Below are 576,716 nucleotides of genomic sequence, written 5' to 3' on the forward strand. Positions count from 1 at the left end.
GCCGGCTGCAGTCCTTTTTATCACTGGAGGATTGCTCTGCTGCCAGAGAGGGGAGACAACATTTTTATCATTGTTGAGATCGCTCTGCTACAGAGAGGGGAGACAGCCCAGGGTTTTCTGTGTTTTTGATGTGGACTTGGACCGTGGACTCTTTTTCAGTCTTATGTATTTTTTTGTACTCTGTGTTTTTCACCCGATCTTTCTCATTCTTTTGTGTGCAGGAGTGGGGATTTTGGGGGTTGATGTGCCTGTTCTGATTTTGTTCATCTTTTTGATTTGGGGATTGATGATCGTGCGGCCATTCCTTTCTTTCTTGGTTTTGTGGCTACTTGGAGAAGAAACATTCAGAGTTGTGTACTTTGATAGTAAGTGAACCTTTGAAGCTTTGAACATAACTTGCCAATCTCTGCACTCACCACCCCATCCAATAATCAGGCAATCAGGCTCCAATGACCAATAGTGACATCTTGCAGACAGCTCACAAAACTACCAGATACTCTTGTTCTTTTAAATATACTTTTACTTATGAGCTGTGATCAATTCCAGCCTGTAATTTCCCATTTAAGGATATATTTTTGAGTCGAATGAAGTGTCTGATGCTTTTTTAATCTCCTAGGGGATTCAGCAAGGATGAGAGGGTAGCCATCGATTCCTAATGGTGGAACACAAACCTGTATTTGGCTCCATTACTCCGTGCTGATTAAAGTGTCGGGCAAGATTAAAATCAACGAGGACGTGAGTGGTAAATGAACAGGTGTTCAGCTCCGTCAGCCTGCAATTGACCAGTCTCTATCTTGCTGCTGCCAGTGGAAGGTGCAGGAATCTTGGGTCCCATGCTGCAAGATTTGATTCCTTATCCTCAAGGATCAATTCCTTGGCAGCTTGAGGCTGTGGACTCACTTTTGGGGACTCTTCAGTTTGATGTCTAATGTTTTTTTTAAACATTTAATGCTTTTTAAAGTGTGTTATTTGCTAACTTTTTGTTGTTTCTGTGATTTGTTGTTTTTTTCACATGTTAGGTCTTTGTTGCATGTTTTTTTAATGGGTTCTTTGGTGTTTCTTTGCTTGTTGCTGCCTGCAGGAAGACAGATCTCAAGGGTTGTATACAATATACAAACTTTGATAATAAATATACTTTGAAACTTTGAAACAATCAAGGCAAGTAGGACATTTGCTTTCTTTATCACTCTACTTACTTGTGTTGCCACTTTCAAGAAGCTATGGACTTGCTCTCCAAAATCCTACTGTACATTAGTGTTGCTGAAAGTGTTGCTCCATTTCCTTCTCTCTTATATTTGGCCTCCAAAGTACAAATACCTCACACTTGCTAAACTAAATTTCACCTGTTATTTCTCTACCCATATTTCTAACTAATTTATACCTCTACATAACTCCATCACTTTAGCTAGACTGGACTGCCAACACAGATGCCTTGTGCAGGAAGGCACAGAGTCGACTGTACTTCCTAAGAAGGTTGGCGTCATTCAATGTCTGTAGTGAGATGCTGAAGATGTTCTATAGGTCAGTTGTGGAGAGCGCCCTCTTCTTTGTGGTGGCGTGTTGGGGAGGAAGCATTAAGAAGAGGGACGCCTCACGTCTTAATAAGCTGGTAAGGAAGGCGGGCTCTGTCGTGGGCAAAGTACTGGAGAGTTTAACATCGGTAGCTGAGCGAAGGGCGCTGAGTAGGCTACAGTCAATTATGGATAACTCTGAACATCCTCTACATAGCACCATCCAGAGACAGAGAAGCAGTTTCAGCGACAGGTTACTATCGATGCAATGCTCCTCAGACAGGATGAAGAGGTCAATACTCCCCAATGCCATTAGGCTTTACAATTCTACCGCCAGGACTTTTTAAAAGCTATTATTAATGCTTTTTGAGATAGTGATTTAGATGCATATCATATTTTTTACTGAGTTAAGTATTGTATGTAATTAGTTTTGCTACAACAAGTGTATGGGACATTGGAAAAAAGTTGAATTTCCCCATGGGGATGAATAAAGTATCTATCTATCTATCTATCTATCTATCTTATCAACCCAAGTAACAGATGTGCCAGCATTGATCCCTACTGAATACCAAAGATCACAGACCTCTAGTCAAAGTAATACTTTACTACTCTAAGCCTAATTGATCTCCACTGCACAAAAGCACTCTGAATATTATTGATAAGCCCACACTTTCCTAGCTATTAGTAAATCATGTCCCCAAGAATCTGCTTGAATCATTTCCTTACCACTGATTAAAAATTCACAGATCTATAACTTCTTAGTTTGTCCTTATTGCCCTTCATAAATGAAGAAAAAAAGCACTGGCTGTTTTGCACTCCTCTGGAATGTCAACTGTGTCTAAATAGCATAGAACATCTGTTAAGATTCCAGCAATTTCCTCTCTTGCCTCTCTCAATAACCTGGGAATGAACCCATCATGCCCTGGGGACTTAGCCACCTTAATGTGGCACTAGAATATGAGCATTAGTAGGGACTGTATTGACTGGCTGCATCATGGCCTGGTATGGAAATATCAATGTCTTTGAATGGAAAATTCTTCAAAAGCTATTGGATTGGCCAGTATATCATGGGTAAAGCCCTCCCACCCATTGAGCACATCTACACGAAACCCTGTTGCAGGAAAGCAGGACCCATCATCAGAGATCCCCACCACCCAGGTCATGCTGTCTTCTCACTATTGCCATCAGGTAGAAGGTACAAGAACCTCAGGACTCACACCACCAGGTTCAAGTGTAGTTACCGCCCTTCAACCTTCAGGCCCTTGAACAAAAGGAGATAACGACACTTAACTTCACTTGCCCCATCAATGAAATGTTCCTAAAAACAATTATCTCACTTTAGGGCTCTTCATCTCATTATCTCATGTTCTCGTTATTTATTGCTATTTATTTAAATTTGCATTTGTAGTATTTGTTGTCTCCTGCACTCTGATACTTCATTGATCCTGTTATAGTTAATATTCTATAGATTTGCTGAGTCTGTCCTCAAGAAAATGAATCTCAGGTTTGTATAAGGTGACATATATGTAATTTGATAACAAAAATTTACTTTCAGCTTCGAACTTTGATCTCACAATCCTCCATGTCCTTCTCTATGATTAATGTACTCATTTAATCCTTTGCCCACTTCCATTGGTTCCAGTCATAAATTTACTCCTTTGTGAAATATATACATTTGGATTCAAGCCTAATAAACCTAGTACAATGATAATAAGATCATGAATTTCTAATTCCACTAGAGTTCCTGATGTCTCTTCTGGGTAAAGGTCGAAGTTTGCTTCTCTATTAATTACTGCATTTACCTATTCATGAAGGAAAATGCATTAGAGTTTTGTTCATGAAAAGTCAGGTATTGCTAAGTATCAGAGATAGTGCTTAGGGATCTCAGATAATAACCTGGATTGGTTAATTTGCCCTTTAATGCTAGAAGATATGCAGCTACTTCCATAGTGGCTGAGGACATTTGATATAGTATTGTCCATTGATGCTCCATTGATTCAAATATTCTTATTTGAATGGGATTTGATTCTATGAGTTCAAATAACAATGATACTTCATCCCATTAGACATTGAAGTGATTTTGGATATTTATGAATTTTTGTTTGAGCCAGTTATTGGTATTACCAATCACTCACTTAGACAAAGGAAACACAATTTTTATGCTTTTCACTCAGTCTTAATCTGAACTTTCATACATACCTGGTACGAATAATGTTACACTGGACAATGAAGGTTTCTGAATACTTTTGGGTGTATCTTATGGATTTTGGGTTGCTGAGCATGAAAATCACCATTACATTTCTCTGTGATTCACCATTCTTTTGAAATTGCTGATGTTTATTATTTAAATTCATAATTTATATCAATTAAATTGTTGCCCACAATATAAACTGAGTTTTCTACCTTGTCCAGGCATGCCTGGTTACGTATAGGCTGAGTGGATGCTGCCTGGCAGGATAGGTTTCAGAAAGGCGATAAATTTCCATGAAGGATTTCAATATTTGAGGCTCTTGTTTCCCAGAATAACTGATGACAAGATTAAAGAAGGCATTTTTGTTGGTCCACTAATCAAACAGATCATCAATGACAGACAATACAAAGAACTTCTAGTGGGGCTGGAGAAAATTGTATGGAAGGCATTCAAGGATGTTTTTGAAAATTTTCTTGGCAACTACAGAGCACCAAAATATGTGCAGCTGGTTGAGAACATGCTTCAAGCACACTGTGGTGAACTACATATACCTGTCTGGACACGCCCCCTGCTGACTGCTCCTGTGGCTCCTCCCACAGACCCCTGTATAAAGGTGATTGAGGTCTGAGCCCGACCTCCTTGTCTCCAGGATGTAGTATCGTGGTCAACCACTGCTTGTTCCTTCTTCCAGTCAATAAAAGCCGATATCTCGCCTTTACGTCTCAGAGAGAGTTATTGATGGTGCATCACACACAAAACCATGTCATCAAAGGCTGATTTTCTGCATTTCCATTTAGATTTCTTCCCTGCAAATCTTTGTTCTGTCAGTGACGAGCATGGTGAAAGTTTCACCAGGACATTGTGGTCATGGAGAACCAATATCAGGGCAACTGGTTTCCATCAATGCTGGCAGATTATTTTTGAACACTTAAGCAGCAAGCTTCAGACATGGAACGCAAATGAAAATTATCAACAAAACATTTTAAGTCAGTTAAGCTATTGCAAAGAGTCAACACCATAATATAACTAAATGTATTATATTCAATAAAAGTTAATTTCTTGTTTTTCCAAATTCCTACATGGTAAAAGTAATCTGAAATTATAGTTGTGTTCAGCTTCAAGTGGTCTATCATAAACAAAAAAAATTCTGAGGGTGCAAAAATTTTGAAGAAGTTTGTTATCCAGTGTTATCAAAGTGGTACAATCACTTAGTTTATATTTTTCATATCATTCAACTCCAAAAGACCATTAATTACCAGAAAGCTTTGCAAAGCTGACACCTACAAGTCTCACAACAGAAGCAGTTGGGGGTATGAGGCCCTGGGGATAGTCAATGCCAATCTGGGACTGGGCCAAATTTGTAGTGTCTTCAATGGCATAAGATGTCACAGTTCAGCTGGGAACTGTTCTCCTGTCTGATGACTGTGCCCAGGGGCATGCTTGAATAAATAATATATGCTGATGAGTATGCGAATCACCAATCTGCTTAAACATATGTTCCTTTTGTGCAGATTTAAAACACTGGGAGGATCTCAGTTATCATTTTCAATCCGTACATCACAATGAATCTTTGTCACCAGTTCCATCTCAAACTCAAGTGATTATGCCAATCTGTCCAAATTATTCATAATCTTACTTCTCTATTAAGTCCACACAGAGCTGTCAAATCTGTACAACCTTCATGACCTCCTAATGGTACCGCTGTACTCATACCTGTCTGAAGGAATTTAATATGGAAGCATCATGGGAGTGTGAAGAGATACTAATGTAAGTATATCCATTTATAGACAAGGAAAATAAAACAATATTAAAGGTGTTGGCAAGATATTTTCAAAAGCATTTGAGAGATCTGGTTTTTTGCATAAGAATGAAGCTAGAGAAAAATACTTCTTGTTCTAAAGTGCCATTACAGGTAGATAGGGTCACAAAGGGAGCTTTTAGCGTATGGATTTTCAAAAATCAGGGCACTGAGTACAGGACTTGAAATTGTCTAAAATGTTGCTGAGGCCAGATCTGGAGTACTGTGTGCAGTTCTGGTCACCTACACACAAGAGTGATATCTATAAGACCATAAGATATAGGAGCAGAATTAGGCAATTACATCATGGCTGATCCAAATATCCTCTCAGCCCCAATCTCCTGCCTTCTCTCCATATCCCTTCTTGCCCTGACCAATCAAGAATCTATCAACCTCTGCCTTAAATATCCACAAAAGACCTGGCCTCCACAAAGAATTGTGGAGGCCAGGTCTTTGCCTGTGACAAAGAATTCCACAGGATCACTACTCCCTGGCTAAAAAAAATCCTCTTCATTTCCAACCTAAATGAATGCCCCCATATTCTGAGGCTGTGTCCTCTGGTCTTAGACTCTCCCACCTTAAGAAACATCTTCTCCATATCCACTCTATCCAGGCCTTTCACCATTCAATAGGTTTCAATGAAGTCACCCCTCATCCTTCTGAATTCCAGCAAATACAGGTCCAGAGCCATCAAATGCTCTTCATATGACAAGACATTCAACCCTGGAATCATTTTCATGAATCTCCTTTGAATGTTCACCAGTTTCAACACATTCTTTCTAAGATAAAAGGCTGGCAGCTACCCATAATACTCCAAATAGCTCTCATCAGTGCTTTATAAAGTCTCAATTTTACATTCTTACATTTATATTCCAATCCTCTTGAAATGAATTCTGTAATTGCATTTGCCTTCCTCACCACAGACTCAACCTGCAAATTAACCTTTAGGGAATCCTTTACAAAGTCTCCTAAATCCCTATTCACCTCAGTTTTTTTATATATTCTCTCTATTTAGGAAATAGTCATCGCTGTCAATTCTTCCACTAAAGTGTATGACCATACACTTCCCAACATTGTATTCCATCTGCTCTTTCTTTGCCCATTCTCCTGATCTGTCTAAGTCCTTCTTTAGCCTCTCTACTTCCTCAAAACCACCTGTTCCTCCACCTATTGTCATATCATCTGCAAACTTTACAAAAAAGGCATCAAATCTATCATCTAATCATTGCTATAAAATATAAATATGATTGGTCCCTGTGGAACACCACTAATCACTGGCAGCCAGCCAGAAAAGGCTCCCTTTATTCCCACATTTACCTCCTGCCAATAATCCACTACTTTATCCATGCTAGAATATTTCCTGCAATACAATGAGTCCATAGCCTGTTAAGCAGCACCATGTGTGGCACCTTGTCAAAAGCCTTTTGAAAATTCAAGTGGACAACATCAATTGATTCTCCTTAGTCTATCCTGCTTGTTATTTCTTCAAAGAATTCTAATAGATTAGTCAGTCAAGTTCTTTCCTTGAAGAAACCATGCTGACTATGGCCTATTTTATCCTGTGCCTTCAAATACCCTGACAACTCATGCTTAATAATTGACTCCAACATCTTCCCAACCACTGAGGTCAGACTAACTGGCCTAAAGTTTCCTTTCTTCTACCTCTCTTACTTCTTGAATAGTCTAGTGACATTTGTGATGTTTCAGTCTCCTGGAATCATTCCAGATTCTCATGATTCTTGAATGATCATTACTAATGCCTCCACAATCTATTCAGACACCTCTTTCAGAACTCTGGGTGTACACCTTCTGGTCCAGGTGTCTTATCTACCTTCAGGTCTTTCGGTCTCCCAAGAACCTTTTCTCTAGTTATGGTAACTTCACACACTTCATGACCCCTGACACATGGGACTTACACCATACTGCTAGTATCTTCCACCGTGAAGATTGAATGCAAGATACTTATTCAGATCATCTGCCATTTTGTTGTCCCCCACTACTATTTCTCCAGTATCGCTTTCCAGCAGTCTAATATCTACTCTTGCCTCTCTTTTACATTTTATGTATCTGAAGAAACATTTGCTGTCTACTATAATATTATTGGCTAGCTTACTTTCATACTCAATCGTCATCTTGTAATAACTTTTTAAGTTGTTTTCTGTTGGTTTCTAAAAATTTCCCAATCCTTTTACTTCCCACTAATTTTTGCTCTATTATATGCCCTCTCTTCAGATTTTATGTTGGCTTTGACTTCCCTTGTAAGCCACAGTTGTGTCATCTTTCCTTTAGAAAACTTCTTCCTCTTTGGGACGTACATATCCTGTGTGTTCCGAATTGCTTCCAGAAATTCAGCCATTGCTGCTCTGCCATCATCCTTGCCAGTGTTCTTTTCCAATCAATTCTGGCCAACTCACCTCTCATGCCTCTCTAATTCCCTGTACACTACTGTTATATTGATATATTTGACTTTAGCTTCTCCTTTTCAAATTTCAGGGTGAATGTGATCAAATTATGATTACTTGCCCCTAATGGTACTTATACCTTAAGGTCTCAAATCAAATCTGTTTCATTGCACAACACTCAATCCAGAATGGCTGATCATCCAGTGGGCTCAAGCATCAACTGCTCTAAAAAGCCATTACGTAGGCACTCTAGAAATTTCCCCTCCTAGAACCCAGCACCAACATAATTTCCCAATCTACCTGCATATTGAAATCCCCTATGACTATTGTAACGTTGCCATTTTGGCATGTATTTTCTCTTTTCTGTTGTAGTTTGCCAGCAACATTCTTACTACTGTTTTGAGGTCTGTATTCAACTCTCATCAGGGTCTTCTTACCCTTGCAGTTCCTTAGCTCTATCCACAATGATTCAACACCTTCTGACCCAATGTCCACTTCTGATAATTTGACTTAATTTTTTACCAACGAGCAACACCATCTCTCTGTCTTCCTGCCTCTCCTTTTGATACATTGTGTATCCTTTGACATTAAGCTCCCAGCTATAATCTTTTTTCAGCCATGATTTAGTGATGTCTACAACATCATAACTGCCTATGTGCAACTGTACTGTGAGTTCATCTACCGCATTCAGTATACTACGCATACTCAAATACAACCCTTTTTGGATTTAGTTCCTCTCTTACATTGCAAATCATCCTGTTGATTGCAATTTTGCCCTATCAGCAGCCTCTCCTCACAACACATTGCCTCTGCTCATAAACCAATTACCTCATCTTCAGTACTATTATCTGCTTTTCCAGTGATACTTACATAAGAACATAAGGAATAGGAGCAGGAAAAGGCCAACTGGCCTGTCAAGCCTGCTCCACCATTCAATAAGCTCATGGCTGATCTGGCCATGGACTCATCTCCATCTACCTGCCTTTTCCCCATAACTCTTAGTTCCCCTACTATGCAAAAATCTATCCAGCCTTGTCTTTTTTTTAAATAAAAACAGAAATTTATGAGGCATATTTCGGTACAGTTTAGCTCAGTGTTCCATTATCTGCAGTCCACCCTGATTCAAAAATGTCCCAAAAGCAGTAACAAAAAACCACGACCAGAACTAGAACATATCATAAACCTTAAGTTCAAACCTACAGTTTCTCCTGTATTGATATATTTCCTGGAGTTAGATGACCAGACCATCTTTGATCTTTATTGTTCTTTCTCCGGTGACCATATCTTCATCAGTCCAGGCTCTGAGTTCTGGATTCAAACCCAAAGTCTCTCAGTCCCTGTTGACGATGCTCATTTAATCCCAGCTCGTTGACTGAGCGTATCCAACCTTGTCTTAAATATATTTACTGAGGCAGCCTCCACTGCTCCATTGGGGAGAAAATTCCACAGATTCACCACTCTCTGGGAAAAGCAGTTCCTCATCATCTCCATCCTAAATATACTCCCCCAAATTCTGAGGCTATGTCCCCTAGTTCTAGTCTCACCTACCAATGGAAACAAATTTCCTGCCTCAATCTTACCTATCCCTTTCATTATTTTACACGTTTCTATAAGATCTCCTCTCATTCTTCTGAATTCCAGTGAGTACAGTCCCAGGTGACTCAATCTCTCCTCAGAGTCTTATCTCTGAAATCAACCTGGTGAACTTCTGCACTGCCTCCAAAGCCAGTATATCCTTCCTTTATATTCAAGGAGACCAGAACTGTACGCTGTACTCCAGGTGCGGCCTCACCAGTACCCTTGTGCAATTGCAGCATAACCTCCCTGCTCTTAAATTCAATCCCTCTAGTAATGAGGGCCAGCATTTCATTTGCCTTCTTGATAGCCTGCTGCACCTGCAAACCAACCTTTAGTGATTCATACACAAGCACTCCCAGATCCTTTTGCACAGCAGCATGCTGCAAGTTTTTCCATTTAAGAGGGGGATGTCATGTGATGACGTAGGATCGAGACGTGGAAATCCAACTCTCCCGTAAAAAACTAATAAATTAATGTTTAAGTGAAGAAAAGTTAGTAAATATTTTCTAAAAACTACATCTAAACTACTCAGGATTTTCCTTAGATATGCCTGCTAAATAGACACAGAAGAAAACTTCTACTTTGAAGACAGTACAGGCTGGGACGGCCACCATGAAGAAGTCTCGGACTCAAGTGCATCTTACCTCTGGCGATACAGAACAGGAATCGGCAGCAACATCAACAGTCTCCAAGAAGGAACAACAGGAACTGCGCGTGCGCGAAGGAAAGGGCATGCGCAAACACGAGCAACTTGAACTACAAATCCCAGCTACGATTGGAAGTGGAAGTGAAAATGAATCCGAGGTGGATTTGGATTCTTTGGAACATACGGATGAAGATGAGGAGGTCAAAGAAGAACAAGAGGAAGAGGTTGGAGGTGGAAGATATTCTGGAGACATAAGTGAAGCTTTAGCGCAAATAATGCATGAATTAAAAGAATTAAAAACATTAAAAATAATAAAAGAAGATATTAAAAATATGAAGACTGTGTTTGATAAAATGGTGAAAAAACAGGAGAAAATGGACAAGAAAGTTAAAAAGCTGGAAGAAATAACATGAGACACTATTGTTAGAGTGAATAAAATGGAAGATAATATTCTTGCCTGGACATCAGAAAGAAAACGACTGTTGGAAAAAATAGACGTGCTTGAAAATTTTAGTAGACAAAATAATATTAAAATTGTTGGTCTTAAAGAAGGGATAGAGGGAGAGGATCCAATAAAAAATTTCAAAAATGGAACCCGAAAAATTTGGAAATGGAAGAGGGAACCCAGTTGATTGAAATCAAAAGGGTCCACAGAGCCTTAAGACCAAAACCTCAACCTGATCAAAACCCACGACCAATCTTGATAAAATGCTTAAGATATCAAGATAAATAAAAGATCCTGAAGGCGGCTGCCCAATGTGCCAGAAAGAGAAATGAGCCATTGATGATAGAAGGGAAAGCAGTTCTTTTCTATCCTGATATAAGTTATGACCTTTTGAAGAGAAAGAAGGAATTTAATCCAGCGAAAAAAGTTTTATGGGAAAAGGGTTATAAATTTATATTGTGCCACCTGGCAAAACTGATAATTTTTTTGGATGACGGAAAAAGAAGATTTTTTACTGATCATCGGGATGCAGAGGAGTTTGCACAAGAACTCCCAAATATTTGTTAGACACAGTAAAGATTTAAAAGTGAAACAGATTAAAGATGAAGACGGGGACAGTGAAGTGAGTTGATGGACATTAAGGACAGAAGAATATTTAAATATACTTTTAATTATCTGATACGGGGGAGAAAGGTAAAAATTTGAGAAACATTAATCGAGAGTAGTGATATTATTTTTTCTTCTCTTATATATACTTTTTTCATGTTATGGGGGAGCTGGGGGAACTTCGGATTGATCGCTACGGGATTCACGTGTGTAATCATGGCATTTGCCATGACCCGCACAACGGAGGGGGATAATGTTGTGTTTTTTTTTCATTCACAATATTAGCGGGGGGGGGGGGTTGTTATTTTTTCTTTATAATCTATTTTTCTTTTATCTTTCTTTCTTTGCCTGGATGATTGGAGGGAAGACACATAGCAACATGGAGAATTTTAAAATAATTCCCCAAGGTACTATGAGAGTTGAAATATTATGTATTATTATAGATTGGAGTAACCCCGTTAAAAGTAATGACTAATTTACTGAATTTTTAAAGTTTTAATGTTAATGGGCTTAATGGACCAGTGAAAAGAAAAAGAATTTTAACATACATTAAGAAAATGAAAAGAGATATAGCTTTTATACAAGAAACACATTTAACAGAGATAGAACATCAGAAATTAAAGAGAGATTGGGTCGGAAATGTTATAGCAGCTTCATTTAATTCAAAAGCGAGGGGAGTTGCAACTTTGGTCAACAAAACTTTACCAATTAAAATACAAAATGTATTAATTGATTCTGCGGGAAGATATGTAATTATACATTGTCAAATTTTTTCAGAACTATGGACTCTTATGAATATTTATGCATCAAATGAAAACAATGTAAAATTTATACAAGAGGCTTTTTTGAACGTGGCTGACGCACACGATAAAATATTAATAGGTGGAGACTTTAACTTTTGTTTAGACCCAGTTTTAGATAGGTCAACAAAGGTTGTTACAAAACCAAAAGTAGCAAAATTAACTTTATCATTGATGAAAGATTTAAATTTGATTGATATATGGAGAAGAATTAACCCAAGAGAAAGAGATTATTCATTTTATTCAAATAGACATAAAACTTATTCAAGGATAGATTTTTTCCTACTATCAGCGAATATTCAAGACAGTGAAAAATATGGAATATAAAGCAAGAATATTGTCAGATCATTCCCCCTTGATAATGACAATGATAATGATGGATAAGGAGGAATTGATTTGCAGATGAAGATTTAATTCAATATTATTAAAACATCAAGATTTTTGAGATTTTATGAAAAAACAGATTCGGTTTTTTTTAGATACAAACTCACATTCAGTTGATGATAAATTTATATTATGGGAAGCGATGAAGGTATATTTGAGAGGCCAGATAATAAGTTATACTTCTAAAATTAAGAAGGAATATATGGTAGACATAGATCAATTGGAAAAAGAGATTACAAAATTAGAAAAAGAATCTCAAAGATATATGACAGAAGAAAAACAAAGACAACTTGTTAATAAGAAGCTAAAATATAATACACTTCAGACATACCGAACAGAAAAAGCAATTATGAGAACTAAACAGAGATATTATGAACTAGGTGAAAGATCACACAAGATTTTTGCTTGGCAGTTAAAAACAGACCAGGCTTCTAAAACGATAAATGCAATTAGAACGAGTGTAAATAAAATTACTTATAAACCTTTAGAAATCAATGAAACTTTTAAAAAAATTTATTCTGAACTGTATCAATCAGAATCACAAAATGATATTGTTGAGATAGAAAAGTTTTTATCACAAATAACTCTCCCAAAATTGAATTTGGAAGAACAGGAGGGATTAGATGTGCCTTTTACATTAAAAGAGGTCGAAGAAGTTCTAGGATCACTTCAGCGTAATAAATCTCCAGGAGAAGATGGTTTTCTGCCTGAATTTTACAAAAAGTTCAAAGATTTATTAATTCCTCCTTTTATGGAGCTAATACACCAAGTGGAAAGAACGCATAAACTTCCAGAATCTTTTTCGACAGCTATTTTAACAGCATTGCCAAAAAAAGACAGAGATCTTTTAAAGCCAACATCATATAGACCTATTTCTTTGTTGAACATGGACTATAAAATAATAGCAAAGATTTTATCTAATAGATTATCTAAATACTTACCAAAATTAATACACATGGACCAAACAGTATTTATGAAAAATAGACAATCGGCAGATAATGTAACTCGGTTACTTAGCATAATTCATTTGGCACAAAAGAGGGAAGAAATGAATGTGGCAGTTGCTTTGGTTTCAGAAAAAGCATTTGATAGATTGGAATGGGATTTTTTATTTAAGGTATTGGAAAAACATGGATTAGGAGTATCTTTCATAAAATCTTTTATAAAAGCTAAAGTGGTGATAAATGGCCAAATTTCAACATCATTTCAGTTAACAAGGTCAACTAGACAAGGTTGTCCATTATCACCTGCTTTATTTGTGTTAATGCTTTATTAATTGCGATAGAACCATTAGCTGAATTAATTAGAACTGACTCAGATATTATGGGTTTCAGAGTTAATCAGGAGGAATATAAGATTAACTTATTTGCTGATGATGTTCTGATTTATCTAACTAACCCATTGCATTTGTTGCGTAAATTATCTTCTAGATTGGAAGAATATGGGAAAATATCAGGGTACAAAATAAATTGGGATAAAAGTGAAATTCTACCCCTTACTAAAGGAGATTATAGTTAATGTCGATTGATAACTCAATTTAGATGGCCGATAAATGGTATAAAGTATTTAGGTATAAGAGTTGATAATGATATAAAGAATTTATATAAATTAAATTATTTGCCATTATTGAAAAGAATTCAAGAGGATCTTGATAAATGGATGATACCAATAACATTAATAGGTAGAGTCAATGCTGTAAAAATGAATATATTCCCTAGATTACAATATTTATTCCAAACACTACCAATACAATTACCGCAGAAATTTTTTCAAGAGTTAAATAAACGTGTGAGGAAATTCCTTTGGAAAGGTAAGATGTCAAGAATATTGTTGGAAAAATTGACATGAAAATTTGACCTAGGAGGGTTACAATTACCGAATTTTAAGAATTATTACAAAGCAAATCAACTTAGATTTATTGCATCTTTTTTTGATGAAGATAAACCGGCACAAATTAGAATAGAATTAGATAAAATAGGAGAAAATATACCAGAAGATTTTATATATAAATGGGAATCTAAATGGATACGGGAAAAGAAAGAATCTCCTATACTAAAACATTTGATTGATTTATGGAATAAGATAAATGTTGATGATGAGATAAAGAAATCTTTATTAGCAAAGAGACCTTTAATTCAAAATAAACTTATCCCTTTTACAATGGATAATCAACTTTTATATAACTGGTTTCACAAAGGGATTAGATATATAGGAGACTGTTTTGAAGGAGGTATATTAATGTCATTTGACCAATTAAAGAATAAATATAAAATATCAAATAACACTCTTTTCTGTTATTTCCAATTAAGGGCTTATTTAAGAGATAAACTGGGTCAAACAATGTTATTGCCGAAACCTAATGAAATAGAAACTTTAATTCATAAAGGAAAAATTAAAAAAATTATTTCTGGTATGTATAATTTGATTCAAAAACAGGCAATTAAACAAGGAATTCATAAATCAAGACAAAAATGGGAAACTGATTTGAATATTAAAATTGATGAAACAAGTTGGTCAAGATTATGTCTTGACAGTATGACAAATACAATAAATGTTCGACTAAGATTAGTACAATATAACTTTTTACATCAAATATATATTACACCACAAAAAATAAATAGATTAAACTCAAATTTATCTGATCAATGTTTTCAATGTAATCAAGAAATTGGTACTTTTTTACACTCTACTTGGTTTTGTTTTAAAATTCAATCTTTTTGGACAAATTTAAGAGTTTTACTAGAAAAAAATATTGGAATACAACTGCCACATAATCCAACATTATTTTTACTAGGCGATATTGAAGGGATAAAATCAAAATCCAAATTGAATAAATATCAGAAAGAATTCATAAAAATTGCATTGGCAGTAGCCAAAAAGGCTATTGCAGTTACTTGGAAATCAGATTCATACCTAAATATAGATTGTTGGAAGAATGAAATTTTTAGCTGCATTCCACTTAAAAAAATTACTTATAATTTAAGAGATAGATATGAAATATTTCTGAAAATTTGGCACCCTTATTTACAAAAGATAGGATTAAATATATAGGTGCTCCGAAGATAAAATTTTTGGTTATCTGGGGAAAGAAATAAATATACATATTAAAGCTATTATGAACTCCATGGAGCATGTGGGGATCTTCCGATATCCAGGCATTCTTTCTTTCTTTCTTTTTTCTTTCTTTCTTTCTTCTTCTCTTTTTTTTCTATAGGGATATGTTAGGGGGGAGGGGTTAAGGAGATGGGGGAAGGGTTGATAATTTTTTTTCTTTCTGTAATATTTGAAAATTCAATAAAAAAAAAATTAAAAAGTTTTTCCATTTAAATAATAATCTGCTTTTTCATTTTTCCTTCCAAAGTAGATGACCTCACATTTGCCAACATTGTACTCCACCTGCCAGACCCTTGCCCACTCACTTAACCTATCTGTATCTCTCTGCAGATTCTCCGTATCCTCTGCACAATTTGCTTTTTCACTCAATTTAGTATCATCAGCAAACTTAGATACACTACACATGGTCTCCTCTTCCCGATCGTTAATGTATATCGTGAACAGTTGTAGGTCCAGCACCGACCCTTGGTTTACCACTGATTGCCAACTAGAGTAACACCCATGTATCCCAACTCCCAGGTTTCTCCCTGCATCATGCTCAACATTTTGATTTCTATCTTTGTCTGAGGTCTCGCCAACATCAGCCTCCAGAAACTCTCCACTAACTATCTCACTAGGCGGATTGTCACAATCCTCTGTTTCCCTGGTGCTACATAGGCCAGGCTATCTGGGGGTCTCCTGACTCTTTTAGACTTCCTTTTCCCATCATCTATGTCTTCGGTTTCAGACGCTCCTTGGACTACTGGTTTACATGGCAAGTCCTCCCTTGGCCTATCACTCATGCCTTCCTGCAACTCCCCACGTTGTTGCAGAGTCCTGTTACTAGGTGTAGGGCCCAGGTCAGACACGCACCTCTTGTCCCAGAGTTCGAAGGTGGTTCCAATGGAGAATCTTGACAGCCCTATTCCCATCCTCTGGTTTCACCAGGAGAACTGGTACTTTTGGCATCTGACTCTCCACTACATAGGGCATAGCCAAGTCAGTCAACTTATGCTTCCCATAGAGCCCCAAATTCTCTGGGCATGTGTTTGGAGAACCTAACCTTTTGATCATACCTCCTCTTATTTCCTCAATGTGCTTGGTAGCTGAGATCTCAGCTAATTCATTAGCCTTTTTCAGCTCCTTTCTCATGTTAGACACATACTTCAGATAGGTCTTCTGTGGTAGATCTTCCTCACCAGTCCTAAAGCAGAGGTCAACAGGCAAACTCGCCTTGTACCCAAACATCAGATAATACAGTGAGTACCCGTTAACTTCATTCTGTGTACAATTGTAGCAGTGGACTAGATGTCCAATATGTTAACTCCACTTGCTCTTTTTGATGATCTCCAAGGTTCCGAGCATGTCTAACAAGGTCCGATTGAACCTTTTAGGTTGGGGATCACCCTGCGGGTGATAAAGCATAGTCCTCGACTCAAAGCATGCTCAGTAACTTATGTATGAGCCTACTCTCGAAATACCATCCCTGATCACTATATATCCACCAGGGAGGCCATGGTAAATGAAATACTTCTCCCATAACACTTTGGCCACCATCGACGCCCTCTGGTCCTTGGTAGGGAAGGATTGCGCTTATCTGGTATAGTGATCCGTAATGACGAAGACATTCGCCATGTTGCTGGCATTTGGATCTATTGACAGGAAATCCATACACACCAGGTCAAGGGGCCCTGCACTCTCCAAGTGAGACAACAGAGCGGCCCTTGTAGACAGTATTTTCCTCAGTATAGATCGAATGCATGACTTGCAATACAGTTTGATCTCTGGCTTCATTCGGGGCCAGTAGAACTAATCTCGGAACAATCCATAGGTCTTGTCAATTGCCAAATGGCCAGAATCATCGTGAAGTGACTTCAAAATAATCTTCTGATACTTTTCAGACAAAACCAGCTGGGAACACCGAGGCCAGTCCGGAGATGACGTGACCTGATATCGGATCTGGTTCCTCAACTCCAGTCTGGGCCATTCTCTCTGTAGTACAGACACCACAGAGTGTTTCATCTTGTCTGCTTGGGCCACGTCCCCTTTCACAACTGCTGACCAAACAGTTCCAATACACGGGTCATCCCGTTGAGCGGCTGCCATTTCCCCAGGGCTCAATTCTGGCAACTGCTTTGTCCTCGCAGCAGTCAGGTGGCAGTAAGCTTGTGGAGCCGCACCACCTAAAGCTCCCAAATGGCCTACCGCTCCATTCTGCACTTTCCTTTCCACTGCCTTCCCCGTGATGGAAAGCTGGCACATGGCTTTGATTCCAGGGGCAGGAACTCTCCGTCCCTGTCCATCCTTTCGTGTGCACATTGTGACAACGCATCAGCATCAATGTTCCTACTTCCCAGCCAGTACTCCAGGCTGAAATCGGAGGCAGACAATGCCGCCAACCACCGATGACCTGTGGTATCCAATTTTGCTGAGGTCAGGATATGTTAATGGTTTTTGTGCATCTTCACCTCAAATTTGACACCATATTGATCGTCATTTAGCATATCCACCACAGCCCATTGCAATGCCAGGAACTCCAATCTGTGTGTGGGGTAGATTCACTCAGAGGGTGATAGACTCTGGCTGACAAGCGCGACAGGTCTCAACCCTGTGCCCTGATTCTGATACAGAGCACCCTCCTAAGCCCTCTCTGCTGGCACCTGTATGCAGTACATACGGCAACCTGGGGTGGGGGCCTGCAAAAGCCAACACAGGCACTTTCATCAGCAACTCCTTTCCCTCGCTCCACAGAAACAAGAGCAACCTGCCTCTGTCCCCCCTCAGCTATGGAAGACTCGACTTCCGATTCTCCCCCCTCACCTACACTCTCCTCCTCCTGGAAAGTACGGTCAGCCCACGACCCCCCCCCCCCCCCCCCCAACACACACACACTCTCCTGGGCCCAAAGAGTACCAGGCAGTTCCACTGCCGTTATGTCAGCGCTAGTCTGAACTAGAACAAAGTCTTTGCCCGCCATTTTATCAAACCACCACTCAACCACTGCAGCATCTAGAACCACATATAGTAATCACTTTACCGAACAAGCTTAACACACAACCCACTGGATCAATGCTCAGGGCAATCACACAGGATCCAATGAAATCGATCCGGGACGATAGCCCCCAGAATGAAAGACCCTGGTTCCCTTGGCTGTGCAAGTCTAGGGAAGACAATCTCAAGTCCCACATTGAGATGGCTCATCCCACTCTAACCACTGGTTTGTGTGGATGCTGTTTAATTTGCTACAAGATAGTGCCTCAAAATAACAGACAATACACTGCATTGGATTAAAGTAATTATATTTATGAATCGTAGCTTAACTAAACAGTTAGTAAAGAATAACAAAAAGAAAAGGGCTAATTCTGATTAAGCAGTCAAATGTGCACAAGTTGGAGCTCATCTTGAACTTTTCTGTTACCACTCGCTGGGCCCTCGGTCTGTGTGAAAGCACACCCCACTTTCCAAACGTCGCTCACAATCCATCTCGAACAAATTGGTCTCCCACTAGATCATATGCTATGACTGGTTCACCCCAGTGTCTCCCTCTCCATATCCGCTGAACAAAAGCTCAAGACCAACCTGATTGTCCCACACCAAGAAAACCTCCCACTAATTGGATGTCACACATTCCACATCATCCCTTTTCTTCAACAATAACCCAAGCAGGCTGAAAGCAGAACAGTGGTTCTTACAGAGCTGCTAAATGAAATACCTACAGCATAACAATAAAGATGTATACCAGGGCATTACACATGAATGGAAGGGATATAGAGGGGTATAGTCCTGGTGTGGATTGACAGAACTAGGCAGAGTTAAAGTTGATATGGACTAGATGGGCCTGTTTCTGTGCTGTAGTACTCTATGACTCTAAGAGATTTATGAGGTTCAACAGAGAAAATTGTTCAAGAAGCTTGGAGGAGAAATTGAGGAGAGTGGTGAGGAGTAATGGATTGAGAACTAGTTTAATGACAGAAAGCAGAGTGCAAATACAGTACATGCATCTTTCTCAGTGTGACAGACTGTGACCATTATGCTAATTTAGAAATCGGAGCTTGAACCTCAGCTATCAACAACTTGTATGAATGATTTGCCTGAACAAACTGAATATCATGCTTCCAAGTTTGCTGATGCTAAAAACTTGAGACTTCAAGAGGACAGAAACCATATGAATTAGTAGGAAGATATGACAGATGGAATATAAAGTGCAGAGTCTGAGGTAATCCATTTTGATCCATTAAACAGAAAAGCAACACATTTTTAAAACGTTGATAGTTCAGAGGACCTGGTTATCCCTAGGTATGTAAATCACTTTGAGCTAACATATAAACATTTAGGAGTGCAAATATTTTTTTTAGTTTTCTTTTAAGGGAATTTGTTTGAAAGACTAACAATGTCTAAATGCATTTATATAGAGCTTTGGTGAGACCACACCAAGAGGATTGTGTGCTGTTTGATATCCTTACCTATAAATGGGTGCACTTGCCATAGAGCAGGGCTCCTGACCTGGGATCCATAGACTCCTTGATTAACGGAGGAGGTCACGACATTAAAAAGTTTAGGAATGCCTGCCTTCGAGGGAGTTCAGCAAAGATTCACTGGACAGTGTCCAGAGTTAATAGTTTTGTCATAAGAATAGTTTAGGAGCTTTGAGCAATGCTCAGAGAGATCAGAAGCCTGAGAAGACATAGTTCAATCAGTTTTGCCAGTTTGAGTGGAAAAGGCAACAACCTGCGGCAGTTTGGAGATTTGAGCAGCAGCCAATCAGTGTTCAGGATTGATTGGCGAGAACAAATTAAAGTATGGCAGGGCCAAGCGGAGTGGCCAGTGTCCCAGCAGCCATTGTTGGAATGGCCACCGTTGGAGTCTTTGAGGCTTTAGCTCTTCGCGGATTCAGCGAGGAGAGACTTCAGTCAGAGAAGGCAAAAAAGCTGTAGGGAGAGTTCCAGCCACCCGCCCCCCCCCCCCCCTCGCCCCTTCATGGTTTATTGTTCTTCCTTCTTTATATTTGCACAGTTAGAACAGTAGAGATGCCAGGCAGGATGGTGGAATGCTCCTTTTGTGGGATAGAACATAGAAATCTACAGCACATTACAGGCCCTTCAGCCCACAATGTTGTGCCGACCATGTAACCTACTCTAGAAACTGCCTAGAATTTCCCTACCACATAGCCCTCTACTTTGCTAAGCTCCATGAACCTAAGAGTCTCTTAAAAGACTCTATTGTATCTGTATTTACCACTGTCGCCGGTAGTGCATTCTAAGCACACACGACACTCGATGTGGAAAACATCCCCTCTACCTACTTCCAAGCATCTTAAAATTATGCCCCCTCTTGTTAGCCATTCCAGCCCTGGGAAAAGCCTCTGGCTATCCACACGATCAATGCCTCTCATCATCTTATACACCTCTATCAAGTCACCTCTCATCCTCTATCGCTCCAAGGAGAAAAGGCCAAGTTCACTCAACTTATTTTCATACGGCATGCTCTCCAATCCAGGCAACATCCTTGTAAATCTCCTCTGCACTCTCTCTATATTATCCACATCCTCCTGTAATGAAGTGACCAGAACTGAACACAGTACGCCAAGTGGAGTCTAACAATGGTCTTATATATCTGTAACGTTACCTCTCAGCTCTTGACCTCATCCCATGGTCGATGAATGCCAACAAACTATACACCTTCTTAACAACATTGTCAACCTGTGCAGCAGCTTTGGCTGTCAGATGGACACGGACTTCAAGATCTCTCTGATCCTCCACACTACTGAGTCTTACTATTAATATTATATCCTGACTTTAGATTTGACCTTCCAAAATGAACTGCTTCACACTTAACATGAGGAAATCTGCAGATGCTGGAAATTCAAACAACACACACAAAATGCTGGTGGAACACAGCAGGCCAGGCAGCATCTATAAGCATCTCCTTATAGATGCTGCCTGGCCTGCTGTGCTCCACCAGCATTTTTGTGTGTGTTGCTTCACACTTAACTGGGTTGAACTCCATCTGCCACTTCTCAGCCCAGTTCTGCATCCTGTCGATGTCCCACTGTAACTTCTGACATCCCACCAGACTATCCACAACATCCCCAACCTTCGTGTCATCAGCAAACTTACTATCTCACTCATCTCCTTCTTCATCCAGATCATTTTAAAAAATTACAATGAGGAGGGGCCCCAGAACAGACCTCTGCGGAACACCACAGGTCACCGACCTCCACGCAGAATACAAACCATCTACAATCACCCTTTGCCTTCTGTGCAGGAAGCCAATTCTGGATCCACAAAGCAAGATCTCCTTAGATCCTTGGATCCCATGCCTACTGTGTCCCTGACAACGACAACTGCAAGAAGTGCATCCAGCTGAACTTCTAACAATCCGCATTAAGGAGCTGGAACTGGAACTGGATGAATTCTGGATCATTTGAGAGGCTGAGGGGGTGATAGATAGAACAGATAGAAAGCTAGTTACACCCAAGGTGCAGAACACAGGAAACAGGGTGATAGGCAGGAAGGGAAATGGGGTGAAACAGACAGTGCCGAATACCCTTGTATTCAACAACAGATATTGCTGTGTGGAGGGGATGACCTAACAGAGGAAAGTCACAGCAGTCAGGTATCTGGCAATGAGTCTAGCTCTGCAACCCAGAAGGGAAGGGAGGAGAAGAGTTGAACTGTGGTGAGAGGGGAACAGAAAGGAGGTTCTGTAGATGAGAACAAGATTCCTGGATGCTATCACAAACATGAGAAAATCTTCAGAAGCTGAAATCCAAAGAAACATGCAAAAAATGCCGGATGAACTTATTAGGCCAGGCTGCATCTAAGGAAAAGCGTAAACATTTGATGTTTCAGGCTGAGACTCTTCATCTGGACAGGAAAGGAAAGGGGAAGATGCCAGAATACAAGGAGGAGGGAGAGGAATGAGGACAAGCCAAAAGCTAATGGGTGAAAGCCTTCCACCTCACTTTCCGCTTTCGGCAGGGATTGCTCCTGATGTGACTCCCTTGTCCCTACCCACTGAACTCACTCCTTGCAAGTGGAACAAGTGCCACATCTGCCCCTACACTTCTCTCTCGCTATCATTCAAGGCCCCAAATAGTCCTTCCATGTAGGACTGTAATAATCCTTTCATGACACTTCACCTGGAAGTCTGTCGGTGTCATCTACTGTATCCGGTGCTCTTGTTTGGCCTCCTGTGTATCAGTGACACCCGACATAGATTGTGAGACTGCTTTGCTGAGCACCTATGCCCTGTCCACCAGAAAAAGTGGGATCTCCAAGTAGCCACTCATTTCAATTTCACCTCTCGTTCCCATTCTGACGTACGGCCTCCTGTACTGCCGTGATGAGGCCACATTCAGGTTGGAGGAACAACAGCTTACATTCTGCCCAGGTAGCCTCCAGCCTGAACATTGATTCCATTAATTGATTTCTGTCCACGCCCTCCCCCTCATCATTCCCCATTCTTGTTTCCCTCCCTCTCTCACTTTATCTCCTTACCTGCCCATCACCTCCCTCTATTGCTCCTCCTCCTTCCCTTTTTTTCTATGGTCTTTTACTGTCACCCGTCAGATTTCCTCTCCTCCAGCCCTTTATCTTTTTAACCGGTCAACTTCCCAGCTCTTCACTTCACCCCTCCTCATCTCCCAGTTTCACCCATCACCTATCAACTTGTACTTCTTCCTCCCTTCTTCCCACTTTCTTTCTCTAATTTCTTATCCCGATGAAGGGCCTTGGCCCGAAACGTCAACTGTTTATTTTTCTGTCGATGCTGCCTGGCCTGCTGAGTTAGTTCCTCCAGCATTTTGTGTGTGTTAAATTGGATTAGACATTGGCTTTCTAGGAGAAGCCAGAGAGTGGTAGTAGAAGGTTACCTCTTTGACTGGAGGCCTGTGACTAGTGGTGTGCCACAGGGATCATTGCTGGGTCCATTGTCGTTTGTCATCTATATCAACAATCTGGATGATAATGTCTTTAGCTAAATCAGCAAATTTGTGGATGACACCAAGATTGGGGCTGTAGTGGACAGTGAGGAAGGCTTTATAGCTTGCAGAGGGATCTGAACCAGCTGGAAAGATGGGCAGAAAAATGGCAAACGGAATTTTACGTTGACAAGTGCAAGGTGTTGCACTTCGGTGGGACCAAACAGGGTGGCTCTTACACAGCGAATGGTAGGACACTGAGCAGTGTGGTAGAACAAAGGGATCTGAGAAGATAGGTCCATAATTCGTTGAAAGTGGTGTCACAGATAGATAGAGTCATAAGGAAAAGCTATTGGCCCATTGGCCTTCATAAATCAAAGTACTGAGTACAGGAGATGGGATGTTAATGTTGAAGTTGTATAAGATGTTGGTGAGTTCTAATTTGGAGTATTGAGTGCAGTTTTGCTCACCTACCAACAGGAAAGATGTAAATAAGGTTGAAAGAGTACAGAGAAAATTTACAAGAACGTTGCCGGGTATGGAGGACCTGAGGTCCTCTCACTCAGAGGGTTGTGAGAGTGTGGAAGGAGCTGACAGCACGGATAGTGCATGCAAGCTTGATTTCAATGCTTAAGAGAAGTTTGAATAGGTCTATGGATGGTAGGGGGTAGGCAGGCCTATGGTCCCCATATAGATTGATGAGATTAAGCAGTTTAAATTGTTCAGCATTGACTAGACTGGCCAAAAGGCTTGTTTCGGTGCTGTAATTTTCTATGACATTATGTCTCTAAAAGAGATTGAGTAGATAAGATCTGTATTCCCTCGAGGTAAAAGAATGAGAGTTAATCCCATTGATCTTCACAAAATTCTGACAGGGTGAGGACACCAGCACCAGAATCAGGTTTGGGATGAGGAGAAATTCTCTATTTAAAAAGGCTTCAAAGACTTGGTCATATAATTAATTCCAAACAGAGACTGAAAAAGTTTTGGATATTGGGGGAATCAAGGGATGTAGAGATAGTTCGAAACATGTACTGAGCCATGGTTTTACTAAATATTTGAGAAGGGCCATGGCCTACTCCTGCTCATGAACCTAATTTATGTTCTAGCAAGCCAGGTATTATTGTGTTTTCTAAGAGGCCTTATAAAACTTTATTTGGAAAATAACAGGTTAATCAAGAATAGTTGGTGTGAATTAATTAAGGGAATATTATTTCTATCTAATTTGGGAATAAAGTGTGATTAGTGTTGATAGGGAATTAGTGTGCTAATGAATTCTTAGAGGAGATAGCAAGGAGGGTTGTTGCTTAGAATGCAGACATCCTGCAGAAGTTATGAACAAGATATCAATTATCAATTGAGCAGTAAATGGGAAGTGAAATTCTATCCAGAGGGTGTTTATGTTCATAAATCCTTAAGGGAGGCAAAGCAAGTTAACATAATGGTTAAAAAAAGCATTGTGGATTTTCCTTTATTTGATGAAGATTAGAGTGGAGTTGGGAGTGTATGGCAGTGCTAGTTAGATCAAAGCTTGAGTATGGTGATTTTCTGGACTTTAAATCACAAGAAAAATATCATTACACTGGATCACATTATCTAATGGACAATTTGTTGACAACCATGTCACACCCACAATGAAATCAAAGTTCAAAGTTCAACATACATATATACGTCACCATATACAACCCTGAGAGTCATTTTCTTGCAGGCATACCAGAAACATGGTAGAATCAATGAAAGACCTCAGCCAATAGGACAGATGAATAACTAATATGCAATCATCAACTGACATGGTGCTGCTAGTGAACATTCTGTTTGTTAAAGCATGTCATTGCTATTTTAAATTTCATTATTTCAATTTCTAATTATTCATTTTCTTTGTGGCTTTAACCTGGTTATTTTAATACGTGTTTAAATTTAGGTCTTATTCACTGAAAAAGTTACCAGAAGGGTAACGTAACTGGTGGAAATGTATATAATTCACAACTACCGACATTGAGTTAGGGTTTCACTTAAGAGGCTGGTCGGACATAATGTCATATTTGTGTAAAGGGTTTTTAGCACGCTTGTGTGTTTAGGTTTAGGTCAATCAAATGTGATACAGGTTTCATTAAACATAAAACACCTCACTTTGTTTTATTTGTGAAAACCTACACTGGTGACCCTGCTCTAGGATGATTTCAGAGTTATTGAACATGTTCGCCAATGCAGGCAGTTTGAAAATACTGGAGTTTTGGGAGCAAAATGCCAAGCGGGTCATTACCCTGTTCCCCCAGTAAGTCCCCTGCAACAACATGCATGCACCATCACATGTGAGTTTACTTGACTGCTGGGTGAATTCCCACACCTCACCAAGTCCACATTCTACATGACAGTCACAAAACATAGGGGCCAGAACTATATTCCCACAACTGACCTGCCAGTCCATGCCCATGTGCCTAGACTGGACCCAGAAAAGCTGGCATGAAGGCTGAGTTTGCTAACAGGGAAGGACTTGGCATTGTACGCCCCTTGGCTTCGCCCCTTCATATGGTCCCTAAATCCGATCATGTTTGCCATCCATGTGGGGATTACTGATGCCTTAATGAGGTCACCTCCGCTGGTCCCACACGACCAAGGCTTTTCAGCACATTTAGCACTTTCTAAAGTCAATTTAGTTCGAGTGCTCAGAGGACATTCGGAAAACAGCCCATTTGGTTTCTTTGGGCTGAAAAATGCAGCATAGACTTTCCAACAGCTGATGGACTCTGTATTAAAAGACTTACATTTTCTTTTTGTTTACCTGGATGACATACTTGTCACCAGTGCATCCAAATCCGAACATGTATCCTGTCTCTGCACACTTTTCAAGCACTTAAGCCAACACAAGTTGATTATTAACCCAGCTTGGGTTGTCAACCATTGACTTCCTCGGCCATCGCATCTCCACAGAAGGTGTGAAACCCCTCCCATCAAAAGTAGCTGATACTTTGGATGGCCCACCACCCCACACTACTAAGAAACTATGGGAATTTTTAGGCATGGTGAATTTCTATCACCACTTCATTTTGCGATCTGCTGAACTTATGCTCCCCCTGCATATTGCACTTAAAAAAATACCCCTAATCAAGTGCTTGACTCTTACAGCCGGCCATTGAGGCCACATAGGGGTTGATTATGCCAGCATGGCAACTGACTAACCTACTGACCCATATGTCTAGGCTTACAGAACAGCAGTCAGGGGCCTGCGGATGGCTGACATTATGTTTCTGGAAGCTGGGGTTTCTCGCCTGTGTCATGTCTTAACTGGTTGTCCTCACCCCTTCCTGCCAGCAAACTGGAGAAGGACTGTTTTTAACTCCATACATAGCTCCTCACATTCGGGCTGGAGGGCCTCACAGAAGCTGGTTGCAGATTGGCACAGGACTTGCATGTTGGGACTGCATCGAGTGCAGAATGCCAGTGGGTAAAAATTAGCAGTCATGTTCAGGCGCCACTTGCACCATTTGAGGTCCTTGAGCAACAGTTTGATCATGTAAGTGTGGATCTTGTTGGTCCTCTTTCCACCTTCCCGGTTTCATGCTCCTCCTTACATGGGTGGAACAGAACACCAAATGGCCAGAGGTCGTTTCCCTGACATCGACAGCAGCCAGCGACGTAGCTCGGGCATTCATCGGTACTTAAGTTGCTTGATTTGGCACCCTGTCTGATATTTCTCCTGACTGTGGTTCCCAGTTCATCTCAGACCTCTGGGCTGTGATGGCCCAGAACCACGGCGTTAGGCTACATCACGCCCTGGTGTATCACCCACAATGCAATGGCCTATGCAAGCCGCTTTATTGCTCCACGAAGTCTGTTCCAAGGGCTTCACTGACTGTTGAGTGTTGGCATGATTGTCTCCCATGGCTCCTGCTAGGGCTCAGAGCAGCTCCAAAAGAGGACCTGCAGTTGACTATGGCCAAATTGGCAAATGCAGAGTAGTTCTGAATGCCAGGTGATTTCTTTCCTGATGCCACAACCCCCAGGTCATCCTCTCAACCAAGTTCTGCGCCCCTCAGTAAATTCAATTCTTTTTCACCTATTCCTACCTCCCATCACGGCGGTAGATAGAGGGGTAAACTTGAACGTATTTTAGTAGATTGTCTTAAAGTGGCCCACCAAAATTTGGAGGATTCCGTTGCTATGCCCCAGTGTTGCAACATGACCATGAGCGTATCAACGCACCTCTGGATGAGCCAGAGGCACCCGTGGTTCCTCCACCCTTGGAACATGGGATCTGAGCCAGGTGGCTCGTCCTAGCTCTAGACAGACTCACAATGCCGGTTTTAGTGAATTCTGGGAGGGCCTGTGTAGGGGGATGTAATTGGTGGAAATGTACATAACTCACAACCACCAACATAGAATTGGGTTTCATTTTAAGAGGCTAGTCTGACGTGATAACATAATTGTGTAAAAGGGTTTTTAGCGTACTTTTGTGTTTAGATTTTGGAGTCCATGTGTTATGGGTTTCATTAAACATAAAATGCCTCACTTCATTTTATTTGTGAAAACCTGCAATATCAAGTACATTGGATCAAAAGTCTTAAAACATAGGTTACATTGTTAAAAATATAATAATTTCATTGGTTTTCTCTCCTGTATTTTTGATTTACAAATGAATTCAATAATGATCTGATAAAATTCTGATGAAGGATCTCAGCCTGAAATGTTGGCACTTTATTCCACTTATAGATGATGGCTGATCTGCTGAGTTCCTCCTGCATTTTGTGTGTGTCATCCTATAATGATCCTACTCCCCCCAAAATGACCTCAGAAAAAAACCTGAAAAATGCTCGAATCATTTGATTCTGCATAAGATGCATAAAATAATCAACAGTACAGCTGCTTACTTACAGAAACATCAATTTGAATAAGTATTTATATAGAAAAAAAGACAAAAAAGTTGGTAACATATTTTGTCAGGCCATTAGCCTCTCAAAGTCCAACCCTACATTTCTTCCATGAGAGGTCGAATTGGGTAAGGCCGGCCAATAAGGTACTGTGTGGGCCATTCCCCAATACAGTGGATGCAATGGATTGCAGAAGCATTGATAAACTCCAATCATACCATTCATTTCAGAGGATAATGGAGACAGGAAGTTATGGATGGCCTATGCTCTACTTAGAAGCTAAGGGCCAAGTAAGTAAGTCAGGCCATTTCTTGATGATATTATTTAATCACAACAGCCATAACACCATCCACTCCATCCACCAAAAGTGCAACTTCCTGGTTGCCCAACATTTTATTTCCAATTCACATTCCCATTCTGACATGTCAGTCCATGGCCTCCTTTTGTGCCATGATGAGGATACCCTCAAGGTGGAGGAGCAACTCTGTTTGGGTAGCCTTGGAACAGATGGCATGAATATTAATTTCTCCTTCCTGTAAAAAAAAAGTATTGCCTCCCCCACTCTGGCCTCTTATCTCTTCTTATCTTCCTATCCCCTCACCCCGGGTCCCCTCCTCTTTCCTTTTCTCTTATGGTCTACTCTCCTCTCCTATCAGATTCCTTGTTTTCCACCCCTTTACCTTTCTCACCCACCTGCCTTCACCTTTCTCCTGGCTATCCTTCTTCCCCTCTGCACACCTTTTTTGTGTGGCATCTTCCCCTTTCCTTCCCAGTCCTGAAGAAGGGCCTCGGCCTGAAATATTGGCTCTTTGTTCATTTCCATGGATGCTGTCTGATGTGCTGAGTTCCTCCAGCATTTTGTGAATGCAGCCATAACACATTGTCTATGCGTTTAAGTTTATTACCAGTTACAAACTCCTTTTGTACAAGGTGAAACTGCATTAGAAAAGTCTTTCTTGATGTCCAAATCAAAGACTTATTGTTACAGCAGTTTGTTACAATTTTGACCTGGTCATACAAACACAGATACAAAATGTTGAATCCTGGGAGAACATAGACATTATTCTGAGTAATTGCAGTCAAAGTTATGGTGTGGCTGATCATTTATTGAGAAACAGTTATTATATTTTAAAATAAGATCTGCTGAGGAATTCAAATAATGGGTTAGTGTGCTTAATTGGATTCATATTGCTATTAGCAGTGGTTTCAACAATTCCATCTTGGTTCTATAAATGACTATGAATAAATTTGTTTGAAGTTTAACCTGTCATTAAAGTAACAGTAATCATCTCTGAAATGACAGGATGCATAGTGGGAACTCAGCCATAATAAATGGGTCTTTTGTTTGCATCCGCCAGGCTATAACTGCTTAATCTATATTCAAAGTCTCCCATTAGTTTATAATAAATGGGATTCGTCTTGGATTTTGGTCATTGCGACGAATCAATGCTAGAAGAAACTCAGATGGTCAGGCAGCATCTATGGAGAGGAATAAACAGTCGACGTTTCAGTCTGAGACCCTTCATCAAGACTGAAAAGGAAGGAGGAAGAAGCCAAAATAAGAAGGTGTGGAGAGGAGAAACAGTATAAGCTGGCAGTTGATAGATGAAACCAAGTGTATGTTACTCCAGATTTCCAGTGTATGAATCTCTTGTGTTTTATGATCAGCTATGGCTGCTTTGAATGGAGAAGCACTCTAAAAGGTCCAGATGGCCTACTCCTGATTCTATTTATGCCTCTCTCTCGATTTCAGAGAAGGCAGACTTTTATCAAACTGCAAAAAAATTTGAATTGTAATGTTGAACTGGGACTATTTATGAAAAAAAGAGTTTTTTGGCCTGTTACAAGTGAACAAAAAATGCCAGCGTATGTAATGGTATTCATATCATATGAACAACCTTTGTTTAAAGGGGTTTTTATTTTTATTTTTATTTTGTTTATTTAGAGCCAAGGCACAGAGAAAGCCCTATTTGGCCCTTCGAGCCATAGCACCTGCAACCCCCAACAACCTTGGTTTAAACCTAATCTAATCATGGAACAATTTATGGAATTATAATCATGGAATGACAAATTAACCTACCCAGTACATCCTTGGACGGTGGGAATAAACCAGAGCACCAGGGAAAACCCATGCATTCCCCAGGGAGGATGCACAGAGTCTCCTTACAGATGACACCAGAACTAAACTCTGAACTGTGATGCCCCGAGCTGTAATAATGTCACTTTAACTACTACGCTACATGGGTAGAGACAGATGACATGACTCAACTTTCATTTTGCACTTATTAATGTGTGCAATAACTACTCCACAATGGCTCCTATTATTTCACCACACATTTTCTTCATCTAATACCTTTTTTTTCTCATAAATAAACAGTTTACTTTGTAAATCTCTGAACGGTTTGACTTGACCACTTCTTGCAGTAGTGAGTTCCACTTTCTCACCACTCTTTTTAAAGGCTATTATGGTAATAATTCTGCACCACTTGCCATCGATTGCTCCCACAAGTCGAAACATTCTCTCCACAATCGCCTCTGCAGGAAGGCGATTGCAGATATCATAAATCAATCATCCCAACAGCATGGTATCACTTCAGCAGTTCCTCAGAACTGTATAAGACTCGCTCATCTTCAACTGCTTCAACTAAAGTGACCTTCACTCCATCATAAAATCAGAGCAGAGATATTTACTGATGATTGCAAATGCTGAAAGGTATTTGCAACTCCTCTGATAATGGACGTGCATGATGCAGCAAGACCTAAACAACATTCAGGCACGAACTCATATGTGGCAAAAGGCATTTTCACCATTGACTTCCCAGGAAGTGCCTTTTCATCCACCATTAACATTCAGCAACATTAACAGCAATGATATAATTTCCACAATAAGAATCTTGGGCTTGTTTTTAGCCAGAAACTTGCCTGGACAAGCCTCAAATATCCTATGCGAGACTGTCTAGCTTTCAATGATTGACTTGTCTTCCAACACCAAGAAATATTTTGACAAGGTATAAATCAGAGGTGCATGGAGGAGCACAGGTTGCCCTGCTTAACTGGTGGCCCAATTAACTGGAATCCACTGTATTACTATAAGTTACAAATAAAAAGTGCCATACCTGAGTAGCAAAAGAAGAATTTCTGGGTGCATTGACCATTCAGACATCTGTAGGCAGAAGGGAAGAAGCTGTGCCTAAAACACTCAGTTTGTGTCCTCTTCCTCTACTCCCTTACCTCCCCCCTCATGATAGTAATGAGAAGAGGTAATGTTCCAGATTGTGAGGGTCCTTAATATAGCTGCCAGCTTCTTGAGGCATCACCTTTGGAGGATGTTCTCAATGAAGGGGAGGTTTGTGTCTTTGAAGGAAATGATTGAGTCCACCACCCTCTGAAGCCTCTTATGATCCTATGCAGTAGAACCTCCATACCAGACATATTTAAAGATTGTTCAACTTTTCACTCAATGTAGTTCAGGCTGTGGAGTGACCAATAGAAACTTTTGTAATGGTTGGGAAAGAACTCTAATTTAACTAAATGCAGTTTAGCTAATTGAACCTCAACTACAGGAAAACTCTTATGAACCATGAATGAAAAATATCAATAAGAATTTGATGATGCATCAATAAATCAAATGCAGACATCAAAGGTCTCTTGCATTTGTTCAATATTATACTGTCTATGATCAGTCTGATGGATTTCCTTGACTGGGCAGATAAGGCATGTGCAGCTGATGCGGTACCTGCAGATTTTCAGATTGACAGAAAATTTTGGGCACTGCAAATAAAAACTACACAGACAAATAAAGATCAAAGTTTTTTTTGTATAAACTAGGAAGCACTGGAAATACACGGCAGTCAGGCAATGGAGAGGGAAAACTGCTTATGTTTCAGGTTAAAGATCTTCTTTCAGTATTGGAAAGAAGTTTGGGATTAAACAGGTTTTGTGAAACAGAGATGGACAAAATGGAGTGGAAGACTGGAGAGGTTTAATAGCTTAAAGAAATAAAGCTGAAAGCCAGAAAGGATGGGAATGGGGAGAATAAAGAAAGGGTTAAATGTTGGATTTACAGTATGCAAATAGATCATTCATGGTTGATATGAATGCAGTGGACTAAAAGACCTGTACTTGTTCTGCATCTCTCTATGACTTTATGAAATAAAGAATGCAGATAGAGGACATTTGCACTCAATGGCCACTTTATTAGGTACAACCTGCACAACTGCATGTTAATGCAAATATCTAATCAACCACTCATGCAGCAGCAACTCGATGCATAAAAACATGCAGACATGGTCAAGAGGTTTAGTGGTTGTTCAGACCAAACGTCAGAATGGGGAAGAAACGTGATCTAAATGACTTTAACCCTTGGAGAAATTGTTGGTTCCAGATGGGGTGGTTTGAGTAACACAGAAATTGCTCATCTCCTGGGATTTTCAAGTAGAACAGTCTTTCAAGTTTACAGAGAATAGTGTGAAAAACAAAAAAAAAAAAAAATCCCATGAGCAGCAGTTCTGTGGTGGAAGATCTCCTGTTAATGAGAGATGTCAAAAGAGAATGTCCAGACTTGTTAAAGCTGACAGGAATGCGACAGTAACTCAAATAACCAAGCAATATACCAGTGGTGTGCAGAAGAGCATCTCCAAATGCACAACATGTCAAACCTTAAAGTGGATGGGCTACAGCAGCAGAAAACCATGAGCATACATACATTCAATGACCACTTTATTAGCTACAGAAGGTAAAAGAATTAATACCTGTAATTACTTTGAACTGAATTGACTTTATTTCTTACATTCTTCACATACATGAGGAGTAAAAATCTTTACGTTACATCTCCGTCTGAATGTGCAATGTGAAATTTATAGTAGTTTGCAATGAATAGCATGTACAACAGAACAGTCAATATAGCATAGAAATACAACTACGTCAGCGTAAACTAATCAGGCTGATGGCCTGGTTGAAGAAGCTGGCCCCTGAGCCTGTTGGTCCTGGCTTTTATGCTGCAGTACCATTTCTCAGATGGAAGCAACTGGAACAGTTTGTGGTTGGGTGACTTGGGTCCCAATTGATCCTTCTGGCCCTTTTTACGCACCTGTCTCTGTGAATGCTCTGAATAGTGAGAAGTTCACATCCACTGATGCACTGGGCTGTCCGCACCACTCTCTGCTGAGTCCTGCGATTGAGGGAAGTACAGTTCTCATATCAGGCAGTGATACAGCCAGTCAGGATGCTCTGAATTGTGCCCCTGTGGAAAGTCCTTAGTATTTGGGGGACTCATACCAAACTTCTTCAGCTATCTGAGGTGAATGAGGTGCTGTTGTGCTTCTTTCATCACACAGCTGGTATGAATAGACCACATGAGGTCCTCGGTGATATGTATTCTGAGGAACCTAAAGCTGTTCACCCTCTCAACCACAGATCCCTTGATGTCAATAGGGGTGAGCCTGTCTCCGTTCATCCTGTAATTCACAACCAGCTTCTTTGTTTTTGTGAAGGAGAGGTTGTTTTCTTTACACCACTGTCTCAGGGTGATGACTTCTTCTCTGTAGGTTGCCTCATTATTATTTGAGGTAAGGCCAATCAGTGTAGTATCATCAGCAAATTTAATTAGCAGATTGGAGCTGTGGGTGGCGACACGGTCATGGGTATACAGAGAGTAAAGGAGGGGGCTTAGGACACAGCCCTGAGGGGCTCCTGTGTTGAGAGTCAGAGAGGAAGAGGTGAGGGAGCCCAGAAAGACCAGGATCCAGCTGCTGCTCCTCGTTAACCTCCTTGCATTGAAGAGGTTGTCTAATATGCCCAGTCTGAAGGAGAGCTGTAAATCTCAGAGCTTGTATTGAGTTATATTCATAGCTTGGGAACAGGCACAGAGCAGAGGAAAAAGAATGAGAATAGGATGGGGCACTAAAGAGACATTTTTTGGCAGCACGTTCTTGCTCGTAGAAGAAAGGGAGGTAATCCATCAAACAGCCAATGCAGAGTTCTTATCTGAAACATCAACAATTCTCCCCACACATGCCATTCGACTCATTTCAGTCACCTGCAGACATCTTATTCTCCTGCCGCTATTGACTTTATTTGATTTCCCCATTAGCAAGAAATAATGCTAAAGGGCGTAACTTATTCTATACTTAAAACATCAGCACTGGGTCCATTATGGTTAAAATGGTTTGGCTTTGGGCTTAATGGAGCATTAAATCTGAAAATTACGTAGATAGCTAAAACATTGCTGGTTCGTTAGTGGATTTCCAAATAACATGTGATATTTGAACAAAAGTGTATAGGTAATATAGTTTACAAGAAAAATAAATGAAAATACAAACTGCATGGAGGTGTACAGTACTGTGCAAAAGGTATATGTGTGTGTGTGTGTGTGTGTGTGTGTGTGTGTGTGTGTGTGTGTGTGTGTGTGTGTGTGTGTGTGTGTGTGTGTGTGTGTGTTTATATTTGCACTCACGGTGACACGGTGTACTGTGCAAAAATCCTAGGATCTATATTGCGTCTCAATGTCACCAAGACCAAGGAGATGGTGGTGGACTTTAGGAGATCTAGGCCTCATATGGAGCCAGTGATCATTAATGGAGAATGTGTGGAGCAGGTTAAGACCTACAAGTATCTGGGAGTACAGTTAGACGAGAAGCTAGACTGGACTGCCAACACAGATGCCTTGTGCAGGAAGGCACAGAGTCGACTGTACTTCCTTAGAAGGTTGGCGTCATTCAATGTCTGTAGTGAGATGCTGAAGATGTTCTATAGGTCAGTTGTGGAGAGCGCCCTCTTCTTTGTAGTGGCGTGTTGGGGAGGAAGCATTAAGATGAGGGACGCCTCACGTCTTAATAAGCTGGTAAGGAAGGCGGGCTCTGTCGTGGGCAAAGTACTGGAGAGTTTAACATCGGTAGCTGAGCGAAGGGCGCTGAGTAGGCTACGGTCAATTATGGAAAACTCTGAACATCCTCTACATAGCACCATCCAGAGACAGAGAAGCAGTTTCAGCGACAGGTTACTGTCGATGCAATGCTCCTCAGACAGGATGAAGAGGTCAATACTCCCCAATGCCATTAGGCTTTACAATTCAACTGCCAGGACTTAAGAACTTTTTTTAAAGCTATTATTAATGCTTTCTGAGTTAGTGATTTAGATGCATATCATATTATTACTGAGTTAAGTATTGTATGTAATGAGTTTTTGCTACAACAAGTGTATGGGACATTGGAAAAAAATGTTGAATTTCCCCATGGGGATGAATAAAGTATCTATCTATCTATCTATCTATCTATCTATATATATACATACACATGCCTAGGATTCTTGCGCAGTACACTGTGTCACCGTGTAGTGGAGAGTGAGTTTGTACATCTGGCGGCAGCAAAGGATATTGGGAATGGCGAGGGTGGAGCACCTTGCGAGGGCCTTAGGACAAGTGTACCAGTGTTGGGGTGGGTGGTGCAGGTGCAGGCACAACCAGTCCTGAGACACCAGGCAAGGGCTTTTGTTTCCCAAAAATTGTTTTAAAGTCTATCTGATGCTTCCTATTCCCTATCCTTTCCCTTCTCCTTTTCCCAGCCACAATTCCCTTCTCCCTGCCCTCATTCCAGTCTCGATCCACAGTAGAGACCCATATCAGAATCAGGTTTATCATCACTCACATATGTCATGAAATTTGTATTTTTTTGTGGCACTGGTACAGTGCAATGCATAAAATTTCTACAGTATTGCGCCAAGGTCTCTGGTACCATAGCTATATATATATATATATATATATATATAATTCCTGGGATGACCGGACTGTCTTACGCAGAAAGGTTAGAGATTCTAGGCTTGTACATGCTGGAATTAAGGAGATTGAGAGGGGATCTGATTGCAACATATAAGATTATTAAGGGATTGGACAAGATAGAGGCAGGAAATATGTTCCAGATGCTGGGAGAGTCCAGTACCAGAGGGGATGGTTTGACAATAAGGGGTAGGTCATTTAGGACAGAGTTAAGGAAAAACTTCTTCTCCCGGAGAATTGTGAGGGTCTGGAATGCACTGCCTCGGAAGGCAGTGGAGGCCAATTCTCTGGATGCTTTCAAGAAGGAGCTAGATAGGTATCTTATGGATAGGGGAATCAAGGAATATGGGGACAAGACAGGAACCGGGTATTGATAGTAGATGATCAGCCATGATCTCAGAATGGTGGTGCAGGCTCGAAGGGCCGAATGGCCTACTTCTGCACCTATTGTCTATTGTCTATATATATATGTGTGCCTAAGACTTGTGCATGGTATTGTATGATGAACAAAAAGACCTAGGGATTCAATTATGTAATCAAATGAAACTGCATAAGCTGGACTATTTCCCCTGGCTGGGAGGAGATCATCAATTTAACAAAGTCAGGAGGTGAGTGATAGGAGAAGTTTGGAGAAATATGTTTTCTCAGAGGCCTGTTGGAGCATGAAATGCTCCACTACAGGGAATGGCTGACAAAAGAACACGACTGAAACCTTGAAGGAAAAACAGGATATTTATTTATACATTCAAAGCCACGGAGGGTATAATAACAATGAGAAAGAACAGGGCAATAAAATTAGTTTAATATTCTTCTAATAAGAAAATAAAAATAACAAGTATGCTCAATGAATTATTTCAGAGCTGTAAACAGACATACTTTCTTTTGATTAATGCAATTAATTATTAAATTTAATAAATGTCTGCATGAAGGACTAAGTTAACAATTACAGTAAATTTCAAGAAATTGTGAAAAAATCATTTGCATTGAACAGTTAAGTTGGCAGGTGAATACTAACACAGATAAAAATAAAGGATAATCCTTTGTAAGGATTTGTTAAACTTTTGAAACCTTTAAAAATATAGATTGGGAACAAAGAGCAATTTTTTGGGAACAAAAAATGTAAATGACCAACAGAACTGGATTGCCAGCATCTGCAGAATCTTGTGTTTTTATAATGAGCATCAGAATTAGCAATATGTCTAAAAATAAAATAGTGAGATTCATTTCAAGGGCACGAGAACTTGAGAGCAAAGTCATACTAAACTTCTAATGGACCCTGATCACTTGAATACAGCTTTCTTATTTCCATACTACAGGAAGGGCATAAAGGACTGGAGAAACTGTTAAAAAGATTTACAAGGTTGATCTAGTAATGGGGATATATATCTATCAGGAAAGATTGAATAGATGAGGACTTACTGTTTAGAAAAAAAAGGAAGCCCTAGTGGAACCCTGACAGAGATTGTTTTATGATTGGGTGGATTTGTGCCAGCTGAAAGAATTGGAATTGCTGATGTCCAGTTAGTTGTGTGAAGTCATGATCTGATGATGTAAGTCTGGGTCTTGTTAAATGTCAACTTTGCAACACTGGATTTGAATGTATTATATATTTCCTTATGACATAGAAATGGATCATTCAGCCCATAGTTTATACTAACTCCATATTATTAATCCCCAACTCCCCAACTAATTTTTTTGTAACTTATTCTGTTCAACACGTTCACTAACATCTCTGCCTTGATTCACTTTCACCCAATCATGCAGGCAGTAATTTACAAGAGTCAATGTTTAAAGTAAATTCACTATCGAAGCACCTAGATGTCACCATATACTACCTTGAGATTTATTTTCCTGTAGACATTCGCAGCAGAACAGAGAAATACAATGGAATCAATGAAAACCACACACAAATAAAGACTGACAAACACCCAGTGTGAAAGAGAAGAGAAACTGTGCAATAAATAAATACTGAGAACATGAGTTATAAGTCCTTGAAAGTAAGTCCATAGGTTGTGGAATCCATTCAGACTTGAGGAGACTAAAGTTATTCATGATGGTTCAGTAGCTAATGATTGTAGGGTAATAACTGTTCCTGAACCTGACACCATAAGACTGAAGGCTCCAGTACCTCTTGATGGCAGCATTGAGAAGAGATGGTGGGGACCACTTGATGATGGATGTTTCATTTCTGGGGCAGTGCTCCTTGTAGATGAGCTCAGTGGTTAGGGGCTGTGCTTTGTTTGTGATGGACTGGGCTGAGTCCACTCTTTTTATAGGCTTTTTCATTCTTGGGTGTTTTGTGTTTCCATATCAAGCCGTGATGCAACCAGTCAGAATACTCTCCACTGTGTTCATCATAGAAGTTCACAAGACTTTTAGATGACATGCCAGATCTGCACAAACTTCTAAGAAAGTAGAGGTGCTGTTGTACCTTCTTTGCAATGGCACTTATGTGCTAGTCCTCTGATATGATAATGTCAAGGAATTGAAAATTACCAACCCTCTCCACCTCTGATCCCCCAATGAGGACCGGCTCATGGAGTTCTGGTTTCTTCCTCCTGTAGTCAATAATCAGCTCTTTGATTTTGCTGACATTGAGTGAGAGGCTGTTGTGCACCATTCGGCCAGATTTTCAATCTCCCTCCTATATGTTGATTTTCCACTGTTTTTAATACAGCCAACAGTGGTGTCATCAGCAAACTTAAATTTGGCATTGGAGCTGTAACTTAGCCTTACAGTCTTAAGTATAAAATGAGTTGAGCAGGGGGCTAAACTCAGCCTTGTGGTGATGGTAATTGTGGAGGAGATGCTGTTGCCTATTCGTAACTGATTGGGGCCTGCAAGTTAGAAAATCGAGCATCTAGTTACCCAAGGAGGTATCAAGGCCCATGTCTTGGAGCAAAACAACCTACCAACTAGAAAGTCTTTGGGAATGTGTTACGAACCAGAGTATTATGATGAAGCCTATGCAGTCACAGGAAGAACCTGCAAACTCCACACAGTCCGAGCTGGAGCGCAATAGCAGCAAGACTGCAAGGAGGCCAGAGCTTGCAGAATCAGCCTTGGTTAGAGAGAGTTACTGTTCAGTCATTTTTCAGGGACTTCCTGTATAATTCATTGCTTATATCTAATTGCCTTTGAGAAGGAGATGGTGAGCATCTCTGGTGATGGCATCCTTCTATGGTACTGGGTTTAGGATTTAGATCCCAACAAGTGGAAACTGTAGTGAGATATTTTCAAGTGAAGATGGTGTGAATCAGGGAGAAGTTGCTGGTTCTGATATTCCCATGCAGTGACTTGCTGCTCTTGATTTTCTTAGTGATAGAGGTTATGCATTTATGAGCTGTTGGAGAAGCCTAAACAAGTAACTACAGTGCATTACATAAATGATACACACTGCAACCAGCGTGCATTTGCTGAGGGAATGAGTGTTCAAAGTGGTGGATGGGGTGGCAATCAAATGGGTTGCTTTGCCTTGGATGGTGTCAATCTTTTCTGCACTGGTGGGGCTGCACTCATCTGGACAACAAAGGATATTCTACCAACCGTCAGTCATCTTGAAGCTACCATGGAAATGAAGATATGAAAGATGCAATTGTTGAACACATTGGATGATGGAAGTCATTAACTGCACCAGGTGTCTGAGCTGATATTGTTCATTTACAGTCAATTAAAAGGACATGGCAAAGTACACTGGATACATTCCTTGGTCAATGGCTATTAGCGTTGCAAAGAACAGGTGAAACCAAACACAGGAGACTGGCACGGAGATGAGTTAGGATGCAGAAGAGGGCATGAGCGTGGCTGGAGCTGAATGGCAAACAGGAGGTTGAATGGAAAGGCAGCAGGCAGGCAAAACTTATCTTGACACTGGGCGTTAACCATATAATAACCATATAACAATCACAACACGGAAACAGGCCATTCCGGCCCTCCTAGTCCGTGCCGAACTCTTAATCTCACCTAGTCCCACCTACCCGCACTCAGCCCATAACCCTCCACTCCTTTCCTGTCCATATACCTATCCAATTTTACCTTAAATGACACAACTGAACTGGCCTCTACTACTTCTACAGGAAGCTCATTCCACACAGCTATCACTCTCTGAGTAAAGAAATACCCCCTCGTGTTTCCCTTAAACTTTTGCCCCCTAACTCTCAAATCATGTCCTCTCGTTTGAATCTCCCCTACTCTCAATGGAAACAGCCTATTCACGTCAACTCTATCTATCCCTCTCAAAATTTTAAATACCTCGATCAAATCCCCCCTCAACCTTCTACGCTCCAATGAATAGAGACCTATTGTCCAGCGTTGCTGGAGCTGAACAGCAAACAGAAGGATGAACGGAAAGGCAGGCATCAGGCAATGCTTATCTTGACACGGAGAGACAGAGTCACACGGGCAAACCTTGGTACTGAACAAAAACTTAGAATACACAATCCTAAGTGGCCGGGAATGTGAATTACCACACTGGCTGAAACAACGATCTGGTGATGAGTGGATGCAAAGCCGCGATAGTTATCCTGCAGGTTTAGATGAGAATCAGGTGTGTTGCCATCAAGGAGGCCAGAAGGACACGGGGAAAAGGGAATTAGGAAAATATGAGGAATTAACAGTCGGGGCCGTGACAATTAGGAACTAATACACAACTTTATAGTAATATAGATGTATTGGTAGTGTTCTAATTTGTTTTGTTTTTCATTTAAATACATAAATTGTTACTCAGTTAAATGGTGGTTTGTCTCTTTTATACCTTCTTTACTATTTCCATAAAGCTTTGACTAATTGGGCCAAATGTACTGGTCCTGATGTGTCCCAATTAACTGGAGTAGACTGTACTTTGTTATGCCTGCATCATACCACTGCCACAAAACAACAAGGTCCACGGATTTGTCAGTGACAATAAGCCTGATTCTGATTCTGAATGTGGATGCCAGGGCTGCGATTCAGGGTCTGACGACCTCCATTCAGGTAGAACGTCTCACGATCAAGCCCCTGTCACTTTATTTGCCTTGGGAGATTTCAGCGATCATTTGGTAGTGATATACTTCCCACCTCAAGCCAATGTCAAATAGGCTCTAGACGAACTGAGCGATGAACTCAACATGCATGAAACAGCACATCTTTATGCATTCCCCATCATTTTATAGGCTTTTTACCAGTCCCGCTTGAGAAAGTCACTAAATAATAATTATCAACAAATCACTTGTAGTACCAGAGGAAGCAACACAATGGACCAGTTACACTAAGATCAAGAGTGCTTAGTATTCCACACCTACACCTTGGGATGTCTGATCACCTGGCTGTACTTCTACTCCCTGACTTCAGGCAGAGACTGAAGACTGCAGCACCTGAAATGAGGACCAAGAAGGTATGGACAAGGGAAGCACAGGAATGCTTACAGGACCGTTTTGAATCGGTGGACTGTCCGGTATTCGGGGATTTGCCTTCGAGTCTGGATGAGTATGCTGCAGTTGTCACAGATCGCATTAAGACATTTGTAGATAAATGTGTGCCTATAAAAACTTGCTGTATATTACCAAATCAAAAGCCATGGTCGAAGTGGAAGGTGCGTAGTGTGCTGACCGATAAATATGTGGCATTTAAGTCTGGCGAGCCAGGTCTGTACAGTAAACCAGGTATGATTTGAGGAGGGCTATTTCAAGAGTGAAGAAACAATTCTGAGTGAGGCTGGAGGTGACATTCGTGGCACATCAACTCTGGCAGGGCTTGCAGGCCATTACTTAATGACAAAATGGAACCCAACGTCATCAATATCAGTGATACCATATAGAGAGGCAATTACCCCCAAGGTGCAGAATGCAGGAAATTGGGTAGCAGTCAGAAAGGGGAAAGGGGTTAATGAATCAGTGCAGAGTACCCCTGTGGCCATCCCCCTCAACAACAGGTATACCACTTTAGATACGGTTGGGGGAGGGGATAACCTAACAGAGGAAATTCACTGAGGTCAGGTCTCTGGTACTGAGTCTGGCTCTGTGACTCAGAAGGGAAAGGGGGAGAAGAGGCTCACTGTGGTCATAGGGCGTTCATTAGTTAGGGAACAGACAGAGGGTTCTACGGGTGGGAACAAGATTCCCAGATGGTCTGTTGCCTCCCAGGTGCCAGGGTCTGTGACATCTCAGCTCGGATTCTTAAGTGTGAGGGTAAACAGCCAGAGGTCATGGTCCCCACAGTTACCGTTGACATGGGTAGGATGAGTGACGAGGTTCTGCAAAGGGATTTCAGGGAGCTGGGTGCTAAGTATCTCAGGATTGCTATCTCTACCACGTGCTAGTGAGGCCAGAACTAGGAAAGTTATATAGTTTAACACGTGGCTGAGGTGTAAGAGGGAGGGCATACAATTTTTGGTTCACTGGACTCTCTTCCAGGGAATGTGAGACCTGTACAGAAAGGACAGTTTGCACCTGGACTGGAGGGGGACTAATATCCTAGAAGGAAGGTTTATTAATGCTGCACAGTGGAGTTTATACTAGAGGTGCAGGGGTTGGGAATCAGAGCGCCAGGCAGTTAGTGGAGAGGTAGTGGAGATAGGTGTTGGTAAGACCACAGACAAATTCAGGGATCAAAAGGCTGAATGTGGCGTGACTAGTGTCCTAAGCTGTGTATATTTCAATGCAAGAAGTATCGTAGGAAAGACAGATAAGCTCAGGGCAAGGGTCAACACCTGGAATTATGATGTTTAGCTATTACTGAGACTTGGTTGCAGGAGGGGTAGGACTGTCAGCTCAATATTCCAGAGTTTTGTTGTTTTTGATGTGACAGTGTGGGAGGATTAAAGGAGAAGGGTTGGTGTTTCTAGTCAGATCTGTTTTCACTTCAACACAAAAGAGTTTCTTTCTGATGATCAGTGTCAAAAAAGGCAAATTAACTCTACCGTGATTCAATATTTTAAAACAATAAAACATGAAAACTTCCAAGGGGTGTGAATATTTTATAGGCTATGTTTATCATAAATCTGGATGATAATGTGCTTAACTGGATCAGTAAATTTGTGGATGGCACTAAAATTGGGGGTGTAGTGGACACTAAGGGAGGCTATCATAGCTTGCAGAGGGATATGCATTAGCTGGAAAAATAGGCTGAAAAATGGCGGATGGAATTTAATACAGACAAGTGCGAGGTTTTGCATTTTGGTAGGACTAACCAGAGTAGGTCTTACACAGTGAATGGTAGGGCACTGAGGAGTGTGGTAGAACAAAGGGATCAGGGAATACAGGTCCATAATTTGCTGAAAGTGGTGTCACATGTACAAACGTTTGTAGATAGGGTTGTGAAGAATGTTTTTGGAACACTGGCCTACATAAATCAATGCATTGAGTAGAGGAGATGGGATGTTATGTTGAAATTGTATAAGATGTCGGTGAGATCTAATTTAGAGTATAATGTGCAGTTTTTGGTCTCTTATCTACAGGAAAGATGTAAACAAGGTTGAAAGAGTACAGAGAAAGTTTACAAGGATGTTACCAGGTCTGGAGGACCAGATTTATAAGGAAAGATTGAATGGCTTTGGATTTTATTCAAGTCGTCAAATCGCTTTTATTGTCATTTCAACCATAGTTATGCTGGTACAGTACACAATAAAAACGAAACAATGTTCCTCCAGGACCATGGTGCTACCTGAAACAAAACAAAGCTACATTAAACTACGTGAAACAACACAAAACTACATTAGATTTCAGACCTACACAGGACTACATGAAGTGCAAAAAACAGTGCAAGACAGTACAATAATTAATAAAGAAGACACAGTAAAGGGCAAATTACAATATAATAATAAGTGATGTAAATGTAAACAATGTTTTAGCAGGAATTGAGAAAGAAATGAGCAAAAATTGCAAAGTGAGTGGAGGTGTGTGTGTGTGTGTGTGTGTGTGTGTGTGTGTGTGTGTGTGTGTGTGTGTGTGTGTGTGTGTGTGTGTGTGTGTGTGTGTGTGTGTGTGTGTGTGTGTGTGTGTGTGTGTGTGTGTGTGTGAATGTAGAATATTGAGAGGAGATTTGATAGAGGTGTACAAAATCATGAGGGGTATAGAAATGGTAAATGCAAGCAGGCTTTTTCTGCTGATGTTAAGTGAGAATACAACCAGAGGTCATGAATTAAAGGTGAAAGATGAGAAGTTTAAGGAAAATATGAGGAGTAATTTTCTCACTCAGTGGGCCATGAGAGTGTGGAATGAGCGGACAACACATGTGGTACATGCCAGCTCGATTTCAACGTTTAAGAGAAGTTTGAATAGGTACATAGATAGTAGAGGTTTAGAGGGCTTTAGTCCTTGTGTAGCTTGATGGGAATAAACAGTTTAAGTGGTTTTGGCATGGCCTGGATGGGGTGAAGGGCCTGTTTCTGTGCTGTACTTCTCCATGACTCTAGCAGATGATTTCAACATGTTTTTTGCTCGCTTTGAAAGGGAGAATAAAACTCCAGCTGTGAGGATCCCTGCAGCACCTCCTGACCCTGTGAAATCTGTCTTGGAGGCCAAAGTCAGACTATATTTCAGGTGGGTGAACCCTCACAAGGTGGCAGGACCCAATGGTGTACCAGGTACGCTATGAACACTTGTGCCAAACAACTGGCGGGGTTGTTCAAAGACATTTTCAATCTCTTATTGCATCAGTTGGAAGTTCCCACCTGTTTCAAAAGAGCAACAATTATACCAGTGCCCAAGAAGAACAGTGTGAGCTGCCTTAATGACTATCATGCAGTAGCACTCTCATCTACGGTGATGAAATGCTTTGGGAGGTTGCTCATGGTTAGAATCAACTCCTGTCTCAGTAGGGAACTGAATTCAGTACAATCTGCCTATCGCCACAATTAGTCTACAGCAGATGTGATCTCAATGACTCTCCATTCGGCCTTGGACCACATGAACAATACAAATATCTATGCCAGGATGCTGCTGATTGGCTATGGTGCCGTGTTTAACACCATCATTCCTACATTTCTGCTTGAAAAGCTACAGAACATAGTCCTCTAACTCCCTCTGCTTCTGGATCCTCGACTTCCTAATCAGTAAACCACAATCTGCGGAATAGGTAATAACATCTCCACCTCGCTGACAATCAACATTGGCACACCACAGGGATGTGTGCTTAGTCCACTGCTCTACTTTCTCTACACCCATGACTGTGTGTCTAGGCATAGCTCAAATGCCATCTATAAATTTGCTGATGATACAACCATTCTTGGCAGAATCAGAGAGTGCATACACGAGCGAGATATACCAGCTATTTGAGTGGTCTCACAGCAACAACATCACACTCAACTTCAGTAAAAACAAAGAAATGATTGTGGACTTCAGAAAGAGTAAATTGAGGGAATCCGAATCAATTCTCTTGGAAGGATCAGGAGTGGAGAGAATGAGCAATTTCAAGTACCTGTGTGTCAATATTTCTGAGGACTGAACCAGGTCCCAACATATTGTATCAATATGGCTATAAAGAAGGCAAGATGCTTTCAACATTTCATTCAGAGTTTGAGGATATTTGGTCTGTCATTCAAAACACTCAGCAACTTTTACAGATGCACCATAGAGTGCATTCAGACTGGCTGCATCATCGTCTTGTATGGGGGTGGGAGGTGGCTACTGCACAGGATCAAAGTAAGCCACAGAGAGTTATAAAATTAGTCTGCTCCATAATGGGCACTAGCTTCCACAGTATCCCGGACATCTTCCAGGAGTGGTGCCTCAGAAAGGCAGTGTCCATCATTAAGGACCACCACCACCCAGGACATGCCCTCTTCTCATTGTCACCATCAGGTAGGAGGTACAGAAGCCAGAAGACACACATTCAGCAATTCAGGAACAGCTGCTCCTCCTCTGCTATCTGATTTCTAAATGGACATTAAACCCATGAACACTATATCACTTTATTTCTTAATATATATTACTTCTGTCTTTGCACTATTTTTAATCTATTTAATATACATGTATATACTTTCTGTAATTCAGCTCTTTTCTCTATATTTTCACAACATATGCTGGTGATATTAAACCTGATTCTGATAGCATGTTATATTGTGGTGCATCTTACTGATATCCCAGATTCTTGCAAACAGCCAGTTCTACATTATTTCATTGCTGGATGCTCCTGTCAGTGTCCTGGGTGCATGCTTCATATTGTGGCTGGTTAACATTATGTATAAGATCATCTGGCACTACCTTAAATGGAAGTTGTGCTGCTACTGTAATATTTTTGGGAACTGAGTCAGTGCTGTGACATAGTAAAAAGCCTGAGAGTGGGAATACTGAGAGTGAGAATCGTTTTCTGCAAATATGGACCTTGGTGCCAGGTGTGGAAAACAAAACATCCAATGCCTGTAAAAGAGCAGGGATACTTTCAAACTTCCAGACAAGAGGAAGGCCAAGTGAAGTGGCCCTAAGTTCACTGCTGTGAGTGTTTCTTCCAGAACATGTTTGTACAGCAGGAAGAAATATAATGGTGAAATACAAGGTGTCAAGATGCATGAGTTAAAACTTCATTGTAATAGTTGCAGAGCTCCCTTTATCCACTGCTCAATTCATTACACTTTGTCATTCCCCTACCAACAGTCCTGCGGATCAGAGGCTTTACCCCATGTTCACATATGCAGAACGTTGCCTGGATTGGGGAGCATGCCTTATGAAAATAGGTTGAGTGAACTCGGCCTTTTCTCCTTGGAGCGAAGGAGGATGAGAGGTGACCTGATAGAGGTATACAAGATGATGAGAGGCTTTGATCATATGGATAGTCAGAAGCTTTTTCCCTGGGCTGAAATGGTTGCCACAAGAGGACACATGCTTAAGGTGCTGGGGAGTAGGTACAGAGGAGATGTCAAGGGTAAGTTTTTACTCAGAGTGGTGAGTGCATGGAATGGGCTGCCGGCAGTGGTGGTGGAGGCAGATATGATAGGGTCCTTTAAGAGGCTTCTGGATAGGTACATGGGGCTTAGTAAAATAGAGGGCTATAGGTAAGCCTAGTAATTTCTGAGGTAGGGACATGTCCGGCACAACTGTGTGGGCCGAAGGGCCTGTATTGTGCTGTAGGTTTTCTATGTTTCTATGTTTCTAACTGTTGTAAGCCTCACAAACACCACAGATATTCAATCACGATGGAAATATTGTCGAGGCATATTGTAGTTCTTTTGTCTTTCTTGCATTAACTTGGAAAATGCATAGAATGAATATGCAAGGAACATGTTAACTGTAAACAGGAAGGGACATCACTGTTTTCTAATGATGACACTGAGGTGATTAATGATGACAGTCTGGAATTTTTAAACTTCCTCACTTCCTCCTTCCCAAAATAGCTTCTGACGTACAATGAGTGGAATAACATAGAATAGTACAGCACAGGAACAGGCCCTTTGCCCACAGTTAATACTTATGCCTAACTAATTAAACTAGGAAATAAATACCTAAATAAGTGAATCCCTTTTGCCTACACAATGCCCATATCTTTCCAGTCTCTGCATATTCAAGTGCCTATCTATGAATGTCTTGAAAGCCTCTATTGTATTTGCTTCCACCAGTACCCGTGGAATCTCACTCCAGGCACACACCACTCTCTGTGTAAAAGACTTGCCTCACAAATCCTTTGAACTTACTCCCTTTCACTTTAAATCCATGCCCTGTGATATTGGGCATTTCAATCATGGGGAAGAGATGCCTGCTATCTACTTATGCCTCTCACATTCTTCTAAAGCTCTATCAGACCTTCCCACAGCCTCCACCACTGCAGAGAAAACAGCTAACTTTATCCAATTCTTCTTATAATAAATGCACACTAACCCAGGCAGCATCCTGGTGATCTCCTGTTCACCTTCTCCAAAGCTCCCACATCTTTCCTATAATGGGGTGACCTGAAGTGAATGCAATACTCCAGGTACAGCTTAACTAGAGCTTTATAAATCTGCAACTGAACTTCCTGACTCTTGAACTTGCTGTTTTAACTAATAAGGGCAAGCATTCCAAATGGCTTCTTTTCCACCCTATCAACCTGTGCAGCCACTTTCGGTGAGTTATAGACATGGACCCCATGATCCCTCTGTACATCAGCCCTGATAAGACTGAAAAGAAGTCTATAGTCCAAGACCATATCCAAAACGCAGAAGACCAGGGTGATATTCTTTGAGCACAGCAGCAGGAACTTTTCCTCTCCGGCAGTGAGCAATTCTCCGGCAATAAAAATGAAGGCAGTTGGCGCTCAGCTTATGCACTTGCCATGATGTTTCAATCTCCCTCATCGCTTTAATCGGTGAACAATGGAAACCTTAATCAGCAAAATGAAATCAAACATCGGCTTGCACCCTGTCCCACAGCCTTCTCACCACAGGGTTACTGCATGCTGTTCCTGCCTCCTGGAATCCTCTTGGAGACTGCAGAGCATGGAAAAGCACAAACCATCTCCAAGCTGCAAATCACTGGTTCCAACAGTTCCAACATCACATTCAAGATGAAAAACAAATATAAAAGACATAAAAGAAGTGAAATATTTAGTTTCATGGTCCATTTAGAAGATGTCGACCAAAGGAGTGCTGTACGCAGGCACCATTTTGATCAGAAGTTCTTAAAACTGTGTTAGTAAAGAAAAAGACAGTTTTAAGAATCAAGATACAACAAGCTGCTCTTCCATGTTGTCTGCAATATCCTCCACTGAAGTTCCATTGTCTTCCCTGACCCATGCACCAAACACTGGGGAAACACATTGTTAAAAACTTCAGGAAACAAAATTGTGAGTACAAGATCACTGAAGGATTGTATAAAACTGATTCAGATTCAGATTAATTTTTATTTAACATATTCCTATCACAACATACAGTGAAGTGTGTTGTTTGCATTAGTGTTATATCCAAAGTGCTGCAGGAACTCAGCAGGCCAGGTAGCATCTATGGAAAAGAGTAAACAGTCGAAGTTTCAGACCGAGACCCTTCTTCTGTCCTGATGAAGGGACTCGGCCCAAAATGTTGACTGTTTGCTCTTTTCCATAGATGCTGCCTGACCTGCTGAGTTCCTCCAGCATTTTTGCTTTGGATTTCCAGCATCTGCAGATTTTCTTGTGCTTGTGACAACTAAAGATGTGCTGGGGGGCAGCCCACAGGTATCGCTACACATTCTGGTGCCAACATAACACGTCCACTGTGCCCACACAAGCAGCAACAACAACAGCAATTTCAGTTTGTATGCATTATTGAATAAAATTAATAATAGTCTATTTGAATTTGTTGACTATTTTCATATCTTAGGCCAAAAAAGTAGCACATTAGCTGAGATTATTGTAATTGCCATGGTAATTTTAAATCGTGTAGCCTCCCTTCCTTCATCACTTTATGTTGGACCCTCTTTTCTTCTTCTTTCTGAGCTTCCTTCATGACAGATTACACCACAGGGAAGACTGTGCACCACAAAACTTTATGTTCACTACTGCTGTTTGTCTCGGGCAAAAAAGAATGAGATGAATGGATTCATTATTGCAAAATGGAGTTTCAGTGACCTACCTTAAAAACCAGTGCACTAGAGATTGTAGGACGCCTGAGCGGAGCTGGAGAAATATATAAAAATGAGACATAGTATCCTCAACTGATATTGGAATCCTGATTTGTCTTACTGTTAGACTGCAGTCATGGTTAGAGTGGCTGATGTATTTGATTCAGAAAATTCTTGGTGAATTGAAGATATGCATCGATTCTCACTGAAGTTGATGAAGGAGAATTGCTTCATGAAGAACTCTCTGTTACAGTTACAAATGTAACTGGCTGCTGAACACAGAGTCACTGGGTTTCTGATTATTAGCTCTTCTTTCTTTAGAAAATCAGATCTTTAAATTCTGGTGTGGATACAGACATGGTATCATATAATAGTAGTTTCATCATTACAAATAATTACACAGAAATATGGTGAGATCGCAGAATAGAAAACATCCCTTTAGAACAGAGTTGAGAAGGAACTTCCTTAACCAGAAGGTGGTCAGTCTGTGAAATTTACTGCCACAGATGGGTGTGGAGGCCAAGTCATTGGGTATATTTAAAGCAGAGGTTGATAGGACACCAAAGGCTACAGGGATAAAAGAGATGAATGGGATTGAGTGGACAAGTTGGTCTGCCATGATCGGATGGTGGAGTACACTCAATGGGCTGAGTAGCCTAACTCTGCTTGTATGTCTTACGGTCTTAAGCTCTCGTCAGGACCCATTTCCCAGAACTGGGAATAACTAGTGGGATGTTCCCCAAATGACCCATTAAAAATCTTCTGGTAATCAGTTATCAGGTGGATTGAATTTGTGGATGTGTTTGCACAGATGTAGCCTACCTGCTGCTAAACACTGCTTTCCTTAGCAGTGAAAATAAGGATTGCAATGGACAACTTCAACATTACAATTGCTTGTGTTACATACCCCATGGGGTCTTTGTCACTGTCACATGATCATGATGTAATTGAGGCTCTACTGGGCATGATGTAATGGTCTTGTGATGGTAGAGTGGTGTAATTTTCCCACCAGTGAGAGGTCATGTGATGTTTTTTACCAACAGGGTATAAAAGGAGAACCCCTCCCTGTGACGCAGGTCAGTTTGTGGTTTAATTTGTCAGTGACTCCGTTCTGCTGTGTATTTGATTTTATGACACAGTTTCATTTTAAAAGTGGAGTTTTAACTTTTACAGTAAGAATCATTGTACCGGCAGTTCTGAAAATCACTGCCAGTTAAAGTCCAGTCAGAGAGTAAAGAATTATCGAAGTTTGGAAAACCCGAAAGATTGGGAAAAGTTGGTGTTGTCGGCGGTAAACAAGTTTGACCTTATTTGATCCTCATTCGGAAGGGATTAGTAATCTGCACCCATGTTAGTCCCTGCTGTAAGAGCAGAAAGGACTGGGACAATGAGTTATTCACCAAGGAAAGGTCGGTGCCTTTAAGCCATTTTATTTCCTTCCTTGTAAATCCTTCGGACAGGCATACTTTGGCTAGGATCAGCAGTAACGTCATGTAAGGGAATTTATTACTTCAAGGAAAGTCTCTCCTAACTGACTGTGTAAATCATTTGGACTTTTGCATCCACTATTTTAAAGAACTGAGTTCGCATTTCTCGTTTTAAGAACTGTTCGAGCTGCCTTATGGCAGTCCACTTCCGGTTAAGTTAGTCGTTTGTTTACTTTTGGGTTTTTTTGAGCAGAGTTTAATAAATGTTTTATTTGTTATAAAAAACCTGTCTCAATTCTATATTCATTGTTGCCATATCATAACACTTGCATTACTGGCTGTGTCCTTTTCCCTTGTGTGTTCACTAGTGGGAAGGTAACTCAGTTTTACTACTCTTTCAAATATACAGTCTTTGAAAGTTACTGTGTATGTTGTATCTTGTTAACAATCTGAAAATTCTGAAATATTGTTCCACCTTTAAATGAAACTGATTATATTGCCTACTAGAAAAATTAAGCAGCTGCCATGAGGCTCATTTGTAAAGCCGTCTTTCACATTCCTCATTAAACTGTTTTTCATATTTTCTCTCTGACCTTGTGTCAAAGATATTTATCTGCTTCTCAAAGCATCAGAGTAAAGGACATGGAACCAAGGAAGATTAATAGGATTAAGGAACAGTTCAAACATGTTGATTGAAGAGTGGAACAGAGTGATGGGCTGAATGCCCTCTTTTTTACTTTTATTTTCCTTTGAAATTAATCTACAGAGTATCAAACCATTCATAACTCCTTTAAAAAAAATCAAGCAGCTAGCCGAAAGACAGTCAATATTCAAATGTATATTTATAAATATCAGATAATATTCATGCCATTGAAGTAATAAATAATGACTAATCCATAAAAATGTCTTTTATCACCTCAATTTCTTTGTCACTTTGCCTCGATGACAAGGGTATGATATTGCTAAGTGTAATTAATGACAATAACACAACAGCGGCTATTTGTACTATTAATGTGAAGATAAATATTCCAGGATGCTTCACAGCATCATAAATAGACATGTTCTCAGGACAAAACTGGCAACGTGATCAACCTTAGGTTCAATATTCACCCACTCTGTCACTAATTCATGTACAGTATCCAGTGCAGCACAGCATCAGCTTTTCTTCGATAGCATCTCCCAACTCAATGTGACTTCTATCACTAAGGACATGAGTAACAATGTTGTGGAAACATTATCAACTCCAGGTTCACCCACAAATCACACTGTCTTGAATTGGACACATGTTGTTGTTGGTTTATTGTCACTGGGTCAGGTTGCAGAGATTTGCAGATTGTTCTGTGGTGGAGTGCCATCAGGAACACTGCGACTGTTGGAGAAAGCAGGACATAGCCTTCTAATGGCAGCAGAGAAAGGCAGCAAATCTGCAGAAGAAAACGTAATATACATCCAAACGACATTGGCCCTCATTATCAAACTCAATTGTATGCTTTTGTTTGAGGTGGGATACACATGCACCTACAAAAAATGTGTGCTGATATACCGGAGAAAACCATGACAATAAAGAATATGCAGCACTTACAATTTGTTTACATTCGCATTCCATCCTCCTATCACTGCACAAGCAAATGGCTTTAAGGTTACAGCCAGCAGCAGTTTAAAGCAGAGAAAAAATTTAAAGCATTTGTGACATACGTTGGTTGACTAATTGTTATTAAAAATAGTACCAATGTGCCACTTGCTTGCAGGAAGTGTTACAGCCCCTTCAGTAATTTATTTGATATCCAGGCAATCCTGATGTAAGCTTGAAGATTAATGCTTTTATTAATTATTGCTCTCACTGTGCCACCTAATTTAGATTGTTTGTGATAATTGAACACCAGTGAGTCTCATCCAGTCCTTAGCAGCAATTTTCTTCCCGGCTTTAGGCCATTGTGGACATTATTTCATTATGCAAATCATAGTATAAATAAATTATAAATTATTTTATGATAAACTGATATAATCTCACATTTTTGAGGAATCTGGAAATTAAAAGAGTATATATATATATATATTTATATCTACATACACGCGTGCACGCGCGCGCACACACACATACACACAGAGTGATTGATAAGTTCGTGGCCTAAGGTAGAAGGAGATGAGTTATTAACTTCAAATGTTCTGCATAATCACTCAAAGAGTTGGACTGCATGGGCATGTAACGAGAGCTGTATAACTCATCTCCTTCTACCTTAGGCCACAAACTTATCAATCACCCCTCGTATATATCTCTTGTACCCTATTTGATAAACCACACAGGCTGGTCGGGAAAAACAAGAAGATGTCCTTCACCAATCAAATCTAACCAGAGGTTTCTATCATCTGCTGAAAATAGGTGCTAGAAAAATTCCCTTTGCATTCCAAAAACATTGCAGTTTACTTTCTGTAAAGTGCAAGATGAACCAAGGAACTTTTCAACTTCTGTGTGTCCATAGTTTTCAGCAATGAATTTCATGCACAGGACACGTATGTGTACTATGATTATATGCCCCAAAACAACAAATTCATAAAAGTACAAGCACAAATCCAAAATAAATTCATAATTAAAGTGCATAAATGTCACTGGAAACACTACCCTAAGGTTTATTTTCCTTCGGGAATTCAGAGTGGAACAAAGAAGTGCTATAGAATTAATGAAAAGCTACACACAGTGAATGATCAACAACCAACGTGCAAAAGAAGACAAACCGTGTAAATAAATTAATTAATAAATAACACTGAGAACACTAGTTGTAGGGCCATTGAAAGTGAGTTCATATGTTGTGGAATCATTTCGGTGTTGAGGTGAGTAAAGTTATCCACACTAGTTCAGGAGCCTGCTGGTTGAAAGGTAATAATTATTCCTGAACCTGGTGGTGTGCCTCCTCCCCAGTGGCAGCAGTGAGATGAGAGCAAGGCCTAGATGATGAGGGGAGATGGGGGGGGGGGGCTGTGGTTCTTGATGGTGAATAAAGTTAATTAGTATGCTGAAGCAACTGAGATATACAGTACAATAGACAGCTTCATACAGGTAGAATCATTATCGGTCATTTGGCAGATCACCAATATCTTTAACATCTTCATATCTTCAGCAGTCTGAGGTATCCATTTGCTTCAAGCAGCCTTCAAGTATATTGGTACCCATGAAGGAAGTGTTAACCTACTTCAATGACTATCACCCAGTTAAAGATGAAATATATCAATTCCTGCCTGTGAGATGACTTGGATCCATTCCAGTTTGTCTGCTGGCACAACAGGTCCACAGCAGATCCATTTCATTAGCTCTCACTCAATCCTGCAACATCTGGGCAGCAAGGACGCATACACAGGATGCTCTTTATCAACTACAGTTTGGCATTCAATATCATCACCCCTCAAAACTAATCCACAAGCTTCAAGACCTTGGCCTCAATTCCTCCTTGTGAAATCGGATCCCTGATTTCCTCACTTGCAGACCCCAGTCAGTTCAGATTGGTAACAACATTTCCTCTACAATCACCATCAACATGGTTGCATCACAAGGCTGTGTGCTTGGCTCTACTCAGTTTAATCTTATGACTGTGAGGCTAAGCATAGCTCCAATGCCCTATTTAAGTTTTAATGATAATACTACTGTCATGGATCAAGTCAGAGGTGGTCATGAAGGTTCAAAGGTTTATTTTATTATCAAAGCAACAACCTTGCACTCAATGTCAGTAAGACGAAACAGCTGATTGTGGACTTACGGAAGGGTAAGATGAAGGAATCCTCATCTTCATAGAGGGATCCATCTTCATAGAGAGATTAGAAATGGAGAGAGAGAGAGAGAGAGATTACTTTCATGTTCCTGGGTGTCAAGATCTCTGAGGATCTAACCTGGTCCCAATATATCGATGCAGTTATAAAGAGGGCAAGACAGCGACTGTACTTCATCAGGACTTTGAAGAGATTTGGTATGTCAACAAATACACTCAAAAATTTCTATAGATGTACCATGGAGAGCATTCTGACAGGCTGCATCACTGTCTGGCATGGGGGGACTACTGCACAGGACCGAAAGAAGCTGCAGAGGGTTGTAAATTTAGTCGCCTCCATCTTAGGTACTACCTACAAAGTACCCAGGGCATCTTCAAGGAGTGGTGTCTCAGAAAGGCAGCGTCCATTATTAAGGACCTCCAGCACCCAGGGCATGCCCTTTTCTCACTGTTACCATCGGGTAGGAGGTACAGAAGCCTGAAGACACACACTCAGTGATTCAGGAACAGCTTTTTCCCCTCTGCCATCCGATTCCTAAATGGACATTGAACTCTTGAACACTAGCTCACTTTTTAAATATATATTATTTCTGTTTTTTGCATGATTTTTAATCTATTCAGTATATGTTTACTGCAATTGATTGATATTTATTATTTTCTTCTTCTTCTGTATTATGTATTGCATTGAACTGCTGCTGTTAAGTTAACAAATTTCATGACAATGCTGTGATAATAAACCTGATTCTGATTCTGAAGTAAATATGCAAATTACAACTCTGAGATTTGTCTTCTCCACGTAACCATAAAATACAGCAAGCCATTGAGGTAGTTGAATAAAAGACATCAGTCCCCCTCTAGTTGTAATCTTTGAAAAGAAAACGAGACCAAACCTCCCGAACCCTCCCCTCGCACAAAATCTAACAGATGCCCCACATAGAGAAACAGCAACAAGACCAGCCCCAAACCCCCAGCCCGCCATTGCCAACAAGAAAGAATGGATGAGAACACAAATAAAAACATTGATCTGAACTACAGTTAGTTGGAACTACAGTCCAATCCATAAATCTCAGTATTCCAATAACATCTCCAAGAGCATTGGGACTCTGAGGGCTGTGGTTCAAACCAGTGGCCTCTCTGAGAACAGCTCGCTCTCTTCCGCATTTGCCTCAATGCTTTAATTGGTGAGAAGTGTAGTCAATCATAACCTCTTGTCTTGTCTCTGAGCTTCTCCTCATGGTAGCTTATTTCTCTCCTGGAGTTTTTTTGGGGACAGCAGTGCACTAGCTCACTTGATTAAACTACAGATTGTAAGTCACAGGGTCCAATAGTTTCAAAAACAAAATTAATATAAAAAAAATAAGTAGAAGGCATAGAAAAACTGAAGTGATTGACTATCTGGAAGATGTTGCCCGAGAAGTCTTGTTGGCAGGTGGCATCTTGACCAGTATCAGTATATAGGAGGAAGATTGAAAATCTGTCTGAGTGGTGCCACAACAAAAATTATCACTCAATGTCAGCAACAACAAGGAGATGTTTATTGACTTCAGGAAGAGGGAACCAAAGTCCCATCAGGGATTAGCAGTGGAAAGGGTCAGCAATTTTTAATTCCACAGTTTTATCCTTTCAGATGGTTTGTCCTGGGTCCAGTATGTAAATGCCATTCAGAAAATGGCAGCACCTCTACTTTCTTAAAAGTTTGTGAAGATTCAGCATGACATGTAACACTTTGACAAACTTCTATAGGTGTCTGGTGGAAAGCATATTGACTTGTTGCATCACGTCCTGGTATGGAAACACCAATGACCTTCAGCAGAGAAGCTTACAAAAGATAATGGATACGGCCCATTCCATCGTGGCTAATGTCCGCTCCACTGTTGAGCACATCTACACAGAGCACTATCACAGGAAAGCAGCATCCATCATCAAGGGTTCCCACCATCCAGACCAAGCTCTCTTCTTGCTGCTTCTCATAAGGAGGAAGGTGCAGGAGCCTCAGGGCCCACACCACCATGTTCAGGAACAGCTATTACCCTCAATCATCAGGCTTTTGAACTACAGGGGGTAACTTCACTCAACTTCACTCACCCCATCACTGAACAGTTCCCACAATCTATGGATTAATTTTCAATAACTCTTTATCTCATATTCTGACATTTATTGTTTTTTTATTTATTATTATTATATATTTTTTCTCTAATATATTTGTTCAGTTTGTTGTCCTTTGCGCATTTCTTATCTTTCCACCCTGTTGGGCACTGTCTTTCGTCGATTCTATCGTTTCTTGGATTTACTGTGTATGCCTGAAAGAAAATAAATCTCAGAGTTGTATGTGGGGAAATGTATGTACTTTAATAATACATTTACTTTGCACTTCAAATTTTAGCGTTTTTTAAAAAATAGGTTTTAATCTGTGAAGTCATTTAATGAATGATGCCGTGACTGTTTGCTTGGTTATTAATGAACGTTGTAGTGAGCTATATGTTCTGATAAAGTGTCTTCCATTGGACTTGTTCCCTATTCCAAAGATACTGCCTGACCCTGCTGAGTGTTTCCAGCAATGTCTGCTTTAATTTGTAACAAGCTAGTCTCATTAATGCTGTCAAAAGATATACATGGGCTGAATTTGAAAGAAACTAGTGTCACATGAAAAATAACATTAAATAAAGTGTATGTTTTCCTAAGTACTTGCATGTATTTTTCCTTGAATTTCACTTCAGGAATTTTAACAGGGTGGTTTTTATCATGTTTCATTCAGCCATGGGTGCCATTTCCCATTGTATTTTATGTAAATGAGATGCCATTTCAGACATATCGATTGAAACTCTTTAAGGTCACAAGTTAGGACCTTCATTTACCACTTAGCAAAACAAGGAGCAAATCATGCAGCAAGCTATGTGAGTTAAAGGGGTCCCGATGGGATCAATTTTCTCATCACCCTCAATTGATTTCCATATGCTACTCTTGCACAAATGAGAGCTTATAAAGATCACTTCAACTATTCACTGTGCGCCTCAGTGCTGAGACCTGTGGCCCTGATAATCATCGTTACATAGTCCCACCAATGATATGGGATTGATCACAGCTTGTGATGTTTTATGAGGTAGAGAATCCCATCACTGTAACTTGTTAGCCAATTGGCAGAACTGCCTCCTTCCCATTTCTGTTTTGTTTCCCACTTCTCATTGTCTCCATGTCCCCCTTTTCCCTCAGCTCTCCCCAGCCTGAACTTCTTCAGTTCTATGGCCGTCTGTAATTGATGTCTGTGGGTTGTGCATATCAAATGCCTGGCTAACCTAATCCCTTCTGCCTATGAGAGGTCCATGTCCTTCCAATTTCCACACATTCTTAGAGACTTCTTGATTGGTCCTATCATATCTGTCTCCATCACCACCGCAGACAGTACATTCCAGCCACTCACTACTCTGTTTAAAAGTTTTGTCCTGAACATCTCTTTTGAACTTAACCTCTCATCTTAAAGCATGCCATTTGCTCTTTGATACCTCAGCCCTGGGGAATAGATACTGTCTACTCTGTCTATGCCTCTCATAATCTTATAAACCTTTATCAGATTTCTCCTCAGCCTTTGCTGTTCCAGAGAAATCAACTCAAATTTGTTCAGATCTGCTTATTGCAAATGCCCTCAATTCCAGACAGCATTCTGGTAAAGTTCTTCTGCACCTTCTTCAAAGCCTGAACATATTTCCAGTAGTGGGACACCTACAACAGAAGACAATATTCCAGATGTGACCTAACTAGGGTTTTAACTAGGACATGGATGGGAAACCCGGATGGTATGTTGCCTCCCAGGTGCCGGAGTCAGGGACATCTCAGATTGTGTCCACAACATTTTGGAGAGGGAGGAAGAGCAGCCAGCTGTCTTGGCACATATTGGTAGCAATGACATAGGAAGGAAAAACAAAGAGGTCCTGATAAGAGAATTTAGAGAGCTAGGCAGAAAGCTGAGAAGCAGGACCTCCAGGGTAGTAATTTCTGGATTGCTACCTGTGACAAGTGCCAGTGAGGGTAGAAATAGAATGATTTTGCAAATTAATACATGACTGAGAAGCTAATGCAGAGGTCAGGCCTTCAGGTTCTTGGATCACTGGGCTCTCTACTTGGGGAGGTATGACCCGTTCAAAAGTCACAGGTTGCACCTGAACTTGAGAGGAACCAATATTCTCACAGGCATATTTGTTAGAGCTGTTGGGGAGGGTTTAAACTAATTTTGTAGGGGTCGGAACCTGAGTGAAGTGACTCAGGATAGGACCGATGGTAAAAAAGCAAAGATGGCTTACAGTCAGACTATCAGGAAGGGCAGGAAGATCATAGGACACTATTACGGTCAGCTGGGTGAGCTTCAATGCATTAGGGATGCAGAATCAAAAAGGGTAGCAGCTACAGTATTCAAATTGTTATATTGCAATGTACAGAGTATAAGAAATAAGATGGATGATCCTGTTGCACTATTACAGATTGTCGGGTACGATGCTGTGGCAATCTCCGAATTGTAGCTGAAGGATGGTTGCAGTTGGGAGCTAAATGTCCAAGGTTACATGTTGTATCAGAGGGATATAAAGGTAGTTAGAGGGGATGGTGTGGCTCTGCTGGTAAAGAAGGGCATCAAATCAGTAGAAAGATGTGACATAGGATCAGAAGGTGTTGAATCCTTGTGAGTTGAGTTGAGAATCCGCAAGGGTAAAAGGAACCTGATGGCAGTTTTATACAGTAGCTGGGATGTGGACCACAGATTACAACAGGAAATAGAAAAGGTGTGTCAAAAGGGCAAAGTAAGGGCAAAAGGGATAGTCATGGGAGATTTCAACATGCAGGTTGATTGGGAAAATCAGGTTAGAAATTGATCTCAAGAGAAGGAGTTTGTTGAATGCCTACGAGATGGATTTTTAGAGCACCTAGGGGATTTTTGAGCCTGCCAGGGGATTTGCTATACTGGAATCGGTGTTAAGTAATGAACCAGAGATGATTAGGAGCTTAAGGAAAAGAACCCTTAGGATTCAGTGATCACAATATGATTGTGTTCACTGGAAATTTGATAGGGAGAAAGTAAAGTTTGATGTAACAGTATTACAGTGGAGTAAAGGAAATTACAGTGATATGAGAGAGGAGTTGGTCAAAGTACGTTGGAAGGAGATGCAGGCAGGGATGACAGAAGAGCAACAATGACATAAGTTTCTGTGAAAAATGAGAAACGTGCAGGATAGGCATATTCCAAAAACAAAGAAATACTCAAATGACAAAATATTACAATTGTGGCTGACAAGGGAAGTGAAGGCTAATGTGAAAACAAAGGAGACGGTATACAACAAGGCAAAAATTAGTTGGAAGACAGAGGTTTGGGAAGCTTTTAAAACCCTACAGAGAGCAACTAAAAGAATCATTAGGAGGGAAAAATGAAATATAAAAGCAAGCAAGCAAACAATATCAAAGCAGATAGTAAATGGTTTTTCAAGTTATGTAAAAAATAAAAGATATGAGAATGGATATAGGACAGCTAGAAAATGATGCCAGAGAAATAATAACTGGGGTTAAGGGGATGGCAGATGAACTAAATGAGTATTTTGCATCAGTCTTCACTGTGGAAGAAACTATCAGCGTGCCAGATGCTGAGCGGTGTGAGGGAAGAGAAGTGAGTGCAGTTACTATTACATGGGAGAAAGTACTCAGACAGCTGAAAAATCTAAGGGTACTTATGTCACCCAGACTAGATGAACTACACTCTAGGGTCCTGAAAGAGGTAGGGGTACAGATAGTGGAGGCATTAGAAATGATCTTACAAAAATCATTGGACTCTGGCATGGTGTTAGAGGACTGGAAAATTGCAAATTTCACTCCACTCTTTAAGAAAGGAGGAAGGCATCAGAAAGGAAATTATAGACCAGTTAGCCTGACCTCAGTGTTTGGGAAGATGTTAGAGTCAATTGTTAAGGATAAGGTTATGGAGTACTTGGTGACACAGGACAAGATAGGACAAAGTCAGCATGGTTTACTTAAGGAAAAATCTTGCCTGATGAACCTGTTGGAATTCTTCAATGATATTACACATAGGATAGATAAAGGGGATGTAGTAGATATTATATATTTGGACTTTCAGAAGGTGCCACACATAAGAATGCTTACCAAGTTAAGAGCCCATGGTATTACAGGGAAATTACTGGCATGTTTAGAGCATTAGCTGATTGATAGAAGGCAGTGAATGGGAAGAAAAGAATCCTTTTCTGGTTGGCTGCCAGTGACTAGTGGTGTTCCGCAGGGGTCGGTGTTGGGACCGCTTCTTTTTATGCTGTGTATCAATGATTTAGTTGATGGAATAGATGGCCTGGTTGCCAAGTTGGCAAATTATATAAAGATTGGTAGAGGGGCAGGTAGTTTTGAGGAAACAAGTAGGCTACAGAAGGAGTTAGATGGATTAGGATAATGGGCAAGAAAGTGGCAAATGAAATGCAATGTTGGAAAATGCATGGTCATATACTTTGGTAGAAGAGGTAAATGTACAGACTATTTTCTAAATGGGGAGAAAATCCAAAAATCTGAGGTGCAAAGGGAGTTGGGAGTCCGTGTGCAGAACAATCCAAACAGTAACTTGCAGGTAGAGTCCATGGTGAGGAAGGCAAATGCAATGTTAGAATTCATTTCCAGAGTTCTAGAATACATGAGCAGTGATGTGATGCTGAAGCTTTATAAGGCAGTAGTGAGGCCTCACCAGTTGCAAAATATTTTGAGCTCCTCATCAAAGAAAAGATATGCTGGTGTTACAGACAGTTCAGAGGAGGATCACAAGGATGATTCCTGAAAAGAAAGGGGGATGTTCAATATCTCTGGATCTGTACTCGCTGGAATTTAGGATCTAATGGTCTTATAAAGCTGCAACATAATTTCCCTAGGGCAATATTTCACTGCCCATACCTATGATTTCTCTATATCCTGCTTGCTATATTTGTTTTCAGTCTTCTACACTATTCACACTATTCACAACATCACCAATCTTTGTATTGTTGCAAACTTACTAACTCCTCTCTACTTATATTCATCCAGCTCATTTATAAATATCACAAATAGCAGAGTTGCCAGTACAGCTCAGTGCAGAACACCACAAGTCATAGATCTCCAACCAGAGAAAAAGTCCCATTGATTACTAACCTCTGTCCTCTACAGGCAAGCAAATACTGAATCCAAGCAGCCAACTCACCATGCTTCTTAATCTCCTGGGTGAGACTCCCATGATGGACCTTGTGAAATGCCTTAATAAATTCTATGTTGCCTACATTCACAGTTCTACCTTCTTCTGATTCCTCCATTACCTCTTCAAAAAACTTCATCGAGCTAGTAAGGTAAGGTTTGGCCCCACACAAAGCCATGCTGACTATCTTTAATTATGTTTTCTAAATAGCCACAGGTCCTATCCCTAAGAATCCTTTTCAGTAACTTCAATAACTCCAGGATTATTCCTTTTTCCCTACTTGAATAATAGAATAACCATATTACTCGAGCGAACTCTGGGACCTCACCTGTGGTTAAAGAGGACTTAAGGCTCTTGGTCAAGGCCCCATCAATTTCATCTCTTGCCCCTCTCAATAACCCACAACCCAAAAGGGTATATTCTAAGGGAGTTATCCACTTTGCGGTTCTTTAATAGACCAAACACTACCTCCTTCTTTACTTTGAAATGCCTAAGAAAATTAGCATGCTCCACATTGATTTCTCTATCTTCCATGCCTTTCTCCTTGGTAAGTGCTGATGCAAAGTAATCAATAAGGACATCTACACCCTCTGTCTTCAAACACTAATGCCCTCCCTTATCCTTGGGTGGTCATGCCTGGTTCATCTTTACCCTTTTGCTTTAGAGTTAAGTACAAAACGCCGTTAGTCCTACTTGTCAAATACTCTACATTGCTTCTCCTGACTTCACTAATTTCCTTTTTTTTTGTTTTTTTTTCTGGTTTCTTTGTAATCCTCAAAGTCTATGAGACAGCAGTTGTGACTGCAGATGGCATTTGCCACGTGTGTATGTGCATGCTGCTCTTTGTAAAAGGGAGGAAGGCACAATAACCATTTCTGGAGCAAAAATGCACCAGCTTTACCGTTATTTAAGTATAATCTCCATTTGCAATTAGGGCAAAACACAGTATGTATTTAGCACAAATAAATTAAGAAAATCTCTGCTTTAGGTGAGAGCTCATAACCCAGAAACTGGCCATTTAGAAACTGGCCACTTGAGAAGCTCAATGCCTTCCAAGACATAGCAGCCTATCTAAAACCATAAACTCACTCCACTGCCAATGCACTGTAGCATCTTTGGACACTCTGCAGCAACGCACCAAGGTTCCTGCTACAACACCTCCCAAACCATGACCTCTATCACCCAGAACTACAAGAGCAGCAAAACCCTAAATAGACCACTGGCTGGAAGGAGCTGAAAAAGCCACACATCATCCCGAGTGGCAAATATTTTACCATTCTTTCTATGTTGCAGGATCAAAGCCCTGGCTATACCCAGGCTTCAAAGACTGCAGAGGTTAAAGAAGGTGGTTTACCAGCACTTTCTCAAGGGATTAGGGATGGGCAATTACATATTGGCTTATCCTGCAAAGCCAACATTCCTTGAATAACTTAAAAACAACCAGCCCAGTGGTTCCATGAACAAATAAAAGTGAATGTAATTGTTGGAAATGTGATCTGCAGGCTCAGTATTATAGACTGCTTCTCTTGTGGCCTGTGTAGCTTTTGCATGCAAGAATTGATTAGACTGCAGTTAATCTCATAGCCACTTTATCTAATTGTGTGATAGCATAGCTTATGGAAGTAACATTTGCATTACTTAAAACCGGGGATTAGTTGTGACTCTGTGACAGAGAGGGAGAGAGGGAGATAGTCACCAAAGGCAACTTACAAAATCAGAAGAGTGAAGTGTGCCCTGTTACGGTGATATTCTAATTTTGCTTTTGTGGAAAGAATGTCCTACATTCTAAATCTCTACAAGATCATGTTGCTGATTGATTCACTAAATTCACTGCTTCTCTCTTTATCTGAGCAGTGACTGCCCACTTATATAAGACCATAAAACACAGGAGCAGAATTAGGCCATCCGGCCCATCGAGTCTGCTCCACCTTTCAATCATGGCTGATCCTTTTTTTTCCATTTTAACCCCAGTTCCTGGCCTTCTCCCTGTAACCTTTGATGCCAAGTCCAATCGAGAACCCATCAAGCTCTGCCTTAAATACACCAAATGACCTGGCCTCCACAGCTGCATGTGGCAACAAATTCACCACCCTTTGGCTAAAGAAATTTCTCTGCATCTCTGTTTTGAAAGGGTGCCACTCTATCGAGAGGCTGTGCCCTCTTGTCTTAGACTCTCTCACCATGGGGAACACTTTTTCCACATCTACCCTGTCTAGGCCTTTCAACATTTGAAAGGTTTCAATGATACCCCCTCATCCTTCTAATTCCAGTGAGTACAGACCCAGAGCCATCAAACGTTTCTCTTATGATAACCCTTTCATTCCTGGAATCATCCTTGTGAACCTCCTCTGGACCCTCTCCAATGCCAGCACATCTTTTCTAAGATGAGGGGCACAAAACTGTTCACAATACTCAATTTGAGGCCTCACCAGTACCTTATAAAGCCTCAACATCACATGCCGTCTGGGTTGCCTCCAGCCTGATAGCACGAACATCGATTTCTCCTTTTGGTGAAAAATCTATTTTCTCTCCCCATTCTCTCCTCTTTTATTCCTCACTCTGGCCTCTTATCTCTTCTCCTCACCTGCCTATCACTCCCCCTGGTGGCCCTCCTATTTCCCTTTCTCCCAGGGTCCACTCTCCTCTCCTGTCAGATTCCTTCTTCTCCAGCCCTTTATACATATGTTGCTATGCTTCCAGAACACTTTATGAATAAAATGTCATTGATAATTAAAGAAAATTGGCAGGGAGAATAGCAATGCTAATGCTTGCTACTCTTTGACGTTATACTGTCCTAATTTCAAGGTGATCACAGTATGTGATTCTATAAGAGAAATTGCTCAACAAATGCTGTGTGAACTAACAACATCCTTTCCATCATAATCAGGTTTTGTCCTTTGAAGTTTTGCTCTAATAGGGCTATGTTCTATCACATTCAGCACAGGTGTTTATACCTAATGGATTTCTTGCACCTGTGCATCACACCTAATATCGCAATTTGTTGAAACTGCAGCTAGCAAATTTCATTTTGTGGAAAGTCATGTCACCTGTTAAGATCAAACAAGCTGGAGATGTGTTTGTTTCTCATTTCACAGTGATCAGATTTCACTGAAAAATGAATTTGTAAATTCACATGAAGAGAGTTTTTCAAAGATGGAACAATTATACACCCAAATTTTCTTCTTTTCATATAAAGTAACATCTGTATTTATACACCACAATCTCAGGATTTTACAAGTAATTAAATGATTTTCTTTGTTGTAATGTTGGAAGCATGATTTGTCCATTCACTTAACCTGTGCAAATGGGCTTAAATTTTCATTGCATTCTCCGCACTACTCAATCCCACCAGTTGCATATTGCTGGGAAATTTAGAAATGTTTCATTTGGTTCCTTCATTAACATTTATTGTGAATAGTTATTCCCAAGCATTGATCTCTCTGGGACTGCACTGGTAACCATCTGGCACTTAGATGAAGTGGCACCTAACTCTATTCTGTTTCCTGTCAAGTAATTTTCAATCCATATTACTCCCCATTCATTCAATTTCACAGGAGACTTCATTAGAAGCCTTTTGAAAATTCAAATACACCACATGCACAGATTTATCTTTATCTATTGTATCCTCAGAAAATTTCAGTGGGTTTGTCAGACATGGTTTCCTTTTGATAAATCCATATTGACTTTATCTAATCCTGTTAATGTTTTCTAAATAACCTGTTATCACATCCTTTGAAATAGACTCCTTCTTACTTCATACTCCTGTTTGGCTAACTGTTCCTTAGATTATCGGGTTCCAGAGATTTACTAGCTTCCAGTCATAATAATTTCTCTGCAATTTTTTTCAATTTCCTTTCATTCTTCCTTTTTATTAAGTGCTCAGTTTTCTAGCATTTTAAGGAAATAGTTTTTTTCCTGCTCTATGAAAACAGACCATCAAATTTGTTTAATTATTGTGCTTTTTTTTGGTGTCCTTTGTACGTTCTCCTGCTTCTGATTGTAGGGGACCTATATTTATCTTCACTGATGTTTCCCTTTACACATGGAGATATCTGTGCCTCACTTTTACATTTTTGCATGCTTTTAATTCCATGTTTACTCTCTAATCAATCTCTGGGTTCATTTTTGCTGAATTCAAAATTGCTCCCTATCCTCAGGCTTGCTATCTTTCTTTGGAATGTTTATAGACTCCTCCTTGGATGTAATATGATCCTTCTTTTGTTAACTGGTTGGATTTATTTTCTGTCATTTTTTTTATACCAGAAGGGACTGTATGACTGTTATAGGTTCTGCTTTAATTCCTGAAAGGCATCACTATCCAGTGTCATGCCTTTCAATAGAGTTAGTTCCCCAGCCTATCATAGCTAACTCATACCTCACACCTCATCGATTCCTTTGCTTAGATTTAGGACCCTCATTTCAGATTGAACTACCTCACTTTTCAACATATTGAAGTATTCTATCACGCTGTACTCAGTCTTTCTTATGGATCCTACAGAACCTGATTATTAACTACTCCTTCAAAATCCATAGCACAATGTCTGTGATTGCCTGTTCTCTAGTTGCCTTCTCAATATACTAGCCTATAAACACTTATGAATTCATCCCCCACAGCATTATTGCTTATTTCATTTGCTTAGTCTACCTGTGGTTTGAAGTTATCCCTGATTACTTGCATCTCAAATTTCCGGTCAGGACCCGTCCCCTCTATCTTCATTAGAGTTTTTGAGGCTTTTAGACAAATCCTTTTAATGTTGTCTGCTTCTTGCTGCAAAAGGCTAGATCTGCTTATGGTACCTCTCCTCCTGATCTGAACATCAAAGGGAAAAGCTGAAACTGTAAAGTGAAGGAAGACTAAAATGGTGAATCTGAAATGTATGTAAAAGAAAGAAAGATTAGCTCTATTTCCCACATGTACATCGAAAGATACCGTGAGATGTGTCACTTGCATCAAATCTAATCAGCGAGGATTGTGCTGGGCTGCACACACATGTTGGCACGATCCCAGTGCTATTGTAGCATGGCCAGAGCTCACTAACCATAACTGCTCATCTTTGGAACGTGGGAGGTTCCAGCACACCCAGAGGAAACCCACACAGTCATGGGGAGAATGTACAAGCTCCTTACAGGCTGCTCTTGGAATTGAACCCAGTTCTTACAATGGTTGCTGTAAAGTTGTGTGCTATCTATTATGTTAATGCATGTTAGATATGCCAGAAGCAAGTTTGTATACAGGGGTGAGTTTACCACTGCCACTTAGCACTTCAGCTGAGGTAACTTATCAATTTATTAGCTTTATTCAAGTATTCACATTCTGTGAATAATATGAAACTTTGAAAATTGATTCTTATATGTATTGCAGACAACAGATGCAAGAGGCACTAAAATATAATTTTATTGATGACAAAGTTAAGGTCAGTTATTTAAGTAAAAAGAGCAATAAATAAATAAAACTATGAAATAATGTCTTAAATAATTTCACAAGGTAATAAAAGCGCATTTTATTCACTTCCAAATTATGTCTTCAATTAAAGAACAAACAATTTATAATAGAACAGTTGGGCATTCCATTGAAGATATTTTCTTACACGTTTTGAGTGAAGATTATAAAATGAAAGACTACTATAAAAGTAATCTCCATCAGAAGATTACCAAATATAAATGTAATTAAATTGTGTTTTCATATAAATCAGTTATGTGGCATCAACATTTACTTGTGCTATTTATTTTCTCCGTCCCACAAGAGATGTAAAAAATATCTCTGTGTACAGAATGGAATGGAACCAAATCAAACAGGGTATAATTGTATAAATACACTGTTTAGGAGACATTCCCGATTGTATCAAATCATGTTTTAGACAGTTACTTTATCTTTCTTCGTAAGAATTTATTTCAGTAAAACTTTGAGACAAGCTATTTGCAGTTTTAGGAGCCAGAGGCCACTTAAGTTAGATACTGAGCAAAGTGGTCCTTAGTAAACAGCCATAAGTTCCCGAGACTGCACTTCAATAATACACTCGAAAGGCATTGCTACTAAAAAATTTTTCTGAAGGGATTGATGTTCTTTGAAAATGGAAGTATTGGAATGTTTTCAGAGATTTATGCTTTCAGGCTTTCTAAGAAAATTATATTTGTTACTATCAGATGGGTTATAATGAGTTCACATTATAAATGTACACTATGAATCAGGCAAATACTCTGTCATAAAGATAGTCTGATCAGCCTCAACAAGCAAGAAAATAGAATAGTACACATGGATAAAAAGGAAGGTATCTTGAGACATTTGTGTCTCCTGTATAAATGTTAAATAGAACCAATGTTGCATTTTGTTTACTTCTTTGTACCACTGAGAATCTTGTATCCAACCACTTAATTTATTTCATCCATCAAATGTTTCAAAGAAAAATAAAATATATTTCCTTTTATGTAGAAAAAGGGGACTGATTTCCCTTTTATGCAGGTTTATTCACAACTTAGCAAAATCTCTTCTATAGGCATAGGTCAGTAATTGAATCTGAAATCATCTTCTCTGTATAAACCAGTGCCTGGGGGAGAGATTGTCATTTGCAGGAGTGTATGGCAACCAAAAGGCGGGGTGGGGGGGGGGGGGGGGAAGAGAGAGAGAGAGAGAGAGAGAGAGAGCGAGAGAGAGAGAGAGTGTGTATTTCCATTCCATGCATAATGCAATCAGTTAGGATACTCTCCACTGTGCATCCATGGAAGTCTGTCAAGTTTCAGCAAGTCTGGAATAAGGAAACCCACAGCACATCAGGTGGCAGCTGCAGAGAGAGAAATGGATAAAAGCCTGAAGCATTAAGTCAGTTTCTCACTTGCTTTAAGCGATGCTTGACTTACAGAATTGAGTGCTTGCTGTGTTTTATGCTTTCATTTGGGCTTGAATAATATGAGTGAGAATAATTGTTTATCAATTATGAATCTATTATGAATGAAGTTCAGATTTCAAATAGTAAAATGTTACTTAGCATATGGTCCAGTTGTTACATTGTATATTAAAAATATTAAGTAGTGAGGGGACCTTCTATGGCATTGTTCACAATAAGCCAGGAGATGCAGCATGTTATGATTCAGGCTAGAAAAGCCCCAACAGTGTTTCTGTCATACTCATGAGAATTGAAAACAATAAAGCACATTGTCACTCCTTCATCCCCCTTTGTTTTATTTCTGTACAGAAACAGAAGCTACTTGCATCTCCTCTGAAGATCTGCACAGTATATCTTTCCTTTCCACTTCACACTAAAGGGTCCAGTTTCACTCAGTGGCCACTTTACCAGGTACAGGAGATACCAAGTAAAGACGCCGCTGTGTGTTCGTGGCTTTCTGCTGCTGTAGCCCATCCACTTCAAGATCCCATATGCTGTGCATTCAGAGATTCTCTTTTGCACACCACTGTTGTAATGAATGGCTGTTTGAGTTACTGTAACCTTCCTGTCAGCTTGAACCATTCTGGCCATTCTCCTCTAACTCCTCTCATTAACAAGGTGTTTTTGCCCACTGAGCTATTGTGCTCACTGGAAGCTTCGTTGTTTACACCATTCTCTGCAAACTCTAGAGATTATTGTGCATGAAAACTCCAGGAGATCATCAGTTTCTGAGATACTCAAACCACCCTGTCTGGCACCAACAATCATTCCACGGTCCAAGTCACTTAGATCATATTTCTTTCCCCTTCTGAGTTTTGGTCTGAACAACAGCAGAACCTCCTGACCAATGACTGCATGATTTTTATGGCATTGAGTTGCTGCTACATGATTGACTGATCAAATATTGGCATTAATGAGCAAGTGTGCTGGTGTACCTAATAAAGTGGCCAGTGAGTAGATGTCTATAGTTTATGGCTTTATTCTTTCCTATGACAATGGTATTTCATTCCCTTTCTGCCAAATCTTTCCCCCAGCTGTACCAATCCTAAAACAGAGCATGTAGAATTTCCCTTGCACTCTGCTAGAACTTGAATTCAATCAGATCCCGAAATTACTTTGTTCCACCACTCTCCAAAAAAGGAGATTCTCCATTACATACTGCCTCTAAGTAAATGGGAAATTTATCGAAATAAATTATTTTTATCTTCCAGGTACATTAGTAATTTATTCCTCCACTTCATTATCCACTAGTTATTGAGATTTTCTAACTGTGAAGGATTTTCTTTTTGCTTTCTTATTAAGGCTTTCAAATTGACTATCGATTTAATGGAGGACATTTAAATCATTTTCTATGTGTTCTTTAATGGAGAATTATTTTGGTTTCAAACATAAGTCCTCGCCTTGTCACCTTTTCGATAATAGCAAAGTATAATGAATCAGTTCATATCCTTTGGTCATCGCCCAGCAGAAGATCAGAATCGACACATACATGCCTTGCATGTGCCCTCTGATCAATCCCAGATAATGCTTGGTGAATACCTTATCTTGAATCTTTTGTCAAACCTTCATCCTGATTCTCCATCATCCAGAAGTGAGCAGCAAGCAAAGTCATTTTCAATATACAAGCATGTTCATGATTTGCTTCTAAAGCAATTCCATGGTCCTGCTTATAAACATAATCCATACTTTTTTTGCACTCGCAGAACAAAGGCCATGCCTCAAGATCCTCTAAAGATCCAAGCCAGAAGATGAAGTAGAATTAACTTCCGTAGGAACATAAACGTTAACGAGTCTCAGAATCGTATAAAATACAACCAGGCCCTTTAAGCTGATCATCAAGTGTCTTTCTACACTAATCCTTTTTTATCAGGACTTGGCCCATAACCTTCTATAACATTAACATTTTTAAATGCTAGTCCAGTTGTTTCTGAAAATTGCCACAATCACTTTTTCAGACAGTGCATTACAGATTTCGACAACCATTTGGGTGCATTCACTACCTTCTTCATCACCTTATTTATTTGTGCTGCATCTTGTTCAATAACGTCCTGTTGTTTGTTAATACTTCCTAGGGTCCTACCATGTATGGTGTATATACTACCTGTATCTGACTCCCTTCAAAATGCATCATCTTTTGCTTATCAGGATTAAATTCTATCTGCCATTGGTCTGTTCCATTTATCAACGGATCAATATCAATCTATTGCTTTCTTGCTAACACCACTACCGCCAATATTCATACTGTCAACTGTCAAAGTTCAAAGTAAATTCATTATCAAATTATCTGTGTGCTACTATTTACTACCTTGAGATTCATTTACTTGCTAGCATTTACAGGAAAAAAGAAATATAATATAATTTTTTTTTGAAAAAAGATGTACTTAAACAGAGACTGATGTGCAAAAGAAGACAAATGGTGCAAATAAAAATAAAACTGAGAACATGAGTTGGAAAGAGTCCTTGAAAGTGAATTTGTAGTTCATAGAATCATTTTTGAGCAGAGGTAAATGAAGTTCAGGAGCCTGATAGTTTAAGGATGATAACTGTCCCTGAACCTGGAGGTATGTGTCCTAAGGCTCTATATCGCTGGCCTGATGGTAGTAGCAAGAAGAGGGCATGGCCTGGATGGTAGGTGACTTTGATGATAGTCATTGCTTTCTTGTGGCAGTTCTCCATGTCAAAGGAAGACTTTGCTTGTGATGGGCTAGGCTGTATCCACCACTTTCTGCAGCCATTTCCATACCTGAGCTTGGTGTTTTCTTACAGGATATGATGCAATCAGTTAGGATGATATCCATTGTGCATCTACAGAAGTTTGTCCAAGTTTTTGGTGACATGCCAAATCTATGCAAACTTCTAGGACAGTAGAGGTGCTGTTGTGATGCTATTTGCATGCTGATCTCAAAAGATATCCTTTGATATGTCAGTGTCCACTTCTGTTCTCCTAATGAGGTTCAGTTCATGGACCTCCAGCTTCTTCATCCTACAGTCGGCAATCAACTCTTTGGTTTTGCTGATACTGAGTGAGAGATTGTTGTGGTACAACACAAATCAATTTTCAATCTCCCTCCGGTATGTCGATTCATTACCACCTTTGATTTGGCCATCAACAGTAGTTTGTCAGCAAACTTACGTCCGTCATTGGAGCTGTACCTAGCCACACAATCATAAGTATAATTTGAGCAGAGCAGGCAAATTGGTAAGTTGGTAAGAAAATAATTAAGTTGATAAAAATCAATACTGTGGGTCAAGGAGATTGAAGAGTAATTAGAAAATTTCTTGGGAAAAGTCAAGATAAGTAAAAATGTGTAAGAGAAGGTAGGTCTGGTAAAGAGCAAGAAAGAAAATAAGAACTGAAAAAATATATATATAATGAACTTTCAGAAAGAGCCACTTGTGTTGCGAGGCAAAAGATGTCTCCCTGTCTATGTGCCTGCCTCCATTAATGGGACTTTGTACAGATGTAAAGGAGTTTTGGATCATTCTGTCCACAAATATTAAAACTTGTGAGCAATTTTACAGGAGATCCATTCACCTACATATTCAGTTATTTTTTATTGTTTGTGTATTAATGGGAAATTCTTTTTTTGGATTAAGATTTGCAAAGTTTCAGTTGTCAGTTTTCTAGCACATTATTATTACAAGTATGAAATGGGACCAAAGTATCATAGCTTCAGAAAATCGCACACGCTCAAAATGTCCAGCAGATAGTTTTTCTTTTAAGCAAAATAACACATTATTTTACTCAGTAAAAAAATTGGCAATTCATTATTGCTTTAAGAAATATATCTGCTTGGGAAGAATTACTTTAGTAAAAGAAGTAACAGCTTTGCTAATGGTTAATTAACTGGAGGCAGTTATTATTGTTAAAGAATTCAATCACCCCCTTGAATGCTCTCATACCCGCTAACTAATGACTTCACATTGCAAGGTTGAATTTTGGCTCTTAATTTTTAGTTTGTTATTAACTAAAGCAATTTTCTTGTTTGTTGATTTGGTGATTGATCAGATTTTACAATTTGCCATGAACAGGAACTTGTCGAAACTATTGCAGCATCAGTATACATCACATACCATGTTTTGTCAAATCAATCAATGTTATGGGACAGTTTCAATAAGAAAAATGGATTATTGCAGCCTTCTGTTTACTATTGCCATTAATTCTAATAAAAACTGAGCTCTAATTAGCCTTCTACTTTTCTCTAATCACCTTAATTCGATTCTATTTGTCTAAAAAAGATCAGCTGGCTTGCAGTAAAAACACAACATGCTACATTATTGAATACTGGTGTGAATGAAAATGGTTGACAGAATTGGCAAATGGAGTGATTTCAAATACAAAATTTTCTACTGTGTTATATGCAGTGCTTCTGTAGCAGAGAACTTTGCATTTTCATGACCAATAACCGTCGTCTCTAAGTGAACAGATTTTGAGAACCGTTGCTCAGTCTTGTAGATTTTCATCTGAAAGACAAAGATAAAACGGAAATTAATTCTTGGTGTGTATCTTCAAGTTGTTGGAACAAACTGCTTGAACAATTTCTTGTGCTTTTCATTTTATGAGAAGTCTGCTAGCCATGCCATTATTACAAAATAAGAAGATAACATGGGGGAAATATTTGTTTCAAGTGTAATGTGGTAATGTACACTCAGTGCCCAGTTTATTAGGTACACCTGTTCGTTAATGCAAATATCTAATCAGCCAATCACAATGCAGCAACTCAATGCATAAAAGCATGCAGACATGGTCAAGAGGTTCAATTGTTCAGACCAAACATCAGAATGAGGAAGAAATGTAATCTAAGTGACTTTGACTATGGAATGATTGATGGTACCTTTATGGGGTTGTTTGAGTATCTTAGAAACTGCTGATCTCCTGGGACTTTCATGTAAAAGTTGCTTGAAACAGTTTCTAGAGTTTACAGAGAATGGTCCAAGAAACAAAAAAAAAAAATCCATCGAGCAATGATTTGAAATAGAATGGCCAAACTGGTTCAAGCTACCAGAAAGATGACAGTAACCCAAATAACCATGTGTTATGACAGTAATGTGCAGAAGAGCATCTTTGAATCTTTGAATGCACAACACGTTGAATGTTTGAAGTAGATTGGCTACATCAGCAGAAAACAATTAACATACGCTTAGTGGCCACTTTACTAACTGCAGGAGGTATCTAATAAAATGGCCGCTGATTGCACGTGCTGTGAACACCACTTGTAAGGTTTAGCCCAAATGACTGCTTTGGAAGTAAATGGGAGGAATGGAGTTTAACAGGTAACTACACCTTGTATTTACACATAATACAGTGAACAAAGTTGTAATCACCCTTCAATGGAAATGGAAAGCAACACTATGAAGAACACAAACACATGGTGATTTTGGTGGGGTCGTGAGGGGTGCGCTAATATTCTAGAATATAGTACAATAAGCAAAGCGGAGATGTTAGATGCCATGTATCGATAGATTCCAAAGAATGATACCTATCTCAGGATGCTAGGAGAAGTACGAGGGACAGTAAATGGAGCCCTGAAAGAGCTACGTACACACAAAATGCTGCAGGAACCTGGCAGTTCAGGCAGCATCCATGGAGAGAAGTGAATAGTTGAAACTGCCGGCTGAAAGCCTTCATCAGACCCAAGAAGGAAGTGAGAAAAGGCCAGAACAAGAAGGTGGGGGAGAGGAAGGAATACAGGCTGACAGGTGATAGGTGAGACCAGGAGAGAGGAATAAAGTAAGAACCTGGACAATGATGGCTGGAAAAGATAGAAACATAGAAAACCTGCAGCACAGTACTGGGCCTTCGGCCCACAAAGTTGTGCCAAACATGTCCTTACCTTAGAAACTACCTAGGGTTACCCATAGCCCTCCATTTTTCTAATCTCCGTGTACCTATCCAGGAGTCTCTTAAAAGACCCTATTGTTTCCGACTCCATCTCCAAATGTTCATAAATTCTGCCTCTCAGGATCTTCTCCATCAACTTAACAACCACTGAAGTAAGACTCACTGGTCTATAATTTCCAGGGTTATCTATACTCCCTTTCTTGAATAAGGGAACAACATCCACAACCCTCCAATCCTCCGGATTCTCTCCCGTCCTCATTGATGATGCAAAGATCAGTGCCGGAGGCTCAGCAGTCTCCTCTCTTCCTTCCCACAGTAGCCTGGGGTACATCTCATCTGGTTCTGGTGACTTCTCCAACTTGATGCTTTCCAAAAGCTCCAGCACATCCTCATTCTTAATATCTACATGCTCAAGCTTTTCAATACACTGTAAGTCATCCCTACAATTGCCAAGGTCCTTTTCCGTAGTTAATCCTGAAGCAAAGTATTCATTAAGTACCTCGGCTTTCTCCTCCGGTTCCATACACACTTTTCCACCATCACACTTGATTGGTCCTATTCTCTCATGTCTTATCCTCTTTCTCTTCACATACTTGTAGAATGCCTTGGGATTTTCCTTAATCCTGTCCACCAAGGCCATCTCTTGGCCCCTTCTGGCTCTCCCAATTTCATTCATAAGTTCCTTCCTGCTAGCCTTATAATCTTCTAGATCTCTATCATTACCTAGTTTTTTGAACCTTTCGTAAGCTTTTCTTTTCTTCTTGACTGGACTAACAACAGCCTTTGTACACCACAGTTCCTGTACCCTACCATCCTTTCCCTGTCTCATTGGAGTGTACCTATGCAGAACTCCATGCAAATATCCCTTGAATATTTGCCACAGTTCTTCTGTACGTTTCCCTGAGAACATCTGTTCTCAATTTATGCCTCCAAGTTCCTGCCTGATAGCCTCATATTTCCCCTTACTCCAATTAAATGCTTTTCTAACTTGTCTGTTCCTATCCTTCTCCAATGCTATGGTAAAGGAGATAGAATTGTGATCACTATCTCCAAAATTTTGTCCCACTGAGATATCTGACACCTGACCAGTTTCATTTCCCAATACCAGATCAAGTACAGCCTCTCCACTTGTAGGCTTATCTACACATTGTGTCAAGAAACCTTCCTGAACACACCTAACAAACTCCAGCCCATCTAAATCCCTCACTCTAGGACGATGCCAATCAAAATTTGGGAAATTAAAATCTCCCACAACAACAACCCTGTTATTATTGGTCCTTTCCTGAATCTGTCTGCCTATCTGCTCCTCGATATCCCTGTTACTATTGGGTGGTATATAAAAAACACCCAGTAGAGTTATTGACCCCTTCCTATTCCTACCTTCCACGCACAGAGACTCCATTGACAACCCTTCCATAATTTCCTCCTTTTCTGCCGCAGTGACACTATCTCTGACCAACAGTGCCACCCCCCCCACCTCTTTTGCCTTCCTCTATGTCCTTTCTGAAACATCTAAAGCCTGGCACTCGAAGTAGCCATTCCTGCCCCTGCACCATCCAAGTCTCTGTAATGGCCACAACATCATAGCTCCAAGTGCTAATACACTCTCTAAGCTCATCCGCTTTTTTTATAGTACTCCTTGCATTAAAATAGACACATCTCAAACCATTGGTCTGAGCGCATCCCTTTTTTATCATCTGCCTATCCTCCTGTCTTGCACTGTCTACAAGCTTTCTCTATTTGTGAGTCAACTGCCCTTTCCTTCGTCACTTCAGTTCGGTTCCCACCCTCCAGTAATTCTAAATTAAACCCTCCCCAATAGCCTTTGCAAACCTCCCTGCCAGGATATTGGTCCCCTTGAGATTCAAGTGCAACCTGTCCTTTTTGTACAAGTTCCACCCACCCCAGAAGAGGTCCCAATGATCCAGAAATCTGAATCGCTGCCCCCTGCTCCAATCCCTCAGCCACGCATTTATCCCCCAGCTCAATCTATTCCTATACTCACTGTCACGTGGCACAGGCAGTAATCCTGAGATTACTACCTTTGAGGTCTTGCTTCTCAACTTCCTTCCTGTAGTCTGTTTTCAGGACCTCCTCCCTTTTCCTACCTATGTCGTTGGTACCAATATATACCACGACCTCTGGCTGTTCTTGGTCCCACTTCAGGATATCGTGGACGCGATCAGAAACATCCCAGACCCTGGCAGCTGGGAGGCATGCTACCATCTGCGTTTCTTTCCTGCGTCCACAGAATCGCCTGTCTGACCCCCTAACTATAGAGTCCCCTAGCACTGCTGCCATCCTCTTCCTTTCCCAACCCTTCTGAGCCACAGGGCCAGACTCTGTGCCAGAGGCATGGCCACTGTTGCTTCCTCTAGGTAGGCCATCTTCCCCCAACAGTACTCAAACAGGAGTACTTATTGTTAAGGGGGACAGCCACTGGGGTACTCTCTAGCATCTGCCTCTTGCCCTATGGAAGAAAAGCCTTTTGCATCTTAAGTGGTGTTTCACATCACAGTCATTGACTAAACTTTACCTCTACAAAATGAAAAGAAATGTTAGGGATAACTGACCCAAAGCTTGGACAAGAAAATATGATTTTAGAATTGAGTGGAAAGAGGGAAGGAACTTGTGGGAGCAGGGGAAAGGAATGGCTCAGAGCATAAGAAAATTCACACAGCTAAAGTCACATCTGCTGATCATGAAACAATATCATCAGTGTGTGAATGTCCAAAGCAGAGATTTTAGGGATTTTTGGCACAGGAGATCAGAAGGCACGTAGTAGTGGATGGGCATTATTGGTAGGTGAGCACTGGACAGAAAATGTGAATATTAAAATGTAGATATTCCCAGATGAGGACCATGAGATCATAATACCATAAAATAATTAGACTATTTGAAACATTGTCTGATCCACTGATCCTTTTCTCAACCCCATGTTCCTACCTTCTCCTCATAAACCTCAACCCCTTCACCAAACAAGAATCTACCAATCTTTGCCATAAGTATACCAAATGACTTGGCCTCCATAGATTTAACACTCACTGGCCGAAGAAATTCCTTCTCACCTCGATTTTAAAGGGACGCCCCTTTATTCTGTGACTGCCTTCAGATTCTAGACCCTCCAGTAAATGGAGACATCCTCACTACGTCCACTCTATCTAAGCTTTTCAGTTTCAAGTAGCAAGTGGCAATGCAAGTTATTTAGTATACTAATACATTGAGACTGTCTTTCTCAGCTCTGAACACAACACACAGCAATGCCGGAGGAACTGAACAGGTCAGGCAGCATCTATGGAATGAACAGTCGATATTTTGGACTGGATAAAAATATGAGGGGAGGGGAAGAAGGATAGCTAGAAGGTGATAGGTGAAGCCAGGCGGGTGAGGAAGGTAAAGAGCTGGAGATTAAGGAGTCTGATAGGAAATAATGTGGACCGCAGGAGAAAGGGAAAGGAGGAGAGGCTCTAGGGGGAGGTGATAGGTAGGTAAGAAGAGGTAAGAGGCCACAATGGGGAACAGAAGAAAAGGGGAGGGGGAGGGATTTTTTTTAACTGGAAGGAGAAATCGATATTCATGCCATCAGTTTGGAGACTATCCTGAGAGAAAATAAGGTCTTGCTCCTCCATCCATCGTGTCACGAGAGGAGACCAAGGAACATGCATTAATGCCTCCACTGGAACCAGAAGACAAGCCAGCAGCTTTAGTGAATGGGGACATCTTTCAGAGTTGCGTTCATACAGTCATTTAAATAAATCTCTGGCTAACCAATATAAGTGGGGAAGGTCTAAGATGCTGAGTAGCAAACATTATCAGTACGACTATAACAAGATAAAATACTCCGATTCTCTTTTCTGGGGGGCAAACATTTTCCCCCATAATCTATCCACCCCAAAGTTTTTGAATTCAAAAACTGGAGCTCATAACTCTCTCCAAGCCTTAACTATTGACCCAAATGCATTAACTCTTGAGTCTTTATCATATCAGCTCCAATGCTCAAGCACTTCTCTTGTGCCAGTACTCAAGGTAATATCAGATGGAATATAAGGTGTTGCTCCTTCACACAAAGGATGGCCTCACTGGGACATAAGAGGAGGTCATGGATTGATATGTCAGAATGGGAATGGGACTCAGAATTAAAATGTTTGACCACTGGGAAGTTCTTCTTTTGGTGGATGGAGCAGAGGTGCTCGACAAAGCAGCCCCCTATTTACGACAGGTCTCATCAATGTAGAGGACGCCTCACTGGAAGCACCAGACACATTAGAGGACCCCAGCAGATTTGCAGGTGAAGTACTGCCTCATCTAGAATGACTGTTTGGGGTTGAGAATGGAGGTGAGGGAGGAGGTGAATGGACAGGTGTAGCTTGCAGGGTTAAGTGCCAGGAGGCAGATTAATGTGGGAAGCAGAAAGTGGGGACAAGGCAAAGATGTGTTTAATGGTAGGATACCTCTGGAGATGGTTGGGGTTGCAGAGATTGATGTGTTGGATGTGGAGGATCATGGGGTGGTAGGTAAGGACAAGAGGAACTCTATCACTGTTAAAGCAGTGGGAAGATGGGATGAGTGTGGATGGCCAGGAAATAGAGGAGATGTAGGTGAGGGCAGAATCACTGGTGGATGAATGGGAACTTTATGCTTTGAAAAAGGAGGACTTTTTTGATGTCCTGGAAATGAAAGCCTCATCCTGGAACTATATCGGTGGGGACGAAGGAACTGAGAAAAGGGAATTCCATTTTTTTAGGAGACAGGGTGGGAAGTGGCATGGTCAAGATAGCTATGGGAATTAGGTTTATAAAAGATGTTGGTTGACGGCTTGTCTCCAGAGATAGAGACAGAGAGATTGAGAAAGCGGAGGGAGGTGTAAAAAATTACACCTCTACATCTTACAAAATTAATTGCATTCAGTGTAAATAATTGGATGAAATTATTCCAGTTCTGAAGCTTAGTTGGCCACTTCTGATCAAGATCGATGTTTGCAAGTCTGAGATTTTCCTAGTGTCAGTCCTGCACAGATCCATCAATGGACAATGCAAATTTCAAATTCTCACCATGTAAGTGGGAGTTGCCACTGAACATCATAACAAACCAAGAGCACACGGAATTTCCTCATTTAGGCACCATTTAAATGTTCTCTCTGCTCTCAGTTGGACGTGTTGGCAAGCAGAGCCAGAGATAACCAAAGGTGGCTTGGACACTTTCTAAACGGCTTTATAGAGTGTGAAAGAGAGGGGAAATCATGTAGACATGACAGGCTCCAGATGCTGAAATCTGGAGCAACAAACAACCTGCTGGAGTAACTTTTTGGGTCCACAGCATCTGTGGGAGGAAAGGAATTGTCAATGTTTCAAAGAGTCATTGAGAATTCATGAGGGTAATTGGCCAGTAGAGAGAGGAGGTAAGGTTGTGAGTTTAAGCTGAGACAGGGTGTAAGATGACAGGCAGTCCGTGCCAGGTAGGGGAGGGGAGTTGGAAGACAGTGGCAAGAGAATAATGCATGGAGGCAGACAAAGCAAGAGGAAAATAAAATGTGAGGCAGGTGGGACAGGCGATTGAACGTTGCAGATCATCAGAAAGGAGATAAGCAGCAACAAAAAGGTCTACCAGTGTAGGAATCCGACAAATGAAGAGAAAATAATTTTGTGCATATACTCAGTGTCAATCCCATGGTTAGCACACGCATAAAGATACATGTGGCAAGTAATCCTGAAAAAATGGCTGGCTCTGAGGGAGGAGTCGAAGCCTCCTTTAAAGTTCAAATTTAAAACTTCAAAGTAAATTTATTACTTAAGTATGTATATGTCACCCTTTACTACCCTAAGATTCATCTTCTTGTAGAATTCACAGCATAACAAAGAAATACAATCACTCTCCTGCAGCCCGGTTGTCTGCCAGCCATATGTGGATTTTGCTCTTTAGGTTGACAGTCTTCTTTGAATACTGAGAGAAATGGTAGAAACTGGATTAGAATGAAGCTACTCCCTTTGAGATCTGCATTGGTTATGACTCATTGCATGTATTGAGGTGGAACTCATTGCTAACTTTCTGTCACACTGCTTTTAATGAGCGTTGTTTTATGTTGGGAGCACGTCTAATTTTTTGGAACACACAAATATCAAATGGAGTGACAGTATCGTGTAACCTATATATGGTTTCTTCTTGAAATTATAACCTACCAGTTGTCTCGCCTATTTTATTTCCTTACAACTAAAAGATATCTGTCAAAAATTGTTTTTATGAAACTTGTATCACTTTGGTCTTTGTGCTCTTTTGTTTTAAAAACTGCAAAGTTATCATAAACAAGCCATCTTTGAGTTATCTCTATAGCAAGAGGATTTTTTTTTAACTGATGTCAGTATGATGTGCCCTATTAATGTCCTTCTGATTTTATTTCCCCTCTCACTCATGAGAGGAGCTGGAGACAGCAGTAAAGGCATCATTTGTTCTCTACCATTATAATTGAAATTGAGCCCAGAGGTGAGAGCTGACAGGCTAGTTAACTCCTGATCCACATTCATTCCTAACCTTGCACATGCAGGCTCTGTTGTCAGACTCATCCCGTACTGTGACAAGTGAAATCCTGCTTTCTTTTCCCTCCTCTCTCTTCCAATACAAAGCTAACTCAGCAACATCTGAACCTAGGTTTAGCTGTGGAAGGTTTGCACAAGGATCAGCTGGGATTAATTGAAACAATAATTTAATGATGTCAAGATCCAGTTCGAAGAAATTCTTACCAATACATTTTTCTTATATACCTTTGTTTGTAGAATATGTGCATCCTCGCCAGTGCAATATCCATGAGATTCACCAGGATATGGCATAGGAGGGCATGTTCCAATTATGTGGAGTGATTGAATTGGTTCAGTTAGTTTTGCTTGAAAGCTGTGGTGTGCTAAAAGTGTAGAAAAATAGGGGGGCCAAGACATAGTGAGAAAGGTTTTTCTATGGCAGAGGACATAGGAGTAAGAGGATCTGAGGAGGAACATTGTCACCCAGAGGCTAATTGGATCCAGCATGCACTGTCCGAGGGGATGGTGAAAGCATTTATCTAGATAAATATTTGAATCAGCAAAGCACAAAAGACTATGAATCAATTGTAGGAAATGAGAATAGTGTGCATTAGGAATTTGATTGTTGGCATGAACATGTTGAGCTGAAGAACCTGTTTCTCTATAACTGCATCATTCCAGCCCTTGTACTGTGAGAACAGTTGAAAGTAAATTATGGGTCCATTGTTACCTACACATCAAACAATATGTGGAAGACATTTAGTGAAAGGAACTTTGTGAACCCAATAAGTTTATATGTGTGGTGAACTACATATACCTGTCTGGATACGCCCCTCCCCCCCCCCCCCCCCCCCCGCTGACTGCTCCTGTGGCTCCTCCCACAGACCCTGGTATAAAGGCGATTGGAGACACAGCCCCGGCCTCATTCTCCAGGATGTTGTGTGGTGGTCACTTGCTGCTTCTTCTTCCTTCCAGTCAATAAAAGCCTACTTTAACCCACGTCTCAGAGTTATTGATGGTGCATCAATTTTATTGGCTGGAAGTCTTAAAACATGGAAAGCATTTTACATCCAGAAAAATTGGACATTGATCCTCAAGGCTCAGAAGCAGCTCTTGCCTTTGAACTCTGGCTTGCATGCTTCCAATCATACTTGGAACAGATTCCCGTGACTGAGCCCGGTATTATGCACAGAATCCTCCTTTCGAGGGTCACCCCGAAAGTTTACTCCCTTATCAGGGACCTGCCGACCTACCAAGGGGCACTGGACGCCCTCAAAAGACAGTACCTGCAGCCGGTAAACACTGTCTACGCAAGACATCGCTTAGCGATGCGGCGGCAGTGGACCGGCGAGTCGAGCGCTGATTTTCTCCGAGCCCTACAGGCACTCGTGCGGGCCTGCGACTGCAAGGGACTGACGGTGGAACAACATTCGGAGCTGCTGGAAGTCTGCCACTGGGACCACCCTACCGGCTTGGCTGACATCCCCAGGGCCAGTGCTGCTCCGGAAACATGCGAGGAGCAATAAATACTCCCCGCTGGTCGAGAGGGTTCACCTACTACATGCGAACCCCCAGTATGCCTACATAGTCTTACCTGATGGGCGGGAGAACACGGTCTCCATCCGCGACCTGGCACCCACAGGAGCAGCAGACCACTACCCCGAACACTCCACGGTAATTATGAACCCTGTACCCTAGGTGACACCGCGCACACCAAGCCCTACACAGACTCCTCACGACACTCCTATACCGGGCGTCTCACACACGCATATACCAGGCGCCTCGTACATGCATGAGGGATCACTGATGCCTAGTGGGCTGACACCTCCAGTTAGGCCGGAACCAGTACAACCACCGTCTCCGGTGCAATCACCACCGGCATACCGGCATCTGTGCAATCACAGCCGGTGCTATGTAGTTCGCAGTGACAGATTCGACCACCTGATAGACTTAACCTGTAAATATACTTGTAAGAAACTTCGCCCCATGGGGATTCTCTTTTAAAACGGGGGGGGGGGGGGTGAATGTGGTGAACTACATATACCTGTCTGGACACGCCCCCCCTGCTGACTGCTCCTGTGGCTCCTCCCACAGACCCCGGTATAAAGGCGATTGGAGACACAGCCCCGGCCTCATTCTCCAGGATGTAGTGTGGTGGTCATTTGCTGCTTGTTCTTTCTTCCAGCCAATAAAAGCCTACCTTAACCCACATCTCAGAGTTATTGATGGTGCATCAATATGGCAACTTGAATTCATGACTGATACCACCTTCCAATTAAATTCCAGATTTACTTAATTGAATTTAATTGCTCCTGTTACTAAGATTTAAAAATGCCTCCATGTTAAAGATCTATACCTCTGGATATTAATATAGTAACCAAACTATGGAACTGCTGTAACTATATGCATTCCATTGTGATTTAGTAAGGTGGCTGCTATATCTAGCAGCAGAGTTCTTATTCACAAATAGATCTTGCTGGCAAAATTCAAAACCACGAACTTGCAGATACTGTAAATTTGGAAATAAAAACAGAAACTATTGGAAGTATTCAGCAGCTCAGGCAGCATCTGCAGAAGGAGACACAGTGTGAATATTTTGGGTTGATGGCCTTTCATCAGAATCTTTCATGCACTTGAAATGTTGGCTCCGTACCCCATTGACAGATGCTGACTAATCTGCTGAAAAGTTTCAGTATTTTCTGCTATTTTGCTGCCAATATCACCACTAAATGCACACTTGCCTAACTCAGACACCAAGATGGTTATGGATAAAATGTGTAAAATAGACTAACACAAATTCAGATGGAAATTCTGTATTAATAACTTGTTGCATATTTGCAACGAGATGTTCTAAAGCCTCCAATAAGTTATGTATTACTTTGTTATATTCCTCTTGTAAAATCTGAATTTATTTTTTCTTGTTCTACACAATCTGTATTTAGTCTTGGAGCATTCAGCATCAATTCAAAAAGACTGAGCTTGAAGTAATATTTACAAATGCATATTTTTATCAGTAAATCAGTGTTCCTAGGAACAAAGTAAGCTTTACTTCCTGTGGTGTCACCATTGGATCAGAACAAAGCTGCAGGATCATTTCTCAGCTACTGGGGTTATTGAATCATTCAAAACCTCAACGTCAGTCACTTTTTGATTGGTTTGCAAATTCTCTGCCCGTGGGAGACAAGGAACTCTTTGCTTTCTTCATAATTTTGATTTTAAAAGCTGGATGTAGCACAACAATCATAGCGCGAGAGTTCATTTATGTGAAAAATATAAAGTCGTTCAAACACAGAAGCTAATAAATGCAGATGAGCTTAAAGTGATCAAGGAGGGCCACTTCTTCAGATTTACCAGAGGATCCATATAATCTATAATTCTCCTACGTTCTAAAGAATGCAAGAAAAAGTAGTAGGTGTCAGCTGTGTGGCTCTTAAAAGTTTGTTCAGTACTTCATAAAACCAATGGAGATTTGAATATTAACTTTAGATCCACTTTCTTTCCTCATACTCTTAAGCCTTTATCTGCCTACAGTCTAAAAACATTGTCTGACTTGCTCTTGGATATGTATATAAAGGCTGAACATTTGTTGGTCTCTAGGATAAAGAAATAGAAAGATGCACAATTCTCTCAGGAAAGAAATGTTTACCTCATTTCTTACTTAAGTGGGCTGGATTTTTCCACCCAGTGGAACTATGCTTACAGTTTCTAATTTGTTGAGCTTTTTATGATCTTGTATGTCTTAGTGAAATTTCTTCTCATTCTTTTCGACTTCAGAAGATGTTGGCCCTGATCTCATAGCCTAGATTCATCCCTAAATCAAAGCTGCAAAAACACATGACCGGATTATCATCATATTATAGATGATGGGACCTTGTTGTCTATCTGAAAAATAATTTCTCTATGTTCCAACCTTGACTGTGTTTCAACTGTTGTTTTTTTCTGCAGAGTATTTTGGAGATCACATATTATATTCTCAGAAACCTTCTTCATTTATATTAGTAATTTACATGGTAAAGAATGTTGTCTCTAATATAATGGTGCCTCTCAATTACTATTGGAGTAAAATTGTCCCTGCAGTTTACTACATGAAGTACTTTAAACCAGGAGTCTCAGTGGTAAAAAAACAGTGCCCCATGGGTGAAAGGGAAGGAGGAGGGACGCCAGGGGGAGGATGTGGTGTAGTGAAGGGGTCAGTGAGGAGCCAGAATGTGGAATTACAAAGAAGAGAAGGGGAGCTGGGAGAAATTACTGGAGAAATCAATGTTCATGCTGTTGGGTTGGAAGCTGAACAAAGGGAATATGAGATGTTGCTCCTCCAACCTGAGAGTTTTTCTCTTGTGGCAGTAGAGGAGGACACAGACCAATGAATGTGGAGTGGAAGTAAAATGGTTGGCCACCAGGAAATCCTCCCTGTTCCGGATAGAGCGGAGTTGCTCAACAAAGCCAGATATATGTTGGGTCTCAGTGATGTGGAAGAGTTCACAGCAGGAACACCCGAAGTGAAAATATTGCCTGGAATTTAGTAGCGTTGAAGGAAAGAGGAACCTAGAAATAAATGTTCACCTGTAACATCACACATGGCTAAATGTGTTGGACAGATTTCAATTAATGGTTGTGTGTCATTGCTCCTGACCAAATTCCAATCATGACCAATGGTGATGTTCCCCGAAAGCCGAAAGAAGGGTGGTCTTTATCTCACTGTTCTAAGTACATTATGGACAATGCAAAGAAAAAATATAGAATCTGGTATCCAGGCCAGGAAGAGAGGAAAATTAAAGGTCATGTATGTTAATAGTGACAAAGTTATGTTTGCAGAGGTGGTCAAAATTAGTTGGTATGGACTGCCAAAGTGTCTCATGTGACTGTACTTTGTTCTATTGATGTTGCCTGGCCTGCTGAGTTCTTCCGGTATTTTGTGTGTGTGCTTGGTATGGGCTGACACAGTGTATTAGATAGAAAGTGGTTGATGCAATGTTTGTGGACTGACTGTACTGCTAAAGAAATTAGATTGGTGATGAGTATGATAACTATGGTGTATTGGCTTAGAAAACTTGCTGTGGTTTCAAATGAATGTTTCTATAGCATTGGCTGAAAACGATTGTTGGAGCTGTTTTCTCTCGGCATCAACAACTGCATTAAGTGATTTTGAGAAGAAAGAGTTATTTTCCAGTTTCTATTTGATTGATATGAAAATTGATATGCTCAGTTCTGGTCGCCTCACTACAGGAAGGATGTGGAAGCTGTAGAAAGGGTGCAGAGGAGATTTTTGAGGATGTTGCCTGGATTGGGGAGCATGCCTTATGAGAATAGGTTGAGTGAACTCGGCCTTTTCTCCTTGGAGTGATGGAGGATGAGAGGTGACCTGATAGAAGTGTATAAGATGATGAGAGGCATTGATTGTGTGGATAGTCAGAGGCTTTTTCCCAGGGCTGAAATGATTGCCACAAGAGGACACAGGTTTAAGGTGCTGGGGAATAGGTACAGAGGAGATGTCAAGGGTAATTTTTTACTCAGAGAGTGGTGAGTGCGTGGAATGGGCTGCCGGCAATGGTGGTGGAGGTGAATACGATAGGGTCTTTTAAGAGGCTTTTAGATAGGTACATGGAGCTTAGTAAAAATAGAGGGCTATAGGTAAGCCAGTAATTTCTAAGGTAGGGACATGTTTCGCACAACTTTGTGGGCCAAAGGGCCTGTATTGTGCTGTAGGTTTTCTGTGTTCTATGTTCTATGATTATTGACAATGTAAACAATTGAGCACTGATCAACTAAACCCCTTGGAAATCATGGAGTGGTTGTGACCCAGATTTCTGGTGCACCTACAGGCATGGTTAGGATCCAATCCAAAACATAAATTCTTTCTTTTGATTTTATCTCAATTACAGGGGGGAGGGGGAAATCATCTAGAGAGCTTGATTTATTAAATAACAGGAGAAAATCTGGCAAAGGACCATCTCTTAAAGCAGTGCAGCTCAGCAATATGAGGGATGATAAAGGAAAAAGAAACAGATTATCTTCTGTTACACAATGAAGATATATAGACAGAACAGCTCCCCTTAATTGAAAGCAAGACAATGTTGTATTGTAAGTGATACACAAAAAGAAAATGAACATATATACTGTATTGTAGTCAAAGCATTACTGCTGCAGCAAAATAGAGCTTTAGGAATGCCATAAATCACTGAATATGTTATGGGACACAGATAAACCAAAAGATAAGAGTCTATAGCTCATGACATCTGTGGAAAATGTAATTCAGTATTTAATGCCTTTGGAATTGGTAAAGGTGACCATGACTTTTAAATTCATGTAATGACCCCATAGGTAAGGAAATTTTCCAAACCATATCTAAGTGACAGACTTTTAACAACCTTCTGAAATGGATTCTTCCCCCAAACTGTCAGGCTTCTGAACACCCTCCGCTACCACCCAGTACACTTTATTTATGGTAGAGCCGGTAACATTATATTGCTGGAGATTTAACTATACGTTGCATATGCACTTTATGTCAGCTTGTACATCTACAGAATTTTTTTTATTATCCGTTAATACTGTTGTGTTAATATTATTCAATGTGCTGCATGCGATATATGTACTGTGTTTTGCTTTGTGGTCCCAGGGGAAAGTTGTTTCGTTTAGCAGTGTACATGCATACTGTTGAATGACAATACACTTGAAATCGAACTTGGACATACCAGTTAAGAGCACTACTGAACAAAGTTAAAGGGAGAGCTCTCCTGTGTCATCTGTAACCAGAGAATAAATAATATAAAATAAACCATTTCCCTGAGGAGGGTAGCTAAAAGTTTGATGCTACCACCAGGCACCTTTTCCTTTGGAAGTACAGTACTGTGCAAAAGTCTTAGGGACTTTTATATAGATAGAGTGCCTAAGACCTTTGCACAGTATTGTAGTATTTTATTTATTGCATTCTACTGCTGCTGCTGCTGCTGCAAAAAAGAAAAAAAAAAGTCAAGACATATGGGAGTGATGATAAATCTGATTCTGATACAGGTTGTTGTTGTGGACTGAGAGTAAGAATTGGACGGAGAGAGGAGATTCATGCTTGGGAAAAGGGGAAGGGAGAGGGGGGGAGGGGGGAGAGAGCGGAAGTGCCAGAGAGACATTCTGTAATGAATAATAAATGAATTGTTTTTAATCAAATGACCTGGCACCTCAGGGCTGAGCGTGTTTGCACATGTGCCACCACACCCCCTACGCCTGGCATTCCTACTCTGTCACCTGTCCCACACCCCTTTCATGGCATTCCACCTCTTGCCAGTCCCAACATCCTTCACTCCTGCTGGATTACAAACTCACTCTCAGCTGCACATTGACAAACATAGCATTGTGCAAAAGCCTTAGGCACCCTAGCTATGTATATCTGCCTAAGACTTTTGCACAGTACTCTATGTGTTAAGATTTGCTTTTATCAGCAGTGTGTCTCACTATTGCAGATGTTTCTAGTGAGACTCACTGAGTATTTAACAATGCTCGAGATTCCTACAGAATCAAAAATAATGAAGAGCAATATTGCTGGAAACTAAATTGTGCTGATTTTTAATAAATGGTTTATGAAATGTAAAACACCTCAGGTACTAGTCTATGGATTAATTGAATTTGGATGCATAAATACTATCTACTTGAATATTGCAGAGAAAAGACAATGGGAATGCAGAACAGATTATATAGTCAAGAAGAGATAAATAATCCATTTTTATCTTCTTGAGATAACACAAAAGGAGATGTTTAGAATGTTGATTCGTGGTCATTAAATATATTGGTAAGTTACAGACGGAGGTGGCTGCATGGAGTAACTCTCGGAGTGAGTTCTTATTGAAAAGTAAACTCAGTATTGCTTGCAGTTAAGTTGCCAGGTGGCTACCCATTCCAGGTTCATATTTAAGAAAAATTGGTGTAAAGGGTTTCTCATGTTACTGCGTATGTTAATCAAAATGGCTTCTTCGTTAAGTAAAAGTAGGGATGCTTCTTTGTTATGGTAACTGGAGAGAGAGTGCTTTCTCTTGCAGCTTGTTTGGGTTATGATTACTGATAATGAGAATTGTATTCATTTGTTAACCAATTGGGATAGATGTTATTCTCTCTTGTGGGTCTGTGAGCTGTGGTTTCACGGGTTTTTGGGGAGTTGGAGAGGAGATCGCGAGGAAGCTGGACAGTGCTGGAGGCGCTGCTGGTCGATCACCAAGGGTGGTCTCAGGCGCGCGGGTGGTGGAGGTTGGAGAAGATCTAATAGTGGACCGATGACTTCAATGGTTGAGCTCCAATGATTGTGCACTAATTGACTGAACCCTGATAAGTTCTGGCGCCACTTCTTCCTTTTCTTTTTTTTCATACATATTGTATCACTATTAATCACTTAGTTCTAGTAAGATATATAAAGTGTAAAAGTGTATTCTGCAAATGGTGTGAGGTTTGATATTGTGTGTGCGAGTTTATATTAGTGTACATTTCACAGCATCCATGTATACGGGAGGTGCGGTTTGGTGGGTGGATGAATTTTCCCCTAGACATACACCAGCTGATAGCGTGAGCATTACATTTGTGGGGGCTCATCCGGGATTGAATTTTCAGTAAGCTGGGTAAATCGCGCACGTTCAGTAGTGTGGAGATGGATCAAGATAAGATTGTAAATTGGAGTGAGTTAGATGATGTACCGGTGAATCATGCATGTGTGTTAAGAGGGGTGGTTTTCTGCATTTCGTAAGGTGTGTTAGTGTGGGGGTTGAGCTTGTTCAAAGGTATGGGGCAGATAGAGCGGGTGGCTAGAAGGTGCGGTAAAAAGGTGGAGGCTAGCTAGGTGTTGGTTCGTACGAGTGCTGATGCCATGACATTGGAACTGCCAGCGACAGTCAGTGTCCTGGGGAGGCGGGACCGTGGGGCCTCCACCCCCTCCCGGAGGACGAAGGTGAGGAGACACCGGAGGAGGAGCTAGATGTGACCACAGGGGAGGTGCCAGTAACCAGTAAGGGGGGGGGGGTCAGAGTGGAAAAGCTTCACCAGGCCCCGCCCCCAGCTAGAGGGAAGGCCTCCGAGCTGGCAGCCGCCCTTAACTCCCTGGTGGGAGTGGCCGAGAGGCCATGGTCAAAGATGGGGGGGTTTTCTCAGGAGCCACGCCTACTCCGGACGGGGAGGTTGGCTATGATACCTGGATTGAAAACACGTCCCTGTTGGTAGAGGCTTGGCCAGGCTCAGATGAGAAAAAGAGACAGCAATTCATGGGAAGTTTGAGGGGTGTGGTCAGAGTAGTCCAGGAGCTGCAAGTTGAACAGCCCTCAGCTTCATTGGTGGAGTATTTAGAAGCTTTGGAGGGAGCATTTCGGATGTCAGGGGATCCCTGGCTGCTTTCAGTGGAGTTTCACACATGGAGCAAGGGAGGGGGGAAAAGCTCTCAGAATACATTTTTCGGCTGGAGAGAATGCTTACTGGATTGCAACGCCGGGGGGTAGTGAAGGTGTACGAAGTAGCAAGAGTGAGGATGAAACAGATATTTAGTGGTTCCCTGGAGGAGGACAAGGTGGCGTGGAGTCTCCGGCAGTCCTATAAAAAGAGCCCCCCTCCATCATTCGGGCAGCTGATTAGAGAGGTGCAGGAGGAAGAGAGCACGTTGGGCATTTGGAGAAGTACAGTCTACTCATGGATAGTCAACATGGCTTTGTGAAGGGAAGATCATGCTTCACGAGCCTGATTGAGTTTTTTGAAGAGGTAACAAAAGAAATTGATGAGGGTAGGGCAGTGGATGTGGTCTACATGGACTTTAGCAAAGCATTTGACAAGGTCCCTCACGAGAGACTCATCCAGAAAGTCATGAGGCATGGGATAAGTGGAACCTAGGCTGTTTGAATAAAAAATTGGTTTAAAGGATGAAAGCAGAGGGCAGTTGTGGAAGGAAAGTATTCTACCTGGAGGTCAGTGACTAGTGGAGTGCTGCAGTGATGTGTCCTGGGACCCCTGCTATTTGTGATTTTTATAAATGACCTGGATGTAGAGGCAGAAGGATGGGTGAGTAAGTTTGCGAATGACACGGAGATTGGAGGAGTTGTGGATGAAGCTGGAGGTTGTTGAAGGTTACAAGAGGATATAGACAGGCTGCAGATTTGGTCAGAAAAATGGCAGATAGAGTTCAATCTGGACAAATGTGAGGTGATGCATTTTGGAAGGACAAACCAGAAGACTGAGTACAGGATTAATGGTCAGTTACTTAAGAGTGTGGATGAACAAAGGGATCTTGAGGTTCAAATCCATACATCCCTCAAGGTCGCTGCACAGGTTGATAGAGTAGTTAAGAAGGCCTGTGGGATGCTAGGCTTCATTAACGGGGGATTGAGTTCAAGAGTAGAGAGGTCATGTTGCAACTCTACAAATCTCTGGTGAGACCACACTTATTGTGTTCAATTTTGGTCACCTCATTATAGGAAGGATGTGGAAGCTATGGAGAGGGTGCAGAGGAGATTTACCAGGATGTTGCCTGGTTTGGAGAACAAGTCATATGAAGCAAGGTTAGCAGAGCTGGTACTTTTCTCTTTGGAGCGTAGAAGAATGAGAGGGGACTTGATAGAGGTCTACAAGATTATGAGAGGCATAGATAGGGTGGATAGTCAGTACCTGTTTCCCAGGGCACCAATAGCAAACACCAGAGGGCATATGTACAAAATTAAGGGAGGGAAGTTTAGGGGAGACATCGGGGTAGGTTTTTTACACAGAGGGTTGTGAGTGCCTGGAATGACTTGTCAGGGATGGTGGTGGAGGCTAAAACATTAGGGGTATTTAAGAGCCTCTTGGACAGGCGCATGGATGAAAGAAAAATGGAGGATTATGGGGTAGTGTGGGTTTAGTACTTCTTTTTAAGGATTATATGGGTCGGCACAACATGGAGGGCTGAAGGCCCTGTACTGTGCTGTGGTGTTCTATGGTTCTATGTTCTTTGGGCCGAAAAAGGAGCTCGGGCCACCGGGAGCAATCCTCAGTGGTACAGAAAGTGGTGGCCGGGTTGAGGACTGAGAAACCCAAGGGGTCCCAGGGGAGTAGGGATCCCCCACCCCATTTGAGGGGATGGACAGGGAGAGTACCCCCTTGGGAGAACGACCCGCTCAGTGGGCTGGGAGTGGTGGGCGTCTTGGGAGAGAAGGGGTAGTGGGTAGCATGTCCTAAAACTGTGGGTAAGAAGGGCATTTCCGGCGGGAATGTGAGCGGCCAAGGGTGTGCTACAGCTGTGGGGAAGAGGGACACTTTCAGTGGGATTGTGAGAGACAAGGCGTCCGGCAGAGGGCAAGCCCTCGGGTGACTAAGAAGGGAGAGGTGTCGGGAAACTTAGGAGAGACTAAGTGAGGGAACGGACTGGAGTCTCTGGAGGAACACGCTCCCAGAAATCAACCAGGGGACCACCGAAAGCCCAAGCCTTTATTCCGGCTGGGCTGTTGGGACCCCCATTCCAGTGTGTGTCTACGGATAGGGGGAGTTTATGCAAAACCATCCTCGACACAGGATCGCAGGTTACCTTATTGTACCGGTCGTCCTACAACCAATATCTAAAGCACTTGCCAGTAACCCCGTTTAATGCACTGGAGATTTGGGGTGTGAGTGAGGGGGACTACCCATATGATTGGTACCTGGCAGCAGGACTGGAATTCTTGGAGGGCGATGTGGGAGTGTCTGAAGCTATTGAGACATTGGTGTTGGTTTGGCCGGACCCGGTGGAAACAGGTGGCACTGCCCTTCTGGTGGGGTCTAACTCCCCCCTTGTGCGACGGCTCCTGGGAGCCTGTAAGGAGAAGGCGGGGGAGAACTTTCTGGAGACCCTCTTGGTACACCCAGTGTTTTGAGCAGTGTTCGAAGAAGTGGGTGACCTCCAAGGCCTGGATCCTGAGTGCAAATGAGGGACGGTGTGGTGCACGCAGGCGAGCGTAAAGTGATACGGCCACGGGAGGTGGCACTAGTGATGGGGATCCTCAGATGAGTTTGACGTGGGCTGCTCCAAGAGCACTTTCCATACCATCCGTGTGACTGAGGACACCCCGTTCAGAGAGAGGTCATGGCGATTGGCCCCTGCAGATATGGAAGGTGTGCGGCAGCACTTGTGCAAGTTGAAGGAAGCTGGAATCATCACTGAGTCCTGAAGCCCCTATGCATCCCCAATAGTAGCGACCCGGAAGAAGAACAGAAGGATACACATGTGTGTGGACTATCGGACTTTGAATCGGTGCACTGTCCTTGACCAGTATACCGTCTCAAGGGTCGAAGACACACTGGCCTGTGGCGAAGGTGTTATGGGAGAAGTACTTTGTTCATTATGGCCTACCCAGGCAGATCCATTGTGATCAGGGACAGGACTTTGAGAGCCGGCTTATTCATGAATTACTGGGTATGCCTGGGGTTGAGAAATCCAGGACCACACCTTAACACCCGCAGCGTGATCCTCAGCCCGAGAGGTTTAACCGGACACTGTTGGATATGCTCGGGACTCTGGAGATTGGTCAGAAAAGTAAGTGGAGTCAGCACATCGGGCATTTGGTTCACTGTTACAACTGTACTCGCAATGACGCTACAGGGTACTGGCTTTATTATCTGATGTTCGGGTGGGAAGCGAGATTGCCCATTGACTTGTGTTTTGGGACTGAGGCGGGTGAATTACCTTCGAAGCCATATCTGAAGTATGTGCCTGATATGAGGACAGAGTTGAAAAGGGCATACGAGTTGGCCGAGGCGGCGGCCACCAAGCAGAATCAGAGGAATGAGAGGAGATATGATCAGAAAGTGAAGTTCGCCCAACTATCGCCGGGAGACCGGGTTCTTGTACGGAATTTAGGACTACCTGGTAAGCACAAGTTGGTGGTTCACTGGGCGGCCACCCCCTATGTGGTAGAGAGCCAGATGCCGAATCTACCTGTTCACCGGGTGAGACCAGAGGATGGGAAGGGGCCTGTCAAGGTACTCCATCGGAATCACCTGTTGCCCCGAGTCAAGCAGTGCAGGTGGATCAAGAGCCCAAGTGGCAGGTTATGCCTAGTACAAGGACTCTGTGAGGGCGCGGGGCGAGTAAAGAGCCTGCTGTGGAAGAGACTGGACCGGTCCTCATCCCGGAAAGGGATACAGCTTCGGAAGATGACAATTCAGATGTGTGGCACCTGTTTCCGTTCGCTAATTCCCCAGTACCGGAAGAAAAGGCTCCTGGGCCTTCCCCCACTGAGCTAGGTGAGAGGAGGGAGGGTGTTGAGGGGCAGACTGAGATACAGCCGGCATTGGGGGGAGAGAAGGTGGAACCCAAACACAAGACAGAGGGCTCTCAGGTGAAGAGGGATCCCAGTGAGGGAGAGGGTGAAGGTCCAACAGGAAGACCTGGGGTGTTCCCTGTAGAGTCGGAGGCAGAAGGGTCGGCAGAGGAGGTACGGAGGTCTTAGAGAAGTAGGCACCACCCGGAGCGATTGACATATGCAGCGCCGGGAGAACCGAGTGTGATCTCTACCACCCTGGGAAGTTATGTCACTGCTTTCTGCACCTGGGTTGGGTTTTGTGTTTTGCAAGAAGCATTGGAGAACTCTGTTAATGTCATGAGGGCATTGCTTTTGTTGGTGGGGGGAGAATGTGAAGTTTTCTTATGTTACTGCGTATGTTAATCAAAATGGCTTCTTTGTTAAAAGTAAAAATGCTTCTTGGTTACGCTAACCGGAGAGTGAGTGCTGTCTCTCGCAGCTTGTTTGGGTTATGATAACTGATAATTGGAATTGTATTCATTTGTTAACCAATTGGGATAGATGTTATTCTTTCTTGTGGGTCTGTGAGCTGTGGTTTTACGGGTTTTTGGGGAGTTGGAGAGGAGATCACGAGGAAGCTGGACAGTGCTGGAGGCGCTGCTGGTCGATCACTGAGGGTGGTCTCAGGCGCGTGGGTCGTGGAGGTCGGAGAAGATCGAATAGTGGACCGAAGACTTCGATGGTTGAGCTCCAACGATTGTGCACTAATTGACTGAACCCTGATAAGTTCTGGCACCTTTTCTTTCCTTTCTTTTCTTTCATATATATTGTATCGCTATTAATCACTTAGTTCTAGTAAGATTTATAAAGTGTATTCTGTAAACGTACATGGTGTGCGGTTTGATATTGCGTGTGCAAGTTTGTACCAGTGTGCAGTTCACAACATACACATATACGGGAGTCGGGGTTTGGCTGGTGGACGAATTTTCCCCTAGACATACACCAGCCGATTGCGTGAGCGTTACACTGGAAATATAAATAGTATATCTAGTAATTTTCATATCGATCAAATAGAGAAAAATAATTCTTTCTTCACAAAAGCACTTAATGCAGTTGTTGATGCCGAGTAGCAGTATAAAGCACACAGTTGTTTATTGATTCCACTATGAAGTACCTGCACCTTTTCCAAAATATTGTACCTCCTCATCCTGCTGAATATCTGATTATTGGAAAATCACAATCATATATTTTGGAGAAAATTCAGGATGCACAAAATGGATTTTGCAATGTTTGCGACCTTGGGATCATTATTTAGCAGAACACAAAATATCAACCTGAAAAGGATAGTTTGTGATCTTTCATTTGCCAGCTTCAAACAGTTTAAATGTTTTGTGAAGCATATAATAATGCAATAAAATTAAAGTTCTTGGAGAATGTGAGAAAACTGAAATTAAAAATATGCTGGAAACAGCAATTCCGAGAAAGAGAAATAAAGTTAAAAATGTAGCTAAGAAAGCTTATGGAGTGTTAGCTTTCATAAGTCGAGGGATAGAGTTTAAGAGTCGCGATGTAATGATGCAGCTTTACAAAACTCTAGTTAGGCCGCACTTGGAGTACTGTGTCTAGTTCTGGTTGCCTCACTATAGGAAGGATGTGGAAGCATTGGAAAGGGTACAGAGGAGATTTACCAGGATGCTGCCTGGTTTAGAGAGTATGGATTATGATCAGAGATTAAGGGAGCTAGGGCTTTACTCTTTGGAGAGAAGGAGGGTGAGAGGAGACATGATAGAGGTGTACAAAATATTAAGAGGAATAGACAGAGTGGACAGCCAGTGCCTCTTCCCCAGGGCACCACTGCTCAGTACAAGAGGACATGGCTTTAAGGTAAGGGGAGGGAAGTTTAAGGGGGATATTAGAGGAAGGTTTTTCACTCAGAGAGTGGTTGGTGTGTGGAATGCACTGCCTGAGTCAGTGGTGGAGGCAGATACACTAGTGAAGTTTAAGAGACTACTAGACAGGTATATGGAGGAATTTAAGGTGGGGGGTTATATGGGAGGCAGGGTTTGAGGGTCGGCACAACATTGTGGGCTGAAGGGCCTGTAATGTGCTGTACTGTTCTATGTTCTAAGATTTCAGGTCACATAGCCTTATTTGTCATGGTCCCTTCTGGCACCTGGCTATCTTCCTCAGGAATTGGGCCCTAACCACCTCGTTTAGTTCCCAATCATTCCCTGGTTCCAATAAGTACAAACACCTGCATTCCATCAACCAGTGCAGTATAAGAATCCTGTGACCACAACTAGAAGGTGCCAGTTTGTTGGTCAACTCGTGTGTGAATAACCATGGAACTGATGACTATCAGTTCTAAGTCTAACCTCTTTCCTGAGTTATCTACTAGAACCAAGACTCTGGGCAAAGACTCCCTTGGAACCCTTCCCACACTCGCTACGACAGCAATGCCTCCTGACACGGCCTCTGCGCCCGTGTTCAGCACTTGGGTTCGTTCCACTGCTACGTCCGTGCAACAGAACGAACTGGCCACGATGAACCCAGCGGACATGGATCCTGTACAACAGGCCCTGGCCAGCCAGGGCTACCTATTGGGCACCCACGACCAACTACTTCAGGAGATCGCGGAAAACCTTTGGACACTAACCACGAATGTGCAGAAGGTTCAGTGGGCAAGTGGACCAGGTCTCCGCTTCTGTTTCCCCATCCCCGGCTACCCAAACCGCACTGCTCAGGATGGCTTCGCCCTCGGAACCAGCAACACCATCCCCTCACGAGCCGTATGTACTCGAGCCTGAACCCTACGCCGAGGACCTAGGTAGGTGCCGGGCCTTCCTGTTACAATTCTCCCTAGTCTTTCAGCTGCAGTCACACACCTACACTTCCGATAAATCGAAGACTGCGTACATCATGGGGCTGCTACGAGGGGATGCCTTGGCTTGGGCAACCGCGATATCGGATAACCGTCCAGAAGTTTGTTCCTTGTACCCCTCCTTTGTCACGGAAATGAGGAACGTCTTCGAACAATCCATTTGTGGTAAGGACATCGTGAAATGGCTGCTCACTCTTCGTCAGGCTTTGCGAAGTGTGGCCAGGTACTCCATTGAGTTTCGGACATTAGCCGCAGACTCCGGGTGGAATGACAAGGCCCTACGAGAGGTGTTTCGACAGGACCTCTTGGACTAGATAAAGGATGAGTTGGCCGCGAGAGATGACATGGACTGTCTGGACTCTCTGATCTCGCTAGCCATTCAATTAGATTATTGACTTCGGGAGCGTCAAAGAGAGAAAACCAGTTGCCCTGCTCCTCGAGGAAGTCCCCAGTCCACCTTACCAGCCTCAGCCAGGTCCCCTTCCCCAGCCACTCCCCGTGTGGCTCCTGCTACCACCGTCTCCACCCCCCTGGGGGAGGAACCAATGCAGCTGGGATGGAACCAGCTCTCCCCGGCCGAATGAACTCGGAGGTGGAAAGCTGGGGATTGTTAGTATTGCGGCCATCCAGGACATTTCCGGGATACCTGCCCTCAGTGGCCAAAAGGGAGGGCTCACCAGTGAGAAAGGGAGCTCTGGTGAGCCGAATGATACTCCCTTCAGCACCCCAGACTCGGATGCAGATCCCGGCAACCGTGAATTACCAACAACGGTCCCTGTCCCTATCCGCTTCAGTGGATTCCGGTGCTGAGGGCAATCTGCTGGATGAAAAGATAGTCACCCAGGCCGGAATACCTCGCGAATAGCGAACCATCCTCTGGAGGCCCAGGTCCTGGACAGAAAACTGCTGGTTCAGGTGACCCACTGTACGCCACCCCTACCTTGATCCTATCCGGCAACCATCGGGAGGAGGTATGATTCAGTCTCATTCAGTCACCTCAAGCCCCGGTAGTTCTAGGGTACCCATGGCTGACCCAACAGAATCCCCATATTGACTGGTCTACCGGGAGGATAGCCGAATGGAGCCCGTCTTGCCATACCAACTGTCTGCGGTCGGCCCTATCTCCCAGAGAAGCTACCGTGACCCCACCTGTTTTGGAACCCCTTGACTTGTCCCGCATCCCCAAAGAGTACCATGACTTGGGACAGGTGTTCAGTGAACAGCGGGCCCTTTCCCTGCCCCCGCACTGCCCATACGATTGTGCAATCGAGCTTCTCCCCGGGGCCCCGCTACCCACCAGTCGCCTTTTTAACCTATCCCGACCAGAGAGAGAAGCCATGGAAAGATACATCAGCGAGTCCATCGTGGCGGGCATGATCAGGCCTTTATCTTCCCCAGTAGGTGCCAGTTTCTTCTTTGTAGAAAAGAAGGACGGGACGCTTCGCCCTTGTATTGACTACCGAGGCCTAAATAATATAACAGTTAAGAACAAGTACCCGCTACCCCTCATTCGTTCAGCATTTGAACCACTTCATGGAGCCACCATTTTCTCAAAGCTGGACCTTTGCAATGCTTACCATTTAGTCAGGGTGAGGGAGGGGGATGAGTGGAAGACAGCCTTCAATACATCTCTGGGCCACTTTGAATATTTGGTCATGCCGTTTGGCCTCACCAATGCTCCCACCGTTTTCCAAACCCTGATCAATGACGTACTGAGGGACTTTATCAATCGAGTTGTATTTGTGTACCTTGACGATATCCTTATATTTTCTCGCAGCCCCCAAGAACATGTACACCATGTCCGTCAAGTCCTCCAGCAACTGTGGGAAAACCAGTGGAAGGTGGAAAAATGCGAGTTCCACATCTGACCGGTCAGTTTCCCAGGCGATACCATTGAAAACGGGCAGGTAAAAGCAGACTCTGAGAAGATCCGGGCAGTGGAGGAATGGTCTAGACCCACGACACGCAAAAACTTCAACGATTCCTGGGGTTTGCAAACTTCTACCGCAGATTCATCAAGGACTACAGTCGAGTGGTGGCCCCCCTTACCTGGCTTACCTCGTCTACCACCCCGTTTTGCTGGGACTCCGAAGCGGACTCAGCATTCACCGACCTGAAGAGGCATTTCACCACCGCTCCCATCCTGGTCCATCTGGACCCATCCCGTCAATTCATCATGGAGGTGGACACCTCTGACTCCGGGGTGGGAGTGGTCCTATCCCAACGGGCAAGTTGGGATGAGAAGCTTCACCCCTGCGCCTTCTACTCTCGCTGACTGTCCCCCGCCAAGCGGAATTACGATGTGGGCAATCGGGAACTACTGGCAGTCAAACTAGCATTGGAAGAATGGAGGCACTGGTTGGAGGGAGCAGAACACCCGTTTTTGGTATGGACGGATCATAAGTACCTGGGGTATATTCAGACCGTCAAATGATTGAACTCGCGCCAGGCCCGTTGGGCATCGTTTTTTAGACGGTTCCAGTTCACCCTCACGTACCAACCAGGATCCAAGAACGGGAAGCCGGAAGCGCTATCCCGCCAGCATGATTCCAAGGATGACACCTCCAGTCCCGAGATGATCCCCCCACCATCGTGCCTGGTGGCCACCCTCTCTTGGGAGATCGAGGCTAAAGTAAAGGAAGCCCAGCGGGACGACCCCGACCCTGGCAAAGGACCCGGCGATCGCCTGTACCTGCCCATCTCCGTCAGGCCTCAGGTTCCCCAATGGGGACATACATCCCGGTTCGCCTGCCACCCCGGGAGTGATCGGACCCTGGCTCTCCTGAGGAAGTACTTCTGGTGGCCGTCCATGGAGGGGAACACCCGCTCTTATGTTTCAGCTTGTTCCATCTGTGCCCGGGGAAAGGTCTCTCATCGACCACCTGCGGGTCTACTTCATCCTCGGGTCGTCCCTGGTCACACCTCACCCTAGACTTCATCACCGGTCTACCCCACTCCTGCGGAAACACCACTGTCCTCACCGTGGTAGACCGATTCTCCAAGGTGGTGCACTTTGTGGCCCTCCCTAAACTCCCCTCCTCTCAAGAAACCACAGATCTTCTCGTCTGCCACGTCTTCTGCCTCCACAGAATCCCCGTGGACATCATCTTCGATCGAGGTCCCCAGTTCATCTCGCAGGTACGGAAGGCCTTCTGTTAAGTCTTAGGTGCAGCGGTCAGCCTGTCATCCGGCTTCCACCCACAGACGAACGGGCAGACGGAACGGGTCAACCAAGACCTGGAGGCGACGTTACGCTGTGTAACGGCAAACAACCCGTCGACCTAGAGCGACCGTCTCCCGTGGGTTGAGTACACCCACAACTCCCTGGTGAGCTCTGCCATTGGGAGGTCTCCGTTCGAGTGCTCCCTTGGGTACCAACCCCTGCTGTTCCCTGCGCAGGAAGAGGAGATTGCGGTACTGTTGGTTCGGGACCATATTGATCGGTGCCATTAGGTTTGGGAGGAAACACACACGGCCCTACTCAGATCAACAAATCGGAATAAAAAGACAGCCGACTGACATTGGACTCTGGCGCTGGAGACCAACTGGGGCAGGTGGTGTGGCTTTCCTCCAGGGACATCCTGCTCAACAATGAACAGAGGAAACTCACCCCTCGTTTCCTGGGACCATTCAAGATTGAAAGGGTTATCAATCCCACAGTGGTCCGCCTAAAGCTGCCAAAGTCCATGTGCATCCACCCAACTTTTCATTTGTCTCAGTTAAAGCCAGTTTCCATCAGCTCCTTGTGCCCCCCCCAGCTGAGACTCCCCCACTTGCCCGGCTCATCGACAACCATCCGGCATACACCGTCCGACAACTACTAGATGTGCGCCGTCGGGGCAGGGGTCTCCAATACCCGGTGGATTGGGAAAGGTACCGCCCTGAAGAGCATTCCTGGATCCCTGGCTCCTTCATCCTAGACCCTTCCCTCATCCAGGACTTTCATCGGGACCACCAGGACAGGCCTGGAGGATTGCTGGAAGGCTCCCATTGGGGTGGGGTGGGGTGGGGGGGGTCTACTGTCATGGTCCCTTCTGGCACTTGGCTATCTTCCTCAGGAATTGGGCCTTAACCATCTCATTTAGTTCCCAATCATTCCCTGGTTCCAGTAACTACAAACACTTGCATTCTATCAACTAGTGCAGTATAAGAATCCCTGTAACCACAGCTAGAAGGTGCCAGTTCATTGGTCAACTCATGTACGAGTAACCATGGGACTGATGACTATCAGTTCTAAGTCTAACCTCGTTCCCGAGTTATCTACTAGAACCAAGACTCTGGGCAAAGACTCCCTTGGAACCCTTCCCACACTCACTACGACGGCAAAGCCTCCTGACTCGGCCTCCGCGCCCGTGTTCAGCACTTGGCTCGTTCCACTGCCACGTCCGTGTAACATTATTAGAATTGGAAAAGAGGACAGAGAAAGTTTAGTTAATCAAATCTGTGGGCAACCAAATGTAAACATCTGTAATGTTTACCAAAAAGCAGGTATTTTCATTCACAAAGTCATTTACCACCACATTGCCAACTCTCAACACTCAGCAGAAAGAGCAATCAATTCTTCAAAGTCATTGCTGTTTTTCTGGAGCTTTGCTTTCTGCTTGAGTTGTGACAAATTATACCTTTAGAGATGAACACATTTCAGATGTTTTCCTATTCAGTAGGAGGGTTATTGTCTTGATTTGTAGAACAATTCTTGCCAGCCTGTAGAGAGATATATGCACATAAAAGTAATGAATAACATGTCCAACAAACATATAAATAAAAATATTGTTCCCTTACAGAACACATGACACAAAAGAGAAGATGAGAAATTTACTACAATTTGCAACATATTCATCTACAGGAAATGGCCAAGTTCGCTCCACTTTTGCACAAGATTCTGACAGATCTTCCACCTCAGTTTTAGCTTGCAAATAATATTAACAGCTGTGCTCTCTATTTTAAGTGCTAGTAACTTTTTTAGCTTACCACTTCAATCCACATCATGAGACACTGCTTATTAAAATGCAACAAGGTACCTTCATTACAACATTAAAACCATATGAATGTTAGCTTGTTTCAGTTTTATTTTCTTGAGAGCAGCTTCAGATTTATATCACGTCCTCTCAACTTATGTATCCATACTCTTTCAATATAATTGCTTTACCATTTACCTGCAACAGTGAAAATGCATGTACATCCAATATCACAAAATATTTACTTACAACATGAGAGAAGTCATTTTAGCTCGAGACTAATCCAGCTCACAGACCAATCCCACTTTCCGCAGCCTTTTCCTGTAATCTACTCTCCCGACATTCACAACAACTACCCCCGATTCCACCAATATCCGTACACCAGGGAAATTTCAATGGCCAGATTGCCTATCAACCTGCACGATTTGAAATTGTTGGAGGAAAATGGTCACATTAAGAACATGCAAACTTCACACAAACAGCACTCTGGAGATGACGGAAAGCAGTGCGGGAAAACAGTCGCCAATGCATTACAGAAAGTGGTGCCCCTGCCATTGCTCAGTTCCCTATCTCCATCCCCATCTGTGCTCTATAAATCAGTTTTCACAGATCTTAGTCAAAATCTCTTCTTGACCTTCTTTGATTCCAGCAAACACGATCATATTTTCTCTCATCTAGTCAAAGAGTGAAGTAAAAAACATGGAAATCTTATGTGAAAAACAATTTGACATATACCAATGGAATCCTTATTTTCTTTTTCTGAATTGGTGAGTTAAGGTACCCTTTATACCCAAACTGATTTTCTTTAAATAGTTTTATTTGATGTGAATATTGATTGGAAGCTGGACTGATTGATGACCTAGATATATCAGAATCAGATTTATTATCAGTGACCTATTTGACATTAAGTTTGTTGTTTGGTGCAGCATTACAGTGCACAGACAAACAATTACTACAAATTATAAAAAAATAAATAGTGCAAAAAATGGAATAATGAGGTTGTGTTTCAAGGGTTCATGGATCATTCAGACATCTGATAGTGGAGTCGATGAAGCTGTTTCTGAATCACCTTCAGGTCTCTGTACCTCTCCTTGATGGTAGTAATGAGAAGAGGGCATATTCTGGATATCTAAGTCTTCTTAGTGATGAATACTGCCTACTTGAGACACTATTCCTTGAAGATGTTCTCAATAGTGGAAAGGGTTGTGTGCATGATGAAGCTGGCTGTGTCTACAACCCTTGGCAGCCTTTTACAATTCTGGACAATAGACCCTCCACACCAGGACGCGATGCGATCAGTCAGAACGTTCTCCCATCATACAGTTATAGAAATTTGTAAGAGTCTTTGGCGACATACCAGATCTCCTCTAAAGATCATACTCTAAAGAAGTGGAGCCAGTGGTATACCTTCTTCATGATTACGTCAATGTCTAATTTGATTTTTCCATATGAGGTTGTGATAAACTTCATCATCTTCTCCAAATATAATATACAAAGCTTAGTATAGAACACTGCATGAGAAAATTGCGTGCTTGGGCCCAAGTGGAAATCTACAGCTCCTATGTAAATTAAGACAGCACAATAATAGAATATTGAAGTTATTTTGCACTGTTGGCAGGTTGTATTTCAGTTTCACTGATCTGCTGAAAAACTGCTTGCCTTCTCAAATGGACGCAAAATATCCTTCAGCACTGTTTGAAATAGAGTAGTGTGGTTTCTTGATGTCCTGGACAACGTTGATTACTCAACTATCATCATTAAACAATTATTTCATCATTTATCCAAAGACTGCTTATGGGACTTTGTTATACATACAATAGATTGGACGCGACATGCCAACAATTTCTGCACCTTAAAAGTAACTCATCGGCTGTGACCTGGTTGTAACAAACTGATGATATGAAAGGTGATAAAAGTTCTTTCAGTTTATTGATGAGGTAATGTTTTATGCACATATGCTTTATAACTAGACTTTAAATATTTACAACTGATTAGCATTTTATTTCAGAAAAGATCAGAGTGGAAACATTATATCTCAGAATTTGCTGAGCAGCATCCATTTCCTGCACTGTGCTCCGGTAACTCTTTCGTTGCCCATTTTTCTCAAGTGTAAGAGAAAAAGAACCATGTGTATTGTAACGGAAATCTGAAACTGATGGGCCACCTTACAATAATTGCTGTAGATCACAGATTTCAAAATAAAGGCATGTTTTAAATAGTGTAGATATGAATCCAATGCCAGCCAGAGTGGCCAGGATTATCGTCGTTTCTCTGCATCCAGACACCCCTTCCAATGTCTTTGCTTGGGATTGTATCCCACTCCTTCCTTCCTGGTCCCATTCTTTCCAAGTCACTTCCAATCCAATGAAAGTAATTTTAATCCAAGTAATTACTGAAGATAATAGAGGGAGCCTTCAATTTCCTTGTCTGGGACTGTGTGACACCTACTGGAAAAGATTTAGAGCATTTTAAACACAAGAGATTCTGCAAAATGCTGGACATCCAGAGCAACATACCAGATTCAAGACCCAAAATTGTTTAATGCCATTTCCAGAGCACAAGTGTAAAGGAGAACAAAATAATTGTTACTCCGGATCTGACACAGTGAGACTGATGCTCCATGCACAGGGTGGGTGGGTCCTTTATGATGTTACTCGCCCTTCTCCAGCACTTTTCTGTATATGTGTTCTTGTTGGTCTATAGGCTGGTGTTGATGCATTGGACAGTACTAACTACCCATTGTAGAGCTTTCCTGTCACAATGCAGTTTTCGTACCATGCAATGATGCAGCTTGTAAAGGTGCTCTCTAATGTTCACCTGTAGAATAACGTGATCCAGTTCTCTTAATCCTCTTCAGAAAATAGAAACACTGGTGAGCCTTCCTGAATGTGCAGAATGTGTTCTGGGACCATGTGAGGTTGTGTGAGATGTGCATTCCCAGGGGTTTGAAACTGTTCATAAATTCCACCGCTGTGCCGTCGATGTAAAGAAGGGTGTGAATTCAGAATTCTCCTGAATTCTGAGGACAAGGTTCTTTGTCTGACACCAGGCCTTGAGCTCTTCCATGTGCACTCTGCAAACAGTCTCATTGTTGTTGGTGATGAACCCCACTACTGTCATGTCAGTGGCAAACCTGAAAATGTGACTACTTGCAGGTTTGGTCGTGCAGTCATGTGGGAGCAAAGTGTCCTGCGATGGGCTGCAAGAACTAAGCAGATCAAGCAGCAACTGTGGAAAGCAGTAAGCATTTGCCTTTTCAGGCCAAGGAGCTTCATCAGAACTTGAAAGGAAGGGCGAAGAAGCCAAAACAAGATGAAGAGGAGCGGGGATGGAAGGGAAAGAGTACAAGTTTGAAGATGATAGGTGAAACCAGGTGAGGGGCAAGGATAGTGGCTAGGGGAGGGGCAGGAAGTAAGAAGCTGGAAGAGGTAAAATGCTGAAGAAGAAGAAGGAAGCCTATAGAAGAGGTCAGTGGGCCATGGGAGAAAAGGAAGGAGGAGGGGGTGATAAGCAGATGATAAGAAGAGAATGGGTAAGATGGGAGACAGAATGGGTAATGAGAAAAGAGAGAAGGAAGAAGGGGTAGAGAAACTATCAGAAGTTAGAGAAATCAACTCTACCTTGAAACACATTTCCTTTCTGTTGGAAGCTACTCAGACAAAATACCAGAATCAGAATCAGATTTATTATCACCGGCATGTGTCATGAAATGTGTTAACTTATAAGGTATTGCTTCCCCAACTTTAGTGCTGCCTTATTGTGGCAGTAGAGGAGGCCATTGACTTGGAATATTTGCATTATAAGCTGAGAATTCCATTAAGCTAGCTCACATACAAGAAGCAATCTACAAAACATCTCTCTGGTTTACAGTTTTTGATTTTTACAAATTTCACCATTTACAATTATTCCTTTACATCATATGATATTTCTATTTCACATTTCTTTTCACAGCACGGTGCATTTGCATTTGCGCTGTTTCTCCCAGCTCTCAATGTGATTTCATTGCCTCGGAGCATGACTTCCCAGCATCCGTGATGATTTTCTGTCCCTACACACACACACCGATGCAGACACACTCTAAGATGAAGCAATGCTCATATTTATGAGTCAATTTCAGTGGGCTCTCTGTTGTCTTATTGCAACATCCCCATTTTATAGTTCAATTCTCATTCCTAAACCTCGAAGTGTTACTGATTTTGCATAACATCATTTTGTACTCAACCTACATTTTATCATTCCTATTTCATATGACTGTCAAGCAGAAAAACAGCCAGCCATTTTATTTTCTTGTCATTTTATGTTGACTATATACGAGGGGACATGAAAATTTTGCCTGCAAGGGAGATTTAAGTCATTGATTCTATTATTTAGGGCTACTATATTATGCTAATTGCTTTAAGGCAATAGACATGTCTCTGTGCAATATTTACAAATGTAAAGTAGTAGCATGCCGATCACATCATCAAAACCTATTGAACAGTATGTCATTTTCATGTTGCCTTAGGTAGATCCTGTAATTGAGTTAGAGTAGTCAGTCCCCAAGATTTCTACTATGCAGGCCACTTACTGTTCTTTGTCAGATGAAAGTGATTTATTAGTCTGACTGAATAGGTAGGTTGCCCTAGATTCTGTCTACTATCTAAACTCTTCACCCATGGCACCTGTCCATCTGAGCAGATCTTTTTTAGATCTATTTGATTGAAAGCTTGAGCATGTAGATACTAAGAAAGAGGATATGTTGTAGCTTTTGGAAAGCATCAAGTTGGAAAAATTGCCGGGACCGAATGAGAAGTATCCCAGGCTACTGTGGGAGGTGAGGGAGGAGATTGGTGAGCCTCTGGTGATGATCTTTGCATCATCAATGGGGACGGGAGAGGTTCCAGAGGATTGGAAGGTTACGAATGTTGTTCCTTTATTTAAGAAACGGAGTAGAGATAGCCCAGGAAATTATAGACCAGTGAGTCTAATCTCAATGGTTGGTAAGTTGATGGAAAAGATCCTGAGAGGCAGAATTTATGAACATCTGGAGATGTATAATATGATTAGGAGTAGTCAGCAGGGCTTTGTCAAGGGCAGCTCATGTCTTATGAGCCTGATTGAATTTCTAAGGATGTGACTAACACATCGATGAAGGTAGAACCATAGATGTAGTGTATATGGATCTCAGCAAGGCATTTGATAAGGTACCCTATGCAAGGCTTATTGAGAAAGTAAAGAGGCATGGAATCCAATGGGACATTGCTTTGTGGATCCAGAACTGGCTTGCACACAGAAGGCAAAGAGTGGTTGTAGATGGGTCATGTTCTGCATGGAGGTCAGTCACCAGTGGTGTGACTCAGGGACCTGTTCTGGGACCCCTACTCTTCATGATTTTTATAAATGACCTGGATGAGGAATTGGAGGGATGGGTTAGTTAGTTTCTTGATGACACAAATGTTGGGGGTGTTGTGGATAGTGAGGGGGAGGGGGGCTGTCAGAGGTTACAGCGGGACATTGATAGGATGCAAACCTGGGCTGAGAAGTGGCAGATGGAGTTCAACCCAGATAAGTGTGAAATAGTTCATTTTGATAGGTCAAATATGATGGCAGAATATAGAATTAATGGTAAGACTCTTGGCAGTGTGGAGGATCAGAAGGATCTTGGGGTCCAAGTCTATAGGACGCTCAAAGCAGCTGCGCAGGTTGACTCAGTGGTTAAGAAGGCGTACAGTGTATTGGTCTTCATCAATCGTGGAATTGAATTTAGGAGCTGAGAAGTAATGTTGCAGCTATATAGGACACTGGTCAGACCCCACTTGGAGTACTGTACTCGGTTCTGGTCACCTCACTACAGGAAGGATGTGGAAGCCATAGGAAGGGTGCAGAGGAGACCTACAAGGATGTTGCCTGGATTGGGGAGCATGTCTTATGAGAATAGGTTGAGTGAACTCGGCCTTTTCTCCTTGGAGCGACGGAGGATGAGAGGTGACCTGATAGAGGTGTATAAGATAATGAGAGGCATTGATTGTGTGAATAGTCAGAGGCTTTTTCCCAGGGCTGAAATGGCTGCCACAAGAGGACACATGTTTAAAGTGCTGGGGAGTAGGTACAGAGGAGATGTGAGGGGTAAGTTTTTTACTCAGAGTGGTGAGTGCGTGGAATGGGCTGCCGGAAATGATGGTGGAGGCAGATACAAAAGGGTCTTTTAAGAGACTTTTGGATAGGTACATGGAGCTTAGAAAAATAAAGGGCTATAAGTAAGCCTAGTAATTTCTAGGGTAGGGGCATGTTCAGCACAACTTTGTGGGCTGACCGGCCTGTATTGTGCTGTAGGTTTTCTATGTTTCTACTGTATCCCTTGAGCTGGTTCTTGGCACCTGAGAGGTTCACAGTCAGTTTCAGGCTGTGAATATCCTCATGTTGGATGCTAAGACCCTGTCCAATGGCCGTTGAGAACTCAATGCCATCAAAGACTTTTGGCACTCACCATAATGGTTCTAAGAGTCAGAAAGAAAATTAAAACTGTTCATCTCAGCGGGCCAGGCAGCATCTATGGAAACAAGTAAACAGGCAATGTTTCAGGCCAAACCTCTTGATCAGGACTGAAGCGTCAACCGTTTACTCTTTTCTATCGATATTGCCTGGCATGCTGAATTAATCCAGCATTTTGTGGTGTATTACTTTAATTTCCAGAGTCTGCAGATTTTCTCTTGTTTGTTAAAACTATTCAAGTTGACTTTAATTATATAAAAGTATGAAAATAAAAAAAACTAAAAATGCTAGAAATTCATAAAAATGAAAGAAATAAGTAAACCTTTCTTTACCTTTTTGTGGTGTCTGTGAGATTGTTATGTGAGTGAGGGCTTATGCCAGTTATTAGCTCAATGGTAAGGGCACTTATAGAGCAGGCAGTCAGTCACATCTGACCTCCAGACCTTAGATTTGACCACCTTTGTGGAGTCTGTGATGTGTTCAACAACAAATGGATGATAGTCAACAGTTCTCTCAGGAATTAAACTTAAACATCAATCAGATTTAAAATAAAACTAAACCATTCAGTAGAAACTACATAACTCAACCAACAGTAGGTTCCTTCCAAACCATTTGTGAATCCCAGAGTATGTTTAGGATAAAGTCCACAACTGTTGGTAGGTGTCCGTTTAAACTAAGTATGTAGGAGCAGGAATGTCATTTTGCAAATAAAGAGCTTTTCTGAGGGTACACCTTGAGTATTATGTGAAGTTTTGATCTCAGTATTTGAGTAAATATCTTTCTGCTCTGGAGAAGTTGCTGAGACTGATTCCTAGGCTGAAGCAGGACAAACATGAAGCAAGTTCTAGTCAAATAGACATATGCTCTCTATATTTTAGAAGATTGAGGGAATCTCACAGAAATTGAACAAAATCTCCAGAAATGGACAAAATGGCTAGAGATTAGGTGTTCTATATGGCCAGGAATCCCAGAACCAAGGACCACTGAGTACAGATAAGGGGAAAGACATTTAAGACTGCAATAAGGACGAAATTTATTCTCTGACAGTGTGTTGAGCTGATGGAATTCTTTATCAAAGAAACCAGTTGAAGTCAAGTTACAACCTACATTCCAGAAGCAGCTGATATTCTTTATTCAGGTCAGGATTAATCAGGCACATGGAGAGAAGGCTGGAGCAAGGCAGTGAATTTGACTGATTGTCTGTGATCATATTGAATGACGCAGGGTCAGAATGCTTCTATGGGATGGCCAGCTGTACATCATTCTCCAGATTTGAAAAAAAAATTAAATTGCTTGATAAGTGAATTAAAATATCTCCAAATAAAGGTGTACCAAACTACATTTTTATTCAATATAGGTGACCCCCGTACCATGGTTCCAAGTTCAAAGTTCAGAATAAATTTATTATTGAAGTACATGTATGTCACCAAAAACTACCTGATGATTCCTTTTCTTGCAGGTATTCAAGGTAGAACTATGCAATACGATAGAATCAATGAAAAGATACCATACTAACAAAGACTGACAATCAATGTGCAGAAGAAGACAAATTGTGCAAATTAAAAAGGAAGAAAGACTAATCAGTCAATAAATAAATGATACTCAGAACTTAAGTGATGGAGTCCTTGAAATTGAGATCACAGGTTGTGGAATCAGTTCAGTATTGAGGTGAGGTCATAGAGGTAATGGAACTTCACTCTTACACAAATTACTGCCCAACTTGAGATATGAAGTAAAATTTACTCTCATGAAAGTTATATAGAAACGTAGAAAAGCTACAGCACAGTACAGGCCCTTCAGCCCACAATGCTATGCTGAACATGTCACATTTGATTGGTCCTATTCTCTCACATCTTACCCTCTTGCTCCTCACATACTTGTAGAATGCCTTGGGGTTTTCTTTAATCCTGCTTGCCAAACCCTCCTCATGGCCCCTTCTGTGTCTCCTAATGTCATTCTTAAGCTCCTTCTCCCTCGCCTTATAATTTTCTAGATCATTACCTGTTTTTCTATCATTTCCTAGTTTTTTGAACCTTTTGTAAGCTCTTCTTTTCTTCTTGAGTAGATTTACAGCAGCCTTTATACAGCATGGTTCCTGTACCCTAACTCACTGGAACATACCTATGCAGAACGCCACATAAATATCCCCTGAATATTTGCCACATTTCTTCCGTACATTTCCCTGAGAACATTTGTTCCCAATTTATGCTTCCAAATTCCTGCCTGATAGCTTCATATTTCCCCTTACTCCTGTTATGAACCCCGTAACTTGGTCACTTACCAGCAAAGATAGAGAGGTCCATTGAAGTCTGATGGTACTATTTTTAACAGTATTTATTAGTAAAAATACACAAAAATAATATCAATGCAAACATACAGATAATATACGTCGTCAATACTAAATCTAAAAGCGCGGGTATAATAATAATCAATAAGAAATAAGCTCTATCGTTGTCTAGGGGATAATGTATTGTCCGATGGAAATATGGAAATATAAAAGTCACTCAGTTCATTCAGGCTGCAGCCTTTGGTTGGAGTCAAGAGAGAGATATTTTTAGAAACTTGCCAATTCCTTTTATGATTCCGATCCTTCGAGAGTTCCGTGGGTGTGGCCGGTCACTTATGGCCTCTCATTTGGCTAAAGCCGTTCTTCCGTGGTAAGGCCCCAATCCCAGGCAAAGGAAAAGGACGCACGCGAGCCCCCCTGTCTGACCACTAACTATAGTCTCCTATCACTGCTGCTATCCTCTTCCTTTCCCTACCCTTCTGAGCCACAGGGCCAGACTCTGTGCCAGAGACATGGCCACTGTTGATTGCCCCCAGGTAGGTCGACCCCCCCCCCCCCAACAGCACTCAAACAGGTATACTTATTGGTAAAGGGGCAGCCACAGGGTTACTCTCTAGTATCTGACTTTCGCTGTTACTTCTCCTGACTGTTACCCTCTTATCTGTCTCCTGAGGCCCTGGTGTGACTACTTGCCTATAGCTGTATCTCTAGAAGGTCATTGAGCTGTATCTCTAGTTCCATAACCTGGTCCCTAAAGAGCTGCAGCTCGACGCACCTGGTGCAGACAAGGCCCTCCAGGAGGCTGGGAGTCTCCCAGACATCCCACATCTGACACCCAATACAGAACACCAGCCTCGCAGACATACTTCCTAATCCTATTCTTCACAGGCAACTTACTTTGCCTCCACGTATTATTGTTGAAGCTCTGTTGATCCAAAGCCCTCCTACTCTGACTCCCTCTACTCTGTTGCCCGCTCTGTAAAGCTGTCTTCTTTTTAAATTCTTCCCGCTGTTCTAACTCGCTGGTGTCCACATGCCTGCTCAGTTCTGCCTTGATCAAACTGCTGAAGAAAATATGCTCTCCATTTAAATTCTTCCCACCAGTCTAACTCGCTGATGTCCATACGTGTGCTCAGTCATGCCTCGATCAATCCAGAGGATATGAAAAAACAGAAATAAGTATTTATCTTCAACTCACATTCCTGATGCATGTAAAAATGACATGGCTTCACGTTATGGAAAATTTCAATCTGGATCATGTGGACTATTTTCTAGCAATGGAACTCCCCCCCATAAAGCAGGAGGTACCTATGATTTTCTTCATAACTTTCATCATCTAAAAAGACACACTACTACTAAACATATCTCATCCCCCACTCTCCGGTTTGCACAGGGACCATTCCCTACATGATTTCCTTATCCACTGATCTCCATCCTGCACTTACCCCTGTAAGCAGGACAAGTGCTATATTTTCCCCTACATCTCCTCGCTCTCCAACATTCAGGTCGCCAAACAGTCCTTCCAGGTGAGGTGACACTTTACCTGCGAGTCTGTCAGGGTCATCTACTGCATTCAGTACTCTTGGTATGGCCTCCTCTACATTAATGAGACCAGACATAGATCGTGAGGACCACTTTGTCTTCCACCTTCACTCTGTCTTCCACAAAGGGCTGTATTTCCTACTGGCCACTCATTTCAATTTGACTTTCTGTTACCTTTCTGACATGTGCCCATGGTCTTCTCTACTGCCACAATGAGGCCACTCTCAAGTTGGAGGAGGAACACCTCATATTCCTTCTGGGTAGTCTCCCACTTGATGGCGTGATCATCAATTTCTCTAACTTACAGTAATTTTTTCTCCTCTCCCTTCTCTCTTTTTCCATTCTCCATTCAGGCTCCCCTCTTACCACTTTTCCTTATCTGCCCGTAACTTCCCTCTGAAGCCCCTCCTCCCTCCTTTGCTCCCATGATCCATTGTCCTCTCGTATCAGATTCCTTCTTCAGCTCTTTAGCTCTTCCACCTATTATCTTCCAGCTTCTATACTTTTCATCCCCCCTCCACCACACACTCACCTTGACCCTCACCTAGTATAATATATCACCTGCCTGCTTGTACTCCTTCTCCTCCCCCACTTTCTTATTCTGCCTTCTTCCCCTTTGTTACCAGTCCTGATGAAGCATCTCAGTCTGAAACATCAAATGTTTATTCCTCTTTATAGATGCTGCCTGATCTGCTGAGCTCCTCCGGTATTTTGTGTGTGTTGCTCAAGTTTTCCAACATCTGCAGAACTCCTGGAGTTTATGAGTTATGTGTGATTTTTCTTTTGCCTCTTGAAGTAAAACTTGATAATTGTTTTAAAATGCAAAACAAAAAGCACATGCATGTCACATCGTTGTTTCATAACATTTATCTGACATTTCTGCATCTGCTTGTCCATGATCTTACAACAGTGAAGAGAAATGTGAAAAGCAATAATCTTTTCATTATGAAATGCAAACTTTGGGGATTTCATGAGGATATTTGGTAATAACCTTTATCTCCCAGAAATTCTGAACCGATTTGCCTGGTTGTAAGAGTAATTATTCCGAATATGATAGTTTGTGATAAAGGTCAAATCTTAAAAACAGATACCATTTTGTTGCACCTGGGGTAGATATTTAAAGGTTCTGTAAAGGTCATAGATATGGTAATAGGCTGGGTATTAATTCAGAAAAATACTGGAAGCGTGTTATTCATTTTAGTTCACTATTTAAATATAGTTTGTTTATCTTGCCATAGACTAATCCCTAATCTTTAATTTTCCCATTGCATGGAGATGGGAAGAAAAAAACATCAGAAATAATCAAAACAATGGTCTCCTAGTTTTTTTTTTCTTTCTCTGGGTGAACAATTAAGAAGTTGGAATCCATTAAAATACCATATGTTAAATTACATTGGCAGGTTAACTTGATACTTAATCCAAGTTATGCTGTGCTTACCCTGTGCAAACTGCAGTCCATTAAATCTTGATCATTGCTCTTCATGGCCTCAGTGGGGACCGGCCCTTTATTTTGTAAGTTGGTATTTTCAGTCTGGGAGACATCCAGGAGCTGAAAGAAATTTATTTTTCTTTTGAGATATAGCACAGTAACAGGCCATTCCAGCTCAATGAGTCTGTGCTGCTCAATTACACATATGACCAATTTACCCACTAACCCTTGTAGTTCGCTCTTCTTGTGTGCAGTAAAAGAAACGTCTCCCATATTCTGAGATTTTTTGTGATTACTGGACTGTGATCAATATTGATGCCCTTCAGTTTTTCTTTCTTGCGATTGATTGGCGAGTAGGTGATCTGTTAATTATCTTGTGTGTTGGGGATTTGGTGCTCCTGTCACTGTTCTTTTCTGCGAATGAGGAGGTTGGGGGTTGTTATGCGTAGAAGATCGTTGATTGTTTTTGTGGCTGTTTTGTTTTGCTGCGGGTGAGACGGGGATTTTTGTGATATTTGAGCTTTGTTTCTTTTCTTTTTCATGCTGGTTGGGGGAGAGGAGTTGAGGTTTTTCCTTTCATCATCACCCATGGACTTTCTGCATTTAATGGCTACCTTGGAGTAGACAAATGTCAAAGTTGTATTACTTTGACAAGAAAATCAACCTTTGCACCTTTGAACCTTTAATCTGTACATCTTTGAAATGGGGTGGCAACCTTAGCACACAAAGGAAGGTCCTGGGGTGAATGTACAAACTCCTTATAGATAGCAGCGGAATTGAACCTGGGTCATGTGTTCTGGTGTTATACTAACCATTATGTTATTGTACTCCAAACTGGGGAAGAAGCATTCAATATTCATCAGCACATTCTAATGTGAACAGTTGTTAGGCTGGTGGTAAAGTAGAATTAAATCTACAGAGGGAAAAGCATAATTTTATTTATCCTTTAGGCATAAGAACATTTTTTCACTCTATTAACAGATATAATTAGTTGTTTGACTGCACAGACATCAGAACAAACCTTTTTCCCTTAAACCAGTGAAGAAATGATAGAGAAGAAATAGGGAACTTCAGATGGGTCACTTACTAGTTGGAAGTCACAGCTATGGAAATAGCATTTTTACGAGAGTTATGTAGGAAATCTTAACAGACCTTGTAGCTAATGCATTATAAAATATTCATTTAAGAAATCATGGCCAATGATCAAATGTTATTGTTTATGGCACAAAATACCGAAATAGAATTATTTTTATAATAAAATGCAGAGCACTGTAGAGTACAGTTTTTATATTTAGATGCTGGGATTACAACAAAAGAAATATTTCCAAGCTGACAGTCATCCTAGCAACTATCCTGAGTAATGTGGAAGAAAACTCAATCAAATATCAAGAGCACAAGATATATTCCTGTATTAAGGTGCAACATTTGTGCTTTACAAATGACTCATTCTGTCTAGCTAGAGACATCCCATGAAGCATAACAGCCCAAAGCAGACTTTCATTCTTGTACACGAACACAGACGATGGTATTCAACCAGACTAAGGCACATTAAGAATACTTATTATAATTGTTATAGTGGATGCACACATGTGCTTGTAAGTTTTCAGATATAATCAATCTTATCACTAGGTTTGCTTGGTATCTACTGTACATGAATTTCAATCCTCTGAGAATATTTTGGCAATAATTAACATTGTAGGAGGTGGACGCTTTCTTGGAGTGGAATTGGTTAAATGTTTGTCTAGATTTTAATCCCACCATCACAATCTATTTACGCCGTGACAATATGATTAATTTTATTTTTGAATCTGCAACCTCCTTATTGCTCTCCATGGACATATTGCGATGCTTTCTATGGACCCCCTCACTCCCCCACCACCCAACAAGCCAACCAAATCGCTAATGGTTACTTATCTGATCACTGGCTGAACACTAGGCCATCAGCCTACTTAATTATTCATGCAGTACTACAGTGCAACTAGTTTAATCCTGGCTCACTGTGTTTGATATATATATATATTTTCACTTTCCCTCTTTAATGGTATTGGTATCTCCTGGATGCTCCAATTTCCTCACACGTTCCAAAGGAGTAGGCTGGTAGGCTAGAACTTCATCTAATGGGTCATAGGAAATCGAGGGGTAGTCTTATAGAGACGTATAAAATTATGAGGTGCATCAATAGGGTGAATGCACACATTGTGTAGGTGAGTGGTAGATACCTGGGGGAGTGAAGTAGTAGCTATTAAAGTGGGGATTAATGTAGAATGGTTGCTTGATACTTATCACAGGTAGTGGGATGAAGGGCTCATTCTTAACAGTGTGATTTCATGATCTTAATGTTTCTAGGTTATGCTGTTCTTGGCTGAGGAAATTGAAGCTATTCAAACAAACAGATCACTGACATTCTCGAAGATACAATATACTAGAACTGAATTATATGCCTGAAGAACTCTTTTATCGCACTCATTTGAGTGCAATTTCTGTAATTTTTCATTATGACATATTCAGATACCTTCGTGGAGGAAATGATTTCATTTCTTAGATAGAGTCCTGAAGCAATTCTGTCAGCTGGGAACCATTCATTTCAAGAACAATAACAACAATACTGAAAACTTGTATTTATATTGTGCTTTCTTCAGTTTGAAATATATCAAGCAACTTTTCAGCATTTTATCCATCAAAACTTGACAGTGAGCCATATACGGCGATAGAAAGGTATGATCAAGTGCCTGGTCATAGAGACAGGTTTAAAAATAGCATATTAGGGGAAGAAAGTTTGAGAGATTGGTGAGAGTTCCAGAGCTAATCCCTCAGGCTGGTGAAGGCAATAGTAGTTGGATCACAATGCGCAGGAGATCAAAACTGGAGGAGTGCAAAGATTTCAGAGTAATGTAGGGTCAGAGGAGGTTACAGAGAAAATTAATAATTTAAAAGTAAGAGTAAGAATTTTAAGTCTAGGATATTGCTGGATTAAAATTTTGTTGTAGATCAGTGAGTACCAATGAGATGGTGCACATTAGGTTAAGTTTTGATAGGTTCAAGGTTATGAATGGATTCAGCTCTGGGAGGATTTGCTACTGGATGGAGTCAGATGGGTTCTTCATAGTCTTTCTCAGTCACCTAAGGCCTGAGCCCCAAACACCAAGGTAAGCTCTGAATCTGTCCTTATGACCATATAACCATATAACAATTACAGCACGGAAACAGGCCATCTCGGCCCTTCTAGTCCATGTCAAACGCTTACTCTCACCTAGTCCCACCTACCTGCACTCAGTCCATAACCCTCCATTCCTTTCCTGTCCATATACCTATCCAATTTTTTTTTAATGACAAAATCGAACCTGCCTCTACCACTTCTACTGGAAACTTGTTCCACACAGCTACCACTCTCTGAGTAAAGGAGTTCCCCCCTATGTTACCTCTAAACTTTTGCCCCCGAACTCTCAACTCATGTCCTCTTGTTTGAATCTCCCCTACTCTCAATGGAAAAAGCCCATCCATGTCAACTCTATCTATTCCCCTCATAATTTCAAATACCTCTATCAAGACCCCCTCAACCTTCTACACTCCAAAGAATAAAGACCTAACTTGTTCAACCTTTCTCTGTAATTTAGGTGCTGAAACCCAGGTAACATTCTAGTAAATCTCCTCTGTACTCTCCCTATTTTGTTGACACCTTTCCTATAATTTGGTGACCAGAACTGTACACAATACTACAAATTTGGCCTCACCAATGCCTTGTACAATTTTAACATTACATCCCAACACCTATACACAATGCTCTGATTTATAAAGGCCAGCATACCAAAAGTTTTCTTCACAACCCTATCCACATGAGATTCCACCTTCAGGGAACTATGCACTATTATTCCAAATCACTCTGTTCTACTGCATTCCTCATTGCCCTACCATTTACCATGTATGTCCTATTTTGAATATTCCTACCAAAATGTAGCACCTCACACTTATCAGCATTAAACTCCATCTGCCATCTTTCAGCCCATTCTTCTAACTGGCCTAAATCTCACTGCAAGCTTTGAAAACGTACTTCATTATCCACAATGCCACCTGTCTTAGTATCATCTGCATACTTACTAATCCAATTTACAACCCCATCATCCAGATCATTAATGTATATGACAAGCAACATTGGACCCAGCACAGATCCCTGAGCCTATGAGGCTTTGGACTCATCAATCTAATAACCAGTAGGACCTAGTTGTGGATATCAGTGGATAAGTCAGAATAGAAACAGAGATGAGTAAAATTACAGATCAGTTTTGGTCATTTCCATTTTGTTGGCCATATAGGGTCATACGTTTAGTCCCAGGTCAGATAGGATGTGTTAGTCTTTGAGAATAGGGGAAGGAAAGACATCAGTGATAAGGGAATGTAATTTATGCCAAAGACAGAAGCTATCAGTTCAGAATTTGCAACGATGTCAATGGTGAAGCTACTGGAGTTCAGTGTTGAAATGAAGAGTATCTGATAACAGTATCTGGAGTTAGATGCTGGTCTAGATGTTACTCCCATTGATTTCCTGATCAGGTATCCTCCTGTATAATCAACTGAGTCATTGAATTAGTCAGATCCCCGACTACATACAGATTGTTCTTCTAATAAAACTAAAGCTCCTTTTCAACTTTGAGCAATTATGGGCCAAAGATTCCCAAGAGCTAGTGGGGGTGTTGCATTTTTTCCCAAGACACTAAGCTCATCCTTCCATCTTTTCCTCGTTCCACCTGAGAGTCACTTCCCATGACAGATGAGTTTTGAGACTATTCATTGGGATCATGCAAAATTCATGTGTTGCTGATAGAGTGAGTGTGCAGCCTCTAAAACCAATCACCAACGCAATCTTTCAGTGGAAGAATCTTCAGACTTACAGTGGCCACATTCCAGAAAACTCAAAACTAACCTGAAAGCAAGTCAGTCTCAATCCTGAATAAGAACTAGTTATACCCTCCACTTACTCTCGGCAATTTCTCACTATGCATTCTCCTTTATCTCTCTAAATCTTCTTTAGTTACAATGACTATTCCCAGCTCTTTGTAGATCTGCGCTCATACTGTCCCCTCATTTTATTCCGCATGGTGGGAATTACAGGCCTGCATCTTCAGGCCTCCTTGATCATTTAATTGTCAAAAAATATTGTTGAGCATGGGTATAATCTTTGCAGGCTATAACAATTTAACACCCAGCTCTGGTACTTATTAACAAGCATTAACAGAAACACTTGTAAATATACTGGTGTTAATCTTTTGTAAGGTTCATTCAGAATATTAATTACTGTGATTAAAATACTTCCCATTTGCTTCACATCCAAAGAAGTCCAGTTAGAGTTGAAATGTTGGATTTGAATGGCTTCAAGCTCTATGCCTGTGATCATTAATAGTGCTGGGTTAACTAAAATGAATGTAATTTGTTTCAATGGTAGCATGGTTGTAATAGAAAGGTGTTTCAACCAATTAAATAGAAGTTCTGTATCAACAATGTTTAGGCAACATAATTATGTGTGATTGCACAATTTTTAAAATTTACTATCTGGAAAACCAACTATAAAGAAGGTAAGCCAGCAGCTATATTTCATTTGGAATTTAAGGAGATATGGTTTGTCACCAAAAACACTAGAATAATTCCACATTTATACCGTCGAGAGCATTCTGATTGGCTGCATCACCAACTGGTATGGGGGTAGCTATTGCATAGAATCTAAGTAAGTTTCAGAGAGTAGTAAAATGAGTCAGCTCCATCATATGTACTAACCTCTGTAGTATCCAAGACATCTTCAAGGAGCAGTACCTTAGCAAGGTAGCATCCATCATTAAGGACTCCCACCACCCAGGACATGCCCTCATTTCATTGTTACCACCAGGAAGGAGGAACAGGAGCCTAAAGGCACACACTCAGCAATTCTAAAACAACTTCTTCCCCTCTGCCATCTGATTTCTAAATGGACATTAAACCCTTGAATACTACCTCAATACTTTTATTTATTTGTTTATTTATTATTATTATTATTATTAGTTTTATTTACTATTATTATTCTTTTTTCCTCTCTGTAAGATTATGAATTGCATTGAACTGCATTGAAGTTAACAAATTTCACGTCACATGCCAGTGATAATAAACCTGATTCTGATTCTGATTTTGCACTACATATTTTAACTTAACTACATAATATATAGTTGCTGTAATTCAGTTTTTTTCTACATTTATCATGTATTCCATTGTACTGCTGCTGCAAAGTTAACAAATTTCACGACATACGCTATTGATATTAAGCCTGATTCTGATTCTGAAACACAACTCATATTTTCGTAAGAAATAGTTTGCCCTCAACTCAGTAGAATTTATCACATCCTTTCACATCTAAACATCTCAACTAAATTTGGTAAGGACTTACTATCAAAGTTATAAACTGCCTTCATTGTTTATTCATATCTGTAATCTTTAATAAACAAATAAACATTAACCATCTATTAGGATCAGTCTGCTGAAATTCTTGCTTAAATGAATGATATTCTGGCCTTGAATGTAAACAGTATACAAAAGAGTGCTGGATGTGAGCTGTTTGTTAAATTGATTAAAATTCTTACACAGATTCTGTGTGCCCATATCTGAACTGTACAATATGCAGAAAGCTCGTTTCAGGCCTACCATTATAAACATTTGTCAGCAGTTGACAGCAACATACAAATGATAGCTTGCCATATCAATTAAGCTAAAATACCACTCTAGTGTAAATCATTAAATACTCCACTTTAGATATGCAAATGTGATGTCAATAAGGCCCAAAAGCTATTCACAATAGCTTCCTGAAGCCGTCATGGCTTTTATGCCTAACTGAAACATCTATATCACAAAGGACAGGCTTATTGCGAAGTTTATATTGAGACAACCTCTGTTTAAACACCATTTTTGGAGTTGCTTAAATGCCAGGGCAGCTTATGTCATGAAGCATTATCATTCCAGGAGGCTTTGTGATTGGTTAATGAGAAACGCAGGATAAATTTTCAAGGAGAAATATCATTTTTGATGTTTTGGGGGATTCCAGTTATATTAGGATTACTACATTGGGATTCCAGGTAGTGAGTCACTCGTTACACGATACCTAGCGTCTGACCTTCTCATGTAGCCACAGCATCTGCAGAATGTGGCAGGTTCATTTGAGTTCCTGATCAACAGTAAGCACTTCAATGTTCAGGATGGGAATGCGAATGTCTGAATAAGTGTTTGGAATTCTTTGTAAAAGAACTGGTGAAAGTTTGTGTGTGTTAAGTTTAAATAAAGACGAACTATCAAAAGAGCAATGAGCCAAAGTTAAATTGAATGTGCCTTTTAGATTTTGCTCTGGGCAAATGCCAGAAACACGATAAAACAAATGATAAATGGAATCTTGAACTATTTAAGTCTCTGACTGCCAAGAAGGTATTTTACATGTTCTATGGAACTGATGCATACAATGATATAAATTGTTAAAAGAATTTAAAGGGGTACAATATAAATTCAATTTATAAGTCATAAGGAAAGACTGAATAGGAAAGAAAGAAGGCAAGACAGCAGCTATACTGTATTAGGAGTTTGAAGAGATTTGGCATGTCAACAAATACACTCAAGAACCTCTATAGTTGGACAATGGAGAGCATTCTGGCAGGCTGCATCACTGTCTGGTATGGAGGGGCTACTGCACAGGACCGAAAAAAGCTACAGGAGGTTGTAAATCTAGTCAGCTCCATCTTGGGCACTAGCCTACAAAATACCCAGGACATCTTTAAGGGCCAGTGTCTCAGAAAGGCAGTGTCCATTATTAAGGACTTCCAGCTCCCAGGGTATGCACTTTTCTCCTGTTACCATCAGGTAGGAGATACAGAAGCCTGAAGGCACACACTCAGTGATCCAGGGACAGCTTCTTCCCCTCTGTCATCCGATTCCTAAATGGACATTGAAGCTTTGGATACTACCAGACTTTATTAATATACAGTATTTCAGTTTTTGCACATTTTTTAAATCTATTCAATATACATAATTGATTTACTTGTTTATTTATTATTATGTTTTATTTTATTTATCATTATTATTTCTTTTTTCTTCTCTCTCTTCTAGAGAATACATTCTCTTCAATGTATTGCATTGAACTGCAGCTGCTAAATTAACAAATTTCATGTCACATGCCGGTGATAATAAACCTGATTCTGAATAGGTTAGGACTTTATTCCTTGGAACATAGAAAATTGAGAGGAGATTTGATAGAGGTGTACAAAATTATGAGGGGTAAAGGCAAGCAGGCTTTTTCCACTGAGGTTAGGTGAGATTTCAACCAGAGATCACGTGTTAAGAGTGTTATGACCTCAGCCCCCTCCTTTGTGAGAATCGCAAGAGCCCTAGTCAAGGGGGGGTCAACTGACCCAACAGGGGGAGAGACGTGCTGAATAGACACAGGAAATGGGAGAGAGAGAGGGAGACGTGCGGAAGACCACGTTCTCCCGAGAAGCAAAATAAAGTGACTCTGACTATTGTCTCATGAAGACCACGTGTAAAGCCCTAGGGCAACGTGGGCTGGGTGATGGGGGAAAGATTGCCTCACCCCCCACCCTGATTGACATCTACAACCCTGCCAGTCCAGATAAAAGGTGGGCTGCTGAGGCGGGGCCTGAGACGCACCAGAAGACACGCTAGAAATCCTGTGACAGCGTTTTGATAGCGACAGCCGGTGGTGGGATTCGTGTGCGTCTTTTCCTTGCCTGGGATTGGCGACCCCACAACGGAAGAACGGCTTAGCTACAGGGGAGGCCACAGATGAGCGTTCATTCCCCCAACGAGGCTCTGACAAACCAAACTCCTCCAGGTTGGAAAACCGGTCGGGTAACTGTTTCATCTCATCTCTCTCTCTCTTTCTAACAAAAGTGCACCAACGCGACACCACAACAACGGCAGCTGGTGGAACTGCAGTGACCGCAAAAGACTTTTAGATATCCAGCAAACAATATATATCTACATTACCCCTAGACAACGATAGAGCTTATTTCTGATTGATTATTACTATACTTGTGCTTTAGATTGAGTTGTGACGACGTATATGATCTGAATGTTTTGTATTAACCATACGTTTGTGCCCCTTTATAAATAAAAACGTTTGAAAATAGTAGCACCAGGCTTCAGTGGACCTATCTATCTTTGCTGGTAAGTCACCCGGTTACTGGGGAACGTAACAAGAGTAAAAGTGAAAAGTTTAAGGGGAACATGAGGGTTGAGAGCATGAAACAAGTTGCCAGCACAAGTGGTGTATGCAAATTAAATTCCAACATTTAAGCCAAGTTTGGATAGGTACATGAATGGTAGGGTATGGCAGGCAATGGTCAGGAGCAGGTCGATGAGAGTAGGCAGTTTAAATGATTTTAGCATGGACTAGTTGGGCCAAGGGACCTATTTTTGTGATATACTTTACTATGACAATGACTCTCACAATGATCTCAATTGTGTGGCAGGTCAGTGGTGAAGGAGCCAGGACTGAAGTTCTAAGACCAAAAGAGAGTGAAACGCTGTTGGATACATTTTCAAGATTCACCATTTAAACTAAATTAAAAGATGCCTATATACAAGGCAGTTAATAACTGAAGATAAAGAACTTAACTCAAGTTCTCAGCTACCTACTTATTTTTTCTCACCTTTTCTCTCTGACAGAGAAGGCAGCCATTTGGCTCATCAATTCAATGCTGGATTGCTGAGCAATTCTATCAATTATATTTGCTCATTTATACCCCTGCAAGTTGTGTCTCCCTTGAACCCATTCTCTCAGTCTGATTCTCCTACCATTCACTCACTACTACTGTGAGTGATTTGTAGTGGCCATATGACCTACCAAGCAGCTCATTTATGCTGTGTAGGTGGAAAACAAGGCACCTAAGAGGAACTCATGCAGTCACAGGAAAAACGTGCAAGCACCACTTGGATAAAACGGTCTTTTTAAATGAAAATCTTGAAGAAGGTATATTCCAAAGGTGATTCAAATTCATTTACCTGAAGCCTATTTCCATTATGTATAGATCTGGCATTTTTTCCACAATATTTCATTTAAGCTTAATAGAGAATTAAGCTAGTATTTGATCTTCATATAAGTTTATGACAACATGCCCATTGCAATGTGGATAGACGTAGAACATAGAACATAGAATAGTACAGCACAGTATAGGTCCTTCGGCCCACAATGTTGTGCCGACCCTTAAACCCTGCCTCCCATATAACCACCCACCTTAAATTCCTCCATATACCTGTCTAGTAGTCCCTTAAATTTCACTAGTGTATCTGCCTCCACCACTGACTCAGGCAGTGCATTCCATGCACCAACCACTCTCTGAGTGAAAAGCCTTCCTCTAATATCCTCCTTGAACTTCCCACCCCTTACCTTAAAGCCATGACCTCTTGTACTGAGCAGTGGTGCCCTGGGGAAGAGGCACTGGCTGTCCACTCTGTCTATTCCTCTTAATATCTTGTACACCTCTATCATGTCTCCTCTCATCCTCCTCTCCAAAGAGTAAAGCTCTAGCTCCCTTAATCTCTGATCATAATGCATATTCTCTAAACCAGGCAGCATCCTGGTAAATCTCCTCTGTACCCTTTGCAATGCTTCCACGTCCTTCCTATAGTGAGGCAACCAGAACTGGACACAGTACTCCAAGTGTGGCCTAACCAGAGTTTTATAGGTCAGCATCATTACCTTGCAACTCTTAAACTCTATCCCTCGACTGGCAGATAGAAAACAGAGAGGAAAAATAATAAAGGGTAAATTCCAAATGTTAATATAAGAAATATGAACTTGAAATTTATTGTGTGATACTGTTCCCAGGACTTGCTATTAAATTTCTACCCTTGTCAAGGTCAGATTTATAATAATGTGAACCAAAAGAGTTCTCTAGAAATTAGATAGGAATACTAAATTTAATCTGAATGATTGACTCATACGTATTCACACATGTTTATTCATTCTGTTGAGAATAAATATGCTTTAAGTTGTGTTTAAACTCCAAACACAGACTTTGCAATCATTAGTGTCACAATGCTGTGTACCAGCTAGTCGATGCCAGGTACAAGGTAAACCACCAGGCTCTAGCCCTAAAGCACATTCTCCATTAGTGGCTTACCACACTACTGTCTTCAGGAAAGGGAATGTGTCCCCTGCTTTTCTGATTTTGATCACAGTAATTAGGACTGCATGTGTCCTTTGTTTCACAGAATCTTGGTTAACCCTTTCCATGCCCGACAATGATTCAAATAGACTGTTTCACTATACACCTCCAAGATAGGTCTGTTGAGTCTCTCAAAAGCAGAGGTGGAGGTGTATGCTTCATGATCAATTCCTCATGGTGTAATAATGTGGCAGTGCTGTCTCAATCTTGTTATCCAGATTCAGAATACCTTGTGATTATGTGTCACACTTTATCTGCCATGGGAGATTTTAGTGATTATTTTGGTAACAGTTTGCATTCTACATAAGGTTAATGTCATTCAGGCTCCAGACAAATTGAGCGATGCAATCAACAGACATGAAATATCATATCCTAATGCCTTCCCCATCATCGTGGGGGATTTAAACCAGACTAGCTTGAAAACGTTACTAAATAATTATTGTCAACAAATCACTTGTAGTACCAGAGGAAGCAATACACTGGACCACTGTTACACTAAAATCACCAATGCCTACCATGCAATTCCATGCCCACACTTCAGAAAGTCTGATCATCTGCCTGTACTTCTACTCCCTGATTATAGGCAGAGACTGAAGACTGCAGCACCAGTAGTGAGGACCAAGAATGTATGGACAAAGAAAGCACAGAAGCACCTACAGAACAGCTTTGAATCTGTCGACTGGACTGTATTCATCTTTGAGTGTGGATGAGTATGCTGCATTTGTCACCAAATTCATTAAAACCTGTGTGGATGAGTGGGTGGCTACGAAAACTTGCTATACCTTCCCAAACTAAAAACCATGGATGAACCAGGAAGTTCATAGTCTGTGGAGGGCTAGATCTCAGTCATTTAAGTCTGGAGACCGAGGTCTGTACAAGGAAACCAGGTATAACTTGCAGAGGGCTATTTCAAGAGGTAAGAAACAATTCCAAGAGAGGTTAGAGGTGATATTGTAATCACATCAACTCCTGCAGGGTTTGCAGGATGTTACTTCCTATTAAGCAAAACCCAACATTATGAATGGCAGTGATGCTTCACTAATGGATGAGATCTAGGCCTTTGATGCTTGTTTTGAAAGAGAGATTAACGCTACAGTTATAGGAGTCCATCCACCAACCAGTGGCCTTCTGATCTCTGTCTTGGAGATCAATGTCAGGCTGTCTTTCAGGAGGCTGAACTCTTGCAAGGTGGCAGACCCTGATGGAGTACCTGGAAAGGTTCTGAAAACTCATTCTAACCATCTAGCAGAGTCATTCAAAGACATTTTCAATCTCTCATTGCTAAGGTTGGAGATCCCACCTGCTTCACAGGGACAACAATTATACCAGTTCATAAGAAGAGCTGAGTGAACTGCCTTAATGACTGTCATCCAGTAGCACTCACATCTACAGTGATGAAGTGCTTTGAGAGGTTGGTTATGGCTAGAATCAACTCCTGTCTCAGCAAGGACCTGGACCCACTGCAATTTGCCTATCCCCACAATAGGTCTACGGTAGACATGATCTCAATGGCTTTCCACCGGTTCTTGGATCACCTGGGCAATACAAATACCTATGTCATGATGCTGTTTCTTGACTACAGCTCAGTGTTTTACACCATCATTCCTACAGTCCTGGTTGGAAAGCTACAGAACCTGGACTTCTGCACCTCCCTCGACAATTGGATCCTTGACTTCCTGTCAAGACCACAACCTGTGCAGATTGCTAACAATCAACACTGGCCTACCACAGTGTGTTTAGCCCTCTGCTCTCCTCTCCCTACACCCATGACTGTGTGGCTAGGCATAGCTCAAATGTCATCAACATTGCAAATTTGCTAATGATACGACCATTGTTGGCAAAATCTCAGATGGTGGTGAGAAAGTGTACAGGAGTAAGATATACCAGTTAGCTGAATGGTGTCATAGCAACAACCTTGCACTCAACTTTAGTAAGAGCAAGGAGCTGATTGTGGACTTCTGAAAGAAGAGTAGGAAGGGGCACAAACCAATCTTCATAGAGGGATCGGAAATGGAGAGAGTGAGCAATTTCTTGGGTGAACTTAAGGAGATTTTGTTTGTTGCCTAAAACTCTTGAGACTTCTGCAGATGTACCACATCTGGTATTGGGGGGGGGGGGGGGTGGGTTACTGCACAGGATCAAAGAAAGTTGCAGAAAGATATAAAATTAGTCGGCTCTATCATGGGTAGTAGCCTCCATAGTATCCAAGACACCATCAAGGAGCAGTGCGTTGGGATGGCAGTGTCCATCTTTAAGGGCTCCGACCACCCAGGACATGCCCTCTTCTCAATGTTATCATCAGGAAGGAGGTATAGGAGCCTGAAGGCACAGACTCAGCGACTTAGAATTTCTAAATGGACATTAAACCCATGAACACTATCTCACTACTTTTTTTTTACTTATTTCTGTTTTTGCACTATTTATTTTAACATAACTATTTAATATGCATATATCGAATTTCTGTGATTCAGTATTTTTGTATATTTATCATGTATTGTATCGTACCGCTGTTGCAAAGTTAACAAAATTCACGACATATGCCAGTGATATTAAATCTGATTCTGATTCTGAATCTGATAACTTGATAGATGATGAGAAATGTAGGGGCAGGGGGTCCAACAAACCCCTTGAACAGTTAGGAAAGACAAGTGATAGGCAAAACAAATGCTAATCAGAAATCACTTCCCTGGCAACAGGGAAAACATTTTATGACCCTTAAGGTTATGCTGTCAAGTTGAATTTACTGTCATATTCCTACATGAGAATGAGAAAGCACATGTGTAATGAGAAACTTGCAACAGCATGATAGAGACATATCATTAGAGGCACATTCACACAGGAGAAAAAAAAGGATTAGCTAAACCTAAATTGTACAAAATTATCCAAAAGTGGTGCAAGGAAAGACAAAACTAAAGCCAAAAATAAAATTCATTGTCGTCCAGTGTAAGTACTCAGACATATATGGTAAATGTTCTGCACCGGTTTAGCATTCCTCATTGTAGCATTCACACTCCTCAAACTTCAATGCTCGCATACAAACTTTCATCTTTCTATAGCCATTAGTACTCTAGGTGCCTTTTGTCACTCTTTATTGTCATTGGCAACTCAACATAGACTCCAATCACAACTATTTTACAACACAAATTTATTTCTCCCCCTCTCTTAAACACACATTCACTCTCATCTCCTCACTTTCACCTATTCCCTTATTTATTCTACTACAAAACCTCTTTCTGGAAGAGAAATTATGGGTAAGATGGGTGAGCAGAAAAACTAGCAAAGGATATAATAGGTTATTTAAGGGAAAATTACAAACACCTCTTTAAATGTCTCAGGCTCATGCACTTCCCTGTAGATTTCAGGAGTGTCATAAGCAGCAGCACACACTTGAGTCTTCGGAGCTAAATCTGCCACTTCCCTCGTGGTGAAGAAAAAATAGTTTATGTGCAAGTCTTCAACAATCAATCATACAAGGGCTGAAAGTCCAAGGTAAGTCCAAGGCTGTTAATTATTTATTCAGGAAATATATCACCATTTGACACGCTATCTCTATGTTTCAGAAGTGTTCCTATTTAGCTGAGAGTTTTTAAAAGGTAGTTTTCTTTCAGAACCAGGTAATCTGTTCTACCCCCCATTTTTGACAATCCATTCAGGATGATTCCATTAATGTCGAATATTCAATTGACCTCCTCCCACTTTGATGGAAGTGAATACTTGGAATGCACTACCCCCTGCATTTATATAGCTGAGTTGTCCCTGCTACCCCTTAATCATCATCTCCCTCATCCCCAACTCAAAGCTGTATGTTTCTACATCTCTAGGTAACAATTTTTCGTTAATTTCTTGAATCTTGAATTGATGAATAATAAGTCCTGATCATCTACAAGGGACAGGCATGTGGACTTCTACAGATAACAAAAAATATCATGCCACATTGAAATGGTTGAATACCTACAAGGAAATGATATGAGCTAACAAGCTACTGTTACGTACCCCGTAACTGGGTGTCTAACCAGCAGAGAAAGAAGTATCCGTTGGAGTCTGGTGGTACTATACTAAAGGTGTTTATTAATAAAAATAAGCAAAACCATATCAATAATGCAAATATACATATAAAACCAATTAGCAGTAATAAACCTAAAAGTGTAGGAATAATAATAATCAATAATAAACAAGCTCTATCGATGTCTAGGGGTAAATAAATTGTCATAGAAATGTATAAAGTTCAGTTCAGTTCATGAGTGCTGATGTAGTTATAGTTGTTGTATTGTAATCGTTGGAGAGAGAGAGAACAAGTGAGCGAGATGTAACAGCTACAGTCAGGCAAACCTTCCTTTGCTTTCTTAATCCGTCGTATCGGTGTGGTCATTCAGTTATGACCTCTCCGTCCTTCTGCTAGACCGTTCTTCTGTGGTGGACTCGTCACTCTGGCATGAGTGGACACACACACAAGCCCCCACCCCCCCTGCATTAACACTGATTGCCTTAACGACCGACCTCCTGGTTCGGTCTTCAAAGCCCCCACCTTTCTTGTGGGTTCCAACACTCAGTCAGTGTCCACTGGCATGTCTGGAGGGTGTCTCTCCAGACCTGTCTTTTATCCCTACTCACGGGGACTCAGCTATCCATCACTCCTGAATGACTGTGTCCATCAAATAAGGCCATTCCTTCAGTCCACTGAGGAATGCTTATGAGCAAACTATTGTCCTTGCAGCGAAACAGTAAATAATTCAAAAAGGAGTCACAATATGGTTAATCAGCAATTTCCCCCTCTCTCTTATCTGTCGCCGATGTTCTTGCTTGTTTTTCCATCTCTCTTTCTCATGGTCAGCATAGCAACAGTAATAGTTCGTGTTTCTCAGGAGGGGAGTGGTTAACTCTGTACCCCATTGTCCATCAGGTCTGTTCATCACTCATAACACTACTTCCACTTAAGTCAACAAGTTGTGGTGCATTTAGAAATCACTGTGTAGTGTGTGTAAACAAAGACTTCTCTTTTAGAACAGTGCACAGACGGGAGCCACTTGACACAAGTGTTCTAGAAACTGATCACTGTATGTATACCCAAAATGATTCAGTGCATATATGTACATAGATATACATGGATAAGTCTGTTAGAATAAATTTGGTATGGGGCCTGGGGCTGACCTTGTGAGTACCTGGAAACAAATCAACTGATAATGAAGACTAATTGTATATAAAAGACAGAGGACTTGTCCATTTTTGTTCATTTTGATGAAAATTTATATCCTGAAAAATTAACCTTTATCTTTTCCTCACAAATTGCCCTGTACTATATTCAAGATATATTAGAGAATTTTGTATAACACTGTTCATTTTCTCTTTCACTAACTTGCGCTCTTGCTCACTAGAAATGATAGAGGGCATGGTAGCTTAGTGGTTAGCACAACGCTTTACAGTACAGGCAACCTAGGTTCAATTGCCTGTAAGGAGTTGGTACGTTCTCCCCATGACTGTTTGTGTTTCCTCTGAGTGTTCTGGTTTCCTCCCACAGTCTAAAGACCTAGCAGTTAGTAAGTTAATTGATCATTGTAAGTTGTCCTGTGATTAGGCTAGCATTAAATTGAAGGAGTGCTGGGAGGACCTACTCTGCATTGTATATAAATAAATAAATATTATTTTTGTTTTGTGAACGTTCGTTCATTAACTAAAAAAAACATAGGTATTAAAACCAGCCAGAAATTTTGGACCCTTCAGATGGCACCATTTCCCCCAGGCTACAGTTCATTTGAACAGCATGGCATGTATTCATTGAGACTTGGACTTTTGCAAAGGAGTTTGTTAATATAAAGGCTGATCATCCATCGGCAAAAGAGTCTCAAAGGGACACAGTATAGCTGAGACTAAGATCTTACGTGTCAGTTCTGGGCTTGACTTGAAGAGACATAAGATTCCATCAAAACTCACAGCCATCAATGTGATCTTTTGGCTTCTATGGAATTAGAATCATTCCCCTTCTGATAAGGAAGAAGATTTGTTACAAAGGCTGGTCTTAATCTGGCTCTGCTGCTTTATATATCTGTTAGCCAGAGGAGTAGCACTCACTGCGAGATTGTGTAATATTAGGACATCCTCACTAGGGATGGACGCATCCAGCCTCCTTTCTAAATTGTCCATAGTTGTCATTGATTTCAGGAATGTTCATTGATGATACACTTATACTGATTTAATTTAACTTCTCTCATGTCTAAAAGTTCAATGGCGTTTTTAGCAAGGCATCAGTGGATGAGTATAACAAGCTAATCATTTGTGTTTGCTTCTGCCTTTGACTAAAATTCACATCAGCCAAATAACTGTTGACAAATATTTTAAATTCATCAATAAAAACATGTACCATAGAGACCATGAAAATATTATTTTAATAGGGCTTGCTTTGAGATGTGAAACTTGCACAAAATGAGGTGCCAATTACAACAGCAAAATGGGCTCCACAACACCATGTAATCTCAAAGTGGATTCTACTTACTCTGAATTTGAACAGATTTACTGCATAATGACCACAGAGATGCACAGATATGTAAATTGACATTTTGTAACTTGAGCCAAAATTGAAGTAATGATTTTCATTATTTTTAGATGTCACGTTATTAGCAAAGTAATTTGAGCAGGAAACAAGAAGCCATAATGAAGTATGACGTGAGAAAAAGCTATGGTCCCTGGCGAAACATATACAATTTACTCTAAAATGTAATCTGTTTAAGTAATAACAACAGATGAATCTTCCACAGAGCTGCAGCCATTTAAAAATTTTCTCTGCGATACCTGAAGTTAATCAAACTCTTTATGATGCCAATATTGCATCGTAATTCACAGAATTCAAAGTGACAAAGATGATGGGGATGAGTTTCCTTTGGGATGCTCCTGGTTTTCTGCTGTAGTTTAGTGAAACTTTAAGATGAAACCTAAAACTGTAGACTGATGTTTCTGTGATCAGTGTGGGACCACAATCATTGTATTATGAACATGTGTTTATAATATTAATTTATCCCACAGACTAATTTTCAGCCAATTATTTACTCATATATTTTTAAATTATTGAACTAGAGCTGTTCCTGGGATATAAGTAGAGTACTAAAATCTTGGGGACTGAATTTCTCTGATTGGTATGGTTTGGAAAATTGTTAGAAACATAACATAGAAATATAGAAAACCTACAGCACTATACAGGCCCTTCAGCCCACAAAGTTGTGCCGAACATGTCCAAACCTTAGAAATTACTAGGCTGACCCATAGCCGCCTGTTTTTCTAAGCTCCATGTACCGATCCAAAAGTCTCTTAAAAGACCCTATCGTATCCGCCTCCACCGCCGTTGCCGGCAGCCCATCCCACACACTCACCACTCTCTGCATAAAAAACTTACCCCTGACATCTCCTCTGTACCTACTCCCCAGCATCTTAACCTGTGTCCTCTTGTGGCAACAATTTCAACCTTGGGAAAAAGACTCTGACTATCCACACGATCAATGCCTCTCATCATCTTATACACCTCTGTCAGGTCACCCCTCATCTTCTGTTGCTTCAAGGAGAGAAGGCCGAGTTCACTCAACCTATTCCCATAAGGCATGCTCCCCAATCCAGGCACCATCCTTGTAAATCTCCTCTGTACCCTTTCTATGGTTTCCACATCCATCTTGTAGTGAGGCGACCAGAACTGAGCACAGTACTCCAAGTGGGGTCTGACCCAGGTGCTATAAAGCTGCAACATTACCCCTCGGCTCCTAAATTCAATTCCATGATTGATGAAGGCCAATATGCCATATGCCTTCTTAACCACAAGATCAACTTGCGCAGCAGCTTTGAGTGTCCTTTGGACTTGGACCTCAAGATTCCTCTGATCCTCCACACTGCCAAGAGTCTTACCATTAATACTATATTCTGCCATCATATTTGACCTACCAAAATGAACTATTTCACACTTATCTGGGTTGAACTCCACCTGCCACTTCTTAGCTCAATTTTGCATCCTATCAATGCCCCAGTGTAACCTCTGACAGCCCTCCACACTATCCACTACACCTCCAACCTTTGTGTCATCAGTAAACTTGCAAACCCATCCCTCCACTTCCTCATCCAGGTCATTTATAAAAATCACAAAGCGGAGGGGTCCCAGAACAGATCCCTGAGGCTCACCACTGGTGACTGACCTCCATGCAGAACATGACCCATCTACAACCACTCTTTGCCTTCTGTGTGCAAGCCAGTTCTGGATCCACAAAGCAATGTCCCGTTGGATTCCATGCCTCCTTACTTTCTCAATAAGCCTTGCATGGGGTACCTTATCAAATGCCTTGCTGAAATCCATATACACTACATCTCCTGCTCTTCTTTCATCAATGTGTTGCAAGACCAGGGGAAACTTCTAGACCATTAAAAACATTTGCACTGTTCCTCCAGGGTTTCATGAATCTTTCACCAGTGTTACTCTGGATTATGTCCCGGAGTTGATAAATTACTTATTTTTCTTTCCACAGATGTTGCCTGAATTGCTGAGCCCTTTAAGCATTTTCTATTTATTTTTCAGATTTTCAGCATTCATTAACTCTGGACAGTCAAAGGAGTGCCCTTAAAAATGTATTGGATGTATTCTTTGAGCATCTAGTTTACATTTTGCAGTCTGAGAAAGAAAAACATCGATCTGACTTCTCCAAGAACAATGCTTGTTTGTTTCTGAGAAAAAAAATGCAATGCCTGAAATGCTAAGCAGGATATTCAGCCTGAATTCTGTTTCACTGTTTCAAGTGCTCTATGAGGTGTTGAGTATTTCCATATCTTCTGTTTTTATTTCAGATCTACAACATCAGTAATTTTAAAATTTCCTGCATGTCATAATCATTAACCTTTATTTTTGTTACATTTTTCCTTTCTCTTTCTTCTGTTTTGGAGGGCTTCACATTGTTTGGAACTCATCCGACCAATTGCTCTTCATTTATATGTGTGATAGTGAAAGTCATTAACACACATGAGATGTGTCTAATGGGAGATAGTCTTTGGATATGGATTAAAAATTGGCTGAGGGGGTTCACGTCTAAGGGAACAAACACAGACTGTTGGGATATATCAGGGCCTTCACAGTTCTAATGATTTATGCTGTGCATAGCAAATTGTGCAGAGTGAAACACGAGGAACAACACAATTTTTATGGATAGGAAAGCTGTGAAAAGAAGAACATAATAGATAAATGTGTGAAGTTATCCTGCTCAAATCCAAAAAAAACAATCTGAATATTTCCTTTAAATTCAAGGTCTAGTCACTGGGGAGGATCAATGTGATGTTCGAACTTTAAAGTTCAAAGTACATTTATTATCAAGGTGTGTATACATCACACAACTTGAGAATTGCTTCCTTACAGGTAATCACAAAATTTAAAAAAAACCCAAACAACCCATTAAATTGTCGAACACCCAATGTGCAGAGAGCAAAAAAAAAATTGTACAAGCCATGAAAATGAGCAAATAGGATTTAGCATGGAAGTGAATCCTCAGATATGAAGCCTGGAGCAGCCAGACTAGGCCATAGCCTCTGCCTCAGCTCTTCAGTTCAATGCAGAGCAGAATACACATCACGGACCCTGCAGGCATGGAGCCCAGAGCAGTGAAAGCAGGTGACGTATCACAGCTAAGTATGCAAATCATAAAATGCTGGTGGATAGGTCGAAATTGTTCTAGCAGCATTTGCCTCAAGGGATTTGTTAGAAAAGAACTTAAAACAGAAAATAATGGGGATACTCGGCTCGGGCAGCACCAATGGAAAGACAAATAGAGTTAGTATTCTGACTGACCTGAACCTCTCCGCAGTGATACTGGCTGTGTCTTGTTGAGTATTGCCAGTACTTTTGAGTTTCTATTTCAGATTTCCACTCTTCAGTCTCTTAATACACCTTTCCAATATGGTGAATTTATAACTGTGCTCCAGCCTTTTAATGGCCTTTTATCAAAAGTCTCCTGGAATCTATCTACAGGTCCCTCTTTGTCAACTTTGCTTACTATATCCTGGAAGACCTTGAACATACCTATGAAGGATACTTTTTTCATAAAACAACGTTGACATGATTTGATTGTCTTGATCTCTCACTTGTTGTTCCCTGATAACAGCAAGTGTAACCCGCCAATAGTATAGAGACTAAAACTATATATGAAATGTAAAGTTTAGAAGTGTAGTAGATATACTAGCAATCCAGAGTACAGAGACATGAGTTTGAATCTCACATGGAAATGGTGGAGATTTTCACAAAGTTATTAGAATAAATCTGGAATAAAATTGTAGTGTCAGAAATGCGAAAGGAATTCCTTCCTCTTATCTGCTTGAATCGCATGCCAATACACATTGGTAATAAGACTGACTCTTAACTGCTCTGTGAAATAGTGCAATATATTTAGTTAAAAGGCAATTAGAAGTGGCCAAACAAACTCTATCCCAAATTTAAAAGAAGAAAACAATAACCCTGGCATCTGCTCAGTGGCAATGTAACCCACTGAGTGCAGGAAACTACCTGTTCTGCAATTAGTCATTTTTCAGTAAATCAAGTTTGAGAATATGTCAGGCCATCTGTTTGAATTCAGGAATAACTGCCAAATTCCTGAATTTAATAAGGAGCCCATTCCATGCTTTTCAACAGACTGGTTAAATATTGCTTATGGTAGAAATGAATTAAAATCCAAAAATCAAAATGAAGAGATCTGTTCACTTACATCTTCAAAGGTAATTGTATTTTAAGCCATCTGATTTACTCAGCAACATATTGGATATCCCTAACAAGAATAGACTCAAATTGATGTTGTTAGTTCACTCCCAGCAGTAATATCCTTTTAAACAAGGTTATGTGAACAAACAAGGGACATACACGTTTTGAAGTTAACTGCGGGGATTTTAATCATCTTCCTCTATTTGATGCCCACCACTGAGTTCATGCTGCAACAAAAACAGATCATTGCAAGATTTCTATTAGAAACCCAGCAATCTTTACCAGGCAGTATACTCATCACAAATCTTTCAACAGTCTGCTGCATTTCACATCTTATCAAGGATCGAGAAAAAAATGCAACAGCTTCTGCTCCCTTCCTTTCCAGTCCTAATGAGGGGTTTTGGTACAAAACATCAACTGTTTATTCCTCTCTATAGATGTTGTCTGACTTGCTGAGTTCCTCCGCATTTTGTGTGCGTTGCTCGAAATTTCCAGCATCTACAGAATCTCTTGTGTTTACGATGGGGCAACTATAACTGGCTTCAAAAGTCAATATCAACCACAATGATGGTTAAACGGCCAACCAATTCCATATGTTATTGAAGTCACTGGAGAGCAAAACAAAATGGATAGAAAGCCAACACTATGCCCAGTCTAATGACCCAACCATGAAGTTAGGTTGCCTGGACTGACAGATAAGGACATAGCAACATCACGTATGAATCTACAATGTTCTGATGCAAATATTTTGTTTTTGAAAATATAAGGAAGATATTAACAATTAAATTCACTGAAATAATATTCTGCAGAGAAAAAGTAATAAACTTGAGTACAGAACATGCAAGGAAGACAATAAGAATAATGCATAGTGAAAATTAGACCAGATTCCTGTTCAGGAAATTGTAGCAGAAGTAATATTTATTCTGTGTGAGTTGGAATAAAATTAATGCAATAGCTTTCAAAGGCTGATTCAGTGCTTTATATCTGATTTTTGTTCAGAGGGACAGGAAGGCTGCTTTTATCCTGTGGCATACAGATCTAAATCCTTGGATGCTTTAGCTGAGAGCTCTAAGGCACCAATGATTTTCCACTGTATGCTTTACTCTGGGTTCAGAGGCTGCATGTCTAATCTGGTGATCAGATTCCTGGAAATGAAGGGAGTGAGAGGCTTTACATGAATTTGCTGCACCATTTCAGCCAGTCTCCTCCTACACAAGAAAATGATAGAAAGAAATTATAAAATGTTACTCTTCTATCTGAGCTTGTGAACTGCTGAATTTTAAATGTTATAAATAATCAGCTCCATTATATCCAGTGTTTGGAGGAAAGTTGGATGTTGAATTGACTATATTAAGGTAAATAATGTTGACATACATTTATGGGTTTCTTATGTCCATTGGACTGTTGGTGAACTGTTTAACACATTCTCCCATATCACCCCCTTCAAAGTATTGGCCAATTGTACAAGTTCATAAGATATAGGAGCAGAAGTAGGCCATTTGGCCCATCGACTCTGCTCCACCATTCATCATGGGCTTCCTGTCATCCCACTCCCCTGCCTTTTTCCTATACCCTTTGATGCCCTGGGTAATCAAGAACTTATCTATCTCTGCCTTAAATGTACCCAATGACTTAGGCTCCACAGCTGCTCGTGGCAACAAATTCCACAGATGTACAACCATCTGATTGAAGTAACTTCTTTGCATCTCTGTTCTAAATAGACGTCCTTCAATCCTGAAGTTGTGCCCTCTTGTCCTAGACTCCCCTACCATGGGAAATAAATTTTGCCATATCTAATCTGTTCAGGCCTTTTAACATTCAGAACATTCCTATGAGATCCCCCCTCATTCTCCTGACTCCAGGGTATACAGCCCAAGAGCTGCCAAACATTCCTCATACAGTAACCTTTCCATTCCTGGAATCATTCTCATGAATTTTCTCTGAACCCTCTCCAATGTCAGTACATCCTTTCTAAGCTGCACACCATACTCAAAGTATGGTCTCATGAGTGCCTTATACACTCATATAAGGCACTTATACGAGTGCCTCAACATCCCTGCTCTTATATCCTATACCTCTAGAAATGAATGCCAGCATTGCATTTGCCATCTTTATCACTGACGCATCCTGTAGGTTAACCTTTAGGGTATCTTGCACAAGGACTCCCAAGTCTCTTTGCATCTCAGCATTTTGAATTCTCTCCCCATCTATATAATAGTCTGCCCGTTTATTTCTTCCACCAAAGTGCATGACCATACACTCTCCAGCATTGTACTTCATTTGCCACTCCTTTGCCCATTCCGCTAAACTATTAAGTCTCTCTGCAGGCTCTCTATTTCTGCAACACTACCCGCTCCTCCACCTATCTTTGTATCATTGGCAAACTGAGTCACAAATCCATTAATCCCATAGTCCAAAGCATTGATATACATTGTAAAAAGCAGCAGTCCTAACACCGACCCCTATGGAACTCCACAGGTAACCAGCAGCCCGCCAGAATAGGATCCCTTTATTCCCACACTGTTTTCTGCTAATCAGCCATTGCTCTATCCACGCCAGTAACTTCCCTGTAATTCCATGGGCTCTTATCTTGATAAGCAGCCTCATGCGCTACACCTTGCAAAGGCCTTCTGAAAATCCAAGTACCCCACTTAGTACTTTATCTACCTTGCTTGTATTTCCTCAAGAAATGTTATAGGAATAGATAGGGTAGAGATCTAACAACTTTTTCCCAGGGTAACAATTGCTTATACGAGAGGGTATAATTTTAACATGATTAGAGGATAGTATAGAGGATGTCAGAGGTAAGAATTCCACCCCTCTTCCCCTCCCTCCCCACCAAGTGGTAGTGCTGGGAGTAAAGGGGTCAATGCAGATATATAAGACACACTTAAGAGACATGGATGAAGGAAAATCAGGGGGCTACGTGAGAGGTAATGTTTAGATTGATCTTGGAGTAGTTTACAAAGTTAGCACAACATCATGGGCTGAAGGGCCTGTATTATCACTATAAAGCATTGTTTAAAGCAACACACACACACACACACACACACACACACACACACACACACACATATGGCTGAAGGAAATCAGCAACTCAGTTAGTATTTATAGAGAGGTATAAACAGCAGTATAAGAGAGGTATAAAACAGTATAAACAGTCAATATTTTGGGCCAAGACCTTTCATCAGGACTAGAAAGGAAGGCAGAAGAAGCCAGACTGATTCTTCCATCTTCTTTCCCCTTTCTTACCGGTCCTGATGGAGGGTCTCAGACTGAAACATCAGCTGTTTATTCCTCTCCATAATGCTGCCTGACTTGCTGAGTTTCTCTAGCCTTTTGTGTGTGTTGCTCTCGATTTCCAGCATTTATAAAATCTTTTGTGTTTAACATTGTTTTAAAGTTAGATTTACAAATACCTCTTCAACTACCTCTTCTCTTAATGTCATAGCATTGACATCAACAGGAACCTTTCAAACCATGCTATCAACCACCCATAGTCTATTTGCAACTTGATTATTACTGCTGGTTCAATAACTTAACATGGCCCTGATGTTTCTTCAAAATCACCAGGATTGCTGCGGCTGGTGCAAATAGCTTTTGCACAAGCCACTGCTTATTGACATGGCTACATGAGCTGGATCCTCTCAGTGAAACGTGACTGGGAGAAGGAGCAGAGGGCAGGCAGAGCAGACAAGTTGATAAGCTTTTAGCAGGATGCTGCATCTGCCTTGGGTGTTCAGTGAACGATTCTTCCAACTGAACCTCAGTGAGAAACATGTTATTGTTGAAAACAAAAGCATCCTCAGTGACGCATGTTGCCTGATCCAACAACAACCACAATCCTGAGGCAGGGAAAGGACTCCATTGTTAATGTCTGTCCAAGTCACTGGAACTTGGACAGATATCAATAATGGAGGCATGATTCTACCAGCCGAAAGCTGGAGACATTTGCAAAACCTCCCATTGCAAAACAAGATCTCCATTACACTTGATTCAACAAAAACTGATTACACTTCATACCTTCTTGCCAGAGAGCACAGATGGGGTGGTCATGTTGTTTCCCAAGGATTATAAAAGGGGTCTTTTGCTGCATCGATTCCCAACCACATGTCGTTCTAACACCACAATGCCCATCTGAAATGTTTCATGAGCTCCCTTGGTCGCATCCAGATCAGGCTTCTGCATTGGAATGTTTCAATCTTGAGTTTTAGGGACCTAATGTTCTGATACTGTATCTGACTCCAAGAAAGCTGTGCCCAGTGATTGACCAGCTTCTGAGCTGGTGGCCAAAGTGGGGAAGCATATGCTGATTGAATGGTTAGTGCTGGATTTATGCAGCCATCAGGTACTTCTGCCCAGATGTGAACAACTGGTATGGGTTAATTGTACATTAACATTCTGCAAACTCTATTTCATGGACTATGCAGTTTAGCTCCCATCGAATGGCAATACAAGCTAGTCAGCAAAATTTAAATGACAACATGCCGGTGCTACAGGCAAGCATAATGTAAGGTCACTTTCAGAATCTACTTTCCCTATAGGTTCTCCCTCGACTGACCTTTTGATTAATTAACTCCCCCTCATATTTAATCATTAGCCTGGAATTTGCCTGACAGGAGCAAATGCCAGGTTGGTTCATGGTGTAGAACAAGGTGACCCTCATAAGCTTTGAAACTTAATTTATGAAATGACTCATTTCCTAAGTTGTTGTCATTCAGAAGTTTTGTGTGAGGAGATGCATAGTATTGTTCACAAAGTCAATTAAATATTGGTTAATCTGTCACTTAGTCCTATGTCAGGCCTTTCCCCATATAATTAATAACTTTAAATAAAAGGGCTAATGAACACAGATTTAAAATTGACAATTGATGTATAATGAATTGTCCTTTGCAGAGGAGAATTTCACAGCCTTCTGGCACACTCTTAATGTATTTCCTGACCAATCCTGGATGAACAGCTCTGCACTCAGCAGTCACTTTATTAGTTACATGTGTACATCAGCATGTTAATGCAATGATCAAATCAGCCAATTATATAGTAGCAAATCAATGCATAAAAGCATGCAGACATGGTCAAGAGGTTCAGTTGTTGTTTAGATCAAACATCAGAATGGAGAAGAAATGTGACCTAAGTGACTTTGATTGCGGAATGATGGTTGGTTCCAGATGGGGTGGTTTGAGTACCTCAGAAACTGCTGATATCTTGAGATTTTCACATACTACACAGTCTCTAATGTTTACAGAGATTGGTGCAAAAAATAAAAGATATCCAGTGAGCAGCAGGTCTATGGGCAAAAATGCCTCAGCAATGAGAGAGATCTGATAGGAAAGCCACACTGATTCAAATATCCACACATTCCAATAGTGATGTGCAGATGAGCTTCTCTGAATGTACTGCACGTTGAATCTTGACGTGGATGGGCTACAGCAGCCGAAGACCATGAACATATATTCACTAGCCACTTTAACAGGTCTAGGAGGTACCTGATAAATTGGCCACTGAGTGTACTTCCATTTCTTAGACACCTCAACAAAGAAGGATTATTTTTGGGAAAGAGGACACACAATTTATTATGCAGAGTATTGATATTAATTGACTATTTTGACAATATTTTGCAAGTAGAATATTTAAAAATCCATTGCATTTTCTTGATGAACAGTTTTTAGGTTTAATTTGAAAGTCTGATCCCCAGTAAATGATTCTAATGAGTAAATCATTGAACCTTGCTTAAGCAGTTTCATGGAATAATGGTTTTGCTTCCCTCAAATTTGCATAACTATATCCACAGTTCTGATAAAGGGTCTTCCTCCTGAAACATTAACTCTTTCTCTTTCCACAGATGTTGTCTGACCTGCTGAGTGTTTCCAGCATTTTATGTTCTTTTTCTGTTTTTATTCAGACTCCCAGCACCCACACTTTTATTTTAAATTCAGTAGTTGCCTAGTTTACATGCATATGTCACTTACCTTTCTGGAGGGCTGGTAGGAAGGAAATCGGGAACTGTTTTTGGTTAATAAGATCCCGCTCTCTGTGGTCCTGGGAGGGACGATACTCATAAAGGGAGGCTGGTTCTTTAGGACTCCTGACACACAGAGACGTGCCACCTCCTTCAAAGCCTTCAGCTGGGATCCCTGAAACAGTGAAGATCACACACTGATTTAGATCCCATCAAGCCATTCAATAAGAATCTTTTGAACGTATCACAAATCAAGGCAGAGAAGGGGAATCTGCAAATGGAAAAGACAGTTCAATCTTAAATCTGTTCAATAATTTGTTAATATGGTTAATTTTATATACAATAATGTGTTACGAATGAGGAGCAACTCTGATGGGCAGAAGGGTGCAAAGTCACCCGCCCCCCTTTTGAGAATCACAAAATCGCTACTATTTCGGGTCTGATCCCAAGGAAATGAGAGAGAGAGACAACGCAGAGATACACATAAGTGGAATGTCTCCTCCTAACAAAAGCGGAACGGAACCACTGATTACTGCTATTGCCTCTTGGAGAAGGATTGTGTATTGAGTACGGTTCTATTCATTGAAACCCCTCGGGGGCAACCAGAGTGGTCCGGTTGATGGGTTGCATCATCCCAACCTGATTGACACCTGAGACCCCGTGAGTGGGGATAAAAGTAAGGTCTGGGGAACACCCCTCAGACATGCCAGGAGAGACGCTACGAGACTGGTGGGGGCATATGTGTGTGTCCACCCTTGCCTGGGTGATGAGTCCGCCTCGGAAGAACGGTCTAGCTAAAGGACGGAGGGGTCATACGTGAATGGCCACAACAACAATGCATCGACAGATCAAGATCGTAAAAGGGAAGTTGGCAAGTCAATAGCTGTTACTGCTTTCTCTCTCTCTCTCTCTCTCCAACAATTGCAACACCGCGACCAACAACTACTGCAGCCTGCATGAACTGAACTGAACTTCATATTTCCATCGGACAATTCACTATCCCCTAGACAACGATAGAGCTTATTTCTTATTGATTATTATTATACCCGCACTTTTAGGTTTAGTATTGATGACGTATATTATCCGTATATTTGCATTGATATTATTTTTGTGTATTTTTACTAATAAATACTGTTAAAAATAGTATCATCAGACTCCAACGGATACTCCTGTCTTTGCTGGTAAGACACCCAGTTATGGGGTTCGTAACAACTGGGGGCCTCGTCTCGAGATTTGATACCAAATTGGAGGGCCAGTGAATCGGGCTTTTAAGTCCAGACTTGGATCTGGTTGCGTGGGTAACCAGACGGGAAACCAGCAAAGATGGACGTAGACAAATTTACACAAAACCCGACTTTGAAGGCGCTAGAGGAGGCCACAAAGACGGACTTGGTAAATATTGCGAAAGGACTAAATTTCGCAGAGGTGAGGTCGTCAATGAAAAAGTGGGAGATGCGGAGGGCCATAACTCAGTATTATATTGAGAGGAATGTGTTTTCGGCTGAGGTATTGGACAATATCCCTGAAAAGGTACCAGCTATTGGGACGGCTCAGTTAGAGTTGGAAAAATTGAGGACTGGACGTGGAACAGAAGAAGAGGGAGCATGAAATTAGGTTAAAACAGCTGGAAGCAGCTGAAAAGGAGAAGGAAAGAGCTGAAAAATAGAGGGAGTAAGAGGAGAAGGAGAAACAGAGGTAGCATGAGCTGGACATGGAGAAGTTAAAGCACGAGAGAAGGGTCCAAGGGGCAGACCGAGAGGAGAGGTTTAATGTTAGTAGGGAGTTTAGGTTAGTACCTCCGTTCAAGGAGACGGCTGTTGATAGTTATTTCTTGCATTTTGAAAAGGTGGCAGTGAATCAGAAGTGGCCCAGAGATCAGTGGGTGGCATTGTTACAAAGTGTGTTAAAAGGGAAGGCACAACGGGCATATGCGGCATTGCCTGTGGAGGAGTATGAGAATTACAAGGAAGTAAAACAGGCTATTCTTCGGGCCTACGAATTGGTACCTGAGGCATATAGACAAAAGTTCAGAGATTTAAAGAAAGTGTGGAATCAGACGTATGCAGAGTTTGCCTATGAGAAGGGTGTGCTCTTGGATCGTTGGTGTGCGGCAGAAAGGGTGGAAGAGGATTTTTGGCATTTCAGAGAGTTAATTCTGATTGAAGAATTTAAAGGTTGTGTTTCGGATGATATCCGGATGTACTTGAACGAGAGGCCGAATAAGTCTATATCAGAATTTGTCAGGTTCGCAGATGAATATGCCCTAACCCACAAGACAACGTTTTCCTCGAATAAGAGTTACCAGAAAGACCGTGGGAACGGTAGAGAAAGCCCGCCGGCTGAGGCAGAAATTCAGCCAGGAGCTAGTGGTAAAAGTAAGGAGGAAGAAAGGCAAGACGGCAGGAGGGGTCCTGGCTTGACCTGTTTTAATTGTGGAAAGGTTGGTCATATTGCATCTAAGTGCTTTGCTCCGAGGAAGGAGACAGGAAAAGGGAACGCAGCAGTCCTTACAGGGTGTATTGTGTCGATCAGCAAATCGACGAGAAAGCCCCAGGTAGATAAAATACGAGAGGGGCCTGAGAAATTTATTTCAGAAGGGACCGTGTCTGTGAAAGAGGGAGGAACACCAGTTCCAGTGCGGATCTGGAAAGACAATGGAGCTGAGCAGTCATTGATTCTTGGTAAGGTACTAGATTTTGGTCCTTAGACTGGAGAGGTAGTTTTGAGAGGCATAGGAAAAGGGACAGAAGCTGTGCCTTTGCATAGGATCATTATAAATTGTGATCTGGTATCTGGACCAGTTGAAATAGGGATTGCGATCAGAATTCCCGAGAGCTGGCATGGACGTCCTTGGTAATGATTTAGCAGGTGGTGAGGTGTGGTCAGCAATGAAGCTGATGAGCCAGCCTGTAAGTGTTGAGGACCCGCCCCTAGATTCCAAGATCTATCCCGCATGCGCGATCACTCGCAGCATGTCGAGAAAGGCAGCTGAGAAAGAGACCAGTTTAAATCAGTCCAGTATCGATTTGGCTGAGACGTTTTTACCGACCCTGTACCAAGAGGGGTTAGGGGATGGAAAAAACGTAGAATAGGGAGGTGAAAGAGAGTAAAGGAGAGGAGGTAGACCTACCCTTAGCCAGGAGGGAATGTATAGAGGCACAGAGTAAAGATGAGAAACAGATAAGGCTGTTAGAAGGTCCAGGGTTGGACATGGATGATCTGTCTGGCTTGACAGAACTGTTTGAAGAAGTTGAAAATTTTAAATGTGTTCCCGATAATGAAATAAGGGCAGTCCTAGATGAAAAGGATGCCATTACCTTGAAGGAGTCTGCTGGGTTAGCAGATGAGGTTGTTTTAACCCGCAGGGTTGAGTTTACTCCGGAAGGGAGTTGCCCAGAGAGTAACTGGGAGGATCAGGGGAACTTAGAATTTGAAAAAGGGATGGGTATTGGAAGCCTGGAAGAGGCAGATGTCCCGTTTGAGTGAGTTCAAGATGTGGATGCACATGGTACTGAAGCTAGTAATGAAACTCAGGAAAAGTCTGAGGTATCTGATTTAGTTGAAAAGGAATGCAGTCCTTTTGGGTCAGATGGGCTTGGTTCAGTGAAGAAAGGGTTAACCTTGGTCCTAGTGGGAAGTGAAAATTCCCAGTTGTTTGTGTTCAAAGGTGTGTTAAAAGATAGTGAAGAGATGGAAGCTGGTCATGTGAATATTATTATTGAAGGAGAAGGGAAAAGTGTAGCTCATAAATTGAATGAAGAAAGTTTAAAGTCTGGATTGGTGTCAGAAGCAGTAACCAGGCTGAAGGGACAATGGCTTGTTAACAAGGTGCCTGTGAATCAATTACAGTTTGATTTGGAATGTAAAGGTACCCCACTCGCTAATGTTATTCAAGGGTGTGCTGTGAAGAGGCAGAATTTGAAATGTTGTTTGGACAAAGAGGGATCAATTGCAGATGTTAAACTAAAAATTAATAGAATGAAGGGTCCTGAAGATAAAATTAATGACTTGCTTAAACATAAAGAATTGTGAGGAAGTTCGGAAGATGGGCTAAGTATGGAAAACATTGTTGATAAAATAACTCCTATGAAAGGAGTATGCGAAAGCCTATTCCACACTGGTGAGCAAGCTAACCACGTGAGAGTTAAATGGAAAAGAGGCGAAGGTTGACAAAATGCCACTTTAAATAACAGGATCTGGTATTGAGGGATTTCGACAAAGCATGCAAATAATAAAGACAACACCATGAAAGATTGACTGTTAAGTTTAAAAGTAAGATAAAAATTAGTATTTGCATAAACTTTTGTAATGTACTACAGAATAATCACACATATATTGGCTCACAGTTTGTATTATATACTTAAGATCTCAACCCTTTAGTTTTGTTTTTGCTGAAGAAAAGGAATAAAAAAATAAGTGGTTATTAAATTCAAGTCTGATGCTACAGGAATTTATTAAGGTACAAGATATTAAGATATTAAAGGAAGTGACAATGTAATCGCTAACTGTTTAGATGCTAAATTGAATGTATAACTGTATTGCTCTGTAGTTGAAAACTCTTTTGTATTGTGTTAGATTCTGAAATTCTGTAAGACTCTGTATTAGTTAATTTTCCCCTTTTGGGTGAAAATTCTTAGAAGGATGGGGGTGTTACGAATGAGGAGCAACTCTGATGGGCAGAAAGGTGCAAAGTCGCCCCCCCCCCTTTTTGAGAATCGCAAAATCGCTACTATTTCGGGTCTGATACCAAGGAAATGAGAGAGAGACAATGCAGAGATACACAAAAGTGGAATGCCTCTCCTAACAAAAGCAGAACGGAACCATTGATTACTGCTATTGTCTCTTGGAGAAGGATTGTGTATTGGGTACGGTTCTATTCATTGAAACCCCTCAGGAGGCAACCAGAGTTGTCTGGTTGATGGGTTGCATCATCCCAACCTGATTGACACCTGAGACCCCGTGAGTGGGGATAAAAGTAGGGTCTGGGGAACACCCCTCAGATGCACCAGGAGAGACGCTAAGAGACCGGTGGGGGCTTGTGTCTGTGTCCACCCTTGCTTGGGTGATGAGTCCGCCATGGAATAACGGTCTAGCTAAAGGACGGAGGGGTCATACGTGAATGGCCACAACAACAACGCATCGACGGATCAAGATCGTAAAAGGAAAGTTGGCAAGTCAATAGCTGTTACTGCTTCTCTCTCTCTCTCTCTCTCTCTCTCTCTCTCTCTCTCTCTCTCTCTCTCTCTCTCTCTCCAACAATTGCAACACCGCGACCAACAACTACTGCAGCCTGCATGAACTGAACTGAACTTCATATTTCCATCGGACAATTCATTATCCCTTAGACAACGATAGAGCTTATTTCTTATTGATTATTATTATACCTGCACTTTTAGGTTTAGTATTGATGACGTATATTATCTGTATATTTGCATTGATATTATTTTTGTGTATTTTTACTAATAAATACTGTTAAAAATAGTATCATCAGACTCCAACGGATACTTCTATCTTTGCTGGTAAGACACCCAGTTACAGGGTTCGTAACAAATGAATGTCCTCTTTTACCTTGTTTCCGTAAACTGTAAGATAAAGAAAATAAAGTAATCAAAGAAGATAATGTTGAATTAAGATGTTATAGCCCGCAACTGCTAATATTGTGGCAGATAACTTCAGCATTGCAGGTGCAAAATGTAAAAAAATCTGATGCAGAATCATTTCTATTTGGATATCATCTTTTACCGGCATCAATAAAGTAGTTCTCACAAAGAATTTGCACAATTAACTGACAACTGCTTCATTTTGATATCCTTTTGGAAATTTGTCTTCTTCAGGTAAGGTCAGATGTAGTCAAATTCACCTTTGGTCACCTCTGTGGGATGTGCAATACAAAAGCAGTGGTAAGTGACACTCCACCAAGGCAGAGTTCCCTTCACATCAAGGCATCTGAATTTCAGAAGAGGGAAGCAACTGAGGATCAGTTTCTGCTCCACGTGCTGTATTTGGAAATCCGGAAGAGTTCAACAAAGTATTGTGAACTTTAATGAAGCTGTTGGATTAGATGAACTGTAAATAAAAATCACATATGGTTGGATTGTGCTGGATTCAGCCTTCTGCATAAATTCACCTTCCTCTCAGACTTTTATTCAGAGACTGAAGGCCAAAAGGTGTGATCCAGAGTGGCATTGCATGAGACAGAATGGGCTCCAATCATTGAGCAGGCCTAAATTCCAGCCCGATAATCTTTGTTGATAATTCTGATAATCAGAGATATGCAAGGACTATTCAAATAGATACAAAACTTAATTTAAATATGGTGAAATATTAAAAAGTAGAACCAGCAAAATTAATTAAAGTAAGCGAAGCATTTATCATTTTCTACAGGAAAATAATGGGGTCACCATTCCCATGGCAACCCTTCCCAGAACAAGCTGACGACCTGTCTCTTCAATTAAACAGTGTCATGACTCTGGACTCAGTGGCAAGTCCAACAAGAATGCAGATGCTTGGTTGGTCTGGCAATAACCTTCAGGATGTTTCAGTCTTCCTCATCAGGCTTTGGAATAATTGATTATCAGTCAGTATGAATCAACTCTTGCATCAAGCAACATAATAATTGAGAAAATTGAATGCAATTTTGGCAACAGGAAATATAATTATCTTTTACAGCTATGAAAAGAAAGTAGGTGGTGAATAAAGTATCTGTTCCATGCCCAATTAAATCTTTCTCCCATGGTTTTCTTTCTTTGGGATGAATACATCCTTCCATAGACTGTCTTCCGCTGCCTCACTTGAGTCAGAAAAACAATCAGGTGCACAGTCTTTCAAATTCACACTGGTAATTGATCCAGCACAGTAGATAGTCACATGTAAGTGATGGAACAATGGAGTGATATATAGAAAATACTGGAAAAACTCTGCAGATCCAGCAGCATCAGTGGGAAGGGAGGCGAAGCTTTATGTCTATGACCTAAAAGGTTAACACTATTTCTCTTTCCGCAGATGCTGAGTGTTTCCAATATTTTCTGTTTTTATTTCAGATTTCCAACATCTGCATTGTCAATGATTTCCATGACCTATGATTGGAAGAATATATGCTTCAGTCAGACTTCCTATTCCCATATTCACTGTCTGCCCATGACTTCCAGTGCCACGACGAGGCCAAATGAAGGCTGGAGGAGTAACAACTCATATTCTGGCTGGATTGTCTCCAATCTGATGATACCAATATAGATTTATCGAACCTTTGGTAACCACTCATCTCTGTTTAGCCCCCCTCCTTTCTTTTCCCCTATTCTCATGGCCCTCTCACCACTTCTCTTCTCCTTCCCCACCTTCATTACCTGCTAATCACCATCCTCTTGTTCCCCATTTCCTTTCTATTATTCTATGTTGCAGTGTCCTCTCCTATCAGATTTCTTCTTCTTCAGCCCTTTATCTCTTCAACCTGTCACTGCCGAGCTTCTTACATCATTTCCCCCTCACCTGGTCTCACCTATCACCTGACAGCTTGTATTCCTTCCTCTCCCCTCACATTCTTATTCTGGCTTGTTCCCTCTTCCTTCCAGTCCTGTTGAAGGGTCTCAGCCCAAAATATTCACTGTATATTTCCTCCCATAAATGCTGCCTGACCTTTAGGGTCCGCCAGGATTTTAGGTGTATTGCTCAAGATTTCCAGCATCTGCAGACTCTCTTTGATCCATAAACTTGCTTGCATATCTCAATTATTTATCACCTCCTGTACTCACTCACCTAAAGTTGCTCCTACTTAAACACTGACTCACTGCTGTTTAATTTTAATATCTCAACTACCTTATTTCTATAATATTGAGCAGCCAATCTGAGATATCCAATTTTTGATTCAGATACCTTCAATTTCTTGATTTATTTGCTTACAATGGCCATGAACTCTGGTGTTCCATCCTTAAGCACCTCTGCATCTCCTTTTCTATTATTGCTTGTAAGGCTTTTATTTAGAGTCTACCATCTTTACCAGGCCTTAATATCTCACATGGCTTAGTGTCAAACTCTATTTCAGAACATTTCTAAGCAGTGCCTTGAGCTGCGTACCAGTATTAAATAAGCAACAGAAACAGCAGATGACAATTCCATCCTAAGCAATGTTATTTCTCGCTTTTATGTTTCTTTATTTTGTTTCACAGCTGGTGGCAAGAGTCTCTAACCATATTATTACAAGGGTGATACATTGGTCATTAGATTATCCAAAAGATATGACCTGATTATCTGCCAAAACATTGACCAGGTAGAAGCAAAAGGTTGCTAGTTTTCATGTCAGGATTGGCTTATATATATATATTTTATGTAGTTTTAATCAATCAATATTGTTTTTCCTGTGTTTTTAATAAATGTAAATGTGATCACTTCTGCCGTGTGCTCAGAATCAGGGACACAACAAAAATATTCTCCTTACGTGGGAACCCTGTATGAGATTACTGCAAGGTAGTTAAATAAGTGCTTGCTTACTCAATGACAACACTATTTATTGAATCATTATGTGCTTTTGGTGAAAAACGAATAAATAGTGTCATTGTAATTAACGTTCCCTGTCTCTGCAAATCAATATTTATCACTTCCAGTGCCTCGGGTCACTAAGTACGTAGATGCTGTTTATTTTTATATATTGTAGAGCGCAGGTAAATCTAAAGCAGTCATAAGTTCAGAAAGCTCCTTTTGTAGATGTGGTTTTATTTAGAACACTATACCTCAACATTTAGAAAATGGTTTCCAGGTTTGTACTTGGCGAGAAAAGGCTGCCACCTACTTCTCTTAGAAAAACAGACTAGCATTCTGAGTATTTCCAGTCCAATGTGTAGATGGTTCTGGGGAAGTTCAAACGCTGAAGCACTGTCCCCTCAACAATATTAGCACCATTGCAGCATTGAAGAAAATCACTCGTTCTATAAACAGACGAAAGCAGACTTAAAATTAGTAACTGAAATCACAAACAAGAGAAAGTCTGCAGATGCTGGAAATCCAAGCAACACACTCAGAATTGCTGGAGGAACTCAGCAGACCAGGCAGCATCTATAGAAAAGAGTGCAGCTGACGCTTCGAGTTCCTCCGGAATTTTGTGTATGTTGATTAGTAACTGAACACAAGCTTCTTTGCTTTCAAAATGTTTCTTAACCTCACTCTTGCTAAAGCCTGCTTGGTACTTTCAATGTATGTATTCTATTTCCTAGATTCCTTAGCCGGCAGAAATAATGTCTCTCTATCTGATCTACTGGTTCTTCTGAACATCACAATGAATTTCCTCTCAATTTTCTAAATATTATTTAATACTTATGTTGGCCTTAGATGAACAGTAGGTAAATATCCGAGTGAATGATTGTGATTTACTCATTTTTGGCTACCTCTAATATGGCACTTAATAAGTTGTGGCTGATTAATGGCTTTAAAGTTCACAATATTTGCAGTCATGCCAAGCACACAGTCAGCATGTTGTAGAAGCACTGGGGCCCGCTCAGTACATCATGTACTTCTGAATATAAGTTACAATCAAACTTCTGAGACTGACATCTCTTTTAAATTGATTTATTAAAGAAAGAAATGATGATGTGTTCTAACAATGCAATTCCTGTATGAATGTCACTGGAGACTGAAATCCTTTCGTAGGATTTCAGTAGATCATAATTTTATAAGCTTTAAAGAATTTCTCTCTCCATTGCCTCTTTTCTGTATATCCTTCTCCTTATGGTACCTCCGGTACCTAATAAGGAGGACACTGAGTGTATGTTCATGGTTTTCTGCTGCTGTAGCCCACACATTTGAAGGCTCTATGTGTTCTACATTCAGAGATGCTCTTCTGCAGAAAACTGCTGTAACATACACGAGGAAATCTGCAGATGCTGGAAATTCAAACAACAACACACACAAAATGCTGGTGGAACATATATTTGTTTGATATTCTGTCACTTCCCTGTCCGTTTGAACCAATCTGGCCATTCTCTTCTGACATCTCTCATTAACAAGGTGTTTCACCCATAGAATTGCCGATCACTGGATGTCTTTTATTTTTTGCTCCATCTTTTTGTCAACTCTAAATTCTGTTGTGCTTGAAAATTCCAGGAGATGGGAGATTTTCTGAGATACACCAACTATCCTGCCTGGCACCAACAATCATTTTGTGTCCAAAGTCACTTATATCACATTTCTTCCACCATTCTGAGGTTTGGTCTGAACAATAACTGAACCTCTTGCCCATGTCTTACATGCTTTTGTGCATTGAGTTACTTCCGCATGGTTGGCCGATTAGATATTTGCATTAATAAGCAGATCTACAGGTGTATCTAATAAAGTGCCAACGAGTTTAACTTCAAAGTGCTGGAACAGGTAATTCTATGGATCACCAATACATGGTAGATACAAGGCCAAAAGGCAGATCAATTAGGAAATATGATCTAATTATCTTCTTCTCCTTTTCAACACTATTGATGTTAGAAACAGAATTATCTTTTACTGAATATATAATAGTTGGGGATAAAAAGCAGCTTGGAAATAAAATCAATATGGAATTTCTAACTCATTACTGTAGCATGGTCAGTTGAACCTGTTGTAGTTGTACCAAGAAGACTCTTCTCCTGTGAAAGCTAATGGAAGGTTAGAAATGGGGAATGTGATATTGAAGAAAAAATTTGAGCATTCATTTCATGATGCATGGGTACGTAAAAATACAGCCAATCTTTTTATTATATGTAACCTTGGCTGTAATAAAGAAAATATGACTGATAATTAGCATGCTGAATGTTCCAACAACAACATGGTAAAAATCAGATTACCATTTTTACTGGTATTGTTTGTCATTGAATATCAGCCTTGACTTTCTGGATTGGTGCCAAGAGAGATTTCACATTCAAAAGCTAGACAGATTCTCAGTTCAAAGGATGGAGCCTCTGACGGTGTGATTTTCTCTGTTCTACCAGAGGAGAGTTGATGTATGTACTTTGCTTTGTAGCTAGGCAAGAATGCTATCACTAAACTGAAGTAGGAACCTGACAGCACAGACTCAAGTCATTTATTTCTGTGCTGTTTTGAAATTTCAATAGAGTTCTTATTAGTTGTGAATTCCTGGGCATTAATGTATTGGACCACCTGTCATGGGCCCAGCACACAGATGCAATCATAAGGAAAATGAGCTAATGTTTTTACTTTCTTAGGAGGTTAAGAAGGTTCAGTTTATCATTGAACAGTCCTACAAACATCTCCAGGTGCCTGACTGGTTGAATCATGGTCTGGTATTGGAATTTGAATGCGCAGAAATGTAAGAAGCTGCAGAGAGTTGGGAACTCTGTCGAGTACATCAGGGCACATCCTTCCCCAACATTGATAGCATCTACAGGAGGCACTGCCTCAAGAAGGCAACACCTATCATCGAAGATTGTCACCATGCAGGCCTTACCTTTTTTTGACACCTACCATTAGAAAGGAGGTACAGAAGCTTGAAGTCCCACATCAATTCAAGATCTGCTAATTCCCTTCAACTATTCAGTTCTTGAGCCAACCAGCAAACCCTTAATCACTACGGTTTAGCAATACTGTTATCACTTTGTGCATGTTGTACTAAAATAGAGGGTTTTTTTTGTTCTTATTGTGTTATCTTGTGTAAAAGTTGTGTAGAATTTATGTTTCTCTTGTGAATGATTTTGATATAATGCTATGTGACTTGTTGCTACAGCAAATAAGTTTCTCATTGCACTTGGGCATACATGTAATAAAGCAGGTAACTGTCAGGCCTGCATAGTCAGGCATCTCCAAGTCTCCACTCAGGTAACAGGAGTCACCTGCCACTCATGGCCAACTCGTCACCTGTAACCTATTTAAACACAGCTCTCAGCCACAGTGCCTGTTCACTCACACAAACCATCCAGCTTTAACCAGTTGTTCCTGGCCTTCAAGTACCTCATCATGTTAAGAGTTAAGTGTTCTCTCTTGTGTTGTGGTTCCTTGTGGCATGCTTTTTTGTAGTCTATTAGTTCAATATCATTCACAGCTGCATCATCTCTGCCGCTCTGCTTTTGGGCCAAGCCTCCTACATTTCCTGACAGCATGAGTGAACCAACAATTGACCCAGCAGAGTATGGTCGCCTATCAGAAGTCATCTGTCAAGAGGAGCACACGATCCTGAAACAGTAGAAAACCATTGACTGCTTGCCACCTTCAACCAGCTCTTCTTCTCATTACAGCAAGCTTGCCCAGTCAAACTCCTCCCTAAGTCTCAGATTCTGGTAACACATACAAAAAGCTGGTGCAATGCAACAGGCCAGGTAGCATCTATGGGAAGAAGTACAGTCGACATTTTGGGCTGAGACCCTTCTTCAGGACTAACTGAAAGAAAAGATAGTAAGAGATTTGAGAGGGGGAGGGGAAGGGGAGGGGGAAATCTGAAATGATAGGAGAAGACAGAAGGGGAGGGGTGAAGCTAAAAGCTGGAAAGTTGATTGGCAAAAGGGATACAGAGCTGGAGAAGGAAGAGGATCATGGTACCAGAGGCCTAGGGAGAAAGAAAGGGGGAGGGGGAGAGCACCAGAGGGGGATGGAGAACAGGCAAAGAGTGATTGTGAGAGGGGCAGAGACAGAAAAAAAAGGAGAGAAAAAAAGGGTGGGGTGGGAATAATTAATAAATAAATAAATAAATCAGGGATGGGGTAAGAAGGGGAGGAGGGTCATTAATGGAAGTTAGAGAAATCAATGCTCATGCTATCAGGTTGGAGGCTACCCATGTGGAATATAAGGTGTTGTTCCTCCACCCTGAGTGTGGCTTCATCTCGACAGTAGAGGACGCCATGGATAGACATATCAGAATGGGAATGGGAGGTGGAATTAAAATGTGTGGCCACTGGGAGATCCTGGTTTCTGTGGTGGACAGAGGTGGGCAGATGCTGGTGCCTGATTGCTTCTATGGATCCCCAACTGAATGCCGCAACTTCCTGTCTCAGTGTATCTTGCAGCCATCCCTGTTTCTTACAGACCGAGCCAAAATTGCCTTCATCATCCCTCTCTTGACTAGTTGAGCTCTGTCATTGGCCACTGCTAAATGGGACACTTATACTGCCATCAACATTAAATATGAGGAATTCACCACTGGCAGGTGCTGGGTTTTTGACCATCCAGGAAGTGAAAGGGAGGCAGAGGGTCGAATAATCTGTCTGCATCAATGCTCACACTCAGTGCTGCATTACACCTTGGATTTCAAGATGCTTGCGGCGGCGTGTGGCAGAAATGCCGCTTGCTCTTTACTATCTTGGAGCACTTGAAAGGTGAGCTGTGATAGTAATGAGCCGGCAGTGCTTCTGCATTCCCATCACACTCTGCTGGGACATGCCCACCAACCTCAAAAGCCACATCACTCTAGCCCTCCGTATTATCAGGCGTCTTATAGAAGAACTTTCCAGATCACCAGCCAGAACCCCAGTTCTGTTCCCAGAACATTTCAGGCTGCAGGACCCTCATTAGCCACATCTCCAGAACTCATACAGTTAGGGAGAATTCCTTTAACACCCAGCACCCCCAGCCACCAGGAGCACGAGCATCAGTGGAGAAATAACTTGTGTGCCTACTGTGGAGCAGCCGATCACACATGCATGCATTAAATGCCCAGTGCATCTGCGAAAACAGTACCACCAAGCAGAGACAAGGGGCCTTTTGTCTAGTAATCTCCCTTGGCCCCTCATTCTAGCACTGTAGCACAACTCACCCTCTCTGTCCTCTTCCACAACCGGATGGCTCTGGTGATTTCCAGTGCAGTAGGAAATTTAGTGGCTCAAAGTTCAAAGTAAAAATTATTATCAGACTACATATATGTTACCACGTAAACTCTAAGATCCTTTTGCTTGCCGCCATACTCAGCAAATCTATAGAACAGCTATGGTTAAATAGGATCAATGAACAACAAACTGTGTAAGTGCAAATATAAATAATAATAATAATAATAATAATAATAATAATAATAATAATAAATAATGAGTATGACATAACGAGAAAAAGAGCCCTTAAAGTGAAACCATTGGTTGAGGGAACATCAGAAATGGAATGAGTGTAATTACCCCTTTTGTTCAAGAGCCTGATGGTAGAGGGGTAGAAACTGTTCTTGAACTTGGTGGTGCGAGTCCTGAGGCTCCTGTACCTTCTAGATGATGGCAGCAGCAAAGAAAGAACACGGCCTGGGTGGTGAGGATCTTTGATGATGGAATCTGCTTTTCTATGGTAATGTTTCACGTAGATGTGCTCAATGGTTAGAAGTGTTTTACCCATGATCTACTGAGCTGAAACCACTACATTTTGAGGGATTTTCCTAGTATTCCTATAATGCAGCCAGTCAGCACACTTTCCACCACACATCTATAGAAGTTTGCCAAGGTTTTTGATGACATGCCGAATCCCCACAGACTGGGGAAGTAGAGTTGCTGTTCTTTGCAATTATATTTGTACGATGGGTCCAGAACTGGTCCTCTGAGATAGTGACACCCGGGAATTTAAAGTTACTGACCATTTCTATCTCTGATCCCCCAATGATTACTGGCTCATGGACCTCAGGTTTCCCTCTCCTGAAGTTGACAATCAGTTCATTGGTCTTATTGACATTGAGTGAGATGTTGTTATTATTACATCACTCGGTCAAATTTTCAATCTCCCTCCTGTATTCTGTCTCAATATTACCTTTCATACGGCCCACAACAGTGGTGTCATCAGCACACTTGTATATATTGTGTGCAGACTCTGTGTGTGCAGCTTGAGCTCCCTACTGAACCCACCTCTCACCCCTTCTGCATCATGGCCATTGATGGACATTCCTTGTGGTCCGGGATCCTAAGACTGCACACTTGAGCCATGAACATGATTATCGGAGAGCACCTTGAGTCCACCCAATTCCTCCTTATTGACTCACCCAAGACTCCACTAATATTGAATTATTATTAAAGTTACTGCTCAACATTAAATTATCTCCACTGTTCTGTGTTTGGGTCAAGCCTCCTCTACATCTCCTGACAGTAACAATACACTCAACTCCAGAATATAACTTTCCACTTTTCCTTGTGCAGTTTCTGCTAAGTATTAAAATCATAAAAAATGCTGTAGTAAAATCAAGCACCTTCACATCATAGTTAACAGCAATGGTCTGTTTGGGGTCTTTAACAGTCGAAGACTTCAAGGTGCTTCATGATTACGAAAATAAAATTTGACATTGAGCCACATAAAGAGACATTAAAGTTGTTGATCAGGAACTTGGTTAAAGTGCTAGGCTTTAAAGAGAGGTTTAAAACAGGAAAAGGTCACAGAGTTAGTAATGCCCAGGAACATCAGTAGTAATTCTCAAACCCACAATATCCACAAGCTAGAAAGGGAAACAGCAAATGCACTAGACCATTTGCACCATTACCTACAAGTTCCCCTCAAACTACACGCTTTCCTGACTTTGAAATCTATTATTACTGTGGAACCCCTTTCCGAATAAGAATGTGGATTGTAATTTTTTTGCAGTGCTTGAAGGAGAAGCTTTTATGAAGGGAATTAGGAATGGCCAGTAAATATCTTGCAGGAATTCCCAATTACAGTAAATGGATTATAAAAAGGGAAGGAATTCCCAACTTAGAATCTCCATTGTAGGAAAAACAGAAATGCTGTAGAACGATTTCAGAGAAATAGTGTTTCACAGAGGGTAGATATTGTAAATGAAAATCAAGCACATTCATGAAATTCTGGTCACCTTATCACCTTCCGTCTTTTCCAATTCCTGTTTAGCTGCCAGCAGTTTGCGTTCAAGATCAGTCAGCTGCTGTGCCTGAATAGAAAAAAAAGATATAAGTTCCAGTGGACAATCACAAGAAAATATGAGTGCATATTCAAAATCTATCCAATGTGTAATAGAGTTACTGCACTAGAGATGGAAAGGTCTTTGATATATTATTAAACCTTTTAGATAGCAGGAGATTGAATTTAATGTCACTCTATGTAAGGTGCTGCATATAAGGTTATAATACATTTGTCTATTATATGATTTGTACAAAAGATGGCACATTAAACTCAGGGGCAGCTCAATTTTGTTCACCCATCTAGTCAGTCGTTCCGAACCTATTTTATGTTCCTACCATTAACCGAGGTGTCCATGAACCCCAGGTTAGGAACTCCTGATCTGTTGAAATCTTAAAAGCCCCTCTGTGAAGCATAAAACAAAGCTGTGCTAATAACTTCCCAAACCCTATCATGCCAAATAAAATATTATCTTCCTGATGCACAACATCTAGAGCTACATGGGCTTGGCCTTTTCCAGTGGTGACAAGCAAAGAATATTATAAACACAAGAAACATACACAGAACGCGAGATGAACTCAGCAGGTCAGACAGCATCCATGGAAATGAACAAACAGGCCAAGGCCCTTCTTCAGGATGGAAGGGAATGCGGAAAATGCCAGAATAAAAAGGTTGGGGGAGAGAAAGGAGGACTAGCTAGAAGGTGATAGGTAAGGCCAGGTGGGTGGGAAAGGTAATGAGCTAGAGATGAAGGAATCTAATACAAGAGGAGAGGGGACCATAGGAGAAAGGGATGGAGGAGAGGCATGGGGGGCGGGGGGGGGGGGGGTGACCAGCAGGTGAGAAGAGATAAGAGGCCACAGTGAGGAACAGAAGAAAAGGGGAGGGGGGAGGGATTTTCTTCACTGGAAGAAGAAAACAATATTCATGCCATCAGGTTGGAGACTATCCTAAGAGAAAATAAGGTGTTGCTCCTCCACCCTGAGGATGGCCTCATCATGTCATGAGAGGAGACCAAGGAACATGCATCAATGCCTCCACCGGAACCGGCAGACAAGCCAGCAGCTTTAGTGAACAGCAAGGTCCTTTAGAGTTGCATTCATACAGTAATATAAATAAATCTCTGGTCAACCTTTCAAAAGTTATAATATGTAAGTGGGGAACTTCTAAGATGTTCAATGGCAAACATTATCAGCAGATAAAATACTCTGATTCCCTTTTCTGGGGGAGCAAACATTTTCCTCACAATCCATCCACCTAAAGTTTTTGAATTTAAAAACTGGAGCTCATAAATTTCTCCATGTCTTAACTATTGACCCAAATGCATTAACATCTTCAGCCTTCATCATACCAGTTCCAATGCTCAAGCACTTCTCTTGTGTCAGTACTCAAGGTGGCATCAGAAAGATAAACAGTTTATTTGCTTTGCTCTATGCTACAACAGATTATCCTGAAATTAAGACTCTGGAGTCTTTTCAAAATAAATAAATAACTGTAACATAATTTTCTGCTCTTTAAAATCTGTCAACCAATTAAATGCCATAAAGGGAAATTAAAGTAGATTACTTCCATTTTGTAAATAAGCTTTTATGTTGATAGATAAATTCAGAAAAAAAGATCAAACATCAGAAAATCTGCAGATGTCGAAACTCCTATCAACACAAAGAAAATACTGGAAGAACTCAACAGGACAGGCAGCATCTATAGAAAAGGGTGAACAGTCGATGCATTGGGCCGAAACCCTTCATCAGGACTGGAAAAGAATGAGAAGTCAGTGTAAGAAGGTTGGAGCAGAGTACAAGGTAATAGGTGATAGGTGAAACCCTTATCTGTGTGTCAGAAATAAATACGTTTGTATATTTAGATTGGATTTATTATTAAAATATTAAAACACCTTTGTTTAAAAGGCTGCACATTTTTCTATGGATATTCATGCAATTTTCATATGTAAAACAAGATTTTAAAGAAAATATTTGAATGTGTAGTTAATAAACAATGTAAAATAGGACAGTTGGACATAATGATGATAGAAAATAGTTATATTCCCATTATCTTGGCCTGAGTTCATCTGAAACAGATGAGAAATAAACACAGGCTGTTGGAGATTTAAAAGTGCAGCATGAAAGAAATTTTAGCAGTCTTCAAATCACTTAGAGGACCATAATTTAAGAAGCCAAATTGTACTTAATGTGGTTCTCATAGAATGCAAATTAGCAATAATCAGAGACCAGAACCAACATCCTTAACATCAGAGTTGAAGGAGATCTACAATACATCAAAAACATTCTATACTGTCATTATCCCTTTTATAGAATGCAATTGCAGTTACATTGTGGGGCTGTTACCAATCTTTTCTGAAGTGCACACATTTGACATTTATGTATTTCATTTTAATGTACTTGTAAAAGTAACACTGGTTGAATCTTTTCCCGTACAATTCCATTCCCTAGAACTACAGTATGTGACATGTACACAACTGGTGACTGATGTCGAATGCCAGGCGTTACATTCCTCCAACACTGACATTCTTCAACTTCAGTAGGGTAAAAGTCTATTCAAATATACTTTTCATGCTGTCATGATGAGCAATCTCCATGTTATGGAGAACAAAAGCTCTTCGTCAATATTTCAAAATTAAGTTTCCTATGGAAACCTTAAAAATCACTTTTAGTGGTTCTTTTACTAATGAAAAGTTATTTAACAACATAGACCAGAAGGGAAAAGACTGATTCCGAGATTATCTTGAATAGTGTAATAATGTTAGTGGGCATGATTTTCAGCACTGACACTCAGGTAGAGAGGGCATTACGTGATCGTCAGCTCGCCCCAGAATTCCTGGTGGCCAGTGCTATTTATTGTTCTTGCTTTAAAATGCATTTGTGGGATTATGGTGAGATGTTGAAGTCCATTTATTGTTACATTTTTGCTTGGGTTATACAGTTGTTCACTTGACTGTTTGTGGGTCACTCTGACTGTAACCATGTAATAATCACCTCAACCATCTGTATGTGACTGAGTGGCTTCTCACAAGCAATGGCAGCCTGTCCATTATTGTGATTGTCGCAATAAAGTTCGCTGTTGAGATAAAGGAGCTCTTTACATCTGTCATCGTGGACATGGACCGAATGCTTGCCACAATATTACAGAGAGGAAAAAATAAATATGAATCCAAACAACTTTCCTGGATTATACGTTGTCTAAAGTGGAAGAAAATACAGAAAATCAGGATTTACTAATGGTTAACTTGCAGGTTGAGTAGTGGTAAGTGTTATATTTTCTAACTCCAGAAACTAATTGTAAGAAAAAACATGGGAACCCGGGAAAGTGTATGTACTTAGTTTTAGTCTTTAGTGAAGTGTATACATATGATGTGGTGGTGTAATGACATATTCCATTCACGTACTTCTACATTTAACCCGTCATGATTTATATAAACAAACGATGTTTAATAAAACAATATAATTACAGTATTATTCAAACGTTATTGAAATATTAAATACACCAGACGCCTACCTGCAGAGTTATAAACTTTAACTCAATATTATTAGAATGCATCTCAACTTAGATATATAATGCATTGCACTCTCTCTATACATACATAACATACTATATAATGCAACTATAAATGTATCCACAGCATAGTAAATTTTAAATTGTCCCATTCAAGCCTAAAGATTTCATCACTGCGGAGGATTGTTACTCTTGTGGAATAACGTCTTTCCTGACAAGGGGCTCACTTTGCTTGGCAGGTGAGAATTGTGGCTGTGAAATAATTTCAGGTTCTGCAGCCTCCTTTGTGGTGGTCATAAGAGTTTACTCTGGGACTGCAGGGAGTGGTTCTGACAGCTCTGACACCTTTCTTCTGGGCTTGCTGGCATCCCGAACTGCGCATGGTAAACTGCTCGATAGGCTGATCTATCTCAGGCCACCCAGGCAAAGCTTTGAATCAATGCCATCATTTTGAAAACACCTATATGATCAGCATATTGCTCCTCCAACTCTTTAGCTCTCAGCTTGAATGATACAACAACTTTCAATCCCACATAAGATAACCCCCATCAATGGCAAGTTCATTTCACTGCTGGTAAGAATTGGGGAACTGCACATTCCAGTCATTTTGGGTGGGCATCTAGACCTGAGAGAGTGTGAGGTCTTCTTCTGGGTTCCTGTAATAGGGACACTTTCAATCTGCATTAAGGAGATAATGTCAAGGGGCATGTCCTCTTTTGTATATTTTTCTGATTTTTCCTTTACCAAGGTTAAATGGGAAAATCCATCAACACTTCTATGATTAGTTGTCCTCTTGAATTCAATTTTGCACTGTGTCCCCCAAGAAACAGAGCCCATCTCTGAACTCATGCTGCTGCTCTTAGTGGATTGAAAATGGACATAAGTGGCTGACGATCAGTAATGAGGGTAAACTCTCTCCCACAAGTACTTGTTGAAACAATTTAAACCCCAAGCCTCAAGGCCTCTCTGTCAATCTGTAAGTATTTTTTTCTCTGTAGCGGTAAGGGAACATGATGCAAATGGTGTTCACTTCAATCACTCATCACATGTGACATGACCGCACCTATACCATAAGGTGAGACATCGCCGGCAAGCTTCATTGGACTGTGTGGATCATAAAGTGTCAGTACAGTGTCTGACATCACCATTTCCTTTACCTTTTGACAGCCATCTCACACTACTTTGTCCATTGCCATTTCTTCCCAATCTGTAATAATGAGTTCAAGGGGTGGAGCACAATAGCCAGATTTGGCAGGAACCTATTATAGTAGTTGACAAATCCTAAAAATGACCATAACTCTGACATGCCCTTTGGCCTTGGGGCATCCACCACAGCTTGAATTTTCTCAGCACACCTATGAAATCCTTATCCGTCAGTCATATGACCACAGTAAGTGATGCTTGGTTTAAAGAATTTACACTTGTTGCATCGTCCGCTGAACTCATAATCTCCTAATCTTTTTAATACTGTCTTGAGGTTCTGGCGATGTCCCTTGTCATCTCACCATATACAATGATGTCATCCAGGTAACACTGAGTGTCTTGCAGACCTGGTCCATAGCTTTCTGCCAGAGTGCAGGTGCAACTCCGGAAGTAAGTGTATTATAGTGATAAAGCCCTTTGTGAGTGTTTACAGTGAGAGGCCCACTTTGAACTTTTCTTCCATCTCTGTCTGTGGATAGGCCTCATTTAAGTCCATGTTCCTTAAGAGTTTCTCTCCGGAAAGGTTTGTAAAGATATCCTCTAACCTGGACAGAGGGTATTGATCTACTTTCAGTACTGGGTTCATCATGACCATAAAATCACCACAGATCCTGAAGACCCATTCTTCTTGGCTACAGACCACTGGTGTTGCCTATGGGCTCTGCTCAGCCATGGAAAAAATACTTCAGTCTCCATGTGGTCTAGTTCACTGGTTATTTTATCACAGATGGCATAAAGAACTGGACAGGCTTTGTCAAACTTGGCTGTGACATTTTTATGTAACACTGTTTTTCCCTTGATATGTTTGAATTTTCCAATGCCATCCTTGAACACTGCTGTGGCATCATCCAGTACCTTTCTTAATTCACTTTCAGTTGATCTGTTGCAGGAGATGTGGCATGCAAATGGTGGATGAATCCCCAATCAAGTTGTAGTTGTCTCAGCCAAATACAGCCCCACAATACTGGCCTCTTGTTTTTACAATATACACATCCAATGTGGTTTGTTGAGTGTTGTGTTTCACTGTTACCAATGTCATTTGTACAGGAGATAACTTTTCTGTGGAATAAATTCTTAGTTGGATATCTGAAGGCTTTAGTTCAGTATCTTTGAAGTGCTAATCAAACTCATTTTATGTAATAACTAAAGCAGCTGAGCCAGTGTTCAATTCCATTTTAATTAATTTGCCATCCACTTCTGGTGTCATCAATATTGCTTATCTCTTGTTAGTTTTCACATTGTAAACCTAAAGGCTATCCAGTCCTTCATTGCTTTCATCGTGATCAGATTTTGCTTCAGCAGCATGTAGATAAGTGCTCTTATTGAAACTGCAACTTGACCTTTTATCCTTTTCACTTGTCTGTGTAGCCCATTTATTGGTCTGCTCAACATCTGTTTTGAATGTGTCTACTTTGTGGCATTCTCTGTAATTTACGCCTTGTATTGGTCTGGGGTATGTAAGCTCTTGCCACAATGAAAACACATTTTGTCCAGCCAGGCAAATTTCCATTAAGATGGTGCAATTTTGTTCACACTCACCTTCATTGCTGACTGCAACTCACTTGCGTCTCTGTCTGTTGTTTCCATTGATACCGCAATTTCAACTGCTCTTTTAAATGTGGGTTGTGTTTCAGCTAGGATCCATTTTTGAATGTTTTCTTGTAGGATTCCACAAACTAAACAATCTCTCTGTGCATCAATAAGTCCATCACTGAACAGACAATGCTTGGACAATCTCTTCAATTCAGCCATGTATGCGCTTCCTTTTGATTCTGTTTATGAAACCTAAATTGTACTACATTCAACAGTGGTTTTGGTTCTGAATATACATGTTATACTTTCATGATATCAGCAAAGCTCATTCCAGCTGGTTTGGTTGTAGTAGTTAAACTTCTAAGTAAACTGCCTGCTTTTCCACCTATTGCATTCAACTAAACTGACACTCACTTTTCATAGGTTATTTAATTTGCTTCACAATACTGCTCAAGTTGTTCAGTACACATCACCCAGTTATTTGCTGTGCAATCGAATGCGTCCATCTTTCCAATATAGCCAGGCATTTCTGCTTTTATTATTTTTGATTATCACCAAACAGATCTCACTATTTATGAACCTGTGATTTTTCCCTTTTCTGCCTTTTTTAACTCAAACCATCTTTCTCCTCTTGTGAAGAAATACATTGCTACGCTGTTTTTTTAACGCAAACATCTCTCCTTTTTCCCTTCCACAAGAAAAACAGTGCTGTGCTTCAACATGTATGTAGTCTTTTTGAGTTTATTTAAAACTTACTCTTCGCCACTGTTATGTTTTAGCTCCAGAACTTAATCTTAAGAAAAACACAGGAGCTGGCAAAAGCATGCGTACTTTGTTTAATTCTTTACTAAAGCATACACATATGACATTCACATACTTTTACATCTAACCCTTAATGAATTGTGAATATAAACCAACAAAGCCTAATCAAGCGATATACTTACAATATTACTCAAATATGACTGAAATATTAAATACACTACAGCAAGGAAGGCAAATGAAATATTGGCATTCATTTTGAGAGGGCTGGAATATAAGAACAAGGATGTGATGCTGAGGATTCATAAGGCAATGGTCAGGCTGCACTTGAAGTATTGTGAGCAGTTTTGAGCACTTTATCTCAGAAAAAATGCTGTGCTAAGGATCCAGCTGTGGAAAGGGTCCAGAAGTGGTTCATGAGAATATTTCCAGGAATGAAAGGGTTAACATGACGTCCTTTGGATGGGTCTGGGCCTGTACTCACTGGAGTTTAAAAGAATGAGGGTGGGAATCTCGTAGCCACCCACTGAATATCGAAAGGCCTAGATAGAGTGGACGTGGAGAGAATGTTTCCTATAGTGGGTGAGTCTAGGGCCAGAGGGCACAGCCTCAGAGTAGAAGGACGTCCCTTTTAAACAGAGATGGGAGGAATTTCTTTTGCTCAGAGGGTAATGAATCTGTGGAATTCATTGCCACAGATGAACGTGGAGGCCAAATCTTTGGGTATATTTAAAGTTGAGGCTGATACATTCTTGATTGTCAGGGAGAAGGCAGAAGAATGAGATTGAGAGGGAAAATAATTCAGTCATGATGGCACGGTGGAGCAGCGTCGATAATTTTTAAATAGCCCATTTTGAAAAAAAATCAGAATAAAATTAACTTGCAGCAGTCAGTGATGCCTGATGGTGATTTCTAAGTGGACCTCATTCTGTGCTGAGTAAATATACACAGCGTTGTTTTCCCAGTAGACCATTTTTGGTTGAATTACTCAGAGTAATTTAGAAGATATGCTGCTTTCAGAAAAATATATTATAATGAGAATAATTTATTTTATTTAAAATCTGTGGATTTAAAGATTGTCCTGGCCTAAAAACAGTGTAAAACTAAAATTATTAGCAGGATTAGTGTAGTTTAAAGGGGTGGGTCACCATCATCTTATCAAGAGCAATCAGGAATGGAGAAATGAGAGATGGAAGAGAAAAATCATAAAGCAAAAAATAAACGCTGCAAATGCCGGGAATTGGAATGATAAATAGAAATGCTAACCTGTGGGAGAGAAAGAGAGTATTTGGGTTAATGACCGCCTTCTGTTTTTTTTTGTGTATAAGCACATCCTAATCTGCTGAGTAGTTCTTGAGTAGTTTCTGTTTTTTAGTTTTAAAATGTTGCATATTTGCTGGCCAGAGACATTCAAAATCTGTGAATAATTAAAAAATAAATTGTTTAGACTTTAATTTAACATGCAATAAGTGATGCTCATTAATATGCTATTTTAAATTGTCAAATGGAAAAGTCATGTTTTCCAGCTGACTAGTGGGTTAGAAGAGAGTGTACATGTATGTGGAGATGGAGGAGAAAGGAGGGGAGAGGAGATGGAGGAGCAGAGGGGAGTAGGGAGGGGGAGAGGGAAGGGGAGAGGGGAGAAAGGATTGAGAAAAGAGGAGAAATGGAGGAGAGAGGGGAGGGGAGAGAGGAAGGGAGCAGGGAAGGAGGAGAGGAGGGAGGAGGTGAGCAAGGAGGGAGGAAGGAGAGAACAAAGAGAGGTGAGAGTAGACAGAGGAGAATAGAGGAGGAGAGAGAAGAGAGGCGAGAGGAAAGAGGAGGGGAGTGGGAAAGGAGAAGAGGAGAGTGTAGAGAAGAAGAAGAGGAAGGCTTTTTCCATTGAGAGTAGGGGAGATTCAAACTAGAGGGCATGAGTTGAGAGTTAGTGGGCAAAAGTTTAAGGGTAACATGAGGGGGAATTTCTTTACTCAGAGAGTGGTAGCTGTGTGGAACGAGTTTCCAGTAGAAGTGGTAGAGGCAGGTTCGGTATTGTCATTTAAAGCAAAATTGGATAGGTATATGGACAGGAAAGGAATGGAGGGTTATGGGCTGAGTGCGGGTCATGGGATTAGGTGAGAGTAAGCATTCAGCATGGACCAGAAGGGCTGAGATGGCCTGTTTCCGTGCTGTAATTGTTATATGGTTATAAGAAGAAAAGAGGAGAAAGGGTGGAGGGGAAAGCAGTGGTATATATTCCTTGATATATATATATCAAGGAAGGGAGGGAGGTAGGAGAAAGATCAGAGTTTGTATTATTTAAATACTGTATAGTCATTTATACACATTACTTAAAGGATTGTGAAAAAAGCCAGATCCAGTTAAATGTTCTTACCTATGCCTAAGCATGATGTTAATTTGAAGGACATTAAAGTGAGTCAACAGCTTAACTTAAAATTAAGCTTGAAGATAATTTGTAGTGTTTATAAAGCTCTGAAGCATGCCAACACACCTAAATACTGACATGGCTGTGAAGAGTAGCAATTCTGAAACAAAATATGTATATTTATAAAGCTCTCTTTATTAATTCTGATCTTCTTTGTGTAACAGATCACACTAATAGAAATAATCATTAATTATTTACAGGCTAAGTATTCAAATAATGCATTAATTATTTGATAATTATTATTTAATAAGCTGTGGATTAGAAACCCATTCAATATTTACAGTTACTTTAATGGAGTGATAGGGACATCATTAAAAAGACTTTTATAAGACTGTAAGAAATGTAAGTGAGGGTTGGCTACTCAGCCCTATACAATAGGTTTTTGTTGGAGTGAACAACTTGGCTGGCTGGATTAGGGATGCTGGCAAGCCTGACTGATGAGGGACTTAAAGACTCCAGTCAGGAAAAAAGGAAGTATATTTCAGGTATAGGCAGCTGGGAATAAGTAAGTTCCTTGAGGGGCAAGAGGGGTGAGGAGCACATGTAAGAAGGAAATTCTGAGGGCAAAATGCAGACATTAAGCAACACCTGTAGACAAGGTAAAGGTGAATTCTATAATAGTCCATAACAATATTAAGAGTAAAAGAGTTTGGCAATCTGGAGCTAGGCAATATCTGAAACGAGTGCTTCTCATCTGTATTTAACATGACGGACATGGAAGCTGGTGAGCTCAAAGAAGAGAATCAGAGTCAAGTTTAACATCACTGGCATATATCATGATATTTGTGGCAGCAGTGCAATGCAATACATAATAATAGAGAGAAAAAACCCTCATGTTTCCCTTACATTTCTCAACTTTCACCTTTAACCTATGACCTCTGGATGAAGCCCCACCCAATTTCAATGGAAAAAGTCTGCTGGCATTTACCCTATCCGTACCCCTAATAATATGCACACCTCTATTAAATCTCCTCTTAATCTTTGACATTCTAAACAATACAGTTCTAACCTGTTCAATCTTTCCTTATAACTCAGGTCCTCCAGACCTGTCAACATCCTTGTAAATTTTCAGTGCATTCTTTCAAATTTGTTTACATCTTTCCTGTAGGTAGGTGACCAACACTGCACACAGTACTCCAAATTAGGCCTCACCAATGTCTTATACAACTTCAACATAACATCCCATCTTATGTACTCAATACATTAATTTTTGTGCCAAAAGTTTTCTTTACGACCCCATCTGCCTGTGATGCCACTTTCATCCAATTATTTACCTGTATTCCAAGATCCCTTTGTTCTTCCACTCTCCTCAGTTCCCTACTGTTCAGTGGGTAAGGCTTACCTTGATTGGTCCTACCAAAGTGTAAAACTTTGCATTTGTCTGAGTTAAACTTTATCTGCCATTTTTTAGCCCATTTTTCCAGCTGATGCAGATGCTTCTGCAAGCCATGACAGGCCTTCCTCACTGTCCACTAGACCTTTAATTTTGATGTAATTTGCAAATTCAGTTGTTTTAATGTGACAGAGTGGGGGGGGGGGGGATTAAAGGAGGAGGGGTGGCATTATCAATCAGGGAAAATGTCACAGCAGTGCTCTGTCAGGACAGACTGAAGAACTCGACTAGTAAGTCGTTATGGGTGGAACTGAGAAATAAGAAAGTTATGACCATGTTAATGGGGCTATATTACAGACCATCAACAATCCTAGGGATTTAGAGGAACAAATTTGTTAACAGATTGCAGACTGTCGCAAGAAAAAGAAAGTTGTTACAATAGGTGATTTTAACTTTTCACATATTGATTGGGAATCCCATACTGTAAAAGGACTAGATTAGATCAGATGACCACAATGCCATTAGTTTCAAAGCTGTCAGATCCTGCTCCTCCTGCAACCAAGTCTCTGTAATGGATATAACATCATAATTCCAGGTGTTGATCCATGCGTTGAGCTCATCTGCCTTTCCTATGATATTTCTTGCATTGAAATATATGTCTCTCAAGACACTAGTCACACCATGCTCAACCCTTTGATTCCTGAATTTGTCTGAGGTCTTACCAACATCTGCCTCAACAACCTCTCCACTAACTGTTCTGGCACTCTGGATCACATTCCCCTGCAATTCTAGTTTAACTATATATATAATGGTTAAATTAAATAAGTAGTGCAAAATAAAACAAAAAATAAAAGGAGTGAGGTAATGTTCATGGATTCAGTGTCCATTTAGAAATCAGATAGCTGAGGGGAAGAAGCTGTTCCTGAACCCTTGAGTGATTGAGTGTGTGCCTTTAGGCTTCTGTACCTCCTTCCTGGTGGTAGCAATGAGCAGAGGGCATGGCCTGTGTGATGGGGGGTCCTTAATGATGGATGCCGCCTTTTTGAGGAATCGCTCCTTGAAGGTGTTCTGAATACTATGGAGCCTGGTACCCATGATGGATCTGACTAAGTTTACAACTCTCTACTGCTTAGTTTGATGCTGTGCAGTAGCAGCCCCTATCCCTCACCCCCACCATATTAGATGACGATGCAGCCAGTTAGAATGCTCTCCATAGTACATCTGTAGAAATTTGTGAGTACCTTTGGTGACATATCAAATTTCCTCAAACTCCTAATGAAATATAGCCACTGTCATGCTTTCTTTGTGGCTGCATCGATATATTGGACCCAGGATAGATCTTCACGGATGGTGAATTCCAGAAACTTGAAATTGCTCACTCTTTCCACTTCTGGTCACTCTATGAGACTGGTGTGTGTTCCCTCGTCTTAAACTTTCTGAAGTCTACAATCAGTTCTTTGGTCTTACTGACAACAAGTGCAAGGTTGTTGCTGTGAGACCACTCAACAGGCTAATATATATCATTCCTGTATGCCCTCTCATCACCATCTGAAATTCTGCCAGCAATAGTTGTGTATATCAACATTAACAAGGAGTTGTTCATGGTCTTGAAGCACACAAGGGTGAATAGATCCCTTAGAGCTGGCCAGATGTATCCAAGAAGTGGGAAGTAATAAAGGATACTACTGTGGTGTCAGGAAAACTGAAAGAAGGCTAATGTTATGCTTTATCTAAGAAGGGCTGCAAGGATAAGCCAGGTATCTACAGGCCAGTGAACCTTAATCAGTGACAGGAAAGCTACTGGAAGTGATTCTAAAGAAAAGATTTTATTTACATTTGGAAAGGCAAGGACTGATCTGTGACAATCAACATGATCTGTGACAATGGTTTAGTTTGTGGGAGATCATGTCTCACAAATTTGGTTGAGTTTTTTTTGGAATTAACCAAAATGTGGGTAGGACAGTGAAATCTGTCCAAATGAAGTTTAGCAAGGCCTTTGACAAGTTGCGGGAGGTAGCAAACTAGATAGAGATTTGATTTGTGACGTATAATACAAACAGGATTAGAGTGAGGTTACATGTCAAATTAGAGACATGTAATCAGTGGCTATGTGACAGGGATCAGAAGTGTGTTCTTTATTGTTTATCATATATATTAACAACTTGGAAGAGAATTCAGGTGGCATGATTTAGAGGTACATAAATAACATCAAATTTGGTGAAGAAGGCTATCTAAAATTACAACAGGATCTAAACCAAGTGAATGGCTGATGAAATTTAACTTGGACAATGTGACGTGGTGTATTATGTGAAGTTATAGCAGGCCAGAAATTACAGTATATAGTGAATAGTAGGGCTTTGGGTAGTGCTATTGAACAAACAATGCTAATTGGAAATAATGTGCTGAGATAGAACGACGTCTAAAGCTTGCAGGTTGTAAAATTCAGGGCAAAAGTGAGACCATAGTGTTTTGCTTGTAGTAGGAAGATAGCCTGGAACAGAACAAGTACATTCAGTCTGTCCAGAACATGCTAAGCAAGTACAATATGACACCTGAAATATGAGGAGTAGAGTACTGATTAAGAGATCGAAAGTGAGGGAGAAGTTGAGTCTTCTAGAAGATCACTTTGATCAAATCAGAGTGTTTGTGACAGATTTCTAGAAAATTAATCAGTTATGGAGTAGCTCCATTTGTGAAAAAGTAAACAGGGACAATAAGTAATGGTTTAAACTGTAAAGAAGAGATGGCAGTAGTAATAAATGAAACAAAATGTATTTTGGAAGGAACAGAAGTAAAGTAGCTTTCAAAATTGGTGGCTGAAGAAAACTGGAGAAATTTAGTGTACAAAAAGTGGGGTTAGAGAAAGAAAGGCACCAAGCAAAGCCAGAAGGAAAGGACTTGTGGTTAAGAGGAATCAACAAGACAAGACCAATCATCCATTCATTCAGGGGTGAAGTTGTAAATTTCAAGGGAGATAATGTGAATATTTTCCTTGTTAAATATCACGTATCTGCTCTGGATGCTTAATTAATAAATCTGTTGTGTTTATAACATGATATACACAGATTAATTTGTTGTAGTTTTGAACAAATCTGTTGATCTGGATTAAGAATGATTTAGTAAAGCCCACAGTGGTGACTTAGATGAGACTTGACTAGCAAATGAAGGCAGGTAGCTTGAGTAGAATAAAACAAGAGCCAGCACTTGACAAGAGGTCAATCCTTGTAGATTGTTAGTTATGCTGAATGTTAGTGTCTCTTTAACATACACCAGGATGTTGACTGAGGACCTTTAGAAAGACTTTAAAGCTAAGGTGAGGAAGAAGAGCAATGATGTGCGTGTACAGACGTTGTTAGAGGAGTGCCAAGATGATTCAGTGGTTTTCATTGGGGGAAAAAGTCAATGATAACAGTCCAAAGGTGTACTGGATAGTAGGTTAATTGGACATTGTAAATTGTCCGATGATTACATTGGGGTTAATCGGGGGTTGTCACGGGTTGCTGGGCAGCGTGGCTTGAAGGGCCAGAAGGGCCTATTCTGTGCTTATCTCTAAAATAAATGAAATAAAACAAAATAACCAGACAGGGAATGATGTTGAAGATGTGCTCCATACATATTGTGCTGAGAGATATTATGACAATTACACTCGTTTTTGATTTTGGACAGGATAAAAGGATATCGGAGTTATCAGATATCAGATTGGGCCTCTGTAGTGTCAAATCACCCAGGCTGCTGACGTTATGCAGCAACAATGTGTGCTTATTTTATTTTATCAACACACACAAAATGCTGGTGGAACACAGCAGGCCAGGCAGCATCTATAGGGAGAAGCACAGGCGACATTTCGGGCTGAGACTTCGTCCTGACGAAGGGTCTCGGCTCGAAATGTCGACAGTGCTTCTCCTTATAGATGCTGCCTGGCCTGCTGTGTTCCACCAGCATTTTGCGTGTGTTGTTTGAATTTCCAGCATCTGCAGATTTCCTCGTGTTTATTTTATTTTATGTTCATTTTTATTGATAGACAGAGCACGGAACAGGCCCTTCTGTCCCAATAAGCTGCACCACCCAGCAATCCACCTATTCAACCGCAGCCTAAAAACAGGACAATTTACAATGACCAGTTAACCTACTAATCAGTATGTCTTTGGAATGTGGAAGGAAGCTGGAACACCCAGAGGAAACAAACACAGTTCTCAAAAGAACGTACAAACTCCTTACAGAGAGCGGTGTAATTGAACTCCAAAGTCCGAAACGCCACAAGCTATAACAGCGCCACGCTAACCACTTCGTTACCGTGACTTAGCCTAGCTCAGCATAGCAGAATCTTGAGAAAGCCAAGCTTCGAATCAATATGGTGCCTAAAAATAATAACGACCTCAACAGTTAGAGCACTCACAGGGAATGTTAAGAGAAGCTCTCCTACACGTTCAAAGAGAGACAGATCATGCTCTTAATCAGAAGTCCGTAAGCAGATGGGTAAACCAGGTACACTTGTAGAACTCTAAAGTTGATCGTAGCTAGAACTGGATAAACCTTATAGAAATATATATGTCTTTCTCTGCGTTAACTCTTCCAACTTAAGCTTAAATGTAGTGAGAGGAAATCACATATATGGAGAAAACTTCTTACATTGAGAGTGTTCTGATCAATCACCAATTGCAGGAAATCCAGTGATCATGCTGAATAGGACTCAACTCTTTCTACCATCTGTTGGAATAGGAGGTTGTCGAGTAAATGCAGCAGCAGATGCAGCTTTCTCATGAGACCTATCGGCAGGTGCATACATGCAGTTCTAATTATGAGGATAGTCTGAGTTACAGGCCGGTGTCCAACAGTTAAGACCACTAACCTCAGAAGTCTACATTTGATATAGAAACTGCTTTGGAATAGAGAATGAAGAACTGGCTGAAAATGTGCATCAACCAAAACAAGACCCCTCATTAGGCCCATACTTTTGAGGGAACCACTTACATTTAATTTATTGGATGATACAAGGATATTCCAATGAGGAAAAAAAATAAGTTGTTCTTTAAGAATATACAATGTTGAAGTCTGCTGTAAGTCAGCATATAACGGTAGCACCAGAGGTCCCAACATACTAGACCTCTGTTATCCCAAAATAAGGATGCCTACCATTCCACGCCCCATCTGTCTTTTTGGAAATCTGATCTCTTGGCTGTCCTTCTCCCATCTGCGTACAGTCAGCGTCTAAAGAGCACAGCTCCAGAGATATTGACAACAACAAGGTGGTCACAGGAGGCAGAGGAACAGCGATTGGATTGCTTTGAGTCAGTAGACAGGGCTGAGTTCAATGACTCATCTAACAATATGAATGAATACACCTAGATGTAACTGACTTTATTAAAACAGCCGTAGATAAGCATGTCTCCACAAAATAATTCTGTCTTGCCCAATCGGAAGTCCTGGATGAACCATGAGAACTGAAATCTGCTGAGAACCAGATCAGAGGCATTTAAGTCTGGTGACTAAGAAAGTTACAGGATGTCCAGGTACGATCGCAGAAAAGCCATATCACGCATCAACTGGCAATGCCGGACCAAACTTGAATCATTGAAGGATGCTGGACAATTGTGGCAGGGCTTGATACTAACACTCTTATAAAGCTAAATCAGGCAACGTTAGCAACTACAGGGTTTTGCTTACAGATGATCAAAACAGATAGGAACCATCACGAACTCCCACAGTCTGTACTGACTGGCTGTATCACAACCATTGAGCACATCTACATGAAATGGTGTCGCAGGAAAGCAGCATCCATCATCAGAGACCCCACCACCCAGGACATGCTCTCTTCTCACTGCTGCCATCATGAAGAAGGTTTAAGATCTTCAGGTCTCACTCCACCAGGTTCAGGAACAGGTACTGCCCCTTAACCATTAGGTTCTTGAACCAAAGGAGATAACTTCACTCAGCTTTATTTGCCCCATCATTGACATATTCCCACAACTAATGGTCTCACTTTTAAGGACCTCTTATCTCATGGTCTCGGTATGTATTGTTTATGTATTTATTATTATTGCTTTTTATGTTTGCATTTGTACAGTTTATTATCTTCTACACCAGTAGTCCCCAACCACTTAGCAAAGCACGTGCTACCAGGCTGCAAAGAAATGATATGATTTGGCGATATGAAACGATATGAGTCAGCTGCACCTTTCCTCATTCCCTGTCACACCCACTGTTGAACTTGAACGCACGTGAGGTCATTATCCACGCAAGGTCATTAGTCGCCTAAACACAGTGGTACCCTAGCACCAGGGATCACTGGTTGGCCTCGGGTAACCAGCCAATTTTTAAGTGACTTACAGTTGACTTATCACCTGTATTCCGGTCTTGATTAACACCCCCCACCCCACCGTTGGCTGGTCCGCAAGAATATTGTCAATATTAAACTGGTCCGCTGTGCAAAAAAGGTTGGTGACCTCTGTTCTACACTCTGATTGAACGGCCTATTTGGGTGGTCTTTCATTGATTCTGTTATGGTTATTATTCTAAAGATTTATTGAATATGCACACACAAAAATGAATCTCAGGGTTGTAATAAATGCACTTTGATGTTAAAATTTACTTTAATTTTGAAGTCTTAGCTCTTGTTCAGATTTCCTCCTGGAAAACTCCTATGAGATTCAAACAGTGCACTTGCTAAAAGTCAATGTTAGCAACTGCAGAAAGAAGAAAACATGTTAATTTAGCAGATGGCCCTTCCACTTTTTTTATCTGTGACAAGCCTGAAGAGATTAGAAGTGTTTTAATTGTGATACAGTTTGACATATTGTCCAGGAATGTAAGTACAGTCGGCCCTCCTTATCCGCGAGTTCCGCATGCACGAATTCAACCAACCGCGAATCGCGAAAACCCGGAAGTGCTCTTCCAGCATTTGTTGCTCGAGCATGTACAGATTTTTTTCTTGTCATTATTCCCTAAACAATGTAGTATAACAACTATTTTACATAGCATTTACATTGTATTAGGTATTATAAGTAATCTAGAGATGATTTAAAGTATATGGGAGGATGTGCGTAGGTTACCGTGGATTGAGATCGAAAAAAATTGTAAGTTCTCTTACTAAGTAAGTCAGAACAGATACATCCGGTATTATTTAGCGTCAGTTAGTCAAACGTTTGTCTTAGTATATAGTATATATTTTACCTTTCTGTGTATCTAAAGCACTTAGGAACATAGTTTCAGCGCTGGGCTCGGGAACAGAAGTTCTTGAGTTCGATCCAGTGACTGACTGCTCCTGAGCATGCTCTCCATCTGTGCCTGGTTGACGTGCAGGACCAAAAACCCAAAACCCCAAAGCCCAATAATTAAACCACCGTGTTGCTTAGTAATAAATGTAGCTTTCATCAATGTAGCTTAGTAATAAATGTCGCCTTTCTCACTTCATCCTTTAAAACTGTTCCAATCGTTGACTGACTGTAACCTAACGCTTTTCCAATTTCCGATGGCATTTCACCTCTTTCCGATTGCTTTATTATTTCCACTTTATTTTCAATCGTGATCGTGATTATTTTCATTAACAGAAACACTGCGGATTCAGAGCTCCGCCGCCGGGTACTAATCTCCACCGCACTGAGCCAGGTTAAATAAGGTCTGGGGTTCCGCTGGGTCCTAAGTTCCACCGCATTGAGACAGGATGAATAAGGGACTTGAGCATCCGCATTTTTGGTATCCATGAGGGATCCCGGAACCAATCCCTCGCAGATAAGGAGGGCCGACTGTATGATCTGAATTCCATCATAAATCACAGTTAAAAGGTGAGTAAACTGAAAAGCTGTTGGAGTTTTAATTGATCAGTGAATGTTTAAGGTTGCTCATTCATTTTTATTATTTAAATCTAAAAACATTATTATTATTATTAATATTATTGTATTTTTATTTTTCCTCAGCTCAAGCTGATAAAACCTGAGGTATGGGCATAACCAAGCAAACTCATTTTTCATTTGCTAAGAACTTTTGGACTATTCAAGCGGTGTTTAGTATCGTGGCTTTCTGGAGATTTACATAGATATTGCTGCGCAGGCCTAATTGTTTAATGCGATTGTGTAGTGACTTTGAGATGATATGTGTTGTCGATATTACCATTCGGTCAACATAGAGCATGTTCATGTTCCATAATCTTCAATTTCCTCTTTTAATTCAGCATATTTCTTGTGTTTTCTACTCATATGTTATGTGTGTGTGGAATGGCTATATCTATTAGATAAGTTCTTGCTCGTTTATCCTATAGTAGTATATCCAAAATGTTATTATGGATTTTTCTATCATAATAATGGATCAGTCAAATGACTTTGGTGAATGATGTTTGCCACTTGGTTATGCCTGTGTAAGTGATGAGATTGAGTTAAACAGCTGTAGGATCCTGTAACATGTTGGATTGTTTCTGGTTTTCCTTGGCACTTTCTGCATTTATTGTCTTGAATTTGTTGGTTTTTTATTATGCATTTTTGATTATTTGTTGTGTTACTTACCTGGTCCCATACTGCCACAAGGAACCCTTCTGACTCTGGGAAGTGGTATCCAACTCTGAGCCAGGTGTTCAATGCTTCCTTGTCGACATCTAGTCTGCTCAGATTGTGGGGTGTCTTCCATGGAGGGTCATGCTTTTCCACTGGTTAAATTTTTCTTCTGTTATTCCTCAGTGATAATTTCCTCAGTTTTCTGGATTGTGCTTTCATTTAAATTTATTAGTGTGTATCTCTTGTTCGAATTACATATGCTCACTTGGACTACTGAATCCAGCTTTCATTGATGAAAGTATATCCTTAGAAGTTTTATCTGCCTGTTGTGTCAATTTTTTATGTCTGTTATTCCTTTTCATAGGTAGCATTCATCTAAATGTGTTTGGGTGTACATAGTGTTTTTCTAAAATTTGTCATTTCAATTCTTATTCTTCTTTATAAATTTTCCAGATTAGTTTCAGACCAAGATGGTGGCGGTATCTGTTAGACCATGGATCTGTACCTGGAAAGTCTGCTGGAGTATCCTCTCCATGGCACAGGCCTGGGCAGGGTTGTATGGAAAACCGGCAGTTGCCCATGCTGCAAATCTCCCCTCTCCACACCACCAACGTTGTCCATGGGAAGGGCAAGGGCCGATACAGCTTGGCACCAGTGTTGTCACAGGAGTTGCCAGAATGAGGTTGAAGGCAACGTCGGACTGCCTTAGGGACTCCAGCTCCGGATTTGTCCTCAGGGTTTACTCCCAAAGCCTTTCCCATGAGTGGGTATGGCCGCAAGGCAGCAGAGGTTTGAAATCAGAGTATTCCCTCTCTTAGATGGACTGCCTTCCCAAGCTGATGAGCTCCATCTACCCGAAGCACTGGTTTTAAGGCGCCAGGACCCACCTTCGTCCCTTCTCCTGTTAGTAGAAACAGTTCCGCCCAGCTTAGAGGCCAAGCCACACGAGAAGGCCAGGAGTCGGACTTGGATGTCAGAGGCTATTTGAAGCACATGCCGTGAGGAGCATTTTTAGGTAGTGGGAGCTTGTCCCCACTACCACCCCTCGGCTTGACAATATCAGACCAAGATACTATGCCAAAATAATATGTTAATACGGATATAGTGAAAGTGTTTATTGCCTTTGTTATATTTTTACTGTTGTGCTTTGTTTGTCAGATTTCCTTAAGCCTTGAAGTAAATTCTGTTGGAAGTTTTCCTTTTATCGCACTATGACCTACTTTCTTTGCTTGTTGATTTTGCAGATGCTTACAGTATATGTTTCATGTTCATCCATCAGTTGTATAGTATTCTACTGCTCTGTTATATATTCTGTTCCATTGCACCTTCCTTTATGTTTAAAGTTCTGCACTTATCTAGTCCAAAGTTCATGTTTACATCTTTTGAAAACAGTTCTACTATTTCAATTAATTGCTTTAGTTTTACTGATGAAAAGCGTCTATAATTTCAAGTCATCCACGTGTAGAAGATGTGTCAAGGTATAATTCATTTCATTGTTTTCTGATTTGATACCCAACTTCCACTGGATTCAGTAAGTTAGAGAGTGTGTTTAAAGCTACTCAAAACCACAGAGGTCTTAGAGAGTTATCTGGAAAATGCCTTCATTTATATTGATAATGGTGATCGTTCTTTTTTGGTAGATAGGGTGATTATAGTACGTCAGTAGTTCATCAGATGTTGAAGGAATTTCACAAGTATTCGGCATAATTTATATACGTTAAGAACTTCTATGGACTATGAGTGAGGGACTCAATCCAATGCTTTTTGGTAGTCAATATAACACCATGAAAGATAAGTGCTTAATTAAGAATTACAGAATCTATTAACAATTGTTCTTTACATCCTTTCATACCCTTATGGTATTTGTTATTTATTTATTATTATCTAAAATTGTTTTCCTATGTAGGATTAATTAAATAAAGGAATACTTTTTTAGTCTGTGTGGTGGAAAAATTTTGCAGAATATAATTTTCAAGCATTTAAATTTCTGAACATATTTGTTTTCTGTTTTTAGTTCCCTTGAGATGTTCCAAGCAGTATTTCTAAAACAGTCTGCTTGTTCATTAACTTATTGCTGTTTGAGGGATCTTTCTTTGAAAGTATTGTTCACAATATTTTCTAATTTAAAACGTACTTCAGAAAGACCTTTTAGGCTGTAAAGTAGTTCATGAGCTTCTGAAATGAAAAAGATACACTATAAATGTAAACCTATCTTTTTCTTACTCCTTTGAATAATTAGTAGAGATAGCGAATGAAGCACTCCAGTAGTTTGATGTTGATGCTCATGGTAGTCATTTCTACATCAGTTCTAATGCAGGCAAGAATTGAGCCAAGTTTACTATATCCTGGGCAATGAATATTATTCAAAGAACCAAAGTCTCATCCTGCAGAATTTTCTGTTGAGCTCAACTGCTTTCTTTTGTATCTTCCCTGAACTGCTGCAGCTACTTTATGCCAGATTATACACAGTCATCCACTGTGATGTATGTTAGCTGTGATCTAGTGAAACAGTCAGAGACTTTTCATGTCAGATCCCATCAATTATTCTGTCAGCCTGCATTGAACTCAAGACCAAACTACCAAGAAGAAAAGAAGCTCTAAGAACAGTGAGGAAGCTCTACATGATCCAGGACAAAATACTCCACTTGATCTGTGCTTCATTCACCATCTACAAAGTTCCCTGCACTAAATCATGTAGTTTACTCCACCAATGTCTCCTAACCGCTATCACTAAAGCTCCAAGTTCGGAGTAAATTTATTATCAAGGTACCTATATGTCACCATATACAACCCTGAGATCCTCTTTTTGTGGGTATACTCAATAAATCTAATAACCATAATAGAATCAAAGAAAGACCACACCAACAGGGTGGACAACCAATGCACAAAAGAGAAAAAAACTGTGCAAATACAAAAAGAGAAAAGAAATAATTAATAGATAATCCATATATATCATGAACTTGAGATGAAGTGTATTTGAAAGTGAGTCCATAGATTGTGGGAACGGTTCAGTGATGGTCAAGTGAATTTGACAGAAGTTATCCCCTTTGCTTCAAGAGCCTGATGAATGAGGGATCACCAAGAAGAACAAGGGCAGCAGGTGTATGGAAACACCACTACCTCTTCCGAGTCTTACACTATGTCTGCGTCAAAATATACTGTATTAATGTTCCTTTATTAGTTCAAGCTTATTGTCATTCAACCATACACACGTATACAGCTAAATAAAATATAATTCCTCTGGGTCAAGGTGCAATACACAATTATAGTTATAGTCCTAAAGAAGGGTCTCAGCCTGAAACGTTGGCTGTTTACTCTTTTCCATAGATGCTGCCTGTCTGCTGAATTCCTCCAGCATTTTATGTGTGTTGCTTTGGATCTCCAGCATCTGCGGATTTTCTCACGCTTGTGACATATCGTTATCCAACACATACAGTCACAAAATAATATTAGCACAAGTTCCTGAGTGGCATGGCCTGAAGACTGGCAGGCTGACCTAAAGAGCAGGGTGCATACTTATGTTACTGGCATTAATATAATAAAATACGCAGTGGTATAAATATGTGAAACTGCAGCAATAAAAGATGAAAAGTGCAGGATGAAAATATGTCTGTGAGTGAGGGAGTTGGGTGAGGGGGTAAGTGGCAGGGCATTCAGACAGGCTGTACATGAGTGCTGGGTGGATGCAGGGCGCTAAGAAGTCAAATAGCCTGGGGGAAGAAGGCTGATGGTTCTGGTTCTTATGCTGCAGTATCTCTAGATCTAAATCCCAAACCTCCCTACCAAACTATACTGTGGATGAATGTTGACTAGAAAGACTGCAACTGTTAAAGAAGTCAGTTCAACAATATTGTTCTGTGCAGAAGTCTATATGTGTGTGCCAAAGACTTTTGCAAAGCACTGTACCATCTCAAGGGCAATTAGTAACAGGCAGTAAATACTCATATTGAGCAACATCCTTGTTCTTATTAAAGCAGGTACCTACCGAGGTAAAAGCTCAGCCGAGTCTCAATCTATGGTGAACCAGGCACAAGGAACCAACTCTTCTACTCTCAGTTATATTCTTGTTAAATTAATTTTGAATAAATCCCAAAGGTTACAAATTATAAATAGAAGGGAAAGTAGTTTGTAGGCAGGACTAATTGCCTGTGAAGTGAGCACCAACCAGTAAAAGATTGAGTGCAAGGAGGGGATACTGGTCAAGCTGGCATCAACAACTCCAATGGTCTTTATACATTTCACGGCTATCTAGAGAAGACAAGTATCAGAGTTGTATTGTACATGCATACTTTGACAGTAAAATAAACCTTTGAACCTTTGGAATTCTGAGGTCTTCAGTATTGTAGATAGAACAGGTAACTTGTGAAAATATAATATTCAAAAGTATACTGGAGTTTTTGTACAAGAAACTGTAAAAAATATCAATTCAGTGCAGCAAGTAACTAAAAAAAAAAACACAAATGGAATATTGACCATAATTACAAGAGGGCAGGAGAGCCTTTCACAGAACTGTGAGTTTCATTAATGAGATCTCACCTAGAGCACTGACTGCAGATTTGATCGCCTTATTTAAGGAAAGGTGTACATGCCTTGAAGTGCAGCAAATGTTCACTGCAACAAGAGAATATTCTGAGGAAAGACTGAAGAGAAAGGGATGTGATTCCTTTGAACTTACCTACCACTGATAAGATTCTGGATCTGAATCAGACCCAGAACCAGAATTAGGTTTAATATCATTGGCATATGTCATGAAATTTGTTGTTGTTCCTTTACAATGCAGTACATTGCATTACATAATAAATAACAATAAGAAATATATATTAAAAATAAATTAAGTGATGCAGAAAGATATGAAAAATTACCATGGTATGTACATGAGTTCATTTTCCGTTCAGAAATCTAATGGTGGAGGGGAAGAAACTGTTCCTGAAGCATTGAGTGTGTGTCCTCAGCTTCTACCTCCTACTTGATGGCAGTGTTAAGAAGAGGCATGTAGAGGGTGATGAGGATACCTAATGATGGATGTTGCCTTCCTGTGGCATCGCCTTTTGGAAGTGTCCTGGTGCTGGGGATGCAAGTATTGATGGTGGAGCTGCTTGAATTTACAGCTTTCTGCAGCTTTTTCCAATCCTGTGCAGTCCCCCCTCAACATCTATACTTCATTTGGAGTTTGAAGATATTTTTTATGTAAATAAATACAGTCAAAAACTTCTACAGATGTACCACGGAGAGCATTCTTACAGGCTGCATCACTGTCTGATGTGGGGGGGGGGGTGCTTCTGCACAGGACCAAAAGAGGCTGCAGAGAGTTATAAATTTAGTCGGCTCCACCTTGGGTACTAGCCTACAAGCTACCCAAGATGTCTTTAAGGACCGTGTCTCAGAAGGGCAGCGTCCACTATTAAGGACCTCCAGCACCCAGGGCATGCCCTTTTCTCATTGTTACGAACAGGTAGGAGGTACAGAATCCTGAAGGCACACACTCAGCGATAGAGGAACAGCTTCTTCCCCTCTGCCATCCGATTCCTGAATGGACATTGAACCCATGAATGCTACCACAACTTTTAAATATATATCATTTCTGTTTTTGCACTATTTTTAATCTATTCAATATACGTATACTGTAATTGATTAACTGATTGATTTATTTATTATTATTATTTTTTTCTTCTTCTTCTATATTATGCATTGCATTGAACTGCTGCTGCTAATTTAACAAATTTCACAACACATGCCGGTGATAATAAACCTGATTCTGATTCTGGTTCTGGCTACGACCAACCTTTCAAAGCATTTAATCACAGCGTATGTGAATGCTACTGGGCGATAGCCATTAAAGCAGCTCACCCTGCTCTTCTTGACCAGTCAGAAGCTATGAAGGTTTTTTTTTTCCTGATACAGCTGTCAGGAAATAAGGAATTTACCATAGTCTCAGAATAAGGAACCAGCCACTGAAGCTGAAGATGAGAGGGGATTACCCCTCCCCGACAGTTCTTTACCCCAGATATGAACTTTGGATACTGAGTTGTTAGCTGATTTTAAATGTGATATGGATACCAATTTGATTGGACTTCTGGGCAGAAAGTAGGATAATGTAGATGAGCCTTTTGCTTTACTGAATGGTGGATCTGCTTTGAGTGACCAGGCGACGTATTCTTCCTATTTTGTATGTCCATTCTTGTGTAGAAAAATAGTGTAAAATTGCATACATCACATCAAACTTTCCACTTGCAGCATTGTCACCCCCTCACCTCACCCAGTCGATAACACTATTCATAATCTCATGAAACTTTTGTCTGAAGAGCTTTTTAGTAAAATCTTTAATTCATAGCTTTTTTGTTACAGACATTTTATGAGTTGCTGCCTTGCCAACAGACCAAAGGCGAAAGGCAATTAATTGAATTTTTAAGGCATGATTGAAAATGTTGAAGTTGTTTCTATTTTAAACTGAAGTTATGACATATCTGTTGGATTCTTTGCTGCTGCCCACTCATGTATGAATCCATGTATTGAATGGAATGTCTTGGCTTGTCCACACTGCACCAACTGCCGCCACTGGGCTATAAACGTGCAGGAGCAGTGTGTGGTTAAGTGCCTTGCTCAAGGACACACACGCTGTCTCAGCTGAGGCTTGAACTGATTACCTTCAGATCGCCAGCCCAAAGCCTTAACCACTTGGCCATGCGCAATGTGCTCATTTTCCATGAAGGTTGCTCCCTTTCAAAAAAAAAGTATATGATGGCACTGACTGGGAGTGATTGGACTGAGCAGTACTTCGTTAAAGAATTGTAAGCTTACTAGAACAGATTTTAAGATTTCAAGTTAATGGAGACTTCCGGTAAGATGGCAATAGTTTATTCGCGTAACACTACCGCTCCATTTCATTTCTTACCTCCGCACTCTTTATCTCCATTTTTTTACTCCAGACTGTTAAATTTTTTGCTCTCATATCTGCCTGTGAATACGTCTGTCCTACAATAGCCACAAAGTTCCCTAATCTTGGAAAAAAGAAGTCTATGACTGTGACTGTCTCTGGTTCCTCTGCCAAGATTATCTCCATTTTGGAACAACAGATTTTAATAAAAAGCTCTTCAGACAAAAGTTTCATGAGATTATGAATAGTGTTATCGGCTTGGTGAGGTGAGGGGATGAGATTATATTTGAACTTAAGTCTGAATATAAGTCTTCTTTCAGTTTGTTGGAGTCAAAATTGGATCAAATTAATGCCAAAGTGGAGGATCATGCCGAGGGTCCCTCTCATCTCGAGTCAGCTACCGAAGAATTAAAATGTTGTGTTCAGCAGCTGGAAGCCAACTGTTGACAATTTGAGTGAGATAGCATCCAAAATAACTGATCTTGAAGGTTGGAGCAGAGGTCATAATCTACAAATCCTCGATCTGCCAGAGGCTATCGAAAGTGGATCTCCTGTTGAATTATCTTCTTCTTTACTCTGTGAGATTTTTGGGAAGGATATTCTTCGAATCCCACCCGAGTTAGACAGAGCTCAGCATACATTTCTGGCCAAGCCCAAGTTGGGCTCTAGGCCACACCCAGTAATTCTGTATTTTCATCGATATGAGGTTGATTATGGAAGCGCGTCAGAGAGGAAAGTTGGATTTCAAGGGTCATTTTATCAGTATTGTTGAGGATTAGGTTCTGAAGCTGCGCTCCGAGTATAAAGAAGTTACAAAAGAGTTTTACAATCAGACCCTTTCTGCGTTATCCAGCCCATCTCTGAATAACTCTTAGTACAGGACAAAAAAAATGGTTTAACTCAGTTACAGGAGCTCAGAAATTTATTGAAAGTCTCCCATCAGACTCAGTCTGATTATTTAAAATGGACGATAAATACTTTGATTTTTTTTCTTTCTTTTTTTTCTGTTTTCTTTTTAAATTACTGTATTTTTTTCATAGTTTCTTGTGGGTAGGCTACTCTGGATTATTATTTTGAGTTAAGTTTAATACTTTTTGATGGAACTGTTTCTCTTTTCTTTATGTATAACTTTAATTTGTAGTGCATAAGTTCTCTAGTTTTTGAATTGTTTGTTAAATGGAGGTTACAAAATGTTAAGAAACTGGAAGTTGGTTTTTGGGGTGTTTTTTTTTCTCTGAAGAGCTTGCTGCTGTTTTTTGGTAGCTTTCTTGTTCTGGGATTTGGGGTGGGGGTGTGAGGGTTCTCTAGTGCCAATACCATACATAGAACCTTTAGTTATTCTTTGTTACACAGGACATTTTTTTGTCCTGATTCCCTTGTCTTATATTTTTTCCCCAGAGCTGTTATTTGAATGCTTGATCTTGTTTATGCCTACTACCCTTTATGTTTTTTTTTAAAATGACAATGTTTAGCCCGTTGAATCTTATAAGCTGGAATGTTAAGGGATTGAACCATCCTGTTAAAAGAAGGAAGGTGCTTTCACATCTTAAGCAGCTCAAAGCTGACATTGCTTTTTTGCAAGAAACACATATTAGTAGTTTTGATAATTCTCGTCTTATGTCAAGGTGGGTGGGACAGCACTTCCATTCTACCTTCCCAGCTAAAGCCGGGGGGGGGGGAGGTCTCAATCCTTATTAATCAAAATGTTCCCTTTGAGCTTCACAACAAAGTATCTGATACAAATGGTCATTTTAGTACTGTCTCTGGGAAATTGTACAATACTAGGGTATTGTATTCTCCCAATTCGGATGATGTGAACTTTTTTGATCGTTTTTTCTCTTTATTGCCTAACTTGTGTTTATATTCTGTTATATGGGGTGGTGATTTTAATTGTTGATTAGATCCAGTTTTGGATCGATCGTCCTCTGTTCCTAGACAACCTACTATTTCTACTTTATCTATTCACTCTTTCCTTTCTAATTTTAGTGTTACCGATGTGTGGCATTTTTCCATCCTACTGAGAGAGATTATTCCTTTTTATCACATGTCCATCATACTTCTACTATAATTGATTATTTTTTAATGGATAACCAGCTGATTCCATCCATTCACTCTTGTGATTAGTATACTGATTTTTGATCATGCCCCAGTTACCCTGTCTATAAGTTTTCCTGGTCTCCCTCAAATGAATAAACGTTGGTGTTTTAATCCGACCTTGTTGTCGGATAATGATTATGTAAAACTTATGAAGGACCAGATAACTTTTTTTTAAAAATACTAACACGTTATCTGAAATCTCACCCCAGGTTGTCTGGGATGGCATGAAAGCATATTTGAGGGGTCAAATAATTTTATATACTGTGAAGCTGAAAAGGAAGACCTATTTAGCCGATTAGGTTTGATCAGTCAGATCAAAGCAACAGACCAACTATATGTCCAGACCAAAAATCCCAAACTGTCCAAAAAGCAAGTAGAACTTCAAACTAAGTTTGACATAATTTCCACTCAACCAGTTGAACGTCAACTTTTTGAAAGCAAGAGCCGACTTTACATTCATGGTGATAAATCTGGCAAGTTTTTAGTCAACCAACGAAGATGCTCTAAAGCTAAACAACAAATTACAAAAATTTGAATGGGAAATGGGAACATTACTTCGAATCATTCTGAAATTAATGACACATTTAAGAATTATTATTCTCGACTTTATACCTCTGAATCTTTAAATGATAGTATCACTGTTGAGCATTTTTTAAACAGTTCAAATATTCCTTCGCTTTCTTCTGATCTTAAAGAAAAACTCAATGAGCCATTATCACTAGAAGAAATATCCTCTGCCATTTCTGTACTGCAGTCGGGTAAATCTCCTGGACCTGATGGGTTTTATGCAAAATTTTATAAATCATTTTCCTCACTGCTTTTGTCTCAATTATTCTTAGTTCTGTCTGACTCATCAGTTAATAACACATCAGGGGTGATTGATAAGTTTGTGGCCTAAGGTAGAAGAGATGAGTTATTAACTTGAAACTTTCTGCATAATCACTCAAAGAGTTGACCTGCATGTGCATGTAACGAGAGCTGTATAACTCATCTCCTTCTACCTTAGGCCACAAACTTATCAATCACCCATGCTGTGGACACTTTCTGGAGGTCCAAGATCTGTATGCTCCACGACCGCAGGACTAAGTGTGTAAATGTAGGAGGGGACTATGTTGAAAATAAATGTGCTAGTTTTTCTAAAATTGACTCCTTCTACCTTAGGCCACGAACCTATCAATCACCCCTCATAGATATTCCAGAATATATGGACGAGGAAACAGGAAAAGTTAGATAGATAGATAGATAGATAGATAGATACTTTATTCATCCCCATGGGGAAATTCAACTTTTTTTCCAATGTCCCATACACTTGTTGTAGCAAAACTAATTACATACAATACTTAACTCAATAAAAAAATATGCTATGCATCTAAATCACCATCTCAAAAAGCATTAATAATAGCTTTTAAAAAGTTCTTAAGTCCTGGCGGTAGAATTGTAAAGCCTAATGGCATTGGGGAGTATTGACCTCTTCATCCTGTCTGAGGAGCATTGCATCGATAGTAACCTGTCACTGAAACTGCTTCTCTGTCTCTGGATGGTGCTATGTAGAGGATGTTCAGAGTTATCCATAATTGACCGTAGCCTACTCAGCGCCCTTCGCTCAGCTACCGATGTTAAACTCTCCAGTACTTTGCCCACGACAGAGCCCGCCTTCCTTACCAGCTTATTAAGACGTGAGGCGTCCCTCTTCTTAATGCTTCCTCCCCAACACGCCACCACAAAGAAGAGGGCGCTCTCCACAACTGACCTATAGAACATCTTCAGCATCTCACTACAGACATTGAATGACGCCAACCTTCTTAGGAAGTACATTCGACTCTGTGCCTTCCTGCACAAGGCAACTGTGTTGGCAGTCCAGTCAAGCTTCTCGTCTAACTGTACTCCCAGATACTTGTAGGTCTTAACCTGCTCCACACATTCTCCATTAATGATCACTGGCTCCATATGAGGCCTAGATCTCCTAAAGTCCACCACCATCTCCTTGGTCTTGGTGATATTGAGACGCAGGTAGTTTGAGTTGCACCATATCACAAAGTCCTGTATCAGTTTCCTATACTCCTCCTCCTGTCCATTCCTGACACACCCCACTATGGCCGTGTCATCAGCGAACTTCTGCACATGGCAGGACTCTGAGTTATATTGGAAGTCTGATGTGTACAGGGTGAACAGGACCGGAGAGAGTACGGTTCCCTGCGGCGCCCCTGTGCTGCTGACCACCGTGTCAGACCTACAGTCTCCCAACCGCACATACTGAGGTCTATCTGTCAAGTAGTCCACTATCCAATCCACCATGTGAGAGTCTACTCCCATCTCCGTTAGTTTGTGCCTTAAGATCTTGGGCTGGATGGTGTTAAAGGCACTAGAGAAGTCAAGGAATGTAATCCTCACAGCACAACTGACCCCCTCTAGGTGAGAGAGTGATTTGTGCAGCAAATACGTGATAGCATCCTCCACTCCCACCTTCTCCTTATATGCAAACTGAAGAGGATCCTGGGCGTGCCTGGTTTGTGGCCTCAGATTCTGTATTATCAGCCGCTCCATGGTCTTCATCACATGCGACGTCAAGGCAACAGGTCTGAAGTCATTCAACTCCTTTGGTTGTGGTTTCTTCGGTACCGGGACAATACAGGATGTCTTCCACTGTCTGGGTACTCTTCTCTGCTCCAGGCTCATGTTGAAGATGCGCTGTAGTGGTTCTCCCAGCTCAGTAGCACAGGATCCCTTATCTTGATTTGGGAATTAACTGGGATATATCTCCCTATCACTGTCATGATTGTTCTAGAGTCTAAAAGGTCTGTGACATTTTAGGACATGTGACAAAGTGATGAATGTTAAAATATTTAGTGAATTAATATTATCTATGCAAATTAATTGGTAAAAAACTGAAAATTTAGCCTGAAGCCATCTGGTATCTAAAGATACCTTGTAGAGAAAGTGTGAAAAGAAGAGAACTGTATCATCTTGTAAGCATATTTTTACATTTTTGAATCGTGATGCATGTGACATTGTATTACAAGCAAAATAACAGACTAGACTTCCAACAGTCCAACTGAAGCTGCTTTGATTATTGTTGCCATGGATACACATGAATGGAATCTATTTGGGCTCATGCCAATACCTTAGGCACCAGCACTCTGAGTAAACTGAGCTGAAGTTGTTGAACATTATATATCCTTTTATCTTTGGGATTAAACATCGCCATTTATACGTTAAAATCAGTTCCCTTTCTGTGCAAGTGCCTAAACATATGACCATCCATGTGTACTAATATCTGAACAACTATCTGTAGGGATTATTTCCATACTTACTGCTAAGTATTGTTCACGAGTTCATATAGCACCACGGAACTGCATGAAAAATAATTAATTGATGGGAGTAATTTGGACTATAAGAACTGTATTTACCTTTGATAATATTGAATTCTTCACTTTCCATTTATGTCTATTTGCACTTGATAGGTAATTAAAATTTTACAGTCTTTGTTGCACTTTCTTTTCCTGATTAGTAAAATCTGTCAGTACATTGCTTAGACAAACATGTATTCATTGGCAGTACTAGAAGGGCAAGCATGTAATGAGGATGCAAATACTTGGAGCAGAAATGAAAAGATTTGTTGTTACCAACACTCCGACACTAGGTAAGTTTACTTTTAATGATTATGAAAGCCCTCATTATTGCTTCTGCTCTATTGCCATAGCATCTTGGGAAGTGCGCCTGAACCTTTGTCTATGGATCTAAAAGATCTACTGGTATTTCTTTTAAATGATATTTGATATTAGGAGGAACAATCATGGATATCTAACAATCCACATTGTTTCCTTGGCCCTTCTCTTCCATGTCTTATGACAAAAGAAATCACTGCATGCATCTTTATGTGAACTAAACATCAGCGATTGTCACACTGAGGCCTCATAAATGTGGACTACCTACAACAAGCTTCAACAAATGAACTGCCGAGGTTGTGCTCAAAATCCTTCAAATCCACTAGTAACATAAATGAATCAACATCCCCAACACCAAGGGCTCAATAAATTTTAGTCAGGTATACTAAGCATTCGATTTTATATGCATGTCCCACACCAGGCTTTCAAAATTAGCATGATACTTTGAATTATGTTACAGTAAATGATGTTCCAGAAGGTTGAGAGGAGACTTGATGGATGTTCTCAAAACATTCTTAACAATTGTAACATGCTTATAAACTCATATAAGCACTTGGTTGTGACCCACTTATGATGGATGTTCCATCATTTAGATGTTTCAAAAGGAGCAGAAAGGGAGGTAGCAGAGGTGGGGGAGTGGCTTTGGTAATCAGGGATAGTATCACAACTGCAGAAAGGGAGGATGCAGATTGTCCACTGAGTCAGTATGGGTGCAATCACTCTAAAAGCATGTCCTATGTGGAAAGAGTGAGAAACTAGGGCTTTTCTCATTGAAGCGACGGAAGACGAAGTGACATGATAGAGATGTACAGTATAAGATGATAAGAGGACAGATTATAGGATAAGATTATAGTGGACAGCAGTGCCTTTATCCCTGGGCAGAAATGGTGTGTGTGTGTGTGTGTGTGTGTGTGTGTGTGTGTGTGTGTGTGTGTGTGTGTGTGTGTGTGTGTGTGTGTGTGTGTGTGTGTGTGTGTGTGTGTGTGTGTGTGTGTGTGTGTGTGTGTGTGTGTGTGTGTGTGTGTATGAGTGAGCGAGAGAGAGAGTGTGTGTGTGAGTGAGTGAGTGAGTGAGCGAGCGTGTGTGTGTGTGTGTGAGTGACTGTGTGAGTGAGCGAGTGAGCGAGAGAGAGAGAGTGTGTGTGTGTGAGTGAGCGAGAGAGAGAGAGAGAGAGAGAGAGTGTGTGTGTGTGTGAGTGACTGTGTGAGTGAGTGAGAGAGAGAGAGTGTGTGTGAGTGAGTGAGAGAGAGAGTGTGTGTGTGTGAGTGAGCGAGAGAGTGTGTGTGTGTGAGTGAGCGAGAGAGTGTGTGTGAGAGAGAGAGAGAGAGAGAGAGAGAGAGAGAGAGAGAGAGAGAGAGAGAGTGTGTGTGTGTGTGTGTGTGTGTGTGTGTGTGTGTGTGTGTGTGTGTGTGTGTATGCACGCCCTTAACTCCTGGTGGAGTCATCGGGGCACTGTCATGACAAGCTTTGCACCAATCTTTTTGGTGATTGCTCATCGTACAATGTGTCTTGGGCATTTGAAACCTGACGGAGCCCATCCCTCTCCAGGTTTTCAGAGCCGGCTGGATTTGAACTCGGGGTCTTCACTCTGAAGTCCGGCACTGATGCCACTATGCCACCAGCCATATGAGTGTGTATAATTTTTAGGTGATTCGAGGAAAGAATAGGTAGAAAATCAGATGTAGGTTTTTTTTTTACACAGAGTGGTGGATGTGCGGAACACAGGTGACGATAGAGGCAGATATATTAGGAATATTTAAGAGAGTCTTTGATAGGCACATGGTTGAAAGAAAAAATGAAGGACTACAGTATGTGGGAGGGAAAGGTTAGATTGATCTTGGAGAAGGTTAAAAGGTCAGCACGACATTGTTCTACACTGTTTCATGTTCCATGCACCAAGAGCATGAGAATGCTCAGAAAAATGTACAAGAAGTGTGCTATCCCCCGAAACCTCACTCTTTCATCTCATCAATCACATCCATCTCACCTATCGCAGAGTCACATACAGGACTTTCAATCACCTGTACAGCTGAAATGAAAGCAAGTCAGCCATCTCTGTGGAATTGTTCTTTGAAAGAGTGATCCAATTAGTCTCACTACTCTTTTCATTCCCTTTCATTCTGATTCCCTGTTAAAAAAAAATGATTTAATTCCCTTTTCAAAATTTCTGCTTGAATTCAGTCCCATCATCAAATTCCACCACTGACATTATTCCATGGTTTTACAATGTTTTATTTCCTAGAAGGTGTTATAATTTTCCTATTGTGGCTGTATTTTATTTTCCTTTCTGTTCTCCAGACATCTTTTTTTTAGATCACTGTGACCAATTCATATTTGCTGAAAAAAATCAAAACAAATTTTGGAAAATTTCTGCAAATTGGGCAACACCTGTGGGAGGTTATAGAGTTAATCTTTCAAATCGAGCCAGTTCTGATATTTTACATTAATTCTATGTCTTTGGTAGAGCCATACAAGTAATTACACACATTCATCCCTTCTCCATAAAGCTGCTTATCTTTCCTCATCAGACTTTATCCAAATTTCTCTTAAATTTATCAGTAGCTTTTCCTTGAACACCATTTCATCCTGTGGATTTCAATCTATCTTGATTAAAAATGATCCTCATGCAGTGAGGAACTTTGATGTCTTTTTGAAGGGTCTGTGAGGCCTCTGTTGGTCAGAGTTGACCAAGGATATTGCGTCCTAGCTGTCTAGGTAAACAACCCAGGGCAGTATGATATAGAGTGCAATCTGTTGCCCACATAGCAAGCTCTCCCTCTCCATGTATCTCTAAGGCTCTCTAAGCCTTCCCCATGTGGGGTATAGCTGCAAGGCCACGGAGGTTTGAGATCAGTTTTCCTTCTCCTTGTTGAGCTGCCAACCGAGGCTGACAAGCCCCATCTTCCTGAAGCAACCGGTTTGAAGTTGCCGGTAGACTGACTTTGCCCCTTCTCCCATCAGTAGAAATGGTTCTGCCGGGCTTAGTAGCTAAGCCACACGTGAAGGCCAGGAGCTGGACTTGGTTGTCAGAGGCTATTTGAGGCACACTTGAAGGATCTGTTATCCTTGTTTCTCTTTCTGCAGATGCTGCCTGACCTGCTGAGTGCTTCCAACATTTTCTGTTTTTTGTCTCTCATGTTATCCGTCTTTTTTAATAATAGTGTGTGTGTGTGTGTGTGTGTGTGTGTGTGTGTGTGTGTGTGTGTGTGTGTCTGTGTCTGTGTCTGTGTCTGTGTCTGTGTCTGTGTCCGTGTACGCGCGCAATGCTGATCCTGTATCCCACTCAACCTCATACACCTGCCTTTTTGCCATATCCTTTGATGCCTTGACTGATCAGGAAACGATCAACTTCTGCCTTAAATATACGCATGGATTTGGCCTCCACTGAAGTATGTGGCAGAGCATTCCACAGATCTACTACTCTCTGGCTAAAAAAATTTCTCCTTACCTCTGTTCTAAAGGGTCAGCCCTCAATTTTGAGACTATGTCTTCTAGTTCTGGATACCCCAACCACTGGAAGTATACTCTCCACATCCACCCTATCTAGTCCTTCCAATATTGGGTAGGTTTCAATGGGATTCCAGTGAGTACAGGCCCAAAGCTGCCAAACTCTCCTCAAATGTTAATCCCTTCATTCCCCGGATCATCCTCGTCAACCTCCTCTAGGCTCTCTCCAACTGTATCACATCCTTTCTGAGATACGGGGCTCAAAACTGTTGACAATACACTGTGTAGCCTGACTAGTGTCTTATAAAGGCTCAGCATTATCTCCTTGCTTTTATATTCTATTCCTATTAAAATAAGTGGCAACATTTCATTTGTCTTCTTTACTATAGAATCTGTGAGATTCCTATTCAGATTAATTTATTAATCATATGTATATTGAAACATACGGGTGGTGGGGTGAAGATATGTCTCTAACTAAGGAGGTGAAAGGTGCTCCTTCCCTCCACTAGCCTGCAGGTCACCTTTGGGTAAGGTGTAGCATCTGTTTAGCCCCCGATCAGGGTCATGTGAAGCCACGGGAGCAGGCGGTGGATGGTCGTATGAGCAGCTGGTGCACATCACAAATCCTGGTTTTGCGACCACAGTGCCAGACAGACAATCTCTGAAGAGTATTGATAATGGCTGGGGTCACCTGCCTTGTAAACACACGGCCTAGAAGAAGACAATGGCAAACCACTTCGGTAGAAAAATCTGTGAGGATGATCATGGTCATGGAAAGACCATGATCACCCATATCATAAAACATGGCTCAAAACAAATTAATGATATTGAAACATACAGTGAAATGTGTTGTTTGCATTAACAATAATACAACCTAAGGAGGCGCCCGCGGTAGCCTGCAAGTGAAGCCACACATTCCCATGCTAACATAGCGTGCCCACAATACTCAGCAAAACAACATCATGACAGGGATGTGTGGTCATGGTGAGCTTTCTGTGCAATCTCTCACAAAAGAATTTAGTTAGCTCTTTATAATAATAAAACATTACAGTAAACACAGTAACAAAAGCAACCAAGCTGCTGGGAGACTACAGAAAACACTTGAAAGTCATTTTTCTGCCCTGACAATATTACTAAAGAGTGACTCATCTTTTACAAAACTATCAAGTGTTAAATCCTCTCATGTCTTCTGAAAATCAAGTTAAATCATAATAAATACCCATAACGAAGGTCAATAGCCCATTCTATCTTTTTTTCCACATATGCGTGAGCCTTTCCTATAATTGTTTTCCATTCCAAGGCAAATCACAGCTTATGTGTTTTTAACTGGAGTTCCAAGTTTGCTTTTCTTTGATAGCTTTAACCTTTGTTCTATTGTCCTGTATTCATAGCTGGTTTTGAAATAGTAATCTCTTTTTTTATTATTTTTTATGAGTTTTTACAATGCAACAAAACAAAAACAAACATATCAAAAGTACAGTTCATAACAATTAAGAAAAGCACCCTTAGTAAAATGGTATAAAGTTAGTTACCACCCCACCCTCCCACTACCCATCTCCAAGCCAACCTTAGGATATATGAGAAAGTTATTCAGAACTAAATCACCAGAGCTGTATTTATAAAAAGGTGTATTGCCTACTACTTAACCTATAATACGTTTACACATCAAAAAACATAAATCTTAACCATAAGAAGTTGGAAGTAAGGGATTTAAATGCAAAGGAAAAAAAAGGAGAGATGTATCCTTAATCTAAATGGGAATTATGAAAATATTCAAGAAAAGGTCCCCGCACCTTTATAAATAGAAATAGTAATCTGTGTTCCTATTGCTGTAAAATACATTAAACACATTAACAAATGTTATCTATCTGTCGCTGAATTTTAAGGCTAAGCGTTCACCAGCTTTTCCTCATAAGCATTTATCTGACTTCACAGATCAATCTCCTGGATCACTCCTATTATTCAAATGTTTTGCTTCTGTCTGACTGATACTGAACAAGGTACTTCACTATTCATGCTGAAATGCGACTAAAGGACTGTTCAGATCCACAATGAATCAGTACTTCACTGATTTAGAAATAATGAATAACAGCCATCCTTTGATTCAATTTATCCCTCAATGAACATGAGTTGATTTGTTTAACATGGTAGAAACAGTGCTTCTGCAGAGAATTTATATTTCGAGATATTATTCGGCGATTTGTCGACACCACAATGCCATTGTCTTATCTCTGCCTTACACTCTTTCCAGATCAACTCCCTAATTGGAAAAGTAAAATTTATTTGCTGATCACTATATTGCTTGATAATCTTCTATCAGGATGTTTGTGGTGGAGAGGCTTATGCGTTTATAGGATCCCAAGAGTAATACCCTCTGGAGTTTACCCATTTGACACTTAGCTCCTGTTAGGGTCACCTTTGGTGGTCAGGTCAAGGAGGAGGTTCTAAACTAAGATTGATCTCACCAAGACCTCAGTGGTGGAGCCAGCGGAAGTTAATGGTAGTGAAGACAGACGAAGGGAAGGGTCCACAGATGTCTTGCAGTCTAGAACATCCCTGACATCAATCTGTCCAAGACTGTGTGGTGGCTGCCCATGCATCAACCTTCCTACAGTAGACAAAGCCACACACAGGCATTCTCAATTAGGGAATCCACCCTTAAATCCTGGTTATGTCTATCCCCAATCGGCCTCTACAGCCACCTGAAGACCCATTAAAAAAAAATGTTTTAGGAGAAAATCATAGTGGACTGAGTGATCATACTACTAGTACTAGTAGTAAAAATAATAACATTGTGTGAGTTTTCCAAGTTCTCATTAAGCCGGTGGATGCTAGAGTCAAAAATCCGAGCTGCCTTTTATGTCTCATTTCAAATAACTCGTATTGGCATTAAGCATCCTTGAGTCAAGTAGATACTTTACATTGAGAACGGAGACAGAAGACAATGTAGATGGAGCAAGAAAAACAATCCACTGGTGGAAGTCAACAAGTCAATCAGCCTCTACATATGGAAAAGGATGTTTAATGTTTTCCCTAGAGTTCTTACATCAGGCCGCTGGCTCTCAAACAAAATAGTTTACCATCCCTTTTCCTTCATGTGTTATGGGCACATTGACTTCCACCAACAGTTCATTTGTTATTTCAAGTAAAATTTAAGTTTACTGTCATTCAATCTTGCGTGTGTATATATTGCACCAATTGAAACTATATTTCTCCAGACTAAGGTGCACAACTTAGTACATACAACTCTCTCACACACACACACAGCACATAAAGTATAATTACCACAAACAAATTAAGAAATAATAAGGTGCATTTCTGACACCTCCTGCCTGATGATAGGGGTCAACGAGATTGTGGGACAGATGGGAGGGATCATCAACAATGCTAAGGACCCTGCTTAGGCAGCACTCCTGGGTGGGTGGAAGAGTGTCGCCGAAGATTCTCTCAGCCGTCCTTACAATCCTTTGTAGGGTTCTGTGGTCACATGCCTTGCAATTCCCGTACCAGATGGTGATGAAGCTAGTCTGGACACTCTCAATGGTGCTCCCATAATAATTGGTTAGAATGGTGGTGCGAAAAGGAACCCTGCTTTTCTCAATTTCCTCAAAGTAAGTAACTTATAAATTTATTATCAAAGTGATTTACTCTAGTTCAGCAGCATGCTGGTTGAGGGGTAATAATTGTCCCTGAACCTGATGCTGTGGGATCTTTACCCATGATATAAGAGAATTTGTCATTGCAACAGTTTAGCAGTTTCTTCGTCTGCCATTTCAACTCAGGACTTGCACCACCAAATTCAAGAACAGTTACTACACCTCAACCATCAAAGGGAATAAATTAAGGACTCTTTTATCTAGTTATATTATGCTCGTTACTTATTACTATTTAGTTTTGTCTGCATTTGCAAAGTTTGTTGTCCATTGATCCTGTTTACAGTTACTGTTCTATAGATTTGCTAAGTATATCTGCAGAGAAAAGAATCTCAGGATTGTACATGGTGACATGTATGTACTCTGATAATAAATTTTACTTTGAACTCACAAATGCCTACCTCGTTCAACTCTAAACTTATGGCAATTCTGTGCACATCTACTAAAAACTGGATTATAATAACTTACATTTTTCTTAAGTTGGAAAAAAATACCCCCTTTGGCTTCGTTGGATATTTAGATTCATGCTGAATTATAAATCACTCTGTTCTCATTTCACCTAAAATTTATGATACCTTTTAAAATATTCTTCCTTTAGGAATGGGACAATTGATGTGATTTATTTTCTTCCAACCATGGGATAAAATTTACCACGTGACCAACCCAGAGTATAGCACATTTGAACGTAGACTTCGCAAACAGAAACATAGCATTTATTTTCTACATCTTTCAATGATTCTAATGTGTATCTAAGTAAATACACGTGCTGTGTTAACATACAGTTTCTTCATTATACCTGCCTTACTCCCATTCATATACCTTATGGCACCTTGCTCAGAACTTCTCCAGTCTTCATTGTGAAACCAAGGTCAAAATATAATTCACAAAATTTTACTTTCTTAATTCTCCATTTAATTATCTATTTTGCCATTCTTGCATGGATTAGCTAAATGAAAAAACAAACCTTGAGACGTGATGGTTTTATTTTGTAATTGCCAGCATTTTGTGGTGGTAATGGCAGCAAAACTCTTAATCATTTGCTCTGTGAAACTAACAACAGGTTTCGGATTTGCAAACACTTATGCGGTTTAATTACAGCAAATTCAGCTCCCCTGCATGGACTGCACCAATTACAACCCTCTCCCCTGCAAGCAAGAAAATCCATTTGAACTGAAGTGAATCTAAGCACTGCCAAGAACCACTGAAGTAAAAACCCAGATATTCTCATACTTTGTTTTATTGTCTGTGAATTTTAAGATGGTGACAGTGACTGATAAACAACGTGCCTAGCTCCAAATTGCAGTCACGTATGTGCATTGCAATTTCCACACATAAAAATGGCAAAACATGATGGATTTTGAAACAAATGCATTTTTACGTTTTAAGTGCTCATTTATGATATTCCTACTTTTAGTTTATATCCCAGTCTTTATTTATACCTCTGTAATAGATTTTAAAAGCAAGTTGGAAATTGTGTTTTCTGCAATTTTATTTGCTGCTAAGAGTACTCAGCTGTTCTAATGTTATCACACTTGATGTTTCCTAGGGGATCATTTGAACTGATCCCTGGCAGCAATACACTTTGGAAAATCGGGAAGTCTCTTTGGATCTTTGTAGGCAGAAATGCTCAGAGCCATTGACAAATAATAGCCACACAAGTTGGGTCAATACCTAAAATTATTCTACTGATTACAAAAAAATAAACCAACTACTTCATAAAAATACAAGTGAATTTCTGGAAATCAGAAACTAAAATAGAAAGTGACCATTAGAATTTTGCTAATAGTACAGTTAACCTGTGAATATTTTTATAAAATCTCTAGAGGTGATTCTGGAAAGTGGATTGTTTCCATTGGAAAATCAAACTCCATTGTTTCTAGTTGGTCTATTAAGAGAAAAAAAACTACTTTATTTGCTATAATTCTCAACATTAAAACTAATTTTATTCAGCTACATTCCCCATAATTAGTTCATTTTACTTCAAAGCTATATAGAGATGGGATTGCAAATCCTTTAAAAGGAATAAAAGCCTTAATGATATAATATACTATAAAGTATGGGTGATGAGATAGACAATACATCTCTACCAAAGAAGATGTAAGGCACTCCTTCCCTCCACAAGCCTGCAGCTCATCCTTGGACAAGGTGTAACACCTGCTTAGCTCCCCTGATCAGGATCACGTGAAGCCACGGAAGCAGGGAGTGGATGGTCGAAAGAGAAGCTGGTGCATATCGCAAGTTCTGGGAATACAGCAACTGACGCCCTGTCTCTGAAGAGTATTGATTAATGGTTGGAACAGCCCATCCTGTGAATGCACTGCCCAGGAAAGACAATGGCAGACCACTTCTGCAGAAAAATTTGCCAAGAGCTATCATGAAGACCATGATTGCCCATGTCATATGACACAGCATATAAAAATGATGACTAGGAAAAGAAGCAGTAACAAAATAATGGAAATACTCATTACAGCACTCAGGAGCAAGACTTAAGCTAACTGAAAATTCATTCAATATTACATCTGAGTTGAGATGAAACATCAGCTCAACCGCATTTGTCACAACTGTTGCCTGATTTGTAGAGACTTCCAAAATCTCTAGTATTTGCCTTGATGGGAATAAAGTTGAAAATGTCAAATAATAGAGCAATAGCTTTAAGGTAAAGGGGGACAGTTGGCAAGTTTTTTTTAAACACTGAATTGTCCCAACAAAGCGGTAAAAACAGATACAAGCAACGTTTAAAAGGCATTTAGATAATCACATGAACAGGCGTGGAATGGAAGGATATAGATCACGCACCATTAAGGGGGATTACTGTAAATTAACTTTATGGTCAGCATTGATATCACGGGCTGAATATCCTTAACCTGTGCTGAACTGTTTTATGTGATATTCTCTAAAAAATAATCAGCAGTTTTGAGTGCTGATGGTGAAAAAAAATTTCTTCAGAAATAATGTCTGTAGTTCTTCCTGATCAGCTGTACCCTCACTGGCCACTTTACTAGTAACCTCCTGTACTTAATAAGGTAGCCACTGAGTGTATGTTTCTGGTCTTCTGCTGCTGTGGTCCATTCATTTCAAGGTTGGACATGTTGCGCATTCACAGATGCTCTTTTACACACCACTGTTATGACATGTGGTTATTAGAGTGTCTGTCACTTTCCTGTTAGCTTGAACCAGTCTAGTCATTCTCCGCTGTCCTCCCTCGTTAACAAGGTATCTTTGCGCACAGAAATGCCACTCAGTGGATTTTTTTTTTGTTTCTCACAGTTCTCTGTGCATGAAAATCCCAAGAGATCAGCAGTTTCTGAGATACTCAAATCACCCTGTCTGGCACCAACAATCATTCCACAGTCAAAGTCACTCATATCATATTTCTTCCTTGTTCTGATGTTTACTCTGAACAACTGAACCTCTTCACTATGTCTGCATGTTTTTATGCATCGAGTTGCTGGCACATGATTGGTTGATTAAATATTTGCATTACCGAGAACGTGTATAGCTGTACCTAATACAATGACCACTGAGTGTAGATTTATGACTTAGAAGTTTTCATCCTCTATATATTTGGAAATGATATTTAATCTGTACTTGTTCAGAAGTGGAAATATTAATAGTCTTATCATAGTGTTACACCTTACCTATGTAAATCATGCTGACTCATGCAATTGTGGTCTCACCTTAAAAATCAAATCCTTCTTCCCATAACGTAGCTCCTTAAGCTGTGACTGGATCCGTTTGGACTGCAGAAGCAAGATAAGAAGGGATGAAAAATATCAGCATTAATTTAAATGCCTAAAGATACTTCTAGCTTATTCAAGTGTGTCTATCAAATCATGACAAAACAAACCTACCTCTTCTGCGTGAATGCCACACTGCTTGTTCCCAGACAGAAGTTTGTTTTTCAGACTTTTATTCTGTGCAAGAGAATTACTTCATTATTTCAAATACCTTAAATTATTAAAACCTGCAAGTAGACTAAATATTTTATGATCACTTTGCAAAGGTGAAGTTATCATTCCCATGTTTTACAAATGAGGCAGGAACTTCATGGTAATTTTTTGAAGTTTCTTTTTAGATTCAAATTGTGCATCTACCTCTTTCTGATTTCTGCTTGGTAGAATTAGATTGTGTTAATCAGATTAATTACCGTGGAGGTGTTTTTGCAGTCTGATTATAGTGAATGCAAGCCACTTTCCTGCAAGTCCTTATCCACCTTGTCCTCTTTTTACTATATACCCAACAATTCTGAATCGTTCATCTTCAGATGAATTTTAGATAGGGTAGGCATTAATAAAAAGGCTTTGGTTCTCAATTACCATTTCTTTTGTGATGGACATTGATTGCTGCAGCCTGCTTCCCTTGTTAGGTGGTAAGACAGGCGGCAAGGCAGCAGTGTCACATTGGTTGTAGCTAGGACTAGTCCTCAGGCTTGTGTTGTAGCATGCCATCCGAGCTCGGCTGGTGTTGGCTGCTCCTGTTGGTGTTGCCCTCCAATCTTAGATCAGTGGAATTACAGTGGACTGCCAGGAATCATCAATTTGCAGGACTTGTCTCTCAGGGACTTGGACTAAAAATTTGTTTTCTTACATGATAATGTTCTTTTCTTTCTCCCCCCTTTCTTGGAATGCGCTTGTAAGTTTTTCCTCCTTGGCTGCAGAGAAACGCTGTCTCATTCAGCCGTATCCACGCGTGGTTTGAATAGCAATTAAACTTGATTTGATTTGAATTGATTTGAAATAGTTTATTTATTTACTTATTGAGATAGAATACAGAATAAGCTCTTCTAGCTATTTGAACTGTGCCGCCCAACGATCCCTGAATTAGTTGTTCAGTCATTGTCAAGTCCGACTCTTTGTGACTTCATGGACTCCTGCACACCGAGCCTTCTGTTGGAAACTGCCTCTCTAAGATCCCCCAAGGTCATACGCATTTCCGTGATTTAACCCTAACCTAATTACTGGACAATTTACAATGAACATTTAACCTACCAACCAGTACAACTTTGGACTGAGAGAGGAAACCAGGGCACCTGGAGGAAATACATGCAGTCATGGGGGAGAATGTACAGACTTCTTACAGGCAGCAGTGGGAATTTAACCCAAGTTGTAACACCCCTGCAAATTTATTTAACTAGGGGAAACAAAATCAACATTTTGATTTACTTTAAGTGGTGAAAAAGGATCATTGGCGAGTTTCTATACATAAAGTATTGGCCTTTTTGAATGATTAGCAAATTTACGTTCCTCACACAATGCAGTAATAATTATCATTACATGTATAACAACATTATAATTTCTGATCCAACCTTTCCCTTCTTTCTGAGGTGCAGGATTTTGACCTGAATTGAACAAAAGTGGAAATAGCACCTCATCTGCTATTCTGTATGCTTTTATTTAAAACACATTAGCAGTTTCTATTTTGCCTGTGTGGTCATGATGATATCGCTATGGTAACAAAACGTATAATTCCGGAAGAAATATCTAGCTGGTTCATACTTCAGTGTCTCATAATTTGTTCCAGCAGTAAATCTGCCCTTGAGATGATACTCCGTCATGACAAAATGACTTTGAAGAGCAAGCTGCATGTAATTTAAATGAGGCAAAACTTTATTTCCATTTGTTTGTTTGTTTAGTTCTTCCATCAACATCTCTGTGAGTGAAGAAGCAACACAACTGGACCAGGCAAACCAATATGTAGGTTTTGAATATCATTAAATTCTCAGGTCTACTAACCAGCTTGCTGATCAAACTTCAAAAAGTCAGTAGTGATTTTTTGCATTATGTTAATTAACCAAATCATTTGTGGAATCCTGTATTTGTAACTGAACTGTTATAGAAGAAATATTACTGTAGGAAAAAAATTCAGTTTTCATTGTGGAAATTATATTGTGAAACCATTGTAAACCTTTCCACAATGTAACCAAATGCCACATTTGGAGAACAACTAAAGGACATTTAAGAACACTACAGCACAGAAACAGGCCCTTTAGCTAATCCAGTCTGTGCTGAACTATTAATCTGCCTACTCCCTTCGACCTGTACCCAGACAATTGCCCTCCATATCCCTCCCATCCATGAACCTATCCAAATTTCTCTTAAATGGTGAAATTGAACCCGCATCCACCACTTGTGCTGGCAGCTGGTTCCGTGCTTTCACCCCTGTGAGTGAAGAAGTTCTTCCTCATGTTCCCCTTAAACATTTCACCTTTCACTCTTAGCCCAAGTACTCTATTTACAGTCTCACCTAACCTCATTGCAACTGATGCACCATCAATAACTCTCGGAGACATGAGGTGAGATATAGGCTTTTATTGGCTGGAAGAAAGAACAAGCAGCAATTGTCCACCACACTGCATCCTGGAGACTGAGGCCAGGGCTCAGGCTCCAATCACCTTTATACCGGGGTCCGTGGGAGGAGCCACAGGAGCAGTCAGCGGGGGGGGGCGTGTCCAGACAGGTATATGTAGTTCACCACAGCAACATCCTTGTAAATTTTCTTTGCACTCTTTCAATCTTATTTACTTCTTTCCTGTAGATAGGTGACCAAAACTGCACACAATACTCCAAATTAGGCCTCACCAATGTCTTATACAACTTTAACATAACATCCCAACTCCTGTACTCAATACTTTGACCTATCAAGGCCAAAGTGCCTTAAGCTTTCTTTACCACTCTAGCTACCTGTGATACCACTTTATTCCCAAATCCCTGTATTCCACCACTTTCTTCAGTGCCTTTCTGTTCACCATGTAACACCTACCCTGGTTGGTCATACCAGAATGCAAATCCTTACACTTTTCTGCACTTAATTCCACCTGCCATTTTTCAGCCAATTTTTTCCAGCTGATCCAGATACCGCTGTAAGCATTGATCATCTTCTTCACTGTCCTCTATACTCCCAATCTTGGTGTCACCCGCAAATTTACTGATTCAATTAACCATGTTATCATCCAGATGCCAAGCAACAGCAGACCCAGCACCAAACCCCATGGCACTCCACCAGTCACAGGCCTCCAGTCGATAAGATTGATTAGACATAGCCTACCACACATGAACTCGTGCTGACTATCTGTAATCAGTTCCTTTCTATCCAAATGCTTACATATCCAGTCCTTTAGAATACCTTCCAATAACTTGCCCACTACTGATGTCAGAGTCACTGGCTTTTAATTCCTGGCTTATACTTAGAACCTTTCTTAAACAAAAGAACAACATTAGCTATCCTCCAATCCTCTGGCACCTCACCCATTCCTGAGGATGTTTTAAATATCTCTGTTGGACACCCTAAACTTTCTGCACCAGCCTCCTACAGGATCAAGGGAATACCTTGCAAGTCCCTGGGGATTTATCCACCCTAACTGGCCTCAAGACAGCAAGCACCTCCTTCTCTGTAATCTGTACAGGGTCCATAATCTCGCTGCTGCATTTCCTCACATCTATAGACTCTGTGTTCATTTCATGAGTAAATATCAATGAAAAAAAAAATCCATTTAAGATGTCCCCATCTCGTTCAGCTCCAAGCATAGATTACCACTCTGATCTTCCAGAGGAACAGTTTTGTCCTTGCTATCCTTTTGCTTTTAGTATATCTGTAGAAGCCATTGGGATTCTCCTTCAACCTCATGTCTTCTGTTTAGCCCTCCAGATTTCCTTCAGTGTTCTCCTGCATTTATTTCACTCCTCCAGTATCTTATTTGTTTCTACCTGCCTATACCTGCTATGCACCTCCTTTTTTTTTACCCAGGGCCTCAATATCTCTCAAAAACCAACATTCCATAAATCCGTTTTCTTTGCCTTTTATTCTGACGGGAACATACAAGCTCTGTACTCACAAAATTTCACTTCAACTTACCAGGTACACCTTTGCCAGAAAACAACCGGTCCCCATCCACACTTACCAGATCCTTGCTGATGCCATCAAAAATGGCCTTTCGTCAATTTAGGACCTCAACCTGAGGGCCAGACCTTTCCTTCCCCATAATTACCTTGAAGCTAATGGCATTATGATCACTAGATGCAAAATGTTTCCATACGCAAATTTCTATCACCTGACCTGTCTCATTCCCTAATAGGAGATATAGTGTTGTACTCTCTCTAGTTGGGACTTCCATGGACTGATGAAGGTAATTTTTCTGAACACTTGACAAACTCTATCACATCTCAGTTTCAGTCAATATGTGAAATTTAGTCACCTGCTGTCAGAACCTTATATTCTTGCAACAGTCTGTGATCTCTCTACAGATCTGCTGCTCTAAATCCCACAGACTGTTGGGTAGTCTATAATTATCTCAATAATGCGGTCATATATTTCCTATTCATCAGTTCCACCCATAAACTGTCACCAGATGAACTCTCCAGTCCGTCCTCACTGAGCACTTCAGTGACATTTTCCCCGACTAGTAATGCCTCCCCTTTCCCTTAATCTGTCCTGCTCTATCACATGCAGAACTAACAATCCTTTCCACTAGGACATTAGTCCCCCACCATTTCAGCTGAAAACCATCCCTCTGTACAAGTCTCTCCTTCCCTGGAAGAGAGTTCAATGATCCGAAAATCTGAAGCCCTCCTTCCTGCACCCACTCCTAAGCTGTATGATTTTCCTATTTCTGGCCTTACTAGCTCATGGAATGGGTAACAATCCTGGAGATCCTCTCCTTTAACTTGGCACCTCACCCCCTGAATACACCTTGCAGGACTTTGTCATCCGTCCTACCCATGCCATTGGTACCGACATAGACCATGACCTCTGGCTGCTCACCTGTCCAAATTTGAATGCTGTGGATTCAATCTGAGATGTCCCTGACCCTGCACCCAGAAGGCAACAAATCATCCAGGAATGTCTTTCTCATCTACAAAACCTCTTCTCTGTATCATCAGCCAACACATTCCCTATCACTACAGATCGCTTCTTCTCCTCCCCTACACTTCTGAGCCACAACGCCAGACTCAGTGCCAAAGACTGGATCAGCTCTCCCTGGTGGATTGTTTCCCCATCCCCATGGCCCCAGGGGAGCCCTGCTCTGGCTGCCTATTCCCTTTTTCTCTCCTGATAACCACCCAAGTACCTGCCATTTCAACCTAAGGGTGACTCTCTTCCTGTACCTCCTACCTATTACTTCCTCATTCTCCCTTATGGGCCAAAGGTCATTAAGCTGTGGTGACAGTTCCTTAACATGATCTCTAAGGAGTTGCAGCTTGGTGAACTTTGTGCGAATGTAGTTATCAGGGAGACTGGAGGTCTCACACATCTCACACAAGAAACATCCAACTATCTCCGGACCCATTCTTAGCGCACTATCTATTACTAAAAACTTACTGGAAGCTTACTTAGAGCCTACATCTCTGTTTACTCTAGTCTGTTATCGACCTGGTCTATTGAGCCATAGCCGGGCCACTCTAACACCGCGCCACTCCAACAATGCTTATATCTCCTTTCTTTTTATTGGCTCAAGCGATGACTCACTCGTAATGACACATGCAGTTTCAACAGTCTCCCACCCTGCAAGATGTCATTCTCTCACTATTTCAAACAGTGATACACTCCCAACAAGACTTGCAGTTTCAAATCCCCCCCCCCCCCCCCACCACCCTGTAAAATGCCACTCTCTCATTCCCTACTTCAAACTTCGGTTTGATATCTTATTTCATTCAGAGGTAACTGGGGAGAAGATACCTTTGCATTTGGAAGAACAGTGGCTCACTTTCACACACTCAACACGTGAGTGCGAATGGAGTCCTTATGATTTGCAACTGTTTGCAAAGATACTGGTGCCATCCCTACTTTGAAACTGAATCATATCAAAATAGAGCTATGGGTTAAGAAAATTCATTGTAGGTGGAATTGGTCAATGGAGGACAAAACTGCACCAGCATAATGGGAGATCTGAACTGGATGCTGCCTGCGGCTCACAGCCCCTGCCTACTCGGACTTGCCTGTATCAGATACAGAAGGACAATTCACTGACTGGACGTACCAGGGAGGCATCTATCGAGGCAGAGATTGGAAAGGTGAATTCCCCATGTGGAGTTCAGTGATGAAGTGAAGTGACAGATGCTGTCACCCAATATTACTTTGTACTACTGCTGATCCACATCACTTCATGATATCTTTCTTTGGAAGAGATTAATGCAGTTGGTTGCCTTTACAGCAGCTGCCACAAACCAGCCAAATCAAAATATACAGCAGGGGAATTCAGAATAAAAATAGTAGGTAAAATTCATTTGGCAAATTTTGATAAACCATTACATCAGTAAAATAAACATGAGAAAGTCTGGAGAAGTTGGAAATCCAAAGCAACACACAAAACGGTGCTGGAGGACTTCAGCAGGTTGGGCAGCATCGATGGAAAAGAGTACGTTTTGGGCTGAGGACCCTTCATCAGGATTGAAACGGAAGAGGAGAAGATTCCAGAAAAGGAGGTGGGGGAGGGTAAGGAGGCCAGCTGGAAATGTGATAGGTGAAGCCATGTGGGTAGGGAAAGTCAAGGGCTGGATAAGAGGGAATCTGAGAGGAGAGCAGAGTGTACAATAGAAGAAAATTAGAGAGCAGAGGACCCAGGGGAAGTAATAGGTAGGTGAGAAGAAGTGAATGGTCAGAGTGGGGAATAGAAGTAGGTGCGAGGGGAATTTGTTCACCAGAAGGTGAAATATAAGGCTAAATTTTTTGAGTTTCCAGTCAGGAATATGCAACTCTATCTAGCACTGAGTACTGTTGCTTTAATAATTGTTAAACAGTAAAATAAATAAAATAATAAAGGAACCTGTCTGATACTTGGACATTGAGGTGAATTATTAGCTTTGTTTCTCTCCCCACAGGAACTTTCATATTGACAGCTCCAGCATTTTTGTTTTTTTTTAATTTCAGATTTTGTGTATCTACCATATGTAGCTTCTGGGCAGTTAAACAGAAGTTTACTGTACTGAATTTTAAAAGGAAAGTGGGAATAGATCACCCACAGGACGATGAGGTAAATTTTGTTATGATATGCTTCCCACGTGCAGTTTTGCTAACTGCAAATTCTTACTCAGTCCCTAATGAATTGGAAAAAGCAATGATTTTTAATTGCAAGTATGACATCCTTGTTCCGCTTTCTGGGTTGCACCTCCACTTAATGTTTAGTCATGCTATTCTACATCAGTGATGTCATTTTCAATCAAGCAGAGATTTATCAGAATTGCACTGGACAGTCCGTTTGGATTATTCAGCAATTTCACATGTCGTGAAATGGGATCCTTTTTAAAAGGAGTGATCAGACTGCTGTGCATTTGCCCTTCAATATCTTTCTTTATTGTTGGCTAATACTGCTATAACAGCAAGTGTGTTGACGGGACTTGTCAAATTAGATCTGATAGACAGGCATTCTGCACACATTTCTTGACTCTTCTATAATGAACATGATATTTAGAGCTAGTTTGTTCTTAACAATTTCTGTATTAAATTGAGGAATAATAGTTCAAGTATATTTGATTTGTCACTCATCTGAATCTGATCATTTATGTAAAGCATCAATAAAGTATGATACAGAATGCGGCAATGAAACGTCTTTTCAAAAAAATAACCTGCAGATCAATAAATGTATTGACATTTTCATGAAAGTAAGTATTAATCAACGTTTATAATAAGAAGAATTTTATTACAGACTTTTGTGGCTTTTCAGAAAATGATTTCATTTTTAATTTGAAATGCTAAGTAGAAAGACCAAATAAGACATAAATATGGAATACCAATAGAAATTTCAGTTTGTTTACCTAATGTGTTCACAATGATAAAAGACAAGGACAACAGAAAAATGAATGGCCCGCATTAAAGAGAATCATGTCAAATTAATAATGAGCTGTAAGTATATTGGAGGCAAAATAAGAGGAGAATGATGTTTTGAAGTTGTTTGATAAGAGATTGATGCATCAAAAGATACAGTTGAAATAGATCACTCCAGTGGAATAATTCTGCAAGCAATTATCACAATGATAACATATAAATGCCAATGTGTTTTCTGTTTCTGCGCATTTCAAAGGACTTGATATTGTCGATCAAGTGGGCCAGATTGAAAATCAAACCCAGCAAGTCACAAAGCATCTCCATAGTCAAGGGAGTGCTGAAAGACGAAGTTCTTCATTGGTGATGACCCATTTTCAAATAGTGTCTGAACAGCATGTCAAAAGCCTGGGATGGTGCAACACGAGCCTCACAGACAAAAAGTAGATACAGCAACTAAACCAACACATTGCCAACGGCCTGGATAACACTGACAAGACCACACTGCCTGGAAAACTGAAGTTCTGGTGCATACTGTTTGGACTCCTACTCCGGGTAATGAGGCCAGTCACTCTCTATGTGGTCCCACTAACAATCATGAAGAAGCTCGAGCCAACCATCACATCATTTGTACAGAAGTGGCTCAGTGCCCCAAGGTGTGTCAGTAACAACAGTCTCTATAGTAAAGGAGTCCTTGAACTATGTTTCACTGGCCTTACAGAGGAATTAAAGTGGTTTAAGGTACATCTACAGATGACGCTCCAAGACTCTTATGACAAGACCATCAGTAACGCTGCACGGATCTTATCAACTGGGCGGAAATGGACTCCAGCTGATGTGGTGCAGGATGCAACAGCAGCCCTTAGATACAGAGACATTGTGGGGCAGGTCCCACAGAGCAGGAGTGGATTGGTCTGGCAGCAAGAGGATCTATCTAGCGCAAGGCCACAATTCTGGAGTGAAGGAAGATGGTTGTCGAGGACATGTGGTGACAAGAAGAGTTGGACAGACGTGCAAAGGTTATCTCCTTGGCTAAATGGGGGGCAATGGATGGAGTGAGAATGCACTGAGAGGAGGAAAATCAGCTGGAAGGACATATGGGAGATGGAAGCAAACAGACTTAGCTTTCTCTTCAGAGCTACATATGTTGTGTTTCCCTCACAAAAAAAAACTCCACCAGCAGCTCGGTGAGGGCCCAACTTGTGCCCTGTGCCCAATTCCGGCAACCCTCAAGCATATCCTGGCAAGCTGCAAAACCAGCCTCACACAAAGCAGATCCATGTTGCATCATAACCAGGTCTTGAACAGTCTGGTAATAGCAATCAAGACGAAGGGGATAGCAAACAACTCCTTGCCTTCTAGAATGACTAATGCTCTGACACCAGCAGCATTCGTCTGGGAGGGAGGAAAAAGACCAACTAATCTCCCTCCTAAGCCAAAAATAGGACAGATGAACGTGGTCTGTGACTTGAAAATGCTGGTGAATATCAATAAACCACTCACCTTTCCACCAGCCTTAGGCCAGATTTGGTCTCTGGTCCAATTCATTACAGATCGTCTACATCGTGGAACTCACAGTCCCGTGGGAGCATTCAGTGGCTGAAGCATATGAGTGCAAGAGGCTTTGCTCTGCAGATCCAGCAGCTGAAGCTCAGCGATGGGGCTGGAAAGCCACAGTTTTTCCGATGGACATAGCTGTAGGGATTTATGGCCACATACACCATTAAATTACTGAAGGAGCTGGGGGTCCATGGTCAGACTCTACAGCAAACCATCAGAGCCACTTCAGAGGTGGCAGAAAGAAGCAATCACTAGCTTTGGATCAAGCATAAAGACTTCTCCTGGATAGCATCAAGAGAGTGGGAAGACACAATGGGGGGGGGGGGGGGGTGGGTGGAATCACTCTGGGACACCAGAAGTCATCGTCAAGCCCTCCGGAGGTGTAGCGGGCTAATTCGATGAAAAATGGAGGAAAGATGGTGCCCACTTGAAAACACTCGCATGTCAACCCTGTGTTGTTCTCAGGATCAAGGCAGTCTTGAGAAAGTGCTCATGATCAGTTAGAACGAGGGATATTGAATTGAATTGACTTGATTTCTTACATCCTACACATACGTGAGGAGCAAAAATCTTTACGTTACATCTCCATCCGAATGTACAATGTGCAAATTATAGTACAAACGTTTGTAATTTGTGATAAATAGTATGTACAGTAAGATATACAACAAAACAGTCAATATAGCTTAGAAATACAATTGTGTCAGCATGAATTAGTCAGACTAAATACCTGGTGGAAGAAGTTGTCCCGGAGCTTGTTGGTCCTGACTTTAATGCTGTGATACTGTTTCCCAGATGGGAGCATCTGGAACAGTGTGTGGTTGGGGTGACTCAGGTCCCCAGTGATCCTTCGGGCCCTTTTTACGTACCTGTCACTGTAAATGTCCTGAATAGTGGGAAGTTCACATCCACAGATGTGCTGGGCTGTCCGCACCACTCTCGGTAAGTTCCCGCGAATGAGTGAAGGACAGTTCCCATACTAGGCAGTGATGCAGCCAGTCAGGATGCTCTCAATTGTGCCCCAGTAGAAAGTCCTTATGATTTGGGGATTCATACCAAACATCTTCAACTGGATTAACAGCTTATCCTGCGCTTTTTGATTTTGACATGGGTCTGAGTGTGGGCTTGTCAGAGCTCCAGCTCATTTTTCCACAGGAAGTGTGAGAAATCATATTTACTGATTTATTAATATACACTGCGGAATAGGCCCTTCAGGCTCTTGAAGCCACGCAGCCCAGGATCAGAATCAGGTTGAATATCACCATCGTATGTTGTGAAATTTGTTGTTTTGCCGCAGCAGTACATTGCAATACAATATGATAAAAACTATGAATCACAGAAAGAAATATATATATATATATACTTCTTACTGTAATTCATAGTTTTTATTATTTAACTATATATAAGTTAAATTAACTTTGTGGCAGCAGTACAATGCAATACATGATAATACAGGAAAAATTTAAATTGTGAATTATATTAGGTTTATATATGTATATCAAATAGTTAAATTAATTAAGTAGTGCCAAAACAGAAATAAAAGAAGTTGTGAGGTTGTGTTCATGGGTTCAGTGTCAATACAGAAATCTGATGGCAGAGGGGAAGAAGCTGTTCCTGAATCATTAAGTGTGTGCCTTCAGGCTCCTGTACCTCCTTGCTTGTGGTAGCAATAACAAGAAGGCATGTCCTGGGTGATGGAGGTCCTTAATGATGGGTGCTGCCATTTTGAGGCATTACTCCTTGAAGATGTCCAGGATACTGAGGAAGCTTGTGCCCATGATAGAGCTGACTGAGGGGAAAATAAACTAAACTCTGCATTTTCTGAACATCTGAATCAAAAGGAGAAAATGATAAAAAATGTAACTTCAGCTGCTCAGTTCCTTTAACAGAAGTCTAAATCTATACCAAAGTAGCTCTGGGAAAACTGCAGCTCTGAAAGCCCATTACCATTTCTATATTTGTGTTTAGACAGATTCTAGTAGATTAGGTCAATGGCTTAAACAATTGGAACTGCTTGGCTTTGAAAGGAGAAGGATGATTGGGATCTTATAGAGACATATAAAATACTCAGTGAAATAACAGAAAGCTCACCCAAAGCAGTATTTCAGGACAAATTGTGACTGCAGGCAACTGGTAAGAGTTCACAAGCGAAAAGTTCAGAAAAGCTGACAAGTACCTCTCTTTCACACAATGTGCAATTAATTGCTGTGACATAAACACAAGAGATTCTGCATGTGCTGGAAATCTTGAGCAATGCACACAATATACAGAAAGAACTCAGCAAGCCAGACAGGATCTTTGGAAATAAACAGTCAGATATTTTGGGCCGAGACCCTTCATCAAGATTGGAAAAGAAGGGGACAGAAGGCAAAATAAGAAGGTGGGGAAGTGGAAGGAGTAGGGAGAGAGGTGATTTTATAGTATTTGCTGTGACATATTTACTACAAAGGTAGCGGAGATAGAAGACCTTGAAGGCAATATAAATACAAATAGTTGTAATATGAAAATATAGATCTCAATGAAAGATTCTCAAAATCTGCAATTGAGATGATAGCCATTGTGATTATATCCAGATTAGTTCTGTATCCAGGCTACAATACAGAAGTACTATATCAAAGGCATCAGTATGAAATGTGGCTTCCCTCTCCATAGACGCCAGCTGACTTCTTGGATATTTCCAACATTATCTGTTTTTACTTCAGGTTTCCAACATCTGCAGTATTTTATTTAAAAATAGAAGTGATAGCATGTGGTATCAGGTCGCAGTATTGCTGCTCTTTCACAGAATAACACAAGAAGAAATGTCACTATTTTGTCTTTGGTAAAGCTATCTAATTATCTCCACGTCAATGCTCTATCTCTTGTTAAGCCACTTCACTACAAATATGTATTTAATTCTCTTTTAAAAAACTTTGCTGATGAATTTGTTTCCACCAACTTTTAACACAGTTGTTAAATATAAAGATTCACAATGTAGCCTCAGGTTCTTTTGTCAGTCATTTCAAATATGTGTTCCCTTTGTCACAGAAAACACTCATCATTTACTCTATCAAAACAATTTTTGTTGTTAAATACCTCTATCAAATCTCATTTACTTCTACTGTTCTCTTCATGTCTGTTGGAGTTCTAATCACTTCATACCATAAGACCATAAAACCATAAGACATAGGAGCAGAGTTAGTCCATTCACCCATCAAGTCTGCTCTGCCATTCCATTATGGCTGATCCTGAATCCCACTCAACCCCATACACCTGCCTTCTCGCCATATCCTTTGATGCCCTGACCGATCAGGGAACTATCGGCTTTCACCTTAACTTGGACTTGGACTCCACTCCAATCCTTGCAGTTAGGGTCATCTCTCAGTCCCCATGTGACTATTCCAGTCAATCATCTTGATATCCTAAGGCTTTTGGTGTTCTTCTTAAAATGCATTGTCCAACATTGAATGTAATTTACCAGATGAAGCTTTCTAATATTTTAGAAAGGTCCAACACAAATTGCTTTTCTATTCAGTACCTTTATTAATAAAGACTCTTGTGTATTCTTCAACACTGTTGTTCTGCTGTCTCTGAAGTTTTTTTTATAGTTCCTCCCCATTAAAAGTGTCAACTGTTTATTTCCCTCCATAGCTGCTGTCTGACCTGTTGATTGCCTCCAGCATTTGTGTGTGTTATTGTGGGACCATTTAATTTATTGTCTTCATTATTCATTCTACTAAATTGAATTGCTTCAAAAGTTATTCCCTTAATATAGGCCAGTGCTCAGATTGTGTGCCAGACATTCATTTACATCGCCCTATTAAAAGCTCAGAGCATGCATGAAACAAGATAGCAGTAATCTTGTACAATACTCTAGTAAATAGCACATATTTTACAACTCTTCCTAAAGCATTGTGTACGCTTCAGAATAAATAACTCACAATGGAAGAACAGCGGCAATGAAGGAATGATAGAATCATTCCTGCACAGAAGGAGGTAACTCTGAACTTGCACTCCATTCCATTTCTTAGCAGATCCTTCTCCACAGACCCATTTTTCCATTCTCTCTCCATATCCGTGTGATAAAGTGGCATCAGTGACCACTCAATGGCAACATCCAGCTAACAGTTCATGAAATTACTTCTTCACTATCTTCTTTTAAATCTGCTACTAATGTGTGTGTGATTGGAGCCAGTCGTTTATGTTTTGATCAGTTTTTTTTCGGGCATACTGAGCAAACTGGTGCTTCCGCTGTCTCCAAGGGAATTTGGTGTGGCTGAGAGCAAAGTTGGGAACCGAAGGTACCGAATGGCAGAGCGCACACCCATGATCGGTTCCAATTCTCGACCAACTTGCCGACTGAAGCATAGAGCAAGTGTGAAATCAACAAAGATGAGAGCGGACGGTGAGAAGGTGCTCAGCGTGGTCTGCTTCCATTTGAGGGTCTCCCTCTCCTTCTCCTTCGCTGCTGTCAGAGGACGGGGTAGTAGTCTTGGGTCTTGGACAAGGTTTGATTGACATGGTCTGTGGACTGGACTCGTTTTTAGAGAACTCTACAGTTCATGTTATGTGTGTTTTTGGTTTCTAGTTACTCCATTTTTATCACTAATTTGCATAATTTTCTTTGTGGCAGACTGGCTCCGCTACCTACAGTGAATGAGCGACACAGCACTAAATTGAACCAAACAGAACTAAACTGAACATTCCAAGGATTCTACAATTTGATGTTTAATATTCTGTGTGCTATTCATTCTTTTTTTTTGCCATTTGCACGATTTGTTGTTTGTTTTGCGTGTTGGATGTTTGATGTTTCTTTGAATGGTTTCCAAGGTGTTTGTTTCATAACTGTCTGCGGGAAGACAAATCTCAGGGTTGCATATTGCATATATACTTTGATAACAAATATACTTTGATCTTTGAATCTTTCGAATATCTCTTCAAGTATTTCCCTCTAGTATGCCCTTTCCAACTCTGTTTTAAAGACATGGATTGATTTTGTTTCCACCACTCTTGTAGAAGCAACTTCCAGATCATAAATACTCCCCATTTTTAACTATGCATTAAATTTTGAGACTGTAATCCCCTGTTCCCTGAACCATCCAATAATATGAACAGATTCTCCAATTTCTACATTGACTGAAATAGTCATGATCTTTTATTCATTTATTCATCTGTTAATATTTTATCACAATAATGGTGGTCAAAGTCAAAGTAAATTTATTATCAAAGTACTTATATTACCATATGCTACCCTGAGATTCATTTTCTTGCAGGCATTAACAGGAAAATAAAGAAATACAATGGAATTTATGAAACACTATATATAAACAAAGACTAACAAACAACCACTGTGCAAAAGAGGACAACTGGGAAAATAAAGAAAAAGAATAATACTGAGAACGGCAGCTGTAGATTCCTTGAAATGAGTATGTGGTTTGTAGAATCAGTTCAGGGTTTGGTGGGTGAAGTTATCCACACCAGTTCAGGATCCTGATGGTTGTAGGGTAATGCCTATTCCTGAACCTGGTGGGATAGGACCTAAGGTTCCTGTACCACCTGCCTGTTGGTAGTAGCAAGAAGAGAGCATAGCTTGGATGGTGAGGGTCCTTGATGATAGACACCTTATTCTTGTGGCAGCGCTCCATGTAAATGTGTTCAGCGGTGTTTGGAATGATGTAGATCAATTAAGTCAATGGCTTGAAAAAAAAAGAACTTCCTAGCATTAAAAAGAAAATGATCATGGAACTTCTTTGGGTAAAAAAGTTTAAGTGAAGCAGCAAGACATTAAACTGAATGACTACTTAGTGTTAAATTGTGATGGTAAGGCAAGAAAACAGCAAAATTGATAGAAGAGATAAATTCACAAGTATTGAGAGGAAGCAATTCTTTAGAAAAAATAATAATCAATATCTGGATCAGGTTAACAGTTGGGAATGCAGACAAATGGTCATTTAGCTGAACATTTGCAATTTAGATCCATTGGTTTCCATAGAAGATTGGATTTAATAACCCTTGATCACAGCAGGGAAATCACAATGAGTCATTGTGATCTCCAAATAACTTCAGTAAAGACTGACCTTTCAAACTCAGGTATGGATACTGTAGTATCAAGTTTCCACACTGACATCCTTTAAGGAGTCAGAATGATAAGGCACAGAAAAAAAAGCAATTTGACCCAAAGTGTGATGTCATCTTTTGGTGGGGAGCCATTGCATTTTTTCTATTGTTTGTTATGAAGCTGTGGAAAGATTACATGTGAGTGTGTGGAGGGCCAGATGGTGGGATGAGCAGGGAGTGGAAAAGAAGGTTGAATCTTTTCAAAAGTGATAAGAATAGAAATTGCACCCCAAATTGTAGTAAATTTGAGATTGGACTTCTGAGACTGTACTCAAAACTTTGTGAATCATTAAGTGCAAAATCAGCCTTGAACAAGTGAACCTGGTCCATGATATAAAACACAACGCTTGAATAAAATAGAACTCTAAAAATACTTCTGTGTCACAGGTAACTTGGTTTAGTTTAATCAATGTAATGGAAAACTACTTTCATAATCGTTCACAAACCATCACGTGTAAATTGACTTTATGTAACTGAATGTGCTTGTTAGAAAGATATAGAAAATAATTTGTCATTTATTCTAGGGTTCCATAATTTCCGTAGACCATATGCCCAAAAGACATAGGAGCAGAATTAGGCCAAGACTGCTCCGTTGTTCCAGCATGGCTGATTTATTACCTTTCTCAACCTATTTCTACTGCCTTCCACCAAAAAACAGAGCTCGTCTGGGATTTGAACCCGGGACCTCTTACACATCAGACCAACATATCCCGAAGCAAGAATCAAACCCCTAGACCGAGTAAAGTAAAAAGTAATGCCATTAAAAAATCTTTAAATTATGCTTTTGGCACAGGTATGCCAAAGGAAAAATAAAGTTTAGTCTTGAGATTGATTTGAACCTGCAAAGTCATGTTTATTCATTTGTGAAGGCAACAATCAACACAACTCTACAAAATTCAGTAGCTGCAATCAAGAGTGGGTGGCATTGAAGTACAGCAGATGGTGCTGATGCCTTGTACCTCTAGTAACCATGCTATTCCATATTCTACCTCTGACTGCGTGGTCCAGTTTCCTCTCACATCCCAGAGACGTGAATGGAGGTTTGTAGCAGGAGAATCATGGCCATTTGAATGAGAGTGGATTACAAGGGGAATGAGTAAAAAAGAATAGGATTTCTTTGAGCTGGAATGGTCTTGATGACCAAAGTGGCTTCCTTCCATTTCATGAGAAATATAAGAATGTAAGAACACATATCCAAATTCAATTAATCTGGGTCCTGTCATCGAGTAATACACACATACACACACAAAATGCTGGAGGAACTCAGATGGTCAGGCAGTTTCTATAAAGAGTTAACATTTTGGACTGAGATCCTTGGATGAAAGGCTTAGCTGATGGGAGGAATAATTTGGGATCAGTCCATCACTGGTGAATCCCTTTGCTATTTGGGCACATCTACAAGGAGAGCGTCACAGGAAAGCAACGACCCTCATCATCCATGCTATGCTCTCTCCTCGCTGCTGCTATCAGGAAGGAAAAACATGAGCCTTAGGTCCCACACTACCAATTTAGGAACAGTTATTACCCCTCAAGATTCAAAATTCAAGACTCAAATACACTTATTATCAAAGAATATATAACTTATGCAACCTTGACAAGCTTGCTCATGGGTACTCACAAAGCAAGAAACCTGAAAAAAAAACCAATTAAAGAAAAAAATAAAAATAAAAATAAAAGAACAACACCCAACATGCAAGATAAAAAAAACACAAATCATGTAAACAATTTTGGTTTGGTATCTTGTGTTTGCTTCAATTGTTTCCAAACCCCGGAGCAGCCTGGAGCAGGCCCAAAGCCTCACTTATCAGTTCATCATATTATTAGGCATGAAGCACAGCAGCCGGGTCAGTCTTCATAGCCTCAGTGCTATGGAGAGAAGATGGACCATCGTGGAGAACAAGCAAAATCAGCTCTTGCCTTGGATCCTGACAACCGGTCTTTTCAGTCTATCTGGGCTGGCGGTTAAATTAACCAAACAGCAGTACAGTGCTCAGGCACCTTGGAAAGAGGAGTGAACATCATGGAGAGCAAGCAAACTTCGCTCTTGCCTCTGATCTGGGCTGACATTTAAATTGCCTCAACTATCAGGTTCCTGAACCAGAGTGAATAACACTGAACTGTTTCCACAAACTATGGATTTGTACTTTTGAGAACTCTACAACTCATGTTCTCAATATTATTTATTTATTATTTTTAAAATTAATTTTGTATTTGAGCCATGTGTTGTTTTTTGTGCGTTGGTTGTTTGTCCATCTTTATTGTGTGCAATATTTTATTGATTCTATTGTCTTTCTTTGTAATTAATGTGAATGCCTGCAAGAAAATAAATCTCAGCATAGTATATGGTGATATATATGTACTTTGAGAATAAATTTATTTTGAACTTTGAATTTCAAGAATGAATGAGAAAAGTGTCTACTGGCAGATGGAGGAGTCATGATAGTGGTAGTGGACTGGAGGATATCAAACTAGAGTTCAACTGCCAGTAATCAGCAGGGGTGGGGAAAGCGATAGATCATCACAGTATGTAATCAATGATATCGGATAATGATGAAGAAGAGGTCTGTTGTCAAGAGGGTGAAAGTTAATGATTAGGGTTTTGAGATGACAGGAAGGGAGAACAGGTAAGTGGGGTGCAGAGTGTAGCAAGGAGATAGATTACTAAAAGGGAGCTCGAAAAGGCCTATATTTCACTGCCAGATAAGAACCCCTTCAAGAATCATTAAAAATATGTTGCATGGGTATCCACAGATGACACGGGCACATCAAGGACTCAGGAGGAATATTATGAACAATGGAGCAAGCTTTCAATTTTCAACTATGTTTATTATACTGAAATACATAGCCCTATGACAGGAGTTCCCAACCTTTTTATGCCTTGGGCTTCTACCATTAACCAAGGGGCCCATGGACCCCATGTTGGGAATGCTTGCCCTATGAGATCCTAGTTTGAGATTATTCATTTATAGATCAGCCCCAAGGTCCCTCAATTGAGTGGAGCAGCGGAATTCTCTAACAGCGATCAATGCATTGTTGGTGATTGGTTCTCTAAATGGGTTGGCTTCTAGACTATTATTTTTTTTAATAGACTGTTACAAAGATCACACAAACTCATTACATGCTGTGATAATTTGAGGCTGAGATTCCACAATAATTTGCCAGGGTTACACTGACACAGGGCAAATTTCTCCAAAACATCCAGCCCTCCATGTTTAAAATTCCTGCTCTTGGAAATGATCTTAACTCAACCAGGCTACAACAGTTGAGGTCATGCAATGATTTGGTTGAAAGTTATTTTGTGGGCAATATCACTTGCATGCGATGAAACATAAATAGTGCTCTCTGAGCCAACCCTCATTCAGCCTTCTGCAGTTCAATACGAGTTTGGCTTCTGCCAACATTGCTTCCAGTGAACTGGAGATATGAGCTAACTAATTAATACAGATTCTCCTCTCAAGCAGACATTTTCCTTTGCTCTTTTATAAAGCCATCTCATCACCAAATGTTTACCCAGCAGTACTACATCAATTTTAAATTTATTCATATTTTCCTTTGCAGTGCACATTATTTCTATTTGTTTAAACTCATGGTGTAAACAGAATGCTGTTGATGGCAGTAAGCTGGGGAGTGTAAGCAGATGCAGACGCAGTGCCAGAAATGAATCAGGCTTCCCCTGCAGATTAAAGCTACCTCAGAGCGTCATTGAGACTTTGCTATACAGCACGGAAACAGGACCTTTGGCCCAGCCTGTCCATGCTGATCAAAGTACCTTTCTCAACTTCTGACCACTCTCTTGATCCTACCACCTTCCACAAGCACAAGAGTCTTTAAAATTATTGAGTCAGTTTTTGATGGGTTCTTTATAATATTTGAGAGAGCCCACGCCCACGGTGGAGTAACATAGAATATAGAACAGCACAGGAACAGGTCCTTCAGCTCATGTTGCCTGTGCTGAGCAGGATACCTAATCAAATTTATTCCTTCTGCCTGAACATGGTCCATTTCCCTCCATTCCCTGCATATTCGCGTGTCTATTGAGAAAACTATCAAATGCCACTATCATATCTGCTTCCACCTCTATCCCTGTCAGCCTATTTCAGTACTCCCAGTATGAATACTTGCCTGCAAATTTCCATTAAACTTCTCCCCCCTCACCTTAAATGCATGTCCTCTAGTATTTGAACAATGGGATACTTACAGTACTTCATTGGGAAGGAGGTGCAGGAGTCTTAGGTTCCTCACCACCAAGTTCAGGAACTGTTATTACCCTTCAACCATCAGGCTCCTGAATCAGCATGGATAACTTCACTCACCTCAACTCTGAACTGATTCCACAACCTGTGGAATCTCTTCACTATCTTTCTACTCATATTCAAGGACTCTACAACTCGTGTTCTCAGTATTATATATGTGCACAGTTTGTTTGCTTTTTGAATATCAGTTATTTGTCAGACCTTCAGTAGCTTTTTCTCATCGACGCTATTGTATTACTTTGTTCTACTGTGAATGCCTGCAAGAAAATTAATCTCAGGGTTGTACATGGGGACGTACTGTATATGCACTTAGATAATTTTTTTAACTCTGAACTTTGAACTGTACAGTACTTGGAAACTCAACTGTGGGAAGGAAATTACCCTGAAAATTGACTCTGAAGCTTAATTAATCCCTTTATCTGATCCAACAGCCAATTAAAGCTATCAAAGGTAAGCAATTACCAAATTCTTTCTCTCCATAATGGACTTTCCTGTGAATGCTGATAAACCATCATTGCTCTTTCAGCAACTATGGAGTAACTGATGTAGAAGGTAGGAAAAATGTTCTGCCTACTCAGTATTGTTCCTATTATAACAAAAATGTAAAAACATTATCAAAGTTTCTGTTCTGTAGTGCTCTGGCAGTTACTTCCTATTTCTAACCTCTGACACCTGTCCTCACATTTCTCCTTTCTTCATCTTGAAATGTGAGTCAAAAGCCATTACCAGATGTGGAAAGTTATGAAATATGCAGCTGCAGTATAATTGAAGTCTCCTAATTTTTGCTCAGACCATGCACTCCCTAATCTGCATTTTTATTGAGTGTTAATACAATATACAAGGGTTTAATTGGTGGATAATGTGTGCAAATAAGATAATTACTGTCCAGGTCTGAAACTTGGACACGAGTACCATGCAGCGTCAAGCTGGCCTGTCAGAATCTGTGCTTTCCCATTGCCACAGACCTGTCCAATGGACCTAGTTCATAACTTGATTCACCTGCAAGTATTTTCACTGAGGTGACTGTAATTCTTAGCTATGCAAAATTAATAGACATTACATTATTAATTACATTTACTGAGACTTTTTACTTTTTGGCCATCATAGATCATCTGGTTCAATGGTGCCATGGAGGTGGGAAGGAGGATATGGGAAAATTGGAGGAATGCTGAGTTTCTGGTAAGAACTTCTAGGGTGATTAGCTGGAAAAGCCAGAAGTAAGAGTAAAAGAGAAAAAGTTCAATGTGGAAGAACAGCTTCTATCTACTGTTGCAGCTTCTTTCCCACTGTTATAAGACAATTGAACAGACAAATTGTGCATTAAGATGAATTCTGACTTTACAATCGACCTCATCATGACACTTGCACCTTATTATCTCCATGCCCTGCATGTTCTCTGTAACTGCAGCTCTATATTCTGTATTATGTTACAACACACACAAAATGCTGGTAGAACACAGCAGGCTAGGCAGCATCCTGCTGTGTTCTACCAGCATTTTGTGTGTGTTGTTGTTTGAATTTCCAGCATCTGCAGATTTCCTCGTGTTTGTTCTGTATTATGTTGTTGATTTCCCTGTGTGTGCTGATGTTTTGAAGTGGATGGCCTGCAGAACTAACTTTTTCACTGCACCTTGGTCGTCATCATCATTATGAGCCGTGTTGTGATGTAGGCACTCATGGTCTATCCATGACCATGATTATTCTTGGCAAATTTTTCAGCAGAATTAGTTTGCCATTGCCTTCTTCTGGGCAGCGTCTTTACAAGATGGGTGACACCAACCATTATGAATACATTTCAGTGATGTCTACCTGGCATTAGTGGTTGCAAAACCAGGACTTGTGATATGCACCAGCTGCTCATACGACCCTCCACCACTTGCCCCCGTGACTTCACATCACCCTGATCCGGGGGCTAAGTAGGTGCTACTACATGCCCAAGCTAGCGGCGGGAAGGAGTGCCTTACACCTCCTTAGAGAGAAAAATAGTGGGAAGTCAGAGGATTGGGAATATTTTAAAATCCAACAGAAGGCAACTAAAAAGTCATTAAGAAGCTAAAGATGGAATACGAAAGTAAGCTAGCCAATAATATTAAAGAGGATACCAAAAGTTTCTTTAGAAACATAAAGTGTAAAAGGGAGGCAAGGGTAGATACCAGACCACTAGAAAATGTGCTGGAGTGGTAGTAATGGGGAACAATGAAATAGTGGGTGAACTGACTAAGTATTTTGCATCAGTCTTCACTGTGGCAGATACTAGCAGCGCATGATTTGGGTGATGGGACTCCTTAATAACAGGTGTCACCTTCCTGAGCCACTGCTCCTTGAAGATGTCTTGAGTACTATGGAGGCTAGTACCCAAGATGGAACTGACTAATTTTGCAACTTCTGTAGCTCCTTTGATCCTGTGCAGTAGCACCCATGTACCAGACAGCGATGCAGCCTGTCAGAATACTCTGCACAATACATCTATAGAAGTTTGAGTGTTTTAAGTGACTGACAAACCAAATCTTTTCAAACTCGTAATGAAATATGGACGTACTCTTGCCTTCTTTATAGCTGCATCAGTATGTTGGTACCAGGTTAGATCCTCCGAGATCTTGACATCCAGGAACTTGAAATTGCTCACTCTCTCCACTTTTGACCCTTCTATGAGAATTAGTTTGTGTTCCCTCATCTTCCTGATGTCCACAATCAGCTCTTTCATCTTATTGATATTGAGTTCAAGGTTGTTGCTGTGACACCACTCAACTAGCTGGTATATCTTGCTCCTGTACGCCCTCTCATCTCCATCTGAGATTCTGCCTACAATGGTTGTATCATCAGCAAATTTATAATTGGCATTTGATCTACACCTAGCCACACGGACATGGGTATAGAGAGAGTCGAGCAGTGGACTAAGCACAGACCCCTGTGGTGTGCCAATGTTGGTCATTAGTGAAGAGGAGATATTATCACCAATCCGCACAGATTGTGGTCTTCCTGTTAGGAAGTTGAGGAGCTAATTGCAGAGGGAGGTACAAAGGCCCCAGTTCTGTAAGTTATCAATCAGGAGGTGGCTGAAGATATTGTGGAAGCATTAGTAATGATCTTTCAAGAATTATTAGATTCTGGAATGGTTCTGGAAGACTGGAAACTTGCAAATGTCACCTCGCTCTTCAAGAACAAGGAGACGCCAGAAGAACGGAAACAATAAGCCAGTTTGTCTGACCTCAGTGGTTGGAAAGATGCTGGAGATGATCATTAAGGAAGAGTCCTCAAGGGTACTTGGAGACACATGATAAACAGGCCATAGTCAGCATGGTTTTCTCAAGGGAAAATCTTGCCTGACAAGTTTGTTGGAATACTTGGAAGAAATAACAAGGCAGATAGACAAAGGAGAATCAGTTGACGATGTGTACTTGGATTTTCAGAAGCCCTTTGACAAGGTACCACACATGAAACTGCTTAACAAGTTACTAGCCCATGGTATTACAGGAAAGATTCGAGCATGGATAAAGTAGTAGCTGATTGGGAGGAGGCAAAGAGTGGGAATAAAGGGAAACTTTTCAGGCTGGCTGCTGGTGACTAGTGGTGGTCCTCAGCAGTTTGTGTTGGGACTGATTCTCTTTATGTTATACATCAGTAATTTGGATGATGGAATTGATGGCTTTGTTACAAAGTTTACAGTCGATATGAAGATAGGTGGAGGGGCATGTAGTTGTGAGGAAGTAGAGAGGCTACTGAAGGACTTAGACAGATTAGGAGAATGGGCAAAGAAATAACAGATGGAATACAGTGTTGGGAGCTGTATGGTCATGCACTTTGTAGAAGAAATGAAAAAGCTGACTATTTTCTAAATGGAGAGAAAATACAAAAAACTGTGGTGCAAAGGGACTTGGGAGTCCTTGTGCAGGATTCCCTAAAGGTTAATTTGCAAGTTGAGTCTGTGGTGAGGAAGGCAAATGCAATTCATTTGAAGAGAACTAGAATATAAAAGCAAGGATGTAATGCTGAGGCTTTATAAAGCACTGATGAGGCCTCACTTGGAGTATTGTGAGCAGCTTTAGGCCCCTTGTCTTAGAAAAGATGTGCTGAAACAGGAGAGGGTTCAAAGGAGGTTCGCAAAAATGATTCCAAGATTGAATGAATGGCTTGTCATATGAAGTGTGTTTGATGGCTCTAGGCCTGCGTTCAGTAGGATTCAGAAGAGTGAAGGGTGACTCCATTTATCTTTTGCATAGCAGGAGAGTTAATGGCTATGGGGAAAGGGCAGGTAGGTGAAGATGAGTCCATGTCCAGATCAGCCATGATCTTATTGAATGGTGGAGCAGGCTTGACAGCCAAATGGCCTACTGCTGCTCCTTTTTCTTAAGTTCTTACATTCTTAATCCTATCAAATGATAAAAGGACTTGATAGAGTGGATGTGGAGAGGATGTTTCCTATGTTGGGAGAGTCTAAGACCAGAGGACACAGCCTCAGAATAGAGGGGAGTCCTTTTAGAATGGAGATGAGGAGGAACTTCTTTAGCCAGAGAGTGATGAATCTGTGGAGTTCTTTGCTACAGGCAGCTGTGGAGGCCATGTCTTCATGTATATTTAAGGTAGAGATCGATAGATTCTTGGCTGGTCAGGGCCTGAAGGGATATAGGGAGAGGGCAGGAGATTGGGGCTGAGGGGAAAATTGGATCAGCCGTGATGAAATGGCAGAGCAGACTCAATGGGTCAAATGGCCTGATTCTATTCCTATATCTTACAGTCTTATGGTCTTTGATAGAAATGTATATCCACCCTGCCCACCCAGTACCTTAGTATATGTGATAATAATAAATAAATAGCATGTTTTACTAATTACTAAATAAACTAAAGGCCATTGTGAGTTATGGGTTGGGAATATCAGCTGTTTACTGGACAGGCAAATCAACAACAGCTCTTTATCAAAGTAAGGGTGGTAATGTGTAATTAGAAAGGGTATCAACACTAGCCAAATATTCCTCTCCCCACTCCTTTCTATTTTCCCTCAGGACTCCTCGCTTCGTAACTCCCTGGTTCACTCAACTGTAGGAGATGTAACACTAGTTCCTACATCTCCTTCCTCACCATCATCCTGGTTCCGAGACAGTCCTTCCAAGTGAGGCAAAGGTTCACCAGCACCTGCTCCAACCATTTCTGTGACACTCGGCCTCCCGACTCCACCACCCACCCACTACCTGCACCTGGTTCCTCTGCCCATCATTTCTCATTTCACTGAATCTGCGTCAGAGTCAAGTTGGTTATCAGTGACATATGTCATGGAATGTGATGTTTTGTGGGAGTAGTGGGATATAAAACTAACTATGATACATTAAAGACAAATAAAATAGTGTAAAAGAGGAATAATGAGGTGGTGTTCATGGGTTTATGGACCATTCAGAAGGGAAGAAAATGTTGAGTGTGGGTCTTCGGGCTCTTGTACCTCCTCCTTGATGATATTAATGATGGTGACCCTCCTTAATGATGAGTGCCACCTCCTTGAGGCACTGCCTTTTGAAAATATCCTTGATAGTGAGAAAGCTTGTGCCTGTAATGGAGCTGGCTGAGTCCATAATCCTCCGCAGCCTCTTACGATCTTGCGCATTGTGCATCTTGCACAGATGATTTTTTACTGGTGGGGAGTGGGGAGGTAATTGCTTTGCTGATGCTTGAGGGTGGGAGGGAGAAGCTTTGGGGTTCTAACGTTTAACTGTCATTCATTCTTTGGCTCGCCCCTCTGTTTTCGTGGATGTTTGCGAAGAAAAAGAATTTCAGGATGTATATTGTATACATTTCTTTGACATTAAAGGTACCTATTGAAACTTATTGAACCATACCAAGTGGTGATTCAGCCAACCAGAATGGTCCCCATGTCTGTAGAAACGTTTTAGTCTTTGGTGACTGTCTCGCTCTTCCCCCTCTGATCTTTATGCCAGCCATCTTCCCTTTTCACTCACATTCCTGAGGCAATGTCTTGAGCAGAAGCATCTCTTCACAGATGCTGCTCAACCCACTGAGTTCCTCCAGCAGTTGATTTTACAGCCCGTTAACAGACTGGATGCTGAAGTCAGAGTGTTGAAGGACATCGAATGGATTTATTAACTGGGGGAATGAGTTAAAGGTGGGACTTGCTGGTGCATCGTTGTCAACTGAACAATGGATGGAACGTTTAAGAACAAGTCTAAGTGAAAGAAGAAGCCAAGCAGTTGGACAACAGATATTTTAATCACTACCTGGTAGAGGGAAGAAAAAAATCAGTGGACATGTTGTGTGAGGAAGTTGATGGGAGAAGAGAATGGCTGATTGCATCTAAAAGATCAGCAAGAAAGGAATCTGGACTGTTCAAAGCTTAGGATTCTACCGACCTGCAGGTAGTGCCAAAGAAAGTACTGACATGCTGCAGCTATTTACTCATGTCTCCAGTTAACTGTTAGATTTTCTGAACCCTGAGAACTTACGCCAGTGACTGTTAACTTGAAACAGGCTTCCAATTAGCAATGACCCGATTAAAATGTCGTACTAAATCATCCCACATTTCCGAGACAGAAACCTTGTACCACAGGTACACAAGCTGCCTTTCCCAGTTTTTAATTTTTAAACTCCCCCACTTTTTAAACTGCCCTTGCTTGAACAGCCAAACCCAATAGTTCTTATTCCCATCGAGACACACATTTCTTTGTCTCCCGCCGCTACTTGCCTCTTTCAAGCATCACCCTAACCGCTGGAAATCTGTCTTCTTTTGTTTGTGCCACCAGTGCCAATCTGCTGCCTTGTCAAGAGCTTGCAGCAATGTTGTTGACAGGCAAAACTGACACTCAGACAGGAATGGCTGTGCAAATATGTCAGGTGAACGCTTCCCACTGCACATCACTCCAGCCCCCTAGAGCACTCCTAAAATAAACTTCTACTGATATTAAACCCCGGTAAGTAATTAGCAATGGCACTAATTTCCCCTGTGGATACAATTAAAAACACTGTCCAAAATCTGGAGAGGATGAACCACAGTTGGATTAGAGGTAGAAATTCATTTTTGGTCACTGACCATAAAGCTATTTGCAAATGTCAGCTGCTAGTTGCACACATCTCAAAATATCTATCTTTGCTCACTCGCAAGAAACCAGAGGACTGGTTTCCTCTGTACAACTAGAGGACAATACTCCCTCTGAAGATCAAATAAATATTTTTTAAATAACAAGGTAAGAGCATTGTTGGGGGTGGGATGTGGTGACAAGCAAGTTTATGAACCCCAGTTTCCAACAATTATTTGACACTCTAAGGATTCTTGTGAACATGGATACAATGTGTATTTAACATGCTGCACCAAAAGCTGGTATATTTAAATTCCTCTGCGTGCCTCTGATTATTGAATTATATAGGTCTCCAAATATGATCTAAATGTAACAGATTTAAATATATTAAATGTTGTTACAGTAGCTTGACTCTGACTCTCTCATCCTCATTCAAGTACAAAATTACACTTGAACAGCCATTACATCCATGCTTATAATCCTTGATGAAATCGTAGAATTACCACTCTGACTTTTGCTGTTAATCTAAAAGTGCTTTTCATTTGGTCTTCATACACTCAGTGACCCCTTTATTGGCTTCCTCCTGTACCTAATAAAGTGGCTACTGAGTGTTTGATTTTGGCCCTCTGCTGATGTAGCCCATCCCCATCCACTTCAAGGTTCGACGAGTTGTGCATTCAGGGATGATCTTCTACTCACCACATGGTTGTCTGAGTTACTGTCACCTTCCTGTTAGCTTAAACCAGTCTGGCCATTCTCTTCTGACCTCTCACATTAACAAATCACATTTGCCCACAAAACCGCCACTCACTGGATTTTTTTTGTTTATTGCACCGGTCTCTGTAAACTCTAGAGCAGGTGTTCCCAACCTGGGGTCCACAGACCCCTTGGTAAATGGAAGGGGACCGTGGCATAAAAAAGGTTGTGAACCCCTTCTGTAGGGACTGGTGTTTGTGAAAGCTTAGTAAATCAGCAGTTTCTGAGATACGTAAACCACCCTGTCTAACACCATGGTCGAATTTCCTCCCCATTCTGATACTTGGTCTGAGCAACAACTGAACATCTTGATCATAAGACAAAGGAGCAGAAGTCGGCCATTCGGCCCATCGAGTCTGCTCCGCCATTCCATCATGAGCTGATCCATTCTCCCATTTAGTCCCACTCCCCCGCCTTCTCACCATAACCTTTGATGCCCTGACTACTCAGATACCTATCAATCTCTGCCTTAAATACACCCAATGACTTGGCCTCTACTGCCGCCCGTGGCAACAGATTCCACAGATTCACCACCCCCGGATAAAAAAATCATGTCTTCATGCTTTTATGCCTTGAGTTGCTGTCCCATAATTGTCTGATTATATATTTGAATTAATGAGCAGGTGTACAAACATATCTACTAAAGTGGCCATTGGGTGTAGATGGTACAATATTTGGTATATTAATTAGAAAAGCAACTATACCATCTATTAGACATCTATATAGATAGCCCAATCTATGAAACACGATGCTTAACATAATCGCAGAAGTAGTAAAAACTGAGCATGTCTTTTGCATATTAACTTAGTATCCCTTGATATCTTTAATAACTAAAATCTAGCAATGCTATCTTAAATGTACTTAGTGATAGAGTCTCCACACAAATTCCATTAGGTGATGAATTCAAAGAGTCACTTCTGAAAACTCCACTCCATCTTCAGTGAAGATATTTCTTCTCATTATTCAATTTCTAGAGGATTCCTCTGTAGGCAAGTTAAACGCTTGTATCCTCGGGAAATTTGCGATCAACTACGGTAATTTCTGTCTTCCGATCATCTTTACAAGATCTTGGCTAAAACTAATTTGGGAGATTTCAGGCGAGTTCCCAATTGATACAATGCAGTGCCAGATAGTCTGCAACCTGACACTAATTGAACAGTCACATTTAGAAGTGCCTCGAGGGCGGTTTGCATGGAAAATAGAAATATGACAGGAAGATATTGATGCCTGGATTCCCCATTTGTTCATGAAATAAAATTCCTGACATTACAATATTTTTTCTTGAACTTACATATTCATCTGGGTGGGTTAAGAGACCAGAACACTGCTCCTCACTGTCTGTCAAGGATGAATCTTTAGTTATGGTCTAACACTTACACCTCATTATCTACCTGCATTGCACTCTCTGTGAAACTGTAACACTATATTCTGCATTTTGTTATTAATTTTCCCTTTGTACTACCTTAATGTGCTTATATATTCTGAAATGATCTGTGTAGGTGGCAAGAAAAAACAAGTTTTACACTGTATCTTGCTACATGTGGCAATAATAAATCAATTACCCATTGCCATGTATTGTCAATAAATTGCCTTGACGTGATAGCAGTAACAAGGACACTTGTACATAAAATGGGTGCAGTGTTAGTGTGACACTGTTATAGCCCTAGGTGTCTGAGTTCAATTCTGGTGTGTTCTGTAACAAGTCACTGTACGTCTGCCCTATGGAATGTGTGTTTTTTCCCTTGGGTACTCTGCTTTCCTCCCTCAATCCAAAGATGTACTGGGTAAGTTAATTGGTCCTATGATTAGGTTAGGCTTAAGTCAGAGTTGCTGGGAATTGCTGGTGTGGCAAGGCTTGAAGGGCTGGAAGGGCCATTCTCTGCTGTATCTCTAAATAAAAATTGAGAGAGGTATATGTCAGGTCTCAGAATATTTCCTGTAACCTATTCGCTCTTGCATTCTCTTCAACTCCCTTTTAATCCTCCTCCCACACTAGAAGTAATGAACCTACCAACATGTTCATCCTTGGGAAAAATCTGGAGTACCCAAGGCAAAACATACAAACTCCATACAAACAGCAATGGAGGTCCGGATCAAACCTGGTTCACTGGAGTTGTGAAGCAACACTAGAAGCAATTTACAGTGGACAATGAACCTATCATCCTGTCCATCTTTGGGATGTGGGAAGAATCTGGAGCACCCAGATTTGTGAAGGGCTATTTCAAGGGTGAAGAGTCAATTTTGAATGAGGTTGGAGGCAACATCAAATGTACAGCAACTCTGGCAGGGCTTTCAAGACATTACTTCCTACGAAGCGAAACCCAACAGCATGAATGGCAGTGATGCTTCACTACCGGATGAACTCAATGCCTTCTATGCTCACTTTGAAAGGGAAAATACAACTACAGCTGTGAAGATCCTTGCTGCACCTTATGACCTTGTGATCAATGTCTCAGAGGCCAATGTTAGGCTGTCTTTAAAGAGAGTGAACCCTTTGCAAAGCGGAAAGGCCCATTGGAGTACCCGTTCAAGCTCTGAAAACCTGTGCCAACCAACCGGCAAGAGTATTCAAAGACATTTTCAATCTCTCACTGCTACAGATGGAAGTTCACACTTGCTTCAAAAGGGCAACAATTATAACAGTGCCTAAGAAAAATAATGAGTGCTGCAGCACTCACATTGACGGTGATGAAATGCTTTGAGAGGTTGGTCATGACTAGACTGAACTCCTGCCTCAACAAGGACCTGGACCCATTGCAATTTGCCTATCACCACAATAGGTCAATGGCAGATGCAATCTCAATAGCTCTTCACATGGCTTTGGACCACCTGGATAACACAAACACCTATGTCATGATGCTGTTCATCAAAGCTCAGCGTTTAATACCATAATTCCCACAATCCTGATTGAGAAGTTGCAGAACCTGGGCTTCTGTACCTCCCTCTGCAATTGGATCCTTGACTTCCTAATCGGAAGACCACAATCTGTGCGGATTGGTGATAACATATTCTCCTTGTTGATGATCAACCTCAGGCGTGTGTGCTTAGCCCACTGCTCTACTCTCTATATGCACATGACTGTGTGGCTAGGCATAGCTCAAATACCAGCTATAAATTTGCTGACAATACAACCATTGTTGTTAGGATCTCAGGTGGTGTTGAGAGGACATACAGGAGTGAGATATGTCAACCAGTGGAATGGTGCTGCAGCAATAACCTGGTGCTCAACATCAGCAAGACAAAAGAGCTGATTGTGGACTTCAGGAAGGGTAAGATGAAGGAACTCTTTCCAATCCTCATAGAGGAATCAGAAGCAGAGAGAGTGAGCAGTTTCAAGTTCCTGGGTGTCTTACCTGGCCCCAACATATCAACGTAGTTATAAAGAAGGCAAGACAGCGGCTATACTTCATTAGGAGTTTGAAGAGATTTGGCATGTCAACAAATACACTCAAAAACTTCTATAGTTGCACCGTGGAGAGCATTCTGACAGGCTGCATCACTGTCTGGTATGGAGAGGCTACTGCAGAGGACCAAAAGAAGCTGCAGAAGCTGTAAATCTAGTCAGCTCCATCTTGGATACTATCCTACAAAGTACCCAGGACATCTTCAGGGAGCAGAGTCTCAGAAAGACCGCATCTATTATTAAGGACCCCCAGTACCCAGGGAATGCCCTTTTCTCACTGTTGCCATCAGGTAGGAGGTACAGAAGCCTGAAGGCACACACTCAGTGATTCAGGAACAGCTTCTTCCACTCTGCCATCCGATTCTTAAATGGACATTGAACCCTTGGACACTACCTCAATTTTTTAATATACAGTATTTCTGTTGTTTGCATGTTTGATTTACTTGTTTATTTATTATTATTTTTATTTTATTTTTTTCTCTCTGCTAGATTATGTATTGCATTGAACTGCTGCTGCTAAGTTAATAAATTTCACGTCGCATGCCAGTGATAATAACCCTGATTCTGATTGGCTTTACTTCTAGCAGTGATGAGACAGCCTACAGAGGAGAGGTTAACACCCTGCCACAGTAGTGTCAAGATAACAACCTCTCCCTCAATGTCCAAAAAAACAAAAGAGCTGATTATGGATTACAGGACGAACAGAGACCGGCTCACACCGGTCAACATCAATAGGACTTCAGCTGAGAAGGTGAGTAGTTTCAAGTGCCTCGGTATACACATCACTGAAGATCTCTCCTGGACTGTAAACACCGGCTGTGTGACAAAATAGCATAAGACTGTCTGTTCCAACTCAGGTGACTGAAGAATTTCGGCATGAGCCCCACAGATGAGGATCTACAGGGGCACCATTGAGAGTATATTGACCGACTGTATCACCACCTGGTATGGGAACTGCACAAACCTTAATGACTGGGCACTGCAGAGAGTGCTACAGACAGCCCAGTGCATCTGCGGATGTGAACTTCCCTCCACTGAGGACATTTACAGCAGCAGTTGCATAAAGGCGGCCTGGAAGATCATTGGGAATATCAGTCACCCCAACCATAAACTGTTTTAGATGCTTCCATCTGACAAATGGTAACACTGCATTAAAGCCAGTAACAGACGGCTACGGGACAGCTTCTTTCTATAAGCCATTAGACTTTAAAATTCACATGTCTGTACATTGCGACAGAGTCATAATGCAAAGATCTTTACTCCCTCACGTTGTGGGATGGATGTAAAATTTAAATAAGTTCAAATTCAGATTCAGATGTCAATGTATAAGTAGATTTATTATCGCACTGCACGCATATCACCATGATGCCTTGTGATTCCTTTTATTTGCAGGTAATCACAGGAAAATAATGATATGGAACAGAATTTCCAGTATGAAAAATGGTGTATAAATAAAGACTGACAAATAACTAATATGCAAATGAAGACAAATTGTACAAATAAAAAAAGTAAATTATGCTGAGAATATGAATTGTAGAGTCCTTGAAGTTTGTAGATTGTGAAATTAGAGTAGTTATCCATGCTGGTTCAGGGACCTAATGGTTGTAGGGTAATAATTGTTTCTGAATCTGCTGGCCTGGGACCAAAGGTTCCTATACTTCCTTCCCGATGGTAGTAGGGTAGTAATGAGAAGACAGCATAATCTAGATGGCGAGGGTCCTTTGATATGGTTGTCTTGTGGCACTGTCCCTTGTAAATATGCTGAATGATGGGAAAACTTTGCCTGTGATAGATCAGGTTGCATTCCCACCTTTCACTAGATTTTTCTGTTCATGGGGCATTGGTATTTCCAGACCAGACCATATATGGCTCCCACTTAACCTTAAATCGACAAGGTGGCACCTCTTACAGCTCAGCATTCCCTCAACATTAGCCTCAATCAAGATTAATTTGTACCTTGATTTTTGGTGCTGGTCTTCAACCCTCAAACAATAACTCAACTGACACATAGCTGACACTATAATGAGGTCCCCAGCACTCCAAAAGAGGTACAAGTTATTCTCTCCATTTAAGCTGAGATGATTTCGACTTTATCTCTCACCAACATCTCCCCTCACCAAAGTGAGTAAGCTTTGTTGTCTCAATCTTATTGCCTAGAAATAGACACCAAGCATTTTAAAAAGAGTTAATCAGGTAAGAACAAAGGTCTTGTTTTCTCTTTGTAAGTATGTTGCAAATCACTCTGCAGTTAGTGAAATGACTTTTGAAGTCACTCTGCTACTATGGCGAAGAGTTGAGATTTTGAGATTCATATGTACTAATCCACAAAGGTGAAGGATGTGTTGATAAAACTATAAAAGAAGGCAGGTTTTATAAATGTGGGGATTTAGATGCACCATTAATGTATTTAGCAGCTGTTCTATCATGTTATTACTTCTCGTGCTTCACTGGTTAGCCCACCTTGGGAATTATAATGTGTGAGTTGCATCTGATACAGAAACTAGCAAAGGTTACTGAACAGATGTTAATTCTTTGAGAAACCACGGCAAATTAATGAAAAGCCGAGGTAGCTCCTTTAAGTTTGCTTCCTGGGGGGCATTAATGTAAAACACACAAGTTCGGAAAAGTTTTGTTTTCGTGCCCCTCAGTCCACAGATTCCTTATCTCAAGGGTATATCTTCAATGAACGAACTTTTCTCTTCTTCATTTGTGGATTCCCTGGGAGACATCTTCAGTACTAATAATTTGTAACCTTACCAAGTTGGATTTCAAGCATACAAACTCACACACTGGCCGTATGAAATGGGGATTTGGATGAATAGACTCTATGGTCTTCCATTCATTCTTTTTAATAGAAAGTCTTCATACCCCAATTCCGTAATATACAGTCTCAACAAGTGGACTCCATAATAGAAGCACACTTTATGAAATTTACCCTTACATCCTTATGAAATTAATAGTGTTTTCAAAAAATAGTTATTCACGTGTCATCATTAACACAGAAAAGGAAAAGGAATAAAATATCAGAAAACATGCATTGAAATTTGCTGAAGCAACACACTTCTGGAGGTATTTTATGGAGTTTTTGTTTGCAGAGATGCAGGAGGCTTCCTTGAAGAGGAAGGTCAATGACTCAGCTAAATATGTATTTTATGGGAACATTGGCAATCCATCTTTCCAGCCATTTATGAATCTTCCACCAGTCTTCTTCTGGCATTGTTCCCTGATGAATGGCCTCACCAGGATCTAATTTTACATTTAAGAATGTAATAAAATCTGTGAGAGGCCAATGATCTTGAAGATCATATGTGAGTTGTACTATGAGGCAACATTAATTGGCAGAAGTTATCGGCAGTAACCGAATGAGGATCTTTGGCCCAATATGTTGACCATTTATTCCTCTCTGTAGATGCTGCCTGATCTGTTGAGTTCCTCCAGTATTTTGTGTGTGTTGCTCTTGAAACAACTCAGTGTCATTTGGTTTTCCATTGCAATAGGACAAAGGTTCCCAACCTGGGGTCCATGGACCCCTTGCTTAATTGCATTGGTCAATGGCATAAAAAAGGTTGGGAACCCCTGTGTTAGAAGGATACTTGTTTTGGAGTCAGTGCAGGGTAGACTCACTTGAATGACTCCTGGAACAAAAGCATACCCTCTGAGTAGAGGTTGAATATGACTGGCCTATGTGAAGCATGTGTTAATAGTAGCATTGTGGTGATGAGAAGGGAGATCAACTATAACATATTGGGTGGCAGAGGAGCATTAGGAGACAAATAGCTTATTCCTGCTTCTGTTTCTTACATAGAAACATAGAAATCTACAGTACATTACAGGCACTTTGGGCCACAATGTTGTGCCAACCATGTAACCTACTCTAGAAACTGCCTAGAATTTCCCTACTGCATAGGCCTTTTTTTTTATTATTGTTATAAAAGTTCCATGTACCTTGTTTCCTCTGTGATGTATAGAAGAACACCAAAAGATGTCATTCGCATTAGTTTAGTAAGTACTAGTATGCAATAGAAAATTAGAGTGGGATTTATTGTGTATGGTTTTAGTTTTACATATGAAGGTAGATTAACAGTCTTTGAATCACCCTGCATTAGTGTGCAGTGACTAGTACCATAACAAGGTTCTCAATCAGTAAACTGATAATGAGTGCAATCTAAATTATCATAAACATGATTTAGATTTCATCACAACGTGTCAACATTAGCTAGGCTTTGATTTATTAGTATGCAATAAACTAACATTAGAGATTCAAGGTTACCAAGCTTCAAAATTCCATTGAGTGCTAGGTGGAAATATAATGCATTTATGATGTGCACAGAGAAATTCAACTATTTGAGATTTCTGTTCACCACCCTTGAAGAGAAAGTGACCTGAGGCTCTTGGCTTTTCCAGAAAATTCCAAGAATATGTATTAAATGCTTTAGCATAACAGATGAAATATGATATTAATCCCATTTTGAACCCAGAAAAGTAGAGTGTTTTTATCACAATGAATGTCAAGTTCCTGAGGAGAGCTGTAAAACAGAGTGACTGAGGGGTAGTAGTATATGGTTTTCTGAAAGAGGCAAGGGAAATTTATTCAGTTCAAAGGAAATTTATTATCAAGGTTCAGTTATATCAACTGAGATTTATTGTCTTACGGGCATTCACAGTAAAACAAAAAAAAGGAAACAAAAAACAAGCAAAAGAATATTAATAATTAAATAAACATTAAATATCAAGAATATGAGATGAAGTGTCCTTGAAATTGAGTCCATAGGCTGTGAGAACAGTTCAGTTTTGGGATGAGTGAAGTTATCCCTTCTGGTTCAAGAGCATGATCAGAGTCAGAATCAGGTTTAATATCACTGGCATATGTCATGATGCTTGTAGGGTAAAAGCTGTTCCTAAATCTGGTGGTGTGGGACCTGAAGCTCCTGTACCTTCTTCCTGATGGCAGCAGGGAGAAGAGAGCATGGACTGAATGGTGGATCTGTGATGATCTGCGACAGAATTCCAAGTAGATGTGCTCAACAGTGAGGAGGGCTTTACCCTTAATGGACTGGGCTGTATCTACTACTTATTTTAGGCTTTTCCATTCAAGTGCTTTGGTGGCTTCCATACCAGCCTATGATGCAAATAGTCAATATACTCTCCACCGCACATCTACAGAATTTTGTCAAAGTTTTGTGGGTAGCTTACAGTGAGGAAGGTATATGCATACTTGCTTTCATCAGAGAAGGCACTGAGTAATGGGCCATTTCATACAGCTGTACTGTGCTAGGAACATTGTGCGCCGTTCTAATTACCATACTATAGGAAGAATGTGATTAAGCTGGAGATGGTGCAGTAAATATTCACAATGAGGATACAAGGACTGAATAGTTTGAGTTATCAGGAGAGATCGGCTAAGCTGGCACTGTTGCTCCTGGAGTGAAGGAGGCTGAAAGGGGCCACATGGAAAATTATAAAATCACGACAGGGCTTAAATAAAATGGATGGTCACAGTGTATTTCTTACCAGGGTAGGGGATTCTAAAATTGGATGCACTGATTCCTGGTGAGAGGGGAAGTTTTAAAGGGAACCTGAAAGAAAATGTGTCTACACAAAAGATTGTAGGCATATGGATTGAGCTGCCAGAAGAAGTGGTGCAAGGAGATATAATTGCAACATTTGGAATATTTGGGCAGATTTACTGATAGGAAAAATCTAGAGTGTTGTCGGCCAACCACAGGCAAATTAAACTTGCCTCAGTGGACACGTCAGTTGACATGGATGAAGGCACCTGTTCCATTCTGTACAAGTCTACGAGTCTATCAGAGGTAAATTGTTCCAGGATGGATATCTGCACCTTGGCGGAGTTGAAATCTACTCGAATGCATTTCCGTGCCCCAAAAATAACTATACTTTGAGCCCAGTTCCACAGACCACTGGGAAATTTCCTCAGATATTAGAAAAGTGTCTTGTGAACGTAAAGTTTTATAATTTCCCACCATGGGTTGTGGACTGGCTATATCACTGGAATATTCTGCCTTGTCTACTTTTGTCTCTGGAGTCCATCTCTGACAAATCACTGCCCATTTCTTATTTCCCTTTAGCGATATATTAAGTGATGGTGTGTGGAGTTGTAGTTTATTTTCCTTGCTGTTTGTTATACTAAGCAGACATTCTATGATTCAAAATATAAAAGATTTAATTCCTTATCAGAGTACATTTTGCATTCAATATTTCTAAAGGTTTAGAAGCAACCAATTAAGCCTTCTGGATTTGCATCTTTAAATTGTCTTTCAAATCTCAAGATCCTTCCTGATCAATTGAGTTGACTTTGTAAACCATCAGATTCAGCCACATAATATCTTACCTTAAACTTCGTGCATACACACAAAATCTGAACTCCAAATAATGTGACCAATTACAGCTAGTAACTTATCTGCGTGGATTAGTTTCAAAAACATTGCATAGCGAAGCCATCATCTACACTCATATTCGGTCAGTTTTCAATTAGATTTTAGAAACACCACCTCCATTTCTTTGAATCCCTTCTCTTAGTGTGTTAATGGAATAATGAAACTCTAGAAGTATTTCCTCCAATACAGAAGAGCAATGCAAGTACGTCCTCCCTTATTTTCCTTTCATCCAACTCTATCTTAACACATTCTATTAGAGATTAGTATGAACAGTATTGTAAAATATTTATCTGAACTTTGGAACATTTTTAGAATATTATGTACTTGCCTGGAATGCAGTAAAGGATACCCGTGATCAATCCTTGAAAATTGTAATGCTATTTTTATATGTGAAGGTATCTCAGATTCCCCTGATTCAGGTCTGATTCATGGTCGAAGTGCGCTAATTTTCACATTCTGTGGGGCCAGTAAACTGGGAGGAGCAGATAAATGCTCTTTTCAATTCTTATCTAACGGGGGGGGGGGGTAGAGGGGGTGAAAACTAAGCAGCCAATCCGCACCCACAACTGCAAACATAAAGTTATAATAATCTTTTTCCTTAAGCCCCATCAATGTTCTTCAATCATCAATGTGAACATCACCATCAAAACCGCCCGAGTCCAAACTCTAAGCCAGTGGTTCACCAGGACAAGCAGAATGGGCTGAGTGGACTCTTTCAGTGCTATAAAAATTCTATGATTCAGACCAAATGTGACATCAAAACACCTGAGCAAAATGTGACTCATTCAGATCTCTGCAGTGACATTTTACTTCTGTGACAATATTCCCCCCCCAATAAATAATTAAATTCAACATTTTACCAAAAGTTAAACCACAAGGTTTTTTAAAAAAAAGAAATACACTTATTCAGCTTAAAATTTCATACAAAACTGGAAATAGTTAACCTTGTAATGCCATATTAAGAGGAATGAATGTTGAATCAATCATGGTCAACCACCTATGTAAGACTCAGCATTTAGACTCAGGCTCTTCGGCCAAATTATTTTCCTTCTCCTCCGGCTTTTGCTCATACCCCTAGGAAGTCACGCACAGCTATACAAGTTCTTACCTCTTGCTGTAAATCTTTTATCAGCTTGCTCTTCCTTTCCACCTCAGCCTTTAAGAAGTTGATCTGTAACAGCAGCAGACCTGCAATATTAAATTACAGAGCTCCAACTACTACAGCAGAGCGCAAAATAAACACACTTGCTTTATTACTGTGAAGAGCACTATTTCTTACATTTTTTTCGAGCCATATTCAGAAAATAAACAGCCGCATTTTGCTTGTGACAGCTTACCCCAGCCTGCTGTTTCTCTGCTTTCAATGCAGCTTCATTGATCTGTTTCTGGAGGGCTTCCTGCAGAGATTTCATTTCGTCTCTGATTGAAAAGAAAGAATTGATGCCTGAAAATACTGACTGGATTCTGAAAAGTCTTGGAGATACAATTGCTTTCTGCGTATTGAAACACCACACTTTTCTGCTTTAATGACTTAAAGCTACAGTTTGAAAGAAGTTGTTAAAAGTTTGACTATCCTATAAACCCTACCTCACACACTATTGGACTTTAGATGGCAGTTTTTGCAGTTTGAACTGTTTTATAAACTGGCAGTGCAAGGATATCATCATCATCATGCTTAATTTCTAAGGTGAGGACATGTTCGGCAAAGCTTTGTGGGCCAAAGGGCCTGTATTGCACTGTAGGTTTTTTACGTTTCTATATTTCATGTTGTATGACATGGTCTTCCATCTGTTTTTAATTACTTATTCTTTTCTCTAGCTGTGACCATTATTGTTCTCGGCAATGTTTTCTACAGAAATGGTTTACCATTGCCTTCTTCTGGGCAGTGTCTTTACAAGATGGGCGACACCAGCCATTATCAATATTCTTCAGAGATTGCTTGCCTGATGTCAGTGGTCACATAACTAGGACTTGTGATATGCATCAGCTGCCCATATGACCATCCATCGCCTGCTCCTATTGTGACAGGGACGTGGCAGGAAAACAAACCCAAGTGCAGGACTCCGACGCGGAGGCAGAATCTCCTTAACGAGTGTAGAATCAGGACCAGACTGAGTCAGGACCTGGGAGACTTGGTTTACAAAGAGATACAGGGTTGAAGTCTTGGAGCAAGGTTCCCCTCTCTCTCTGAGAGTTGACCAACAATCTGGCAAGGGCTGACCGGAGCTGTCTGAGTCTTATCCTCTGGTGGCTAATGGAAACCAGGTGCTGGTGATTGAGAGGAATTGGGAAAGATTGGGAATCAAGTGTGGGAATTAAGGACCAGTTAGGGAGGACAGGGAAAAGGTGGTGAATGCCAGCCAGGACTATGACACCTATGACCTCATGTGGGGAGGCTAAGCAAGTGCTACACCTTTCCCAAGGCTAGCAGAGGGAAGGAGGAACTTCTACCTTCTTTGGTGGAGATATACCTCCACCCTGCTGCCCTGCAAGGATATAGAGACAAAGAAAACATCAGGTTGATGTAGATATTCTCCTACTTAAGTTGTGATATAACTGATAAAAGATCAAGGAGGTTTTTAAAGCTGAGATAATGAATGCACTTAAGACATAGGGATGAATACACTTAAGAAGATTAAACACATAGGTAGAGAGAGCCAAGAGAGACACTTATAAACAAGGCTAATGGACGCTGTGGAAAACAAATAGATCTAAAGATGCTTGAATTTGAAGTACAAACAGAAATGCTGGAATAATTCAGCATTTTGGATTACTGGGAAGAGTCACTGGCAAGAATTGGGGTGGCACAGTACTGTAGAGGTTAGCATAACACTATAACAGCGCCATCACCCCAGGTTCAATTCCCGCCACTGCCTGTGTGCGTTTCCTCTGAGTGCTCTGGTTTCTTCCCACAGTCCAAAAACGTACAGGTTAGTAGGTTAATTGATTACATGGATATAATTGGGCAGCACTAACTTGATGGACCTGATAGACCTGTTACTGTGCTGTATTTCTAAAAAAAAAATGGTGCATTAGATATTGCTTGGCTGGCTGAGTTCTTCCAGCATTTCAGCTTTGGGTTTTCTTCAAAGGATGGTCAATTTAGTTACAATCAAAATGAAGACAGTTCACAAAAGTTCTCAAACTACACAGAAAGTAGCATGATGATGTGTGAATAGCTACACCCGAGACAATTGAGAAAATTGATTAATTTTGCATTGCTTGATGAAAGAGTTGGCCTGAAAGCATTGATTTGTGCTATAAACCTCTATAATCCTGAGAAGAAAGCAGAAAGTGCATAAGAAATGAATGTAGTGTGTTTGATATAAGAACTATTAAGGGAGTTCTTTCTGGCTTCCCACCCAGGGACAGGGAACTATCAAGATTTCTGAATTTTGGATAATTGGGCATATTTCTTTACAGATACGCACTTTGATCTCTGATTCTTCCAGTTGTTTATATTGGCCAGCAAGTGTACTTGAACATAAATTTGGGTAAATGTTCCTACCATTCTTCCTTAGTTATTGAATGATCTCTCATGTGCTTAGTGAAGATCCTTAATGTCTACTTAAGTCATTTCCATATTTACATACATCAGACTTGAGTCATACAAAATCTATCCTTTTTTATTCAAGGACATTTGAAAATTTGCAAAACTTTTTTTCTAACTTTAGAACAATTAGCCACATAGTACTATCCTTAAAGGGGTAACAAACCCAATCTAACAATCATTGTCCAGAAGAAATATTAAAAATTCTGCATGTTGGATCATTTTATCTTAGTTTTTAGATCCACAAAACTAGAGTGCAAATTATAAGCAGCATACACACAACAAATCTTGAGAACACACACAGAATACTAGAGGAACTTAGCAGGTCAGACAGCATCTATGGAGGGAAATAAAAAGTCAAAATTTTGGCTGAGACACTTTATTGGAATTCATAAGTCCTGATGAAGTACCTCAACCCAAAGCGTCAACTGTTTATTTCCTTCTGTTGATGCTGCCTGACCCACTGAGTTCCTCTAGTATTCTGAGTGTGTTCTCAAGATTTCCAACATCTGTAGAATCGCTTATGACAAGTTATGGCCTCTCTACAGGCTTGGCATCAAAAGTCAGGGATTTGTTTTATTGCAAATGCCAATCAAAGTGAGTGTAAATACTCCAAGGAGTCCAGCCAATGTTCTGTGAAATCTTTTCTGAAATAAACATACGGTTCAAAGTCATTTCTAAGTACACTGACATCAATTAGTAATCTATATTGTATCATTGTCATGAGATGCCCTCAGTCTGTGAACATATGCAGGAATGTGTTGAATTTGTATAAGACAAGCATTTTATCCTACACACAGGGTCTGAACCTACCATTGAGTTCTTATGGAACAAGTTTCTTTTTGTTACTGAAGGTGACTTAATGGAAATGTTAGTTGTTCTGCAAACACAGAAGGCTTGCTGAGTCATTTCTGCTTCCCTGCATCCTATTTGGAATTCAGCCATCCTTCGGATAATCTAACGTTATTTTGCCTTAGAGAAAATGAAGAAGGATGAATCGACAGATACCAACACAGTTCAATATACTGTATCAGAAGAGGACTTTTAAGCCTTTACTCCTGAATATTCAGGGAAAACAAATGTCCTTAGAACTGTCAGAAAAACTGTAATTCTGGAAAGCTTACTTCACAAGGGTCTGTCAACAGACCTATCAAGCTGAAGTTCAAGTTCATTGTCATCTGACCGTACATATACTATATATAACTAAATGAGACAACATTCCTCTGGACCATGGTGCCCCCACAAAACATCTATAACATACAGCACACAAAACAAAATATTACCACAAACAAGTTAATAAATTATAATTCAAAATGCATGTAATACACAGCGCAGGTAAACAATAAACAGTTTGCTGTCCTAGTGACAGGACCTTGGTGGTGGCAGGGTATTCATTAATCTTATAGCCTAAGGGCAGAATCTGCTACCAAGTCTGACATTCTTAGTCCTGACACTCCTGTACCTCCTTCCTGTCAGTAGTGGGTGAAAGAGGTTACAGGATGGGGGGTGGGGAGTGGTTACGGGATGGGGGGGGGGGGGTGGTACGGATCCTCAGCAATGCTTTGAGCTCTTTGTGGACAACACTTCCAGCAAGTTACACAAAAAGTGGGAGGGAGACTTCAGTATCCTTGGCTCTTTTTTCTATGCTGCCTGCAGTTAATTATCTTCCTGAAAGAAATAAGGACAAAATGCTGAAGTAAAGGGCAATTCAAGTCTGAACATGCCTATTCCAGGTAACTTCTAGGCTGCCACATTGGAAATCAGTAACATCTCCTAAACTGCACAGCACACAAATATAAAACTGATGACTAACTTGCTTGTCTGAGCAGTTTTACCACTTGCTGTACATACTAGGCCAATGAGAAAAGTTTAATTGGCATGTTAGTAATTAAGAGACCTTTAGGGAAGAGTGGTCATAATATTACAGAAATGTTATGTCAAGATTGACAGTTTTTAAGTTCAACCAGAAATAATAGCATTAAATCTAAATGATGCAAATATAAATGCGTGGGACATATCCCCACTTCAGTAAATTTGGAAACTACAGAACAATGCAAAAGTCTTGGAGATATATACTGAGTAAGGTGCCTAAAGCTTTTGCACAGTACTGTATTTGTCAATGTGAAGTGGTGAGCAAGTTTGTAAATCAGGTGGGATCAAAGGATGGTGGAAATGGTGAGAGTGGAGTGCCTCAGGGTGGGTGTGGGACAGGTGGCAGAGAAGGGGTGCTAGGGACAGACTCACCCTGCCCTGAGACACCAGGCAAGGTCACTTGATCTCAAATAACTAGTTGATTGATCATTACAAAATGTTTCTCTGGTGCTTCCCACTCCCTCCCCTCTCCCTTCCCCTTTTGCCAACCACAATTCCCCACTTACTGCCTCCTCCTCACTCTCAATCCACATTAGAGTCCCATATCAGGATCAGTTTTATCATCACTCACTTATGTCATGAAATTTGCTTTCTTTTTTGTGGCAGCAGTACAGTGGAATACATTAAAATTTCTACTGTGCTGTGCAAACATTTTAGGCACCCTAGCTATATATAAGTGCCTAAGACATTTGCACAATACTGCACATTGAAAAGTATAATATTAAATAGATAACAGCTTACATTTGAAAATACTTAGTTTAGATGAACTATATATATGTATTATCTGTTTAACTTGCGTCTTTTGTGAATCTGCTTATATGATACTATGTGCTTGTGATGCCGCTACAAATAAGATTTTCATTGCACCTGTTCCTACATGTACTTGTACAATGACAATAAACTCAACTTTGACTTTACAAAACAAATAACACAAAAAACAGGAAAGTTTGTGGACAAGGTAAGTTTAAGATAATATTATATCAAAGGATAAAGCTTATACACTTCCATAAAAGACACTAATGATTGGGACAACGTAAGAGACCTTCAGGGAAGAGTGATCATAATATGTTAAAATTTTATGTCAACATTGGCGGTGCTTAAATTCAACATGAAACAATAGAATTAAATCTAAACAAAGCAAGTAGGAAGAATTCAACAAAGAGCGGCATTAAAAATGATAGAAAAGGGAAATATACAACAAGAGGAACCTGGAAATGAAACACAAGAACAGATTGCAAAAACGTGAATAAATATGTACAGAAGAATCTATTAGCAGAAGTTAATGGGGATCTGCTACAAACTGAGATAGAGGATGAAATCATATTAGGAACTAAGCAAATGCAGAGAATTAAATAAATATATTTTGTCTGCATTTTTGGAAGTAAAACCCATTGGAAATAGTGGAGTTCATCTCTGAAACTGTGAGTAAAATAAATTAACTTCAGTTTATAAATAAAGATATTGGGGAGAAAAGCTGCATCTCAAGATTTTAAAAGAAATGATAATAGACAAAGCGAATACATTAGTTCTTATCTTCTAAACTTCCAGGAGTACTAGAAATATCTCCAAAGACTGAATGCAGCTTCAGAAAAAAACAGCTTTAAATGTGGGGGAAATGCTGGTATCTATTTGAAGGGTCTAGTAACAAGTTCCTTGGAATATAACAATAGCCCTGAGCTGACAGGCATATATGAAAGAGCCAGCATATTTGACAAACCAATTAGAATGTTTTGAGTTTGTAGCCAGTCCCACTGACAAGGCCAAAGTAATTAATGTGGTGTATTTGCACTTTCAGAAGGCTTTTAACAGGGTGCTACACTTGAGGTTCAAAAAGAGAATTAAAAAACCTTGGGATTGGGGTGAAATATGGATTTGGAATAGCAACCCAAGGAAGAAATGTGCAATTTTCTGGTTTGGAGGTTGTAACTCATGGGTACTACAGAAGCTGCCACTTGGACCTCAGCTTATCACTATCTACAGTGCCTATAAAAAGTATTCCCTACCCCCATTGGAAGTTTTCATGTTTTTTTTCATGTTTCACGGAATCACAGTGGATTTAATTCGGCTCTTTTGACACTGATCAACAAAAAAAGACTTTCGTGTCAAAGTGAAGAGATCGCTACAAAGTGATCTAAGTTAAATACAAACATAAAACACAAAATAATTAATTGCATAATTACTCACTGCCGTCAAGTCAGTACATAGTAAATGCACCATTACCAGGAGTTACGGCCTTGAGTCTTTGTGGATAGGCCTCTATCAGCTTTGCACATCTGGACACTGCAATTTTTCCCCACCTCTTCTTTACAAAACTGCTCAAGCTCTGTCAGATTGCATGGGGATCATGAGTGAACAGCCCTTTTCAAGTCCAGCCTCAAATTCTCAATTGGATTGAGCTCTGGATTCTGACTTGGCCACCCCAGGACATTAACTTTGTTGTTTTTAAGACATTCCTGTGTAGCTTTGGCTTTATGCTTGGGGTCATTGTCTTATTGGAAAACAAATCTTCTCCCAAGTTGCAGTTCTCTTGCAGACTACATCAGGTTTTCCTCCAGGATTTCCCTGTATTTTGCTGCATGTACTTTACCCTCTATCTTCACAAGTATTCTAAGGCCTGCTGCAGTGAAGCATCCCCACAGCATGATGCAGCCACCACCATGCTTCACGGAAAGGGTGGTGTGTTTTTAATGATGTGCAATGTTTGCCTTACACCAAACATAGCATTTAGTCTGATGGCCAAAAAGCTCAATGTTGTATGTGCAGTCTCTCCCATCTTGGCCACTAAAGCTTGTAACTCCTCTAGAGTTGTTTTAGGTCCCTCACTACTCCCCTTTTTGCATAGTCCCTCAGTTTTTGAAGATAGCCTGATCTAGGCAGATTTACAGCAGAGCCATATTCTTTCCATTTCTTGATGACTGACTTAACTGTACTGCAAGATATATTCAGTGACTTGGAAATTTTTGTGTATCCATCTCCTGACTTGTGCTTTTCAATAATCTTCTTACAGAGTTGCTTGGAGTGTTCTTTTGTCTTTGTGGTGTAGTTTTTCCCAGGATACTGAACCACCAGCAGTTGGATCTTCCAGACACAGGTGTATTTTCTCTACAATCGAAACACCTTGACCACACACAGGTCTCCAAAAACAGATCTCCATTTAACTAATTATATGACTTCTAAAACCAATTGGCTGCACCAGTGCTAATTTAGTGTGTCATACTAGAGGGGGTGAATATTTATGCAATCAATTATTTTGTGTTTTACATTTGTAATTAATTTAGACCACTTTGTAGAGATCGATTTTCACTTTGACATGAAAGTCTTTTTCTGGTGATCAGTGTCAGGAAAGCCAAATTAAATCCACTGTGATTCAATGTTGTAAAACAATAAAACATGAAAACTTGCAAGAGGGCTAAATACTTTTTATAGGCACAGTACATCAATGATTTGGTCGAGAGGACCAACTATAATGTTTTGATGATTTTTGAAAATACAACACTAAGTGCTCAGATGGGAATTGAGAAGTATTCAAAGAGGGTACAGAGGGATAAAGATAGGCTCTGTGAATCAAAATCAGGTTTACTATAATGGCATATATCGTGAAATGTACTTAACTGTGCAGCAGCATTTTACAAATCATAATAATAATAAACTATAAATTGCATAAATAAATATATATGTATATGTGTGTGTGTCTGTAAATACTGTAAACAGTGAACCAATAAAATGTGATGGTGGAAGGGAAGTAACTCTTTTTGAAACATTCAGTGTGTGTCTTCATGCTCCTGTATTTCCTTCTTGATGGTAGCAATGAGAAGAGGGCATTTCCTGAGTGTTGGGGGTCCTTATTAATGGATCCCGTCTTTTTGAGGCATTGGCCTTTGAAAGTGTCTTCAGTGCTGGGGAGGCACGTGTCTCTGATGGAACTGGCTGAGTTTACGACTTTCTGTAGCATTTTCCAATTCTGTGCAGTGGCCCCTCCAAAGCACACTGTAATGCAATCGGTTAGAATACTCTCCACAGTACATCTGTAGAAATTTGTGAGTGTTATTAGTGTCATAACAAGTTTCCTCAGATTCCTAGTGAAGTATAGCTGCTGTTATGCCTTCATTGTAGTTGCATCAATATGGTGGACCCAAATCCCTCAACGAGGCCTAGTGTGTGTACTCTCAACTTCCTTTCCCTGAAGTCCACTGATTTGAGTGCAAGGTTGTTGTTTTGTCACCAGCTGATCTATCTCACTCCTGTACACCTCCTCGACACCATCTGAAATTCTGATGACCATAATTGGGTCATTGGCAAATTTATAGATGGTGTTTGAGCTGTGCCTAGCCACACAGTCATGTGTGTGTGTAGAGAGAGAGAGTAGATCTGTGGGCTAAGCACACATCCTAGAAGTGCATTAGTGTTGATGTTAGCGAAGAGGAGATGGTATTTCCAGTCTGTACAGACTGTGGTCTCTTGATGAAGAAGTTAAGGATCCAATTACAGAGGAATGTACAGAGGCCCTGACATCGCAGCCTGACACAGGTATTGCTATTGTCCAGGTGATCCAAAGCCGAGTGGCAAACCAGTGAGATTACATCAGCAGTAGACCTATTGTTGTGATAGGCAGATTGCAGTGGGTCCAGGTCTTTGCTTATGCAGGAGGTGATCCTAGCCTTGACCAACCTTTCAAAACACTACATCACAGCTGATGTGAGTGCAACTGGGCAATAGTTGTTGAGGCAGCTCGCCTGCTTTTCCTGGGCACTGGTATGATTGTCACTCTTTTGAAGCAGGTGACAACCTGCTGCAGCAGTGAGAGATTGAAGATGTCCTTGAACACCCCGCCAGGTTGGTTGACACGGGTTTTCAATGCTCTACCAACTAGACCATCGGGGCCTGATGCTTGCGAGGGTTTACCCTCTTGGAAGGTGGTCTGACAGAGATCACAGGATCAGAAGATGCTGCGGGCATTTGCAAACTGTAGTCTTATTTTCCCTTTCAAAACATGCATAAAGGCATTGAGCTCATCTGGGAGAGAAACAACTCTGCCATTCATGATGTTAAGTTTTGCCTTGTTGGAAGTAATGACTTGCAAACCCTGACAGAGCATCCAATTCTGTCTCTATCTTCAATCAGAATCATTTTCTCCCTTTTAAAATAACATTCTGTATGTTGTACCTGGACTTCCTCTAAAGTTCTGGATCAGCAATTTTGAAAACCACAGATCTAGCCCACAGCAGACTACGAATCTCCTAGTTCATCCATGGCTTTTGGTTTGGGTATGACAGGTAAGTTCTCAAAGGTACACATTGATCTACTCAGGTCGATGACAACTGTGGCATATTCATTCAAATTCAAAGATGAATCCCTGAATATTGTCCAGTCCACTGACTCAAAGCAGTCCTGAAAGTGCTCCTCCACCTCCCTTGACCATATCTTCTTGGTGCTCACCACTGGTGCTGTGCTATTTAGTCTCTATCTATACACCATATTTGTAAGTACAGCCAGTTGATTCGACTTTCCAAACTGTGGGTGTGGGATGGCACGATAAGCGTCCTTGATGGTGGTGTAACAGTAGTTAAGTGAATTGGCTCCTCTGGTTCCACAGGTGATATGTTCCTGGTAGTTTTTCAGAGAATTCTACAAGTTAGCCTGGTTGAAATACCCCGCAATGATAAGGAAGGCAACTGGGTGTATTCTGTTGTGACTGCTGATCACCGTGCTCAGCTCTTGCAGTGTCTGCCTGACATTGTCCTGAGGTGGAATCTACCGGGATGATGGCAGAACACTCCCTCAGAGGGACGACACTTGACGGCTGGATGTTCCAGGTCAGGTGAGTTGGACTAAGACAGAATGCTACGTCTGTGCACCATGATAAGTTAATCATAAAGCATACTCCACCTCCTCTATCTTTAAAATAGTAAGACTTTGTGGTGAATGGTGCAGCTGTAGCACTGCATCCAAAATAGCAGAGGATAGCCATGCTTCTGTGAAGCAAAGTTCACAGCGGGAATGCATTGTGGAAAAATATACCGTCATTCTCATTGGTAGATAAAGTAGAAAAAACAGTGTATTTTTTAAATGGTGTTAGATTGAAAAATGGGATCTGGATATTCTTGGACATGAATAATGATTAGCCAAAGTGCAATTAGCAAGACAAATGGTATGTTGACCATTATTTAAAGTACATTGATTTCAGGATTAAATATGCCTTTTGCTATTATATACAGTAAATTGTGCATCTAGAATTTTGTATACTAATGTTAGCTCCCTTGATGGAAGAATACATTTGTAATTAAGGGAATCTAGAGAAGTTTCTATTTGTTTCCTGAGATCATATTTCTGTGCTGCGAGGAGAAATCAAGCAGTTTGGGGATATACTCTCAGGGTTAGAAGAGTGAGTGATTTCTTAGAAGTATATATTTTAAGGATTTTAGACAGTGGTGGATGCAGAAATAGCATTTTTACCACCCTGTTATCACTAGACCCTAGGAGGTACAGGCTATGAATTCACAATTGCACAGCATGTTTGTCACTCCTTATGAATATTCAGCTTTAAAATGATCACATAGTGCATAAAATCTTAAACTAAGTGGCCAAATTTTCAAGCTTTCTTATATCTTTTTCTCTCCTCAGACTCAAGGCACTCAAGGCAAACCTGAAGTTGAATAAAGACAAATGTCAGCTAGGAGGGACTGAACTTACCTTTGTGGGTGATATAGTCAGCAATGAGGGTGTGTGTCCTGATCCATTGAAGGTTTCTGCTATTGAGAACATGCCAAGACTGCAATGTAAAAAGGATGTTCAAAGGTTCATGGAAATGGTCAAATACTTGGGAAGATTCATACCCAATCTTTTGGAACAGCTTGCTCCGTTGAAGCAGCTAACAGAAAAGAAAAATGAATGGAGCTGGAATCATGAACAGGAGAAAGCATGGCAAAATCTCAAGTAAGTGTTCACTAAAGAACCTGTGTTGAGATTCTATGATGCTGACAGACCCATCAAAATCTCATGTGATGCATCTCAAGAAGCCTTAGGAGCAGTATTACTCCAAAAACATGATTAGGAATGGCTACCAGTGGCATATGCATTTTGTTCATTATCCGACCCAGAAACAAGGTATGCCCAAATTGAAAAAGAATTGCTCAGCATTATGTCCGCTTGCCAGAGATTTCATCAGTTTGTGTCAGGACAATCTATTGATGTTGAAACTGATCATAAGCCTTTGATTACGTTGTTTTGCACACCCTTAAGTGACTGTCCTTTGCGAATTCAGTGAATGATGATCAAACAGCAAAGTTATGTATTGAATGTGTCACACACCTGGAAAATTCATGTACATGGATGACACACTTTCCAGAGCTGTGGTTCCAACAACAAAAGACAGTCACAGAGATGCTATTGATGCTCAGGCATTTGTTGCTATGATCATAGAGACTGTACCTCTTGCTCCCAAAAAGTTGGAACTGCTGCATCTTGAGACAGAGAAGGACAAAATTCTCAGTCAGGTAATACAAGAGGTGATGGATGGATGGATGGCCAGATAATAGGCATGACTGTACCTCAGAGATACAAGAATATTGGAACCACAGATCAGAACTTTCTGTTGTGGATGGGATATTGTACAAAGGTAGCAGAATTGTGATTCCTAAAAGTCTCTGAAAAGAAGTGTTTGGGAAAATTCATGTAGGCCACCTAGATATTGAAAAATGTAAGAGAAGGGCATGGGAAGTGATGTTTTGGCCCAGGATAAATCAACACATTGCAGAATTGGTGTGTTCTTGTCAAATATGCCTTAAATACCAACCTAGCAATTCCATGGAGCCACTGCATCCACATCCTAGTCCTCAAAGACCTTATCAGAAGGTAGGCATTGATCTTTTTGTAACTGACAACAAAGATTATCTATTAATAACAGATTATTACTCATCGTATCCCGAAGTGTGTGGTCTGAGCAGAACAAGTGCAGAGAATGTAATTACATGCATGAAATCAGTTCTTTCCAGACATGGTATACCTGACGAAGTTTTCACAGACAATAGTCCACAATTCAATGGTGAATGCATGAGACATTTTGCTCATGAATGGGGCTTTGTTCATATAACATCTAGTCCATTTTTCCCTCAGTCCAATGGACCAGTTGAGAAATCGGTAGGAATTATCAAGAAACTGATGCACAAAGCAAAAGATAGTGGAGGTGATTTTTATAAAGCTTTGATAGCCTATCGCAGTACTCCACTTGAATGTGGATTTTCACTTGCTCAGCTCTTGATGGGACGCTGTTTGAGATCCAATCTGTCAATAGATGAGAGCCTTCTGAGAACAGAGGGAGGTGAACAAGTGAAAAGATGGAAAGATGAATGCAAAGCAAAGCAGAACATATACTTTGACAGATGTTCTCATCCATTACTTGAACTGCACCAAGGAGAAAGGATACAAGGCAAAATGAACACATGGACACAGAAAGCTACAGTACTTGAAGAAGTACAACCCAGATCATACATGGTCCAAACAGAAGAAGGAGCAGTGTTAAGAAGAAATCGCAAAGACCTCAAGAAAGAGCCAACTTCAGAGTTTCAGTTAACTGATGCAGACCGGACAAAACATGGAAATAACAAAGAAACACAAGAACTGTGTGAACCACTTAAAAGGTCTTCTCATGTTCATAAACTGATAGAGACATGTTAAATTATGCATTTGCTCTGGTCGATATTGCTAATCGTCTTTCTTTTTAAGGAAAGGAAGATGTGGTGATATAATGTGTAAGAACGTGATTGGAGAGAGTTCTGAGTATGCACAGGAATGATTGAAAGATCAGGAAGATGGTATTGTAAACACATGGTGGTGGTTGTTAAATAAAAGTTCTATTTCTTCCAGAAGATGTTTCTTTATTAGTAACCCATGGTACGCATGAATATAAAGAATACAACAATAAGTAGTGCAAAAAGAGAGCAAAATAGTGAGGTAGTGTTTATGCGTCCATTGTCTATTCAAAATCTGATGGCAGAGGGAAAAAAGCTATTCCTAAAACATTAAATGTGTGTCTTCAGGCTCCTGTACCTCCTCCCTGATTGTAGGAATGAGAGGGGGGCATGTCTTGGGTGGTGATGGTCCGTAATGATGGAGGCCACTTTTTTGAGACATCATCTTTTGAAGATATCCTCGATCCTGGGTAGGCTAGAGCTCATGGTGGAGCTGTCTGAGTTGACAACCCTCTGCAGCTGGCCCCTGCATACCAGCTGGTGATACAATCAGTTAAAATGATCTCTGTGGTACATCTGTAGAAATTTACTAGAGCTTATGCTTTACCTAGCTTTGAGGTGCTCTAGAACGCCACACTTGCAGCTGGAGAAGTTACTGTACATCAGCTGCACTTATATCTCCCAGCATCTTGGATCTTGAGTTCTCTGTCCAAGTGATTAAGACACTTACTTGTATCTCTTACAATTTGGTACTTGGTCTTCATGGGTCAAAATACAATCTTTTCTTCTTTAGATAAACAGACAATTAGTGATCCCATTGTGAAACACCTCCACTCTGTCTAAAGCATTGACTCCAGGTTGTTCCCTGCTTCATTTCTACACCATACTTCTTTTGGACCCTTTTTATATGGGTTATGTCCCTTGATGACAAGGTCCATGCTAATCAAACATCATTACGTCCTTTAAATGTGGTGGTTAGCCATCTCCTTAAAGCACTGCACTCTTTATGGTGAGGATGCTCTTAACTTACTGTCAGGTAGAGTGTTCCAGGATTTAGATCAAGTGACTAAGAATTGGCAATATACTTCAAGGACAGGCTAGTGCGAGACTTGGAGAGAATCGGCTGGTGGTGGTGTTCCCATGTTCTCCTACCCTTGACCTTCTTGCTGGCAAAAGTTACAGGTTTAGATGCATTGTTGGTACAGACTTGGCAAATAGGTGCACTGAGTGGTAAACATTGCAGCCACCCGTATGGCAGTGATGGATGAAAATCAAGAGGGATACTTTGCTCTGGATGGTATCGCTCTTCTAGAGAGATTTTGAAGTTATATTCATCCAGGCAAGTGGAGAACATTCCATCATGCTCCTCAATTGTATTTGGAGGAAAAGACCTTAGGATATCAGAATATGTCATCGGCCAAAGGATGCCCAGGCTTTGACCTGCTCTAAGCACAAGAGATCCTGCAGATGCTGAAAATCTATAGTGACACACAAGATGCTGGAGGCATTCAGCACACCAAGCAGCATTAATGGAGGGGAATAAACAAAGTTTCAGGCTGGGTCCCTTCATTGGGATCTGTTCTTGTAGTATTTTGTATCTCATCTTTCCTTAAAATTCAGCCCATCAAGTCTATGCCAGCTCTTAGTAAATACTTCAGTTCAGTTCCCCCAGTAATCTAAAACTTAATCCATTAACTCTCACCAGCTCCTATCCATCTATGTCATCAACACTGTGAAGAGGATGATTAGCCCACTGGATATCTTTGGGAGACCAGTGCATAGTGAAAACCTGCAAATGCCACACAACCAGCATCTAAAGTCACGATTGAGTAAAGTTGACAGTGTCATGCAGCAACAAGACTAATTTCTGTGCCACTGTTCCATCCTCAGTTGAGTTTCTACTCAGTTGTAAATCTCCAAGATGCAAATGGGGACAGAGTTAGCTGCAGGAATGCCATTGAAAAACAAAGGTGGGCAGATTCTTTTTTTGTTGATAGCTGACAGTTTGTGTCACGGGTGTAACATGCTACTAGTCAGCCCATGCCAAAATGTTTCTGGGGCTTTACTGCATGCAGATATGGCCTGCTTTCTCTGCTGATGGGTTGTGGATGAAGGTGAACATTGTGGAATCATCAGACACCCCTACTTCTCACCTTATGACAGATGGAAGGTTACTGATGAAACAACAGAAGTTGCCAAGGCATAGAACACTGCTCGAGGAACTCCTATGGTGATGTCACAGGACTGATATGATTGACCTCTGACAACTACAACCAATTTTCTTTCAGCAAGATATGACATTGCTTTTACTATTCTCTATTATGCCCATTGACTTCTGTTTACCAGGGCTCCCAATTCCCTTTCTAATGCCAAAGATATTGACTCTTACCTTTCTTCTCAAACTCAAGCCCTTTGGTCCTGGTTTGGATTTTGATTTTGACCTTGCCTGGGGCTAAGAAGTCTAATGAAGCTTAAGAATCCTTCAAGTTGCATCTTTACAGACTTCTGGAGGTTATCAAGACTCCACATCATAACAGTGTTTATCCAAGGCAATGAAAGGAAGATTGAAATTCCATTGTCAGTCAGAGTTACTGACTGGGTTGGTGTAAGTCAGATTGAACTGATGTACATTTTCCAAGCGTATATCTATCCTCAATCACTTTTTTCCTGGTGAAATTGCACTGAATTTATTGACAATTTGTTGTTACTCACTTCTATAAGTTCAGCTTCTTCTGCTTTTTAAATAGACTGTTTTCTGTAAAATTGACATTATGTGCTGTACAACTGAATCTTGCTGTGAGTTCAGTAATCAACATCACCCTTCCTTTAGGTATCAGATAACATTGCATTAACAGGACAGAAACACTTCTGTCATTTCACGTATTATTACTTTCATTCCTAATCACAAAGGATGTGCATTTCAATTCTTTAGTTACTCCCATTTATATTATTAGTTCTGCAAATTAACTGTTCTAGCATTTCCCTCTCTCAAAACATCCTCTTTATCTTTTTTTAATAATTTTTCCATTTCCAGTAAAATATCATTAATTAAAATGTTTAACGTAATTCCTCTCTCCTCTGTTGCTGTCTATGTGTTGAGCATTTCTGTTTATATTTAGAAATAGTTCATGTTAAGTCTTTCAAAGTAAAGATTACATGCTTTCAACTGGGAATACTACATTCAGAGACTACGATTCCACTTTACTCTGGAATCAGGTAAATGTTTGAGTCTAGATTTACTGTATATTATCCCTGACAAGAACCTTGACCTCCTCAAACTTCATTTCTCTCTCATTAAACAGAGTACTGCCATTCATTGAATGGTTCAATGGTTCCATTTAATAATCAGATAACGTATACAGTATACAAACTAAAATTCTTACTCTTCACAAACATCCACAAAACAGAAGAAAAACCTCAAAGAATGAATGACAGAAAAACATTAGGACCCCAGAACCCCCTGACTCCCTCCCATGCACAAGCAGTAGCAAAGCATCAAATCTCACCGCGCATTCCAGCAGGAAGCATCAGGGCCCACCACCCACCAAGCAAGCAATAGCATGGTCCCTAAAGAGACCATGATCTGCAGTCCAAGAAAAAACATCATTCACCCAACAGTTCAACGTGCCACAGACTCTCCCCCTCACGAACAAGAGAGAGAGAAGTGTCACCCCTTCCACAGTGAGGGGGGAAATGAACAGACTGCTGTTTCGTTGTGACAGTCTGAAGCAAAGATTATTTGAGCTCACCCTACTCAGGAACCGGTAGAGAGAGAGAGAGAGAGAGAGAGAGAGAGAGGGAGAGCGATCACTTGTGCAGAGCTCTCGGATAGCCGCACCCGTGGTCTCAATATTCCAATCTCCCCTGACGCTTCTCTGAATAAGTTCCCATTGACTCAAGCAAGTCATTTCGAAGAGTAAGCTATCTCTAGGCTTTTTATTGAAGGGTCCTTTAGTTTCCTGTTTTCTGATAATCTGTTACATTTCCCTAAGGATCCTATGTTTACTTTCATATCTCAAAGAGTCATGTAGTTGGAACTCTAATGCTACTCTAGTTAGCATTTCAGTCTTCCGCCATTCAAATCTTCGGTATTTGAATTTACTTGGACAACTAATGGTCAGCTCTATTCCTTCCTCAGATTGGTACTTGTGCAAGAGTTTTCATTAGTAATTGTGTGTGGAGTCTATGGGATTAATAGAAAATGAGGAAATAAGTGCTGTGTTCTGATTAGCTATCTTGGGAATATTATCCCCAACATTCAATCAAACTAATAAATCATGAGTGTTGGGATTATTTAAGTATATAACAATGATTTCTATAAGAATAAATTTCCATTAGAAACCATATTTATACTGTCCATAGAAAACTTACTACTGACAAAGTTGCGATAACATGGTGAAAATCTTGCCAGCATGTGTTATTAGATTGGAAACATGATCGCCATATGATTTAGACTGATTTGGTTGGCTATTTATATAGAAGCTATAAATATGTGCAAGATCTAATCCATCTTCTAAACCCAACTTTCAGGTTGGAGGAGCAGTACCTCATTCCGTCTGGGTAGCCCCAATCTGATGGCATGAACACCAGTTTCTTTAACATCTGGTAATTTCTCCCACCTCCTTTGCTTCTTGTTCCATTCCACATTCTGGCTCTCCCCTTACCACTTCTTTGCTCCTCTCTTACCTATTGCCTCTCTCTGATGCCCTCTTTCTTCCCTTTCACCCATGATCCACTGTCCTCTCCTATCAGATTCCTTCTTCTTAATCCCTTTACCTTTTGCACCTATCACTTCCCAGCCCCTCACTTCATCCCCACCCTCACCCACTTACCTCTCACCCCTCACCTGGCTTTATCTATCATCTTTTAACTGGTACACTTTTCCTTTCCCCTACTTACTGACTTCTCTCCCCATCCATTCCAGTCCTGAAGAATGGTCTCAAATGGAAACATCAACTCTTTATTCCATTCCATAGATTCTCCCCGAGCTGCTGAGCTCCTCCAGCATTGTGTGTGTGTTACTCTGGATTTCCAGCATCTGCAGAATCTCTTGTGTTTTCCATCTTTTAATAGCTTTTTTTGTTTTCAAAAGGCTCAAATGGTTTTGTTTATTCCTTCACTGAAAAATATATGGATTTTATAGGATAATTGCAGACATTGCAGACTAATTAAATTCAGAGCACAACCAACAGTCCCAACAGAATCAGACAAATTTGTCTTTATGCCACCCATCATTTCATCATTGACATTTTTCATTGTTCTATGCAATTGAGTGTCGATGGCCAAAATGTCAATGGCTTGCCTATAAGTGGCATGAAGAAAAATTTGTCTGGTTTCGTTGAAGTACTTAAGATCTGAATTTTATTAGCTTATAATGTGTGCTATCACTCTGTAAAATATGCACATCACTTACTGAAGAAATGAAGAAAATAAGGAAACCAATGCAATCCCATACATTTATTAATATCCTATTTACTGTATTGATGTGCTCTGTCATATATTGAAATCATAAGTGTAGGAGAGAGAATATAATAAGTTAGGATTCAGTATGAGACTATAGTATCATATTATAAATCTTAAATCAGAATTCTTCCCTTAAAACCAAGTTCACTGGCATATGATTTAGTCTGACGGGGTTAGATGCTTGGTAACCAAAGAAGTTACAATAGGAGTAAAGATAGATCGATTATTTAAATCTGGGAACATACGTAACACTATAATTATGAATAATATTACCAATATATTCTACACACTTACCACAGGCTCTTTTCATACACAATAATGAAAGGTAAATCACTCACTTCTGCTTCTGGCTTATCTCCAGAAGTTTTTGCACGTCATTTTTGGCAGCTGCTTCTTCAGTTTTCAAAGACTGTTGGGCAGTTTGCAAGGGAATAAATGGTGCAATAAGAAAAGATTCATATATATTTTTAAAATGCAATATAATTTCAATAATTAAAGAACATTAATAAATGCTGTACAGAGAACAATTCAATTTTCTACAATGATACTAAATAAGAAAACATCTATTCTATCAGTTTGCATTCCCCCGTTTTAATGCTCCAAAGATACAATTAGACAAATTACACCTGCTTCTGGAAATATGGATGGGGATTAGTTATAATGCAAAATACAAACATGTCAAGTATTTACAAAGCATTATACCATCAGTGCTAATTATATTATTCAGATTCAGTTTATTGTCAATGTGTTCCAACTGGAATAAATGTTTGAATACAAAGACATTTCAGTCTTTTATGATGTGACTCAGTTTCATTTATTTTAAATAACTATTTTCTGATATGAATCCTGTTACTTTTGACTAAATATTAGTTGATATTAAATGCTTAGATTGAACTTGATGTATTCTTCCATGCTTGAATTTCAGCTGGATTATTAAATCCATAAACACCGATCCCAGATCTTGATGTTGGGGAGCATGATAGTATACCTTTTTACAGTGCTAGCAATTGGTGTTTAAAAACCTTGCCTGTGTCTGCAAGGAGTTTGTATGTTCTCTTTGTGACCACATGACTTTCCTCTAAGTGGTCCACATTCCAAAGATGAATGGCTTAGTAAGATGCGGGCATGCTATATCGGTGCTGCAACATGACGACCCTTCCAGGCTGTTCCCAGCACATCCTTGGACTGTGCTGGACATTGTCACAAACAATACATTTTACCATATGTTTTGATGCTTCAGTGTACATGTGACAAATTTAGCTAATCTTCATCACATTACTTCTATCTCACCTCACTGTTCCTGGGGATATATATACAGTAAGTTACCCTGGATAGTCAGCCAAGCAAAAATCTGCCAGTGGGCTAAGCAAATTACGTGAGTAAATCGAATCTTGGAATAAGAGTAATCAATATTATTATGCCACCATATGAATTTAATGTTCTTTGAAAATATTCTAGCAACATTTAGATTTTCTGCAAAGTTCCTGGTAAAATATTGGTTCTAGGGCAAAATAATATTATTGCTTGAAATCAGAAAAAAATCTCAATAGCTTGGGACTTTTTTGTGAAGGAAGAAACAGAGAAAATCAGTGGTGACTTGAGTCTCTAAAAAGTTCCATTTCTATTCTTATGAAAGGCCACTACCCTAAAAGTTCACTCGAATCTTCTTTCAAAAACTCGGGAGCATTTACTGGGTTCTATTAAAAACATAGACTTTAACATTATTTCAGATTGACTTAATAATTTAAAACTCATGAATTTAAATTCCAATCAAACAGTCAAAAAATTCATAAATATTATTGGTATCGGAATTTATTCAAATTTGGCTTTGAAACTGAACCAAGAGGTCGAACGTGTTTAATTACTCCAGAACTGAACAACTTTTAGTAAGAGAACCAACGTAAAAATTCAAGTCATTTTTGAGAGCTGCAGGAGGTGAACTTTCTGCTGCATTCTTAAAGAGGGCCTTTTGTTCATAATTCTGGTTCACCAGGGTTTCCAGTGGCAGAATACCAACTTCCTCTGGCTGCTCTGTGTTCCTGCCAGAAATCTAGGTACTAAACCTGAGCCAGGTTTAAACTGGCATAGCTTCAACAACATCATTCGTTTGAATAGAAGGGAATGGCAGCTAAAGATAGAAGGAAATCCGAGTCATTTGCATTTATTTTGGAATTAATTTTGAATCAATTATAAATTTACTTAATCACTCAATAATTATATGTAGATTAATTTAATTTTTTTACATGTTCCTGATTGTTTTAAATTTTTATAATATCTTATGATCATTAAGATCATGAATAATTAAAAATATGGCAGAATTTATTGGATACTCTTCAGTGACATTCAGAAAAATTACAAGCCTTTCAATGACTGATATGACTGGGCATGTAGATGAACTGTAGATGAACATGTAGATGAACTGCTATTAAAGGATTGCATTTTACCATGGGAAGTTTTGATCAATCAGGTACCAGTTTCAAATAGTGAAGTATTTTTAGCATTTTACCATTCACTATGGTGGGCAGGATAGAAATGTCCCACAGGTCTCATGAATTATACCTTAAGGAAAGGTTATATACTGTTTCTCATTTGTACTCCATTTTAATAATAGTTAAATGAAAAAGACACCAAATTACAACTAAATAAGTATAGTAGGGATGCAGGGCCAAGTGAAGTGTTGTGGCTCCATGATGTGGGAGCTGGTGGATCCCATTGTCGTTCCTGGTGACCACATCTGCAACAAGTAATGGTTGCTCAAGGAACTCAGGCTCAAAGTTGGTGACCTGGAATCTGAGCTTCAACACTGTGATGCATCACAATAGGGGAGAGTTGTCTGAATAATATGTTTCAGGTGGTAATCACGCCTGTTAGATTAACAACTTCAAAATCGGTTTGTGGTTAGGGACAACAGGGTGTGACTGTGAGTGAGGCAGGAAATGAGGGTCAGGAGGTAGTCTAGAGGAGTCTCAACCCTTAAGCCAGTCCAACAGGTCTGAGGTTGTTGCTCCCTGTGACGATGGGAGTAGGGGCTTTAGGAAAGCCATGCAAATTAACCATGGCGCTGAGGTTCAGGAAGCCATTCAAGAGGAGAATGAGAAGGGAAATCCAGTTGTATTTGAAGATGCATAGTAAAGGAGAAAGACACAATTTTCTGTCACAAAGATCAAGAGTCCCAAAAGTTTTATTGTCTGCCTAGTGCCCAGATACTGGACATCTCATTTGACCTGCAAAGGAATTTGGAGTAAGAGTAGAAAGATTCAGTTGTCTTGGCCCATGTAGATATCAACAATGTAGGAAAAGCAAGGAAAGAGGTTCGGCTGAGGGAATTTGAGCAGATGGGGACTAAACTAAAACCCAGAACCATGAAGATTGTTAACTTGCAAATTGGCATAGGATTAGTAAGGTCAGAGAGTTAAATACATGGCTCAAAGATAGGTGTCTGTAAAGTGGGTTTGACTTTGTAGAGCATTAGCACCAGTATTGGGAAGGGAGGGGCTTCACCTGAACCATACTGGGACTAAGGTCCTGACAAATCACATAACTAGGGCTGTGGATAGTGCTTTAAACTAAATAGCAGGGTGGATGGGTTCAACAGCTTGGAACAAGATGGATAAAGTAGAAGGGAGGGAGAGTACAAGAGAGGTTACTGATGTCTCCAGAATAAAGTATAAGACAGAAAATTTAGAAAGGAATCTAAAATATTATCCTCAAGTAACGTGGAGACAAAATTGAGAAGAGTGACGAATACAAAACTGAATGTATTTTAATTGAAAACACAGAGTTTACTAAAATAAGGTAGATGAACTTCTAAAATAGCTATAAATTGGCAGGTACAGTATGACATCACAAAGTTGTGATTGAAAAAACATCACTGCTGACAGCATAACATTGAAGGATACTCATTGCATTGGAAAGACAGACTGTTGTGCAGAGGAAATGTAATGGCACTGTTAGTAAAAAAAAAGGATATTACATCCTTAGAAAGAAGTGACATAGGATCTGAAGATGCAGAACCCTTTGGATAGAGTTAAGAAACTGCAAGGGTGATAAAAAAAAAAAGCCCTGATGGGAATTATATGCAGATCTCCGAATAGTAACTAGGATGTAAGGTACAAATTACAATGGGAGATAGAAATGACAGATAAAATTGGAAATGGGGGATTTCAATATGCAGATAGATTGAGAAACCTAGTTTGGAATGGGTACAAAGACAGGGAGTATGTAAAATGCCCATGAGAGACAAGGAAATTCCACATTTGCTGTTGAGGAAGATTTGATAAAGGAGCCTAAAAGAGTCCTTCGGAAGCACTGATCATAATATGACAGAATTCACCTTGCAATTTGAGAGGGTGAAGCTAAAATTGTATTATGAGTCTCACAGCTGAGTACCTACAGAGGCATGAGAGAAGAGATGGCCAAATTTTATTGGAAGTGGACTCTCGCCAGGCTGATGGTAGAGCACCAAGAGCTGGAGTTTCAAGGAGTAATTCAAAATATGCAGGATCAATTCATCCCAAAGAATAAGAAGCATTCTAAAGATGGGATGAGGTAGCCATGGCTGACAAGGGATGTCAAAAGCAGTAAAAGCAAAAGAGAACACATACAATATAACAAAAATTAATAGGAAGCTAAAAAGATCAACAAGGAGAGAAAAGATTAGATATGAAGGTAAACTAGCCAGTAATATTAAAGATGATATTAATTTATTTCAGATATATAAAGTGTAAAAGGGAGGCAGGAGTAGACACTAAACCACTGGAAAATGGTGCTGGAGAGGGAGCAACGGAGATCAAAGAAAAGGCTGACAAACTGAATAAGTATTTTGTATCACTCTTTGCTGTGGAAAACACAAAGTTCCAAGTAAGTTATAGGCAGATATAATTGTTGGGCAAGGTAATTATTGAGGAGAAGGTGCTTGGGAAGCGAAAAGGTTTAAAGACAGCAGAGCAGACTCGATGGGCCAAATGGCCTAATCCTGCTCCTATATCTTATGGTCTTATAGTCTAAGATAGGTAAGTCACCCGGACCAGCTGAAATATTGATGATGCATAGAGTTCCACAGCTCTCCCCCACTTGGAAGATCAGATCACAACCTGGCTCACGTCATGCCCTTGTATAAGCCCAAAGTACAACACCAGCTAGCCATCATTAAGATAATAAAGAAATTATCTCCAGCAGCCATTAAGGCTTTGAAGGGCTGCTTTGAGGTTCCTGACTGGAATGTGCTTTGTGAACCATATGGGGAGGACATTAATAGACTTACTGATTGCATCACTGGCTTCATCAAGTTCTGTGTGGACTCTGTAATACTATCAAGGACTGCTTACTGCATCCCTAACAACAAACCATGGGTCACCAGTGATCTAAAGGCTCTTCTCAACCACAACAAGAGAGCCTTCAGATCAGGAGGCAGGGAGGAACTTAAACTTGTGCAGTGAGCTAAAGAGAAGATCAAGGTGGCTAAAGAGGAGAGCTGGAGAACAAGATGGGGCAGAATAGCACACAGGAAGTGTGGAGAAGCATGAAGAATATCACTGGCTTCAATCAGCCTAGTTGTAGAGCCTCGGAATGCAGCCATGAGTGGGTTAATAAGTTAAACCAATTCTTCAATAGGTTTGACAATGGTCCTCTTGTTCACACCCCTCTCAGCATACCAGTCCAACTGCTGAGGCACCCAATGCTCCCTCAGCACCAATGCCTCCCCTCCTTTCTGCTCCCTCCTGCCCTCTCCAGTTCAACATGTGGATGAACAACACAGGCTAGCACTATCTACGTGCCCTTTTTGCTCTGCACCGACCATCCACACTTCTACATACCAACTGTTATTGTCCCGATCTTCGCCTCCCCCAACCCCCAACTTCCACCAACTCCTCAGTCACCACAGACTCACCTTCATTACTGAGCAGGTGGGAAGGGCTCTGGGGAAAATTAGATACAATACAGCATCGGGACCAGATGGTGTGAACCCCCAACGTCCTGAAGGAGTGTGCTGAGCAGCGGTGTGGAGTTCTCCAGCTCATTTTAAATCAGAATCTCAGCCTGGAAAGAGTCCCAACTGTGTGGAAAACATCATGTGTTTTCCCAGTACTCAAGAAGGGCCAACCGAAAGTCTTGAATGACTATCTTCTGGTCACATATCATGAAGACCCTCGAGAGGCTAATTCTGGTTCACCTTCGACCATTCATCAGATCAGCCCTTGGATCCCCTGCAGGTTGCCTACCAGGAGCACATTGTAGTCAAAGATGCCGTCATCTACCTGCTTAACAGACCATACTCCAATTTGGATAAGCAAGGCAGCACTGGGAGGATCATGTTCTTGGATTTCTCAAGTTCCTTCAATACCATGCAGCCCTCATTGCTGGGGGAAAAGCTCTGTTCACTGCATGTTGCCACTTGCATTGTATCCTGGATAATGGACTACCTGACTGGCAGACCACCGTTTGTGTGGCTTCAGAGCTGTGTGTTGGACATAGCTATAAGTAGCACTGGGGACTCACGGGGGCTGTATTGGTTCCCGACCTGTTTACTCTGTATACCTTGGACTTCAGATACAACACTGAGTTATGTCATCTGCTGAAATCCTCTGATCACTCAGCCATAGCTGGGTCTATAAAGGGAGGATGGGAGGATGAATATAGGACCTTGGTGGAGGACTTAGTCAAATGGTGCAAGCTGAATCATCTGTGGCTCAACATCAGCAAGACAAAGGAGATGGTGATGGAATTTAGGAAGATCAAGTCTGTACTGCTCCCTGTTACTATTGATAGTGAGTACATGGATGTGGTAAGGACCTACAAGTACCTGGGGGTACACCATATGACCGACTTGAGTGGAGCACCAACACAGATGCTGCACACGAGAAGGGCCAGAGTTGTCTCAGCTTCCTGAGGAGACTCTCCTTTGGAGGATGCCGGAGGTAGACTGCTTGTTCTAGCAGTCTGTTGTTACCAGTACAATCTTCCATGTGGTGTTCTGGTGGGGCAATGACATCAGTATGGCCTATACCAACAGGCTCAAAAAACTGATTAGAAAGGCTGGCTCTGCATTAGGAGTGAAATTGGACACACTGGAGGCTGTGGTAGAACAAAGGACCCTATGGAAAATCCTAGACCAATTCTGGACCATGATTCTCACCCTCTGCATGCCACCTTGGCTGAACAGAGGAGCACTTTTAGTAAATAGACTAAGACAATTGCACGCTCCAAAGAGCACAATATGAGGTCATTCTTACCCTCAGCCATTAGGCTCTATAATGAGTCAACCTATAGCCGGGGAAGTGATGACCCCCTCCTGTTGGACTGTTTGAGGTAACTTAGTTTTTGATTCTTTCTTATTTCTCTTCTAATATTTGTATATGTAATGCTACTGTGACACTGCAATTTCTTTTGGGATCAATAAAGTATCTATCTATTTATCTATACCCCAGAGTTCTGAAAGATAGGTAAAAAGATTGTGGAGGCATTAGTAGTGATGTTTCAAGAATCAGTAGATTTTGGAATGTTTCTGACATACTGGAAAATCACAATTGTCACTCCAGTCTTTAAGAAGGGAGGGAAGCAAAAGACAGAAAATATAGGCCAGTTTGCCTGCCTTCAGTTATTGACAAAATGTTAACGTCCATCTTTTAAGGATGAGTTTTCAGGATACTTGGAGGCACATGATAAAATAGACTGAAGTCAACATGGCTTCCTTAATGGAAAATCTTGCCTGACAAATCTGCTGGAATTCCTTGAGGAAGCAACAGGATAGGCAAATGAGAGTCAGTGGATGTTGTTGATTTGGATTATCAGAAGGCCTTTGAGAAGAGGCCACATCTCAGGCTGCTAAGCAAGATAGGAGCCCATGGTATTATAGGAAAGATCCTGGCATAGATAGAAGATTGGCTGACTGGCAGAAGGCAAACAGTGGATATGGAGGGGATTTTTTTAATAGTGCTATCTAGGACTCTATTGAACACTATAATGTCTTGACAGTGGACTTGGAGAGGAAGTTTCCAAAAGTGGGGAATATTGGAGCAGAGAGCACAGCCTCAGAAGACAAGAATGTCCCTTTGGAACAGAGATGTTGTTCTAAAGGGTGGTGGTGAATCTGTGGAATTCATTGTCACAGATGGATGTTGGGTATATTCAAAGTAGAGTTTGATTGGTTCCTGATTAGTAAGGGTTCAAAAGTTACAGGGAGAAGGCAGAGAATGGGGTTGATGGGGAAAATAAATCAGCCATGATCGAATGGCAGAGCAGACTTGATGGGCAGATTAGCATAATTCTGCTGCCATGTCTTATGGTATTATTTGTCTTCATATATATATGAGCAACACAGAATGCCAAATACAAGGAACAGGACCTGAGTTTAATTTAAATTATTCATCATTTTTGCTGTTTTATTTTATGTTTCTTTACTGTTGGATCCTATTACAATAAGTGTTCAAGCATACTGTTTGACATCAAACTGGTTTAATACTTCAAACTGAATTACCACATTCTTTCTTTAAATGCCAGTGCTAATGAAAAAGAATGTTCAGACTTTTTTTTAACATTTTACATATGTTGAGAAATAAGGAATAAAGATTCTGGTTAATATTTAACTGAGTGTGTTAAAGCCGAAGGCTTTTTGACTATTACTTATGTATGCTGTTAATATTACTTAACAGAAGTTGTTACCTCTAAGGTTATAATTTCAGTCATTTCAGACACACCTATGAAAACTAACTGGCGGAAGTGTTCAAGGACATTTTCAATCTCTCTCTCTGCTGTTGTTGGCAGTTCCTACCTGCTTCAAAAGGGTGGCGGTGTTACCTGTGTCCAAGAAGAGCAAGGTGAGCTGCCTCAACAACTATCGCCCAGTGGCACTTACATCTACTGTGATGATGTGCTTTGAGAGATTGGTCATGGCTATAACCAGCTCCTGCCTAAGTAAGAACCTGGACCTACTGCAATTTGCCTATTGCCACAATAAATCCGGAGTAGATGCAATCCCACAGGGTCTTCAGTCAGCCTTGGTTTGCCTGGACAATAGTAATATTTACATCAGGCTGTTGTTTATTGACTATAGTTCAGCATTCAACACACTCAGTTCTAATCAGAAAGCTCCAAAACCTGGGCCCCTGTGCCTCTCTCTGCAACTGAATTCCCTGACTTCCTCACTGGAAGACCACAGTCTGTGTGGATCAGAAATAGCATCTTCTCACTGACAATTAACACTGGCACACCTCAAGGATGCATGCTTAGTCCACTGTTCTTCTCTCTCTGCACCCATGATTGCGTGGCGAGGCTCCTCTCAAATGGCAGCTATTAATGGCAAAATTTCACATGGTGATAAGGAGACGTATGGCAGTGAGATAGATCAGCTGATTTGAGTGGTGTTACAGCAACAGGCTTGCACACAATGTCAGTAAAACCAAGGAATTGATTGTGAACCAGGTGGGGGATGTCAGGGGAACACACACAAGTCCTTATTGAGGGACTGGCAGTGGAAAGATTCCAACGTATTGATGCAATTACAAAGAAGGCACAACAGTGGCTATATTTCATTAAGAATTTCAGGAGGGTTGGCATGTCACCAAAAACGTTCGACAATTTCTACAGATGTACTGTAGAGAGCATAATAACTGGTTGGATCACTGTCTGCTACAGAGGGACCTCTGTACAGGATTGGACAAAGCTGCAGAAAGCTGTAAAACTAGCCAGCTCCATCATGGGCACTAGGTTCCTTGGCATTGAGGACACCTTCAAAATGCAATGCTAGTGAACCACTGAGGCTTTCCGTGGGCTGTGTGGACAATACTTTTAAATATGCCTCTTTTCAATTACTCCCACTGTTATTTTAAGTTCCTTCTAAGCAATGTACTTTTAAATAAACTAAATGATCGACAGATTTCATAATGTTCTGAAGAACTCAGTGGACCAAGCAGGTACGGCGCCTTTAACGGACCAAGGTTCATTGCCATGGCTGAAAGAGAGGCAGAAGAGGATGATTCAAAGCCAGGCTGAAATGCAGAGGAATGATGTCCCATCTACCTAGCATCTTGTTAGCAAATGTGCAATCATTGGAGAACAATATTGCGGATCTGAGGGCTAGATTGCTCTATAAGAGAGAAATGGGGGATTGTTGCGTTCTGTCTCTGAGTGAGACGTGGCTTTCTCCAGGCACGCCAGATACAGTGATCAAACCGGAAGGATTCTTGATTTACCATCTGGTCTAAATCGTTGATTTGGAAGAGACAAAAGGTGGTGGTGTGTGTTTCATGATAAACTCCCAGTGGTGCTCAGAGCCAGCAGTTTGACGAACCCAACCTTGAGCACCAAATGATCAAATGCTGACCATTCTATTTACCAAAGGTGCTCTCCTCCATAATCTTGACCGCAGTTTACATACCACCAGTGGCCGACTATAGTCAAGCACTTGAGATACTGCATGATGCCGTCTCCAGACAAGAAACAGTCCATCCTGATGCATTTCAACCAGGCTTGTTTGAAGAAAACCCTGCCAATTACCATCCGCACATAATCTGTAGCACCAGAGGTCATGACACACTAGCCCACTGTTTTAGTAAGAAAAGGAATGCCTATTGTTCCATACTCTGACCGTATTTCAGTAAATCAGATCAATTGTCTGTCTTTCTCCTCCCTGAAATCAGGCAAAGCTCCAGAGATTAGGATAATAGAAAGGTGATCATGGGAGGCAGTGGAGCGACTACAGGATTGCTTTGAGTCAGTGAACTAAGCCATGTTCAAAGAATCATTGTGGACAGGCAAACACGAGGAAATCTGCAGATGCTGGAAATTCAAGCAACACACACAAAATGCTGGTGGAACACAGAAGGCCAGGCAGCATCTATAGGGAGAAGCGCTAATGATGAAGGGTCTCAGCCCGAAACGTCGACAGCGCTTCTCCCTATAGATGCTGCCTGGCCTGCTGCGTTCCACCATCATTCTGTGAGTGTTGAATCATTGTGGATTTCATTTTCTCAATATTTATTGCTTATTTATTTATTATTATCATTCCTTTTTTCTTGCATTTGTACGATGAATACACCATTGTTGGCATGAACTTTATTAAAAGAGTTGTAGGTGAGTGTGTTCCCATAGAATCAATTAAAGTCTTTCCCAGTTCAAAGGCCCTGAATGAACCATGAAATCTGCTATCTGCTGAGGGCCAGATCAGAAGCATTTAAATCTGATGACCAAGAAAGTTACACGAGGTTCAGGTACGATTTCCAGAAATCATAGTCTGGTATGGAACCACCAATGCCCTTGAACAGAAAATCCTATAAAAAGTAGTGGATATGGCCTAGTCCATCATAGGTAACTCCCTCCCCACCATTGAGCACATCTGCATGGAGCATTGTTGTAGGAAAGCAGCATCCATCATCAGCGACCCCCACCACCCAGTTTATGCACTCTTTTCACTGCTGCAATCAAGGAGCAGGTAGAGGAGTTTCAGGACTCAAACCAGCAGGGTCAGAAACAGATATTACCCCTCAACCATCAGGCTCTTGAACCAAAGGGATGACTTCACTCAGCTTTACTTGCCCCATCACTGAAATGTTCCCACAACCTATGGACTCACTTTCAAGGACTCTTTACCTCATTTCTTAATATTTATTGCTTATTTATTTATTATGATTATTTCTTTCTTTTTATATTTGTACGGGGACCTGAAAACACACACTCAACATTTCAGGAACAGCTTCTTTCCCTCCACCATCAGATTTCTGAATGGAGAATGAACACTTTCTCATTATTCTTTCCTCTCTTTTTGCACCATTGATTTAATTTTATAGTTTGTGAAGAAGAAGAATTTCAGGATGTATATTATATACATTTCTCTGACATTAAATGTACCTATTGAAACATATATTTCTTACTGTAATTTATAGTTTTTATTACCATGTATTGCAATGTACTGCCACTGCAAAACAACAAATTTCATGACATATGCAGTGATTTTAAACCTGATTCTGTTTCTAATTTCCCTTCCAAATTGTAAGCTTATATTCTGTGGGAGCTTAAGTTAAATGTTCTCTACTAAGGTAATGGAAGTGAGACTTAATACTATTGCAGTTAAATTAATCAGCCTTCTAGGACCTTGAGGAATGTCAGGATGATCAACATATCTCCCTAGTGAAAGACATTACAAGATTAAAAGATGAAAGAGTAACTGAGGAATGAGGGAGGAGAGAGAATTTGATTCGATGAATTCAGTGTGTTGAATTAGCTACAGAAAGAAGAAACAGGAATATAAAAAAGTTGAATTAAAGAAAGAGGAAAAAAGAATAAAAATGCACTGACATTGAAGAATAAATGTAATTCTCATAAAGCAATTTAAACATGAGGGAATGATTCTCTATAATCACAAGTGTTCATCTTTTGGCCACTGGTTGGTCATTAATAGTTATCACATTGTTAATCTGTGATTTGCACTGTTGGTTAATTACTACAGCAGTTTTGTACAGATCACGGTGAAGCCAAGGGCAAAATGAGCATCAGTCTTCACAAGCAGAAGGCTATTTCTTTTCTCGCATGCAGTCACTAGACTGTCCCTACATAGGTAAAGAGAGCCCTGTTTCAGCACCAATTTCTGTTCATCAAGGGAATTTTGCTTGTTCCTCTCATTCCCTCCTCAAATTCTCACTTACAGAGTCATAGAACATGACAGCCACAGAAACAGCTCCTTCAGCCCATCTAGTCCATGCTGAACTTTTATTCTGCTTAGTTCCATCGACCTATTCTCCAACCATACCCTCTGTAATGAGACCTTCAGGAAGCAAACCCAGGTGTGGAGTAAACTCTTGACTTGAAGGTAGAAAGTAACAATGAGGATTTAATTGAAAAATATAACCAAGGAATAACAAATGACCCAGAACATACCTTCTTGAGAGGACTAGAATACACAGAACATTAGTTCACTCTGAACCAAAATTCAGGTGTTAGTGATGAATGATAGTCGTGATGAAATTAAATAATGCATCTAGCATGGTAAGCCCATGTGTAACAACGTCAAAATGCAATAAACCAAAAACAGGATGCATGAGGACCCCCTTTTCAAAGAACAAGCAGCACACTAAAAAAACAAGGAAAACTTAACGACTCTATCAGTCACTTAACAAGGTTCTCGGTAAAATGAATCCATGATGCTCAAGTGCATCTGAGCGCGAGGCTCTCTGCTGCTGGTCCAAAGAGTTCATGATAGGACCATCCCTCCCCCCAGGGTCAGCAGCTGACGGGCTATAACTGCTATGATAGTCCATAATTAACTGAGGATCCAAAATGTTATTGGAAAGGAACCCAGAATCTCTCCGCTGGGTCATAAACCTTCCCCATCTACAAGGTACTGTTGTCACGGTCCGGATCGGTTCCCCTTTAAATTTAGTTAGGTTGCGATCTGGACGGTTGACGCCTTGTTCCCTTTTAATTTTGTTTCACGCGTCCCTTGAGCTTGGCAATCAAGGTAATCTATAAGCCCCTGGCTTTAGCCATTCGGGGCGAGAGTGTTAAGAAGCCTTCGCAAGTCGCTGCTGCCGCTACAACAAACCAGAGTGATCCAGCCCGCATCGGAGTACCAGCAATTCACCTTCCGTCACCAGAGTGATCCAGCCCGCATCGGAGTACCAGCAATTCACCTTCCATCGCCAGAGTGATCCAGCCCGCATTGGAGTACCAGCAATTCACCTTCCGTCGCCAGAGTGATCCAGCCCGCATTGGAGTACCAGCAATTCACCTTCCGTCGCCAGAGTGATCCAGCCCGCATCGGAGTACCAGCGATTCACCTTCCGTCGCCAGAGTGATCCAGCCCGCATCGGAGTACCAGCAATTCACCTTCCATCGCCAGAGTGATCCAGCCCGCATTGGAGTACCAGCAATTCACCTTCCGTCGCCAGAGTGATCCAGCCCGCATTGGAGTACCAGCAATTCACCTTCCGTCGCCAGAGTGATCCAGCCCGCATCGGAGTACCAGCGATTCACCTTCCGTCGCCAGAGTGATCCAGCCCGCATCGGAGTACCAGCGATTCACCTTCCGTCGCCAGAGTGATCCAGCCCGCATCGGAGTACCAGCAATTCACCTTCCATCGCCAGAGTGATCCAGTCCGCATCGGAGTACCAGCGATTCACCTTCCGTCGCCAGAGTGATCCAGCCCGCATCGGAGTACCAGCGATTCACCTTCCGTCACCAGAGTGATCCAGCCCGCATCGGAGTACCAGCGATTCACCTTCCGTCGCCAGAGTGATCCAGCCTGCATCAGAGTACCAGCAATTCACCTTCCGTCACCAGAGTGATCCAGCCCGCATCGGAGTACCAGCAATTCACCTTCCGTCGCCAGAGTGGGTCCGGGCAAGGTCAATCTACCAGGGGTGAGTTGAAGGCAGAGTCCTGACTCGACGTTCATGCCCCTTGTCCATGTCTACCCTTCGAAGAGTCCCGGCTCGGTGCCTGGGTGGAAGGCAGAGTCCTGACTCACTGTTCCTGCCCGTTGTCCATGTCTACCCTTTGAAGAAGTCTCAGCTCAGTGCCTGAGTGGAAGGTGGAGTCCTGACTCGATGTTCCTACCCGTTGCCTCTGTCGGGGAGGTCTAGCCGGACTGCTGCTGCCCGGCGGGGGTTCTGTCCCTTCCTACCCGTTGCCTCCGTTGGGCAGGTCTGGCTGGACTGCCACTGCCTGGCGGGGTTCTGCCCCTTCCTACCCGTTGCCTCTGTCCGGCAGGTCCGGCTGGACTGCCGCTGCCTGGTGGGGGTTCCCCCTTTCTACCCATTGCTCCCTAAGGGCCGTGGCGGTCCCAGTCCCCAGGGTAGAAAGCTAAACCTGCTAGCCCAGACAGAACAATGAACGTGGTCACCTTTGATGCTAAGCCTGATGATGCTGGTGTTGGGAGTTGCTCATTAAAATTGATCTGGCCTTTGACCATGTTTACCTGAACCCCTTAGCCAACTCAATGACTGCAGGGACATCTACCTCAGACTCTTTTTCCAGGAATAGAGGAAAACTGCAGCTGAATTGACATCCCAATGGAGCAGTTTAAAAGATTATCACGTGCATTCTTTGCCCAAATAAGATGGTCACTCCATATAGTTGGGTTTCCTGAAACCAAACACCTTAGGGATTTTTCCAAATCCTGGTTCACTCTGTCTGCCCATTCTCTCACAGATGAAACCCAGAGGATGGGCTAACAGTATCCTGAATGAGTTGACAAAAGGCCTTCCAAAATTTAGACATGAATTATGGACCACGGTCCAAAATGATATCCCGGGGAAGCCATGTATCCAGAAGATATCTTGTAACATAAAATTGGCCATCTCCAAAGCCATAGGAAGCTTGGGAAGAGGGACAAAATGGCATGCCCTTGAGAATTGGTCCACCACAACCATAAAACAGTATTCCCCTGGGATGGAGAAATACTAATGATAAAGTCCATTGAAATATGAGACAAGGAAGAATGGGAATAGGTAAAGGTTGTAAGAGACCTTGGGGTGGTGATCTAGGTTCTTATTTTGGACACACACATTGCACACCGAAACATAGTCTTTGACATCTTTGTTTATGCCTGGCCACCAGAATTGCCTGTTAATGAACTCTAATGTGCAAAAAACACCTGGGTGCTAGACCTTGTTCAGTACCCTGGAGCTCCCAATTCAATCTCTTGGAGCAAACCACCTCAGGGACAAAGACACGACCAGGAGGCAATGCCTGGATTGCTCCCATTGTTCCTGGGACTTCTGCACAATAGACTTGATCTCCCATCAAATGGGAGCTACTAGCCTTGAAATGGGAAGAATGGTCTTTGGTACTTCTTCCTTCTCAGGCATATCAAACTGAGAGAGTGTCCAGCTTCTGAGTCTTGGAACCAAGTCCGTTAAGTTATAATAAAATTAAACCTATTGAAAAACAATGACCAACATCTCTGCCTCTTTGCATCTTGGATATAAGCTAAGTTTTTATGATCATTCCAAACAACAAGGTGATATTTTTTCCCCTCCCCTCCATTCTTTAAGCATCATCTTGACAGCAAGCATCTCTCCGTTGCCAATGTTATAGTTGATCTCAGCAGCAGAGAGACACTTGGAAAAGAAGGCACACGGGTGTAACTTCTTATCAGAGGCGATTCATTAAGAGAGCACAGCTCCTATTCTGATGTCAAGGCATCAACTTTCGCAATGAAAGATAGTTTCAGATCAGGGGAACAAGAACTGATGCAATGGCAAATCTGTTTTTAAAGTCATAGAGAGTTCTTCTCCCATAAGGCTATAGATCATGAAAGGGCCCTGCCCAAAAGCAGTGAAATTATGTCAGCCATATTACTCCTGTCCAAGGAGAACTTAGTGCATTTTAACTCAAACACTAGAGAGCACTGATTTAAGAAACCATGGCAAGACTTGAGGTCTTCATTGTACAGCTCTGGAGTTGGCATATTAATAGACCCTTCAAGGAAGTTCTGGACAAATGTAGCGGTGCACACAGGTGAATGCTCAGAACCAGAGATAATCCCCAAAGAACATAAATATTGCCTACCAGTTTCAGAGATTTTCTGTGATGATGCTAGTATCTCTGGGAGTAAATGTTTATGCCAAAGAACTGCCTCTCCTTGGCAGGTCAATGCCGTATGTAATTGATCAATCACTACTGGGTCTTCGATAGCTGAGTCCTGCTGTAATTAGATCTTCAGGCGAACAAACTCAGACATTGTGTAAACTTGAGACTCCAAGGTAGAAAGTAATGACTAGGATTTATTCATAAAACATAACAGGAATAACAAATGACTCAGAGCATACTTACTCACGAGGATCAGAGTGCACGGAATGTTAGTTCACTCAGAACGCAAATTCAGGACTCAGCGATTAATGCTCGTCATGACAAACCTATCTCGTGCATATAGCACAGAAACCCCATGCGTATCAAAATTAAAACTCAATAAACTAAAAACAGGATGCTTGAGGAACATTTAAAAAACAAACCGCGCAAAAAAATAACACAAGGAAAACCAACTACTGATGGCAGGCTCTCGGCCTATAATTTTCTGGCTTAGTCTTAGTGACTTTCTTAAACTATAAAACAACATTAGCTACCCTCCAATCCTCCAGCACCTCACCTGTGACTAAGGATGTTTTAAATACCTCTGCTATGGCCCCTGCAACTTCTGCACTGGCCTCCCACTAGGTCTGAATGAACACTATGTCAGACCCCGGGGATTTATCCAAACTAATTTTCCTCAGGACAGTAGGCATTTCCTCTTTCATAATACATATACAGTCAATGACCTCACTGCTGTTTTGCCTTACTTCGAAAGATTCTATGTCCATCTCTCGAGTAAACGCAGATGTAAAAAATCCATTTAAGATCTCCCCCACCTTTTTTAGTCTTTTGGCTCCAGGCCTCAGTATGTCTTGAAAACTAAGGTTTCCTAAACTTCTTATTCTTGCCTTTTATTCTGACAGGAACATACAAACTCTTTCCTCTCAAAATTTCACTTGTGAAGGTCTCCCACTTAACAAGCACATATTTGTAAGAAAGCAACCTGTCCCAATCCAGACTTGTCATTTCCTTCCTCATACCATCAAAACCGGCCTTTCCCCAATTTAGAATCTCAACCTGAGTACCAGACCTGTCCATCTCCACAGTTATCTTGAAACCAATGGCATTATGATCACTAGATTAAATGTGTTTTCCTACATATACTTCTGCCACCCACCCTGTCTCATTCTCTAATAGGAGATTCACTACTGCACTCACACTAGTTGGGACCTCTTTGTATTGATTAATGTATTGGTCTTGTTCCCATTTCTAATGAAGCACCCTAGACTTGGAACATTGACTGCTTATATGTGCACACCTGCTGAAAGAGTATCCAGCCGTGTACAGGTATTGATTATAACCAGTGTTTTGATGACAAACTCTGCCATTTTCATCAGGGATGATGCCTGGGCATGTCTAGTCCGGTGGTACTTATACCCCCACCTGTACCTGGCTGGAAGCCCAAGAAAAGTTTATTTGTGAAATATGCTGGGAAAGCATCTGACCTGCTCAACATTTGCAGCATTTTCTGTTTTTTGCTTTATATGGGCTTGCTTGAAATCATTGTTAAAAAGCATGAAAAGGGTGCACTTTTAGATTTTTCTTCAGTCTTATTTATTTCAGATTTGATTTGTTCATGTTATGGCAGCATAAGTTTAATTTGCATTTAATAAGCAATTTCATCCTTCATTTCTGTTTTCCTCAATTAGAAGGAAATAAATACCACAATGCACCTAGAAATGTCTTTTAAGTATTCAAACCACAAAACATTGTATTAAATAATACTGCTTGTCTTGCATTATTCTTGTGAAACACTTCATGTCACAATAGGTGTACAGTGGCACAAAACGCATCATTTTCATCTCTGGAACTGTGTTTCAGATTTGGTCCAAACCAACCTATCTTTGTTCACAATTGAGGATTTCAGATGAAGAGATCTGGAACAGATTTTTTTTTAATTTCCAGGTAGGCTAACAAATTATTTATGCAGTAAGGAGCTAACCAGCCAACATTATTCAACAAGGGCTTGGAAAATTGCTCTCCTGGGAAGGAATGTTCTTCTAAGTTTATGGTTAATGGTTGTCATAAAGGAATGACAAATGATGCCGTAAAATGCATTCAATCTATAATGCTACCATTGAGTATTATGGCTCAGAACAGAACAAAAAAAGAAAATACCTAGACAAAAAAAAAATGATAGTCAAGTAAGTCATATTTGGATGCAACACCCATTTCAAAGAACAATATATACTTCAATATCTTTTGAAAGAGGCCCATTACTTTTCTGCAAAAGTACTTGTGTCATTAATCACCAGGCATACAATAGACAATAGACAATAGGTGCAGAAATAGACCATTCGGACCTTCGAGCCTGCACCACCATTCTGAGATCATGGCTGATCATCTACTATCAATACCCAGTTCCTGCCCTGTCCCCATATCCCTTGATTCCCCTATCCATAGAGAGAGAGAAAAAAAATATTTAGTTGTTTCTTTTTTCTCTCTCTCTGCCTATCACTCTGCCTGTTCTCCATCTCCCTCTGGTGCTCCCCCCTCCCCCTTTCTTTCTCCCGAGGCCTCCCGTCCCATGATCCTTTCCCTTCTCCAGCTCTGTATCACCTTCGCCAATCACCTTTCCAGCTCTTAGCTTCACCCCACCCTCTCCGGTCTTCTCCTATCATTTCGCATTTCCTCCTCCCCCAACTACTTTCAAGTCTCTTAGTATCTTTCCTTTCAGTTAGTCCTGATGAAGGGTCTCGGCCCAAAACGTCGACAGTGCTTCTCCTTATAGATGCTGCCTGGCCTGCTGTGTTCCACCAGCATTTTGTGTGTGTTCTTTCCAATGGGATTGGGTGAGACCAGAACTAGAGGCCATGGGTTAAGAAGGAAATGTGAAATGATTGAGGGGAACATGAGGGAGAACTTCTTCACTCAAAGCATAGTGAGATTTTGGAATGAGCTGTCAGCAGAAGTGGTTGCTGCAGGTTTCATTTCAACATTAAAGAGAAATTTGGATGGGTGCGTGGATGGGAGTGATATGGAGGGATACGCTCTGGGTTCAGGTTGATGGGATTAGGCAGAATAAGAAGTCAGCATGGACACATTGGGCTGAGGGGCTTGTTCCTGTGCTGTAGCGTCCTATGACTCAATGACTCACAGTATACTGCAACATAATGTCCCAGCTTCTAAACTCATTGCCCTGATTTATGTAGCGTGAAGGGTTGTCAATAGTTGCAGTTGCTGTTTCCTCCCCATCATTTTATAAATGTCGTTACCCATGGTGGTGCTTTCTAACCAGCAGATTTACCTTCATTCCTTGCAAGTCTGTTGCTGATTTTGAGAGCTGATGCAGGAGGCTGCTTTTTTCCATTGAAATCTGTTTTAGTTTGCTTTCCAGATCTTCGTAACCCCGCCTAAAGAATAAGAAATATTGAACAACTAATAATAAGCGTATTGTGACTTAACTATATTCACAATTGCAGATTCTAATTTTGTTTATTTATTTAGAAATATAGTGCAGAACAGGCCCTATTGGCCTAGCAACCCACCAGTTTAACCCTGGTCTAATTCTAGGACAATTAACCTACTAATTGGTACGTCTTTAGAATACTGGAGGAAACTGGAGCACCCGGAAGAAACGCACATGTTCTCCGGTGAGGATACACAAACTCTTTACACTGGAACTGAACTCTGAACTGCAACACTGTGAGCTGTAGTAGTGTTGTGCTAAGCGTACGCTACCGTGACTCATAACTTGTATTCCTCAGGATATTTTTCTGTTACCATGTGTGGTCCAAAAGGAAGTTTGAGCAACCTGAGGATTGCCAAGATGTTCAAGACCAAGAATGGGAACTTTCACCTTAGTGAGGATATGCTTTCAATGTGATCCTGGGTGGCAACAATGATTTCCATAAGAACACAAAGAAAGAAGTGAATGAATAGGCCTTTTGACCTTAAGCTGCCTGACCATTCACTATCATCATGGCTGACCTATAATAGGCCTTAACTCCACAGCTATGCCAGTTTCCGAAACTTTCAATTTCCTAATCCTTCAGAAATTTACCCATTTCTTCTCATTTCCATAAGCCTCTGGGGTAGAGAATTCCAGTGATTCACCAGGACTTTGAAGAATTCTCTTTGAAATGTTCCTATGTATGGAAGTTTTAAATGAATCACTTCCCCTCTTCTTGTAAATATGTGCCCTCATTCAAGATTCTCCCACTCTTTGACATCTACTAGGCCATGACCCCTCAAAATCTTCAAAGTATCAGTTAAAATCATCCCTCAATCGTCAAAACTCAAAAACAAAATGTAAATGTAATTTCTTTATCTACTGGTAAAAGTCACATTTATATCATGAATTAGCCTCATGACTCTGTATTTGCATTACCTCCAAAGTCAGTATATTCTGTAAGTAAGCAGAACAAACCTGTTCACATCACCCCAGGCGTGTCCTCCAAGACGTTTGTACCACGGCTATCCTATTTTTAAATTCAAACTATCTGCAATAAAGGTCAATCCGGCATTTTCCTTCTTAACCACATGTACAAGACCACATGATAGGTTCTCTACTTCACTCATCTGCAGTCATTCTCCACACAGATAATATTCTGCCATTAGATTTCTCCTAACATGATGAATGACTTAACATTAGTCTCCATCTCAGCAACTAATTCTTTTATGAACAATATAACCAAGATTCCAATTGACTTCTGAAAAGATACCTTATCAATGCAAGTATATCCAGGGCTCAGGGAGTAGAATAGGTGTTGAATAGCAAAAGTAAATACAGATGTCGGAAATCTAGAATGAAAATTGTATGTACAGGGAATGCTCAGTGGGTCAGGCAGTACTTGTGGATGGAGGAACAATGTTAATATTTCAGATTAACAACATTTCATCAGGACATCTGAACATGTGGGTGAAGGTCTGTCACAACCACGGATTCGGCAATTGCACTCGTGAATGCGCACGTGTCAGCTAATTATTATTTTATTGTGATAATATTTAACTCCATCCATTCCATTGTAGTACCTGTCGAGAGTTGGACATGGACACAGCGACACTTTGCTTTCTGCATTCCGCGTTGCCTGAGATATTGGCCTGTTGAGTCAACTGAATCTGAAGACTGCCAGTATTCATTTAATTCTCAGTTGTTATTTTCAGCCACAGGGTAGGTTTCATTTTCCATTGGAGAGTTTTAGTTAATGGCACTGTTTGGCCTGGCATTTATTGTTTTCTTTCCCTTGAACACTGTTCGCATTAAAGTCTGTGATCTATCGATCCTGCTTCAGTGTCTCTCACTCCGCACTTGGGCCATATCCGAACCATCGGGTGACGAGGTCTCCATCTGAAACTCTTCTTCTCTCTCACCACAGTTGCCATGTCTCTTGCGTAAAAAGCAGTGCCTGTTTTAATTGAGGTTCAGCAATGAAGCAAACAGTTAGACGCATCTGACCTTGAACTTTAGAGTATCTTGGACTTGAACATTTGATTGCACATTTGCAGAAGTCAAAGGCACAAAGGCTGACTGTTGGGGTTCCCTTTGGAACTGGCAGGTGTCAGCATGACGAGTAGGCCCTGTATGTTTTGGTAGAGTAGATACAGAAACTTTGTTTCTATGTGGGAGCATTTGCAAAAGTAGATGGTAGACAATATGTTTATTACAGCAAACCAAATAGAGAATTCAGATGAAGATGCTTAACCCAGAAAGCCGCATGTGAATGGAACATAAATCGACTGGTTGGGTCAAATGCCAAATGTGGTACACAAGGATTTTGTACATTTTCCCAGTGAACTACATGAATTTCCTCTGGGTACTCTGGTTTCCTCCCACAGGCTAAAGACGGATAGGTTAGTAGGTTAATTGGTCATTGTAAGTTGTCCTGTGATTAGCCTAGTGTTAAGTAGATGGTTTGCTGAGCAGCACTGCTCGTTGAGTGTGAAGGACCTGTTCTGTGCTGTATCTCTAAATAAATAAGGTGAAATATTCATCAACTATGTGTAGTTCGCACCCTCATTATATACGGTTATCCTCATTATCCTTAAATCTTTCCATCATATTCTGTATTACATGGGCACTTACTTTAAATTTAAGATAAGGTACATTTAACTACATGAATGCTATAGGATTTCAGTGAGAGTTGGAAAGAAGTACTAGTTGTGTAACACTTACCCAACAGGCTGGTATATGTCTAGGGGAAAAGGAGATCCAGCCACTCACCAACCCCACCTCCCGTACACACAGGTGCTGTGAGAATCAAGTTTATGCCATGCGTACACACACAATATCAAACTCACACCAGATACCGTTATGGAATACACTTTAAAGACAGTTGGTTACAAATCACTGCACTTGTTGAAAGAGTCTTCCTAAGCAAGGTGCAATGATACATTACAGAGCACAGGGTTTGTTGGTCGCTCAGTAAATAACCTCTCCTCCTGAGGCAGATCCTTTTGTGTGAGTGTGCTGTATTTCCCTCAGCTCCACGATTTACTCTGAAAGGCCATATCTCAGTGTGATTCATATTTGTGAGCAGAGACCAGCTGATTCAATTTGGAGCATTGTGTTTGGTCTGACATTATTGTCTTGCTGAGGGATAAATAGGTTTCTTGTTAAACCTTTAGATAGTGTGCCAGAAAAAAGTCATAAATTAAAAGACTGCTTGATATCTTTTCATTAGACTTACAGAATAAGAGAAAATATCCAGACTTTGGAACAGTTGAGTGAATGTTAGAGGATATTTTGAATGTGTTGTTCTTTTTACAATGAACCTCCAGGCACCTCTGAAAATGTACCAAAAATCAGTAAAATTCTCATATTCCATCTTGGTGTCATTTACAATAGAAACAGACAAGACTTTGACAAGGAGGCCTTCACAGCTTTGTTTAATCTGGTGCTAACTGGGAGGATGATGTCTTCAACAAAAGGCCACCGATTAAGATGCTATAGAGTTGGCAAATTACAGCCTGCCGGTTTTGCACCTGGTAATCAAACCTCATACCTTCCTATTCTTCACTGTTCAAAATCTCACATTAAACTGACCTGGATGTTATCGTTGTAATATAGGTGCATGAGGCATCCAAATGATATGTACACACTTCATGCCAGAAATACGGACTTTGTCATAATGAAGGCTCACCATCCACTGCTTGTGGCCAAAGCAGACATTACATTTCATACAAGGGATTGGATGAACACCACTCCCTGATGGAGACCTTGCATTCAAGTCATATAAAACATTACAACACAATACAGGCATCTTTGCCCACGATATTGTGCTGGCCTTTCAAACTACTCTACAATCAATTTAACCCTTCACTTCTACATATCCATTTCTGTCATCCATATGCCTATCTGGGAGGATTAATGGTGCCTGACAGTGACTCCTTTGCTTGCATCTTCAGAAACAGCTCTATTTCCAACTTTAATATCTCTATTTTTCCCTTTCAGGGTTCTTTTGAAGACCCTGACCTGGAGTTACACGCTGACTACAGTTCTTTGCGGGAATGGGACCTGCTCTCAGGGTTTCACGGCTGGCTGTTATTCGGCACACAAGGGCTCAGCCTAAGAGCTCAGCTCGTTTCGGAGGGCCGAGATCCCATGGAAATGGGCAGATCGAAGGTTGGTGTCCAGGCAGGAGATTGGTGTGTCATGGGAGATGGAAGATCTAATGCTGTGTGCCCAGAGACACTGGGAGATCTTTGGGCACAGAGCTCAGAAAAGCGACACAATGGACTTTTAACATCATAAATCAGCGAGATGTTTGTTATGTTTCCCCCTCACTGCGAAATGGAGACACCTCTTTCTCCCTGATTAAGGAGAGAGAGAGATCCTGTGGTATGTCGATTACCGGGTGAACAAGTACCGTAGATTCCGGATTTTAAGCCGCTACTTTTTTCCCACATTTTGAACAGCTTTGAACTTTGCGGCCTTTAATCCGAAGCGGCTAATACATGATTTTTTTCATGCCGCCTCGTAAACATTTTGCCTCATAACAGTAGACCAATAAAATTGATGAGTAGTTCACAGAGGTCCAATGAAATTGTACGATAAATCAAGCGCACTTTCACAATTAAATTATTGTAAATCAGTCATTTGTACTCACCCTCATCAACATGGAAAACACTCGAAGCATTGTGCTATTAGTTTATAATATTTTCGCTTAGTAATTCATTTTCTAGTTAAAGTTAGAAGAGTTTTAACTATATTTGTTTTCTGTACTACATCGCGGGATGCTATGACGTCACACCCGGTTTCGCGGTGTCTTGTGGGAAAAATGCCGTTTGCGATAAACGGAAAGGTGGGGGTCGAGCGGCGGAGCGGCATTAGATCTGAGCGAAACGCTGCTTTTAAGTTAAAGGCGATCAATAACTTTTCCTGGTAGGCTGCAGTATATATATTTTTTACCAGTCGTTAGGAGATATTGGAATGTTGTTCAGTAAAGAAGTATACGCAACGTATATTTAAAAGTAGCCGCGTTACGGGCACGGTTCGAAAAAAAGCATTTGCAATATGTATTTGTTTTTGTTACCATATGGATTTAATTAAAAGTTAAAAAATCCTCACGTGTAATATCTTTCTGTGTAAATATCTCATATTACAACGTGGGACACCTGCGGCCGAAAATCCGGTGCGGCCTTTACAATTAAAAAATTGATTTTATTTCTAAAATTAGAGCCAGCGGCTTTTAATCAGGTGCGCTCTGTAGTCCGGAATCTACGGTAGTCTTTAGAGTACGGCAAGTCTGTGTCTTTGCTGTTGCTTTTACCACGCTTGAGTGCTCAGTGGTGGATGCCGATGCCTTTGTTTGCTGGTGTGGGAAGGGGTTATCGTTGCTTGCTGCCACTTATACACAGGACGGAGGGGAGCTGCGGGGGACTTCATCATTCATTCTTTGGGGATACTCCTCTGTTCTCGTGGATGGTTGCAAAGAAAAAGTATTTCAGGATGTATATTGTATACACTTCTCTGACATTAAATGTACCTTTGAAACTTTGAAAAGTTTCTTAAATGTCTCAAGTATATCTGCCTCTTGCACCAGCCTTGGAGCGCATTCCATACACCCACTACTCTCTGTTTAAAAATCTTACCTCTGACATCCCCCCTATACCGTCTGTCAATAACTTTAAAATTACAACCCCTTGCCACCCTGGGAAAATGTCTCTGTTTACACACTTGGTCATCCTGTACACCTCTATCAAGTCACCTTTCATTCTCCTTTGCTCCAACAATGAAAACTCTAGCTTACTCAGTCTAATCCAGGCAGCATTCTGGTAAATCTTCTCTGCAGCCTCTTTAAAGCTTCCACATCCTTCCTATAATATGGCAACCTGAACTTATCACAATGTTCAAAGTGTGGTCCAGCCAGAGTTTTGTAGAGTTGCAATATTACCTCATGACTCTTGATCTTAATCCTCAACTAATGAAAGCCAATACACTATACACTTTCTTAGCCTCATTTTCATTGTGCAGTTCAAAGAAAATCTTGGACCAACCTTCATATATATTGACCATAAATTCCTAACACCTCAACAGTAGCAACATTTGAGAAGTATAGCATCTAGTGATGCTCTGAGACATTGTGAAGAAATCTACAGTAATGCAAGTTCCTTTCATGTCTTTTTTCAGGATCTCCATCCTCTCTTGGCTGAGGGGAGAAATCACAAAGGTTTTGGTGGTTTGGGCATTGGTGTCCTCCTCTTGCAGAATATGGAAGGTTGACAAGTCCTGACAGACAACTCCTACAATTGGAACTGTAGGCGGACTTGGTATGGAACATCCAGGATGTGCAGAATAAGAAGACGATGTATTTAGTGAGCTGCTTACCCTGCAGTTACAGAAGGAAAGAAGTTGAGTGACAACCAGAAAGAACAGTCAGGACAGTTTAATAGTTCAGTTTCATATGGTCGTTCTCATCTGTTACAAGTATATCATGTTTGATATTGATGGGATTTTGACCTCAAGGATCAGCAACATCAAAAGTCCTGTCCATAGCACTATGGTAAGTGAGACTGTGCAGAAGGAGGGATCAGAACTAGAAGAGTGACAGTGGTAAAGGAATCTATTGTCAGGAGGTCAGATTGGTATTTCTTTGACTGCAAGATGTAAGTTGCCTCCCTGGTTCTAGGGTCATGGATATCTTGGGGGGTCTGCAGGACCTCCTGAAAAGGAAGGGTGAACACACAGCAGTCATGATACATGTAGATGTCAGTAATATAGGCAGAATAAAGATGAGCTATGGCAGCATATATTTGGTGAAATTGGTAGCCCTATAAAGGACAAAGTTTGTAATCTCTAGATTGATTCTGGTGCCACAAGCTAGTGAGTTTAGGAATAAAAGGATAATCAGATGAATGTGTTGCTGAAGGGATGGTGCTCTGGTGCAGAAGGTTGTAAATCCCTGAATCCTTGGGACTGTTTCTGGGGAAGGTAAACAAGCAGGACAGTTTTCTCCTAAAAGGGGCAGAATAAAAACAAATAAATGCAAAGAGTTGCACCATTAAAGATGTTGCCAGATGCTGCCTGACCTGTTGAGTTTCTCCAGCAGTTTTATTAATTTTGGATTGCTCAAGCTTTAAAGGCTCAGAGGGAGCAAAGTTTTTCAAGTGTACAGGAGATCCTTTGACATAGTATGTAGATAGCCCCTTGAGGGAAGGTGCATTTACTGGACCTTTTCTTGGAGAATGTGACTTGTTAAGTGGAAGGAATTACAGAGGAGATCATTCATTTTGGAGTTAGATATCTGTATATTTAACATAGTTATGGAAAAGGATACGGATGAAAAAGTATAATAAAGACTTAAATTGGATAATGTCAATTTCAGTAACTTAAGGAAGGATATGGCAAACGTAGAATGGGAGCATCCACTTACAAATAAGTCACTTACACAGTAGGAAACATTCAAAAGAGAAATAGCAAGGTTCTGGTGTAACAAGTACAGAGAACCCCCGTTGTGGAGGTATAGTAAGGGATAGATAAGGAGAAACAAGGAACTATATGCTTGGTGTAAGTAACTACTGAAGTGTGAGACCCGTCAAGAGTATAAACCACTGTTTAAATATGAAATTAGGAAGGCTAAGAAAGGCCATGGAAAATTACTGGTACACAAGATTAAGGCAGATTCTAAGGTGTTCTATTAGTATATAAATGATGAAAGAACAACAAAGGAAATAGTAGAATCCACTGGGGACCACATGAAAAATCTGTGCAATGAGTAAAAACTAATAGGCAAAATCCTAAACAAGTACTTTTCATCAGTATTCACAAAGGAACCTCTAGTTGGAGAATTTAAAGAAGGCAGAGGTGAAAATCTAATGCAGCTCTCCATAAATAAGGAGGGGATATTCAATGTCTTAATGGGCTTAAAGGTGGATAAATCCCCATGACTGGATTGGATTTATACTGAGCTGCTGTAGAAGGCATTGAGATTGCTATAGCTCTGGCAAAGCCTTTTTAAATCTTTTCTGGACAAACCAGATGACTGAAGGGCAGTAAAGGTGGTCCTGCTTTTCAAGAAAGGCAGCAAAGAAAGGGCAGGTTAAACTGAAATCTCAACACAAAACATTAGGTGTTCATTTCCCTCCATTGATGCTGCCTGACTTGCTGAGCAACCCTCAGATATTTTATGTTGCTTTGGCTTCACTATCAGTAGTTTCTCATGTCTATTCTGGATTTCTGGAGACTTTGTTTGACTTCATTCCGTATAGGGAGTTCTGACCTTTGCAGACAGTGCTGAGACGTGCAGTCTAACATCACCCCTGTGTGTCTATGCACTAAGTTTACATAGCAACCACAGACTGGACAATGGACCAGATTATCCCAGACACAGCACACTACCTGTAATCACTGCCTGCCCTGTCCTGATGTGTTTTAAAAGGGCTGATCATACCTGCACCTCACATCAAAGGGTCCTCCTGTGAAGCGAGGCAGATTGCAAGTTATATCTTGACTTCTGGTAGCTCTCCTGAAGCCTCTCTCCCCAAATGCCAGGTACACTTTGTGTCAGCCCCAATAAGATAAGATAAAACTTTATTTATTCTGAAGGAAATGATCAAAAGCATTTCAAGATATGTCATTCAGTTTTAAATAACTTCCAAAAGAACATAGAAATACTAGCATTTGATTGAAAACATTAACATGTAAAAGGTATTCATTTGTTTATTTAGAGATACAGCACAGTTACAGGCTCTTTTGGCCTGAAAACATCGTGCCACCCAAGCCCACCTCCGAAATTTTACACAGAGGCATAAAATGGTATTGTACGTTTGTAAATGGAGAGGTCATCAAACACTGAAGTAGGTTAAAATGAGAGTTTTAAGGCCATCTTTTGTGTGGTTTAAAAAGCCCAGCCTTACCTGGGCAGCAGCTGTACAGGGGGTCAATCTTCTCTCATGTAGATGCCATCTGAAAGTTTCCTTGGCATTGATTGCCTGGGCATAAGCTACCTTGCTTTGGCACCTCATACCTAACCAATTCCTATATATTCTAGCTGATTGCTAACCCACACAATTATCTCAGAGGACCTATCTTGGGTCTCTAATCATAAAGGCACACCATCAGATATACTTCATTAGGAGTTTGAAGAGATTTGGTGCTGTATGTCACCAAGGACTCCAGCAATTTTTTATACATGTATGGTGGAGAGCATTTGACTGGTTTCATCACCACCTGGTATGAAGGCTCAAATGCACAGGATCAAAAGAGGCGGCAGAGGATGGTAGACTTGACCACCTACATCATGAACGCAAGCCTCTTCAGGATCGAGGACACCTTCAAAGGTGCTGTTCAAGAAGCCGATATGCATTGTTAACAACCTTCACCATCTAGGACATGCTCTCAGCCTCGTCAGGAAAGAGTTAGCAGAACCTAAAAGCCTGTACTCAACATTTTAGGAAGAGCTTCTTCCCCCCGCCAACAGATTTATGAATGGTCCATGAACACTACCTCACAATTCCACCTTTGACCTATTTATCTATTTGTTAATTTCCATATTTTTGTAACTGAGAGTAATTTTTATGTCTTGCACAGTAGTGCTGTCAAAAACCAACAAATTTCATGACAGATGCCAGTGATTATGCTGTAAACCTGATTGTCATTCTGATCTCCTTCACTGAAGCTGCCTCAACTCCATTCATTTCCTTTCCAATACCACACTTCTCTCTGTGATCAAATAGCAGAATTATGCATACACCTATATTATTTTGTATTAATATTGTTTAATATGTTATTCAAATTGATTGTTAAAACCCCAGTTACTGAGTAACTCAGCAGTATATTGCTGAATCAAAGAGTGATGATTACAACCCTGCAACGTGCAAAATGTGGAGCCAGTGGAGCTGAACAGAATGATGGTACAAAGAGAAGATAAAGATGATATGCTTATTGACATGTGTGTGAGAAATGTACATGTGGGAGAGATGACATAGTTGACATCTGGCCCCAACATTCCCAATGACCAGCACTACTGATTGTTCTTGTGTTAAAATGCTTTTGTGGGATTATGGTGGGATGTTCAAGCTCGTTTATTGTTACATTTTAGCTTGGGTTATGCAGTTGTTTACTTGTGTGTTTGTGGGTCATCCTGACTGTAACTGGGATGTGTAATATTGTCTGTAAGTGACTGAGTGGATTATCTCCCCAGGTCATAGTACGTGGTCTGCTTTTGTGCTTATCACAGTAAAAATAGTTGTTATTGAGAATCAAAGGCTATCAATTGGATGGAAGTTCTATTAGTCTAGATAGAGTTTACAAAGAATGGGTAAATGCCAAAGACAAGAGAGAGAAAAAATAACTGAGTGACAAATATGTATGTTATTTTGTTGTTATTCTGTGCAGTTTGATGTCAAATATTTTGTAAACCTACATAAACTGTGCCATGTGTGCATTTAGTGCACACATACTTTTATCACAGGAAAAAAAAATTGCACAACATCAAATTTTTGCACACACTGACTACTAAAAATTAGAGGGAACATTGGCAGCAGATAGCTCCTGCAATTGGTGGTCCCCTGGAGGTTCCACACCATGGTGCTATGGTCAGTACACGGACTGGTTATTTTGGGTTTGCAAAGATGCTGGGAAAGCTGAGCAAATGCTTCTACTGGCCTAGGTACAGGTAGGATGTGAAGCTGTCTGGGCCCTGCACAAAGGGGTCAGACTGCTTGTCCAGGAGACCAGTGTGGGAGTATATTGTGGGGGCTCCAGTATGGGTACATTGCCCCTGCTGGATGAAGGGACTATCTCCCAAGCTGACAAGCCATTGGAAACAGCCAGGAGAGGTGCTCAACAGCACCTGCTAAATCGGGTGCAAATCAACATTCTGGGAGCCTTGCACAAGGACTCCCAAGTCCCTCTGCCCCGCTGATATTTGAACCTTCTCCCTATTTAGTTAATAGTCTGCACTATTGTTCCTTTTACCAAAATGGACTAGTATACATTTCCCAGCACTGTATTCCATCTGCCATGTTTTTGCCCATTCTTCCAATTTGTCTAAGTCCTGCCGTAATTTCACTGCTTCCTCAGCACTACCTACCCCTACACCTATCTTCATATCATCCACAAATTGACACAAAACCATCAATTCCATTATCCAAATCATTGACAAAAGATGTGAAAAGTATCAGTCCCAATACTGATCCCTCAGGAACACAACTAGTCACTGGCAGCCAACCAGAAACAGCCCCTTTTATTCCCACTCACTGCTTCCTGCCTGTCAACCATTCCTCTATCCATGTCAGTATCTTTCCTGTAACACCATAAGATTTTATCTTGTTAAACAGCCTCATGTGTGGCACCTTATCAAATGTCTTCTGAAAATCCAAGTAAATGACATCCACTGCCTCTCGTTTGTCCACCCTGCTTGTTATTTCCTTGAAGAACTCTGACAGATTTGTCAGGCAAGATTTCCCTTTACAGCAACCATGCTGACTTTGACTTATTTTATCATTAGTCTCCAAGTACCCTGGGACCTCATCCTTAATAATAGACTCCAACATGCTCTCAACCATTGAGGTTAGGCTAACTGGCCTATAATTTCCTTTATTTTGCCTTCCTCCCTTCTTAAAGAGTGGAGTGACATTTGCAATCTTCCAGTCCTCTGGGAGCATGCCAGAATCAAGTGATTTTTGAAAGATCATGACCAAACATGACCAACTTTATCTCTTCTGCAACCTCACTCAGGACTCTGGGATGTAGTCCATCTGGTTCAGGAAACTAACCCACCTTAAGACTTTTGAGCTTGCCTAGCACTTTTTCCATATTAATAGAAATGGAACTCCCTCCTGCTCCCTGACACTCATGGACCTCCGGCACACAGTGAAGAATGATGCAAAGTACCTATTAAGTTTATCTGCCATTTCTTTGTCTCTCATTACTACCTCACCAGCATCATTTTCCAGTGGTCCAATAACAAATCTCGCCTCCCTTTTACTGGTTATATAACTGAAAACACTTTTGGTATCCTGCTTTATATTATTGGCTAGTTTGCCATCCTATTTCATCTTTTCCCTTCTTACAGCTTATTTAATTGACTTTTGTCGGATTTTAAAAGCTTCCCTATCATCCAACTTCCCACTCACTTTTGCTACCATATATTCCTTTCCTTTCTTTTATGGAGTCCTTAACTTCCTTTGTCAGCCACAGTTGCCTACCCCTGCCATTTAAGAACAACTTATTCGGTGGGATATATCTATCCTGTGCCTTGTGAACTAGTCCCAGAAACTTCAGCCATCTCTGCTCTGCTGTCATCCCTGCCAGTATCCTCCAATCCACCTGGGTAAACTCCTTGCTCAGGCCTCTGTAATTCCCTTTTGTCCACTGCGATACAGATATATGTGAATTATGCTTCTCCCTCTCAAGTTGCAATATGAATTCAGTCATATTATGATCATGGCTTCCCTTTACATTAAGCTTGGAGCTTTACATTAAGCTCCCTAATAAGAGCTGGGTTATTACACAACACCCAATCTATGATAACCTTTCTCCAAGTAGGCTGAAGCACAAGCTGCTCTAAAAAGCCATCTCATAGACATTCAACAAGTTTCCTCTCCTCTGTTCCGACACTAACATAATTTTCCCAATTCCCTTGCATATTGAAGTCCCCCATTAAAGATGAGTCAGTACCCTTATTACGTGCCTTTCCCAGCTCCCTTTGCAATTTCAACCCCACATCTTGGCTACTATTTGGAAGCCTATATATGATTCCCATAATGGTTTATCCCCCTTGTCGTTTCTTAACTCCACTCACAAAGATTCGACGTTCTCTGACCCGGTGTCACCTCTTTCTAAAGATGTATTTCCACCTCTTACCAATAGAGCCTCACTACTATCTATGCCTTCCTGTCTGATATAAAGTATATCCTTTGATGTTAAGCTCAAACCTATGGCCTTCTTTCAGCCACGACTCAGTGATGCCCACAAAGTCATATTGACCAATCTGTAATTGCGCCACAAGTTCGTCCACCTTATTCAGAATGCTACGCACACCTGGACTGCATTAATAAGGGGAATTTGTTTTACACTTTTTTATGATCTGGAAAACTTTGTGTGAAAGATTAGATGAGGCAGTCTCATTGGAATCTTTCACTGGAGAATTGAATAAGTACTTGTAAAAAGAATTTGCTTTGACCTATGGATAAGGAACAGTGGTTTAGAAACAGAAAACTCTTTCAAGGCAATGAAAGAAGAAAATACTGAGGAGCTCTGGTAATATTTGTGGAATGATAAATATAGCTAGTGTTTCATATGGAAGACCTCTTTGTCTGAACTGGGAAAAAGAAAAAAAACATAAGTTAACTTTAAGTCACAGGGAAAGCAGGGAAGGGATAGATAGGATGCAGAAATGAATTTGATTTGGTGACCTTAGGGCTGCTGTGATGATAAGCTTTTGACAACAACATCTGTTTGACATGTTGATGAGATAGTTGGAAAGAGATAAAAACAAAGGAACCCATAAAAGCTATGAAATGGAGGCTAGAATTTGAGATTTAAGGTACCAGTATGGACTACTAGTATAGGCAAGATGGGCTCAATGGCCTGCATCTCTGCTGTACAGGTCTATGAACAATTATTCATTGGACAGAAATATTATTTCAATGGTGCAACATAATGCATTTCCCTTTCAGGGTAATATGTCCAAAGTAAAAAAATCACTTGTCTAGCTTATTGTTTTTATGAAATTTGATTGAGGACCATTTCACATTGCATTCTTCATGCGTTATTAAAGTGACTTGTGAAAGATGGAAGTAAATTAAACATTAATGAACAGACATGAATCGCCACAGAAGAAAATCATTTACATCTGAATCTGGTATATTTGGCAAGTTGTAAGATAATTTGTTGAAGAAAACTAATAAGTTGAAGCTCCAGAGTGGCTTTAAGAGATAACAAGAGATGTGACAGTAATTGTAATTTGGCACACTCACCATAGAAAATATACAGATTTCATTGCAGAGGAATTAATGTGACTAGTTTTAATATAAAAAAGTGCCATTGTGTCTGTAACATTCAAATTATTGCTCAGCAAACTAATATAAATATAGGGGAAAGGCAGTGATTTTTGGCATCTACCCATTTTATGGAGGTCATTTTCTGCATGAATGTGGTAATTGTCTAGTTTCCATGCATGCTTTACAAAGCAAAAGTCAATTTCATGTCATATTTTGCAGGATTGAGGGCATTTTGCAATTAAGCTCCATGTTTTCATTACTCAACAGTCAATAAGGATGCGAAACATGTCATCGACCTGGAAGACCTCAGATCTAACTGTCACTAGGTAGAATTAATAAGCTGTTGACATTATTATTTGTTTCTCAGGCTGGGCCTGGGTAGTATTAACCTCGATCGTGGTGTCACAGAGGACAAACTCCTATTTTTAGCTGTTTAATAAGTTCAAGCTGGTGTTTTAATCAATTGCTAAAATGAACATGTCAGATTCAAAGAAAGGTCAAACAGATTTTAATCAATAAAATCCAGTGAAAATTGAAACAACCCAAGTTGTATTTTATCCCTTTGTTATTGTACAAAATATTATTATATTAGTGAGAATATTTATGTTTGTATTGTAATCTCCTGAAAATCTGATTTTTATTTAAGCTGAGATGAATAGAGTTAATAATCAGAAGGAAATGCAGTCACTTATTTACTATGTTCTAATACTACGTGCCAGCCATCCAACGCGGAAGCTCACTCATTTTTTCTCAGTCTTGATTATTCTTCACTGAAGCTAATCTCTGAATTTTGATGATTCTTTCCGTGGAAAGAGAACATCCTGAAAGTGGTGGAAAAACAGTAGGAAAAAGTCTTTGACTGATTAAACCATTCCCTCCAGCTTAGCAGGCTCTCAAACCAATCAAGAAACTTTTTAATTCTTTTAACTTCAAATGTGTAATACACAGCAACATTTAAACTATTGAAACAGGCCTCTCGTACTCTAATAATAGTTAACTCTTGATTTCTCAATCTGCACTTTCTCTGAAACTCTAGACACTAGAATACTACAGCACAGTACAGGCCCTTCGGCCCTCGATGTTGTGCCGACCCATATATTCCTTAAAAAAGTACTAAACCCACACTACCCCATAAAACTCCATTTTTTTCATCCATGTGCCTGACCAAGAGGCTCTTAAATACCCCTAATGTTTTAGTCTCCACCACCATCCCTTGCAAGTCATTCCAGGCACCCACAACCCTCTGTGTAAAAAAACTTACCCCTGATGTCTCCCCTAAACTTCCCTCCCTTAACTTTGTACCTATACCCTCTGGTGTTTGCTATTCATGCCCTGGGAAACAGGTACTGGCTATCCACCCTATCTATGCCTCTCATAATCTTGTAGACCTCTATCAAGTCCCCTCTCATCCTTCTACACTCCAAAGAGAAAAGTCCCAGCTCTGCTAACCTTGCCTCATAAGACTTGTTTTCTAATCCAGGCAACATCCTGGTAAATCTCCTCTGCACCCTCTCCATAGCTTCCACATCCTTCCTATAATGAGGTGACCAGAACTGAACACAATACTCTAAGAGAGGTCTCACCAGAGATTTGTAGAGCTGCAACATGACCTTTCTACTCTTGAACTCAATCTCCCTATTAATGAAGCCTAGCATCCCATAGGCCTTCTTAACTATCCTATCAACCTGTGCAGTGACCTTGAGGGATGTATGGATTTGAACCCCAAGGTCCCTCTGTTCATCCATACTCTTAAGTAACCAACCATTAACCCTGTACTCAGCCTTCAGGTTTGTCCTTCCAAATTGCATCACCTCACACTTATCCGGATTGAACTCCATCTGCCACTTTTCTGCCCAACTCTGCATCCAGTCTATATTCTCTTGTAACCTTTGACAACCTACAGCTCCATCCACAACTCCTCCAATCTTCATGTCGTCCGCAAACTTACTCACCCATCCTTCTGCCTCTTCATCCAGGTCATTTATAAAAATCACAAAGAGAGGGATCCCAGGACAGAGCCTTGCGGCACTCCACTAGTCACCGACCTCCAGGCAGAATACTTTCCTTTCACTACTACCCTCTGCTCTCTTCCTGTAAGCCTATTTTTTATTCAAACAACCAAGGTTCCACTGATCCCATGCCTCATGACTTTCTGGATGAGTCTCTCATGCGTGACCTTGTCAAATGCCTTGCTAAAATCCATGTAGACCACATCTACTGCCCTACCCTCATCAATTTCTTTTGTTACCTCTTCAAAAAACTCAATTAGCTCGTGAGGCATGACCTTCCCTTCACAAAGCCATGTTGACTATCCTTGAGCACACTGTACTCCTTGAAATGCTGATAGATCGTCTCCTTAAGAATCCTTTCCAATAGTTTGCAGACCACTGACGTAAGACTCACTGATCTATAGTTCCCAGGATTCTCCCTATTACCTTTTTTTAAACAAGGGAACTACATTTGTCATTCTCCAATCCTCTGGCACCTCCATTGCAGCCAAAGAGGATTCAAAGATCATAGCTACTGCTCCAGCGATCTCTTCTCTCACTTCCCACAGCAACCTGCGGTATATCACATCCAGCCCTGGGAACTTACCAATTTTGACGTTTTTAAGAAGATCCAACACTTCTTCTTCCTTAATCTCCACATTGTCCAGCACACAGGCCTGTTCTATTTCGACCTCACCCTGATCAAAGTCCTTTTCACTTGTGAATAATGAAGTAAAGTATTCATTTAGGGCCTCCCCAACCTCCTCCGCCTCCAGGCACATGTTGCTTTCTTTATCCTTTAGCGGCTCCACCTTCATCCTTGGCATCCTTCTGTTCTTCACATACGCATAGAATGCCTTGGGGTTCTCCTTAATCCTACATGCCAAGGCCTTCTTGTTCTCCCTTCGAGCTCTCCTAAGTCCTTTCTTAAGCCCCTTTCTGACTACCCTATATTTCTCATGAGCCCCTCCTGCTTCTTGTTTCTTATATCTAACATATGTTTCCTTCTTCCTCTTGACGAGTTGCCTCACATGTTTTGTCAGCCACGGTTCCCTTTACCTACCATTTTTTCCTTGTCTCAGTGGGACATACCTATCTTGAACCCAGCACAAGTGGTCCCTAAACTTCTTCCACATTACCTCTGTGCTTTCACCCTTGAACATCTGTTTCCAATTTACTCTTGCTAGTTCCTGTCTCAGCCCTTCATAGTTAGCCCTTCCCCAGTTAAGCACTTTCCCATTTTGTCTGTTTTTCTCCTTTTCCATAGCTATGCTGAAGCTAAGGGAGTTGTGGTCACTGTCACCAAAATGCTCCCCCATCAAGAGGTCTGACCAAGTTCAATACCCAGAACTAGATCCAGTATGGCCTCTCCTCTCATTGGCCGGTCCACATACTGTGTCAGGAATCTTTGTTGAACACACCAGACAAATTTATCCCCATCTATCCCCCTTGCAGTCAAGTGGTGCCAGTCAATATGAGGGAAGTTGAAATCACCCATAACAACAACCCCATATTTCCTGCACCATTCTAAAATCTGCCTGCTGATCTGCTCCTCAGTGTCCTGGGGGCTATTTGGGGGCCTATAGACTACTCCCAGCACAGTGATTGATCCCTTCCTATTTCTGACTTCCACCCACACTGACACAGTGGACACTGCCTCTGCAGCATCCTCCCTTTCTATAGCTGTGATACCACCCCTAACCAACAATGCCACTCCCCCACCCCCACTTTTCTACCTCCCATCCTATTCCTTTTAAAACACCTAAACCCCGGTACCTGCATCAGCCAATCCTGCCCTTCCTAACATATTCTGATTCTGTCGTTGCTTTAACCTTTGTGCTGCCTTTATTTTTGAAGAATCTGTATGGATGGCATACAGAGCAAAGATTTTTCATTGCGTCTCAGTACGTGTGACAACAATAAACCAATTACTAATATTTAAGTAACTAACTTAAGTAACTAAATTTAAAAACCTACAAATGACATCATTCTTACTCTTTCTCTCTTACAGCCATACCTATTTGTTGAAATTAATAGCTCCTACCACAGTTTCAACCTGGTTTTAATATTCAGCCTAGACAGTCAGTATATTAGTAAAAAGCTGACCAGATTTCAAAGCCACTCAGTTTTTGAACCTGGTACAGTTTTAGTTGGCCAATGTAAGTGTTGGGAAACAGCACAAAGTCTGCAATCTGCTACTCACCTCCCTGAGAAGGCGATGTTAGAAAATGCCAATGAAGAAGAGTCAGCTTATTTTATTTCAAAACTAATCTTTATTCATATTAAGTATATACAAATTAAGAAACAGCACCTAAAGCTTTTACATTCATTAAGCAGGTAAAATTTTGTTTAAAGAGCGCCATATGGCCTCCTGGGTTAATGTGCTATTTTGATTGTTCATGGTGATTTTGTACCCAACTCTGTCCATCTATGTGCATTTGCGGAGAGAGCCTAGACTGTGGTCCTTCCCCAGAGACTTAGCATTGGTTGCACCAAGTTACAGTGCATTCCTCAGCACCTACTTCTGCAGCTTGGAATGTATGAGTCTGCAGCATCACCTAACGGATGTCCTGCCATATTGAGAGACCAACATAGTCTTCATTGGCTCTTCACTCAATCACGGAACATTGGGATGCTCTTTATGGACTACAGCTCAGAATTCAGTACAATCATTCCCTCAAAAGTAATCAATAAGCTCCAGACCTTGGCTTCAATACCTCCTTGTGCAATTGGATTCTCAATTTTCTCACTTGTAGGCTGCAGTCAATTTAGACTGGCAATATATCTACTCCACGATCTCCATCAGCATAGGTCCACCACAATGTTGCGTGCTTAGCCCCTTGATCTACTTGCTTTACACTGATAACTGTGTGGCTAAGCACAGCTTCAATGACTTATTCAAGTTTGCTGACAACGTTACTGCCATAGGGCAAATTAAAGGTAGTGATGAATCAATGTATAGGAGGGACGTTAAGAATTTGGTTGAGTGGTGTCATAAAAACAACCTCTTACTCAATATCAGCAAAAGCAAGGAGCTGAATACTAACTTCAGGAGAAGGAAACCAGAGATAACCTCAGTGTTATTATTGTGGAGGATCTGTCCTGGGCCCAGCCCATCAATGCAATTATGAAGAAAGTGATGCACCGTCAATAACTCTCAGAGACGTGAGGTGAGATATAGGCTTTTATTGGCTGGAAGAAAGAACAGGCAGCAAGTGACCACCACACAACATCCTGGAGACTGAGAGCCAGGGCTGTGCCTCCAATCGCCTTTATATCGGGGTCCGTGGGAGGAGCCACAGGAGCAGTCAGCAGGGAGGGTGTGTCCAGACAGGTACAGGTAGTTCACCACAGAAAGCATAGTAGTGCCTCTACTTCCTTAGGAGTTTGTGGAGACACTTAAAATTTTGACAAACTTCTATAGATGTGTAATGGAGATTATATTGACTGGATGCATTGTATACAGATATGGAAGCACCAATGCCCTTGAATGGAAAATCCTAGAAAAAGTAGTGGATACGGCCTAGTCCATCACGGGTAAAACCCTCCCCACCATTGAGCGCATCTACTTAAAACACTGTTGCAGGAAAGCAGCATCCATCATCAGAAACTTCCACCACCAGGACATGCTTTCTTATCACTGCTGCCATCAGGAAGAAAGTACAAGAGCCTCAGGACTCACACCACCAGGTTCAGGAAAAGTTATTACCCCTCAACCATTAGGCTCTTCAGCCAAAGGGGATAATTTGACTGAATCTCACTTGCTCCATCATTGATGGATCATTGATGCTTTATCTAGTTCAGTGTAGTTTTTGTATTGTTCATGTAGAACCATGGTCCTGAAAAACGCTGTCTCGTTTTTACTGTGTACTGTACCAGCAGTTATGGTCAAAATGTCAATAAAAAGACTTGACTTGACTTGAAATGTTCCCATAACCAATGGACTCATTTTCAAGGACTTCTCATTTCATGTTCTCAATACTTATTGTTTGTTTGTTTGTTTATTTATTTATTATTTCTCATTTTTATTTGTATCTGCACAGTTTGTTGTCTTGTGAACTCTAGTTGCCCAAGTGAAGCAGCCTTTCATTGATTCTCTTATGGTTATTACTCTATAGATTTATTCAGTGTGCCCACAAGAAAATGAATCTTGGGATTGTATATTGTGAGATGTAGATACTTTGATAATAAGCCTTGATCTTAATAAATGGCAGAGCAGGATTGGTGAGCCTGATCGCATACTGTTGCTCCTGTTTCTTATGTTATAGAGTCATAGAGAAGTGAAATACAGAAACAGACCCTTTGGCCCATCTTTTCCATGCCAAAACCATTTAAACTGCCTGCTCCCAAAGACCTGCACTGGGACCATAGCCCTCTATATCCCTACTATCCATGTACCTATCCAAACTTCTCTTAAGCATTGGAATCGAGCTCACATGGACTATTTGTGCTGGCAGCCCATTCCGCACTCTCACAACCATCTGAGTGAAGAAATTTCCCCTCATGTTCCCCTGAAAATTATCGTCTTTCACACTTAAGCCATGACCTCTGCTTGTGGTCCCACCCAACCTTGGTGGAAAAAGCCTGCTTGCATTTACCCTATCTACACCCATCATAATTTTCTATACCTCTATCAAATCTCCTCTCGATCTTCAATGTTCTAAAGAATACAGTCCGAACCTATTCATTTTTTCCTTATAACTTAGGTTCTCAAGATCTGGTAACATCCTTGTAAATTTTCTGTGCACTCTTTCAACCTTGTTTACACCTTTCCTGTAGGTAGGTGACCAAAACTGCACACAACACTCCAAATTAGGCCTCACCAATGTCCTATACACTTCAACATAATATCCCATTTTCTGTATTCAATACATTGATTTATGGAAGCCATTGTGCCAAGAGCTTTTTTTTATGACATGTCCTGATTTTTTTTGCAAGTCCACAGTCTGCAAAGCGGTGGGTGCCCCACCACGGATCTCCCGAGGGCAGCAATTTTGGGGTGACATGTAATCTACTCTGGAAGGCTGTAAGAGGATAGACTCCTCTCACTACCATCCATGCCAAGTTTTGGGAGTTGTTGGAGAGATATAACAAGGAGGAATTTTGGGCTTTTAACATTCAGATGAGCATTTTGGGCTTGGTAAAAGTAGATGAGGCTTGGTATAAAAGTTTCCAATGCCTATCTACCTTATTTGCTGTGGATATGAGACTAATCATCCAGCAACTGAACATTAGGAAAACTGTCACTGTTAAGCTTTGATTTAATTTTCCATGAGTCTGCATTAACCCAGCAGTACTTTAAATATAAAACAGAAGGTGCTCTTATTTGTTAAAGTAAATACGTAATTTGCTTGTATAATTTATAACTATACAACACCTGCACATACATGCTTCATCCATTGGTTCCAGCTCATCTAGTCATCTTTTGTTTTTGCTATAGGTACAACTGCTAGGAAACTTTTCTGCCATCCTCGTCCTATTTTTCTACGATAAAAATAAATCTACAGAGTCATTATCTATATTAGTGAACAGCAGCATCATCACCTTATCTATTATGGAGATGCCTAGGGTTTGTGTCACTAAAAATTACATCATGGACTGTCTGACTACTGCTCTTGGGAAAACTAGAAATAACATTGCCAAAAATATACACTAAATTTAGAGGTGAGATGAGTGATGACCGTAAACCAATAGAACCCTTCTGAAGCTTTTATCATTGGTTATACCAGTTTTTTATTCAATCCTTGTGACTCTAGATCAGTGCAGGCCTTGAATTAGCAGTTTATTGCTAATTGTGACTAGTTCAATTTTGATCCATCCTGTAAGATGACAGTGATTCTGGTTGGTACTTTACAGAGCAAAATATATCAGAATGAAAATAAACATTAATAATTTATTTGCATTTTGTATTATTAGTCTGTGTTTCAAATAGTATTTAATGAACAATAGCTTCTGAAAGTTTAATTAAAAAATCATTAATAAAAGGGTTTTTTACATTTGAATTATTTCATTTTATTTCTTCCTCTAGTCCCCTCAACATCAGGATTTTTATAGTGTTGAAACATTAGCTCCTATCTCAACATAAAGCTTTCCATTTTGATACTCTCTGTTAAAGTTTATTTGAATTATTTCCTTGATGGTTCCAGTTGCTTCTTGAAATGTCAAAAATAAAGCAGAAGGATCTTTGATTCCAGGTTTTGTATAATTAATCCTGTCTTAGTTTCATGACTGGTGACACAAAGTATCCTGGGTCCATTTTGTCACCATGTGTGCTGACAAATTATTGTTCCCAGGTGTGGAGGAACGACAGACTCCCATGTGGAGACAGAAACAAAAGTTTATTCATAGGAACTTCAACAGAACATTGATGGTTCGACCAAGTGACACCATGAGATGAATCATTCTCTTACTTACAGCAGACTGAAACGCTTGAACAGATAGACATTAAGAAAGAGGATGTGCTGGAGGTTTTGAAAAGCATTAAGTTAGCTAAATCACTGGGTCCGGATGAGATATACCCCAGGCTACTGTGAGAGGCAAGGGAGGAGATTACTGAGCCTCTTGTGATGAGCTTTGTGTCATCAATAGGGACGGCAGAAGTACTGGAGGATTGGAAGGTTGCAAATGTTGTTCCTTTATTCAAGAAAGGGAGTAGAGATAACCCAAGATATTATAGACCACTGAGTCTGACTTCAATGGTCATTTTTATAAATGACCTGGATGAAGAAGTAGAAAAGTCTGTTGAGGACACAAAGGTTGGGGGTGTTCTGAATAGCCTGAAGGTTTGTCAGAGGTTACAGCAGGACATCAATAGGATGCAGAACTGGGCTGAGAAGTGGCAGATGGACTTCAACCCAGATAAATGTGAAGTGGTTCATTTTGGTAGGTCCAATTTGAAGACAGAATATAATATATATGGTAAGTCTCTTGGCAGTGTGGAGGATCTGCAATATCTTGGGGTTTGTGTCGATAGGACTCTCAATGCTGCTGCACAGGTTGACAGTGTTATTGAGAAGGCGTATGGTGTGTTGGCATTCATCAACTGTGGGATTGAGTTCAAGAGCCAGCAGGTAATGTTAGAACTATATAAAACCTTGGTCAGACCTCACTTAGAGTACTGTGTTCAGTTCTGGTCACCCCACTATAGGAAGGACATGGATACTATAGAGAGAGTGCAGAGGAGATTTACAAGGACATTTCCTGGATTGGAGGGCGTACCTTATGAGAATAAGTTGAGTGTGCTTGGCCTTTTCTCCTTGGAGCGACGGAGGATGAGATGTGACCTGATCGAGGTGTATAAGATGATGAGAAGCATTGATCGTATGGATAGCCAGAGACTTTTTCCTAGGGCTGAAATGGCTAAGACAAGGGGGCATAGTTTCAAGGTGCTTGGAAATAGGTACCGAGGTGATGTCAGAGGTAAGTTTTTTTTACACAGATAGTGGTGGGTGCGTGGAATGCACTGCTGGTGGTGGTGGTGGAAGTGGATACAATAGGGTCTTCTAAGAGCCTCTTAGATAGGTACATGGAGCTTAGAAAAATAGAGGGCTATGCACAAGGGAAATTCTAGGCAGTCTCTAGAGTAGGTTACATGGTCGGCACAACATTTTGGGCCAAAGGGCCTGTAATGTGCTGTAAATTTCCATGTTCTGGTTGTTTTTGTTGTTGTTGTATTGTAGAAACTCATCAAAAAACTAATTTTAAAAATTTTCCATGTTCCATGAAACACAAGGACCTCATGATTAGCCCTGATATGGACTCTGCTTTGTGGGTTGGACTCTGCAACTCACTTTATGAGGTTTTTCTGGCTTCTGGACTCTCCTTTTATTCTGTTGATGTTTTGTGTGATTTTGATCAGGGAAGACTAGCGCTGCAGCCTGCATTGAAGATAGCGAGAGACGCGATGCTGGATTGAACTGCACTGTGCTGAACTGAATATGCTTAGATTCTTTCCATATTTCTGTGATCCGGTATTTTGTATTTTGTGTTTTTTTGGTAATTTTTTTCCTGTCATTTGAGCGATCTGTTCTTTTTTTTCTGTGTGTTGAGGGTTTGATGGGTTTTTTTAAAAAGCATTCTTTGTTTTGTTGCTGTCTATGGGAAGACTTATCTCAGGGCTGTGTACTGCAAACAGATTTTGATAATAACTGTACTTTGAATCTTTGAAATCTTTAAATAATCACAGTACACAAAAAACTTGTGCTAGTCAAAATAAACTTGACAAGATTAAACAGAAAGCACGAAGGCTTAATTACTCTAGGTAAGACAGCAATTAACAAATACAATGCACAGGCCCACAGGGCTGATGACACATTAACCTAAAGACCACCTTGTTTAATCAGAATCAAGTCTAGTATCACTACGGTATGTCATGATATTTGTTGGTTTGTGACAGCAGTGCAGAACAGTGCAAGACATAAAAATATTGTAATGTTACAATAAGAAATATTGTAATAATATAAGAATATTATAAATATTGTAATAATATAAGAAAGAATAAATAAATAGTGCAAGAAGAGAGAAAAATAGTGAGGTAGTGTTCATGGGTTCATGGACCATTCTAAAATCAGGTGGCAGAGGGGAAGAAGCTGTTCCTAATACACTGCATGTGCATCCTCAGGCCCTTGTTCCTTCTTCCTGGTGGTAACAATGAGAAAAGGACATGTACTGGATGGTGAGGGTCCTTCATAACGGATGCTTCCTTCTTCAGGCACCATCTTCTGAAGATGTCTTTGTTGGTGGGAGCTAGTGGCCATGATGGAGTCTAGAACACTCTGGAGTTTCCTTCTAGGCTATGCATTGTAGCCTTCATACCAGGCAGTGATGCAACCTACCCAAACGCTGTCCATGATATACAGTATCTATAGAAACTTGCTGGGGTCTTTGGAAACATACCAGATCTGCTCAAACTCTGAATGAAGAACAGCCAATGGTGTGCCTTCTTCATGATTGCATCACTGTGTTTTGCAAGCAAAATTTCAGCTTCAACCTAACTGTTAAAGACAGGGTTTGGCTTACATATGACTATGAAAGTGCAGGTAGACAGTTCATCTTGGGTTTCTATTCAAGTGCTGTTTATATTGAGTATACTTAGGTGTTTAATTTCAATCTGACAACAGATACATACACACCAATGCCCCACCAGACAGTCGCTTGTTAAGTAGTTTGAGTTGATGGTATGAAGTATACTCAGTGGCCACTTTATTAGGTACAGGGGTGGAACCTGGTGTGAACTTCTCCTACTGTAGCCCATCCACCTCAAGACTCAACATGCTGCACATCGGGGATACTCTACTGCGCACTTGGGCAGTACTTAAGTTACTGTCATCTTCCTGTCCGATTGAACCTGTCTGGCTAGTCTCCTCTGACCTCCCCCATTAACAAGGCATTTTCGCTCACAGGACTGCCACTCACTGTTTATTGCACTATTCTCAGTAAAGTCTAGAAACTGCTGAGCCTAAGAGTTGTAGGAGATCAGCATATTCTGAGATATGGACACCACTCTGCCTGGCACCAACAGTCAGTCCATGGTCAAAGTCACTTGGATCATATTTGTTCCCCATTCTGATGTTTGGTCTGAACAAAAACTGAACCTCTTGACCATGTCTGCATGCTTTTATGCATCGAGTTGCTGCCACATGATTGGCTGATTAGATATTTTCATTAATGCACAGTGTACCTAATAAAGTGGCCACTGAGTGTATGATGAGCATTAAAATTTTAAAAATTGGGTGAAAGGATACAACTGCACACACAATTTTTAAAATATTATCTTGTATGATTAGCGGCTAGCAGCATTGTCATCTTAGAAATTGAAAGAGACAAAATGTGCATCCAAGTGTATGTTGTGCCTACTGATCTGATTATAGTGTCTGATGAGATGAGAAGTTAATGTTTCAGCTATTTTATCCAAATTGCCTGATGCCAATTTGGTTAAAGTAGGATAAAAGATTTTAATGTTGCAGAATTCCAATGAATACAATATCTTCAGTAACACTTTCAGCACGTTCATTAGATGTATGAATTTCAAACTGTAATAGCAAAAGTTGAAAAGATATTTACTAACAAGAGAAAATATGCAGAAGCTGGAAATCCAAGTAACACACACAAAGTGCTGGAGGAACTCAACAGGCCAGGCAGCATCCATGGAAAAAAGTACAGTTGACTACTCTTTTCTGTAGATGCTGCCTGGCCTGCTGAGTTGGTCCAGCATTTTGTGTGTGAATATATATACTAGTTCATCTTCTATGTCATTTCTCACTGTTAGTTGGGGGTGTGGAGCCTAGGTATGAAATTCACTTGCTAAAATGAAAGCGCCTATTATTTTTAAAGTATAATGCAGTGGGAATATGATTTTAAGAAACACATGCAAAAGATCAGTTGAAGGATAGCTGCTAGAGTTTTTGTAGATTGGCAGGTTAAGTTCAGATCTCACTTTTGGAAACAGGTTTGTTGAGTAACAAAAAAGGCAGAAAATAGTTTCTTTCATTCATTAACGTAATTTTTTTACACTTTCAAATATGATAGTTACAAGTTAGATGTTAATCAGTCTATTATGATGTTGGTAATGATGTTTCAAAAGTCATATTGCTAAATTGGGCTGTACAGTTAAAGGTACATTCATTTGCAGAGATATAATTCAGTGCAGGTTCTACCTAGAGACATGTAAGCAGGTGATTTTATTGTTTTAGAAATTCACTGAAATTAATCAACTGATGTTTGATTAATTGTCATCGTTTAACTGATGAAGATTCTCTCCGTAGATGCTGAGTTCCTCCAGCAATTTTATGCGTTGTTCTGAATTTCCAGCATCTGCAGAATCTCTTGTGTTTATGTTTGTTGCTATTAAGTCTCTTTGTACAGCAGAAATAAGTTAATTAATTATTTAGAATTCATTAAGATTGCAAAACAAATCACAATTCCTCTTTGGAGGTTCTTCGATGCTCTAGGAAATCTGCATTCTTCCTCTGCTAGCCACTTGCACATTTTTATTTTGCTTTATATCACTCAGAATGTCAGTGCCTTCAGCTAATTTTGGAAATGCCTCCTTTAAACTTTCCAATCTCTTAACCTCTTTCTCTGACATGCAGATCTCCCTCCAGAGCTAACTGCAATCAAGCCTTTAGTTGCCCTTTAGGTTTAGACCAATTTGTTTCAGATTATGCTGCCAGGGAGTGCTTGGAGACCTTCTACTTTGAAGGAGTTGTATAAATAGAAGTGATTGCTGCAGATGTGTGATGTAGCTGAAGAGAGAAATTTAGAGCTTTTCTCAGCTTGTGTCAATAATAAACAAGGAATACAAGGGCATAACAATTGCCTGTTAATTTGCCATTTATTGGCTTAGGGAGAAAAGTCTTGAGATCCTCATTCAACATGCTTTGCAAGCAAGGCAATAGACACATCAGAAGCTCTTAGGTGTCTAGGATGCCAATCGGAGAAAGGTGATTGGTGCCAGAAATAATGGTCCACTTGCCCACTGCAGGACCCTAATGCAAAATTCCCATACAAATGAATAGAATTTAATGTGCAAACTTGGGTTTTACTAGGCATTGATTTGCCCACCCAAAAGTGCCCAGAAACCATTTGACAAATGAGTATAAACAGGAGCTCCCAACCTGAGGTCCACAGACACCTTGCTAAATGGTCCATGGCATAAAATAAAGGTTGGGAACCCCTGCGTAAATGATTTTAGAATTTTTTTTTCTGTGTTGTTTGGAATCACATGGTTCCGTACACACGTGACAGGTTATAGTTCACTCAGAAACACTCACTCCTACCTTGAGTTCCATTCTTAGAATTGCCTCACTAAGAGGAGAATGATTTGCTCACAATCCAGTTAGTTGCCTAGGACATCTAAGTTTACAACAAGACAGTATGATAAATCCTGTTTCATCCACAAAGGCTCATGGGGCAGGCAATAACTGACCTTTGTTCTGCTTTCTATAGCCATTGTTATTACACATGCATTGTTTCAAGCCCTGCTTCTTCTAAGGAAAAGGAAACACTTAAACACAGATCAAGAAGCTGACTGGAAATATGACAGCATGATTACATACTCCAGAACCCAAAATCACAAGTCTAGTTGAAAACTGTGACTGACATCAATAGTGCTGGATTGTTGCAGCATCAAAAACTGCAAGCCCAAGATAATGACAGGCACTAACCCTTCTTCTCTAAAAAAGAGAAGCTGGTTAGCCAAAGAGTAAAGCAACTGCCTGAGGCATTCTCAGTATCCATCCAGCCAATTGTATTTGGCATGAATTAATACTGAGTCTGAACATTACCTACTGGAACAGTATTGCTGAACTCTCTGTGTTATAAAGCAAGTAGGTATTTGTGCACTAATTTGTTTGTCCTTTTGTTGCTGGTTATTAAAAGGACATCTGCTAACTTTTGATTTATAGCAGATCACTTTCAACTTCTTTTTTTATTTTTAAAGTTCCAAATTTATTCCAACCCTCTCCTGTACCAATTGCCCCCCCTTTCAGAAAGTTTCCTCCCACCACCAAGCACAGCTTTCTCTCCCCTCCAATTTCTGCTTTCCACAGGGATCACTCCCTGTGCAACCCCCTTGTCCATTTGTTCCTCCCCACTGATCTCCCTCCTGGCACTTATTCTTGCAAGCGGAACAAGTGCTACACCTGCCCCTATACCTCCTCCCTCACTACCATCAGGGCCCCGAACAGTCCTTCCAGGTGAGGCGACACTTCACTTGTGAGTCTGCTGGGGTCATATACTGTTTCTGGTGCTCTCAGTGTGGCCTCCTGTATATCCTTGGGACCGGATGTAGATTGGGAGACTGCTTTGCCAAGTATCTATACTCCATCTGCCAGAAGAAGCAGAATCTCCCAGTGGCCACCTATTTTAATTCCACTTCCCATTCCCATTCTGATATGTCAGTCCATATCCTTCTCTATTGTTGGAGGAACAGATTGAAGGAACAACCTCTTATATTCCGTCTAAGTAGCCTCCGACCTGAAGTCATGAACATCATTTTCTTGAACTTCCAATAACGCACCCTCCCCATCCTTCACCATTCCACACCCCTTTCCCCTCATCTCCTTGTCTGTCTATTACCTCCCTCTAGTGCTCATCCCTACTTTTCTTTCTTCTATGGTCTTCTGCCCTCTCTTATCAGACTCACCCTTCTCCAACCCTGTATCTCTTTCACCAATCAACTTCCCAGCTCTTTACTTCATCCATCCCCCTCCTGTTTTCACCCATTACCTTGTGTTTCTTCCTCCCCACCCCCCATCTTTTAACTCTACTCCTCATCGTTTTTTTCTCCGGCCCTGGCGAAGGGTCTCAGCCCAAAACATCATCTATACTCTTTTCCATAGATGCTGTTTGGTCTGCTAAGTTTCTCCAGCATCTTGTGTATGTTGTCTACTCCCTAACACTTACCAAATGCGAACAGCAACCATGATTGAGTGGTAGAGCAGACTCAATAGGCCCAATGGCCTAATTCTGCTCTTGTGGTCTTATGGAGATGCGATGGGGGTGGAGGGTGGGTGGGAGGATGAATTATAAGGGTAACTGATTAGTCATCACCTCATTCTTAAAACAATCCCTCTATCCCACATCCCTCCCAGCATGATTAACATACATATTAAACCTAGCTTCTAAATGTAGGGTTTGCTTAAGGTTTGATCTAACTCTTACTGTACTCCTTCCTCAAATGAATTAGAATTCTTGGAAGTTTCTTTGCCTCTTTGATAGTTTTGTTGTAAAGTCTTCAGCTACTGTAAAATTACTTCACAAAAATGAAAGTTATCATTAAAAAATGAAGGAGAGTTTTCTTTTTCTCTGATTGACTCTTGAAGTGGTTTCCTTTAAAAGTAATCCGTAAGGCATCTCAAAGATCCATGCCCTCCTCTTGTGCCAAGATGAGACCATCCTCAGGGTGGAGGAGCAACACCTTATATTCCATCTAGGTACCCTCCAAACTGATGGTATGAACAAAATTCCCCACCACCCTCTCCTCTATTCCCCGCTCTAACTTTTACTGCTTCTCACCTGCCTTTCCTCCTGAGTCATACCTCCTTCCCTTTCTCTGATTGTCCACTCTCCTCTCTATGAGATTCTTTCTTCTCCAGCTCTTGACCTTTCCTACCCACCTGGCTTCACCTATCACCTTTCAGCCAGCCTCGTTCCACTACACCCTTCCCTTGCAGTCCTGAAAAGAGTCTCAGCCTGAAATGTCGACTGTTTAATCTTTCCCATGGATGCTGCTTGACCTGCTGAGTTTCTCCAACATTTGGATGGGTTGTGCTTTGGATTTCTAGCATCTGCAGATTTTTTCATGCTTGTGATTTACTCCTGACTTTTGTCTGTTATATGAACTTTTGGATGATTTTAAGTAAAAGAATGGACAATAAAAACTAATAATATGTAAAAATGCGAAGAATAAGATCATAATATCAAAACCAAAAGTATTTTTGATTACATTTGCAACTATTAGAAGACATGAGTCAGTGATTGCTGATTCATTCTATAGTGCACTTTTTCCGTCACTGTCAATAATTTTTAAAATATGCTGATATCTGATTTGCAATCTGTTAGACCTTTTATTTCACTCAATGTTTCCTCTAAATTGGAGTATTGTAATAACCTGTATGCACTAATTGAATTCTCAATTGTAGTATATTGCATCACAAATGGAATGCAAAGATATCAGGCACAAAGCAGGATTCACAAATATACATATATTGAGTTATAGATGCAGCATTCTAATTGTATTCCTTTCTGACAGGTACATTTAATAAGATAAAATAGAAAGTAATAGCATGAAACTTAACATATTTATGTCTTTTTATCTTATGTGCTGTTGATATTATTGAGTTTATTGACACGGTGGATGTATTTTGTTTAGCAATGGAGGAACTGAATTTACTTCAGTGGAGATGGGATTATCCAGGGGTACTTCTGAAATCCTGACCTTTCCACTTTCTCCCACTCATTCAGCTCAAAAACTCCCAGAAACTAGTTTAAAGCAGCAAGGCCACTGAAGCTCACTCTAAACACAAGATATTTAAATAAATAAGCTGAAGGAGATATTAAAGGTGATAGCAATCTCTGTGCCAGGGTAATATTTTCTTTAAGTGACTGCTGGAATTGTTGGTTAGTTTTCAATTAAAGGGAAATCTATAGAGCATTCATAGCAAGTAAATAGGAAACATAAATCACACTCTTATGGTTGGTGGAATTACCAATGAACTAGTCCGCTGAAATATGTTACAAATAACAAAATGGAGAAAAATGCATTTTATTTTAGCTTACCCAAAGGTTTTGCTACTAAATCATTGAAATTGGGGAAATGGAGCCAAATATTACCATTGTCTGTATTAGCAATGATGTGCACAACATTGATGGGGTCTGATTTGCTATATGGTTAAGAAGAGGGGTTTTGATGAATAGGGAATTTTCTAATTTAATTTTACTGAGGCTTTTTAAACTAACTGAGTTACAGTATATTGGGAACTGCCTTCCGTTATTAGAAATCAAAATGGTAAATTACCAATTGTGTGTCTGCGGATAAATGTCAAACCGTTAAAGTCAGAAACCAATTAAGTCCCAGTTGTTTTAATGGGACAGCTTCCATTGAACTGATAATATGACAGTGACTTTGAGAACTTATTTTGATTACTGTGTCATTCAAAGTGATGTCATCTTCTAGGCGATAACAGCCGACCTCATCAGTCATAAAATTCACTGTTTGCTTGAACATAAAGAAATAATGTTCATTACTGGAGAGATGGTAAACATTTAAAATTGCTGCTTAATTGACCAACTTTTTAGATGAAACATTTAGGTGGTGTTCTGAAGGCAAAAAGTATCAGTTGGCATTGCAAAACTTGTAGTCTTACCCATTTAGTTCTTGCACTCTAGACCAACTTCACCCCCACTAATTCTACAGAGATACTATCACTCTTAAAGCAGTCAGCATTATTCTTCTAACCCATCAGTGCCCGATCTAATCTTGAACTGGATTTGAAACCAAGATCGAAAACTTATTTTGGAAACATAGAAAACAGAAGTAGAAATATGTCATTTGACCAGTTGAGCCTGTTTGGCATTCAATAGCACCATGGTAATTCTTTCAAGTCTTTACTATCACATTCTGCCCCATATCCTTGAGCCTTCTAGTCCTCAGAACAATATCATTTTCCTTCTTCAACATAGATAATGACTTGCCTTTAACATCCTTTTGTAGTAAAGACTTTCTTTGCTATGTGCCAATCTCTGGATGAAGAAACTTCTCATCTCATTCTCAAATAGGTTATCTCTTATTCTTAGATTGATACCTCTGTCCTGGATATTCATCACCGTTTAATTTATCGCATGCATTAATAGCTTCTATTGTTAAGGATTTAGTAAGTCCAACAATTGACAAGATATAATAGAATCTCACTTCCATAACAATTGATAAATTGATAAACAAGGCAATGAAAAGAGACAAGCTAATTGCTTGAGTCAGCAGAATTATGCTGGAAAAAAAATTGAGGAGAAAAGTGAGGATACATTTCAGGGATAGGCATTTGAGGGTGAAGCCAATAGTAAGGTTTGCTGATGGAATTAGATGATGGGAGAAATTTCAGTCAAGCACGTTTGTGGAAAAGGATTCAATCCACTTCAGTAATATCAGTTGAAAGAAAGGAATCATCAACATTACACTGGCTTTATTTTTTCTTGCTTGTCTTGTATGGTAGGAAGCAGGTGGAGTTTTATCGTAATGTACAGGAGGACATAAATTGATTGCAAATGAATTGAATTGACTTTATTATTTACATTCTTCATATACACGAGGAGTAAAAATCTTTACGTCACATCTCTGTCTAGGAGACGTGTAAAAGGATATTTTAGAGCATAGAACTTTGAACACTACAACCCTGTACAGGTCCATGACATTGTGCCGACCTTTTAGCCTACTATAAGATCAATTTTACCTTGCCCTCCTACATAGCCCTTAATTTTTCTATCATCCATGTGGCTATCTTGTACGAATAAGCCTAAATGAATCTTGAATCCCTGGCCAAACTGTACACAAGTGGAACTGCAACAACTTGTTTCTGTCCATTTCCTCAATATTCCCTGACCTCTTGTCTTGCTCTACCTCTTCCTCCCTCTATGCCTGGTCCTCCTGCTGGTCTGAATCTTGGCATTCATTTCTAAAAGTATAGAATATAAGAGCAGGGATGTGATGTTGAGGCTCTATAAGGCACTCGTGAGACCGCACAGAGTATTGTGTGCAGTTTTGGGCTCTTTATTTTAGAAAGGATATACTGTCATTGGAGAGGGTTCAGAGAAGATTCACAAAAATGATTCCAGGAATGAAAGGGTTACCGTATGAGGAACATCTGGCAGTTCTTGGGCTGTATTCCCTGGAGTTCAGGAGAATGACGGGGTATCTCATAGAAACCTTCTGAATGTTAAAAGGCCTGAACAGGTTATATATAGCAAAGTTATTCCCCATGGTAGGAGATTCTAGGACAAGAGCGTTCAGGATTCAGGATTGAAGGACATCCATTTAGAACTTAGATGCGGAGAAATTACTTTAGTCAGAGGGTGGTAAATCTGTGGAATTTATTGCCACGAGTGGCTGTGGAGGCCAAGCCATTGAGTGTATTTAAGGCAGAGATAGATAGGTTCTTGATTAGCCAGGGCATCAAAGGGTATGGGGTGATAGCAGGGGAGTGGGGATGACTGGAAGAATTAGATCAGCCCATGGTTGAATGGCAGAGCAGACTCAATGGGCCAAAAGGCCTACTTCTGCTATATCTTATGGTCTTATGCTGGCTGACACACAGTATTATGAAGCAAACATAGATATATAGATAAATAAATAAACATAAATAGTACCTTCTCCAAAGTACCTCTAAATCCACCTAAACACCTGAGGTCACCAACATGCCAGTGACTTGATGAGTGACAGATCTTATGCTGATTCAACAGTCTTTGCAGTGCCCTTGCTCCTCATGTGCTGGATTTCTGAGGAACAACACCTGCTACTTTTTACAATGCTATAATTTATCCCAAAGCTCCCAGGCATGACAGCTGGAGGCACAGGACAAAGACATCGTGCAACTGCTCTGAGATTTGCATGCATTTGCATAAGCCTGTGGCTCTCTGCCAGTTTTATATTGACAGAGTTGAAAGCCTAACATTTGGTGAACACTTCCCAGTGACCTATACCTTAATCACCTCATCTGTGACTTGCTGCACCTTCGAAAGGCCAAGCAGAGCAGCCACTCTGAGAGCTTCCTCACTCTAATTGTTGTTACTGACATATTTTACTCCCTGGTCAGCAAGCCATTAGACCATAAGACATAGAAGATGTATTAGGCCATTCGGTCCATCGAGACTGCTCTGCCATTCCATAATGGCTTACTCTTCTCCTTCTCAACCCCACTCTCCGGCCTTCATCCCATAACCTTTGACGCCTTGACTAACCAAAAGCATATCAACTGCTGCTTTAAATATACTCAATGACTTTGCCTCCCCAGTTGCCTGTGGCAACAAATTGAACAAACTAACCGCCCGCTGGCTAAAAAAAAACTTTTTTATCGCTGTTCCAAATGGTGTCCTTCTACTCTGAGGCTGTGCCCTCTGATCTTAGGCTCACCCACTGTAGGAAACATCCTTTCCACATTAACACTCAATTGAAAGTAGACACAATGAGTTTTCTGCTGATGATCTGCTATGAAAATGATTCCGGGATTGAGTGGCTTGTTATATGAAGAGTGTTTGATGACTCTGGGAACGTATTCGCTAAAATTCAGAAGAATGAAGGGAAACCTCATTGAAACCTACCGAATGATGAAAGGCCTTGATAGAGTGAATGTGGAGAGGACGTTTCCCATGGTGGGAGAGTTTAAGACCAGAGGACACAGCCTCAGAACAGAGGAGTGTCCTTTTAAAATGGAGGTGATGAGGAATTTCTTTAGTCAGAGAGTGATGAATTTGTGGGATTCGTTGCCACAGGCAGCTGTGGAGGCCAAGTATTTATGTATATTTAAGGCAATGGTTGATAGAATCTTGATTGGTCAGGGCATGAAGGGATATAATGAGAGGCGGTAGATTGTGGCTGAGAGGAAAATTGGATCAGCCATGATGAAATGGCAGAGCAGACTCGATGGGCCAAATGGCCTCATTCTGCTCCTACATCTTATGGTTTAAATCTGAGACCATTTCCAAATAAGAAACTGTTTATTCAGTTATGCCAAAATGTAAGATCTGTAGAAAGAGCAGATTGAGACTGTTGTTTGGCTGTTGAAATGGTCTGAGTTTGCAAGAGTAAAGTTACCTGAGGTGTAACTCTGGGGGGAGGAGCCATTAAGTAATACTATTTGTAGCCTTGGATCAGAGCCAAAAAGAAGCTGACACAGATCAGTCAGATGAGTTTGAGCAAATTAAATTGCAACTTAACAGACTGATCTGGTATGGAGTGGAGGATTTTGGGAGCATAGGCAACGGCAACTCTGGAGACAAGCCATCATGGAAATAGGACATTCCATGTCAGAGACATGGAGATCAAATCAGGATCAAACACTGTTCCAGGCCAGCCCAGACTCCTTTTCCCAGGAATTAACTTTTCAATTATTTGGCTGTTCAGAGAGGATCAGAGAAACCTAGTGGATGTGTGTACAGGTATATAGATTTTTTTTTAATTCACGTGCTTATTGTTAACTGAACCAATACATGTATTTGTTAGTTAATACAAATTCTCCCTCTGCTTAACCGACCGTTACTGCTAAGAGTTAATAGCTGTAACAAGGGGGAATAAAATAGAAAATGCTGGAGATACTTAGCAGGTCAGGTCAGGTCTGTGAAAAGTGAAAAGCTAGTATTTCAGGTCCAGAAACCTTTGGCCAATTGTTATGGTTTCTTCATCTGCTCTATGTACAGTATTCATGTGCCTATTTAATTCCCCATTCAGTGCAGATTTGAGCACATCAGTTCAATAAAACCAAACCCAAAGTTTTCATTTGACAATCACAATCACAGGTCCATAAATCTATATTTCAGTGTAAATTTTCTCTAACATATTTCATGGTATATGTGTTGTCAGTACTAACTTAATTATTAACAAATCTCAAAAGTGAGAAATCGAATGTATTATTGAAGTGACTGTACGTACACAGTTTCAGACAAAGAGTGAATGTAGAATTACTTTGTACTATTATGCACCAGATTCAGTTTATCAAAGTGAAGAGTGTTAACTTTAGATATAAAAATAATATTAAAAATACACAGTATAGGAGAGCAGAATACTGTTCAGACATGAAGCTCTATCATCGATGAATGCACCAGTGTGTTATTTGTACTACCTATTGTCCCACTAGAACATGGGCTCTAAATTTCTTGAGTGTCACAAAGTAACTTGCTACAGCACTGGAAGAACTGGATTGGAGGTGGATGGGTGGGAGGGTGTACTAAATCTCCATTGACTCCAGAAGATCTTTGTATAAAATCATGAGGCATAGATAAAGTGACTGCAGTCAGTAGTTTGCCCACGGCTGAGAGATCAGGAACCAGAGGGCATGGGTTAATTTGAGAGGCAACTTAATTACACAGAGGGTTGTGTAAGTGGTGGAGGCAGGTACAGTTGCAACTTTTAAAAGGCATTTGGATAGGCACAGGAAAGGTTTAGCAGATTATGGACCAAAAGCAGACAAATGGAGTTAGCTTGGTTTGGCATCTTGGTTGGTGTGGACCAGATGGGCTATGCTGTATCATTTCTGACTCCATTACTATGTACCTCTATCTTTAGCATCTCTGTGTGAATATAACTTAATCTCATCCTTTTCAGGAAAGTGGATGGTTCTGAGATGGAAAAATTCACACTCAACAGAATATTATTAAAGACCAATACAGCATAAGGCTTCAGGTGGAGCATTTTTCACTTTTTGCAAGGAAGCAGCCTGCACATTCAAAGAAAACGATCTTTTAGATTCCCTTGCTTGTGGAAGCAGTTGGGTAAAATCCTGAGCAGGAGGAACTGGATACCCCTGCTCTGAGTGGGGATGGAGCATTCTCCCTAGGCACATGGAAAGAATAGAAAAGATATTGTGTTGGAAGTGTGCCCAGAAAGATTTGGGCATTCAATAACCCCCACACAGAGCTCAGATCTCAGTTGTTGGAGCTAAAATTCAAGAGAGTAAGAAGGTAGTTCTACATCCTCAGGGTTTTAACCAGGAACTTTGATGGCTGATTTTGTGCAGTCAATATTAATGCAGTTTGTGGAGACTTTTTCTCCAAACCCATAGATATTCCTACTAATGGTATTTCTAGTAATGTGCTCCTTTGCTATATTAGCATCTTTGCTGCTTCTCTCAGCAATCTTTTTAAATATGATGAAATTTGATAGCTTTGTGATGTGTGTTCATGCAAAACTTTCCAAGCTTTATTCATATAATACATTTAAAGCCATTGAAAAAACTTAAATACCATTTATTTGAACATAGCCTTCAGTACTGGTAATATCTCGTATTAATTCTCTAATTCACAGTATTTTAAAGTAGCTAAGTGCATGATAAGGAAAGAATTTTAGATGTTGTTCATAAGAAAAGCAAAAAACTGCAGATGTAGGAAACTTGAAATAAAACCAGAACCTTGAAAATGCTCATCAGATTATGCAGCACCTGTGGGAACTAAAGTAGAAACTACTTAGATGATAGAAGTTTATTGTTTTATCCAAGTAAACGTTATTCATTATTTATTTATTTAAATATTTACAGGAATAAATTGTGCAATTTTCATTCTTACATTCATAGTCAATGCTTTCTGTACTGTTCTCTTACATTCCTTAAAATCAATCGGACCATTGTCACACATTCAGCCTGCTTGGGTGGTACACTACCACAATAAGGGGCTTGCTCAATTGCCCCAACCCCTCCCTCTCCAGTACTGTGGTCCTTCCCCACCGAGCCCGTGCAGAGGCTGCACCAAACTTCAGTGCATCCCTCAGCATGTGCTCGCGTAACCTGGAATGTTCCAAACAGCTGCAATCCTTCCATTATATATTTATGAGAGATACAGAAAGAAGTTGACGGCCAATCTCCTTTTCCTAGTGTTGAAATGTCTAATATCGGAGGGAACACATTGAAGGTGAAAAGGGGTAAGTTCAAAGGAGATGTGCAGGGCAAACCTTTACACAGAGTGGTGGATATCTGGAATGAGCTGCCTAAGATGGAGGCAAATACAATAAAGGTATTTGAGAGTCTCTTAGATAGGCACACAAATGTGCTGGAAATGGAAGAATATGCACATTGCACAGGTGGAAGGGATTAATTCAATTGGACATTTGATTACTAATTTAGTTAGTTTGGCTCAACATTGAAGGGCTTGATTCTGTGCTGTGGTATTTTATGTCAATTCATCCTTAAGCTATAAAAACTATCATCCTAAATCTTTTACCCTATTAAAAAGCAAATTCTTTTTGAAAAATTATTTTTAATTTGGCTACAATACAGTATTTCCACAGTAAAAACATTTCTTTTCAATGTGAATAAAAAACTGAAAAATCTCTTTTAATACCTTGAACTGCAGCTCCCTGAACTTTTTTCAAATGAATATTTAAAAAAATGTTTATTTATTACAGCTGTGGTTGAAGATATTTCTTAATCAGTACCCCCATTAATATCAAAATTAATGTAAAGATAAGTCATAATTTTCTGGATACAAACCAAATACTGTTTCATGGATCAATGACATTTTCATTAGAGTATTCATTGGAATATGAATTGCAGTGTGGAATGATGATGTTGTAGCCATTACAGAAACTTTGTTGAGAGTTTAGATACTTTATTTGTGATAGGAATATAAAAGAGGTGGGTGAGTTTCTTCCATCTATCCCCTCCTAGATTCTTACTTCATTCTTGCTCCCCCATCCACCCACTTCCCCCTCGCTTGGTCTCACCTACCAGCTGCTAGCTTGTACTCCTCCCCTCCCAGCCCACCTTCTTATTCTAGCTTCTTGCTCCTTCCTTTCCAGAACTGATGAAGGGTCTCAGCCCGAAAAATTAACTTTTTCTTCCTTTCCATGAATGCCACCTGATTCCCAAAGTCCTCCAGCATTTTCTGTGTGTTTCTCAAAATTGTAAATGAGTACTTCATATTGGTATTTACCAAGGAGGACATGAATGATAGTGTATTCAGGAGAGTGTACACCGACGTTCACATGCATGTATTGTTTCCTAATTTCACCCCTGAGGTGCTATACTCTAATTCCTAGATTCATCCAAAAAAGAAATGTTTTCATTACCTAATCAATAACTTTTGCAAATTATTGAAAATTTTGATCAAATATTGTAAAGATATTCAGCACTTCTGCTGCTTTGAATATACAGTGTCGATAAAAAATATTCACTCCCCCCTTGAAAGTTATCATGTTTTATCTTTTTACAACATAGAATTACTGTTGATTTAATTAGACTTTTTTTGACACTGATCAACAGAAAAAAGACTCTTCCATGTCAAAGTGAAAACAGATCTCTACAACGTGATCTCAATTAATTACAGGTATAAAACACAAAATAATTGATTGCATAAGTATTCACCGTCCCTCCCATTAATATGACACACCAAATCATCACTGGTCCAGCCAATTTGTTTTAGAAGTCACATAATTAGTAAAATGGAGTTTTGTTTTTGGAGACCTGTGTGCAATCAAGGTGTTTCAATTAATTGTTGTAAAAATGCACCTGTATCTGGAAGATCCAACTGCTGGTGAGTCAGTGTCCTGGCAAACATTGCACCGTGAAGACAAAAGAACACTCCAAACAATTCTACAGAAAGGTTATTGAAAAGCACAAGTCAGGAGATGGATACATGAAAATTTTCAATTGCTGAATATTCCTTGGAGTATAGTTAAGTCAATCATCAAGAAATGTAAAGAATATGGCACAGCTGTAAATCTGTCTAGAGCAGGCCATCCTCAACAACTGAGGGACTGTGCAAAAAGGGGACTAGTGAAGGAGACCACTTAGAGACCTATGACAACTCTGGAGGAGTTACAAGCTTTAGTGGCCAAGATAGGAGAGACTGCACATATAACTGTTGTCCGGGTGCTTCACCAGTTGCAGATTAATGGGAGAGTGGTAAAGAGAAAGCTACTATTGAAAAAAAAACTCACATGAAATCTCAGCTAAAGTTTACTAGAAGGCATGTGGGAGACTCTGAAGTCAGCTGGAAGAGGATTCTATGGTCTGATGAAACTTTTTGGCCGTCAGACTAAACATTTTGTTTGGTGTAAGCCAAGCACCACACAACATCAAAAACACCCTATCCCTACCATGAAGCATGATGGTGGCTGCATCATGCTGTTGGGATGTTTCACTGCATCAGGCCCTGGAAGTCTTGTGAATGTGAGGGTAAAATGAATGCAGCAGAATACATGGAAATCCAGGAGGAAAGCTTGATGAGGTTTGCAAGAGAACTGCGAAAGGGGAGGATATTTGTTTACCAGCAAGACAATGAGCCCAAGCATAAAGCCAAAGCCACACAGGAATAGCGTAAAAACAACTAAGTTAATGTCCTGGAGTGGACAAGTCAAAATCTAGTCCTCAATCTAATTGAGAACTTGTGCCTGGACTTGAAAACAACTGTTCACTCACAATCCCAGTCTAACAGAGCTTGAGCAGTTTTATAAAGAAGAATGGGGGAAACTGCAGTGTCCAGATATGCAAAACTGATAGAGACCGATTCAAACTCAAGGCTGTAATTGCTGCCAAAGGTACATCTGGAAAATATGGACCTGAAGGGGGTGATTTTGTGTTTTATATCTGTAATTAATTTAGATCACTTTGTAGAGCTCTGTTTTCACATTGACAAGAAAAGGTCTTTTTTGATTGATCAGTGTCAAAAAAGCCAAATTAAATTCACTGTGATTCAATGTTATAAAACAATAAAAGATGAAAAATCCAAGGGCAGTGAATACTTTTTATAGCCACTGTATTTTTACTGAGCTGTATTTTCAAGATTCTCACAGTACTACTGATGTAGTCTGGCAACGAGCTCGTACATCTGCTGCATAACATCCATGCACTTACATACTAATACTCTGTATTTAAATATTATCTGTTTTCTTTTTTTGTATGAGCGGGTGGCCCCACATTAATAACTTTAAAATCCATTTGCTGCTCATTCACTAAATTATGATGTTTTAAATGCATGTTAAAACAACATGTCAAGCTATTGAAATGGGAATACAAATTAAGTTAACAATAGAACACGTGCTGGCTTTCCATTCCACCTTCTGAGTTATGCATAAGGTGAAGACTTCTGGCCTCAGTAGAGGCCCTGACAGGCAATTATTAGTCCTGCCATAAAATGTCCTACTCCATTGATGGTTCTGGAAACAATTCCAAACATATTCAAGAAATTTACTATCATTCAAATACATGCTGGTTAATTTATCCCAATCTAAATGAAAGTTAAAATTTCACACTATAATCAAGATCTGTTCACTGAATGCTTACAACAACATCCTCTCACTCAATGTCAACAAGACCAATGAACTGATGGTAAACATCAGGATAGGGAAACCAGATGTCCATGAGCCAGTATTTCTCAAAGCATCAGAGGTGGAGAGGGTCAGTAGCTTTAAATTCCCAAATGTCACTATGTTAGAGGACCTGTCATGGACCTATCATATAAATATAATTGCAAAGAAAGCAAGACAGCATTACTTCCTCAGGAGTCTGCGGAGATTTGGAATGTCATCAAAAACCTTGGTAAACATCTATAGATATGTGGTGGAATGTGTACTGACTGGTTGCATTACCGCCTAGTATGGGAACACCAATGCCTTTGAGCAGAAAATCCTACAAAAGGTGATGGATTCAGCCCAGTACATCACAGGTAAAGCTCTGCCAACCATTGAACACATCTACGTGAAAAATTGCTGTAGTAAGACTCCATCCATCATCAGAGATCCTCACCAGCCAGGCCATGCCTTTTTCTTGCTGCTGCCAACAAGTAGAAGGCACAGGTGCCTCAGGACTCACACTACTAGGTTGAAGAACAGTCACTATCCCTCAACCATCAGGATCTTAAACAAAAGGGGATAACTACACTCATTCTATTTCTGGTGTTCCCACAACTGATGCTCTCACTTTAAGGACTCTTTATATTGTTATTTCATGTTCTCATTATTGCTATTAACTTATAATTGCATTTGCACAATTTGTTATTCATTGATCCTCTTTACAGTTACTATTCTATAGATTTGCTGAGTATGCCTACAGGAAAAAGAATCTCAGGGTTGCATGTGCTCTGGTAATAAATTTTACTTTGAACATCATTTCCACACTTATATCAGTTCAGATCCAGCATCATCATAATTCATTGTTTATTTCCTAATTTAATAATTGTACATATACAGTAACCTCTGAAGGCTTACATACTTACAAAGGCTTCCCCAGCCTGTCTATAATTTTCTCTAACTTTACCACTTACATCTTAAAGGTGTTATGGGAGCACAGTTGACAGAGCAGCACCAGAGGCTAAAACTTGGTCCTGCACTTGGCTGCTCTCTGCGTGGAGTTTGCATGTTCTACTGTACCTGTGATAAGCTGAGTTTCTTCTGGGTATTTCAGTTTTGTCCCATATTCTAAAGGCATTTGTGTAGTTAGGTTAATAGTCCACTGTAAATTACATCTAGTACAAAAGTGAGTGGTAGAACCTGGGGTTTTGATGAGAAGGTGGGATTAATGTAAGTTTAAAGTAAAATATGAGGTTGATGTTTGGAGCTGACTTGTTGAATTAAAGGTCCAGATTTCATGCTGTATCACTATGAGCCTCCAATACTCGGTGTTACCAGGAATACCTATTTCTAATTATATTACGTATATCAGTAATCGTAATTGGTGAAATGTATTTACTGTGTTTATTATCACTGACGTATGTTGTGAAATTTGTTATATTGCAGCACCAGTGCAGTGTAAGAGAGAGCACGGCGTGTAGCGGCTAGCACAATTCTTTACAGCACCAGCAATCAGCAGATGGGTTCCAATTCCCACCACCGCCTGGAAGGAGATTGTACATTCTCCCTGTGATTCTGTGGGTTCCTTTGGGTGCTCTGGCTTCACCCAAATTCCAAGCACGTATGTGCTAGGGTTAATAAGTTGTAGGCATACTATGTCGGTGCCAGAAGCGTGGTGACATTTGAGGACTGCTCCAGCACATCTTCGAACTGTTTTGGTTATTGATGCAAATATAACACTTCACTTATGTTTTGATGTTTCAATGTAGATGTGACAAATAAAGCTAATCTTTATCTTTAAATGTATAAAAATTATTAATAGTTACAAAAATAGTGCTCTGATATAATTGATTAGCGTTGAATCTTAAATGTAGACATATTGATGGTTATGTGGTGTGTGTGCTATTGCTTTGATGTTGGTAAATGTTGTCATAATTTTTGAGCACTAACTTTCAAGTTGAAATCTGAGTGTGAGGCCTCTGTCAGCCATGGTTGACCATGGTTGCGTTCTAGCTGCGTCCTAACAAACCTGGGCAGTACGATATGGAGAGCAAGCTGTTGCCAATGTAGCAAGCTCCCCTCTCCATGCATCAATAAACCCAGAGGAATGGCGGAGAACGATACCGTTTGGCACCAGCAGCATCGCAGGAGCTCCCAGTCGACATTGAATTCAATGTAGGACTTCCTTAGTGGCTCCAGCTCCTAATTTTTTCCTTGGGGTTTACTCCCAAAGCCTTTCCCATGAGTGGGTGGAGCCGCAAGGTTTGAGATCAGAGTCTTCCTTCTCCTAGATGAGCTCCCAACGATGGCTGATGAGCCCTATCTGCCCAAAGCAACTGGTTTTAAGGCACCAGTAACCTGCCTTTGCCCCTTCTCCTGTCAGCAGAAACAGTTCTACCAGGCTTAGTAGCTAAGGCACATGTGAAAGCCAGAGGCTATATGAGGTGTACACCATTGGGTGCATTTGATAGGTAATCGGAGCTAATCACCTTCACCACCCCTGGTTATAATAACCTTAAGTTACAGTATAAAGCAAATATTTGGAAATTCTCAATTTAATGGGACCAATTAGAAATTACTGTTTTGCTAATCTAAGATAGTTGTTAAAAGTTAGCACATTTTAAGTATATATTTGGCTTAATTCTTCACATCACAACAACTTGAAGGAGCTGACTATTCTATCAGATTTTTCAATAATTGAATATATTCCCTGGCAGATGAGGCCCAATGATTTGGTCTTTGTTGTGCTTCCCCGATCTCTGCTCTGCTTCACTCCACAAATCCGTGAGTGGAAAACATAAAATGCAGCTTCCCACCTGTATTACTGATAACAATGGACTTTTGCTACCTTTGGGGCACTTTAAATAGGGTCTAAAATTGCTTGGTGCTCTTAGATGGACTTCGCTAGCCACGAATGATTCAAGGCTTGACATGTTATTTTGCAAGAGGGATTTGGTGCTTTTCCAGAAATCAGCAAAGTGTGAGCACAGTCGGAGTGGGAATATAGTAATTGGCCTTTAGCAAGTATTTATGATCAAATTTTACCGAGTCAATCCAACCTTTTTTTTAAAGTGAGGAAGATCTAATGTGATTAATGTATGAATTAACTACGTATTCCCAATAGTCTAATCTTGCGAACTCCGTTAGTGTTTCATTTGTAACACCACACATTCAGCAAAATAACTTGCTAACCACTAATGGGAGAGGTACTGAATGATTTACACTTCCAATAGTAGAGGGAAAAAGTGCACGTTATGTAGAACTGCCAATGGTAGTGCATAAATTAACTAATGGACTGATTTTGATGTGTTTAGGATATTGATAAGCTATTCTTTATTCATCATTTCTAATAGGTGCGTAGAGTGATTACAGTATTAATTAGGTAATTGGTGGGCATTTGGAAAAGAAATTCAACAATTAATACACACTGGGAATTAAATCTAAGGTCCAAAGGGGCCCGAGTACAGTCACTAAGTTATGATTAATATTGTTGGAGAAAGAATACCGAGAACTAATAACCAGTATCTACTGATGTGGATTGTGCTAATGTGGTGACAGAACCATAGACAAAAGTAGACACATGGAATACAGGAGCAATAATTTCCAAGTTTCAGGAACTTTACTAATTATGTTAAAGTGTGCCCTAAAATTGGATTTACTGCTAGATCAGTGCATAATTATTTTATTCTGTAATCAAAATCCAGCTACTTAAATAAGTCTTCATGTAGCCACCATTCTGTTATCAAAATGTAGTTTTACTGATGATCTTGTAAACTGTGAAGGCAAATCAGTATCAGACTCGTGCTCAGGTAGATCATCTTTGACTGGTCTCCTGGTGTGCACCAGTTGTTTTTATAAATCACTCATTATTCCTCAAACACCAACTCTGTGTGATCTTTCAGTTTGCTCGTACAATTGACACAATCAATTTTCCTCCCAGATTCATGGAGATGGCACATCTTCCCTGAGTATGGGAAAGGAAGAGCACCCTGCTGATTTTCAGTGTCTTACAGCAGTCAGCTGAGCGAGGCAGACTACCCCACCCATCCTCCAGGCATGCCGCTGAATAATATTTAAACCAACAAAACTACTAAAAGTTAAGTGCATGTAAAATAAACACAGCATGAACTTCTGATATTATGAAATACTTTATGTATCCATTAAAGCTCACCATTATCATTTAATAATTCATTTATAACAAGAATACTAACATTTCTGGGAGGATTTGAAATAGAGTCTTGCTGCCACCTTTGACTGTCAAGTAAGTGAAAGCAGATATACTTCATAATATGGAATGTTATGCTGATGTTTTGGATGATTTTGCAACCTTGTGCTCTCAGGAGGGAGGGAGTATCAACAGATAACAGAAGATAGGGAAATCTACCAGATTTTAGTATCAGCCTCCTGTTGTGTCGGCGTTTTACTCAGTGAGACTGAAAAATCCATGTGAATTAGACTCAGCACATTTCAAGCATAGTAAAAACACTAAGGTAATTTGATTTCCATAACGTTCTATTTGAAAAATGTTTAAACAGCCCAAGTATCATCCACCAAACAAAATATCTGGCCTAGAATTGTATCTATACTGGGAAAAGCTCTGTAACTTGCCTTTGGACATTTAACCCTAACCTACCCTGGACATTCTTTCATCTCTCTCTCCGTTTGGACAGAAGACACTAGAGACTTAAAACACCAATCACCAGGCTAAAGGAGATATTCTATCCTGCTGTTACAAAGCTATCGAATGGTCCCCTATTATGATAAGATGGACACCTGATCCTGCAATCTACCTTGTTACGACATTGCATCTTATTGTCTGCCTGCACAACACTTACTCTGTACCGTAACACTTTATTCTGCACTCTGTTGTTGTTTTGCCTTGAGCTACTTCAATACACAGTTGTAAAAAAACCATCTTAATTGATGGCATGCAAAACATTTTTTACTATCATTGTACATGTGACAATGATAAACCTATTCTAATTTCCAATTCCAGATTCTTTACCACTTTATCCACTTGTGTCATTTCAGGGAGCTGTGGACCTGTACAACAGGATTCTTTTTTCATCAGTGTTCTTAAGACTCCTGCCACTTCCCCCTCATATTTGATCTTTCATTAGTCCCATTTTAACTTCCCATATTCAGTCAATTCCGCTACCCCCACCAGTCCGTTCCCATCCCCCTTGCAAACATAGAAACATAGAAAACCTACAGCACATTACAGGCCCTTCAGCCCACAAAGTTGAGCTGAACATGTCCCTACCTTAGAAACTATTAGGCTTACCTATAGCCCTCTATTTTACTAAGCTCTGTGTAGCTATCTAAAAGTCTCTTAAAAGACCCTATTGTATCCGCCTCCACCACATTCCACGTACTCACCCCTCCCTGAGTAAAAAACTTACCCCTGACATCTCCTCTGTACCTACTCCCCAGCACCTTAAACCTGCGTCCACTTGTGGCAACTAGTTCAGCCCTGGGAAAAAGCCTCTGACTATCCACACAATCAATGCCCCTCCTCATCTTATACTCCTCTGTCAGGTTACCTCTCATCCTCTGTTGATCCAAGGAGAAAAGGCCGAGTTCACTCAAACTATTCTCATAAGGCATGCTCCCCAATCCAGGCAACATCCTTGTAAATTTTCTCTGCACCCTTTCTATGGCTTCCACATCCTTCCAGTTCTGGTGAGGCGACCAGAACTGAGCACAGTACCCCAAGATTCTAACATTCGCCTACACACTGCTGGCAATTTACAGAGTCCAATTAACTCCCCAACCTGCACGTCTTTGGGATTTCAAAGGAATCCAGAGGAACCCCACTCAGCCACAGGAACATGCCCACAGCATCAAAGCCCAGGATTTGCTGGAAGTTTGAAGAGGCCGTTTTGCTATCTGTGCCATCCATTATACTTGTGGGTTATTGCTCTTTAGTGCTTCCAAGGTACTTTGGCTTAGAACTTGTTGCATGCCATTACATATGTAATTATATGGTCACTGTGGAGTGTGTCAGTGATAGTTTGGTTATGGACTTGCCGTTGCAAAGGTCAATAGCATCGAAGAGCTACTGAACATCTTTTTCCCTTTGTGAGCTGTGAAGCAAGCAAAGGAAAAAGCATGTCCGTGATCATGGCTGTGTTGGGAGTTAGAACAGGAATAGGTTTTGACCCAATTAATGGTCAGGGAGTGGGATCAAACTCAATCTACAAAGGAGGCACCTGGTTAAATATCTAGAATGAATTGAAAATTCTTGGTAATTGGTATCACTTCAGCAAATAAGCAGTATGAATGTATAGGCCTTTCATTCATATCCCAGAAAGTAGAATTTGCATCATCAAAGAGAACTGGTTCACCTGTTCAAGTGATGCTCCTGGATCCCTGACATTGTCCTCCTTCTTCACCCTTGGTGTTTATTACAGAATTTTCTATTTCCATTTCATGTGTTGACTGATTTGTTGAAAATTTCTCAAATACTACAATAACAGAGATGGGACTGTGATAGGAACAGGTTGATTTTCTTTATAAATATCACAAAAAAATGATGAATCACAAGCATCAATTTTGGTTTTGTAAAGATGATCAAATATTTATAAAGTAGATGGATAAACAGATATAAACAATTTGGTGGGCTGCACTGCTCAGATATAATCATCCTTGGCATTTCAGAATTATCCATAATGAATTCAGTTGTCAATTCAATACAGTGACCTTGCTTTATCATTGAGGCAACTAAGCTCCCATTTTAACAATTTGGTATTCTGCTAGACAGCATGACGCAGCATAGTAAATCATCACTATAACCTCTCTTCAGTTCCCTCCTCTGTTAGCTGAACCATTTTGAATTCCAATTTTACTGGCTATATAAACTTTGTAAAATCTTTACTTGTGTTTGCCTGTGTCTGAATGGAATTCTCATCCTGTTAGACACAGCAGTGAGTTTACATTTTAATTGTTTCATTTCAACCCATTGTGGAGGTTGTGCTTATCAAATCTAAGGAGTGGGTGATCTTTTCAATTCTGCACTTTGTATTCCCATCAGAAGTTCCAGGTCAGGCATAGGACAAGTTGTATTGGATACGTAGTAATTGGTGCTTGTTGCTATAGTACACTGACATTTCAATGTGCTACTAGAATGAAATAACTTCTACCATGGTCAATTCCAAAATAAATACTGGGACCAATATCAACTTCCACACACATGTTTTTTTGTTAACCCAATTAAACTGTGAATTCTATCACCCAAGAGGGACTGTGCAGTATTTGTTAGAAACTTGGCTGTTCTCAACCACAGCCTTGAGCTCAATGTCAGTAAAGACAAGGAAATGATAGTGGATTTCAAGAAGGGGAAGTCGAGGGAGCACACACCAGTCCTCATCGAGGGATCAGCAGTGGAAAGGATGAGCAGTTTCAAATTCCTGGCTGTTAACATCTCTAAAGACTTACCCAGAGCCCAAAATGTTGATGTAATTGCGAACAGGGCACACCAGCAGTTATATTTCATCGGGGTTTGAAAAGAATCGGTATGTTACAAAGACACTCGTAAATTTCTACATATGTACCATGGAGAGCATTCTGACTGGTTACATCAGCATTTTGTATAGGATCTGAAAAAGCTGCAGAAGGTTGCAAACTCAGCCAGCTCCATCATGGGCACTAGCCTCCCTATCATCGAGGACATCTTCAAATGTGATGTCTCAGAAAGGTGGCATCCATCATTAAGGACCCCATCACCCAGGACATACCCTCTTCTCATTACTGCCATCAGAGGGGATGTGCAGGAGCCTAGAGACATACAGTCAACATTTTAAGAACAACTTTGTTCCCTCCACCATTAGGTTTCTGAACGGACAATAAACCGATGAACACTACCTCACTATGTTTGCTCCCTTTTTGCATTATCTCTCTCTCTCTCTCTCTCTCTCTCTCTCTCTCTATGTATATAAAGTATAAACGTTTAAATTTGTAGCATATTCTATTTATCTCACTATACTGCTGCTGTGAAACAACAAATTTCATGACATAGGTGGTGATACTAATAAACCTGATTCTAATCCTGATTCTGTGAGTTTTCTCAGAAATTCACTTTATGAATCACTTCATCTGGTTCAGGATATCATGCGAGTCACCATCCTAGCAAATAGTCTCCAACAAACACAATCTCATTTAGAATAAAGACATACAAAAATGCACCATTGCCCTAACACTTTCACCACTGTATTTTACCTGCACCCCAGCGAGGTTTCCAGTTGAGTGGAGCTTATGCATGAGACCAATAGGAAACTGTTCCAGCAAATGTAACCTCCATCCCAGAAGCAAGATCACCCCAATTTTAGTTATCAGTCTGCAGTATGCGGACAGAATTTGCATATGGCCAATTCAGATGCCAAAATCCAAGTTATTATTGCCTCATTCACTGAAGATTTAATGAGATTAAACTTAACCCTTAAAACCTATGAATCAAAGGTCTTTCATCAAAAGTACAGCCATGAACCCTAACAAAATATATACTGTTGAAAAGTGGCCACTTCCCATATATTGAATGTTCTGCTCAGAAAAGGCACACATTGATAACATTCATCAGGGCGCATTCTTTAGAAGCTTACTTGGAGATCAAGATCTGGTACAAAGACACTGGTTCACTGAACAGTCTTCCTATATGCTTCTACATCACACACTACACATAGCAGCTCAAAGCATTAGAGAAGTATTACCAATGCTATCCAGAAAAATTGTCCAAATTCACTGACAAGAAAGGCAAATGTCCTCTCCCAGTCTTACATCCCTGTGTTGAGGCTCAAATCACAATCACTCACTATGTTGGGTGGACTGCCACTCTATTCTGAGCTCTTTCAAGGGGAATGACTAGCAGGTGGACAGGGGAAAATACTTAATGATGTTCTCAGACCCTCTTTGCCCATGGTCTCAGAGTCTCCTTGGATATTAATAAAAATACCCACGGTTCTGTGGGATTTTCTAGTTCTTAAAAAACTCAGAATGGAAAAAGATGACTATAATAACCTTAAGACTGGTCTTCAGGAGCACTCTGAAATTGGAAGGAAATACAGGAGGGAACATTAGGAACCACACTACCAGGTTCAGGAACAGTTATTACCCTTCAACCATCAGGCTTCTGAACCAGTGTAGGTAACTTCTCTCAACTCAGCATTGAACTGATTTCACAAACTCTGAATTCATTTTCAAGGGACTCTACAAGTCATACTAGCACTGTTCTCTATATTAGTTATTTATTCATCTGTTTGTTTGTTTATTTATTTCTTTGTATTTGCACAGTTATCTTCTTTTGCATGTTGATTGTTAGCCAGTTTAGTTTTTCATTGATTCTATTGTATTTCTTTGTTCTACTGTGAATGCCTGCAAGAAAATGAATCTCATGGTAGTATATGGTGAGTTGCAAGAAAAAGTTTGTGAACCTTTTGCAATGTCCTGGTTTTCTACAGTAATTACTCATAAGATAAGGTCTGATCTTTATTTAAGTCATAATAATAGACAAACACAATCTGCCTGAAGTAATAGCACACAAGCTATTGTACTTCTTCTCGTCAATGCTGAGTACATCTTTTAAATAATCACTGTCTTTGTTCAAAAAAGTATGTTAACCTCTGGGGTAATAACTTCTGCAAATGCTATTTGGAGTCAGGTGTTCCAATCAATGAGATGAGATTGGAGGTGTGAGTTGTAGAAGTGACGTGCCCTATAAAAAAGATGTACAAAGTCAAGTTACTGAGAGAGCCTGCTCTTCTCAAGAAAGATCTGCCTCAATCAAATCAACTTTCAGAGGACCTTAGAAAAATAATTATAGAGATGCATGAAGCTGGGAAAGGCTATAAAAGCATTTCTAAAGACCTGAGTGTTCATCAGTCTACAGTAAGAGAAATTGTCTACACATGGAGAAAACTCAGTACTGTTGCTACTCTCCCTAGGAGTGGGCATCCTGCAAAGATCACACCAAGAGCACAATGTGCAAAGTTGAAGAAGGTGAAAAAGAACCCAAAGGTAGCAGCAAAAGACATGCAAAGATCTCTAGAACTTGCTGAAGTTTCTGTTCACCTGCCTACTATAAGAAAAACACTGAACAAGAATGGTGTTCGTGGAAGGACACCATAGAGCAAACCAATGCTCTCCAAAAAAAATTGTTGCACATCTCAAGTTTACAAAAGACCACCTGGATGCTCTACAATGCTTCTGGAACAACGTTCTGTGGACAGATGAGACAAAAATTGAACTTTCTGGCAGCAATGCACAATGCTATGTTTGGAGGGAAAAAGGCACTGCACACCAACACCAAATCCTCATTCCAACTGTGAAGCACGGTGGAAGGAGCATCATGGTTTGGGGCTGCTTTGCTGCCTCAGGGCCTGGACAGCTTGCAATCATTGAGGGAACAATGAATTCAAAATTGTATCTAGACATTTTACAGGAGAATGCCAGCGTAGCTGTCTGTTAACTGAAGCTTAATAGAAGCTTTATGATGCACCAAGACAATAATCCAAAACACAGAATAGTTTAAAAAGAAGAAAATTTGTGTTGTGGAATGGCTGAGTCCAGACCTTAACCCAATTGTGATGCTGTGACATGACCTGAAGAGGGCTATTCATGCAAGATATCCCAGAAATACTGATAAACTGAAACAGTTTTGTATGGAGAAATAGTCTAAAATTCCTCCTCGCCTTTGTTCAACTCTGATCAGAAGCTACAGGAAACGTTTGGCAGAGGTTATTGCTGCTAAAGGAGGTTCTATCAGTTATTAAATATAAGGGCTCACATACTTTTTCTGAATGATTAAACAATGTGTTCAATAAAGACATGAAAAGCACAATTATTTGTGTGTTATTAGATAAGGCAGATTGTATTTGCCTGTTATTGTGACCACTTCTGATGACTAACTAATGCAGAAAACTAGGTAATTGCAAAGGGTTCACAACTTTTTCTTGCAACTGTATGTGTATTTTGATAATACATTTACTTTGAATTTTAGACATTTCTATTTCAAAGGAACATCTAATAAGCCGAGCCACCTTTCCATTTTACAGCCCTCTGACTTTCAGGAGAACCTCATAGTGGATAATCCAGTCAGAAGCATCAAGGAATTGTCCTTACTTTAAACCCACTTTTTCACTTTCTGATACAGGGAGATTTGCTAATGCTGTGAGGGTCAATTTAAGTTAATCTGGCAATGAAAAGGGAATCAGTATGTATATTGGAGAGGAGAAATAATGGTCTAGAATATCCAGTGTGCCTTAATAAGCATGCTAGATTGTTACAGCAGCTGTAAGAGGTGAGTGGAATGCACTGACTGAAAACAGACTGAGTCACAATTTTTAAAAAGCTATTTGTTCTTATTTGAGTGAGAGAAAAATGTTCACATCTTCTGAAGAAAATGAAGGAACTAATGTTTCAGATGAATGACTTATCTTGTTTGAATGAGTACAAGATCCAAAGAGTGATTAGCATAAAGCATAAGTTCTAGTTACAGAACATCACACATAAACACAATAACATACAGAGTATATTTGAAAATTGATTTGATTTGATGTGAGGATTAAGATGATGGATGACTTCGGTATTCTGTTTTATTTTCTAATATTTGTAAACAGCGCTCTGTTTGTCTACGTTACAAAGGACTGTCCTGATCTCAGCTGCAGTTACGATTTGTCATTTTTGATCTGTACCATTTATAAAATCAAAGTATCACTTACTGAATATCATTTCTTTTATCCTTCCCAATACTACACCACAGTCTAGATTTGTGCTGGAAACAAATAATGCTGGATATATTCTAAAGTTACTTATAAATACTGGACCCTCATCAATGTTTGTCATTGTTACCAATGAGTGTGGTCAGTCATCTCATTTTTTTATGGGGCACTCCATATAATTAACTCTTCATTTACCTTCACATTGATAGTCACCGCAATTCACAATAGCTCACTTTGGCATGTGAAAATAGGAACAGGTACAGTATAACTATTCAGTCTCTTAAACCTCTTCCTGAAGTCAAAGAGATCATGATTTATCCAGAGCTCAACTTTTTTACTTAACCAACATCCATAGCTCTTCAGATCCTTGACTAATAGCATTTTCAATTGATCATCAGCTTTTCAGGGTAGGAAGCTTCACTGGGTAAAGAACTACTTGAAAATTAGACTCTAATATTAAGATTATGCCATTTTTCAATGAACTTTCCCATCCGTCCAACAATCTCTTTGACCCCGTACCATCAGGGTGGAGATTCCATAGCATTAAGACAAGATCAGTTAGGATGGGAAGAAGTTTCTTCCCCCAGACAGTGAGACTACTGAACTCACTGCCACCTCCCAAGTTTCATCATGTATGAAGAGCCAGTAGCATTGTACAGTTTACTTTTTAACTTGTGTCATAAATATACCTTATTATTTGTTAAGTTATTTGTAGTGATATGACTTTACGTGTTGTTTGTGAGTCTAGAAGAGCATTCTTTCATTTGATGGAATAGATCTATATGGTTGAATGGCTGTAAACTTGAACTTGAGTTTTTGTTCTGTATTACACATCAAAACAAAATCTCACCAACTTACGTATGAGATGCTGTAATCATCTCAAGAATCTCATTTATGCCACTTTCTAATTACCAAACTTTTAGGAATGCGAGATTCATATGTGCAATCCATAAATACTTCAGTCCTGTTTTGTTTCCTCTTTAAAACAGCGCTGCCCACTCACCTATTTCTACATCAGAGAAACATTCAGGGAACACTTTTGAAGGATAAGGTTATAAAGGACTCATTCTTGCTCTAATTGTAATCTATGCTGGCTCTAATAATAAATCAATTGTAATGTTATTTAATTCTCTTCAATTTTTACTGTATAATATCACTAATGTAAGGTTCCTGTCCGTACTACTGTCTGAAGACTTAAAGAAAACTGAATAATTTTATTTTGGATCCTGGGTGGATATTCTAGACGAAGAACATTAACATTACTGCAGGAAATAACAGGCTTTTGCCTAAAAGTGCAGCTTAACTCGTTCTATCAGTTAAACAGGTGGAGCAGCTGTAAGGTTGGAAAATGATTGAAGGTTCATATCAGTTGCTGCTCCCCCAGACTTCCAGCTGCTCCATATAAGACACAAGCTGTCCCTTCACTACACCATCGTGCTGCTGTGGAGATCAAACTCTCCAGGTTTTCACCATCAGTGATCAAGACAGAGCTCAGCATGTTTGGCGTACCAGAACCTCTGAATGTTTGGAGGTCTCTGGCTGAGTGAGTCCATGAACAGTAACAGAATCTGTTGCTCAGTCTGGGAGTTGGTATAGGGGAGTAGGCAAAGTGGGTTTGTATGGATGGTTTGGGGAACAGAGCAAGGAATAAGGGGTCAAATTAGAGTTTTGGGACAGAGGTGTGGGGGAAATTAGAAGACAGGCCTTGGTTCAAGCTTCCACTCTGTGCTTGAAGGCCAGTGACATGGATGTGATCAGATGTTGGGCTGGTAGACCAACAAAAACGAGGGCAATTGATCTTGTCTCTAACCCAGGTCAGCAAGTCGTCGGCAGGTTCCAGGATCGGAGTCTGGAGCTTGTGGCCTAGAATTTGGATCCTAATCCAGTATCTTCATTTATCATCATCAACGATTCATTTGGAAGTCCAAAAGTCAATCGGAAGTCCAGAAGATGAGGACAGATGGTCAGAGCCCTGAGCCTGCGAATCTCTGAGAGTCCACTCAGGAAGTTGAAGGTCCAATGTCTGTGAATCCAGAAGTCTGCTAGAGGCTGTAGGTCAAAGGTGTCCTGCCTGGGGTTAGAGGACAATGTATGTGTATGGGTGAAGGGTGGGTTAGTGGAAGGAAGGAATGAAGCTTGCTTTACTGTTGCTGCTCTGTTGCTTGGTATGTTCTGCCTTGTTCTGCTGAGCATGGTGGACATATTATGTTGGTGTTGGAATGTGCAGCAACACTTGCAGACATCTCCAAGCACATCCTTGGTATGTTGACTGTTAATGTAAATGGCACATTCCTCTGTATGTTTCAATGTACGTGTGAAAAATAAATCTGAATCTTAATCTGGGTGGTGGGAAGTGGTGAAGTTTCATTGCCTTACAGAATTGTACTGCACAGATATAGGCCCTTTTGATCCACTTCATCCATGCCAATATTTTGTCATGTTGAGATGACCAGAATTTCTGGTGACTTCTTTTTAATCATCAAAGAAACCTTCATCATTAATAACTGGATTTCCCTTACACGTATTACTTGGGTCTAGATATATTTTTCGACTGGTTATAAATATCTTTATTTCTTAAATTCTGCCCAGTTTGCAATTGTCTTCATCATATCCTGGAGTGTGTCTCGACCCTCTTACAGTCTGGGATGTTTCTCACCGCAGATCAAACAAGCCTCAGAACCTGAACACAGCCCATAAAAATGAGAAGTCATCAAAGGTTTCCACGACATTCACTGTGGTGTGAAGGAAGTTGCACCATTGCCATTGGTGAAGAGCAATCATGCATTTTACAATAGCTGTACAGCTGCAATTCAAAGCACCCCTCCATTCAGAGAAGTTAAAGAATAGTCACGAATTAAAAATTCTGTCTGTGGTGACTAACTCCTGTGAAAAAAATGGCCTGGAATGAGCCCTCCAACTGCTTGCACATGGCTTCTGCACTAATTAGCCATGCTATGTAACATTCAGGGGGTAAGATGTACGAGTGGCATCCACTCCACCGCGCTAAGTGGACTTCAGCAGGCAGAACTGGAAGATCTCACCTTGGAGCTGCTTCAACAGCTTAAGCCTCCTTGCTGTGATCAAAGAGAATTCAGCTGTTTTAAAATGTGTTTGATATTCATGGACATTTCAAAATATCATAAATGAAGTCAAAGTTGAGTTAGTTCTAAGATGCACAAGTGTCATTGGTACAGAGTGTCATATAGGCAGTATTCACAAGAAGAACAGAAATTAAATACAAATTATGCACATTTTTATAAGAAAATACACAATTCTACAAAAAGAAACAAAGTCCTCTGTAAAGAAAAGTGAAAAAATGGTAGTAGAGTTGCTAAGCTGTACTGATTAGGTCTGTGCCAGTTGATTCAAGAAATGAAATGTCAAAGGGAAGAAGCTGTTCTTGAAGTTGGTGGTGTGGACTTCAGTCCTCTATTCCTGCTCCTGATGGTAGTAACAAGAAGACGGCATGGCCCAGATGGTGGGGATCTTTGAGGATGGATGTAAATATTAAAAGTATCTCTTCCCTGGCTCAGGTATACAAAAATCATTAAAATTTCATTATGTATTTTGTGCTAATATAAAATAATTAAAAATTGATATGAAACTTTTAAACAAATGAACAAAAATTGTAACAAACTTTCAGTGAAATTCTCTGACCTACTCTGGTTTTGGACCTACTTTGGTTGCCGTGGGAACGGATCTGAGTGCTGCTGGCATGCTTCTACTGCTGACATGATTTTTTTTAAATCTCTCTCTGTCACAACCACTGATTCAGCAGCGCAGCAGATTTGGTGATTGCACTCATGAATATGCACGTGTCAGCTAATTATTATTTCAAAGTGATAGTATTTAACTCCATTCATTCTGTCATAGTATTTGCCTGCTTGCATTCTGCCTTGCCTGAGAAATTGGACTGTCAAGTCAACTGACTCTGAAGACTAGCGGTATTCATTTTATGTTTAGTGTTCTTTTCAGCCGCAGTGTAGGCTTTATTTTCCATTTGAGAGTTTTAATTAATGGCTACGTTTGGCCTCGCTTTAAAGTCTGTAAACTATTGACCTTCAGTGTGTCTCATTCTGCACTTGGGCCATATATGAACCTGGTGACACTCTCTTTCTCTACACAGTGTTTTTTTGGGGTTTGATTTTGTTTTGTTTAATTAGGTTATTCGAGTTTCTTGCTGTGTGGCTGTCTATAAGCAGACAAATTTCAAAGTGTATAATTTATACACTCTTTGATACTAAATTTGCTTTGAATCTTGAAGCTTTGAAGGAAGGTGGGTATCCCTATTAAATGCACTTCTGGAAGGGACTCAGTTGTGAGTCCAGTCAGTGGCCAGAGTCCAGAAGTTGAGCTATGCTGGCAACTGATTCCGTTGGGATTCTGAATTCTGCATCTCAACGCCCGGCTGGAGATATCCATTGCAACTCAATTAAGACTATAAGAAGATAGCCCATTTTGTTTCATTTGCACAGAGCAAAGGAAGGAGGATAAAATTTAGAATTAGATTAAATCAGTAATATACATCAAACAAACTGCATGTGTAGAATCAATGTCGAGTCTGACTGGTTTCATCCTACGGCTTGACTTTGGCTTAATATTGATTTGATTACACAGTATCATGAAATGCAAGCAAATCCAGCTCACAAGTATTTCTCCACTTTCCAGTTGCCAGTTAAGAAGTCACAGAAAGTAATATACATACATTATCAGCATGACATGCTAACACAATTGCCCGAGGTTATTGTATTGTATTTAGTTAAATATTTATTTGATCTAAATTTTACTTCTCCTGTACAAAGGTTGGGATTTGTTGAATCTTTCAGACAATTTTCTCTTCCCTGACTCAATGGTACAAAAGTAATTTTTAACATGCCTCTCTGACTGATGTCAGATAAATAGCAAAAGTGTGGGGATTGAACCAGGACCTTGGCTGTATATACGTGTTCACTGTCATTTGGGAGTTCTTCAGCCCTAAAGTTCAGAAAATTTAATTCTGGAATGCCAGTTTCTTCCACAAAGATTGGCAGAATGCATAAAATAGTCAAGACTTTGAGTTGCTGTATTCTTTTCCAGTGAAAATGCTGTCAAGATTCTCATGAGCAATGATTATCTATTTGTTTTAGCTTCTGTCTATCATTAAATAATAGGAATGGCTGTTAACACTGGAGAAAGAGGCAGGAGAGTTACAGCAATTTTTCTGTCATTTGTTCATTATCATTCGATGGGCATTCAACTAATTCCCATCACATATCAGTTATGAAGTTTTGTTGGCTCTGGATTTTTTTTTTTATTGGGTATTACTATTCAGTCCATTCTGTCTGGGTACCTAATTCCACTTGCAGTCACTAGGGGGGTTGAGGTAGTGACTATATTTCTGTCACATTTTTTGCTGTACTGTAAATATTAATATCTCAATATTGAAGTTTTTCATTCAGGATTCAACTGGCAATATATCCTCTGAGCCATTTGCAAGTACAAATCCGTGATCAGAGGAACCTAGGCTGACACCTAGGTGTGTTGCCGAGAGAGTGGTGGACTCTCAACTTTCAGATGAGATTTTAAACCAGGACCCAATTTGTTCACTCAGGTGAATGTGAAAAAACTCAATTGGCTCTATTTTGCAAGAGTGTTGGAGTGATTTCATTTGGCTTACCATTATTTATCACTCAACCAGCCTCTAAAATTCTATTTATAAGTTTTATCAACTTATTATTTGTGGGAACTGCATGTAAGCAAATTGACTGTAAGCAAATTGACTTTTCAATTTCCTCCATACTTTATACAGTAACCAAGTAGGTAGTAAGTCTAACAAAAGGCACATTAACTTTTCTTTTCTCTACTATTAACTGGCACCCATGAAGTCCATTGTAGAAACTAGGATTCCACCAGTAAAAGTGGAACTGTTTCAAATTGTTAATGTTGTTCGTGAGCTTTGCCATTCGCCAAAGCTTTCAGGTGAATTGGATATTCAGTGTGGAGAATGCTTCAGTGAAACACAGCTCAAACTTAATTGACTGCATTTGAGTCAATTGTTTGAGACTCAAAAGTACCCTCTTTATTTTAAGTATACTTTGCCTACCATCATTTCCTTTACTGCTCTGTGATTATGAAGTTCATGCAAATTAGCAGTCAGAATTTGGATACACATTTACAATAATCTCACTTTTATTTCATCACAAAGCAATCAAGTAGTGCAGAAGCAAAATACTTTTCAGGATCTTTTGGGAGCTCAGAGTAGGCTAGATGACTGACTTCAGTGGATTTTGAAGATGTAGCTATTGTGCATCAATGGTGGGAAAATAAACATCAGTGAACCAATGATGCAGGTAACACTGGGCTGGATACTACTGAATATTAGTGGATCTGCACTCATCCAGGAAAATGGAAGTTATTCCATCACACTTCTGACTTGTTTCTTGTAGACAGTGGAAATTCTTTGATCAATCAGGAAATGAGCCTCTCTGCAGGCTATCCAGACTTTGATCTTTTCTTGTACCAACGCTAGCTGTGTGGTTGGTCCAGTTAAGTTTGCCATCATTATTGAATCATGTCTGAGTTTTATATTTGCCTTGTTTCATTTGCTAAGGAATTGCCAATGGAATTCAATATTGTGCAATCATTTCGTTTTTGACATTATAGAACATAGAACAATACAGCACAGTACAGGCCCTTCAGCCCATAATGCTGTGCTGACACTTAAACCCTGCCTCCCATATAACCCCCCCCCACCTTAAATTCCTCCATATACTTGTCTAGTAGTCTCTTAAACTTCACTAGTGTGTCTGCCTCCACCACTGACTCAGGTGGGTCATTCCACTCTCTGAGTAAAAAACCTTCCTCTATATCCCCTTTGAACTTCCCTCCCCTTACCTTAAAGCCATGTCCTCTTGTATTGAGCAGTGGTGCCCTGGGGAAGAGGCGCTGGCTGTCCACTCTGTCTATTCTATTATCATGGAAATAATTTGAAAAGGTAGGGATTAGGCTGTTAAATTGAGGAATTCCAGCAGTGAAGTTCTGGAGATAGAATGTTTGATCTCCAACAACCACAACTATTGTCCTTTATGTCTGGTATGATAACATGATGTTCATAAACCTTGATTTTACCTAAGTTCCCCAATGGTACACTTGGTCAAATGCTACCTGGCAGTCAAGGGCAGTTACTCTCATTTAATCTCTTTAGCTGAAACCTTGGGATAATGCATGATCCATATTAGAGAAATCAATTTGGTGAAATGCAAACCAAAAATTGTTTATTAAGTTTTTGATGAATGCATCTTAATATTAATCTTGACAATACTCTGTTGATGATTGAAAATAGAGTGATTGTGTGGCAATAAGTTACATTTGATTCATCCTGCTTTTTGTGAGCTGACATACCTGAACAATTCCCCTTGTTGCTGTGTAGATACTCAAAGGTTCAAAGTACACAACTCTGAAATAATGAAGGGTCTCGGCCCGAAACGTTGACTGCTCCTTTCAACGGATGCTGCCCGACCTGCTAAGCTCATCCAGCTTTTTTGTACATCTTGATTTGACCACAGCATCTGCAGTGTACTTTGAGTTTACACTTTTAAGGTGTTTGGAAGTAGGTACAAAGGAGATGTCAGGGGTAAGTATTTTTACGCAGAGAGCGGTGAGTATGTGGAATGGGCTGCCGGTGACGGTGGTGGATGTGGATACTATAGGGTCTTTTAAGAGACTCCTGGAAAGGTACATGGAGCTTTGAAAAATAGAGGGCTCTGGATAACCCTCAGCAATTTCTAAGGTAAGGATATGTTTGGCACAGTTTTGTGGGCCAAAGGGCCTGTATTGTGATGTAGGGTTTCTATGCTTCTATTACAGGCCCTTTGGCCCACAATGTTGTGCCGACCATGTAACCTACTCTAGAAACTGCCTAGAATTTCCCTCGCGCATAAGCTTTTATTTTTCTAAGCTCCATGTATCTAAGAGGCTCTTAAAAGAACCTATTGTAATTGCTTCCACCATCGCCACCAGCCGTGCATTCCACATATCCATGTATCCGTGTTATTTACACAGTGTGGTATGTGCCGAGTACAATGCCAGGGGTGGTGTAAAAACAACCTAAAATATTATCTAAATAACCAAAAATAAATTCTGAGAGTTCAATAGGATATTCATTAGTCCATGCTACTCTTTTCTGTTTAATAAGAAACTTCATCATGATATCAAACATAGGGTTACACAAAAACTGCCATCTAGAAGGATTTCCAATCTCACTGCTCTTACTTACTAGGTTTAATTTACCCATTTCACCCAAGACCTTACTATTTAATGGACCAACAGTGAAATTGCCTTCTTGTATTCTCACTGAAATTTGTGACCTCTATAATCTCAAAAATTAACGAGGCATTAATAATGATCTTTCAAGAATCACTAGGTTCTGGAATAGGTCTGGAAGTCTTGAAAATTGCAAAAATCACTCCACTCTTCAAGAAGGGGGAGAGGCAGAAGAAAGGAAACTATAGGCCAGTTAGTCTGATCTCAGTGGCTGGAAAGATGTTGGAGTTGATTGTTAAGGATGAGGTCTCAGGGTACTTGGAGGCACATGATAAAATAGACCATATACAGCATGGTTTCCTCAAGGGAAAATCTTGCCTGAAAAATCTGCCGGAATTCTTTGAAGAAATAACAAGCAGGATAGACAAAGGAGAATTGGTTGATGTTGTGTACTGGGATTTTCAGAAGGCCTTTGACATGGTGCCACACACGATGTGCCTAACAAGCTGTGAGCCTATGGTATTACAAGAAAGGTTCTTCCATGGATAAAGCAGTGGCTGATTGGCAGGAGGTAAAGAGTGGGAATAAAGGGAGCCTTTTCCAGTCAGCTGCCACTGTCTAGTAGTGATCCACATGGGTCTGTATTGAGACCAATCTTCTTACGTTATATGCCAATGATTTTGATGAAGAAATCAATGGCTTTGTTACAAAGTTTGCAGATGATATGAAGATCGGAGGAGGAACAAGTAGTTTTGAAGAAGCAAGAGGGGCTACAGAAAGGCTTAGACAGGTTAGGAGCATGGGCAAGGAAGTAACAAATGGAATACAGTATCAGCATTGAACGACTTGTCATAATGAAGAGTTTAATGGCTTTGGGCCTATATTCACTAGAGTTCAAAAGAATGTGGGGTGACCTCATTGAAACCTATCGAATGGTGAAAGGCCTTGATAGAGTGGATGTGGAGGAAATGTTTCCAATGGTGGGAGAATCTAAGACCAAAAAACACAGCCTCAGAATAGAGGATGTCCTCTTTGAATAGAGATGAGGAGGAATTTCTTTAGCCAGAGAGTGCTGAATCTGTGGAATTCATTGCCACAAACAGCTGTGAAGTCCAAGTCTTTATGTATATTTAAGACAGTGGTTGATGGATTCTTGATTAGTCAGGGCATGAAGGGATACGTGGAGAAAGCAGGAGATTGGAGCTGACAAGATGAAATAATAGAGCAGAGTTGATGTGCGAAATGGCTTAATTCTGCTCTTATATCATATGGTCTTATGGTCTAAAAAAAACGACTAACTCCACCTTGACTATTTATTTGTGGGGTTCAAGATCGAAGCACTCTTGACTTCCCAACGTCAAGCCCTATTCCAGGTTGCAGCTGCACATCTCTACCATGGTTGACAGTTTGCTGCCCACTGCTGCATCAGGAAGGCTATTCAAACCCATACTTAGGGAGAGAAGACTGTACTTTAACTGCAGTCCATGAGAGCAGGTAAAACAGACAACGAGGCATGCCTGTATTGAGGCTTCTCCAGGTACAAGAACTCAGATACAATTATTGAGATACTTCCCTTGCTATGGTCCTGTAGTACTGTCTCTGTAGCCCCCTTATACAAATAACATACACTCATGGCTACCTAATTAGGTACACCGGTACACTTGTCTATTAGTGCAAATATCTTATTAGCCAATCAGGAGGATGCAACTCACTGCATAAATGCATAAAAGCAAGAGGTTCAGTTGTTGTTCAGCCCAGACATCAGAATGGAAAAGAAATGTGGCCGTAATCATGGAATGATTGTTGGTGCCAGATAGGGTGGGTGCGTGTATCTCAGAAACTGCTGGTCTCCTGGGATATTCATGCACGATGCTCTCTAGGCTTTGCACAGTATGGTTTGAAAAACAAGAAAACAATCTCCAATGAGCTGCAGTTGTGTGGGCAAAATGCCTTGTTAATGAGAGAGGTCAGTGAAGAATGGCCGGACTGGTTCATGCTTATAGGTAGACAACACTAATACAAATAACTACCGGTACATGTTATATCAGTGGTGTGCTGAAGAGCATCCCTGAATGCACAATGTGTCGAACCTTGAGGTGAATGGGTTACTGCAGCAGAAGACCACAACCCTACACTAAGTGGCTACTTTATTAGGAACAGGAGGCACCAAATAAATTAGCCACCAATTGTATATTCTGCTGACACTGACCTTTATGAGATAAACTTTCTGAATGCTCCCCCACCCTCTGGAAGCATTCTTCCGACCATCGTCTATCACTCCAGTATTCTTACTGTATTTTGCTGCAGCTGCAAGTGTGATTCCTAATTGTGGGTATCCTTTTATGAAATGGTTGCCAAGTTTACAGTTGTGAGACTCAATTCTGGCAGCTGCGATAAGCCTCGAGAGAATAGCTTGGTGTACTGGACTGAAGGTGACAGAGTGCGGAATTACTCTGGGGAAAATGTTGTCATATGAACCTTGCAATGGAGAATCTTGATCTTTATGGGCCATTCAGAGACTGTGTTAGCATGACCTAGAACACCATTCTAACATCATTAAGAGGTAATAAAGCAATTTCAGGGCCATTATTCTCAGATGAAATATTAGACAGAAAATATTCTTTTGCCTCCAGAATCTCTGAGATAATGATATTTCAATGTCTGATTCACCATACGAATGCTTTGAACAACTTGAAGTTCTTGCATATTCATGACAGGTACAGATTAAACTTGCCAGAGAAAGGTAATCCTTATGATTTCCATGTACATATCTTTATAATAGTATGATAAGATTTTAAAATGAAGAAACAGCCTCCCTGCTAACTGACCTATTCAGAATCAGGTTTAATAACACTGGCTCATGTTATGAAATGTGTTAGCTTTGCGGCAGCAGTAGCAATACATGATAAATATATTTTAAAAAACAGAATTATGTTAAGTGTGTATATATATGTAAACAAAATAGTCAAATTAAAATAAGTAGTACAAGAACAGAAAGAAATTTAAAAAAAACATTAATGAGGTAATGTTCATGGATTCAATGTCCATTTAGAAATCGATGGCAGAGGGGAAGAAGCTGTTCCTGAGTGGCTGAGTGTGTGCCTTCAAGCTTCTGTACTTCCTTTCTGATGGTAACAATGAGAAGAGGGCGTGTCCTAGATGGTGGGGAGCCTTAACGATGGATGCTGCCTTTCTGAGGCACTACTCCTTGAAGATGTCTTGGACACCACAGAGGTTGGTACCCATGTTGGAGCTGACTAATTTTACAAGTTAGAGTATTAGTCAGCTCCATTCAGGAGTAATGTCTAATTTCTTCTGAATGTATCATTACTGCAAATTTAAAAGAATTACAAACATATTATAGTTGAAAAATTAAAATGTTTACAAACAAATTGTGACATTTTCTTTGTTTGTTTTAGCATCTTAATTCAATTTTTCATTTTCCTTCCTTTATTTCAATTTCAAAATTTGACTTAACGTTGAATTAAATAGTCTGGTTGCCCCCTCTGCTCTGCTTATTGACCATTCTTCAGTTTAGTTGGCACAAGACATCTCTTTGTTTTACATGTTCCTGGTCAAGTGTACTTATTTCACCATTGTATGCAAAATACGTATCGTATGTTTTGCAAATTATTGAGTCTAAAGGCATTGTGTTATCTAATGGATTTAAAGTGCAGGGATCAGCAAAATATCATTTAATTTATTGCAGTGTGAATATTTTATCTTGTATACTAAAAATGTCACTAAAAGTTAATGGTACTTCAGAGGGAGTCCAAATCTGTTTCTTGTTAAAACCTATATTTTCATGTTTTAATCTATATATTGCCATATGTTCCATTAAATAAGTCAATTAAAATCACAACACAGTTGAGAAAGTACTGCACTTCTGAACTAGAAAATGCCTGTCTTACTAACACCCCCCAATGTATTAATTACTTAAAGTATTGGCTGATGGAAATTAGATTATACTTAAAGTCCAAGAAAGATCAATACTAACATTAAAGTGTTATCAGATAATTGGAGTAATGATTAATAGTTATTTATATCCTTGCTTTGGGTGCTGACTGGTGATTAGAGAAATGTGCATTCAAGAATGAATAATCTCATTACTCCACTGATGATCTTGTCCTTCAGCTGAAATTTCTAGGCAACTGAAAGTTTAATTCAATCTCATCTAATACCAAAGAAGGAACAATAAACAATTCCTCTGCAGTGGTCTCTAAAGACCCTAATTATTATCCTACTGCTTACTATTCATCCTTGAGGCTTTCCTTGGCTGTCCTGAGGATATTTTTTCATTCAATTTGATCATTGGCCTGTACGTGCCAAGCAGAGATGATTAAATCACTGTTTCTATCCTGCGTAAAATTATTACATCGTTTTCCACTTTTTTTTTCCAGACTGTTTCTACAATTCAACAAAATGCAAATGAAATAGACTGAAATGTTTTTATATAAGCATCCTTTGTGTCCCTGTTGTAAAGTGGAAAAATAAAACAGCAAGTGTGCACTTAGAAAGCTCCTACAAACAGCAAGGTAGGAATGATCAACATTTTTTCTGCAGTTAACTAAAGGGTGAATATTGGTCGTATCTGTAAGGATACTTACCCTCTCTTGCTCAAAATGTGGCCAGAAGATAATTTCTATCTACTCAAGATAATTGAAAGGGTCAAGAAATTTGTTCACATGACTTCACAGCAAAGTGCTCAGAACAATTTCACAGATGTTTCTGCATACTATCAAAAATTTTCCCAACTTACAGAGGGTCTTCTTCATCCTTAGCACACAATGTTTACTTGCAGTGAGATTTTGAATCTCACTAGAAAAATAACAGTATACATTAATTCACAGAAAAGCCTGTTCTATTAACATTCTTTTCTTTAAAACCAAACTAGTTAAGCCGCAAACTCAGGAGTAGGCCATTCAGCTTCAGAAACCTGATCCGTCATTCAAAAAGTTCAAGGTTTCTCTTTTACCTCAGACACAATTTACCTCTCTTATCACCATTCTCTTTGATTCTTTCAGTTTCTAGAAATATCTGTTTTGAATGCAAACAATAATTGAGCCTCTACAGCCTCTCAGAGTAGGGAATTGCATAGAATCACCACAGCTGAGTGAATAAATTTCTCCTTAGCCCAGTCCAAAATTACCTATTTTGCGACCTATATTTCTAGTCTCCTAAGACAGAAGAACTATTCTCCCCACGTCTACTACATTGAACGTTATAAGAACATTGTATATTTTAATATGGTTTCCTCTCGTACTTTTAAACACCAGAGCAGAGAGACTCAATCTATTCACCTGCTTTCCATCTGTCAGGTCAGTTATTCTAGTGATCAATATAGTGCACTCTTTAGTATTAAGTATGCCCATTTTTAAGTAAAGAGACCAAGATTTTATGCAGTAATCCAGGTGTGGTCTTACCAAGCCCTATATTATTGTCATAAGGCATCTGCCATATTGTATTGAAGTTTGCTGATGGTTGTTGGCCAAATCAAAGCTGCTAACGAATTGGCATATTGGGGAGATTGAAAATCTGAGTGAGTGGTGCCACCACAACAACTTCTTATTCAACATCTGCAGAACCAAAGATCTGCTTATTGACTACAGAAGGAGAAGGCAGAGGTCCATGAGACAGTATTCATTAGGGGAATGGAGGTGGAGATTATCAGAAGCTTTAGATTATTTGCTGTTAACATATAACAGGATCTGTCCTGGGTCCTGCACATAAATGACATCACAAAGAATGCACAACTCTGGATCTATTTTTCTAGAAGTTTGTGTAGATTTGGTTAGCACCAAAAGATTAGAATGTAGAACATTGAAATCTACCACACGTTACAGGCCCTTTGACCCACAATGTTATGCCGATCATGTAACCTACTCTAGAAACAGTCTAGAATTTCCCTAGCACGTAGCCCTCTATTTTTTTCTAAGCTCCATGTACCTATCTAAGAGGCTGTTAAAAGACCCTGTTGTATTTGGCTCAACCACCATCGCTGGCAGCCCAATTCACGCACCCACCACTCTCGGTGTGAAAAACTTACCTTTGACCTACTTGGTCAAAAATTTACCCCTTGAACCTACTTCCAAGCACCTTAAAACTATGTCCCCTCGTGTTAGCCATTTCAACCCTGGGAAAAAGCCTCTGACTATCCACAATATCAATGCCTCTCATCATCTTGTACACCTCTATCAGGTCACCTCTCATCTTCCGTCGCTCCAAGGAGAAAAGGCCAATTTTACTCAACCTATTCTCATAAGGCATGCTCTCCTATCCAGGCAACGTCCTTGTAAGTCTCCTCCGCACTCTCTCTATAGCATCCACATCTTTCTTGTAGTGAGGTGACCCAAAATGTAATGTTTCTAAGAAATGTAGCTTTAACATTACCTCATGGCTCTTGAAATCAAAAACGTTGACAAACTCCTATAGATGCACATTGGAGAGTATTTTAATTGGATGCATCACAACCTTGTATGGAAACATCAATGCCCAGGAATGGAAAAGGCTACAGAAGGTAATAGACACATCCAGGTCCATGACAGGCAAATCCCTCCCTACCACTGAGTACACTTACCTGGAGCACTGCCACAAAAAAAAACAGCACCCATCATCAAAGACCCCACCATCCATACCTGCTCTCTTCTCACTACTATCATCAAGCAGGAGGCTAGACCCCACATCACCAGGTTCAGGTACAGTTATTACACTACAACCAGCAGGCTCTGGGGCCAGCGTGGATGACATCAGTCACCCCTATTTTGAACTAATTCTACGACCTATGCACTCACTTTGAAGATCTCTTTACGGCACTGTTCTCAGAATTATATTTTATTTATAGTTTTTCTTCTTTTGCGCGTTGTTTGTTTTTCATTCTTTGGCTTTTTACGTGCTGATTTTCACGAAGTTCTAGTGTATTTCTTTTTTCCTTGTAAATGCCTGCAAGAAAATGAATCTTGAGGTACTATATAGAGACATACACTAAGTGGCCGCTTTATTAGGTTCTGAAGTGCTCTTTTGCTGCTGTAGCCCATCCACTTCAAGGTTTAATGTGCTATGCATTCAGAGATGTAGTAGTTAGTCTCATCTGACCTCTCTCATGAGCAAGGTATTTTCATTCATAGAAATGCTGCTCACCAAATGTTTTATTTTTTGCTTTTCAGACTATCCTCTGTAAGCTCTTGAGACTGTGGTGCCTGAAAATCCCAGGGGAGCAGCACTTTCTGAAGTGCTCAACAACCCCCTGTGGCATCAACAAGCATCCAATGGTCAAGGTCATTTAGATCACATTTATTTCCTATTCTGATGTGTGGTTTGAACAATCACTTAACCTCATGACCATGCCTGCATGCTTTTATGCATTGAGTTGCTGCCACATGATTGGTTGATTAGATATTTGCATTAATGAGTTGGCATACAGGTATACCTAATAAAGTTGCCACCGAGTGTATATATATTAGATTTTAATTTACTTAGAACTTTGAATTTTGTTTGAATCTTTTATTGATGATAGTTAATACGCCATTTGCTATCTTAATTGCCTGTTTCACCAGTATGCCAGCTTTCAGTGACTTATATATAAGGACACCAACATTTCCCAGTCTTTCACCATTTAGAAAATACTTGGTATTTCTGATACATTTTCTCTCTCATTTTTCTTCATTTGCATTGATTTTGGTTCATTATTGTTGTCTGTTCTGAGATACAGTGAAGGTATTTTGTTTGCGTGCCACTTCAGTAGGTCTCACCATAAATAAGTACATCGAGGTGGTTAAGTAGAAGTAACAAAATGCAGTATATTGTATTGAAAATGCAGTTAGAGACAAAGTGCAGTGCAGGCAAACTAATTAGCTGTAAGGGCTATGATGAGGGGTCTGGGAGATCAGGAATTCATCTTTGGCACACGTGAGGTTCATTTACGAATCTGCTACCAATGTCAAGTTCACAAATCAATCATTCCCTGCTTCCCTCCTTACTTAGATCATGGGGTCTCTGTTTCCACTTTCCAATCTGCAGGAACCTATACAGAATCTGTACAATTTTGGAAAATCACAACAGGAACATCCATTATCTCTCTACCCACCTTTATAAATATTCTGGGACGTAGATCATTATCTCCTAGGAACTTATCAGTTTTGAATCTCGTTCTTTTCTCTGTTAGTATCTTCTTACTGATACAATTAATTTCCTCATTACACTCAACCAGCACACTGGACATGCACTCTTCTCATTGTTACCATCCGGAAGGAGGTACAGAAGCCTGAAGGTACACACTTAGTGATTCAGAACAGCTTCTTCCCCTCTGCTATCTGATTTCTAAATGGACATTGAGCCCACGAACAAATACCTCACTATTTTTTATATTTCTGTTTTTTGCACTATATTTAATTTAACCATTTAATATACATATATACTTACTATAATTGATTGACTTACTTATTTTTTGTTTTATATTACCATGTATTGCATTGTACTGCTACCACTAAGATAAATTTCATGATCCATGCCAGTGATATTGAACCTGATCCTGATTCAACTGTTGGTTATCCAGTGATTGGTTATTTAATCTATTTACCATTTTAATGATCTTATATCCACCTACAAGGGTCTCATAAATGCCCTCATTTGCTTTCTTTTCTTTTTTACATGTCCACGGAAGCTTTGACTATCTGTTTGTACTGATTTACTCGCATATTCTAGTTTGGCTTCTTTATCAATGTTGTGATCATACTTTGCCAAATTCTAAAATGCTACAGCCTTTCCAATTTACTGCATTTTCTGGCAACTTTAAGAGCTATTTCCTTAGATTTAATACTCTCTCTAATTTTTGCTGTAATTCACAGTTGGACCACTTTTACTGTTCCAATTTTATGCTTCGGAGGAATATAAATTTGTTACAAATCATGCTTTATTTCTCTAAAGGCTAGCTAATGCCTGTCCACTGCCATTTCCTTTTTTCACATTCAACCAGACACTCATACCACTATAATTCTTTTGCTGAGATTAAAAGCCCTGCTTTCAAATTGAACTACTTCACTTCCTGACTCAATGCAAAATTCCATCTTTCCTTGAGGACCCATTTACAACAAGATTTCAAGTTAATCTTTTCTTGTTGCACAGTACCAACTCTAAAATAAACTATGGCCTGATCAGTTCCTCAACATGCTGATCTAGAAATCCATCTTATCTACATTTCAGGAATTCATCCTGTATATCCATAGTAGTAATTTGATTTGTGCCATGTAGAGATGGATGAAGTACCCAGCGGATTACAATATGACCCTGCTTCATACATCTCAAATTGTCCCTTCCACAATCTGAAATTCAACCTTGTATTTGTGTTTTGACTGCTTTCCCTGTTGTGACAACAATTAGATCTACACTCAGGTTTCTAGCTGCAGGGTATCTCCAGGCTGCTAATTCTGATCTCTGTCATATCCCACAATTCAATTCTTGTTGCTGCATTAGGGGGTTTATCCTATTTCCATACCAAAGGAGGAGATTCTGCTACTTTTTCTTTAATAGAAATGAAATAGTCATCTGCCTTGGAGACCTCCCTGGAGAGCAGGCATGCATGTTCCTTCAGTGATTTCCCTGCAACCTGTGGCTAGAATATATGGCTGAGGCTTTAGGGTATCTGTGGTTCCTTTGTATAACCAGCATGCCTCATGTCTTCCCTTACCCCTCTGCATCACCGCCATCATTGCTACATCCATTGATTAACTGCTGAAACACCCTCACAGCTGGAGTTCCTTGCCAAAGCTGGCTGCAGCAGATACATCTGCTGAGCTGCATGCTCAAAAATGCAAGGATTTACAACACGTCAATAGAGAATGTTGGGGTCAGTACAATATTACACAGGAAAATACAGCTATTTCTATGAAGTTCACAGATAAAATTCTCGCTCTTTATATCCTTAATCAGGGCAGCTATTATGGTGGTTCAACATTAAAGAAATTGTGTGAAGTATCACACAGGGTGGAGCGGTAGCTTAGAGGTTAGTAAAATGCTCTTACAATGTCAGTGACTCATGTTCAGTTCTGCCTTTGTCTGTATGGAGGTCATTTGTTTAATTCTCCCCATCACTGAGTGGATTTCCTCTGGGTGGTCCAGTTCTTACCATATTCCAAAGACGTCCAGTTTAATAGGTTAATTGGTCATGTGTGTAATTGGACAGTGCGATCTCTTTGTGCTTGGAAGGGCCTGTATCTCAAAATCAATAAAATCTCTAAGCCAGCACCTTGTTCTGACATCAGATTGGAACAGAAACACTTCCAGCAGTGCACGATGCCTGCAGTGTCAGCCTAAGTATTTGTGCTCTGGCCTCTAGAGTGTTCTGCAGTGTGCATCTCTTTTCGACAAAGTCTTGCTTATATTTCTTGTACTTTCTTTATGCACTCTCAGCCTCATGAAACTGTGAGGCACTCTTCCCAAACATTGTTGCAAATGGTGTAATTTAATTTGTAATAATATAAGTGGAGATACAGACATATCAGTTTTCTTCATTCCTGAGTTAAGTGTCTAATAATTTTTAGTCAGTCCTACAGTCTAGGACAGACAATGATATTCCTTGGAAATGATTGATAAATATACATACAGCTGTTCTGAAATTTAGTACCAGATATTCTTATTAATCATTTGCTAGATTGCTTACACTATAAATTGGATGAAAAAAATCTAATTTCAAAATTTGTATTTCAAGTGAATCATTTCTTACAGATTTCAAGTTTATAAAGTTAATGCTGTAATGTAATACAGATGTTGGTAAGTGTATGTGCCAATTACAAGCACCAGGACTTTCAGCAAACTTTCAATCAAATTTTAGTTAAGTCTTAAAATAAAAAATCATAAATCTCAAACTTAAAATCCTGTTTCACCTCCCTTGCATGTTGTTTAATTTGTTGAGTATTTTCGGTATTCATTTTTTCTTTACTTTCTGTAAAGCTTCTTGCATATTCAGTTGGAAGGTGATATAAATAAATTTCTTTCTTTTAGAGACAACTGCACTTTGTATAAAGTAGACGTGGTTTAATTTTGAAACCAGACAACCTGAGTTATTTATAAAGGGGGGAAAATCATTCGTTTGGAACTCAGATTTTTTTTTTGGCTGAAGTATTGAGTTGAAATTCTTTTTTCTCTGACCTTGTCAAGCAAGTGGACAAGCCAACACTACATTTTAGCATTGGGGATTTGGTTGCCATACATGTGATTGCCTAAGGGAGAAAACAAGGCGATGTGTGTTGTTGTTTACAGAGCTAATTGAAGTCCAAACTTTTCAATCTTGACATTTAACAGCAATAGATCCAATTTGGATCAGCATCATTTCTCTTCATAACTTGTCCTATTCAGTCGGGTATGTGATGACAAAATGAGTCAGATTATTTCCTTCTCACTGCCGGAACCAAGTATGAATATAACCCTGTATGCTGAAATGAAAGCCCCCTTGTCTACAACAGATGCAAGTATCTCCAGTTAAATGAATTAATGTGGCATCACTCGTGTTTTACTGAGTGTACTTGCATTAGACAAGCCAGTTTTGACTAGAAAGGAAAAACGATGGTTGCCGTGAGAAATTGAAATACCAATCTTGTACAGTGTAAGGTGCTGTGTTTTAAGTCTTAAGATATGGATCTTTTAATGCATTCATGTAATGGTTAGTTTTAAACTTACATAATTTTACAAATTCTTATTATTGCCTACTTTGCTCTTCTACTAAACTTATTAGTTTCTGCTGGAGTACAGTATTTTATAAAATATCCATCTTTCAAATAGGATATTGAGTGAATTTTGAATAATCTCCTCCAGCCCTCATCTAGAGTACAGAAAAAATATCTAGTTTGAAACAACACGAGTGAATCTGCAGATGCTGGAAATAAATAAAAAAAACACGAAATGCTGGCAGAACTCAGCAGGCCAGACAGCATCTATGGGAGGAGATAATAACGATGTTTCGGGCCGAAACCCTTCATCAGGAGTGAAGTAACATGGGACGGTCGAGGGGGGATAAGAAGTGGGGGGAGGGATAAAGTAGAGAGCTGGGAAGTGATAGGCTGGAGGGAAATGGGCTGGGGGAAGGTGGAGAATTATGGGAAATAAAAGAGAAAGAAAGGTAGGGCTGGGGGGAGAGATTATAGTGAGGGGGGGGGGAAAGAGAGAGAAAGAGAACCAGACTAAAATAATAGATAGGGATGGGGGTAAGGGTGGTGGGCAGGGGTATCAACGGAGGTCAGTGAGTTGGATGTTCATGCCGGCAGGAAGGAGGTTACCTTGGTGGGAGATAAGGTATTGCTCCATTGACCTGCGTGTGGCTATGCTGGCAGGAAGGAGGCTACCTAGGTCGATGGAGCAATACCTTATCTCCCGCCTAGGTAGCCTCCTTCCTGCCGGCATGAACATCCAACTCACTGACCTCCGTTGACACCCCTGCCCCCCACTCTTACCCCCATCCCTATCTATTATTTTAGTCTGGTTCTCTTTCTCTCTCTCTTTCCCCCCTCACTATAATCTCTCCCCCCCAGCCCTACCTTTCTTTATCCCTCCCCCCACTTCTTATCCCCCCTCGACCATCCCATGTTACTTCACTCCTGATGAAGGGTTTCGGCCCGAAATGTCGTTATTATCTCTTCCCATAGATGCTGTCTGGCCTGCTGAGTTCTGCCAGCATTTCGTGTTTTTTTTATCTAGTTTGAAACATATTGTTTGTAAAGACTCCTGAGTTTTTTTCCTCCTGGCATAAGATTAAATTAATTTTATTTAGAAATGAAGTGTGGAACATGCCCTTCCAGCCCAACAAACCACACCGCTCAGTAATCCACCTATTTAATGCTAAGCTAATCACAGGACGATTTACAATGACCAATTAACCTACTAATGGTAACATCTTTGTGGAACGAAACTGGAACACCCAGAGGAAACCCACATATTCTCGGGGAAGACATATAAATTCTTTAAAGATGGCATTGGAATTGAACTCGGAACTCTCATTTTGGGATTAGACCATTCTTCAGAACTGGAGTGGAACAGAAGAGACACCAGAATAAAAAGGTGGAGGGAGGGGAAGGAGGACCAGCTAGAAGGTGAAGGTGAAGACAGGTTGGTTGGAAAGGTAAAGGGCTGGAGAAAAAGGAATTTTCTAGGAGAGGAGAATGGGCCATGGGAAGGAGGAGGGGTACCAGGGGGAGTTACTAGGCAGGTGAGGAGAAGAGGTAAGAGGCCAGAGTGGAGAATAGAAGGAGAGGGGAGGAGGAAGAAAAAAAATATTGGAATGGGAAATGGATGTTCGTGCCGTAAGGTTGGAGGCTATCTAGATGGAATATGAGGTGTTGCTCCTCCACCCTAAGAGTGGCCTCATCATGTCAAAAGAGGAGGCCACAGACTGACATGTTGAAAAAGGAATGGCGATAGGAATTCACATGTTTGGCCACTGGGAAATTCTGCTTTTGGCAGATGGAACAGAGGTTCTCAACAAAGCGGTCCCCCAATTTACTTCAGGTCTCACCAATGTAGAGGAGGCAGCATCGAGAACATGGGATACATAGACTATCCCAACAGATTTGCAGGAAAGTGTTGTCTCACCTGGAAGGAATGTTTGGGGCCCTGAATGGAGATAATGGAGGAGGTGTAGAATTTCTGTTGTTTGCAGAGAGATGTGGCAGGAAGGCAATTAGTGAGGTGGGATGGATAGACAAAGGAATCATGGAGGGGGCAATCCTTGCCTAAAGTGGAGAGTTGGGGGGAAATAAAGGTGGGTTTGGTGGTAGAATCTTGTTGAAGATGGCAGAAGTTGCAGACAATAATGTGTTGGATGCGGAGGCTCATGGGCTGATAGGTGAGGACTGGAGGAACTCTATCACTGTTAAGGCAGCATGAAGATGGAGTGAGCACAGATGTCCAGGAAATGAAGGAGATGCGGATGAGAGCAGCAGCAATATCGGAGGAAGGGAAAACCTATTCTTTGAAGGTGGAGGACATCTTTAATGTCCTGAAAAGGAAAGCCTCATCCTGGAAACAGATGGGGTGGAGACAAAAGAACCAAGAAAAGAGAATAGTATTTTAACAGCAGATCGGGTGGAAATAGGTATAGTCACGATAGCCACGGTAATTGGTAGGTTCTTAAAACATGTAAGTAGACAGTTTGTCTCCAGAGATGGAGACAGAGAGATTGAGAAAGGGGAGGGAGGTGTCAGAAATGGCCCAAGTTAATATAAGTGCAGGGTGGAAGTTGAAGATAAAGTTGATGAAATTGACAAGCTCTGCATGGGTGCATGAAGCAGCACCAATGCAGTTGTCAATGTAGCATAGTAAGAGTTGGGGAGCATTACCAGGGAAGGATTGGAACATGGACTGTTCTACATGTCTGGTTTGGATAAGCAACATCCAAATGGACCAGATGGATGGTAGGACTGACAGTATTTCCATGCCCGAAGTCTCCATGAATCTTTGGCTCCATCTCACTCCCTTTCTTTAAGAACATGATTTGAATCACTTCTTTTTACAAGAGAGCATAAACCCATTAACACCATCACTTCTGTGAAACAACTTGTGCCTTTTTTTATATAAATAGAATGTACCCTACAGTTTTTTTCTTTAAGATAATACTCTTGCCACTTCTTTGTCAAGTGTTTAATGAGAACTGAGAACTTGAATTACAATAAAGCTTTCTTTCAGGTCAAAATGTAAACTTCTTCGAAGGATGATCCATGAAGTATGAAGTTTAATTATGGAAAGAAAATATATAGCTGGAGAAAGCATACGTCAGCTTTTGAGCGAGATTTGTAATTTCCTATATGAAGTCTAGCAAAAAGGTAATTCAGCACGTTCTATCTATGGCCAATAAAAATACATTATCCTAGCTTCCTCATTTGCTTCAGCCATCTGTTTATCTTTAACTTTCATTCAATCTTGTCTGCATTTATCAGGAACCTTTCAGCTCCTAGGGTCTTCCTGCTGAAGATGCCACGAGTTAAGTCTGATACAAATACAGCAGTCCCATTGACAAACATGAGATAAAATGGGCAACTTTATAATTGAGTTTGTTAAATGTACTTCATTATTTTACATAGAACAGTACAATGGTGTGCTGCCCATTTAACCTACTTTAAGATCAATCTAACCCTTTCCTCGCACATAATCCTACATTGTTCTTTTATCTATCTGCCAGTCTAACAGTCTATTAAATGTCCTTTAATGTATCTGCCTCTATCACCAGCCCTGGCAATACATTTCATGCACCCTCCACTTTCTATCTACTCTATATTTTCTTCTAATCACCTTAAAATTAAGCATCCTTGTAATACGCATTTCTGTCCACCTCTATCAAGTCACCACTCGTCTTTCTTCACTCCAAAGAGAACACCTATCATCAAAGGATATGCTATCAAATAAAGGCAGTATTCCAGTAAATCTCCTCAGCATTCACTCTGTCTTCCTATAATGAGGAGACCAGAACTAAACACAATACTTCAAGTGCGATCTAATCAAAGTTTTATAGAGCTGTAACGTTGGCTTGTGGCTATTGAACTCAAAAACCCAACTACTGAAAGCCTTCTTTACTGCCCTATCAATTCATGCAGCAACTTTGGGAGATCAATTGATGTGGACCAGTAAATCCCTCTATTCCTCCATACTGTTAAGAATCCTGCCATTAGCCCTCTATTCCACCTTTAAGTTCAACCTTCCAAGAATTGCTTCATTTTTCTGAGTTGAACTCTATCTGCCATGACTCAGCCAAACTCTAAATCCTATCAATGTCCTGTTGTAGCCTAGAACAATCTTCTATACTATCCACAACACATTCAACCTTTGTGTCATCTGCAAACTTACTAACCCACCCTTCTACTACCTCATCCAGGTCATTCATAAAACCACAATGAGCAAGCGTCTCAGAACACATCCTTATTGATTGGTCCTACCCCCAGTCAAATCATCCTCCTGTTCTTCACGTACTTGTAAAATGCTTTGGGGCGTTCCTTAATCCTATTCGCCAAGATCTTCTCATGTCTCATTCTAGCTTTCTTAAGTCCATTCATAAGCTCCTCCCTGATTACTTTTGAGCCCTGTCAGTTTCTTGTTTCCTAAACCTTAAGTATGCTTCTTTCTTCTTCTTGACTACATCTTCCATATCCCTCGTCTACCTTGTCCACTCTACTATCCTTCCCCATCTCTATTCAGAACCCCATGTATGTATTCCTTACATAATATCCATTGTGCATTTCCCTGAGTACATTGTTTCCGAATTTATTTCCAAAGTTCCTGCCTATTAGCATTATAATTTGGCCACCGACTATAAAATATTATCATAAGACCATCAGACCCTCAAGCCTGCTCCAGCATTCTATCATGGCTGAATTAATATTCCTCTCAACCCCATTCTCCTGCTTTCTCCATCTGCTCGTATCCCTATCTATGGATATGGTAAAGGTCAGGGAGTTAGAGTCAATAAATTCTTTAGTACTTTTAGTGTTGAAATATTTTTAATTGTTGAGAGGTATCTTTGTTTTTAAACAGTGGCTGGATAATTTTGAATATCTGTAATTTGCAGATTTGAATTTAGCGGGTGGATCCTCTCTAGCAGCCAATGCTTTTTTTTTGTGAAAGCAGCCAGCCTGGTGTGTTGGGACAGGTTGTGCCCAAGCCTACACTGTGCTGGGACATGCCAAAATGCATCCACCCCGAGGAGCAGTGTGCTTGCGAGGACGCTGGAAGGGGCAGTACAGTCTAATAGCAGACAACAGGCATCCTCGTGATCAGTGAGGTTATGGAAATATCTGATAGGAGTGAGGATCATCGCAAGTCAGTTCAACAGCTGTGAGGTAATGTTGCAGGTCTATAAAACCCTGGTTTGGCCACTCTTGGTGCTTGTTCAGGTGTCCTCGTTATAGGATAGCTGTAGAAACATTAAAGGTTGCAGAGGAGATTTATCAAGATGCTATCCCCATCAGAGAACAGATCTTATGAAGAAAGGCTGAGTGGACTAGGGCTTTTCTCTTTGGATCAACGAGGCTCAGAGGCAACTTGATAAGAGGCATAGATAGAGTGGAAAGCTAGTGCCTTTATCCCAGGGTGGAAATGCCTAAAAGGACATCCTTTCAATGTGAATAATGGAAAGTTTGGGAGAGATGCTTTTTACACAGAATAAATTCTTGGAATGTGCTAGCAGGGATAGTGGTAGACATTGTGGATATTTAAGAGACTCTTAGACACTAGGATGAAAGAAAAATAGAAGGTTATGGGCTATGTAGGAGGGAAGGGTTAAATGGGTCATGAACTAGGTTTATATTGGTTGGTCCAAAGGCCATTAGTGCAGGAATATTCTATGTTCTATGTTGAAAAAGACAAATTGGACAAATTGGAGGAGTGAGGAAACTAAAGCAGAGCAAAAGGGAGCAGCTGAAGAGGAGAATGGTAATAATAAAGCAAAAAATGAGAATGTGATGGAGAGAAAGAAGAAATAAATTTAGAATGTCACATTCAGAGAAGGCAATGAAGAATAATCACTGGTACTTTTTAAGAAAAATGTTCTTTCCCTATTTCTTTTGGCTTTAACCCAAGTTCTTCACTTCTCCTCACTCTGCAGCATCTGCTTAAACTTTTCAAGTTTGCATTAATATACATTAGTGGAAACAGATGTCCGGGCAGCCTCATATACTGCCTCATCTCTCTTTTCACTTCTGTGCAGGGAATGAATGTTCTCAGATTACCTTGGAAGCAAATTAAAAGTGGGATTACAGGAGAGTCAACTGTTACTAGCTGCATAGAAAGCAAAAAGAACATAGTTGAAAAGCAAAAAAAAAAAATATATATATATATATATAATGTCGATGCTCAAAATCATATGAAAATAGACAATGTTGGAAATAATCAGCAGGTGGAACATCTGTAAAGTGAGAAAAAGAATTGATGTTCCAGGTTTATAACCTTTCCATATAACCATATAACCATGTAATAATCACAGCACGGAAACAGGTCATCTCGGCCCTTCTAGTCCATGCCGAATGCTTACTCTCACCCAATCCCACCAACCTGCACTCAGCCCATTCCTTTCCTGTCCATACACCTAACCAATTTTACATTAAATGACAATATCGAACCTGCCTCTACCACTTCTACTGGAAGCTCGTTCCACATAGCTACCACTCTCTGAGTAAAGAAATTCCCCCTTGTGTTACCCCTAAACTTTTGCCCTCCAACTCTCAACTCATGTCCTCTTGTTTGAATCTCCCCTACTCTCAATGGAAAAAGCCTATCAACGTCAACTCTATCTATCCTCCTCATTATTTTAAATACATCTATCAAGTTCCCCCTCAACCTTCTACGCTCCAAAGAATAAAGACCTAACTTGTTCATCCTTTCTCTGTAATTTAGGTGCTGAAACCCAGGTAACATTCTAGTAAATCTCCTCTGTACTCTCCCTATTTTGTTGACACCTTTCCTATAATTCGGTGACCAGAACTGTACACAATACTCCAAATTTGGCCTCACCAATGCCTTGTACAATTTTAACATTACATCCCAACTCCTATACTCAATGCTCTGATTTATAAAGGCCAGCATACCAAAAGCTTTCTTCACCACCCTATCCACATGAGATTCCACCTTCAGGGAACTATGCACCATTATTCCTAGATCACTCTGTCCTACTGCATTCTTCAGTGCCCTACCATTTACCACCTATGTCCTATTTTGATTAGTCCTACCAAAATGTAGCACCTCACACTTATCAGCATTAAACTTTCATTTGAATTCAAATAGTTAATATGGGTAAACATGCACTCAGTAGTCACCTTTATTAGATATATCTGTATGGCATCCGTTAGTCTCGTAACACCATGGATCTACGCCTGGAAAGTCCTCTCCAGGGCGTAGGCCTGGGCAAGGTTGTATGGAAGACCGGCTGTTGCCCATACAGCAAATCTCCCCTCTTCACACCACCGATGTTGTACAAGGGAAGGGCAAGGGTCAATACAGCTTGGCACCAGTGTCGTCACAGGAGTTGCCAGAACGAGGTTGAAGGCAACGTTGGACTGCCTTAGGGACTCCAGCTCCGGATTTGTCCTCAGGGTTTACTCCCGAAGCCTTTCCCATGAGTGGGTATGGCGGCAAGGCAGCGGAGGTTTGAAATCAGATTTTCCCTCTCTTAGATAGACTGCCTTCCCAGGCTGTCGAGCTCCATCTAAATACCTAATCAGCCAATGATTCGCCAACAACTCAATGCATTAAAAGCATGCAGACATGGTCAAGAACTTCAGCAGTTATTCAGACCAAACATCAGAATGGACAAGAGATGTGACCTAAATGATTTTGATCACAGGAAGATTGTTGGTTCCTAATGGGGTGATTTGAGTACCTCCAGAACTGCTGATCTCCTGGGATTTTCACGCTCAGCAGTCTCTGCAGTTTACAGAGAATGGTGCAAAAACCAAAAGAAAAAATCAAGTGAGCGGCAGTTCTGTGGGCAAAGGAAAGACTTATTAATGAGAGAGGTCAGAGGAGAATGGACAGACTGTTTAAAATCACAGGAAGGTGGCATTAACTCATAAAATCAAGCATTACAACAGTGGTGTGCTGAGGAACAGATCTGAATGCACAACACAACGAACTTTGAAGTGGATGGGCTACAACAGCAGAGAACCATGAACATACGTTCAGTGGCCACTTCAGTGCCTTCTGTACCTAATAAAGTGGCCACTGAGTGTACACGATAAGTCACATGCTGGCAGGTGAGGCAAAACGTGGACTAGAAAACACAGGGAATAAAGAAAAGAAACATAATAAGACAACCATTCAGTTTCATTACATTAGTCAGATAAAAGAGAACTCTCAACAATAAACCATGGTATGAAAAGTGAAAATGAACACATCGACTTCCGCATAATTCCCTTTCACTCTGTATTCTTCAAAACATGAAAGTGCAAAATTAATGTTGATAATAAAAATGTGATGGTTTTTTTTTAAAGGGTAAAATAACATCAAAACAAGCAAATCACCAGGGATGGTTGGTATTTATTGCAGTCTGCTGAATGATGCTAGGAAAGCTATTTGTGAGGATTTGCCAGTCATTATAAGGAAACCACAGTACACAGGGGATGAATCTTGGATTGGAAACAGTCCATAAATTAGAAACAGTTCCAGTGCTGTGTTCTATATTTAAAAGGAATATAGAACACAAATAAGCAACTACAAACTGCTTAGTTTCAGTGCTGTTCCATGTTAATTAAAGGAACTGATAACCTAGAAGAAACTCTGAGAAACATCAGTACAATAAAAATAAAGTAAAAGAGTAAATAACATAAATTCTAAAAGGAAAATCATAAGACCACAAAACCATAAAACATAGGAATGAGCCATTTATCCCATCAAGTTTTCTCCACCATTCTATCATGACTCATTTATTATACCTTTCAACCCTATTCTCCTGCCTTCTCCCTATAACTTTGACTCCCGGACTAATGAAGAAATTATCAACCTCCACTTTAAGTACACCCAGTGGCTTGGCCTCCAGCCATCTGTGGCAATGAATTCTACAGATTTACCAGCCTCAAGTGAAAGAAATGTATCCCTATCTCCGTTCTGGAGGGGTGTCCTTGTATTCTGAGGCTGGGCTATCCAGTCCTAGACGCCCCCAATATAGGACACATCCTTTCCACATCCACTCTATCTAGGCTTTTCAATATTTGATAGATTTCAATGAGATTCCCCATCTCCCCCATTCTTCTGAACTCCAGTGAGTACAGGCCCAGAGCTATCATATGCTCCTCATAAGTTAATCCTTTCATTCCTGAGATCTTTCTCATGAACCTCTTCCAGATCCTCTCCAATGCAAGCACATCCATTCTTAGATAAGGGGCCCAAACCTGCTCACATACTCCAAGTGCATTCTGACTAAAGCCGTATCAAAAGCCTCAGCATTACATCCTTGCTTTTATATTCTAGTCCTCGCAACATGAATGATAACCTTGCATTTACCTTCCCTACCACTGACTCTACCTGCAAGTTAACCTTTAGGGAATCCTGCATGAGGACCCCAAGTCTCCTAAAATCATGTCTGACAACCCTCCTTGAATTGTTTTAAGAAAGTAACACCAGATGTAGACTTTGAAATATTCTTGACATTTTATCCCTGAAGTTCAGCATTCAGGAAAAGGGTGTTAATCAAATATAAAGGTCTCATAATTGAGTGTAACACCCAAGAATGCAAAATAGCTTCAATGAATGAGGAAGCATAATAGATGCTCTTGAAAGTAAGGTGTCAAAGGCAAATACTGAATGGGATGTTGCACAGTTGGGACTGTACATCAATTGTGAAAGTAACATAGACAGAGAATCCCAAACCATTTACAATTATTTTATGAAGCATATAGGCAATATAAAGATTAGAGATTAAAAAAATACAGATTTTTCACAAGAAGGAGTGTTTGGATTCCTTTTAAAATTTTAGGTCATTTTAAAGAGCATAAGATACCGTGTTAAGTTAAATGTATTTTTGCCAAGCCATGCACTTTAAATTCATTTGATATTACAACATATCAAACCACACTCCAGCGCAACAATATTTCAGCAAAATAACAATTTGGATTTTTCAGACAAGGGCTAATAGTTGCACTCGCCCACTGAGCCTTCATGTTAACACCCCAGGTAGCCAATTGTCCAGAACACATTACAAAGTATTTGATATGTGTGAGGAAACCAGCTGGGTCGAATTGAAATATGGTTAATGAGTAGCATGAGTTAGAATATTCATTTCAATGTTAAATCAAGTTCATAAAGCAAAACAATGAGAGGGAAAGAAATTATTGGATAAGAAAGAAAGCTAAAATAAACTGAAAGAGAATATTAAAATAGATTTCTACTGCCTTTGGAGAATCATAAAGACCTATCCCACAGAAATGAGCCCTTCAAAATACTCTGTCCATGCTAAACTTTTGCCCAGCCACTCCAAATCATATTTCCCCAAATTAGCACTGTATCATTATATGTCTTTCCATTTAAGTATCCGTCAGAATGCCTCTTAACTGTTGTAACTGTATCTGATTCCATTTCCTCCTCTGGCAATATCTTCTGACTAAGACTTGTCAACTCCAAAGAAGGTTGATGAAAGCAGATTTGTCTATAAGGACTTTAGTAAGATCAAAGTCCTGCACGGTAGGCTGGTACAGAAGATTAAAGCAAACTTACTAATCAGAGCCAAAATGGTGATAGAAGGTAGATGTGGAAGGGTGTTTTTCTAATTGGAGTTCTGTGACTAGTGGTGTAACCCTGGGATTGGTGCTGGGACTTTCATCGTTTGTGATATATATTTAAACAACATGGACATGAATGTAAGAAATATGATTGCTAAATCTAATGATAACATGGAAAATGGTTGTGAGGGAGGTTGACTAATTCTACAGTAGGACATAGGTCAGTTGGAAAGCTGGTCAGAGCAATAGCAGTTAGATATTAAGCTTGACAAGAATGAGGAGATGAAGTTTGGGAAGTCGGAATAGGACAAATACAGTACCAGAGGATACTAAAAAAATGGATGAATAGAGGGCCCTTGGAAATAAGGTCATAGTTCTCTGTAAGTGGCAACATGTGGACAATTTGGCGAAGAAGCCTGATGGCATGCTTGTCTTCATCGTTAGGACATAGAATATCAGAGCTGGGCATTGTGTTGAAACTTGATGGAGCACTAGTTAGGCAGCACTTGGAATTTATATGTAGTTCTATTTGCCACATTACAGAAAGGATGTGATTACACTGGAAAGAGAATAATGGAGATTCACAGGGAAGTTGCCTGCATTGGATGACTTCAGGTATAAATTTGTTAGAATAAGCTTGTTTTGAAGGGAATGAAGGTGAGAGCTAGCCTGATAGAAGTATGCAACATTATGAGAGGCATAGACAGGAAGATAGCCAAGATCTTTTTCTTGTGGTGAAGGGTGCCAGAATAGGAGGGTACAGGTTTAAGGTTCAAGAAAGAATTTTAAAGGGAAGCTGAGTGGCAGGTTCTTAATAGAGAATTTCCTTCTCAAGAAACTCAGTTAAATTAGTGAGACGGGACCTGTTCACCTGTTGACCTATTCTAATCAGTCTGACCTTTCCGAATATATATAATTCCTGTTCCTTGAATCAAGATTTGAAGGAACCGAATTGCTTGCAAGGTACAGCACCAAAGAGGTAAAATTTCAATTTTTAAAGCTTATCATACTAGCAAAAAGGAACTTGCACTGGAATTGACAAGTCTTATCTTTCTCAGGCCAATTTAATCTATGTCTGTCAGGAATGTGCAGGAAATTCAAGCATTTCAATGTATTTGAACGGTAATTCAGACACTGAAATATCATTATCTTGCAATTTCTGGAGCTGAAAGCAATTCCTATAACCTTCATATATTTACCCTCAATGGCACGTGAACCACTGTTGGAAAGGTGATGTCTGTCCTCTATGGAGATGATGCTAAGAAAAGTAGACTCTTTACTATATTTCTAATATTCACTCAGTGGCCACCTCTGTTAAGTACACCTGTGCACTTGCTTGTTAATGCAAATCATATGGCAGCAACTCAATGCATTAACGCATGCAGGCATGGTCATTGTTCAGACCAAGCACCAGAATGGAAAAGAAATGTGATATCAGTGACTTTGACCGTCGAATGATTTTTGGTGCCAGGCAGGGTGGTTTCAGTATCTCAGAAACTGCTGATCTCCTGCATGTTTCACGTACAACAGTCTCTCGATTTAGCAGAGAATGGTGCAAAAAAAAAACAAAAAAAAATCCAGTGAGTGGCAGTTCTGCGGGCTATAACGCCTTGTTGATGACAGAGATTAGAGGAGAAAGGCCAGACTGGGTCAAGCTGAGAGACTGGTGATAGTAACTCAAGTAGTGACGCGTTATAACCGTGGTGTGCAGAAGAGCATCTCTAGACACACAGCACATCGAACCTTGAAGTGGATGGGCTACAACAGCAGGCGATCACAAACATACACTCAGTAGCCACTTTAATAAACACAGGAGGTACTTTATAAAGTGGCTACTGATTCTTCATTACAGTTAAGTACCAGACTCGAAACAAGTCTGTTGCCAACCAAGGCTTCTAATCACATGCAGGCCATTCAGTAAAAACAACCATCAAAAGAATAATTAAGAATTTCAAAGCACATATATTTATTTTATAAGCTTGTTAATTTCATTTCCAAATCAGCTTACCTCTAAATATTTATACTTGGCTGCAATAGCTGTTTAAAGTTTTACACTTGAGTACTTTCCCTTGCAGACTCAGAGGCATGACTCTTCTATTTAATATTCTCAAAACAACGTGCAGAACTGCTTTAGAGTTTGGAGTGAATCTTGACAATAAATGACTTGAAAAGAAGAATTTTGTTTTATCTTAAGAAATAGTAAGTGCTTGTGGTCCACATTAATGTGATCGGGAATGTGGAATCTCATTATACCTGCCTTTTGCTAAATGGCAGTCAGTATTGAAATGTCAGTCCATGGCTTCCACTACAGCAAAGGTGAAGCTAACTCAGGTTGGAGGAACAACAGTTCATATTCTGACTGGGTTGCCTTCAACCTGATGTTATTAACATTTAATTCTCTAACTTCAGTAATTATTCCCCTTTCACCCTTTTCTCTCCCTCTCTCCCCATTTTGGTTATCCTCTCATCCCTTCTGTTCTCCCCACCCAGACATTACCTCCCCATTTCCCTTCCTTCCTGTCCTATTAGATTCCTGTTTCTTTCCAACTATAACGTCCCAGCTTCTTATGTCTTTCCCCTCTCCCCATCCACCCACCCTTCCTGTCACCTGGGCTTACCCATCACCTGCCAGCCTGTATTCCTTCCTATTCCCCCAGCTTCTTATTCTGGCTTCTGCCCTTTTTCTTTCCAGTTCTGGTGAAGTGTACCAGCCCAAAATGTCGACTGTTTATTCCCCATCATAGATGCTGCCTGACTTGCTGAGTTCCTCCAGCTCTTTATGTATGTAGCTCAATATTTCCAGCAGCTCCGCAGAATCCCTTGAGCTAACATTTGGAAAGTCTCAGTCATTTTGTATGTTTTGCCCACATGATAGTAGGAAAAAAGAACTGCATTTCACAAACTCAGATTCAAAGCACTTTAAAGAGCATTTGTTGCTCTAATGTGGGAACTATGGCAAACAATTTGTTTACACCAGAGAGAGTGATGAGATAAGTGACAGTTTATTGGCTTTGGTTAAAGGATAAATACGAGTTAGAATACATGGCCCAAATATGTGAGTTTCTATTATTTTGTAAGCATCAATTCCTGTGAAAATAAATCATCACAAATGTTCATCTGAGACATTTATAAAGATGATCAGTTGTGACTGTGTGTTACCTTGCAGATTGAGAATAACTGCAGTGTTCTCTAATGAAAGGCTGCGTGCCTCAAGTATCCTGTTTCCAGACATCTGTTTTTGTTGTGGTCTAGTTGGAGCAAGTATCTGTAGGATGTGACCCCAGGGAGAGGTGTGATGGTCAGTACCCATCCATCTTAAGCAACCTGGTGGACTTACATCTGTGCGAACCATTTGTCCAACAATCTGACAATCTGGAGGAATGTATAAGCCAAGAATTCTCCTGCCGACCCTTTGAAATTCTTACGATGGCTTGGTGCATTGATTTGTTTTATTTTAGGGGTGGTGAAGAATGGAAAACAAAGGCAGACCATCTGGTGTCCAAAATTAACCAAATGTTCAACTACACTGAGAGTGTGCTTGTCACCAGAGCTCCTCAGGTGTGTTCAGATTATAAAATGCATCCCCAACAACACAAAGGATTGAATCACCATTTTGGGGACTATAAAAAAGACATTGAATCTGAATTTGAAAAAAAATACTCTCTTTCAAGCTAGGAAGTGGGGAATACATATTTATATGTAGTCCCCACTTTACAGTTTGCAAAAGAATACTGATCTCTTTTAGTATATCTGCTATACATGCAATTTGCCGGAGCATATTGTGTTAAATTCAAATCTAAAGGGCAGGGAATTGGTTCTAATTTATAAAATCCTAGCTGAAAAGATGGAAGGCTTAACTGAACGATGAAATAATTTTAAAATAAACAACATGTTCTTTAATGACCCACCTGTGAAAATATCAGCATATTCTTTAAAATACCGATTTTTCCCTGTTTGACACAGGCGTTCAGAGTTTGGGGATGATATCATGTATAAATAGTCTTTTGCTATAAAAAGCCTGATGTATTCAGTGCCTGTAATCACTTTATCTCTTAAGGAATTCATTCTTTTTCTTGTTGGTTATCCATTCCTTTTTTAAAGTGCTTTATTTTAATGCGATCATTTGCCTTTTGTTCTTTCTCAGCTTTCAATTGAATTAGAATTTCTTCCTAATAACCTCTTTAATCTCTTGAGTCATACCGTTGAATAATTCTAGTGCATTTGGATTGTATGCTGATATAGTGGTGTACATGTTGCTGCCTATCTTAGTTCACTCCACTGATCTGTCCACTCCTTCAAAAATCCATAGAAATGGACCATTCTCTCTACTAAAATAATAATTGGGAACAGTAATTAATGGGCCTCTTCTGCAGGTCAGGCAGCATCTACAGAAAAAGAGATAACTTTTGTCACAACTAGGAAAATGAGCAAAAGATAAAACAAGTTGGATTTTGGTGAATATTTGTGATATTGTATATTGCTGTCAGTAGGTTGAAGTCAAGTCAAAGTAAAATTATCAAAGTACATATATCTTACCCCATACCACCTAAAGATCCATTTTCTTGAAGCAATTAAAAGAAAATAAAGATCTACAAACCATGCATCCATGATAATAAAGCTATACGTAAGTAAAGACAAACATCCAACGTACAAAAGAAGACAAATTATGCAAATGAAAAAAATACTTAAAACATGAGTTGTAGAGTCCTTGAAAGTGAATCTTTGGCTGTGAAATCAGTTCAGAGTTTAGGTAAGAGACGTTATCCGTGCTGCTTCAGGAACCTGATGGTTGTAGGGTAATTACTATTCCTGAACCTGGTGGCGTACAACCTAAAGTTCCTGTAGCTCCTTCTAGATGGCGGTAGTGAGAAAAGAGTATGACCACTATTCTGTGTTCTATGGTCAGAACATAAGATAACATTTCACCAGCTCTGCAGTACACTTACTTTTTAAAGCTTGCGGCATTTGCGGAAGTATATTCGCATGGAATAGACATGCAATTATACTGTGGTTAAGGAACCATAAGGGACAGCATTAGATCAACACAACCTTACAGCTTCAATTCCATTCTATATCTTTGCAACTGTTTGGTCTTAATTGAGAACAAATCTCACTATCTGACTTTTATCTTTATTTCACTCAACACTTCCATAATGTTTGCCTGTCCTGAATTAACAAGCCATTTATATTGGGCTGAATTGATATGTCATGTAAGCAAGGGCTTTGAAGAGAACTGTTGACTATGAGCCTCAGCATGCCTTGTCCTGTCACACATGCACGGCCAAAGGCAGAAGTCCAAAATTAGCAGGAGGTCTGATGCTCTTGCATCGAACCATCTGTTTCAACGGTGGACTTATTGTTGAGCTCAGTGGTAAAGCAACAGCTTTCTGAAGTGAGGCTCCAGATACACTGTGCGTCCAACCTTCAACTTTGTAGCAAGGAGATTTTGTGCAAGAAGGATTAGTGCACATTAATACTTGAGTTATTTTACTAAGTCGTTTATAATCATATATTAATTTTCTAATCATTGTTTTTGATTGAATGAAACTTTAAAATTGTTGCTAAAAGCTCACTGCTTAGAACTCTGCCTGCCTGTTTGAACTACTGTTAGGTGAAACGTCATCGCGTTTGACCCCTTGCATCGAATAAACTTAGGCAAGCACTGAGAGTCTAATTCTGGGATGATCTGGCCTCAAATCAACCCAGTATACAATGGGTTGTAATTGGGCACAGCAATGTTGGTCATTACATATACTTTGCCCTAAGGCAGGCAAAAGCATGATACTTTAGTGAAAGTTCCGTGATACTAATCACTCTTGTTGTTACAAAGTATATAGGGGTAAGGTCACAGTACTGTCATTCAGAACAAGTGACTACTCAGACAGAAAAGGGAATTGTGATAAATGAGTAATTTTCAGATGAGCAATTAGCAACTCCATCAGTGTTATGTAATCAGTGCTGGGACTTCAACTGTTTATTTTTAGCAGTGTGGAGCAACTTGGTGCCCAAGTCTATAGATCTCTCAAAGTTTCTGTGCTAGTTGATGGGATGGATAAGAAGACCTATGGTGTATTGGCCTTCATTAGTTGGTAAATTGAGTTCAGGAGCTACGAGGAAATGATACAGCTCTATAAAACTCTGACCACAAATGCAGTATTGTTTTCAGTTCTGATGGCCTCATTGTAGAAAAGAGTGCAGAGCAGATTTTCCAGGATACTGCCTGTTTAGAGGACATGTCTTATGAGGAAAGGTTGAGCAAGCTGGGGCTTCTCTCTTTGGAGTGAAGGAGGATAAGAGGCATCTTGATAGAGGTGTGTAAGGTTACGACAGGCATAGACAGAATGGACAGTCCGCACCTTTATCCAGAATTAAAATCAAACTCAGGATTAATACTACTGGCATATGTTGTGAACTATGTTGTCTGGAGCCAACAGAACATAACAATGCACAATAAATTACAGTGAGAAATAAGATTTGAAATACTAAATAAGTTGTGCAAAATGAGAGCAAAACAGAAAAAAAGAAGAGTGAGGTAGGGTACATGGGTTCATTAAACATTGAGAAGACTGATAGTGGAAGGGAAGAGGCTGTTTGTCCATACATGGCCTCCTCTACTGCCATGATGAGGCCAAACTCAGGGTGAAGGAGCAACACCTCATATACTGTCTGGCTAGTCTCCAATCTCTTTGTACGAACATCGAATTCTCCAACTTCCAGTAATTCCCTCCCTCTCCCTTCCCCCATCCCACTTTCACTCTGCCTCCTCTTCCAGCTGCCTATCACCTATCTCATGATTCTGCCTTCTTCTACTACCCATAGTGCTTTCCCCTTAGATTCCTTCTTCACCTCTCCTGCCTATCCCCTCCCTGCTTCCCCTCCCCCACCCCTTGATCTTTCCACTGATTTTTCACCTGGCACCTTCCACCCTCCCCCCACCTTCTTTATAGGGCCCCTGCCCCCTCCTTCTTCAGTCCTGACAAAGGGTCTCGGCCCGAAACGTTGACTGCTCATTACCATGGATGCTGCCCAACCTGCTGAGTTCATCCAGCTTGTTGTACGTGTTGATTTAAAATGCTAAGTGTGTATTTTCAGACTCCTTGTTATCTCCTCCTTGATGGCAGCAATGATAAAAAGGTAAGATCTGTATCTGGATGCCACCTGGTTTGAGACATCACCTTTTGGAGATGTCCTTGATGCTGGGGAAACTAATGCTCATGATGGAGCTTGCTGAGTTTGCAACTTCCTGTAGCTTTTTCTCATCCTGTGCCATGGCCCCTCCATACTAGGTGATGATTCAACGAGTTAGAATGCTCTCCATGGTACATCTGCAGAAATTTGCAATCGTGAGTGACGTGCCAAGTCTCTTCAATTCCTTATGAAATATAGCTGCTGTTGTGCCTTCTTTGTAATTGCATCAATATGCTGTGCCCAGAATAGATCTTCAGAGATGTTGACACCCAGGAAATTGAACCTTTTCATTGCCGATCCTTTGATGAAGTCTGGATGTGTTCTCTTGATTTCCTCTTCCTGAAGTTAACAATTAATTCCTTGGTCTTAATGACATTGAGTGCGAGGTTGTTATTTCAACACCACTCAAACAGCTGATCTATCTCACTCTTGTATGCCTTCCTGTCACCTGAAATACTACCAACAATAGTTGTGTCATCATCAACTTTATAAATGGCATTTAAGCTATGGCTAACCACACAGCTGTAGGTGTAGGAAGGGTAGAGCAGTGGCCTAAGCCTATCCTTCAAGTGTGCCAGTGTCGATGTCAGTGAGGGGGAGATGTTATTTCTGATCTGCACAGACTGTGGTCCCCCCATGAGGAAGTCAAGGATCCAGTTGCAGAGGTTGGTAAAGAGGCCCAGGTTTTGGAGCTTGTTGATTAGAACTGAGAGTATGATTGTGTTGAACAATGAGCTGTAATCAATAAACACAATCTGACATGGGTATTACTATGATCCAGTTGATCCAAGGTCGAGTGAAGAGCCAATGAGATTGCTTCTTCTGTAGACCTATTGTGATGACAGGCAAATTGCATCAGATCCAGGTCCTTGCTTAAGCAAGACTTGTTTCTGGCAATGACCAACCTCTCAAAGCACTTCATCACAGTAGATATGAGTGCAAATGGATGATAGTTGTTGAGGCAGCTCACCCTGCTCTTCTTGGGCACTGGTAGAATTGTTGCCTTTTTGAAGCAGTTGGGAAACTCTGACTGCAGTAATGAGAGATTATAAGTGTCCTTGAACACTCCAACCAGTTGGTTGGCACACGTTTCCAGTGCCCTCCCAAGTACACCATAACGTGTGAGGGTTCACCCTCATGAAACTGGTTCTAAGATTACAGAGTCGTCAGCTACTGCAGGGAATCACACAGGTGTAGTTTTCTTCTCTCTTTTAAAGCGTGCATAAAAGGCATTTAGCTCCTCTGGGAGTGAAGCATCACAGCCATTTGTAATGTTAGGAAGTAATGGCCTGCAAACTCTGCCAAGGTTGATGCACATTCAATTCCTTCTCAAACTTTAATTGGAACTGTTTTCTTACTCTTAAAATAGTCCTCCATAGGTTGTACCTGGACTTCTTCTAAAGTTCCGGATCATCAGTTTTGAACACCACAGATGTAGCTCTCATCAGTCTATGAATCCCCTGGTTCTTCCACGGCCTTTGGTTTAGGTATGTCTGATATGTTCTTGAAGGCACATATTCATCCACGCAGGTCTTAATGAAGTCAGTGACAACTGTGGTGTATTCGTTCAGATCCAAAAATGAATCCCTGAATATTGTCCAGTTCACTGACTCAAAGCAGTCTAGTGAGAGCTCCTCCACCTCCCTTGACCTCACCACATGATGCCTATACACCAGGAGTAGAAGTACCGCCAGGTAATTAGACTTTCCAAAGTGTAGGTATGGATGGCATGGTAAGGTTTTGATGGTGGTATAACCGTGGTCAAATGTGTTGGCTCTTCTAGTTCAACAGGTGATATATCGGTGGTAATTGTTCAGCGACCTCTTTAAACAGGTCAGTGTGAAATCCCCCATAATGATAGGGAAGGCATGAGGGTGCACCGTATCCTTCTTGCTAATTATACGGTGCTCATCTCCTGCCTGACAGGCTCAATGCCTGCCTGACATTGGCCTGAGTGGAATGTACACTGTTACCGTATGATGGTAGAAAGCTCCCTTGGCAAATAAAATTGATGACACTTGACCGCTTGATATTCCAGGTCAGGTGAAGAGGACTGGGACAGAACCATCACATTTGTGCATCACAATAAGTTAATCATGAAGCCTACTCCCATTCCTCCACCTTTAAAAGACTTGACTGGCCTGTCTTTATGAAGCTTTTGGGCTGCAGCGCTGCATCCAAAATGGCGGAGGTTCACCATGCTTCTGTGAAGCAAAGTACACAGCAGTCTCACATATCTCTCTGGTGCTGCACTGTTCCCTGAGGTCTTCAGTTTTATTTTCCAGAGACTGTACATTCGCCAGCAGGATAGTCGGGAATGATAGTCGAGTTTCAATTGTGCCTGTAAACCAAAGTGCCTTTCCCACTTCTGTTTTATTGAAGGGGAACTGAACTCGGGACCTGTGTGTTCCATTTGGGGTCCATTGGTTTTGAGGATCAATAGATTTTCTACGTGCCTTAAGACGATGTTGCTTACTGAAGTACCTTTGATTGTGACTGTGTATTTCAGCTGTAGTATTCCTAAACAGCAATATTTGATTATTTTCATTGGAGGTGCACACAACGAGATGATATTTATCAGCATCACCATTCCCAGGCTGGCAAGACCAATATCAGATGTCATCTATTTATGGTGAGGGGTGGAACGTTTAGGAGAGATATTTGGGGTAGGCTTTTTCACAGAGGGGAGGTTACGTTTCTGCCAGAGGTGGTGGTAGAGGCTGAAAAATGGAGGATTATGGGCTCTGCAGGAAGGAAAGGTTAGATTGATCTTGGATTAGTTTTATATAGGTTATCATAATATTGTGGGCTGAAAGGCCTGTACTTTTCTGTGTTCTATTTACAATCTACATTAATGACTTAGATGAGAGGATTTATAGGCAACTTTACTAATGTAAAAAGGTTGATTAAGAAGCAGTGAGATGGACATAAAGAATCTGTACAAGGTTAAAAGAGTGCACCTAAAGTAGGCAGATGGGGGAAAATGTGATGTTAGCTACCCAGAGAGAAAGAGAAAAAAACTAATTATGTGTTAAATGGAGTGAGACTACAATATGAGCAAGGGGATTTACTATTCCGACTGAATGAAGGACAAAGTGATTGCATACAGTTTCAGCATGTAATTAGGAAGGCAAACTGTCAGCCTTTTATGGCAGGGGATACTTGGGAATGTTTGATGCGCTGTGCTGGTGAAAATACTCCTGGAGTGCTGCATATAATTTGGATTCCATATCTAAGCAAGGATAAACTTGCTGTGGGTACAGCAGAGAGTAGATTCACGGGGCTGATTCTGAGGAATAGAGATTGAAAAATAGAGATGAAGAGAGATTGAGCAAATTGGTCTTAACCTCACTTGTGTTTCAAAGAATGAGAGGAAATCTATATCGAAATGTATACAGTTCTGAGGAAGACTGAAAGGGTGGATGCTTTAAGCATTTTTTCAGAATAATTTAGGACGGAGATGTGAAGTTCCTTCTTTCAGAGGGTTGTAACTTTTTGAAACTATCTGGTTCAGAGGCTCCCAACCTGGAGTCCACGGAACCCTCGGTTAAATGCAGGGGTCCAAGGCATGAGAACGGTTGGGTACCCCTAAATGTAGAGGCAGAGTCTTTAGGTAGATGTGGGGTGTGGAGATTAAAAAACATGAACTGGGAAGGTTATAAATAGTGAGAGTGAGGGTATTGAAACTCAGATTGCCCATCAATGGCTGATCTAGCTCACATGGCCAAATTGGCCGTCCCTGCTCCTATTTCTAATGTTTTAGTGCTATAACATTTACTTTCCAAGCAATATGTTGGGAGGACTAATCCACAATTCCGCCCCTCCCATCTCACCCACTAAATCAATTTGGATCAAAAATGCAATAGCATCTAATGGGTTATAACTCCAATGTGTTGAATTCATAAAATTAAAAAACAACCACAAACACCTACTCTTAAAGAATTAGAGCAATTTATTACAGGCAGTTTCAGCATCACACTTCCCACTCTGCTAAGGACTTTAGTGAAGTGATACCTCAGAATATTTAGGCTTTATTTTATCTGGATCGTTTGAGGAATGACATATAGTGGGAGTAATTCCTGATTGGGAAGTAATCATTAAAATTTCACATCTATTGCTAAATTCTGAAATGAAAATCCCAAAACACTTATTCCATGGCAGATAACCTTTTTTTTTATCTGAATGAGACTATGCAGGATTTTAGAGAATGACAATATAAGAACAAAATTAAATATTTTCCCCAAATTAAAAATTAACGGTAATTCTGGAAATATCTTTTCAAATGTACAATATGACCAAATAATTCAAAATATTTTACTGTTGCAGTTTAAAGCTTGCATGGAACGATCACACAAATACCACTGTTGCATAATCACACTTGGTGACAGTCAAATTCTTATTCCAGAATTGTTTGTTGCTCATTTTACTTGCTGTCCATGATTATCAGAGTCTCAAGTGTTAGACAGATGCTCTAATTCTGGAATGCAGCCAATTGAACCATAGCTATTCATTTATAATATCAATTCCTAGACCAAGTGAGAAATTAGGTAAGTAATTCTATATTCAGTAATCATCATGTAGAACTGTCGAAGGTTTAAATGTGTTGCAAATCACCAACTGATAGGAAGTTATTTCTAATATCTTCTAAATTAGAAAACAGGCGTTATTGATCATTGTCAACCAATTTTAATCACACTCAAACTATCTTCTATGCATATTGGTGAAATCATTACAATTTATGACTAAATGCTTAAAAATGATTTAATAGGCATTCTGTAAATTACACATGCTCTCATCTAAAATACCCAAGTGGCTATTGTGTCCTCTAAACCAGGAATGGAATCACAATTTGCATTCTCCTTTCCATATCTGCATTCCCCAGCTAGTGCAATTTCACTTGCCTCTCAATTGAGGAAATAGTTATAATGTGAAGATTATCTTGACTGGTGTGTCTCTGGGGAAAAAGGAAAGATTGTTCTGCAGGTGAAGAGGAATCTGTAAAATGATTGAGGGCTTTGGAGGATGAGATGGAAGAATGGTGAGAGGCCAGAAAGCACTCAGAGTGTGTTCAGAAGTAAAGCTCAAATTAAATTTCTTATCAAAATATGTACTATACTTTGTAACTATATATGGTATGTAACCATAAACCTCCTTGAGATTCATTTTCTTGCAGGCATTTATAGAAAAGCAAAGATCTACAATAGAACTTTCAAAATCTATACGTAAACTTACAAAGACCCATGTGCAAAAAAAGACAAACTGTGGAAATGTTTAAAAAACAGAGAACATGAGTTGTAAAGAATCTTGAAAATAAGTTTGTAGGTTGTAGAATCAGTTCAGACTAGTGGGTGATTGTAGTTATCCACGCTGGTTCAGGAGCTTGATGGTTGTAGAGTAAAAACTGTTCCTGAAGCTGATGGTGAGGGATCCAAGAAACCCGGTAGAACCCGCTGAAAAAAAGACCAATGAGGAAAAGAAAAGAACAAATGCTGTGATGCACCATCAATAACTCACTCTGAGACGTAAGAAGCGAGATATCGGCTTTTATTGACTGGAAGAATGAACAACACTACATCCTGGAGAATGAGGCCGGGCACAGGCCTCAATCGCCTTTATACAGGGGTCTGTGGGAGGAGCCACAGGAGCAGTCAGTAGGGGGTCTGTGGGAGGAGCCACAGGAGCAGTCCAGACAGGTATATGTAGTTCACCACATTCACCCCCCCTTTGTTTTAAAAAGAGTCCCCAGGTGGCGAAGTTTCTTACAAGTATATTTACAGGTTAAGTCTATCAGGTGGTCGAATCTGTCGCTGCGATCTACGTAGCTCCGGCTGCGATTGCACAGGTGCCAGAGGTGGTGATTGCACAGGAGACAGAGGTTGTGCTGGTTCTGGCCTAACTGGAGGTGTCAGGGATCCCTCACGTGTGTGTGAGGCACCCGGAATATACGCTTACGAGATGCCTGGTACATGAGCATCGTGAGGAGTTTGTGTGGGGCACGGTGTGCGCGGTGTCACCTCGGGTACAGGGTTCATAGTTACCGTGGAGTGTACGGGGTAGTGGTCTGCTGCTCCTGCGGGCGCCAGGTCGCGGACAGAGACCGTGTCCTCCCGCCCATCAGGCAAGACCACGTAGGCATACTGGGGGTTAGCATGCAAAAGGTGAACCCTTTCAACCAGCGGGGAGTATTTATTACTCCTCACATGTTTTCGTAGCAGCACTGGCCCCGGGGACATCAGCCAAACTGGTAGGGTGGTCCCAGTGACAGACTTCCTGGGAAAAGAGAATAGGCGTTCGTGAGGGGTGGCATTGGTGGATGTACATAACAGGGAGCGGATAGAGTGGAGTGCCTCAGGGAGGACCTCCTGCCATCGAGAGACCGGCAACCCTTTTGACTTAAGGGCTAAAAGTGTGGCCTTCCACACTGTGGCATTCTCTCTCTCCACCTGTCCATTCCCCCGGGGATTGTAACTCGTGGTTCGACTAGTAGCAATGCTCCTAGCTAGCAGGTACCGGCGCAGCTCGTCACTCATAAAGGAGGACCCTCTATCACTGTGGATATAGCAGGGATATCCGAACAGAGTAAAGAGCTGGCGCAGGGCTTTTATGACGGACGTGGTAGTGGTGTCAGGGCAGGGAATGGCAAAGGGGAATCGCGAGTACTTGTCAATAATATTGAGAAAATAGACAATGCGGTCGGTGGAGGGAAGGGGGCCCTTAAAGTCAACACTCAGTCACTCAAAAGGGCGGGTGGCCTTGACAAGTTGCGCAGTGTCAGGACGGTAGAAGTGCGGTTTGCACTCAGCGCAGACTTGGCAGTCCCTGGTCATTGTCCTGATGTCCTCAAGGGAGTACGGCAGGTTCCGGGCTTTGACGAAATGGTAAAATTGGGTGACCCCCGGATGGCAAAGATGTGCATGAAGGGCATACAGCTGGTCGAGCTGTGCGCTAGCACACGTTCCCCGGGATAGGGCATCAGGGGGCTCATTGAGTCTGCCAGGCCGGTACAAGATATCATAATTGTAGGTGGAGAGTTCTATTCTCCACTGCAAAATTTTATCATTTTTGATTTTGCCCCGCTGTTGGTTGCTGAACATGAACACAACCGAGCGCTGGTCGGTCAGCAAGGTGAACCTTTTGCCGGTGAGATAGTGTCTCCAGTGCCTAATAGCTTCCACTATGGCCTGGGCTTCTTTCTCCACCACGGAGTGCCGAAGTTCAGAGCCTTGAAGGGTACGAGAAAAGAATGCTACTGGTCTGCCTTCCTGATTGAGGGTAGCGGCAAGCGCGAAATCGGAGGTGTCACTCTCTACTTGGAAGGGAATGGTCTCGTCCACCGCATGCATCGTTGCTTTGACAATGTTCCCTTTAATGCAGCTGAAGGCCGCGCAGGCCTCGGCAGAGAGGGGAAATGTGGTAGACTTGACCAGGGGGCGGGCCTTGTCTGCATAATGAGGGACCCATTGGGCGTAATAGGAAAAAAAACCCAGGCACCGCCTGAGGGCTTTGAGAGTGGTGGGAAGAGGGAGTTCTAACAGGGGGCGCATACGGTCGGGGTCAGGGCCAATGACCCCGTTTTCCACGAGATACCCAAGGATAGCGAGTCGGGTGGTTCTGAACACACACTTGTCCCTGTTATAAGTAAGGTTCAAAGCTTCGGCCACTTGGAAAAATTATTGGAGGTTGGCGTCGTGATCCAACCAGTCGCGACCACAGATGGTGATGTTACCTAGATAGGGAAATGTGGCCTTCAGGTTGTACTGGTCCACCATCCGGTCCATTTCCCTCTGGAAGACTGAGACACCATTGGTGACACCAAATGGGACGCGCAGGAAGTGATAGAGCCTGCCGCCCGCCTCGAAGGCGGTGTAGGGGCGGTCCTCTGGGCGGATGGGGAGCTGGTGATACGCGGATTTCAGATCTATTGTCGAGTACACCTTGTACTGAGCTATCTGGTTGACCATATCCGCGATGCGGGGTAGGGGGTACGTGTCAAGCTGCGTGAACCTATTGATGGTCTGACTATAGTCCACAACCATCCTATTTTTCTGCCCAGTCCGAACAACAACCACCTGGGACCGCCAAGGGCTTGTGCTTGGCTCGATGATCCCCTCCCCGAGCAGCCGCTGCACCTCTGACTGAATGAAGGCCCTGTCCCCTGCGCTGTACCTCCTGCTTTTAGTCGCCACCGGTTTACAGTCGAGGGTCAGGTTGGTGAACAGTGATGGGAGAGGGATCTTGAGGGTGGAGAGGCTGCAAGTAGTGTCAGTAGCACAGCTATCGGCATGGTGCTGGGCGGGATGTGTGGTTCGGTGTGTATGTGCGTGTGGTAACGGAGTATATGGCGAAGTCCCACCAAACTGAGGATTCCTGACAGTGAGTGGTGGGAGGGGCCCGTCATATGCCATAGTCACACTATCGAGATGGCTCTGGAAGTCCAGCCCCAATAGCACAGGTGCGCACAGTCGAGGCATGACCAGGAGCGCAAAGTCCCGATATTCTGTGCCCTGCACCACCAATGTCGCTACACAACCCCGCCGGATGTCTGTGGAATGTGACCCAGAAGCCAAGGTGATCCTGTGACTTATTGGCCGTGTCACGAGTCCACAGCGTTGCACTGTGTCCGGGTCAATAAAACTCTCAGTGCTGCCCGTGTCAAACAGGCAGCTAGTCCTGTGTCCCTCCACCAGGATGTCCATCATTGACCTTGCGAGCTGGTGCGGAGCGCTTTGGTCGAGGGTTACGGTGGCCAGAGTTGAAATGCCGTCTTGGTGCCCGGTAAACTCCGGCGAGTCAGGGGCGGGGCATGGTGATGCCGGCAAAGATGGCCGCCCACATCCGGGCATGCAAGATGGCGGCCCCCACGTCTCAAACGCAGCGCTGCTCGACCCCGCGCGCGGTTTAGACTTACAGGCTCTGGCAAAATGGCCCGGTTTTCCGCAGCTGGAGCAAGTCACCTCTCGAGCTGGGCAACGGTTTCGAGGATGTTTCACAAGCCCACAAAAATAACATAGCTTTCGGTTTGACGAGTTCGTGGAGTGCGTGGAACCGCGACTGGCAGCGGCGTTGGCGAATTCGCTTGCAGGAACCGGTGGCGGCGGGGTTGGAGGTGTCCACGGACCCGGCGGGGAATAGCGCGGCTGGACAGCGTCAACGTTGTGCAGAGCAGCCTCCAGCATGTCGGCCGTCTCGATCGCCGAGCGTAAGGTAAGATCAGCATTTTCCAGCAGCCGCTGGCACACATACACTGACCTAATTCCGGTCACAAAGACGTCTCGTACCAAGAGTTCTGCATGCTGTTCCACCGTGAGCGTTTTGCAGTCACAAGTCCGCACGAGTGCCTGTAGAGCTCGGAGAAATTCGGTGGTCGACTCTGCAGGGCGCTGTCTGCGCGTGGCCAAGCGATGTCTGGCATAGACGGAGTTCACCGGCCGCAGGTACTGTCTTTTGAGGGCGTCAAGCGCCCCTTCGTAGGTCGAGAGGTCCCTGATGAATGAATAAACTTTTGGGGCGACTCTCGAGAGGAGAATTCTGTGCCTAACAGCGGGGTCAGTTGCACGAACCTCCTCCAAGTATGACTGGAAGCATGCAAGCCAGAGTTCAAAGGCAAGAGCTGCTTCAGGGTCTTGGGGGTCAAAATCCAATCTTTCCGGACGTAAAATGGTTTCCATGTTTTAACTTCCAGTCAATAAAATTGATGCACCATCAATAACTCACTCTGAGACGTAAGAAGCGAGATATCGGCTTTTATTGACTGGAAGAATGAACAACACTACATCCTGGAGAATGAGGCCGGGCACAGGCCTCAATCGCCTTTATACAGGGGTCTGTGGGAGGAGCCACAGAAGCAGTCAGCAGGGGTCTGTGGGAGGAGCCACAGGAGCAGTCCAGACAGGTATATGTAGTTCACCACATGCTGCAAACAATAAAAAGTAAGCAAGTAACATTCAGAACTAAAGTTTACAGAAGTGAGTTCACAGCCATGAAGCCAGTCATCACTGCTGCCAGTCCAGGAGCTCATTCGTTTTAGACCATATCGTCAGTGCAACAGAGAGAAAATTAAACCTCACCGAGCAGCATGTTGAATACCAGCTCAGCCTTTACCTCCGGTTCTGACACCCTGACCTTTTCAGTCTGGCCTGGGCACTTAAATCAACCAAAGCTCAGCTCGTTATTCGCTCTTGGACCTGGAGTATGCTCTCAAGCTCGGGACCCACCTCAACCCAACGTTTACAATTTGACCTGGTGTTTAAATTGGTCAAACATCAACTCATTCTTCCCTTTCAGACCCAGGCCCCAACTCCTCAGATCTGCCTCTTCGAATCAACTCCAAGTCCTCTCCAGCAATGGCTGAACATTCATCGCTCTGCCACCTCAATTCAGCCCATACACACCATGCCACAACTATCCTGCACCTTTGAGACTTCAGTAAGTACCACAAAAATGCCAAGTTGTGCAGGCAGTTCAAAAGCTCGACTCTGAAAGGGAAATTACAGTCTATTGATTGCAGTGATCATTTTTCAGAAGAAAATGTGATTAATAAAGTAGGTAGTAGTTTGATTTACTGCCGGGAAATCATCACTGTGTTTCATCAGCGCCATCTTAAACCAAAATCTCATCAAGCTCATCATCTCTGATGCTAACAAATCGAGGAAGGGCTTGACAAGCTTCAGGCACTTCTCAATGCACCAAATTGCCAATATGTTCACACCAAATCTTTCTATCAGCAAGACAAGGGTTAATGTACAAACACTCCATTCCAACCAATGATACTCATTCATCAGACACAGTATATCACCTCATGATGGCAACCTTCTATACCATTTGGTGTATTATGACTCTTGAGACTAAGTTTACCAGGTACAGTAGGACTCTGCCAGGGCATTCTGGACTACAGAGCTGCTGTTGTAGTTTACCTGTAGTCACCCTTATTACCTCCTACATGACAGCATACACTTAACGTGTGCATGTAACATTTGAGTGCATGGAGTCATCAACCATACCATTAGCTGATGGACCCTACCATCCAGTATTCACCCTGAGTTTGCCGGGGTAGCATTAAAGCAACTGGCAGATGTTCACAGAGTAAAAGCATTGGGATTGCTGTGGGGGTACTGACCTATAAGGGTTAACGCACAAACTTGAGACTTGTCCTGATTATTCTGTTGTCTTCTCATTCTCCCAGTTGTGCTGTATTCCAGGAGAAAGTTTATCAATGCAGGCCTGACCTTGAGCGTTGAGTTTGCACAGACATTTTGAATTCAGGGGAAAGATCCTAATCCCAATCCTAAAGGTCACAGCTCTCCATGCAGTCCAACTCGAGCAAACAGTAGAAAATACCAAACCATCATGGGATCATAGCCACAACCAAAGGAATCAATCAGCAACAAACCTGTATGTGGTTGATAATTCCTTTAAACAGCTCTGCTGGGGAGTTTTTTTCCTACAGTTCATTGCTGTTCAATTACTCAAGGATAAGAGAAAGATTTCTTACAACAATGAGCTCCAACATGCAGATGCTGGAAATCCAGTGTGCCATCTTCTTTGGAATTGAACTGGACCTTCCCTCCCACATAGACCTCCATTTTTTTAAATCATCCATCTGCTTACCTGGGAGTTTCTTGGATGCCCCTAATGTGTCTGACTCTGCACTCAGCACTCTCTGTGAGGAACCTATCTCAGACATACCCCCTGTGCTTTTCTCCAATCAGCTTGAGGTTGTGGCTATTTCTGCCTTGGGACAGGGTCTCTAGCTGTCCACTCAATCTGTGTCTCTTGTCATCTTGTACACCTCTGTCAAATCATCTCTCATCCTCCTTTGCTCCCAAGAGAAAAACACAAGCTCACTCAACCTATCCTCATAAAGCACGGCCTCAGAATTGAAGGACTTCCTTTTAGAACAGAGATGAGGAAGAATTTCTTTATCCAAAAGGTAGTAGTGAATGCCTGGAATTCATTGCCATAGACAGCTGTGGAGGCCAAATTGTTGGGTATATTTAAAGCAGGGATTAATAGGTTCTTAATTAGTAGGTGGTGTTAAAGGTTACAGGAAAAGGCATCAGAATGGGATTGAGAGGGATAATTAATCAGCCATAATGGAATGGTGGAGCAAACTCGATGGGTCAAATGGCCTAATTCTGCTCCTATGTCTTATGGTCTTAAAATGCTGGTGGAACTCAGCAGGTTGCCATTTTGGGCCGAGACCCTTCATCAGGATCATTTGGTGATGGTCCCAATGCCGCCTGACCTGCTGAGCTCCCCCAGGGTTTTGCGTGTGCTACTCATGAGCCCCAACATGGCTCCAATAGTGAGAAGACAGCGGCACTTGCTAAGTGGTATCATAAACTTGGTGTGCTAAAATTATTACTAAAATGGCATCTGGTATGATCGGTCCAATGCTTTGGATTACATTTCTGAAAATCCATGGGCATGTTTAGTGGCCAGGAAACAGATATTCCTACCTTGCCCTGCAGTCCAGTAGCTCACATTACACCATGTCTTTGATTCTGTACTGCACAAAATGGTACAAAACCATTTTCCCTTGCTAAGGATATTATATATTACAGTATTTGCAACACTTCCTTCTGTTGAAAGTAATTTGGTGCTAAGATCTAAATAGTATCTTCAGTTTGTTAAGCTACAAATCTGTGAATGAACGACTGCAGTTTGTCACTAACGCAGGTTTGAAATGAGTCATAGAAATGTGGCTCTGGGGAGATGAATTTCATAAAAATAATGCATAGGAGCTTCACATCATAACTTTTCATAGACTAACTGGAAGCTTGCTGCTAAGAAATTGGATAATTAATGGATTAGTACCTCATCTTGTTCAGCAACCTCTGACATTAATTCAGACATAATGCAAGTGGACATTGCCACATAATTAACCGTACTAAAGTAACCCATTCACAGTAAAATCAGACTGCTAATTATTTGTTAATTGTAGATATGTTGGAAGGTCATTCTTAACATAGTTCATGTTGCAGTTCAACAGTGCAGACAGTTGGAGCTTCTCACCTATTTTTCAAAGGAATAATACCATTGACTAATTCTAGCCCAAGAGTTTTCAATTACTTGGACTCCGGATAGATCAAAAACAAAGAAGGCTTGGGTCTAACACGAGGAAATCTGCAGATGCTGGAAATTCAAACGACACACACAAAATGCTGGTGGAACACAGCAGGCCAGGCAGCATCTATAGGGAGAAGCACTGTCGACGTTTCGGGCCGAGACCCTTCATCAGGACTAACTGAAAGGAGAGATAGTAAGAGATTTGAAAGTAGTGGGGGGAGGGGGAAATGCGAAATGATAGGAGAAGACTGGAGGGGGTGGGATGAAGCTAAGAGCCGAAAAGGTGATTGGCGAAAGTGATACAGAAGGGAAAGGATCATGGGATGGGAGGCTTCGGGAGAATGAAAGGAGGGGGGGAAGCACCAGAGGGAGATGGAGAACAGGCAGAGTGATGGGCAGAGAGAGAGAGAAAAAAAACAACTAAATATGTCAGGGATGGGGTAAGAAGGGGAGGAGGGGCATTAACGCAAATTAGAGAAGTCAATGTTCATGCCAACAGGTTGGAGGCTACCCAGCCAGTATATAAGGTGTTGTTCCTCAAACCTGAGTTTGGATTCATTTTGACAGTAGAGGAGGCCCTGGATAGACATAGCAGAATGGGAATGGGACATGGAATTAAAATGTGTGACCACTGGGAGATCCTGCTTTCTCTGGTGGACCGAGCTTAGGTCTGCTGTTCAAGAATCCCCATCAGAACTGAGGCTATGTAGATATTATGGAACTCCATGTCAATCAAAAAAAAAATTCTAAGGAGCTGTCAGCTCTGTTCCATATATTTTCCAAGATTTTATTTCAGCATGTGTCACTTGCCCATGTAAAAGTTGCCTCTCTTTTTAATGGAGATGACGGATTTTGGAGATGACACTGGATTGGCTGTGGTGAAGGAAATGAATATGTAGGGTAGTTGATAGGATACCAATCAAGTGGCTTTGGGCTAGATAGTGTTAAGATTCCTCTATGTTGTTGGAACTATAATCGTCCAGGCAGGTGAAGTACACCCCATCATACTCTTGAATTGTGTCCTACAAATGATGAAAGTGATTTGGAGTGTTAGGAGATAAGTTACTCAATGTAGGATACACAACCTCCGGTCCACTCATAGCTGCAATATCTATGTCACATGTCCAGCTGAGTGCCTGGCCAAAGATGACTGCTAGCATGCTGACGGTGTGGTCTCAGCAAAGGTAATCCTAGAGAAAATCAGAGGTCGGTGGGTAGGCAAGGATGTCATTGCCAAGCACAAGTTATCCTTGCCTAAATGTTGTCCGTATCTTGCTGCATGAGGAAATGGGATACTTCATTTTATGAAAGGGTATGAATGAATTGAACATTGTCTAATCACTAGGGAACATTGCCATGTTTAACCTAATGTGGAAGGAGGATCAACATGAAGCAGATGGAAGCAGAAGGGCCAATGAAACCACAAAAATGCACTCTTGCAGTGATCTTGTGGGGCTTGGGTCTTTGGCTTCCACCAACAATTATTATCTTCTACTGTGAAAGTTTCCCACCACTAGGTTCACTCAATGTTCACTTGTGGTCTTTTGCTGTTGCAACCTATCCACTTCAAGGTTTGACATGTTGTACATTCAGAGATGCTCGTCTCCACCCCACTGTCGTAACACATGGTTATCTGAGTTATTGTTGCCTTCCTGCAAAGTGCTGCTGGTGAAACACAGTGACATGTTATGGACAGCTTACAAAATGTCTAAATGTACTTTGTACTTCTGAACTACTCTCACCGCAATCTGCAGCTTTTAATTACCCTTTAAAGTACACACTTTTAAACTGCCTCGGTGTCCACCAATTCCTTCAGTCCTCTGAAGGACTCAGTGGACAGGTATGGCACCTTTAGGCGGATGAAGGTAGATTGCCACAGCCAAAATAAAGGGAGGACTCCAAGCCAGACTAAAACATCGAGGTATGAAACTTCCTCTATCCAGTATCTTATTAGCAAATGTACAGTCTCTGGAGAACAAGATTAAAGACAAGATTGCTGTATCAGAAGGAAATGAGGGATTGCTGTGTTCTCTATTTCATGAAGACATGGCTGACTTCAGACATGCTGGAAACATTGGTATGACCCAAGGGCATCCTGATACACTGGATGGACCAGACTGATGATTCAAAGAGGGCAAAATGTGAGAGTCTGCGTTTCATCATAAACTCTTTGTGGTGCTCATAAGTGACAATCTTGTCACACTCTTTTTCCCAAACCTAGAACATCTGATGATTAAATGCCAACAGTTTTACTTACCAACAGAATTCTCCTCCATGATCCTGACTGTAGTTTACATGCTGCCAAAGGCTGATGTTAAGCAGGTAATCGAGGTACTATGGCACCATCAGCAAACAAGAAACAGCCTTTCCTGACAACTTTCAAATCATTGTTGGAGACTACAGTCAGTCCTGTTTGAATTCATCTCTACTTAATTATCATCAACATATCACCTGCAGCACCAGGGGCCCCAACACACTAGATCACTGCGATACTATGATAAGGAAAGTCTATTCCTCCATGTGCAGACAATTCTTCAGGAAATATGATCACTTGGCTGTCCTTCTCCTACCTGCATTCAAGCAGAGGATAAAGAACGAGGCTCCAGAGATAAGGACAACAAAGAGGTGGTCGTGGGAGAGGGAGGAGTGGCTGTGTGTTTGCTTTGATTCAGGGGACCGGACCATCAGTGGAACTGAACAAATACACCACAGTTGTCATGGACTTTATAAAAAGACTTGTTGATGATTGTGTCCCCAAAAAATCATTCAGTCTTCTCTAGCCAGAAGCCCTGGATGAAACATGTGTTCTGCAATCTGCTAAGGGCCAGATCAGGGGCATTCAGGTCTGGCAACCAAGTTAATTCCAAGAAGTCCAGATATGATCTCCAGAAATCCATCTCACATGTGAAGTGCAATTCCGGACCAAACTTGAATCACTGAAGGATGCTTGACAGTTGTAGCAGGGCTTGACTGCTATCACCAGCTAACTAGAAACCAAGTGACTTAGGTGACACAAGACTTTGCTCCTAGATGGGCCCAATGCCTTTAATGCTTGCTTTGACCATCAAAACATGGAGCAACTTCACAAACTTACACAGCGCCTGATGTCCTTGTCATTTCAGTCTCTGGAACTGACATGCGAGCATCCTTCAGGGGGATGAATTCACAGAAAGCATTCAACCGGATGGGGTACCGGCTGATCAACTGGTTGGAGTGTTCACCGATATCCTTAACCTCTCACTTTGGCAGTCTGAGGTGCCCACAATGCATCAATTATACTAGTTCCTAAGAAGAACGTGGTTACCTGCCTCAATGCCTATCATCTAGTAGCAGTGATGAAGTGCTTTGAGAGGCTGGTGATAAAAAATATCAACTCCTGCCTGAGAGGTGACTTGGATTCGCTCCAATTTGCCTAACGTCACAACAGCAGATGCCATTCCTTTGGCTCTTTACTCAGCCCTGCAACATCTGGACAGCAAAGATGCATACATCAGGACACTCTTTATCAACAGCAGCTCAGCATTTAATACCATCATCCCTACAAAAAAACTAATCAATAAGCTCCCAGACCCTGGCCTCAATACCTCCTAATGCAATTGGATCCTTAATTTTCCTCACTTGCAGACCTCAGTGAGTTTGGATTGGGAACAACATTTCCCCCACAATCTCCGTCAGCGCAGGAGCACCACAAGACTGAGTGCTCAGCCCCCTGCTCGACTCGCTTTACGCCGCCCGGTGCTGTCGTGGCAGCAGCATCAGACTCCAGGCGAATGGTCCTGGGTTTGAATCCGGCCGGTCCCTTGCACGCTTTCCACTTATGCTGGGTTGACAGTCATGCTAGCAACTCAGCCTCATAAAAAAAACACAAATGCTGCAGAAAGGGCAATTTTAAAAAAAAGCTGCCTTGTGCTCCATAAAAACAACTTCTCACTTTATACTTGTAACTGTCAGACTAAGCACAGCTCTAATGCCGTATTTAAGTTTACTAATACAGCCAGTGTCTTTGGCTGCATCAGCCTATAGGAGGAAGATTGAAAATCTGTCTGAATGGTGCCACAAGCACAACCTTTCATTCAATGTCAGTAAAATCCAGGAGATGATTATTGGCTTCAGCAGGAGGAAACTAGAGGTCCATGAGCCAGTCCTCATCAGGGGATCAGAGGTGGAGAGGATCAGCAGCTTTAAATTCCTCAGTGTTATCATTGCAGAGGATCTCTCTTGGGTGCCATTACAAAGAAAGCATGGCAGGTTGTCTACTTTCTTAGAAGTTTAGAAGTTTGTGAAGATTAAAATTTTCACAAACTTCTATAGATGTGTGCTGAATAGAATATTGACTAGCTGCATCATAGCCTAGTATGGAAGCACCAATGCCTTTGAACAGGAAAAAGTAGTGGATATGGCACAGTCATCACAGTTAAATTTCTCCCCTCCACTGAGCATATCTACATGGAGCGCTGTCACAGGAAGCAGCATCCATCATCCAGGACTCCCACCACCCAGGCCATGCTCTCCTCACGCTGCTCCCATCAAGAGGAAGGTATAGCAGCTTCAAGACTCACACCACCAGTTTCAGGAACAGTTCTTACCTCTCAACCTTCAGGCTTCTAAACCAGAGGGAATAATTTCACCAAACTTAACTCGCCCCATCACTGAACTATTCCCAATATCCTATGGACTGCCTTTCAAGTATTATCCAAACTATGTTCTTGATATTTATGGTTTATTTATTATAATTTTCTTTTTTTTTCCAGCTAAAGCTAGTAAAACCTGAGGTAAGGGATAGCCAAGCAGATTAATCGCTAGGAACATTCAGACTCTTCTACTGGTGTTCAGTATTGTGGCTGTCTGTAGATTCACATAGATGTTACTGTGTAGCCCTAATTGTTTAATGCTATTGTGTAGCATCTTTGGGATGACACCAGTTGTACATATTACTAATGTTCCATAATCTTTCAACTTCCTCTTTTAATTCTGTATATTTTTGGTGATTTTTCACTTATCGATTTATGTACATTGTGTATGTTTGTGATGGCTTTATCTATTAAGTAAGCTTCTTGTTTGCTTATCCTGTAATAGTATATTTGGATGTTTATTATGGATTGTTCCATCTGCAATAATAGATCGTAATTGTTATGACTCTGACTCTAAAATTGGATCAGGCTTGGATTTATACTAAGGTATGTTGTCTTCTATGAATTTGTATTTTAAAGCAGGATTTTGGTGAATGATGTTTCTCACTTGATTAAGTAATCAGATTGAGTTAAACTGCTGTTGGATCCTGTAATGTGTTTCTGGTTTCTCTTTACATTTTCTGCATTGATCATCTGAATTTGTTGGTCTTTTATTATGTGTTCTTGATATTCATTTGTGTTAACCACCAGGTCCTGTATTGCCACAAAGAACCCCTCTGTTTCTCGGAAGAAGTCTCCAACTTTGAGCAAGGCATTCAACGCTTCCTGCTCAACATCTTGTCCACTCAGATTGTGTCTTCCATGGAGGGTCATGCTCTTCCATTGGTTAGCTTTTAGTTCCATAGCAATATTGTTTTTTCATTTTTCTGGGTTGTGTCTTCACTTAAGTCTAGTGGTGTGTACTTCTTATCAGAATTGCATATGCTCAAGTGGAGTGCAGAATCTTGTTTTCATAGATGAAAGTACACCCTTAGAAGTTTTATCTATTATCCAATTTCTTATGCCTATTATTCCTCTTCCTCCACCTGTCCTTGGTAATGTTAATCTAAGTACGTTCAAGAGTACATAATTTTTTCAAAAAATTGTCATTTCAGTACTTGTTTTTCATTGTAAATTTTCCAGACCTATTTCAGACCAAGATATTATACTAAAAAAATACTTTAAAATGGGTATAACGCAAGTGTTTATTGCCTTTGTTATATTTTTATTATTGAGTCCTGTAGGAGCCGTGCAACTGTTCTCTATCAGCATTGTGTTCTGTGTTGCACATTTGTTATGTTTATTATGTTAACTAGTCACATGAGTGTTGGCTTGGTAAAGGTGAAGTAAATAAGTTACATCTTCATGCTTTGTTCTGAGCAGTTTTTAGCTGGTGACCAATGGATGTCCTATCTTTTGTCAAATGCTCAATTATAATTAACTTACACTTGGGTATGCTTAAGTTTCATTGCTTCAAGATTGTATGTTTGCTAATTGCTAATGAAGGATTGAATACATATCTTTGACTTCTGGAACAATCGTATTGGAACTGAGGCACGTCATACAGGTATAACAAATCCATGGGGGTTGCCGCAGCAGCAACTTGGTTTGGTTAGATTTGGCTGGTACATTCTATCAACAAAAGATTTTGACAGTGTTACCAAATGTTCATCAGCATTAGGACATATCCAAAGCACCAATTAGAAGCACTACAGCCTGGAGCAGCTTGTGGCAAGTAATGATCTTGTGTTGATTCATGCTGTGAATTTCGGTTTGGAACATAATTTTGAATGGTCAGCGCTGCCTACCAACTGGGGACCGTAAACTGTATGGTGGTATTTTCCTGAGAGTTTGGCGCTTGGTTCTATTGAAATGCTGAAGTATTTTGGTTGCTGACAGTTGATTTGAATTGCCATTGTTTTGTCTGGTATTCACATTTAGAAAACAACATCAGTCAAGCTGGAAGCAGTGACCTTGAATTCAAGACTAAGAGAGAAATTAAATTTACTGTGAAAGCTTTGGCAGGTAGAATTGACAACTTTAGAAAGGACTATACAGGTATGCGTTGCTTAATGTCCACGATACGTTCTGTGAAATCGGATGTCATGTGATTTGGACATTGTGCAAACACCATATTATGTACTTTGCCTCTTGTTGCTGCTATCACTAGGAGTGGTTTTGCTGCATTTGGAAACAATGATGCACTTTATGGTAATATTTTCAAAAGAAAATTAAACAGAGAGATAACACTACTACACTCAAGAGATGTGCAATTCATGAGATTGGTTACGTCTGCTACATCATGTTTTCCGATCGGGACTACGGACGTATATGCAATTGGACATTGTCCGAATGGACGTTAAGCGGCGCACACCTGTAATAAAATTGTTTTAAAAAATCAAAGATTTAATATCAGTAATTAGAAACCTTTTACATGTAGAGCAAAATGTTTCACAGCTGCAATCTCATTTGGATGATATTGTGGCGACCCACTTTTTGCGCAGGTGAACTGGCTCACAAATAGCCAGCGCACGGGGGGAGACTTTGGTAATGCACCTCTGATGTCATTTCCGCCCAGAGAGGGCGGGCGCTAGGGATTTAAATGCCAGCGCCGTGAAGTTTGAATAAACTAGTCTCGAAACTACTTACCGACTGCGTGACGTTATTTCAGCGCTGTGTGTAGCACATTGCTACATTGGTGACCCCGACGGTCCAAACGGAATTTGGACCAAAGATGACTGACTCTTCATCTGTTCACGCAGTTTCGCTAAAACTGCTGACTTTCTGGACGCTGCGACCACGCGTGTGGTTTAGCCAAGCAGAAGCCCAGTTCCAGATTTGGCAGATATCCTCTGATTCCACGCGTTACTATCACGTGGTGAGCGCCCTTGACCAGGAGACGGCCGCCCAGGTTGTGGATTTCATACAGTCGCCCCCGGAAGAAGGTAGATATGAAGCATTCAAAGCGCTGCTCATTGGGACCTTTGGCCTCTCACAGCGTGAGCGGGGTGCCCGCCTGCTTCACCTGGATGGTTTGAGAGACAGACTGCCATCGGCATTGATGAACGAGATGCTGTCCCTGGCTGATGGACACAAACCCTGCCTCATGTTCGAGCAAGCATTCATAGAGCGACTGCCCGAGGACATACATCTGCTGCTGGCTGACGCAGATTTCAGCGACCCCCAGAAGGTGGCGGCCCGGGCAGATGTGCTGTGGAAAGCCAAGAGGGAGAGCATGGCGTCCGTCCATCAGATTACCAGGCCACGGCGCCCAACAGCAGACCAGACCAGGCCCAGCAGGGGGGTGCACACAACACAGAGGCAGGAGTGAGGAGGCCAGTGAACAGTGGTGTTTCTACCACCAGCGGTAGGGCACAAAAGCCCGCCGTTGTTGCCCGCCCTGCAAGGGCCAGGGCCAGGGCCAGCTACCGCTAATGACTATGGCAGCTGGCCACCAGGACAGCCTCTTGTACGTCTGGGACAAACAGTCGGGACACCGCTTCTTGGTCGACACCGGAGCGGAGATCAGCGTCTTACCCCCGACGGGGTACGACACCCACAACAGGAAGCCAGGACCCACCCTGACAGCCGCAAACGGCAGCACGATACGGACCTATGGCACCCGCACAGTGCAGCTGCAGTTCGGCGTCAGCCGGTTCACGTGGGACTTCACACTGGCCGCGGTGGCCCAACCACTCCTGGGGGCGGACTTCTTGCGAGCTCACAGCCTGCTGGTCGACTTGCAAGGGAAAAGACTGGTACATGCCAAGACTTTCCAGACATTCTCCCTGGGTGAAGCCAAGTTGCCGGCCCCACACCTGGACTCCATCACACTGTTGGACAACGAATTCACCAGAATCCTGGCGGACTTTCCATCGATTCTGGCACTGCAGTTCACGGCAGCCATGCCCAGACACGGGGTACAGCACCACATCCCGACCCAGGGACCACCCCTCCACGCCCGCGCACGAAGGCTCCCCCCGGATAAGCTCCGCCTGGTGAAGGAGGAGTTCAAGAGGATGGAGGAATTGGGGATCATACGGAGGTCCGACAGCCCATGGGCCTCCCCCCTGCACATGGTGCCCAAAGCAGCTGGGGGTTGGAGACCATGCAGCGACTACCGCAGACTGAACGAGGCTACCACTCCAGACCGCTACCCCGTGCCGCACATACAGGACTTTGCAGCAAACCTGCACGGGGCAAGAAACTTTTCCAAAGTAGACCTCGTCCGGGGATACCATCAAATCCCGGTGCACCCTGAAGACATCCCCAAAACAGCACTCATCACCCCGTTCGGCCTGTTCGAGTTCCTCCGAATGACGTTCGGCCTGATGGATGCCGCACAGATGTTCCAGCGGCTAATGGATGCGGTGGGACGCGACCTGGACTTTGCATTCATCTATTTGGACGACATCCTTATAGCCAGCAGTTGTCGTCAGGAGCATCTGTCCCACCTCCGCCAGCTCTACTCCCGCCTGAGTGATTTCAGCCTCACGATCAACCTGGCCAAATGCCAGTTCGGTCTCGATACCATCGACTTCCTGGGCCACAGGATTACCAAAGACGGGGCAACACCTCTGCCCGCCAAGGTAGACGTGATCCGCCACTTTGTCCGGCCCAATACGGTCAAAGGCCTACAGGAGTTTGTTGGTATGATGAACCTCTACCACCGTTTCCTCCCCTCAGCAGCTTGTATCATGCGCCCTTTGTACACCCTGATGTCGGGTAAAGGCAAGGACATTACTTGGGACGAGGAGGCTGCGGCCACTTTCGTTAAAGCCAAGGAAGCCTTGGCAGATGCCGTGATGCTGGTGCACCCCAGAACAGACGTTCCGACCGCCCTCACCGTAGACGCATCCGACACAGCAGTCGGTGGGGTGCTGGAGCAGCTCATCGAGGGGCGCTGGCAACCCCTGGCATTCTTCAGCAAGCACCTACGACCACCCGAACTCAAGTACAATGCTTTCGACCAGGAGCTGTTGGCACTGTATCTGGCAATCCGGCATTTCAGGTACTTCTTAGAAGGCAGGCCGTTCACCGTGTTCACAGACCACAAACCGTTGACCTTCGCGTTCACGAAGGTGTCTGATCCCTGGTCAGCTCGCCAGCAGCGACATCTGTCCTATATCTCTGAGTACACGATGGACATCCAGCATGTCTCGGGAAAGGACAACGTCGTGGCAGACACACTCTCCAGACCAGCTGTCCAGGCCCTGTCCCTGGGGGTGGACTATGCAGCACTGGCAGAGGCGCAGCAGGCAGACGATGAGATGCCCAGCTACAGGACCGCGTTCTCGGGTTTGCAGCTGCAGGACTTTCTCGTAGGCCCAGGTGAGAGGACCCTCCTGTGTGACGTGACTACCGGCCAACCTCGCCCCATCGACCCGGCAGCCTGGAGGCGGCGAGTTTTCAACTCCATACACGGTTTGGCACACACATCTATCAGGACAACCGTCCGGCTGGTCTCCAGCAAGTTCGCGTGGCACGGACTTCGCAAGCAGGTCAGTGAATGGGCCAGAACGTGCACGCAGTGCCAAACAGCCAAGGTGCAGCGGTACACTAAAGCCCTGCCGCAGCAGTTCGAACCCACCCACCGGAGGTTCGACCACATTCATGTAGATATCGTGGGCCCCCTACCAGTGTCCCGAGGAGCGCGGTACCTCCTAACTATGGTAGACCGGTTCACGAGGCGGCCAGAGGCGGTCCTGCTCACCGACACATCTGCCAATTCCTGTGCCCGAGCACTGATCGCAACCTGGGTAGCATGCTTTGGGGTACCGGCCCACATTACCTCCGACAGAGGCGCCCAGTTCACCTCCAGCCTGTGGTTGGCTGTGGCCAGCCTGTTGGGAACGCAGCTGCACCACACAACTGCTTACCACGCACAGTCGAACGGACTGGTGGAACGCTTCCACCGTCACTTGAAGTCAGCTCTCATGGCCCACCTGAGAGGACCTAACTGGGTGGACGAGCTTCCCTGGGTCCTGCTTGGAATTTGTACAGCGCCCAAAGAGGATCTGCACACCTCGTCGGCCGAGTTGGTGTACGGCACGCCCCTGGCCGTCCCGGGAGAGTTCATACCAGCCCCAAGGGGGCAAGAGGAAGAACCCGCAGCAGTCCTGGACAGGCTACATGAAATCTCGGCAACCTGGCCCCCGTATCAACTTCACAGCACGGACAGACCCCGACCCATGTACCCAAAGACCTGCAGAACTGTAAGTTTGTGTTTGTACAAAGGGGCGGACACTGGGCACCGCTACAGCAGCCGTACGAGGGGCCATTCAAGGTGATCAACAACAACGGGTCCACGTACGTTCTGGACATTGGGGGGAGAGAGGAGGTTTTCACGATGGACCAACTCAAACCAGCCCACGTGGACTTGGCACAGCCGGTCGAGGTTCAGGCACCGCGGCACAGAGACAGATCTCCCAAACAGAGGCTGATCCAGACTGTGGACATTGGGGGATGTATCGCCGGTTCTGGTGGGGGGGGTTATGTGGCGACCCACTTTCTGCGCAGGCGAACCGGCTCACAAATAGCCAGTGCGCGGGGGGAGACTTTGGTAATGCACCTCTGATGTCATTTCCACCCGGAGAGGGTGGGCGCTAGGGATTTAAATGCCAGCGCCGCGAAGTTTGAATAAACTAGTCTCGAAACGACTTACCGACTGCGTGACATTATTTCAGTGCTGTGTGTAGCACATCGCTACAATATAAAAATTCTTCATTAAGATGTCGCTAAGCAATAAAACTTGATGTTGTCTTTAATACCTATCTCTGGGCAAGATAAACAGACTGAAAACATTATAAACGTTGCCGAATTACCCGATGAACAAGTAGTCTTTGAGGTACTGCAACTCTGTGTCTTTATTGATGCTTTGCTGCATGCTTGAGTGCTCGGTGGGGGGACTAATGCATTTTTGCTGGGGGGAGGGGGGTTGTTGACTTGATGCTGCATGTGCATGTGAGTGGGAGATGGGGAGGGCTTTGGTGTTCTAACACTTAACTGTCATTCATTCTTTGGGGTGCTCTTCTGTTTTTGTGGATGTTTGTGAGGAAAAAGAATTTCAGGATGTATATTGTATACATTTCTCTGACATTAAATGTGCCTTTGAAACCTATTAAATACTGTCATAGCAAAAGCTGAGCAATGGCTGAAACAAACATACGTGGTTCAAGAGCAAGATGCTGGATAAAACTGAAATATTTATAAAGCTACTGTGCATGATGTACTTATAAAGCTGATGACTTCCAAAATGAAATACACCTTGAAGACAAAACGTCAAATGTGCGTGCAGTAGCTCATATTGCTAGCAGAGCATCCCGTATGTCTGATACCTCATCAGCATGCATTAGAATGGAGGCTGATTTAGCTGACTTAGGCGCAAAACAACAAATATTGTGGGATAAACAGTCATTGGAAGTAAAGATGGAACAGCTTTGGAGAAACCAGGAAGAAAAGACGGAACAGCTTTGGACAAACCAGGAGCAGATGGTGGAACAACTTCGGAGAAAACAGGAGCAGATGGAAGAACAACTTTGGAGGAAGGTGAATCAGCTTAAGTTGCAGGAAGAAATTGCAGCCAAGATGGCCAGAGATAAAGTGCTAAAGGTTTCAAGTGCTGTGGATGCTAAATATGCTCCAGCAGGTCAGTTCCTGTGTTGACATGTAACAGATGATGTCCAACATTCTCAATGTCAATATGGATACATTTGTTCCTCACTTGTGTAGGAGCCGCAAGTTTGAACCCTAAGGATTAGTTCAGGGTGTTGACTTTCAGCATGCACCAAGGAGGTATACTGAACCAATGGCATATCCAATAGCATAAAGTGCTTCTGAGGAAATTAATTTACAGTATAGTGACAGATGATAAGGGTTTAAATGCTGTGCTGGAGGCTAAAAGAAAGCAAAAGGAAATAACAAGCTTAATGCATTGCATCACTGCCTAAAGGAGAGATTCAAATCTATGATAGCAATCCTTTGCAGTATCATTCATTTATGAGGGCTTTCAGGAATAGCATTGAATGTAAGACTGATGATTATGATGACCGTCTCTATTTTCTCAAGCAGTTCACCGGAGGTTGCTCTAGAGACCCTGTCAAGTGTTGCCAGCAAGCCAGCCCAGAGCAGGGATACCTAAAGGCCAAAGCTTCACTGCAGGAACATTTTGGTGAAGAGCACAAAATTGCTGCGGCCTACGTGGAAAATGCTCTTTTTTTGACCCAAATGCACTTCAAGGTTACAGTCTTTCTTCACGGCTGTTGCAATGCCATGCATACAGGACACTTCAGCAAGGATTGTAGGAAGCACCTTTCATGCAAGGTATGCAGTGGCAAGCATCCCAGCATGGTTCATATTCATTCTGAAGTAAAGAGTGAAGATTCAAAACAAACCGTGAATGAATCAAACATAGCAGCAAGTAACACTCTGTTATCTGTCGGCTTTATGGGGCTGCTGATCATGATTGCAAACTTCCTATAATCCCAGTTCAGGTGAAGTATAAGAAGAGTAACAAGACAGTTATTACTTATGCTTTCCTAGATCAAGGAAGTAGAGCAGTGTTCTGTACAGAGAGCCTCATGAACAGGAAAAGGAACATGCATTTTCTTACACATCATAGGTCAAGAGAAGGTCATGAGTAGCTACGTCATTTCAGGATTGGAAGTGGCTGGCTTAGATAGTGAAAACTATTGTGAGCTGCCTAATATCTATACACAGGAACATATGGTTGTCCACAAGGAGAATATTAATTTGCTGGAAATTAAAAATAGAGGTGAATCTGCCTAAGGCATTGGAGCCGTTGCAAGTGATTTGCAGTGTTAATGATGGAGCCTGTGCAATCAGAACAATGCTGGGTTAGACTGTTAATGGACCATTGAAAGGACACCGTGGTAGCGGAAGAATCTACGCTCAGCCAGAGCTGACAGTAAACAGGATTTCAGTTTTGAGCTTGAATGAGCTTTGGCAGCAGCCATTCAAGTCAGATTTGCCTGAATGCTGTCAGGAGGAAAAATATGGTTTCTCAGGAGAAGGTAATGATCCAGGATAGTCTGATTACCAAAAAGAGGACATTTGTGTGAATGTTGAGATTTCATGTCCCTTGTGTCTTGGTAGTTTGCAGTTGCAATTATTATAGGATAATAATTAGGGGCTGGCATGTAAGAGCCACGCATCTGTTCTCTATCGGCAATGTATTCTGTGTTTATTATAGTAACTAGTCACATGAGTGGGGTTGTGGTAAAAGCGAAGGTAATAAGTTGCATCTTCATGTTTTCTTCTGAGTATTTTCCTGCTGGGGACTGACGGATGGCATAACTTTTGTTGAATGCACAAATACACTTAACTTACACCTGGGTACACTTAAGTTTCATCGCTTCAAGATTGTACATTTGCTAATTGCTAATAAAGGATCGAATACATATCTTTGACTTTTGGAACAATCGTTATTGGAACAGCTACAGTGTTGGGCACTGCTCCTTGAAGCGCACTCTTGTGAAATTAAGTTCAAGGGTACCAAACAACACAGCAACACTGATGGCTTATCATGTCCTCCACTATAGGCAGATGAAAAATAAGTCTTCATACTGTGACCCAGCAGAAGTGTTCCACACTGCAGTGGTGGACCAGTTGCCAGTAACAAATTCCGAAATAAAAGTGAAATAAGGGATAACCCAACATTGTCAAAAATCTATGAAATTACTGTGTAAGGATGGCCAACTCATGGCAATCCTATGTTTCCAGAGTTCTCAGTGAGACAAGACCAACTGTCGGTAACTCAAAGAACACTGGTATGTGGATCTTGTGTGGTGAGTCCCTCTAAACTGTGCACCAGTGTTACAAAATTTGCATGAAGGACACCTGTGTACAGTGAAGATGAAGACTCTCGCCTGGAGTTACGTGGGTGGCCAGGAATAGATAAACAGACTCGGACAAAAGCTGTTCGGGATGCTAGGAAGTTCAAACTGCACCCCCACAGGCACAGTTACAACCTTGAGAGTGGCTGTCACCACCATGGCATAGAGTATATATTGACTTTGCTGGGTCATTCATGGGCTCCATGTTCCTGATTGCTGTGGACATTTGAAGTGTTGGACCACCAACACCTCGCTGCTTGTAAAAAAGGCACAACAAAGACTCTTCTTCCTCAGAAAGCTGAAACAGGCCAAACTCCCACAAAAGCTGTTGCTTAACGTCTACAGAAGCACAAATGAAACCATCCTGACCAACAGCGCCACAGTGTGGTCTGCCAGCTGCACAGCCGCTGAGCGGCAAGACCTGCATCACGTGGTGAAGGCGGCCCACCGAATTGTCGGGATGGAGCTCCCAGGACTGGACACCATCTATTCCAGCAGACTCAGGAGGAAAGCAATCAGCATAACCAGAGACACCACACACGCCGGCCACTCCCTGTTTGACCCGCTTCCATCCAGCAAAAGGTTCAGGGCACGAAAAACCAGAACAAATAGACTGAGGAACAGCTTCTACCCCAGAGCTGTGGCCTCCTTTACACTACTCCCACAGAACCCTGACTGAAATTGTGAGCACACACAAGGACTCAAATACTTGCACCAATGGCACTTTGTGCATTACTGTGATATTCTGGTGCTGCTGCAACTTATTTTCTGCTACTTATCTATTTAATACTGTTTTTCTATTACTGTCTTGTTTTTATCTACAGCTTTATTTAATTGTCTGAGAGGAAACCAAACAGAGTTTCATTGTACCTATGTATAATGACAATAAAGATTATTCAATTCAATTCAATTCAAAGTGGCCGAAGATTACACCCAAGAAGTCAACCACCTCTGCAAAGACTGTCTTCACTCTGTGGACTATTTTTGGCAGAAGTGGCTTACCTGAACAAATTGTAAATGACAACGGACCACAACACACACGTCAGAAGAATTCCAACTGCTCGTGAAGAAAAATGGCATCAAACACTTCAAGTCACCTCCTCACCACCCAGCAACGAGTGGGTTAGCTGAAAGGTTTACCCAAACCTTCAAGAAGTCCCTTAAAGTGATGGACAAGGAGGACATTTCTCTACAGCGCAAGGCAGACAATTTCCTTTCTGTGTATCGGACAGCAACATGACACCGGAAACCGAGAATGCTATTGTTCACAAGACAGCTGCCAAACTTGATGCCATTCCACAGGACCAGAGGCTCTATCCTGAAAGAAGCAGAGCACCACCCAAAAGACTGAGCCTATAGAACTGCGAAGCTAGTTATGGACTGCTATGGTGAATGCATGTTTATTTGGAATATGGATTTATGAAAGGGAAATTGAATATTTTGTACATATACAGTTTTATGTTCCATTAATCTAAAGGGGGAGGAAGTGTAATATATGGATCTATTTCTTTTGAAGCAATGATCCCCCCCATAGCACAACATATTGATCTGCCCATATGTATTGATCTGCTGTCTACAATGTGCACATTGTTCTCTCTCTCTCACTGCAATGTGAATACACCAATTAAAGCCATCTCCAGTGTGAATGCAATGCACTCAAAATGCTGGTGGAACGCAGCAGGCCAGGCAGCATCAGGCCGAGACCCTTCGTCAGGACTGGACTTCTCCCTATAGATGCTGCCTGGCCTGCTGCGTTCCACCAGCATTTTGTGTGTGTTGCTTGAATTTCCAGCATCTGCAGATTTCTTCGCGTCCAGCGTGCATGCTTTTATTTAATATATATGTAGTTGTGCACATACATAACAATGAATATGTTCATTGCCACTACTTTATTGGTCCAGTACCCATGAGTATTGATAAACATTGCTTGATTGCATTGTTGATGACATTTTCCTTACTTTGCAAATGATTGCTGTGGAGTGATTAAGTAGTAATTACTTAGATTATATTTGTCCTGTCTTTTCTGGATAGGGCAGACATAGTTAATTTTACACATTGTTGGTTAGGTGTCAATATTGTAAAATTAAAACAGCTTGGAGCAGTTAATTCTGGAGCGTAAACCTTTAACACTAGCCAGGGTGATATCTAGTGTCTTTGCTGTATTAAATATTCTCAGCTATCTCTGATATCATGTGGAGTGAGTTGAACTGGCAGAAGACCAGCTTCTGTGATGGTGAAGATCTCAAGAAGAAGCCAAGATGATCATCTACTCAGCTTTGTCAGCTGCACATAGTGGGAAATGTTTCAGCCTTGTCGGATGACACACAATGCACACAAAATGCTGGAGCAGCTCCTCAGCTCAGATCGCATCGAAGAAGCAGGTGATGTTTCGGGCTGAGACCCTTCATCAGGACGCACGTTAACATTATATGCTGCATTCCTCTATAATGGTGGGTAGTGCTGTTCTTGGCCTCCGGCCACTATCAGTTTAATAATCCATTCTATTCACAACCAGATGTGGCATGACTGTAGATCTTTGATCTTTTGGCTAAGTCATAGTGCAGCTCTGTATATGACCCATTTGTACTGTTTAGCACACACGTGATCCTCTGTTCCATGCTGCCAGGATTACATCTTCTTTTTCAGTACATCTTGTGCTGCTCCTGGCATGTCCATTTGAAACATTTTACTGAACTACGTTTGATCCCAAACAAAAAAAAAAATTGGGAGGAAATCACAAACAAGGGGAAATCTGCAGATGCTGGAAATCCAAGCAACAGACACACAAAATGCAGGAGGAACTCAACAGGCCAGGCAGCATCTGCGGAAAAGAGTACAGTTGACATTTCAGGCCAAGACCCTTCATTAGGTCTGGAGAGAAAAATCTGAGTGTGGCCTCATCACAACATAAGAGGAGGCCATGGACTGACATGTTTGATGTCGAATGTCGATTGGGAGGAAATAGCCATTGTGATGCATGAAGAGAGAAAAGGGTGCACTCTTTATACTGATGACATTTTGTCATGTTTTTGTCAAGGTTTTGTCAGCATGTGGTTGTTGGAAAGACCTGCATAACAATGTTAATGTTCTCTTACAGACCAATATCCTCAGATTAGTATCCTGGTTACACTCAACTAGTTCCATTGGGTAGGCCAGGTCAATCTCAAGCTGTGATAGTGGTTCCAAACTTTGTCACAGAAGCAATTCCCATATGGATAGAGTAAAAGGTTTAAGGAGGTGCTGAAAGCCTCAGAGTCATTGAGTCATACAACACAAAAATAGGCCCTTCAGCCCAACAGGTCCATACCTAGTCCTGACGAAGGGTCTCGGCCCGAATCGTCGACAGTGCTTCTCCCTATAGATGCTGCCTGGCCTGCTGCGTTCCATCAGCATTTTGTGTGTGTTCCATACCTATGAAGATGCCCATCCAAACTATTCTAATTTATCTTTGTGGCCCATTTCCTTCTAACTCTTTCCTATCCATTTACCTGTCCAACAATCTCTTAGAATTTGTTATTGCATCTGCCTTAAGCACTTCCTCTGACAACTCACTCCATATACATATCACACTCCATTCCATATACTATCTACTCTCTCTACACCCATGACTGTGTGGCTAGGCACATCTCAAACGCCATCTAAAAATTTGCTGATGACACAAAACTATTGTTGATCGAATTTCAGATGGTGACAAGAGGGCGTACAGGAGTGAGATATATCAACTAGTTGAGTGGTGTCATAGCAACAACATTGCACTCAACATCAGCAATATCAAAGAATTGACTGTGGACTTTAGAAAGTATAAGACATGAATAAGGCACACACCAATTCTCATAGAGGGATCAGAGGTAGAAACAGTGAATAATTTTATGTTTCTGGCTATCAACATCCCTGAGGAGCTCTCCTTGAACCAATATAGCAATGCAGCTACAAAGAAGGCATGACAGCAGCTATGTTTCATTAGGAGCTTGAGGAGATTTGGTATGTCACCAAAGACACTCACAAACTCCTATACTTGTACTGTTGAGAGCATTTTAACTGGCGACATCGCCATCTTGTATGGGGGAGGGGGCTACTGTACAGGATCAAAATAAGCTGCTGTGAGTTGTAAACTTAGTTAGCTCCATCATGGGCACTAGCCTCCATGGTATTCGAGACATCTTTAAGGATGATGCTTCAAAAAGGTGGCATCCATCATTAAGGACCCCCTTCACCCAGGACATGCCCTCTTCTCATTTTGACCCTCAGGAAGGAGGTACAGGAGACTGAAGGCACACACAAGGGCTGTCAGGGCGCTGGAACAGGGATCCAGTCGCAGACCCAGTACTGTGCACACAGTGATATTAATTGAGTAACAAATCCTGAGGTGCAAACCAAGTCGGCGTCAAAGTTCAGGCAGAGATCAAAACATCTAGAGAAATCCAAAAAGCAGAATTGGGAAACAGGCAGAGTCGATATTCAGATGGACAGAGTACAGATACAAATGCTGGAAAGGCTCAAGAAAATTCACTGACACAATCTGACGGTAAACAGGTGAAAACTCAGGACTGAAATACACTGAGCAATAAACAGAGAGGCAGATGATAGGTAGGGCACAATGAGACAGAATTTGGCAGCAAAACAGGTAATACTGAGTGTTACGTACCCGTGACACGTGACAGTGGTACCCTTGTCACGTGACTGGGGTTGAAGTTATACTGGACATGAGGTAATGGTGGAGTGATGTCATTTTCCCGCCAGTAGAGGTCATGTGACAGGTTTTTTCTACAGGGTATAAAAGGAAGACCCACCCTGTCAGGTGGGGCAGTTCGTGGCTGGATTTGCCAAGATGACTTCATATCACCGTGTGATTTAATGTGATGACGCAGTTTAGTTAAAAATGAAGTTTTATATAATGCCTGAAGTTTAAAAGGTCAGAGCCAACGGTTTCTTTGCTAAGGGAGAGTGAAGTTTGGAAGACAAATCGAGAAGAATCGATTTTCAATGGATTGACTTCGACCTTGTGTGATCCTCATTCGGAAGGATTTCGTTTACTATTCTCATGATAGTCTCCGCTGGAAAAAGCGGGAGATTGAGAATATTGTGGAAGGAAGGTCAGTCACTTTAAGTTGTTATATTTAATAAAATTCGACGTGGGAGTTCGACGCTGGGAATCGAAGGACATCGACGTGGAAGAGAATTTGCATCGCTTTAAAAAGTCTCTCCTTTTAAAAGTACCGTGAGCTTTTGAACTGTCGGCATATCGTTTTAAAATACTGCTTTCTTTCGACATATCGTTTTTAAAAAACTGAGTTCTTTTCAATACTGCTTTAAAGACTGTTTGGGACTGCAACGCTATTAAGGACTGTTTGAGCAGCTGAGCTCGGATCATTGTTTGGGTTTGTTTACATTTGAAGGGGGTTTGTTATCAGTGTTTAATAAACGTGTTATTTGTTATAAAACCCTTCGTCTAACTCATCTATAATTATTGTTGCCTGAATACGTAACATAAATATGGGGGCTACGTCCGGAATTGAATTGTTTGAGTTTAATAAGCTTTTTGAATTTTGAGTCGGTGTTTTGGTAACGGGGATTGCTCAATTTTTTTTTTGTTTGATTGGCTTGTGAGTGGTATTCGGCAACGATGAATATTGATGAGTTTCTGGATTCGCCAGATGCGGACTTGTTAGCGAAGGCGAAAAAAACTGAAGTCTCTGAACTTGCTAATCGGTTGCATCTTAAAGGGATTTTGCCAACTACATCAAAAGCTGTAATACAGAGAAAGATCGCATCACATTTTGTGGCTTCGGGTGCTTTTGAAGAATCGATTTTAGAATCGTTTCCAATAAGTAATCTGGAGATGCAGTTGCAAATTGAACAAATGAGGTTGGAACAAAGTAAAGCAGAGTTAGAAAGGTGTAAATTGGAAATTGAACAAAAGGAAAGAGATTTTGAATATGCAATGGTGAATTTAAGGTCTGAGAATCAGTCTTCTGATTCTAGAAAACCGTTTGTTGCTAGCCAAGAAATTAAATTGGTCCCTCCATTTAGTGAAACAGAAGTGGAGAGATATTTTCAACATTTTGAAACTATTGCTCGGATGTCAGAGTGGCCGAAAGATAAATGGTCAGTGTTATTACAGAGTGTAATCAAAGGCAAGGCACAACACGTTTACACAGCTTTAACTGCTGCGCAAGCATTAGATTATGATATTGTGAAAGAAAATATTCTCAAATCGTATGAATTGGTCCCAGAAGCGTACAGGGAAAGATTCAGGAGTTTGAAAAAGACTGTGGAAAAGACTTATGTGGAATTTGCCTATGATAAAGCTATGTGTTTTGAGAGATGGGTTTCTTCTAAAAATGTAAATGAGGACTATGATGCATTGAGAGAGCTGATTTTGATGGAGGAATTTAAAAGAAGCATTCCTGTTGAAGTAAGGACCTACTTAAATGAGAGGGATACTGATAAATTGCAGGACTGTGCTAGATTAGCTGATGAGTATGTTTTAATCCATAAGAATAAATTTCCTCAGGGTAGAATTTTTAAGAGGAAAAATAATATGGAGACTCCAGGTAAATTAGAAATTAAATTAGAGGTTAATGATAGAGGTAAGGAGGAAGGAAAACCTGTGAAGGAAAGACAGTTTGGTCTTATTTGTAACTATTGTAAGAAGCCTGGCCATGTAATAGCTAACTGTTTCAAATTGAAAAAGAAAGAGAAGGAAGCAGTTCCGGATGCTTGTGTGCAACATACTGAAGCACCTGTAAAGTTACAGGGTTTGGTAAACACAAATGAGGATTTGTTAGAGTCTGACAAAGTTAGAAAGGGATATGATCATTTTATAACTGAAGGGTTTGTATCCTTGAAAGAAGGATCTACTCTGGTGCCAATAAAAATTCTTAGGGATACTGGAGCTTCTCAATCACTGATGTTAGATAGTGTGTTGAAGTTTAATGAAGAGAGTGATACTGGTGAGGTAAATTACATAAGAGGTGTTGGAAGTGATTTTATGCCTGTACATTTACATGAAGTAAATTTAAAGTCAGGGTTAGTTACAGGATTTGTTAAGGTAGGACTACAGCATAGCTTACCTGTGAAGGGTATTTCTTTATTGTTAGGTAATGACTTGGCAGGTGGACAAGTTTTTCCTGAAGTGCATTTGACAATGGAGTCAGAGGAACCAGAGGTGAATTCTAACACAGATTCTTCCTGTGTTGTGACTAGAGCGATGGCTAAAAAAATTGATGTGCAGAATGAGGTTGTTACTCATGACTGTTCAACTCAGGATTTGAGTTTTGAGGATGTGTCAGAAACTTTCTTACCTTCGTTGTTTGAACAAGGTTCTGGGAGTAAGTCTGACTATGAAGATTTATCTCTGTCTCGGAAGGAGATGATAGCAGAGCAGAATAGAGATCCTGAGATTGTAAAATTAAGGGAACAAGCTTTACTAGGTAGTGAAATTGAGAAGGTGTCAGTAGGATATTACTTGGAAAAAGGAGTGTTGATGAGGAAGTGGAGGTCGCCTACAATTCCTGCAAGTGAGGAATGGAATGTTGTTTATCAGGTGGTTGTTCCTAAAGTTTATCGGAATGAGATTTTGACTTTAGCTCATAGTGTGCCTTTAGGTGGACATCAAGGGGTAAGGAAAACTGTGGACAAGATTTTAAAACATTTTTACTGGCCTGGTTTAAGAAAAGATGTGGCGATGTTTTGTAAGACGTGCCATACTTGTCAAATTGTGGGTAAACCAAATCAGGTTACACCAGTAGCTCCATTACAACCTATTCCAGCATTTGGTGAACCGTTTTCTAAAGTTATTGTAGATTGTGTTGGTCCATTACCAAAGACAAAAACTGGTTATCAGTATTTGTTGACTATCATGTGTACTTCGTCTAGGTTTCCAGAGGCAGTACCACTTAGGAATATAAAAGCTAAAACTGTGACGAAGGCTCTTATAAAATTCTTTACTTATTTTGGATTGCCTAAGGAAATACAAACTGATCAAGGTAGTAATTTTATGTCTGGATTGTTTCAACAGATAGTTTATAAATTGGGAGCTAAGCAAATTACTTCGTCTGCATACCATCCAGAATCGCAAGGTGCTTTGGAGAGGTTTCATTCTACTCTCAAGAATATGATTAGGACATATTGTGTGGAGAATGAAAGTGACTGGGATGAGAGTATAAACTTACTTTTATTTGCAGTAAGGGAATCGGTACAGGAATCTTTAGGTTTTAGTCCATTTGAACTTGTGTTTGGACATAGAGTTAGAGGACCTTTAGCTTTATTGAAGGAACAGTGGATTAGTAAGGAAGTGCATACTAATTTGTTGGACTATGTTTTGAAATTTAAGGACAGGTTACATAAAGCTTGTAGCTTAGCCAAGGAAAATTTGAAGTTGGCTCAGGAGAAAATGAAGACTTGGTATGATAAGGAAGCTAGGATGAGGATGTTTAAGCCCGGAGATAAGGTGTTGGTTCTTTTCCCAGTGCAGACAAATCCTTTACAAGCTAGATTTCATGGACCTTATGAAATTGTGTCTAGAGTTAATGATGTGGATTATGTAATAAAAACTCCCGATCGTAGAAGGTCAACACAACTTTGCCACATAAATATGATTAAACCATATTTTGAGAAACAATCTGATACTGTGACTGTTGTGGTTAGTGAGAATGAGTTGGATTTAACTGGGAACATGATAGATGATTCATCTGACTTTCATTCTAAATCTAACATTGTTTCTGTTAGGTTACCTAATTCGACTATTTTGGAAAATATGGATGAGAAATTAGCACATTTACAGCTAGAGCAGAAACAACAGATGAAGGAATTGATTTTTAAGTATAAGGATTTGTTTCCAGATGTTCCGAGAAGGACTACTATAGCTTCACATGATGTAGATGTTGGAGATGCCAAACCTATTAAACAACATCCATATAGAATGAACATGGAAAAATGTGAACTTGCTGAGAAAGAAATTGAATACATGTTAGAGAATGATATTATTAGACATTCTAACTCGAATTGGAGTTTGCCATGTGTAATGGTGCCAAAACCTGATGGTAGTATTAGGTTTTGTACGGACTATAGGAAGGTGAATGCTGTAACGAAAACAGATGCATATCCAATTCCTAGAGTAGATGATTGTGTAGATAAAGTTGGGAAAGCAAAGTTCCTTACAAAGATTGATTTATTGAAAGGGTATTGGTGTGTTCCATTAACGGACAGAGGTAGAAAGATTTCTGCATTTGTAACTCCATCTGGGTTATATGAGTATAATGTTCTTCCATTTGGGATGAAGAATGCCCCAGGTACTTTTCAGAGGATGATTAATTCTGTGATTCAGGGTTTAAAAGATACTGATGCTTATATTGATGATTTAGTGACAGGAAATGATACTTGGGAAGCACACATTATTGCGGTGGAGAAATTGTTTGAAAAGCTTTCAAAAGCTAACTTGACTATTAATTTAGCCAAGAGTGAATTTGGACATGCTACTGTGACTTACCTTGGTTATGTTGTGGGTCAAGGTAAGGTAGCTCCTGTTCAGGCAAAAGTTCAGGCAATTTTGGAAATTCCCACTCCAACGGGGAAAAAAACTCTCAGAAGGTTTTTGGGAATGGTAGGATATTATCGAAAATTTTGTAAGAATTTTGCTAATGTTGCCCTTCCATTAACTAACCTTCTGCAGAAGAATGTGAAGTTTGTGTGGACAGTGTTTTGTCAGGAAGCATTTGAAAAATTGAAAACAATGATATGTGAACAACCTGTGCTTAAGGCACCTGACTTTGGAAAACCTTTTTCATTAGCTGTAGATGCTAGTGATGAAGCTGCGGGAGCAGTACTGATGCAGAGGAATGAGGGTGATGAGGTTGATCATCCAGTAGCTTACTTTTCTAAGAAATTTAATAAGCATCAAAGAAACTATTCAACAATAGAGAAAGAATTGTTATCTCTTGTTTTGGCTTTGGAATATTTTGAGGTATATGTTGGTACAACTCAAAAACCACTTATTGTTTACACTGATCATAATCCGTTAGTTTTTCTGAGTAAGATGAAAAACAAAAACAGAAGATTGTTAAATTGGAGTTTGATGTTACAAGAGTACAATATTGTGATAACTCATATTAAAGGTAGAGATAATGTGGTTGCTGATTGTCTATCTCGATGTTGACTGTACAATGTTTTTTTTTTGGAGTGGTTTTTTTATTGTAACACTCCTACTGTATTGTATATTGTGTATGTTATATAATTTATACATTTGTTTTTCTTGTAAGTAATTGTTAAAATTTTTGTTCTTGTCAGACCAAAAATGTTTTTTTTTGGAGGGAGGTGTTACGTACCCGTGACACGTGACAGTGGTACCCTTGTCACGTGACTGGGGTTGAAGTTATACTGGACATGAGGTAATGGTGGAGTGATGTCATTTTCCCGCCAGTAGAGGTCATGTGACAGGTTTTTTCTACAGGGTATAAAAGGAAGACCCACCCTGTCAGGTGGGGCAGTTCGTGGCTGGATTTGCCAAGATGACTTCATATCACCGTGTGATTTAATGTGATGACGCAGTTTAGTTAAAAATGAAGTTTTATATAATGCCTGAAGTTTAAAAGGTCAGAGCCAACGGTTTCTTTGCTAAGGGAGAGTGAAGTTTGGAAGACAAATCGAGAAGAATCGATTTTCAATGGATTGACTTCGACCTTGTGTGATCCTCATTCGGAAGGATTTTGTTTACTATTCTCATGATAGTCTCCGCTGGAAAAAGCGGGAGATTGAGAATATTGTGGAAGGAAGGTCAGTCACTTTAAGTTGTTATATTTAATAAAATTCGACGTGGGAGTTCGACGCTGGGAATCGAAGGACATCGACGTGGAAGAGAATTTGCATCGCTTTAAAAAGTCTCTCCTTTTAAAAGTACCGTGAGCTTTTGAACTGTCGGCATATCGTTTTAAAATACTGCTTTCTTTCGACATATCGTTTTAAAAAAACTGAGTTCTTTTCAATACTGCTTTAAAGACTGTTTGGGACTGCAACGCTATTAAGGACTGTTTGAGCAGCTGAGCTCGGATCATTGTTTGGGTTTGTTTACATTTGAAGGGGGTTTGTTATCAGTGTTTAATAAACGTGTTATTTGTTATAAAACCCTTCGTCTAACTCATCTATAATTATTGTTGCCTGAATACGTAACACTGAGAAACAGGTTAGAGGCAAGTACTCAATTATACAGGGACTGGAGCAGAGCAGGAGCAGGGACAGGAGCACATGGGGCATGAAACAAAACAAGAGCACATGGCAATACAAAATCACGAACTGACGACTGGGGGAAAACATACAAAATGACAAAGTTCAACTGGAGGTGCTGACAGGAACAGCTTCTTGCCCTCTGGCATCCGATTTCTGAATGGACATTGAACCCATGAACACTACCCTACTACTTCTTAATTTTTTATTTTTGCAATTCTTATTTACTTTAGCTATTTCATATATTATATATATGAACACTTAAGCTCCCAGAAATACACATACGCACTACCCACAAAAATATATACTTACTGTGATTCACAGCTTTTTTCTAAATTATTATGTATTGCATTGTACTGTTGCTGCAAAGTCATCTTATTTCATGGCATATACACATGATATTAAACCTGGTTCTGATTTGGATTCTGATTCTTTGTGTAAAATAGATGCCCCTCAGGTTTCTTTGAAATCTTCCCTTTCTTACCATAAACTTGTGTCCTCTTGTTCTTAATTCCCCAGTCCTGACAATGAATTGTATATTCATCTTATCTAAACCCCCATGATTTTATACACATCAATAAGATCCATGGAGAAGTCTGACATTCCTGCAGTCTCTTTTGCATTCCTGATCCACATCAACTCAAGAGTGCAGAGGGAGCACTCAGCATGCTGTGAAGAGGCCAAAAGCAAATCTTACAAAAAGGCTGAAAGGAGTTACACATCACATCAGGCTCTCACTACAGTCTATAATTTCAGTCTGGCCTCAGACACCTTAGAACCCACAAAACTATAGGGAAAGTAATCATCCCCAGTCCTGAAAAAAAAACTGCAAAAGAAGGAGGAGGAAAGAATGCTGTAAAAAAAAATCTTGATTCCCTTTGTACTGTTCCTGACTGCCAACATATGTGAACTACATAAAAATTTGCAGAGCTAGAATTGTCTCATCACTCATATTGCAATCCATCCTAATTTAGTTTTGGCTATTACCACATTCATCCAGTTCTCATAGCCTGAGGAATCCTATTTTCCTTCTCCAGCCAGTCCATTCATTTCCTTGAAAGCCCTATGGGTTATCATTCTCTTTTATAACATAATTTATTTAACCTGATCAAATTACATTATATGATATACATTTTCAGAATTACTCATGACAGCAAACTGAATTTTTGAGGTCACCTTTCTTTTGTAAGTTTTGCCATTTCTTATCTTGGAGTCAGAAGGTGCCGAGTTTTCATACCGCACTATACCATCTGCCTTTTAAAAATATGATAAGGAGAAAATTCTAAGCCATAATTCTATTGTTGTTCTGAGGCACATCTAAACTCCGGAGGTACTTTGTTAGATATGATGTTAAACTGGTGCCTTCTCTGTTCCCTCACTTGACCCAAGCTTTAAAAAATATTGTACTATTTCAAAGAGCTGATGTCCCCCTAAATCCTCGATAGCCATCTGAAACAAAATTATATGGTAACACACACAAAATACTGAGGGAACTCAGCAGGTCAGGCAGCATCTATGGAAATCTATGTTTCTGGATGACCAATGACAGTTCAAGACCATATAATTCTTTGGTTTTTGCAACATTGCCATTTGTGAGTGTTTACAGAGTGCAAATTGGTAGCCGTATTCCCTGCATTCATAACTACACTTTAAAAATACTTTATTCTTCATATAGATATGAAAGGTGTAATAATCAAGCAAGACCATCTGTAGAAATCATCACCATCCTTTGTAACTTCCTTTCCCAAAAAAGGAAATGTATTCAAACTGTTCCTCGGTATCTGCATTTACACTTGGATAACACATTATCAAAAATGGCAAATCAGATTCAGCTTCAATTCTCAGCAGGATCTCCAGGTTCATGATTCTTTTCTCTTTCCAATATGATTGATATGTCTATGTTTTGTCTTTATTGTTCCTGAGGGATGCAGGAACAAAGACACTATTCTGGCTGTATGTTGTATTATTGCATACTATAATAGTATTCAATAATATAACATACAACAGAATAGTGTCTTTGTTCAGTGCATCCCTCAGGATACTTAAAGACAGAACATATTATATGTGCGTATATATATATCTCAGAGATGGAGAGGGTCATCAACTTTAAATTCCTCTGTGTTATTCATTTACAGGACATGTCTTGGCCCCAGCATGCAAGTGCAATTATGAAGGAAGTACGGCAGTGCCTCTACTTCCTTAGGAGTTTGCAAAAATTTGGCATGACATCTAAAATTTTGACAAACTTATACAAATGTATAGTGGAGAGTGTATTGACTGGCTGCATCACAGCCCAGTATGGAAGCACCAATGCCCTTGAATGGAAAAGCCTACAAAAAGTAATGGATATGGCCCAGTCCACCATGGGTAAAGCCCTCCCCACCACTGAACACAGCTACATGAAATACTTGGAGAAAACAGCATCCATCATCAGGGACCCCCACCACAAAGGACATGCTCTCCTCTCACTGCTGCCCTCAGGAAGTGGTACAGGAGCCTCAGGCCTCACACCACCAGGCTTAGGAACACAACAAATGTGTGAAAAGAGAGCAAATTGTGCAAACAATAAAAAAGTAAACAAATAACACACAGAACATGAACGGCAGATTCTCTGAAAGAGAGTCCATAGCCATGGAGCCAGTTCAGTGCTGAGGCAAGTAAACCTCACAGAGTACTGAGCTGAACGCATGTTAGTCCTTCGCAATTGGCCTTGAGACTTTGAACTTTCTAATCTGGCTCAGTGTTCAAATCGACCAAACATCGGTTCATTTCTCGCTCTCGGACCTGGGCTCCATTGCTTTGATCCAGCATCAAGTCCACTCCAACAATGGTCAAACTTCAATTCATTTTACACTCTCAGGCCTGGGCCCTGCAGCTTCAATCTGATCCCAAATCCACTCCAACAATGGTTGCTGCAGCCGTACCTCCAATCTTGAGAGTCCAGTTCAACGCCAGGTCATACAGACGGTTCAAAAGCACCGCTCCCAGAAGGAATCACAGGCTGTGGATTGCAGTGACTGTGGTCCAGAAAAGTATAATTAATAGAATAGTTAGTAGTTTTGTTTGCTGCCTATGCAGCATCGCCATGACTTGCCAGCGCTATCTCTATCCAGCCCCAGACCCATGTTGGCAAAGCAACACAGAACACAACAAGCAACAAAATACCAACAGCAAAACAAACTGCGTACCTCCCTCTCAGCCACCCACCCATCCACACACACACACACAATCCTCCAAATTCAGGATAGGCTGCATCAGCTTCCGGCCTCCAGTGGATTTGAGGATTCACGGACATTGGGCTTTAGTTTCACCAGCGGACTCGAGCTGGGTTTAGAAAATGAATTTACTATACAAAACATATTAGCCTTCTGTAATAAAAACAGAAAATACTGGAAATACTCAACAGGGCAGATCACATCTGTAAGAGGAGAGAGAAACATAATGGTCGAGAGGCATTTCTGTTTATTTTCCAACAGATGCTACCTGCCCAGTTAAATATGTCCAGCATTTTCTATTTTCATTTTACATTTTCCATCTCTGCAGCATTTGCTTATTTTTTCATTGATAGACGATTGCATTTTTTCTTTGCCACGTTGAGTTTAACACAATGCACAGGATCATGTCCCAGTACGTTTTTGCACAATGTAAACATTCAAAGCAATTGATGAAATACCCTATTATAATTGAACAAACTCTCAGATTATTCTTTTTATAACTATATTTATAATCATGGTGTAAAATTTAATTCTTCATCCAGGGCTAATAAACCTTGAAAAATGTAGTCAGTTATTAAACATTTTTATATACTTCCCTGATGAGCTTTTGCAATTTGAAACCCTGACTTCATCATGCAAGCTATGAGATTTCCTTGCCTATAAAATGTTTTGTTCCTAATGAAAAACTTGAAGGAAGCAGTTGCTGAAATTTAAAAGGCTTCACAAACACAATTTGGTATAGATCATCACATTTCAAAAGAGATGAACTTTATAAATTAATTAACATTGCAGATGGAGTTTTGAGTTCAAGGTAACTTACTGCTGTGGGACAGACAGAAATCAAACCATTTAAAGCAACAAATGCACAATCTAGGAGAATGCTTACATTTTCATGCATGCCCCTGTCTAAGATCTCATTTACTCTATAATAAATGTTACACAATGTCATTGAACTCCATAACAACTTTAGCCTGAGGAAAGCAAAATGTGCTGGAATTCAAATTATCTATGTAAAAATCTGCTTTGATGAAAGAAATAATGATAACGAGCTCTCCAATCAGTTAGTGCTACAGGCATCAAAAACATAGAATCGGGTTAATCCTCTTATCTTCCTTAATTGATTCATTTCACTAAAGAATGCTTCTTTAGTTCCAATAAAATATGTCCCACTATACCATTGCACAGGTGAATCCAGTAACAAAGTGCCTCTATATTGAGTACTAAATACTGTAGATGTGTGGATTTTGTATTCTGACACTTTGAGTGGATGCTTTCGATTTTCATATCCAATCAAATTATCAGTTTTTTTCACCCCCACTGACAGTTTAAGTTGTTACAAGACATGTGTCTTTGTACTTCTGTTTGGCAATGCAACCTCCCTTTCTCTTGACATGTTCACCGGACTGAAAACAGCATTGATATTTTCCATTACTTTTCCTTTTAATCATTGTTTTATTCACCTGCTGTACACCTTGGGATTAGCCTTCAGCTCCAGAAAAATCCCTTGTGTTCAAAATCTTTTCTGTTTTGAAAAAACCCAACTCCTTTACCTTCCTGGTTAAGAACAACTTCAGAATTACCACTACACTGTACAACTAGCACTGTATATATAGTATAGATAGAGTAAATTCAAGGAAGCTTTTTCCACTGAAGATTAGGGAGACTAGAAATAGAGGTCATGAGTTAAGGGTGGAAGGTGAAATATTTAAGGGGAACATGAAAGGGAATTTCTTTGCTCAGAAGGAGGTGAGAGTGTGGAATGTGATGCAATATTCAAGAGTAATTTGGATAAATTCAAGTTTCAAAGTAAGTTTAAATACATATGTCAGCACATACATTACTGAGATTCACTTTCTTGGGTGGGATGGTTATGCAGGACTACGGTCTGGGTGCATATCGATGGTCAAGGCAGAGTTATAGTTTTGCACAGATGGGCTGAAGGGCCTACTTCTGTGCTGTAGTGATCCATGAATACCAATTGCAAAGTTTTGGACTGCGGATAGCAGCTAAATGTATCAGGAGTTCAAATTTTCCAGTGGAATGGATGCAAAGGGTTATACCCTGGAGTAGAAACATTACCGCTGTAGACATATCATTAAATCAGAAACTTTTTGAAATATAGAACTGTAATTTTATTACAGTTAATATTAAACTTTTATAGCAGCATCAGCAATGTGAAGTTCTTCCCAATTATTTTGACACTAATATTTTGATTTCACTACATAATTTTCTGCGATGCACTTGTGATCCTTTTTATAATATTCCTCTACAGTATTATTCTTTGGAAAAATTCTTCACATTCTCTAAGAATTTGTATACACAATAATTTGTTGTTTATGTCTTCAGCCAGACTATTTACAATGATCTGATACAGTACATGTTGCTTCACTCTCATTATTTCTCTTTTTTTTCCAGTCAATTAAGCTCTGGGTAGTCAGCACATTGTCTTAATAGTTTTTCTTACTTATTTACTAAACAGTTCATATTAAGCTTCCTGCAAATTGACTTGTTCAAGATTACATTGTCTCCCTGCTGCCCATGATTCTGCTGGTATGAAGTTGTTGCAAATTATACAATTTAAAAGTGCAGAGGTGTTAGAAATTCATATTATGGATAATAGATATTATGAGCACAAGGCTAACTTAAGAGTTCTTCATACTGGGAGTGTTAATAAAGTTTGGAATAATTTTTACATTTAGCTTTCAACAATTTGGAGGATTTTGCTGGAGCAAGTGGAGGGGTGGTGAGGGTTGATGCTTTTACAACTGTTTGTGCATAGAAAGGGGCTTTGGGGTTCTGATGTTTCTGTCATTCATTCTTTGATTTTTTTTGTTTCATGGATGTCTGTGAAGAGTTAGAATTTCAGGTTGTATACAGCTTAAATTCTCTGATATTAAATTGAACCATCGAACGATTGATTCGACCTTCTTCAAAAGTTTGGCATTGTTGTGATATTACCTTGAACTTTACAATCTATTACCTCACTCTTTGTCATTTGTCCCAATTGATTCCAAACTATCAAATCACAAAATATTTTCACTCCTGTAATAACAAGGGAGATAAATATATAATTTCCAACATGCCTGCCTAAGTCATATTACTATTTATTTAATTTACTAGTTGGAACATTCTTCTCTTCTCGGTTAATGAACTTTCAATAATCGAGAAGTTTAATATCTTACAGAATCAAAAGGCAGGAGAGCATCACACTACTGATAGAACCACTTTAGGCTCAAAAGTCAAAGTAAAACTTATTATCAGAGTACATACGTGTCATCATGTAAAACCCTGAGATCCTTTTTCTGCGGACATACTTACCAAATCTATAGAACAGTAACTATAAACAGAATCAATGGACAAAGTACTACGCAAATGAAGATGTAAGTACATAACAAACATGAAATAATATGATAAGGGAGTTCATAAATTAGTGTAGTTATCCCAGTCAGGCCATTCTGCTCTGACCTCTCTTATTCATAAGGAGTTTTTGCCCAAAGAATTGCCGCCTGCTGGATATTTTTTTTCTTCACACCATTCTCTACAAACTCTAAAGACTGTTGTGCATGAAAATCCCAGGAGATCAGCAGTTTCTGAGATTACCCAAACCAGCCTATCTGGAACCAGAAACCATTCCATAGTCAAAGCCACCTATATCACATTTCTTCCCCATTCTGATGTTTGGTCTGAACAACAACTGAACCTTTGACCACGTCTGCATACTTTTATCGATTGAGTTGCTGCCACATGATAGGCTGATTAGATATTGGCATTAACAAGCAGGCATGCAGGTGTACCTAATAAAGTGGTCACAGATTGGAGAAGCAAAAGCACAGGTATTTGGCACATTCTGCATACCATAGTTCCTGAAGCGATATTAAATTGCATAGAAGGAGAGAGAGTTTAGAAGCAGCGAGCTGGGGCAGTTAGCACATTTTGCACACCGCAGATCCTGAGGATCACATTTGGTAGTGCATAATTAAGCACTTGGCAAAATCCAATAAAAATAGTGGTCATTGTGGGCATGGCCATTCTGTGAGTGGGCCAGTGTTAGAGTGATTAGTTGAGGCTTTGGCAGGGAGAGACATAGGCCACAGGTAGATTATTTCATTATTTATTCTTTCTTTCTTTTTCTTATTGTACATTTAGAGTAGTTGGGATGTCAGGCAGGATAGTGGAATACTGCTCTTGAGGGATGTGGAATGGCCAGGAGAACTCCAGGGTCCCTAACAAATACACCTGCAAGAAGTACGTCCAGCTGCAGCTTCTAACAATCCACATTAAGGATTTAGAGCTGCAACTGGATGAACTCGGTATCATTTGGGTGGATGAGGGATTGATAGACAGGGCAGATGGAGAGGTAGTTACAACCAAGGTGCAGGACACAGGTAACTGGGTGACCATAAGGAAGGGGAAAGGAGATAGGCAGCCAGTGGAGAATATTCCTCTGACTGTTCCCCTCAACAACAGGTATACTGCTTTGGGTCATGTTGTGGGGGGGTGGGGGGGTGACCTAGCAGAGGAATGCCACAGTGGTCAGGTCTCTGGCACTGAATCTGGCTCTGTGGCTCAGAAGGAAAGTGAGGAGAAGAGGCGAGCTGTAGTGATAGGGGACTCACTGTCTCATTGGTTAGAGGAACAGAAAGGAGTTTCTGTGAATGAAACAAAAATCCCTGATGGTACATTGCCTCCTAGGTGCCAGGGCCGGGACCCTGTAAATTATAGTGAGAAGTATTTAAATATTTTTAAAAAGTTAAATTATATAAGTAGTGCAAAAAGAGAAAAAAGAGAAGTGAAGTAGTGTTCAGAAGTTCAATGTCCATTCAGAAATCTGAATTCAGCCTTCTGTACCTCCTCCCTCATGGTAGCAATGAGAGGAGGGCATGTTCTGGGTGTTGGGGGTTTTTCATGATGGACATCACCTTTTGAGACATCCTTCAAGCATTTGGTTCCTGAACTAAATGGGACAAACCTAAACATTACACTAAAGCCACACTATGACCTCTTTAATCATTTTGTGCTAAGAAGGACCTTTTTGTTTTAATTACATTCTTTCTTGTAAGAATTCTGTATAATCTATGTTTTCAGTGCACCTGTGCCTCTGTGTACTTGTGCAAATGGAAATAAACTCGGCTTTGACTTTGAGTTGGGTACACAAGGTCATGGAATACTACAATAATTGATTTGGCTCAGAGACAGTGAACAGAGTGTCTGCTGCCATCATGAGATGATCCAGAGTTTTCTGTCTTCAGTACAGAAGATAGTTAAACCATGCCTGACATTTGTAAGACACCTGGTCGCATATGCATATCATATTTATTATCAATTGTTAATGTTATTGGTTAATAATAAACTGGGAAGAACTATAAAATGGTATAATAAAGATGTTTTGTTTTGTAAAGATATTCTCCAGAAAATGTGCTTTTTTTCCACCAGTGACAAGAATACTTATAATAAACCTTTTGCACTTGTAACAGGCTTGGGATCCATGTGATTCTTCAATTACTTGAACTCCCATGACAAGAATTCTTCATCAAAACTGGGAATTCTCATGAGGAATCTTGGACTTCAATGTCAACAAAACTGTTTCACTTTCCAGGGATGCTGCCTGACCTGCTGAGCTTTCCCAGCATTTTCTGATTCTATCTAGAGACAATTCTCTTAAAATAAATATTATAAAATTCATTGCCCTTTTTGCTGCTTGTTCAGAGGTAAGTATTCCATCTCAGTTAAGATCAGAGAATAGGATTATGCTATTTTTGATTCTCTGAAACACTGGAGTCACACTGTTGTATGGCACAGAATTAGCCCCTTCAGATCAGCAGCTCCCCATCTGCACTAATCCAATTTAACAGCACTGGCTTCATAGCCTCATGTGCTTTAGCTATTGAAGTGTTCATCCACCATGATTAACTTCACAACTTTGTTATATTTGATGCTAGTGCCAAACAAAGAACCTGAAAAATAAAGTGGTGAATTTGGCGCTAGCATCAAATATAACAAAGTTTTAGCATGTTTTGCACCCAGAATTACGCTGTAAAATGCATGTTGCTTTGTTCCTGATGAGGCTGCACTAAATACTGCACTTCGCTGCCAAGTCATCGGTAAAGAGTGCCAGCTTATAAAATCTCTCTTTGCAACAACCAAAAAGCAGCGACTCACATTAATGTTGCCATAGGGGAGAGGCAGGCTGCAAGAAAAAAAAAATGGTGGACATCCAGGTTCACTAAAACAAATCCATAAACCTTACCTCACTTCTTTTCCTACAATATCTCTTTTTGCACTACTATTTTAACTTAACTATTTAGTGTGTGTGTATATATACACACACACACACACACACACACACACACACACACACACACACACACACACACACACACACACACACACACACACACACACACACACACACACACACACAAAGCCTAGAGCAATATACAGGCCCTTCGGCCCACAAAGCTGTGCTGAACATGTCCTTACTTTAGAAATTACCTAAGGTTACCCAAAGCCCTCTATTTTCCTGAGCTCCATGTACCTATCCAGGAGTCTCTTAAAAGACGCTTTCGTATCCACCTCTACTACCTTCACCGGCAGCCCATTCCACGTAATGGGCTGCATAATAAACGTACCCCTGACATCTCCTCTGTACCTCTGGCACTGAATCTGGCTCCGTGGCTCAGAAGGAAAGTGGGGAGAAGAGGCGAGCTGTAGTGATAGGAGATTCATTGGTTAGAGGAATTCTTACAATTATTACAAGAAAGAACATAAATAAAACCAAAAAAGGTCCACTTGAGCACAAAATGATCTCCTCTGTAACTGCTTGTTGTAATTCATTTACCTATTTTGTTCTACATCTATCATGTATTGAATTGTACTGCTACCGCTAAGTTAACGAATTTCATGATGTATGCCAATAATATTAAACCTGATTCTGATTCCAATCAATGTCATATGTGTCAGGAGGAAGATACAATGTGAACAGGGCCGGGAGAGCTCCCATGGCCATTATTAGAAAAGAGTGGCAGAGTGGAGCAAATCATGTTCCCTAGGAGAGAGAAATGGTAATTGGCTTATTATTTTCACATATAGATAGATACGATGGAAGTTTTCTGCTTACATGCCTTCCACACACATCATTTCAAAAAGTAAGTACATTGGGGGAGTACAAAGGAAAACAAATTGCAGAATGCTAAATATAGAGTTACAGTTATGGAGGAAGTGCAGTGCAGATGGACAGTAAGGAGTAGAGGCCATAATGAGGTTGATTGTGAGGGCAAGAATTCATCTTTATAGTAGAAGAAATCCATTCAAGAGCCTTATTACAGCGGGATAGTACTAAACTTGAGCCTGGTGGTGTGAGTTTTCAAGTTTTGGTAACTCCTGCCCAAAGGAAGGTGGGGTGGGATGTGGGAGAGGGGAGGAACGCCAGGGTGGGAGGAATTTTTGGTTATGTTGGCGGCATCCCCGCGGCAGCTGGAAGTGTAGACAGAGTCCATGGAGAGGCAACTATTTATTGCAATGAACTGAGATGTGTCCACAACTCTCCTTGAGGAACACAGCACCTACCAGCCTCCGTCTCACCACACTTCTCACCTCTTTATGCTAGTTACCTCCCTACTGCGCTCTTAGCCTGAAACCTTGACCAAATCTTTGCCCCCACGTATATTGTTTAACCTGCTGAGTTTATCCAGGAGTCTGTGTTTTAAACCATTTGCCACCTGTAAACATGGGAGAGACTGAGTTGGGGTTGCCATGCTGTCGACTGACTGGATACAATGCATGAACGATATCACATCAGAACCCTGCAGACCATATTCAAGCTTAGGCATTTGAAAAAAAAAACATGGTAAAATTGCTTAATATTGAGATTTCTTTTTGCAATTTGGATGAGAACATCAGATGCATAAATACCTGGTAAAAGAGAGTTTCTTTCTACTTCTAAATTAAGTTCTTAGTTACTTCTCACAATTAAAGAATACAAATCATATGGACAGACATTGTATTTTTATTTAAGCTTAAACTATAATTTATAAAATGAGTGGAAATAGCCAACCGCTCCTATTTGCCAAACATCATATTAGGGAAAGGTGACATACTTCTGATGCTGAGCTGTCTTTCTGTGAGACTCCCACAAGTACACTGTCACAGGTAGGCTTGCCACTAACTTTGGGCTTCACTTCAGCCTCATTTAAGTTAGGAAATGGTTGTCCTCACAAGTACGTCAGTCTCCCTTCACGGTCACTGCCAAATATAATTGTTATAAATGGAGTGAAAAGTGGTGCTTCTACCACCAGTACCAAGTCAGTTCTGCTCCCTTTTGTAGTTCTATCAGCTGGCGCAAGGGTTTTTAGAGAGCCTCACTTAGAATTCCATGGGGATGTTCTCATCACCTAATGAATGAGTCTTTCAATGATCTAAAGTCAGTCTTTTGATATGTGTCTTGAAACCTCTGCCAATGAAATACTCCAATGCTGGCAGCACTGAGGCACCCATTGAAAGACTGTCTCAGTTCATAAATTGTGTGGAGTACTCAATGAAAGAGTGGCTCACCTTGTGGGCTTCTGAAGTGCTTGGGTAGTGGCTGGATAATTGGGACTGACCAATTACATCTTCCGATGTCAGCAGAGTTCCCCTTTTACATGAATAGAATTGTCATTGGCTTCTAACTGAAGTATCAACCTGATTATTGAATTCATATACTCCGGGAAAGGGTGGAAACCTATAGCACACGCAACACAGATGGCCTGCGCAAAAGTTTCATTGGCATGTAACATGCAGTGCTGTCCCTTGACTGTAAATCCCACCCATAATAACAAGATACTGTACATAGTGATTATCCTTATGCTCAAGTGAAGCAGCAAATGCTTTTCTTTTACAACCCAAGAGCAGCGAGATGTTTTCACAGGGAAGTTTTTACGCTGACTTGGCGCCAACTAGATAGATGATACATTTTCTATCCTTGCAGATCTTCTGCACATATTTGGATAGTAACTGATTACAGCAATAATAATACTTAGAAATTACAATATTTTTCATTGTCTTTTAAAAGGATTAATATTAATAATTTTTGAACATTTTCTAAAATGCTTCATTTAATTCTATCTGTCTCTGTTATGCTTTTATTAATAGTAAAGCAATCAATACACATAAATAAGCAACAGGACAACCTTTTTCTTTAAACTCCACAATTATTGTTACTAATGTACTAATCAATGATAATATCTGCTCAAAATTACCATGGTTTGCAAGTGAATCCTTTGGAAAATTATTACCAATTTGGGAACTCCTTCTCAGGAAGGTTTGCCATCTCTGTACTAGGCCTTCCCTTTTATTTATAGTTCAACTGGTTGTTAATGATTCTGTTTATTTGAATGGAACTACAATTTATCTAACAAAAACATCATTTTATGTCTGATGGAGCGTTAAATTGTTTAATTTATAATGACAATTGTTTTCTTTGGATTAAGCAAGTCCAATTAATAACTCTTTAATCCAATGTGAAGCTAAATTGTTATATTTCCATAATTTTCACTTCAGGGTATTTCTCCCTTTGTTTCATTTACAGTATAAAACACATTTTAAGATTGTTAGTTATTTTAATATTATCTATTTGAATAATTTTGGTTTGAGTAGCCAGTCACATTGATTATTTCAGCAGGCAGCATCTTCTATGAAGATGAATAGAAGCTCTTCTTCATTGTTCTCTGTTAAAGTATATTGGGCTGGGAAAAACATTATCCTGATGATAGATTCTAGTTGAAAATGCTTGTTTCATACCCAAGCCCTCTGTCTCTGCTCTTGTGTCCTCAGACATCATACACAAATGAACAATTCCTGCATTGCCTTTCCTTCTGCAGGTCTCCCAATACAGAAATGATTGAGCACCTCTGTTTTTTTTGGGATCTCCTGTGGTGGCCGTGAAGCAGGAGTCTGTAATGGTAGGTCTGAATTGGGTAGAGAAAATCTGAGCCTCAGTCACTTGAACATATGAGACCTTGAGATTTGGATTAGGATAAGGCAGGGTCATGATTAGCCAGATTGTGTTATAATCGAGTGCAGGAGGGGCAGATGGGATCATGGTCAGGCCAACATTGGGTGGTGAACAATCCTAATCAGACATGTATCGGCCAGAGAGAAATAAACAGAAGAGTAAATAGGTTTTAAGTGAGAGAAAGAGGTTAGAGAGGATCTGAGGAATAATCTGGTGGGTGCAATTTGGAATCCACTGCTTAAGGAGATTGTGGTTGGAGGTGTATACAGTCTGAACATTTAAGGAGCATCTGGACAAATGTTTGAATCTACACACACACAAAATGCTGGTGGAACGCAGCAGGCCAGGCAGCATCTATAGGAAGAAGCACTGTCGACGTTTCGGGCCTGGCCTACTGTGTTCCACCAGCATTTTGTGTGTGTTGTTTGAATTTCCAGCATTTGCAGATTTCCTAATGTTTGAATCTCAAAGGTTTAGTACGCTACGGCCTAAATGCTGGGAAATGGTATTAGTACAGATAGGAAATTAATGGTTGACATGGTCACAGTGAGTCACAGAGCATATTTCTTGCTGTTTATGAGTATTTGAGTCTAACACTTAATTGTGATCTTCTCTATTAGTTGACCTAGTCAGCCACATCCTAGATTGAAGTAGAACTCACACACATGGCCAAGGTCTTCTTTAGCATGTGGCCAACAATGACAGTAGGCTTCATCCCTTCAAATGAATTCAGTAAAAATGACATCAAAACCTATATTGAATGCCACTGGATAAGACTACTACAGAAGCAGGTATGTCCATGCAAATCTGCTTCCGATAAAGAGATGACACAGAACCAGTTTTGTATCATATGACATATTTGATTGCTTATAACAACTGATTTTGATTACGTTACTTTGCATGACACACAAAATTATTTTATTTAGCGATACAGCCCTTCCGACCCTTCAAACAGTGGTGCCCCAGCAACCCCCAACAACCTCGATTTAACCCTAACAATTTACAATGACCAATTAACCTACTGGCTGTATCTTTGGATCATGGGAGTTAACTGGAGCTCCCAGTGTTAATGCATATATTCCACAGGGAGGACATACAGACACCTTGCAGAGGACACTGGGATTGAACTCTGAACTCTAACTCCCTGAGCTGTAATAGTGACATACTAACCACTATACTACCATGATGCCTACTAAAACATAAATAAAGTCCCAAGTCAAACACTCCTTTTTATTCAAATGTTTTCATTTTGAGGTATCTAAACTGAAGTGCACTTCTTATATCACTGGTTCTTAAGATAAGATATTTAATGTTTGTATTGATCCAGTATATATCCTGCCACAACTTTTCATTTTGTTGATCCTATTTTTAATTATTTTGGGAAGTAAAACAGTTGTAGATTTATATTTTGTGTTATCAGCATATCACAATATAAGTTAAGGCAAATAATTATTTTTGAGTCACCAAAATTATTTTGAGAGTGACGTATACAGAATCTGAGGCCACAAACCAGGCACGCCCAGGATCCTCTTCAGTTTGCGTATAAGGAGAAGGTGGGAGTGGAGGATGCTATCACGTATTTGCTGCACAAATCACTCTCTCACCTAGAGGGGGTCAGTTGTGCTGTGAGGATTACATTCCTTGACTTCTCTAGTGCCTTTAACACCATCCAGCCCAAGATCTTAAGGCACAAACTAACGGAGATGGGAGTAGACTCTCACATGGTGGATTGGATAGTGGACTACTTGACAGATAGACCTCAGTATGTGTGGTTGGGAGACTGTAGGTCTGACACGGTGGTCAGCAGCACAGGGGCGCCGCAGGGAACCGTACTCTCTCCGGTCCTGTTCACCCTGTACACATCAGACTTCCAATATAACTCAGAGTCCTGCCATGTGCAGAAGTTCGCTGATGACACGGCCATAGTGGGGTCTGTCAGGAATGGACAGGAGGAGGAGTATAGGAAACTGATACAGGACTTTGTGATATGGTGCAACTCAAACTACCTGCGTCTCAATATCACCAAGACCAAGGAGATGGTGGTGGACTTTAGGAGATCTAGGCCTCATATGGAGCCAGTGATCATTAATGGAGAATGTGTGGAGCAGGTTAAGACCTACAAGTATCTGGGAGTACAGTTAGACGAGAAGCTAGACTGGACTGCCAACACAGATGCCTTGTGCAGGAAGGCACAGAGTCGACTGTACTTCCTAAGAAGGCTGGCGTCATTCAATGTCTGTAGTGAGATGCTGAAGATGTTCTATAGGTCAGTTGTGGAGAGCGCCCTCTTCTTTGTGGTGGCGTGTTGGGGAGGAAGCATTAAGAAGAGGGACGCCTCACGTCTTAATAAGCTGGTAAGGAAGGCGGGCTCTGTCGTGGGCAAAGTACTGGAGAGTTTAACATCGGTAGCTGAGCGAAGGGCGCTGAGTAGGCTACGGGCAATTATGGAAAACTCTGAACATCCTCTACATAGCACCATCCAGAGACAGAGAAGCAGTTTCAGCGACAGGTTACTATCGATGCAATGCTCCTCAGACAGGATGAAGAGGTCAATACTCCCCAATGCCATTAGGCTTTACAATTCTACCGCCAGGACTTAAGAACTTTTTAAAAGCTATTATTAATGCTTTTTGAGATAGTGATTTAGATGTATATCATATTTTTTACTGAGTTAAGTATTGTATGTAATTAGTTTTGCTACAACAAGTGTATGGGACATTGGAAAAAAGTTGAATTTCCCCATGGGGATGAATAAAGTATCTATCTATCTATCTATCTATTTAGTTTAAGAGATTAAATCTTCTTACAAGCTAAACCATTGCAGCGTTTTTGTACTTCGCCCTAGGAATTGCTACATAGAAAAGCCATGCATAGGAGGCTAAAACTCTGCCATTACACAGCAGTTAATGTGAGCAAAGTCTTTCCTAGTTCTGCAGGTGCAGGGCAAGGAACTGAACTCAGGTAGGTGGAAGATGACAGGTTGTAGAGTAAACCTAACAAAGACCATACAATAGCATCAGGGAAAAGTTATACGAGTTCAAATTCCACTACAGCAACTGGTAAATTTAACATTAAAACTCAAAGTTCAAAGTAAATTTATTATCGAAGTACGTATATGTCACTATATACGACCCAGAGGTTCATCTTCTTGTGGGAATACTCAACAAATCTATAGAACAGTAACTGTAACAGGATCAATGAAAGATCAACCAGAGTGCAGAAGACAGCAAACTGCAAATGCAAATGTAAATAAATATCAATAAATAACAAGAGCATGAGATAAGGAGTCCTTGAAAGTAAGATCAAGAAGGGAACATTTCAATCAAGTGAAGTTGAGTGTAGTTATCCCCTTTTATTCAAGAGCCTGATGGTTGAGGGTTAGTAAGTGTTCTTGAACTAGCTGGTGCACATCCTGAGGTTTCGTACCTTCTACCTGATGGCAGCAATGAGAAGAGAGCATGACTTGTGTGGTGGGGATCTCTGATGATGGATGCTGCTTTCCGACAGCAGCATTTCATGTAGATATGCTCAGTGGTTGGAATGGCTTTACCCGTAATGTACCGGGCTGAATCCACTACTTTCTGTAAGATTTTTCATTCAAAGGCACTGGAGTTTCAATACCAGGCTATGATGCAGCCAGTCAATATACACTCCACTACACATCTATAGAAGTTTGTCAAAGTTTTAGATACCATGTCAAATCACCACAAACTCCTAAGAAAGAAGGTGCTGCTATGCTTTCTTCATTACTGCACTTATGTGCTGGGTCCAGGGCAGTCTTCTGTAATAGTAACACCCAGGAATTTAAAGATGCTAACCCCTCCACCTCTGATCCCCCTATGAGGATCATGGACTCCTGGTTTCCCTCTCCTGAATTCTGTAATTAGTCCTTTGGTCTTGCTGACATTGAGTGAGAGTTTGTTGGTATGACACAACTTAGACAGATTTTCAATCTCCCTCCTGTATGCTGACTAATCACCACCTTTGATTCGGCCCACGACAGTGATGTCATCAGCAAACTTGATATGGCATTGGAGCTGTGCTTAGCCACACAGTCATAGGTGTAAAGCAGTGTGGGTGCACTTGTGCTGATGGAGATTGTGGAAGAGATGTTGTTGCCAATCTGAACTGACTGGGGTCTACAAGTAGGGAAATTTAGGATCCAATTGCACAAGTAAGTATTGAGGTCAAATGCTTGGAGCTTAATAATTAGTTTTGAGGGGATGATAGGGTTCAATGCTGAGCTGAAGTTGATAAAGAGCATCCTGATGTATGCACCTTCATTGTCCAGATGTTCCAGGATTGAGTTGAAGAGTCAATGTGATAGCACCTGTTGTGGACCTGTTGCGGACCTGTTGCTTTGGTAGGCAAATTGGAGTGGATCCAAGTCACCTCTCAGGCAGGAGATGATATGTTTCATCACTAACTGCTCAAAACACTTCATCGCTGTGGAGGTAAGTGCAACTGGGCAATACTCATTGAGGCAGGTCACCACACTCTTCTTGGGCACCAGAATAATTTAAGTCTGCTTGAAGTAGGTGGGTAGCACACACTGCTGAAGTGAGAGGTTAAAGATCTCAGTGAACACACCAGCCAATTAACTGGCTAAATAAACATGCTTTTTATAGCAACAATATTGATAGTGAAGCAATTAAATTGTAATTAAAGTTTATTTCATTGGGGAAGGAAATTTGTTGTATTTATTGGGATCTAGCCTAAATGAGACTCTAGATTTCACAGCAATGTTGATAACTCTCAATAGCCTACAGAGCGACACTAGCTGGCTATTCATTTCTAAGTCAATTGAGAAATTGAAAAAAAAAATCAAAGTGTCTAATGAACGAATTAAGAATGGAGCAAGATGCCATAAACAGTAGTAAAAAATATCATCTCTCTGATTTTTACTTATATTCACTAATTGGCCAGGACAATCTATCCTACGATTCTTCAGATTATGCCATGACATTTTTTCCGCAAGCACTTAACAGATAGTCAAGTCCATCAGAAAATATGACAGTTCCTCAGTAGGGCACAGAGATGTCACTTGATGTGTATGATACAAAACTGTTCTGCTTGAAGTCAGAAAGATCAAGGTGCATTGCACTTGCATTGCCATTTTATTCTTCTGCAAAGCCGACTTGGTTGATCTCTGCAAGGGTTATTTTTGCAGACAGAAGAATTCAGCAGTTTTGGAGATTGAAGAACACAAATACATTTAATAGGTGAAACTCAGTCTCCATCTTTTATAGAAAATAGTTTTATTTGTCACATGTATGTTCGGTGGTGGGGTGGAGATACACCTCTACCAGAGGAGGTGTAAGGCATTCCTTCTTTCTGCTAGGCTGCAGGTCATACTTGGGAATGGTGTAGCACCTGTTTAGCCCCTGATCAGGGTCAGGTGAACCCACTGGTGCAGGTGGTGGATGGTCCATGATCACCCACATCATACAACACAGCACAAAACAAATGAACATACATTGAAATGTGGAATGAAATGTGTACCTTTCCTCAGGGATATGCTGGAGCAGTCCACAAGTGTCACCATGCACCCAGATCCAGTTTAATATGCCCACAGGTTATTAATCTGAATTTGTATGTGTCTGAAATTTGGGAAGAAAACTGGAACACCCAGAGAAAGTCACAGACTCGTTACAGACAATGGCTGGCATTTGCATCTTACATCTTACATCTGGTGCTGTAAGGCTTTGCTCTTAAGTCAGTGTTTGGTAAATTGATGGAGAAGATCCTGAGAGGCAGGATTTATGAACATATGGAGAGGTATAACATGATTAGGAATAGTCAGCATGGCTTTGTCAAGGGCAGGTCGTGCCTTATGAGCCTGTTTGAATTTTTTGAGGATGTGGCTAAACACATTGATGAAGGAAGAGCAGTAGATGTAGTGTATATGGATTTCAGCAAGGCATTTGATAAGGTACCCCATGCAAGGCTTATTGAGAAAGTAAAGAGGCAGGGATTCAAAGGGACATTGCTTTGTGGATCCATAACTGGCTTGCCCACAGAAGGCAAAGAGTGGTTGTAGATGGGTCATATTCTACATGGAGGTCGGTCACCAGTGGAGTGTCTCAGGGATCTGCTCTGGGACCCTTACTCTTTGTGATTTTTATAAATGACCTGGATGAGGAAGTGGAGGGATGGGTTAGTAAATTTGCTGATGACACAAAGGTTGGAGATGTTGTGGATAGTGTGGAGGGCTGTCAGAGGTTACAGCAGGACATTGATAGGATGCAAAACTTGGCTGAGAAGTGGAAGATAGAGTTCAACCCAGATAAGTGTGAAGTGGTTCATTTTGGTAGGTCAAATATGATGGCAGAATATAGTATTAATGGTAAGACACTTGGCAGTGTGGAGGATCAGAGGGATCTTGGGGTCCAAGTCCATAGGACACTCAAAGCAGCTGCGCAGGTTGACTCTGTGGTTAAGAAGGCATATGGTGTATTGGCCTTTATCAGTCGTGGAATTGAATTTAGGAGCTGAGAAGTAATGTTGCAGCTATATAGGACCCTGGTCAGACTACACTTGGAGCACTGTGCTCAGTTCTGGTCACCTCACTACAGGAAGGATGTGGAAGCCATAGAAAGGGTACAGAGGAGATTTACAAGGATGTTGCCTGGATTGGGGAGCATGCCTTATGAGAATAGGTTGAGTGAATTCGGCCTTTTCTCCTTGAAGTGACGGAGGATGAGAGGTGACCTGATAGAGGTGTATAAGATGATGAGAGGCATTGATCATGTGGATGTCAGAGGCTTTTCCACAGGGCTGAAATGGTTGCCACAAGAGGACACAGGTTTAAGGTGCTGGGGAGTTGGTACAGAGGAGATGTCGGGGTAAGTATTTTACTCAGAGAGTGGTGAGTGCGTGGAATGGGCTGCCGGCAATGGTGGTGGAAGCGGATACGATAGGGTCTTTTAAGAGACTTTTAGATAGGTACATGGAGCTTAGAAAAATAGAGGGCTATAAGTAAACCTGGTAATTTCTAAGGTAGGGACATGTTCAGCACAACTTTGTGGGCTGAAGGGCTTGTATTGTGCTGTAGGTTTTCTATGTTTCTATGTTTCTAACCACTAATATGTTAAAGTATGTCATGTTGGCAATGAGGCTAATGGTTCCTGAATTCAGGAAGGATCAAAGGGAAGCTCTTTAAAACAAAAGGAAGAAAGATGAAGTGCCTCACAAATATCTGCTATTTTCTTTAGAAATGAAAATAATAAGAAAAGGAAAGTGTCACAGTCAAATACTTGCTTGCAGTAATTTTACCTTCAAATCAAAAGGTAGAAAAATATTACAAAACTATCACATTTCTTTGTTGCAATTGATATAGATGATGAGAATAAATACCTCAGTTTATATTCATCATGTTCCTTAAATTAGAAACCAGGAGACTTCAAAGAAGTTAGGTAATAAAAATATTAATGATTTATTAGATTTGTTGAAGCATTATTTTAACATAAAGTGAGGCATATTGTGCAAAGGTTTAAATTTAATTGACAATTAAAAGAAATCTGATGAAACAGTGGATGAGAATGTAAATGAAGAGAAGAAATTTTCACGTCACTGTAATTATGGCAACATACTCTTAACAGATGCTGAGGGAAAGGTTAGTGTGTGGAATCAATAATGACTGATTCAGAGGCTGTTGCTATCAATGATAAATCTGGCCTTTGAGAACTCACTAAAAATTGCCCAACAGTGAAATTGGAAGGAAAAACATGTAAAACTTGCAAGTGACTTTGGCTGCTCCGTGTTACAGCATGCATGTGAAACAAACTGTAAAGTACATTTTTTACTTCTTAACTTGTATTGTATAAGCACCTTATCATCTGTTATGTGTGGTATTATGTGTTATTTGTCTGTGTTACATCTACTGCGTTTTGCACCTTGGTCCAGAGGAATGTTATCTCATTTGGTGGTATAAATATATACAGCTGAATGACAATAAACTCCGTCCGCAACATTCCTCTTTCTGTATTTGCAGTTTGCTGTCTTCTGCACTCTGGTTAAATGTTCTAGTGGGGTAAGCTTTCATCTGCTCGGTCCGCCAGAGAAAGCAGGATCTCCCAGTGGCCACACATTTTAATTCCACACCCCATTCCCATTCTGATATGTCTATCCATGGCCTCCTCTACTGTCAAGATGAAGCCACACTCAGGTTAGAGGAACAACACCTTATATACCGGCTGGGTAGCCTCCAACCTGATGGTGTGAACATTGATTTCTCTAACTTCCGTTAATATCCCTCCTTCCCTTCTTACCCCGTCCCTTATTTATTTATTCATTCCCCCCCTTTTTTCCCTCTCTCTCTGCCCCTCTCAGAATCATTCCTTGCCCGTTCTCAATCTCCCTCTGGTGCTCCCCTCCCCTTTCTTTCTGCCTAGGCCTCCCATCCCATGATCCTTTCCCTTCTCCAGCTGTGTATCCCTTTTGCCAATCACCTTTCAGCTCTTAGCTTCATCCCTCCCCCTCCTGTCTTCTCCTATTATTTCGGATCTCACCCTCCCCCTCCCACTTTGAAATCTCTTACTATTGTTACGTATCCCGTAACTGGATCACTTACCAGCAAAGATAGAGAGGTCCGCTGAAGTCTGATGTTACCATTTTTAAACGTTTTTATTTATAAAGGGGCATAAAAGTAAGGTTAATACAAACATTCAGATAACATGCGTCATCAATACTCAATCTAAAGCGCAGGTATAGTAATAATCAATCAGAAATGAGCTCTATCGTTGTCTAGGGGATAATATATTGTCCATTTGGAAATATAAAAGTCATTCAGAAGTCTGCAGGCTTCAGCCTTTTGGGAACCGCTGGGTTTCCCGTGTTGGAGAGAGAGAGAGAGAGAGATTGGTGAGGAAAGGAACACTTGCCCGGGTCCTTACGAAGCAAAGCCGTGGAATCAGGGGAGCAGGCTTTCCTGTTGTTAGTTAAAAGCGGTTTTCCGTGATTCCAGCCACAGACTCCCGATTCGGAATCTAACGCACGTGGCTTCCTTCAAAATGGCTTCCCACTACGACGGGATCGCTATCGTGTCTCCTTGGTGTGTCTAAAGGGGTCGTCCCCCCCCAGATCCTCCTTTATACTTCCTCACGGGATCGCAGGTGTCAATCAGGTTGCAGGTGTCAATCTCTCTCTCAACCAGCCCACTTTGCCAGAGGGCTTTACACGTGGTCTCCATGAGACAATAGTCAATGTCGCCTTATTTTGCATCCCGGTGGAACGCGGTATTCAGCACGTCTCTCTCTCTCCCTGTGTCTATTCAGCACGTCTCTCTCTCTCTTGGGTCATTGACCCCCCCCCCCCCTTCACTAGGGTCTTATGATTCTCACAAAGGAGGGGGCTGGTATCATAACACTATCTTTTCCTTCAGTTAGTCGTGACGAAGGGTCTCGGCCCGAAACGTCGACTGTACTTCTTCCTATAGATGCTGCCTGGCCTGCTGCGTTCCACCAGCATTTTGTGTATGTTGCTTGATCTTTCATTGATTCTGTTATGGTTATTATTTGAAAGATTTACTTGATATGCCCACAAGAAAATGAATCTCAGGGTTGTATATAGTGACATTGTTGTACTCTGATAGCAATATTACTTTGAACTTTGAATGAACTGCTTTGTGGGTATATCCACTTCTCAAGAACCACAGCTCACATTTCTCAAGGGCAGCAAGGAAGGGCTAGTTCAGTGTGAAAAGCTCAGATCTCTTGAATGGAGGGCAGAAATATATGCTATGAAGTGCTGGTTTAAATAGGTGCCATATTCAATATATTGCTTAATATCCCAATTGTTAGAGGTTGAAGGAATAATCAGAATCAAAATCAAAATGTGTATCACGTTTATTATCACTGACGTATGTCATGAAATTTGTTGTTTTGTGGCAGCAGTTGAGCGTAAGACAGAAAATTTACTACAAGTTAAATTAAATAAATAGAGTAAGAGAAGTGTAGTGAGGTATTGTTCATGGGTTCATGGACAATTCAGAAATCAGATGACAAAGGGGAAGAAGCTGTTCTTAAGGTAAATTAAATAAAAATAAGAAATTAAAGGAAAACACTCAATATTTCCTGTTTCCACAATTCCTGTCACACAGAGGAAGCATCTGAAGACAATAGAGAGAAAATGTCTTCAGTCTTAACAGGGCCTGCCTTAACTAAAGTAGAAGCACTAACTGTTGCACATGAAAGTGAATGACAGAGATGTGACACCAGTGCATCACTACCCTTATGATTCAGAATAAATAGCACTTAACAGGTTCAATTACTTTGTTTCTGAGAAATCTGTCAATTTCTTCTTTCCAACAGGTTTGTAGCAGAGCCAGGAGCAAAATACTCATACTAAGTTTTAAACCTTCCTTTGGTGTTCCATACCTTGTGTGGCTTTCCAGAAAACACGACACCTCAACTTAAAGAAACACTGTGTAATCTAGATACTTAGAGAAGTATTCGCAGTTCCTAATGTAACAATGAAATACAAAGGAATTTATTTTTTTTGGGAAGAGGATGGGAGAACTAGTTTCTGTAGATTAGAGGAACATTCATCATGTTAAGTTTGGTGAGGGTGGAACAGAGCAAATGTTTGTGAGACAATAAAGAGCTTCTCAAAGATGAGTTGGGGAGCAATATGGTTATTCAATCCCAGTCTAAAGCAATAAAAACAAAATCAGAAGCATATATTGATAGGTTTTTCAAAGCAAGTTGATCAAATTCATTAAATACTCGGACTGGGCAGCATCCATTGTGCTAGTCTTAAAGTATGATCATCCAATAGCATTTGTGATGACTGAAAACTGTTAATTGAGTTTTGTTCCAGAAACTGTATACCATTCCTCCATCCTTCTAAGTTGAAGGCAGATTTCTCTAATTTGGATATCAACTTAGAGGAACAGTTTCAGAAGTTTTTCCACTGTCAACCCACATACAGTACAACCAACCACCCTTTCAAGTTCAGTCTGCACCTGTTATCTTTCAGAAAGGAGTGATTGGATGTCTTTCTTAGAGCGACTGTATGCTCAGATAACATGGTGAAATGAACACATTTGGAATCTGGAAGAAGTGTTTATCAAATGGCAAAAGACAGAAACACAACACCTCAATATAAAGAAACTATGCAAAATCTAGATACTTAGAGGAGAAACAGTTGAAATATTTTCAGTTCCTGAAGTGACAATGAATATATAAAGAGAATTATTCATGTTTTCTTGATGAAAGAAATACAATGCCTGGGACATAGCTTGAATGCCAAAGAACTAAGAGAAGGAGAAAACCATCAACAATGTCCAGGCCTTTGATGAATGTAAAGTGAAGTGTATTGAATTATTGCATGAATTCTTACTAAATCCTGCAGCCCTCTTAACTCCATTGCATTAATTGTTCTTGAAGGAGGTGAAATGGAGGTGGACTGATCTTTGAGATAAGGCTTTTCAGCATTCCAAAGAAATGCTGCACTGTGTGTTGTGCTAGCCACTACACAAGAGACAGAGTCGTAATGCATCACCACAGAGTGTTGGTGCTGTGTTATCCCGTTTGATGAGCCAATAGAATTTACATCAAGTAGACTGACAAAAGATTCAGCTGTCAGATTTAAAACATTCAAAAGTTCAAAGTAAAATTCATTATCAGAGTACATACAAGTCACCACATACAACCCTGAGATTCTTTATCCTGTGGGCTTACACAGCAAATCTATAGAACAGTAACTGTAAACAGAATCAATGAAAAAGACTGTGCAAATGAAATACAGCAATAACTAATAAGAGAGTGAAATAGCATGCTAAAGAGTCCTTAAAGTGAGACCATCTGTAGTGGGAACAGCAGAAATAAATGAGAATAGTTATCCCCTCTTGTTCAAGAGCCAGGTGGCTGAGGGGTAATAACTGTTCTTGAATGCGTTGGTGTGAGTTCTGAGGCAGTTGTACCTTGTACCTGATGGCAGTAACGAGAAAGGAACATGGCCTGAGTGGTAATGATTTTGAAGAGCAATGGTTCGAGAAGTACATTTATGAGTGTCACTTCACCACCTACATAGGGTATCAACCATTGAACTTTCTGTTCCGTGAATTGAAACCAGTTTCTTACAAGTTCAAAGGAGCGCTTCGATTCTGGTAACTTATGAATATACTCTTGTTTTGAAAATTAGTACATTTCATGGAAACACAAATGCTCCCAGTTGTTTTCTGGTGTGGGAGACAACTGCTGAAAAGGGCACAAGGCCAAGTGCTGATGATGTATATCTGGAAACAATACAGGTGAGTACTGTGCAAATCACATAGTGGTCAGCAAAATCTCCTGTACTTTTGCCAATCAATGAGTATGTCACAGAAAAGTTTGAATAGAGAGATAGCCACAAATGATGAGCTCCTATTTCCTGAACATACCACTGTAAGGATAGATGTACAGTGTCGGAAGTGAGAGTTTTATTTCCCATAAGGCTGAGTATTTGTTCTTAAGTAACTCAGCCAAGCACATATTGGAATTGCTAGGATGCTAGATTTGCCAGATCGGATAAGTGATAGCCTAAAATGAACCCTGATATTGACTGAGAAGTCTTGTCTTTTATTGTCAAGAAAACAGAAATAATCAATCCCAGCTTGAAAAACAAGGTATAAACAAACTATTAAAAATGATGGAATGTCTTGCTGAAGTTTAAAACCATAGAACTTTATACCTGGAGATGAAGCATTTACTCATGTATCATTTACTTTTGTACCAAAGTGGAACCCTATTTGATTGAGAAGACTACTGTATTATCATATTTGGTCCCTTTGGGAAATGGGCAAGTCAGCAGTGCCATGTTAAACATTTACAAGCAAGTGTCACACATAAAATGCTGCATGAACAATGCAGGTTAAGCAGCATCTTCGGAGGGAATTTAACTGATTGGTCCTGATGAAGGGTCCCAGCCCTAAACATTGACTGTTTATTCATAGATGCTGTCTGACCTGCTGAATTCCTCAAGCATTTTGTGTGTGTTGCTCAAGACTTACAGCATTTGCAGAATCTCTTGTGTTTACAAACAAGCATCAATGGATTACCATGGGACCCAAAGTTTGAGCAATCTCTTCAATTGTCTTTGGATCATTGAACACCACCAGGAAATTGTTCTGAGGAGGTGCTGAGGAGAGCATCTTCTGATAGGGTTGGATTGGAAGAGAGTTCCACTGCAGATGATGGGAGTGAGAAACAACCTATTCTATCTCCAGTAGAAGGTTGAATGCTCCACAGGAGAGAGGAAATCGCCATTGCAATTGAAAAGTTTTGTTAAATAATGGTGAATTAACTTGGGTGGCGGAGTGAAGATCGAGGCCCAAGAGCAGAAAATGAATGTGTTCTGCGCTATCAATCTGTGTTTTCCACTCCGCTACCATTGGGTGGGAGGTGCAGGATTCTTGGGTCCCATGCCACCATGTCCAGAAACAGTTGTTGCCCAGTAGTCATTGGCCTCCTGGACTGGCTTCACTCTCTTCAATGCTGAACTGACTACGCAGCTGTGGACTCACTTTCAGGGATCTAAAGCTCTCGTTCAATGTACTATTTGTTTAGTTTCCATTTCTATTTGCGTGATTTGACCTTGTCTGTACATTGGATGTTTGTCAGTGTCTGCTGTGTGTGATTTTTGTGGATCCAATTGTGTTTCTTTGTTCTGTGGCTGCCTGCAAGAAGATGCACCTCAAGTTTGTATATGGTATACATACTTTGATAATAAATTTGAACTTCAAACTTTGACCTTGGGAAGAGGATTTTTGTGAGTAAAGATACAGTTCAAAGATATTCTCCACCATGCCAACAAGTATTTTGAGAACCGTATCTTGCGTCACTTCCCGACTGAGGTAATTTTAACTGATCTCTACCAGAAATTCATTTGCATTCAGCAGACTGAAAGAAAATAAAGATTCTTATCGAGAACAAAGCTCAGTCTCCATCATTTTTGTATGTTAAGGTATAAAACCTGGACAGGACTGAAGCTTGAACCCACATTGACAACAATGATGTTTCGCACATTCCCTTTCTAATTCTCTCTCACCACGTTGACATCCTATTCAGGCACCGATTATTTATCACTGCTGCCATTTTCAATGTGTATTTTCTTAAGCACACGTTAAATTACTAACTATCCAACCTCACTTCAGGTTTCTCTTACATTATTTCGCACTTGCCCATTATTTTTCTAGTGACTTACTCCCCAAGGCATTTATCCGAAATAAAAAAATAAAAATGAGTAAATAGGTAAAATGAGTAAAATGCATTGACAGGCCCTTAACTGGAATTGGTTTGTGTTCAACTTCAGAAAATAATTTTGAAAAGGGGCTTGAATAGTAAATTCATTAACTGTGATATTTAACACTTGTCTTGGGTTAATACAATGGGTATTAATAGCACAATCTCTCCAGTTGAATATGATGTTCTAAGAGGTTGTCCATTGGTAGGTCTTTGGGCAACAGTAGAGGCTGGTACAGGATCCATATGTTCCAGGATGTTCAAGTGGATCACTGAATGGAGAATGCTTGTGCATAACTTTGTTTAATGTGCGGAGGCTGATGCAAGGGGAAGCCACAACATGGTCCTTGACAAGTTGGGGTCAGGGTCCAGAGGCATGCAATGTAAGATGACAGGGGATGCTTCTCTGTTGCAGCCTTCCTCCATCTTCGCTGCTGTTGTCATTATCTTTCACATGCAGCACCTTTGAGGTCTTGGTTGGATCGTTCTGTCTGGAACCACCCCTTGACCTTACTGCGATGGGTGACCCTACCAAGAGCTTAGTGGCGGATGACTATGTTCCAAATGGCATCGCTCTTGGGATCTCAGGAAGTCAGAAGCTTCTGCACCGCGACAAGATGATGATCCTTGGAGAAGAAATACAATGGACATCCACACGGCACCAAATGTGCTACAATGATAAGTGCCGGGAAGTAGATAGGTCAGGAGGCACAAATGGAATGGACAAGAGAATCACGGAGAGTGTTATCCTTGTGGAAAACAGAGATGGGGGAGAGGTAAAGATATATTTGGTGGTAGAATCCCTTTGGAGATGGTGGAAGTTGCGGAGAATGTTACATTAAAGTGGAGGCTCATGGGGTGGTAAATAAGGACAAGATGAATCTATCACTGTTAAGGTGGCAGGAAGATGGGGTGAGCATTTATGATAGGAAAACGGAGGAGATGCAGGTGAATCAGCATCAATGGTGAAGGAAGGGAAACCTGTTTGTTTGAAGGAGGACATCCCTGATGTCCTCTAGAATGGAACACCACATCCTGGGAACAGATGTGTTGGAGACGAAGGAGCTGAAAAAAGTCAATAGCATTTTTACAGGAGATAAGGTGGGAAGAGATATAGCCACTGTTGGATGTCTGAAATTAAAACAGAAACTACTGAAAACTTTCTGCTGGTCAGACAGCAACTGCAGAGAGAAAACCTGGAATATAAACTCTTTCCCCATAATGCTGCCTAACTTGCTGAGTTTTATCAACAGTTTCTGCTTCTGTATTGTAACATAGTTACTTGTATATACATTGTATATACAATACATATATATTATGTATTGTATATACATAATATATACATGTATTGTATCTTTCAGAATATATTTTCTTCTTAAAAATCTTTGCGGGACTGTCCTAGCTTTTCAACGTACCGCTTTAATCATTTCCTCTGGAAATCACTCATGTGTAACTAAAGCCACCCAGCTTCCCAAGACATAGTAATGGTAAGATTTACACTGTTTACCCAGCTAACAACACCATACCCTTTATGTGTTATGAACTACCAGGAAGCTACTGTCAAAATATCCACCACTATTAAGGTTCCAAATGTGAATTCTTTTATCAAAAACTGCCCACAGATATTTTACATATTTATGCATTTTCTTCAAATACATCTTTTATTAAAAATCTCCATCACCACTATGATCATCTTGAAGCTAGCTCAACCAAACTATAATCCAAACCTCCTCCCCAAGAAGCAATTACCAAGTGTATATTTCAGCTCATATTAGGTGTATGACAGATGCTGCAATCATCACGGAGGTCATCTTCGAAGGCGGCTTCTGTCGTGAAGGATCCTCACCATCTAGAACATGGCCTCTTCTTGTTTCTACCATCGGGGAGAAGGCACAGGTGTTTGAGGATGCATCCTCAGCATTTTAGGAACAGTTTATTACCCTCTATCATCAGATTTCTGAAAGGTCCATGAATTTATAAACACTAAGTCACTTTTCCTATTTTGCATTACTTATTTATTTGTATATATATATATATATATATTGGAACTTTATGCTTGCACTGTACTGCTGCCACAGCAAAAATTTCATGACTTATGTTGGTGACAGTAAACCTGATCATTCTGATGCTGATTCTGATCATCTAGAGCTTTATAAACTGCAGGACTTGAATGTTTTGTAACCCTGCTGATCATAACATGGACAATAACAGATGCCATTAGAACAGTTGGAGACGTGAAGGTTTGGCAGCAGCTATTTGTTTCTTCAATACCAAGATTTAATATCATTCCTGAGGGCTGAGTGTATGTGGAGACTGTCTTCTCTACAGCCTGCAGTCTACTTTTACAAGCGGCCCTCCTGTCAAACCTAGATTTTAACATATGGCGACCACCTGCCTAGCAGAAGCCAGCTGTACCTTTTGTCCAGATCGTGTGCATTTCTTGAACATCCATTTCAGTCAGGTATTCTAGAGGAAGGTGTTTGAACAACAGTGTAATTTAAATGAAACTTCCAGTCCTACTAATAGTTTCCTTAATTCCCCTTTGAACTTTGATTCTAAGTTTCATGAAGTGGGTACATTGATTCGATATCGACATGTTTTAGAAATTTTGCTTCACTAACCATATTAGCATTTTCATTTAAAAGGTTTCTTAAGTATTTCAAAAGCAAAATACTGCAGATGTTGGCAGTCTGAAATTAAAAGAGAAACTACTGGAAATTTTCAGCATGTCAGGCAGCAACTGCAGAGAGAGAAAGATCATTGACATGAAAAAATAAACTCTTTCCCCATAATGCTGCCTGACTTGCTGAGCATTATTGAAGGTCTCTATTTTGATCTTGTAACATAATTAGTTTACTTGGACATATTGTCAACAGTTTATCTTTCCATATTATCACAACATTACTTTATTTGTCCATATCAGCTAACAAATTTTGCTTTAACATCTGCAGCACGTCCTTTAACAGATTGTCTGTTGTCATGATTGTCACTACAGTCTACTGAATTGAAGTGCCTGTATAACAATTCCAATTATTAATGTAATTGTGCCTGTTTGTACAAATTGTGAAAGATTTCATATACATTCAGTGGCCAGTTTATTAGGAACACCTGTACACCTGCTTGTTAATGCAAATATCTAATCAGCCAATCATGCGGCAGCAACTCAATGCATAAAAGCATACAGACATGGTCAAATGGTTCAGTTGTTGTTCAGACCTGAGGGAGGAAGGGGGTGGGTGAGAAAATGCAGTCTAAATGACTTTGACCTGGAATAGTTGTTGATGCCAGACGAGGTGGTTTGACTGCCTCAGAAACTGCTGATCTGCTGAGATTACCAAGCACAACAGTCTCTAGAATTTACAAGGAGAGAGTCAGAGGAAAATGGCCAGACTAGTTCAAGCTGACAGGATGGCAATGGTTATTCATATAAGCACACGTTTCAACACTGGCATTCAGAAGAGCACAACATGTCAAAATTTGAATTGGTTGAGCTACAACAGCAGAAGACGACAACAGGTTCTGCTCCTGTACCTAACAGAGTGGCCACAGAGTGTAAGGACAGCTATTGCCATTATTCTTGGATATGTGCCTGTTTGGAAAATTTGTGATTTTTGTATCATTTAAATAATTTTGCAATGCAGCATGTCATTATCAACAAAAGACCAAAAGACTAACAACAATCTTTATAATCATGTGAGTTTAGAATTGTTTGCACTGGTAATAATCCCAACACATGAGCTGCAAATGTTCACACAGCAGCTGTAAGATTTTGAAGCCATTTTAAGAAAGATAATATTTAATTTTATCTTTAAATTTCAAAGGGAAAATAATAATAAGAAAACAAATGAATATTGATGAGAACTAATACAATTTAAATAATTTCCCACTTGGAAGAACTGCATTTATCAAAGAAGAAACCATCTCTTTTCATCTAAAGCATCTGACAGGCATCTGAACACCTTATGATGCACTCAGTATACTTAGTCATCATCATATTAACACAATTTAATACATTGTCACTCATGGAATGTTATTCTTTATTTGTCGAGGTGAATACAGAATTAATTTCACAAGCCTTCACACTCAAAGAGGTTTAGTCATGTGCATCAGAGATTTGGATTGCTCAGTTTAGGACCTCTGTCTGCTTTGTGCTCATATCCAGTATGGGAGGGGATTTAACTTCTGCAACTCCCTGCTGCCTTTGACTTGGGTCTCTTAAGCCAATTATTGTTAACAAACTGAAACGCCATCCATTACGCAACATTTCGGGATGCAGAGCAGACTGAATTATTTATTGTTTTTACTGGTTAAAGAGGTTACTGATGGGCCTATCTTCTTCTGCAACCGTTACAGAATGCATTCTCTTCCAGTAGGATTGTAAGATTCACTTCAAACAAAATGTGGTTATTAATCTTCTCACAAGAAAAACAGAAAAAATCTATAGCATTGATCTTGCCATTGCAACTAACTTTATAATGAGTTTAAGATACTTTTCAATGATGGAGGCGTTATCTTGGAAGTAGGTTCTTTTGTCATTGGCATCCTACCAAATAACCAAGTGCACCTGAGTTTGATGTGTGAAAAATTACTTTCTCTATATTTCAAAGTAAGAGTTAGTGGTTCAGAGCTTGTAGCAAAAAAAGTGGCCACTGAGTGCATGTATGTGGTCTTCTCCTTCTGTAGCCACTTCTCGGTTGGACATGTTCAGCACTTAGAGAAGCTCAGCTGCACATCACTGTTGTAATGTGTGGTTACTTGAGTTATGATTGCTTTCCTGTCAGCTTGAACCCATCTGGCTGTGCTCCTCTGACATCTCTCTGTAACTTGACATTTTCACCCACAGACCTGCTGTTCACTGGATTTTTTATTGTTTTGTTTATTGTACCATTTACTGTAAACTCTAGAAATGGCTGTGCATGAAAATCCCAGGACATCTGCAGATTCTGAGATACTCAAACCATCCCGTCTGGCATCAACAATCACTCCACCAAAGTCATCAGATGATTAGCTGACTAGATATTTGCATTACCCTGCCGTTGTACAGGTGTACCTAAGAAGAGACCACCAAGTGTAAATATGCACAAGCCACACTTGTTCTCCTTACTGCGGAAAAGCTCATGATCATCAAGTAAACAGATTGATTGAATTTGCATGAAATTCAGCAGAGTATCGATTAGTTAAATTTCAATTTCACTGCAATTTACTATATCAAATTTTACTTCAGATACCTAGTATTTTCATATCATCAGTTGACAGCTAATATTGAGACAATGTTATATCTCATATCATGTTATTAAAATATTCACAGTAACTCTCTATTCATCACCACAGTGCAGTTGCTATCCTTTGAAGTGATCCAACTTGTATCCAAATTCAAAACATGCACCGCAAAGTTTAGCTTTTCTATTTTTTGATTTGCCATTGTGATATTGGCTACATTCATGATCGTCTGTGAAAAGATACTTAAAGAAATTTTTGGGACCAGTGACGAAGCATCTCTGCCAGGATATTCTATTGTAACTCCAAGAGAATTTAGGCTCTGGGATAACAATTCTTTCGGACTATTCAAAATTCACTCATGAATGACCCAAAGCCTAAACATCAATGTTTTGATCCTCTCCATTGATTCTGTCTGACCTGCTGACTTCCTCCAGCCTTTCATGTGTTAGTCTGGGTATCCAGTAACTGCAGTATCCATTTTTGAATGCTTTCTTGTAAGGTTCCACAAACTAAGTGATCTCTCAGTGTACCATTGAGCCCATCACTGAACTAACTCTGCTCAATCTCTTCCATTTAGCCACATAAACTGAAATGGACTCCCCTTTCATTTAGTTCCGCCTACAATACCTAAAGCATTCTGCAATCAAAAATGATTTTGGTTCTAAATGTTCCTGCATTATGTTCACGATTTCAGCAAAACTTATTTTGGCTGGTTTGGTTGAAGCAGGTAAACTTCTAAGCAAACCGTAAGCTTTTCCGTCTATTACAAATAGCAACACTGGCATGCATTTTTTTTTTAATTGGCTATTTCATTCGCTCAATTTGTTCAGTATACATCATCCAGTTACTTGATTTGCATTTGAACACATCTATCTTTCTGATGTAGTTAGCCATTTCTGCTTTTTTTATTATCATCGATATTCACTGTTTATGAACCTGTGGCAGTACAAGTTGCTTGTTAATTTTGTCCATTTGCTGCCTTTCTTTAAAAAAAAACATGAACATCTCTCTCCCCTTCTGAAGAAACACATGAAGCAATTATTTTTAAGCATGAATATCTCTCTCACCTTCTAAAGAAAAAACATGTTGCACTTCAACATGAAGGTAGTCATCTCAGGTTTGTTTTAAAACTTCCTTGCTGCCACTGTTATGTTTTGTAACTGGAAAAATGAATCAAACAAAAAACACAGGAACCAGGAAAATGTGTCTGCTTCATTTTTCTTTTAGTGAGGTGCTCCCATTTAACAAACCTGGTGTAATGACAAATGGTATTCACATACTTGCTACATATAACTTATAATGAATTATTTAAACAAAGAAAGAATGCTTAATCAAACAATATATTTACAATATTACTCATATTACTGAAATATTAAATACACTACACCACTCATTGTATATTTCTTGTTTTTCACACCATTCTCTGTAAACTCTAGAGACTGTTGTGTGTAAAAATTGCAGGAGATCAGCAGTTTATAATAAACTTAAACCACCCTTTCTGGCAGCAGCATACATTCCATAGTCAAAGTCACTTAGATCATATTTCTTCACAATTCTGAAGTTTGATCTGAAAAACCACTGAATATGTTGACTATGTCTACATGTTTTTGTTCATTGAGTTACTGCCATGTGATTGGCTGATCTTTTACTACCTCTAAATATAATGATGAAAGCTTATAGTAAGAATGCTTTTCCATGAAATGTTATTGAAAAGTAGATGGATTTTCTCAACATAACATAAAAAGCATACTATATTTCAATACAAATTTCCTCTTACATGTATTCTTTTTTTTCCCCAATTTGTCGCAATCATGTCGACTAACTTTGGTTTCTGCCTCTAAAGTAAGTCCACATGATGCAAGCAAATTTGTTAGTTCTTGTTAGTTAAAAATTTGGTTCTAGGTTGATTCAAACTGGATTAAGGGATCCAAATAACATCCTAGCTATAGGTAACAACTTATAAGAGTACATTGAAGAAATTTGTCTATAGTGTTAAAGAAGAATCTTATCATGGGAGTATCTTTCTAAGCATATTTATTGAACCAATATTAGTTGCTCATTTAGACTCACTCATTAGTCACTTCTGTTGCTTGAAATATAATTGCATTTAGATTACCATACATACAAAGGCAGCATCTATGGAGAGAGAATCATAATTAGTACTTGAAACATGAAATATTAATTCTCTTTTTTCTCCTTACGTTCTCCTTACGGATGCTGCCTAACTTATGGCCACTTTCAGAATTTTCTATTCATTTTTCAGCTTTATTGCATTCATACTACTTTCCTTTTATATTATTTAGCAAGTAACTAGTGTGCTTTGACATATAGAACATTCTTTACCAGTTTTAGACATTTAAATATACTTTACAACAGGAAGCAAGTTCAGCTGTGTTGACTTCAGATGAATAAATTCCAAAGGCCAAGAACCAGAGTTCATTTACCCAATGAAGGTATGTATCTGTTTCACAGGTATATAATTTGATGAAATATTTGTACTTGGAACAGAGGCAGGGTTAATGCTTTGCTGCTGCTTGTGCTTCGGAGTGAAATCGGGGGGGGCAGGGGAGCTTTGTGGTTCGAACATCTTTTTGTCATTTATTCTTTGGGGGTTTTTTTCTGGTTCATGGATGCCTGTAAAGTGTAACGATTTCAGGATGTATACCGTATACATTATCTGATACTAAAGTTGAACTACTGAGATCCCAGACCAGTTCACTGCTAGGTTAGGATGACTGGTATTGCCTTTTCTCAATCCGTAGCAATGTATGTGTTGCACAGGAAATCCCCTTTCTCCATTTTTCTACAAATGTAGCATGTGTTTTTTTTTTGATCCAAGTGAAGAGATAATTAAGAGTATGGTCTTGAGTTGGGTTTGGTTTGGCTGTGATCAGGTCAGGTATTAACTTAAAATCTGAGTAGAACTGCAGACTCTACTAGGTAGTGTGGTTAATGCTTTCAAAACCATCCTAGGATTCTACATCTGTTCATAAGACTCAAAGTCTTGGAAGCTCTATAAACTGTTTTGAAGGTAGTGAGACAGGCAAACAAGAGAAGTATGCTCCGACATCTCAAACTCTTCTTCCTTGCGTATTTTTTAAATAGTGCCATTTAACGTTAATTGTCAGTTTCCTTTCGACAAAAAGCATTGCTGCACAATTTCCTGTGTTGAGTTTTATCAGTCATGCATTTTCCCATTCTGTCTTGTCTACCTCAATTGAAATCTATTGCTATATTGCTCGCAGTTGACCACACTGCCAAATTTTATGCCGGCTGCAAATATTGAAATGATGCCCTGCACCACGAAGTCTAAATGATTGAAATACATCACGGACAGCACTAATTTACTCCTGTAGCTCACAGAACTGCAATGAGAAAAAAAAAAGTCATTCACCACAACTATGTTCTATCCTTTTGGTCAATATTATAACCATCTTGTTGCAGAGCCGTTTATCCCATAAGCTTCAATTTTGTTAGCATCTAATATTTAGTATTTAATCAAAAGCCATTTGAAATTTTCTTTCAGATTACTTAAAGGCAAGTTCAGCATTGTGCAATATATACATAATTCAAACCTTGGGCATGGAATATATATTCAAATTAGTATAATACGTATCTTTTGGTAAGACAGGAAAAAGACAGTCATGTAAATATATTCAGTTGTACATAAAAAAAGAAACTTTTTAATCTAATGACGTTTAGAACTTAGAACATCAAACTGATAGCAGCGTAGTACACCTTAGGCCCTTCAGCCCCACAATGTATTGCCAACCAATATAAGCCTACTTAACAAAAAAATTTGACCCTTCCCTCCTACACAGTCAATAACCTTGCATTTTTCTTACAACCCTTTGCCTATATCTTCTAAATGTTTCTGTTGTACCCACCCCTATCACCACCCCCAATAGTGTATCCAGGCACTTATCACTCTTAAAACCTACTTCTGACATCTCCCTAAACATTCCTCCAGTCGTGTTAAAAGGATATTTTCTGGTATTAGCCACTGCCACCCTGGGGAAAAATCTTCTGGCTGTACACTCTATCTATACTTTCCATCAATTTAGTACTTTTCAAATTGTGCTTGAGTGACAATTGTTTTATCAATTAATTCTTTATTGTCCACTAACCACCCTACTCTAAACCCTGATCTATCACCCAAGCAGCACCTGTGTAAAGATACTGTTGTATCAGATGTGGCAGCCAACCGAGGTTATTCAGATGAGACCTATTGTCAAGAGACAGGTCAAACTGAAACCTAGATTAGGCATTGCAAAGCATCTATGTCATTATGTTTGTACACTCTAAATAATGGCTAATCTTCTGCCACCAACACGTTACTACACGGTGAACACTTCCAAAATTTAAACAATTTGAATGGGTAAAGCAAGAAGAAGATATGAGAAACAATAGGCTGTCTATTCTCGTTGCTCTGTGAAAAGAATAATATTAACAACACTATTAAAGTCTATCAATTGAAACTAATTTATGACCTAGCTGCAAGAGATTCAGGCTTCTTTCGTGTTCATGTTTCTGAATATATGGAAAGAGATTGCCAAAAGTATTTGCAATTAGTTTGATCATTGTTCTCTATATTGAGCTTGAGGCCTGATGTCAAGGCAAATGAGAGTTATTGACTTCAGAAGAACTTGCATCACTCACAGCCCTCTTTACATCGGAGGCACAGCAGTGGGTAGTGCAAGCATTTACAGGCTCCTGGGAGCACACATCTTTCCCAACCCCTCATGGTTCCAGAACACATCCTACATAGTCAGGGAAGCTCACCAGCACTGCTACTTTGTGAGAAGGCTGAAGAGAGCTGGACTGTGCACATCAACACTCACGACCTTCTACAAGTGTGCAGTGGAGAGCATCCTAATATGCTGCATTATTCCTTGGTACGGAAACTGCATTATGGCGGGCAAGAAAACTGTACAATGGCTAGTCAAAACTGTCCAACTCATCACTGGCACCAGACTACCTGCCATCAAGGACATAAATACAGAAAAGTTCCAGAAAAAAACAGAAATATCATGGAGGATCCCACCTATTCTGCCCGTGTACTGTTTGTCCCACTGCCATCAGGGAAGAGGCTATGTAGCACCCAATCCAGAACCACCAGAACTAAAACAGTTACTTTCTTCAATAATACTGATCAACACCTCCACCCACTTACTCACCCAACCACACTCTCCCTATGACAACTGCTTTAACATTTCCTGTCAGTCACCTTACATACAAACACTCCTGTACCTAATGTGACTTCATGTACATGCAAACTATCTGTGTATACTGTATAAGCTATATTATATATTTATATTTATTGTGTTTTTTAGTTGTGTTCTTCATTTTATTCTGATTTCATATGCTGCATCAGATCCAGAGTAACAATTATTTTGTTCTGACATTAAATGATCTTGATCTATAAAGTATGTTGCAGCAGAGATTGGAGTGCATAAATGGATTTTCATTCATTCATTTTCCAGTCTGCTGGCGTCAAAGGCAAGGCCAGCATTTATTGTTTATCCCTAATTGCTATTAAGCCATCTTCTTGTGCTGCTACATTCCTTCAGTGAACGTACTCTATAATGCCGTGGGTGGGCGGGAGGGGGGAGATTCCAGGATTTTGGTTCAGTCGTGATGAAGGAACAGCAAATACATTTTTAAGTCAAGATGAAGTATGACTTGGTTGGGTGTTCATAAGTGACGGTATTCATATGCAACTGCGTCCCGTGAACTTCTAACTGGGAGAGGCCATGGGCTTGGGAAGTGTTTTAGAATAACCGAGGTGAGTAACCGCATTTAATAATGTAGAAGGCACAAACTGGAGCCACATTGGAGTAAAAGTGATGTTACAATGGTTGATGGGGTGCCAATCTAGGAAAGTGATTTGTCCAGCTGCTAGAATCTGTTGGAGCAATTCTCACCCAGAAACATGCAGAGTATTCTCCTGACTTGTGCCTTATATATGATGAAATTCCTTAGAGGTCAACAGTTGCAGGCCCAAGAGAGCACTGCAGGAGATCTCAGCACATACAAGACATTAGTGACCTTTGTTCCAGCATAATGTCAGATGGGATAATTGACCAATGATTCACAATGTATAATTTAATTTGCAATTGCTCAGCAAATAATCCTCTTCATTCCATCATGTAATAAAAGATGGACAACAAACAGATATTTGCCAATAGGTGTGTTTCATTTGTTACGAAGTAATGACATCTTCTGCAAGAGAGAGTTTAACTTCTATCATTGCCACTCAGTAGAGCAGCCATCACTGAGTTCATGAACATTTACGTTCTTAGTGTCACCATTATCCAGAAACATAGTTGGATCAGTTCCATAAATACAAGAATAGATCAGAGGCTGACTATCCTTCAGTGACTGACTCCAGACATCCCAATACCTATCTCTCATAAACAGGATGTTAAGCTCCCTGCTTTCCTGGACAAATGCAACTCCAGCACACACAAGAAGTGTATAACTTTCCAGCCTGGATGACTGGTACCCCATCCATCACCCGGAACATTAATTTCTTTGACCACTACTGCACTCTAGCCACATCATCTATAAAGCAATTATCAGCTAGCACCTTACAATCGTACAGTTCCAGCAGCATGAAAAACAGGGATAACAGGTGCATGAAAAGTTCTGGTTGATAAGTATCCCAATTGGAAAATGTATTGCTGCTCTTTCATGAACACCGGATCTAAATACTGAAAGTTCTTTCCATCAGTACTTACCTTCACCAACAAGCCTGGGGAGCAGTTAGGGATGAGTAATAAATATTAGTTTTGCCAGCATTTCCAATGTCTCATTGGCAGTTAAAAAAGGTAGATTTCCTTAGCCTCATCTGTGGCCAATGATAGAGCGAAAAGTGCACCACTTGAAATTTTTACATATTTTTGGGGCATAAATTCTCATTAAATTTGCAGAGAGAGAGAGATAGGAAGAGGAGAGATTGGCTCTGCTTGGAGCCCTGACATCTGCCCGCAGTAATCTGCTAGGAGTCCGGCTAATTTAAGATTATAGCAGATGGCCTTCTGGTTAATTCCTTGGGCAGCCAAACGGAAAGTCACATAGAAGCTGAAAAACCCATCTTCAGTTTTCTCTGTGTTTCCACTTCTAACAAATGTTGCTGCAGACCAGAGCCATCGAGCAGCACCAAGTCTAATGTAATTAAAGGTGATATTCAGTGACAGATTTTATACTGAGGCTATATTGTGCTCACAGCATTGATGATGGGAGAGCACTCATTTCCCTAAGGTTTTACATCTAAACTTAAATATCTGAAGGTACACTTGTGCATCACACACACACACACACACACACACACACACACACACACACACACACACACACACACACACACACACACACACACACACACACACACACACACACACACACACACACACACACACACACACTTGTATGAACTACTCACCTTGTTAAATTTAATACCAAATCATATTTATAATGTGAAACACATTTCTTGATACTTATTAGGATGAACAAAGAAAATTAACACATAGTGAATCATTAGAATATTTTAAGGTTGCAAATCTTTTGGCAATTTGATTATATTTCATAGTACTTTGCAGCTGCACATGTTTTGTTAAATTAATGTTTTGGTTAGAATCATAATTTTCAAATTTCAGCATACATGAGTATGGCAGTGCTATAATTGAAATATTGTAGCTGTAAAGAATTAATAATAAATTAGTTGTGTTTTTCAATTTTATTAAATTATTTTAAAGCATTAGCTGGCCTGTCTATGGTCTGCTAAACTTAATTAGATATACATTGAAGTTTACTAATAAAATGAAATGAAGATGAAGGAAGTGTAAAATAATGTGAATGCTTTGCATTATGTGCATTTCATTGAACCTTAATATATATAATTTGGCAAACTTAACAATCATCATCATCAGGTGCCGTGCCCGGTTTGAGCTTTGACTGCCACGGCCCACACACTCCTGTTTCTAGTCAACTGGATCAATTCATTGGTATTCATTTCCAGTTCTCTGGCTGCTGCCTCCATCATCATTTGTCTTTGCCTTCCTTTTGTTTTCTTCCCTTCAATCTTTCCCATAATTACCGTGCATTCTAACTCCTCCTTCCTAATCACATGTCCAATGAAGTCACGTTGCCTTTTCATGATCTCATACCTTATTTCTCTTTTTGTGCTTGCTCTGTTCAATGCACTTTTTGATAATCAATTATTATACCAGTTAATAAAGGATGACCTTTCTTTTGTTATAAAGCAATTCCTTCACAGTGTTAGGATATCCAGAAAAAAATGCACCATAATTGTCCATTTTCCATTCCTTGATAATTTTGGCCACCTTACAAATGATAGGAGTAGCCTTTCAATTTGCTTTGAAATTCACAGCCAATCTGTTATTAAAGAAACTGCACTATGGGGTTCAATCATTCTATGCAGGTGAAGACAGCCTAGCAATTTGGCCAGTTCCCTTCAACTATGATGATCTGCCCTGCTATCATTACAGAGATAATTACTGATGTCTAAAAAACATATGACATTTATTGAGCAGTTCTCTCCTCCCAGCCATGTGAAGGCAAACCTGCTGTTTCTTTATTTTAGATGGAAGTATAACCAACATGTGACAAAAAGACAAGTATAATGCTGTCCAAAGGAAAACGTAGAAAGTTCTAATTTGAGAGATTATACAGTAGATTCAGGGTGCCATATTCCTAGCATAAAGGTAGGATAATCTGTATTTGACTATCATTTGGTATCCTTGCCAAGATCAGTAGAACCCTGAATATACATTCACAATTTTCCAATTTATTTGCAACATAACAATTGTATTGACTGTGGCATTTCTCCTTGTTTTCCGTTTATGCATGTGAATTAATGTCTCTCTACCTTCATTGAAATTCTTCAGGGTAAAGACTTACCACAGGTGTAATAAATGTGCAGTACTATCCAATTCTAAAGTGTAGTTTCATTCATTCACTTGTACCTTCACTTTTATCCATCCCTCTTTAATTTTGTTTATGTCTCATTTTGCTTACAGTTCTACCTCTCAAACATAATTTTCTTTTCTTTTTCACTTCTTGTTAGCTTTATTTTTAAGCATTTAGACTTTGCCCAAATTTCTCTTCTTTTTCACTGATCTCCATTTCTTTTCTACTGTCCCCTTTACCTTTCACCCTTTATTCTTTGGGATGGCTTTTTAGAACAGTTGTTGTTGAGGCCACTAGGGAATTGGCTGTACTGGATTGGATGTTGTGCAATGATCCGGAGGTGATAAGAGAACTTGAGGTTAAGGAACCCTTGGGGAACAGTGATCACAATGTGATTGAGTTCATTTTGAAATTTGAGAAGGAGAAACTAAATTCCAATGTGTCGATATTTCAATGGAATAAAGGAAATTACAATGGCATGAGAGGGGAACTGGTTCCAAGGTTGACTGGAAAGAGACACTAGCAGGAAGGGCAGCAGAATACCAATGGCTGGAGTTTCTATGAAAAATAGGGGAAGGGCAAGACAGATATATTGCCAAGTAAGAAGAAATTTTTGAATGGAAGAAGGACACTATCATGGCTGACAAGTGAAGTCAGAGCCAAAGTAAAAGCAAAACAGAGGGCAATCAAGGAAGACAGAGCTAGTGGGAAGATAGAGGACTGGGAAGCTTTAAAAACTTTCAGAAGGAAACTAAGGTGGTCATTAGGAAGGGAAAGATGAATTATGAAAAGAAGTTGGTGATTAATATCAAAGGAGATACTAAAAGCTTTTTTAAGTATATAAAGGGTAAAACAGAGTTGAGGGTAGATAGAGGACCAATAGAAAATAACGCTGAAGATATTGCAATGAGAAATGGCAGAGGAACTGAATGCTTATTTTGCATCAGTCTTCATAGTGGAAGACATCTGTAGTATACTGGACATACAAGAGTGTCAAGGAAGTGAGTATGTGCAGTGAAAATTATGACTGAGTAGGTGCTCAGGAAGCTTAATGGTCTGAGGGTGGACAAATCACTAGATCCAATGGAATGTACCCTTGGGTTCTGAAGGAAGTAGCTGGAGAGATTGTGGAGGCATTAACAATGATTTTTCAAGAATCGATAGATTCTGACATTATACCAGATGACTGGAAAATTGCAAATGTTACTCAGGTATTTAAAAAAGGGTGGGAGGCAGCATAAAGGAAACCATAGATCTGTTAGCCTGACATCAGTGGTTGGGAAGTTGTTGGAATCGATCATTAGGGATGAGATTACAGAGTACCTGGAGGCACACGACAAGATAGGCCAAAGCCAGCATGGTTTCCTGAAAGGAAAATCCTGCCTGACTAACCTACTGCAAATTTTGAGGAAATTACAAGCAAGGTAGACAAAGGAGATGCAGGAAATGTGGTGTACTTGGATTTCAGAAGGCCTTTGACAAGGTGCTGCACATGAGGCTGCTTAGCAAGATAAGAGCCCATGGAATTACAGGGGAGTTACTAGCATGGGTGGAGCATTAGCTGATCGGCAGAAAACAGAGAGTGGGAATAAAGGGATCCTATTCTGGCTGGCTGCCGGTTACCAGTGGAGTTCCACAGGGGTTGGTGCTGGGACCGCTGCTTTTTACGAAGTATGTCAATGATTTGGACTATGGGATTAATGGATTTGTGGCTAAATTTGCCGATGATATTGAGGAAACAGAGAGCCTGCAGAGAGACTTAGATAGTTTAGGGGAATGAGCAAAGAAGTGGTAAGTGAAATACAATCTTTGGAAAGTGTATGGTAATGCACTTTGGTGAAAGAAATATACAGGCAGACTATTATTTAGATGGGGAGAGAATTCAAAATGCAGAGATGCAAAGGGACTTGGGAGTCCTTGTGCAGGATACCCTAAAGTTTAACCTCCAGGTTGAGTCGGTGGTGAAGAAGGTGAATGCAATGTTGACATTCATTTTTAGAGGTATAGAATACAAGAGCAGGGATATGATGTTGAGGCTCTATAAGGCACTCATGAGACCACACTTGAAGTATTGTGCTCAGTTTTTGGCTCCTTATTTTAGAAAGGGTATACTGACATTGGAGAGGGTTCAGAGAAGATTCACGAGATTGATACCAGGAATGAAAGGGTTACTGTAAGAGGAATGTCTAGCAGCTCTTGGGCTGTATTCCCAGGAGCTCAGGAGGATGAGGGGGAATCTCATAGAAACACATCAAATTTTAATAGGCCTGAACAGATTAGATATGGCAAAATTATTTCCCATGTTAGGGGAGTCTAGGACAAGAGAGCACAACTTCAGGATTGAAGGATGTTCGTTTAGAAAAGAGATGCGGGGAAATTACTTTAGTCAAAGGGTGGTAAATTTGTGGAATTTGTTGCCACGAGCGGCTGTTGAGGCCAAGTCATTGGGTGCATTTAAGGCAGAGATAGATAGGTTCTTGATTAGCCAGGACATCAAAAGGTATGGGATGAGGCAGGGGAGTGGGGATGACTGAATTAGATCAGCCCATGACTGAATGGTGGAGCAGACTCAATGGGCCAAATGGCTACTTCTGCTCCTATATCTTATGATCTTATGATCTTATTTTAGTTTCTCCTGTATACAACTGTTCTTTGATTCTTGCATCTCTCCTTCTTTCAAAAAAAATGTCTCCATCTTATCTTCCAGCCACACTTATCACTTGTCTACTGGTTCTTTCTCCTGCTCCATTCAGTCGCCCTTTTGGTCTATCTGCTTACTTGTTTTTTTATTCACCCTATTTTTGTTCACTTTTTTATTCATGATATGAGATCAAAATTTTGATCCAGTACAATATTGACGGGGAGCTTCATTGTTAAGGTACTAATTTTGAACTGAAATGCTAAATTAGTGTAATGGTACTATTCAGACAGAAAACTAATATATTTTTTCTGAATTCACGTAAGCTTGGCTACTGATTGCTTCCTTTATTTGCAATTGTCATTCACTTATCTTTCATGTTCTCCTCATTCACTCATTCTTTCATTCCTCTCTCTTTTTCACTCAGTTTATTTTATTGTGCACTTCCTAGTTCCTCCCAGTACTTCAGCTTTTTCTCATGAGTTAACTTCCCCATTTTACAGGTTGTAATTGTTGTTTCCAGACTGGCATACAGACCATTGGACTATTGCTCCAGAGCAGGGGTTTCCAACCTGGGGGGTCTACAGACCTCTTGCTTAATGTTATTGGCCCAGGGCATAAAAAAGTTTGAGAACCCTTGCTCCAAAAAGATGTGTTCAGACCCATCTGAGTCAGCTGAGTAACTGGTTTCTTTACATAATGAGAAGCTCCCTCTGTAATGGCAAAGATGAAAGTATGGATTGTCATCTAAAAACCTACCTATTCAATCACGTCGTCAGAAAAGGACACCTGCCAATCTCACCTGCTGTCCTCTTGGGATATTCTTAGGATCGTGGGCGACTTGCTAACATTTCAGTTAGTGGTTCTATAGAACCCCTAATAGCAAGGTTTCCCAAACTGGGTTCCATAGACCACACAGTTAACGTAGGGATGTATGGCATAAAAAAAGGCTAGAAACCCCTCCCTTATGGGAAAGGTAATTTTTGATGAGGTGTACTCCTTTTACTGCTTTCATAAAGGCTTCTGTTTGCTTCCATTCTATAGAATGAAACTTCTTAGTAACACCCCAAATGCTTCACTTTGAATGGTCATGGACCAGACCTTCTCATGAAATAGTGGTGATATTGCATTTCTTAAAGGAACTTTCCTTCTCTTTACCTTGTACTCTCTTCTTATGACAAAACACAAAATATTATTTCTGCAGACTGGTTTCAATAGGTACATTTAATGTCAGAGAAATTAGACCGGTGTTGGGCATGTGAGTATCATGGCTAACTGCATCTAAATAGGGCTTCCACATTGATCTGGAAAAGGACATATATGTTGGTACACTTAAACTTCCAATGACCATGAATCAATGTCAGTAGCCAGTCTGAGCTTTGTATAACTCTTGACTCACCAGTGGTGTTAAATCCAATTGCCTATTCTCGAGCAATTAAAAACAATATATGCTGTCATCACCAACATCTTTGAACCAATACATAAATTAAAACACATGGGTTATCAATACACTTACCCCAACATCTTGAATATTTTCTATAGCAGTCACTCAAGGGAGTAATGAGAAATGGAATGGATTAATAGCAATTTAAGTCAATCAACACAGTGACTCATGAAGTAAAAACACAGAAAGTTGATAAAATCCTAGCAATGAGGAATGAGATGGTAACATGTCCTTAGACAGGGAGTGGTTTATAGGTACCACAATTAGGGAAGGATCTAGTCAGTGAATGTAGCAAAGATGAGGGTTGAAGATAATGAGAGGTAGAGTCATGGTCAAAGTGTTGGGTTCAACGGGTTAAAGGTTGAAGGTCAAAGTAAATGATGGTAATTAACACAACGAAGCTGAGAGTTATTGAAATTGGCAGACAAGCAGTAAGAAACAACCCAGTGCATTTCAAATTCTGGTTAATTATTTACACGAGTAGGTGACAAGCATCATGAATTAAAAAATTTTAATTTACAGACTTGCAGTAAGAACTATTTTGTCATCTCTTTCTGAGTTGTAACTCCATATGAGGTAGAAGTGGAGTATCTTTTGCGAATGATGATTAACCCAAGGTTAAGATAGGATTGTGAACAGCAATTATTCCACTCAGAGAAACTAAGACCCAGTAGGTATGTTTAGTAACTTATTTTACCTCATTTCAACTTCAATGAAAAGTTAATCATTTGCAGTTCAGATTCATTTTATTTATCACGTGTACATCAAAGCATACAGTGAAATGTGTAATTTGTGTTAACAACCAACACAACGTAAGGATGTGCGCACAACCAGTGCCAACATAGCATGCTGGCAAAGCTTGGAAGAGCAATAGAAACAAAACAACAGCAAATCAAACCCCCGTTCATCCCATCCACAGTTTATCCTGAGAAAAAAAGAAGCTGGCAGCTGAGATCTTTGTGAAAAAGGTTAACTTCTACTGTACTGTTTGTTTTTGTTTTTCTTCTTGCTTGTTCATGATGGGAGCCTGTTCTATCTGTGTTATTTGCTGCTTATTTATTAGAAATCTTTCTAACCATTCTGTCACTTTAAAGGATTCAGCCACATTCAATTCTCTGTGATTTGCTGGTCCTCCACAAAATAATATTTGACCACATCAGTGTGCAGGTAAGTTCAATAACTGAAGTGTAAAAAATATTTCCATTTAACCATGATGTACGCTGATGAATAATTCCCAGCAGGAGTGGACAGCCATCTTATGCATGAAAGTGAATTGACGGCCCAACAGATTATAACAATATTCTTATAAACTCAGCTAATTAGTAACGGGTCTATTTCTTGATAATAGTTGCAGCCAGCCATTGGAGCAGCATAAAAATCACAGAATAACGGAATTGACATAGTGTAGAGGGAGGCTCTTCATCCCATCAAGTTAATGCTGGCTCATTGTAGAGCTATCATGCCAATCACACTCCACTGTTCTTTCTCCGCAGACTTGGAAGTTATTCTTTCTCAAGTTCCTTGCCATTTCCTCGAGGCTCCAGTTTCTAATGCAGCAAAAGCAATAAATTCATGGCTACAAACTGTGTGAAAATGTTTGACAATTCATATGAAAGGTCGCAACAGGAAACCATGACAATCCATTTCCCTCCATAAATGATGTCTGACTCACAGAGTACCTCAGCAGTTTGTATGTTGCTCCAAATGTTAGCATCTGCAACCCTTTGTGTTTCCATGAAGATATTTTTCCTCATCTTCTTCTTGTAATTTTGGACAAAATTTTAATCTGATGGCTTGTAACCCTTGAACTATCCACTAATAGGAAAATCTACTCTCTAATCCACCTGCCTAAAACACTCTTGGTTTCATATGCCTCTCGTAAACCTTCTCTCCTGTGGAACAACCACAGTTTTCAAATCCAATTTTATAGCTCATGCCTTCAACCATTCCAGGAAACTAAAATCAAAAACAGTGCTGATATTGAAGAGCTTTAAAAAAAAGAACACAAAATGCTGGAAACACTCAGTAGGTCAGGCAGATCTAAAGAGAAGCATAGTTAACATTTCAGGTTGAATACTCTTCATTGGGACTCAGTGAACTTTGGTCTGAAATGACAAATCTGTTTCGCTTTCCATAGATGTACCTGAACTGCAGAAAGTTTCCATCATTTTCTGTTTTGTTTCATCATTTTGATAATACTTTCTTTTACCCTCTTAGGACTTACACATTCTACTTAAGCTGTGATGAAGAGAATTGGACACAGTGCTCAATTTAGTGGTATAACTCATGTGATAAAAATGTTCAACATAATCATTGAAACATTTGCATCTCATTAAAGATTTGTTTGCATTTCATAACAATCTCACAAACATATAAACTCTCCTTCAACTTATGAAAATAGTTACCCATTTGATTCCGCAGCACAGTTGACCTCTTTTGTGGATTTGTGCACAAACTCTTCATCAGGACTCAATGTCTCTAGGCCAGCACGTTGCTTAGGTCTGTACCTTAACATACATGATCTTCCTGCCAGTGTCTCATATCATTATTTTTAAATGTTCATAGAGGCAGCAAATGAAAAATGGGGGGTAGAGAACTGGAAGGAGAAATATACCTATCCCTGTTTGGAGGGGCAGTACTGTCTTTCTCAAATCCATTAAGTCAAGTTTTTTTCTGAACTTATCTTGGAGATCTTCACTGTTTATCTAAATGGCATCCATTTGAAGTGGGTTCAAATCCACTGTCATGATACCCTGATGAACAATGATTTATAATGTTAATTTGTGAGTCAGTAAGTTTTATCCAGCAGAGCAACAGATCGGTGAGAAAGAGGGTTTGTGTCCCACTCCTACACCACTTCTGTACCAACCCTCTCTGTAGAGAAACACTGCTGTTTTGCCAATAAGAAATTTCTTTTTAAATCACTCCGTAGCACAATAAAGCTGAGGGTAAACAGTACTTTTTTTTGCCATATGCTGTGTTATCATTAGCCGTCTTTTGGAATTTTCTCAAATTAGCATTAGCTATAACATCTCTCTGGTTTATTTCTACTTTTATTTTCTTGCAGATGAGCTGACTCAGAACTAGAACTGCTTGAGGGAGATAATTTACCATGCACAGTTGAAACTATAACACTCCAGTTAATTACTGTGCATCTCCACTGATGTTATCAGCAGACTAACTCTGTTATGCCTAATAACATTGCCAAATCAATTTCCCTCATCACCAACTTAAAACATCAAGCCAAAAATAAAATGAATTCCAAAGTTTTAAAGTGGAGTTTATTTTAAAGGGGAATTGTTATTGATAACACTAAGCAACTCTTAACTAAAATAACTGATGTTACATTTTCTTGAATTTTTTATGATTAACCTGCCAAGTTTGTTCCATAAATTAAATAATTTTAACATCCCCCTTTCTATGCTATTGATGCTGACTATTCAGGGCTCAATTGCTTACTCCATCTTCCTTTACCATCCTTGTTCCACTATGATTTATTCTGATATCTCTGAAATCATCTTGGAAGTATATCCTATGAGGTGACTTTACATCATTTCATCTAACATTTCATTATCAAATATGGTGGAAACCATGAAGTTGCTCTACACTCCATATTGGTAAAGTCAGACAAACTTGAACATTCAGTAGATTCTGAATATGCAGAAGACGAGGCTTAAAACTTATTAGGATATGCTGGAAATTCTGGTGGAGAAATGGCAAATAAAGTTTAATTCACTTTGGAAATGCGGGAAAATGGAGTTTAATCTGGACAAGTATGAAATGATGCAAGATCAAATGCAAGAGGGAAGTATACAGTAAATGGCAGCATTCTTAAGAGCACTGGCGTATAGGGGGATCTTGGGGTGAAAGTCCACAGCTCCCTGAAAGTGATGACATAAGTGGATAAAGTGAAAATTAAAGCATATGGCATGCTTGTCTTCATTGGTTGAGGTACTCCTTGCATAAAGGTTGACAAGTCACATTTGATCTGCATAAAACTTTAGTTAGTCCGCATTTGGAGTATGGTATGTAGTTCTGGTTGCCAGCTGTAGAGGAAATTGTGGAGGATGTTCTCAGGGATGTTATTATATTGGAGTGCGTTAATTATGAGAAGCTGAACAAAAATGGATTGTTTACTCTCTGAAGCATTGGAGACTGAGGGGGAGGAGGCCACCTGACAGGTTAGCACAGGGAGAGAGTGGGAGGAAGAAAGTGAGTCAACACTTCACCCAGAAGATCCGCAGGCAGTTAGGTCAGTTCTGCTGACGGTAGTGGAGAAGTAGTCAAGGCATGGTTCTGCGTAAGTGACCCAAGCATTTCACAGATCTTGGATGGGAAATGAATGTTCCATAATCAGAGTATTGAGCAGAGGAGTTGGGATGTTATGCTGAAGTTGTATAAGACTTTGGTGAGGCTAAACTTGGAGTACCATGTGCAGTTCTGGTCACCTAACTACATGGAAGATATCAATTAAATTGAAAGAGCACAGAGAACATTTACAATGATAGTGCCAGGAGTTGAGGACTTGAGTTATAGGGAAATATTGAGTAGTTTTCTCTGGAGCATAGGAGAATGATTGGAGATTTGATACAGGTACACAAAATGATGAGGGGTATAGACAAGGTAAATGCAAGAAGGCTTTGTTGACTGCACAACACACTCAAAATGCCAGAGCAACAGAGGTTTTAACTAAGCTTGGGTGAGACTAGAACTAGGGATCATAGGTTAAGGGTGAACCTGAAATATTTAAAGAGGAATCTGAGGGTGAACGTCTTCACTCAGAGAGCAGTGAGAGAGTGGAATGAGCTGCCAGGGCAAGTAGTGGATACAAGTTCGATTTACAACATTTAAGAGAAGTTTGGATAAGTACGTGGATGGGAGGAGTACAGAGGGTGATGGTCCAGCTAATGTTCAATGGATTAGGCAGAATAACAGTTTGGCATGAACTGCAATGGGCCAATGAGCCTATTCCTGTGCTGTAGTGCTCTATGACCCTATAAATATGTATCGCATCACTTCAGCAAATTGAACAGTTCAGACTAGAAATCTGATCACATTCTGTTTTTGATTAAATCCTGCCAAAACACAGTGTCCAGGCCTTTAGCTACATGTCTTTCCTTAGTGTCTGTCTGAAACTGAAGTAGACTTGCTGCAAACTTGCTTTGAATATCCATTCCATCAATGCCCATTTCCCACCTGCTCCAACCCAGCATAAGCTCATCCACTGGTTTATTTGTTCCAGACGTGGAGATTCCAATTTTAACCCTTAGTGGCTTCTCTCCCTTATCTTGATGCTTTCATAAACAATGATGTCCTTATCCTAATCTGCACCAAATTTAATTCACTTATCACCATTGCATTTGCTGACTTTCAAAGATGCATATAAGATTGATCCTGGATCGGCCTCTACAGTCACTTGAGGACCTACCAATACACAACCCCTTAGGAGAATATCATACTCGACCCGAGAGATCGTACTGCTACTACTATTAGAGTGAAGACGCATTGCTCCAATTATATAGGATCTCATTGAGACTAAGTCTGAAGAAGAGGACAGATATCCCGCCCTATGCTTATGGCAGAAGGAGTCCAGTGAAAGGTCACAAGAATGATTTCTGAGACAGCTAGGGGAATTGCTATATGACAAGAGGTAAAATGTTATTTTCCCACCAGCAAGATGACTTTCCATACATTAGTCAAAATATTCAAGATTGTCTCAGTATCCATTACTTCTATATTGGTAAAGTTTCAGGTTCACACCCACTTGAAACAATCAGCAAGTGGTGAATATTCAGTGGCCACTTTACTAGGTACTTTCTGTAGCTAATAAAGTGACCGCTAAGTGCATGATTGTGGACTTCTGCTGCTGCAGCTCATCCACGTCAGGGTTTGACATGGTGTGCATTCAGCGATGCCCTTCCACACACCACTGTTGTAATGGGTGATTACTTGAGATACTGTCACCTTCCTATCAGCTAGAATCATTCGGGCATTCTCCTCTGACCTTTCTCATTAACAAGACATTCTTGCCCGCAGAACTAGCACCCACTGGATGTTTGTTTTGTATTTTGCTCCACTCTCTGTAAACTCCAGAGACAGTTGTGTTTGAAAATCCCAGGAGATCTGCAGTTTCTGAGATACTCAAACCACCCCATCTGGCACCACCAACCGCTACAGAGTCAAAGTCACTTAGATCACATCTCTTCCCCATTCTGATGTTTGGTTTGAACAACAACTGAAAATTTTGACCGTGTCTGCATACTTTTATGCATTGTGTTGCTGCCACATGATTGGCTGATTAGATGTTTGCATTAATGAGCAGGGAAGCATCTAAAGTGGCTATTGAGTTTATATGCAAAAAAAGTAAGTTTAAAACTTGTTTTGTATTCCTTCCTGTAAATGAACTCTCCTGAATGTAGCCAATGTATCCTAGACTTCACTATCATCTCTCTTGTCTGGAAGGCAAATTATGCGCAAGACAGAACAAGGAAAAATTTGTTTCATTTAGTTCCCAAGAATGCATCCTCACCTCCAGTTAGATCTATACCTGACTACATATTCATGGAAACTGGAGATTTCTCTTCATCAGCAGACTTTGAATACTGTAAATTACCGATCACCTCTGCCGTATATATCTAATAATCCACATTGCTTAACCCTGCTCTACATTCTGAAATAAGGTTCTACCACCTGAAGTTAAGTTGTATAATTCTCCCTCCTCCATTGCAAAATCTTTATATGCTTCCATCTTCTCTTTCCTTTTCCGAGTACTTGAAAATCCTTCAAAAGCCACCTATTGCAGATGCTGGAGATTTGAAATAACAGAAGCTACTGTTTGCATTTTAGTGGTTTCGTTTTGGTAAATTTGTTTATTTTCACATGTATTGAGGTGCAGAGAAAAACTTGTCTCACATCTAGCATCTGCGACTTCTGATTTCATGCAAATCTAGAGAGGACATGCAGAAGATGTTTCCAACAGTGGGAGAGTCCAGGACTGGAGGCACTGCCTCAGAGTACAAGGACTTCCCTTTAGAACAAGGATAAGGAGGAATTTCTTTATCCAAAGGGTGTTGAATCTGTGGAATTCATTTCCACAGATGACTTTTTAGGTCAAGTCGTTAGGTATGTTTAAACCAGAGGGTAATAGATTCTTGGTTAGTAAGAGTATCAAAGGTTAAGGGTAGAAGGCAGCAAAATGGGTTTAAGAGGAATCAGCCATGATGGAATAGCAGAGCAGACCTGATGGGCTAAATGGCCTAATTCTGCTCATACGTCTTATGGTTTTATGGGAGAGGGATGAAGTAATAGTCTTTTCTTTTTCTTTAAAAGTTCAAAGTACCTTTATTAAAGTATGTATGCTTCTTTATCTCCTTACAAGCAGCTACAGAACAAAGGAACCCTATAGAACCCATTAAGAACAAAAGGAGAGCATCCAGTACTCAGTGTACAGAAAAAGAAAAAGATAAACAAATCTTACAAACAATAAAAGCAAGCAAACAGCATTCTTAACTGAAGTTCGCAAAGCCAGGCATCACTGCAGCCAATCCAGAAGTCTACTAGTTGCAGGCCGCAGTCTCGGTCCAGCACAGAGATGAGCAGATTCTGGGGAGCAGTGAGCTGAACCGAGGTGTCACTTGCCTCCGACCCCAACCCCCAATCCAATGTCCAATTAATAATGCACTGGGCTGGGGCGCATTTGGATGCGGAATCAGATTTGGTTTGACTGATAGACTCAGATAACATCAGTCATATTGGTGAGAGACGGGGATACAGGTTGGAGAAAGGAGAGAGTATGGGTGAGGACTGGTTTAAGTGAGTAAAAGTCTTACACCCACATCAGCCTAGTTCCAGGCAGTAAAGTCAAGCCCCCGTTTAAAATACTGAAGCAGTCCTCTGCTGTCCTAACAATGCATGGATCTATGTGAGCGATCCAAGCATTTTACAGGCCTTGGATGTTGAATGAAAATTGTATAAATATGCAGGAGTCAACTTCAGCAAACTGCACAGTCCAAACACTAGAAACCTGATCACATTCAGAAGTCTGACTCTTTTGATTAAATCCTTCTTTAGTTCCTGCCAATAGTTTGCCAGCTGTTGGCTGCATCTCTTCCCCTGGCAACTGGCTGAAACTGAACCAGACTGTTTGCAAACTTGCTTTTACATTCAAGTCCAAGAAGAGCTCAGGTCAATTACCCATTCCATCACCACCTACTTCCACCTCCAAAACATTGCCTGACTCTGGCTCAGCCTCAGTTCACCTGCTGCCCCTACTATGCATTTGTTTGTTCTAAACTTAACAGTTCCAACTTTAACTTTTGATGCCTTTGTTCCCTTATCCTGAAGTATTTGCACCAAGCCAGCTGAAGGTAATGAATGAAGATGCATTTCCATAATAACAGGTGAGACTGCATTTGGCATATTGTGCCAAGGTGTGATCTACCAACCGCCAGAAAGATATCCTTATGACAGAGAGTACAGTTTGATTCCGGGGATGGTGGAGTGGGGTGGGGGAGCAGGGAGCATGAATTCTCATACAATAAGAGGTAAAGTTGCATCCAGTTGGAGCATCTGCACCCAGTCTGCCACAACCGGTGAATGGCCACCAATTTTCATTCAATTTCCCTTTCCCATTCCAACATGGTCTCCTCTATTGCCATGATGAGGCATTCTCAGATTGGAGGAGCAAAAACTTATATTCTGTCTGGGTAGCCTTCAACTGGAACATTGAATTCTCTTACTTCCAGTAATTTCTCCCCCCACACCTTCCTGTTTTTCCATTCCACATTCTGGCTGTCCCCTTATCCATCTTCTTCTCCTCACAGGTTTAACACCTATTTCTGGTGCCTCGCCTCCTTCCTCTTCTATCAGATTCCTTCTTCTTAAGCCCTTTGCCTTTTCCACCTATCACCTCCCAGCTTCTCATTTCATCCCTCTTCCTTCACCTCTCATCTTCCCTCTCAACTGTCTTCACCTATCACCTGCCAGCTTCTCATTTCATCCCTCCTCCTTCACCTCTCATCTTCCCCCTCACCTGGCTTCACCTATCACCCGCCAGCTTGTACTCCTTCCACTCCCACAACCTCATTATTTTGGCCTCTTGCAGAACATCCTTTCTCCATTTATAACTTTACAAACGTTGATCAAAATTTCATATATCTAATATTCTTGAAGGCATGACCTTGCTGCATCCTCCATTTTGGCAAACTTTCACACTGCCAGCAATTGTATCTGGAATATTTCTAACACTTCTAAGTTTGCTGATCTCACCTTTCGCTGTGAAGTGGGTGACATCTCCCTGCCCCTTGTTAGTGAAAGAGACAGACAGACAGACTGTGCCATGTTGAACTGTCGAACAAGCAATAGTTTTTTGTTGACTACAGATCATGATCTTTCTCGGGGGTTTTGCTATTGCTTGGTGGGTGGTGGGTGCTCATGCTTTTTGCTGAAACGGGTTGAGAGGAAGGAGGACACTGATGCTTTGTTGCTGCTTGAGGGGGAAGGGAGGACAAGGGGCTTTAGGGTTCCAAAGTTTTTCTGTCATTCATCCTTTTAGGGTTTTTAAATTTTTCATGGATGTCTGTGAAAAGTAAGAATTTCAGGTTATATTCCGTATACATACTCTGATAATAAATCTACTTTTACCTTAGGACACAAACTTATCAATCACCCTGATGAGTTATTAACTTCAAACTTTCTGCATAATCACTCAAAGAGTTAAACTGCATGTGCACGTAACGAGAGCTGTATAACTCAACTCTTTCTACCTTAGGCCACGAACTGATCAATCACCCCTGCTGTGGACAATTTCTAGAGGTCCAAGATCCATATGCTCCACGACCGCTGGACTAGGTGTGTAAATGTAGGAGGGGTCTATGTTGAAAAATAAATGTGCTAGGTTTTCTAAAATTGACTCCTTCTACCTTAGGCCACAAACTTATCAATCACCCCTCGTATCTCAACACTCTCCCTCTCCTTCCATGGTTCCAGCAACCCACGCACAAAACCATCTGATTCCAGCTATCACTACCCCTCGCCACTGTTCCTTGAGGGTCTCTCCTCTACAATCTCAGTCCTGCTGCAGGATGTCAGCCTTGAACCATATTGGATCGATTCCAGGAAGGTGGAAAATGCTCATGCAGCCGACTCATTGCACATTGAATTGGTTGGCACAGGCTTTCAAGTGCCCCTGTTTTTTCATCTCGAAGGGCCTCTGTTCTTCACTCCCCTACAGTAAGTTGCCTAGCGTGTACATTGGCTAATGCGACTCAGTAAAAAAAGTCTCATCCTGCTTCTCCATTGTCTTTCTTGCTCCATATATAACAAACCGAAAAAATGTGAACCATCGCTTTACTTCCATGCATAGAGCTCACCCATCCAAATTCCACAAGCACCTTAGTTTTTCTCTGCAGATTCCAGCAGCTGCAGTCACTTGTGTCTCCATCTTCGGTCATTTTATTATGTAAGTAGGAGCCAAATAAATATAATCTGTTCTCATTGCTGTCACAAGATTTGACTTTGGAATGCTCTTCCATTGGCTTCGAAACGTCCTCCCCATATGTTGTAAATTGTCTGCATCTGACAAAATGTAACTGGATCTGTGACATCCAGTGGCAGCTGAAATATTCTTGTGGCAATTCTGTTCCTTCACACAAATCATGAAGTAGAGAAATAATTGATCAATATTGTAAGCATCTGAGGCAACATATTGCCAGTTGTGAATGTTCTCATCAAGGACAACAACTGAATCGGGTATAATATCACCGACATATGTCGTGCAATTTGGTGTTTTTGGAGGCAGTACAGTGCAATACATAAAAATACTATAAATTACACTAACAAATAAATATATATATATATATATCTTCCTTCTTCGGCCCCCTTTGGATGGGGTCAACCATGAATGCTGTGTGCCAGCTGTCCATGTGATATACAAGCCAGTAGGCAAGCAAGCCAGAGCAGTACAATATGAAGAGCAAGCAGTTGCCCATGCAAACGGCTGCCCCTCTCCATGCAGCTGGTGAATCAAAAGGAATGGCAGAAACTGCTGCAGTTTGGCACCAATGGCGATGCAGGCGTTGCCAGTCAGCATTCGGCTCAACATAAGACTGCCTGAGGGTCTCAGTTTTGGATGTTTCCCCTCAGGATTTACTCCTGAAACCTTCCCCGTTGGCCACATCCACAAGGCAGTTGGGTTTGAGATTAGAGTTTTCCTTCTCCTAGATGAGCTGCTAACCATGGCTGATGAGCCCCATCTGCCTAAAAATACACACACACACACGTTATCACTCGTATATGTATATATGTATGCATATATACACACACATACATACACACACATAATATTATACATATATACATACACACATATACATAAAAAGTTGAGCATGTGTCTTCAGGCTCTTATACTTCCCCTCTGATGGCAGTAATAAGAAGAGAACAAGTTCTGCAATCCGAAAATGCAGATTGTTGAGTAATATGAAAACAAATTCAAAGGATATCAAAATTACCCAGCCACTTGAGTTGGGAAAATTACCTAACAGAGAATATACACCAGCTTCATTAACTTCAGCAGAATTTCAAAACTGCTGTTGTTTTGGTGAAAATTATCCACATAAAGCAGAATATTTTGCTAATGGGAAACAGTGTAGGTCGTGTGGAAGATGGAACCACGTTGCAAGAGTTTGCTGCTCAGCAACCCAAGTGTCAGAACTCATCAGACTCACTGGAAATGTCGAAGCTAATGCAGAAGTCAACAATAATGCTGAGGACCCTGTGTACACGTTTGTAATTCAGTGCACTCTCAGAGCACCCAGCCATGGGTTAAGCAAGCATTTGCAACTTGTGAATCAATGTACTTATTGATATACACACGTCTATCAATGTAATATATGAACATACTTCAATAATCTTTACTGTCATCCTATTCTAACTCAGGGAGGAGATGGCAGGATACTTCCTTACTTTGGCAGTTCTTGTTAAGTTTACATCATGAACTGCATTCAAATCCAAAAACGTTAACACACTCACTTTGGAGCAAAGGAGGATGAGTGTTGACCCGATAGAAGTATACAAAATGAAAAAAGGAACGGATAGAGTGGAAAGCCAAAGACTTTTTTCCAGGACAGAAATGACTAATGTGGCTGATACAAGTGGGCATAATTTTATGGTGATTGAAGGGAAGTATTGGAGGGAGGGGTGTCAGAGGGCAGTTCTTTACACAGAGAGTGGTTGATGCATGGACAGCCTGCTGGGGTGTGATTGAGGCAGATACTTTAGAGGCACTTAAAAAACACTCAGATAAGCACATGGATTATAGAAAAATGGAGGGTAATATAGGAGGGAAAGGTTAGATTGATAACCAAGCAAGTGAAAAGGTTGGCACAAAATTGTGAGCCGAAGGGCTTGTACTATAACATTCTATCTTCTATGATCTGTATGCTATGAAAATGCACATGGCACAGGGTCATCTCTTCACATGACAGACAACATATTTTCCTTCTTACATCTGACCTTCTTTGCTACAAAAAGGATTCAGATTAACTTATCAGCTTTATGGACATCAGGGCAGTGCCGAACATGATGCCACAAAATGAAACTAAAGCTGTAAAAAAAGAATGTTGTTCTACCTCTTTGCGTAAAATCAATTCTGTCAGAAAACTGGAAAAGGCTCATAGAAAAATGCACCCTCTAGTGATACTGCACATTCTCTGCAGGTTTGGTATAAAATGTTTGATAAACTCACAGCTGCAATTAACCCAGATCTCATACTCCAAGGAAATCATGGTGTCATATAGAAATCACTGAGAGAATGACAAAGTTATAGCAATTACTCACGAAAGCCATCAAGAAATCTTGAAATATTCAATTATCAAGGAAGAAGATTTGTTTGCCAGGAATAGATCATTTGTTTCAATACAAAACCAACAAATGTTTAGCAGGTCAGGCAACCATTATGTCATATATAAAGAACTACTCCAAATGTCACAGATACCCAAAGGACCATGGGTTAGTGTTGATTTTGCAAAACTATATTCTGTCCTTATATTTATGATTGATTTCTTCAATGAAAAAATAGTTGTTTCTTCTGCAACAGTATCATTGCAAAACTTGTTTAAATTGGTGTTGCTTTGGTGTACTGCTAGTAAAGGGGATGGATTATGGGATATATTAGGGAACTTTGCAAGCTACCTTGATTTTGCACTTCATGAAACACATCTTGTCAGCCACAAGCCAACAAGGAGGTGGAGAGATTTATGTGATCACTAAAGAAAATCACCTGTGCTTCTCATGCCGTAGGGAAATCACGGAAGGAGAAAGTTTATAGGATTTAATAGAATCATACTCTAATGCTGCATTCAATGACAAGTGTACAACACTTGTTTATGCACAACCTATGAATTCATATCCATCAGAGATACCCATCGAGATAGATGATCTACATTTATGTGAAAGTAACACAACCAAGAAGAATATAATGAAAGCAAAATGCAGAGAAATGCATAAAATTCAGATCTGTACCATTACTGCTTGGGGATACAGTTCTGACGAAATGTTATATGGGCAAGCAAGAAATTACAGCCATACGTAGCTCTTGCAGTAAAATAATCTATGATTATAGCAGCATATAGTTCAAAAAAAGTGTCATGCAAAATGTGTCATACTTCAAAGCACTCAAAATATTGCCACCAGTGAACAAATATATGTATTCCGACAGTCGAAGCAGAAAATGAGCAACCACAGTTGATATAACATCTAAAAATAAACATGATCCATCACATAAAATAAAATGTTCTCCTTGTCTGAGTGTCGTACCAAAATTGAGCTCATGTGACTAGTCCTTTTAATTAATACAGGAAGCACTGAAATGTTGTTGCTCTTGTTACACTGGGTCATTCCCTCTTTATGCATGCATACAGTTCAGAGCATACCCTTATTCTGTGTGTGACAATGAAGAGAGTTGCTATTTTTCTTTATGGTACAGTAGTAAATTTGACTAGTCCACCACATAACTCAAAGTTAATCACATGCAATTTACACCTTTTTTGCAAACTATTTTTTGACTTCAGAGTAAAAATTAATCTTAGATTTGCTGTAGATAAGGAAAGATGCTTGGGAATTTCTATCACCTCAGAGCTGCCAATTTTGTCCTCAACATGATCAAAGATAATCTTATAGCTTCTTGACTTAATAATAAAATTCATTAACAGAGATAATTGTTGAACATTATACTGTATATCCAGGAGCTCATTTTTTTCTCTTATCACTGAATCAAGTCAGTATTCAGCTTAAGTCTACAAGGGTCTTTTGTAGAATAGTAATAACACAAGTATCAAAAGTTGTGATTTTTATTATTGTGCTGTTGTTTGTTAGTTAGCTGGAATTTACGTTACCTTGATATTTATATACATTGTTAATTAGTTCATGTTCAAGGAATTCGATTCAAACCACTGAGACACAAGAGACTGCAGATAAAAAACTGCTGTAGGAACTCAGCAGGTCAGGCAGCATCTATGGAGAGGAATAAACAGATGAAGATTCAGGCAAAGACCCTTCATCGCATTGGCCATTTATTCCTTTTCATGGATGCTGCCTGGCCTGCTGAGTTCCTCCAGCATTTTGTATGTGTTATTCTGGATTTTGTGCATCTGTGTTTATGAAAGACTGCAGATGCTCAAATCGGAAGCAACAAATGATTTGTTGGAGGAACTCAAGTGTTTTGAGCAGCATTTGTGTGAAGAGAGGAATTGTTGATACCTTGGGTCAAAACCTTGCATCAGGACCATCCTAAAACATTGACAATTCTGTAACAAGCGGAGCGTCATGTCTCTTAGAAATGACAGCTAAATCAATGGCCATATGCCTAGCATTCAGTTTTTCAGTTTTACAGACTTTGTATTTGTAAATTGTGTCACTCTTGGGGACTTCAAGGGCACTGGTTAATCTTTCCCTCACAGTAGCAACCTCTCTTATGAAACTGAATATGAAATTACATTTGTGTCAAAAGTTGCCAACAATGCTATCACTAAGCCTTCCCACTGCATTCAAAATATGGACTTCCTAATGAGGTACAAACCTGATAACTCTTTTATGAACATTTTTTATCATTTCAGCTAATCCCTATAGGCATCAGTTTAGTAGTAAATCTCCAGCATAAGAACGGTGGGGATTTTGTTCAGTTCAGCTCTTGTCATAAAGGATTATTATTACACAGCAGTTGCACGAATAGTGAAAAAAATCAATACATTTGCGACTTTACATAGAGCAAAAGCTGAAATTGGTAAGTTGCAAACTTGCTGATGATAACAATGACCGATCGTCTGTTGATTGCTGGAGTTCATCCACCTCGGGTTAGAGTAGTAGATCTTAAAAGAGAATGCGACTGGGTCATTATAGTTATGTTACTTACTTAAATTGTTTTGGAGTGTCATAAGCCAAGAATGCACATTGGCAAAAAAGAAATGCAAACACGCAGTGGCTTGCTATCCCTTGGCTGCCAATGAGAGTTTTTAATGATGAGAACAACTGATTGGCCAGTTAATTCTCCCCATCCACAGGTGCTGAGCAATATAATCATGAGCAAGAAAATGTATTTATTAAATAGTATTTTAAGTAGTATGTCTTGATGAAGCTAGACCTTTTCAATAGCAGTGCATAAACATTAGCTCAGTATTAATGTCAAAGGCACAAATAAATTGCAACAATACGTGAACAGTAGATTTGGATAAGACAGTACCATCTTTGCTTAGTTGAACATTGTTGATTCATTTCTTGTGCCATTGAAGTATTACACTGGTAGTGTAATATGCTGTGCCTTTTCCTTTCCTATCTATCTATTAATCTTGTATAAATATTTACCTACTACATCCACTTTCTTGAAAAGCTTCTTGTCACATGGGATGTGTGTGCATTGCTCGGGTAATTGGTATTGGTGAGATGAGAGTTGATTTTTTTTACTCGGCAGAAATATAAGAAATATGATTTATGAACAACATTCTGATGTTCATTAGTGGTACCCCATGTCAGAAGATGCACTGTACAATGAGTTATTATGGCTGCAGTATTAATCACTATTCACAACTTTGGCAAAGCAACAAACTTCGTCAAAACACCAGAGGATTTTATAGCAAATCGATTTGTCTCAGGATGTGCTTTACATTTTCAAGTCTTTGCCTTAGTTCTCATTTGATAAATTAGAGATACAACTCACTTGGAAAACTATTCCCCAATACTTGAAACTCAGCCTGTTTTAAAGACAAAGTCAAAGTAAATGTTATTATCAGAGTAAATGTATGTCACCACGTACAACCCTGAGATTATTTTTCCTGCAGGCATACTCAGCAAATCTATAGAATAATAACTATAACGGGATCAATGAAAGATCAAGTAGAGTGAAGAAGACAACAAACTGTGCAAATGAAAATATAAATAAGTAGCAATAAACAATGAAAACATAAAATAACAAGATGAAGAGTCCCTAAAGTGAGATAACTTGTGGTACAAGTCTTGAGGCTCTTATAGCTTCTATCTGATGGCAGCAGCAAGAAAAGAACATGGCCTGGGTGGTGGGGATCTCTATTAAAGGATTCTGCTTTCCTACGACAGTGTTTCATAAAGATGTTGTCAATGGTTGGGGGGGCTTTACCCGTGACATGCAGGGCTGAATCCTCTACCTTTTGTAGCTTTTCTCATTTAGAGACATTGGTTTTCCCATTCCAGGCCATGACGCAGCTGGTCAATACACTCTCTTAGCTATGAACATCACTAAGCATTGTGCTTTACAATTAGCCAAGGAATTGTCTTTGCCATTGTTAGGAATCATAGTGCCATAATGACTTCATGGTTTTCTGCTGATTATTATAACATTTGTCCTATTTTCTGGTTTATCAGTTCAGAGACTACTGATTCTATGTTCCTTACTGGAAAAAAAAAGAGGAAAATAAGCTGTGTTTCTAATTAATGTCTACATTGTAGATTATAATGGTTAGTGAAAATATGCATGGCTTATCTTAATTTGTGTAATAGTTTTAAGAATTCAGTTAATCTAAAATTGCTGGTACTTTCTTTCTCTCAAATAGAAATGATGGGATAGTGATTCTGAAGCCAGACTGGGTAGAAATGGCCAGCTTCCTTCCCTGAAGAACATTAATGAACCAGATGGATTTTTATCATGATCTGGTGGTTTCATGTTTACCATGACTGTGCCCAGCTTTTCTACAAAAATCAAGGTTTGTATGATTGGTTGAGTTTAACTTCAATGTGAACTCATGCCTATGGTTCAAGGGTCCTGACATCAGGCTGTTCAGTGGACCATAAATTTGGCCATATGCTAATGCACTCCTACAGACAATTTATGAGGTAGAATAGAATAGTTTCAAATGGACAGATTGATCCCAAGAAGTAAGTTGAAGTCCTAGCCACGTGGAACCATCACTTAATTCTGTCTATCTATCCAGCTCTCCTTACTTGGATGCCCCTATTGCTTGGCAGCTCTTGTCTCATTCCTCCCCCTAATCTCTTTATACTGGCTCTCTCCTCTCTGCTCTTTCAGTCCATATGAAGGATCTCAAACTGAAATATCGATTGTCCATTTCCCTCTATGAATGCTGCCTCACCTGCTGGTCCTCTCCCAGCAGCTCATTTTTGTTTTAATATGAGGCCAAAGTAGTCTGTAGTTGTACATCAGGACATTAACTGAATAACAGAATAGTTTCAAGGTGCTGAATGGACTCCTTTTGTTCCAGTGTTCTTAATATAATTTGTATGTTGACTTTTAAAATTCACTTTTCATGAAATAAGGATATTCACACAAATCATAAACATGCATTTGTACAAGTACAAGCCATAATTACTAAGCAACTCTAAATTCCTTATTTAGTTGTAATATTGTGAGTAGAACATTTTTTTCATCCTTCCTCTGTTCTTATCCATCATTACAGAAAATGTTAATTCATCTTTTTTCTGTAATGATTACTAAAGGACAGGTACAGGAAATAAGGGACATTAAATATTAACATCGTTACTAATTGTGACAAGTATAAAACTAACATGATTGATTAAATTGACCTGATTGATTGGCATAAGTCTGCACTGATGATCAAATAATATCCTTTCAGACTGGGGTCAGATTGGTGGGCATACGTTTTATGTTTTGTCTAATTAATTTCTTTAACCATTATTTTGTCCAAACATGGCTGAATCTATCTAATTATCAAAAGTACATACAAAGCAATTACTTTTTGGGTGAAGTATGTAATGAAACTGGATCAAACAACTATCAAAACTTCATTTAAATAAATACTTGTGACATTATACATGGAATGCATATGTCAAGAGGTTGAGGAAGAGGAAGCAAATTTGACTCACCGGATGGCATTTTAACTCTTTGAAGACAAAATTGTCACCTCTCCCTTAAAATGCCTTTAGATTCAAATGTAAGTTAGTGAAGGCAGGGCTGAATTGCGAAATAATTTGTCTGTGCTTGGTTGGTGGATTTGAGAACAGGATTGATTTGTCATGGTCATTATTTCTATCAATCATTCATCCAAACCTCAGAAGTTCAGAACAGATGAGTTTGGCCATGAACAACTGTAACAGTTTATCACTTTCTCTGTTCAAGTACCCTGGGCTAATATTAACACCTGTAATAACACAGCACCAGAAACAAAGTAAGTGGCAAGACTGCTGTTCTTCAAATCTGTTGATTCAGGTGTAGAAAGAAGACGATCAAATGCAAAATGTTGTTGTTGGTAGGTAGCTTTTGGGAAAGCGCAGAGGAAGATGTGAAGGAGCTAGAATGTTAGGTAGGCAGTGAAGATGGAAAACAAAGGCGGAAGAGTCCTCTCTCAGGACTCTTGTTAGTATATATCCAAAACTTATTCTCCATTACATTCAGGGAATTTTGGAAAAATACTGTTCTGGAAAATATTGTCACCCTCAGGAATTGTAACTATATTTAAGATACTGCAGTGACAATTAAGTATTTTTACCCACAGAATATGAAGCTGTTTTTTTAACATTCTGATCACAATAGAAGGAAGGCTCTTTTCCTTTTTTGGTTTCATTCATAATTCATTCAGTGTCTCAGGAGTAATGTGGTGTTACTTCTAAATGAAAGCAATTATTTTGTGCATGAAACCAAGGGGAGCAAGAGTAACCTTCTTGTGCTGGAGTTTATGAAAGATGACGCATTAATATTGATTTGTTTAGGCCTAACGCTTGAAGACAATGTAAGTTTAATGAATCGCCATACATAGAGGGGATATTACTTGCACTCAGTAAAAGTCTGACAAACGGACCGCGAAGCTGACCATCTGCATGCACACAGCTGCTGCATCTGCACACTCCGTAGCCAAGCTAGCAGAACCAATTCATCAAAGGCTGTCCAATCACGATAAAATCAACTAATTGACCGTGTAGATTCATTGGCCTGCACCCACCACTTATTTACCGATAATTGCTAATTAATTTCAACAATGACTGATGCGTGAAACGGAACTATGGGTTCAGACATGACAGTTTGACAAGAGCATTAAAGCTGAACATCTCAAGTTGAGGAACTTGAAGCCACTTGCACCTGCCAATTTATTTGACCCAAGCAATTTTAAACATGTATAACATAATCGATGCGATAAGCCACCTAGTATACAGTCACAATCTGCTTCGTTTAGACCAGAAAGTGCACACACAGGCACAGATTCATTATTACCATGCACTCACATAACAGACTGTACAGGGAACCTCCACGGGATCATATGAGCAGTTGAAACAAGTTTGTGATTAATAATAGAGCTCGTAAGCATTAACATATTGAAGTCCCTCTAGCTTAAGCTAACTATAACACATCATCTTTATATTTAAATGTTAAGTTACAGCATGAATTAAACCAGCACCTGTCTTTGAGCTCTGCTCTCAGATTCACAGAGAATCGGTGCAGCTTGATATTCAAAGTAGTTTCTTCTTAATGCTCACCAGTAATAATAGTACACGATTTTCCTTCTATTTCACCCACCTTGTGCTGGCAACCAGAGCCGGAGACAAGAGTAAAAAGTAGCACACACAGGGAAGGTTCATAGCTGCCTTTTCCTCTGCACACACAGGCTTCTGAGTAACAAGAGGCTTGCTGCTTTAACCAGTAGAAATCTGCAGAGACAGACAGACTGACAGATGGAGAAAGCTTGGAGTGCGATTTGTTCCCAGTGTTTGATATGTGATGTCATGAACAATCGGGCTGTACTGCGAGCATTCAGCTGGATAGCTTGTGATTATTCAATGCAGCGACTCCCCTGATATCCTGAGGGATTTGTTATTACAGCAGTTTAAGTCACAAGCGGAGGAGGGGGTTTAGGTGGGGGGAGGGTGTAAATGCCAGAGGGGCAGCAACTGGCATTCAGATAATTAACGCACTGCTACTGTTAAACAAACTGTGAGAGGCGTTCTGTATAATGAGCATCCAGAAATATTTGCTAATTAATCAAAGTGTGTCTGAAGTAACGAAGCCTAAATTGCATTGGCATTTGCCGGGCAAATTTGGAAATAGCAGTATCTTCCAATCATTTCTAGACAGTTTTGTTTCCCTCTACAATCACAAATGCAGCAAATAGTTATGAACGGCGGTTGTGGCATGCTCCTCTCATTGAACTATAACTGTAAAACAATTATTTTCTAAAAATGTTAATGTCCACTGGATTCATAACCTTCTGACGCATGTAATTTAAATGTAAGCCTTCAGATAAGTGTAAACCTTAGAAGTCATTTAATGAGAATGTGGACAAATTCTACTTGGATGAGAATTAATATGTGGAGTTAATTGGGAGTTAAATGTATTTCTTTAAAAAGTCATTAAACAACCTAGGCTTTTCAGCCATAATTTTATATGTAACGAGTCTGGAAAAACTTGATACAGAACATCTAAGTGGCTGCCAAGGATCAGTAAAAAAAATAACTATTAAATATGTATACAGAGTCCTGTTGTTGTTCTATCTGTTTTGGTCCAAAATAGACTTCAGCATATTCTAAAGTTCACAGCGAAAATGCCCTGGTTAACTGGGAGCAATCCTCATAAAGCTGTTGTTTATCAGGTGTTACATTATAATTTGCTGTTGTCCAGTCTTGCTATCTTGTTGAAAAATGCAAAAATAATCCTGTTGAATTATTTAACAGAACTGTATTATTTTGGCAGATGTTAGATAAATATAAAATTGACAAACCATTTCCATACAAACGTCCCTATCTTTTGCAGCAACAAATAATGCGGTTTGATTAATTGTGTTGTGCTTTAGGGAGGGCTGTACCCAGTTAAAGTACCTTCCATCCATGCGTCTTTTACTCGTGCCATCTTGGTTTTCATCGGTAGAAGGTCAGCTTGACTTTAATTTCCTTAGTATATTAATATTTGTCAGTAAGTTAATTGAATTCTGATAGAGGTGGTGATAGTTACAACATTGCACATTAAAAAAATAACACTTAAACTCTGATAAAATGTAAGAGGCTAGAACGGTTTGCTCTGTTAAAAACTTGATTAATTCTCCACTTTGAATTAAGCAGCCTTATCATCAGAAGCCATGCCTTCACTCCCTGGGCATTGCAACTCCCTCCCTATACATTCTACCTCTCTTTTCATTTTTAAGATATCCATTTGACCAAGTTCTAATATTTCCTTCTCTGAACTGCTATCAAATGTTATGTTATTGCACTGCAGCAAATTAATTTGGGTTGCTTTTACTCATTCAGAGTCAAAATTAGAAACCTGAGGCAACTTGGATGCATACTTGTCATTGGGGAAGCAGTTCAGTTTGACCTGCTATTGCCTATTGCCTTTCCAAGTGAAGATTTTACAACCTGGTCTAACTAAATTGATATTCATCCATTTAGTAACCAATACTACTTTTGAAAAATCTTATGCACAAAGTAGGCAGATTGCCATACAAATTCTGGTGTACTTTCTGATGCCAACACTCCCAGCACTGAACTAATGATCATTCAGCCTCTGTTTCATTGTGTAGGGCATTCTGCATGCATGTCTAACAAATGCTATGCTCACAGCTTTGGCAAAAATAAAGACACGCGAACCCCACAGGAAACACATTAAGGAGCTCCAAAACAAACTTTAATGCCTAAAATAGACAGCAGGAATTGAACATTGCTTCATGCCTTTACATCATGAGACAGGATACTTTGAAGACAATTAAAGATGGGGAGCAAAACAAGATTAAATTACTGTGATGTTTCTTTCTCATTGGCCTCCACCCATGGAATATGCCAAAGATGCTGCGGCTTGATGATATGATTTTCCAGCCATTAAAAAAATTTACTCTCTAATTGTCTACCTGATTTATAAGAAGATCATATGCACGAGAAGGAACTGAAAGCCTGAGTGTGCTCATTATCTGAGATCAGACATCATTAGGTGTTCCCAGGCTTGAAGAAATTGGTCATTCTATAACATCAAAATGTAATGGAAGCAATTACTGTTGAGGAAGTGTGCCTTTCTTCCCGCCTCCATTTATCCCACTACCAGCTTTGTTAGCCCTTTGATCCACTCCATTCGAATTGTCTTGACAAGTTTCTGGCAGGATTCCACTGCTGCTGGGATATTGGCTTTGTGGAAGGAAGAAAACTGTTATTGCAAGTATCAAGTGCCGGGATAAGAAAGGCTTTGGGCTCTTGAACAGAGGAGCAAGAGTAAACGTGAGAGAGCCTGCTGACGCTGGAAATCCAGAGCAACACCGCACAGTGCTGGAGGAACTCAGCAGGCCAAGCAGTATCTTTGGGGAGAAATAAACACTCGATGTTTCAGGCCGACACCTTTTAGCAGGACTGAGCAAAAGTAAATCATTTAATCTCTCATTCCTGCTCTGTTAGTCATTGACTTTCTGACTAACCAGTGACTTAATTTTTCATCTCCCTTCCCTTAATATACAAAAAAAAAATCAGGCCTTCTCAGGTTAAAATTTTGTAAACCCTGAATACAGAGAGAGTTGGCAGATGAAAGTCTTTCTAAGCTTTATACCTGAAAAAACTGATACTAATTTTTAGATTTTGTATTCTAGCTTTAACTTTCCACACAATAGAAATAGTTTCTGCCCTGGCTCTCAGTTCCCCTCAGCGCCCTGAGATCAGTAACCAGGCAGGTACTGCTGGGAGAACTGTTGCTTGATTGATCCAGCGTGCTGATCTCTGGTGCAGTCTGTGTGGAGTTTGTATGTTCTCCCTGTGACCACATGACTTTCTTCCAGATATTTCTGCTTCTGTTTTCACTACATCCCAAATGTTTCCTTGGTTACTAACCACAATGTGTAGGTGCATGGTCGAAACTGGGAGACTTGGTGGAAATGTGGAGAGAAACAAATGATTCCATGATATTCCGTATGATTCCCTGGTTGCTAAGGCTCCAAGTCACTTTTTCACCTTTTAAATTCCAAGGAATATAATCCTAGTTAGTGTGATCTCTCCTTGTTAGTTAGCATGTAAAGCTTAGGTACTATTTGAGTAAATCTATACTGCACTCCCATCAGAAATAATATATTTTCATTGCAATGCAGTGTTTGATATGTTTGCAGTTGTCCAGGTGTTGTTTGTAGGGTTATGCCATAACTTCTGTTTACTTATACTCTGACCTCTAAACATACAGGCCAATCTTTGTTCCTATTCAATGATAATCTATATACCTGGACTTCCATTCCTACTAACTCATCAAAATTTACTCTGTTGTAAAACTAATAACAAACAGAATGGGATGAATCGGGCTGGTCAAGCAACATCTGTGGAGAGAGAAATAGTGTTAATGTTTCAGATCATTGGCCGTTCATTAAAATGATAAGATACTAAAAACTCAAATACATTTTACCTTACTATGAAGGAGGGTGTTTTAGAGGAAAGATGGTGAAGGGTCAGGCAGTATCTAAGGAGGGAAGTGAACTGTTGAATTTTCAGGTCAAGACTTGTATTACCAACTGTCTATTTCTCTCTGTTGGTGCTGCCTGACCAGCTGAGACCCTCCAGCAACTTGTGTATCACTCTGGATTCCATCATCTGTGGTTTCTTGTGTCTCTGAGTTGGGGAGAATGTCTGTGCTCGGATGGATTCCAGGAAACTATACATTACATGCTATGTTAATGCATGCTGAGAAAAGGTGGTAAAAGCTTGTTAATCAGAGTTGGAAGGTATCAAAGGGCATGAATAAACACTGGAAAGAGAGGGAAGAAACAATGCTTGAACTGTGTAATGCAAAATATTGTAGAGGAAAGAGCCTAAAACTGCACGTTTGAAATCTAAAACAAAAGTCGGAAAAAGTTCAAAAAACTTTGATAAAAATAATTATATTACATTTTATTCAAACTATCAATATCACTTTGTAGTTTAGTGCTTCCACTTAGAAAGGTGCCTAACTTTTCCCAATGGCAAGTTTGTCTAAGTGTCCTTCCGTATCATCATCCAAAACAATTGTACGTATAATATGCAGCTACAGTCTGCTGCGTAGTCCTGGAGGAAAACTAAGTTCATGTCTCTGGCCAAAGCATCAATATAATGCCCTCTAAAAGGAAAATATTGTAGCTGCTAGAAATCTAAAATTAAAGCAGAAAATACTGGAAATGTTCGATATTTCTGCATGGAAGTGTGTCAAAAAGAGGGCAATTCCTCCAATGACTCTTTCATCACAATGGGAAGCATTTTTAATCTCTGAGGATCACTTATTCCCACGAGGCATGGACTCACTGCAATAATGCATATCCTGTTACTCCAAGACATATTGGAACATTGGTGCATGGCACTGTTCCACCAGGGGGCTGTCTTTTTAACAAATGTTACTTAATATTTGTGTCATTCAGATTCACACAGCATTTCACTTTTGTAACACCTGATTAATTTCAATGACCAGTGCTTAATATTTAGGTATAAAATGGGTTCATTTCATTTCAATTTTAACAGTGGACTGATGCTCCAAATCATCAATGTGAAGGAATGGGAAAAAAGTTTTTTGTGTTGTATAATAGATATATATTGGTAAATATCTAGTCTTTATTGAAATACTACTCCTGAAGACATTCAAACTGTTACATTTATATTGGCTGCACAGTTTCCTTTATAACTACTGTGACTCTTTTTCATAGGTACTGGGTAGAAAACCCTTGGGAAATTCTGAGATAATAGAATTATTAAACACATCCAACTCTTTCTTGTTTTCCTTCACTTTAGTTTGTTGTGTTTTTTTCTTATTTCCTATGTAATATAAACACAGTAAACCTCTTTTCAGATAGAATAAGCAACATGGACCAGAAAATGTGTTGATTTTGCATGATTTTTTAATGGAATTTAAAACTCCTGTAAGCAAGAAAAGTAGAAAAGACTCCACGGTGATGTTATTTGAATGCATTAAAAATTTATCAAGTATTGTCTCCATAAGTAATTTTATATCTTCATAAATATTTGAAGTATCTAGAATGTAAATTAGGTCAATCAACAATGGAAAACAAAGATAGGTTAATGTATTTATATGTCACTCTATCAAAAACTGGCTCAGAGATATAGTTTTCCTAACTTTGATTCAAACTGAACCCTACTAAAGCTTTCTAAAATTAAAATCTGTTATTAGAAAATCAGTCAATCTTTGGTTATTTGACCCAGAAATTCCCTAATGGCAGGATCTTAGATAAATAAGAAATATCACAAAGACAGTTTGTCGTGCAAATTTTGAATGTTGAACTAGATTTGATTAGTACTGTGGTGAACTACATATACCTGGCTGGACACGCCCCTGATGACTGCTCCTGTGGCTCCTCCCACAGACCCCTGTATAAAGGTGATGGAGGTCTGAGCCCGGCCTCTCAGTCTCCAGGATGTAGTATGGTGGTCACTCACTGCTTGTTCCTTCTTCCAGTCAATAAAAGCCGATACCTCGCTTTTACGTCTCAGAGTGAGTTATTGATGGTGCATCAAGTATTGACGTTCTGCAAAAGAGGATTCAACTCAATAATCAGTTTCTTTGTGAAAAGAATGACTCCAACTTCATCAATGCTCTGAGAATTGTCAAGGACTGAAAGTGCTGAATGTCCTTCTGCAGTATGACGATAATGGAACAATAAATATAAGGAATAATTTTAATATAAGAAATAATCAAATAACGTATAAATAACTTTTCAATGTAATTTCTCATGTGACAGCTTCCACAGACGCTGCCTGACCTGCTGTGTATTTTCGCATTTATTTCAAGTTTCCAATTCTACAATTGTTCTGCTTTTACTCAGTCCTGTGTCTCTGTTTTCTTATGCTCTTCTTTCATTGGCAAAATTTCTGATTGTTTCTTGCCTATTTACAATGCCATCATCGCCAGGCCATGGGCCTCCTTTAATCATTCACATTAATCATGAATTGTTTACATGTTTGTGAGCTTGTGTATAACATATATCTGTTTAGGATGCCTCCCTTCCTCTCTCCAACAAAAGGAGACATATTCAAAGACAAAATAGACCTCATAATCCAGAATCTGGAATAAATGAAACTAAATACTGAAAGAACTCAATGAGTCAAGTGACATTGGTGGAGGCAAAAGTAGATGTTGACGTTTCGAGTCATGAGCCTGCATTGGGAGCAAAAGGAAGGAGGAAAGATTGCCAATACTGTATGTAGCAGTAGAATGGAGAGGTGGGACAGAGTGTAATAGGTGGAAACTGATTTTGGGGAGGGAGTGGGGAATGATGGGCCAATGAAACTAAGTGAGAGAAGAGGACAGAACAGGTGAACAAATAGGTAAGTAGTCCAGGTGAACAGGTGAAAAGGGGCATGAGAGAACACTTGGGTTCTTCTCTCTTATTTTCAGTTCTGACAAAGGTTCTATGACCTGAAACATTCACTGTGTTTCTCTTCCCAGACGCAGCCTGGCTTGCTTAGTATTTCCAGAATATTTTGGTCTTGTTTAAGATCACGACGGTTATGAGCTATCCGAAATTCTTTCACAAGCACACATCTGGTCTTTTTCTCGCTTGAATTTCTGTTGCTTAGGATGTAGATATCTCCTGGTTCAAATCTTGCTTGGAAAAAAAATGCTTCCTTACATTATTTTACTGCTCTGAAGTGCATCTGACATCCACTCAGCCATTCCGGATGCTGTCCCACATTTACCATTTTTTTAAAGATAATTTTCTAACCCTCATTTGTCAGAGTGCACTTGGAGTATTGTGAGCAGTTCTAGGTCCCTTATTTAATATGTTGGCATTGGAGAGGGTCCAGAGGAGGTTCACAAAATGGCTTTGGACTTGGACTGGCTGGAGTTTAAAACAATGGAGGGGGTGTCTCATTGAAACCTATCAAATATTGGATAGAATGGATGTGGAAAGGATGCTTCATATAATGGAGGACTCTAGGACCAGAGGGGACAGCCGCAGAATAGAAGGGAGTCCCAATAGAACAGAGATGAGGAGGACATTCTTTAGCCAGAATTTATGGAATTCATTGCCACAGGCAGCTGTGGAAGCTAAGTCTTTGGGTGTATTTAAAGTGGAGGTTGATTGATAGTTTCTTGATTAGTAAGGGTGTCAAAGGTTATAGGAAGAAAGCAGGAGAATGGAGTTGAGAGGGATAATAAATCACTCAATATGGAATGGCAGAGTAAACCTGATGGGCCTATTGCCCTGATTCTGTTCCTATTATCTGGAGGCTTGACCCAAAAGCAGCTCAACAGAGATGATTTAGGAGCAATAACTTCAATGATAGACTGCAAAGTAAGCAATCAAGAGAGATCAAAAACTAAACACAGAAGGTAATAATGTTACTGAAAGCTTGGAGCAACTGGTTGAGATCAGCTGATTTAATGAGTGAATGAGAACTGAGGTTAAGTAGGCTGCAGGTGATGTTAGAAACAAGTGGCGAGTAACTCATCTTACTTGGGTGGAGACTAGGAGGTACTTGCCTATTCAGGCATGACAGGAGTCCCCTCACTGACAGCTGGGTCCTGATGGTCCAGGATGAACCAGATGGATCTGGTAGAACTCGTCAATGAGTGAAGGATCCAAGATGTAACTGGACGGCACTCAAGACCTCTCCTCCGGGCTATACACTTCCCAGTCAACCAGACACTGCACACCCCAGCCACGATGATGTGAATCCATCAGCCAAAGAACTGTATGCACTGGACCATCATCCCAGGTTCCAGAGGTACAGGCTGAGGTTGATTGATGGTCCATAGACAATGGGGCTTAAGGCAGGACAAGGGGAAAGCAGATTTTATCCTGCGGGACAGTGGCAGCTGGAGATGGTAAGTAACTGGATTAATGCCATGGGTAATTTTGAAGGGATCAGTGAACCCGGGTGAGAACTGTGGGAGTCAGTGCACTGGGGCAGATCAGGGGTGAACACCCAGACACAGTTCCCTGGCCGGAGTAGTCTGGATATGTGCCACTGCACTTGGCCGGGTTGGAAGCTGGGATGGCCCTCTGCACCCTCCTCCAAGCATTTTGGCAGCAGCACACCAGGGCCATGGTGGAGAGGACCTCCACTGTTGGCTGCCCTACCAGGAACAGGTTGGTAGCTATGAAGCACTGCAAGGGGTGACACACCCATGGTAGATTATGGGACAACTTGGTCCCAGAGCAGATACCTCTTCCATGTGAGAGGGTTAGAGGCAGCGAAACATGGCAACAAACTTTGCCACTCGCTGACTGGCTCTTTCTGACTGACTGTTGGCCTGCGGATAATAGCCAGAGGACAAGCTCACGGAGGTGCAGAAAAGAGAGCAGAAGGCTTGCCAAAAGTGGGAAACAAATTGTGGTCCATGGTCTGAGGAATGTCGTGGATTTGAACTACATGTTTGGGAACCAGGACCCCCATCTCAGCGACTGATGGCAGCTTCAGAAGGGCAATGAAGTGGGCCACTTTGGAGAACTGGTCCACCACTCATGGTCACCATGGCTCCATCGGAAGGCGGCAAACCCATGGTGATGTGGGACCGCCAGCATTGTGGGGCTGGTAGGGGCCACAGGATACAGAGGCTGCTGATTGCAGAAATTGGACTGGGCACATTGAAGGCAGGCAGCGATGAACTGACATATATTTAGGATCATGGTGGGCCAGAACTGTCATCGCAGAAAATCCAGAGTCTGTTGTGCACCTGGATGGCCAGAAAGAGAAGAGGTTTGGGCCCATTGGATTACATCAGAGTGCCTAGTCGCCAGCATGTACATGCAGTTCTCAGGTGTGTCAGTCAGAGCAACCTTGTGCTGTAGGGCCTGGTGGATCTGGTTCTCAACATCCCGGATGATTGGGACAAGGGTTGAAGAGGTCAAGGGTTTCCTCAGTCTTCTCGAGTTTACGAGGTGAATTCACCTGAGTTTGCAGGCAGGTGGCCTGGCAATAGGGTCTCCATCCAGCAGTGCACCAGATGACCAGGTGAAGTGAGGGTTGTGAGTGGAGAACCAGGATGAGGTGAGTGTTGGGCGAAACGATCAGGCGGAATTGGATGGACTTATGGTGATCTCCGATGCTTATGCGCACAGGCCGCATGCATGCCCTAACCAGCTCAGAACACAAGGGGCATCCATAAATGACCATGATAGGTGAAGAGTTAGGCTCAGTAGGGGGACAAGCTGCACACACAGAGTTTGGTCCAGAAAGTTGTCTGTTGCCCCAGAATCCACCAAAGCCTCCTGTGTGTGTAGAGCCATCGGAGTGTGGAAGAGGACAGAGAGAATATTTTGGGCTATGGTGTTGGAAAGTGGGGCTGAAGAGAACTTAGCAGATAGAAAGTCCCTCGTCTCTACCTGGTAGCATTGTTTCCTGAACACAATGGACACATTTGATGATCTGGAGATCAGCTGCTCCACAGCACATGCACAAGTTGCTTCTCCACCAATGTTTATACCCTTGGGAGATTAAGGAAGGTTCTGGAGGCATTGATGATTCAAAGATTCAAGGAACATTTATTATTAAAGAATGTATAACCCTAACCTTGAGATTTGTTTGCTTACAGGCAGTTGAAAAGCCAGATACCCAAAAGAACACAATTAAAAATTTTTAAATGATGATGGTCATAAAGCCTAAAATACTTCTGGGAAAAGAACTGGCTGATGATCTGGTGGGGCATTCCCTAAGACACTTGTCAATACAGACGACCAGAGTGATGAAGCTTTTGAGGTTGATGGGCATCTCCCAGGAAAACAGTTTGTCTTTCAGTGCTCTGACTGACTGATGCTAACGGACTAGCAATGCTTCTGAACTCCAAATGCACATCATTGTGAAGGTCCTGAGTTCCACTATATATTTCCATATTACGATATAACAATTACAGCATGGAAATAGGCCATCTCGGCCCTTCTAATCCATGCCGAATGCTTACTCTCACCTAGTCCCACCGACCTGCACTCAGCCCATAACCCTCCATTCCTTTCCTGTCCATATACCTATCCAATTTTACTTTAAATGACAATATCGAATCTGCCTCTACCTCTTGTACTGGAAGCTCGTTCCACACAGCTACCACTCTCTGAGTAAAGAAATTCCCCCTCGTATTACCCCTAAACTTTTACCCCCTAACTCTCAACTCATGTCCTTTTGTTTGAATCTCCCCTACTCTCAATGGAAAAGGCCTATTAACATCAACTCTATCTATACCCCTCATAGTTTTAAATACCTCTATCAAGTCCCCCTTCAACCTTCTATGCTCCAAAGAATAAAGACCTAACTTGTTCAACCTTTCTCTGTAACTTAGGTGCTGAAACCCAGGTAACAATCTAGTAAATCTCCTCTGTATTCTCTCTATTTTGTTGACAACTTTCCTATAATTTGGTGACCGGAACTGTACACAATACTCCAAATTTGGCCTTACCAATGCCTTGTACAATTTTAACATTACATCCCAACTCCTACACTCAATGCTCTGATTTATAAAGGCCAGCATACCAAAAGCTTTCTTCACCACCCTATCCACATGAGGTTCCACCTTCAGGGAACTATGCACCATTATTCCTAGATCACTCTGTTCTACTGCATTCTTCAATGCCCGACCATTTACCATGTATGTCCTATTTGGATTATTCCTACCAAAATGTAGCACCTCACACGTATCAGCATTCCTAGATCCTAGATCACTAGATCTAGATGATCTAGTTTTCCTTGATCTCCTTAATTCTAAGATTTCAGCCCTAATGTAGGCAAAATATTCAATCCAGTGTTTCCCTTCCACTTTCTGGATGGTCAAAAACCTGACAAAACTCACCAGAGAAATATCCATATTTTTGCAAATAGTCGCTTTATTGTCCCAGGTCAGAGCTTAACTGGATAAAGCCTTGAGACTCAGAACAAGTCTTGAGATCTGAAACCTGAGTTCTTGAAAACATGGAACTCGAAACCTAGGGAAGGGTCCTGGAAGCACCTTGCTCACGGTGTTTTACTCTTCACTATTTTTTCTGAGGTGATTAGGCTGCAGAAGGCTGTACTCTCAATTTTACAGATTGCGACAACATAGACAGGCACTTCTTATCACTGAGCTAGCTGGCCCTCTGTAGATCAGTTTCACTTGTTACATGAAAGTTCATCAAGAGTTTAAATGTAAAGTAGTTTGCTTTTGATAGGGTTGCTTTACCTGTGTGTTTGCACACTCCAGTCCGGGATCATCTTTTGGAGCAGGGCTCTTCAGAGTTGCAAACTGAAATTACTGCTTCAGGAGACGTTTGTACACTGAAACATTTGCTACCATTGTCATCACTCATCAGAGCAGACGGACAAGAATTTTATATTGTAAAAGGTTAGTCCATCCCACTACAGTTGTTGGCATGTAAACATATTCCCGATAGTGTCCTTCCGAACATTGACTGACATTAACTAAGGTGTACCATTACTTGCAAGGAACAACATCAGGAAAGGGCAAGTTTTTCCAAAGTTTACATTATTGACTTGAATGTTGATCTGTTGAACCAAATGATCTTCATCAATAAACTTGCCTGAAGGACTCATTGTTATGCAGACCTGAGTCATGGGACCCCGAAGCTGGGAAACCTAGAAAACTTCAAACAAAAACAAAAGAAACTCAATATGCAGATATGAGAAACTCAGAATGTAGAATTGAGAATCGATGGCATTCTCACCTAAAGCTAAGTGATGAAACCTCAGCTGGGTTCCTCACTTAGTGGTGTCCTTCTGTCATGATGTGTGCTGGCAATATTGGAACTCACGTGCAGAAGAAAGACAGACTCCAATATAGAAAGAGCAACAAGAGTTTTTTTTCCATAATAATTCCAAAAGTACATTGGTGCTTCAGCTGAGCAACTCTGCAAGAAGTAGCATTCTTAAAACTAGGACCCCACAATCAGGCATCCACTTAAGTAATATTGTCATGGTCCTCTCTGTGAAATCCACATTCCGGTTCACGGTCCAGTCCATTGTTCCTTATTCCAGGTTTTCTGGTTTTCCCTTGTTCTGTTGGGTGCTCTAATTGAAGCACCTGATTCTCATTTTGGGCTGGCTACATAAATAACTGGGTTCAGCTTTGTTTGCTTGCAGGAAGTATGGGATACAGAGAGAGATGATGAGAATTAATCTAAGGGAATTGGGGGTGCAGGAATTCACATTAAAAGGGTTGCTGGGCATGGGTGAGAGAACACAGGCCAGGGTATTTTTAGCTTTCTTAAGTGGTACAGGGGTTTTTTATAGGATATGATGGATAAACAGAAATAGGGTACTAGGATGGGGAGGATAAAGTGTAGGTTAGGGTATGTGTATGTGCGATTGGGTGAAGGGATTTAGAATGTGAGTCCATCGCATACTCTGGAACAGAAGGAGGCGGTAATGCACCATTAAGCTGGGTGCCAACCACCGTAAAACAAGACAGAGAGAGAGCTTTGTTTGCTTAACATCAAATATATGTAAGGTAATGGAAAGGATGATAACTGAAAGGTTATCATATGATCTTGAGAAGAGAGAAATGCTGGCAAGTTATCAGAGTGGTTTTAGGAAGGGAAGGAATTCCATGGACTCAGTGATAAGGTTAGAGACTTAAATAAGAAAGGCCCAGGCAAATAAAGAATCAGTAACTGCAGTGTTTTTTTGACATTGAAAAAGCCTATGATATGATGTGGAAGGAAGGATTATTAATTAAACTGCACAAGATGGGGGTTGGGGGGAGAGTTTTTAATTGGATTAAAGATTTTTTGTTTGGTAGAAAAATTCAAGTTCGGATTGGATCAGAATTATCAAAACAGTACATAGTGGGAAATGGCACACCTCAGGGTAGTGTGATTAGCCCGTTACTTTTCATCATTATGATCAATGATGTCTTCACAAAGGTACCAGTGGATATAGGTAGGTCACTGTTTGCGGATGATGGGGCCTTGTGGAAAAGAGGCAGGAACACAGAGCATTTAATCAGGAAACTACAAGGAGCAATTGATGAAGTGGTAGAGTGGGGTTATGATTGGGGATGTAGATTTTCAGTGGAAAAAACTCAAACTGTATTTTTCACTAGGAAAAGAATTGAAGTATGGGATTGAATTAGAAAGGATTGGATCATTTAAATTTCTGGGAGTTATATTTGATTCACGATTAACATGGGCAGACCATATCAGGAAAGTTGAGGAGAAATGTAAAAAAGTAATAAATGTGATGAGATGTTTGATTGGTAGGGAATGGGGAGCAAGTTGTTCAGCATTAAAGAGAATGTATGTGGCTTTAGTAAGATCTGTGATGGATTATGGAAGTGTAGCATATGGATCAGCAGCTAGGTCTCTTATAAGGAAACTGGATGTGATTCAGGCTCAGGTTCTGAGAGTGTGCAGTGGGGCTTTTAAAACATCACCAGTATCAGCCCTGCAGGTAGAAATGGGAGTAATGCCTTTGGAATTAAGAAGGATGCAATTGATGGCAAACTACTGGGTTAATTTGCAAGGACACAATGATTCTCACCCTGCTAAAGGAGTGTTGCAGGAGTCCTGGGGAAATGGGAGGTTTCAGAGGGAAAACTTTAGTCGGGTAGGGAATGATATTGCAGGATCATGTGGAGTGTTTGATCTAAGGATAAGTCCTTCAGTAGTTTATCTGGTTGTAGCTCCATGGAAGCTGGTATGGCCTGACGTAGACTGGCATTTGTTAGAGGTAAAAAGGAAAGGAAAGTATAAAACTGATTTGTTAAGTGCATTTAACTGTCATGTGATGGAAAAGTATAGTGATTATGCTCAGGTCTATACAGATGGTGCTAAGGAACCTGAGACAGGAGTGACAGGGTTTGGGGTGGCTATACCAGCAAAAGCATTGCAATCAGCAGAAGAACATCTGATAAGTTAGCGGTGTATACAGTGGAGATGATGGCAGTGTTGGTAGTTCGAGCAAGTTTAAGGTCTTCTCACTCAAACAGCCGGCAAGATGTACTTCATGAAGTCCTTCAGTCAGTCACAAGAGTTGCAAATCAGGGAGGTCAGGTTAAATTTCTATGGGTTCCAGCTCATGTAGGGGTGAAGGGTGGATGAGTTGGCAAAGAGGGCATTAAAGAAAGAAAATATAGAAATGCACATTAGTATCAGTAAAGCAGAGGTTAAGTGTGTAATCTGGGGAAAAAAATCAACCAAATGTGGCAAGAAAGATGGGACAGGGAGGGGAAAGGGAGGCATTTATATCAAATACAAAAAAAGTGTTGCAGGTACTAGGGTAGAAAGTAGATACAGAAGAGAGGAAATTGTGTGGACTAGGTTAAGGCTGGGGCACTGTGCACTAAACCAAACATTGAAATTGATAGGGAAACACCAGACAGGATTGTGTGGAATGTCAGGAAGAGGAGTCAGTAGAACATGTAGTTCTGAGTTGCAGGAAGTATGGGATACAGAGAGAGATGATGAGAATTAATCTAAGGGAATTGGGGGTGCAGGAATTCACATTAAAAGGGTTGTTGGGCATGGGTGAGAGAACACAGGTCAGGGTATTTTTAGCTTTCTTAAGGGGTACAGGGGTTTTTATAGGATATGATGGATAAACAGGAATAGGGTACTAGGATGGCCAAAGATGAGAGGATAAAGTGTAGGTTAGGTAATGTGTGTGTGTGTGCAATTGGGTGAAGGGATTTAAAATGTGAGTCTGTCACATACTCCGGAGCAGAAGGTGGTGCTAATGCACCATTAAGCTGGGTGCCAACCGCCGTAAAATGAGTGTGAGTGTGTGAGAGAGAGAGAGATTCATTCATTTATTTGCTGGACTATTCCCTTCACCTTCCTCCTGAAGCCTTTGCCTGTATTGCTGTCAAGTTCTTCTGCTGGAGCCTCGCTGTGTCTGGATAGGGAACTGTCTCTGTCCATGCCTTTGCTAGATAGGTCTGGCTGTTTGCTGCTACCTTGTATTGGGAACCATCTCTCTGCGCTCTGTGTATGAGTCCTGGCCCTATGTCCTGCTCCCTAGGAAGGGTCCTGACTCTGTGTTCCATATCCCTGTGTCCCTGTTCCCTCAAGACCAAGGCTCTGTGTCCAGGTTTCCCAAGATAGAGTCAAGGCTTTGGGTTCTTGTTCTGTCTATGTGCCTTGTCCTGTGCAGGAGTTCCATGTCTAGTCCTGCAGCCAAGCCTTGATGAACCCAAGCCATGTCCAGACCTGTAGCCATGTCATGTCTTTGCCTAGTTTTGGGGTCTGAGCCTGAGACAAGACCCAGGTTCTGGGTCCTTCTTCAGTCTCTGGCTTGGAGTCCAAGCCCAGGCTCCTAGTTCCCAGTACCTTGTCCTGGTCCCACTTTCCTAGCCAAAGTCCTAGCCTAGTTCTGTGTTCCTGTCCCAGCTCCTGGTCTGTGTCCTGTCCTCTCCCTAACTCTAGTCCAGTCCAGTTCCTAGTACTTCAGTGTCTGTGTCTTGCATTTGGGTCTGCTCCCAGTGCCCACCTTATAACAAATATAAGTATCACAGTGTCCCTGAGCCTTACAAAATAAACCTTAAAAACTTAAACAAAAGTACCAGCAGAGCACATTATAAAGAGCAAGTCACTTGATAAAAACACAAAGAACTCTAAATGACTAGAGGTCCCATTAAGTAACAATTAACTCATGTGATGCTCTAAAAAATCTCAGAGCCCATTGCTCTCCAACGCCCTGCCCATTACTGGAACATCTGGACAGCAAAGGTACATATTTCAGTATGTTCTTTATCAACTACAGCTTGGCATTCAATTCTGACCATTCAATATCATCCCCTTGAAACTAATCACTAAGCTTCAAGACCTTGGCTTCAATATCTAATATACAATTGGATCTTCAGTTTCCTCATTTGCAGACCCCAGTCAGTTCAGATTGGTAGCAACATCTCATTCACAATCTACATCGGCCCAAGTGCACCACAAGGCTGTGTGCTTAGCCCCGTGCTCTACTCACTTTACACTTATGACAGTGGGGCTAAGTACAGTTCCAATGCCATAGTTAAGTTTTCTGTCAAAACCACTGAATCATAGGTGGTGATGAATCAGCATACGGGAGGAAGATTGAAAATCTGGCTGAGTGGTACCACAACAGCCTCTTACCAATGTGAGCATGACCAAGGAGCTGATCATTAATTTCAGGAAGAAGAAACCAGAGCTCATGAGCAGTCCTAATCAGATGTGATGGGGAGCAGCAACTTTAAATTCCTTGGTGTTATCAGTTTCAGAAGACCTGTCTTGAGCCCAGCACATAAGTACAATTATGAAGAAAGCACAGCAGCGCTACTACTTTCTTACTTGTTTGAAAAGATTTGGCATAACATCTAAAACTTGATAAACTTCAATAGATATGTGGTGGAGAATATATGGATGAGTTGCATCACAGCCCAGTATGGAAACACCTTGAATGGAAATTCCTACAAAAGATACAGCCTAGTCCATCAGGAGTAAAAGCCCTCCATGCCTCTGTGCACATCTACGTGGAACATTGTCGCAGGAAAGCAGCTTCCATCATCAGGGACCCCCAACACTCATGTCATGCTCTCTTCTCACTACTGCTATCAGGAAGAAAATACAGGATCCGCAGAACTCACAGCACAAAGTTCAGGAACAGTTACTAGCTCTCAAAAATCAGGCTCATGAAGCAAAGGGGATAAACTCACTCAACTTCACTTGCCTGATCACTGAACTGTTCCCACAACCTATGGATTCAGTTTCAAGGACTCTTCATCTCATGTTCTTGATATCTACTGCTTATTTATTACTATTTTTTTCTTTTTTTTGTACTTACACAGTTTGTTGCCTTTTGCAAACTGGTTGTCCACCCTACTGATGAAGTCTTTCAATGGTTATTGAATTTATTGAGTATGCCCATAAGAAATTGAATCACGGGGTTGTTTATGATAAAATGAACTTACTTTGAACATTGAACTGTCTGGCAGTGTAGAGGAGGCATGACCCAAAAGCAGAGCGGCGAAGACAACTTAGCAGTGAGCAATAGCTTAAATAACAGACTGCAAAATAACAAGACATAAGGGGCACAAAACAAGAGAGATCAGATACTAAACACAACAGGCAACAACATAACTGAAGGCTGGGAGCAGCTAGTTGAGATGAGCTGGTTCAATGAATGAATAAAGACTGTGGATGAGAACTGTAAGATTATAGGTGATGTTAGACGTGTGCAGCAGATGACTCCTATTAGCTGGGTGGAGCCTGCATCCGTAGGCCTGACGTTTATGTCTTAATGATCTCATGGTGTATGGTCTTTCAGTTGCACAGCTCAGATCGATGATATACTTTAAAGGCAATAACAGACCCAAACAGGCCTGCTATGGAGCACTATTTACCTAAGCACTCCCATCCATAAAACACCTTTCCAACTCTATATTTATCTTTCAAACTATCAACCATCCCAACATCTATATGCAACTTTTCCTGTATCTCCATATACCAATCATCACCAGTGCCTCGCCTCTCATGTGCTATAATTTAATGCATATTGAAAATCCATGTAAATCATGAACAGACTTCTTCAACATGATTCAACAAAATTTATTACAATTAGTCATTGAAGCCCATGAGACTCCTTTGCAATTCAGTCATTAACCTGTGATCTAACACTATTTCAACCATTTTGGTCTTTTATTCCTTCATATCATTGTATAACAAAACTTTATCAATCTTAAACTTTAAAATAATGGCTGAGCATTACTTACAGAAAGTAACTCCAACTTCTACCACCCTAGAATGTAGAATTACATTCAGTGGCCACTTCATTAGGTTCACCCTTCCAGCTGCTCATTAATGAAAATGTCTAATTGTTCATTCAATCATGTGGCAACAATTCAATGCATAAAAACATGCAGACATGGGCAAGAGGTTCACTTGTTGTTCAGACTACATATCAGAATGAACAAGAAATGTAATCTAAGTGACTTTGACCAGGAATGATTGTTGGTGCCAGACGCAGTAGTTCAAATATCTCAGAAACTGCTGATATCCTGGGATCTTTTGGGGGCGAAAAAAAACACCTTCGTAATGAGAGAGGTCAAAGGAGAATGTCTAGATTGTTTCAAGCTGACAGGAAGATGAGAGTAATTCAAATAACTACACATTACAATTGTGGTGGGCAAGAAGAGCATCTCTGATTGTACATGTCAGACCTTGAAGTGGATGGACTACAGCAGCAGGAGACTATAAACATTAACTCAGTAGTACCTAATAAAGTGACCACTGAGTGTACACCACCTCTGAGATTCAGTACGGAAAGTTTGACTTTAGTTTTTCAGATTATTTTATATTCTCCTCCACAACCTAACCAACAAAATCTGTATTTCTCTTTCTATCCTGTGGAGTTTACATTTATATCTTGAATATATCCATATATTCTCCACCACATATCTATTGAAATTTGTCAAGTTTTAGATGTTATATCTTGATTAGACAATCAAGATTTGAATAGCTCAGACTCAGAAGAAAGCAGCTGATTGGGCAATCGAGGTCAGGTGACCAAGCAGTTTGAAAAGCTCAAACAAATAAATAGAGGGTTACCTCAAGCGGAGCAGCCTGTGAGTAAGTGGGCCAGTGAAGGAGTGGAGATTTGAGGCTTTGACTTGAGAGGCTTCGATGAGAAGAGACAGAGGATGAGCTTGTTCCCAGTTAGTCTTTACAATACCTCCTGAGACGGTGATGTGCCTCTCCTTTGAGATATGGCAGTCTTGGGGCAGCTCCCTTCTCCCGCAGAGTCACATCTGCCAGAAGTGCTTGCGGCTGGGTGATCTGGAAGACCGTGTGAGGAATCTGGAGCAGCAGCTGGATGACCTTCGACTCATATGGGAGAATGAGGCAGTCATAGATGAGAGCTACAGGGAGGTAGTCACACCTAGGCTGCCGGAAGCAGGTCGTTGGGTGACAGTCCGAGGGGGGAAAGCGAAGGAGTGTAGACAGGTAGTGCAGAGCACCCCTGTAGCCATTCCCCTGAATAATATGTTTACCATTCTGGATGCTGTTGGTGAGGACGACCGACCAGGTGTGAGCCACGGTGGCAGGGCCTCTGGCACTGATTCTGACCCTGTGGTGCAGAAGGATGGGACGGAGAAGAGGAGAGCTGTCGTCATTGGAGACTCTATAGTCAGGGGAGCAGACAGGAGATTTTGTGGACGTGAGAAGGAAACCCGCATGGTTTGTTGCCTCCCGGGTGCCAGGGTCCGGGATGTCTCTGACTGGGTGCATGACATCCTGGTACGAGAAGGAAAGTGACCAGAAGTCGTGATACATGTTGGGACGAACAACATAGGCAGGAAGAGGGATGAGGTCCTGAAGTGTGAGTTTCGGGAACTAGGCAGAAGGCTGAAGAACAGGACCTCAAGGGTGGCGTTCTCAGGATTGCTGCCAGTACTATGTGATAGTGCTGGTAAGAATTGGAGGAGATGGCAGTTGAATGCGTGGCTGAGGAGTTGGTGCAGGGGGCAGGGTTTTAGATTTTTGGACCATTGGGATCTCTTCTGGGGAAGGTGGGATCTGTACAGATTGGATGGGTTGCACCTGAACTCGAGGGGGAGCAATATCCTTGCTGGTAGGTTTGCTAGCATGGTTCGGGAGGGTTTAAACTAATTTGCAAGGGGGATGGGACCTGGAATGATAGAGCAGTGAAAGAAGTGCATGGAGTAAAGCCAGATCTACATATAGAGAGGCTTTGAGGAAAGAGCAGCAGAATAAAGGGTGTAAAGGTAGTAAGGTAGAAGGGCTAAAGTGTGTGTACTTCAATGCAAGAAGCATCAGGAACAAAGGTGATGAACTGAGAGCTTGGATACATACATAGAATTATGATGTAGTGGCCATTACGGAGACTTGGCTGGCACCAGGGCAGGAATAGATTCTCAATATTCCTGGATTTCAGTGCTTTAAAAGGGATAGGGAGGGGAGAGGAGGGGGGGCATTACTGGTCAGGGATACTATTACAGCTGCAGAAAGGGTGGGTAATGTAGTAGGATCCTCTTTTGAGTCAGTATGGGTGGAAGTCAGGAACAGGAAGGGAACAGTTACTCTACTGGGGGTATTCTATAGGCCCCCTGGTAGCAGCAGAGATACAGAGGAGCAGATTGGGAGACAGATTTTGGAAAGGTGCAAAAATAACAGTGTTGTTATCATGGGTGACTTTAACTTCCCTAATATTGATTGGCACTTGATTAGTTCCAAGTGTTTAGATGGGGCAGAGTTTGCTAAGTTTGTCCAGGATGGATTCCTGTCACAGTATATTGACAGGCCGACTAGGGGGAATGCCATACTAGATCTAGTATTAGGTAACGAACCAGGTCAGGTCACAGATCTGTCAGTGGGTGAGCAACTGGGGGACAGTGATCACCGCTCCCTGACCTTTAGCATTATCATGGAAAAGGATAGAATCAGAGAGGACAGGAAAATTTTTAATTGGGGAAGGGCAAATTATGAGGCCATAAGGCTAGAATTTGCGGGTGTGAATTGGGATGATGTCTTTGAAGGGAAATGTACTATGGACATGTGGTCGATGTTTAGGGATATCTTGCAGGATGTTAGGGATAAATTTGTCCCAGTGAGGAAGATAAAGAATGGTAGGGTGAAGTAACCATGGGCGACATGTGAAGTGGAAAATCTAGTCAGGTGGAAGAAGGCAGCATACATGAGGTTTAGGAAGCAAGGATCAGATGGGTCTATTGAGGAATATAGGGTAGCAAGAAAGGAGCTTAAGAAGGTGCTGAAAAGAGCAAGAAGGGGTCATGAGAAGACCTTGGCGAGTAGGGTAAAGGAAAACCCCAAGGCATTCTTCAATTATGTGAAGAACAAAAGGATGACAGGAGTAAAGGTAGGACCGATTAGAGATAAAAGTGGGAAAATGTGCCTGGAGGCTGTGGAAGTGAGCGAGGTTCTCAATGAATACTTCTGTTCGATATTCACCAATGAGAGGGAACTTGATGACGGTGAGGACAATATGAGTGAGGTTGATGTTCTGGAGCATGTTGATATTAAGGGAGAGGAGGTGTTGGAGTTGTTAAAATACATTAGGACGGATAAGTCCCCGGGGCCTGACGGAATATTCCCCAGGCTGCTTCACGAGGCAAGGGAAGAGATTGCTGAACCTCTGGCTAGGATCTTTATGTCCTCGTTGTCCACGGGAATGGTACCGGAGGATTGGAGGGAGGCGAATGTTGTCCCCTTGTTCAGAAAAGGTAGTAGGGATAGTCTGGGTAATTATAGACCAGTGTCTGTGTCTGTGGTAGGAAAGCTGTTGGAAAAGATTCTTAGACATAGGATCTATGGGCATTTAGAGAATCATGGTCTGATCAGGGACAGTCAGCATGGCTTTGTGAAGGGCAGATTGTGCCTAACAAGCCTGATAGAGATCTTTGAGGAGGTGACTAGGCATATAGATGAGGGTAGTGCAGTGGATGTGATCTACATGGATTTTAGTAAAACATTTGACAAGGTTTCACACGGTAGGTTTATTCAGAAAGTCAGAAGACATGGGATCCAGGGAAGTTTGGCCAGGAGGGTTCAGAATTGGCTTGCCTGCAGAAGGCAGAGGGTTGTGGTGGAGGGAGTACATTCAGATTGGAGGGTTGTGACTAGTGGTGTCCCACAAGGATCTGTTCCGGGACCTCTACTTTTCATGATTTTTATTAACAACCTGGATGTGGGGGTAGAAGGGTGGGTTGGCAAGTTTGCAGATGACACAAAGGTTGGTGGTGTTGTAGATAGTGTAGAGGATTGTCGAAGATTGCAGAGAGACATTGATAGGATGCAGAAGTGGGCTGAGAAGTGGCAGATGGAGTTCAACCCAGAGAAGTGTGAGGTGGTACACTTTGGAAGGACAAACTCCAAGGTAGAGTACAAAGTAAATGGCAGGATACTTGGTAGTGTGGAGGAGCAGAGGGATCTGGGGTACATGTCTACAGATCCCTGAAAGTTGCCTCGCAGGTGGATAGGATAATTAAGAAAGCTTATGGGGTATTAGCTTTCATAAGTCGAGGGATAGAGTTTAAGAGACGCGATGTAATGATGCAGCTCTATAAAACTCTAGTTAGGCCACACTTGGAGTACTGTGTTCAGTTCTGGTTGCCTCACTATAGGAAGGATGTGGAAGCATTGGAAAGGGTACAGAGGAGATTTACCAGGATGCTGCCTGGTTTAGAGAGTATGGATTATGATCAGAGATTAAGGGAGCTAGGGCTTTACTCTTTGGAGAGAAGGAGGATGAGAGGAGACATGATAGAGGTGTACAAGATATTAAGAGGAATAGACAGAGTGGACAGCCAGTGCCTCTTCCCCAGGGCACCACTACTCAGTACAAGAGGACATGGCTTTAAGTTAAGGGGAGGGAAGTTCAAGGGGGATATTAGAGGAAGGTTTCTCACTCAGAGTGGTTGGTGTGTGGAATGCACTGCCTGAGTCAGTGGTGGAGGCGGACACTCTAGTGAAGTTTAGGAGACTACTAGACAAGTATATGGAGGAATTTAAGGTGGGGGGTTATATGTCAGGCAGGGTTTGAGGGTCAGCACAACATTTTGGGCCGAAGGGCCTGTAATGTGCTGTACTATTCTATGTTCTGTTCAATTAATCTTCTATATTCCTATAAATTTAGAAATAAAATCCTGTAATTTAACTCCTGATTCTGATATACCTACAATATACTTCATTTTCCTTTATTTTGTTGAGATACAGTGTGGAAAATGCCCCTCTGGCCATTTGAGACATGGTGCCGAGCAATCTCCTGATTTAATCCTAGCCTAATCATGGGACAATTTACAATGACCAATTAACCTACCAAATGGTACATCATTGGACTATAGGAGGAAACCAGAGCATCTGGAGGAAACACAGGCTGTAACCGAGAGAAAGTGAAAACTCCTTACAGGTAGTGGCAGGAATTGAATCCGGATCAACTGTACTGTAAAGCGTTTTGCTAATCACTATGCTACCATCCAGCCCTGTAAATTAAGTCTCCAAATCCTTCCCAATGTGCCCAAAGTAGGGAGGAGCACTCCAAATATTTTTTGAAGAAGGGTTGAGTCACTGTATAATTACTCCTGTATCATTGTATTCTAGTTCTCTAGATTGGCCTGCACTCCTTCCATTGATTTTAATCTTTTTTATATATGTCCCAGACATATGTCCTCTCATTATCTTTAAGCTTCTATTAATCTAAATTTATTACCTTTTGGAAATTATTCTACAGTAACTTTTCAAGAGCTAAAAGAGATGAGCTCATATAATTCTGTGTAAAAGTCTTAGGCACAGTACTGTATATAGCAAGTCTTGTGCACAGTACTGTATATTGGTTAAAATAGGAATGTGATTGGGAAAATGAACTAAGAGTACTTAGCTTTGTATTAGCTCAGTAGTATTTTGTAATTTTATGTTTTGTCTTCATTGCCCTCAATAGTGACTTCATGGCTTTGGAAAATTGACATTTGATCTTCTATCCCACCATTTTAAACATCAATAAACAAATAAACATTATTTTTTACAAATCCCTGATGATTGCCTGTTAGTAATTCAAGCAGCTCCTAGTACTCAATAATTCTATCTATATTTTAAGCTTAAGTAGCTTAGCAACAATGAAGTAAGGTTAAGTGTCTAGTATTTCCTGACATGCCAGAACCCTCCTTTAAACAGGAGTGTGAAAAATTTCCAATCTCTAGTTCACAGGTCTGATTGTTCTTTCCATTTTTGGAAGCTTGCAGCCAAAGTCTCTATTAATTCTCTGTCAGCACCCCCATAAACTAAAATCAGCAGGTGCCTATAATTTATTTGGCTGAAATTGATTACAATTAATACTATCTGCACTGTTATCTGATAAACTGTAATCTGTTTTCTTATAAGTTTCATCATCAGATATCCTTCTCCACATCAATATTTGGAAGATTGCCTCTAATTATAGCTTAATCTCTGTCCAGTGTGATTTTATCTTCTTATCACTTATTTACCTTACTATGTCATTTTATTATTAGCTTATAATTAGCTGGTTGATTATTTTGCTTTAACGAGATTCCCTAGTGTCTTCAAGAATCAACATCTTACTACAATAAACATCAAGGATTTCGCTGCAACTTGAGGATCTCGGTTCTGGGGAGAGATTGAATTGGTTAGGACTTTATTCCCTGGAACAAGAGGGAGAAAGGTAAAATGTTTAAGGAAAACATGGGCTTGAACTTCTTCACTCAGAGGATGATGAGAGTGTGGAATGAGCTACCAGCAAAGGTGGTGGCTGAGGGTTCAATTGTAACTTTTAAGAGAGCTTTGGATAAGTACATAGATGAGAGATATATGGAGGGCTACAGTTGAGTTGCAGATCAATGGGACTAGGAAGAATAATATTCAACATCGATTAGATGGGTCAAATGGCTTGTTTCTGTGCTGTAGTACTTCATGCCTCCATAACTGGTAGCAACACAGGGAAGTTAATCAACTTAACTGCTGAAAAAAAAAGTCATACTTTGTGCCAAGTGAAGGTGTGTGCTTTATATTCTTACTAAAGCGGTAAGTGTCCAGTGATCAATTCAATTTTCTGGGGGCATTAGCAATGATTTTGCAAGAATCAATGCTTCTGGCATAGTTCAGGAGGTCTGGAAAATTGCAAATGTCATTCCACTCTTCAAGAAGGGAGAGAGGCAGAAGAAAGGAAATTAGAGGCCAGTTAGTCTGATCTTAGCGGTTGGTTGCATGTCGGATTCAATTGATAAAGATGTAGTTTCAGGGTACTTGGTGGCACATGATAGAATAGGCTGAAGTCAACATGGTTTCCTTAAGGGAAAATCTTGCCTGACAAATCTGACAAAGAAGAAGTAGTGGACAAAGAAGAAATAGTACTTGGATTTTTAGAAGGCCTTTGACAAGGTGCCACATATGAGGCTGCTTTACAAGTTAAGTGCTCATGCTATTACAGGAAAGATACTAGCATGGGATAGAGCATAGGCAGATTGGCAAGAGGCAAAGAATGGGAATAAAGGGAGCCTTTTCTGGTTGACTGTCGGTGACTAGTGGTGTTCCACAGGGGTCTACATTGAGACCACTCTTCTTATGTTATATGTCAATGATTTAGATTAAGGAATTGATGGCTTTGAAACCAAGTTTGTGTATGATCAAAAATAGGTAGAGATGCAAACAGTTTTCAGGAAGTAGAGAGACTATGGAATGACTTGGACAAATTAGGAGAATGGACAAAGTGGTAGATGGAATACAGTGTAGGGAAGAATATAGTCATGCACTTTGGAGAAGAAATAAAACCATAAGCTATTTTCTAAAGGGAAGGGAAATCTTGGGTGCAAAGGGAACTGGGAGTCCTCATGCAGGATTCCCTAAAGGTTAAATTACAGGTTGAGTTGTTGGTGCAGAAGGCACATGCAATGATAGCATTCATTTCAAAAGGACTAGCATATAAAAGCAAGAATGTAATGTTGAGACTTTATAAGGCACTGATAAGGACTCACTTGGAGTGTTGTGAGCAGTTTTGGGCCCCTTATCTAAGAAAGGATGTATTGACATTGGAGTGGGTTCAGAGGAGGTTAACAAGAAAGATTTTAGGAATGAAAGAGTTACTATATGAGGACTTTTGCTTGGAATTCAAAAGAATGATGAAGGATCTCAACATCTATAGAATGTTAAACACAAAGTACACTGCAGATACTGTGGTCAATTCAACACGTACAAACAAGCTGGATGAACTCATGCACATGCAGATCAACTCTTTGAGTGATTATGCAGAAAGTTTGAAGTTAATAACTCATCTCCTTCTACCTTAGGTCATGAACTTATCAGTCACCCCTGATGTGTTATTAAGTTCAAACTTTCTGCATAATCACTCAAAGAGGTGAACTGCATGTGCATGTAACAAGAGCTGTATTACTCATCTCCTCCTACCTTAGGCCACGAACTCATCAATCACCCATCTGTGGGCACTTTCTAGAGGTCCAAAATCCATATGCTCCACGACCGCTGGACTAAGTGTGTAAATGTAGGAGGGGACTAGGTTGAAAAATAAATGTGCTAGGTTTTCTAAAATTCACTCCTACCTTAGGTCACAAACTTATCAATCACCCCTCGTAGATATACTTAAGGCAGAGTTTCATGGATTCTTGATTAGTCAGTGCAGGGAGAAGCAGGAGATTGGGGCTGAAAGAGCAAATTGATCAGCCATGAGGAAATGGCAGGGGACTCGATGGGCCAAACAATGCTGCTCCTATATCTTGTGGTCTTAGGTAGTAACTACATCATTAGGGATTTAGGACAACACCTAATATCTAGAGAACAATATCAACTTCCTAAGGGAGTTTGATAATGGCGTGTAATTCTATAAACTGTAAAAACACAGAGAAGAAAAATAAATCAAATTCAAGTTTATTGTCATTCAACCTTATAAATGTGTACCACCAAACAAAATGTTTCTCTGGACCAAGGAATGCAAGACAGTACATAAAACTCATACACAACACATAAAATAATATTGTCACAAATAAATTAACAATAATAAAATAGATTTTAGAAGATTGACAATGAGATATGCATTAATAAATCACTGGGGAAATGGAAATAAGCTGGAGTGATTTATTTTCTCCTCCTTACGTGTCTTTGCCTTCATTTCACATTTATACATAGGTTGCCTTCAACAAATAATACCAGAATGTGGTTGGATGTTAGTGATGTTTCCTACAATACTCTAATGACCACATTTCACAAATTAATTCATTGATGTCACATGTTTTGAGATACACTGAGGTCATGAAGGGGATTGTAGTACAGTACTTTGGGATATGTTCAGGTTGTGAAAAAACATGACACAAATGCAAATATTTCTTTATTTTGATTTCTTTATTACTTTTCCCTATAATGCTAGAGTTGTCATCATGTTGACCTGCTATCAACTATCAGTTGAAGAAGGAGCAGGGCTTCTTTTGACTGCTAACCTGATTACAAAGGAACAGTGTCTAAACTTCAGAAGGAATTCACTGACTGTGAAATACTGGGATACTTTGAAGATGTGAAGAGTAAATAAAAGAATAACCTCTCTTCATATTTTCCTGTTTTTTTAATCTTTTGTCAATAAATCCTTGGTTTAGAAAGTGTATGTGCATTTTTTTTCTGACTGTGGTATAATTCTTGAAATTCTCCTGTGCTTCAGTCTGCATTAATTCATAACCTTGATATACTTAATATTTAAAAATGTAGAGATCTCCATATTGATTATATTTTAGAACTAAGCATCCAGAACCTTCTAGGGGAATGACTTCCAAAAATTGCTCATTCTCCAGGTGAATAAGGTCCTAGGCCTCAAAGGCTGGTATAGATGACACAGTCAGTACAAACATTAATGCTGCATTAATCCCTCAATGCCTCTTAGGAATTCTGTATGCTTCATGTGATCGCACTTTATTCTTCTCTCTTTGCACCAAAAAAGGCCCCACGCAGGAACCAAATTGGTGCACTTCTGTTGCACTTTCTTCAGCATAGGTATATCGTTTCTTGGGCAGAGGGACCAGACTTGAACACAATGGTCCAGAAGTGGTCACACCAGTAATAGAGAATGAAGTCCCTACTTTTGTATTCCAATCCTCTAGAATACATTGTTTACTTTCCTAAATGTGTGTTAATACAAATCTATTTTCAGTGATTTTTGCATGAGGACTCTCTAAACACCGACAACTTCAATTTCCCACTGTTTAAAAAATACTCTACCTTCCTGCTTCATTTTAATGAAAGTAGATGACCTCAGTTTTATTTTCCATCTGCCATGTTCATTCTTGTCCATTTCTTTAGCATATCCATAGCTCCTCAAGGCCTTGATAGAGTGGATGTGAATTCAGCTCTTCTGAATTCTAGTGGGTGGGTTATAACAGGCCCAGGGCCATCAAACATTTTTCATTTGACAAGTCATTCAATCTTGGAATCATTTTTGTGACTTCCTTGGAACACTGTCCAATTTCAGCACATCCTTTCTAAGATAAAGGGCCCAAACCTGCTCATAACACTCCAAGTGAGGCCTCACCAGAGCTTTATAAAGTTTCAACATTACATCCTTGTTTTTATTTTCTAGTCCTCTTGAAAGGAATGTTAGTGATGCATTTGCCTTCCTCACCACAGAATCAGCATACAAGTTAACATTTAGGGAATGCTGCACAAGGATTCCCAAGACCCTGTACTCTGTCTGCCATTTCATTGCCTATTCCCCTAATCCATCCAAGTCCTTTTATAGCCTCTCTACTTCCTCAAAACTACCTGTCCCTCCGACTAAATTCATATCGTCCGCAAACTTTGCAACAAAGCAATCAATTCCATCATCCAAATCAACGACATATAGCATAAGAAGGATCGGTCCCAACACAGACCCCTTGAAACACCGCTAGTCACCGGTGTTTACTACAGGTAGCTGTGGAGGCCAGGTTGTTGAGTGTATTTAAGGCAGAGCTTAAATACAGCTCTGTTAGAAAAGCAGTTAGAAAAGGCTCCCTTTGTTCCCACTCTTTTCCTCCTGCCAATTACTCAGCAATAATCTTTACATGATTACGTGATCCTGTAATGCCTACAACAACATATGAACCTATCAATCTACAACTGTGTTGCAAGTTAATCTACCTTACTCCATATACTGCGCACATTCAAATACAACACCTTCAGTCCTGTATTCACCCTTTCTGATTTTGTCTGGTTTTTATGTTGCAACTTATTCTGTTGACTGTAATTTTGCCCTGTCATCAGCCTCTCCACACTACACACTTCCTCTGTTTGTAAACCAGCTACCTCATCTTCAGCACTATTATCTGCCTTTCCTATGATACCTTTCGCATTGAAGTATAGGCAGCTCAGGACACTAGTCAAACCATGCTCAATCTTTTGATTCTGAACTCTGTCTGAGGTCTTACCAACATCTGCCTCCTGAACCTCTCCACTAACTGTTCTGGCACTCTGGTTCCCATCCCCCTGCAACTCTAGTTTAAGCCCCCCCCCCCCCCCATGCAGCATTAACAAACCTTCCGCTAGGATAATAGTCCCCCCTCCAGTTCAAGTGCAAACCATCTGTTCTGTACAGAGAGACATACAAAATGCTGGAGGAACTCAACAGGACAGACAGTATCTATGGATGGAAATGAACATATGGGCCAAAACAATTCACCAGTTCCTCCAGCATTTTGCATATATTATTCAAGATTTCCAGCATCTGCAGAATCTCTTGTGCCTCCTTTTCCATTTTGCCTGACTCATAAAAATTAAGCATTCTGGAATATTTAGTTTTTGATGTTTGTTACACATGTATTGCTTCTTTGGCAAAGTTATAGTTGATACGTGTGTTGCAGTTCCACTCAAAATAAATCAGTGGATCATCACCTTATCGGGGTGGAGGTGCCGGAGAGTTCCTGAGATCCTGAGGATGATGCGATCTGGAGTTTAGCTTCTGGTTGTATCATCCATAGTGGTAAGGTCAAGGGGAAGGTTCCAGATGAGGAGTGATCCAACCAGGACCTCAGGGATGGAGTCAGTGGAAGATGATGACGCATCACAAAGGCAGTGAAGATGGAGGAAGGCTGCAGCACTGAAGGTTCCTTAGTGATCTTGCAATCAAGTCACTGGATCCTAAATCCAATTTGTCAAGGACCATGTGGTGGTTGTGTATGCATCAGTATCCCCACATTAAACAAACTTATGCAAGGCATTCTCCATAAAGAGAATCTACCCTCGACAACCCCTTAGGTGAATATCATACCATACTTGATTTGAGTGATTGCACAATCCACTCAGAATTATAGTGGTGGCTTCATATCTACGCTGACCAATCAGTTGAGTTCTAGTGTGAATGGGACGTCTGTATTTTTTCAGAAAGCAGGAAAATTCCATATGGGTCTTCACTGCTCAGCTCCATGTAGTACCCACAGCTTAAAAAACACATTTCTTAGAAATAGGGCGCTGGCTTTTCCAACTTATGGGAAAATGGGTCATTTTTTTTTGGAATGAAAAGAATAAAAGGAGGTAAGAAATGTTCCATTTTAAGTTTTTTAAGTTCTGGATCGCATGAATCACAAGATATTTGAATCCCTATGATGACAGGTCAAGGGTCAGATTTTGGCGTGAAGGCGCAAAATGAAGCGATCAATCACCTTTAACAAGCTTGTTACATGTGTTGATTGGATAAAGTTGCACTTATTAAAATTTCTGTCTTTGAAGTCATTAAGTCAAGTGATAGGGTCAGTAATTGCTGTTGAAGAGGCAGATGGGAATTGAACGTGAACATTATAACCACCAAAGAAATTAAACCCCAAGTGTTAATGACCTAATTTAATTTACAAGTTTGCACACACAGCATTTTGGATTGATTAGAATATAATAATTAAAAGCAATATGTTAATATTTAAGAGTTTATTATGTGTTGCTGGTAATGAGACTAAAGAGTGTGTTTAATTTAATTAGTGCATTTGCAAAGAGACTCTGGTACAATGAATAAATATCAGCCCATTTTTTCTATGGAGTCCATGGTAAGAATAAAATGTTGGAAGGGCAGACGTAACAGCTACAAGTAGAAATTTACTCTTGATCCCAGATTTTTTTCCTTAATGATTGTGGTAATGTGATGTCTTTCGTGATATTAAACCAAAAGTATTTCAGTGCTTTAAGCTTTATTCTTTCATGATCACATTCAGTAAGTATCGGCCTAGTAAAAATGATAAATAAGTCTGCATATTGCTGAGGTCCTCACTGTCTTCTTACTTTTCCCAGCCCGTTCCCGTTCTTTCGCAAGCCTGAATGTAATATGCTTTAACTTCTACTTAATGAGTGGGATGACTGTGGAATAAGCTGCTTACAGAACTGATTGATATGGGTTCGACTGTAACATTTAAGAGAAGTTTGGATAGGTATATGGATGGGAGGGATTTTGGTGGGATATAGTCCAGGTGCATGTAGATAGAACTAGGCAGAATATTGGGTCAGCATAGACTGGATGGGCCAAAGGACACTTTGTGCAGTGGTATTCTATGGCTCCCTGTTATCCAACTGTGAGGGGCTGGCTAAATAATTCATTCCTAATTATCCAGCCAGGGCCTTAATATATCTTGCAGTAGCTTCTCATTCCAGAGAGGCATTATGTCAACAATATGGTAGATTGTACAGTATTGGGCAAAAGCCTTAGACACAATAATGTTGCAGATTAACTTTTGAACATTATTGTACTTGTCAATGTAGGGTGAAGAGCAAGTTTGTAAATCTGGTGGGAGCAAGGTATATTGGGAGTGGTGAGGGTGGAGCACCATGGGAGGGAGTGGGACAGGTGACAGAAAAGCAGTGCCAGAGATGGGGAAGAGGTGCAGGCACACCATCAGGTAAGATAATTGGATTCTAAACAATTGGTTTATTGATCATTACAGAATGTCTATCTGGGGCTTCTTGCTCCCTCTCCCTTCTTTTCCCAACCATGATTCCCCTCTCCCTGCCTACCTCCCTCTCTCAGTCCACAACAAAGACCCATATCAGAATCAGGTTTATCATCACTCACATATGTGATGATTTTTTTTTTTGCAGCAGCAGCAGCACCGGCAGCTGTACAGTGTAATACATACAATTGCTACAGTACTGTGCAAAAGTCTTAGGTACCCTAACTGTGTATATGTGCCTAAGACCTTTGCACAGTACTATATATATATATATATATATATATATGATGCTAACACCCAGCTCACTCTCTCCATCACCTCTCTCACATCTGGGCTGGATTTGGAACATGATTGAATGGAGTGGTAACAAAATGCAAAACGGTCCAGGGTGAAGACCTGTTGCTCATTTGTATATTGGTGAATGAAATATGTGTTTCAAGTTGTTAGATCAGGATTGTGTTGGAGAAAAGAAGATTCATATGTAATATAGTATGGATACCCACAGTAACTGAACCAAAGACAAACTGAAAAGTCTTTTCAAAATACCTTTAGGATCTGTCAGAACACTTTCAGAAGCACAAGCCTAAAAGGAGAGGATGCCTCCAGAATACTTGCATGAGCAATAAATATATATTTTTTGCATTGTTATATTGATATAAAGTTACTTCCTCATATAAGTTCCTGTAATTAGTGATCCATTTCCTTTGGAAGAGCTCATCCCTGTTATCGACCTGAAAGATTTACCAGTTTGGCTGAAATGTTTACAGATGAGAATTGCCATTTTGTTAACAAGGAGTAGGATTCTTGCTTTGCCAAATCCTGACTGAATGAGCCAATGGCTCAAAGGACTCATTTTTACACAACAGTGAGCTTAAATATATAATCAATTGAAAGTGTCACAGTATGTAGGACTTAGTATTGCCTGCCTTTAGTATACGTGTCAAATATTTTTAAGGGGAGGCCAGCTTGTACTCCTTCCCCTCCCCTAACATTTTTATCTGGCATCTTTCCCTTGCCTTTCCAATCCTAATGAAGGGGCCTGACCTGAAATGATGACTATTTATCTGCCTCCATAGATGCTACCTGATCTGCTGAGTTCCTCTGGCATTTTGTGTTTGTTGCTTTTAAAGAGAATTGCTCAATTTCATCAAAAAAAAATCATAGGTCCAATTAAGCACTGCTTTCTTCTGAAGTACTTGGTAAGAAATGAACCCTGGTTTCATAAACCTTCAATTATTCAAATTGATCAGCCTAAGCTGTATTTGAAGTCTATTCACTCAGCTCTGTTCACCTTCAAGACTATGCAATTATAAAGGCAATTCTTCAATCTGAATTCAGCAGATCTACAGTCCTCTGATCAGTCTCTATGCTTAATTGTGGTAGATCCAAATGTTTTGCCTGGAATGATCAATCTATCTTTGCAGTAATTTGACTGTAGCTTCTTCTATTTCAGATTTGCTGAAGAAAATTTCAATGGCATTGTTCCAGAGAAAAACGGCACCTTTTGCCTTATTCCAGCATCTCTTTTAAATGCTATGATGATGAATTTCAGGCAACTCAGGGCGGAGGGGAGAAAATTATTCATGTAAGCTGAGTCACATCATTACACTGCCTTAATATAATCTAAATGCCTTGCACACGATGTACTAAATTATAAAAATGGTTTGGAATAAATAAGGAAAGTCTCACTCACCTACAAGTACAGGGATTGTTGCCTTGATCGAAAAGCCTGACTTCGAATACTAAGTGCTACGTTTGAGGTCATCCTGTCTATTTTTGTGTGATGCATGTAATCACAATTGATAAGTTGCTTCCAGTTACAGGTACCACAAACCTGAGAGAAAGTGGCAAGAGTGAAGAGAAGACATGGTAAATGGTGACAGTCAGGGAAATGAACAATGAGGTAAAACAAATAATGCCTGCTGCGGCAGGAGGTTCGAAGGAAGATAGGTCAATTTAGTCAGGATGAATGAAGGAAGCCTCAGAGAAACGCAGTATAAATTAACAGCAGAGTTTAGAGGAAGCTTTAGAGCAAAGGCTTTTTCAAGACAGTTTCTTGGTAATAAAAGTCAGAAGCAAATGTTGCAATATTTCCTCCAAATCTTCAGTTACATTGATATTTAATTTCAGTCACATCCAGACTGAGTGAACATCAGCTCAGTGGCTATATTTCCACAGCAGAGAAAAAAGCATTAGATTCAGAAAAAGGTCCAGACAACCTTGCTAAGAGATGACTAAAACACTGGCTCTGAATACCTGACACCTACCAAGGATACTTGCAGTCGACAGTTGTACATGACGCGGTGGTTAGTGATCTTTAGCTTTTAGAGAAACCAGCATAGAGAAGATACTCGAAAGATAAAAGCCTGCAGAAGGTAATGGAAAAAAAGAACAAAACCAAAATGTAGTTATGCTGCACCTTCAAAGAAGTGAAATGTTCCTTTGCACTTTTTAAGAGCAAATTTGCTACTGAACTATCAGGATCTACCTGGGGGCTAATCAAAAGCAAAATCAAACTACTATTTTTAAGTTTCTTGTGGAAGGAAAGGGAAGTAGAGGGAGATAGCCTTAGGTGAGGCATTCCAGAGCATAGGGTTCTGACAATTGATGGTATGGCAGCCAGTGGTGAAGTAATTAAATCTTTTCCGAGGATCATCATCTAGCCGTGGTGGAGAGGCTTGTGGATTCCGGAGATCCCAAGTGTGATGCTGTTTGGAGTTTATCCATCTGGTGCTTAGCTCCTGGTAGGGTCAAGGGAAAGGTCCCAGAAAGAGTAGTCCAACCAAGACCTCAATGGTAGAGCTGCGGAAGATGATGGCACTGTGGTGAACTACATATACCTGTCTGGATAGGCCACCCCGCCCCCGCCGACTGCTCCTGTGGCTCCTCCCACGGACCCCGGTATAAAGGCGATTGGAGGCATAGCCCCGGCCTCAGTCTCCAGGATGTTGTGTGGTGGTCACTTGCCGCTTGTTCTTTCTTCCAGCCAGTAAAAGCCTATATCTCGCCTCACGTCACCGAGAGTTATTGATGGTGCATCAGGCACAACACTATGGCAGTGAAGGTGAAGGAAGGCTGCAGCAGTGAAGAGTCCTCAGTCATCCTGCATCCCTTGCCACTGGACCCTGACCCCGATCTGTCAAGGGCTGTGTGGTGGCTCCTCAGCCTCCCCATTTTAAACAAAGTCACGCACAGGCATTCTACATTAAGGAAATCCCAGATCAAGTCTCATGGCGATCAGCAAGTGGCAAAGAAGCAGGTTTATGTAGATCCCGGACCGGCCTCTACAGCCACTTGAAGACACGCTAATAAGAAAACACCGTAGGAGAACATTTGACTCAACTCGAGTGATCGCATGACTAATTCAAATCAGCAACAATGAAAAGACCAGAATTAGTTCAGTGCCGATATACTGGAGAGTGGTAGGTTTAGAGGAGGCTGTCCATGGATTTGAAAACTAGAAGGGAATTGCAAGTTGAAGTGCCTTCTTGGGAACCACAGGGATGAATGGGAAGCGGTGAAGGTTAGCTTTCATCTAGTTTCACTAAGATTTGGATGAACTTAAGTGTATGAAGGATAGAAAGACAGAATAATAAAGTTTAAATGTATTGGAGATCTGGTTGTGGACTTATTAGCTGCTCTCCTCTGATATGTGGCTCCAGCATTATATAAATGTGCCTTTATTTCTGGCTAAAGTGCAACAAAACAAGTGGGCAGATTCAATATTTATTGGAAAGTATTGAAAGATAGCATGAGCAGTGTTCCCTGATTCTTTAATGCTGTAATTGGTCAATGGAAACTTGTGTCAGCATTTGCATTGTTTAAGAGTCATGGATATTTGTTTAATTCTTTAAGAAATGAAGTCTAATCAATCAACAAGTGCCAACGAATATTGGAATGATAAAACACAGTCAAGTAAAGCTGTTTGAAGAAAGTCATAGCATAGACAATGGCTGAGCCTCTGGACAGATGTTGATGTCAGGCCAAGATTTTCTGGAGATCAAAGCAATTTTAGTACCTAGTTTTTGGCTCCCACCAGGATCGTTATTGGCACTTGGGAGCACTCTATTGCTAAGGTTTGCCTAACCTGCACAGTTTTACAGAGCCATCTTTCTCTTAGTCAGGAGGGAACAATGGCATTTTCTGCACTGAATGCAAATTGCTAGTGAGAGCAACAAGACTCCTTAACTTTGCAATTACTTGACCTCTTGTGATGTACCTGTTAATTATATGAGCTTTTATGACAGAAAATATAACATAGATTACTCCACTATGATAAATTGTATTTAGCTAGTTATGTTTTGAGTCTGCGTTTCTAGCATTCACCAGATATAACACTTGGAAGATCCTTTGTTGGTAAACATAGTCAATAATCTACTGGGAGTATGCACCCTGTTTATTCCCTGTAATATTGCATGCACATTTATTGAACCGATGCTAAGATCAAATCAAACGAGATCTGTAAATCAAATATGTTTTTTTCAGTAAAGCAATGTAAAATTAATTTGGTGTAATGGACCGGATGTGTCCTGCTTAATATAATGAAGGATAAATGCGGGCTCTGTCTGTGTCTGTCTGTGAGTGTGTGTCTGTGTGTTTGTGTCTGTCTGACTAATTTTATACAGGGTTTGTGTTGTAAGGTATAGCTTTAGCAAAGCAGTTACTTTACTGGATTAATAATGCAGAAAACTGGACTATAATGTAGTGGGTGTTGGCTCTTTTTCTACTAAAATTCTGGAACAGAAGCTTAGAATTTTAAGTTTAATTCCTTAAATAAACTGGGAACAAAAAAGCTAACATCAGTATTGGTGCCCATGAAACCACAGTGCTGTTGTAAAATCCCATCTAGTTCACTCATGTGTTTTAAAGAAGGAAAATGTTGTCCAAACCAGACCTGGTCCTATGTATAACCCTCAGCCCAAGCAACATCATTAACTGTTTACACAAAGGGTAAGTCAAAGACAATTAGAGATGAGCAATAAATATTGACCCTGCCATAAAAGTTCACATCCTTTAAAATAAATATAAAAGTACCAAGCATTCAGGGATTTCTCTGAATTTCTGGAAATAAACAGAAAGCTTTACTTTCAAGTGCAAAAATAGCGACCCCACCTTCCCTGAGGGAAAATAGCTATGAGATTCTCTAAGCAGAGACTCATTTGCTTCATTGAAACAGCCACCTTGGAACATGTACTCTTGAGAATAAAATGAAAAGGGAGTTGAAATAACAGCAGTAGAAAACATGTCAGAAAACATTTCAAAATTTAAAAGTAAGTTGGATGAATGGATGAATGGATGGGAGGGGTATTAAGGGCCATGGTCCGGGTGCAGGTCAATGGAACTAGGCAGAATAATAGTTTGGCATGGACTACATGGGCTGAAGGGCCTGTTTGTGTGCTGCAGTGTTCTATGACTCTGTCACAATAACCAGCCACCCATGGCTTGGTATTTTCCAGCTTTCCCTCATCTGGTCAGCCAGATAACTTTGCAACTGCACAAGATGCCCATATCTGTGGTTTTCTGGAATTCTAGACCTTATTACAGCCCTCGCCATTTTGAGAGTGCAGCCTGAAGGAGTACAGCAGCATTATGATTAAAGTGTCCAGAGACATGAAGAAATTGTCCAGCAGCAGCTGTTCTCACAATGGCTACTAGATAATTTAAATTAACACAAATGAACCTAGAATAAGCAATTGGCAATAGAACTAGAATTGTACCATCGAAGTGAATTGTTACAACATCCAATCTGGTTTACTGGTGCTCTTTGTGGAAGGACATCTGTCATGCTCACATGATTTAGTCGGTTAGTAATTCAAGACCCATTTAACTGCCTCCTCAGATAGACTAGTTAGGAATGGATACTAAATGTAGGGCTCACCAAGATATTGGACATGCCTTGAACTAGCAAAATATACTTTTACATCAACAGAGGGAAAGTTTTTGAGAGACTGTGCAACCATCAATTTATTCCTGAAGTCCCTAGTGATTACTCCACATTTTAGGAACAAATTTGTCCTCTCTGTCATCAAATTTCTGAATGGTCCATGAATACTATTTCACTAGTTTGCTCTCTTTCTTTGTGATTCATTTTTAATATCTTCTTATTGTAATTTTTATGTACTGCACTGTACTGCTGCCGCAAAGCATCAAATTTCATGACATATAGTGTCATTGTGTCATAGAAAAGTACAGCACAGAATCAGGCCCTTCGGCCCATCTACTCCATGCTGAAACCATTTAAACTGCCTATTCCCATCCACCTGCACCTGGACCATAGGCTCCATACACCTACCGTCAATGTGCAGTACCTATCCAAACTTCACGTAAACGTTGAAATCAAGCTCACATGCACCACTTATGCTGGCAGCTCGTTCCACTCTCTCATCTTCCTCTGAGCGAAGAAATTTCCCCTCATGTTTCCCTTTAAACTTTTCGCCTTTCTCCCTTAACCCATGACCTCTGGTTGTTGTCTCACTCACCCTCAGTGGAAAAAGCCTGCTGGCACTTACCCTGCCTATACCCCTCCTGTCAATCTTCTACCTTCTAAAGAATAAAGTCCTAACTATTCAATCCTTCCTTATAATTCAGATTCTCCAGACCCAGCAACATCCTTGAAAATATTCTCTGTATTTTTTCAAACTTATTTACATATATTTACATAGATTTACTAGAATGTTACCTGGGTTTCAGCACCTAAGTTACAGGGAAAGACTCAACAAGTTAGGTCTTTATTCTTTGGGGCGTAGAAGTTTGAGGGGGGACTTGATAGAGATATTTAAAATTATGAGGGGGATAGATAGAGTTGACGTGGATAGGCTTTTTCTATTGAGAGTAGGGGAGATTCAAACAAGAGGACATGAGTTGAGAGTTAGGGGGCAAAAGTTTAAGGGTAACATGAGGGGGAATTTCTTTACTCAGAGAGTGGTAGCTGTGTGGAATGAGCTTCCAGTAGAAGTGGTAGAGGCAGGTTCGGTATTGTCATTTAAAGTAAAATTGCATAGGTATATGGACAGGAAAGGAATGGAAGGTTACGGGCTGAGTGCAGGTAGGTGGGACTAGGTAAGAGTAAGTGTTTGGCACGGACTAGAAGGGCCGAGATGGCCTGTTTCCGTGCTATAATTGTTATATGGTTATATATCAGTGATAATAAACTTGAATTTCATTCTGATTCTGATTCTAATGTTGTTGTGAGGTTTGTGGTCTGATCAGCCATCATTAACCTATAATTGCCATTGTATCATTGAATGAGATACTATATTGTTTTACTTGTACACTTCATTTCACAGTTGGCCCAAGGAGGTTCTGGGCTGCAAGATGACTCACATTTATGTCAGCTAGATCATCTGCATCATCCATAATTTTGGAAGTGACTCTCTGCACTGTTTTGCTTCGACAAACAGAGCTCTTAGGAAGCGTTTGGTTCATAACCAGTTCATGCCAAATGCTGTGAGAAATCATTTCTTGTGTTCACTCCATCTAATATGACCTGCACATCTTGCCCTCTTCTTTTGCTGTTGCATTATTGCTATAATAAATTGCACAGCTGGAGGAAACCAGAATCTGGTTCAAATTGGAATCCACTGACAAACGTACACAGGGGGTAGAAGATTAGAGGGTTATGTTCATGGAGCTTTTGATGTCAGATGGGAAGAGGGTCATGTAGAGAAGAGAGCCACATTATTAAGCAGTTTCTGAACTACTCTAGATGTGTAATTTGAAGTAAAGCATTCCATGCTATTTATATCAGTAAGTGGTTGTTTTGGTAATTGAGGTCCATTTGTGCAGGAGCTACTTGGTTGCATGTTAGCTTAGCATTAACAACATTAGCAATATTCTTAAAGTATAGATTATTATCAAAAATAATATGGACCATTTTAATGCCATTTTCTGCACTGTCTGTGCACCTTGTGAAAGTTCCCTCACATAACCGAGCAGATCGCTACCTCAATTTAGTGCTCAAAGCAGGACATTCACTATATTTCCTCAGAGTGTCTGACAGTGTATAGCATCCCTCTACAAATTTCCAAGGTCTGAAGTTGTGGAATCAGATCATGAGTCTGGGTCCGTTTAAACCTCGGGCAAGCATAGAAATCCCTATTCGAATGAATGGAACAAGAATGCTACTGGGAGAATAGACAAAATATGCTGGAGAAAGTTAGCAGGTCAGGCAGCATCATGTGGAGAAGAATAAACATTAACATTTCATGCCTAGTCCCTTCATCAAGATTTGGCCTGAAGAGTTGACTGTTTATTCCTCTCCATGGATGCTTCCTGACCAGTTGAGTTGTAGCATTTTGGGTGTGCTGCTCTGGATTTCCAGCATCTGCAGAATCTTGTGTTTATGATTACCTACTGGGAGAGAAAAACAGTTTTCTTTCATTAGTATTTTAAATTGTTTTCAGTTTCGAGTTCATTTTTACTATGGGAATGTTATTTGTGCATTAAGTATTAAAAATAATGTCATGTTTTAAAAGAATACTTCAATTTTTTAAAGCAGGTTCCAAGTGTTACTGATTGGCTGTGAACATCAGCAATATTCAATGGCTCTGAAAGTACTGATGGAAACAGGATAGTTTGGGGAGGGGTCAAGGCTAATTTGTGAGTGTAGTATTGAGGTAACCTTATGCCATGCCAAGGAGCTGAGAGTCTGGCTCCCAGAGAAGACAAAGGCAGAGTGGCACCCTGAAACAAACAGTGTAAATACTTGATGATTTGGGGACAGTGGAAGATCTGTCCTGGAATCTCATAGGAAACAGAAATTATTTGTCAGATTTCACTTCCTTTCTGAGAGAACAATCAATATCCACTCGTTATTTCCTTAGGGCAGCATCAGGTGACGGCAGAGGCAGCGATGCTTACTTCATGATTAACTCCTCATGCTGGTTGTTCTGTTTCAGTCCTGTCCCCAACATGGAAAATCTGGCGGTCAGGTGTTGTCCATTCTATTTTCCAAGGGAGTTTTACAACATCACCCTGATAGCGATGTACATTCCAGTTCCAGCAAATGTCAAGCTGACACCAGAGGGGCTGAATCCCGTGATCAGAAGTCATAAAACAGCATACCCAGCATACCCATCCCCACCACTGCAGTAAACATCAACCAGACCAGCTTGAAGAAGGCTCTGACAGTCAACTACCAACATATCACCTGTAGAATCAGAGGAACCAACACATTTTATCACTGTTCCACCACCATCAGCCTCCAAGATGACTACAGCTTTGTCATGGTGTTCAGAGGCTTGCATGCCTCAATGACCCGGAGAGCTATGTTGGCTGGAGTCAGGGCCTTGTGTTTTGGCTCTTGGCTCACCCATGCCAAGCAGGTCAAAGGGTATAGGTCAGTGGACCACGGGTCCTTCAAGTTCGGGGGTTCAGCGCAGGAGTAACAACACCGAATGGTCAAAAAATTGTTACGGAAAGAACAATGAAGGATTGTTCTGTACCTGTGTGCAATGCTATGGAGAGAGAGAGAGAGAGATGGAGGACCTTCATTGCTGCCCTAATCATCAATGGCATAATGGGCAGTTAGTAAGAATGGCACCATCAAAAATGCATCCCATGCCTGTACTTTAGCAGTCCAATCACCTGTCTGTACTTCTTTTCCCATCATATAGGCAGAGGCTAAAGACTGGGGCTGGGACCACAAGGGTGCGGTCAAGGAAGTCAGAGTAGTGTTTACAGGGCTGCTTTGAATCGATGGCCTGGACCATATTCAAGAATTCATTTTTGGATCCAAATGAATAGGCTACAGCCATCAGTGTCTTCATTGAAACCTGTAGAGACAAGTGTGTGCCTTCGAGAATATATAAACCAAAAAACCCTACAAGAACCAGGAGATTCACATTTTGCTGTGACTAGATCTGTAGCATTTAAGTCTTGTGACCAAAAATCCTACAAGGTCCAAATATGATGTACAAGAGGTTCTCATAAGAGTGAAAAAGCAATTCTGTGTGAAACCAGAGACACAATCAAATGCATGACAGGTGTGCCAAGATTTGAATGCCATTAAGGCTCCCAGACCTCATAGCATAAACAGCAATGATACTTCACTCCATGATGAACTCAATGCCTTTTAAGCACACTTTGAAAGGGAGAATAACAGTAGACCTGTATGTATCCCCGCAGTATCCAGTGACCCTGGGAGCTCTGTCTCAAAGGCCAATGTCAGAACATCCTTCAGAGGAGTAAACTCTTGCAGGGGAGTAGATTTAGGATGGAGATGAGGAAGAACTGCTTTTTCCAGAGAGTGGTGAATCTGTGTAATTCTCTGCCCAATGAAGCAGTGGAGGCTACCTCAATAAATATATTTAAGACAAGGCTGGATAGATTTTTGTATAGTAGGGGAATTAAGGGTTACGTGGAAAAGACAAGTAGGTGGAGATGAGTCCATGGCCAGATCAGCCATAATCTTATTGAATGGCAGAGCAGGCTTGATGGGCCAGATGGCCTACTCCTGCTCCTATTTCTAATGTTCTTGCAAAGTATCTAGTTTGGTGGTATGCCTAGCAGTGTACCAATAACCTGTGCCGGCTAACTAGCTGCAGTGTTCAAGGCCATCTTCAACCTCTCTTTGCCGTGGTTTGAGGTCACACCTACTTCAGATTCATTTTGTTTATCACATGTACATTGAAACATATAGTGAAATGTGTTGTTTGTGTTAACATCAGAACAACACAAGGATCTGTGAGGAGGCAGTCCATAAGTGTCACCACACTTTTCAGTGCCAACGTACCTCACCCACAATGTTCAGCAGAACAACATAGACACAACGGAACAGAACACAGCAAGCAGCCAAACAGCAATAGCAAAACAACTGTGTTTCCTGCCCACCCACCATCAAACCACACACATACGAAGTCCTCCAAATCCAGGTTGTTTGAAAGGGCAGCCATGATACCAGTGCTCAGTAAGGGAAGGGTGAGCTTCCTCAATGAATATCACTCATTAACACTCACAGCTACTGTGATGAAGTGCTTTGAGCAGTTGGTCATTCCTAGAGTTAACTCATGCCTGGGCAAGGACCCAGATCTGCTGCAATGTGCCCACTACCACAACAGGTCAACAGCAGATGCAGTCTCACTGGCTCTCCATTCTGCTTTGAAGCACCTAGACAAGAGCAAAACATATGTCAGGCTACTGTTTTATAAAGGTGAGCAGTTTAAGTTCCTGGGTGTCAATATCTTGGGCAATCCGTCCTGGGCTCAACACATTGAGGGCACAAACACCTACGTCAGGATGCTGTTCATTGACTATTGTTCAGCATTTAATACCATGATTCCCACTATCCTGACTGAGAACTTGAAGAACCCACGCCTCTGTGCCTCCCTCTGCAATTGGATCTTTGACTTCTCAACCGAAAGACCACAATCTGTGCAGATTGGTGATAACATTTCCTCCTCGCTGACGATCAACACTGGTGCAGCTCAGTGGCATGTGCTTAGCCCACTGCTCTACTCTCTATATACATGTGATGGTGTGGCTAGGCATAGCTCAAATACCATCTATAAATTTGCTGATGGAATCTCAGATGGTGATGAGGGGCATACAGGAGTGAGTAAGACGAAAGACCTGATTGTGCACTTCAGGAAGGATAAGATGAAGGAACACATACTAATCCTCATAGAGGGAACAGAAGTGGAGAGAGTGGGCAGTTTCAAGTTTCTGGGTGTCAAGATCTCTGAGGATCTAACCTGGTCGCAAAATATCGATGCAGTTATAAAGAAGACAAGACAGTGGCTATACTTCATTTGAAGACTGAAGAGATTTGATATGTCAACAAATACAATCAAAAACTTCTATAGATGTACCATGAAGAGCATTCTGACAGGCTGCATCACTGTCTGGTATTGGGGGGGGGGGGTGGTTTGCTACTGCACAGAACCAGAAGAAGCTGCAGAGGGTTGGAAATTTAGTCAGCTCCATCTTGGGTACTAGCCTGCAAAGTAACCAGGACATCTTCAAGGAGCAGTGTCTCAGGAAGGCAGCATCCATTATTAAGGACCTCCAGCACCCAGGGCATGTTCTTCTCTCGCTGTTACCATCAGGTAGGGGGTATAGAAGTCTGAAGGCACGCACTCAGTGATTCAGGAACAGCTTCTTCCCCTCTGCCATCCGATTCCTAAATGGACATTGAACCCTTGGACACGACCTCACTTATTTAATATATATTATTTGCTTTTTGCATGATTTTTAATTTATTCAATATACGTATACTGTAATTGATTTACTTATTTATTTAATATTATGTATTGCAATGAACTGCTGCTGCTAAGTTAACAAATTTCATGGCACATGCCAGTGATAATAATTCTGATTCTGAGGTTCTCTGTTAAAAGATGAGGAGATTTCATATATCACCAAAGACTCTTGAAAATTTCTATAGGGGTGTGACGCAGAGCATTCTGACTGGATGCATCCCAGCCTGGTGCTGAGTGTCTGCAAAATGCAGGACTGGAAGAGGCTGCAGAGAGTTGTAAACTCAGCCAGTTCCACTGTGGGCACAACCCTTCCTACCAATAAGCACATCTTTAAGAGCCAGCGCCTCAAGAAGACCCTTACCTTCTGAGACATGCTCTCTTCTCGATAATATCATTGGGCGGGAGGTACAGGGAGCCTGAAGACCAGCAGTCAACATTTCAGAAAAGGTTTCTTCCCCTCCAGCATCAGATTTCTGATCGGTCCATGAACACTACCTCATTATTCATTTTTTGCACTAATTACTTATTTTGTAATTTACAGTAATTATTCTATCTTTGCACTGTACTACTGCAACAAAACATCAAAGTATGTCAATGATAATAAACCTGATTTTGATTCTTTGGGTGCACTCCAAGAACAGGAAGTTAAAAATGGAAATTGGCGACAAGAATGATAGGGCACAGAAAATCATCCAATTGCACTTCAATTTCAGAAAGCCAGTGATGTTCTTAGCAAAACTATAATAACTTTAAGACCCTCAATGACATTTCTTGTACTGAAACTGTATAGTCCAACTCATTCATTATCTTTCTTTATGTGACATAGCTGTGTACTAATTGGCTAGTTATTTGCTTAACTGCAGCTTTGGGCCATTGAGAAATAATCCTTTGTTTGAATGGTAATTGTTGATGTGAAGGAAACAGGAAATTTGTTCTTTGTTCGCAGAAATATACTTCCTTGGTTCTTTAATTCTTTTCAGGAAAATATATGAATGAAATTGGGAAGCCTTTGCTGAGGGGTTGCTTGTTAGACCACCATTTGGTGATCTTGCAAAAAAAGTTAGGAATAATTAAATACAAGGAAATATACAGATCTCTTTTCATCTTTTATTGCTGCTGTTTTACATATTTATACTACTGCTTGTTTTATTGTAATAGTCCCACTTACATTATATTGTCTAACATAAACATATACCTCGTTCTTTAAGTCAAATTGTCAATCTTCAAGCTATGCTATTAAGAGACTTGTGCTGATATTATTTCGTGACTATATCTCCTGGATCGTGACTATATGTACTGTGTTTTTGCACCTAAGCCACAGAGGAACAAAGTTTCATTTCGCTGTATACATGTGTATGGTTATATGACAATAAATTTGAACTAGAACTTGACTTGGTTTGAATGCAGGTAAGAATGGTTCTGTGCTGGCCAGGGGCAAGCCATTTTCCTGAAGTGGCTACTAAAGTGTAATTTGTGTGTGATGTGGTAAAAATAAGAAGAAACCAAGTTACTGGTTGTAATTGGTTGAGTGGATAATGAATTTACTTTGCTCATACTTATTTACAGAGGTTTCTTTGTCTTAACTGGTTCATGGTTTATATACTTATTCTAATCTGAATTAATCATAAAGTTTATCCTTGGCTTATCCAATGATGTTGTTCATTTTGCAGTTATTGTGAGTTGTCATTTGTTTGTTGCCCTATGTAAGTCAAGTCCATTTATAACAAGAGTGGCTGCACATCTGATGAGGCATTTGAAAATTGTTTTCTAAGATTGTCAGGACATGGCAATGTGCTTAGAAAGGAGGCCTAACTCTAGCTAAAGTCTCACTTTACCATCCCAAAGAAAATCAGAAGGAATCACTGATCCAACTTGACTTGCTCTGAATGTACCTTCAGGTAACTCCATTGTGGTAGATCATACTGCATCTTGAATCCATATTCATGTGCACAGTTAAAGTGTAGTAGTTTTTTTAGTGGCCAACTTGTGCATCTGGTTTAAGAATTATTTGTTAAATTACTTCAACTCCTCAAGAAAAATGATCATGTCCCAATCAAGCACTATCTAACTTAGTAAATATGCCTAGAAAGGCAAGAAACAGGGAAGATGTTGTGCAATTTTGTCCACAGTATTATCAGATAGACCATAAGACCAAAAGATATAGGTGCAGAATTAGGCCATTTGGCCCATTGAGACTGCTCCATCATTTTATTATGGCAGATCCATTTCCCTCTCAACTCCAGTCTCCTGCATTCTTCCTGTATCCCTTCATGCCCTCACTAATCAAGAACCTTTCAAACTCTGTCTTCACTATACCCAGTAACTTGGCCTCCACAGCAGCCTATGGCAGAAAATTCCACAGGTTTCAATGAGATCCCCCTCATTCTTCTCAACTCCAGTGAGTTCAGAAAGAGCACAGTTTTGACTATGCTTTGACTGAACTGAATATTTGGAAGGTTGAAATAGGTGATTCATACAATCATACTCAAAATGTTCAAAAGTTCAAAATAAGTAGATTTTTAAAGTACGTATATGTCATCATATATTACCCTGAAATTAATTTTCTTGCAGGCATTCACAGTAAAACAAAGAAACACAACAGAATCAATAAAAATACACACAAAGTCGGACAACCAATGTACAAATGAAGACAAACTGTGCAAACAAATAAATAATAATAATAATAAATAGTAACTAAATAATGCTGTAAACATGGCTTGTTGAGTCCTTGAAAATAAGTCCGTAGGTTTTGCAATCAGTTCATTGTTGAAATGAGTTAAGTTATCCAAACTGGTTCAGGAACCTATGCTGTGGGATCTAAGGCTCCTGTATCCCATTCCCAGTGGCAGCAGTGAATAACAAGCTCAGCCTTGATGATGGATACTGCCTTGTTGTGGCAATGCTCTTTGTAGATGTTCAATGGAAGGAAGGGTTTTTCTTCTGATGGACTGTACATTGTACTAACAGCTATAGACCATCTTCTGCTTGCTGGAAACAACTAGGTGAGAACTTTTAGAATGAAGGTCTCCTATGTCAGAATTAGGTGAGTGGAATGCCCTACCCCTCTTGAGATGGTGCAGAAACCTACAGCAGCTTATTGGCTGGTAGAAGAAGTAAATCCTCATCAGGGGAGCCACTGGATGGTGGCGCAGAGCCACGGAGGTGAGTGGTCCATGGTTTTGATGGACCCACGGCAGAATTTTTAAAAACAGAACATGCGTAAAAACCGTCCAGTTCTAGGCAGTAGAAATCAATTAAGTTCAAGTTCCTTCAGTGTGAAATCACCACAACACCTTATCTTGTGCTTATAGCAAAAACATTCAAGCAATTGTTTTAAGAAAACTTTCCAAGTCAACAGATGTCAATTTGAACACTTTAAATTTTCTTCACCTAGAAGAGTGATGGAGATAGAAATTCTCTCCACATTTAAAAAACACTCAGATGAGGACTTTACCATCACCTACAGAGCATTAAACCAAAAGCTGGGAAATCAGACTATTTGGCTGGCGTGATCACAATGATCTAAGTGAGCTCTTTCAGTGTCATACGTTTCTACGCTATTCTTAAATGATTTCAAATTTAATGATTTGAACTTCAAACAGGAAGGTCGTAAGGTTATATGCATGGAAACCGTCCCTTTCTCCGTGCCTACCTGACCTAATTGTAATTGCCTGCATTTGGGTGATATCTTTCTGAACCTTTTCTGTCTAAACGCCTTTTAAATTTTGTAATTGTATCCGCCCTTACCGCATCCTCTGGAAGCTCAGTCCATATACTAACTACCATTGTTTGAAAACCTGCCTCACAAGTTCCCTTTAAATCATTCCCCTCTCACCTTAAACCCATGCCCTCCAGTTTTAGAGTCTCTTACCTGGGAAAAGGAATGTGACAATTTACTTAATCTTTGCCCCTCAGGATTTTATATACCTCTATTGTTCCCAAAGTGGGTGATATCATCTTTAGGGGAGGGGGTTGGCAAGGGTTTCTAAGGGGGCAAAAAAGATAAAGGAGACAGTGGGGGTGCCGCTGAGGGATTACAAGTTTAAATTAAGAAATTAATTATTTATTATAAATATTTGATCCTCAGTGCCTCATATAATGGTCATGTTATATCATCTCTTGCTAATCCACCATTCTCTTAGACTTTGCTTGAAGCATATTATAGTTGATGATAAGTTGTGTAACACTACTGTATTTGGTATATCATGAGAAAACTGGACTGAAGAAATTTTGTTATTTCCAGACTCATCCTGTGCAATATTGCCATTCACTACTATAGTACAGTGTTAACTAGTACAATTCCCATACTCTGATCATGCAGTGACACAATTCCTGTGAATTAGGGTATGGCATTCTATGGGGTAAAGTTCAGAATTTGCCCTTTTGAATAATCCTGACCACATTTCTCTAGCTCATGGCCCAACCGAGATATCGCTGCCCCACTTTATATACCTTCAGGCAGAGAGTCAGGTTTTGTCTGAGCTATGATGACAACACAACTTTACCCTTTATTGATCACAGTGCTTGAGATTGGATTTAAGCATTAGGCAATTGACTGTGGTCATTAATCCATAATGAAAATGGCAGAAACAGACTAAATGAGAAATAAGTGTAGACGAAAGAGTGTTGGGTATCTGAATTATGACTCTCTACCAGCACCAAGCAACCGACAGCAGCCAATGTATCTGCTGTGTGAAAAGTTTTATTTTTTCAAATGAGGTAATGAGTCTATCCTGCTCCTTAACATTTGAAAAGAATACATTCCGTGGAAGCAAACAAGAACTTGACTTATTTTCAGGCACTTTGTAAAAACTTTCAGAAACAGAAAACACGTCAAAGCATGTTTGCTTGCACTTCACAACAAAACAGTGGTGGTTCGTTCAAACATTTCATCGCTCATAGCTAAATTTGGAGGAGAACTGACTCTGCCAGTAGTAATGGAGGTTCTGAGTATGATTTTGATAGCAACTCTGTTCAAAGATGAATAGATTTAATATCTGCGAAGGTGGATATCTGACATTGTGCAACATATTTAGGACAACAGAATTTGTTCTGCAGTTGGCTGAGTCAATTTTGCTAGGAATCTTTGCTTCTTCGTATATTAGCCTCATAAAAGATGAAAGTGTGGTTTAAGAGCTGTCATTGGCAAGGAGACCAGAAGCAGATACAAAGGGGGAGTCAATATTTTGAGCGAGCTGCTGAGAAATTTTTCAAAGAGAAGGACATCCCACTCACCAACACTCTTGCTTATGCAACAGATGGGACACCATCAATGACAGGGTGCCACTGTGGGGTTATTAGTTTCTTGAAAAAACTGTACTTAGTATATTTACTATTCATTGTGTAATTCACAGACAACAACTTGCCGCAATGAAAACCTAAGTGATCAGCTGTACAAATCAATACTGTTATCACAGAGGTAAATGAAATCAAGCCCCATGCTCTCGATTCTTGACTATTTCAAGAACTTTGTATTAAAGATGATGAATAGTATGAATGCTTGATTATTGCACACAGAAGTTAGATGGCTCGCAAAGAAAACTGCCTGAGACACTTGTATGCATTTTTTTGAAACTGTGATAAAATTCTCTAAAGACTTGAATGCTTCGTTCAGTAATCAACTGAAGAATATTAGGCATGACATTCCTTATTTGTCAGAATTATTCACAAAATGTAATGACAATCAATCTTCAATTGCAAAGAAATAATGTGGATTTAATCAAAGTGAAATCAGTCGTTTTCACATTTCTGTCCAAATTAACCCTACCTAAGTGCCTTCTGTGTCATGACCTTCTCCAATTTCAGAGCCTCTCTGAATTGGTAGAGAAAGAGAATAGCAGATGATGATCTTCAAGTATACTCCGCACGTGACTGAGGTGCATAAAGACATGCCAAAGCGATTTCAGGATCCTTTCTGGATCCAAATTCTTGACTGGGTAATAAATCTATTCCTGACCAATTATAAGGAATTAACAGGAAGGATGGAGGAAGAACTGATCTCACTAAAAAATGACATTGAGCTGAAGCAGGGGTTCAAAAAATCCTATCAAGAACTTTGGTTGCAGAAAATAAATTCAGAATGCCATCCTGAACTGTGGGAAAAGGTCAAACTGTCCTTTATTGCCTTTCCAATATCATATTTAGCAAAGCGCATCTTCAATACATTTGCCCAATTTCTTTTAAAGCAATGAAACAGACGGCAAATTACTGGGAACCTGAGACTACTTCTGAGTGACATTTAGCCTGATGTTGAGAAGCTGATATCACTGCACCAAGTCTGTCTGTCTCATTGAAAAGGTGAAGAAGCAATGAAGTAGTGAATACAGAACATAATTGTCCATAATTTTTACCATCTCCAACCGGATCCCACCACCAAGCACATTCCCCAATCCCCACCCACCAATTTCCACTTCCCGCAGGAATCGCTCCTTATGCGAATCCCTTGTCTACTCATCCCTCCCCACTGATCTCCCTCTTACCACTTACCCTTGGAATAGGACAAGTGCCAAAGCTGTACCTACACCTCCTCCCTCATTATCATCAGGGCCCCAAGCAGTCCTTCCAGGTGAGTCAACTCTTCACTTGTGACTCTGTTGAGGTCATATACTGTGTTCAGTGCTCCCGGTGTGGCCTCCTGTATATCGATGAGACCCGACATAGATTGGGAGACCGCTTCACCGAGCACCTACACTCCAACCGCAAGAAAAAGCGAGAACTCCCAATAGCCCCCATTTCAATTCTACTTCCCATTCCCATTCCAATGTGTCAGTCCATGGCCTCCTCTACCACCACAATGAAGCTACATTCAGACTGGAGGAACAGCCGCTTATATTCTGTCTGGGTAGCCTCCAACCTGATGGCATGAGCATTGATTTCTCTAACTTCCAGTAATTACCTCCCCCCACACACACCCCCTCACCATTCCCCATTCCTATTTCTCTCTCTCACCTTAACTCCTTACCTGCCCGTCACTTCCCTTTGGTTCTCCTCCTCCTTCCCTTTCTTCCATGGCTTTCTGTCCTCTCCTATCAGACTCCCCCTTCTCCAGCCCTTTATCTCTTTTACCAATCAACTTCCCAGCTCCTTATTTCACCCCTCCTCCTCTCTCAGTTTCTCTTGTCACCTACCACCTTGTACTTCTTTGCCCCCTGTGCCCACCTTCTTACTCTGACTTCTCCTCTTTCTTTCTAGTCCTGGTGAAGGGTTTTGGCCCGAACCGTCGATTGTAGTATTTTCCAGTAGGCTTGGCCTCTTGAGTTCCGCCAGTACTTTGAGTACCGTGGATTGGATTTCCAGCATTTTCTCATGTTTTTGAAGTAGTATGCTCTAAAACTGTTGATGAAAATTGCCTTTACTGTAATTAAATTTAAAAAAAATTTCCATTGTACCTTTAAATAGATTTGAATAATTTTTGAAATTATTTGTCACTGCTTTAAATTCGCAGTTCCTATTTTCTTTCGCCGTGCATCATATAAATCAAAACTGTTATAGTTTTTATGTAATAGCCAGAAAGGGAGAGAGGGGCACAGGAAATGAGGGGAAGTAGTCGGGAGCCAAGGGGATAGTAACTGTAAAATGTTTTGGGAGCCACTGCTCTAGAAAGTCACGTCTCATCCTGCTACTCTCTAGAGAAAACACCCCCAGGCTATGGAGTCTCTTCTTATCACCCCCAAGCAGTTCAGTCCCTGCAGCATCTTTGTAAAATACCTTTTGAACCCTTTCGAGCATAAAGAGAGCCTTCCTCTAGCTAAGTGACACCACCACAAGTGCAGTCTCACCAATTGGTGTACCTTGATGCTCCGATTATTGACTGATGAAGGCAAGCATGTCAGCATCCAATCTGTGTTGCCACTTGCACAAAACTATGTACTTGTTCCCAAGTTCGTCCAGGACATTGTTATTTACTGTCATAGTCCTGCCCTGCTTTAAGCCACCAAAGGGCTCTTGTCCAAATTAAATTCCATCTTCCATTCCTTTGTCCACTTTCTCGGTCCAATTGTATTCTTCGGTAACTCCTTCACTGCGCACTATGCAAGCTTACTAACTATAAAACTCACATTTTCATCCAAATCATTAATATATCTCCTAAGGAAAAGTTAAGTAATAATTAATGATGGTCATAAAAAAACATCTTTCATTTTAAAAGACAGTGAAAGGTATGCTACACAGACATCAATCGCTTACATCTGTGAGCCTTGATAATGACCAAACAACTGTATCTCCACAATGACCTCTCATAAGGTGCTCATCTTATTAAATGCTTCATGTTTTATCAGAATCAGGTCATTATCACTTGACATTGTCATGACACTTGTTGTGTTGTGGTAACAGTACAGTGCAATACACAAAAATAATATAAATTACAATGTATAATATACTTAAAGGATTAAATTAAATAAGTGGAGCAAAATAATAATGTAGCATTCATGAGTTCATCAGTGTCCATTCAGAAATCTGATGGTGGAGGAAAGGAAGCTGATCTTACTGTGTTTACTGTGTATCTTTGGGCTCTTGTACCTCCTCTCTGATAGTCGTAAATGAAGAGAGCATATCAGAGTCATAGAACACTACTGCACAGAAACAAGCCCTTTGGCCCATCTAGTATGTGCCAAATTATAATTTTCCTAGTTCCATCAAATACAAATGGGCCATAGCCCTCCATACCCCTCCCATCCATGTACCTATCCAAATTTCTCTTAAGTGCTGAAGACTATAAGACCAGAAGACGTAGGAGCAGAATTAGGCCATTTGGCCCATCGAGTCTGATCTGCCATTCCATCATGGCTGATCCTTTTTTCCTCTCCTCAGCCCCACTCCCCAGCCTTCTCCACATAACCTTTACTGCCATGGCCAATCAAGAACCTGTCAATCTTTGCTTCAAATATGCCCAACAACCTAGCCTCCACAGCTGCTTGTGGTAACAAGTTCCACAAATTCACCACCCTCAGGTTAAATAAATTTCTCCACAACTCTGTTTTAAATGGACACCCCTCAATCCTGAGGCTGGAAAACATTATTGTCCACATCTTCTCTGTCTAGACCTTTCAACGGTTTCAATGAGATCCTCCCTTATCCTTCTAAATTCCAGCAAATACAGACCCAGAGTCATTAAACTTTCCTCATATGATAACCCTTTAATTCCCAGAATCATCCTCTGAACCCTTTCCAATGCAAGCACATCTTTTCTTAGATAAGGAACCCAAAACTATTCACAATACTCAAGAAGTGCCTTATAAAGCCTTAGCATCACATCCATGCTCTTATATTCTCGAACACTTGAAATGAATGCTAACGTTGCATTTGCTTTCCTCACCACCAACTCAACCTGTAAGTTAACCTTTAGGTTGTTCTGCACAAGGACACACAATTTCCCTTGCATCTCAGATTTTTGGATTTTCTCCCTGTTTTGAAAATAATCTGCACATTTATTTCTTCCACCAAAGTACATGACCATACATTTTCCAACATTGTATTTCATTTGCCACTTTCTTGTCCATTCTCCAAATCTGTTGAAGTCTTTCTGCAGCCTGCCTATTTACTCAACACTATCTGCCTCTCCACCAATCTTCATATTATCAGAAAACTTGGCAACAAAGCCATCTATTCCATCATCTAAATCATTGATATACAGCATAGAGAGAAACGGTCCCAACACTGACTCCTGCAAGAACACCATTAGTCACTGGCAGCCAACCAGAAAAGGATCCTTTTATTCCCACTTGCTGCCTTCTACCAAACAGTCAAAGCTCCAACAAATCTAGTGACTTTCCTATAATACCATGAGCTCTGAACTTGGTAAGTAGCCTCATGAGTGGCACCTTGTCAAAGGCCGTCTGAAGATCCAAATATATACAACACCCACTGCATCCTCTTTATCTATCCTACGTGTAATCTCCTGAAGGAATTCCAACAGGTTCATCAGGTAAGATTTTCCCTGAAGGAAACCATGCTGACTTTTTCCTATCTTGTCCTATGTCACCAAGTATTCCATAACCACATCCTTCAGGGATCTGGTAACATGGCAGAAAAATAGAAAAATGGCAGATGGGATTTAACGCAGACAATTGTGAGGTGTTGCACTTTGCAAGGACAAACAAAGGTAGGATTTACACAGTATTTGGTAGGACAGGTGTGGCAGGTATATGGGCTTGAGTGGGATCTGGGATCAGCCATGATGGAATGGCAGAGTAGACCCAATGGGCTGACGGCACAATTCTGCTCCTATATCTTATGGTCTTATGGACACTGAGGTGTTGGATAGAACAGAGAGATAAGGGTATACAGATCCATAATTGCTTGAAAGTAGAGTTACAGGTAGGCAGGGTTGTAAAGAAAGTTTAGCCACATTGGCCTTCATAAATCAAAGTATTAGTTACAGTAGTTGGGATGTTATGTTGAACTTGTATAAGACATAGGTGAGACTGAATTTGAGTTGACTCTGGATAAGTTTTTGTTAAATTTCCCTTTTTTCTTACTGAGTCAAGGGTACTTAGTGTAGCTTAAATGATCATTGTGTGTTCTTCATGCAGGATGTTGGAGTCCTGGGAGACACAGAATCTCTCAGGGGACTACACCTGTGTGAAGTGCATCCAAATGCAGCTTCTGGAAGACCGTTTTTCCAGTTGGTTCAGATCCTGCTGCAAACTTAAATAGCATTCCTCCCTGTCCATTACACACCTAATCTTGCTGATCTAATTTACCACATTATCATGAAAATCATTGCTATAGATGATAAACAATGACAGACCCAGCACTAATCCCTGCAGCACATCACTAATCACAGGCCTCCAGTCAGAGAAGCAACCATATCCTACCGCTCTATTGCTTCTCCGACAAAGGCTAAGTCTAGTTCAATTTATTATTTTATCTTGAATGCCAAGCAAATGAACCTTCCTGACCAACCACCCATGTGGGGCCTTGTCAGAAGCCTTGCTGATGTCCATGTAGACAACATTTATTGTCTTGCCTTCATCAAATTTCCTGATAACTTCCTTGAAAAAAATCTATATTATTGGTTAAACGTGACCTACCATGCATAAGGCCATGTTGACTATCCTAAACTGTCCCTGTCTATCCAAATACGTATATATCTTAGAATACCTTTCAATAACTTTTCATCTACTAATGTCAGACTCACCAGCCTCTGATTTCCTTGCTTTTATTAGTGTTTTTCTTAAACAATAGAGCACCATTAGCTATCCTCTGGCTAAGGACATTTGAAATATCTCTGCCAGGGGCTCTGTAGTCTCTGCACTAGCCTCCCACAGAGTCTAAGGGAACACCATGTTAAGCCCTTGGGATTTCTCCACCCTATTTTGTCTCAAGACAGCAAACACCTCCTCCTCTGTAATCTGTATACAGTCCATGATCTCACTGTTGCTTTGCCTCACATCTATAAACTCTGTCTGTCCTGAAAAAAAAAGCAAAAAATTCTATTTCAGATCTCACCCGTCTCTTTCAGCTCCAAACATAGAGGACAACTCTGATCATCTAGAGGACCAATCTTGTCCCTTGCTATCCCTTTGCTCTTAACATATCTGTAGATGTTCTTGCGATTCTCCTTCAGCTTGTCTGCCGGAGCAAACATTCCTTGTTTAGCCCTTTTGATTTCCTTCTTAAGTGTTCTCTTGCATTTCTTATACTCCTCAAGTACTTCATTTGCTCTCTCTCTTTTTGCACTATTTATTTAATTTAATTTATATATTTATATTTCTTTTTATAATTTATTTTTAATTATTATGCATCGCAATATACTGCTGCCGCAAAACAACTAATTTTACAACATATGCTAGTGGTATTAGATCTGATTCTGTTTCTGATTATATTTTGCTACGCATTTCCTTCCTATACTTTACCAGGCCCTAAATATCTCTTGAAAATTAAGGTTCTATTTTCCTGTTATATTTGCCTTTGATCCAAGATGGCGGCGTGACGCAGCTTGCAGCGACCACTCCGGAACTGATTATCAGTTATTTGTGAAGTGGGGTGCCGTGCGCAATCATAATCAATTGAAAACGGACGTAGAAGGACGGAGAAACATCGGGAAATTCCAGGAAGACGTTATTCGTTGCTGCTGCTGCTGTGAGGTCCGGGACTCTGCTGGGAAGAACAGGCCCCCAGTCCTTGGGGTCGCGTTGCTGATGGCCGTTGGTGGGGCCGTCTTAATACGCTCAGCAGAGGATGGTGCTCGGAGAAGCTGTGCCGGAGGGGATGGTCGTCAGCTCGGAGGTTCGACGTACTCGGAGTCCTTTCGATGGACTCAGGTCGCTTTCGGCGTGTGCTGCGTCTGCGCGGCTGGTTTTGACGGAGCTTCCATTGTGTGCTGCGTCTGCGAGGCTGAGTCGGGTGGCGCCTTGGAAGTCCATAGCGGGGGTATTCCCTTCTGCCGCCGGTGTGGGATGGCGAGTCTGTCGGGACCCTGGGGACTTGAGGAAACTGTGGTGATTTCTTTTGAACTTACAGTCCTTTAACATCTTGGACTATTTTTACTGTGCCCATAGTCTGTTTTTTATCAATTATGCTATTGTTTGCACTGTTGTAACTATATGTTGTAATTATGTGGTTTTGTACTGTTCTTGTAGCTTTAGTTTTTGGTCTTGTTTTTGTCTTGTGGATTTGGAGCTCCTTTCCGGAGAACGCGCTGAGACGGTAGCGCGATATTAATACGCAGCAGCCTCTCTGAACTCTGGATTGGGGATTGCCAAACGTTACATGGATTTTCTGGTGTAGTCTGTTTTGTCATATGCTTTTGTGATATCATTCTGGGGGAACGTTGTCTCATTTTTTAACTGCATTGCATTTGTGGTTTCTAAATGACAATAAACTGAATCTGAATCTGAATCTTTTTTTCTGACAGGCACATCCAAATGGTACTCAGAAAATTTCACTTTTGAAGGACTCTCGCTTACCAAGTACACCTTTGCTAGAAAATATCCGATCTCAGTCCACACTTGCTAGATCCTTTCTGATACTATCAAAACTGGCCTTTCTCCAATTTAGAATCTTAACCTGAGAACCAGACCTGTCCTTCTCCATAATTATCTTCGGACTAACGGTGTTATGATCACGAGATTCAAAGTGTTCCCTTAAACTAACTTCTGTCGCCTGCCTTGTCTCATTCCCTAATAGAATTAGTATTGCACCCTCTGATTGGGACCTCTATGTTCTGATTAAGGAAACTTTCCTGAACACATTTCACAAACTCTATCCCATCCAGCCCTTTTACTGTATGGGAGTCCCAGTCAATATGTGGGAAGTTAAAATCACCTACTATCACAACCTTATGTTTCTTGCGACCGTCTGCAGTCTCTCTATGAATATGCCCTTCTAAGTCCTATGGACTGTTGTGTGGTCCATCATATAATCACGTTAACATGTTCAACCCTTTCTTATTCCTCAGTTCGACATATACAGTATAGCTTCAGTAGACTAGATCTCTAGACTGCCCTTTCTGAGCACTGCTGTAACATTTTCCCTGACTAGTAATGCCACCCTTCCTCCTTTAATCCATTGCACTCTGTCACGTATAACGCAGAACCCTAGAACATTCAACTGACAGTCCTGTCCCTCCTGCAACCACATCTCACTAATGTCGTAATTCCACATGCTGAACCATGCCCTAAGCTCACCTGCCTTTCCTACAATACTCCCTGCATTGAAATATACACAACTTAGAATCTTATTCCTGCCATGCTCAACCTTTCAATTAACAACCTTAACAACATCTTTCCCCACAAGACCTCCACTATCTGCTCTGGCATTTTGGTCACCATCCCCCTGCAACTCTAGTTTAACGCTTACCCCCGCAGCACTAGCAAGCCTTCCGTCAAGAATGTTAGTCTCTCTCCATTGCAGGTAAAAACCGTACCCTCTGTACAGGTCCCACCTTCCATGGAATGATCCAAAATCTGAAGTCCTCTCTCCTGCACCATCTTCTTAGCTGATTGTTAAACTGTATGGTCTTCCTAATTCTGCCCTCACTAGGATGTAGCATGGGTAGCAATCCTGAGATCACAACCCTGGAGGTCTTTTGTGCTAGCTTAACACCTAACATTCTATCACCCTTCCTGCAATGTCATTGGTACCGACATGGACCATGACCTCAAGTTGCTTACCCTCCCACTTAAGAATGCTGTCGACTTGATCTGAGATGTCACTAACCTTAGGGAGGCAATATACTATCCCAGAATCTCATTCTCGCCCACAGAACCTCCTGTCTGTTCCTCTAACCAACGAATCCCCTATCTCTATAGCTTGTCTCTTCTCCCCCCTTCCCTTCTGAGTTACAGATCCAGACTCCATGTCAGAGACCTGCTAGTTCATACCCCCCCCCCCCCAACAACAGAATCAAATGTTCTGGTTGGTGGTGGTCCCTAATAATGGATGCTGCCATTTTGTCCTTGATCTTAGGGAAGCTAGGGCCCATACTGAGCAGCAACATATAATCTTGAGCCACGAAGTTCTTGGAACACATTAGTATTATCTGATTTGCAACTGCGCTGTTTGTCATTACGTCTTGCTACAGCTAGGTCATAATACAACTAGTTAAAATGCAAAACCATTATGAAGCACTCAGTCTACCTCATCTGGCAAGTACAATGTGTGGCATGAGCATATGCCCGACATACTTCAGTGTGAGATTTGCATAAAGACAACAATAAAAGGACAAAATCCAAACATTGCAGATGTTGGAACAGAAAATGCTGGAAAATACTTACTGGGTCAGGTAGCAACTATATAAAGAGAAACAATATTGATAAAGAATCTTGAAACTGAAACTATTTCTATTCATCTGCTAAGTGCTTACTGTTATAAAACCAGACAATGCTGGAAAAAGACAAATACTGGTCAGAAATGGTGAAGTGTATTGTTTGGTCACCTTCCCACTGGAACCTCCTGAAAGTCTACTCTGCTTTTCATTGTCTGTTGGCAGGTTCTGACTCAAGGTCGGGCCGTTAATTAGGATGTCAAATAAAGTCATACCTGCCTGCGAAACATCAACAGGTTGAGCTCAGGAAATTGAAGAGCATTTTAAAACTGGTAAAGAAGTTTTGAATTATAGTGCTGGTCATAGTAGAGCACCCAGCTTCCCACAAACAATAATGTGATAATGATCAGTAAATTTTGCTCTGGAAAATTTGATTGAAGGATGAATATTGTCCAACAACTTCGGGTCGATTCCTCGGAGCACTTTGAATTAGATCGCACTGCGCTCTATCAATCAGGAGCTGAGCAGTTGTTCACTTGAGCAGGGGCACCAATTTAATGAATCATCTAAGAGGCAGTACCACCTCTGACAATATTGGCTATCTTCTTGGGACCTATGCTCAAATCCCAGGAGCAGTAATGAATCGACGCTGCTTGTAATTCAGAAGTGAAGGTGCAACAAGCACTCAGATTGTTGTGACCTCTATTCCTTTGCCACTGCAATGTCGAGTCAGATCTGTTAGGTTCATTACCTTACTGTGGTGAAGAGGCTTGTGAGTCTCTGAGATCCGAAGGGTGATGCTTTCTGCGGTTTAATCATCTGATGCTTAGCTCCCATGCCAGTAAGTTCAAGGGGGGAGTGATCCAAACAGGATCTCAATGACGGAGTTGGCGGAAGATGAAGACACATCACAATGACAGTGTAGGAGAAGGGAGGCTGCAGCAGTGAAGGGACCCCAGCCAGCTTGCATTCCAAGCCACTGGACCCTGATCCTGATCTGTCAAGGACCTTGTGGTGGCTGCCCATGCATCGGCCTACCTACATTAAACAAAGTCACACACAGGCATTCTCCATCAAGGGAATCCACCCTAACATCTTCAATTAATATATAGATCAGCTTTTATAGACATCTGAAGACCCATCAATAGGTAAACCCTTAGAAGAACATCATAATATACTCGAATCTGGCCACTACCGAGCCACTCTGTAATATACTGCTGTAAAGAATCTAAGTCACTCACTCTAAAGTGACCCAGTGGAGCTATTACAAAAGTGTCCTATTGTGAATACTGAAGATGGCACTCACCTGAGCTTACTGAATCGTTAAATATTTTGTTGATTGTATCCATCCATTTTGAGATTGTGGCCTCTAGTCCTACGCTGTCTTCTAACTCTTTGTCAGTTTTCTCAGGTCAAAGTTGGAGTCAGGTTCTCTAACCTAACAGGAAAAAAAGAAGAAGCAGTCTCTTCCCCAATGACCACCACCCTGTGGCCATCTTAGAAGGCAGCAAGCAAAGTGGGCAACTTACAGAGCACTTCATCTAGTTTCCAGGCCTGAGATGGGTGGTATTTCTTCAGTCTGTTGCCTAAATCTCATCAGCAAGACCGGGTGCTTTATTTGTCACATGTACATCGAAACCTCAGAACATACAATGAAATGCGTTGTTTGCATCAATGATTAACACAGTCCAAACATGTGCCGGGGTCAGCCCACAAGTGTGGCCATGCTTCCGGTATGACAGCGGCATGCTCAGATGCAGTGGCTTCCATGAGTCAATCAAAGACCTTATTGCCTTTTTTCAAACATAATTTTTATGAAGGCAAGACCTTTCTGGACATTAAGAACTTAAAGTACGGTGAGTTGCTCATTGACAGAGAAACTGAAGGAGGTGGACTTACTGCCTGTGACAGAGAAGCGAGGGTGCGTGAGTGAGGGGCGCAGTCCAAATGCGAGTGATCGTCTTAGTGGCTCTTCCTGTGATCGCAAGATTCTGTTGGACATTGGTAGTATAGGATGCTGCAAGTACAATTCATTGGTATATTCATGAATGGCAGGGGCAGGCGACAGGTGAGCTGCACGGCCTCGGTCTTTGTGAGGACTAGACCTGAAGCTGTGGTGTCACCTGTTTGCAACCGCCCGGGAGGGATCAGAGATGGGTGCTCCACCAGAGTGCTGGAGGTGGGGTGGCACAGTATCTGTGCTGGTCGGTGCTGACCCCCAGCGTTCGCTCGGCAGAAGATAAGCGGCTTTGTGTTCAGCTGCAGACTACTGCGACATTGATGGGCTCAGGGACTTGGAATATTCTTATTTGTGTGACTGTATTTTACTGCCATCTTATATGTGCTATATGTGCCTTGTGCTGTGTTGGTACTGTGCCCCGGAGTAATGCTGTTTCTTTTGGCTCTGTTCATGGATATTCATGGATGGCTGAAAGACAATTAATCTTCAACTTGAAGATCTTTCAGGCCCAGCGTTGCTGCAGCATCGGTATAATATTTCCTCAGGAAGATAACACCATAATCTGACACAGGTAATTTCAAAGGCTGGGACATGTTCGGCATAGCTTTGTGGGCTGAGGGGCCTGTATTGGGCTGTAGGTTTGGTTTTCTATGTTTCTATATCTGTTAAGGAAACCATCAGCCTGAGAAGGGTTGCGTTCACAGCTAAAATGCGCACAATTCCACAGAATTTCTAGGCCCACATACTATGCATACTGCAATGCAATGCAAAGCAAAGTACAGGCAAGAAGAACCCAAGTTATATTTCTTAATATAGAATGTACATTGTACTACTTTCTCCCTTGCCTGCTGACACCATTGTCTTTTGTTAGTAAAATTGGTCTCAGTGGGAATATATTGTCCAGCCTTTGGTCCAAAAATATGGCTTTAATCAAGCTTTCTGAAGGATTTGTGTTCTCTGAATCCATTTAATTAGACAATCAGGTTGCAAAAAAGAGCATTTTGAAGATATTGGGTATATTCTGTAAAATAAAGCATCTTACACTCAAACTGAGTTAAATGTTGTTTTCAAACAAAATCATTGAACAAAGGTTTGAGGTGTTGCTCCATTCAATTAGAACATATAATTCACTTCACTTCATTAAGCAGGAACACCTACAGCAAAATTTATTAGTGAGGTTACTACATAGACTGCAATTTAAGCATAATCGCCATATTAAGGTTATAAATCTGAATTGAAAAGTATGTGCCCAGTTGCATTGAATCTGGAGAAAAAATGCTTTGTCTGTATTTTCATCAAGTGTGATAGAAGTAGGAAGGAAAAATAATCAGTCATAACCCAGATGCTAATTCATAAGTAATCTCAAATACAGGAGTCATCAGATTTGAACCTGAAATCTGTATGATCGTTACACCCTGGGTATTTCTGTGATGCTGAACCTGAGTTTAATGCAAGTTGGGAGCTTGGGTGATGGGACCCTCAGTGAACCATGAATTGAACTGACTTGAGTTTGAGCCCTGGTAAATACAGTTCTTTCTTCTCATCTTTGCAGACTGCTTTCGGAGCGAATGTCAACATATGAAAATGCAGACATATGAATTCTGCACAGGAACAGGCCATTCTGCCTTTCATACCTGTCCTGTTGTTGCTGATTTGACCATCTCTTCAACTCTAGATTCTGTCTTCCTATAATAACCTTTATATAATAACCCATAAAACATTCAGTTCCCTATCAGGTTTCTATCTAGTCAAGTCAATTTTTTTTGTTTTTTAAGTTTTCAAGTTTTTATTGTCATTTCAACCATAACTGCTATGTACAGTACATAGTAAAAATGAGACAACGTTTTTCAGGACCATGGTGTTACATGACACAGTACAAAAACTAGACTGAACTATGTAAAAAACAACACACAGAGAGAAAAAAAACAACTACACTAGACTACAGACCTACCCAGGACTGCATAAAGTGCACAAAACAGTGCAGGCATTACAATAAATAATAAACAGGACAATAGGGCAGTAAGGTGTCAGTCCAGGCTCCGGGTATTGAGGAGTCTGATAGCTTGGGGGAAGAAGTTGTTACATAGTCTGGTCGTGAGAGCCCGAGTGCTTCAGTGCCTTTTCCCAGATGGCAGGAGGGAGAAGAGTTTGTCTGAGGGGTGCGTGGGGTCCTTCATAATGCTGTTTGCTTTGCCTCCATCTACCTCCATCTTAAGACTATTCAAAGACTCTGCTTGAATCACACTTTGAGGATGTAGTTCCAAAGTCTCAGAAGTTACACCAGATTTTAGTGTTTTATCTTTGGGGGAAAGGAGGATCAGAGTTGACTTGATAGAGATGTAGAAGATGATAAGAAGCATAGAAGGATTGGATAGCCAGAGACTTTCTCCAAGGGCAGAAATTGCTCATGTGAGAGGACAAAACTTTAAGGTATTTGAAGGAAGGTAAAGGACGGATGTCAGAGGTAGGTTATTTTACAGAGAGTGGTGGGTGTGCAGAACCATCTGCCAGGGTAGTGGTAAAGGCAGAAACATTAAGGATATTTAAGAGACACACGGATGAAAGGAAAATGGAGAGCTATATGGGAGGAGAAGGTTTGATTGATTTTACAGTAGGTTAAATGGTTGCCACAACATCACGGGCTAAAGGGTTTGTACTGTACTGTACTGTTTGATGTTTGATGTTCTATGTCTAATAAGTGGGTAACATCTTAATTTTAAAGTGACTCTAGTTCTAAATTCTCCCAAAAAATGAAATTCTCACTTTCACACCCATCCTTTAAAATATTTCAGGTCTTCTATGTTTAATCACACCCCTCTCATTTTTCTAAACTCCAAGCCAAGCCTGTGCAAACTTTCCTTACAGAAGAACATGACTATTTCAGTTATTAATCTCATAAATCTTTGCTAAACTAATTTCAATGAATTAACATGGTTCCTTAAAAGAGGCCAATACCTACTGATGCAGTCACACCAGTACTCTAACTGAAGCACAAGCTCTCTACTTTTGTATTCAATTTCCCTATAAGTAAATAACATTCTCTTAGTTTCCCCAATTACTTCTATTAACTGTAAATGAGCCTTTTGGATACTGTGCACTAGGATTGATGCAAGGGCATCAACTGGGATCATTGAAATATTCTAAGGTATTCAAGTAATCTATGAAAAAGAGTTTGTGATTAGGTGGGTGGAAAACAGTGGAGCAGGTGTAACTCACATATCTATTGAGGAGCTTGAAACGGCCTTTCAAATCACAAACAGGAGAGATGGTTCTCTTACTCAGCTTCTTCTAACTCTCACTTCTCTTCCTGCAGCATGGACCTAGATGGACCTGGCTCCCTACCTCTCCATTCATGCCTATAGTTAACATACCAGTCAGAACAAATGTTATCATTAGAATTCAGATACTTAAAACTGTTTACCCATTCATCTGGTCGAAGAATCAAAGTAACATTGTCAATTGCGTGGAGTATTCGTGAGAGATTCCTGTGGATGCCTTCGGCTGCCTTTCTGCTCAGGCCCTGCTGAAAAGGACATAAGAACTTAAGAAATAGGAGCAAGAGTAGACCATCTGGCCCATCAAACCAGCTCTGCCATTCAATAAGATCATGGCTGATTTGACTATGTATTCATCTCCACCTTTTCCCCAAACCCTTAATTCCTCTACTTTGCAAAAATATATCCAAACTCATCTTAAATGTATTAAATGAGGTAGCCTCCACTGCTTCATTGGGCAGAGAATTCTACAGATTCACCACCTTCTGGAAAAAGCACTTCCTTCTCATCTCCATCCTAAATCTACTTCCCTGAATCTTGAGGCTATGTCCTCTAGTTCTAGTCTCACCAACCAGTGGAAACAACTTTCCTGCCTCTATCTTACCCATCCTCTTCATAACTTTATATGTTTCAATAAGATCTCCTCTCCTTCTTCTGAATTCCAGTGAATACAGTCCCAAGCGACTCAATCTCTCCTCATAGTCTAACCCCCTCATCTCTGGAATCAACCTGGTGAACCTCCTCTACACCGCCTCTCAAAAATGGTAAAAATCATCCCTTAAGATTCTAATCAAAAGTGTCTTAGATGATATAGGTGTTTCATACTTATTTCTGCTTGTACTTGTACCATCCGGTTGCAAAATCAACAAGATTCTAGTTATGCTCCTTTGCTTTATCGGGCTTTGCAGAAAAAAAGGATTCTAGTTATGCTCCTTTGCAGAACCTGACTTGAACAGTTTCTCATTTTTGATGAGGTTCAATTACATGGCAACAGAATATTCAAATCAATGAAAAGGTGCAGCCATTTCTATCGGCCTGACTAGAGCCAATGACTGCAAATAGATGTCTGTATATACAGGGATGTAGTCGGTATGCAATCATACAATTCACTTTGACGGCGGCTTTTGGCATGCTGTGGCTTTCATCAGTCAGGGCATGAAGTATAGAATTTGGGAGATTATGTTATGGTTGTACAAGAGGCTGGTGAGGCCACACTTGGAGTATTGCGCTCAGTTTTAGACACCCTGCTATCAGAAAAATATTATTAAACTGGAAAAGTTGCTGAAAAGAATTATGAAGAAGTTGCCAGGATTTGAAGTACTAGCTATAGGGAGTGGTTGGACAGGCAAGGTGTATTCTGTTGAAGCATAAGGAATGGAGATATTATCTTAGGTGTATAAGATCATGAGTGGCATAGACTGAATGAATGTACTCAGTCTTTTTCCAACAATTGGGAAATTCAGAATGAGAGGACACAGGTTTAAGGTAAGAGGGAAAGATCTAATATAAATTTTAAAAGCATTTTTGTTCGCAAAAAAGTCAGTAAGTGTGTTCAGTGTGTTGCCAGAAAAAAGTAGTTCAAAGTTCAAAAGTTCAAGGTTCAAACTAAATTTATTATCAAAGTACATACATGTCACCATATACAAAGCAGAGATTAATTTTCTCGCGGACATAATCACTCTATAGAATAACAATCATAACAGAGTCAAGGAAAGACCGTACCAAATTGGGCATTCAACCATTGTGCAAAAGACAATAAATTATGCAAATGAGGTTTGCATGTGTGGAAATTGAGGATCCAGTTGCACAAGGAGATATTTAGGCCAAGGTCCTGGAGCTTATTGATTAGTTTGAAGGGGTTGATGGTATTGAATAGTGAGCCATTGTCGATAAAGAGCATCCTGATATATGCATCCTTGCTGTCCAGATGTTCCAAAGTTCGAAATTCAAAGTTCATTTCATATCAAAGTATATATACATTGTACGACCTTGAGATTCATCTCCTTACAGATAGCCACAAAACAAAGAAACCCAAAAGAATCCATTTAAAAAGTCCGACAAAATGCAGAGAGATTTAGGCCAGTTAGAAGAGTGGGCTGAACGATGGCAGATGGAGTTTAATGCTGATAAGTGTGAGGTGCTACATTTTGGTAGGACTAATCAGAATAGGACATACATGGTAAATGGTAGGGCATTAAAAAATGCTGTAGAACGGAGTGATCTAGGAATAATGGTGCATAGTTCCCTGAAGGTGGAATCTCATGTGGATAGGGTGGTGAAGAAAGCTTTTGGTATGCTGGCCTTTATAAATCAGAGCATTGAGTATAGGAGTTGGGATGTAATGTTAAAGTTGTACAAGGCTAAATTTGGAGCATTGTGTGCACTTCTGGTCACCAAATTATAGGCAAGATATCAACAAAATAGAGAGAGTACAGAGGAGATTTACTGGAATGTTACCTGGGTTTCAGCACCTAAGTTACAGGGAAAGGTTGAACAAGTTAGGTCTTTATACTTTGGAGTGTAGAAGGTTGAGGGGGGATTTGATAGAGGTATTTAAAATAATGAGGGAGATAGATCGAGTTGACGTGGATAGGCTTTTTCCATTGAGAGTAGGGGAGATTCAAACAAGAGGACATGATTTGAGAGTTAGGGGGCAAAAGTTTAAGGGTAACACGAGGAGGAATTTCTTTACTCAGAAAGTGGTAGCTGTGTGGAATGAGCTTCCAGTAGAAGTGGTAGAGGCAGGTTCGGTATTGTCACTTAAAGTAATATTGGATAAGTATATGGACAGGAAAGGAATGGAGGGTTATGGGCTGAGTGCGGGCCTGTGGGACTAGGTGAGTGTAAGCGTTGGTATGGACTAGAAGGGCCGAGATGGCCTGTTTCTGTTCTGTAATTGTCATATGATTATATAGTTTAATGCCCAATATGCTGAGAGGTAAACAGCAAAAAATGAAAACAAAATAAGTTAGCAAAAATTTCACGAAAGTGAGTCTCCAGACATGAAGCCTGGAGCAGACCATAGTCTTAGTCACAGTTCAGGGCAGAGCGTAGTGGTTAGTGAGTAGAAATGCCCGATCCTTACCTCTGGTCCCAACACCCTGCCTTTTCAATCCATTGAGCTTGGTGTTTAAATCATCCAACCACTGGGTTATTTCTTGTTCAAAGACCTGGGCTTTGTCACATCAATATGCTCTGTGCCTGGTCTCCGCTGCCTGTTCTCAACCTATCCAAATAGGCCCAGCACTTAGGTCGATCAAACCTTGCTCTTGGTTTAGGTGGACGGGCTTCCTATTTGCCTCTCCTCTTCTCTAACTTTCCTCCACTCCACTCACCTTGAATCTGCCTCAATCTTGCCCCGACTTCACCTCGCGCCAGCACACTTTGACCCTTGACTCAGACTTGCCTTGGCTCGCTCTTTATGGTTTGCAATGATCGCTTACCATAATTTTTTTACAGAAAAAGTGTTATTAATTAAGTATTTAGTCATATTCAGCAGCACCATCTTAAATGGGAACAGGTTCATTGTATCAGGGACAGGTACAATAAAATATTTTCAAAGACAGTTGGACAATTATGTGGATAGAAAAGGTTTAGAAGGTTATGGGTCAGATGCGAACGATTGATACAAGTTTGGATGGCAAATTAGATGGCATGGAACAGCTGGTCCAAAAGGCCTGAATCCATGCTGTATAACTCTATAATACTCTGTCTGACTATGTGAGAGATCATTTCCAACTTTGAGACTGCTGAAGGATCTCATCATGTCAGAAGGCATCCGAGCAGAGAAATAAACAGTCAACATTTCAGGCTAAGACACTTCATCAGGATTCATTCAGGACATTCTTCTACGTTTAATTAGTGGAATGCATAATTTGTGAATCCAAAGCAATACACACAAAATGCTGGAGGAACTCAGGAGGTCAGGCATTATCTATGGAATAGAGTAAACGGTTGACATTTCAGGCCAAGACCCTTCATCAGGACTGAGAGGGAAGAGGCGAGATGCTTTCAGTAAAAGGTGGGCGGAGGGAAAATTGCCTATCTGGAAGGTGATAGGAGAAGACAGATGGATGGGAAAGGTCAAGGAATAGCAAAGAAAGAATTTGATAAGAAGGGACAGTAAACAATAGGAGAAAGTGAACGGGAAGGGGACTCAGGGAGAATTAATAGGCAGGTGAAAAGAAGTAAAAAGGTCAGAGTGGGAAATAGAGGTGGGGGGATTTTTTTCTTTAATGGAAGGTGAAATCGATATTCATGTTATCAGGTTGGAAGCTACCCAGATGGAACATTTTGCTCCACATTAAGGATGGACTCATCTTGGCACAAGAGGAGGCCATAGATTGACACGTCAGAAAAGGAATAGGAATCAGAATTGAAATGTTTGGTCACTGGGAAGACCCACTTATGATGGAATGCACAGAAGTGCTTGATGAAGAAGTCCCCCAATTTATGACGAGACCATATTGGGAGCATTGGACACAATAGACAATCCCAGCAGATTCACATGTGAGGTGTTGCCTCACCTGTAAGGGCCCTGAATGGAGGTGAGGGAGGAGGTGTACGGGCAGGTGTAGCAGTTAGGCCACTTGCATGGATAAGTGCCAGGAGGGAGATTAGTGAGGAGGGATGAATGGACCAGGGAATCGCAGAGGGAGCGATCCCTGCAGAAAGCGGAGAGGAGGAAGAGGTAAGGATATGTTTTGTGGTGGGGTTATTTTGGAGCTGACGGAAGTTGGGGAGAATAATGTGTTGGATGCAGAGGCTGATGGGGTGGTAGGTAAGGACAAAGTGGGACTCTATCAGTATTAAAACAGCAGGAAGATGGGATGAGTGCAGATGTACAGGAAATGGGGGAGATACGAGTGAGGGCAACATCGATAGTAGAGGGAGAGAAACCCCATTCTTTAAAGAAGTAGGACATCTTAGGTGTCCTGGAATGGAAAGCTACATCATGAGAACAGATGCAGTGGAGTCAGAGGAACTGAGAAAAGGGAATGGCATTTTTACAGGTGATAGGGTGGGAAGAGATATAGTCGAGATATCTATGGGAATCAGAGGGTTTATAAAAGATGTTGCTTGACAGTTGGTCTCTAGAGATGGAGACAGAGAGATCAAGAAAGGGGAGGGAGGTGTCAGAGATGCCCCAAGTGAATTTAAGGCCAGGCTGGAAGTTAGAGGCAAAATTGATTAAATTGACGAGCTCAGCATGGGTGCATGAAAAAGCAGTATTGTACTTGTTAAGGTAGTGGAGGAAGAGTTGGGGAGTGTGACTGGGGAAGGCTACAAACAAAGGCTGTTCTACGTAGTCGACGAAGAGGCAGGCATAGCTTGGGCCCATGCAAGTGCCCGTAGCTACCCTTTGGGTTTGGAGAAAGTGGGAAGAGACAAAGGAAAAATGTTAAAGGTGAGAACCAGTCCTACCAGACAGAGGATGGTGGTGGTGGAGGGGAATTGGTTGGTTCCTCTGTCAAGAAAGCACTGGAAGGCTTTGAGGTCTTCCTGATGGGGAAAGAAATGTATAGGAATTGAACATCATGGTGAAGTTGAGTCAATCAGGACCAGGGATTTGAACGTTACTGAGGAGATCGAGAGCATGAGAAGTGCCGCAGATGTAGGCGGGATGAGACTGAACCAAGGGGCTTAGAATGGGATCAAGATATGAGGACATGAGTTCAGTGGGGCAGGAGGAGGCAGAGACAAAAGGCCTACCCAGGCAGTCCAGATTTGGTAGGAATTTTATCTCTTAATTAGGAAGTTGTGTCTTCAAGTATTATATTCATTTTTCAAAGTCCTGTTTGTCAGCCTTGGATATTTATAGTTTTTCATAAATTCTATAGTATTTCTTTATTTTTCCTGTAAGTGCTGGCAAGAAAACAAATCTCAAAGTAGCACTGTATATAGTGATGTAGTTTAATAATAAATTTATTTTGACTTTGACTTTATGCTAGAGGAGGACAGGACTTGAATTGACACCTCAATACAGCTGTGAGGAAGTTTTGAATTCCTTACTGGAGGCAAATTTAAATTGAAGCCATTTCTGTTCCCTCAGGAAAATGTAAAAGACTCCATGATATTATTTGGAAAAAGAACAAAGGGGCAGCTGGTAACTAATTGCTAAATTGTGTGACCTGACAGCTGGGAAGAGAAGTGCCAGCTAACATTCAAGGCAGTCCCTCTACATATTTCAAGTTTCTGCACATAAAGGATGAAAAGCAGAGATCCATAGTGAGGATCATGTCAGCACATCTGCCATCAACTCTACTGATGGACTTGTCACTTAACCCAGCCGCAGAGCACGATGCACTGAGGTGAGCTTTTGGATACACTTTGCACCTAGCCCTCAGGAAAGACCTCAAATTAGGAAGGACAGATCCATGAAGGTCAACATCATTTATTTCAATGGAGCCGGCGTCTTGTGGAGAAAAGTGATTATATTGAGTTACTTTATTCTGTTATTGTTAATGCTTTCAATTATTTGTGACCATTTTATTTTTATGCCATTAAAAATCTTAATCATTTTAAAATACAGTGTAGTAAATTAAACCTATTTCAAAAAGTATTAATATCTCCAAGTCTCAGCAACACTTAAAAACTGTGGAAATTTCTAGCAGCCAGTGAACTGTCAAAGCCTGCCAAAGAATTCTGGCAGCAAGGTTTTTGGAGATGTTACCCCCAGAATTGGTGGGGGAGGAGAAGTGGTAGAGATACATATCTATCAAGGGATATGTAAGGCAATCCTTCCCTCTAGCCTGCAGGTCACCCTTGGGCAAGGTGTAGCAGCCATTTAGTACCCTGATCAGGATACCATGAAGCCAATGATCACATGAGCAGCCGCTGCATTTCACAAGTCTTGATTATGTGACCACTGACACCAGCTGATAATCTCTGAAGAGTATAGATAACGGCTGGGGTCACCCGTCTTGTAAAGATATGTCCAGAAGAAGCCAATGGCAAACCACTTCTGCAGAAAAATTTGCCAAGAACTATCATGGTCTTGGGAGATCATCGTCACTTACGTCGTACAGCACGGCACGTAATAATGATGATGCCCCAGAATACTGAATCACTGCCTAGACCCCAATCTGCCTGATGGTATACCTGATTGGTAGGATACCTGGCAGGTGTCAAGTGCCGGTCGTTCAATCCGCCCCATCCAGAAAAAAATCTGAGCAGATAGAGCAGCTTTTGGCCAGGCTCACTAGGGAAAAGGCAATTCTGGATTTGGTCTTGTGCAATGAACTGGGTGGTACGGTAGCACAGCAGTCTTTGTAATGTCTTACTGCAGCAGCAATCACAGGATCAGGGTTCAATTCATGCTGCTGTCTGTAAGGAGCTTGTACATTCTTCCCATGACTGTGGAGGATAGTTGTCGAAGCCAGGGCATTGAAATAGAAGTTGACAGGTTTGACAGACTCGAAGAGGCAAGTGGCCTAATTCTTATCCTACATCTTTGGTCTAATGGTCTCGGACTGCGAGCAGTGGGAATGGGTAGCGCATCACTGAAAATACAGATAATCATGTTGTTATTGCATTGCTGGCTGGGAATGACTTGGCAGAAGTTTCTCTACATATTTGCCATATGGTTACAATGACTACCGTTCATTCATTGTAAAGGACGTTGGGACATTCTGAAGTAATTCGCAGATCTATAATTATCATTATCATTGAGAAACTGAGTTCAACAGATAGAAAAAAAATGATAAGTGAAGTAAATGAGATCAATCATAAAAGCAGTGATTGTCTCATTCCAGTGCTTATGCCTTTCCCCAAGATTTCAACAGGAGCACTCAAAATCAGTCCAGACACATCAATAATTTGTGACTCTACAATTCTCCCCTGACTCTTTGTCATATTGATGAATCTGTTACAAGCATTGATGCATTGTGTTATAAATTAACTCTGTAGGATTACAGAAATCAGATAACAATTTTCAAGATGTTTTGAAGCATGCAGTCCCAATCACTAATTCAGTAAATGCTTTTCTATTAACCAACATGTTTTGGTATTTCACTATTGATAAAGCTGTTTAAGTGGGTTCATAAGTAAGTTGAGACATATATTGCCATATGACAGTCTTCATATAACTACTATTTCATTCATTTTTCTAGTTGGATTTGCCACTGGGCCACTTTAAGTTTGTTCTCTTTGCTTTTAGCTTAGGTTTTGACTAATATCAGATCTGATTGGATAGAGGGAGTGAGAGATGCATATCCAGTGCCTTTTAAATACTGCATCCAATTCAAGGGCAGCAGAAAGCTTCAACATCAGAACATGGGGCAGCACAAACTGGATGGACTGCAAGATTCCTCAATGCATCCATGGAGGTCTTCTCGAGAGAAGACATAACGAAGAAAGTCTGTTGGCTACAGTCTGAATTAGAGACTTGAAGAGACTGCAGATGCTGGAATCTGGAGGAACTGGAGCCCTGAGTCTGGATTGAACCTAATGCAGGGTTTCAACCTGAAATTTTGATGAATCCCGATGCAAGGTTTCAGCCAGAAATGTCGACCTGTTCTGATGCAGGGTTTTGACCCAAAATGTTTGTTGTGTCTTGTAACTGCAAAATATAAATCTAATTGCAAGAAAAAGACAGAGTCAGGAATGCAAGTCTAACTTGCTTTTTACCTTTAGCGAGGCACGCACATATCAGGTGGTAGCTTCATGAAGCATGCAACTGAGGTATTTTTACATATAACCAGTAATGAATTTCTTAAACAAACAAGAATGTTTAATCAAACTCTATACTTACAAATATTACTGAAATATTAATAACACAACACCCTTCCTTGCTTAGCTATAGACTCCAACTCAATATAGAATGCATCTCACAGTATACTATAGAATACGACTACTATACAGATATCCACAGCATAGTAAATTTTAAATTGTTCCATTTAGGCTTAAAGATTTAATTGCTGTGGAAGGTTTCTTATTCTTGTGGGATAACATCTCCCCTGATATGGGGTTTCACTCTGCTTGGCAGGTGAGACGTGGCTGTGTAACAATCTCAGGTTCTGGGGTCTCCTCTATGGTGTTTGTAGGAGTTGACTCTGGGACAGCAGGAAGTAGTTCTTACAGCTCTGGCCACCTTTCTTGTCCATTTCTCAGCTTTTCTCTCTGGATCTATTTCAATCCTTGCTTCCTTCCTGGTTCCAGCTTCTCTCTCTCTCCTTATCCCACTCACGATCACTATCATGGCCTCACTCACAGTCTTTCTCTCTAACTCTTCTCTCCTTTTCAACTTCTTGTTTTTCTTCCTCTCACCTTCCTTTTTCTTCCTCTGGTTTCTAGTGTGTATCACTAATTTGATAATTTCTCAAGAAATTAGGTCTTTTTTTATCCTTTTCCATTTCCACAGTACTTATGTTATCTTCATTTTTCTTCTTTTAGTTTGTGCATCTTGATCTTGGGACGGTGCATTTAGTTCACTGGAATATTCTCTAATTAATCCTTCTATTGCTCCCTTTATGATCTGATCTCACCTCTTGGGTTCTTCATCCCCAACATCATTTTATATCTCTCAAGGCTATGCAGTCCTGTATCACTTGCATTATTGTCAGATTTTTCATCAACACCATGCAGATTAGTACTCGTTTTGAAACTACAGCTTGACTTTTTAACTTTACCTCTTCCCTGTGAAGACCATTATTTTTGTCTGCCCAACAGGCTCTTTGTATGTGTCCTACTTTGTTGCAGTTTTTGCAAGTTTTGCCTTTAAATCTGCCTTGTCCTGGTATATATATATGAGCTCCTGCCGTAATGGTAACACAATATGTTCACCCAGGCTGGTTTTTGTTTGGACATTGTGATATTGATCACGCTTACTACACATTCCTCACTGCAACTCAATTGTCTCTCTGACTGCTGTTCCCATTGAGACAGTTATTTCAGTTGTACTTTTAAATATAAGTTGTTCTTCAGATAGGAGCCATTTTTGAATGCTTTCTTGTAACATATCACAAACTAAAACATCTCTCAGTGCATCATTAAGCCCATTATTGAACTGACAATGCTCAGACAACTTCTTCGACATCCTGTACACTGAAATGGGCTCCCTTCCTTTTGATTCCACTTCTGAAATCTAAAGCATACTGCATTCAACAATGGTTTTGGTTCTAAATGTTCCGGCATTACTTTCATGATATCAGCAAAGCTCATTTACACTGGTTTGGTTGGAGCAGTTAAGTTTCTAAGTGAACTGTATGCCTTTAAATAAAATGTGCTCAGCAAAATTGGTATTCATTACTTGTTGGCTATTGCATTTGCTTTAAAATCCTGATCAATCCATTCCAATTACCTGTTATGTCAATCTTAATGATGTAGCCAGCCATTTCAGACCTTTGTTTATGATTATTATCACCCTGTGCTCATTGTTTATGAACCCATGAATTATTCTGCTTCTTGCCTTTTTTAGCTTGATTGTTTTTCCTTTTGTGAAGAAAATGTGTTGCTCTGAGGAAAAAAAACTGGCTGCGTTTTTTTTAAACTTGATCGTTTCTCGCTGTGCTTTATTTTTAAACTCGAACATCCTGCTGCACTTCAACATGTAGGTAGTCATCTCAGGTTCATTTAAAACTTCTGATTCACGACTATAATGTTTTGGAACATAAATAGGGTTGCAAGAAAAAGACGGAGCTGGAACTGTGAGTGTAACTTAGTTTTTTTACTTTTAATGAGGCACGGGCATATCACATGGTAGCGTTATGACATATGTATTTCACAGTTTTTACATATAACCCATAAAGAATTGTTCAAATGAACATGAATGCCTAGTCAAACAATATATTTATATTACTCAAATACTTCTGAAATTTTGAAAATGATGTCATATCCTTGTCTCCTAGTGGTGCTTCCCAATCCACTGATTACCCCAACAGATTATCAGAGTTGGATGCTGGCTTACAAGTGGAGGGAAGTAGTAGAAACTGCATTGCTCTGCCTAGGGCATCCCACTGGAGGAGACTTAGACTTGAAATGAACTATGATTCCGTTTCCATGGATACTGCCTGAAGGTGCTGTGGTATTTCCGTCATTTTCTGTTTTTAGTTCCAAATTCCAGTCGGTGGCACTAGGTGAGGGTAAGCATTCGACATGGACTAGAAGGGCCGAGATGGCCTGTTTCCGTGCTGTAATTGTTATATGGTTATATGTGGCTTTTTGATTTTTTAATTCTTAAAATGAAGATGCACTTTAAAACACTTTGATACCAACATAATAACATAGACTACATCAATTCTTTGACACTTCTTAATTTTCTAGGAATATTAATTTAAAAGATCAGTAAGATAGCTGTGCAAGTTCCCTACCGTATTTAGAACACAGAACAAAAGAGCACAGGAATAGACTCTTCAGCCCACAATGTTGTGCTGAACCAAATTAATTAATCATCAAAGGGCTAACTGAACTAATCTCTTCTACCTACAATGAGCCTATCTTTCCATTTCTCACATTCATGTGACTTTCTAAATGCCTTTTAAAATTCACTAATGTTTCTACCGCTACCAAAATCCCAGGCTGGCATTCCAGACACCCACCACTCTCCATGTAAAAACCTTGCCCTTCACATCTCCTTTAAAATTACCCCTCTGAGCTTAAATACATGTCCTCTGATATGAGACATGCTTCTCATAATGTTTTAAAATTCTTATCAGATTTTCCCTCAGCCTCCGGTGCTCCAAAAATATAACCCAAGTTTGTCCAACCTCTCATTTTAGCACATGACCTCTAATCCAGCCAACATCCTGATAAACCTTATCTGCACCCTCTCTAAAGCCTCAACAGCCTTCCTATAATGGGGTGACCAGGAACTGTATGCAATACTCCAGATGTAGCCTAAGTAATGTTTTATTCAGGTGCAACATAACTTCCTGACTTTTGAACTCAATGCCTCAACTAATAACGGTGGACATGCTGCATGCCTTCTTATCAATCTGTGTAGTCATCTTCAGGGAGCCATGAACTTCGACACCAAGATCCCTCTACTCATCAACATTGTTAAGGATCTTGCCTTTAACAGTGTACTGTCTCTTTGCATTTGACCTACCAAGGTGCAGCGCTTCATGTCTGGCCAGGTTAGACACCACCTGCCATTTCTCCACCCATATTTGCAACTGATCGATAAGCTATCATATTCTTTGCCAGTCTTATATGCTATCCACAACACTACAAGTATTCATATTATCTGCAGACTTATTAACGCCCCATCTACATTTTTTATCTAGGTCATTTATATATTTTTATGTTATTTTGCTATACTTTTCTTTCAAAGTTGAAGTGGGCTGGCCTTAAGCAGTCAAGGGAGAGCATACAGTCCCTTCACTCAGAACACTGTGTCTATTGGAAGAGACCCAAGTAAAAGGCAGGGTTTACAGCAGATGTTAAGAGTAAAGAAAAGATATGAGGAAGAAGCAGCTAACTCAAAATCTATTCATTCTTGGTAGTGTCGGCATTACATACTTTCTCAAAGAATGGCCTTACATCCTAACGCTCAGCAATTACGTCTTCTGTTGCAATTATCACCACATTTCATATCACCACAGTTTTTCTTAGGAAGTGCCTCACAGGAAAAGACCAGGTCCAAAGTAATTTCACCTCCTTCCACTTTGTCAATACCGCTATTGTCTTACTTGCGGTGGGACAAGTTCGGAGGAACACATATTGAGGTGCAAGGGTTGGAGTGTCACATTGAACATTAAATCAAATCCTTGGGAGGCTGGGGGTACAAAAAACTGCAGGAGCTGGAACTCAGAAACTCTCTCTCTCTCTCTCTCTCTCTCTCTCTATATATATATATATATATATATACAACCAACATCTATGTAGAGTGAAATAGAATCACAATCACATCAAAGAATCATTATCAGAATTGAGAAGTTGAATGATGTTTACCTGAAGAACCAGTGGGTCAAATTCTCTGGCAGAATCTATCAGCTGAACTATGATCATAGATCATAGAACATCAGAATCAGAATCAGGTTTATTATCACCAGCACGTGACGTGAAATTTGTTAACTTAGCAGCAGCAGTTCAATGCAATACATAATTTAGCAGAGAGAGAGAAAATAATAATAATAAATAAAATAAAATGTAATAAATAAACAAGTAAGTCAATTAGGTATATTGAATAGATTATTTTTAAAAATGTACAAAAACAGAAATACTGTATATTAAAAAAAAGTGAGGTAGTGTCCAGAGCTTCAAAGTCCATTTAGAAATCAGATGGCAGAGGGGAAGAAGGTCCTCCTGAATCGCTGAGTGTGTGCTTTCAGGCTTCTGTACCTCCTACCTGATGGTAACAGTGAGAAAAGGGCAAGCCCTGGGTGCTGGAGGTCCTTAATAATGGACGCTGCCTTTCTGAGACACTGCTTCCTAAAGATGTCCTGTGTACTTTGTAATCTAGTGCCCAAGATGGATCTGACTAGATTTACAACCTTCTGCAGCTTCATTCAGTCCTGTGCAGTAGCCCCTCCATACCAGACAGTGATGCAGCCTGTCAGAATGCTCTCCACGGTGCAACTATAGAAGTTTTTGAGTGTATTTGTTGACATGCCAAATTGCTTCAAACTCCTAATACAGTATAGCTGCTGTCTTGCCTTCTTTATGACTACATCAATATGTTGGGACCAGGTTAGATCCTCAGAGATCTTGACACCCAGGAAATTGAAGCTGCTCACTCTCTCTACTTCTGATCCCTCTATGAGGATTGGTATGTGTTCCTTTGTCTTACCCTTCCTGAAGTCCACAATCAGCTCTTTCGTCTTACTGACGTTGAGTGCCAGGTTGTTGCTGCGGCACCATTCCACTAGTTGGCATACCTCACTCCTGTACACCCTCTCGTCACCACCTGAGATTGTGCCAACAATGAACAATAGAGCATAGTACATGTCTTTTGACCTGCAATGTTGTGTCAATCTATATAAAACTAGGAGAGAAATGTTAAGTTAATCCATCATAATCCAACCTTCTCCTCTTACACAGCCCTTAACCCTCCATTTTTCTTATATACACTTGGCCAATGTTGTTTTAAATATACCTACTGTATCAATCTCTCTGCATTCAAGGCATCTACCATTCTCTAAGTGAAAAAATTCCATCTCTTACAGCTCCATTAAACTTTCTTCCATTCACCTAAAAGGCTGCCCTCTGGTATTGTCAATTTCTGCCCTGGGAAACAGGTTCTGGATATCCACTCTATCCATTCTTCTCATAAACATATACACCTCTATCACATCCCCTCTCATCCTCGTTTGCTCCAAGACCCACTCAAACTTTCCTCATGAGACATGTTCTCTAATTCAGGCAGCATCCTAGAAAAACTCTTCTGCACCCTCTCTAAAGTTTCTGAAAAATAAGTTTGTCACCTCCTCAAAATTCTCAACTAAGCTAATGAGGTACAGCCTGGGCCTCTAAAACCATACTGACTACCCCTAATAAGACAGAATATTCACACCCTTCTTCTTATGTGGTAACAAAAAGTGGAACACAATACACCAACTGTGATCCAACCAGTGTTTAATCACGTTGCAACATTACCTTGCATCTCTTGAACTACATTCCCTTACAGCACACCATAGGCCTTCTTAACCACCCTAACAACTTGCACAGCGACTTTGAGGGATCCATGGATCTTGACCTCAAAAATGTTTTATTCCTCCACACTGTTAAAAATCAGTAACCTTCGAATTCAATCTTCCAAAGTGTATCACTTCATTTGTTTTCAAATTGAACTCTATCTGCCGCTTCACACAACTTTGCATCCTTTCTATATCTGGGTGTAACCATTGACAACCTCCTTCACTATCCTCAACTTCAACTTTTGTGTTATCTAAAGACTAACTATCTAATCCTTCCACTTCTTCATCCAAGTCATTTATAAAAATCACGAAGAGTAGGTTCCCTGCAGAACAGTCACTGGCCTCCAGGCAGAATACACTCAACCTACCATCACTCTGGCTGTGGGTAAATTAATTTTCTTGCAATGTAGCCAAGTCTCCATGGATCCAAAGCCTCATGACTTTCTGGATGAGTTTACCATGATGCCCTTGTTAAACAACTTACCAAACTCTATTTACAGCATTGTGCTAGATATTCATTTTCCAGGGCCCGAGAGGCTTATTGCTTGCCTCAGCTTTTGAGCAAAGCAACATGATCTATCCGAAGGGCCAGAACTGTTTATGACAAAATTAAACTTCTAATCAATGTTCCTTGCCCAGCTTCTTGTTGTGAACAAGAACCAGTTTCCAGTTCTTATTGCAAGCAATAATTAGTCTGAAGTTAGAGGGACAGTTTTGCAAACAAACTACGCTGTCTGCAGAGCACAGTCTGCTGGACACAGCAGGGGACTCGCTGCTCAAGAGGTATGTTTTACAAAGTGAAGAGACCATGAGACGTCTTCATATGGATCAACTAAACGTAAAACAATAGGGTTATGTTAATTGGCCTTCATCAATCCAGGCACCTGCAGCTAAATTATTTGCATCTTTGTGTTAGAGATCAAGGAAGGTTCCAAACCAGACTTATTCTGTTGTTTAGCATATCAAACATGGTCACAGGTACAAACAATCAGTAAACCAACACCCACAGAAATCTAGAGGAACTCAGCAGGCCAGGAAGCATCAATGAAAAAGAGTAAACAGTTGATGTTTCATGCTGAGACCCCTCATCAGGACTCTTACAGTTCAGAAGAATTGTACCTGTCTTTGGAAATCCTTTGTAGTTTATAAATCTTTTGGAATTTTGAAATCTTTGATAAATCAGAAATCCTCTGTGAGTTTTAAATGTGTGCTTAGAACTATTTGTCTGAGCTTAAATGTTGTATCATTAAATATAAAATAATCTGTGTTCAAACTATTTTGTTAACTGGAAATATCTCTTGGTAGGGAGGGTGAGCCCACCACTCAAACAATGGGTATCGGCAGCTCGAACTTCCTGCAGAGATGTGTCAGGGAAGTAAGTTAGTCTTTGAAAGTGTAGGTTGACACAGTATAATCTCTCAATAGTGAAAGTATCCACAGATACAATACCTATATTAAAAAGGGTTTTAAATATCTTTCTGAGTTTAGGGCTTTGTCGACAGTGAATTCAATACCATTACACCTCAAACAACACTCTACCTTCATCAGTTTGCTTTGCCACCTCCTCAACAATCTCAGTTAAGCTTGCGAGGCACAGCCTTAATCTTTAAAGCCATGCTGACTACCCCAAATAAGGCAAAGAATATCCAAATGTTCAAAATTCCTGTCCCAGAGAATCCCGTCCAACAACTTTCCTTACACTAATGTAAGACTCACTGATCTATCATTGGCTGTATTGTTCCCTCTTGACAACAGAATGTCATTGCCACTCTCCGATACTCCAGTTTCACTCCTGTGACCAGGGAGGGCACAACGAATGTGACTCTCACGTAGAAGTGGAGTTTCTGCAGAAAGCCAAGAGGTATTCAGTTCTTATATGTGCAACACAGAGCATGACAGGACGTTGTTGGAAAATTTGACCACTGAAAGATCTCTGTAGCTTGAGAATTACAAAGAATATTATTAGAAAGGCTTAGACGCAGAAGTAAATTGCTTAAAGGGATTTGTTTCTTAAGCAGCAGATGTTAGGAATTTATTATACTCCAGATTTTACTCCATTTTAGACATAAATCTACCCCAAAACAGGAGTTAACTAAATGGAGAGGAACTGCTGAAGTACTAAGTACTGAATAAGGATTTGAAGATACTTATTATCAATCATTTATACAAATAAGGAAGAGTGGGACAACTTAAGTGTATAAAATTGACACCGACAATTTTTCTGTTCATAGCTCTCAGTCAAAACGGTTGGGTGTTCAGAAGACACAAGCACAGAAATGTAGCCTTTCACTTCAATGTGGAACTGTTAAAAATGCTGTCTTTTGGATGAGGAATGAATCTCAGCTCTTGCTCAGGTGATGCAAAACACTTTGGGAAAAGTGCCAAAGTAAACAAATGACGATGTCGCCAAATTTATCTCTCAAACTGTATCGCCAATAAACATATCCATTAGTAGGAGAGTCAAAGATCCGAGGTCACAGCCTCAAAATAATCGGCATCCTTTTAGAACTGAGATGAGGAGGGACTTCTTCAGCCAGAGGATGGTGATTCTATAGAATTCATTAGCACAGAGGTATTGGGTGTATTTAAAGCAAAGATTGACCGGTTCTTGATTGGTAAGGGAGTTAAAAGTAATGGGGAAAAGGCAGGAAAAAATCAGCTATGATTGGATGGTGGATCAGACTCAATTGGTCAAATAGCCTAATTCTGCTACTATATCGTTTGGTCTTATAGCTTTTTTAACATTACTATTTCTGGGAACTAATGGTAGATATACTTCAAGGTAATTCACCACTGATAAGTGCCTTAGATGCCCTGAAAGGGATGCAGAAGGTGCTTTGGAAATGCAAACCTTCTTAATTGGTCCCAACTCTCCATATGTTATGATACTGTTAGTGGGCTGTCATAGAGAGCCAAATCGCCTTCCTAATTTGTGCATTTTTTTATGTTCATATAAAAGAATGTCAATTGTAGAGCTTGTAACTCCTGTTGGAATGTTGGAAGAATACTGGAGAAGGAACAACAAAATGGACATCTTGAATTAATGCTGTGCAGTGGAAAGGATCCAAAATATTCACAGAGAAAAATCATCCTTTCTGTTGTTGCTATTCTTCCATCCCTCCTCCCATCCAACATAAACCCTTTCACATAATCTTGCCATATAGTCAAAGTTTAGGAGGCTGAATGCAGGCAACTACAGAGGGCATTTTTACAGTGGCTAGCTTCTGGATTCCATTTCAAGAGAGCATGGCCTTACAGTGCCTCCGACCTTGTTTCATGCATGGATGAACAGGCAATGCAATTGAATGGACTGTTGTCCTAGAGCTAAAATCTATCTGGGGATTTTCCAACTCACCACTCCAAATAACACAATCAGTCTGGCATTATCAAGATATCGACTGCAAAGCTTTCTGTATTGTCCTTGACGTAAACTGTTGCAAGCACTTTGCAGCAGATGTACATTTCCCATTACCTTAATGTTTAATTTTCCCCAGGGAGTCACTAGTAACAGACAAGGCCTAAGCACTGATATTGGCTCCGATCCACTGAGTGCTTAAATCTCATTTTTTATTTTCAATATTGTATCTCATTTGCCTTCTTTTTCATGATAACAAAAGATTGGGTCAGAAAACAGAAAATATTGGGAATAACCAGCAGATGAGAGGGTAGAGGGAGAGGGCAATACACACTTGATGTTTCAACCTTAGGTCAACATGGTAGCATCACAGTTAGAGTAATGCTATTACAACTCCAGCAACACAAACTCAATTCTGCCACAATCTGCGAGGGTTCATGTGGTCTTCCCAGGATGCTTTAGTTTCCTCTCACATTCCAAGGATGAATGAGCTGGGAGGTTAATTGGTCGCATAGGTGTAAATGGACAGTATGGATTTGTTACCGTGCTGTATCTCCGAATAAAATAAAATTAATCTTCTGCCGTTTCAAGTTGCTTGAGATATATCCAATTCTGGAAGCAAGTCAGGATGAATCAAAATAAAAGGTTTTTATTTCAGATTTCCAGCATCTATGCATTTGTGGTTATTTTGTTAATAATCAGGGCAGAGCAGCCAAACAGATCTTTGAGGTGTTGCCTGACAACCCCAGAGACCTGGGTTCAATCCTGATCACCAGTGCTCTTTGAGAGGCTTGCCTGTTCTCTCCATGACCGTATGGGTTTCTTTTGGGTGATCCAGCTCCATCCCACGCCCCAAAAGCATGCAGGTCAATAAGTTAATTGGCAACTGCAGATAGTGTAGGTGAGCCACAGAATCTGATAGGGGGTTGGTGGGAGAGTGGTGAGAGTAAAAAGGTATCAGCATAATTGTAGTGTGAGTGGATGCTTGACGTTTAATTGGGACTTGCTTAATCGAAGGACCTGTTTTCCATGCGGTATTCCTCCAAGAGTGTGTCTGAATCGCTCTTAGCCACCGTGGAAATGTAATAAATAAGCAGGAGTGAGCTATTAACTTGCTCTGCCATTCAATATTTCTCTGTACTAACTCTATATTTTTGATTCCTTTCATTTCTATCTATGTATCGATCTGTCTTCAAGATGTTTAGTGGTGATTGAGTCTCCATTGACCTCATCCCAGAAATTTCCAAAAAATCAACACCCTCAGGGTGATGAAAGTTCTCCTCATTTCATTCTTTAATAGTGTTCACCTTGCATTGAATTTGTAACCTTTGTAGATGTTCAGTTCTGTTTCAGTTTATTGTCATTTAGAAACCACAAATACAATACAGTTAAAAAATGAGACAACGTTCCTGCAGAATGATATCACAAAAGCATATGACAAAACAGACTACACCAGAAAATTCACATAACATTAGACAATCCTCAATCCAGAGTCCGGAGAAGCTGCTGCGTATTAATATCGCGCTATCATCTTAGCGCGTTTCCCGGAAAGGAGCTCCAATCCCACCAGACAAAACAAGACCAAAAACTAAAGCTACAAGACCTGCACAAAACCACATAGTTACAACAGTGCGAACAATAGCATAATTGATAAAAAAAAACAGACCATGGGCACAGTAAAAATAGTCCAAAGATGTTAAAAGACTATAAGTTCGAAAGAAACCACCGCACAGTTTCCACAAGTCCTCAGGGTCCCGATAGACTCGTCATCCCACGCAGGCGGCAGAAGGGAATACCCCCACTGTGGACTTCCACGGCACCACCGGACTCAGCCTCGCAGTCGCAGCACAGAATGTAAGCTCTGTCGAACCCAACCTCGCAGACGCAGCACGCAGTGAAAGCACCCGACCGCAGCGGACTCCGAGTCCGTCAAACCTCTGACCATCTCCTCCGGCACAGCTTCTCCGAGCACCATCCTCTGCCAAGCGTATTAACACCCCCCCACCAATGGCCACTGGCAACGCGACCCCGAGGACTGGGTGCCTGTTCTTCTCAGCAGCAGCAGCAACAAAAAGGGCCTTCCTGGAGATATCCAGGTGTTCCTCTGTGCTCCCACGTCCGTTTTTCATCAGATTAGGATTGCGCACGGCACCCCACTTAACAAATAACAGATATCAGCTCCAGAGTGGCTGCTGCAAGCTGCGTCACGCCGCCATCTTGGAAGAGCACCGGTCTTAACCAGAATCAGAATAGAGTTTAATATCACTGACAAATCTCATAAAATCCATTGTTCATCAGCAGCACGACGTAATACATAAAATACTAAAATTTATAATAAGGAATATATATAAAATAAATTTAAAAACTGTGCAAAAAGAAAGCAAGAAAATGAGCAAATCAGGGTAGGTGTACTGTCTGCATCCACCTCATATAACGATTTAGGAATTTTGCTATGTTTCATTATAACCATTTTCATTCATTTAAGTACTAGGGAATACTTTGTCTTCCTAATCTATCTATCCTTAGATGACAGACATAGAATCCCAGAAACAAGTCTGGAGGATTTTTATTACACTCCCTCTTGTAAGCAAGTTTATCCATTCTCAAGAAAAGAGACCACAATTGTACACGGTATTCCACTAGTGGTCTCAAAAAGAATCTAGATGATTAAAATTGGTCATCCCCACTATTATATCCAAAGCCTATTGCAGTAAATGCCAGCTTTCTATCCACTTTCCTCATTGTCTGTCACATCTGTGAGATAGCTTTTTGTGACTTGTGTATAAGGACACATATCTCTGAACTTCAATATTTTCCAATCTTTCACCATTTATAAAATGCTCAGCAATTTTTCCACTGAAGTTAACATTCTCGCATTCTTTCATGCGGTACTACATTAAACTGAGGTTATCAAAAACTGAAAATGATATTCCAAATGTTGGGCTCCCGATTGGTTATAACGTATTGTGTTTACTCTGCATGGGGAGGAAATCATCCTTTGTTGACTGCACCAAATGCAGAATATGACAATGATAACTCATCTTCCAGCACTCCAATCTATCAAAATCAATGTACAGGATGAACAACATCCAGATGATTTGTTCGTAAAGCATTGTGTCACGTGCTCAGTTATCTGCATCATTGTGTGATATGGAAGCTGCACTGTGGTGGATAAGAAGGCTCTCTGGGGGGTAGTTAAAACTACCGGCATCACTGGCACCCGACTATCACCATCAAGGACATATACACGGGAAAAATGCCAGAAAAAGTTCAGCGATATCATAAAGAATACCACCCATCCTGCTCAGGGGTTGCTGGTCTCACACCCATCAGGGAAGAGGAGTCATAGCTTCCATGCCAAGACCACCACACTCAAAACTGCTACTTTCCCCAAGGCGTCAGACTAATCAATACCTCCACCCCTTACCCACCCCACCACACCCCCATCACTACCACTTTTTCATTTCCCATCAGTCACCCTTAACTACAGCTAATCCTACATATACTGTCACCTTATGAACATACAGTCAGTATATGAGGGGTGATTGATAAGTTCATGGCCTAAGGTAGAAGGAGTCAATTTTAGAAAATCTAGCACATTTATTTTTCAACATAGTCCCCTCCTACATTTACACACACAGTCCAGTGGTCATGGAGCATACGGATCTTGGACCTCCAGAAAGTGTCCACAGCTGGGGTGATTGATAAGTTTGTGGCCTAAGGTAGAACGAGGTGAGTTATACAGCTCTTGTTACATGCACATTGCAGTTCAACTCTTTGAGTGATTATGCAGAAAATTTGAAGTTAATAACTCATCAGTTAATAACTCATCAGGAATGATTGATAAGTTCATGGCCTAGGGTGGAAGGAGATGAGTTATTAACTTCAAATGATGGTTACGCTGGATCAGTAAAGGATGGTTACGCTCCTTTACACTCACGTACTGACAAATGACAATAAACAATCCTGAATCTTGATCTGTTGTGCATGTATCATGCCTTTGCTAGTATAAATAGGGTTATGTGAATACTCAAATATGTCTCTTAAAGAAGAACATAACACTTTATTTCAACCACTCTTCCTTAAATTGCGCAGATATTCGATAGGAGTTTCCTGCCCAGTTCCCTACAAATTTTCAGTGCGATGCTGTAGGTACAGATTTCTCATTAGGAAGCAGACAGCAGCTGCCAGAACTCATTTTGCCATAGGCTGTTAACTGTCACAAGCAAGACATAGCCTTTCACCTTTCTACTCAGCTGAATTCAAACTGGCCTCTCCAGAGATGATCATCGGTAATGGAAGCCACTCTGCTGCTTAATTAAGAATTCATAAGAATCCAGAAAGAAAATGAATGTTATTTCACTAAGAAAATGCAAACGGTTATTGGCATTTGTTTTCACAGCTTTATTTAAAAGTGGGATAGGTTTTGGAGAGACTTACACAGATTTATTCAATATTGACCAAGTACACTCGGTGGCCACTTTTTTACACCTGTATACGACTCGTTAATGCAAATATCTAATCAGCCAATCATGTGGCAGCGACTCAATAGATAAAAGCAAGTAGACATGTTCAAGCAGTTCATTTGTTGTACAGAAAACATCAAAGTGGGGAATGGGGATTTAAGTGACTTTGAATGTGAAATGATTGTTGGTGCCAGACAGGGTGGTTTGCGTATCTCAGAAACTGCTGATCTCCAAGTATTTTCATGCACAACAGTCTCTGAGTGAACATAAAATGGTGTGAAAAAAAATCCAGGGAGTGGCAGTTCTGTGGGCCAAACAAAACAGAGGAAAATGGCCAAACTAGTTCAAGCTGACAAGAAGATGACGGTAACTTCGATAACCACGTGTTATGACAGTGGTGGGCAGAAGAGAATTTCTGAATGCACGATACATACTTAACCTTGAGGTGGATGGACCATAGCAGTAGAAGACATGAGCATACACTCAGTGGCCGCTTTATTAGGTTTACAGAAAGTATGTAATAAAATGGCAACTAAGTGTAAATCAAATTTATGTTATTGTTATTTGATTGTAACATATAGGCAGAATTGCGTACATGATGAATATTTAATACATACAATAATTTAGGAAACACGTTATACAATGACATGGACAAATAGCGGCATTCAGTTGAATTGTACTCATCATTTTAAAAGACTGAAAGAATAAAGCTACATAGGTTACCTGGCAATGGCCTAGCCTTAAAACCTTGGTAACCTTGTAAGATCCAACTCCCAAACATCAGACTGGTGCCTGAAGAGAGAGAGAGCTGTCCCACAGACTGGGGAAACATCAGGGAGCTCTGGCCACCTTCACAGCATCAGACCTTAGAGACAACAATCAGGTTCCTGTATCACAAACACTGGTTACATTCAGACCAACCAAAAGGAGAAGCACATTGACATAGAGGTGGAGGAAGTAACCACGGGTGTCCTGCATCATTGTCTGGTATGGGGTGGGCGACTACTGCAGAGGACTGAAAGAGGCTGCAGAGGGGTGTAAATTTAGCTGGCTCCATCTAGCCTACAAAGTACCCAGGACATCTTGAAGGAGCGGTGTGTCAGAAAGACAGCACCCAGTATTAAGGACCCCCCCAGTACCCAGGTCATGCCCTTTTCTTACTGTTACCATCAGGTAGGAGGTACAGAAGCCCAAAGGCACACACTTAGCAATTCAGGAACAGCTTCTTCCCCTCTGCCATCCGATTCCTAAATGGACATTGATCCCGTTCATTGGAACCTACTTCATGGACACTACTTCATTTTTTTAATATATATTATTTCTGTTTATGCATGATTTTTAATCAATTCATTATACTGTAATTTAATTTATTTATTATTTTCTTCTGTATTATGTATTGCATTGAACTGCTGCTGCTAAGTTAACAAATTTCACGACACATGCTGGTGATAATAAACCTGATTCTGATTCCTTGTCATTGTCTCAAGACCCCATGACTTCTTATGTGGGCAAAGAAACTTCCTCCTTAGTTGTTTACTTTAGACTAATAGGGATGGTTCTGGGGACAGCGTAGGGAGTTAGGGGACAGGATGAGGGAGACTGAAGAGTCAGGGGCAGAAGACAATGGTCAGAATCCAATTCAGAAAATTCCATGAGGACCACCATTTGCAGGTCAGTGATACCAGAGGTTGAGTCAGCAGACGCTGCAAAGACCAACAATCCCCAAATCAAAGAGTCCCAAGTCAGAGGTCCTTTTATGCATGAGTTATGAGGGCCAGTGATTCCACCTCCCCTTCTCCCCAGATCACCAAGTTCTGTGTGAGTCTCAAAGTCAAAGCTCAATGGTCAGATTCATGATCAGTGAGTCCAGGGGTCAACGTCAAACCTGTAAATGGTGAGTCCTGGGATTGGGGCCTAAAGGTAAAACTCATGAGGCATGGGATCCAAGGAGACTTTGCTTTGTGGATCCAGAATTGGTTTGCCCAAAGAAGGCAAAGAGTGGTTGTGGATGGTTCATATTCTGCATGAATGAAGGTGACCAGTAGTTTTTCCGCAGAGAGCTGTTCTGGAACCCCTCCTCTTTGTGATTTTTATAAATGACCTGGATGAGCAAGTAGAAGGGTGAGTTAGTAAATTTGCTGATGACACAAAAGTTGGGGTGTCGTGGATAGTCTGGAGGGTTGTCAGAGGTTACAGCATGACATCCATAGAATGCAGAACTGGGCTGAGAAGTGACAGATGGAGTTCAACCCAGATAAGTCTGAAGTGGTTCATTTCGGTAGGTCAAATTTGAAGAGAATATAATATTAATTGTAAGACTCATGGCAGTGTGGAGGATCAGCGAGATCTTGGGGTCCATGTCCACCGGACACTCAAAGCTGCTGCGCAGGTTGACAGTGTTGATAAGAAGGCGTATAGTGTATTCGACTTCATGAACCATGGGATTGAGTTCAAGAGCCATGAGGTAATGTTACAGCTATATAAGACCTTGGTCAGACCCCACTTGGAGTACTGTGTTCAGTTCTGGTCACCACATTACAGGAAAGACGTGTATACTATAGAGAGAGTGCAGAGGAGATTTATAAGGATGTTGCCTGGATTGGAGAGCATGCCTTATGAGAATAGGTTGAGTGAACTTGGCCTTTTCTCCTTGGAGCGATGGAAGATGCGAGGTGACCAGATAGAAGTGTGCAAGATGATGACAGGCATTGATCGTGTGGATAGCCAGAGGCTTTATGCCAGGGTTGAAATGGCAAAAGTGAGGGGGCACAGTTTTAAGGTGCTTGGAATTAGATTCAAGGGGGATGTCAGGGGCAAGTTTTTCACACAGAGTGGTGGGTGCATGGAATGCACTGCCAGCGATGGTCTTTTAAGAGACTCTTAGATAGGTACATGAAGCTTAGAAAAATAAAGGGCTATGCTGTAGATGCTGTGACAATGCTTAAAATACATTTGGATGGGTATTTGAATAGCAGTAGAGAAATTTGTGTCTAACACAAACATATAGATTATTGTAGCTGGGTATCAGTCATCATGATAAAGGTTAGCCTTAAGGGCCCATTTCTGCACCATACATTTCTATGATTCTGTGGGTAACAGGTACATGGGAATATAACTGCCTCCAGGTTTCCCTCCAAACTGCATGCCACCCTGACTTGGAAACGTATCATTGGTCCACTGTCATCTTTGGGTCTAAGTTGTGAAACTCCGTACCAAAGCATTTTATGAGTCTCTACACCAGAGAATTTCAGTATTTCAAAAAGTGGTTCAAAATACCTTCTCATGCCCAATTAGGGGAAGCAATAAACAGTATCCCTAATGGTAATTCCCAGATCTCAGGAAAAGATAGGTTTAACATTAACTTAACACTAACATAGCTTACTCGCTACGTTCCACAGCCCCGAACTGAGAGTATTGCCCTCTTGTATTCCACCATCTCTCTCCATGCCAGGACCACAGTCCCACTCTTGGTGATGGATATTGAAATTTAGCTTCCAGGCTGGTGGTGTTGAAAATAGTGTAGAAAGTTGTTGCAGGTCAAATGGGATGCCAATAGGATCTGGAGCTGGGTGGGGAAGTAGCAGACGGAATTCAACCCGGAAAACTGTAAAGTGATTTACTTCAGAAGGTTAAACTTGAAGATGGAATACAGGGTTAATGGCAGGATTTTTGACAGTGTGGAGGATCAGAAGAATCTTGCGGTCGAAGTCCATAGATCCCTCAAACTTACCACGCAAGTTGTTAAGAAAGTGTATAATGTGATGGCCGTCATTAGTTGAGGGATTGAGTTGAAGAGCTGTGAGGTAATGTTGCAACTCTATAAAATTCTTTTTAAACCAGGATGATTCTGGAAATGAAGGGGCTAATGCATGAGGAGTGTTTGGCAGCTCTGGGTCTGTACTCACTGGAATTTAGATGAATGCGGGGTGATCTCATTGGAAAGTGTTGTATGTAGAAATAATTAGAGAGGGTGGATGTGGAGAGGATTTTTCTGAAGGTAGGGGTACCCAGAATTAAAGGGCACAGCCTCAAAATTGAGGGGCGACCCTTTAGAACAGAGGTAAGAAAGATTTCTTTTAGCCAGAAAGTAGTAAACCTGTGGAACGTTCTGCTACAGATTGTGGTGGAGGTCAAGTCCGTTAATCTATTTAAGGCTGTAGTTGATCATTTCCTGATTGGTCAGGGCATCAAATGATATGGTGAGAAGGCAGGTGTCTGGGGTTGAGTGGGATCTTGGACCAGCCATGATGGAATGGCAGAGTAAATTCGATGGGCTGAATGGTTTAATTTGGCTCCTATATCTTATGGTTTTATAGACATAATTTGGAGTATTGTGTTCAGTTCTGGTCACCTCATAGGAAGGATGTGGAACTTTTAAGTAGGGTGCAGAGGAATTTCACCAGGATATTGCCTGGATTAGAAAGCATGTTTTATGAGCATAGGCTGAGCAAGTTGGGGCTTTTCTCTTTGGAGAGAAGGACTGTTGTGTGTTTAATATTATATACATATATAACCCATAATAAACATATATATATATATATATATATATATATATATATATACATAGATGAATTGCATATCATCATGCAAGGACATGATCTGTGCACATTCTGCTTAAAGTAAATGTGAAGCTAGACATGAAGAATTAGCTTAATGTTTTGAAGTTACAAAACCTTATATGGATAATGTGAGGTGACTTGATAGATGTGTACAAAATGAGGACAGGACAATCAGAGACTTTTTCCCAGGGTGGAAATGTCTAAAATGAAGGGGATAACTTTATGTTTTTGGGAGGAAGGTATGGTGGTGGGGTGTCAGAGGTCAGTTCTTTACACAGAAACTAGTGAGTGGGTGGAACACTGTGCTAGGTGTGGTGGTGGAGACAGATACGTCAGGGCATTTATGAGACACTTAGACCGACATATAGGTGAAAGTAAAATGGAAGTAATGTGGAAGGAAAGCGTTATATTGATGTTAGAGTAGGTGAAAAGATCAGCAGAGCATTGTGGACTAGATGACCTGTATTGTACTATGTTCTATGTTATAAAAGGAGTTAACAAACAAACAAAAGCCATCCAGCTGGCAAGTCATTTTATTGCTGCTTTTTTTTTTCTTTCCATCATCCTCCGTGGTCTTGCTCCTCAACAGAACTAATCTTTTCTTTATTTTTCCCTTGCTTTCTCATTGTGGAACTACTATAAAATAATGGCTTTTTCTACTTTCTTTTACACTGTGGTAATTTATCTTTTTGTTCCAAGACATCAAAATTATCTTATTACCTCAATCTGAGTACATAGATCAAGTGCCAGAGAATTTCACTTGCCCTGCTTTATTCTACAATGGCATTTCCACTTGCTCCCACCCCCCAGTCAAAACATTTAATTAAAGTGCTATTTATGAAAAGGTCTACAACTTGGAAGTGTCTCGCCTGAAGTGATTATTTCATAGTAGAGGTACTGCAAAAATGACTGCTCTTCACATTGAAAGCAGTTTTCAATGATAAATACCTGGCAGTTTACATGATTTTGTGATTATTACTATTTTAAGATGCAAAGTGAGGGAAAAAGGCAATTCTTTTGCCAAGATTGCTGTAGAGCTGAGAACACCTTAGCATAGAAAGTGGATTGCATAATACTATAAAATATCTGCCCTACATTATTGAATTTAAACAAAAAAGACATTAATCAGGAAGAAAATGGAAAAACCTGTGAAATTATTTTCAGATTGTCAATACTTCTTTGTCTGTGGTGACCATTTGAACAACACTTTAATTATTTAGGATCCCACAGATCACAGAGTCCTGATGCAGAATTTTGACCCTCATGGCAATTTTTTTTCCTTGCACGTATATTGCTCAACCCACTTAGTTCCTCCGCTACACTGATTGTGTCTTCAGTTACATTCCTGAGTATTTGTCTTAAAGAGACTTATCATGAGCATTTGCTGTGCAGTTGAGAATATATTGGAGACATTAAGATGTTCTCCCATCACCCCAGCACAACTTTCCACCAGTCACCACCTTCTGAGTAAAGAGCATGCCTCTGACAGCCCCCCATACTTCCCTTCCAAAACATTATAGTCATCCCCCTCGTTTTATCTATTTCCACCTAGGGAGTAAGTCTCTGATAGTCCAGTCTATCTATTGCCTCTTATTATTTTGTACATATAACCATATAACAATTACAGCACGGAAACAGGCCATCTTGTCCCTTCTAGCCCATGTCAAATGCTTACTCTCACCTAGTCCCACTGGCCTGCACTCAGCCCATAACCCTCCATTCCTTTCCTGTCCATATACCTATCCAATTTTACTTTAAATGACAATACCGAACCTGCCTCTACCACTTCTACTGGAAGCTCGTTCCACACAGCTACTACACTCTAAGTAAAGAAATTCCCCCTCGTGTTACCCTTAAACTTTTGCCCCCTAACTCTCAACTCATGTCCGCTTGTTTGAATCTCCCCTACTCTCAATGGAAAAAGCCTATCCATGTCAACTCTATCTATCCCCCTCAAAATTTTAAGTGCCTCTGTCAAGTCCCCCCTCAACATTCTACGCTCCAAAGAATAAAAACCTAACTTGTTCAACCTTTCCCTGTAACTTAGGTGCTGAAACCCGGGTAACATTCTAGTAAATCTTCTCTGTACTCACTTTATTTTGTTGACATCTTTCCTATAATTCGGTGACCAGAACTGCACACAATACTCCAAATTCGACCTTACCAATGCCTTGTACAATTTTAACATTACATCCTGACTCCTATACTCAATGCTCTGATTTATAAAGGCCAGCATACCAAAAGCTTTCCTCACCACCCTATCCACATGAGATTCCACCATCAGGGAACTATGCACCATTATTCCTAGATCACTCTTTTCTACAGCATTCTTCAATGCCCTACCATTTACCATGTATGTCCTATTTGGATTATTCCTACCAAAATGTAGCACCTCACACTTATCAGCATTAAACTCCATCTGCCATCATTCAGCCCACTCTTCTAACTGGCCTAAATCTCTCTGCAAGCTTTGAAAACCTGCTTCATTATCCACAACGCCACCTACCCTAGTATCATCTGCATACTTACTAATCCAATTTACCACCCCATCATTAATCATTAATGACAAACAACATTGGACACAGTACAGATCCCTGAGACACACCACTAGTCACCAGCCTCCAACCTGACAAACGTTTATCCACCACTACTCTCTGGCATCTCCCATCCAGCCACTGTTGAATCCATTTTACTACTTCAATATTAATACTTAATGATTGAACCTTCCTAACTAACCTTCCATGCGGAACCTTGTCAAAGGCCTTACTGAAGTCCATATAGACAACATCCACTGCTTTACCCTCGTCAACTTTCCTCATAACCTCTTCAAAAAATTCCACGCACAAATCCATGCTGACTATTCCTAATCAGACCCTGTCTATCCAGATAATTATATATACCATCTCTAAGAATACTTTCCATTAATTTACCCACCACTGACGTCAAACTGACAGGCCTATAATTGCTAGGTTTACTCTTAGAACCCTTAGAACATACATATCAATAGATTGATATATAGATACTTTATTGATCCCAAAGGAAATTGCAGTGTCACAGTAGATTACAAGTGCACAGATATATAAATATTACAAGAGAAGTAAGAAGGAATAAAAATAAGTTACCTTAAAAAATGTACAAGATTTACAAGTCAAAGATTATAAGATCACCTCTTATCATTCTTCTTATGCTTTGTACCTTCAAAGCATTAACCCAGTGGCTGCTTAATTAATCAGACCTGCTCATTAATGCACATATCTAATCGGCCAATCAAGTGGCAGCAACTCAATGCATAATAGCACACAGGGATTCAATTGTTGTTCAGAACAAATATCAGAATGAGGGTGGAAATATGATCCAAGTGACGTCGATCACTGGGGCCAGAAGGGTGGTTTGAGTATCTCAAAAACTGCTGATCACTTGGAATTTTCACACACGAATTTTCGCACCATTCTCTTTTCTCTAGAGTTTAGAGATTGGTGCGAAAACCAAAGCAGAAACATGTGGACAGAGGTCAGAGGAGAATGGCCAGACTGGTTCAAGCTGACAGGAAGATGACAGTAATTCTAACAGCCACATGTTACAACAGTAATGTGCAGAAGAACATCTCTGAACATGTAACACATCAAACATTGAAGTGCACAGATACAGCAACAGAAGATCATGAACTTACACTCTTTGGTCACTTTAATAGGTACAGGAGACACCTAATAAAGTGGCCACTGAGTGAATAAGGATATATTGGAGATATTATCAATATTTTGAGGTATCATTGGGGTGAAGAAGGCATTAAACAGGATATCACAGTTCTTAAAATTATGAAGTTTTATGATTGAATAAATATGGAAAGGTAGATTCTTCTGACTGAGGCAGCATTGATGTGGGATTTTCAGTATGAAACTGTCAGCATGATAAGTAATAAGGAGAGATTTCTACTTGTAGCATCTCATTAAAATACATAGCTTAGAAACCAGATCGCACTGCAATGCATTTTGTGTACTGCTTCATTCAATTTCATTGGAAAATCAATTGTAAAAGAAAATTGAGGATTTACTGCAGAGTACGTGAATTTTCTTCCTGACTCTCCATGTGCAAGAGCACTAGAAGGAACACAGACAGTGAGCGGTGCTGTGCACACTAGCCATCATTTCTGAAATGTTTGTCCATACAGCTGTGGTCTCAGACAGTGCAGTGACAACAGAGTGGTCCTGATTATTGTACATTACAACAACAGCACAAGACTTCTACACAGTACTCTATTTGTCAATGTGAAATGGAGAGTGAGTTTGTAAATCTGCTGGGAGCAAAAGATTTTGGGAATGTCAAGGGTGGAGTGCTGGAGGAGTGTGGGACAGGTGGCAGAGAAGGTGTTCCAATAGCGGGGCAGGGGGTGGTGGGCTATGCGCGTGGGTGCAGATACACCCAATCCTGAGACACTAAGCAAGATCATTGATTCCAAACAATTGGTTTATTGATCATTACGGAATGTTCTTCTGTTGCTTCCCTCTCCCTTCCCCTTTTTCCAACCTTGATCCCCACGCCCTTCCCCCTTCCTGCTCTCAGTCCACTATAGAGACCCATATCAGAATCAGGTTTATCATCGCTCAAATGTGTCATGAACTGTGTGTTTTTTGAGTCCGCAGTACAGTGCAACAAATGAAATTGCTACAGTACTGTGTAAAAGTCTTAGGCACCCCTGCAATATATATGTACCTAAACTTTTGCACAGTACTGTACTTTTGAATAGCTGAAGCATATTTATGGAACTTTGGTTCAAAAGGTCATCTGCACTATCATAGTTCTACATGGTTGTAAATCAACACGTGTACAGGGTACGTGATTCTGTAATTATATTCATCAAGTCTTTGATTTAATATCATTCCCATCTGAATAACATACAAAAAAGGTATTCCAATTGCTCAATAAAGCCACTCAATGCAATCAGAGTGAATTCTGACACAGAAAATTTTGATACTAACGTTCTTTTTAATAAGTATTAGCTTTATTTGTCACATGTACGTCAAAAAAGCCAGTGAAATGTGTCATTTGTGTCAATGACCTTCAGAGTCCAAGGAATGGTTGGGGACACACTGCAAGTGTCACCATGCTTCTGTTGCTAACAGATCACGGCCACAACTTACTAACCGCAACTGTATGCCTTCCGAATGTTGGAGGAAACTGGTGAACTCAAGGGAGAACATAGAAATTGAACCCTGACCGCAAACTGCAGGTGCTGTAAAGCATTGAACTAAACCTTACACTACCGTGCTAGACACCCTACACTACTGTGCTGCCCACCATATAAAACTTATTTTTATCTAGCAAATCACAAACTTCATTTCCATTTGTAACTATCTGAAACAATATCTGGAATGTGGTAGGATTTACACTGAATATATAGGACATAATTTAATTCTATCCAGTCATGCAAAGAAGTCCATTCCTGTCTTAAACGCAAGAGATTCTGTAGATGCTGGAAATCCAGAATATCACACATAAAATGCTAGCGAAACTCAGCAGGTCAGGCAACATATCTGGAAAGGAATAAAGAGTCAACAGTTTGGCCCGAGACCCTTCATGAGGTCTGGAAAGGAAGTGGGTTGAAGCCAGAATAAGAAGTTGGGTGGAGGGGAAGTAGTACAAGCTAGAAAGTGACAGATGAAATGGGAAGGTAGGTGAGTGGGGGAAAGAGGATGAATTGAGAAGCTGGTGGTGATACGTGGAAGAAGTAAAGGGCTGAAGAAGGAAGAATCTAAGAGGAGAGTGGTCCATGGGAGAAACGGAAGGAAGGACACCACAGGAAAGTAAAAGGTAGGAGAGGTGATGAGAATGGGTAAGGGGGAGCCAGAGTGGTGAATGGAAATGGAGAGAAGGGGAAGGGGTGTGAAATTCATGGAAGTTGAAGAAATCAAATATTCATGCTGTCAGGTTGAAGGCGTGTGCATGCACGCAACTCTCTACCTCCTTATCCATCATATGCATGTCCAACTTCCTTTCAGTGCATCTCCACTACTCACTTCAGCTACTCCCCAGGGTGGTGAATTTCACATTCCAACTCTATCATCTTCCAGTGATAGAGTTTCATTCAAATTGTCTTTTTGATTTCTTGTGAGTTACTTATAATGATGTCCTCTGGCGAGGCTCTTCTTTATATGTGGAAACATTTTCTCTGCATTCAGCTCTCTTCATGATTTTTAGAACTTCTATAAAGGTCACCCCACGGCATTTTTTTCAAAGAAGAGTTTCACTCTGTTCTTCTTTTCTTGAGATCAGAAATGTGAGGAGAGTATTCTTCTTCTTCGAGGAAGTCTTGACAATCTCCCCGGCATCTCGATATTCATTGTGCCTTCTGGTGAGAAAAGCTGTTTGTAGCACTCTTAGAGTGGCTACACCAAGGCTTAGTTCAGATTTAGCATAACTCCATTTAAATGTTTATCCCCTCCAAAGTAAACATGAGGGTTTGGTTGTTTCTACTATGGTTTTAATAACCTTTTAGTGATTGATGTCTTTGTACTGCAAGATCTCTTTGTTCTTCTGACTCACTTAAAATTATGCCTTCTGAGTAATGTGACATCTTAATTTTTCTGACCAAAAACAGCCCCTTACATTCACCTACATTAAGCATTTTACAATTATTTGCCCGTTTTCGTTAATATTCTCAATAAATTTGCAAAATCCCCTCATTAATTTACAAAAATAATGAAAACATGGATTATTCTGAAAATATGAAGTAGAAAAAAAACTTACAATGTATAAGCTGTGGACAGGGGTAAGCAAGGGAATAGGAACACAGTTCATCGGTTATTTGCACATAATCTGATCAAAAACTTGTCACGGTCATGAAAGCTTCTCCCTTTGCAGAAAAGTGAAGTATTTGCCAACAATGCTGCATGCAGTGAAAACTAGGGCCACATCCACTGACAACTTCAAGACACATAATCAAAGGCATTTCCCATTGTTTTTAAAGTGTCTTTAATGATTACATTTAGAATCTTATGAAAGCTTTCTATTAATAAAAGCAATATTAATTAAGATAAATTATTTTGAACTACAGTCAACTCATGTAAGTTAATTCAAATCAAGCATTCATGATTTTGTTTATTTATTTCATCAGCGCTAAAGACCTCATTCAGTTGAAAAGGGCCACAGTGAGTTTCAGGACATACTTCCAAGCTTCAGTGAGCTAGTGTAGATGTGTTAATTTATTTAGTGATATAGTGTGGAGTAGGCCCCTCCAGCCAAGCCGCCGCAGCAACCTCTGACAAACCAAATTAACGTTAGCCTAATCATGGGACAATTTACAATGACCAATCAACCTACCCGGTACATCTTTGGACTGAGGAAGGAAACTTAAGGACTCAGAAAAAAACCCACGCATTCCACAGGGAGGACATAGAGAGCTCCTTACATAATGGCACCAGAATTGAACCCCAAAATCCAGAATGCCCCGAGCTGTAATAGCGTTGCTAACCACTACACTAGCGTGATGCCCATTTCAGAAAACTCTTGCGTATTTCTAGAATGCACTGCACACCTTCCAGTTTGTCAGCTGTTCTATGCAGGAGCTTCAAGAGAAGAGAAGTAGAACCCAGCACAGCAAACTGAAGGTTTGACCATGAAGGCCATAAGACCACAAGAAATAAGAGCAGAATTAAGCCATTCAGCCCATCAAGTCTTCTCCATCATTCATTCATAGCTGACTTATTATCCCTCTCATTCCCATTCTGCTGCTTTCTCCCCGCAACCTTTTACTCTCTTACTAATCAAAAACCTATCAATATCCCCTTTAAAAATACCCAATGATTTAGCTTCTACCGCTATCTATGGAATAAATTCCATAAATTCACCACCCTCTAGCTAAAGGAATTCCTAAACGTCTCTGTTCTAAAGGGACGATTTTTTACTCTGAGTCTGTACCCTCTGGTCCTAGACTAACCCACTACTGGAAACATCCTTTCAACACTCTATCTAGGCCTTTAAATATTCAGTAGAATCCTAGAATGGAGGATGTAGAGATTTTGAGGTGGAAAGGGGAAACTAATTTGCAGAATTGAACAAGTGTATAGTCAATGAGAAGGTGGAGATCTTGAGGATTTAAATTGCAGAAGTGATCGTTCAAAGTGAAATGGGTAATAACAAAAAAGAAACAGAAATTGGTTTCCATGGAAATGAATCCCAGAGTTATCTAATAACTGAAGCATCTGGCTCATGCATCCTATTATTTCCCTAATCCCGTTTTGGTCCCTCAGTCCATTGTCCGATATACAGTATTTCAAAACTTTGTGCTCATCTCAGTCCTTTTTATACTGCATGTAACACACATAAAATGTTGGAGGAACTCAACGAGTCAGGCAGCATCTGTGGAAGGGAGTAAAGCTGTTGAAATTATGAGCAGAGATCTTTCATCTATCCTGATGAAGAATCTCTACCCATGGTGTTGCCTATTTACTAAAGAATTGCTTGTTGTGCAAGATCTCCAACATCTGTAGGATCTTTCACATTTATCTTGTTTTATATCTCCAACCCGAATTCTTTAACTTTTCTCTACACAAGATACTTGAGGGTCTCTGCAGGGCTGGTAGCAGGTATAGTAGGAAATGGATAGTCAATCCTTTGAATCAAAAGCCTTCACGTGGACTATCCTAAATGGAGTTGTGGAATGCACAGACATACACTGCAGTACAGATGAAGGGTCTTGAACGAAAAAATTGACTATACGTTTCGACCCAACAGATGCAGCCTAACCCAATGAGCTCCTTCAGCACCTTGTGTATTGTAGCAGATTGCAACATCTCCAGTCTCCTGTGTACTTCTGCCAAATTTCTACTCACTGTGTTGAATCAATGTGCTTTGGTTATTGACTGCTCGGTAAAGGGAAATAGATTCCTCCAAATTATTTTCACATAACACAAGTAAGTCTGCAGATGCTGGAAACCCAAAGCAACACATACAAAACGCTGGAGGAACTCAGCAGATCAGACAGCATTTATGGAAAAGAGTAAACTGTTGATGTTTTTGGGCCAGGACACTTCTGAGGACTGAGAATGAAGGGGGAAGATGCCAGAATAAAAAGCTGGAGGAGGGGAGAAAGAGTGGAAAGAGGTGAGCTGGAAGGCTAAAGGTGAAGCCAGGTGGGTAGCAAAGTTCAAGGGCTGGAGTAGAAAGAATTTGATAGGAGAGGAGCGTGAACCATAGGAGAAAGGGAAGGAAGCGGGAAGCCAAGGGGAATAGGCAGGTGAGAGGAAGTGAAAGGTCAGAATGGGAGATAGGGGAAGTGAATGACAAAGGATCTAGTCCTTTCCCAGCATATATGACAAATAAACTCTTCTTGGGCTTCCAGCTGGGTACAGGTATCCATTATAATCAATGTTTCAATGACAAACTCTGCCATCTTCATCAAGGATAATGCCTAGTGAGGTGGTATTTATAACCCTGTAGTATGTTTCTCCTGATTGGTTAGTCCTCATCCAATCAGGCTTCTGCTCTCCCACACTGTTAACAATCTCATTCCAGTTTTTATTCACAGCTTATTTGGGTCAGTGATGACCTGGGACTCAGGTTGGCTGGCATCTACAGAATTCCCTGTGAATGTGAAACAACGTATATCAATGAGATGGGATGCACAGTGGACGCCCACATCAGGGAGCACTGGAGCTGTATCCGTTTGGGTTACCTTGAGAAATCGACAGTAGCAGAACACTGCATTCACCATGTCCATAGGATTGACTTTGACAGCACAAAACTACTGTGCCACGCCAATGGCTTTTGGGACAACCTGGTAAAGGAAGCCATTGAAACAAAACTAGGGGATAAGAATTTTAACAAAATAAGAACTGGAATTGGATTGTAAATAAGGTGGGAGAGCGGAAACCTGATTGGATGAGGAATAACCAATCAGGAGAAACAGACAATAGGAGTATAAGTAACACTGGATTTGATATGCACAGACATTACCCCGATGAAGATGGCAGAGTTTATCATAGGTTGGTTATAATCGATACCTATACCCGGCTGGAAACCCAAGCAAGGTTTAGTCATCAGAGGAAGTGTATGTTTTCACATAATTTTATAAGCCTCAAGTAAATCTTCAATTAACCTGATGTAGCTGCAGTAAACTAAACCTTATCAAACTTTCCTCATAGCTAACATTTGCTAGTACAGACAAAACTCGGGGGGGGGGGGGGGGAGCAGTACGGCAGCTAGTAGAGCCACTGCCTCACAGTTACAGTGATTGCGTTAACTGTTGACCTCCAATGCTCTCTGTGTGGAGTTTGCATGTTCTCTCTGTGACCACACAGATTTCCACCCACACTTAAATGACGTGTGGGTTTGTAACTTAAACAGCCGCTGTAAATTGTCCATTATGTTTACCAGATGGGGAGAACAAAATGGGTTAGAGTAGTATTATTGTAAAATTGGGTGTTTAATGGTTTGCATAGACCAGGTGGGCCAAAGTGGATGTTTTTGTATTAGATCTCTCCTTGATTTTAAAACATTATTGTAAATGCATTGTAATGTAGGAAGGGAAGGTAGAATAGAAAATCTAGATTAAGGAAACTACAAATCTCAGGGATGTGATAGAACAAGGCCAAGAGGCATCACCTTAGCAGCTCGTACCCACAAGTGATCACCATCTCAACCAAACTCACACCATCTCCAGCCAATGTCTCACCCTCTGGTCATTCTCAATGAGCAGCAAAGCTAGTGGTTAAAGTCCAGAGCTGTTGAGTTTCTCTTTATGATTCCATCATGGAAATCATACCGAATCCCTGGAAAATTTGCAAGCATGGATTTATTGACACCCTTGACCTTGTTATGTTGAAGAACATCATGTTGAGGGAATACGACTTTATTAGCCATAGCAGGAAATGCATGTTTTTTGAAGTTAATAATGAGCACTCATTTCCAAATGGCAAGTGGTAAGTAACAGAATGGAAACTGAGAAGTAATTATAAAATAATAAAGGAATGCACACTTCAGCCAGTGGCATTTATCAGTTGCATTGTCACTTCAAAAGTCAAGTCAATATTATTTTTTAATGTGGAAGTTTGAACACATTTTGAAGAAGAAAGGTGTACAAAGAAAAAACAAAGAAATGGACTTAAGTAGAAAGGTGTTATGCAGAGTGAACATATTGTCCTATCTGACACCATTTATGATAATGGTTCTACAATGGTATAATCACAATGCCCTCATTTACAAGTAATTCAATGACAATTCTGCCACAGACTACATTTCATTATGATTTACATCATAGCATTTGGCTGAGGGAGGGAAATGTATTTTCTGAGGACTGGTTTAACAAAATAAATCAGAGATATGATTATGTAAGGAGTTATTAGCTTCAGTGTTGTTATTAAAATCCTATGGTGGTTACCATACGCAGAAGGCAACTTCATTAAATTCTTCACTCATTCATCTCTCCGTCCAGAATGGATCTGCAGGAGAGCGCAAAGGGGATTTAAGAGAAGTAATGAAAAGAGCTTTAATAAACCAAGATATTGCAAGCAGAAAAATGAGAATTGGAATCCAGAAAAATGGCTTGCTAAATTGAAGGAAAAGTATATCATTGGTCAATGTAATAGAAGGAGTTAATAGAAATCATTTATCTCTCCTGCAAACTCATTAGCATTGGGCTCTTCTCTTCTTAATTGTGTTAACTGAACCGGACGTGATACTTTCTGGGAAATAACTGGCAGTTCGTATATCTTAGCCAGCAAAAGTCAGAAAGTGCTTACTTTAAAATACTTAGAAATGGATTGCAATTATCTTCTGGAGCTTGCCTTGGATCCTCATTGACTTTATTTCACAGGGAATTTGCAATAATTAGAGTCTTGCCTAATTTGAGTCCTTTCAATCATGACACATCCCTCAAGTTTATTTGATGTCAATTGCAGGGACTATAACCTCATACCTACCTTATAATTTAAATCTGGAAAGTAATTAAGTATCACCAAAGGTAATAGGATTGAATGTTTTTCGTTAGAACACTGAAGTCTCAGCTGGGTTATTGATCCCAGTGCAGCTCAGAATATTTTGGTTTCTTCTCTCCGGTTGCCGGTAAACCTTGTCAATTAAAGAAGCAGTTGGAAGGCCAGCCTAATTAACAACCACAATTAATTTTACTTGGCTCGAAAGAGAAAATACAATTGTGAAATATTTGTTCAGAAAATGAAGCTAAGGGGAACAACTGCTTGATGTTTAAAATAATTCATCATGAGCTAATGGCACAAAAATATGTACATCCTCATATCAGTCTCCACCATCTGAATAAACTATTTCAATGGCTGATTACAGCAGTCTAACCAGCTTCAGAGTTGAATGGGAAACCCTGTTTATGCTTGGTGCACCATCATATCTCAATCTCACAGCTATGATGGTGACGAATAAGAATAAAATTGATACTAACATGATAAACTATAATATAGATAGGTAAGCAATGGCAACTTTTTGCCATTTTGTGAACTTGGTAGATCAAGTGGAAGTGATTACCATAAAACCATAGCACATTGAAGCAAAATTAGGCTGTTTGGCTCATCGAGTCTGCTCTGACATTTCATCATGGCTGATTTCTTAATCCCCCTCAACCCCAGTCACCTGCCTTCTCCCTACAACCTTTGATTTCCTTACTAATCAAGAACCCATCAACCTCTGCTTTAAATATACCCAATGACCTGGCACCTACAGCTGTCTGTGGCAATGAATTCTACAGATTCAGAACCCTAGCTATAGTATTGCTACGGCAATAGTGCAATGATTTTTTACATCATTGTACATGTCCCCTGAATACAAAAAAAAGATCAGAGTCACTTTGACCTCAACGCTTAATTTGCAAGGTTTAGGTTAGTGCCAAGATAAAACTTGCTGCATAGCTGAGCTCGGTTTGTATCTAAAATTTATCTTTAGAGATATATGGCCAAGTCTTTCATGTATAATGTCACCCCCATGTGCAGTAGAGTTCTGGAAGGTAAAATGTCCAAATAAACGAATGCAGGATTAACTCTGCAGAGATCCATTGTTGGATTTGCAAGTATAGCAGAAGATATTGAAAGCACTGCAATTTATTTCACTGATGGGTGGAATACTTTTATGTGCATTAGAAGAGTAAAGATAATAGTCATATTGTGTGGAAAGTACTGTGTAATTATTCTTCAGATCTTGGTGCTTTGAACACAAAGGAGTGTCTAATGTTTTATTAAAGGTTATTACTTTTAGAAAGGGTTGATACAAAAAGCTGAATGTGCAATAAGTGCAATCAAATTGTTTGTCTGTTGGTGAGAAGATGATTCACCAGTACAATCCTTGGACAAAACTTTGCTTGACACATACTTTTGTTGTCAACCAATATATGGGCTGTACTGCACTCATTGCCAG

General features: G+C 40.6%; 1 protein-coding gene across 2 annotated transcripts; it reads right to left on the bottom strand.

Moving 5' to 3' along the window:
• Positions 1-67,247: 67,247 nt before the first annotated feature.
• Positions 67,248-472,727, bottom strand: luzp2 (leucine zipper protein 2). Of its 2 annotated transcripts, XM_073049724.1 has the most exons (12): positions 472,505-472,725; positions 277,094-277,199; positions 257,621-257,691; positions 239,048-239,129; positions 238,819-238,881; positions 200,329-200,391; positions 200,155-200,217; positions 157,452-157,526; positions 141,738-141,902; positions 113,890-114,000; positions 101,816-101,897; positions 67,248-73,220 (listed from the first exon to the last, which is right to left on the bottom strand). In XM_073049724.1, exons 1-11 carry the CDS (start codon positions 472,564-472,566, stop codon positions 101,847-101,849), a joined length of 912 nt encoding a protein of 303 aa, XP_072905825.1. In that variant the 5' UTR covers positions 472,567-472,725; the 3' UTR covers positions 67,248-73,220; positions 101,816-101,846. The 2 variants fall into 2 exon arrangements, with proteins under 2 accessions (XP_072905825.1, XP_072905826.1); XM_073049725.1 differs by lacking the exon at positions 113,890-114,000 and having other exon boundaries at positions 472,505-472,727.
• Between the last annotated feature and the right edge of the window lie 103,989 nt (positions 472,728-576,716).

The sequence above is a fragment of the Hemitrygon akajei genome, chromosome 6, assembly GCF_048418815.1.
Source record: "Hemitrygon akajei chromosome 6, sHemAka1.3, whole genome shotgun sequence".
Lineage (NCBI taxonomy): Eukaryota > Metazoa > Chordata > Chondrichthyes > Myliobatiformes > Dasyatidae > Hemitrygon > Hemitrygon akajei.

Coding starts and splice junctions, on each gene's coding strand:
- luzp2 (XM_073049724.1), bottom strand. CDS start 472,566: ATGAACCTTCCCTGTGTGTGCTACTTTTTACTCTTGTCTCCGGCTCTG. Junction 257,692..277,093: donor CAGACTTGCAAGGAATGAAG/GTAAATCTGCTG, acceptor ACTGCCCAACAG/TCTTTGAAAACTGAAGAAGC. Junction 101,898..113,889: donor TGGACTGCAGTTTGCACAGG/GTAAGCACAGCA, acceptor ATCTCTCTACAG/GCTGGCAAGAATTGTTCTAC.